General features: G+C 41.4%; 7 protein-coding genes across 19 annotated transcripts; 2 read left to right on the top strand and 5 right to left on the bottom strand.

The window, feature by feature from the left end:
• Nucleotides 1-24,072: 24,072 nt before the first annotated feature.
• On the bottom strand, nucleotides 24,073-38,451 carry REELD1 (reeler domain containing 1). The gene is made up of 6 exons (XM_073341291.2): nucleotides 37,661-38,451; nucleotides 35,548-35,770; nucleotides 32,778-32,950; nucleotides 31,293-31,632; nucleotides 30,491-30,554; nucleotides 24,073-25,136 (listed from the first exon to the last, which is right to left on the bottom strand). Exons 1-6 carry the CDS (start codon nucleotides 37,902-37,904, stop codon nucleotides 24,501-24,503), a joined length of 1,680 nt encoding a protein of 559 aa, XP_073197392.2. The 5' UTR covers nucleotides 37,905-38,451; the 3' UTR covers nucleotides 24,073-24,500.
• A 15,405-nt stretch (nucleotides 38,452-53,856) lies between these two features.
• LSM6 (LSM6 homolog, U6 small nuclear RNA and mRNA degradation associated) lies at nucleotides 53,857-68,774 on the bottom strand. 4 transcript variants are annotated; one of them, XM_073341290.2, is made up of 4 exons: nucleotides 68,673-68,774; nucleotides 65,017-65,128; nucleotides 58,111-58,224; nucleotides 53,857-56,127 (listed from the first exon to the last, which is right to left on the bottom strand). In XM_073341290.2, exons 2-4 carry the CDS (start codon nucleotides 65,108-65,110, stop codon nucleotides 56,093-56,095), a joined length of 243 nt encoding a protein of 80 aa, XP_073197391.1. In that variant the 5' UTR covers nucleotides 65,111-65,128; nucleotides 68,673-68,774; the 3' UTR covers nucleotides 53,857-56,092. The 4 variants fall into 4 exon arrangements, with proteins under 4 accessions (XP_073197391.1, XP_073197390.1, XP_073197389.1 ...); XM_073341289.2 differs by having other exon boundaries at nucleotides 68,660-68,767; XM_073341288.2 differs by lacking the exon at nucleotides 68,673-68,774 and adding an exon at nucleotides 67,809-67,950.
• A 90,743-nt stretch (nucleotides 68,775-159,517) lies between these two features.
• Nucleotides 159,518-293,300, top strand: ZNF827 (zinc finger protein 827). Of its 3 annotated transcripts, none has more exons than XR_012158582.2 (15): nucleotides 159,519-159,972; nucleotides 182,927-183,937; nucleotides 189,080-189,252; nucleotides 204,955-205,435; nucleotides 216,882-217,115; nucleotides 241,898-242,137; nucleotides 242,860-242,917; nucleotides 249,954-250,057; nucleotides 278,490-278,627; nucleotides 280,206-280,374; nucleotides 281,849-282,015; nucleotides 286,512-286,703; nucleotides 286,796-286,973; nucleotides 287,680-287,905; nucleotides 291,355-291,429. XR_012158582.2 is itself a non-coding variant. In XM_073341279.2 (15 exons), the coding sequence occupies exons 1-14, from the start codon at nucleotides 159,930-159,932 to the stop codon at nucleotides 287,693-287,695; spliced, it is 3,204 nt and encodes a 1,067-aa protein (XP_073197380.1). In that variant the 5' UTR covers nucleotides 159,519-159,929; the 3' UTR covers nucleotides 287,696-287,715; nucleotides 291,355-291,435. The 3 variants fall into 3 exon arrangements, 2 of the variants coding, with proteins under 2 accessions (XP_073197378.1, XP_073197380.1); XM_073341279.2 differs by having other exon boundaries at nucleotides 287,680-287,715; nucleotides 291,355-291,435; XM_073341277.2 differs by lacking the exon at nucleotides 287,680-287,905 and having other exon boundaries at nucleotides 159,518-159,972; nucleotides 291,355-293,300.
• A 2,395-nt stretch (nucleotides 293,301-295,695) lies between these two features.
• On the top strand, nucleotides 295,696-322,946 carry LOC144930492 (uncharacterized). Of its 3 annotated transcripts, XM_078852490.1 has the most exons (7): nucleotides 295,696-296,857; nucleotides 302,887-303,095; nucleotides 306,615-306,685; nucleotides 312,455-312,583; nucleotides 317,046-317,178; nucleotides 321,990-322,112; nucleotides 322,527-322,946. In XM_078852490.1, exons 4-7 carry the CDS (start codon nucleotides 312,572-312,574, stop codon nucleotides 322,586-322,588), a joined length of 330 nt encoding a protein of 109 aa, XP_078708616.1. In that variant the 5' UTR covers nucleotides 295,696-296,857; nucleotides 302,887-303,095; nucleotides 306,615-306,685; nucleotides 312,455-312,571; the 3' UTR covers nucleotides 322,589-322,946. The 3 variants fall into 3 exon arrangements, 1 of the variants encoding a protein (XP_078708616.1); XR_013635699.1 differs by lacking the exons at nucleotides 295,696-296,857; nucleotides 302,887-303,095; nucleotides 306,615-306,685; nucleotides 312,455-312,583 and adding an exon at nucleotides 312,595-313,333 and having other exon boundaries at nucleotides 319,492-322,112; XR_013635700.1 differs by lacking the exons at nucleotides 295,696-296,857; nucleotides 302,887-303,095; nucleotides 306,615-306,685; nucleotides 312,455-312,583; nucleotides 317,046-317,178 and adding an exon at nucleotides 317,757-321,038.
• On the bottom strand, nucleotides 296,953-321,859 carry C4H4orf51 (chromosome 4 C4orf51 homolog). The gene is made up of 7 exons (XM_073341286.1): nucleotides 320,122-321,859; nucleotides 316,793-316,869; nucleotides 313,243-313,301; nucleotides 308,501-308,579; nucleotides 308,311-308,381; nucleotides 302,416-302,491; nucleotides 296,953-297,266 (listed from the first exon to the last, which is right to left on the bottom strand). Exons 1-7 carry the CDS (start codon nucleotides 320,355-320,357, stop codon nucleotides 297,217-297,219), a joined length of 648 nt encoding a protein of 215 aa, XP_073197387.1. The 5' UTR covers nucleotides 320,358-321,859; the 3' UTR covers nucleotides 296,953-297,216.
• On the bottom strand, nucleotides 321,936-335,609 carry MMAA (metabolism of cobalamin associated A). 4 transcript variants are annotated; one of them, XM_073341283.2, is made up of 10 exons: nucleotides 335,503-335,609; nucleotides 333,945-334,076; nucleotides 332,912-333,394; nucleotides 331,375-331,497; nucleotides 329,808-329,978; nucleotides 329,339-329,424; nucleotides 327,844-327,993; nucleotides 327,303-327,341; nucleotides 325,692-325,779; nucleotides 321,936-322,368 (listed from the first exon to the last, which is right to left on the bottom strand). In XM_073341283.2, exons 3-10 carry the CDS (start codon nucleotides 333,336-333,338, stop codon nucleotides 322,292-322,294), a joined length of 1,161 nt encoding a protein of 386 aa, XP_073197384.1. In that variant the 5' UTR covers nucleotides 333,339-333,394; nucleotides 333,945-334,076; nucleotides 335,503-335,609; the 3' UTR covers nucleotides 321,936-322,291. The 4 variants fall into 4 exon arrangements, with proteins under 4 accessions (XP_073197384.1, XP_073197385.1, XP_073197382.1 ...); XM_073341284.2 differs by lacking the exon at nucleotides 321,936-322,368 and adding an exon at nucleotides 322,375-324,689; XM_073341281.2 differs by lacking the exon at nucleotides 321,936-322,368 and having other exon boundaries at nucleotides 325,316-325,779.
• A 23,893-nt stretch (nucleotides 335,610-359,502) lies between these two features.
• SMAD1 (SMAD family member 1) lies at nucleotides 359,503-435,173 on the bottom strand. Of its 3 annotated transcripts, XM_073341274.2 has the most exons (9): nucleotides 434,986-435,173; nucleotides 400,788-401,058; nucleotides 400,508-400,593; nucleotides 397,830-398,442; nucleotides 376,581-376,838; nucleotides 373,893-374,009; nucleotides 369,901-370,122; nucleotides 364,884-365,140; nucleotides 359,503-360,831 (listed from the first exon to the last, which is right to left on the bottom strand). In XM_073341274.2, exons 4-9 carry the CDS (start codon nucleotides 398,227-398,229, stop codon nucleotides 360,688-360,690), a joined length of 1,398 nt encoding a protein of 465 aa, XP_073197375.1. In that variant the 5' UTR covers nucleotides 398,230-398,442; nucleotides 400,508-400,593; nucleotides 400,788-401,058; nucleotides 434,986-435,173; the 3' UTR covers nucleotides 359,503-360,687. The 3 variants fall into 3 exon arrangements, with proteins under 3 accessions (XP_073197375.1, XP_073197374.1, XP_073197376.1); XM_073341273.2 differs by lacking the exon at nucleotides 400,788-401,058; XM_073341275.2 differs by lacking the exons at nucleotides 400,788-401,058; nucleotides 434,986-435,173 and adding an exon at nucleotides 416,829-416,925.
• Between the last annotated feature and the right edge of the window lie 1,564 nt (nucleotides 435,174-436,737).

Below are 436,737 nucleotides of genomic sequence, written 5' to 3'. Positions count from 1 at the left end.
GGTCTGGTGCTTGTGTTATGAGTGAAATATTTGTGTTTTGCAACTAAGAGGTTTTTTTTTTATTATTTATCCAAGGTGAACACATTTTTTTTCTTTTTTTCTGTTCTTTCTCCCAAATGCAACACAGAGATTTGCAGTGATAGGATTTAGTTGCTATTTTTAAAATAGAATCTTTACCATAGTAAAAGCAAAACTAAGTTATATATTGCCATGTTAATAAACCTCATGAGGACAAGAAAGTTGACAGTTTTTTTCTCTAATTGAGAAGGTTGTAAGGCAAATTAAGAAGGATGCTTCTAACAACAAAAACATTATCATGGTTAATTTTTACAATCAATTGCAAATATTTTCTTTAAAAATATAGAATTTTTTTTTAATAAACAGAGAAAAGGGACCAAGGATACATGGAGAACAGGTATATAGTTGAACACACAACAAGCACCTTATTCAAAATGTCAGGCAATTAGAATGGGTGCATTAACATGAATTTTAAGAGGTACCTCTCTGCTGGAATTGTGGTGGTGACTGTCCATTAAAAAATAAAAGAGAAAAAAAGAAAACTTCAAACAATAAGATAGATAAAAGTACAGAGTTCAGAGGTATCCTGTATGTCGCTATTCCCCTTGCACTCAATTGCATTGCAAGCAGTAACTGCAAACACAAAGGGGAAGATCCTCAGTTTCTCTGCTATAGCTCCATTGAGCTATGAAGATTTATACCAGCTGTTGATCTGTCTTAAGATGCTTGGGATGCATGTCCCCATGTGTTTGTCAAATTATTTTTCGCTGTATCTCTCCTGTTATTCCTGTTATTTTTCGCTGTATCTCTCCTGTTGGTTTAACATAAGAGGATTCCATTTGGTGCCAAGCAGAGATGCCTTGTGTTAGCAGAGGTCTGTAGTAGGCTGCTCCATTGCCACTGAGATTAAAATATCAGACATTATTACTGGCTGTCAGTGATGTGTTTTGAAATCATCAATCCCTGATCATAAAACATGCAAGCAACAAAGATTCTGCAAGGTGCTGACGCCCTCAGTTTCCATTAACTAGAGTTGAACCAATGAAACTAAACACGAATGAGAGTTGAGGGTGCTCAGCGCCTTCCAAGATTGGGCCTGTATTATCTAAGCTTCTTTTCAGCTGCAAATAATGCACAGAGCAGTGGCCAGTGAGCTCAAAGATGTTTTTGATAAGTGTGCCTTTAGAGGTGTGCTCAAACCCAGTTATGAAAGTAGATCAAACATAAGTTTTTAGCTCCAAATCATAAGCTTCACTTTATCAAATGTTTAACATAAAGTGGCTCCATATGCATCAAAATTCCTTTACCTAATGCTTAAGAACACTGAGAGCAGCCAAGGGTTAGCTAAAGGGCACAGTTCCATTATAGCTTTTTTGTTTTGTTTCCATGAATCTGTCTCTGAACCCTCAAAGTATAAAAAGGCCTGATCCAGCTCCAGTTGAGATCAGTGAATTTTTCTGTTGGCTTTAATAGGCATTGAATCAAGCCCAAAGACAGCATGAGTTTGTGGTTGACTGTTATAAATTATTAAAAGAATTCTAGCACACACAATTGCTTTTCCCCCCTTTATTGATTGTGTCCTCTCTAAACAGCCAATACACTGCTAATATTCCAACTGATCTACCTCTATGTACTGAATCTAACGCCTTCAATAAATGCAACAACTAGTTTAGATTCCGTTGAAAATGTCTGTCTTTGTTATAATTTTATTGTGTTAAAAATATTCTTAAGACTATTTTCCAGAGAATTTTGTTAGATCCTTTAGTGTAATTAGTGATGGTTTAGAGCAGCCTAAATGGTATATGTTAATTCCTGTTTTTACATAAATTAATGTTGGATGTATTATTCTGAACGAGAGATAAAGCAAATCTGAAATAAGTTTTTAAATCCATACTTAGTGGAACTTAATTATTCATATCCAAAATATTCTGTTATGTTTAAAGATGGTTTAGCTGTTCATTTTATGCCTTCAATTATGCTTACATGCCTTTATAAAAGGAACACATGGGACTTAGTTTTGTTAATGTGAAATTAGGGGAAAGACAAACTTCCTTATCATCTGGGTCTGTGTTTTGGGGGTGGGGGAGGGGTTGTAAGTTGAGGTTTCATTCTTTTGTCAGTGAAGTTGTAGAATTTTCTGCATGTTCCTTTTTATAAAAAAAAAAAAAAGTGTGAACAATTTTTAAAATATTTCACTAATTAAATTGAAAAAAAGTTCTTTGTCTAGAGACAGTCCTTTTCTTGTGGATATAAATAACTTCAAGACCTGTTTTTATGTAGCAGGAAAGGTGAGAATCATTAAGAAGATATGGCAAGTTGCAATCAGATTTAAATAAATTAATTGAATATAGTGCTGTTTTATAAGTAGAGGATTAGAAAACATTCTGAATGTTTCTGGCCTTGGCTTCACATTTATTGGGAGAAATCCAGCAGTCTATATTCAGAATAAAACTCCTTTTAATATAAATGAGATTTTTGGACTATGTTTAGGACTTCAAGGATTCTGCTCACTCATTAATGCCTTACATTCTGTATATCTGAGGCTCCATATATTACTGTCAATGCAAAAAAAAAAAAATCACATGTCGTATTGTCAACTCTGGCTATCAAGAGTTAACAGAACAGCTAATCATCTCTTATGTGTTGGAATAAACAAAGCTCCAAAGCTAAAAGGGTATAATGACCTAAGTAATATGTTCAAGTCAAATAATTTTCTAATTCTTTTGAAATCGTTATCCACTACTTTTTTGGGTTTTGTTCTTTTTGTGTCAGTTGCTTAGTTTGTGCAGCACACAGGCTAAAAGAGCAACAGTCATAGGAGAGACTGATGACTTGTATCCATCCACAGAGGAGAAACAGAAGAATTCAGCAGTTTGGTTTCACAAAAATACATATAAAATTTGTATAAATTATTCTGGTGAACAGGGAAAGAGGAAACCTTTGTAGTATGCTCCCTAATCACAATTTTCACCTTCAGTTGTACATGTGCATGATTTTCTGCAGGAATATCTTGATGCAGGAGTGAGATAGAAACCAGGATGAAAAATTGTGTGTAGTAAGCACACAAAAATTGTGTGTATATATACATTCATACCTCTGTGTGTGTATGTATGCATACATCTCTAGAGAGAAACAAGTCCAAAATATATAATTGTTTGCAAGTTCACATGTGGAAGAGTTGTTTCTTTTTTTGATGTTATTCTGGCATTAAAAAATGAAATACAGAAAACACTGAATTGCATTTCGTATTGAATCATAATCTTCTACAGAATTCTGCATATCAGACTATCACAGTATCATACTTTTTAAAACTTGTGTCATGCAAACTATTTTGCAATTAAATAGATGTTGCAGCACTGGAGTGATGTATTTGGGGAATTACTACCTGATAAGAGGCTAAATCATAAATTCTCCATTTTGTTATCATTCAAATTCAATTATATTACCATTATTATAAAGTGCCACATGTAGCCATGGCCTCTTGCAAACACATTAAATAGACAAGATATTAAACTCTGCCCTTCAGTTACATTTGTGCATCTCCAATGAGCTGTCTGTCAAACTATGAAGTAATCTTGCAAGGAAAGCTACTTGAGAAGCACTTCTGTTGTTCTAAAACTGCTCTGTATTATGTAGCATGCTAAGAGAGTAAATGAAGAGTAGTTTTATTTGGTTTGTCCTCTCCAACCCATAACAAACCTGATCTCCACTGGCCCAGATTACAAGAGTTCTGAAGTCAATCCAGCCTCCTAGATTGTACAGATTGTACCTTCTTAGGAGACCATACTTAGGTGTCTCTTTACTTTCTCATCTTTGAACCGCATACCAAGAATAGTTGTCAAATGTAAATTCTTTTGGATCCTTTAGATCAAAATCTTTTTGGTTATATGTAGGCTTTGAAGGATTAGATGATTATGGGTAAATGTTGGTACATGTCAATTCCACTGTACACACACAAACCGACAAAAAAATATTTCCATTGATGATGATCAAAATATACAGATAGGAAAAGTAAGAAAAAATGCTGCTTGAGAATTTTATTAGAGTCTGATTTAAGGATATTTACTTTGTCTATTTTGACATGTGATGTTGACAATTTGTGTTTTAGCTGTTATAAAACTTTAACTTTTGGAGTCTGTGCCTACTGTCATTAAATAGTTGTCTGACCCTCCCTTAATTTTGCACAAGTGTGAAGACTTAAATTGATTTTTTTAAATGCTTAAAAACCGTAATTTTGTACAACTGTGGAAATGTAAATGGATAAAAAATGCTATTACATAAACATTAATATTAGACACCGAAACTATTAAAAAAGAATTTCTACCAAGCTCTACATGTACAACCCCTTGAAGCTACCACTTAACACAGAACAAACTACAGAACAATACAGTTTGCTTCTCAAATAATTATAAATATGTGCTAAAACATTTTTAGCCTTGATTTTAAATATTGAAAATTACTCAGTGATGCCATGATTTACCACAAAAAGTAGTGATCTGCAAAACTGATGTGCATTGCATCTTCTAACTCACTCTGTCCAGAGCTCGTGGTAGGAGGCATCACTACGTACAGGCCTACTTCGTGCTAGAAACTGGAGAACAAGCAGAGGTAAAAAAACAAGCTTGTTAAATGTTTTCTTTGCCTTAGTGGTTGAGAGTGAGCTCTTCAGTAGGAAGTGGGATTTAATTTGTGGCCAATGCAATGATCAAAGAAATGGGGGAAATGTGTTGCAAACACGTCATGTTGATGTGATCTCTTGGCAGCTAACATGCCTAAATTGCAGTCTCTGTGGAATATCCGTTTCAGAATCCATTAAATTGCAATATTCGAGTCTGGAAGTGACCAGGGCATGAGTCACCACTTAGTTTTCTCAGCAGTGGAGGCAAAGTTTTCAAAATATTTTGAGTTGGATTTTTATAACAATCTCTGTCAGCCATCCGACCTACAGAGTGACAATGAAATGAGCAACAGAGCCACTAGATGAAACCCCTCATCTAAAACCTGTTTTTTCTATTACAGATTTGGGCAGAAATTAACCTTGTTGTTTCAGATTTCCATTTTACTGACTGGTTACTGATTTTGACACCCACCCTGCTAAAATCTAGGAACTGTATTTCACTTATCGCTCTTATTTAATATGCTGAAACGAGGGACCCAGCTCACTTAAGGAAGTAAATGCACATGAGCGGTTAACAGCTGTGCGTGAAGCATAATCTAATTACACTGGAGCTATATGGCTACTAAAATAACCACAGACTAAACTCTTTTAGCTCTTGATGCATGGGATAAGCATGCCTTGCCAGATTTCACTGCCTGGTTTCTGCTGGCCAACCCAGGTGGTGGGCCACCTGGAGCAGTGCCCGGTACCAGAAACGGCTGCAATTGCTGCTCAAAGGGTCATGAGTTGGCTGCTGCAGTGCACAAAATGAGTTGGCTTGCCTGAAGAGGACTGGGGCCAATGCACCTGGAGAATGGCTTAATTCAGAACATTTCCAGAAGAGCCACTGCCAGTGGGGTTTCTCTGGAGCCTCCCCAGAGTTTAAAGCTGCCCTCCTCTAGAGGATGGTTGTTACTGCCACCTGCCAGATCCAGCTCTTGTTCACCCAGTAAATAAAAAGAAAAATGCCTCTTTGCTTGATGGGCTGTCCAGGCACCTCCACCAGTGGATGGCACCTTTAGAGAGGGATAAAATAATTGTGACAAAAGCCAAAGCTACTCAACATTCAAATGTTTGCCCATTATGAATGTGCCACTTGGAGCATTTGCAGGGAAAAAAAATAATTTATGGAAAAAAAAAGTGTTTATACCAATGCTTTGGTGTTCAATAGGCCCTTGTGCCAAGAAATGGGCCTGTTTTTAAGCAAAAAATTGGATCGTCCATAAAGAAAGATATTTCATTGATAAAATGCAAAAATATGGGGAGATTATGTGAAAATTAGCATTTTGCAGGAAAAAACTATAGAAAGTACTAACTGAGAGATTCAAAATCACATGAAAAAAAACAAAAATCTGAGAGTGAAATTCCATTCATTGAAAATTTTATATTTTGTCGATTTCTAGTCAGCCTCACTCTATAATTCCTCCTGAGCGGTCTGTTCCTATCTACTTTCTCTGTTGCATCCTAGCAGTTGTAGATGAGACAGACTTGTTCAGTTACCCAGTAAGAGCAAGATTGTTTGCAGTGCACTAATGCTTTGGCCAGCTTTGGTTTTGATTGTTCCAAATGATGGGCCTTTCCACCACTTCCCTGGGAGATTATTCCACGGATATTATTGTCAGGGAGCTTTTTTTCCCTGATGTGTTGCCTAATTTTTTTCTTCATATCCAATTTACTCCAAGTTAAACTACCTTGTGTCCTCATAACTAAAATCTCTGTCATTTTAGGACTAGATTGTGACATTTGGCCATAACCCAGAGTAGGAGATACCCCAAGAGGAGTTTGGGGAAGGAGGTTGTGCCTCACGGAGGAACTCAAGGAACTGACCCATTTCAACTCCCCTTTTCCCAGAAGTAACCCAGGATACTTCCGTGAGTCTGGAGCCATCTGTCACGCTTCTGGGATTCCATTGCATCAACCTGCATGAGAAGTCACTGGGGAAGTGCCCTATAGGAACCAAAGTAGTAATACCCGGATTCCAAGCTCATCTCAGTGCTGGGGGTTGCTGGACGGGAAACCAAAAGTCAAGTGGTTATGTTGAAATTGGGAATTTAAAAAAAATAAATAAAAGTCAACCTCCAACTCTCATCTTGCCAGTAGCTAGACAAGTAGTTAGTAGTAGTTAGTGTATTGTGTCTGCTGGTTATTACATTAGTCAGTTATTTTGTGCTCTCCCTATTTGTTTGTTATCTCCACCTGTGTTCTTTCATCATTTACTTACACTGTGAGCTCTTCTGGAGGCAAAAGCTGTCTTTTCATTGATTGCATTGGACGCTGTACATACAAACAGCGGGGCCTTGATTCCTGATTGGGGCTTGTAGACACTACTGCAATACAAACAATGCATAATTACATCCACCAAAATGCCCCTGTTTAACCTGGGTATTCCTGGAAAATCAGGACCCTGGCCACCTCAGTATACAATCCAAACATCCTCTAGTGAAGAATTCCAATTGTCAGTACACTATGAATTGAAGGCCAGATTCTGCCACTCTTACAGTTGTTTAGCAGTCATGTATGCTGCAAGGAATCCTATTGACTTCTTACTCAACACAAGTAAGGGGGACAGCATCTGGCCCAGAATAAGCCGGGGCCAGATCCCCTTTGATATCTCCTGCATCAAAGCCTTCATTTGAAGTTTCTGAGGCTGACATAGGGTCATGTAAAGAGCTTGATGAGTCACTAGACAGTGTCTGTTCACCAAGGTTTTCAGCGAACTGCATCTTGTTCTATTTCATGATATTGCATCGTTAGAGAAATTCCAAAGGGGCTTTAATTTTTTTAATAATTAAGAAAACTCTTTTTCAGTGAAATCTTTTAGAACACTATTTATCTGAAATATTTAACATAACTACTGAACGGTGCTTTGTGGTGGAGAGAGAGACATAATACATGACATGTACAGTATGTGGCTCCTCAGCCCCACTTCCCTCCCCTTCAAAACACACACACGCTATGTCCTTCAAGTACCTGGTTGAGAGTTGCCTGAGCCTCCTGTAGAGAATTGGTTATATCATCTCTGTTTAGAGCTATTGCCTCAATAAATAAAATATCTCCCAGAAGCACAATACTGTACTAAAATGTAAGTATGACACATTTTCAAGCAGATATGATAACTGTGCTGGATGCTGTTCATGGAGTGTTAATGTGGGAAGGCGGTTTCTGTTCAGCTCAGCTGTAACTGCCTATGAATGTTAAACACTGCGATCTTTCCAAGTGGAAATCAGATCCCTCGTACATTCACATTAACACCCCTGCTGGCAACATGGGGATCAGTACTTCTATTGTGTGCTTGTATTTTTGCCACCGTACTCTAGCAAACTCCCCTCTTCTTGGCCCCTCGGAGTGCAAGAGCATAGCTGAGTTGTGATGCATGAGATTTTGTGAAGCAGTAGAAAACAGAATAAAAATACTGTAGCCTGTGGGAGCCCTGTGTGTGTGTGGTGTTATAATATCATATGTTGGCCCTTCAGTCTGGAAAGGCACAGGTAAATATATACAGTAATATTACCACATATGATGTTCCGCAAATCACCTCATTTAACAGATCTTATCAGGTCATTTTTTAAAAACAATTTCAAGTGTGGTGTTTACTCTGACAGATCCTAAGGTAGGAATTAAACAAAGGAAAATACCTGGAAGTGAGTACTACATGTGAAAAACAGTTTTCCACATAAAAGGTGTAGTAAATCATTAACCTTTGTGTACTGTAATTTGATTTTTAAATAATATTTAAGAATTGTTAGTCCACCCTTTTGTTGTAAGAACAAACCCTGCTAATTTATCCAATCTCAACTGGTTACTTAGCTCTGGTTTATACATAAAATGATGTTCCAATGTAATGTATGTGGAAGATTGCAGAAACAAAGCTTTATACTTTTTAAAAATTAAGTGCCATTTTAACATAGGAAATTTCTGGCTATATTTGTTAATATTAACCAAATATTTGAGAAACAAAACTTGAAATATTAAGAAATTGTCTTTAGATCATTCAGGTTGTTGCAATTCAGAATCCAATGGCATTTCTTAACTCCTGGCTTCAGGGGTTTGCTAGCTACCAACTGTGTGGAATGGGTGAAATTGGGGAAGAACCATCTTACACCAAGATGGAAAAATGTTTAATGGGTAGTAAAAGATTTTAAACATTATGAGCGTAAGTAAAGAAAAATGTTTGTTTGTTTTTTTTTTTTAAAACTGAAGAGCCAAATTCTGACTTCAGTGGCACAGCTTGAGTAAAGTAATCCTCGTTATAAAAACAGAATCTGGCCCTTAGTTATAAAGGTGCTTTATTTCCATTTAAAAAAAAAAATCCAAAGACTTTCCTGATAATCACTTTGTATAGTGCACTTGTTCTCAAATGAATTAGACATTTTTTTCGCATAAATATGCTCTCCATGAGTGAAAGTCTTTTTTTTTCCCAGAGAAAATTTCCTAAGGCTTTTTTGTGTAAGTAGAACTCATGCTGATCCAATGGACATAATTGCTATGGTCTATTGGCTCAATGATCCACACACTAAAAAGCCCTAAAAGGCTTTGTCAAGATAAGCAGAGCTGTTGCAGGTTATCAACTATACCTAATGTCTGTTTTTTAAAAGTCCGTATTTATTAGTTCACGTGATAGCTATTTCATACAAATCGCCCAAAGGAAAATATAACCTCAAACAGCTACTTTTTTACTTTGAAGTGATGTCAAGAGTCAAATCTAGGCTGATGCTTCTTGTACCTTTTCTTTTTTCTTTTTTTTTTTTTAGTTATGTGAATTAAGATTCATCTGTCAGGCTGGATTTTTAGCAGTAACTCCTTGATTTGTTTCTTTAACTTCTTTTGTTTTCTGTTTTGCTTTGGTTTATTAAGGATTCTGGAGCCCTTGACCACACATGATGTCCATAAGGGCTAGTAAATTGTGTTTGAGGATATTAATAAACAGTTTTGTAATTATCTTTCTGGAAAGCCCTGACCGTGGACCTGATTATTACCAAACTGGGTCCTCTGAAAGCTTGCCTAGAAGATTGAAATTCAGCCCTGTTCAGCCAGCCAGCATGAGATCTATGCACCACCTCTTCCCTCCAAAGAGAGCTCAGATGGGAGTCAAATGGTCCATAGACCTTGGGTGAAATCCACACTTGAACAAACTCAATGGAACATATTTCTGACTTTGGTGCGGCCAGGATTTCACTCCTGGCGCTGACCATCTGCACAGGGTTGAATTTCACCCTCTGATGACCACAATGGGCCTGACTGAGAGCCTATCAAAGTCAATGGGACCCTTTCCATTACTTTTAATTGGCTTTGGATCAAGCCCTATATGTATTTAAAATAAATGTATGCCCTTAATCCATTGTTAATTGAAGAAGTTCTTCTATCACTTTCTACTGTTTTTTTTAATTTATATCTTATTGTCTCTTAGGATGATTTCTCTTCAGAGAGAAAATAACGATAATTCCAGATGACTTTTTGCACTTTGTATACCAAGGACTTCTATGTATTCATACATACTTTGTTTTTCAGTATATCAAATGTATTGCAAGATTCAGTAATTTAAACTGAAAATCAAAGAAATATATTGCAAATTGAGTGTATTTAAAATCACCAGGGTAGTTGATTTAAATTCTCAGTGCTTTCCTCTTCCCCTATTAATACCATATTGAGATAAATACACTGGTTCCGGTCCTGAAATCATGTTTTTTTAATTGCACAGCCCTTGGGCTACAGCTTTGAGCTGCTTTGGCACTTTTCAAAGGAGTGAATCGATACCAGCCCATTATGTAAGTGCGTACAATCCTTAACAAAGAAGAAGAATAGCTAGAAGTGAGAATGTGCTAATAGTGGCTTTCACAGTTTTATCAAATGGTATCTTTCTTCTTCCCCTGTCCCTCTGCTCCAGAATTATAATGGCATATAATTTACAGAAAGACATGAAAATAACTCTGGGCTGAAGTTTGGATTTTACATAGCAGCTCTCATACTGGTATGTTGATATTGCCATAAAAAAGCTGACAGAAGGTAAGGAGAATGCTTTGCTCCTATATGTCCTTACACTGTAGCATTCTTTAACAATAATAAAACGTTTAAAATAGAAATTTTTGTGCTGAAACTAAAGTGGTTTGGAAAAAAACCCAGAAAGATGCCACAGTTACGATAAATTTACCAATGCTACCCTCTAGTGGAAAACCAAAGCTTATGTTTTGGGGAGCTAGAAGCTGTAAGTCGGACAAACTAAGCTACAAGTTATATCTTATATAAACAAACAAGATATGTGGTCAAAGTAATTTCATGTTAATAATTGATATACCTGTAAGAGCTCCTACTAAATCCTGTTTTGTATCCTATTATTTTGAGAGTTCAGGTACAAAATAGTATAATATAGTATATAACATATAACAGTAATACGATTTTCACTGGTGTAAATGAAATGAAAATCTAGATTAACTCCATGTAAATCAGTGGAGTTTACTCTGGTTTGATACTGCTTTAACTAAGGGTATGTCTACACTATGAAATTAGGTCGAATTTATAGAAGTCGGTTTTGTAGAAAGCGTTTTTATACAGTCGATTGTGTGTGTCCCCACACAAATGCTCTAAGTGCATGTAGTCGGTAGAGTGTGTCCACAGTACCAAGGCAGCCATCGACTTCCGGAGCGTTGCACTGTGGATAGCTATCCCACAGTTCCCGCAGTCTCCACCACCCATTTGAATTCTGGGTAGACATTCCAGTGCCTGATAAGGCTAAAACATTGTCGCGGGTGGTTCTGGGTACGTATCGTCAGGCCCCCCTTCCCTTCCTCCTTCCGTGAAAGCAAGGGCAGACAATCGTTTTGCACCTTTTTTCTTGAGTTACCTGTGCAGATGCCATACCACGGCAAGCATGGAGCCCGCTCAGCTAATCGTCACCGTATGTCTCCTGGGTGCTGGCAGACGCGGTACTGCATTGCTACACAACAGCAGTTTATTGCTGTTTGGCAGCAGACAGTGCAGTATGACTGGCTGTCGTCGACGTAGTCCTGGGTGCTCTTTTAAACAACCTCGATGAGGTCAGGGGTGCCTGGGCAAACATGGGAGTGACTCAGCCAGGTTATTTCCCTTTTAAGTTTCGTCTCATGGTGATTGAGTCCTACCAGCAGTGCACTGTCTTTTAATCAGCAGCCAGCAGAAAATGATGGCCAGCAGTCACACTGCACCGTCTTCTGCCGAGCACCCAGGAGATGACGATGGCTAGCGGTCGTACTGCACAGCCTGCTGCCAGCAAGATGTATAAACAAGAAATAGACCAGATTTGTTTTGTATTCATTTTCTCCTCCCTCCTTCCGTGAAATCAACAGCCTGCTAAACCCAGTTCTATCCTTGAGGTTTTGAGTTCTATCCTTGAGGGGGCCATTCAATTTCTCGCAAAGCCACCCCCTTTGTTGATCTTAATTCCCTGTAAGCCAACCCTGTAAGCCATGTCGTCAGTCGCTCCTCCCTCCATCAGGGCAATGGCAGACAATCGTTCTGCGCCTTTTTCCTGTGCATACGCCATATCACGGCAAGCATGGACCCCGCTCAGATCACTTTGGCAATTAGGAGCACATTAAACACCACACGCATTATCCAGCAGTATATGCAGCACCAGAACCTGGCAAAGCGAAACCAGGTGAGTAGGCGACGTCAGCGCGGTGACGAGAGTGATGAGGACATGGACACAGACTACTCTCAAAGCACAGGCCCTGGTGCTAATGGGGCAGGTTCATGCGGTGGAATGCTGATTCTGGGCTCGGGAAACAAGCACAGACTGGTGGGACCACATAGTATTGCAGATCTGGGACGATTCCTAGTGGCTGCGAAACTTTTGCATGCGTAAGGGCACTTTCATGGAACTTTGTGACTTGCTTTCCCCTGCCCTGAGGCACAAGAATACCAAGATGAGAGCAGCCCTCACAGTTGAGAAGCGAGTGGCAATAGCCCAGTGGAAGCTTGCAATGCCAAACAGCTACCGGTCAGTCGGGAATCAATTTGGAGTGGGCAAATCTACTGTGGAGGCTGCTGTGATACAAGTAGCCAATGCAATCAAAGATCTGCTGATATCAAGGGTAGTGACCCTGGGAAATGTGCAGGTCATAGTGGATGGCTTTGCTGCAATGGGATTCCCTAACTGTGGTGGGGCCATAGATGGAACCCATATCCCTATCTTAGTACTGGAGCACCAAGCCGGCGAGTACATGAACCGCAGGGGGTACTTTTCAATAGTGCTGCAAGCACTGGTGGATCAAAAGGGACGTTTCACCAACATCAACGTGGGATGGCCGGGAAAGGTACATGACGCTCGCATCTTCAGGAACTCTGGTCTGTTTCAAAAGCTGCAGGAAGGGACTTTATTCCCAGACCAGAAAATAACCGTTGGGGATGTTGAAATGCCTATAGTTATCCTTCGGGACCCAGCTTACCCCTTAATGCCATGGCTCATGAAGCCATACACAGGCAGCCTGGACAGTAGTCAGGAGCTGTTCAACTACAGGCTGAGTAAGTGCAGAATGGTGGTAGAATGTGCATTTGGACGTTTAAAAGCGCGCTGGCGCAGTTTACTGACTCAGTTAGACCTCAGCGAAACCAATATTCCCACTGTTGTTACTGCTTGCTGTGCGCTCCACAATATTTGTGAGAGTAAAGGGGAGATGTTTATGGCGGGGTGGGAAGTTGAGGCAAATTGCCTGGCTGCTGGTTTCGCACAGCCAGACACCAGGGCGGTTAGAAGAGCACAGGAGGGTGCGGTGTGCATCAGAGAAGCTTTGAAAACAAGTTTCATGACTGGCCAGGCTATGGTGTGAAAGTTCTGCTTGTTTCTCTTTGATGAAACCCGCCACCCCTTGGTTCACTCTACTTCCCTGTAAGCTAACTACCCTCCTCTCCTCCCTTTGATCACCGCTTGCAGAGGCAATAAAGTCATTGTTGCTTCACATTCATGCATTCTTTATTCATTCATCACACAAATAGGGGGATAACTACCAAGTAGCCCAGGAGGGGTGGTGGAGGAGAGAAGCACCAGGAGAGGTGGTGGAGGAGGGAAGGACAAGGCCACACAGCACTTTAAAAGTTTAAAACTTTAAAACTTATTGAATGCCAGCCTTCTGTTGCTTGGGCAATCCTCTGGGGTGGAGTGGCTGGGTGGCCGGAGGCTCCCCCACTGCGTTCTTGGGCGTCTGGGTGAGGAGGCTATGGAACTTGGGGAGGAGGGCGGTTGGTTACACAGGGGCTGTAGCGGCGGTCTGTGCTCCTGCTGCCTTTCCTGCAGCTCAACCATATGCTGGAGCATATTAGTTTGATCCTCCAGCAGCCTCAGCATTGAATCCTGCCTCCTCTCATCATGCTGCCACCACCTTTCAGCTTCAGCCCTCTCTTCAGACTTACTCTCTTCATCCCGCCACCTCTCTTCCCGGTCATTTTGTGCTTTCCTGCACTCTGACATTGTCTGCCTCCACGCATTCGTCTGTGCTCTGTCAGTGTGGGAGGACAGCATGGGCTCAGAGAACATTTCATCGCGAGTGCATTTTTTTCGCCTTCTAATCTTCGCTAGCCTCTGGTAAGGAGAAGATCCTGTGATCCTTGAAACACATGCAGCTGGTGGAGAGAAAAAAAGGGACAGTGGTATTTAAAGAGACACATTTTCTAGAACAATGGCTACACTCTTTCACGGTAAACCTTGCTGTTAACATTACATACATAGCACATGTGCTTTCATTCCAAGGTCGCATTTTGCTTCCCCACCAGCATGTGGCTAGCCCTTCCACCCTTCCCTCTCCCTGTGGCTAACAGGGGGGAACATTTCTGTTCAGCCATAGGCAAACAGCCCAGCAGGAACGGGCACCTCTGAATGTCCCCTTAAGAAAAGCATCCTATTTCAACCAGGTGACCATGAATGATATCACTCTCCTGAGGATAACACAGAGAGATAAAGAACGGATGTTGTTTGAATGCCAGCAAACATACACTGCAGTGCTTTGTTTTACAATGATTCTCGAGTACATGCTACGGCCTGGAGTGGTAAAGTGTCCTACCATGAAGGACGCAATAAGTCTGCCCTCCCCAGAAACCTTTTGCAAAGGCTTTGGGAGTACATCCAGGAGAGCTGCGAATGCCAGGGCAAATTAATCATTAAACATGCTTGCTTTTAAATCATGTATAGTATTTTAAAAGGTACACTCACCAGAGGTCCCTTCTCCGCCTGGCAGGTCCAGGAGGCAGCCTTGGGTGGATTCAGGGGGTACTGGCTCCAGGTCCAGGGTGAGAAACAGTTCCTGGCTGTTGGGAAAACCGGTTTCTCCGCTTGCTTGCTGTGAGCTATCTACAACCTCAACATCATCATCTTTCTCGTCCCCAAAACCTGCTTCCGTGTTGCCTCCATCTCCACTGAAGAAGTCAAACAACACGGCTGGGATAGTGGTGGCCGAACCCCCTAAAATGGCATGCAGCTCATCAAAAAAGCGGCATGTTTTGGGCTCTGACCCGGAGCAGCCGTTCACCTCTCTGGTTTTCTGGTAGGCTTGCCTCAGCTCCTTAAGTTTCACACGGCACTGCTTCGGGTCCCTGTTATGGCCTCTGTCCTTCATGCCCTGGGAGATTTTGACAAAGGTTTTGGCATTTCAAAAACTGGAACGTAGTTCTGATAGTACGGATTTCTCTCCCCATACAGCAATCAGATCCTGTACCTCCCATTCGGTCCATGCTGGAGCTCTTTTGCGATTCTGGAACTCCATCATGGTCACCTCTGCTGATGAGCTCTGCATGGTCACCTCAAGCTTGCCACGCTGGCCAAACAGGAAATTGAAATTCAAAAGTTCGCGGGCCTTTTCCTGTCTACCTGGCCAGTGCATCTGAGATGAGAGTGCTGTCCAGAGCAGTTACAATGGAGCACTCTGGGATAGCTCCCGGAGGCCAATACCATCTAATTGTGTCCACAGTACCCCAAATTCGATCCAGCAAGGTCGATTTCAGCTCTAATCCCCTTGTCGGGGGTGGAGTAAGGAAATCGATTTTAAGAGCCCTTTAAGTTGAAAAAAAGGGCTTCGTCATGTGGACGGGTGCAGGGTTAAATCGATTTAACACTGCTAAATTCGACCTCAACTCCTAGTGTAGACCAGGGCTGAGAGCAGATTCTGACCCAGTGACTTTCATCTCTGGGGACCTGGGTACAAAGACTAGCTGAGGTCCTGCCAGGGAATGAATGGTCTTGGCAGGTGCTAACTGCCTTCAACTCCCACTCCTTTCAACTGGAGATGCTCAGTGCCTTGAAAAGATGTGTCCTTGTGTTGCAAGTGAGAATTAGTTTGAGACTCTCAAATCATACTCCATAATGGACACTTGGACAGTATTATAAAATCACAGCATAATTTTATGCTTGACAGACACTCGCAGGACTGAAATAGCCAAGTGGTTACAGGCTAGCATTGAGATGCAGAAGCCACTCAAAGCAATCTGTCGCCCTAGGCAACACTTTAGTGTGCTGCTCCCCCCCCCCCCCACCTCCACCACCACCACTTAAATTTGGCCCATGACAGAGGAGCAGCTGCCTAGCTTGCCTACAGCTAGAACAGCCCCTGCTGAGGTTTACCACGTGGCACAGCCTTGTGAGCAAACTTACATGTCTTTCTCAGTGCCATTAGTCTCTCACCTCCAGGTTGGGCATTACATTCACACCCAGATTAAATACATACAATGGAATTCTGTCAGAAGCTCGTTAGTTTGTCTTTGGTTTTAAGGATACTGTCTGTGTATTGTAAATACAACATAGCATATTTTGGCACTTCGCACATCGTCAGATCTGTGTCAGAGCACTTTCTGCCACAGGATAGTCTGCCTCAGTTTCCCTGTTTGTCAAGTGGGGATTTAATTCTTATTTACTTTGGTAAAGCACTTTGAGAGCTAGTGGTGAAAAATGCCATCCAAGCTCTAAGTATTATTTATTAGACAACTTTATTAAAGCCTCATATCTTTGCTAAGATTACCACGGAGTATTTCTGATAAACTACTCAAATGAGGCCAAATTGTTACAGTAGCTAACAAACTAGCACTTCAACTCTGAAGACAAGAGTTCAAATGTTGCCTGGTTAACATGACTTTAGTCATGTAAATTATGTGTATCCTCCACATCACAAACCAGCTGCACAAGTGACCGTCTCAGTTCAGGAAAGGCAGAAGACTGGACCAGCCCAGCATGTTGCAGGTAAGAACTGAAGTGCAGTATGGTGTCAAGAATCTTTCAGAACGCTATCTGTACTATTCCTGGTGTCAGCCCCTCACTTTCAGCTGTATTAAATTTTATCCCACACCTACCACAGGGCATCTGATTACTCTCCCTTCACTAGTGAGGGGATATTTCACAAAACGTTTGTGCTCTACTTGATCTCATAGATACAGGACACCCCCAAACCAAATAATCTGTGTATCTTTTTCTTTCTTTGTAATATACTTTTTAAAATGTAATTGATATATGTAGAGCTAGAACCTGTGTATCATCAACCGTTCTTTAGGGGAAATGTTATCCACATTTGCAGTTCAATGAGGTTCATCTAGAATTCCAACATACGTAACCTGTGGCAGGCTTGTTTCAAATGACAGAAGGGCTAAGAAACCACCTTTTGGCCTGTATAGCAGATGTCCTAGGGAGATGACTGTCAAGCAGGCATTTATTATTATTTATTATGTGTATTATGGTAGTGCCTGGAAGCTCCAACTGAGAGCAGGGCCCCGCTGTGCTAGGGCTGTAGCTGGAGATAGGTGAATGTACATTATCATCAATGCTTTCAGTTTGTCACAGCAGATTGCACTAATATGTGTATGAAAATCTATCTAGGTTATTTCTACCTCTTCCTTCGGATTAAATAACAGATAATTATATAGCATTGCAACTCCATATTTGTATATTTCAACTTGGAAAGAGATACACAAAAAATGTTGTTTGTTAAACACCTTCGTAAAGATTTAGGAGCTGATTCTTAGGTCTTTAGGTCTCTTTACACCACTCTGGACAGGTAAAGTGAGTGTAAATTACATTTACATCCACGTTTAGGCTGGTAAGCTTGGAGGAGGATGCTCACTCCAGATGGAACAAAACCTTCAGATCTCATCCAGAGTTTCTTTGGGATCTCTGGCCTACACGCCTTTGACCATATCTTATCTACAATTCATAGCTGCGTTGATCATAAGAGATGAATATGCTGCACTTTTCCCACAGGAGAGCTTCTCATATTTTTGTTGTTGTACATTTATCCCTTCCACACATATTTCTACAGAAAGGGTTGGGCTGTGGCTAAAGGAGAAGATCACAGATAATGGAGTGCAAATGATACTTGTCAGACAAGTTAAGTGTTGGGAACTACTGGTGACATTTCACTTGACTGGGTTAATTATTTTTCCACTTTAGGCTATGTGTTTGCATAATAAAGATCAGCAAGTCACATTTTTTACATATCCCTTTACATCAAGAGCTTACCGTCCTTGGTACCTGGATGCCACTTCCTAACGTACATCAGTGTACATTGATATTCAGTGATTCTGATCTTTGACTTGCCTTTGAAATAGAAACACATTTCAGAACAACAAATTATGCTTTGACATTAGAAGATGCAATCTGTAATGGATATTACAAGCTGAAGATTAAGAGAGACCATCTGTGATATTTGACCTTAGCTTGATAAACTGGAGTCTCTCCTTCCTCCTACACATTATTTGATTGTAGAACAGAACCTTGGAACATACTAATAATAATTACTCAGAGCTGATATATCCTTTATGTACCCCAAATGGTAAGAAAGGGAGATGTTCACTAGAGCAACTGTAAATCAGCAAAGCATACACAGAAATATACAATAGAGTGTACTTTGAGATAGAGTCCTTCATACACTATCAAGCAGCATGCTTTGTAGAGAGAGTCAAACATAAGGAATGAGAAAAGAGCATTCTGGAAATGAGATCTGAAGAGGGGAAGTGATTCAGTGACTGAAAGGGAGGTGGGGGGAAAGTCCAGATAGGCAGGGAGTATTGTGAAACCCCAACTGAACAGAGCAGAGGTGGGCAAACTATGGCCCCCGGGACCATCCTGCCCAGCCCCTGAGCTCCCGGCAGGGGAGGCTAGCTCCCAGTCCCACCCCTGCTGTCCCCCCTCCCCTGCAGCCTCACCTCGCCACGCCGCCAGCGCTCTGGCCCACTGCTCCTGTCGGGCAGCGTGGCGGCATGGCTTGCTCTGGGATGGTAAGGGGGCAGGGAGGGGACAGGGAGCAGGGGATGGTTGGATGGGGCGGAGGTTCAGGGGGGGAAGTCAGGGGAAGTTGGATGGGAGCGGTTAAGGGCGGGGGTATGGATAGGGGTCGTGGCAGTCAGGGGTTAGGAAGCGAGGGGAGTTGGATGGGTCGGGGATTTTGAGGGGGGCAGTCAGTGGAAGGGGGTGGATAGGGGGCAGGGGGCAGGCTGTTCGCGGAGGCACAGCCTTCCCTACCTGGCCCTCCATACAGTTGCGCAACCCCGATGTGGCCCTCAAGCCAAAAAGTTTGCCCCGCCCTGGAACAGAGGGAACTAGCAAGATTAAAAGGTGCTTCTCTGCTGCTGTGTGACAAGACAAGACTTCACAGCATGGCACATCAGGGAGGGGGTTAAGGAATTGAAATGGGGCTGCACATAGGTCTTTACTCATTAACAGCCCAAATTCAATAACCTTCTGAACATGCTGCAAAAGCCATTTATCTGATAGGGCTCTGGGGGAAGGTTGAGGGTCTGGGGGGGTTTTTTTGGGGGGGAGGGGGCTAAAGGGGCTGTTTTTGCTGCTTCAATTTATTGGCTGGTTGGGTTGCTTTAGTTGTATACAATTCGGTTTTGCTGTTGGGTAGTTAGTTGTGATTGTAGATCTAAAGAATTGTTAGGGCACCTGGAGCTCTTTGCATGGGCATTTTTAAATGTCTGTGTGTAAATAAAGGCAACTCCTCAGCACAACATCCAGACCAAGTAGCTGGATTGGGCACTAGGCAGATTGGCAGAGGAATAGGAGGAGAGGAAATCTCACCCCCAGGTTACTCAGCCCATATTTTCTTCTGGACTTGCATGGCATGAACACATTGAATGCTTTCGTCTTCAGTATGTGTCCTCTTTTGCATCTGAGGTCCCATAAGAATAACATGGCTGCTTCACCTCAGCTGGCCTGTGTTGTAATGAGTAGCCTGGAGAACTGAGTCAATCCCGGGCTGGCAGAGTCTTCCAGCCAGATCTCAGTGGATATTTCTACACAGAAAAAAAAAAAAACAACAACACAGCAGCAAGTCTGAAATCCTGGGCTCAGGCTCATGGGGTTCATGCTGCAGTGCTAAAAATAGCAATGTCAGCATTTGGCTTGGGCTGGAGCCCAGGCTCAGAGACCCTCTTCCCTCCTGGGGTTTCAGAGCCCAGGCTCCAGCCCAAGCCTACACTGCTAGTTTGAACAGTGCAATACGAGCCCCATCAGGCTTTGTCAGTTGATCCGGACTCAGACTCTCTGCTGCAAGTCTGGTTTTTTTGCCATGTAGACATACCCAGTGACAGAGGCAAAATCTGGGGGGGGGAGCTCATTCAAAATCAGTTTGTGAATAACCCTGCTTTTGTTGATGACTGCATTCATCAGCACGAACTTGTGAAGCCTTGTTGTACCAGCCACTAGAATTATGGTTGTAGCTGAGGTCAAGGGGACTGGCAGTACATTTTGACCATTGGGGGTGAAATCCTGGCTCCACTGAAGTCAATGGCAAAAATCCCATTGATGTCAGTGGGTCCAGGATTTCACCCTGGATTCTTTCCTGTAGGGTTGGTCTCCCAGATAGTCTCCCCAGGCGTGTTTTCACTGAAATGGTGAGGCTAGGATGCACTTGCATCCTTGACCTCAGATGTTTTCTCCAATTCAACAACTTCCCAAAAAACAACATGACTGCACTATGTTCTTGGAGCCGGAGTCTTTACCCTGCACTACATTAGTAAAGCTGAGCCAACAGGGTAGCCAAGAGTTCTGTGGATGCTGGAGAGCCCCCCGGTGGAGCAGAGGTAGCATAGCATGAAGATCCAATGTCAAACAGTCAGGGGCAGAATTATCCAAAGTCTTGAAGGTGAGCTGCAGTTGAGGTTAGACCGTGACACTGGAAAAAAGTGAGCCAATGAAGGGATTCAAAAATAGTCAGATCACCATGCCAGAAAGGTGATCTGAGCAGCAGTGGTTTGTATGGGCAGGAGAAGGATGGCACAGGAGGTGTCAGGGAAGAGACATTTACAGTAAGCAGGTGAGGAGAAGAATGGGTGTATTTGTTCAGAGGTTAGCTTGAAAGAATTTTTTATTGCTAAAGCTTTGATTTTTTTTAAATGTAGACCAGATAAGGTCAGAGGATTGTTGCAAAAGCTTTGGACAACCAATACAGGTGGCACCGGAATCGTGTTTGTTGTCCTCTAGTTGTGTAGCCCAGCACGACAACTTGGAATGGATACTTATTATTAGAACTGAACTTCTGCTTTTTGTTGCTCTTCCACCAATGATACTCATGCAAACACCATCACTTTGCTGCATGATGCCAGCATAAAACAACATACAGACCACCTTCTGCCAACTTGTGGTTTAAGCATTGGGATCCTGTAGTAAAAATAAAGTCAAAGGCATACATTCAAGTTTTTTGCCACCCCCCATGTTAATATCAGCAGTTTGTTGAGAGAGGGGAAAATAAATTTTCACTTATTAAAATTCAAATCACATTTTGATTAAGAAGTTAATGTACTGATATTTGTAGATGACAGAAGAAAAGCACTGTATGTAGGTATTAAATATTAGAGATTCAATTATTAATAATCATACTAACACCCTTTTTCACAGAAATTATATTAAAAGAAACATTCAGAAGCACAAAAACAATGGGCTCCTCAGGGGCCTAGCAAAATGCACATATTCACATTAGTCATTCCCAGTATCCGTTTAGATGAACTCTTGGTGTGCAAATCTCACCACCAACCATCGCAGTGGACAACCAGTGGGGAGGGTGACAGTTGCTTCGTTTGCAAGCTCTGTGGGACAGGGACCATCTTTTTGGTCTGTGTTTGTAAAGTGCCTAACGCAGTGGGATCGTGGTCCATAACTAGGATTCCTAGGCACTACCAAAATGCAAGTATTACTACAATACTAATAAAAAATGGATTTGCGTGACTGTAACAAAGTAGGATTTGGCCCAGGTCTCCACCAAATCTTTCCCAACTCTGGTGTCCTTCGCCTTCACCAATTAACCTGCTAAAAGGTGGGGGTGGGAAGGTTAAGCTTCCTAAGCTATAACTATCTGCTAATGTAAAACATAGACAGGCAGAGAAATGGTGAGAGAGGACATAAGCATTTGTAATTTATTCATAAACTGCTAAGCCGTCATAGGAAACTTTTTAAATAAAATGTGATAGTTGTTTAAATATTTACTAGCTTGTTGACCTATTTTCTCAGTTAATTAGGACTTTTTTGGATGCATTAACAATGATTTGAATACAGTCAGCTTTAGAAACTACAGTTCACCTATATTGGGTTATATAAAGTTGTAGGGTTTTTTTAAAGGGTGACATAGGACAGAACCTCCATTGGATATACCAGAAAAAGTGTTCTGCATGTGGGACAAATGAACTTTTCCCCCTAATAGATAATGTATAATCATCCTGCTCATCTAACACAATGAAGGTAAGAACATTCACTTCACAATGAGTGCTGTTTAATAACAGCTTTTACTGAGTTTTGCAACAAAAATATTTCACAATAAGTGTTTTATACCCAAGATTTGCTTATTCTGCAGCGAAAGGATGTAGGCATTGTCATTAGAATAATTTCCTTGTAATAATAAAGAACGATTCAGCCTATCAAGAACAGGAGTACTTGTGGCACCTTAGAGACTAACAAATTTATTTGAGCATAAGCTTTCGTGAGCTACAGCTCACTTCATCGGATGCATCTTCTCTTTTTGCGAATACAGACTAACACTGCTGCTACTCTGAAATCAGCCTATCAAGTTTACCTTTATAAGTTTTTGTGTATTTGGATAGTTCCACAGAGCTAGACCTTTCTCCACCCACTGTGTCTCTAGTTCACTGTGCGTGTGAAGTTGGTTTCAGAAGAATTTGGCCACCTATGGACTGCAACGTTTAACACCACTGATCATAGTATTGCAAAAATCAAACTCCTTCTGCATAGAGAAGCAGGATACGAATGTATAGGCAAACAAACTAAATCCATTATGCTCATCACATTTCAAGAATAGGGATAGTTGGGAAACCACATGCTGGACCAATTTCTGGGCTGACTTACCCCCCCCCCAGGCATCAGTGTTGAAGACAGTGTGCAAAGCAAAATGAAACTGTACAAAGTGTAAGTCAGAGTATAATCAGTCTCATGGTCACTATCAAAGATAAGATGGTACAGTTAGTCTTGGGCTGATCCATTGAGTTCTAGGTGACACCCTGCCTGCGTCCTCATCTTTCAATAAAGAGGTGTGGCCCATACAGGTCCTGGCAGAGTCTGCTTAGGTTAAGATGGAGCATTGCATGCTGTGACATGGCCTCTTCACGGGCTGTTCCTTCATGTAAATGGGCTTCATTTAATGCAAATTAAACATGTCTCTGATAAGCTCCCAACATGGCCCTAAGTAAGGGAACAGTTGGACACCTCTACATTAGAAGCATAGGCAGGAGGGGACTCTTACTGGCAAAATTACGTAAGCATGCTCTAAAATTTGCATTCTTCCAGGGTATTGTTACTGCTTGCTTATTCAAAGCTTCATTATACAAATAATTTGCTGTTGCTCATGTAGCTGTTCTACCTACATCTTATTCTGAAAATGTTAAGAGCATAACGCTGTCCAAGTGCCCATTCTGTTAGCTGCCTGCACCTAACTGCACCTAACTGCCTGCACAATCCGAATCAGAGAAAAGTTTTGCTAAAGTTCAGAGTACAAAGATGGGGTTCCCTGGAAAGACCTGAGGAGGATACTCAATAGCAGCACTGAACTGAATTGAGGGGAGGGGAAAGGGAAATGCTGGCTGTTAGCCTTAAACATGTCTCCTCATCAGGTGTAAATGGACAAGAAAGGTTTTCTTTCCATTTACACCTGCAAGGAGACATGTTTCTCCCCAAAAGCTAGTGTTTACTTCTGTGTGTTTCATTCCTTTAGATCTCTTCAATAATGCCAGCCAGCTGCTGCCTTCTTCAGATCAATTTTCTCAACTGACATGTCATCTCTTTGTATTTTTGAATAGGAACTTGAATTCAAGTGTCAAATATTTTACTGATTTGAGAAGTCTCTCTCACACAGTCAAAATATATGAAGTTTTAAGTGAGAACTGAGGTTAAGATTACCTTTGTCTGTTTTCTAGAAGAAGAAAATAAGACACCAGAAACTTTTGCCGAGAATAAATAAGAGACGACACCAAAGTGCAGTGGAATAATTTCTATTTTTGATTATACCTTAAGGCAACAAAGGAAATGTAATGGCTACAATAGCACAGTTAATGAGTAGCTATACAATATTTATTGTGTTAAGTGTAACACTTTAAACAATACGTCTACTTATATTTTCGTAGCATCTGTAATTTAGAACATCTGATTTTCATAACATCTGTAACTGAGTTGCATGCATTTGTCCTGTGATCAGAACATGCATCTACTTCCATCATTTTTCAGTTCGAGTATATTTACTGAGATGGTTTTATATATAGGAGCTACACTACAACAGCTTCCTGTATTCACATTAGACATTCTGATTAATTTTTACCATTTGCCCTACATATGACGCTACCTAATCTATAAAGCACTATGTGGGATTTTCAGGTATTTTTAGATGACTGTCTTTTTTCCACTGCCTGATGGGCTGATCCAGTTGTACTCGGCCTGCACCAGGACAAAACTGTTTTCCCGTATCTTCCTGAATTGCATCATCTCCCCACCTTCTCTCATTGTGATGACATCATTGTCTGGTTCACTAAAGGACACTTCTGTTCGCTTGTGACAATACTGGGCATGGATGCAGCGCAGCCCAGCAGCCAGGGCCATGCCGAGGGCAGCCGTACAGCCAAGGAGAATGCCAAGTTGGGCTGCTATGAATTGTGTCCCTCTTCTAGGGTGTTCTGCTCCTTTCCCAGGAACAGCAGCGTCAGGTATGGGTCTGGTCACCCATGGAAGTGTATTCCCAGCAACCTCCTCTTGGTTCTCCTCCTCCCCTCCGGAAACTGCTTGTTCTGACTGCAGCAAGAAGTTTGCTGAAGCCTTCTCTGTCACTGACCGCCTCTCTGTCATCCGCCTCGAAGCTGATGATAAACTGCTGGAGACATCCAAGTCAGCCTCCCTGTCTCTATGCTGTGACACTGTCCCTGGAACTGCAAGCAGGTAAGTGTACCAAAGCTGGGTGGAAAGTGAAGCTGTAGCATGCAACACAGGTTTTGTCATCTCCTGGTTGGAGTTCACAGCAATCTCCTTAAAAGCAAAAATGTGACAAAACATCTGATGAGAGTCTAAATAGCTTGTGGGATTTAACTGGCTCTTTCAGCTCCTTGCCACTGGTTCAAGGACAAGGACTCCTTGCCGCCTAGTTTGGGAATAACCAAGGACAATAGCCAATGGTTGTTTGTTGGTCTTTGTGAAACGAGTTGGTGCATTCAGCAGAGTTCCTAATGGACACAACTGACACCCTTGCTTGATATCTCATCAGAGAATGCCATAGATGGAATAGACACTCTCAGCTGGTCCCATTGCTCAGAGAGGAAGCAAGTTGGTAGGGCAGAGTAGGAAACTTACCCCATCAAGGTGCCAGTCTCTGTATAAAGGACTCCAATTTCTGGGGCTGGTACCTGGCACCTTTCACCAGGCCTACAGTCACTTAACTTATCTTGCTCAAAAATGTAAAATAGGCACCTGAGCGCACCGAATGATTACATTTTGCTAATGCCAGGATCATGCTGCCACATCAACAGAAAGATGCCCATTAACTTTCCTGGGCTTTGGATCAGGCCTTTGGGGCAGGGGAGTCACGGAAGAATTTAGTTTACCTCCCCCTTTGCTACTGTTTAAATAAAAGGAAAAGGCCCCATAGGATTTTAAAGTTCAATAACCCAGCCCTGGCCTAAAATTGCCTGCTTTCCCATGCTGCACTGTCAGTTGGAAAACTACCACCTGTAAATAATGCTGAACCATCCCAAACAATGTGAATTAGTATTTTGTTAACACTCTTGTTTCTCAGTTTCTTCTTGTTTCAAAGCACCTTGTTTTAGCAGTCACAAAATGAGACCCCAGGCTAGACTTTAGCCTAGACTTCACTATAGATCTTAATCAAGACTGACTGCAGAGGCAATCTGAGGATTTTAGAGATGCCCCTGAAAGAAATGAATCTGAGACCTACACTGAACTCTTACCTTCACATTGCACAGTTGCTGCCTGATCCAGAACCAGTGGTGTCTATGGGTGACCAGTTTGAGTTTGGATCAGGCCCTTACTAGCTGGTTTCTATGGAACTTGAGCAGTCCAGCAGGCTCTTTAGCACATCCATCAATTACACCAGAAAAGCTCTTGGCCTCTGATGTCATTAGTGGGTGTTTAAACAGCTTGCTGGGTAGCCAGTCTGGCAGGAGTCCTGGTGAGCTGTGAGGCAAAGTAGGGGATAGACAGCAATAGCTCAGATTGTGGGAGAGGTTACCACTGAAGAAGGTAAATATGACAGTAAAATGTAGACAGCAAACGAGAATTTCAGTGAGTAAACTGCAGAATCGAGAGTCGCTAACTAGCAGTTTCAATACAGCACAGATACTTGGAACAGCCAGCCCAGTCCTTTCCCCCAAATGGAAAAAGGGCTATCTACCTGGAAAATACTATGGGATGCAGAGACTTCTTTACTACAGAGGAGTAGCCGTGTTAGCCTGGATCTGTAAAAGCAGCAGAGAGTCCTGTGGCACCTTATAGACTAACAGATGTATTAGAGCATAAGCTTTCGTGGGTGAATACCCACATCCGACGAAGTGGGTATTCATCCATGTAAGCGTATGCTCCAATACGTCTGTTAGTCCATAAGGTGCCACAGGTCTCTTTGCCGCTTCTTCACTACAATTAACTAACCTGAAAACATGTCTTTTCCTGCAGATTCCTACCTCAATTATTTCACCCTTTGTTTCTCTCCTTCCATTTTGGATTCATTCTGTCCTTTCTTTCCTGATTTGTAAAATTCTCTTCTCCTTTGTTCTCCTTTTCTTTCTTTCTCTCTCCTTTCATTTTTTCTTGCCCATCCCCTTTGCCCAAATGATCCACATTATCTCACCTTTGACTCCACTGCACCTGTTCTCTTGTCCAATTTCTCACTGCTCTCTCCTCTATTTCCCTCTCTTCTCCTTTTTCTCTTCTGGATTCTCCTAAATACTTCTCATTTGTTCTCTCCCTTGATTCTCTGGGTTCCCATGTTTCTCTCTCCTTATGGCATCCTCTTACCTCCAAGACCCGGGACTTTATTGTCCCTTGTTGCTCCCCTTCTCTGTATTCTGTGTAGTGTTCTCCCTCTTACCACATAACCTCTCTATTCCCTTTGTCCCCCACTCGAATCCACTCTCCCTCTCCATCTCCTGCCCTAGTTCCCATCCAGGTCCCCAGTTCATCTATCCTCCTCAACCTCAGGCTCCACCTGTTTATCTCCCGACAGTTCTTCTTTCCCCAGCATCTCCCAACAGCCTCTTTCCTTCCTAGTTAATCTCCAGTTTGTCCCCTTCCAAGTCATTGCTCCAGCCACCCAGCCCCAGTTGATCTCTCCAGGCCTTCCTTTTCCCAGTTCATACCTCTCCAAGTCTCTGTCAGTTCATCCCTTCAGCCCTCACTGCCACCACCTCAGTTCAGGCCCTGCCCTCACCTCACCCCCCATTCATGCAGGACCCCTCAGTTCATCCACCACCCATAACTTTCCTAGTTTATCCAAACCCCCAATTCAGACGCTGTCTCCAATTACACACACACACACACACTTGTTCTCAGTGTATCGTCCCTAAATCCTACCATCTCTGAAACACGGGAGAGGAGGAAACATGCTGCTACTTGTATGGGATGGGACAAGCGCTGTACTTAGAATCAGCTCTTCTCCCTGCTGCTTGCTTTCTGCCTCCCCTAAAGCACAGAGACACCAGGGAGACAGCAGGAAGCAGCAGGCACAAAACAAAGCAAAAGCTGCGTCCGGCGGCACCACTGCAAACCCTGGCTGCCGAAGGAGGATGCTGCACCTGAAGTAACAAGCTGCAGTTGGAGGCCTCCTGCAGCAGTGCATTTCACAAATTGGCTAGGGTGACCCCAGCTGTCTGGTCAAAGCAGGAACAGGCCAGATACCCATAAACACAATGGGTTTGAATCCAGTCTCGCCCACAATGCTTTTACATTAGTGTAAATGCTTTGACTTCAATGGAGTTGATCCTGTTTTACATCAAAGTAAGCGATAACAGAATCAGCCCCACTGCCTGGGTCTGTACACCTCATTCAGGCTAAAGAGGATTTCAGGATGTTGACTGCCCTCTAAGAGGTACAGCTCAGAATAACAGCTCATACAATCTCATCACTATGTCTGAACATATACTGAAAGGAGAGAGCGGAAATGACCTGAAATGTTTCTAGCTGGTGTACTTTGCTTTAAAACAAGATGTAGGGCATTTAGCTGCCTAAACAAAGCCAAGTTGTCCTTGTACATTCAGAAGCGCTACATTCCCATGCCAGAGTGCCTGTTTAAGCTTACTGTACTTCCTGATAAATTTATGTGAGCACTTTATATATTATGGTTTATTTTTGTTGTTTCAGAGTTCAAAGGAATAGTAAATTGCTGTGCATGTGCTATATGTTATGTGGGTCAATGAGCCAGACCATGGGATATGTTCTGAAGTCAGTATTTACAGCGGGGTAAACTAGAACTCTTTTAAAGAGTTTTAGGTTTTGCAAATTGTTTAAAGCTAAGCAGGAAAACAAAGCAGTAAACTCATCCATTTCTGCAAGAAAAGATCACTGCGAGAAGTGGTGTGCAATGAAAACACAGGTAGTGCTCAGCGGTAATACAGATTAACATAGCTCCATCTCTGGGCCATGCTTGGATATGGGGCTTTGGGTCAGGCTTGTTTCATTAATTCATTCATATATAGAGAGATAGATAGTGTGATACAGAAGGGCCAGGGAGCAGTGGGAGAGGGGAAATATATAAGCCCTAGGCTAATTAAGGCGTGGTTCCCTGTAGACTAGGAAGGGTTGTTGCAGGTTAATCGGAGCACCTGTAGTCAATAAAGGCCCTGTCAGGAACCTAATAAAACCCCCTGCTTCAGGCAGTCAGGTTGTGTGAGGAAGGAGAGAGGACTGGAGCTTGGAGGTGTGTTGCTGAGACTTGAAAGACCAGAGAACTGAAGTAAGAGAGACTCCCTCCCCCAGCCTCTAAGGACCGAGGGTAACCCTACCCAAGGGGGAAGAGGGTAAGAAACCCGCAGGGGTTGAGAGGGGCTGGGGCTCAGGCTCAGAATGTAGAGTAAACCCAGACCCCTCCCCTGCTTCCCTCCTTTACTACTTTCCTGGGCCACTAGCGGGGTCCTCACCACCCCAAGAGCTGCGGCAAGGGGTGATGTCTTAGCCCCCTGCCAAGAAAAGCACGGGGCCCACCATACCAACATAAGCCGTTTTGTCACAATAGATATAGAGAGATAGGGGCATCTCCCCCAAAAGAATACAACTGCCTGATTTCAGAGTAGCAGCTGTGTTAGTCTGTATCCGCAAAAAGAAAAGGAGGACTTGTGGCACCTTAGAGACTAACCAATTTATTTGAGCATAAGCTTTTGTGAGATACATTAATGTATCCGATGAAGTGAGCTGTAGCTCACAAAAGCTTATGCTCAAATAAATTGGTTAGTCTCTAAGGTGCCACAACTGCCTAAGACTCAGAACAGACCATATTAAGTCTTAGACACTGACAGCTTTAATATGTCAGCCTTTCAGGGCTAGAAACAGGATCACTGGAAAAAGGAGCTTTCCAGCTTCCCCATGGCAACCAATGCAGGGTTCTAAACCAAAAACATCTCAAATTGTTGCACTTTAAAATCATGTCATTGCTATGCAGTGAAAAGGTTTTTTAGATCATTTTACAGTTGAACTCCTAGTAATCAAGGCACATGACTCTACTGGTAGTGAAAACATTCAAAACTCTAACAGTGTTAAAATAGCTTTAGTAACATGTGGCATATTCAGAACACATGTTGCTGTTAAGATGCAAAAGGTTTTATTGTCATCTGCTGCTAAAACTTCCACCTGCTTCCAATAATTTTCCATTTCAGCAGATGCAGGCCTGGTTTGATGTGAGTAATTGGACATGGGTGAGGCCTCGTTTCTTGGGAGATGGGATTAGGGAGGTAAATGGATCAGCAGGCTGGAAACAGAATGTCTGTACTAAGCTAAAATAAGGGGAAACATCCAGGGAATCACTTAAATGGCCAAGATAAAAATGGATCAGATAAGCCTAGAATGTAAAATGAGCTTAAGAGTAAGTTGTCCATGGACAGCGTGTAGGTAGAGCATGCTGTACAGGGATTGGTTCCTACAAAAAGACAACGCCAATCCCAAATCATGTGATGCACTGTAAGTGTATATAAAGGAATAGGGTTGGATGTGTGGCATACCCTGTACCCAACCCCTATGCTTAAGCCCGGTCAACTCAAATGTAATTTGATTCTATGCTGATAAAGGAAGCTGAGTGATGAGACTAGAGCCAAACTTAGTTTTTAGGGAACTGAAGAGGTCTTAGGGGAACCCGAACAATAGAAAACACCCCACTCAGTTCTTACCTGTATATCTTCCTTACATGTCAAACACAACTGTGATGTGGAAGCACCTGAGATGCTTGGTGGTCTAAAATATTGGAAAAGGAAGGATAAGTTTAATATATTTGGTCTAGCTGTACAAATTGCAATGAAAAAACAGAGTCTGTACTTTATTAAAAATGTTGCCCGCTAGAATAGCCTCATGAGATGCACATTTATTGTGATGAGAGGGGCCCATAGAGACAGCAGTCATGCAATCCGACCCAAGTACTGTACAGATAAGATAATGCAGAATGTTCAGTACCAAATTTATCTTCCTCCCCACCACAATTATATAGACGCCTATTGGACCCAATCCTGCCCAAGTCCCATTGAATCCAAACTTTTGCAATCCACTAGTTCAGTTCTCCTTTTCCTTCTCCACAGTGATGGAAGGATAGCCCTGCTAGATTTGTAATTTCTTTGATTATTTTTAGAAAAATCTAAATATAAGTTGATTTTTTATTACATCTTGAGCCTTGTAAGTCTAAACACTCTTCAGTCTAGTCTGTCCATCTAGGCATTTGTACTGTGCTTATCACTGTGGTGTCTGAATAACTTCTCCACAGCTCTATTTAAAGAGAGTCCGATTGTTGCATTAGCTTCAGTTTACATCACACCCAGCCCCAAAAGGGGCTGAGTAATTTTCAAAATCTCAATATGCAAATACCTAATAGGAATGCACAGCTTGCCACATGGGCACCACTTGCCCCATGGAGAAACAGGTGCTAATTTACTCCTTCCATAACTTTTGGAGAAGTAGTTGTATTCAGATTCAGTACATTACCCATCAGGTGTGCTGGGGCTGGAGGTATAATCTTGTAAAATGAAACTTCGCAAGATGTTCGCCATGTCCAGCCCTTGAAATTCAAGTGATGGCTCCAGGCTTTGATCACTGTAGATGCTGCTTCTGTTGGCTTGCCCTCCTCCATGTCTGCTGCTGACCCTCAAGGCTACTGAATCCACAGAGGTCTCAGAGTGTTGCTTTCCCTTATCAAGTTGCTCTGTGTCTTGTCCGCTTCCAAAAGCAGGCTCCAGTACTTTTGTCACTGCAATTCTAGTCAGTCTGGCAGGCATAAATTTTGCAGACTGAGTAAAGATAGTAATACTGTTGGGTGTAGTAGAACCTTAAGAAACACAGAAAAGTGAACAAGTATATTTTCGTTGTATTGTTTGTTTCAAACGTTGATTTGTAATGACATTGATTAATATATTATCTGCATTCATATACTAAAAAATAATAACTTTGATTTCTACAGCACAAAGCTAAAATAGAAATCTAGGCATCTCATGGAAACTGGAGAGTAAATCAATAAAGCCCTCCCCAAATTAAGTTCAGATAAAATAATTAAAGTCAAGGTGCCATGCTGAATACTTTCAGAAACAAGGCTCATTTTTTAAGTCTAGATCCATGGTTTACTCCATCTTGGAAGGAAGGTATTTTCACTCACCTGAGACAGCTGAAGCAATGATAAAATTGTTATCTGCTCTTCCTAGATGTTCATTCACTTTGAAAAAGCCCTGCTCAGTCCAAACTGAGAGAAACGACATCTGACCTGCCTTTTGTCCAATACACATAGTTGAGGTCATGCAAACAGTCACACTGACGATAAATATAGAACTTTCTCTTATTTAGACAATAACACCACACCCAAGCATCCAAAAACCATGAGTCAGGCCTCCAAAATCATGAGACTGGCTTGAAGTTTTGAGATTTAAAAAAAAAGTACATTTTGAGTTCTTTTTCTTTTCATTTGAATCTACAGAGTGTACTCAGGTCATGTTTTCATGCTGTTCTTTGCAACTGTGAAGGCTAGAAACTCTTTTGTTTTAAATGAAAGCTGAAATTCTCATGAACTCATGTCTCCAGGAGCTGGGGCTTTAAGTAAAACATCAACTGTAGCAAGACTCAAGATAAAATCATTGAAGTTGGCAACACGCTTTGCATCCGATGAAGTGAGCCGTAGCTCACGAAAGCTTATGCTCAAATAAATTTTAGTCTCTAAGGTGCCACAAGTCCTCCTTTTCTTTTTGCAGATACGGACTAACACAGCTGCTACTCTGAAACCACTCTTTAAACTGTATATCGCCACCATCATTCAGACGAAAGCCCGGACCCTGAATGGTGATGAGTGCTGTCACTTCAATCAGCCCCCAGTAACTATGTAAGTGAACCCCTGAGGTTAATTTATGTCACTTGTGTTAGGTGGATGAAGGAATATACCATAAAAATATTCTACTGGAACTAAGTTGTCAGTAAAATAACACATACCTTTGCTTGCTGTAACAGTTACTTTTAGATCAGTAGGTTTTTGCAGTGGTGTTGGCATTATAATGCTGGATTTCTTGCTACTATCAACAGGTGTTCTGTTCTGTATTTGGTGGGATATAATAGCAGACTCAATCCTTACCCAGTAAACAAAATATGACTGGACTACCGATAAACTGTCAAAAATAACATATGTTAGTCAAGAATTTAGTCACCCTGTACCATTAATAGAATATCATAATATTCTGCTAATCAGAAGGCCTTTAAAAAAAACCCTAAAAACAAACAATGCAAAAAATATTAATAAATTAGCCCGTCACACTTTTTATATTAAAAACAAAACACACTAAAAACCATAGGGAAAATGTAGTGTAATTATAATTAGGGCTGGTGAAAAACTGAAAGAGAACTTTTACTAGCTCTGCTTCCATGGGCAAGGAGGCAAGTGGGAGTTACTGATTAAAAAGTCTCATTAGTTAAATTGGATATGATGGGGATCAATAGGAAAATTGAAAGGTGGATAAGGAATTGGTTAAAGGGGAGACTACAATGGGTCCTACTGAAAGGTGAACTGTCAGGCTGGAGGGAGGTTACCAGTGGAGTTCCTCAAGGATCGGTTTTGGGACCAATCTTATTTAATCTTTTTATTACTGACCTCAGCACAAAAAGTGGGAGTGTGCTAATAAAGTTTGCAGATGATACAAAGCTGGGAGGTATTGCCAATTTAGAGAAGGACAGAGATATCCTACAGGAGGATCTGGATGACCTTGTAAACTGGACTAATAGTAATAGGATGAAATTTAATAGTGAGAAGTGTTAGGTCATGCATTTAGGGATTAATAACAAGAATTTTAGTTATAAACTAGGGACGCATCAATTAGAAGTAACGGAGGAGGAAAAGGACCTTGGAGTATTGGTTGATCACAGGATGACTATGAGCCGCCAATGTGATATGGCCATGAAAAAAGCTAATGCGGTCTTGGGATGCATCAGGAGAGGTATTTCCAGTAGGGATAAGGAGGTTTTAGTACCGTTATACAAGGCACTGGTGAGACCTCACCTGGAATACTGTGTGCAGTTCTGGTCTCCCATGTTTAAGAAGGATGAATTCAAACTGGAACAGGTACAGAGAAGGGCTACTAGGATGATCCGAGGAATCGAAAATTTGTCTTATGAAAGGAGACTCAAGGAGCTTGGCTTGTTTAGTCTAACCAAAAGAAGGTTGAGGGGAGATATGATTGCTCTCTATAAATATATCAGAGGGATAAGTACCGGAGAGGGAGAGGAATTATTTAAGGTCAGTACCAATGTGGACACAAGAACAAATGGATATAAACTGGCCACCAGGAAATTTAGACTAGAAATTAGACAAAGGTTTCTAACCATCAGAGGAGTGAAGTTCTGGAATAGCCTTCCAAGAGAAGCAGTGGGGGCAAAAGATCTATCTGGCTTTAAGATTAAACTCGATAAGTTTATGGAGGAGATGGTATGATGAAATAACATGGTTTTGGTAATTAAGTATTCATGGTAAATAGGCCCAATGGCCTGTGATGGGATATTAGATGGGGTGGGATCTGAGTTACCCAGGAAAGAATTTTCTGTAGTATCTGGCTGATGAATCTTGCCCATATGCTCAGGGTTTAGCTGATCGCCATATTTGGGGTCGGGCAGGAATTTTCCTCCAGGGCAGATTGGAAGAGGCCGTGGAGGTTTTTTGCCTTCCTCTGTAGCATGGGGCACGGGTCACTTGCTGGAGGATTCTCTGCTCCTTGAAGTCTTTAGACTACGATTTGAGGACTCCAATAGCACAGATATAGGTGTGAGGTTTTTTGCAGGAGTGGTGGGTGAAATTCTGTGGCCTGCGTTGTGCAGGAGGTCAGACTAGATGATCATAATAGTCCCTTCTGACTTAAATATCTATGAATCAGTTTTACTTTTATAATAGTATTCTAGCAGGGCTGGCAGCACCACCTACAACTGAGACTGTTAGACATTTTCTATTGTAAGTCCCTCTATTCAGTTGTTTATAACTTTGCCATGCTTTAATCATTCAAGTTCATATTTTCCATGCTGCTTTTCTGCCAGAGGAGGACAGACAAGCTTGGGGATGGACAAGAAAGGTCTAAAACTACTAAAAACGCTCTCCTACAGACCCTGAAATTGAACCTAGGAGTCCTCAGTCTCTTGGGGTGTGGCTACACAGCAATTAAACACCTGTGGCAGCAACAGATCAGCTGCCATTTCCTAATTCTGGAGTATTTCACTTTGCAACTTTAGCGTTCTTTTAATGACTGTATTTTTGGATGCAATATGTATTAGTGTAACTCATAACTTATACTGCCTAAACTGAGCTATATTATCTTATCTTGGCTATCTGGTGTCCTCTCTGTTACTATCTGATGCAAGACAATAACTTGTTCTGTGAACAATTCTATCTATATTTAACTTTTTAAAGGAGGTAAATAAAAATCAGTGAAATCATATACAACGCTACTGATTTCCAAAGTATTTAGGCTGTCATTTTTTCATCTGCAGAATTGTTTAACAGTAGGAGAAAGCTATGTAAATACAAAGGAGCAGTAAATTGCCACTGAAGACAATAAATCTGACAATTTACAGCAGCTGAGAAATTACTCCAATATTTGGTGAATTTCAAGCAATATCTAACCCCTGTTCCCTGCCCCTCCCCAACTGAACATGGCAAACAAACTGTAAGGGCATTGGGACTCCTTTCCATAGATATGAACTAAGGTTAGGAACCATATATTCTTACAAGAACTTGATGTCTCCAATGGGCTGGGCAGGTGCCTTCCACACAAATGACAGGTTTCTTTTCAGTGATTTGTCGGAATGGGTTACAGAATCACCATCTTCAAAACAAGTCAGCAGTTTGGAACCCGGAGGAATGAAAACAAAAGTGCCAGCAACTTGATCATTAGATACCCTGCGAGCTTGAAGTAAAAAGCCCATGAAATCACGAGTGCTCCTCACTGTCACTGCAAAACAAACCATGGTACAGAAAGAAATTTGTCCACAGCATCCACTTGCATTTCTGACATGAATCATTTTCAATGGAATTTTCATTGGAATTGATTAATTTAGGAGGAATCCGTATGGAACCAAGCTTGCCATTTTGCCTCTACATTTCTCTCTTAACATAAGAACGGCCCTACTGGGTCAGACCAAAGGTCCATCCAGCTCAGTATCCTGTCTGCCGATGGTGGCCAATGCCAGGTGCCCCAGAGGGAGTGAACCTAACAGGTAATGATCAAGTGATCTCTCTCCTGCCATCCATCTCCACCCTCTGACAAACAGAGGCTAAGGACACCATTCCTTACCCATCCTGGCTAAAAGCATTCTGAAAATATCAGAACATTCTTTAATGTTGACTTTTTTTTTTCCCCATGAAAGTTACATGGAAATTTTGGCTGAGTCATTTTTTTAATTATGAACTAATCATCAGTTGATACTTGGAAAAATACAGCTATCTATACACTAGTAATATATACATCATATTGATTGATTTTGAAAAGAACTCTTGTATAAGAACTAAACTGTCCTGTTGAACAAAAGAGTGCATGCTCCATTTCTGTTTAAGACCTAGTCTTTTGAATAGGAATGAGTAGGTAGGATGGATGATATGTTTACAGGCCAGGTTCCTCTTCATTGCCATTTAAAATACTTAGGGCCCGGTCCTACAAAGTTCTCTGTGTGAGAATTTCCCATTATATCTATGGGTCTGATTGACTTTAGTGAGGATTATCTCAGGCCCAGCATCTGTAATATGGGGACAATCTGAAGAAGACCCCATTGAAATGTACAATTTCATTCTCTGAATTTACCGAAGTGTAACTGATTGCAGAATATAATCCTTTCAGTCTTGATGAACAATGAGGAAAAAAGAATGCATATTTTACATAGCAACCTCCATTTATGGAATGTATCTGTAATTACATTTATTCCTTGTGAGGAGAGCTGCTATAACTCATTCATGGCATTTCCATGTGTAGATTATCCCTCTTCTCCTTAACTCACAGATGAATGTCTTAACTGAGATTAGCTATCAGGTATTTTTTATAGATATGAAAGTTTCCTCTTAAATAATTACTCCTTATGAGTCAAAAGTGCAGTCTAGAAAACTTCCCTGCTAGGTACACAGTAATCACAATCCGTGCTGCTGTGCTTTGTATTTTTCTGCTTGACCCACAACAGGAGAGAACGACTAGCACCACTGTGACTTTTTCATGAATGTTCTATGTCAGGTGTGGGCCAACTTTTTTGCCTGAGGGGCACATCGAGGTTTAGAAACTGTATGGAGGGCCGGGTAGGGAAGGCTGTGCCTCCCCAAACAACCTAGCCCCCGCCCCCCATCCGCCCCTTCCCACTTCCCACCCCTGACTGCCCCCCTCAGAACCTCCAGCCATCCAACCCCCCCGCTCCTTCTCACTTCCCCTGAGTGCCCCATCCTAGGACCCCCTGCACCTATCCAACCCTCCCCCCACCCCAGCTCCCTGTCCCCTGACTGCCCTCACCCCTATCCACACCTTTGCCCCCTGACAGGCCCCCCGGGACTCCCACGCCTATCCCACCATCCGTTCCTCGTCCCCTGACTGCCCCCAGGACCCCCTGCCCCTTACAACCCCCCGCTCCCCACCCCCTTACCGTGCCACTCAGACCAGCAGGACTGGCAGCCGCGCTCCCAGCAGAAGCTCACGGCCCCGCTGCCCAGGGCACTGGCGGCACAGCGAGCTGAGGCTGCAGGGGAGGGGGGATAGCATGGCAGGAGCTGGGAGAAGCCAGGAGCTCAAGGGCTGGGCAGGACAATCCCGTGGGCCGTAATTTGCCCACCTCTGTTCTATGTTGTAAAGTTAATGAATACTCCTTACCTGGTACCTTATCACCTGGAAAGTAGAAGGACATATTGGTGTGGACAGTGATATAGTTGTTCCGGGGGTTCTGAAGCTGAGCTCTTATATGTTTGGGTGTCATGTCACCACAGGCAGAAAGACTCGCACCATGGGAGAAGGCAGCAGTGTACGAAAGCGAGCACAAGATTGTGCATGCCCATCCAATGATAACTACTTGGACTTTCATTCCATCCTCCACCTTGTTATTCAAAATAACAGGCATTACACTCCAGGTTAAGTTCAAAGTAATAATCTCTAGGAAGATACAATCAGTAAGCACGGCACATGTGTCATCTTTGAATTCACTGAGACACGCAATAATACTTCCCTTTCAATTAATTAATTAATTCCCTTTCAATTAATTAAAAAAAAAAAGTTATCCATGACTCATGGAGCCCTTCCTAGTAACCCACAAAAAAGGAACATTTTAAGAAGTGGTTTGGGAGGTGGGGGATGATCCATAAGAGGATTCTTTTTCTTGTGAAGTTGTCCACAGAGCAAAAAAGCTGGAAAACCATCGCTGTACCGAGTCTTGTTACCATTAGTGTCAGCAGAAAGGATTCTGCAAGTTCTCATTCATCTACACAGAGTATAAAATCCTCAAGTAACAGTGCAGTACGCAAGATGGAAACATCTATCTCGCAAGTCTGTAGAGCTGCTCCATGGAAACTACTTCAGGTCCATCCCAGTGAAAGATTCCATGTAGCAGCAGATCTTCTGTCCCTGCTCCACCTGCACTCTGATACCTGGAGCCCACACCAAGCTGGACTCTGAATCAGTGGCAGTGGGTGTGGGAAGAGCACATACATACCCTGACTCCACTGTGCACAACAGAACCACAACAATTTTGCTGAGAGCAAACCCTTCAAGGCACTGGAAGTATGGGTTGTATTGACCCCAGAATGTCTATGCTAACTATGTCCATCAACGTTTAATATTTAACTATTTTTCTAAATTTTCCTCTTCTGTTGACATTGTTTGGTGATAGTGAAACATACAAGATGCAAAATCTGAAATCAACATTTGAAGCCCAAGATAAATCCCTATTTATTTTTGGTTAAAGATCAAGATTTCATCTTTAAACCCTAATATAAATATGAGGAAGCACTATTCACAAAGTTAACGCCTGCTATCTATCCAGGAACGTATAGCTCTCTTTGCCCAGAGTCTACAGTAACGGGCATTAAATAAATGCCTAAAACAGACAGAATATACTTATTCCTGTTTCTTATCATCGGTGCTGTCTCCATGTAGTAGTGTGCAGGTTTGAAAAGTAATAACAGAGAATGTGTACACAAATATTTATCGCACATGTGAATGAATGTGTACATGAAAGCAGGCTAGCCCTATTTTAATGTATATCTTCAAATACCTCCTTTTCAACATGTAAATTATATTGGCTTCGCTTTCTTTGGCTCATGAATCAGTAAGTGGATGTATAAAAGACAGAGGGAGTCTGAGACTAAAGAAATCTCGGTTACATCACCTCAGAAGTTGCCACAGATTCTGAAAAATTGCCACTGAACGTGGAACAGTTTGTTCCCAGCCTCAAGCAGAAAGCAGCTCGGCAGTTTAGCCTTCTCTAGAGCTCCATCACTCCAATCACTTAAGTGCCATAAGGAGCTTGTGGCAGCGAGTAGGAGCCCCTCTTAAAATTCCAACCCCCAAACTGAAGAGAAAGCTGGTGTGATACCCCTGGCTGGGATGCCACTCTCCCACTCCCTGAGTACGCTTCAATCAGCAGTTCTCAAACTGTGGGTCGGAACCTCAAAGTGGGTTGTGACCCCATTTTAATGGGGTCGCCAGGGCCAGCGTTAAATTTGCTGGGGCCCGGGCCTGAAGCTGAAGCCAAGGAGCTTCAGCCTGGGGTGGCAGGGCTCAGGCTCCACCCTTTTGCCTCCCGCCCAGAGTCCTGTAGTAATTTTTGTTGTCAGAAGGGAATCGCGGTGCAATGAAGTTTGAGAACCCCCTGGCTTAAATCATCTTTACAAGAGATGGTTTCTCCCTGGGCCTCAAAAAATACTGCTGAACTGCAACTTTTTGCCTTTGGAATTCACCAGATTCTACTCTCTGCTTTTTAACCCTGGGGTGTTTGTTCCCCATGTATCTTGCCCCTTTACAAGCGTCTGTCACTATCAGCCAGGGAGGCCTTAGTCCCCAGTACCATTTCAGCTCTGTTCCCTGCCATTGACATTCACTTACCTTGGGATACATTCCTTCAGGCTCACTGTAACTGTTCCCCCTCAGCCTGCCAGAGACGCATCCTTTAAGGCAAGTTCTTCACTTTCTCCTCTAATGGGAAGTGCACCAGCTGTTACTCTAATGCCGACAGGAGCTCTCTGCCAGTGCCCAAATCAGCTTTAATCGTATTAGTTTTCCTCCTCCTCTCCCACTCACTCATTTTATTTATTAATTCATTTTATCATCAAGTCTCTGGGATGAAAATAAAAACAAAGCAAGAGGGACAAAGTAGTATGTTCTGTACAGGATCACCCTAGAACTCCGTTACTGATGCTTAGCTGGATGGGGCCCTTGTTCTTTTTAATTAGCATGGTAAAGATTTGTAAAACAAAGACATCAGCTTCCTTTAGTCCTTAAGGCCCTGGGAGCTGGATTTTTTTTTCTCTCGCGTGTTTACATGGAAGCAAAAGCAATACCTTGCTAGAAATAAGCAGAACAATTCTCATACATATTAGAGTAACCACAAGCAGCTGACTTAAATGTACCAGAGCCAAAACATTGAAAGTTAAGTCTCCCGCTCCATTTGTAAGTCTCACTTCATTGTCTTTAGTTCCTGGGTATTAGTAAATAACATAGGTGACACCCAATTCGCAGCATGAAAGCAAACTAAGTAGTATGTATGCTGCAGCTGGGTGCTGTGTAAAATTTGTTCCATAATCTTAGACACCCCTCCCCCCCCTCACACCGCACAAACCCACCACCAAAACTAACTTCATTAGAGTTAATGGTGACGCTATATTGTCCTTTAAAACAACGTTAATAAAATATATTTTTAAGGCTAAGATTTCAGGAAATGGGTTTTTACCCCTTTCCTCTCAGTAAAATGGAGAGGTATTAGATTAGAGGTAGACAGCTGTACTATGAATTTTAGGTCTGGAGATCATCAAGACCTCCTTAAGATCATTAGATTTTCAATTCTTTGCTCAAGAAACACTCACTTGATTCTGAGAATATCACCCAGTCTAATCTCCCTCTTTTATGAAACATTATGCAGAAGGTGATGGCAATACCTGGAGTTCTCAGATTTCCTCGATTTGTCACTCCAGCTTTAAGCCTGTGTTTGGGATAGAGACTACACTGTTTTCATCAGTCGGTGACTTCTTCCTAGCAATAGATTAAGATTAGCAGGCAAATTCTCTACTTTGATACAGCACTTTTGTACCATTAGTTTACAGATATATGAAGAAACTTTGATACCATTTGTATGCTGCAGACCCTGGCAGGGTTAGCCAGAATCATAGAATCATAGAATATCAGGGTTGGAAGGGACCCCAGAAGGTCATCTAGTCCAACCCCCTGCTCGAAGCAGGACCAATTCCCAGTTAAATCATCCCAGCCAGGGCTTTGTCAAGCCTGACCTTAAAAACCTCGAAGGAAGGAGATTCTACCACCTCCCTAGGTAACGCATTCCAGTGTTTCACCACCCTCATAGTGAAAAAGTATTTCCTAATATCCAATCTAAACCTCCCCCACTGCAACTTGAGACCATTACTCCTCGTTCTGTCATCTGCTACCATTGAGAACAGTCTAGAGCCATCCTCTTTGGAACCCCCTTTCAGGTAGTTGAAAGCAGCTATCAAATCCCCCCTCATTCTTCTCTTCTGCAGACTAAACAATCCCAGCTCCCTCAGCCTCTCCTCATAAATCATGTGTTCTAGACCCCTAATCATTTTTGTTGCCCTTCGCTGGACTCTCTCCAATTTATCCACATCCTTCTTGTAGTGTGGGGCCCAAAACTGGACACAGTACTCCAGATGAGGCCTCACCAATGTCGAATAGAGGTGAACGATCACGTCCCTCGATCTGCTCGCTATGTCCCTACTTATACATCCCAAAATGCCATTGGCCTTCTTGGAAACAAGGGCACACTGTCACCTCATATCCAGCTTCTCATCCACTGTCCTTTTCCACAGAACTGCTGCCTAGCCATTCGGCCCCTAGTCTGTAGCGGTGCATTGGATTCTTCCGTCCTAAGTGCAGGACCCTGCACTTATCCTTACTGAACCTCATCAGATTTCTTTTGGCCCAATCCTCCAATTTGTCTAGGTCCTTCTGTATCCTATCCCTCCCCTTCAGCGTATCTACCACTCCTCCCAGTTTAGTATCATCCTCAAATTTGCTGAGAGTGCAATCTACACCATCCTCCAGATCATTTATGAAGATATTGAACAAAACCGGGCCCAGGACCGACCCCTGGGGCACTCCACTTGACACCGGCTGCCAACTAGACATGGAGCCATTGATCACTACCCATTGAGCCCGACAATCTAGCCAGCTTTCTACCCACCTTATAGTGCATTCATCCAGCCCATACTTCCTTAACTTGCTGACAAGAATACTGTGGGAGACCGTGTCAAAAGCTTTGCTAAAGTCAAGAAACAATACATCCACTGCTTTCCCTTCATCCACAGAACCAGTAATCTCATCATAGAAGGCGATTAGATTAGTCAGGCATGACCTTCCCTTGGTGAATCCATGCTGGCTGTTCCTGATCACTTTCCTCTCATGCAAGTGCTTCAGGATTGATTCTTTGAGGACCTGCTCCATGATTTTTCCAGGGACTGAGGTGAGGCTGACTGGCCTGTAGTTCCCAGGATCCTCCTCCTTCCCTTTTTTAAAGATTGGCACTACATTAGCCTTTTTCCAGTCATCTGGGACTTCCCCCGTTCGCCACGAGTTTTCAAAGATAATGTCCAATGGCTCTGCAATCACAGCCGCCAATTCCTTCAGCACTCTTGGATGCAACTCGTCCGGCCCCATGGACTTGTGCACGTCCAGCTTTTCTAAATAGTCCCTAACCACCTCTATCTCCACAGAGGGCTGGCCATCTCTTCCCCATTTTGTGATGCCCAGCGCAGCAGTCTGGGAGCTCACCTTGTTAGTGAAGACAGAGGCAAAAAAAGCATTGAGTACATTCGCTTTTTCCACATCCTCTGTCACTAGGTTGCCTCCCTCATTCAGTAAGGGGCCCACACTTTCCTTGGCTTTCTTCTTGTTGCCAACATACCTGAAGAAACCCTTCTTGTTACTCTTGACATCTCTTGCTAGCTGCAGCTCCAGGTGTGATTTGGCCCTCCTGATATCATTCCTACATGCCCGAGCAATATTTTTATACTCTTCCCTGGTCATATGTCCAACCTTCCACTTCTTGTAAGCTTCTTTTTTATGTTTAGGATCCGCTAGGATTTCACCATTAAGCCAAGCTGGTCGCCTGCCATATTTACTATTTTTCGACTCATCGGGATGGTTTGTCCCTGTAACCTCAACAGGGATTCCTTGAAATACAGCCAGCTCTCCTGAACTCCTTTCCCCTTCATGTTAGTCCCCCAGGGGATCCTGGCCATCCGTTCCCTGAGGGAGTCGAAGTCTGCTTTCCTGAAGTCCAGGGTCCGTATCCTGCTGCTTACCTTTCTTCCCTGCATCAGGATCCTGAACTCAACCAACTCATGGTCACTGCCTCCCAGATTCCCATCCACTTTTGCTTCCCCCACTAATTCTACCCGGTTTGTGAGCAGCAGGTCAAGAAAAGCGCCCCCCCTAGTTGGCTCCTCTAGCACTTGCGCCAGGAAATTGTCCCCTACGCTTTCCAAAAACTTCCTGGATTGTCTATGCACTGCTGTATTGCTCTCCCAGCAGATATCAGGAAAATTAAAGTCACCCATGAGAATCAGAGCATGCGATCTAGTAGCTTTCGTGAGCTGCCGGAAGAAAGCCTCATCTACCTCATCCCCCTGGTCTGGTGGTCTATAGCAGACTCCCACCACTACATCACTCTTGTTGCACACACTTCTAAACTTAATCCAGAGACACTCAGGTTTTTCTACAGTTTCGTACCGGAGCTCTGAGCAGTCATACTGCTCCCTTACATACAGTGCTACACCCCCACCTTTTCTGCCCTGCCTGTCCTTCCTGAACAGTTTATAACCATCCATGACAGTACTCCAGTCATGTGAGTTATCCCACCAAGTCTCTGTTATTCCAATCACGCATAGTTCCTTGACATCACCAGGACCTCCAGTTCTCCCTGCTTGTTTCCAAGGCTTTGTGCATTCGTATATAAGCACTTGAGATAACCTGTTGATCGCCCCTCATTCCCAGTATGAGGCAGGAGCCCTCCCCTCACAGACATTCCTGCCTGTGCTTCCTCCTGGTATCCCGCTTTCCCACTTACCTCAGGGCTTTGGTCTCCTTCCCCCGGTGAACCTAGTTTAAAGCCCTCCTCACTAGGTTAGCCAGCCTGCTGGCAAAGATGCTCTTCCCTCTCTTCGTAAGATGGAGCCCGTCTCTGCCCAGCACTCCTCCTTCATGGAACACCATCCCATGGTCAAAGAATTCAAAGCCTTCTCTCCGACACCACCTGCGTAGCCATTTGTTGACTTCGACGGTCCCTACCCAGGCCTTTTCCTTCCACGGGAAGGATGGACAAGAACACCACTTGCGCCTCCAACTCCTTTATCCTTCTTCCCAGAGCCACGTAGTCCGCAGTGATCCGCTCAAGGTCATTCTTGGCAGTATCATTGGTGCCCACGTGGAGAAGCAGGAAGCGATCCGAGGGCTTGATGAGTCTCAGCAGTCTCTCCGTCACATCGCGAATCCTAGCCCCTGGCAAGCAGCAGACTTCTCGGTTTTCCCGGTCAGGACTTGGCTGGTCCATTTTTGTCTGTGAGATTCCCAAAAGAATAGTTTTGGATGATTTCTCATTAGTGCCTACAGCTCTCTCATCACAGAGTTCTGTTCTGTCACATCTCTTTATTCAATGGGTATGGGAGGTCATTAAGCTACATAACGAGGCACTGTAGACTGAGTTGTCTTCTCGATGTGGATGACACTCAGTTGTACATCTCAGTTTCACGAGCCCCAGATAAGTACGTGTATTTGATTTTTCCCAGCGCTTAGAGGCTTGAATGAAAGCTAGTTAGCCGAGACTAAACATGCATTGAAAGGAGGTAATGCTAGTAGCCTGGGGGGACTAACCAGAGGAAATGAGCAAGGTCATATTGGCTCCCTCAGTTGAAGGAGTGTGTTAACCTATTGTTACTCAGGTTCATACATTGGGGGCATTATTGACTCCTGGGCTGATTCTGGATGTCCAGATAGCCCCAGTAGCCAAAAGTGCATTTTTCTATGGCTAGGAGATTGTGACCTTTTCTCTCACACATACATCTAGTCACTGTTATTCATGTCACTTCCAGCTTAGATTATTATAATGGACTGTTTGAGGCTTAGCCTGAAAATCATTTGGAATTCTCAGCTGAGGCAGACTACAGAACCCCTCTTACTTAACAGTGGCACCCAGTGCTCAGAAGTCAGCACTGACTTCTAATCTGTTCCCAGGTGTTGATTTTGATCAATAAAGCTCTAAAAGCTTTGAACACTGACTACCATAAAGAGCACCTGCTGCCCCACTTGAGGTCAGTAGATGTGGTAAGCTAAGAGAGGAGAGTCTTAGGAAAGGTTAGAGGAGGCAGCAGTAGCTTGTTCAGCTTCTGTTGTTCCAACCTGTAACTGCCTCTATTTTGTACACAAATGAATACATGTATCTAATGCTAGGATGTATTCATTTTAAATAAATCAGTTTGCAGATCGGAAAAAGTGCTATTTTCCCTGTGAACTTTCAGCCCGCTGGGCTCAGCGGAATAGCTACACACTAGTTCACCTCAGAAATGAGTGAACCAGTCCAAATAAATAAGAACCAATATGAACCTGAATTTAGTTTGAATCCTTCAAACTAAATTTTATTTGAGGTTTGAAATAATTTTGTTGCCATTCTAAAGTTAAATCCTCACTGGTATTTTAAACACGCTTGTTTTTAATTGTAATGCACTTTAAGATGAGCATAAAATTGTGTATAAATAATACTACATCACATAAAAATCTGTTAGTAGGATAGAGCACAGATAAGTCACTGCCCAGAGGAAAAGCAGCAGCACTTGTTAACAGGTTTCTATTTTCCTTACTCCCATAATAAAATGTATAGGAGGTTTACATACCTGAATGCACTGAGACTTTCCATATTAATGATATACACATATATATTACCACATAATATTCAGTGCTGGCTGGTGTATCTAATGTGCAGGGCCCCAGGTACTTCACAATTCTTGCCATAGAATTCTACTCCAGAATCTAAGCATTCATTGCAGTAAAAAAATTCCAGCCTCTGGGGTTGCAAAGAAAAAATCAAGTGCAAACTGATGCAGTGTGCAGAGAGGATGAAGCAGTAGCTCTTAGAAGCATGAATTCTCACTCCAGTCATCTCGATGGATTAACTCTGAAGCCTAATGCTAACACTTAAAATGTCAATATGTTTCAGAATTACAGAAATCTTCTACTAATGCATTTATCCCATACTCACAGCTATTCCCGGCAAAATACTTACTTTTCATGAAATACAGGAACATGGGAATTACCATACTGGATCAGACCAGTGGTCAACTAGTCCAGTATCTGGCCTCTGATAATGGCCTATACCAGCTGCTTCAGAGAAGATTACATTATGAAACTTCCTAACGGATATATATGGAAAAAGCCTGCCCACAGAGGAAATTTCTTCCTAACTCCCATCAGTTACTAGCAGACATGCCTTGAAGAATTACTGTTTATATCAATTCAAAAATTTTGTTTTAAATCCTTTCTAAAGTAACTACAGATGTTCTCATTGTCCATATGACCAAGCTTTCCTTAACCTTACCAATCTCTTGGCTTTAGTGATGTCACGGGCAATGAGTCCTGTAGGTTCATTGTACAATATTTCCTGTAATCAGTTTTAATTTTTTTACTTTTCTGTTTCACTGATTGCCCTTGTTCTTGTTACATGAGAGGATAAATCGGACAGCCCAATTTACCTTTTCTGTACCATTATTATTTTGTATATTCCTGTCATATCCCCTTTTGTCTCTAAACTAAACTGTCCCAGTCTTTTTACTCTTATCATGGAAGTAGATTCATGCCTTTGATTATCTTTATGGCTAACATTAGATCTTCTCTGGGTCAAAGTGACCAGAACTGCATACAATATTCCAGATGAGCACATGCCATTGATTCATATCATAGCAATTTATTTTCCATATTTTCTATCCCGTTCCTTCTGCACCCAAATATTTTTTGTTCTCTTTTTTCATTGTTCTTACACACATAAGAAACCAGTAGGAAGACCATGCAGAACACAAAGCAGTGGTGTCATATGCTACCAGCAAGACCAATTGTTTAAGAATCAGGCTGCAGCATTTTAAACTACCTTAGTTTCTGGACTGATTTCAAGCATATTTCTCTGTAAAGTACATCACAGTACTCTGCTCTTTGTTGTCAAACGCCTGGTTTACAAGCTACAAGGTCTGCATCCAAATGAAAGATTCACAATCTAATCAAACAGAAATGGAAAAAAACCCATCATGATCAGTACTGCTATATGACCACTCAACAGCAACCTCCAAGTGTGAGCTTGAACAACAGAACAACAACTGGCAGGCATACACATTCAGTGAAAAGAAGATACAGTCCTCACCATATCTTCTGGTTGCAACTCCCAAGTGAGCAACATTGCCTTTTCTGGATTCACCTTCAGACTGCTAAACCTCATCAATGCCCCAGTCTCAACCAGACACTGGATAAGGCACTTGACAGCACTCGCTCTTATTACCCTGATAATGTGACACACAAAATACCACATTACATTTCTGTCAACAGGGAAATAATTTCCTTTTTGATTCTGCTGTGACTTGCTTTGCAGGGGCCAAGACAACCTGTGTCCCTATTTATTCTTTTTTTATCAGTAGTCTCTGTAAAGAAGCTATTCAGAAACCTCATTTCGGACATAAAAATATCAGCCATAATTCTATAGCAGCTTGATAACTTATATAGAGAAACCACTAATTCACAACTTTAAATTTCAACAAATTTAGGGAGTCAGATTCAACATCAACCCAATAATACTCTTGTTCCAGGCTTTTACGCAGCACATTTCTTCTACTCGCAATCTACACTCAACATTTACTCTTTTAGCTTACACTAGAAATTCCATGCATGTTGCAGAGAGATGGTCAGAAATCGGGGGGCTGTGTTCCACCTTCAAAAGCTGATGTCAACACTACTGTCAGGGTTCCTTCCCCACTCTGAACTTTAGGGTACGGATGTGGGGACCCACATGAAAGACCCCCTAAGCTTATTTTTACCATCTTAGGTTAAAAACTTCCCCAAGGTACAAACTTTGCCTTGTCCTTGAACAGTATGCTGCCACCACCAAGCGTTTTAAACAAAGAACAGGGAAAGAGACCACTTGGAGATGTCTTCCCCCAAAATATCCCCCCAAGCCTACACACCCCCTTTCCTGTGGAGGCTTGAGAATAATATCCTAACCGATTGGTTACAAAATCATCAAAGACCCAAATCCCTGGATCTTGGAACAATGGAAAAATCAGTCAGGTTCTTAAAAGAAGGATTTTATTTAAAAAAAAAAAAGAGAGAGGTAAAAATCAACTCTGTAAAATCAGGATGGAAAATACTTTACAGGGTATTCAGATTCAAAACACAGAGGATCCTCCTCTGGGCAAAACCTTAAAGTTACAGAAAACAGGAATAAACCTCCCTCTTAACACAGGGAAAATTCACATAAAACAAAAGATAAACTAATCTGCCTTGCCTGGCTTACCTATACTGGTTGCAATATTGGAGACTTGGATTAGGATGGGTTGGAGAAGATGGATTTCTGTCTGGCCTCTCTCAGTCCTAAGAGAAAACCACATAAACAAAGAGCACAACAAAAGTGTTCCCCTTCCCCCCCAAGATTTGAAAGTATCTTGTCCCCTTATTGGTCCTTTGGGTCAGGTGCCAGCCAGGTTAGCTGAGCTTCTTAACTCTTTACAGGTAACAGGATGTTGCCTCTGGCCAGGAGGGATTTTATAGCACTGTATACAGAAAGGTGGTTACCCTTCCCTTTACATTTATGACCACTACCATCTAAAATGGTGCAGGGAGCAGCATTCGCTTTAGGTGTTAGCACTGTAGTAGGAGAAAAAACCCGAGGAGAAATGTTCAGATATTTTACTTTAAAATGCATTGGTAAATGTGTGCAAGTATATCTGGCCCAATTGGGGCCCTGCACTATGGGCACAATGTTAGCAATGGCAGTGCCACATGTCGAGTTACAGTAACGGGCTCTTAAATAATTGAGATCAAAGCAGAACTTTATTTTTTTTAAAAGCACTTTAATTCATCTTTAAAACAGACAGCAATGGCCTACATCTAAAGGAGGCTGGGGATGAAGAAGAGAACACTTAAAAAACCCTTTATTTGGTGAATAGCCACAGCCTGTAAAAACCATGGGAGAAGTTCTGCTCCCACTTAGGCCTATAAATTTCCATTGCCTTCAACAGGGTTGTACAGGTATCACGGAGTACAATTTGGCACTGAAATAACAAAATATCAAGCAATTTGCTGAGCAATTGCTTGCTTTCAAAAATGACAATAGGTCAAAGCTGGCAACAAGCAAAGGGATACAAATTAAAGATGTAAGCACTATTTCTTCCATTGTTCCAATGCTATTAGGCCCAAATCCTGCAGACACACGTTTAATTTTAATTAGGGCTGTTGAGCGATTAAAAATATTAATCATGATTAATCGAGCAATTAATCGCACTTTTACACAATAATAGAATACCATTTATTTAAATATTTCTATATTTTCAAATATATTTTCAGTTACAACACAGAAGATAAAGAATACAATGCTCACTTTATATTTATTTTTATTACAAATATTTTCACTGTAAAAAACAAAAGAAATAGTATTTTTCAATTCACCTAATACAAATACTGTAGTACAATCTCTTTACCATGAAAGTTGAACTTACAAATATAGAATTATGTACAAAAATAACTGCATTCAAAAATAAAACAATGTAAAACTTTAGAGCCTACAAATCCACTCAGTCCTATTTCTTGTTCAGCCAATTGCTCAGACAAACAAGTTTGTTTACATTTGCAGAAGATAATGCTGCCCACTTCTTGTTCACAATGTCACCTGAAAGTGAGAACAGGTGTTCGCATGGCACTGTTGCAGCCGGCGTTGTGAGATATTAACATGCGAGATGCGCTAAAGATTCATACGTCTCTTCATGCCTCATTCTTCCATTCCAGAGGACATGCTGATGACAGGTTCCGCTCGATAACAATCTAAAGCAGTGCAGACCAGTATATGTTTATTTTCCTCATCTGAGTCAGATGCTAACAGCAGAAGGTTGATTTTCTTTTTTGGTGGTTCGGGTTCTGTAGTTTCTGCATCAGAATATTGCTCTTTTAAGACTTTGGAAAGCATGCTCCATACCTCATCCCTCTCAGATTTTGGAAGGTATTTCAGATTCTTAAACCTTGGGTGAACTCCTGTAGCTATCTTCAGAAATCTCACATTGGTACCTTCTTTGCGTTTTGTCAAATCTGCCGCAAAAGTTTCTTAAAATGAACAACACATGCTGGGTCATTGTCTGAGACTGAATGCTATAACATGAACTATATGGCAGAATGTGGGTATAAAAGAGCCAGAGACATACAACTCTCCCCCAAGGAGTTCAGTCAAATTTAATTAATGCATTATTTTTTTTAACGAGGGTCATCAGCATGGAAACTTGTCCTCTGGAATGGTGGCTGAAGCATGAAGGGGCATATGAAGGTTTAGCATGTCTGGCACGTAAATACCTTGCAATGCTGGCTACCAAAGTCCCATGCGAACACCTGTTCTCATTTTCTGGTGACATTGTATGAGGAAAGGAGTACTTGTGGCACCTTAGAGACTAACCAATTTATTTGAGCATAAGCTTTTGTGAGCTACAGCTCACTTCATCGGATGCATTGTAAGAGGGCAGCAGTATCTCCCGTAAATGTAAACAAACTTGTTTGTCTTAGTGATTGGCTGAACAAGAAGTAGAACTGAGGGGACTTGTAGGCTCTAAAGTTCTGCATTGTTTTGTTTTTGAGTGCAGTTATGTGACAAATCTACATTTTATAAGTTGCATTTTCACAATAAAGAGATTGCACTACAGTACTTGTATGAGGTGAACTGAAGACTATTCCTTTTATCATTTTTACAGTGCATATATGCGTAATAAAAAAATAATATAAAGTGAGCAGTGTAGACTTTGTATTTTGTGTTGTAATTTAAAACAATACAGGGAGTCTTTACGTCAGATGCCACTTACCATGTTTTTCAATTGACTGCCCGTTTTGCCCCTACGATGCTTGTTTTGCCCTTACGATGCTTGATTTGCATAAAGTTGTTTGAAATCACTTTGTGGTTGCGTTATACTGGTATGGAGCTGGAAGGGGGCACTTCTGATTGGTTTTGAGCAGTGTCTGCTCTAGGCACCAGCCTAGCAAGCAGGTGCCTGGGGCAGCAAACAGGGAAAGGGCGGCACTGCGGCGGCTTTCAGCGGCACGCTGGGGGCAGCTCCTCCGCTTCCCTCTTTGGCGACACGCCTGCGGCAGCCCCTCCTCCTGTTTCCTGTTGGCAGCATTTCCCTTCGCCGCTTGGGGTGGCAAAAAAGGTAGAGCCGGCCCTGGTTTTGAGGCAGCAGGGTAGTTTTATTGCTGGGTAGGGTTGCTGCTTGTTTTTGATTGGCTAAGCCCAGGGCCGGGAGCCAAACAGGAAGCTTGAACGGTGACTGTCCGAGGCTCAGCATGTATACCATTCTCCCTGGCTTTCTGAGCCTGTGTTGCCAGTATTCTGAGCAGCATATGAGTTTATATGTTTGTTTGAATGCTGTTTACAAAATATAGTGTACAGTAAATACATTGATGTTGCTACATTAGTCATCTATAATTCATTTTGTACAGAAATCTGGATTAGTGTGGTGAAATCAAGCCTTGGTTCAGGAATCAATCGCCCCTTCATACCATTGATTCCTATGGGAAAAGCGGTTTTGACTTACGACACAATTCTGAGGAACAAATTGTGTCGTAAGTCCAAGGACTTCCTGTATATTTGAAAATGCAGAGAAACATCCAAAAATATTTAATAAATTTCAATTGGTGTTCTATTGTTTAACAGTGCAATTAAAACTATGATTAATCACAATTAATTTGAGTTAATTGCAGGAGTTAACTGTGATTAATTGACACCCCTACTTTTAATCCCATTGAAGTCAATGAGTTATGGTAATAAAGTGGGTTTATTTGCAGGCTTGGGCAGTAGCATGATGACAAATCTCAAGTAAAGGCAGCAACTAAAAAGGGATCTAGACATTTATATGTCAATGTAATGTCATAGCACAGTAAAGATGGACAGAACTTTTAACCCAAATATAAAAAACAGTAGGCCTTCAAAATCCTATGCTAGTTTTCAGGAGTCCCTCAGAAATAGGATGTCTGTTCTTTGCCCTTTCCCTAAGAACTGGCTGCATGGCCATTGATTTGGGTTTACATTTTTAAGGGGATTCTTTAAAGGGATCCCAGCACGCTCTTGTAGTAATTAGCCCTTTATATCTGGGGGATACAGCCAGCTGGAGGCCCAGGAGGGTCATTTGCTTTTGACTGACTTCCATTTCTTCAACTATTTAGTTACCTTTAAGATTTTTTTCCCCCCTTTCTTTTCTCATTCTTCATGGTGCCGCGCATCTTCATGTGTATTCACCCTAACCAGGCTATTAGTTAAGATGCTATAGCTAACAATTTAAATGTAGCTAGCCCAAATTTCACATGCTGGTGGGAAATAGTGTTTCTGGCCGGATTTAGGGATCAAGCATAGCCCAGGTCACGACTCTTTCTTGAGTTTATTTTTGGACATATGTGCGGATCGGAGATTAAGTGACACATCCTCTCCTTCCACAGCTAGGAGCTTGGGCTTCAGAACCATCAGAGCTGATTTCTTAATAGGGGGAGATAGTCTCCCCACCCATTAAATACAATGCTTCAATCAAGTGGCACCTTCTTGGGAGCTCTAGAACCAACAGCTCTTTACAGTGACACAGAACAGCCTCTTTAAAACAAGACATGATTGATTAGTCAGCTGGAACAGTGTTTAGGAACATTAGATTAGAATGGTAAAGTAAAGCCTAGATGCACACAACCTCCCTGGGTTGACGCTCTGCACTGAGTCAGGAATCTTACTGCAGTCTGCTCAGACTTCCGTTCTTTGTCTCTAGTACCAATCATGCTGTTTTCACAAGTAGTGCCCCTTGGCCAGCAGTTGTTAAAAGTCAATGGTCCAATCATTAGTCTCCATTCACATACTGACAGTTCTTGATAGACTACGCATACTGACCCTGACATGCCTACTGACTCATGGCCAGTCACTTCCCTGATTATATACTGTGCCTGAGAAGAAATTAATCTCTTCACACCCAGTGGGTAGCAGTACAAAAGTGAATGGAGAAGCCAAGTCACATACATTGCATAAAAATAGGAACGTCCTACATTCTCCACAGTAACTATATTCAGTATCTTATGTCTGTACACTTGACTGGCATGCTATTTTGCTTTTACAGGCTGATGGATTTTACATGACAATCTTCTAAAACTTACAACATATGTTTGGATAACAGGGAACCATCCCTGCCTGATTCACCTGTAGTTGGTTTATTGTGGTACAAACAATGGTGACGCAACAGCCTTTCATTCATCTCTTGAACTAAATCCATGGTGGAAAGTAGCAGACACCCAAAGTGAGCTACATCTAAATGTGGGAATTCTTGGACAAAGACCAGAGTGATGTTCATTAATACCTTCTTAAGATATTTCCCAAAAGTGGCTAAAGGAGCTAAGCACCTAACTCCCTTTGAAAGTCACACATCCTTAGTCACTTTTGGAAGTCTCACCCCCAAAAAACATTTAATTAAAAAATAATAATCAAAATCACTGAATGAACATCACAACTGTACATCAGTAACATGGAAATGCTTATCTACGTCACAAGGGGCATAGGGGATTAACCAATATTTTTCCAGAACTCTGAAGATAATTTTAAGTATTTTATTCATTTTTATTCTTAAAGTAAATAAGAAAATCTTAGCACTTGGCAGAAAGTCTACAAGTTCTGGTTCTCAATGTTAAACAACTTGCATGATTACAAACCATGTGTTCTGGTGACATTCCAGAAGTAGCATCTTATATAGCTGTCATGATTACAAAGTTGTTCCATGGCTAAACCTATAGAAATAGAAAAATGGCACTTATGAAGTTGGAGATTCATAATTTTTGTAATAAAATACAAGCTTAACAAAATAATTTGTTCTAGATTTTGGAAAAACCAAATAAAATCAGTTACTTCTAAAACAATTTCAGTGAATGGAGAACACAGTAACCTTCCAACCACACACATACTACAAAACTAATGAGAAACTGCATGCTCCACTTAGAGGCACATCCATTTTCTTCTTAAAAGTCATTTATAGAAGAGTACATTGGTGATCTCTTCTTACATGCTGGATCCTTCTCAAGAAATTATAAGTTATTGAAGCATATTATAATGCGGTATCTCTGTATGTTCTGCAGAGTCCTTCACAATGTTTAATGTAGAAGGTTAACTATTAATTGCAAAATAATTGTTTGGAATTATTCCATCTTTAAAAAAAAAAAGCCACATGCCATGCATTTCCCTCCCCTGGATAATTGAAATGTTACCATTGCCTACTGACATTGAGAACCTGTTGGTATTTGGGGAGAATGGGCCACTGTAATATTCACACAATTGTTTGGTGCTCATTCATCCACAACTCAGAAGTATTTGTTGTTCCTGAAGACAGCATAAACTGCTCAGAGAATAAAGCAAGGTTTCAGAAAACTCATTAACAAATTGGTTAAACAACCTCAGCATGAGGTACATTACCCAAAGTTGTAACCTTGCACTGAGCAACAGGAAAGCATTAAGTACTGCGTATTAGTGCAATTTTCCATTCTGATTTTGCTTCATAGGTACCCTAAAGCTATTTATTGCAATCAAGCAGAAATTAAAGAGAAAGTATTTTATAAGCTAGTAAGTAGCCATCCAGAACCTAGCTGAGTTTACTCACTGAGCTTTGACTTAATCTCTTAAAGTTGCTGTGGGACACATGCACGGTTTTTTACTTCATTGCTTGTGCAGCAATTCCTCTCTCTCTCTCTCTCTCCTCCCCCCCCCCCTCCTGCTGACACACTCTATGCTGAGAGCTTGATATTTGTTCGTATTGCTGGCTAGCACGCAGTTGAAGGATGGAAGGGGCTGAGTGGTATAAGAAAGGGGTGGGAATAATGAAAAAACATGAACAGGACACACAATGTGTTTATGTACATACACAGCACTCAGACTAATAGCCTCACCCGATGAGCAATTTGAAAAAAAGCTTTAGACGTATTGTAAAATAAAACCAATTTTAACTTTTTAAAAACTTAATTATTGTGTTGGTGGGGAGAAGAGACAGAAGGAAAGAAAACAAAGTAACTGCAATCTGGAGGAAAGAAAGTTGCTAGGATTTGAAGTGACCTACTGGTTCTGTTGGCATACCAACGAAAGAGCTGTTCACTTGTGTGACTGACTTCTATAGCTGCCACAGTGTTAATCCCTTGGGCTTTTCTTCCATCTGATTCAATTCTTTCCCTGCCCCCATTGTTGAAGTATCGTTGTTACATCCCCTATTCAAATTGATAATTCAAGGGTTTGGGGCCAATTTTGCCAGTCAGCAGCTGAACTTTTTACCTTGTTGACTCTTAGTGTAATTCAGTATTTAAACTTGGCCCTATTTTTTTCTCATTGGGCCACATTATTTTCAACAAAGCATTTATATAGCTGAGGGAGGGGAGTTACAACTATCACCTGGCCAACGCTATAAAGTTCCAATGTGGGATAATTCTCAAAACCCTCATTTTCCACTCTGCGGTACCAGAAGTAACCAAACACTGCTTCAAATTTATCTTGTAGCAATACATACATGACATACTTTTCCATTTTTTATTTAATTCTGCACAGTGTAACAAAGCACTTTTTCACAACCCAAGTATTCAGGAAAGTTTACAATTGTATTTTGGTAGTTTGGAATTTAAAAAAAACCCTTCTCTCCATAGACACTGCAGTAAATCCAGCTTTACAGCAAATAACAGAAATATTTAAACAGCTGTATTGTTCAACCAAGAATTACTAACTACAAATCAAACAGTTCTCATCATTTAGGAAAAAATGCAGCAGTACAAAACATCTCTCTTTAGGCATCTTCACATCCTCCTCTTCTGTGTGCTTATATACAGAACTGTGAAAAGGAAGAAGTGAAACGTTATAAAATTCCATACATAAGGTGCCTTGTTTACCCTATCAATTAAATCAGGAAATGTAAAAGTTGAAGTTCCAACAGCAATATTACCTGAGTCAAACTACATATACATAGTTTCTATTTCAGTTTTCCTTGTTGAACACTTAGTTTAATATATTACTTTGTCAAATTGTGCCCCATAATAGATAGAGGATGTACAGATAGGTTCTATAATGTGACTGTTTCTAAAACCAATTTAATTGGAACTGCCTTCTGTGATGCCGAGGAGAGTCCTACCGGATTTTCAGGATGCATAGATTAAGGGTGTTAGAAATCAGTCTTGATCTGACAACAAAAGGTTCAGGATCCTCACTCCTTTTCATTTAAAACTTTTGCAAAGGTCACAGAAACCTATGAAGTAGTCTGTACATTCCACTTACTGGGCCAGTACCAGGGTGTCTTGTGATAAAAGGTTTCCTGCAAGTTTTTAGGAAAGGGTCTCCTTTGGGGCATAGGGAAAGGAGGAGGAAGCCATGATACTTGCAGCTTGGGTGACCAGTGTGTGAAATATTTCAGAATTAACTATGCTCTCAAACTGAGGTGTCTCATTTCTCAGCTCAACCTGTTTTCTAGAGTCTATCACAGCCCACCCAATAATGAGACGTGGGGTAAGACTTCTCGCTACCTCACCATCATCCAGATTCTTCCCTGAGCCTTTCAAACATGCTCTTATTTCCAAGTCTTTAAAAAAAAAAAAAAAAAAGGGCGGGGCGGGGGGAAAAGAGGTGAAATGGGGGCAAAAAACCCTTGACCATAGTTGCTTCAACCTCACCTATCCAAATTCTATAAGAGATGCCTGGCCAACCCTCAAGGTGACTTCTCTATTCTCAGCCTCCTATTAAGACAAAGACTGTCTAATTTCTCTCTTTCTCATGGGCTCTGTGCTCTTCTTGTTTTTCTCTTTCTGTCCTCGCCTGTGGATGTCCACAGAGTTCAGTTCCTGGCCCTCTCCTTTTTTCCTCTTCACATTTTGCTCCTGGGTGACTTCATCCATTCCTGTGCCTTCACTTCCCTTCTCTACACTGATTCTTCTGCACATGTGATCTCTGCCCCTCTGTTCATTCTTGAACCTTTGCCCACAACCACCTCCCAACCTCTCTTCCTGGCATTTCTTGCTACCAGGGTGAAAGGTATGCCTATATTACAAATACCTTCATCTCAAGGGGTTGGGTTACACTACCATTATCCCTCAATACAGTTAATTTTGTAGTGGGGATAGGACCATAACTGTCTTTGAACCACACTAAAATTTATCTATCTAGTTGCTTATACTCCACCTATTTCCATGGTAGCTGAGCCTTGGAAAGTCTCATTATAATGTGTCATGGGTCAGTGTTAACTATTGCAATCTTTTTGAATGAGAGTAAAGTCTTCACCTGTAAGCACAGTCTTAAATTATTAATAAGCTGCATCAGACAGTTAAGTTAGTCAACATTCAGTTTTGGACAATCAAACTGAGTGTATATGACAGTGCAATCAATATCCACAGAACCCTATAAATGTACACACTGCTTTACAGAACAAGACATGATAAGCTCTGTGAAACAAGGGACACCTAGATAGACAAGACAGGTCTGGTGAATGTTATTGATTGGCTGACTAAGAAAAGAAAGGGTCCTGTGATGGGTGGGTTAGAAGGAGGGATAGAAAAGAGAGGGTGCTTGGTAAAAGATAGGGAGAGGGGAAGGAGTCACAGGGATCAATAAGGAAGAGCATAGGACCAGAACAGCGGAGCAGGAGGAATGGTACAGATGGTAGGTAAAAGAAAGATTACGTAAGGCCTCTTGCAAGAGTAAAAAGTTTGAAATGGATGTGGCTGGAGACAGGCAGTCACCTAATTTTATTTTCATACATGCCTCAAATTAAAGATTCCATGCCAAAAAACAAAACCGAATCAAGAGTATTGCAGGGAGGGAGAGTTACCATTATTTCCTCGGATAAATGCATCCCCATATTTGTTCTTTAATTGACCATTTACATATTCTTCTGTCTGCTCCAGAGCTATGTTCATATACCCATCCAGGCAAGCCAGGACACCTGAAGACATTAACAAGTTTTTTAAAATTTAAAAAACAAAACAAAAAATTAGATTTAAAAAATCAGGGTAAACATAAATCTGACAGTTTTTTATTCTTCAAACACAACTCAAACCTCTCTTTCTAGATAAACTGCTCTGATTAACTGAAACATACAGTCTCCTCTAAGCCAATTAAAAAGCAGGTCAACAATGGTACAATGAAAAATTGTCACCATATCCTCATCATCCATCAGGTAGTGATTAAATCTTCATCAATCGCTCCGTAAATGAAAAATATTGCTTGTGATAAAACAGAACTCTGTCACAAGATCAATGGCTTCTGCTCTGAAAGTTGAAAATGGTGCAATTCATTTATGTATTAGCAAGAGATGAGTGGTCCTTAATATTCTACAGAAGAGCCCCATGTATTAGAAAGGAACTGGGCACACTGAATTTAGCTAGAAAAATGAATGGAAAGTCTATATTAAAGAGGTTGAGTTTTTTATCTAAATGACATGTCAGAGACATCATGGTGTTTAAGGCCAGAAGGGACAACCAGATCATCTAGTCTGACCTTCTGTATATCACAGACCACCAACATTCCCCATCACTGGCACTAAACTGAAATTAGATGAAAGTATTATAGACCACAGGAGATTAGACTATTATGTGCCACAGGCAGAGAACAGAAGGGACTGAGGTGCACCAGAGCCCAAGGTCCCACACAATGGCAGGGAAATGATTAAGTGAGATATATCCAGATAACTGTGGCAAATGATCCACACCCACATGCTGCAGAGAAAAGCAAAAAACCTCCAAAGTCACTGCCAATCTGACCTGGGGGAAAATTCCTTCATGACCCCTCAAACAAAGACCAGTTAAACCCTAAGCAGGTAAGCAAAAACCAGCCAGCCAAGGAGCAGAGAGTAAGCAAGCTCGGTGCCTCTCAGAGCCCTGGTCCCCCTTGTCCAATGTCCCATTTCCAGCCATGCCCATCCCACAAGCTTCAGAGAAAGGAGATTTAAAAACAACAACAAACAGAAGATATGAGGTTTGTGGGGTTTTGAATCCCTTCCTGACTCCTGCAGGTGGCTGGCTGAAATCCTGAAGCATGAGCTTTTATGAACATAAAACAAGCTGGAAATAAGCCTCAGGACTCTTGGGTCCTACCCCCTACCATCACAAGCTACCCCGTCTTACAATCACACTCAAATTTGTCCATCTCTTTCTTAAAACTCATTAAGTCGTTTGGCCCCACAACTCCTATGGGAGGGTGATCCAGAACCTCACTCCTGTGATAGTTACAAGCCTTCTTCTAATTTCCAGCCTGTATTTGTTCACAGCCAGTTTATAGCCATTTGTTCTTGTGCCAACATTCACAGATTCTAAGGCCAGAAAGGACCATTTGTGACAATCTAGTCTGACCTCTGGTATAGCACAGGCCATAGAACTTTCCCAAAATAATTCCTTGAGCAGATCTTTTAGAACATCCAATCTTCATTTAAAAATAGTCAGTGATGGAGACTCCACCATGACCCTTAGTAAATTGTTCCAAAGGTTAATTGCTCTCCCCACTGAAAATTTACACCTTATTTAAAGTCAGGGATAGCGAGGTGTATGGGCCCATGGTGCCTGGCCTCCAGGAATATTCAGGGCTGGGGGCCCTGCTCCACCAATGTTTGGAGCTGGGTCTCTCCCCCTCGGAGCATCCCCCCCACAAGCCCCGGGAGCGTCCCTGCCTGAATGAAAGCGGTGCGGCTCTCCCTTGCCTGCCTGCACTGGTGGCTGCTCCTGCTGCCTAAGGCTACAGCACAAGAGCAGAGCTGGCGGCAGGCTGAGGCAGCTGGCTGTTGCTGAATCTCAGGAGGGGAAGAGGGAGAAGGCATGGAGTGGACCTCACTCACCTCAGCAGCTGCTGTGGCTTCAATGAGTGTTTGATCCTGTTATCAGCACCGCCCTGCCACCATTCCTGCCCAACGCTGGGCAAGGGGCAGCCCCATCCCCCACCCCCAGTGAGGCTATGGTGAGGGGCAGCAGGGGAGGAAGGAAGCCACATGTGATGGCAGTCCCCTCCCTTAAGTGCTGCACCCCACCACCCCCTCCCAGAGCCTGCACCCGCACCCCTTTCCCACACCCCCCCTCCAGGCCCCAAACTCCCTCCCAGAACCTGCACCCCCTTCCTAAGCACCCCTCCCACCCCCAAACTCCCTCCCAGAGCCTGCACCCCTCACCCCCTCTTGCATCCCCTGCCCTACCCCAACCCCCATCCCCTTCCCACACACCTTCTCCTACCCCAAAACTCCCTCCAAGAGCCTTCACCCCATACCCACTCCTGCACCCCACCCTCTGCCCCAGCCCAGAGCCTGCACCCAGCACCCAAACTCCATCTGAGAGCCCGCACCCCAGACTCCATCCCAGAGCCCAACCTCTCAACTGTCCTATGCCCCAATCCCCTGCCCCAGCCAAGGGCCTGTACCTCAGACCTCCTCCCCCGACCCAAACTCCCTTGCAGAGCATTAGGCAGGTGGGGGGGGGCGGAGTTAAGGGGGGAGCCCTCTGGGCCTTCTGGGCACCACCAAAATTTCTACAAACCTGACGCCCGTTTCCAGTCTGAATTTGTTCAATTTCAACTTCTAGCCATTGAATCATGTTATACCTTTCTCTGCTAGAGAGAAAAGCCCATTATTAAATATTTGCTCCCTAGGTAGATTCTTATAGACTGTAACCAAGTCATCCCTTAACCTTCTCTTTTCCATGATAAATAGATTGAGCTCTTTTAGTTTATCATTATAAGGCATGTTTTCTAATCCTTTAATCATTCTCCTGGCTCTTCTTCCCCTCCAATTTATCACCATCCTTCCTGAATTGTGGGCATCAGAACTATACACCAGTGCTAAATACAGATGTAAAATAATCTCTTTTATCTTACTCAAGATTCCCATGCTTGTGTGTCCCAGGATCACATTAGCTCTTTTGTCCACAGTGGGAGTTCATGTTCAGCTGATTATCCACTAGAATCCCCAAATCTTTTTCAGAGTCAATGCTTCATGTGATTGAGTTCTCCATCTGTAAGTATGGCCTACATTCTTTGTTACCAGATGTATACACTTATATTTATCTGTATTAAAACACACTGTCTGCTTGTGCATAGTTTACCAAGTAATCTAGATCGTTCTGACTCAGTGACCTGTCCTCGTCATGATTTACTGTTTCCCCAATTCTTGTCATCTGCAAACTTTATCAGTGATAATTTTATGTTTTTTTCCAAGTCACTGATCAAGATGTTAAATAGTGTAGGGCCAAGAACTGATCCCTGCACGATCCCATGGGAAAAACACCTACATGATGATGATATCCCATCTACAGTTACATTCTGAGACCTATCATTGAGCTAGTTTTTAATCCATTTAATGTGTGCCATGTTAATTTTATATCATTCTAATTTTTTTTAAAACAAAATGTCATGTGGTACCAAGTCTGATGCCTAACAGAAGTCTAAGTATATTATGTCAACACTATTACCTTTGTCAACCAAACTTGTAATCTGATCAAAAAAATATCAACTTAGTTTGACGGGATCAATTTTCCATAAACCCATGTTAATTTGCATTAATTACACTCTTTCTGTTAGGTTTTTTTAAATTAATCAAGCCCTGTATCAGCCTCTCCATTATCTTGGCTGAGACTGATGTCAGGCTGACAGGTCTATAATTACCCGGGTCATCCCAATCACCTTTTTAAAAACGGCATAACATTAGCTTTCTTCCAGCCTTCTGGAACTTCCCCAGTGATCCAAGTCTTATTGAAAAGTAACATTAACGGTCCAGAGGTCACCTCAGACAGCTTAGTCCTTTAGTTTAAATAAATAACTTCAATATCCATGAAGTGATCACCTTAATATAGGATAGCATAATACCCCATAGTATGCCACATTTTATAACAATTTTGATCTACAATATCTTTAAAGAAAAAACTTTTTTGACTGGCAGCTGTTATCTTCATGCTATAAATTACACATTTCAATAAACTTCTCAACATTTTTCTTGAACACAACTCAGCTAAAATTGTAGTAACTGACCTATTTACTTTTAAAAATACTATACATTTTTATTTCAAGATAATTAAGTTTGCAATATTTTAAAATGCACACATTTTTAAACATGCCACAGGCATCGATTTTCCAAAATAGTTATACAGTTTAGTTACTGGATCACGAAGAAAAATTCCCTGCCCTTTAGTACTTTATTTTCTTGAATTTAAACAAATGAATACAAAACCAATGTTGCTTTTAAAAAAATAAATAACCTCTTTTCCCACTTTTCTCTTAGTCCTCTTCTGCACTGCACTCTATATACAGAATGCACTTTCTGAGCTGGTCCACTAAGCCCCTTAAATCCCTCCTCAAGATCTGCTTCTTTTGTGACACCCATGAATCCCAGTTTCTTCAAAAGAGCTCCACCAGCATGGAACTCAAGGCAGGATTAGGATTTTAGCCATCTACTTATGTATTCTGTTTACTTAATAAACAAATTGTTCATTTATGTAGAGGGAAGGGGTTTAATGTTGGGAGGAACAGGTGCTAGGGACACTAGAACTGAAGCTTGAGGATAATTTGAAGAACTATTTAAAAAAAATTTTTTTTTGTTAAAACACACTGAATTTGCAACTAGTAAGATGTGTGCCTTGTCACACTGGCCTTTTTGTATGTTGTATCCTTTCCCCTACTACTCATCATTTTTGTTGTCTTAGACTGTATTCTTTAGGGTTGGGACTATGCTTTCCTCTGGGATCGGAAAGCATCTGGTACTTTTTGGGTTCTAAATAATTATTATAATTTAACTGTATAACTGTCTGGATTAAAGAACAGCAATGTGGAAAAACAGTCCAGTTTGATTCTCCTCTAGCACATATCCCCACATCTCAGCAGTGCTACTGTAAGATCTTCCATTAAATAACTGGGAATTTGAACTCTCCTGCCAACTTCTATGGTCTTAGGATCACATTTTCCTAAGTGTTTTTCTTTCTTCTCTTTCCACACAAATAGGAGAAATTGACTGACTACACACAAAGTGCTGTTAACTGCACGAAATAAACAAAATGAAAGGTTTTCCCCCCTCTGATCTCTGTTTTAGTAATCTCAGGAATTACTTTTAACAATAGCAGGTAAAAAATAATTTCACACAAGTGAGACTAAAGTTGACTACATACCCTTTAAAAATATCACTCAGTATGCCTTAAATGGCAGTGTTTTCACAGCCTTTTTTGTTACTAGTATGCGTTCAGGCTTATTTCATTCTCTCTTCTTCCCCCTTGTATTTTTCCACTCTACTAACAGGACTGGCATAAAATGTTATCATTACCCAACCTCCTATTTACATTTTAAATGTATATATACACACACACAGAGGCAAGCAAGTCACACACTGTAATTTACCAAATATGGTTTGTGCTTTTTCATGGCCTCTTTCCTTAAATGTGGCATTCACTTGGCACAGAATTGAGACATTTTTTATATACAGTCATATCTGCATTAGGTGATATTTGTCAAAAAAGTACAATTAGCAACATGGCCTAGAAACAGAAGTAGATAAATTTGTTGACAAATTTGTAACAAGAGTTTGGAATCCTTTTTGAACAAAAAGTTTTAAGGAATTTCACAAATCTAGCTTACATTATAGTTTCATGTACTATAATAAATCCCTAAGTAAATTTTCCTCACCACAACACATGCGCTATTCTCTCAAACAGTGTACAATGAAGTCAGCTGAGTTATACCTATGTAAAAACTGGTGTGATCAGTATCTGGCCCATAACATTTAAATATTTGAAGCACTCAGTAAAATAGTTTTGGGCCAGATACTGATCACACCAGTTTTTACATAGGTATAACTCAGCTGACTTCACTTTACAGCCAGTCCCCTCTTCCTCACTGAAAGCAAGCAGTGAGATATAAACCTCTGATGACACTGCTTTAAAAAAAAAAAAAAAAAAAAATCAGGGAGCCAACAGACCTATTCTGGTTGAAGTCACGCTGGTACACTCGACCTGTAAGAGAAGATTCTCCTTGATAATCCTATGAGAGGATAAGTCCATGACTAACTTGGATTTTCAAAAGCATTTAAGGGATGTTAGAACAAGAATCCCACTTAGAGCCATTAGAACTTTTGCTCCTACATTACTTAGGTTCTTTTAAAAAAAAATCCCACTCTGAGGCCTCAATCCAACATTTAAACATATGCATAACTCAAGGGGATTCGAAATTTCTATCCTGGAAGCCTACACTGCTTCTTTCAAGACCACTGACCTAGACAAATTGTTTTAATCAAAAAAACACGTTTTTTTTTTCCCCCATCAGCAATTTGTCCAGACTTATTTATTTAACATTATGCCACCCTTTCCCAAATCTAAAATTGGCTATTCTAACACTTCAGATCACTGCACTACTAACTGGGATCCCCAGTTCAAGATTCCCAACCAAAATTCTCTCTGGAGCTTACGTAAATCACTAAAATGAACATGTCACTCTGGGGCCACAGTATACAGGAATTGCACCAGTCACAACATGAACTTGAGAATCCAACTTAAGCTATTATTACTATAGAAATAATTCCTGATACATGCAAGCCACCATATGAACACAGCCTCAGAAAGCAAATACAGGTACCAAGAAATTAACATTCCTGCAAAGTTCTCTTGCTTTTATTAGTTATGGAACAGTCATTGTTTTAAAGTTAAGCATTGGGGGAGGAAGGGACAAATACAAACAGTGAGAATGTAGACATTCATTATGAGAGAGAGTGGGGAGAACTTACCTCGATAATCAACTCCAGAATTTAACTTTACAACAACAGGCCTTCCTATAATTTGTTTTAAGAAGTCACTAGGGGTTTGCTTCCGGAGACTCATTGTGATAGTCCTGGTGGGCTGGGAGGGAAAAAATATTTAGATAAATAACCCAAATACAGATCTTAAAACATATATTCAACTAAGACAGGCAGTCTTGTGGCTCTCAAAGTGTTTAGCAGGGAAAAAATATCAAAATGGATAAACGTGAAATCTGCAGAAAAAGAGGACAGACTTAAAACTGCAGTTCCACAGCCATAGCATGAAACATTCCATTTAACTTTTTGCAGTTTCTGAAATTCTTAATAGGAATCCTCATATGTTTTTCTGTTAAACATCTGTTCACCATGCTGTGCCTCTTGCAAACTTCCAATGTAGCCAGCAAAGGCTTTTCTTTTCCATAACACCTTTCGTTACAGCAGCTTTACTTGAATTATGGAATCAAGAATAGTTAATGAGTGTTTCATATCTAAAAAAAAAAAATACAGTTATATGCAGACTGCTATGTTAAAATGGAAAGAGCAAGGAGACTGTGTTAAAAGTAAAATTCTGGCCACGATTCTGATCTTAGTTACACTAATGAAAGTCAAGAATAATTTGGCTGAAGTCATTCTCTCAAACTTAATGAAGTTACACACTGGTGTGAGAGTTCAGAATAGAGCCACTGTATATCATGTACACAACATATAGAAATAATCTGTACATGAGTATGTATTGTGCATGCTTTAGATTCAGTTAAAAACATACTGAGAACTGATCTGTATTATCAACTCATCTACAAAGTTTCACTTTTAGAAACAAAGCTAACAGCAGCAAATAAAACTACTAAAACAAAACTCTAAACATATTTTAACAAAACTAAAAACAGAAGAAACATTTTAAAGACGTTTTTATACAAAAGACCAAAGTAGTATCTGAACATGACTATTCACTTTACTGACTTTTACTTTAAAAATAAATAAATAAAAAGCAAAAGTAGTTTCTAAAACTAATGTCTAGCATCACACACAGCCTACATGAACCACCTAGCTCCCCCCACAAAGGCTCAGGTTTAGTATACTAGTTTTTCCAATATAAAGACTTCCACAGAATGGGGAGCAAGAAGGAAGAGAGAATGCAAAAGTTAGCATGTCAGAGTCCTGGATGTGCAGAAGCTTTTCTTAATGGATTTAATATTACTGCAATGGGCACAATGGTAAAATCAGTATGGTGTGTCTGCAAATGCATGTATATATCTTTTATTAGAGGAAAGGCCACAATTTTAGGTCTACCAGCATGTTATTTTACTTGCTGACATTAAGTTCACTGCTAATTTTCAGTATGATGTAAATTCAACAATCAAGTTTTAGAACTCATTAAAAATATTACATAAGTTTACACTGGAAAGTCTACTCAGGAACACTCCCACATTATTATTTGTAAAAAGAAAAGGAGTACTTGTGGCACCTTAGAGACTAACAAATTTATTTGAGCATAAGCTTTCGTGAGCTACAGCTCACTTCATTGGAGCTGTAGCTCACGAAAGCTTATGCTCAAATAAATTTGTTAGTCTCTAAGGTGCCACAAGTACTCCTTTTCTTTTTGCGAATACAGACTAACAAGGCTGCTACTCTGAAACCTATTATTATTTGTATTATACTAGCATCTAGAGATCCCAACTGAATTTGGAGCTCCATTATGCTATGCACGGTACAAACTATACTGTAAGGGAAAGTCCCCGAAAACTTACAATCTAAATATACAAGACAGCCAATTTGTATTAACACCATAAGCAATCTGATCATTTTTAGGGAAGTAATCAGAAAAGACAGCTGTTCATTCTGGTTCAGCATGATTTCTAAATGTAGATTACAGGTCCTTCTATCACAGTGTAACAGCATCTTGCCATACTATTTTCAATTACCCACATTAACCATTGGACAGCCATACTCAGAAAAACTTACCACTTTCACATGTTTTAAACGTAGTAGTCAATTAAAAGTATGAATTGTCCTGGGTCATTGTACTTCTTCAGTAGTCAGAATACATATTATTCAGTCTATTCTTATATCTGGGCTAGGTTTTTGTATGTGAATTCTAATATCCCTTTTCTACTTCTCAACTTCTAAATGAGTTAAGACATGACCAGCAACTCTGTAAAACTGTTTCTCAGCTTCCAGGGCAGAAGGATAGGACTAGTAAGCCATAGAACCTTGACTGAAGCCAATGGTGTAAAATGACTTTATTGATCGAAGATGAAGGCCGAACACCTTAATTTTAATTCCTAGGTCTTTGAGATAACACTTCTCTATTAGATGGGGGGGTGGAGGGGAGATGTCAAACTTTTGTACCATGTGGACGGCATAGTGTTTCATGAACCACTTCCCTTTCTGTTGCGATTACACACCATCATCTGTGTGTCAACTATAGCAAAAGATAAAGAAAAAAATACTGAGTGTATTTAATGTATTTTAACAGTCTAAGGGCTGGTGTGCACTTGAAAGTAAGGTTGACTTAACTATGTTACTCAGTTCTGTGTGGCTCAGGGACACAGAATCTTTAAATGTGTAGATTTGTCAACATCAAGCAAACTCTGTGATATACAAATAAATACAAATAAGATAAAGATCCAACAAAACTTCCTTACTTTATATAAAAATGCATAACAGCATCACAAGGGAAGCAGTAGAGACCCCATTGATTAAAAGATTTTAAAAGTTCTTAAGAATATTGCCGAGGTAACAATTTTGCATTACATGAATAGGCACATGTATTGGCTTACTTTTTCATCTCTCATTTAGGATACTTCAGATCAGAAATGGTAATGCAGATTTTAATGGGACTTTACACATTGTCACTCATCTAGTAACAGTTACATTGAATTTAGGTGCACCACATAGAAAACTCCCAGCAAATGGAACAAGCTATGAAAAATAAAGACTATATGTAAAAATACCAGCCAAAGGCTGACACTGCAACAGCTCAGAAATAGAGAAGAGAATCCCAAGCGAGAACAGCCGCCCCTGGTGGGCACGGGGTGGTGATGGACTTGGGCAGGCTCTACTACCCACTATCCACCCTGCTTCGTGGGCTGCTCCACCCCACTTAGTTAGATCCTTTCTGGGCTTCACAATGGAGGGGAGCAAAAGGGCCTGTGCAAAGCCAAACGCTATGACGGGATGCAGCTACCGTCCAACCCTCCCTGGAAGTTACTGGGGCTCCCCTCGCTGTTAGTGCGCCCAGCCCTACACCCCTCGCTCGGGACACGCAGCTCCCTCCAACCCAACAGGGCTGCAAGCAGCGGTAGCAGGCCCGGGGCGTTGAATTCAGCTGTGGAACCGCTGCCCAATCAGCCCCGCCGCGCCCCCCAAGCTGGGATTTTACTCCCAGCCCCAGCGGCTGCTCGGGCCGTCTTCGGGCAAGGGCCCGGCGCGGAGCCGCACGCGCCTTTCGCTGCAGCAAGATCCTCCCGCCCCCCGGACCGCGCGGGGCCCCGGCGCACGCAGGGAGCGAGGGGCAGAGGAGCCGCGCCCCGGCTGCGCGCGGCGGCCCCGACCACGTGGAGCCCGTGCGGACACAGCGGCCTGGCGCGCGGCGGCCACCCCCCCGCTGCCCCGAGCTCCGCGCACCCACCTCGCTCGCTCACCCGCGCCCTGCCCGCCGGCGGCCACTCACTCGGCCAGTTCCCAAGCGAAGCGAGGGACTGGCAGCGCTCGCAACCAATCAACGCCCCCTCCCAGACTTCCGGCTCCGCTACGGTCAGGTGGCTGAGCCAAAACACCCAACAAACTGAGCGCGCGTTTGGCGAGGGGCGGGGGAGCGTTTGGTGCTGGGGGTTGCTGGCCAGTGCTTGGGTTTGAAGGGTCCTCTGCCCTTCAGCCGCCGCGGTCAAGTCTCTGCGGCAGGTACCCGTCCCTCCAGCTCCCCACCTGCCCTGCTGCCACTGCCAGCCTGGGGCGAGCTCAGTACTGACCAGGGCCTAGCCAGAGACCAGACCAGGTCAGCTGTCTGTCCGATTTGCTCAAACTAGGTATGAGTCTTGTAAGAGTGCAGGTTTCAGAGTAGCAGCCGTGTTAGTCTGTGTTCGCAAAAAGAAAAGGAGGACTTGTGGCACCTTAGAGACTAACCCATTTATTTGAGCATAAGCTTTCGTGAGCTACAGCTCACTTCTGCTTCCAGTCTGGTGTCCCTAACCTCTGTTTGCCAAAAGCTGGGAATGGGTGACGGGGTGGATCCCTTAATGATTCCCTGTTCTGCTCCTTCCCACGGGAGCACCTGGCACTGGCCACTGTCGGCAGACAGGATACTGGGCTAGATGGACCCTTGGTCTGACCCAGTAGGGCCGTTCTTATGTTCTTATGACTCTATGAAATGCTTGTACGAGGGGGGCATGTGACTACCCCACGTGTCTTCTCTGGCCCTGTCATAAATATAAAGGGAAGGGTAAACCCCTTTGAAATCCCTCCTGGCCAGGGGAAAGCTCCTCTCGCCTGTAAAGGGTTAAGAAGCTAAAGGTAACCTCGCTGGCACCTGACCAAAATGACCAATGAGGAGACAAGATACTTTCAAAAGCTGGGAGGAGGGAGAGAAACAAAGGGTCTCTGTCTGTCTGTAGTCGTCTTGGCCAGGGACAGAACAGGAATGGAGTCTTAGAACTTTTAGTAAGTAATCTAGCTAGGTATGTGTTAGATTATGATTTCTTTAAATGGCTGAGAAAAGAATTGTGCTGAATAGAATAACTATTTCTGTCTGTGTATCTTTTTTGTAACTTAAGGTTTTGCCTAGAGGGGTTCTCTATGTTTTTGAATCTAATTACCCTGTAAGATAACTACCATCCTGATTTTACAGGGGGGATTTCTTTATTTCTATTTACTTCTATTTTTTATTAAAAGTCTTCTTGTAAAACACTGAATGCTTTTTCATTGTTCTCAGATCCAAGGGTTTGGGTCTGTGGTCACCTATGCAAATTGGTGAGGCTTTTTATCCAACATTTCCCAGGAAAGGGGGGGGTGTAAGTGTTGGGAGGATTGTTCAGTGTTCTTAAGATCCAAGGGTCTGGGTCTGTAGTCACCTAGGCAAATTGGTGAGGCTTTTTACCAAACCTTGTCCAGGAAGTGGGGTGCAAGGTTTTGGGAAGTATTTTGGGGGGAAGGACGCGTCCAAACAGCTCTTCCCCAGTAACCAGTATTAGTTTGGTGGTGGTAGCGGCCAGTCCAAGGTGTAATATTTTGTACCTTGGGGAAGTTTTGACCTAAGCTGGTAAAGATAAGCTTAGGAGGTTTTTCATGCAGGTCCCCACATCTGTACCCTAGAGTTCAGAGTGGGGGAGGAACCGTGACATGGTGGCACAGTGGTGGGATTAACCTGAAATCATTTTGAGATCCAGTTGAGATTTTTTGAACGAGAAATACAGATTTTAAAAAGGAATTTTTAGGAAGTCCAGGAAGCAGCTTTGAAACTGAAAGCAGCTTGGTTTCTCTCTGCTTTGTGGCCAAGCAGAGACAAAAGGGGATTATCTTGTGAATTGCAGGTTTTCTTTGCCTGGAGGCAGGGTACTTAACTCCTGCAGGGAAATTCACAGTCTTCCAACCCAGAGGTTTTTTTTTTCTTTTCTTCCTAAAAGTAAATAGGGGGTGTGTGCTCTACCCATTTGCCTGGAGACAAAAGTGGCAGGGTTTTTTTTAGGATTTTGATTTTTTTTTTGTTTTACAAGGAGCACAGGTTTGAAAAGAAATTTTTTTTTTCTTTGGGCTGGGTAAGCAGGTTTCCAAGTAGTTGGAGGTTTTTTGCTTTAATTTGGGCCCAGAGCAGAGACAAGGGAATTGTCTTTTTCTGTAGGCTGACAATCACTATCAGAGAATAGGTATTCTATTCCAGCACAGCAAAATTTTACAGCCAAGTTTTGTTTGTTTATTTCTAAACCTCGGGTGTAAAGTTAGTTAAAAACAGAGAGGTTAGAATGGCCAAATCCTCGGCTCGACTACAGCTGGAATTAGTCAAATTTCAGGCTGAGGAAAAACAAAGGGAACATGAAAGACAGATAGAACTCATGCGGCTGGAGAAGGAGGTACAGGAGGCTGCCTACAAAAGGGAAATGGAGGCAAGGAAGCATGTGGAGGAGATGGAGAGGATAAAGGCCCAGCAGAATATACCAACAAACCCTAGCAATCCTTCTCCAGGTACCACTTCCCATCCCAGAAAGTTCCCCACCTACAAGGCAGGTGATGATACTGAGGCCTTCTTAGAAAACTTCGAAAGGGCCTGCCTTGGGTACAACATCTCTACTGACCAATACATGGTAGAGCTGAGGCCGCAGCTCAGTGGACCCTTAGCTGAGGTGGCAGCTGAAATGCCTAAAGAACATATGAACAAGTATGAACTGTTTAAATCCAAGGCGAGAGTCAGAATGGGGATAACACCCGAGCAGTCTCGTCGGAGGTTCCGAGCCCTAAGGTGGAAACCAGACATGTCATTTACCCGACATGCCTACCACATTGTGAAACATTGGGATGCCTGGATATCAGGAGCAAGTGTTGAATCTCCAGTAAATTTGCCCTTCCTAATGCAAATGGAACAATTCTTAGAGGGTGTTCCTGAGGAAATAGAAAGATACATCCTAGATGGGAAACCCAAAACTGTAATCGAGGCAGGAGAGATTGGAGCCAGATGGGTGGAGGTGGCAGAGAAGAAGAAAACTGGTCGCAGTTGGAGCGGAGACCAGAAGGGACCACCCCAGACCACACCCTATTACCGGGGGCCGCCCAAAGCCCCACCTACCTCCCAAAGAACCCTCCAGACCCCTTATCGTCCCACCACCCCGTTCTCCAGCAACCCACCTCGCCCCGGTGACCCGTCAGCTGGACGATGTTTTAAATGTAACGAGCTGGGGCATGTAAAGGCCAACTGCCCCAAGAACCCCAACAGATTACAGTTCATTGCACCGGAATCACACCAGAGGTCCACAGGCCCAGATACCTCCCAGATACCCTTGGAGCAGAGGGAAACTGTGAGTGTGGGCGGGAAGAAGGTCACCGCGTGGAGGGACACCGGAGCACAAGTGTCAGCTATCCATGCTTCCTTAGTGGACCCCAATTTAATCAACCCAGAGATCCAAGTGACGATTCAACCCTTCAAGTCCAACTCTTTCAATTTGCCTACAGCCAAGTTGCCTGTCCAGTACAAGGGCTGGTCAGGAATGTGGACTTTTGCAGTCTATGATGATTATCCCATCCCCATGCTGTTGGGGGAAGACTTGGCCAATCACGTGAAGCAGGCCAAGAGGGTGGGAACGGTCACCCGCAGCCAGGCTAAACAAGCCGTGGGGCCTAGCTCTGTTCCGGAAACTTCTATCAGGGCCCGGTCAGAGGTGATGGACCCGGACCCCAGGCCAATGTCTGCAACAGCAGTAGTGGATCCAGTCCCAGAGACCCAGACGGAACCAGTCCCAGAACCGGAACCAGCCAACCAACCAACACCAGACCCCGTGCCAGCACTGAATCCAGTACTTGCAACCTCAACACCAGAGGGCCCCACCGAACCTGAACTGGCAGCAGCCGATAACCCTACACAAGAGGCTCAGCCGGAGCCTGAATCCCAACATAGTGCACCAGCGGAGAGCGGTTCACAGTCAACAGAAACAGCTCCATCCCCTATATCGCTTCCAGAGGGACCAAGCCTATGTCCCCAATCCAATGAGGAACTGATGTCTCCAGCATCAAGGGAACAGTTCCAGACCGAACAGGAAGCAGATGAAAGCCTCCAGAGAGCGTGGACGGCGGCACGGAGCAAACCACCGCCTCTCAGCTCTTCTAATCGATCCAGGTTTGTGGTAGAAAGAGGACTTTTATACAAGGAAACTCTTTCTGGGGGACACCAGGAAGACTGGCATCCTCAGAGACAGTTGGTAGTTCCAACTAAATACCGGGCCAAGCTCTTGAGCTTAGCCCATGATCACCCTAGTGGCCATGCTGGGGTGAACAGGACCAAAGACCGTTTGGGGGGGTCATTCCACTGGGAGGGAATGGGCAAGGATGTTTCTACCTATGTCCAGTCTTGTGAGGTGTGCCAAAGAGTGGGAAAACCCCAAGACCAGGTCAAAGCTCCTCTCCAGCCACTCCCCATCATTGAAGTTCCATTTCAGCGAGTAGCTGTGGATATTCTGGGTCCTTTTCCGAAAAAGACACCCAGAGGAAAGCAGTACATACTGACTTTCATGGATTTTGCCACCCGATGGCCGGAAGCAGTAGCTCTAAGCAACACCAGGGCTAAAAGTGTGTGCCAGGCACTAGCAGACATTTTTGCCAGGGTAGGTTGGCCCTCCGACATCCTCACAGATGCAGGGACTAATTTCCTGGCAGGAACTATGAAAAACCTTTGGGAAGCTCATGGGGTAAATCACTTGGTTGCCACTCCTTACCATCATCAAACAAATGGCATGGTGGAGAAGTTTAATGGAACTTTGGGGGCCATGATACGTAAATTCGTAAATGAGCACTCCAGTGATTGGGACCTAGTATTGCAGCAGTTGCTCATTGCCTACAGAGCTGTACCACATCCCAGTTTAAGGTTTTCCCCATTTGAACTTGTATATGGCCGTGAGGTTAAGGGGCCATTGCAGTTGGTGAAGCAGCAATGGGAGGGATTTACACCTTCTCCAGGAACTAACATTCTGGACTTTGTAACCAACCTACAAAACACCCTCCGAACCTCTTTAGCCCTTGCTAGAGAAAACTTACAGGATGCTCAAAAAGAGCAAAAAGCCTGGTATGATAAACATGCCAGAGAGCGTTCCTTCAAAGTAGGAGACCAGGTCATGGTCTTAAAGGCGCTCCAGGCCCATAAAATGGAAGCATCGTGGAAAGGGCCATTCATGGTCCAGGAGCGCCTGGGAGCTGTTAATTATCTCATAGCATTCCCCACCTCCAACCGAAAGCCTAAGGTGTACCATATTAATTCTCTAAAGCCCTCTTATTCCAGAGAATTAAAGGTTTGTCAGTTTACAGCCCAGGGAGGAGACGACGCTGAGTGGCCTGAAGGTGTCTATTACGAAGGGAAATGTGCTGGTGGTGTGGAAGAGGTGAACCTCTCCATGACCCTTGGGCGTATGCAGCGACAGCAGATCCAGGAGCTGTGCACTAGCTACGCGCCAACGTTCTCAGCCACCCCAGGACTGACTGAACGGGCATACCACTCCATTGACACAGGTAATGCTCACCCAATTAGGGTCCACCCTTACTGGGTGTCTCCTCAAGCTAAAACTGCTATAGAACGGGAGATCCAGGATATGTTACAGATGGGTGTAATCCGCCCCTCTGAAAGTGCATGGGCATCTCCAGTGGTTCTAGTTCCCAAACCAGATGGGGAAATACGTTTTTGCGTGGACTACCGTAAGCTAAATGCTGTAACTCGCCCAGACAACTATCCAATGCCACGCACTGATGAACTATTAGAGAAACTGGGACGGGCCCAGTTCATCTCTACCGTGGACTTAACCAAGGGGTACTGGCAGGTACCGCTAGATGAATCTGCCAAGGAAAGGTCAGCCTTCATCACACATCTCGGGCTGTATGAATTTAATGTACTCCCTTTCGGGCTGCGAAATGCACCTGCCACTTTCCAAAGACTTGTAGATGGTCTCCTAGCGGGATTAGGAGAATATGCAGTCGCCTACCTTGACGATGTGGCCATATTTTCGGATTCCTGGGCAGACCACCTGGAACATCTACAAAAAGTCCTTGAGCGCATAAGGGAGGCAGGACTAACTGTTAAGGCTAAGAAGTGTCAAATAGGCCTAAACAGAGTGACTTACCTTGGACACCAGGTGGGTCAAGGAACTATCAGCCCCCTACAGGCCAAAGTGGATGCTATCCAAAAGTGGCCTGTCCCAAAGTCAAAGAAACAGGTTCAATCCTTCTTAGGCTTGGCCGGTTATTACAGACGATTTGTACCGCACTACAGCCAAATCGCTGCCCCACTGACAGACCTAACCAAAAAGAAACAGCCAAATGCTGTTCAGTGGACCGGAAAGTGTCAGAAGGCCTTTAACAAGCTTAAAGCGACACTCATGTCTGACCCTGTACTAAGGGCCCCAGACTTTGACAAACCGTTCCTAGTAACCACAGATGCATCCGAGCGTGGTGTGGGAGCAGTTTTAATGCAGAAAGGACCTGATCAAGAATTCCACCCTGTAGTGTTTCTCAGCAAAAAACTGTCTGAGAGGGAAAGCAACTGGTCAGTCACTGAAAAAGAATGTTATGCCATTGTCTACGCTCTGGAAAAGCTACGCCCATATGTTTGGGGACGGCGTTTCCACCTGCAAACCGACCATGCTGCACTAAAGTGGCTTCACACCGTCAAAGAAACTAACAAAAAACTTCTTCGGTGGAGTTTAGCTCTCCAAGATTTTGATTTCGACATCTAACACATCTCAGGAGCTTCTAACAAAGTGGCTGATGCACTCTCCCGTGAAAGTTTCCCAGAATCAACTGGTTAAAATCGTCCTGGAGATGTGGAAAATATTGTTAGTCTTTATGTACTTGGTAGTATATTTAGAGATGCATGTGTCTTATTAACTCTGTTTTCCTAGAGCTCCAGGAAGAAATCCCAGCCAGTGTTTCACCCTAGCTGAGATTTGGGGGGCGTGTCATAAATATAAAGGGAAGGGTAAACCCCTTTGAAATCCCTCCTGGCCAGGGGAAAGCTCCTCTCACCTGTAAAGGGTTAAGAAGCTAAAGGTAACCTCGCTGGCACCTGACCAAAATGACCAATGAGGAGACAAGATACTTTCAAAAGCTGGGAGGAGGGAGAGAAACAAAGGGTCTCTGTCTGTCTGTAGTCGTCTTGGCCGGGGACAGAACAGGAATGGAGTCTTAGAACTTTTAGTAAGTAATCTAGCTAGGTATGTGTTAGATTATGATTTCTTTAAATGGCTGAGAAAAGAATTGTGCTGAATAGAATAACTATTTCTGTCTGTGTATCTTTTTTGTAACTTAAGGTTTTGCCTAGAGGGGTTCTCTATGTTTTTGAATCTAATTACCCTGTAAGATATCTACCATCCTGATTTTACAGGGGGGATTTCTTTATTTCTATTTACTTCTATTTTTTATTAAAAGTCTTCTTGTAAAACACTGAATGCTTTTTCATTGTTCTCAGATCCAAGGGTTTGGGTCTGTGGTCACCTATGCAAATTGGTGAGGCTTTTTATCCAACATTTCCCAGGAAAGGGGGGGGTGTAAGTGTTGGGAGGATTGTTCAGTGTTCTTAAGATCCAAGGGTCTGGGTCTGTAGTCACCTAGGCAAATTGGTGAGGCTTTTTACCAAACCTTGTCCAGGAAGTGGGGTGCAAGGTTTTGGGAAGTATTTTGGGGGGAAGGACGCGTCCAAACAGCTCTTCCCCAGTAACCAGTATTAGTCTGGTGGTGGTAGCGGCCAGTCCAAGGTGTAATATTTTGTACCTTGGGGAAGTTTTGACCTAAGCTGGTAAAGATAAGCTTAGGAGGTTTTTCATGCAGGTCCCCACATCTGTACCCTAGAGTTCAGAGTGGGGGAGGAACCGTGACAGGCCCCTTTCCCACTCCCCCTGTGTCTCCCACACCTGCTTCAAGCCACACCCACCTTGCCCCCACTCTCCTCACAGCTCCTTCCCCTCTTACTTCTCCCATCGCCTCCCCACTGTGGGCATGGCGTGGGCCAGAGCAGGTAACTGCGGCTGCAGGCGAGGAAGGGATGGGATTCGGCTTCCCTGTGCTATCTCTGGCAGAGCTGCTGCCAGCCCCATCTCTGGTACCTGCTCTGGATACCTCCTAGTGGGGCTCAACTAGGGTGACCAGGTGTCTGGTTTTCGACCTGGACAAAAAGGGACCCTAGTGGCTCCGGTCAGCACAGCCGACCGGGCCGTTAAAAGTCCGATCAGTGATGCTGCAGCGCTAAGGCAGGCTAGTCCCTACCTGTCCTGGGGCACTACACTGCACCCCAGAAGCAGCCAGCAGGTCCGACTCCTATTCGGGGGGACCACGGGGCTCCACATGACCTTGCCCCTAGCACTGGCTCCACACTCCCATTGGCCAGGAACCACAGCCAATGGGAGTTGCGGGGCGGTGCCTGTGGGCTAGAGCAGCGCGCAGAGCTGCCTGATGCGCCTCTGCCTAGGAGCCAGACCTGCTGGCCACTTCCAGGGTGCAGCGCAGAGTCAGGACAGGCAGGAAGCCTGCCTTACCGCCTTCCCCCCCCCCCGCCGCCGCTGCCACTGCATCGCTGACTGGGAGCCGCCAGAGGTAAGCCTCCACCCAGCCCTGAGCCCAAATCCAGAGCCCTCTCCTGCATCCCAAACCCTTCATCCCTAGCCCTATCCCAGAGCCTGCACCTCCAGATGGAGCCCTCACCCCCCCACACACCCAAACCCCCTGCCCAAGCCCAGAGCCCCCTCCCACACCCTTAACCCTTCTGCCCCACCCCCTGAGCCTGGAACCCCCTCCTGCACCCCAAACCCCTCATCCCGGCCCCTCCCCAGAGCCTGCACCCCTTCCCGCACTCTAAACCCCTGCCCCAGCCCAGTGAAAGTGAGTGAGGGTGCAGGAGAGTGAGCCACCGAGGGAAGGGGAATGTAGTGAGTTGAGGGCAGGGCCTTGGGGAAGGGGGCATGGCCTCAGTGAAGGGGTGGGACTAGGGTGTTCGGTTTGTGTGATTAGAAAGTTGGCAACCCTAGTCTCAGAGGGAGCACAAGATGCCTTTTCCAGGCACATCTCCATCAGCGGCACTCAGCTCGACTCCTGCCCTGACAGAAATCTGGAAGGGGGCACATGAACCCATGTGTCCTCCCCTATGTGTCACCTCTGTCTCCTGCTACATGATGACAGGGCCAAAGGATCAGTCCATCCTAACACAGGAGGTCTGTGAGAGCTGATGGGTGTCATGTCATGCAGTTTGCTGGTGTTTCAGATATGTTTTGTTGCAATGCTATTAATTTTAGAGCCATGTGAAAAGTTCTCCCTGGCCTTCACTTCTCTTTTCAGAGGATATCATTTAAAGGGTTAATGGTAGAATCTTTCAAATACACTCACTCCTTTGTCTTGTTTCTCCCACTAAGAAAGCTGTTAACTAGTCAAGTCTGAGGAGCTGGAATGTATGAAGAAGCGGTAGTGGCAAGTCGTGGTGTGAATGCCTTCCAGCCATGCTCTAACTTCTTGCACACACTCACTTATAGCTGATATTGAAAACTTTTCTAACATGTTCTATTTGCCCAACACATTTGACAGTGCTTAATATGAACTACACTAGTATATAAAAACTCCACTTGTGTTTATTTTCAGTATTTTGTAAGTGAATGTTATGCTTCGGAAAGATTTTTGATTGACAACAGTGGAAATTTAATTCTTCTATTCATAGAGCAGGTACAGCAGCATGCAAGCTTCCTCATACTAAGTCTCCACGTGTGCCACAAACTTGTTCTGGAGAGACCTAAATTTAATCTAGTTTAATCTCTATGACCATTCGGTTCTTGTCTTCTATGGCTTCTACTGTCATTAAAGCATAATTTAGCATAATTTGTGATAATGTTTTTGTTGATGTTTTTAAATAACTAGAGCTACCACTAGAAAATTTGGCTAGTGCTACAAAAGTCATTGGGGAAGGTCTTTTCAGCTGCCAGGGGGTGGGATGACTATCACTGGATGGGGGAGGGAGGGATCTGCTGATTAGCATCTTCGCCTTGCAAGCCGCCTTCTAACATATAGAACTCCACACTTTCTCCCCAGTTAACCATAACTCCCTCCCTTGACCTCTATCCTCCTACGACTTGGAAAGATGAAGTGAGGACACACCTGCCTCTGTACTGGATCTCTCTGAAGCAGCTGCCTCGGAATTTTTCTATAATATGGTGGGCAATGGAATCTAGTATATTCCAAATTAATCTGGGACAAAATTCATGTATGGAGTTCCACATTCCCTCTTGAGCTATATAGTATTTTGAAAATTGACCTTGAAGATCCTCCCAACCAGATACCCGAAGTTGTGAAATTATACAATAAACATGCTGGGAAATAACCTATAATAGTTCTCTCTTTTTGTCCTTTTAATATAATTGTCGTTTTTGCTTTTCCCATTAATAGAGAGAGAATTCTGCACAAATTTGAAGGGGTGGGGAGGAGAAAGAAGTTATCAAAATTCTAGTCGGTATATTTTCCTAATATGTTGAAAGCTTCTCTGCCTCATAGCAAGAAACTTCTACTTCTTAAATCTGAGTATTTTTGTATTGAGTTAGTCCATTTCTATTTTATATCATGTGAAACTTCATCTTGTTATAGACCATAAGTCATATCTATTTTAGAATTATGACAATGCAAAAGTATTACTGATTTCTCATAAAACCACTGAGAAATCTGCCTGAATGTTCCAAGGCTGATTCACCTTTGGAGTCTACTTTCAAATTTTTTGTGTGTCTTATTCACATTTGTAGAAGAAAATAACATGTAAATAGAGTTCTTATAGAGGGATAGCCGTTTGAGTCTGTATCCACAAAAACAACGAGGAGCTTATGCCCAAATAAATCTGTGAGTCTTTAAGGTGCCACCAGACTCCTCATTCTTACAGAAAAATGTTGATGCAGAATATAATTTTATTACAATATTATTCCATTAATGCCCAAATATTCTTGTCTCTATCTTAAGTACTCATAAGGACTCTATTACTGAAGTTTTGTATACCTCACAAGTTTTAGTATATTTATCCTGACTATACCCCGTGAGGTAGGGAAATACTATTATCTTCATTTTACAGATGGAGAACTGAGACACAGAGGAATTATGGGTGGTATTTATAGGGAGGACACCTGGGAGCAGGGAGACCCAAGTTCAGATCCTTTCTCCACATCAGGCAGAGGGGGTGAACTTGGGTGTCCTACATCCTGGCACCATCTCCTCATTCTCTGGCTCTTTTGTGTGGGTTTAGGTGTACTCTGAGCATGCCTACTGGATGAGGCCCAAAAGGCAAGTCTAGCCTGTGAATTGTGCTGTAATTGTGATGGGGCTTACTCATAAGTTAGGTGCCAAATTGCTAGTGTCAGAACTAAGGTGGTTGTGTGCATGACCAGATGCTGAAATGTAGGCACTTCGGGGACTTTCATGTGGAAATTTGGGTGCCTAGAGACTATAGGTACCAGGGGTTTTGTGAATGTCAGTGATACCTAAATTCTTCTTATGAATCCCACCCAAAGTGACTTGCCTAAGGTCACCCAGCAAGGCTGGGGCAGAGCAAGGAATTGAGTCTCCTGGTCTAACCCCTAACCACTGGACCATGCATCATTCTCTTTAGGGCGATAGTACTAGGATAGGACTGCTTGTGTTCACTTAGAAATGTTTCTGGGATCTAGATTTTATATTCATCCTGTCTCTTCAGTCATTATTGTATTAATAACTTATTAAATGATATATGACAAATAATAAAAGGAGAGTGGAGCTTTAGAAAACAGGTTGATGAAGGTCTCCCTCTCCTCCCTCTGGAGTTATTTAACATATTTTTATTACGTTCTTGGTAACATTTTTCTCAAAGCCTAAAAAGTTTTATAAAGCAAGATCTGTGGACCTGATAAAGTTCATCTTACTGGCCCAGGAGTTCTGAAATGGGCATGGCCAAATAAATGGAGCCACATTGCAGTTGGGTTGCCAGTCAATTATTGTATTATCAGGAGCCTCCAACACTGCTTGATTATATCTAATACTTGAAGCAGGAAACAAACCTAAAATAGTTATTGCTAGGGACAGCCTTGCAAAATTTAACTTGGCCACTAGTCTTCAGTATGTAATATTTTTGATGGTAAAATAGTAGTTTTCCCATTATTATTAGTCAGTATAGTAAAGACTGAGCAAAGAGATTTTGTGGGTTGTTCAATTTTCATAACAATTTTTGCAAATCTGAACAGTGATATTTTGTCATTGTTGGGCTCTCCTTTTTTGTAATTTGTATTTATTTTTCTATGTTGTGTTTAAATAAATTGTTTGTTCATCACTCGTCTCCAGGATCCTAACTTGCAGAACCATTTAGCCTATAGGTTGCTCCCTATTCATGTTGGCTTTATATATATTTTTTCTTTTTATTTTATACTATTCAACAGATTAAATGCCTCTGTTTTTTGTCTTTGATGTCCTATCAAGCTCACAAACAAGATAACGTTCTACCACCTCCCTATCCTGCTCTGTTTCAGGCCTGGGAATTGAGTTTGTGAACTGCACACGCTGGTTGCCCCTCAGTTCAGAGTTAAAGATATTGAATCAGGAATCCAAACTGGTTCCCTTTCTTTAATGACTTGCAGTGTTTCCTTTAGGGTTTGAAGCTCTGTGATGAATTGACCTCAGTGCAATAAGAGGTATATTGTTGAATATTTTGGTATAGTGTGATTTGCATCTGGGATGAAAGACTGTTGAATTCCTAATATATTCAGAAAGATTATGTAAGCACATCTGTTAATGGGCAGCCTAAAGAATGCTACATTTTCAAAGTGACCTCAGAAAGGTGGTCTTCGAAGGACTTACAAAATCCATATTTAATGGAATTTTTAATGATTTCAAAGCTTCAAAAAATGAAAATAAAATTTAGACTTCATTAGCTAACAATTTTATCTGTTTGCGTCTCACTCATCCAAATGAAAATGGATAGATCTAAAACTTTGTATGTTTCGATCACAATAGATTCTTTTAAATACCATATTGCTTTATCTTTTCATCATGACCTAGGATAAAGCCTTTTCAGGTTTATAATTCAATGAAATCAGTGAGAAGCTGCCCTTGTGTTTTAATCAAGATGAACCTGAAAAGTGAACACTGTAAGTGGTAGAAATTATTTATAATTTGGTAATAAAAGTTTATGTCTAACACTCCAAATTTCATACAACTGCTATGTGCTGACCTTGAGATATAAAACAATTGCAGTTGCCTTTACATTTAGCCGGAGATGTAAGGTCATAAATTACACTGATGGAGTCCATAGTCATTCCCAGCTCCCAAAATTTCCATATTAACATCTTCACCTCAAACATAAATGGTTACAAAATTTAAAAAAAAAGAGTTGTGTTGGCCTTTGTCAATTGAGCTTAATGATGGAAATCTGTGTAACATATACCTATTGCTAAGCCTTAAACATGAAGCATTTCAAAATCCTTGTGCAGAGGACCTAATTAAAACTTTAAAAATCTGATGGTCTCTCTCTTCTTTTAATGCGGTAAAAACTGCTTCAAAATTAAGGAGTCCCTCCACCACCCTCACCCCCTACTTAAAATGAAAGCCTTTCAAGAGTGAGAAAATGTTGTATAACAGAGTAAAATATGTGTTCAAGGAGTGCCCAATTCCTCACCTATTTCTTGTGGGGAAAAACATTTATATAACTTAGACACAAAATCAACAATTTGGATGACAAGAGAAAGAACCCAGTTACGTACAGAGAGTCTGAGCAATTCCAGGCTACAATAACTGGAAGATAAAAGGAAGATACAGTAAACAGGAGGACAAAGGCAGCACCTGAAACTAGGGTCTTGGAGGATGAACTTATTCTGCGCCCCCAAAGAACAAAGAAAATTGGGCAGAAAATAACTCAAACCTCAGCGATTTTAAATACCTAGTCCAGTGAACTCAACTGGAAGAAAATGATGCACAGTGTATTTGTGCTAGTTCAGAGCATATGAGTATGCGGGGAGGGGAAGGGAAGCACACTCTTCTGGAACAGCAAGTGGAAGCATCTCACTGCAAAAGGGAGAAGCTTGAAAGTTCAAGGTCTCCATGGGAACATAAGAACTTGAGTTGTCTGAGGGAACAGGGGGAAACACTATTATATTTCTTGAAAATCAGAGATAAGGGGTGAAAACCTGGATCCACTGAAGTCAACAGAAGTTTTGCCAATGGAGCCAAATTTCACCCTGAAATTCTCCAAATGGATGTAAAAATGAAAAATTCAAAATGAAGCCAATCCATTGAATTGATGTCTCCCCCAACACCGTAGCCGCTAGTGTAAGGCCCCATAGGTCTATTCCCCAGGTCTGCAGAACAAGCATCTCCATGTTGCCACCTGGCAGAAGTTGTAGCCTGCTTGCATTGCACTTCTCATGACCTGCTATGAACACAAAGCATAGAAAGTTCCATCTCAAGGATTTGACAGATAGCTTCATGGCTCCTGATTGACTCCCTGCCCTATATAAACCCAAGGGACAGTCCAGAAGTATCTAGGCAACAATGTGGATCTAGCTGCTATGACTGTTCCTGAATTCCTGGCTTTGACCTCCCCTTGATTTGGATTTTGCCTCCTAACTCTGATGCTGAAACCTGATTCTGACCGTTGGTATCAACCCTGGTCTGGAACCTGTGAACTATGAACTCTCCTCTGTGACTCCCAGCCTCAGGTTTGCTCCTGCTCTGACCCTTGGCCCTGATTGCCCTTGTTGGGATCTTCACAGGCTGAGAAATTTAAGTTTTTACAACTCTGAGCTGCAAAAGCAATGAAGAGCCTAAGGGTCTGATCCAAAACCCATTGAATTCAATTAAAGTCTTTCCAAGGGACTTTGGATCAGGCTCTAATCAAGGGAAATCGAGATGGGCCCAAGCAGAAAAGATTGATCCAAATTCCAACTCAAATTTTTCCAAAGTTTGGAGTTCCTTAGGTTCAGGTTTGCATGTCTCATTGTAAAGTAGGGTTATCTGCAAAAGTAAGATCCGAACTTTGATTTGATTTTTTCAAAGTTTAAGGGTGCTAGGAGCTAAAGTTTCGTTAGCATCTATCTTTCGAAAGATGCTACCAAGTGTATGTTTTAAAGACTGTTCCTCTGGAATCCAAAAGGATAACTGGATACACTAATATATGCCAAGAGCTCTGCTTTACCTGGCAATAGCAATACATTTTCAATCTGATAATATGTTTGTGCTGCTCTATCTCATCTACCAGACAAGCACTGCAGCTCCAGTTCAGAGAGAATAGGGATGTTGGATCAGATTCTGTTCTCATTTACACCACTGTAACTCCACTGATTTCCGTGGAGTTGCTTCTGGATCAGGCCCATCAAGTTCCCCTTGTAAGCCTAATTCTGTGTTCAGGTATTAAGCTGTGCATTAGAGCAACTCTCTGCTGAAGTCAATTGAGTTACGATGGTATGAAACCACAGAGAAAGAGTGAGAGAGCCTATAGGTTTAGAATTCCAATATTTGGGTTTGTGACGATAATGCCTAATTCAGAGGGATGTTGAGCGTCTGCAACTCCAATTGAAATCAGTACTTCTCATGATCATCCCCTCTCTATGTACAAGGTGATCAGTGACCCTCATTCTTTTTATTAGCTTTTATAGCAGTTTGATCTAGGTACTAGCTGCCACCAGGGGTCCTGCTTATATGGAACACTGATAAACAGGTCAAAATCTCATTTTGAACAAGTAGATATTACTTGGGCAGACTGCTGGGAGAGTGCCTTGTGTGCAAAAATGCTTTTGAGAACAAAAGGTTTCCAGTTTTGCACTTAGTGTACCTCCTGAAGCTGGGCACTATTTGAGCCTAGAAATGTCCTGATCACAGGTAACCTTCACACCACCCCAAAAAATCTTAAATATCTATACCCGCAGGAGAGAGTCCTTGCTAACATATCACATTTCTGTCTCTCCTCCCACCCCATGATTCTCATTAGGTTTGTCAGGGCCGTCCAATCCATCTGTAGGCCTTGTACTTCTGGGCTCTTGAGGAGATTGGGGCTATACAGGGATGAGCAAATTATTGGTGGAGGCATGGGGAATGCAAGGAGCAAAGAGAGGTAAGGAGCAGCTGGAGAATATAGGGGAAGCACTAGCACTCCTCTGGCTCCTCCAGCTCCTGCAGCTTTCTGTGGTTCACAGCATTAGGACTCCCTATGTGATTCTGAGTTCCTAGACCCCTCTACTCCTGAAGCATCTCATGTCTCCCAGAAAAAGACCCACTCCCTCAATGTCCTCATACCAGCTATAATCCCTGACCCATCCTCATGCCCCCAGTCAGCTATGCCCCAAGTCTAGATAATACTTGTCCTGCCATGAGTGCAGGGAATTGGACTAGATGACTTCTTGAGATCCCTTCCAGTCCTATGATTCTATGTTCCTTCTCAACTCATGCTCATCCTTACCCCTTTTAGAGACCCACTGGCTCCATGACCTCCCACCAGAGCATTTGGGGAGTGGGTCACTCAGGAGTTTCAAGGATGCAGGAAGAGAAGGCAGAGGACGTATTAGCACCTCCATTCCTTTTCTCCTTAACAGACCTCTAGTTACAGAAGAGCATAATATTCACTTGTAGAATCACAGATTTTTTTGGAACACAGCAAGTAACTCCAGCACCACAGGCAGGACTGAATTTCCTGCTAACCCCCCAGATCAAATATAACACAGGAGCTGTCCATTAATTATGTAACACTTTTTTAAAATGATTTTCAAGACCACCTACCTTTTGTAACACTGAAACAAACACACAGAATTAAGGACCCTCCCACACCCTAATGTGTTATGTAAGTTATGGGCAGCCCCATACAAGATGACAACACTAAGATAAAGATGCAGCACCATCTATTGGTGGAGGTACTATCTGCACTGAACTTTACAACTTCCCTCCCCTTTAGCTAAATAAGAACTGAAAATAGTAACTGGTTGGAATCCAAGTAGTCTGCTATCCATGCAGGTTTCCATGTTGATCTACCTGCTTTAGTCATACATTCATTCAGGGACACCTCTGAAATGTCTCTTGTGCATTCATGAATCTGAAAGGCATTCTGCAGAGTTGAAACAAAAGAGCCAATACCCCCCCTCGTAGTGGTTGTAGAAGTGTTTGCATAACTGTCTATAAGAACCACAATTTGCACAGGGGAGCTGTTGGTGAAAGGCTTTGGCATGACCATCCAAAGTCACTAGACACGGTGCTGCTTTCTCATCAGTCTACTCATTCACAGAGAGCAACAGCTCAAAGTCTAAGTATTCACAGATTCCAGTCTCATCTGTATGAACAGTAAATTTCTTCTTAGGCAAAAGGACTTTTGCCATCTAGAAGCCACTGCCATCAGTTGTAATACTCACAAATAGAATCACAGGGATTTACTGGAACACTGCAAGTATCAACTTCAGCACAGACTGTCAGGTCTATTCTTCCAGCTTGCCCCTAAATCAGATCAAGAGCATCATTAAATACATGACAACTTAACACAAAGATAAAGATACGGTACCATTAGTTGGTAGAGGTGCTGTCGACAATGACCATTGCAGGACCCCTCATGCTGTAAATCACAAAAGATCATAGGAGGATATTAGGAGGTCTTCAGGGAGGGAGAAAGGATTGTGTGAGAACTGGGCTTGGGGAAGTAGAGGAAGTCAGGGGTCATTTCTTTCCTTCTCATGTAGTTTCTCAGGTGTGCAAATAGGGAAAACTTCCAGAACACTTGAACCCCCACACAAGCCTTATGAGGGTTCCCTTTGGTTCCCCCTAATATATACTTTCATGAGCCTTCAAAGGTGTGGCAGATGTCTTTTGATGGTAAAATTCAAGCATCCCTAGCAATTCGGTTATATTTTAAGAGCTCCATTCAAGACAAGGGCTGGAGACTTACCTCTTTTTTTCCTAAGTGAAAGTTTAGTTCTTCAGCATTTCTTTGCCGTGCTATACTAAGAACACTAGAACTGCTGATTCACAGTCATGTTCCCAATTAAATAGCTAATGCATTTTAAAATTAGAGCTTAACAATAAAATATTGGTTCTTGCACTAGATTTCAGCTAAAGGAACCTAGTAAAATTCTATTCTATGTAAGATCCTATACTATGCATTAACTAATGTTACTTACATGTGTCATGTTTGTCTCTCCTGTTTTCTGTTCAGTTAAAACATAGTTTAACAGATCATGTGAAAAAATTGTTTCTCGTGTACTAAATAAAGTATGGCAACTCCATTTAATTTCGCCTGTGACATTTATCATAACTAAATTCTGTCCACAACATTAACAAATTGGACTCATTGTTTTATGTTTAGACTTTTTGAAATATTTATGTTAAAGAAACACATGTCCTTGATTTTTCCAGTGTGGAATATCAAATCCATATGCCTTTTCAGTTCAAATGTTTCCACAGCCAACTTGGTGGTGCAGATTCAGTACATCAGATTGAAAACTAGTTGGGTCAAGTTCAAGAACAGATCTAAGGGATGAAATCACTGTGGCTGCTTTGCTCTGTAAGCTAGTGCAAAGCAGCTGCAAAGCCAGTTTACCCAGCAACCTAAGGATTTTCCTGACATAGAGAACATGACCTGAGGAAATGAGGAGTGGCCATGTGATTGCTCTAATTTGCACTCAGGCTGAACCAATAACCAGATAGCTCCAAGATTCAAGGGGAGAAGTAAATTTAAAAGTGTTCAGACACCTTTCCCCCCAAAGAACGTGTGCTTTGTGCTCAACGGACTTCAGTTGGATTTAAGGATCTAGTCCATTGTCTACAGTATCAAAGAAGGATCTACAGCGCAGTCAGCTGAATCATGCTACAAGGCAAATAAATCCCTGGCCTGCAGAATGAGTATGTCTCTTTACAGGGACTCAGAAGGAAATCCTCTATCACCTGATTTTTTTTTCTGGTACCCAGCCTACTTTTGCCACTGTTCTGTATTCTCACAGGTTCTTCATACATGGGAAATTATGTGTTTCCCTCTTCTTATCAGGAACTTCAGAGCCTCTCAGTTGATTTCAAAGTATTGGATCATGGATCAAGCCCCAGGTGGACAGTCCAAACTTTGACTATTTGACATCTGTACTCAGAGAATTATGCCTTAGTTATTCTGCACTTGGATTAGACCAGTCTTCATGATCCTCTCTGGAAATGCAACGTGTAGCCTCTTCTAGAAGAACATGTTAGAGCTTGTGATGTGTCATCTTTGGGTGTCTACTCCAAGGGAGGTGGACACCTGAGTGCTGGAGCAAGTCCCTTAAGCTGAGTCTTCCCAGAACTGATCTGCAGCCGGGTGTGGCCCTGCCTGTGTGTGTGTTAGAGGAGGTTTTAAGAGCCTGGCTCAGTTAAAGGGGGCCCATGCTGGCAGAACAGGTAAATTTAGTGGTACCTCAGCACATCAGGAGACTTCCAAAGGGGTCCAACCCGTCACAGAGCTAAAGTAGCAATATCTGACTATCGGTGTGTCACCTGTTTTCCTTGTGACAAATTAAAAGAAATAGGAGTAAAAATAATTACCAATAAGTACAAAACTGAGCATAGGGAGAATTTGGGAAGACACATTTACTAAGAGCGTGATTATTTGTGTAAAATGGATTCCCAACCCAGTAGCTGAGGCAATTTGTGTATATGTTCACAAATGGGTTAGACAGATTTTAAATAATAAAAGATAACAGGGATAAAAGAAAGCCCGGTAGGCTGGAGTGGAGGGAAGAAGCCTAAAATAAGATAGGTTTCAGAGTAACAGCCGTGTTAGTCTGTATTCGCAAAAAGAAAAGGAGTACTTGTGGCACCTTAGAGACTAACCAATTTATTTGAGCATAAGCTTTTGTGAGCTACAGCTCACTTCATCGGATGCATACTGTGGAAAGTATAGAAGATCTTTTTTATACACACAAAGCATGAAAAAATGGGTGTTTACCACTACAAAAGGTTTTCTCTCCCCCCACCCCACTCTTCTGCTGGTAATAGCTTATCTAAAGTGATCACTCTCCTTACAATGTGTATGATAATCAAGTTGGGCCATTTCCAGCACAAAATCCAGGTTTTCTCCCCACCCCACCCCCCACACTAACCCACTCTCCTGTTGGTAATAGCTTATCTAAAATGATCACTCTCCTTACAATGTGTATGATAATCAAGGTGGGCCATTTCCAGCACAAATCCAAGGTTTAACAAGAACGTCTGAGGAGGAGGGGGGGTAGGAAAAAACAAGAGGAAATAGGTTACCTTGCATAATGACTTAGCCACTCCCAGTCTCTATTCAAGCCTAAGTTAATTGTATCCAATTTGCACATGAATTCCAATTCAACAGTCTCTCGCTGGAGTCTGGTTTTGAAGTTTTTTTGTTGTAATATCGCAACTTTCATGTCTGTAATCACATGACCAGAGAGATTGAAGTGTTCTCTATGCATCCGATGAAGTGAGCTGTAGCTCACGAAAGCTTATGCTCAAATAAATTGGTTAGTCTCTAAGGTGCCACAAGTACTCCTTTTCTTTTTTCGAATACAGACTAACACGGATGTTACTTTGAAACCTGTCATTATGCAAGGCACTGCATTTAGTCGTATGGAGTGGAAATCTATCAACTGCATCAAAAAACTTGTACAGATACAGACACACATCATCTTCCTTTCCAAATGCAAACAGATGGACATCGTACCAAAAGGACTGAAGGTAAAAAATCCATTACAATCTACATACCACACAGACTATGCTGACAGCTTGCTCAACACGCTCTCAAAGAAACTGCGGAACCACCTGATCAACATCCTCTACAGCAAACAGGGAAAGATAAAGAATGAGCTCTCAAAAATGGATACTCTCATAAAAAACCAACCTTCCACACAAACTTCCTCGTGGCTGGATTTTACTAAAACTAGACAAGCCATTTACAACACACATTTTGCTTCTCTACAAAAGAAAAGGGACACTAAACTTTCTAAACTACTACATGCCACAAGGGGCCACAGCAATGGTTCCCTCAACCCACCCAGCAATATTGTTAACCTATCCAACTATACTCTTAGCCCAGCAGAAGCAGCTGTCCTATCTCGGGGCCTCTCCTTCTGCCCCTCCACCCCCACGAACATGATACAGTTCTGTGGTGACCTAGAATCCTATTTTCAACGTCTCCGACTCAAGGAATATTTCCAACACACCTCTGAACAACATACTAATCCACAGAGACTTCCCTACCAACACTACAGAAAGAGGGATTCTAGGTGGACTCCTCCTGAAGGTCGAAACAGCAGACTGGACTTCTACATAGAGTGTTTCCGCCGACGTGCACGGGCTGAAATTGTGGAAAAGCAGCATCACTTGCCCTATAACCTCAGCCGTGCAGAACACAATGCCATCCACAGCCTCAGAAACAACTCTGACATCATAATCAAAAAGGCTGACAAAGGAGGTGCTGTTGTCATCATGAATAGGTCGGAATATGAACAAGAGGCTGCTCGGCAGCTCTCCAACACCACTTTCTACAAGCCATTACCCTCTGATCCCACTGAGAGTTACCAAAAGAAACTACAGCATTTGCTCAAGAAACTCCCTGAAAAAGCACAAGATCAAATCCGCACAGACACACCCCTGGAACCCCGACCTGGGATATTCTATCTACTACCCAAGATCCATAAACCTGGAAATCCTGGGCGCCCCATCATCTCAGGCCAATATTGGCACCCTGACAGCAGGATTGTCTGGCTATGTAGACTCCCTCCTCAGGCCCTACGCTACCAGCACTCCCAGCTACCTTCGAGACACCACTGACTTCCTGAGGAAACTACAATCCATCGATGATCTTCCTGATAACACCATCCTGGCCACTATGGATTTAGAAGCCCTCTACACCAACATTCCACACAAAGATGGACTACAAGCCGTCAAGAACACTATCCCCGATAATGTCACGGCTAACCTGGTGGCTGGACTTTGTGACTTTGTCCTTACCCATAACTATTTTACATTTGGGGACAATGTATACCTTCAAATCAGCGGCACTGCTATGGGTACCCGCATGGCCCCACAGTATGCCAACATTTTTATGGCTGACTTAGAACAACGCTTCCTCAGCTCTCGTCCCCTAACGCCCCTACTCTACTTGCGCTATATTGATGACATCTTCATCATCTGGACCCATGGAAAAGAAGCCCTTGAGGAATTCCACCATGATTTCAACAATTTCCATCCCACCATCAACCTCAGCCTGGTCCAGTCCACACAAGAGATCCACTTCCTGGACACTACAGTGCTAATAAACGATGGTCACATAAACACCACCCTGTACCGGAAACCTACTGACTGCTATTCCTACCTACATGCCTCCAGCTTTCACCCTGACCACACCACATGATCCATTGTCTACAGCCAAGCTCTGCGATACAACCGCATTTGCTCCAACCCCTCAGACAGAGACAAACACCTACAAGATCTCTATCAAGCATTCTTACAACTACAGTACCCACCTGCAGAAGTGAAGAAACAGATTGATAGAGCCAGAAGAGTTCCCAGAAGTCACCTACTACAGGACAGGCCTAACAAAGAAAATAACAGAACGCCACTAGCCGTCACCTTCAGCCCCCAACTAAAACCCCTCCAACACATTATTAAGGATCTACAACCTATCCTGAAGGACGACCCAACACTCTCACAAATCTTGGGAGACAGGCCTACAGACAGCCCCCCAACCTGAAGCAAATACTCACCAGCAACCACATACCACACAACAGAACCACTAACCCAGGAACCAATCCTTGCAACAAAGCCTGTTGCCAACTGTGCCCACATATCTATTCAGGGGATACTATCACAGGGCCTAATAACATCAGCCACATTATCAGAGGCTCATTCACCTGCACATCCACCAATGTGATATATGCCATCATGTGCCAGCAATGCCCCTCTGCCATGTACATTGGTCAGACTGGACAGTCTCTACGTAAAAGAATAAACACAAATCAGATGTCAAGAATTATAACATTCATAAACCAGTCGGAGAACACTTCAATCTCTCTGGTCACATGATTACAGACATGAAAGTTGCGATATTACAACAAAAAAACTTCAAATCCAGACTCCAGCGAGAGACTGTTGAATTGGAATTCATTCTTGACTTTAGCAAAGCTTTTGACACTGTCTCCCACAGTATTCTTGTCAGCAAGTTAAAGAAGTACAGGCTGGATGAATGCACTATAAGGTGGGTAGAAAGTTGGCTAGATTGTCGGGCTCAACGGGTAGTGATCAATGGCTCCATGTCTAGTTGGCAGCCGGTGTCAAGTGGAGTGCCCCAGGGGTCGGTCCTGGGGCCGGTTTTGTTCAATATCTTCATAAATGATCTGGAGGATGGTGTGGATTGCACTCTCAGCAAATTTGCAGATGATACTAAACTGGGAGGAGTGGTAGATACGCTGAAGGGCAGGGATAGGATACAGAGGGACCTAGACAAATTGGAGGATTGGGCCAAAAGAAATCTGATGAGGTTCAACAAGGACAAGTGCAGAGTCCTGCACTTAGGACGGAAGAACCCAATGCACAGCTACAGACTAGGGACCGAATGGCTAGGCAGCAGTTCTGCGGAAAAGGACCTAGGGGTGACAGTGGACGAGAAGCTGGATATGAGTCAGCAGTGTGCCCTTGTTGCCAAGAAGGCCAATGGCATTTTGGGATGTATAAGTAGGGGCATAGCGAGCAGATCGAGGGACGTGATCGTCCCCCTCTATTCGACATTGGTGAGGCCTCATCTGGAGTACTGTGTCCAGTTTTGGGCCCCACACTACAAGAAGGATGTGGATAAATTGGAAAGAGTCCAGCGAAGGGCAACAAAAATGATTAGGGGTCTGGAACACATGACTTATGAGGAGAGGCTGAGGGAACTGGGATTGTTTAGTCTGCAGAAGAGAAGAATGAGGGGGGATTTGATAGCTGCTTTCAACTACCTGAGAGGTGGTTCCAGAGAGGATGGTTCTAGACTATTCTCAGTGGTGGTAGAGGACAGGACAAGGAGTAATGGTCTCAAGTTGCAGGGGGGGAGGTTTAGGTTGGATATTAGGAAAAACTTTTTAACTAGGAGGGTGGTGAAACACTGGAATGTGTTGCCTAGGGAGGTGGTGGAATCTCCTTCCTTAGAAGTTTTTAAGGTCAGGCTTGACAAAGCCCTGGCTGGGATGATTTAATTGGGGATTGGTCCTGCTTTTGAGCAGGGGGTTGGACTAGATGACCTCCTGAGGTCCCTTCCAACCCTGATATTCTATGATTTGCAAATTGGATACAATTAACTTAGGCTTGAATAGAGACTGGGAGTGGCTAAGTCATTATACAAGGTAACCTATTTCCCCTTGTTTTTTCCTACTCCCCCCCCCCCAAGATGTTCTTGTTAAACCTTGGATTTGTGCTGGAAATGGCCCACCTTGATTATCATACACATTGTAAGGAGAGTGATCACTTTAGATAAGCTATTACCAATAGGAGAGTGGGTTTGTGTGGGGGGTGGGGTGGGGTGGGGAGAAAACCTGGATTTTTGCTGGAAATGGCCCAACTTGATTATCATACACATTGTAAGGAGAGTGATCACTTTAGATAAGCTATTACCAGCAGGAGAGTGGGGAGGGGGGAGAGAAAACCTTTTGTAGTGGTAAACACCCATTTTTTTCATGCTTTGTGTGTATAAAAAGATCTTCTATACTTTCCACAGTATGCATCCGATGAAGTGAGCTGTAGCTCACAAAAGCTTATGCTCAAATAAATTGGTTAGTCTCTAAGGTGCCACAAGTACTCCTTTTCTTTTTTGTAAAATAAGGTAAGAATTGCTTCCTTCCATCCTCACAGTGTGTATTTTCCAGAGGCCAGGAAATGTAAGTCAATCCCAATGGCAGTATTTCATTGGATAAAGTAGTTAACAAAATTTAGGTACATAATACATTGAAAAGTAGTGAACTGAAATTCACAGACACAGGCCAATATATCATATAGAAAAGGGCAGAGTAACTAAGTGAAATGTGAAAAGTCTGCACTGGAAAAGGTTAGAAAAATGATAGGAAGATGAAGGACTGAGACCATAGATTGTCAACTCTTTGGGGCAGGAACCGTCTCTGTGTTATATGTTTGTAAGGGCATAGCATCAGGGGACTGGAGCCTCTAGACACTACTGCAAAACAAATAATTAGTCATAATCATATTTTAGAGAAAAGAAAAAATAGGTACAGTGTGTGAAAATGATTCAGTAGATTAGTGTGAGAAGAGTACTTTCTTGGATATCAGCCAGCTTGCCAGCCAGCCACAGGGGGTAGCTGCAAAGTAGCTGTTCAGCTACAATGATACAATACTATCATGAGGAAAAAGAGAATGGCTGAGGGACTGAAAATGAACTGAAATGAAGGATGGTGTTGGTTATACAGCACGGGGACCGGAACTCAAGGGATCTGGTTTGTCTCCTGGCTCTTCCATAGACTTTGTGAAACACTAAATGCTCAGTACCTCCATTCTCCCACTTGTAAAATGAATATAATATCTAACAGAGGTTTGGTTAGAAGGAAGATGTAACAAAAGGGCTAAACATTATTAGTATAAATTTTAAAAGCGATGGGGAAATATGGTGGAAATGTGGAAAATCTCAATTATTAACAGTTTCAGTATTTTTAAACATAAAGATTTCATCCACGGCTAAACTAGGAAACTGAAAGTTTAATCTGTTAAGTACTTAAAATATTAGCGATTGTGATGCAATCATCCTGTTCTTGCTATGCCATTATTAGCTGGCGCCCTGGAGAGTTCAGTTTCTTTAGGAAGGGGAAGTGATTTAGTGTCATTGTTAGGTCACTCTTAGAGCCGTCATGAGCAGAGATTTTCAGTGGACTCAACTCATGGTCATTGACCACAAAATCATTATGTCTGAGGTTAAGGCAGTGAAACTGAATATGAAAACAATTTTGCTATTTAATAACAAGAATAGATAAAATCAAAAGACATGACTAGAAATAAAGCTTTATATAAAGTTACAATTTCAAGTTTTTTATGAAAAAGATGACATTCTACATCCTAAGTCTTTCCTTTTAACTTTGTGTCTTTTTCAGTAGGTACAGTATTCCATTTATTTTTAATAATCTGTAAACATAGAATCAGCCAAAGATCATTTGTCTGTGAACCAGTCCTGATATCTGATGCTTCAGAGGTAGATGAAAAATAAACCATAATATACTTGATTGTGTAGGGTTTTCACATGAGGGGAAATATTCCTTCTACTTCATTTCTTGATCTCTTTTTAAAAAATAAAAGCCTAAACCATCAAAAATAAAACAAAGTAAAATCAGCCACTAAAGTTTATGTATTAATGTCTCTCTGCTTTATGGCCAGAGTTAGGAATGTAACATTCTAGGAAAGGGCAACAGCATAGGGCAAGTGGCTCACTATTGCTATCACTGGTGGAGCCATGCTGATGTTAGCAACAATGGGAAATTTTGAGAAGAAGCTCAATGTAGATAAGATCTATGACTGTGGAGTTGAAAATGTTTGATTTGTTCTTCTGGAAATAGGATAGATGCCACAAGGGCAGGATCTGTAGCTTCTCGGGGCTTGTCTGGCTGGGAAAGTATTAGATATATTCAGCTGAACTGGGCTATAAAGTCTTATGAATTGGACCATTAAAAAAAACCCTACACTTCTCACTACTTGGTCTGCTTTATCAAAAATGAAACCTTCTATTTATTCACCTTCTACATAGAGGAAGAGAGTCACAGAGAGCAGGAGACAGCCTGAAGGTGAGAGGCACGTCATAGAGGAACAGTGAAAAGCTAGGGCAGAGGGGAGTAGTGGAACACCAAAGGGGAAGCTGGAAGGCTAAGGTGAAGTGATGCTGGAAAGTGGTGTAATGGTAGTGGGAGAGGTACAGCTGGAAGACAGGAGGAGGAGGAAAAGAATCCCTCCCTCCCTCCATAACTATGTGCCACGTACCCATTCCACTTTCTCTCCATTCCTGTGATCTATTCCTACCTCATTCCCCCTCTAACCCCAGCCTATTAACATGAGCTTCAGTCTCTTTCCTCTTTCCTTCCAACACATATCTACCTCAAACCCTATTTCTACCCACTTCTAGTGACATGTCCCAACTTGACCCCCTCTTCAGCTGCCAAGACCTCTGTCACTGTGCCTCAGTGGATCGCAGCTGAGGATACCAAATTCAGGACAAACTGATGAGAAATAGGACAGACTCACCCCAAACTTAGGTTATTATATCATTAGCTTAACAAGAGAGTAACAAAGGTAAACTTCTGTCTCACTACACTGATTAACAAGAAATCAAAAATGCAGTCTCCTTAGGCATTGCAGCCCTTGACTCACCACCCAGACACTGGACTCTATGATGAGTAATTACTGAAAACCAATTTCATCGAAAATAGGGTCCTTCTAATCCAGTGGTCCCCAAAGTTTTCCTCCCGCACCCCCACTTACCAGTAATTGAATGTGTCCACACACACCCTGGGCCAGGAGCACACTTGCAGTGGAGGGTAGAAGCTGACATCAGGGGGCGGGGGCTGGTGTCTGGAGGCTGGAGAGAAGGCTGGCAGCTGGGAGCAGGGCTGGGGCTGGGGGCTGGGGCTGTAGCTGGGAGCAGAGCTGGGGATGGAGGCAGGCAGCCGAGCTGCTGCCAGGAGCAAGGCTGCAGGCAGGGATGTGGGCTGAGCTGGAGCAGAGCTGGAGTTGTGGGGGCTGGGCGATGCCCCACAGTTTGCGGACCACTGTTCTAATCCCAAGGGATCAGCCACTTACCAGGTCAATATAAAACTCAGATGTTACCCAATAATCATGCTGATGCCAATCCTTTAGTAACTAAAACTAAAGGTTTAATAATAATAATAAAAAAAGAGAGAGTTAAGAATAGTTAATAGATCATAGACATGCAAATAACTGCAAAGTCCTTATATCAGGTTTGTAGCAATGATGGGATAGGCTGCCAGCTTTTTAAGTCTCTCTGGTAACTTCCAAAAGATTGGAAGGTCCTCAGTCCATAGTTCAAAATGCTCCTTTTAGTTGTAAATCCACAGTCCAGAGAATCAGGGCAGAAAATAGGCATAATGGAGATATCTCAGGGGTCTTCTATATCCTCTGCAATGTGCCTGGAAATGTACTGTCCCAAACAAAGCCCACAGACCCTCCTTATGGAAAGTTAGATATTAGATTCATAGATATATTAAGGTCAGAAGGGACCATTATGATCATCTAGTCTGACCTCCTGCACAATGCAGACCACAGAATCTCACCCACCCACTCATGCCCAGGATGAAGTCCAGCATATTCCATGTCCTTACATGGCTTGATGACTCACAGAGGGTGGCCATTGGTCCCTTGGAGTCTGAGGCATCCACAGGAAGAGCTATCTGGGTGGAAAGAGTTTCTTCTATGGCCTATTGTGGCCTTAATACATCAATACCTCAATATATAGCTGGCCATCAATACATGTCTGGCTTCAATGTAAATTTTATCTGGTGTGAGTTACCCGGGAATACAACACATTCATAAGATACAAGTCCATAGCCAAGATTCATCACTTCAGATACAAAGATGATACATGCATATGAACAGGATAATCAGACTTAGCAAATCATAACTTTTCCATTAATACCTTACATGACATACTTTGTACAAGATTTGTTGCAATTGTATAACAGTGCTAATATCAATGATATAAATGGTCATATTCAGTCATACATCATCACAACCTCCCTATTCCAATCATAAGAAAGTTGTCCCAAGTTTTGCCTTCAACAATGTAGTTGCCCTGGATACTCACCCACTTGGAACTGGACTGAGATCAATTAATTTCATGATATACACAATAGACAGTAAAACAACTATTTCTGTCCCAACTGACATGGGGCTCATATATGAACCAGTGGCTTGGAGATGAAAGGTTTCATAATCCAGTAATAACTCCTTGAGCCATTCATTCTCTACTCAATGAATAGAGCATGAACAATAGAATATTTTATGTGGATAATGACATTTGTCAGTGCTCTGTTCTGAAAGATTATCAGTTTGAGAATGATTCCATGTTCTTAAAGAAATTACCAATACAAGTCTCTCAAAATTTTATAGTGCAATCTCAAAAAAGTAGTATCCCATTTATGTGATGATTTTTAGATACAATTCAGATATACTCCACTGCTTGAAACAAACTAAGCACTGAATAACAGATTTAAGTAGTGGCTATGTTACTGAACTGGGAGTCAAGAAACATGGATTCTATACCCAGTTTTGCCACTGACCTGCTCTATGACTTGGGGCAAGTCACTTCACCTCCCTGTACCTCAATTTCCCTTCTGTAAATTGGGGATAATGATAGATCCCATCCTACGTAAAGGGCTTTCCGTTCAATGGATAGAAAACACTACATAGCAGCTAAGTATTATTAAAATGATGCCATGAGATGAAGATCAATAATTATTTAGGAGGTATTTTGCTACTAGACATTTTCTAAAATAGTGTATATAATAGCTGAATACTGTTATGCTGTTTCAAACAGACCACATAGGTCTTTTGATTTAAAGATGAAAAACAGGTTAAATTCTTGTATGGCATTTCTCTCAAGGCTGGAGGGCTAACGTCAAAGGAAAAGATTAGTGATTTACTGCATGAGCAAGTGTAAAATGTATGCATTAATAAATTTTACAGCACTGTATATTCATGCTTTACTCATATGGTTTTAAGCCTGGATTTTAAAAAAAAAGGAAATAAAAGGATTTCTTTTGAAAATTGCCCCACTTTATATAGTTCACAGTTAAGAAAATGTAAATTTATTTTTTAAAGTAACCTCATTACTAGCAGGCTGCTATTTTTCTTTTGACAGTAAAACAGAGCGCTTATCTTCATATTTTCATAATGAAAGCTCCCCAAGCACAGGCTACTGTGGCAGATTTACAGCCTTTGAGCAGGAGAACTGACAGGCATTTTAATATGAAAGGAGATATGATGTCTTTAATGTACAGTGATGTCACTTCTAACAAGGTAGAAGCCGCTTTTTTCACTGCAATCACCATAAAAAGTGAAACCTGCCTGCTGCATGAGTGACCTTTTAACCCAGGGAAAGGTCACAAATAATAGAAAAAAGCAGGGACTCTTCTTACTCAGGTGGAAGGGTGCACTCCGAGGTTAGAGAAGCGAGTCTGTTGTAGATGTGCATTAGCTGCAGGAAGTAGAAGCCAGGAACAGTCTAGCCAGAGCTAACCTTGAGAACAGAAAAGGGAAGGGTAATGAAAATCCTCAAGGGAGTGTTAAAATAAAAGCTAGATTGCCTGTTGACCATCTTTTTTCCTTTTATGTCACATCGACTGGGCCTAATCATTTCAAAATGATGTTGACAGCAATATAGTCAGTCATTAGCTAGGTGCATGATTATTTCACCAAGAGAAAGGACAGCAAGCAAATATCAAAACCTGGGGTCTTTTATTTGTAAATTAGGCCTTCAGGGTTTAGTATGTTGCTTAGGAAATATTGCCATTGATTCTGAGATGGCTTGACATTCTTAAACTGATTTCAAATGTTCTTCTTTTAAACTTCTGCTTAAACCTGCTACCTGCTTCTGACTAAGCTGCATGGGTTTTTAGCATGTAATCCTGAAGCTGTAACTAACATAAGAGAAAAAAGAAAAGGAGTACTTGTGGCACCTTAGAGTCTAACCAATTTATTTGAGCATAAGCTTTCGTGAGCTACAGCTCACTTGCATCCGATGAAGTGATCCGATCCTACTCCTGGTGATAAAACAGACATTGTTGTAGATCGTGTGGATGTGTCAGAGACTGAACCTGCTCATGCTGTAAATAATAGGAGAAAAGATCCTGGTATGTGGGTTGATTTAGGTACTGATGATGTAGCTTACTAGATAGATCGTGGACCAAATGACTATCAACACCACACTGGGCCATTTGAGAAATCACGTCGGACTTTTACCAATGGCAAACAAACAAGATATTGTCCACAAAAAATATTTTTTGGCATGAAAGCGAATGGTGAGAAATACACTTGAGAATGGCTACTGTATTCACCATCAACAGGGTCTGTGTACTGTTTTGTTTGCAAACTTTTTGCTGCAGATGGATTTAGTGACTGGCGGAAAACTGTTTTACTTGAACAACATGAAAATAGCACTACTCACAGAGATTCAATGGTGACATTTAAATCGAAAACAGGGCTTTGGATTGACACAATAATTGGGAGAACAAATTAAAGGGGAGCGTGAATACTGGCAACGTGTCTTGCAGCGTGTTATAGCTGTTATTCAAACATTAGCTGAACGTGGTCTGCCTTTCTGGGGAATAAATGACACATTTGGATCATTGCAGAATGGAAATTTCTTGGGATTGTTGGAGATTGTGGCTCAGTTTGACTGATTTTTAGCAGGCCATATCTCAAAATATGGGAATGCTGGCAAAGGTAACCCATCATACTTATCCAAGACAATATGTGATGAACTCATTGATCTAATGAGTAACAAAGTTCGTTCAGCTATTGTGGATGAAATAAGTACTGCTGGGTACTTCAGTTTATCTGTCGACTCTACACCTGATCATTCACATATTGATCAATTGAGTATTGTACTAAGCTATGTGTCTCCCACAGATGGAAAACCAGTTGAACGATTTATAACATTCCTCAATTTGAAAAGCCACACTGGCGAAGAAATGGCAAATCAAGTACTGCATTATCTGTGCCAAGTTTGCAAAATAGATTTCTCAAAGTGCAGAGGTCAGTCTTCTGACAATGATGTCAGGGCGTTATCAGGGAACGCAGAAGAAGCTTTTAGAACAAAACAAATATGCCATATTCATACCATGTGCTGCACACGCTCTCAATCTTGTTGGCCGCCGTGCTGTTGATTGTTGTCCAGTGGCAGTACGTTTTTTCTCAACATCCAGCTACTTTATACATTTTTCTCTGCCTCAATGCGCCGATGGGCAGTTCTTAAAACATATTTGGGCAATGATCGTGTGTTGAAATCTCTTTCTAATACTCGCTGGGAGGCACATGCAGTGGCAACAAGTGCAATTCTGGAGTCCTACTCAAAGATTGTGGATGCATTAGAAAGTACAGCCGAAGACCAATCACAAAAGGAGAAACTATACGAGAGGCAGAAAACATTGCAAACAAGATGCAAGAACTAGAGTTTGTATTCATGTTGACCACGTGGAATGAAATTTTACAACACTTTTACCACACAAGTCAAGCTCTCCAAGAAAACGAATTGGATTTGAAAACATGTGCAGACCTCTGTCAATCATTAGCAGACCACTTACACACTTTGAGGAATGATTTCGAAAGATTTGAAGAAATATCAAAAGCTATCTTGCCTGATACTAACTACAAAGAAGCCCAGTCCCACAAGCGAATCAGGAAAAAACAAGCAAATGATAGCAGCACAACAGAAACAGCATTGAATCCTAGAGACAAATTTCACATATCTACTTACTACGCTATAATTGATACACTTGAAGCTCATATGAAGAGGAGAGGTGAAGTGTACAAAGAAGTATCAAGTAGATTTTCTTTTCTAAACGATACGGACTTATCTGATGAACAGTATTCACAAGGTTCCCAAAAGCTAGTTGACTCATACCCTGTTGACTTGAACATGAATCTCTGTGGAGAAGTACGGCAGTTCCACTGTTATATGCACGCAAAGTTTAATGAAACAAGAAAAATGAAATTCAGTCACATTGATGTTCATGACACAATATTGAAAGATGGAATACAATGTGTATTTCCAAATGCAGAGATCGCACTACGTATTTTTCTAACATTGATGATTACTAACTGCTCCGCTGAACGCTCTTTTTCTCAGCTGAAAAGAATAAAAAACCCTCAGAGAACAACAATGTGTCAGGACAGACTTGATTCACTTTCCCTATTGTGTACGGAAGCGGACATGCTTTGGCAAGTCAGCTTCGATGAACTTATCCAGAATTTTGCAACCAGAAAATCTAGAAAGAAGCTATTTTAATTTCAGCATACATCTAAGTTTTGTGTCATTTCAAAAAATAAAATTTTATTTTACAGTATAGTATTGTTTTTATTTTGAATTCCTATTGGGGGGGGGCACCATAATCTTTTCAGTGCTTAGGGCCTCTAAAGGTCTTAATCCGGACCTGAATAAACCCAAATTATAATAGGCAATATTAGAAATGCTGGTACTGGTAGTAATTTCTTCTCTCTGTTTTATGCCTGTTAATGTACTCTGACAGCGCTGAAACATTTCAAAGACCAGTCCTGTGAGTTGTTGGAGATATGACAGTTATATCTTGCAAAAAAATTGTGATTCCCCTGAAGATTCATATATATCTGCAAACTTTCAGATGCCAATAATGTAATTTAAGTTTTAAATGGTTCGGTAATGATTTGAAAAGTCATGAACTTGTTCAGGACCTGACACAATCAAGGCATGAACTGCTTTCCTTTTTCCTAGCATCATACTTCTGTCAAATGGGTTATGGAGCTCTGCAGAGGGCAGTCTTGAAAGATAGAGTTCTCACACTGTCTGGAGTGGCTCATGACTGTGAGTGCCTACCTCACGGCAGAGTCTCATACACAGGGCAGATATCCCAAACTGGTGTTGTGTTCTATAATTAGATTTCACCAAGCCAGTAACAAATGTGAACTCCTGGATCACTGTACCAGTCTTACTATGAAGTCACAGACAGTCCCCTTAGACCCTCCAGCCTATCTTGCCACCCTGACAAACTGGACTTAGTGGTCACTTACAGCAAAAATCACACCATATTCTTCCAGTCCCAAGAGACCAGTCACTTACCCCATATCAATTGGTAACCTAAATCTTACACCAAAGATAATGCCTATAGCCAATCCTATAATAAACCATGTAAAAGTTTAACAGCTAGGAAAAAGAAATAAGTTATTTACAGGTTAAAGCAAGCGAACCTATACACACAAATGAGTTATCATCTAAAGCCTAAGAGTGACAGTGTTGTAGTGATCTGTCAATTCAAAGTGTCTTTCAGGGTGGTGCCAGGAGGTAACCCCTGGGGATCTCTGGCTCTAGTTTGGTATCTCTAGCCCTGTCAGAGTTCAAACAGCGAAGAGATGGAAAATTTTCCGGTGACTTTGTTTCATTTCCTTCATTCAGCTTCCAAGTCCACAGGATGAGCTCCCTTCACCTTAGTAATACCATCTTCAGTCTCAGATGAATAGACCACCAATAGTGAAGCACTGGGGTCTCATGTAGCTTGTCCACCAGAAAGATCTTCTCGCATAAGACATGTCATTTGCTGCAGTCTCCCTTTGTCTAAACAAGGTTTCATAAATTCTTTCAAGGTATAGCTCACCTCTCTCAAGAAAAGCTGCCCTATAAATCACCTCCCCATATATTTATGTATAAGGATTAGTAGGACTAGAACCCACATCTGTAAAGCCTAGGACAACTGAGTTCCTATGTTGTCATTGGATGGACATGTAGGGCTCTATACAAACAGCACTGTAGAGATTAGGTGCTGCAGGAAGTACTGCCCCAAGGGTCCAGAGTGACAGCACCCTGCAGCCTTCTGATTGGCCATGCACACTATTTAAACCTGGAAAGTGGCCCAGGAAGTTGTCTGGGTAATCATACAGGCTTTTGGCTTGCAGTGATTCCAGGCTGTTTCTTGTTTTCTGTTCTCTAGTCTAACCTTGAGTCCAACCTGATAATTGCCTCTGGTCTCTGACCTGACCTCCTTTGATTTCAACCTGGTAACTACCTTAACCCAGCCCAGTCTCTTAACCCAGCCTAACTCTGATTTCCAGCCTCCAACTCTGACCCTGACTCTTTCTTGTTGATCCCAACTCTAGTGATTACTCTGATCCCTGCTCACTGCCTACTACCTCATGGCTGTCCTTGACTTGTGGATACCAGCCCAGATGTAACTGCTAGGCAAGACTATGGACTGTGCCTAGTCCATTACATCATGACTGTGGACCAACTCCTTTCTCATTGGTGATGCACAATTTCTGTGGCAAGTACAGCAATTGTTCACAGGGAAAAATATTAGGAAAGAACTTAATGCAACTTTAACTGTCTCTTAATGAAATTTGGCAGCTAGGACCATGAAGGAGGAGCCAGCACTATGTGATCAGTCAGGTCTTTGCAAACATTCAGCAAGTGTTCTGCAATCACTAGCAATCTATAGACCACTATTTTGGAATCTCTAGTCTAAGCCTATGTTTGATTTGAGTCTTGCTTTACTAAAATTAGCTTCTTGTCTTCCTGTCTTAAAGAACCCTGAAGGTAGTATTGAGGGAATTCTACCACCCTTCCTATTCAATGTGTATGTGAAACTATACAAGAAGATAGTGAGTAGTTTGACTTGTAGTGCCATTAGTATGTGGATAACACACAGCTGTTTTGTCAAATCTAGATCATATAGTGTCTGGAAGCAGAGCACTTTCTATAGAGGGCTCTCTGCACTAGAATTTTATTCACCAGTTATTTTTGAGCCTTGGTTTGCATACTTTAAGCCATGATGCTAAACCCATCTGTATGCTCAGGGAAGCATTTAAGCAGTGCTTTTAAGCACAAGTAATCCCACTGATTATTAGTCAAGGAGCACACATTCCACTGAAAGTTGCAAATAGGCATATGCAGTGTTACTGTAGCTGTGTGAGTCCCAGGATATTAGACAAGGTGGGTGAGGTAATATCTTTTACTGGACCAACTTCTGTTGGTGAGAGAGATAAGCTTTCGGTTTCCCAGACCTGAAGAAGAGCTCTGTGTAAGCTTGAAAGCTTGTCTCTCTCACCAACAGAAATTGGTCCAATAAAAGATATTACCTCACCCACCTTGTCTCCAAAATAGGAATATGTAATATAAAGTTCTCGACTCAAAATTAGCTAACTTCAAAGGGACCACTTGCATGCTTAAAGTTAGTTATGTGCATTTGAGTTGAGGCCTTATGCTTTTGCCATGTGAGAACTGTTAGAGGATATGCCGGCAGTTTACCTGGGGTTTGATTCTGGCATATGCAGTTTGATTAGCTAAATCTGTAGTGGTTTAGGACCTTGGTTTATATGTGCCCATTAAGAAGGCTGATAGATATTATTTGAAAGTGAAAAATAAACTACATCTGGTGTTTGCACAACTTTCAGTAGTGCTATGTACGGCTACATGCATACCCCTGTGTTGTTAAGGCAAGAATATATCATATCCTTAAACATTAATTTCCTCGTTTAAACAAGTCTGGATTCAAACTGCAGCAATTATTATTCCATCCAATCAAACTTCTTTTGGATTCCTTCCACATATATAGCATCATTCACATTCAGTTTAAATATCCAGGTTGGTAAGAATGATATTTGATGTTTTAAGCATCTTCTATTTATGACAAATTAAAGGTCATAGTTGGAAAACTGGTCACTTTAGCTCAGTCATTTCTATGTCATTTGTTAATTCTTCCTGGTTAATGGTCCTTTCAAATTCAGATTGCATGGTTACATCTGACTCTCATCAAATACTCCTCAGAAACAGCAACTTGTGGTGGGAAAAGAGACGCTATTTCCTTCAAGTATTCCAGTTTTATCTGTGAATTATTGGTATCACAAGAACATTGATTGGGGTTCTATAGGTACCCAAAATGCTAAAATACTTTGCTGTCATGGTCTGTTGCAAAAGATAGATGTCTCAATTCTAGTCAACTGTGTCTGAGGTCTGAAACCAGCTGAATCTGTCTATCAATTAGGGTGCCCATGTTTATAACAATATTCTGAGTATAATGGTAATGAGGGACCACAGTCATGGCTCTGATAGAACATATTAGTATTAACCTCAGTGCTAGGTCATGCACTGTCCTTTTTAATGAGTGATGTTAGGGCTTCTTAGTGCATTCCAAGCTGAAAAGTAACCTAACCTCTTCTAGTCTATTATTTCAGATGGCATATTTAAACCATAGTAGGATAGATTAAGCCAATCTCTTACTACAGATAATTTAATTTCTAAATCATCTTTCTCCCTTATTCCCCACTGAGCTGCTTTTGGTGCAATAAAAACATATGAAAATAAACAAAAAAGATTGGGGGGATGAAACACTGGCTCTTGTCCTCTTCCCCCCCCCTTAGCAAATTGATTGATTGGAAGGCATTTCTCATGCATTAACTGTAGACAGGCAAGCCATTTATAAGGAAAATAATTGGTGAATTTAGATATCCTCTTTGTTGACTGCCCTGCTTTTGAGGTCATATGTCTGTGCTTCGTTGTGAAGTAACAGTGCCCTCAGAAGCCTGATGGGTACCTCAGGCAGCCATACCTTCCAACTGTACCTAATTTTCAAGTCCAGTGACTATTTTTCACAAGTGGTAAGGGTGGTAAATGAAACTGAATCCATTTGTTAGAGGCCCCTGTCAGGAGCCTTGCTCTCATTTTCTCATACTCACTCTCATGTGCATACACGGATTTTTTTTGTTATCTACATTTTAAAATATACATGCACAATTTAAGAAAATTGAGTAATTTTAGGTTTATAATTGAAAGTTTCCTAGGTGCACCTTCCCTCTTTATCTACTGTGAGACGTGCTCTCTCTCTCTCATAGCAAATTTGAAATGTACCTATTTCTCTCTCACTTGCTTTCTCAAATATTGAAGGATAAAAGCAACTAATTCCATTAGCCATCACTCAGAGGCAGTGCAGTTTGTACCTCTCGCTGTGCTGATTCATTGCACTGTAGTTTATAGTTGGGAGGCAGTATGATCCAGTGGAATATGTTGCCTACTGCCTGTAGTTACAGGACAATTTGGTTCTAGTCCCTGGGTCAACTTATAATGTACTTTGTGACCCCTGATGAGTCACCTAAATGCCTGGTGCCTCGGTTTCCTCATCTATAAAATGGTATAGTAATACTACCCAATTATATCCTCCTTTGTAAATTGCTTTAAATTATTTACAAGCATTATAAGTGCTATTTATTAGTAGTATTATCAGAGATAGATTACACTAAATAGGTGTGCTCAGTGTATCTTGGGAGTAGAATAAGACGGGTGTATGACTAAATTGCTCTACGCCCTCTGAAATCAACTCAATCCTTCCCTTATAGACAGTCTGAAATTAAAGCAGCAACACCACAAGTTTGTGACTGCCTAGAGCATGGTTCAATGCAGATTGATCAGTCAATGTCCTGTCGATCAAATTAGCAGAAGTAGGGTAACAATATGTCAGCACTAACAAGGAGTTCTGGTTTTTATATTGTCCATCTATTCCTATAGAATTGATCTAATTTCAGTGTAATTACATGTAACTTACTATTATGAATAGCAGTATATTTTAGTCATATGAAGTCATTCTCAGAGTTTCTTTGGTAGGTTCTAGAATTTCCTTTCGTTGAGAACTACAGTGACTCTACATATTGCTAGAAAGCCAGTTGTTTCCAGAACTTACGGGAAGTTTTGCTTAGTGGAGTGAGCACTAGCATCAACAGAAACATGTTGTTGCTGAAATGAGCATTCCTCTCTTAGCCCTCCCATTCACTGATGCCAGTTAGGGACAGCTCTACATCTGAGTTAAGATTCTGATACCAGCTGGATGAGCAATAGCTGGTCAGTCAAGATCTGTTTCTGGTGATTGATTTCAGATGTTGAAGTAAATTTAGTTATCTTTTTATGATGATAAAATTGTTTCTAGTGCATCAAAGTGTTGCATTACACCTCTGGAGCACAGCAGAGGGCATCTGAAATATGGCTTCTTAATCCATTCAGATCCAAGGAAAGAATATGCCTTTGAGTTGCCTGAGGGACAGTGTGATTGGCATCATGCACAGTATAAGCCTGTCTTCTGTTCAAGTTTTTCTCTTGTGTTCAGTTCTGATCAATGCCACCCAAACATATCCATCAATAATAAAAGAAATCCAGGACAGAAAAGGATTGTCTCATATCACAAAGTGCCTCTTGTTAACAGCAATGCTATGCTACTGGGTGCTGGGCTGATAGGCTGAGGAATAAAATGACATCCATTTTTATGCCTACATAATTGCTTGTTATGTTAAAACTTGTGTATTATATAGCGGGTTATTTTACAACATCGACTTGTGTATTTTCTTTTTATGGTTGGTCATATTATGGTAGAAAACCATACAACTAAAGTGAAGTGTCAGTTTTTGCTTCAGATCTTGCAGTATGTCCTTTGCTGTATGTGAATTGAGAGGAACTGTATTTTGCGCCGTATCAATACCTGATTTGTTTATTCATTTTCATGTTCTCCATCTAGCTCCTCTTCTGTTACATAAAACAATGTCTGACTTCCCTCCCCCTTTTTTTCTTCCATTTAGTACTGCTTTAAGCAGCAGCATGATTGAGAACAGCTGGGATCCAGGAACACCTGAGTTGTAATCTTAGCTCTGCTCACAATCATTATAGGCCTGATCCAAGCCCATTGAAGTTAATGGAAAGACTCTCATTGACTTCAGTGTATTTTAGATCAGACATTATGTAGCATTTGCCAAGTTTCTTAGACCAAAACTTTCAACAGTTGGGTGTCAAACTTAGGGCCTAATTCTCAGAGTTGCGAAACACCCATAATTCTAACTGAAGTCAATGGAAATTGTGGAAGCTCAGAACCTCTGAATATTGAGCCATAGACATCTAAAGGTGGGAATCAAACATCTGATGCATTAAAAGTTATAGACCACCTGAAAATGTGAGCCTTAACTTTTGTGTTCTGTTTCTCCACCTGTAAAATGGGGTTATCAATGCATACATACACACTCAAGAGTATTTTGGAGGTTTTTGTCGATATCAGGCTTTGAAAATGTAAAGCACTATGTAAGTACAAAGTGATTTAACTTCTCTGATTCCTGTACAAACTATGTCCTGGGCAAATCATAGAATGTTTCCTGAATTAGTCTGATACTAAATACAAAATAAAATCAATAACTCAGCAGAATAAATTAAGCTACCATGTAGATATTTTGCTTTCCCCCAAATTGAATGATTGAGCAGAGGATTATGAACAACAGCCAAAACAGGATGTTCTGTAGCCTCACTTTTTAACTAATTAGAGCTGTGCAAAATGTTGGACTCAAGCCTTAAATGCAGTTGCAATCAGCCCTGGTTCAAGTTCTGCTTGTTCTGGTGAATCAGCAGCGGGTTTTGCTTTGATATTTTTATGTCCATGAACCTTTCATCAATTATGGATGTGAATTTTTTTTCCTCTGGATGTTTGTAAATATTTTGAAGCTGCTGTTCATGGATTCCCATCAAGTTTGAACCTTGTTCACTGAGAGTGAAAACATGGAGCAAGCTACATCAGGTTTCTCTCCTGTGTCCCTGAATGGCTGAGCCTCTCTCTTTTTGATACCTCCGTCATGTCTGCCTCCAGGCTTTTTTTTTATGCTGTCCCTATGCACACAGTGCCCTCCTTATCCGCTAATCCACTTCCTGCACCCCATCCAAATCCCTCCTCAGAATGTATTCCTGTCATATTGCCTGCATGTGTCTATATTACAATCGCTAATCTGGTACCTGAGCACAGAAGCCATGGCAGTGCACTCTTCATTGTGGGCCAGCCCCCTGAGTAATCACCCAGGGCTCCAGGCAGGCTTGTATGGCTCACACTGAAGCTTGCACTGCTACAGGTTCTCTGCTCTCGTACCTGAGCTAGCTAGAGTAAAGCTAGCTCCAGTAATCCCACCCTGTGATTGCAGAGCTAATTTGCTAACAAACAAAACCTACATAAATGACATATTCCACTGAACTATTAATTTGCGCAAACAACTTAAATTAATTAACTGCATGACCTATCTGATGTAGGGAGAGGTCTCCATAAGCACAATGGAGTTGTATACCTAATAACCTGTGTTTTTGTCTTTGAAAGTCTTCCTTGAACCGTCTTTTCTTTTCCCACCTTTTCTCTAATGTTTGCTACCTACATTTGTTGCCACATGTGTATCGATGATAAAGTCTCTTGGACAGGAATTATGTCTTTTTATTTAGTTTGTAAAACGCCTAACCCACTGCTCGGCATTGTAAAGATAAATAGCAATTAAAATCAATGTGATTAGTAAGGTCAGAGGAGGTATTGTCACTCTTTCTCTGAAAGAGAGGCTATGGTTTAGCTGTTCATTCTGATCCAGTTTAAAATAAGGAAAATGTTCTTACCTTTTTTAGATCACATACAAAATAATGAAAATAGAGGAAGGAAGCATAATTGGCAAAAAATCCATGACCATCTCATTCACAAGTGAAAAAGGTCTAATAAAATAACAAACTACAACACAGGAAGTCCCAACCAGCACAGAGAAAAATCCAGCAGGTAATCTGTGTACTTGGTAGTGGCCAAACACTGGTCTAATACAAAAGCTCTCAGAATAGGTTCTGTGGCCTAAGCTCAGTGCAGCCAATGGCATCTGTAACATTGCTACCACCAGCTTTGTTAGCGGCCCAAACTCCAACTTTTCCTTCTTGCCCTTTGAAGTATATGATAAGGGAGTAGAACTGCAGGTTGTCCAGATATCAGCTCTACAACTACCCTGTCTCCTCCCAATATGGAGTTCACAGGGAAAGCAGTCAGAGCTAGCCTATTTCTCTTCATCGGAGGGATCTGACTACCATGGCCTTCTTTTCCCCACAAGACCCTTATGCTTCCACCACTTCAGTGTATTCAGTAATTTATACAATGTGAGTTCATCAAAAGCACCAAAATTGCACCAAACTCTCTGCATCAGCCTCCAGCCCTGAAAACCAGTGAAACCTGAGCCTCAGCTCAGACAGCAGCACTAACACAAATGAAGGTAGAAAGAAGGGAAAACTCTATTTTTATTGAAAGTAATGAAAACGGTTGACAGAGGGCTGTGGTTTTTGGAAGAAAATAGTGAGGGGTGTCCAAGCTCAAGACCAGGGGTTCTCAGGCTTATAGTGTATTTAATTCCATCAATTAAAAGAAATTGCATTCACCTGTACAGTATTTAAAATTTGTTAGTTTTGTAAGTATTGGCACAGGCAGCAGTGTACATAAATGAGGCCTGCGTCAGTTAAATCAGTTTTGTCTATCAGGCAATAAATGTCCTCGTAGGACACTATCAACTATATCAGATTGAGGGAACTGGTTTCAGCCTAATAAAGCTATTGTTTTTGAAGGCAAAAGTTCCCTGATCTCTGTGTGCAACAGTCTGACATAAACAGTACATCAGGAAAGTCTAGCTTATGCATCTGTCTTGCAGGCCTAATTCCATCTGTAAACCTGTGAAACGTTTTGGAACTTATGAATAGATGGACAAACCTGCAGGCAAAACAGTTTAGCAAACCACTCTGAGGCCCCAACCCACAAATGCTTATGCATGTTTAACTGTAAGCAAATGAACAGTCCCACTGAAGTCACTGACTACCCTCATGCTCAAAGCTATTGTGTGAGTGTTTGCAAATTTGAGACCTTGCCAATTAGCAATGAGATTAATATATGGGGGGAAATAGATTAATTTGATCTCAACCCTTTTGACTCTCAGGGTTTGCAAACTTAGCATGAACTGGTTCTGAAGAAAACATTTGAACCAATTTGAATCCAAACTTGAAAGGGTCCAAACTGCAGATGCAGTAAACAAGCTTTGGGAATGACGGCATCCAAGTGAAAGTCATTTAGAAAAAACAAAATGTTTGAACAATCTTATTCCAAGTCATAAGAAAACCATGACCTAAAGTATGTCATAGTCATCATACTAAAAAAAAATGCGAACTGGCTAAAAACTTATTACTGAATTTGCTTTCAATAGTTCACATGCAGAAATATGTCCTTGAACAGGTAGTCTCATTCATGAACAGTTTCATATATTTTACTAAAATGAAAAGGAGTACTTGTGGCACCTTAGAGTCTAACACATTTATTTGAGCATAAGCTTTCGTGAGCTACAGAGCCCACTTCATCGGATACATTCAGTGGAAAATACAGTAGGGAGATTTATATACACAGAAAAATGAAACAATGGGTGTTATCATACACACTGTAAGGAGAGGTTTCAGAGTAACAGCCGTGTTAGTCTGTATTCGCAAAAAGAAAAGGAGGACTTGTGGCACCTTAGAGACTAACCAATTTATTAGAGCATAAGCTTTCGTGAGCTACAGCTCACTTCTTCAGATGCATATCGTGGAAACTGTTTCCACGATATGCATCTGAAGAAGTGAGCTGTAGCTCACTGTAAGGAGAGTGATCACTTAAGATGAGCTAATACCAGCAGGAGAGCTGGGGGAGGGCGGGGAAGAAAACCTTTTGTAGTGATAATCAAGGGGGGCCATTTCCAGCAGTTGACAAGAACGTGTGACGAACAGTGGGGGGGTGGGGATGGCGGAGGGAATAAACATGGGGAAATAGTTTTACTTTGTGTAATGACCTATCCACTCCCAGTCTCTATTCAAGCCTAAGTTAATTGTATCCAGTTTGCAAATTAATTCCAATTCAGCAGTCTCTCGTTGGAGTCTGTTTTTGAAGTCTTTTTGTTGTAATATTACGACTTTTAGGGCTAGTCCAGACAGTGGACTAGTAGCATTACTGTTAGCTTGAAGATAAGCTTCACACATCCTTATTGGAATATTTTTACTTGAACAGAACTAGACAATATTCACACTTCATCTGCTTTTATGAAGTATGCACTAAAAGAAGAACAGAGCCCCCATCAAGAAATCACTGAGACTTTGCAGGTTTGTCATATTGCCTCACGTTGTGGTGTCCCTCTCTATTGGTTGGAACAGATCTAATTCTCTTCATGAAGCATCACATTATCTTGAGCTGTTGTGAAGTAATGTAAGATTGTGATACCTCTGGTTATTCAAATTCTCCCTCTGTTGGGGAAAAAACAGCTAGTAGTTTGTAGCCATCAGATCCAATAAAGTAGATGTCACATCACTGAGATACATATCACTTCACCACTGGCTTGGGGAATGGCAGGCATATGGAGAAATGGAATTCAACACAGTGGACAATAGCTAGGGGAGTGACATTTTTGGCCAGTGGCACTAGAGCAAATTCTTACTTTCAAGAAAAGTTCCATGGGGTCTTTAATATTCATCAGACTATAAGAATCTAGGTTTATAAGGACTTGCCTGAAAGACCAAAGCCAGTCAAATGCTGATGTTGTCTCACATTAAATGTCACGGCAGTTGGTTTATCTACTTCAGTAAAGTAAAAGGCTCAGATGACCCTGTTGGGATTTGAGCCTGTGGCATAAGATGGGTAGGTATTTTTCAAATTGAATACATTATGCTCTTCTCTCAGATTCAACCTTACATCAGGAGGTATTATCCTCATACAGCTGAACCAATGTGCAATTTTTTTGTAGATTTACCAAGATTCCGTTAATTTACAAGGATGCACTTGGGGCCTGTTCCTGCAAAGTGCTGAGCTTCTTGTGAGGTGCTTTCATTTTCCATTAGCTTCAGAGGGACTTCAAGATGCTTGTCATCTCATAGCAGGTGCCCATCATTCTGGCCGGGCTGAGATCTGATCAAATGCAGAGACAGCTTACAGGATGCTCAGATTTAAACACAAAAATCTCGCTGGGTTTGGTGTTGCCAATTCTCATAACTGTTATCAGTAGTCTTATGATATTTACTATTTTTCTTCAAGCCTCATCTCCAGGAGTCCTGGGATTATACAAAACTATTCACTTTCACTGGACAGGAGAAAAGTTGGAAATCATGAACCCTAAAGGCTCAAAAGCCAGGAACAAAAAAGAAGACTAACATTTTATTATGCTTTAAAGTGATTTGGGGAAAGCCTGATTCATGATTTTTGAATATTTGGGGTTGGCATTACTTGGGCTTGTGGGTTTATTTCAGCAATTCTAATTTAACTAAAATAAGATAAACTTGGCAGAAGTCTCTGGCTATGTTCCTGCCATGGAGCTTTGTAGTCAGTTTGCTTTCCAACACAAAACAAATGTATAAACCAACAAACATGGAAGTTTTTCTGCTATCCCAGAGCTCCCTTCCTATCTTCTGGACAGCAAAATCCTCTCTCCCTACACAACATGAGTAACCTAGCACCTCTTCAAATTATTGAGACTGACTAGCTAAATCTATATATTTTCTCCCATCTTGGAATACTTCCTTGGGCCTACTATGGACACCAACAGTGAAAGTGTGTGAGGGCTATGGGGACACAGAAATGGGATGCTGGAGAGGCAGAGAGAGGAGTGCTGTGGACACTGTGTCAGATACCTTAGAGATGTAGTCCCTCAGATAATAGTACTCATTAATTTCTAAAATACCATTTTTTTACACTGAACACACAAATCCTTCTCATGGGCAGCTATAATTCCACTAGAGAAAAATTAATGAAGATTGTAATGTTCTTACATAACACCTAACCTACATAACATAACATAAGTACTGTCTGCCATGAATTGGTCATCTTTCCTTGATATGTCAAGATTTTGCTATCTTCTATAGCTCCCTAATTTTTTAATGATTTCATGTATTTTTATTATATTAATTGTAAGTTTTATATAGTGACCGTTGTAAAAGCAGGACTGGGTTGGGATGTGAGCCAGCACCTTTCATATGAGCCCCCTGCTACTACATCGCTAGACTTTTAGTATACATAAATAATTCGCATTATTCTTTTTTCGAAGTAGTTGGCTATCCTGTTAGAAAACCACTCTAATTTCGTAAAACTTTCTTCTGTGTAATGTTTTAGTATTAACATATAAAAGATGCTTTTCTGCTTGCCTGCCTGGATTATGAATCTTACATCTGAAAGATGCAATTTATTATCAATACATGAAGTGGATTGCTGTGCTTCTGCACTTTATTAATAGCTGTATCCATTATTTTCTTTAAAAAAAAAAAAAAAGCTTCTACGCCCTTCCTGTGATATAAGCAATACTGTTAACGGAAGAGTTGGCTGGAAAGTATGATAGTGTACCCTGCTATTATAAATCTAGTGAGCTCACCTTTAAATGTCTGTCTTGCTAGCCTTATTCTCCCCTTTGGGCATTGTTCCAGTCACTTTTTGGCCTTTTTTATTTTAAAGAAAAATCCTATCCATATGGCCAAATGACAGAAGTATACTTGCCCTTAGATTCAATTAATGTGTGCTTTTTCTATATATTATACAAGACTGCCATTGTGCGAGGCAGTAGAGGTTGTAAAGGTTTCAACTGAAAATAATAAATTCCTAAGCTAGCTGCATCAAACAATAAAAGACCATGTTGGAAAATACAATTCATCTAAATATGCATGCCATATTTCATATGGGTGGTAAAACTCTTTGAGACATAGGCATTATTTGACCTATATAATAATTCAAGTCACGTAACGAAGTTTACAAACGCCACACTGGAGAGCAAGGGGTTAAGGAGCAGTTCTGGACCCAACTGGCCTCGCCCAGCCACACCTATAAATCCTGCACAAACTGGCAGTGGGACTTAAAAGGGGAAGTAGAGGAGCTCAGAAGGTGGTAGGGAGTGGAAGGAAGCAGACTGCTGTTCTGAGGTAAGTTCTGCCTAGTAGCTGACTGTCTGAGACCTGAGCAAGCCTAGCAAGAAGATGCATGTGAGAGACTTTACCTGAGATCCTTTGATTTTACTCTGTGGGGAAAAGGAAACTTTGCTAGGAAGTGATCAAGGGGGTGGTTGCTTATCACCCCAAGATCTAGAGGGTAACTTCCCACTGGTGGGCACCAGAGACTGGTAGACCTGGACTCCCCTAAGAAGACAGAACAACAACAGGAGTCTTCACACCACAGAAGAAACCAGCTGAGAAAGACCCTGACCATTCAGGGGCCCAGACCCACAAAGTCCCTGTGCTAAAGGGGAGGACTGGAAACCTTAAGGACAGTATTTGCAACAGGGAAATGACCTGCCACATGCCTGCCTCAACACTAGATAGCACTGTTTGTTGGTTCACCTTCTACAAGTCATTATTATGAAGAGGCTGTAGCCTATAGTAAGGATGTCACTAGCTCCATTATTAGGAAGCACTAATTTTGCATACCTATATCTCTGCCTTAAACTAATTTGGCTGTAAAATGGCTAGTTTTGCTCTAACAATGAAGAAAATAGGTCCAAATTTTTTGAGTTACAGATCATTATTTTATTTTAAATGTTGACATTTTGAGTTACAGATCATTTAAAACACCATTATTTTAATGTCAACATTTCCCCTGTAACTCAAAATTATCTTACTACTCCTTCCATCTTTCCATATAGGGGTTTTTAAGAAGATACAACTATATTTGAAAAAAAAAGGGCTGTAATTAAGCAAAATTTATTAAGTTTTTGTGATGGATGGTTTGGGGTCCGATCTTCCTTTCATTTATGTCAATAGGCTTTTTTTGCCACTCTTTTCACTGGGAATAGGATCCGGAACTGTATGCATAAAATGTTTGGCTCGGATCTATAAAGGGACTTATGGATTGTGAATATTGCAACACCAACCTTTTAGGCATCTTGAAAAATCACTGAATCTACAAAGCCTGAATTAGACCTCTAGGCTCCCTATCCACAAAAGCCAGCACTAGGTGGAGAGCTGCCTAAACTAGCCAGGGATTAGTGTTGTGTCCTAAGACCCACCCCTTCTATGAAATTAGGTGCTCTCTTTGCTTGTGATCCACAGCTGGGAACCCTTCTCCTGGAGTTAGGTAGCGTAGGGCCCCTAAGCTGTTTCTTGGAAGACTGGCTTAGGTGCCTGCCTAACTGCATAGGGCGTAGAGAGGCAGCAGCCTGTGGAAGATTCCAGTTCAAATCCATTCTCTGCCTGATGAAGAGAAGAGATTTGAATAGGAATTTCTCACCTCTCAAGTGAGTGCTCTAGCCACTGGCCTATTCTGCTGTAGGGCTGTGTCTCTCTTGTTGAAGCTGTTGTTCCACTTTGTACCAAATATTAATTGGGCCAGGGAGTGCATGAGTGGCACTATAGCCTAGGGGTTAGGGCACTCACCAGGAATGTGGGAAACCCCTGTTTAAATAACTTCTCATCAGGCAGCAGGAAGGGGGGCAATTTAACTGGAGTTTTCCACATTCCAGGTGAGTGCCCTAACCAGTGGGCAAAAGATTACAACAGAAGTCTGCCACTTTGGGTGAAATTAAACATACTCAGCATATACCTACCAGAGTGGGCCCGGCAGGCAAGATAATCATCACTCTACCTATCTTCACCCGGTTTAAGGACCACGCTGGGGCTTAGGTGGAAGAGAGGCATCTGGGCGCCTGCCTGAGGCAGCAGTATGGATGCCCAGAGGCAGAAAGGTAGTATCTATGGGAACTCTTACAGCACAAATTTAGGTGCCACATGAGTTTAGGTATCTACAGAGTTAGGTGGCAGCTGAACTAGGGTTTTGTGGATCACAGTGGTGCCTTAGGTGTCTAAATCCCTTTGAATGTGGGTTTTTCTTTCTGTTGCACTTTATAAAATAACATAATGGTTTTTCTATAGGGAGTAGCTCATGGGAACTTTCCTGTAGCTCAAGGGGAAGATACACATGTTTTGGAACTGTACTGGGCCCAGTCCTATTCAGTATATTCATAAATGATCTGGGGAAAGGGTAAACAGTGAGGTGGCAAAATTTGCAAATGATACAAAATTGTTCAAGATATTTAAGTCCCAGGCAGACTGTGAAGAGCTGCAAAAGGATCTCTCAAAACTGGGTGACTGGGCAACAAAATGGCAGATGTTGTTGATAAATGCAAAGTAATGTACATTGGAAAACATAACCCCAACTATACATACAAAAGGATGGTGTCTAAATTGGTTGTTACTACTCTACAAAGATTTTGGAGTCATTGTGGATAGTTCTCTGAAAACATCCACTCAATGTGCAGCTGCAGCCAAAAAAGCAAACAGAGTGTTGGGAGTCATTAAGAAAGGGATAGATAATAAGACAGAAAATATCATACTGCCTCTATATAAATCCATGGCATGCCCACACCTTGAATACTGCGTGTAGATGTGGTTGCCTCATCTCAAAAAAGATATATTGGAACTGGAAAAGGTTCAGAAAAGGGCAACAAAAATTATTAGGTGTATGGAACGGCTGCCATATGAGGAGAGATTAATAAGACGGACTTTTCAGCTTGGAAAAGAGACGACTAAGAGGTATATGATAGAGGTCAAAAAACATGACTGGTGTGGAGAAAGTAAATACGGAAGTGTTATTTACTCCTTCTCATAACACAAGAACTAGGGGTCACCAAATCAAATTAATAGGCAGCAGGTTTAAAATGCAAAAAAGGACTTCAGATATTAGGACTTCAGATATTTTTTTTAAAAAAAAGAGAGCAGTGTCTCAGATCTTTGTGTTCCTCCATCTGCCTAATGAAATCACACTACCATCACATTTGAAATATTGGCAGATTCTGACTCTGGCTCACAAGACAGGTTTTAAGGGCCGGGGAGCAAACTGCTTAGAAAATTGTATCTATCGGTTCAAAATTACCACAACTTCTTGTCATTAAAAGCCAACAAAGAAAAAAATGTGATAGAGAATACTTTTGTTCAAAAATGGTTTTGAAAATACTTTTCAAAACTGAAAGCGAACTCCAAGAGCTGGTCAAATGACTGCTCTTTTGCATTCCCCTTCAACGTGTCCCCTTTACCTTTGATAAAGATATGTAGGTCCTGAATTCTAGGCCTACTTCGTACAGTGAAAAGCCTCACTAAACCTCTGCCCTTCAAAACCCTTACTTAGTATCTGTTCATACCATTTACAAAAGACATGTAGGAATGAAATTAGGAGGGCCAAATCGCACCTGGAGCTGCAGCTAGCGAGAGATGTCAAGAGTAACAAGAAGGGTTTCTTCAGGTATGTTGGCAACAAGAAGAAAGCCAAGGAAAGTGTGGGCCCCTTACTGAATGAGGGAGGCAACCTAGTGACAGAGGATGTGGAAAAAGCTAATGTACTCAATGCTTTTTTTGCCTCTGTCTTCACGAACAAGACTTCAGCTTCCAGACTGTTGCGCTGGGCATCACAACATGGGGAATAGATGGCCAGCCCTCTGTGGAGAAAGAGGTGGTTAGGGACTATTTAGAAAAGCTGGACGTGCACAAGTCCATGGGGCCGGACGAGTTGAATCCGAGAGTGCTAAAGGAACTGGCGGCTGTGATTGCAGAGCCATTGGCCATTATATTTGAAAACTCATGGCGAACGGGGGAAGTCCCGGATGACTGGAAAAAGGCTAATGTAGTGCCAATCTTTAAAAAAGGGAAGAAGGAGGATCCTGGGAACTACAGGCCAGTCAGCCTCACTTCAGTCCCCGGAAAAATCATGGAGCAGGTCCTCAAAGAATCAATCCTGAAGCACTTACATGAGAGGAAAGTAATCAGGAACAGTCAGCATGGATTCACCAAGGGAAGGTCATGCCTGACTAATCTAATCGCCTTCTATGATGAGATTACTGGTTCTGTGGATGAAGGGAAAGCAGTGAATGTATTGTATCATGACTTTAGCAAAGCTTTTGACACGGTCTCCCACAGTATTCTTGTCAGCAAGTTAAAGAAGTATGGGCTGGATGAATGGACTATAAGGTGGGTAGAAAGTTGGCTACACGGGCTCAACAGGTAGTGATCAACGGCTCCATGTCTAGTTGGCAGCCGGTGTCAAGTGGAGTGCCCCAGGGGTCGGTCCTGGGGCCGGTTTTGTTCAATATCTTCATAAATGATCTGGAGGATGGTGTGGATTGCACTCTCAGCAAATTTGTGGATGATACTAAACTAGGAGGAGTGGTAGATACGCTGGAGGGCAGGGATAGGATACAGAGGGACCTAGACAAATTGGAGGATTGGGCCAAAAGAAATCTGATGAGGTTCCATAAAGATAAGTGCAGGGTCCTGCACTTAGGACGGAAGAACCCAATGCACAGCTACAGACTAGGGACCAAATGGCCAGGCAGCAGTTCTGCGGAAAAGGACCTAGGGGTGACAGTGGACGAGAAGCTGGATATGAGTCAGCAGTGTGCCCTTGTTGCCAAGAAGGCCAATGGCATTTTGGGATGTATAAGTAGGGGCATAGCGAGCAGATCGAGGGACGTGATCGTCCCCCTCTATTCGACATTGGTGAGGCCTCATCTGGAGTGCTGTGTCCAGTTTTGGGCCCCACACTACAAGAAGGATGTGGATAAATTGGAGAGAGTCCAGCGAAGGGCAACAAAAATGAGGGGTCTGGAACACATGACTTATGAGGAGAGGCTGAGGGAACTGGGATTGTTTAGTCTGCGGAAGAGGAGAATGAGGGGGGATTTGATAGCTGCTTTCAACTACCTGAGAGGTGGTTCCAGAGAGGATGGTTCTAGACTATTCTCAGTGGTGGTAGAGGACAGGACAAGGAGTAATGGTCTCAAGTTGCAGTGGGGGAGGTTTAGGTTGGATATTAGGAAAAACTTTTTCACTAGGAGGGCGGTAATACAGTGGAATGCGTTGCCTAGGGAGGTGGTGGAATCTCCTTCCTTCGAAGTTTTTAAGGTCAGGCTTGACAAAGCCCTGGCTGGGATGATTTAATTGGGGATGGGTCCTGCTTTTGAGCAGGGGGTTGGACTAGATGACCTCCTGAGGTCCCTTCCAACCCTGATATTCTATGATTCTATGACCACAATTGTTACCCCCATTTTCCAGTGAGGTGATGGAGAGTTTAAGCAACTTGCCAAAGGCCACAGAAGAGATCTGCTGCAGGTGAACGAAAAGAAACCTAACCTCTGACGGAGTAGACTGACATTCTAGATACTAGACTAGAGTAACTCTCTTACAAACTGCTTCTAATCTTGCTGCTTAAAAAAGCTGTAAAATCAGGCTAATAATTCTTACTCACTTTCATAAAGAGCTTTGAGACTTAAAAATGAAAAGTCATCTCAGCAAATGCTAAACATTATTTTTCAGCTGGGGTAATTAAAATACAGGGGATATTTTGAAAACATTTATGGGATTTAGGAGCACAATGAGTTTCAATGGGACTTCCCTTGTGCTCCTAAACTCCTTAGACACTTTTGAAAATCCTTCCTAGAGAAGTTGAGGCCCAGCTCCACAAAGTTATTTAGGTTCTATCTTCTAGGCCTCACTGATGTGGCTTTGAAAAACTGTATAGTTAATGGGAATTGAAAAGAAAAGTTGTGGCTTTAGTTCTGGAACTTCCAATTAACATGCTAGGAATTTTTTTAGTACTTTTTACCAAATTTGAAAGTGAAGGTATAATGAGCTACATATATGTAGTGAAAGCTGCATACTTAAACGTACATGGTGTTAAATCTGTATTAACATCGGCAGGGCTTCAAAGATTTGAATCATTGGATACCTGATAAGATCTCTTAAGGCATGCAGGAAATGGTACTCTGGTGTCTAGCCAAATAATTCCAGGTTATGGAATTTGTCTTTCCTTTCCCCTCTCTTCTCCTCCCCCTCTCCCCCACATCTAAAATTCCATATAAAAATAATGTTGATAATATTAGCTGTTTAACCATGCATCATAAAAGTCAGGAAATGTGAAAGGTCAGATTACACGTATATAGCCAATATGTTACATTATTTTATTACTTGATGATTTCTTACACAATGAAAGCATCCATTTTTTACAACTTCGTATCAGGTACATTAATGACTGCCCCTCCCATGGTTAGTCAGCTAGAATGGAACCTAGGATCTTTTGCACCAAAAGCGAAAGCTTATACTACTTAAGCTAAAAGTTGTCTATAAATAGTTGGTAGAGTCTTTTGTCCTGTGTGAGCCCGCTACTATGTGATCACTGACATTGTGGCCTCGTTTTCAAAGAATCTGAGCACCTGCATGTCCCACTGACTTTGGTGAGGTGTAAGGGTGTTCAGTCTTTCTGAAAATCAGGCCATTAGTGTTACACACTTGCCTCTTTTAGTGGAAGCTTGTCCCAAACAGCAGTTCACGACCTCATAGGACCCCATTTTGTACTAGGGCCATCATGAATCTCTATCAGGGATAGGAACTATGGACGTAAGCCCCAGAGCACAAACACTTACCACCTGAGCATATGACTGCGCTCTTCTAGAGACCCCATCAGTGCAAAAAAAAAAAAAAGCCTCGGACAGAGGAGGGGACCATCAGCGAATAGCAAATGGGAGTTCAGCGAGTAACGTATGGGAGTATGCTGCACTGTGTCAAGGCATCTCCACATTGCCCCACTGCAGGTCAGTGTACAAAGGGTACTATCTGGCCTAGAGATGGAATAAAACCAGAATCCCAGATACAATCCCCTCCAGACTTTGGAGAAGTTCAGATCTGGATCCAAACTTTGCAGCTTGGTCCAATCTCTGCTTTGAGAAACCAGCCACCACTGATGAATTAACTCAGCCATAGGCAAAATAAATTAGTTTTCAATACAACAAACCACATCCTGCTATTTTTGGGTCCTGGCTTCTCCTTTTTCAAAAGATTTTAAGACCAACATAGTAACATTCTTATTCTAACAACTGTTTGACTCTGAAAAGAGAATGTTTTAATCCAGGGGTTTAGCGTGAGTTCCCCAGAATCTAACCACTGACTTGCAGAATGGCTCATCAATCTCTGCCTACAGTTGCTGTACATTTGAACTTTTGTATCCTTTCTCCATTATGTAATAGACTAGAGGTCACATGTGTTCCTCTGCTTTGAATAATACATGTCTATGAAACTTCAGTATTTCTGTTTTATAAATTTATTTCTTTCATTTTAATATTTTATCAATTTTGTCCTAAAAGGATGACCTTAACTGATTGCAGTTCATTTCATTTTTTTCTCTGCTTAAATATTTTAAAGGTTCCAAAGTACTAACATTACTCATACCATGTATAACAAATGTTCATCTTAAATTGAAGTTATTTAATTGTAATTAGCAGGCTTTTATTAAATAGGATTTTTACTTTTTCTAATTTTTTTCCCTTTTTGGTTTTTATCCTTTTGTTGTGTGCATGAGCTATACAATATCACTGCCAAACACCATAGATTTATCGATTATAAAGCCAGAAGAGATCATTGTGATTGTCTAGTTTGATCTCAAGTCTAGGCTATGGGACTTCCCTAACTTTAATTCCTCTTTGAACCAGAGCACCGGTGCCCTCAGTTGGTGGTAACAGCCTGCTTCTTCTGAGCTTCTGCCAAGAACTACAAAGACTACATGGTGGCGGGCAGGTAGCATGTTAGGTCATGCTAATACCTAGAGAAAATACTTACTTATAGTAGCAAATCCAACACTAAGTATAGTAATCTGTTTTAGGCTACATACAGCTATTGATGGTCTTTCTTATGAAAAAATTATGACCTGGTACTGCTTTGTGCTGTGGATTCTCTTGGATTTCACTAAGGTGGGAAAGGGCAATACTAGAATGGTAAACCTCCAGGAAACATGTATTTGCAGCAGGAAGTGATGGCAGTGAATGAGCTGCCGGCACCCTTAATTAATGGGGGCGCTGTGCTGCTGCACTTCTTGTCCTTTTAGATGAGACACAAAATCAGTGTCCCGCTTTGTCTTGACAATGTCTTTGGTAAAGATGCCATTGCATTCTGTGTAAGAATAGCAGCTCTAGCCATTCCCAAATCTCATTCAGATAATTAAATCCTGGCTACATAAACTTCTCCTTCAGTTTCAATTGGATATGGGTTTTGTCACATCCTGTCCTGAACTGCCAAGTGCTCTTTCATACCAAGGGTATTTTATTTCTGGGGTTGGTGACCCTGATAATCTGTAATGTGCTTTGGGATCCTTGGAGATGAAAGTTAGTAAATACTGGTAAATGCAAGCTATTTTTAGTAGTATTATTCTGCATATATGCTATGGTAAGACAAAACATATATATACACATCAAACATACAGTAACATTTTTATTAAAGATATAAATAAACAATGATTCATCACTTAGAGTGATTCTAGAAGAACTTTACATTTTGTTGCAAATAAGTTAAAAATCAATGCAAGCTGTTCTTTAACACTTTAAAAGGAAATAGAAAGTCATTACATTGAGGGGTTAATTTAGTTGGGTTTACATTTATGCTGGTAGTTACCTTTCCAATTTTCTTTATTCTGTTCTTTAGTTAACACTAAAATCTTCGGCAATCGCAAACCTATCAGCATCTTTTGTTCAAACTTAGGCTTGTGCCATGTTACAGCATGGTAGGGGAAGCAAAAGTGGATGGAACCCTGGGAGGCAGTGACCATGAGATGATCAATTTCAGGATCCTGACACAGGGAAGAAAGGAGAGCAGCAGAATACAGACCCTGGACTTCAGAAAAGCAGACTTTGACAACCTCAGGGAACTGATGGGCAGGATCCCCTGGGAGAATAACACGAGGGGGAAAGGAGTCCAGGAGAGCTGGCTGTATTTTAAAGAATCCTTATTGAGGTTACAGGGACAAACCATCCCGATGTGTAGAAAGAATAGTAAATATGGCAGGCAACCGTTTGGCTTAACAGTGAAATCCTTGCTGATCTTAAACACCAAAAAGAAGCTTACAAGAAGTGGAAGATTGGACAAATGACCAGGGAAGAGTATAAAAATATTGCTCGGGCATGCAGGAGTGAAATCAGGAAGGCCAAATGACACCTGGAGTTGCAGCTAGCAAGAGATGTTAAGAGTAACAAGAAGGGTTTCTTCAGGTATGTTAGCAACAAGAAGAAAGTCAAGGAAAGTGTGGGCCCCTTACTGAATGAGGGAGGCAACCTAGTGACAGAGGATGTGGAAAAAGCTAATGTACTCTATGCTTTTTTGCCTCTGTCTTCACAAACAAGGTGAGCTCCCAGACTGCTGCACTGGGCAGCACAGCATGGGGAGGAGGTGACCAGCCCTCTGTGAAGAAAGAAGTGGTTCGGGACTATTTAGAAAAGCTGGACAAGCACAAGTCCATGGGGCTAGATGCGCTGCATCCCAGAGTGCTAAAGGAGTTGGCGGATGTGATTGCAGAGCCATTGGCCATTATCTTTGAAAACTCATGGCAATCGGGGGAGGTCCCGGACGACTGGAAAAAGACTAATGTAGTGCCCATCTTTTAAAAAAGGGAAGAAGGAGGATCCTGGGAACTATAGGCCAGTCAGCCTCACCTCAGTCCCTGGAAAAATCATGGAGCAGGTCCTCAAGGAATCAATTCTGAAGCACTTAGAGGAGAGGAAAGAGATCAGGAACAGTCAGCATGGATTCACCAAGGGCAAGTCATGCCTGACTAATCTAATTGCCTTCTCTGACGAGATAACTGGCTCTGTGGATGAGGGGAAAGCAGTGGACGTGGTGTTCCTTGACTTTAGCAAAGCTTTTGACATGGTCTCCCACAGTATTCTTGCCAGCAAGTTAAAGAAGTATGGGCTGGATGAATGGACTATAAGGTGGACAGAAAGCTGGCTAGATTGTTGGGCTCAACAGGTAGTGATCAATGGCTCCATGTCTAGTTGGCAGCCGGTATCAAGTGAAGTGCCCCAAGGGTCGGTCCTCGGGCCGGTTTTGTTCAATAGCTTCATAAATGATCTGGAGGATGATGTGGATTGCACCCTCAGCAAGTTTGCAGATGACACTAAACTGGAAGGAGAGGTAGATACGCTGGAGGGTAGGGATAGGATACAGAGGGCCCTAGACAAATTAGAGGATTGGGCCAAAAGAAATCTGATGAGGTTCAACAAGGACAAGTGCAGAGTCCTGCACTTAGGATGGAAGAATCTCATGCACCACTACAGACTAGGGACCGAATGGCTAGGCAGCAGTTCTGCAGAAAAGGACCTAGGGGTGACAGTGGATGAGACGCTGGATATGAGTCAACAGTGTGCCATTGTTGCCAAGAAGGCCAATGGCATTCTGGGATGTATAAGTAGGGCATTTCCAGCAGATCGAGGGACGGGATCGTTCCCCTCTATTCGACATTGGTGAGGCCTCATCTGGAGTGCTGTGTCCAGTTTTGGGCCCCACACTACAAGAAGGATGTGGAAAAATTGGAAAATGTCCAGCAGAGGACAACAAAAATGATTAGGGGACTGGAACACATGACTTATGAGGAGAGGCTGAGGGAACTGGGATTATTTAGTCTGCGGAAGAAAAGAATGAGAGGGGATTTGATAGCTGCTTTCAACAACCTGAAAGGGGGTTCCAAAGAGGATGGATCTAGACTGTTCTCAGTGGTAGCAGATGACAGAACGAGGAGTAATGGTCTCAAGTTGCAGTGGGGGAGGATTAGGTTGGATATTAGGAAAAACTTTTTCACTAGGAGGATGGTGAAACACTGGAATGGGTTACCTAGGGAGGTCGTGGAATCTCCTTCCTAAGAAGTTTTTAAGGTCAGGCTTGATCAAGCCCTGTCTGGGATTATTTAGTTCGGGATTGGTCCTGCTTTGAGCAGGGGGTTGGACTAGATGACCTCCTGAGGTCCCTTCCAACCCTGATATTCTATGATTCTGTGATCTTCAGGGGTCTAATTCTGGTATAATATCCCACACTAGAAATGCAAGTTAAATCCCTTTGTTTCCTCAGTCATTAACTGCCATGATGAGTGTGGAGTGAAAGAAATGAATATCTCTTTGGGTGGTACCACAACAGCTGAGATCATCTGAGGCACTCAAGTTATCATCTTCATAGTTTACAAACAGGGGTTAGAGGCTGATTATTTTCAGTGAGATTCTTAAATTGTGGGATTAACTTCCCTTTGTACAGGAATGAGGAATGGCAGAGCTGCTAGGAAGTATAGTGGGTGGCTGGATATAGAGTTTAGTTGACCATGGGATGAAGCTCTGGGAGGGTCTGGTTCCAGTGAACATTGGTGCAACTGTTTTCTCTGGTAGTTGTTTTTAAAGTAATTATATATTCAGCAAGAGCTTTGGCTGGCTGTGTGTAAATTATGATAAATGCTATGAATGTATTTTCAAAAAACACTTGAAACATACTGAAAATGGTTCCTCATCTCATAGAAATAATTGTCCAAGTTCCCGGTGCTATTTCAAATGGAATCAGCAAACTAAACAATGGTGCTTTTGTATCTACATTTGTATCTTATTTCAGATGATGTGGGTCAGGCTTTCTTCACCTAATAGGCAGTGTGCTCAACATAATCCTTCAGAAAGTTTATGCAAACACATCCCCCACCTCCCTAAATACAAAAGTAAAAGTACTGAAAATCATACTTCAATACTTTATCTACAGTCTAAAATCTCCCTACACTGAAGTATCAGATTAGACAAGAATGTGAAAAAGGTTAGCAATGTTTCGGGGTTCTACTGGAGTTTCTCAGAATCTCTCAGTTGTGCACATGTTCTCTGTATTAATGAAAAGCAAATATCAAGATCACAAGTGTTGCACCACAAGTGTTGTATGATAATTTTAATGTAGTTGAAAATTCATTTCCAGCAGATGTTGGTTGTATAAATAAACAAGGTAGACAAAGAGGTGGGAGAAAGGGATAGAATCTACAAGCAAAAGATTAGGAACTGAGGCACAGTAATTTAGTAAAAATCATACCAAGAATGTTCAAAGAATATCCTATACATGGCTAATGGTCTAGATCTGACAGGCACTGCTCATCAGTAGCTCAACAATAGGCATAAGTACTCTGAAAACCATATGAAGCTGGCATTTTTCTAGAAGTAGAGTTGCCTGGGAATTATGTTACTCTAGAATATATTGGCTTAAGGGAAAAATGTACTGTTACCCTTTACCACAACATGGTAAAATTGCTCATGTATAATGGTATTTTCTAAGGGTACAGCTGCTCTTTTAACTTGCTAGATAAAGACCTGTGCTTGGGGAGCTTAAGGTTATGATTTCAAATCCCAGTCTCCAAGATTCATGGATACTGTTGGCTGAAAACAATGGCGTCTGTATGTGTACAGCCATGGATCATTACAGCAGCACAAGTCAATTAGCCTTTTGTGATGCTCCATCACCCTGTGAAATAATTTTATGAATACTTAAGGGGATACTGCAAAAGGATGGCACTGAGAACCAACACTACAGAAAGGGTAAGTGTAGTGCAATAACCAGCTTTTCCACAAGCCCCCAAGTACCTCTGTGTTTACAGATACCTGAACTCTTCTAAGCCTGTCTGGTCTCTCCTGAAAAGTATAACAATTAACCTTTACTTATCACAAACCATGAAAAACAATTGAAGCTACTCCAAGGCTACATGTCTTTTTTGATCTGTCTGCTGATGCCTGCAATGATATGCATTATGTGCAAGTGAAGATGACTAGCACTGAGGTCCCTGATTAAAATGTGATTCTATCAGTCCTGATTTGTCTAAGCAGTGACACACAGGTTGTCATCTAAATTAACATATGACACATCACAACTATAATATTAGTATAAGATGTTGTCCATTAATTCCATAGTATCTCCCTTTTACTCATGATACAGTGTGAAATAGCAAAAGCTTGCCAGGAGAATAATTCATATCACCAGCATTTTGTAGATGGTTGTCCACCTTTTCCACCAAAATCTGTTTGTCCCAAAGTCTTAATTTAGCTTGGATTCACCTAAGAGTGTAAGGATCCAGAGGACTGGAACCTAGGTCTGTAGGTGACCAACATGTCCATGCCACAGCAGCTATGGCACACCTTTAATCCATGGCCTAGAAATGCTGGGGAACTAAGCACCACGAGAAGTGCTGCCATGGGGGTCCCGATTGGCTGCACTGCCTATGAATGCTGATTGGTCCAGGTGCACTATTTAAACATGAAGGGAGTTAGAGGAAGCTGTCTGTGCAACCTGACAGTATATGACCTGTTGGTACAACAGACCCTGCTCTTGTTCTCTGACTCTGATCCCTGGCTAGTCTCCTGATTCCTGACTCTGGCTCTGACCCTTGCCTTGACTCCTGCTCTGACCCCCTAAGCCAGACTCCTGGTCAGACTCCCCATATCCTGATGTCCTTTCAGTGAAATCAGTTGGTTGCTCGAGGTCTGTGACCTTTGCTTGCTCCTTTTGACTACAGAGTAGGGTGACCAGATGTCCTGATTTTATAGGGACAGTCCCGTTTTTTTGGGTCTTTCTCTGATATAGGCCCCTCTTACCCCCCCCCCACCCACTGTTCCAATTTTTCACACTTGCTGTCTGGTCATGCTACTACAGAGCCAACAGAAACCTCTCTTGGTGAGCAGTAAATCTAATATAAGACATTCACTGCAATACTTAGTTCATATGATTGTGAGCCTAAAGAGAAAACGTAAGCCTTAATTTCCCATATCCGGGCTCTTGCTGGGTTTTGGTTTTTTGTTTTTTTTAATGCCATAATCTTCACATTATTTTAATGTAGCTTTTTATGTATGAATTTCCTTCTCTTTTTTTAAAAAAAAAATCCATGGAAATCTTTGAGAGCTGAGAATTTCCTTGGAACAAAAAGTCAATAGAGACTAAATGAAGTAGATGTAGTATATAGTGACATTAAACATGGTTCCTCACGACATGCTTGTGGGAAACGTAATGTATTAGATGGAAATGTTATATCATGGGGATGAATACACAGCTAGCTTTAAAAAAAAAAATCAAGGATTTAGGGCTAAATACTGTTTGGTTTAATAGTACCAGTAAAGTCAAATGCATAGTCCCATTGACCATAGTGCCAGGTGGGATTTCAGATCCAATACTTCAACAGCTTGGAGGATGTAATGGAAAGTACACTGACTGTGCAGAGGATCTGAAGCTGGGAGGATTGCAAATACCCTGTAGAACAGGAGTAAGATACAATACAATCATGATAAATTGCAGAAATGGGCAATATATATATGTATCTTTAACTGTTTACTAATACTAGCTTAGATTATTAAAACTGAAATGTCATACTTATTTTTACCATTTATGTTTTCTATTTACTTTCTGCATTCCACAGAGCTTGAATAATAAAACTAGATGAATTTACCAATAGTCCGTTTCACTTCTCATTCACTAGCACACTTTGACTTTGCTTGGATTGCAAATGTCTGCAGGGGAATACTGCATTATTTAAAATTAATGTAAAATTGGATTCAAAATTAACAAAGACATTTTACGTTAAATATGAGCAGCAAAGGAAAAGTGTGGTTTTGGACCACTTTTTGCTGCTTTATGATCCTCCAAGAAAGCCCCCCGATCCCCTCCCCCGGCCCCCACACTTGTTGTTTGCAAAACAAATTTAGGTCTTGTCTACTGGTTTTTTTGTGGAAGACTCTATGGATGACTGGAGATTTAGTAGATTTATGAAATCCTAGATACCAAAGAAGTGAAACAATCTAGAGCAAAGTAGTCTTTAGATAGGATTGATAAGTCTTTGTTTTGTTAATTATTTAACTCAAACACCTTATGTACAATTGAAACCAAAACCTCTTTGGTAAACATTCAGTATTCTTATACCTTCAGTTAAAGACTAAGAAATCTCACAGTTCACTTTATTTTTTCTCCAGTTGAGACCTGCAGCAAAAACTGAGAAGATGGGACTTGCTATTCTTGACATCTAAGGTAAAAAGTGAGTGGGAGGGAGGGAAATGACGACAAAGCCACCTAAAAAACCAACAGTAACAACAAGTAATTCAGCCCTACTTTATATATCATTTAAAAGTCAAAGAGGCATTGGCCTAATTTTCCCCCATTTTGTAGTTGCCTTTTAATGTTAAAAACTAGACCAGGTTGTAATTTTTTGCTGAAAAAAACACAACCCCAACCCCAGCCCCCACCCCATTTTTCCACAGAACAAAACGTGTGTGTTGGTGGGGGGAAGGACATTTCTGGTCCATTTTTACTTAGTATGACAAAAGTACAAACACTAACACTTTTTTAAAAAACTTTTTTTCACACTTTTCCAATATGGGGGAAGTATATAAATGAGAGATTTATTTCCCTCACTGGTTTTTTTTACTTTTTTGACATTGGGAAAGCATGAAAAGTTTGTTTTTTATAACTTTTTTCAAAATAACTCTTAAAGAAAGTAACACTCAGATTTCACTCAGCTGAATAAAATCACAATAAATCGTATCTCATGGGTAGTGTAAAATTGTTCACTAGTTAATATGGTAACCCCTGTTAAATAGAGAAATCTATTACTATATATTTCTCTTAACAAAATCTCACTGTTGTAGTGATTATTTTGTCTCTTAACATTTACATGGCAAGGATCTGCAAACCTGCTAAAATGTCCGATAATGGTTATATATATAAACAGTATCACCCCTCAATTTTTACATTGAAATAAGAACAGCAGAAAAAAGAAAACATGGAGCAGGGAATATTTAAATAACTGAAAGAAAAGGGCGAAGTGAAAATGTTTGGTTTGAGGGGACTCCATAAGAAAATCAAAACAACACAAAACTAAAATTTTTCATTTGGTTTCAAACTTTGTCAAATCAAACTTTTTTGTAGAAAAACTTTGAATGAAAACATTTAATTCAAAGTCTCCCCTGCCCCCAGGGAACCTGCCCCCCCCCTTTTTTTTAAACCAACATTTTAGGCTTAGCTTAACCTGTACTTGACATTATCTGATTAACTATGAGTTGGAAATGAGACATTACCATTAAAAAGCCTAATGCTATATTGGTTGTATAATGTGAGTATTACGTAGTAAAACAGGCAAGATAACTTAGATTCTATTTTCAATGCCATATTCTGTTGTCGGCCCTATATTTGAACATGACTTCAGTAAATTGGAGAGAATTGAGAAGATGGCAATAAATGCTAAAAGGTTTGAAAAGTAAGACCAAAAAGAAGGGCTAAAGATGCCCTACATGGGACATCAGCAGGGTTGGACCCTTTAGATCCCTACTGCACGTACTGCTGCCATTTGTTTAAGAGTAACTGATAACACTCGCTGGTTGTCATCCTCTGTGTAGACCAGTACCACAGGGAATGAGACATGTGGGTTTCACAGATATTTGCTGACAGCAGAAGAATGGCAAGATTCAGGAATTTGGGGTTCCATTCTTGGCTCTGAAAGAGAACTGTTCTCTAGTGAGCACAGTCTCCATTCCCCCCAAGCTGGACCCATTTTGCATAGTCATCCTCAGCTGGTCCCTGTCCCAGTCCTGTCTCTTCCCCACCTGTTTTTGTCCCAATTCCATTTTCCTTCACTCTGTCTCCACTCCTCAGGCTTCTCATCCTAGTCCCAGCCTCCTTGCCCAACCATCCCTGTATTCTCCCCGCAGACGTTTGCTTCTCCTCAATTCACCCATTCCCAGTTCTCCCAGTCTACTCCTGTCCCTCCACCCTAGTCTCACTTTTGTCCCCCCTGCATTCTAATCAGATGGCTTCTTCTTTCATGCTGCATAGGTGTCAGTAGGCAGGGTCATTGGGAGCACAGGAGACACAAGCTCTCTGCTCTCAGTTCCAATGCCTGGCTCCACCCAGACTTGAGCATGCTCAGTCTGTCAATGGGGATGGTGCATATGCCATCTGGTCAACACTAGGAGCTAAGAGAGGCTGAATCAAGCTCACTGAGGACCGATTCTTTGGAAAATTTACCTGCTAAGTTCTAGAAAGTATCTATTGAACATGTGTGATTTGGAATTTTTCAAAAGCTTATAACTTGGCTAAATCTAGGCAGACTTTCACAGGAATGACAAAAGATACAATCTTAACATCAAAGCCACCCCTTTGCTAAACTTCAAATGCGCATTCCAAAAAGGGGGGAGGAGGTAATTTCAAAGAAAAGGTCTCAAATTTTTTTTTAATACAGTATGGATGAAACAATGTGTTTGTTTTTCCTTAGCTTTATTCTCAGAAATGGCTGAACTATTTTGGCTGAAAATCTCCAAAACACTCAACCTGAGGCAGATACCCACCATGGACAACTGGAGCCCAAATGGTTGAAGTTTTGGCAAAGTTCTGGGAAGTTTTGGACAACCCTAATAGGCAGTTGTGACGTTCTATTCCTCAGGGGAACACTGAGCACCCTCATGTTCATCCTTATAAAATGATTGTGAGGTATCCAAAGCAAAGTTTGTCATGTTGGGTGTCTTCAGAAGGCTCATGATGCACTGAGCATTGTTGTTATAGTAATGTTATAGGTTGTAATTTCATGTATATAGTTATGAGGCTGAAAATGTGTCGTCATGGCTTACAACAAGCCCAGATAAAAACTCTCCAAGAGCAGAGGGGCAGTTCATACCTCATCAGGGCATGTGTGGGACAAATCCAGCCCAGCTAATACAGGAACAAAAGACACTGGACCAGGCAACAACAAAGGATCTGTTGGACTCTCGAATGAGTCATCCCCCTTCCTTGGTCAGTTTGGGACTGCAATGAGGTAATGCTCACCTGACTCCGAAGGGGGTGGGGGGGCAAAGCCAAGACGGAAGAAAGAACATGATAAAAAGGAGAGACATTTGCCATGCTCTTCCTTTCTTCAACCTACATCTACAGACACCACCACCATCAAGTGACTGAAGCGTTGATCAAAGGGGAAAGCCTGGATGAAGGGCAACCAGCCAGTCTGTGGTGAGAAGCATCTAAGTTTGTAAGGGCATCAAAAGTGTTAAGATCCGTTTAGAATGTGTTTTGCTTTTATTTCATTTGACCAAATCTGACTTGTTATGCTCTGACTTATAATCACTTAAAATCTGTCTTTGTAGTTGATAAATCTGTTTGTTCTACCTGAAACAGTGCATTTGGTTTGAAGCATGTCAGACTCCTTTTGGGATAACAAGCCTGGTACATATCAATTTCCTTGTTAAACTGACAAACTCATATAAGCTTGCAGCATCCAGCGGGCATAACTGGACTTTGCAAGATGGAGGTTCCTAGGGTTGTGTCTAGGACTGGGGATATTGGCTAGTGTCATTCGGTTGCACAATCCAAGGAGAAGCTTACATACAAGAGGCTGTGCATGAACAGCCCAGGAGTGGGGGTTCTCACAGCAGAGTAGGGTACGGCTGGCTCCGAGAGTCAAGGATTGGAGTCACCTAGCAGATCACTGGTCCAGATAACACCAGGGTAACGTCACAGCACTACTACCAGCTCTGCCTTTAGCATAATCTGTCATAATTCTTTTCCCTGAATTCATACAAAAATCTAAGGCAGGATTCATTCCTATTACAAGGAAACATTACAAAGTGAAATCTCAGTTCACAGCTAAGGAAAAACGGTAAGTTAGATATCTAAGAATGGCTTCTTATAGAGAATAATCAATATGTGGAACCAAGCTGCTAAACAAAATAGTTAAGATGGATAAAATAACTTAAGGATATGGAAATTGTGCTATATCTAGATATTCTTGCTGAGAGGTAGAATAAATCTGCTTTGAGACAGCAGATTGATCAGATGACTTACTAATGATTGCAGCCATAATATTTCTATTATGGAAGATCTAGAGAAGTGAGCAATTCATGATTGACTTTTTGGCTTATGTCTTTATATTGATGCTTATCTATCATGAAAAATTAGGAGGTGCCTCTACATTAGAGGAGTATGGTATGTTAGTTCAGGGTTGTCAAGGCACTGGGGTATCACATTTTCTGAACCACCTTCATAATTATATCAAAATTCTAGATTATGGACCTTCTGGGGGCAAGGACTGCCTCTGTATTTTTTTTTTCTACAGCATCTAGTAAAATGGGTTCTTCATTCTTGTTTGTGGTTCTTAGGCACTACTGTACTAGAAATAATAAATACCTCTGTCTTCCTTTCTCATTTACCAATCAAATATCACATTGTGAGCCAGATCATTACCTAATGTAAATCAACATAGCTCCATTGACTTCAATAGAGGTATGACAATTTACAGCCTCTGAGAATCTGATCCTGTATTTCCATACAGGAATGAATTGGATTTATAAGAGCTATAGTTTTTGTAATCTAGCAGCTGCACATAAGTTGCGTGGGGTGGGGGAGAGACTTTGTTACAGAGCATCTGAGGAAGAAGAGAATTATATCACTGTCCTATGTAGATAAATAAGAAGGCATGCTACCAGTGAATTATTTTTCAAATGTACTGACATGTTTTCTCTGGTATGATTCCTACCCACTTCCCCTGATTGGAGGATATTTGTAAAAGATTGAACTTAATTATGAAAATACTAATATATAGCTCCTTCAAATATTTTAAGACTTCTTAATCTGACTATCACCACAAATTGTTAGAGAGAACCTTTGTGCAACTTTATGGGCCTGATCCTCCATTGATCTATCCCTTCTGTAGTCATTTGCACCTGTGCAAAGCATGTGTAAAATGCTATCATTCCAATCTGATAACATTTTTATACCTACTTTGTACACTTGGCAGTGACTACACAAGGCATAAACCAGTAGGAAATCAGGTCTAGTGTGCCTGTTTTCTTGCATTATTCACGTGTTTGTGTATATACTGATATGGTTACTGTTTCAAGGCAAAAAAACCTTTGGAATCAGGGTTGTAAATATAAGTTATTTAAGGGCGGGGGGACCTCTCCTCTTCCTTCCTTCTGTACCTTTCCCTTACTTCCTCTGCTTCCTTTAGTTTTCTTTCTCTCCCTTCCTCTGTTGATCTTACCATTCTCTTCTTCTCTCCTCCCCACACCCATTGCTGCCTTTCTCCTGCTCCTTCACTTCCCAGTCACGCAGAAAAATTCCGAAAATGGAATCTTGCTTCCATGTAACAAAAAAAGCCCTTTTATTTAGGGCCAGATTGAACATCATGAGTAATCATAATCAAGAGGACTAACTGAGGAGTAAAGTAAAACTCAGTATGAGTATGGGGTAGAGATTTAAAATCTAGGTATGGCCCTTAGGAAGAATACAAGGAAAAATGAACTTGTTGCCTCAGTTTTCAAAAAGGATGACAATATAGATCATGGAGACAACGGCAGGATAACAAATGGGAATGGGTGTGTAGAAATAGAAATTACTACATCCAAGGTAGATGCAAAACTTAGTGCACTAAAACTGTGGGGATTGGATAATCTCCATCCCGGAACACTGAAAGACCTGGCCTCTAGAATTGCATGTCCAACAGGAAGGATTTTTAATAAAAATATCAAATGGGGGTTGTGGTACCAGATGACAGGAGATCAGCAAATGTAGTACTACCTTTATATAAGGGGGTGGGGTGAAGTGATCTGGGCCACTACAGACATGTTAGTCAGACCCTAATAGTATGCAAGGCTTTAGAACAAATTTGGAAGGAAAGAATAAAGCCATGGAAGTAAACAAAAAATAGGATAAAAAGCAAACATTGTTTTAACACAAGTAAATCATGGCAGACTAACCTGATATTTTTTAATAAGATAACTGAATATTTAAGCAAGGTAAATGAAGTAGATCTAACCTGTCTGGATTTTAGTCAAGTATTTGGTATGGTACCACATGGGCAAACTTAGTTAAACTGGAGAAGGTGGGGATTAGTACAAGAATTGTAAGGTAGATAAGGAACTGGCTAAAGGGGAGTCAACAACAACAGGCTGTGCTGAATGGGCACCTATTGGGCTGGGGGAAAGTTGCTAATGGAGTTTCTTGATGACTGGTCTTGGGACCGATCTTATTTAATATTTTAAATAGTGACCTTGGCAAAAAAGTAGGCATGTACTAATGAAATTTGCTGATGGCACAAAGTTGGGAGGCAGTGTCAATACCGAGGAGGATTGCAATACTACATATGAGGAATTGGATAATCTTGAGGACTGGAGTAGTAGAAATGGGATGAAATTTAATAGTACAAAATGCAAAGTCATGCATTTAGGGACAAATAACAAGAATTTCTGCTACCATTCAGGGGCTCATCAGTTGGAAACAACAGAAGTTAAAGACCTGGGTGTATTAGTTGATCACAGGATGACTATGAACCACAAATGTAATGAAGCTATGAAATAGACAAGTAAGATTGTGGGATATATCAGGTGAGATGTTTCCAGTAGAAATAGGAAAGTATTAATGTCATTGTACAAAGCATTAACAAGTAAGACCTCATCTGTGTGCAATTCTGGTCACCCATGTTCAAGAAAGATGCATTCAAACTGGAACAGGTGCAAAGACTGGCTGCTAGGATGATCAGGGCAATGGACAGCCTCTTTTCTGGGAGGAGACTATAAGAGCTTGAATTTTTTAGCCTAGCAAAAAGAAGGACAAGAGGGGATAAGATTGCTCTCTATAAATATGTCAGGTGGGTAAACTCCAGAAGGAAGAAGAGCTGTTTAAGCTAAAGGACAATGTTGACCTAAGAACAAATGGGTAGAAACTGGCCATGAGTAAATTGAAGTTGGAGATTGGAAAAAGGGTTTCTAACCCTCAAAGGGGTGAGGTTCTGGAATAGCCTTCCAATAGGAGCTGTAGGGGCAAACAACATAACTAGTTTTAAGATGGAGCTTGATATATTTATGTTTTGGAAATACAATGGGGTTGCCTGCAATAGCAGGGGACTGGAAACAAGGACCCAGGAGGTGCCGTCCAATCTTATATTCCTATGATGTAACCTCATTTACAGGGAGAGCTGGATGGCTGAAAATGGGTGAAACAAAAAGGAGGAAAGTTTCACTTGTGCCCTCACCTCCAATTAATATGTACATTAGAATTTGTTTTAAATATAAAGTACAGACCCTGGGGAGGAGGCCATTAAGCTGCCTACCCAGAAGACAACTGAAAGTAAGTGGAGCAACCCAGGCCTATGTAGAATAAGAGGTTTCTGCAAATGACAGAGAAGAAACTGTTTGGCTTCCTCATCCGCTTTTAGGAACATGTGGTGTTTTACTTGACTCATCCCTAAAGAAAACTTTTGTATTCATGTGTGCACTCAAACATAATACATTGGCTATGAGAAGTCTCCAGTCAGATAGATGTTTAGCAGCCACAGTTTTACATAATCTGGCCTTGTTCAACTCTGTGGGTGTGTGGCAGGTTTTTCTTTGAACCGTAATCAGTTATTTTCCAGATTGTAAGATCCTCGAAGCCCAAATACAAATGGGAATGAAATTAATAGTGGTGCCAGATCAGTATATCTAGTGCCAAATGGCTGGGTCAGGGAGCATTGTGATACATGCATACCTTTTGTCCTATTGAACTGAATCTGCTCTTGGACCTCCTTCTCTGGATGGTGCCATCTTATAAGAAATACATCATCATCATCAGAGTGCTTTGTTCCAGTAATGTATTACACTAATACATCTGTTGCTTTAATGATATATTAGTGTAATACATTATCAGAGTGAAGCATACCAGTGATATATTACTTAAAAGGTGATGCCATTCAGGAATGAAAGGATTCATGGGCATAGTCAATGTAATTAGAAGATAAAAGCCAGGATGCAGCACCATGGAAATGCTTTCTTGGAACCAGGGAGAAATACCAGCATTATGTTAGCCTCTTTTGGTGCTATAGCACCAGATTTGTAAAACTGTGGTTATTATATCTCATAAACCTTTTAAATATACTAAGAGCAACTATCATGGATCATTCTGAAGTATACAGTTACATTATTTTTGCTGTATAGTAGTACAGTACTTTATTTCATATGGTTCTAGGTAACTAACATTAACCTCCAGATATATGCCTATCTCATTACAATAATCTGGACTCAATTTTTTTTTTACTCATTATTTATTGTCTCTTCTCAAATATTTTCTGTTGCTTGACAATTGAACTTGAGCGTATCATTAACTGTAGGTCTCTTTAATCTTAACCTCCATTCTGCAGAAAAGGACCTGGGGATTACAGTGGATGAGAGGCTGCATATGAGTCAACAGTGTGCCCTTGTTGTCAAGAAGGCTAATGGCATATTGGGCTGCATTGGTAAGAGCATTGCCAGCAGATCGAGGGACGTTATTATTCGGCACTGGTGAAGCCACATCTGGAGTATTGCATCCAGTTTTGGGTCCCCCATTACAGAAAGGTTGTGCACAAATTGGAGAGAGTCCAGCAGAGGGCAAGGAAAATGATTAGGGGACTGGGGCACATGCTTTATGAGGAGAGGCTGAGGGAACTGGGGTTATTTAGTCTGCAGAAGAGAAGAGTGAGGGGGGATTTGATAGCAACCATCAACAACCTGAAGGGGGTTCCAAAGAGGATGGAGCTAGGCTGTTCTCATGTTATCAGATGACAGAACAAGGAGCAGTGGTCTCAAGTTGCAGTGTGGGAGGTTTAGGTTGGATATTAGGAAAAACTAATTCACTAGAAGGATGGTGAAGCACTGGAATGGGTTACTTAGGGAAGTGCTGGAATCTCCATCCTTAAAAGTTTTTAAGGCCTGGCTTGACAAAGCCCTGGCTGGGATGATTTAGCTGGGGTTGGTCCTGCTTTGAGCAGGGGGTTGGACTAGATGACCTCCTGAGGTCTCTTCCAACCCTAATCTTCTATGATTCTATGATTTTCTCCACTATCACAAAGCTTTTTTGCATTTTTTAACCTCTGCAGGACAGTCAGCCTGGTTTACATTAATTAGCATAATCCACAAAACAAACATTTCTAAACAACTTCCCGACATCATAGCAAAAAAAAAAAAGTCCTTGTTCTTTTCTGTTGTTTCTATTTCCCAAAAAGTATGGCTATTTAAGAAAGGTGAGAGAGACAATAAAAGCTCAGAATTCTAACCCTTCTCCTCCTCATCCCTAAAATGATTTTGATCCAGTCTAAGGAAACATGTTAATGTGGGGGAGGATCACAAGAGCCATATTTCCATCAAGCAGTAGTTTAACTAATGCATAAGCACCAATTCATATTTATTTTCTCTTTCTTCCAAATGCATTGACAAAACTGGAAGTGGGGACTTTGCATTAACCTCTACCTAGGTATTTCCCAGGAAATTCACTTAACATTTATTGTACCAGAAGTCCATTCTTGTCTAGCATATTTTCAGTATAGTCCTTTGAACTCCCAGGTCTCTCATCTATCACATCTGCCCCACAGAGAGGTTATACAATCCTGATCCACAACAAAACATAAACCATTCATTTAGTACAATGGACCCCAAAGATACTTGAGCTTAATTCAATAAGGTCTCCCAAGGATGTCACAGGACATTGCCATATCTGTCTCATTTTATGTTATCTTGAAAATTAGCGACTTTAAGGAATAGATTCTGCCCTCACTTCAGTCTTGATCCAAAAACCACTGAAGTCAATGATTCTGTGCATTCATTTCAATGAGCTTTGGATCAGGTCCCTGTACTAGCGCATGTCAAAAGAGCTCCATCAAAGTCAATAGAGATATCCTAGTGTGAAGCTGTCATGAGTGAGGGGAGAATTAGGCACTAAGGTCCAGATATACAAAGAGTGATTTAGCCTAGATTTAGGGGGAAGATTATAAGGGGGAAGTCCTCTTCACTTCCATACATTCAGTGTGGGGATAAGTGGCCTCTGAGCTTACTTATTGGATTGGGTCCTGCAGGCAATATAGGCTTTCCTTACCTTCCCCAATTTTAGGATTATACTGGGGTTTAGGCATAATTTAGGTATCCGAACATCCGCTTAAGGCTGCAGTATGCATGCTCAGAGGCAGAAACCTGCAGCTCCTACATCCCTTTGTGGATCTGGGCCTAAGATTGAAATCCTGGGCCCCCTGAAGTCAACAGAAGTTTTGCAATTGGTTCCAATGGTGACAAGATTTTACTGTAATTGATAGAGGATGGTGTTTCTTTTTCTCTTCTTTTTTTTTAAGGGGTAGGGGCATTTAGATGGGCTCAGCAAGATGGCAGATGTACAGCATTGTAGTAACCTTTGTGCAAAGTATGCTTTGTGTGGTATCATTTGAAAATTCATAATTTGCTGGTCAATATTGTCCTGATAAACTGTGTTGCAACATTGTACATAAAGTTATAAGATTCCATTCTATGGTGTTATTAACATGTTTCAAACCACAGTCCTGCCCAGATAGAAGTTGGCCAACATGTCTGTCTCAAACAAAAGAATGTGTGCCCTGCTTAATTTGCTATTAAGCAATAAACAGAGGGATCAAGCACAAAGGAAGTTCTAACAGGTGGGGAAACCAGCAGGAGATACTCTCCCTGTAGACTTTTTGTCTCCTGAATCTCAGTTGGAAATGTTTGCTAAGAGGGGGACTGACACTATAAAAATGAGACAAACACCTCAAGGCACCCCTCCTCCTCTCTGACTCTCTGTCCATTGATTGACTGCACCATAAGGAACAAAGGAAGCAGTCATTCCACAAAAGAAGGTGTCCTGACTAAGAAGCTTGGCTAGTAAAAATGTTAAGAGCATGTGGTGAGAGAAACTATGTTTTGAATTTAACATAGATTGTCACATTATATATTTATTTTTCTCATAACAATTTCTGACTTTTATGCCTTATTACTTGTTTTCACTTAAACTTTTTTTATTGTTTGATCTAAACCAACGTTTACACTGAACTGTTCGGGATAGCAGGCTTTGTGCATATTATTTCTATTACTGAAATGACAGACTTAATATGAGCTTATATTGTCCTGGAGAGAACAGGGTAGTACACAGGGTTGCCAATATTGTACAGTATTTCAAAAATAAGGGACTGTTTTCTTAGCACCCCCAGCCCACTTCTCCTCCCGATGGTGGTATTAATTATTATTTATTAATTTATATAATAATAAGCCATATTCACCTACATTTGGCATGGGATATTTCTTGCTGCTTTTTGCAGCACTCAGCAACTCCTGATCTTGTTATACAGAGATGAAAAAATAAGGGACATCCCTTGTAATAAGGGACTGTTGGCAACCCTAGCAGTTCAAGACATACATTTCTGGGGGGAAATGTGGGACTGGGAGTGTGCTGGGATCACCCTGCTGTATAATTCAGGCAGGTAAAAGCCTGGGTGTGAGTGGCAGGCTTCAAGTACATACAGGCATAACTGGGAGTGACTTGCATGCTGGAAGCTGTTTGTGAGCAATCCAGCCTGGAAGCTACAGCAGCAAAGCACGCCCCAGGTTGGAGGGCAGGGGTGACACAGCTACTCACTTGTCTAGATTGTACCCCGGATATGTCAGAGGGGGTGTTTCTTTCTCTTTTTTTTTAAGGGGTAGGGACATTCAGATGGGCTAGGCAAGATGGCAGATATACAGTAGCTGTGCTGTGGCTTATAGTATTGCCAAACCTCCCGGGTAGGGCTGGAGTCTCCTGGAATCGGCATTGATTTCCCGGTGACTATTGAAAGCAATCTTGGAGATTTTAATAGGCTATTTTAAGAAAATGACATTACCTCATGTTAGGGAAAAATAACCTCCCAGAATAGCTTCAGTTAGAGGTGGCAACCCTAGTGGCTCATAGGCGTTGCCTTCTACTAGCACCAGTGGGTGCTCGACCCCACTCTGCCCCTGGCCCCGCCCTGACTCCACCCCTGCTCTGCCCCCTCCTGTCCCCATTCCAACCCCTTCCCCAAAGTCCCTGCCCCAACTCCACCCCTCCCTGCCCTTATTCCAACTCCTTCCCCAAATCCCCGCCCTGGCCCCACCTCTTCCCCACCTTCTCCCCTGAGCCCGCCATGTTCCTGCTCCTCCCCTCTCCCTCCCGGAGCTTGCTACAGCTGTTTGGCGGTGGCAAGCGCTGAGAGGTAGGTGGAAAAGTGGGGATGCGGCGCGCTCAGAGGAGGTGAGGTGGGGTGGGGCGGGGAGCTTGGCTGCCGGTGGGTGCAGAGCACCCACTAATTTTTCCCCGTGGGTGCTCCAGCCCCAGAGCATCTACGGAGTCGGCACCTATGTAGTGGCTTAGCTTTTGTTTCATCACTTCCAGTTTGTTGTCTCTTACAGAAATAGGGTCTCTTCAGATTTCTAGGCCTGAAAAAGAATGGGCAGGGATCCATTTTGGCACCTACATTTGGAGGAGTGTGGCTTACAAAATAGGATTTGGCCAAGGAGAGGCTGTGTGGAAAAATAACTCCACCAAATGAGTGGTGAGTTCTGATATTGCTTTCCTCCTCTAGACCTTCAGACACAGCATGCTGACCTAAGTGCATTAAATAACTGCATAAAATATTTGTGTGCTCTGTCTCATCAGGTTTTTCTACTATGCTGGAAAGAATGATCTGCAGCAAAGGGTTTTTTAAGCCTGCTGGAACTGTCCGTAGCATTTCAGGCAGTGCCATCTCTAATTGCTGATGTGGTATCCGTCCCTGATCTGTTAACAAATAGTTCTCCGGTGATTTTTGCAAAGTAGCTAGCCTCCACTTAAAGACTAGATGATCGCCAAAGGGCTATGATAGTCAGTAAAAGATTTACAAGACTGGAATAAGAATTCAGAGAATTGGTAGCTATATCTGGAATACTGAAAACAGTTTAGATTTGAGATTATGGCTTGTCAAAAAGTTATAGTCAAAACTGTTTGATGGAAAATTGGGGTTTTGACTAGCAAAAAATGTAGTTTGCTTTCTGCAGAAAATGTAGATTATTTTTTGTCAAAAAAACAAATGAACAGCCAAAAATGGAAAAGATTGGTTTTGGCCAAAACAAATTTGGAGCTGAAGCCCAGCCCATAGAGGAAAATGAGGGCATAAGGCACCCAAACAACAACTCCTAGAGGCACCATGGAGGTATTTCCAAATTGATATTTTCAGTTTTTGATTTATTTTTTCACCAGAAAGCTGAAATTTCATGGAGTGAGAGGGCATGCTGATCAGTTCTACTTAAAACTCTTCCCAGAGATTCTTAAAGACCTAAAAGTATATAAAGAACACATGAAGGAAATGGAGAAGAGGTTAATCATCCAAAATGTAAAGATTGTTCTGCTCAAAGAGAGGCTAACATGAGAAGAGCTAGAGATTGTTCATGCAAACTAAGAATTTGAAATCATCTAGCATTTGGGGACACATATCATGTGTCATTGCAGGATACCTCATTTGGACACACAGACCAATTTAGAAGAAGTGGAGGAAGAACAATTATTATTATTATTTTTTCTGCTTTCTGGACGCACAGTAATATCTTAGCAGCAGCAAGACCAGCTGCTGGCGTATGGCTAATGAGTCCCACATTTCCCTCTGCAGACTACACCACAGCATTGTTAAGGAAGTGTGTATGTGTATTTCCTTTCTATATGGATCGCCTAACACATTTGTGCATTGGTAACATTGTGCTGCTATGAAAAATTTTAATCAGTGTAAATTATGAGGAGAAGGTATGAACTTGCAGAAATCACTTTCCTTTTTCAGGGTTAAAAGCAGAAATTTGCACACAGTATATGTTCATTAAAAAGGTAATTAAAATATTAAAACTAAAACAAGTAATGACAGTTGAAATTTTTTTTCGGTCTTAAACTGAGTTAGCTGGCACCTTTAGTGTTTGTTTTTTATTATTATTGTCATCGTTGTTTTAGCATGAGTCCTTAGATTCAAAACCTAAAATGAATGCAGGTCTCCAGCTTTTTATTTTACCCCTTTCCTCGCTGCTGCCATTGAAAGGTTCATGTGTTTTAGCAACTGTTCCCTGTGGCTTGTTGGGACATAGCAGGTTTGGTTAGCAACACTTATAAAAACAAGTTGTGAGGAAGAGTCTTGGGGTGGGAATCATGAGCAGACCATCATGCAGCAGTTAAATAGTTACTAGTGTTGGCCTTTTATGCAATTATGACTGGCTTAAAAATTGGCTTAAAATGAATGGAGAAAATTTACACCTCTCTAAAAGCCTGAGTCTGATCTCACACAGGCTGGTGTAAAAGAGGAGCAACTTCACTGAAATCAGTAGAGTTACACAGGTATACATGTGGCCTAAGTGAAAGACGTATTAGGTCACTTATTGCATCAGTCCAGTTAAAGATTCAACATGACATCAAGTTGCTGGTGAAACTACTATTTTTAGTTTGGGGGGGTGGGGGGCATGGAGGGGGGAGTTAGTTGGAACCTTAAATTATGAAAAACCTATTAAAATATGTTAGGAGACCTTAAATCTGTGCACAGAACATACTGTACTATCCTACATAGTTTTCTCCAAAAACTAGCTGTTAAAGTAGCATGAATGGCAATGTTTTAATTAAGCAATAGGAAAAGGTTGGCTACTATACATAGTGGCAGCTTGGAGTGCACAATGAGGCCTGAGTCTCTAGCCTGGCAAGAAAATGACCAGGAAACTTAAATATTTTTTTAATGGCATTGATGAATTCCTTTAAGTAATACTTTCCAATTAGTGCTAAAAGCTGACATACACTACTGTTTTAATGACACAATAGTTAAAGGCCTGTCTGAAATTCCAATCTAAACCTCTATTTTTAGCGATTCAGCATATGTAACTTTAAGTAACAGAAATAGTCATATAACAGACTGTTTCATACACTTCCAAGAGATTTTCTTTCTTCAGTTGTTTTTATATGGCAAGTCTCTTTAAAAAAAAAAGAGAGAGAGAGAGAAATCCAATAACAAAACCGTGTTAAAATGACCTTAAGAGTCTGAGTTAATTTAGGCTTTTTTTGCTTTTGTTTTTAAGAATGAAATGCACCCAATATCCTCTATATCTCAGCATAATGGGACATACCCTTAACTACTTTCTTAAAATGCATCCTATTGTGCTTGCTAATTAGAGGATTTATTGCACATTTCACTTTGGCTTGGTGTGCCAAGTTCATTTTTTGGTTTAACTCCACTGTCTTCTGAACGTTTACCTCAGCGCTGGATTTGGCCCTCCGTGTTTAAATCAGACCCTTCACATTGCTTTAAAAGAGACGGTGTGGGTTTTTTAGGTGGAGTTACTCAGTTTATGTAATTACGTTCAGTTAATGGAAGTCATTCCAACCAATACCTTTGCTATCTAAATATGACCATGCAGAAAAACTGTTTCAATCATCAGATCAAAGAAAATATAATTTCATTGTGTAATATTCTTTGTAATTAAGAATGCTTTTACTATAAATTTAGTGAGTGGGAGTTAACGTGTTTAATTTAATTCTTCCTTTGGTTATCCCCTACTGTATGCACAGTAGGCACAATATAGGAAAAAGTGTGAGCTGTCTAGCTTTGGCCACGGTGCCAAAATCTGACTGGGGAGCCGTACATTTTTCCACACTGCTCCCACAGTGCTAACACTCAGCAATTTGTCAACACTCCCTGGAATAAAACAAAGCAAGAAGGCACGCCCCTCTTTCACAGCCCATATATGGACTACAGGCTACTCTGAGACTGTTACACTGACTTAAAGGAGCATGCCCAGAGAGAACACTGACATGGACACATGGTGAAGACTGTCAGAGGAACACTGACAAAACCCCCGCAGCTGCCCTTTCTTAAAGGGAAACACATGTGTCTGGCTTATGCCTGCCAGCATTTTGCTAACAGACGTTTATGGGCTCTGGCTCCTGAGTGGAGCAAAGTTAAGGGAAACACACCTAGCAAGTAAGCTAGATATGCTTTTTTTTTAAGTTTCCCTTAAATGTACAAAACAAGGGGAAAGAATGGAGAAATGCCTCCAAGAACAAAAATCAGCATTTTAAAAGCTGTGGTTTTGCTATGGGCACAAAATCTCTTCCAACCTGGTGCCAATTATTCTAGAGCAAAATACACCTTTAAGAAAATATTTATTTTTAAATGGCTGTAATTTTTTAGGCTAACAAATATCATTTACTATTCCTGTATTGTTGGATTTTATTCCTATGCTCATAAAGCCAGTTTACTTTCATCACAAATAAACAAGAAGTGGTCTAAAACCAATAATTCTGCATTCATGATTTTTTATAGTTGTAAGTCTGATTCCTTTCTTGAGCAGCCTTCTCCTCTGGAAGCCTCTCCCTCACAAGACAAAGGAAAGAGTTTTGAGTTACTCCTTATTCAGGGGGTGACGGAAGCCTCCATGAGAAATGAAAAAGCAGTAGTGCAAAGTAGGAGTCAGACCAGCATGGGAAGTGTTACTGGAAACACTGGCTTCTTACTTAGTGATTAGTGGTGAAGGGCAGCCTGAGTACTTTGAAAGAGCCAGATACAGGTTTGTAAATATTCATTAAGTCTGTGCTGAGGGAGGTTGTCAGAAGACAACCATCTACTCCAGGATTTTCCTGAGGAACAGGAGTTTGGAGCTAGGATGGCAGGTACCGAGTATCAGAGGGGTAGCTGTGTTAGTCTGTGTACACAGAAACAACAGGGAGTCTGGTGGCACCTTAAAGACGAACAGATTTATTCCGGCATAAGCTTTCGTGGGTAAAAAACCCACTTCTTCAGATGCATAGAGTGACAGGTAATAAGTGAGGAAGGGGCAGGTGACAATTATTTTCAATAGTGAAAATAGACCAGCACTTCTAAATGGGATAGGGTGACTGATAAAGGAAAAGATATAAAGAATAAGGGCTAGATTCACATGGGAAACTTAGGTGCCTAACTGCCACTTTAAGCCCCTAAGTCCAACATTGAGGTCCCTGTGGCATTCAGAAAACTACCATTGAGCTGTGCCTAACCCTGCAGGTATCTAAAGTTTGTGTTTCCACTGAGAAAGTCCTCTAGGTGCCTAAATTTCTGCTGATGGGCATGTGCAAAACCACCTAATTCCTAATGCTAACAAGCAGCTCAGTACCTAACCACTGGTTGGCTTCACAAAGTAGGCATTCTCCCTCACAAAGTCCAACAGACCATTCAAGACCTACCCTCTGAAGGTCAGGCCCTATTCTCTGAAAAGACAGACAGGAGACTGCACAGTTTAAAAGACTTGAGGGCCACCTTCAAGTCCCTGGGCATACACACCCCCACTACACACCAGGCACTTCAGGCCGCAGCCTCCTCCATAGTTTTACCAGCAAAACCGACAGGATGGTTCCCAGAGGAGGAATAGGGGCAGCAGGAAGAGGCCGCACGCATCCTCAGGCCAGGTTCTGGCAAACCCAACCCACCTTCCGGCCCCTAACTGCCTTTTGAAGGTGCGGTTGAGGGTGGCGCACCAGAACAAGAACTGGATCTACCCCGTCTCACTTTTTTGTCCCGACTGTCTCCTTTCTTCTGTGCATGGTCCCGTGTCACTCTGTCCAATTATGTGCCATCCCACCCTTCCCCATCCCTCTTCAGGGACCCCTCTCACAAGCAACTCCTTATGCAGGAGGTGCACTCACTCCTTTCGCTAGGGGCAGTAGAAAAGGTTCCTCAGGAGCAGAAGGGCAAGGGTTTCTATTCCCGGTATTTGCTAATACCAAAAGCCAAAGGTGGGCTCAGACCCATCTAGATCTGCAAGAACTCAACAAGTTTGAGAAGAAGCTCAAGTTCTGCATGGTCTCTTTGGTTTCCATTATCCCTTCATTGGATCCAGGAGACTGGTACGCTGCCCTTGACTTGAAGGACGCCTACTTTCACATAGCAATAACTGTCTCACAGAAAATACCTCAGCTTTGTGGTGAACAACACCCACTACCAGTTCAGTCCTCCCATTCAGCCTGTCAGCGGCACCTCAAGTGTTCACCAAGTGCATGGCGATCATGGCTGCATTCCTGTGCAGGTGACACGTACAGGTGTTCACGTACCTCGACGAATGGCTCATCAAGGGCCGCTCCAGGTCTCAAGTGGAGGCATAAGTCGACTTCATAAGAATGCTGTTCGACAAACTGGGCCTCCTTCTGAAAAAGGGGAAATCAATGCTGTCCCCTGTTCAGTGGATGCAGTTTATAGGGGTAGTACTGGACTCGACACAAGCCAGGGCATACCTCCCGGAAGCAACATTTCGGTCCCTTGGCAACATCATACGAGATCTCAGGAAGTTCCCCACCATCACAGCAAGGAATTGCCTGAAACTCCTGGGACACATGGCAGCTTGTGCCTGCATAGTACAGCATGCCAGATTCAGACTTCGATCTCTTCAGTCATGGCTAGAGTCAGTGTATCGGCCAGTCCGGGACAGCTGGGACAGGATCATAACCCTGCCTTGGCCGGTACTCAGCTCCCTCCTGTGGTGGCTTGACCCACAGGTAGTATGTACAGGGGTCCCTTTCACCAGCCCCCAGTTGTATCTCTCGCTAGTGATGGATGTATCAGCCTTGGGCTGGGGAGTAGTACATTTGGGAGACTTCAGGACACAAGGCCTCTGATCTCAGGTAGAACTTTCTCTCCACATCAATGTCAGAGAGCTGAGAGCAATGCACCTTGCGTGCCAGACTTTCCGAGCCCACTTGACAGGGAGATGTGTATCAGTTATGACAGACAACACCATGGCAATGTTTTATATCAACAAACAGGTGGGTGCACATTCCTCTCCCCTGTGCCAGGAAGCCCTCATACTGTGGGACTTCTGTGTAGAGCATTTGATACACTTGCAAGCATCGTACCTCCCTGGAGTATAGAACGAGTTGGCAGATTATCTCAGCAGGTTGTTCCCCGGCCACAAGTGGTCCCTTTGTCCAGATGTTGCAAACTCAATCTTCCATCACTGCGATTTTCCTCAGATCTGTTTGCCACGCGACGCAACAGGAAGTGCCAGCAGATTTGCTCCTTCCTGAATCACAGCCCAGGCTCCATCGCAGATGCGTTCCTCCTCCCATGGGAAGAGGCTATCTCCTATACACGTGTCTGCCTATCCCTCTTGTTCACAAGATGCTCCTCAAGATACAGAGGGAACAAGCTTTGGTGATATTGATAGCCCCAGCCTGGCCTCACCAGCACTGGTACACATCACTCCTGGAAATGTCCGTGGAAGCTCCAGATACCTTGACGCTCTTCCCAGACATACTAACTCAGGATCACGGTCATCTCCAGCACCTGAACCTTGAGTTGCTGTACCTCATGGCATGAAAGCTCCATGGCTGAACCTGATGGAGCTCTCTTGCTTGGACCCGGTTAGACAAGTCCTCCTTGGCAGTAGACAGCCTCCACCAGGGCTATCTACCTTGCCAAGTGGAAGAGATTTTCAATCTGGTCAGCGTAGCATCATTGATCCCTGATGCTTGCCTCTACCAGACTGGACTACCTTCTCCATCTCAAGCAGCAGGGGCTGTCCATGTCGTCAATAAAGGTTCACTTGGCTGCCATCTCTGCCTTCCATCCAGGCGCAGAGGGCCGGTCAGTCTTCGCCAACCCTCTGGTCAGCTGTTTCCTCAAAGGTCTCAACAAGCTATACCCGCAAGTCAGACAGCCAGTCCCAGCTTGGGACCTCAACCTGGTCCTTTCCAGACTGACGGGGCCGCCCTTCAAACTGCTGGTGACGTGCTCCCTGCTTTACCTCTCGTACAAAGTGGCATTTCTGGTGGCTATATTTTAGGAGGGTGTCTGAGCTCAAGGCCTAACATCAGAGCCCCCTTACACCATGTTCTACGAGGACAAGGTTCAGCTCAGGCCACATCCAGCTTTCCTCCCGACTCACATCAACCAGGACATCTTCTTTCCAGTGTTCTATCCTAAACCGCACTCAAGTAGTAGGGAGCAGAGGCTTCACTTGCTGGATGTCTGCAGAGCATTAGCCTTTTAAATCGAGAAAACAAGGCTGTTCTGAAAGTCCATCCAACTATTCATGGCTGTGGCAGACAGAATGAAGGGTCTTCCTGTCTCCTCTCAATGAATTTCATCATGGATCACGTCTTGCATCCAAGAGTGCTACACCCTGGCAGGGGTACTTGCCACACCAATCACTGTGCACTCCACCAGGGCACAGGCCTCTTCAACAGCTTTCCTGTCTCAGGTTCTTACCCAGGAAATATGCAGAGCAGCGACGTGGTCCTCCATACACACTTTCACCACACATTATGCAATTACCCAGCAGGCCAGAGAAGACGCGGCCTTTGGTAGAGCGGTACTCCAAACAGTGGACAACTCTGACCCCACCTCTGGAACTTAAGCTTGTGATTCACCTGATTGATTGATTGGAACTGACATGAACAAGCACTCAAAGAAGAAAAAACAATTACTTACCTTATCATAACTGTTGTTCTTCAAGATGTGTTGTTCTTATCCATTCCAATACCCACCCTCCTTCCCCTCTGTCAGAGTACCCAGCAAGAAGGAATTGAGGGTCGGGTCGGCAGTGCCCTATATTGGGTGCCATGAAGGCACGACTCCAGGGGGCTCCCAGGCCGACCTGACAGATACTGCTAGGGGAAAAATCTTTTGACTGTCGTGCATACGGCGCACGCACACCTGATTGGAATGGACATGAAGAACACATCTCGAAGAGCAACAGTTACGAGCAGGTGAGTAACCGTTTTATCCCTGCCCTGAAGGACTCATATTCTATTCCCTCAGTCTTCCTTCCAACACTTCTCCTGCACACCCTTTATCAACTGAACACTGAGTAGCTTGCTATATTTTTCCTTTTAAATATCAGAAAGAAACTCCCTCTGTTCCTGCTTTAAACCCAGGAATATTTTTCTTCCTTAATTCACCTTCAGCTTGGCACCCTTTACATCTCTCTCCTCCAGCTTTAATTTCCCTTGAAAATCTATCACTGACCTCATCTCCTTTGAACAAAAGCACCCCCAACACCATAAACATGCTGCTCCCCTGCCAAACTCACTTGATGCCACCTGGTCTGTGTACATGCTCTTAGGGGAAAATAAAAGAATGAGACAAAAGGGTTTGTCACACAATTGACAGATGTGAGTTTTGCATTAGCCAGAGGGCCATCTGACTTAGTCTTAATGACCAGAAGACAGCAAGAAGGGAATACAAAATGTAAAAAATACAACAGCTTTATTTGTTTTCTCATTAGATGTAGTACAATCCAACAACACCTTCATAAATGAGTGTGTGTGTGTGTGTGTGTGTGTGTGTGTGTGTGTAAATAAGAGCTTTAACAACACAGTTCTGTCTTGCTCAACCCTACTGCCTCATTAGATGCTTACTCTCTTATTCTGCTGGTCTGGGATCCCCCCTTACCAATCAGTGACTTAAAATATATGCTGGTAGCTCCTCCCCAATCTGGCCACAGGGTTGTGGAGTACTTTCTTTCCATCCTCTTTCAAACCATCCACTGATTTGACTGGTGCAAAATCCTCCCCAAATGTGTGAAAGGATGGGGACAGAAGCAATCCTGTCCTCAGAAACTCTTCCTGCTTCTGTATCCTCTAATTTCCTCTTCAGAGAAATATACTCTAAAGTTACAAAAATGAAGAGGAGTTTGTTGTTGCAGATGTAAAAAGGAACAAACCAGATGCATGCTTTACTGTTCTGGTAAATCACATTGCTTTCCATTACAGTCCTTCCCCCAAACTTCATGTGTACACTGCCTATTTAGAACAAGATTTTGTAGGGTAGTAGAGGGACAAAAAGCCACACTGCACAGTTCTCCTCCTTAACCTGCCCACATTGCGGCTCCAGGTATGGGAGCAGAGGAAGCTGAATGGGGCCGTATTCCTGTCTATAAGTGAGAATATATTACTCCTTGCTGAAAGCCACAATTATCTATGTTGAGCAGTACTTTAGGCCAGGAGTAATCCTACTGAAATCAATTGGAAGATGTCATATATGCAGCTTAAGGTACTACTGACTATAAGTAAGGGAATCAGAATCTGGCCTGAATAAATAAGAGAAAACAAATGAAGAAAAACAAGGAGAGCAAAAGACTGAATTGATGCATGTACTTACCAATTAATGTTTGTTTCCATGAAGAAAGAAGGATCCATTCGGTGGGCAATATACTCCAGGCAGTTTAAAGCTGGATCCTTTTTGGTAAAAAAAAAAAAAAAAAAGGATTGCAGAGATGAAGTGGAAATGTGGATCAATAAGAAAGAGAATTTAAATTCCGTTTGGGTAGTGATAGGCATATTTTCTACATGCTTAGATGGTAGTCAAGAATAGGAACCTTCAATTCTATGCTTGGCTCTGTCATGGAAATGCTTTGTGACCTTGGTAAGTCACTGCCTTTTTCTGTGCCTCAGTTTCCCCATATGTCAAATTAGGATAATGGTACTTATCCTTCTTTGTAAAGGACTTTGAGATCTATGGATCAGAAGAGGTAAGTATTCTTATTGAGAAGAAAAGGAAAAAGATCAAATCTTGAGTATGCAGTCTGTCAGGTATAAAATACCAGTACTGTACCTGCTCCCTTTTCAGTTTGTCTTCATTTGTCATGTTGCAGCTTCATTTAGACTGTAAATTCTTCAGAGAAGAATCATCTACCACACTGTGGGCACTGTTTAAATAATAATAATTACTACATTTGTTATCAAGAAGATCATAAACCAACAGGGATTTCTTGATAAATGTTCTGATGTTAAGAAAAGAAAGTTTGATGTTAAGAGTTAGGGGGAGATGGGCAATGAAATACCTTTGTTAGTAATAAATGCTGTGGAATATCTGTGTTTGTGTAAACTAATCCTAATCCCAAATACACCAATATTACATGTAGGAATGGAAGAAGCTAGTGATTTAGCATTATATGCTTCCTCTTCTCTGTTTTAAATACTGGTCTTCAGGTATCCCACATCTGACTGGGGACTCAGAATCTATCTGTTCCTTACTAAACCAATAAGTCTGCAGGTACTGTTCAAACTGTTCACATACATAGTGCTCAAACTGTTTCTTTAAAGAGAAAGTAGGGGGATTAGGTTATATCTAGGACTGGCTACTTTTTGAGAGATAGCAGTTCCTTGTTGGGTAGTGCTGTTTAGTGCAACCATTCAGATAAAGGGGACAGCTTGTTGCGTTTGGCTCATCCTGCTACGTACCGCTGATATTTTCACTGCAATTTTGGCATAAGAGGTTTGCCATCACCATAGAAGCTCTTCAGTGGTTGGGATAGTGCTATGGGAAAAGTAAGAAGTTGCAGTAATAATTATTCTTATCTGCTACAGCTAATCAAACAGCAATCTGGATAGTTTGGGTAATGCCCCTTTAACAGGAAAAGGAGTGAAATGTTGGAGTCGGAAGTTTTCTGTAAGGTTCTATGGCAGTGTGAGTGACAGTTGAGAGCTGGAAGTTATAAATTATGAGATTTGAAAATAAAACAAAAAATCATTGATTTGTTTTGCCTCTTTTAATTTTTTTTCATCTTTTAAAAGGAAGTCACTTACCCCCGGTTTTTGTGTGACCATTTTAAGGTCAAGATTCAAACTGAAATACATACAAAAATGCAGCTTCCTTGTTCTCTGATTGGAGGGCACTCCATTTACCTTCCCCTCTACCCTGAGGTGTGGGGACATAACATTCTATTCCCCTCTATCTACCTGCCTAGCTACACAAGATAGGAAGCTGCACCACTCATGCTCCCTTACACAGTCTCCTGCCCTCTCCCCCTGTCCATATTACCTTCCCTTCCCTCATGCCATATTCTCCAGCACTCCACTCAGTCGCCCGCCTGCTCAGTGCCCGCTGCAACTCTTCTCAAGCACTTCATATTTCTGCACCCCTTCAATCTGCCTCTAGCTCCCCATATCACCCCTCTTCAGAGCTGCCAAGTATTGTGCTACTCCGTGCATGACATTTTATGCAAATTATTTAATTAGTTAATTTTTATCTATCTAATTTGCAAATTGCCAGAAACATCAAGTTTAAAAACACTAGGTGGGTTTAGTGGTGGTGAAAGGCATTGGCTAGAGAGTAAATGTCCACTGAGCAGTAGGAGCAGGTATGGGAAGGCAGAATCTTATTCCTTGCATTTCCCAAAGAGAGGGGACACTGATTCTATGGTGCCTCACTCGTTGCCTCCCCTCTGCTGCTCCATGTGCTGGGGAAAGCAGAGAGCACCCAGAAGAGAGGACAAATGATACGTCTACACTGCAAAATTAAACAACTTACAGCCGTCTCAGGGCCCAGGGTTACAGACTGGGGCTTGCACTACAGTACCAAAAATAGCAATGTAGATGTTCCTGCTCCAGCTGGAGCTCAGGGTGTGAGACCCACCCCCTTTGCAGGGTTTCAGAGAAGTATAATAGGTAAATGTGGCGTGATTGTCCTTCTCAGAAGCCATGCTAGTTGTCTCATAATATATCATCTTCATCTATGTTTTTTATTTTATATTTTTCTTCACTACTCTGCTTTCTTTGTGTCACTGGAGTGGTGTAAAGGGGATGGACACTGGCCTCATCTCCCAACAGGGGATAAGAGGTGGCAAAGTCATTTTCTACACCCTCCTTTCTCCTACGCTCTACACCCTGGTATAGGGCTGGTATCAGGGCAGAGAGGGTGTGTGAGCAGAGCAAAATCCCCAAATGGCAGACAGTCCCTTAGGGACCATTGCCACTTCTCAGGGGTTAGAGCAGTCTCCGGTAAGCTCTCCTGCCCCTCAGCATTGATACAAAATCAACCAGAGAAGCAAGAAGTAGTAACTGGCTGAGAATCCCACCCCTCCTATGCTGCACTGAACTGAGCTACGGCCAAGCAGAGAGTCTTGCCCTAGATGATCATAGTTTGGAAGTCAAATCAGTGGCCAACAAAATGTTAACTTAAAGCAAAATGGCAAGAGTGAAAACTCTGGGCCTAATTCTGATCTAACTTACACCAGAGTAACACTGTTGTAGAGCCATTAACTTGAATGGAGATACTTCTAACGTACAAGATCAAAATCAGGCCCTATGTTTGTCTATCTGTCCAGACTGGGGACTGCAGCAATCCAGAGTTAAGTATCTACATTAAAAATGTTGTCACTCACAAAATCCTTCCTTAGAACAACAAAAATATTTGAAATGCAGTCCAAATCTCCTGGCTTGCCAAATTTGCAGGGGCATATACCCATGGAGATTTAAGATCAGCCACTGTGCATGGATCTTATTAATATTGATTTTTTAATAGAAATTGGGCTCTGTATCATCTGTTATATGCAGAGACTGTAGTATTCAAACAGCAGCAAAATGTAAATGCCACCATTATTGTAAAGAGTACATGCTAACATTTGCATAGCAGCTAACGGTATTTTGTGGCGTTGTTACTACAAAACAATTCATGCTAGTTCATTTGCCAGGTTTTGTTAGAGACACTTGCAAAAACCAGTTGTGCTTTGGATGTTAGATATCAGCATGGCAGACTGTGCTTTTCCTTCTTTGTGGCTTTCAGCTCTAGATCTATGAGTGTGCAGAATATATTGAAATTTACAATAATTTTGATCTTTGAGCACTTCCAAGAGAGTTATTTCAATGTACTATCTGCTCACAAGCATGGTGCAGATGCTTAAGAGTGAGAGAAGTGGCATCAGTGCAGATCTCGGATTTCAGAGAAGAACTCTGTAGTGGGTTGTTATAGTGAGCTCACAAACAGTGCGCTTTTTTGTTTTTGTTAAATAAATGTACTTAGAGATGTTAGGGTGGTGGTCTTTGGGGGAAGGCAGGGTGCGTTGTCTGTTTAAAAACTAAAGCAGGGGACTGAATGGGTTAGAACTGATGGGCTACACAGCTTTTCACCTTTGGGTGGTTCTTCATAATCTGTTCCTAGGCGATCATGATCAAAAATTGATGGGTGTTCATCGGCCTCTGCGAAAGAAATTGGTAGCCTCGCTAGTTGTTAACTTTTCCATTGTTCATTATTTTAAAAAAAAATTACACAATGCTATTCCTTTGCATAGGAAATCAATGGGACTTAGGCACCTAAATACCTTTGAGAATCTGGGCCTCACTGTTGAGTGTGGTGCCATTGACATCAGTAGTGGTAGAGAGAAGATGAGTTTGAGACCGCGCTTGAGGGATGTGCCTTCTAGAGTGGGTGGGATAATTGATGTATGCTTGGTGGTAAATGCTACACTTGATAATAAGGTAAGGGGTATGAAGATTAGGCCTATAGGTAAGATTAGATTGTAATATCGTCTTCTTTGCCCCGCAAAATGACAATTTTAATAAAACAAAACTGGACACCATTTCAGGAGAGCCCAGGAAACCTGATTAGCATTCATATTATACATGTACGCACACTCAGCTGGCCTGACAGAACAGTTTGGGGCAGATTAAAGGATCATACTTCTTGAAATTACTACTGGGGTGATCCACTTATTATTAGTAGTATGGCTTAACAGGGGGCCCAAGATTTGCTTACACTGGCTTTGCTTTTCATAACCACTGAATTCCCCTTTTTGTTGTGTTTTGTTTAAATCAGGGCCCTGGGAAAAAATGGATTGTAAGGTAGAAAAATAAGAACATAAGAATGGTCATACTGGGTCAGACCAATGGTCCATCCAGCCCAGTATCTTGTCTTCCAACAGTGTCCGGTGCCAGATGTTTCAGGGAATGAACAAAACAGGGCAATTATCAAATGATCCATCCCCTGTCGTCCAGTTCCAGCTTCTGGCCGAAATGTTAGCCTACCATTCTTAGGTGTCTCATTAATAACTCTTTCAGGCACCCATCATACTGTTGGCACTATACAAATAATGTCATATTACACAAATATAGAGCCCAGGCAGTTAGAATGCTATGTCTGTGGATAGACTGAAGTGGATATTCAGTTGAAGGTTCCAAGGATGTAATATCAACAGAGTATTCCATTTACGCTGTTACATCATGTATGACTTTGAGGCAGACACCTACTATTCATGCCTCAGTTTCCTCATCTGTCAAATGCTTACTTTAGCCACAAGGATTTACTGAGGCTGTATTAATTTGTGTCTGTAACAAGGTTTGTGGTTTGGAAGATGATGTAGCCATGGAAAGTATTAACTGTAATTGATTATTAGTAGGGCCTGCAGATGGAATTCATTTTTTATATTATTTAGACAACAAAAAGACTTGTCATTGTTTTGTGTTCATATATCAAGCTCAAAGGATCTGAGAAATCTCAGAAATGTGGTCAGTTGAATTTTTTCAACATTTTAAAATATTTCAGCCATTACTATCATGATGGAAGTTGACTACAAAAATTGCATAATATTAGTCATATCATCTGCCCTAAGCCAATAAACAAACGTTAAGACTGTTGCTGCATCTCTGATTTTCATGTTTTGCCTAGAAAATACAGCATGCTATATTCTTCTAAGACCCATGCAATATTTATGTACAGTACAATTAGGCAAGAAAGAACAAAAAGCTAAGTTGTCCCTATATGGGTTATTCACACACACACAGGACTAGAAACCTACAAGTTTGGATTTATAGTTTCTGCCGGATAGTTTGTTCAAGATGTAGGATTTCTTCCTCCATGGAGCAGAATTAGGATTTGGCCTCAAAAACCTTTGGATCACTGAAGATCTATACAGGCCCTCTGCTACTGTAGTGCTTGCCAATCCCAATGACCTTACAGCTCTTTCAAGGGATCCGTGTCCTTATAATGTCTCTGATTGCTGCAGCCACCTAAACTCCCCTAAAGAGGGTGTCAAATGAGGGACAGGAAATTGGCATATTGTAAATTAATGCTGACACTGTCTGTGTTAATTTGTGCCAGAAATCCATGCGGGAGGGGTAGAGGTGATATTGCAGAAAGCAACAGTCCTTACACCCTATCCTCTCCTGAGCAGTGACAATATCCTAGAGCCAGCACTCCCTCCCTATGTGAATCCACTGCTCTCTGGTCTCCTTCATTGCAGGGAACATTTGGACAGAAGATCAGTCCTAGTCAGAAAGCCTGTGTAGTTCAGTGCAAAAAGAGCTGCATATGGGGTATATTTTAAAAACAGTACAAGGGCACCACTTCTATTAATTTTAACAAAAGGTATGTAACTAAAGTCCCACATATTTAGGTATTAATATTAAGGAAGGACTCACCTGCCAAGATGTGGATTATAACGAAGGGTATTTTATGACATCATTAGTACACATTACTAATTTTATATAATATGTTTAGGGAAACAGCACAGTCTGGAGAACTGAGTCCAGGACCTAAGAACTGAGGCACTCCTGCACTGCCATTAACAGGATTTTGCCTTGGGCAAGTATTTTAACCTTTCTGTATCTTAATTTTTCCGGCTGTAAAATGGGTATAATGGTATTACTTAATTACCCCACAGGATTGTTATATTAAGTAATAAATGAGTGTACTGTGCTTCAAAGATGTAGTGTGCCTCACTATTGCTGTGTATCCATCTAACCGTATCTAATATGTGAGCGTTTTGAAGTTAGCAGGATAAAATGTAATGTGATAAAATGATGAGTCAGATTGTCAAAAGCAAAAATCCAAAAAGGTATACATAGCAGAATAATGCATTTTTTTTATTTTTACTACCTCTGACTCATGATTTATATTATGCATTCTACTAAGTTCAAAGTTTCCTTTCACAAAGAGAGAGCTATATGAAACAGCTGTGCTTCAAACCATTTTACTTCAATTGTAGTAGCAGGTTTTAGAGTTTAAATCATTAACAACCTCTTAGTGAACTTTTATCCAAATGACTGCAAGTCACAAAGAGAACACTTCTCTTTCACCAACTACCTTTTGTGCTTTAGTGAGACCTAGTCCCTTTTCTATTTTTTTCCTCCTCCTCATGTCTTTCTTTGAAGAAAGATGTGTGATTTGTGAAGTAATGAAAGTAGGTATCAGTTAATGAAAACTGCTATACTGGGTTCTTAATGCACATTGGAATTGCTTCAGGATAAAGCTTCATATACCTGCTTTACAGCAGGAAAAAAGTAAATTTCAGAAGTCAAGATTGCTGTGTGCACTGTCGGAGCATTATGTAGCAGTTAAACCATCCATTGGCGTGATCTAATCTTGATCCCCCCTCCCCTTTTTGTCAAGGAGTTGTGATTTGCATGCTGACTGCATTTTTTCATATTTTTAACTGCACTAGGGATTTTTAAAACCTGGTATTATATTATTGCATCAGTGCAGTTATTTATCCATCACGCTTTTTGTTTTTTTCCCCATATAATAATTCATTTTTCAGAGGGGGGAGGGGAAAGAGGTTATCCACACCTTTCCCCAATTAATTTAAATTGAAATTAACTACACAAGCTGTTTCTTTTTCTCCAAACATCCCATAGAATTCTCTTTAAAAGCTGGTAATTTTCCCTCCCCCCCCCCAAAAAACCCACTTTAATCAGATTTGTTTTAAAAAATAATCAGTTATTTTATTTGGTTTTATAGGAAACGTGACTGAATTGCAATGTGAACGGTCGACATATAAACTGCCCCCCCTTCAGATCGAAGACAACTGGGCAAATAATTTAGGAATTGCATCCTCCCCTTGTGAACCCTTCCTAAACGGAGCGCTTGCAATTCGGTGTCTAAAGTACAGCCTGGGAGCCTGGGGGCACCTTCCTCTTTGCTCTGCCTCTGTGTGTCTGTCTCTCTTTCCAGTCTGTGTGTGAGCTGGGAGCTCGGCTGCCGCCGCCGCCGCCGCTGCCCTTTGATCCCTGCATTAGTGTTAGTTAGGGGCTTGGAGACACACAGGGAGCAGCCATAGACACCGCCGCACCAGCCCTCCTTATTGACACCGCACATAGCACACACTCACTCTCCCACAGATTAGATCCATTCCCATTGAAGAATATTGCGACCGGGGACAAGCCAGGTGCACGACCGGGGGAGGGGGAGCGGGGGGGACGAAAGAAAGAAAAGGGGGAAGCAAAAGAAACCCCCCTTCTTGTTGGCTCCAGGAAAAGCAGCTTCAATCCCATTCCCCAGCAGAAGAAGAAACCCCCCGCTGCCGGCCGCCCCCGGCCCCCGCTTTGTGCCTGCCTTTGCCCCCCTTTGGTTTTATTTGATCTCCCATTAAACCAAGGAGGAGAATGTGAAAAAAGGGGGAAAATGCCCAGGAGGAAGCAGGAGCAGCCCAAGCGCCTCTCTTCACGTAAGTGCCCCTTCTTTTGCCATTTTCTCCTTCCTTCTCTCCCTGTCTCCTTCCTCTCTGCAGCCGCCTCCGTTGTTTTGTGCATTAGTTTAGGGTTACAGAGGTGAAACTGACAAAGACACAGCCTGGGTTATTCCTCTTTTAGGTCTGAGCTAAGGCAGCCATGTTGGTGATGAACAGCCTTGTGCCCTTTTAATTTTTCCTCTCTCCCTCTCCTTTCCCCCCTTGCTTTGCAGCCTTCGCCCTCTCCCCCCCTTCCCTCCCCTCTCCTCTCCTCTCCGCTGATCGTGCATTTGTGCGGGAGTGCGGGTTTCTCCCGGGGGCCGGCCGGGGGGCTCTTTTATTGGGGTGGGGAGGGGGGTGGCACTGGAGGGGAAGCGGCTGCTGGCGTCTTGTGCAGAATCAATCGAGAGGTCCGTCTCCGGCTAAAGGTTGCGGCTGGGCTTGTCGGCCCCGGAGCCGGGGAGGGCGAGGCGGGGAGCGGCCGAGGAGGGCACAAGGGCTGGGGGACCCACACACACGGAGCCGGGGCTGCCGCTGCGGGGGAGGCAGGGGGCAGATCGTGGCATGCGAGGTCCCTGCAGAGCAAGGGAGGCGGCGGCGGCGGCAGCAGCGGGAGGCAGCATAGGGGCTGCTCCTGGCCGCAATAAAATGAAGGGTCAGGCGAGCCAGGCTAGACTCAGGCTTCGCTACTGCTGCCCCAGCCTTGAGAAGCAGAGCTCGGGACTAAAGTGCATCGCAGCCCTCCTAGCCTGCAGGCTACGCATTGACACCGAGCTCACGCTCCCCCGGCTCCTTTTCTGCCCGCTCCCCCGGCTCCTTTTCTGCCCCCTCCCCCATTTTTTCCTCTTTGCAAAACAGTTAACTTTTCTTCCTCTCTCCTTCCATTAAGCGATCGGATGCTATCGAGCGAGGCAGAGGGGGAAAGAAACCCTATAAATATCGTGCCCCGGCGTGGCGTTAGGGTCGGTCTAAGGAGGGCGGGGGGGGGGTAGATTTAGGGGTCATTTTGCTGTCTCCAGCACATATGTTCAGTGCCTTTCTGCAGCCGCTCCTCGCTGTGCCCCAGGGTTCAGTGTCTGGTGAGAGCTGAACTGCTTATGTGTCAAAGCCATGGTCGGTCACCTGAAGTTCACCAGGGAGGGGGAGGGTTAAGGTTGTGGTATATGGTGTGCAGTGTTTTTTCCGCCGCAGACAGAGTGCGATCGATTACCTCTCTCCATATATTTTTAGCTATCGGGGAAGGGGTTTGAGGCACCGCTTCCCCTCCTAGCCCTTTACCACCTCCCGGACACTGTCAACCTGGCACATTAGCCAACGCAGAGGTGGGGGAAGAAATGGCACTTGCAGCTCCACAAATATTTCTCTCTCCCTTTCTTTCCGCTGGAGCCGACTCACAGGGCTTGGGGTTGTGTGTGTGTGTGTGTGTGTGTGTGTGTGTTTATTTGCCCCTGTACAGTCCTTTCACCGTCTGCCCGCTAGAGGATCTGAGTCTGAAACACACACACAGAGAATTCCCCGTATAGAAATCTATCTAGTTCAGGAAGCTTGCACAAGTGAGTTCATGAAAGTGCAGTGATCTGTGTTTGCACCACTGCTGCTTTCCTCCAGTTCACTGATCTCTAATAAGGGAAAGGAGAGGAGGGGGGGCTAATCTCTCCTTTGTATGTATGATTTGGGTGTTGGCATGAACATCAAACTTCCACAAAATAACAACTTTGAGAATAGTGGTTGAGAAAACAAGATTTTAATTTTAAACTTTTGTGTGTGGGGGGAAGGGGGGACGGATGGCTGGTGAGGGCAGAAAATTCTTCTGGATTGACAGAATTTGGAAATTGAGTTCTGTGTGTGCAGATAAGATAGCTTTGCAGGCAGCTGCAGACTGCCCTGCTGGTGACCTTGACCCTGACCTGGTGCGACTACCCTGTTTCTTTAGGGCTGAGATGAAATTCAGTCTCCATTTTAATTCACTTGGGTTGTGCCTCTCCTGCACAGACCGCTGCTAACTATGCTCAGTTTTATGTACTGGCTTTTCCTTACCCCTCAAGTTGCATGCTGTTACCCGCTCACCCCCAGACTCCCTGCTCTAGTAAAGTAACATTTGCTGAACTGAGGAGCAGTTGCCTTTGTTGAAGTACTGTGCAAAGCTAGGTGTTTAAACTCAGGGCCTAATTTGCAGAGTTTTTACACTAATTTTTGAGCTAAGTAGTGGGTTTTTTTCCTGATGTGTGCTTATGCACTAAATTTTTCTAAACTAATGTCAGTTTTGCTTGGTGGGATTTATATTTTTATAGACAAATTGCACTGGGATTAAAAGATGTTCTTGGAAAATAATGTATTAGGTAATTCAGTAAGAATTGTTCAAATGCTGTTATGCATTCAAAGGGTCCTACAGAGTTAGAAAATGTCTTGGGAGTCCATTGCAATTAGTGTGCAAATGCTATAAATAGTGACTTTTGTGACATTTTAGTGTTAACATGTACTAAATGTAAAATATATTTTGATTTTAAGGTTCAAATTGATTTTAGCAATATGTTTCCTAGATAAACAGTATTTACATATTTCATTCAAGAAGATCCCCAAATCTGAAACTGCAGTAGGAGAATGTTAAGGTTGCATAGTTAAGCACTAAAGTCTGGAAATGAAATAGTTAAGAATGTACTTGCAACCTTAACTCTTCCATCCATTATGCATTTACATTATGATAAAGTCTTTATTTACATAATAACTTGCTAATTCTTAAATGCAATATAATATGCATATGTTGTGTATCTAAGGTTGCTATGTATGACATATGGGCCAAACAGAGTGTATTAAAGTGAATTATATGGAAAATACACAGTAAAACATTGTTACACAGCATACTACAGGTTAACTATAACAGAGAATATAGTGAAAATTTGCTGACATACCTTGTATACTTAAAGGTGTAACTTTTCTCATATAAATAGTCCTGTTGACTTTAATAGGATTTCATATAGGACTAGTCTTGTCCATAAATTTAAGCACATATGTAAGTACTGTATTTTCAGGACCTACGCCCTAGTTATTTCTTAGTTAACAGTCTTATTCCTTGAATTGCGTTTAAGGAAGTCTGTATTGTCCATCAAAAAGAAATTGCAGCAGAATAATACATGGTTACTGAATAATGCCACAATTCTGTAGTTACAGAAACTGACGACAGTTGAAACCACTTACATGTGTAAAGTTACAAGTATTTGCAAGATTGGGGCCTCAATTATTAAAACACATGCCTCGGAGAGAAAGTGTATAAAAAGTTTATCAAAGTTATACTGGACCATTACAACAATTAAAATAGTGTAAATATAGGAGAATGAAAACAATTGCAAGATGGTAGCCGTATGTTTCTAAGGTTGTAGAATAAAAAGTATATTATGTTGTTTTGAGAAACAGTATTGCCTATTTTTGGTGGCTTTTTTTTTTATGAACAAGAAATTCCATAATTAAAGTTTTTAGCTAGACATGGCCAGAATGCCTACCCTTCCCCACCTTACAAAATACAGTGAATGCTTCTTTCCTACTTTTAAAGGTGCAAATTAATAAGGCTAAGGTTTAACAAATTGCTGTGGAGCCCGTGGCTCAGTCGCTACCCATCCTCACTAAATTTTTCACAGCCATGTGTAGCATAATCTTTCTTAATTTACAAACCTAGTTATATTACCTTTATTAAAAACTTGCCATGCATGTGGAGAGTGTGGTTTTCAAATGCTCATAACTCCCATAAATCAATCAGTTTCAACTGGAACACTCAAAGGCTGTCTCCTCAATGAGGGATATTTCCATAGCATAGCTACTTCAGTGCTTAGAGATAATTAAAAGAAAAAGTTGTAGGTGTGTGTTTTAAAATGGAGAAAATATTTTCTTGTTTACTTCCTCCCCTCATTTTGAATTGTTTTTTCTTGGATTTTCCAACAAAAATTCACGTTCTGGCAGAAAGTGGAAACATGCCTTACTGGAAACATGGCAGTCTGAAAAGTGAAAGTTTCAGAAAGTAGTGAGGCTTGAAACAGGTGATTAGAATGTCCACTTTCAAGTCACCTTTACTATAGCAGTCACTATTGCTTTGACTTTAATTCAGTTTCAAGGGCTTACAGGAAGTGCAAAATGCAAACTAGTAGACTGATATTATATAAGTTCAAACTAAATTTGTAAGACTGATCTGGACAATGTCCTCCTAAATGTTAAATGGCTATTGTCTGAGGAATGTATTTAATCAAGTACAAACTTCAATATAACTCTTTGTTGAATCTGTTTTGCCAACTAAGTAAATGTAATTGTGGCACTATATTGGTACAAACAGCATAGTTGAATTTTTAGGAGGAGCCTCATAACTGTTCAGTCATCATGCCTAGGATACAGTCCTGAACATTCCCTTATACGAAGGGTTCTCAGACTGGGGGTCCGGACCCCTCAGGGGGTCGCGAGGTTATTACATGGGGTGGGGGGTCACGAGGTGTCAGCCTCCAGCATTTATAATGGTGTTAAGTGTTTTTAATTTATAAGGGGCGTCGCGCTCAGAGGCTTGCTATGTGAAAGGGGTCACCAGTACAATAGTTTGAGAACCACTGCCTTATACTATTCTGAAACTGAATTTCAACTGACTCATATTCTACACCTAATTTACCGCATGTTCCATTTAGCCTTGTTATCTCATTTTTTGTTGTAGTAATTTATTGACAAAGAGCGTAAAGAAAATGTTGCTAGATAAATTCAATATTATTTAAAGTTTCTTTCTTTTTTCTCTTTCTATTCTTTGTTTGTTTGGGGATTTGATAGTTTGAGACTACAGTAGGCATTATGGATGGGACTTTCAAAAGGCTCCCCATACGTCACAACAGTCTTTTGCCTTCGTGCAGGAATCTAGAGCTGCCAGTGAAAAGGACTTTTATCAGCAACAGGAGTCTCTCTCTTTTAATAGTATTTATTACCTTACTAGCAGACATCACATGTACATGGAGAAGCTTTTAACATAGTTTCTATTTATTATTTTTAACCTCTTGCCACAGCGGGGGTCATGGTATAGCTCATTGCTGACAAGAGAATACATGTAGGGAAAATTATTATTCTTAGTGAATTTGGGTTAATAATTTCATTGCTATCATCGTAGTTAACCTTGTGGTATTGTAGTGCATCTTTTACCTAAAGAGCAATGTGAGATGCATACAGTGTTGTCTGCATTGCTCCACCTAAAAAAAACATTGATCTTGTTTGGTCCCTCCCATTGTTTTCCTTGAGGAAGAAAGATCACATAAATAAAGTATGCCCAAATAAATTAGATACCTACTTCAAACCACAAAAAGAAAAAGAATCAACCTCTTATGATTGTATTTTTAAAAATAATTTCTCAGCATTACACTGGGACACTTGTCAAAAGTCAGACAATGGTAGTACGTGTCTTAGTGTTGTGCGATAGTACAAAACATTAATAAATCATGTTGCCAGAGCATAAATTAGACTGCCCAAGAGCCAGCTTTGGAGCTCACTGAGCCATGTACAATTTTAGGATCTTTTGAATGAAATTTGGGACAGGGTGGGGATGCAAATTAGCGTAAAGTACAAATGCAACTTTTTACAGCCCCAACAGAAGGAACCACTGTGGTGGAGTGGTGTGGAGGGTTGGGGTATGGAGACATCAGAACAGAATGCATTCTTTTAAATATATGAGAAAATTAATTTAACCTCACCTTTTGCAGAAGAGTGATTTTCTTCTTTCTTTTTCATATGTAAGAAGGTAGGGATGGAGGGAATTAAGGAAATAAATAAAACCGAACAGCCCAAGAGGAGCTGGTCTGTTCAGAATGAAGTATTAGTAATTTCCTATAATTTAATCAGACCAGATCCCAGAACAAGATAATGAGAGCTTGACCTACAAAAGAGAACTTTTTGGAAGTTAAAAGGTTTTTTAGCATGACGTTTCATAAGCCATGTGATTTGTCATGAAGCACCATATATGAGACTATTTTTGTTTTACCCCTATTGAAAGAAATCAAGATCTAGACATCAGTTCAGATGTCTATGAAGAGGTAGTTTGGCTTACTCCTAGAATCCCTTCACAGTTATATTTTAGTTAAGCTACTGCACAGTCATACTTGAGTGTATTTTGTAAATAATGATGTTTCTGTTGTAATGGGAATTTTCTGTTGTTTAGTTTGCTAGGTGTAGTACTGTAATGAATACCATTTAGGTATTAGTGTAAAAAACACTTCATGGTGTAAGGAGGCTGAAAGATCTACTGATATATTTTATAAGAAAATGTTTGCAAAAGCCTAGACTTCAAAGTAGCTAACAGTACATGATGAACTCCAGTTTGAGGGTTTTCTCTTTTATTTTTTTCTCCTACAAGCAAGTCTTGTATTTTCATGCTAAGTTTGTAAATTACATTTTTATGGCATGAAAGTAAAGTACATGTCTAGATGCTGAAGCAAAAAGTCCCAGGTAGGTGAATATTATCATTCCCTAAAGCCTACTTTTAGAGGGAATTTCTTCCACTAGAAAATAGTTTCGAAATTAAAATAATAAAACTTAGGCTTGATTCTGATCTTAGATACATGGGTACATGTTGCTGAGTATCTTGTAAAATCAGCTACTGGATCTACACACATACATTGCAGTGTAGCTGATTTTACAAAATGTTCAGTGATACACAGCCAGAGATCTGTGATAAGAATATGTCCTTTAGGAGCTTTCTTTTCACAGATTGACTGAGGGGCATAGTTAAATGCAGTAAGTGTTATGCTCCCAAGAGGCAGTTTTTCTTTTTCAGATGTATCTGTGTCAGCATGAACAGTCTGACTTCCTCTTGGGTCAAGACACTAAAGTTTTTTGGGTGCTTAATTCCAATCTCAGTCAACTCAGAGGTGCAGTCCTGGCCCTTAAAGTTATTCCTATCCTACAGAGGATTTCCTGCTGTGCGTACAATATTTAGAATAGAATACAAGATTTGATTGAATAATAGACTCCCTGGTTAAAATAAACAAAATACCCACTCCTTTTCTGCAGGACAGGTTGAATTTTAATACTCCAGACTGAGAAACAAAGAAGAGGAAAAAGCAGACTTCATGAAGCAGGGCCTTTTCTCCTTTTGTTCCAGCACTTTGGCAGCACAAATGGAATGGGGGAGTGGGTAGAACTGATGAAGACTAACTTATGTAGCAGGCAAAAGCACAAGAAGAGAAGTTAGGTGTTAGGACAAACTGTTTACAAGACCTGTCAGGAAATCAAATTCTCTTTTCCTTTGCTCCCTCCGTCCCTGTCCCAAGTGCAGAAAAAGAGTAAGAATCAGTCACTAGTTGCCAGGTCTGCCTTTGAAATAGTGGCCTAGATGTGAAATGTTCTGCCTGTAATTCAAAAGCCAGACAAAACACTGGAACTTGCACATAGGCTCCCATTCCCTATATCTGAAGCAGGGGAGCAAATTCAAGGTCAAGGAAGGAGCTGGGAGAGGGATCTTCACACTTGTCAGTCAGGAGGCCTGGGATGGAGACACCTGTAGGGAGCAGGAGCCGGGTGAAGGGAAGCCTCAGCTGAGTAGGGCCCTAGCCCTGGAGGAAGGGGTATAAGGATGGCAAAGCCCTGGAGACAAAGGCTAGACAAGACTTTGAGACTGGGTTGCTTTGAGCTGTTCTGAATCTATGTTTCTGCGTTAACAAAGAAAAGCCCAGATCAAAGGAACTGGAGCAGTGCACCAGTGCAGTTGTTTGGGTCACTATTTCACTCTTCTTGCTGGTGGATCAGCCTGCCAACTTACAAGAACATTTACCGCTTACTGTAGAACTTCAGAGTTACAAACACTTTGGGAATGGAAGTTGTTTGTAACTCTGAAATGTTTGTAATGCTGAACAAAATGTTATGGTTGTTCTTAAAAGTTTACAACTGAACAGTGACTTAATACAGCTTTGAAACTTTATTATGCAGAAGAAAAATGCTGCTTTTAACCATCTTAATTTAAATGAAACAAGCACAGAAACAGTTTCCTTACCTTGTCAAATCCTTTTTTTAAAATTTCCCTTTATTTTTTTTAGTAACTTACATTTAACACAGTACTGTACTGTATTTGCTTTTTCTTTTTTGGGGGGGTCTCTGCTGCTGCCTGATTGTGCACCTCCTATTCCAAATTAGGTATGTGGTTGACTGATCAGTTCTTAACTCTGAGGTTCTACTGTACTACACGTTCTACTTGTAATGTAACTTCTTCTACCCTGGCATTTCTCATATTCTGGGTCCCTTACCAGTCACCAGTGTAAGACAGAGCAACCTTAGGGCTGTTCTAATTTTATACTCTGCTTCCCATGGGCCCAGAACCAGTGCATTCTAAGCATACTCTGATTCATCCCTTTTTCTGGGAACTGACGTAGAACCCTTTTGCCACTTCTACACTGAGAAGGGAAACCCTCTGCACAGGGGCTATTCTGAGGGGGCATCTTCTGTCCACTTTTAATGTCCCTTTAAACTGGTGTAAAAGGGCCTTTGCAAAAAGTGTGAATCAGACTCTTGAAATCATCGTATTTGAAGGCAGTTTAGCGGCCTGTATGAAATGAGTTGATAAACTCAGTAGCGTTCCTAAAGGAGAAGTGTGCATATATATTTTTTAAAAGATCACACTTGGTGCACTTGTTGACTGTATCAGCAGAGAAGCCAAAGACTGGGCATGAAGAGGAAACTTCCCTCGCTCCTTGATGTGGTTCCCTCCAGGTCAGAGTTTAGATGCGTTGTTAGGGCAGGATGAAGAAATGCATTGCTGCTGTTTATGCAGTACCTGTTCTGTGGGTAATTACAAGACTTTATTTTCCTGTATCAGCAAGTTGGGATGAAATCTAGATTCTCTTTAAAATAAAACAAGGTTTGAGAAAAGAACGTCTTTTATTCAGTCCTAGAATGTTGATTATACGACCTCTGAACTCTGTCAAGGGTCGAAAGCTGGGGCAGTGTCTTAAACAGCATGTCGAAGAGTGAGCAATGCCTATTTCACATGGAGAGGACTGCTTCACTGTTTTAGCCTATAACTATGGGTAGCTTCCTAATCCTCTCTTGTTTGGCTCTGCTTGTTAACCCCAGCAATCCTCTCAGGGGCACAGAAAGCAGCTGTCTTTGGTAGAAAACACAGCACGACAAAAAAAACTCTTCTTGAAATTTCCCATAGATACGTACCAGAATGCCTTCACTGTGTGGGAAAAATTAAAAACACAAAGAACATAATTTACCATGTTCTAATCTGACTTTAGGAAACAGCAAAGTCAAATTACAGTGAGCTAGATTTCTGTGACATTTATAGCATATAGGATTAATTTCACCATCAAGAGGCAGGAACAGCACAACCTGAAACCATTGTCTCTGAACCCATGGGAATGCTACCAGACTTAAAGTACCATGAGTGAGCAGGAGAGAGAACAAAAGTAAATATTTTAAATAGTAAATCAGCTTCATATTATTTACGAGAGATATAGCAGTAGAAATTAAATTAGCAAAATGAAACACAAACCAATTAAAAACAAACATCTCTGTTAGAGCTGCCATGCTGTCTTGATGTCACCTGTTATGCTTGAGTATTGCAGTGCATATGGTATATGAGATCACCTTTTACTTTGTGACCCCTTGATAGAGGACGTGAGCACAATAAGGATAATTAAGGCCACTGTAGCAGCTTGAGCTTGTTTTGTTTATCTCAGCCTAAATACTATGGTAACAAGGTTTTTTAATTGATTTCCTTGGTTGTTTTATTAGACTGATCACTTGAATTACCATTACAAAGCTAGTTTCTAGCAATAACTCCAAATACTACAGTAGCACTAGTAAGATTTAGTGTTTTGAACCATTACTGTAGAAAACTGGTGTTTTTTTATAAAAAGGAAACTATTAATTACAACATACGCTCTATAGCTACTTTTTAAACTTTAAATATTTGAATAATATAATTCCACTGAATTCAAATTAACTTTATTTTTAAATTACAACTTAAAACTAACAGCATTGTCATCTAGGGGCCAGATTCACAGGCTCACTCTGCTCCTTTTGCATTGCTAAGATGATGTAACAGCAGTGGAAGCTGTTTGTGCGTTCCTAGCTGGGGATGGTATTGGGGAGTTCCCAGAGGGTCGAGAGCCACCGTAACTGTCTTTTATTTTTCTATCCTTCTACAGCCCAGTGTTGGGGGGGTGTCAGGGATGGAAAGGATAGAGAGGAGGGTGTGGTTGGAGCACTCAGCATTCCAGCTATCCGCAGATAGACAGTCGTGCCAGCTGACCTAGGTTAGAGAAGTCCGTGAGCCTAAACAGAATATAAAGTGATACCTCTGTTTTGGGAGCTTTCTGGGTCAGGCACAATGCCAACTAAGATGAACTTTAAGGTTCATCTGGACAGCTCACAGGACAAGGGGGCTTTAGATTTCAGGGGTTCTTGTTTTTCCTTTGGATCAACTAGGAACTTCTGTTGAGAGGCTACCCTTGTCCATTAGGCTAATGCGTTGCAGGCTTCTTTTCTTTGCCCCCAGCTTAATCTTTGGTTGATATTGATACTGACAAGAACCTCTCTGAATACAGTGGGGGTAAGGAGAAATCTGCTTTCCAGTTTTCCTCTTCTGCCTCTCCTAAAAGAGTTAGCGTATAATAACCACTTGCTTCATTCCTGCAACTGATTATAAATCTTGTTCTGTTTCCATCTCTGGCCAATGTTCATATCATCTTTTCTAGACCAGATGGAGAGGACCTGGCATGTGATATTGACCAGTCTTTCCCTACAGATAAGGAAGCTGCAGCATCATCCATTTCTCCTCTTGATAATATCATTTCGTCATCAGTGTCATTTCCTGATGACTACAACCTGTTTCAGGAATTGATAGCTCAAATGAGAGATTATTTGGAACTCGACTCTACTGTGGTTCAGGAGAAGACACATTGTTTCTTTAATGTCTTGGAGACTAAGGAAAAGGTGACAATTACTCTTCCCATTAATGAAGGCATGTAAAACCCTGCTTGGAATATCTGGTTGACTCTGGCATCTGTGCTCATCAAGAAGAGCGATCACTTATATCAGGTCCTTCTTTAGCTTTCTTCACTCACCCATCCATCTTGAAGGGCTGTAAAGTACTATGTCATCTGAGAAAGAGGCTCAAAAGAATGACTTCTTAGTACGAAGATATACTCCTCACTTACTCTGGGAATTCAAGTTGTTCATTATCAGCCCATCACGGCTAGATACCAGTACTTATGGATCTGGATGTTTCTCTTCATGACCATCTCTTTGAGAGGCAGGGGTAAGTAGTGAAGGGCATTGATCTAACAGGGTCAAATGGTTTCTAGACTTGTTTGATGAACATTTTACAATGTTTTTGAAACCTCCTCAAGTGTGTTTGCTCAGGTGTCACTCTTCAAAGATCTCTCTGGCTTAAATCATCTAGTCTTTCAGCTGGAGCGAGGCCAAGGTAGAAGTTCTCCCCTTAAAAGGAGAGGGTCTTCTCCGTTCTAAAACAGATGATTTTTTTGAAAGATAAAAGAAACCAGGTATATTGCCATATCTCTGGGACTGATTCATTATATTTAGAAGCAGAAGAGCATTATTGCATCTTCTTTCAGATTCCAGAGTCAGTACGGACACTTTCCAGGAGTTCTAGATTCACCAGCAACTGAGGAGATAGGGTAGAGGGAAATTCATTTCAGAGATGAAGTTCTTTTTCAGCTTTCAGGTCATCTTCTGCATCTGCCCAGCCACTAATTTGACAATTCATCCTGAAGCCTAGATCTGTCTTCCACTTGTAGGCTGGGACCATATCTTTGTCTCATTTGTGCAACATCTAGCACAATGGAGTCCTGATCTTCAGGTGTCACTACATTACACCATTGGAATTGTACTGTTCTTTAGACTCCCACAAGTCGGAATATGCAGCGTTCCCCCTAGAAAAGAAACCAGTGACTATAGTTCTTTGAGAGTGTTGCCTCAGAGTTCTATGCTCACGTAGGACTTTGGGATGTAGTACAAGGAACTGAGATGGCAGGGGACTGCATGGCTCTTTTATATATCATTGGCTGCACAATGGGGCACTGATGCAGAACCAATAGGCACTGCTTTTCTGGAAGATTCTTGTAGCCCACTGGTGCTAGGGGCAGGAAAGGTGCTGATCACAAAAATTTAAATATGCATAGACAACATTTTCAGAGAGTACTTGTGAGTAATCTTTATTTTCTTTTATTTTTATTTTCTACAGCTTTGTTTTTAGAATCCTTTTTTAATAAGCCAACTGTAATTCCATTTAGCTCAATTAAGGATCTGGTAATTTAAACAGTTGTGTTGGCAATGCACACATCATCTTGTAACAGGTATTGGTAATGTAAGGATGAAAACATTTACACAAGAAGAATAAAAGTCAAGGAGGCATATAATTGACCAATTTATCAACCTTAGCAGACAATTTTTTCTGATAGCATTGTGGCAGCTATGGTAAATTTACTTCTGATTGCTTAAGGGGACAGATCCTATATAGTGGGTATAACACATAACAGCAGCCCCTTCAAATGAATGGGTAAAGGAGCAGGTAATCAGCCTGTGCAACTTTGGTTCCTAGATTGGCCTTTTGGCTAATGGTGTGTCCATAGGTGCTGGAACTAGGGGTGCTGGGGGTGCAGAAGCACCCTGTGGTTTGAAGTGATTTCCATCATGTACAGGGTTTACAGTTTCAATGGCTTTCTTCACCTCCACTATACAAATTGTTCCAGCATGGCTGGGTGTGTCCTGTGAGGAAAATTTAAAATGATCCTGCTCTGCTCAGTTAATAACTCCAGTACTTTACTGCCTTTTCCAATAGTCTTTAAACCAATTTCAGGCTTTCAGATGACTGTCAGAATTATTGTGATCATTGAAGTGCCTTTGGTAGACCTTGATAATAAGTTGCAGTTATGATCAGAGAACTCTTAGCTTCATTGCAAATTGTGTGTGTGCAACAAGGCATGCTTATATACTTTTCTTACTTTTAGTCAGTCCTTTGTGCTGAACTGATGCTCAAACTTCCTCTTGTCCACCTCTTTTTCAGCTGGAAGGGTGACTGAAATCTAGACTCATAGACTCAAAGATATTAAGGTCAGAAGGGACCATTACAATCATCTAGTCTGACCTCCTGCACAATGCAGAATCTCATCCACCCACTCCTGCAATAAACCTCTCACCTATGTCTGAGCTAGTTGTCTTGACGACCCTGGCAGGTTTAAATGACTGGCTGCACTCAAATAAGTTGCATGCATCGAGGTGCATTGAAGTTTTAATAATCTATAGCCTAAACAAATCACGTAGTCTTGGCTGCTCTAAATTGCCCAGTATGTAGAAGTATGCTTATGCCTACTTTTGGCTGTAGGACCTGAAGGTGTGGCGGGGATTGCAATACATTTCAGGTGAAGGAAGTTGCACTTTGTTTCAGGAAGCAGTCAAAACAGCTATTGGTGCATCCATTTATGGCAGTGGCAGGCCCCGTACAGGCTCTAATTTAGATGAGTCAGACACAATTGAAGGCCCTGAGAGAATAGGCAGGAGGCTCTGGGGAGTAAGAATTTGGTGAAATCAATAGTAGGAATATAGATATTGTGCAAAACAGATTGGACCAACAGTTTTTATCTGATGTGGCTATCCAGTTAAATCAGGATTAGAAGGTAAGATGTTCTTGCCTTTTTTTTTTTTAACAGTAAGAACTTAAAAGACACATTTTGCATAAATAGCACGTACACTAAGCACCCCTCTCCAGTCTCTTCTCAGATGCTCCTTTTCTCGTGAATGGCCACTCCATAAAAACTAAGCTGCATGGGAACTCTCCCTCTCCTTTTGGTGCTTGACAGGAGGGAAGAATATAGTAACCTTAAGATAGATGCCATGATCTATCTTGTTGGCAGATACATCCTCCAAAACACGTGTTAGGCTTGGGGAGTGAGCATGACAACTCCACAGCACCATTTACAAAAATGGCTTACAGATTTTTTTTTTATAATCAGGAGGGAAATGTTGCTGGTATTACTTGAGCTGTTCAAGGCAGGGGCCTACCTGTAACCATTCATTCCTCTCCAAAAATGTGGATGATCTATTTTCTGAGCCCTCTGACTCAGATTGCTATATTTAAGTCTTATCTGGTCTCATGATCATTCCTCCTTTAAATCTCTGAGCCCCCTCCCTCCAATGCATTGCCCTTCAGGGGATAAAAGAAATCCCAAAGAACAAAGATCATTGTTCCACCCCTTTACCCTCACATACCCTAAGCATGTGGTGTGATTCTCCCCATTGCCTCAAATAGAGGTATTCCCCTAACTAGATTTCACATTCCACAAGCCTTAGACAAAACTGCATGTTGATGGGTGAAACCATTATGCTGCTTTGCTGGTCGACACTATGGTGATACCTTCACTTGACCCTATTTTCCTCATTTGCTGTGTCTAGGGAGGACAAAACACTGATAGCACCATGGGCTCTTGTCTGAACAAATTTGTGGTTGTGACTTGTCTTTAGACTAGGGTCTCTGAGGCCATTCCTTAGAATCTGGCCATTGTGCAAGGTTCTGATCCATTTGAAAGTGGGCTGCCAGGTAACTGAGTCTGCCGATCGGCAGACTCAGGTATCTGCAGATAGCCAGGATTCAGCCCTCCTGTGTTTCTGCTCAAAATGCACCAATCTGGACTGTGGTTCTGTGACTAATGTGAAACTTTTCAATGTGAACTTCATTAATGAGAAGCAAAGTTCTTTCAGTATCCACAGGGCCAAATTCTTGTTCAAGAATGTCCCAAAACCATTGCAGGTCCCTCAGGAGCAAGCAGGAAGGATCATTCACTTGGCCATCACTTAAAACAATTTGACTCAGAACAGACACTGCGAGGATCTTGTATAGGCTGCAGATGTCAAGGTCATATATCTAGGGATCCTTCTGGATACAGAGCCAGCTTTTCCAAACAGCTATCTAGACTGGTGTATGGGTTAATACCCGTATTGATATGCTGTATGGGAAAGCTTAAATTGGTCTTTCCCAGACAACTTCTGTTAGCAGCAAGACTCCAGTTTCTCTTCCTTCCCCAAATGGAAACAGATGACAAGGCTTCCTTGTGTGCTAGAGATGGCAGAACTGTTGAGATGACAGCTGACCTTATTTGCATTTCAGGAAAGCCAGTATCTCTGCCAACCCTGGGATCTGACACTTCCTGATTGGAACAACTTGTCATTGTAGAAAGACATTCAGAAGATGTCAAAGCAAAACGCTTCCCAAAAAAGTAAACTATCTGTTGTGTAACTCAGGAGAATCTTATCGAATTTAAAAGTTCTCTTTTCCTGGTAGCCAAAGGAAGGCGAAGTTTTCAGTGGTCCACCTGTGAGCCCTGGTGTGTAAATGTACCCACCATTTTAAGTGTACAGTGAGGAATGTGGTGCATTGCCACTTGAGTATGGAGACACCATAAGGAGAGAATCCATGTCCTCAAGTACAATCACCTTCTAGACAACTTCATGGACCAAATGGACTATGAAATCACTCTGCTGACTGCAGGTTCAGTGGGAGGTATAGAAGTAGTAATTGAGCTCCCTCCCATTTAGTCAGCTTCATAGGGCTTCATCAAAATCTCTAATTGACAGCTTTGCTGATTTAAGGGGACTCAGAGAAAACCCAGGCCTTTGGTAAAGGGCTTCCCGGTCTTTAGTCTCAGGTTTGAAAAAGGTCTAAGTGGTTTATGCCAGCAAAGGTATTTGGATCTCAGTCACAGTTTATCTCTTTCTTCATATAAACAAGGTGAACTCTCTTGATCTATTAATGTACAGACAGGGCAGCTCGTTCCTTTAAAGGTAAGTCAGTGAGGTCGCCATTTGGTGGTAAGGTTATGAAAGTTGTGTCCAAATATCTGTTATGGGATGTTACTTCATAGGGAATTAGTTATCTTTCAGCAAAGTTGGCTACTGTAGTTTACTCATTCCCCATTAAACCTAAAAGCATTAGATACTATGAGATATGTTGTGGGAGGAGTGGAATATTTTGTTGCATTTTAGGTCTTTGAACTACTCCTCTGTGTAGTTGGTTAAAAGAAAAGGAGTACTTGTGGCACCTTAGAGACTAACCAATTTATTAGAGCATAAGCTTTCATGAGCTACAGCTCACTTCCTCAGATCATCTTGCATCTTGCATCTGAGGAAGTGAGCTGTAGCTCACGAAAGCTTATGCTCTAATAAATTGGTTAGTCTCTAAGGTGCCACAAGTACTCCTTTTCTTTTTGCGAATACAGACTAACACGGCTGTTACTCTGAAACCTGTGTAGTTGGTTGACATCAAAGGAAGGTTTATTTCCTTTTGACTCTCTCAAAAGGAGATAAGGGCTTTTTCTCATTTTATAAACATCTGCTATCATTGTCCACTCTATCAGGTGGATAGTGGTCCAAGCAGGTATTGATAGCACTTTTTGTAGCCTGCTCTTGTATGACATGCTACGGCCTACAAGGTGGTCTCCTTTGAAAATATTCTTATGGCATCTGACTAATCTCAGAGTGTTATGGTTAAAAAAGTTCTCTCATAGATTATTCAACCTAGTGATTTCTTTTGAGCTTTATAATGACAATTTGAACAAAGAATGGTAATAGAGCTGCTGTCTTGCCTTAAAATTGTGATTTTTCTTTTTCCTTTGGGAAAATCGTTATTTTAGAAGACATGGCGATGAAATATAGAATCACTCCCAGGGCTTTTCTCTCTAGCTAATTGTGTTTATATTTGCACATATTCTAAATATGAGGGAGAAAGACAGAATGTAGGAGCAGTTGTTTTCTGGCTTTTTCCTGTTATAGCTATGCTACTCTCTAGGTCAGTCTACAATGGAGACGCTTGGTGTTGACCCCATTGGTTCGGGCACCAGCCACATTGATAAACCATTTTGTGATGAGGCCAAGAGTTGAATGGTCCTTAGATGAATCATCAGTGAACCAAAAGTTCCACTGAGAGAAGAGACAGACTTCCTGTGCTTCTTATCTATTATAGGTCACCAGCATCATGAGGGAACTATGGGGGATGGTGTGCACTCCAGCATCCATGTGCTGTTTATGCAACTGTGTCTTTTCAGTTTTAGTTGGTGCCGTGAATGTAGTACAGAAGCTATGGCAGGCCTTTATTAAAATCATGATTTTTCTTCAGCATCCCTGTGGGAAAATCGGCATTCTACTACTCTGAATGTATAGTCTATTCCGAGACTGCTGTAAATGCCGTTCTGTGGAGGGGAGTTTCTGGAACTTCAGTGGGAACGTATCCCCCACTGCATAGCAGTCCCTGCAAGATTGGTACAGTCCAGTCAGTGCAGAAAACCATAAAAGTTCCTCAACCCCCAAAACTGCCTAATAGCTTTTATTATTCTAACTGGTTAAAAGGCAGCCTTTTTCAGCATTTCAAATAATAAAAAGTTAGTCGGCAGGTTTTTGGGCTGGGTTGGACAACTTTTATGGGATTCTGTAAAATTAACTTCCCAGGTATTTTTTATCATATGGTTGCACAGCTACTATTCTTTAGACGTAGGGTTGCTGACTTTCTATCACATCTTGGTGTGAAACTAACAAAGATTCATGTGGAGTTGGCAGCCAGAGGCACACAGACAAAAGTGATGCAGAATTAGCATGTGATCTTTGGGGGAGGGAAGGGTTTCAGAGTTAAAAATAATGTATTTGAAGGTAAGTTATTTACATGGTACAGATATGTACTGTATTAGGAAAGCTGACAGAGCCATTATTTTCCCATTATTTTCTTCCATATATTTCCAGTAGGGTTGCCAGGTGTCCGGTTTTGACTGTAACACGCAGTTGAAAAGGGACCCTGGTGGCTCCAGTCAGCACTGCTGACTGGGCCGTTAAAAGTCCAGTTGGCAAGGCTGGCAGGCTCCCTACCTGGCTCCGCACAGCTACCAGGAAGGGTGACATTTCCCTGCAAGGGCGGCCAGGGAGGCTCCGCGTGATGCCCCCACCCTGAGCGCCGGTTCTGCAGCTCCCATTGGCCAGGACCTCTGCATTTCTGGCCCCAGCCGGAGCCCGCACCCCAACCCTTTGCCCCAGCCCAGTGAAAATGAGTGAGCAAGTGAGGGTGGGTGAGAGCGAGTGACAGAGGGAGGGGCGATGGAGTGAGCAGGGATGGGGCCTCAGAGAAGGGGCAGGACAGGGCCTCGAGGCAGGGGTGGGGCAAGGGTGCTCAGAGTTCTGTGCGATTTGAAAGTTGGCAATACTAATTTTCAGGTTTGTATTAAATTCTGAGTTACAATTCCATTGTTGGTTGATATAGTACCCACTGAATGTGCTGTTCACAAGCACTGCTTTGAGTTCCTCTACACTAATTTCATGCTGGATCCCCTCCAATCTGGTTTCTGTCCTCTCCACTCCACTGACACTGTTCTGTCCAAGGTCTCCAGCGACTTTTTACTGGCTAAATTTCAAGTCCTCTGCTCCTTCATCCTCCTTGACCCCCTGGCTGCATTTGACACTGATTGACAATACCTGACTTCTCAAAATCTTGCCCTTCCATGACACCATATTCTCCTGATTCCACTTCTTTTCCTTTCCCACTCTCCTTAGTTTTCCTCCCAGATCAACTTCAAGCTGATAATCTGGAAGTCATTCAATGCCTCCTTTTTCCTAACTGTGTCTAGGTTTTCCCATTCTGCCTCTGTAACATTTTTGTGGTCTGATCATTTATTTCTATCCACACAGCTAAAGCTTGTTCAGGCTTTCTGTTTGGCCTGTGTTGTACTGCATCCTCCTCATCCCTGGACTCTCTGACATCTATATTACCCTACCTCTAGTTTATTCATCTCCCTTGCCTTTCACTCTCCTGTGTGGCAAGCATGTATTGTGTTGGTGCCAGAGAAACAATTCCAGCAGTTGATTTAGGCTGGATAAGTCCAAGGCATAATTGACTGGCGTTTTTTTAGTTTTCAGAAATGTCCTTTTTTAAAAAAAAATAATAATAAAATTGAAGCTTGTGTAATATCCACAGCAAATCAGCAAATTCTAATATACTGATACTTTTAAATAAAAAGGGAAAATACCCATAGGGTAGAATCATAAAATATAATTTCGTAAGAACATAAGAACGGACATAATGGGTCAGACCAAAGGTCCATCTAGCCCAGTACCCTGTCTTCCGACAGTGGCCAATGCCAGGTGCCCCAGAGGGAATGAACAGAACAGGTAATCATCAAGTGATCCATCCCCTGTCGCCCATTCCCAGCTTCTGGCAAACAGAGGCTAGGGACACCACCCCTTCCCATCCTAGCTAATAGCCATTGATACACCTATCCTCCATGAACTTATCTAGTTCTTTTTTGAACTCTCTCTATGAATTTACCTAGTCATTATTTCTGGTCATTAGGATTTGCCTTTGAATCTGATTTCCTCTCAAAGCAGAGTGTCACTATATTTTTTACAAGGTAAATAAGTTAGTAAAGAGGGTTTGGCACTTTTACTGTTGCACATATTTGGGGTTCTTCCGAAACATGCCTCATACTGAGCTAAATCAGTGGCAACAGCTGTCGAAGTATTTGGTTGGATTTTTAACACTGTTAGCAAGTTTAGGATGTACTTTGACTCATTTCTGTCCTCTAATCATAGAATATTAGGGTTGGAAGAGAACTCAGGAGGTCATCTAGTCCAATCCCCTGCTCAAAGCAGGACCAACACCAACTAAATTATCCCAGCCAAGGCTTTGTCAAGCCGTGCCTTAAAAACCTCTAAGGATGGAGATTCCACCACCTCCCTAGGTAACTCATTCCAGTGCTTCACCACCCTTCTAGTGAATTAGTTTTTCCTAATATCCAACTTAGACCTCCCACACTGCAACTTGAGACCATTGGTTCTTGTTCTGTCATCTGCCACCACTGAGAACAGCCTAGCTCCATCCTGTTTCGAACCCCTCTTCAGGTAGTTGAAGGCTGCTATCAAATCCCCCCTCACTCTTCTCTTCTGCAAACTAAATAACCCCAGTTCCCTCAGCGTCTCCTCGTAAGTCATGTGCCCCAGCCCCCTAATCATTTTCTTTGCCCTCCGCTGGACTCTTTCCAGTTTTTCCACATCCCTTCTGTAGTGGGGGGACCAAAACAGGACTCAGTACTCTAGGTGTGGCCTCACCAGTGTCGAATAGTCGAATAGGAATAATCACTTACCTTGATCTGTTTGCAATGCTCCTACTAATACAGCCCAATATGCCGTTGGCCTTCTTGGCAATGAGGGCACACTGTTGACTCTCATCCAGCTTCTTGTCCACTGTAATCCCCAGGTCCTTTTCTGCAGAACTGCTGCTTAGCCAGTCGGTCCCCAGCCTGTAGCGGTGCATGGGATTCTTCCGTCCTAAGTGCAGGACGCTGCATTTGTCCTTTTTGAACCTCATCAGATTTCTTTTGGCCAATACTGCAATTTGTCTAGATGTAATCCTGAGACATGCTGAGTACTTACAACTTCCACTGATGGTCAAATATTGACAAACAATTCAAGGACCAATCCTACAAATGCTCTATGTGTACAGAGCTCCCATGGGAGTAAGCAAAGAAGAGTCTTTACAGGATCAGCCCCATAATCCTTGACAAGAGAAACTTGAACAATTGTTGGATAATTTACATAGAAGTTAGTGAGATGCTCCAGCCAAATTCTGCTCCCACTGAAGTTACATTACATTTTCGGCCAAATTCTCATTAACTTATCCATTTGCAAAGTCCAGGCGATTTATACTCCCCAAGACTAGAACTTAATTTTCTAATTAAAAAAAATTCAATACCAACCCTTATGCTCATAAGTATCCCTGCAGTAACAATGTATAGCCTGTATATGATGGAAAAATTCAGTAAGGAAATATATTTTCCTTCCAAGTTTTCCAGGACTCCTCATAAGCAGTGAGTCAGATATAATTATGAGAAAATCTTGTCTCTTTTCAAATAGTGCTGTTCAAATTGTCCAACACAAACTCAAAATATAGCCAGAGTTTGTTGATAGGCTCCCTGTGGATGACACACAGTTCAAGCAGACCAGCTCCAACTGTCAAATGAACATCCTGGATTCTGGGGAGGGGATTATGATTTAATTTGAAACCATAGGAAAGTTGGTGGGTTCAGGTGTGTTTCTTTGAGTTTTCAGCTTTGCTCAAGCACAGGGGGGCATGAATCCATATGAACTAAACTCCTCCCCAACATGCACCTGCTCCCATGTGATACAAAACCATCAGGCTTCATACAGCTTCTTTAAAACCAAAACACTAATGTTTAAATGGAAGTTGGACTGTGTTCATGATAGGATTCGATGCCAGCTCTCAACATTAGCCTTAAAGTAAAGAGGACTTGATGCTGCAGGGTGGTACTGAGAAGTGGAGAACTAGAACAGTGCCAGCAGTTAGAAGAGATCCTGTTTCAGGGGACTAAGGAGCTGATGGGTAAAAAATCCAAGCTGGTGTTGGGGATAGAGATACTGGGGAAGAACTTTCTCTCTACTGTTGGAGGCAAGTTTGGGATCTGGAGGCAGCCACATTGCAGTAGTTAAAGTAGAGTGGAACAGGAGGAGGAACTCTCGCTTCATATATTTTCTATGGCAGGTTTTATTTAAATATCTGTTAGCTGAGGCTGCATGTGTGGATGAAATGTGCAATATAAGTGCTAGGTATTAATTATTACTTGTTCATCAGCTGCTATCTAAAGTTTTTTTAACTTGTTGGAAATGAATAAGGAATCAGGGAATATACAGTATGTACCATAAAATCGTAATAGTAGTGTCCATATTTTTTTAAATCCTTTTGTTGACTTGCTGTAGTATGAGTCCTATGACTCTTTCATACTGTGGGACATTCAGTCTAAAAGCAAGATATGTGAGAAAGGTACGTGGCAAGAGGAGATAAGATAAATTTAATTTTAACATTGCTATTGTTCTTTGCAACATTCTGATTGGCCAGCTAGATGGACAAAAATCTTTAGTCACATCTATATCTCTCTGAATAACCATTGTGAAGAAGAGCAATCCAGGGTCACCACACTTTAAACACTGCCAGTCAGCTCTCCAGAGAGAGGCTAGATACGTTGGAATCACCTGTCAAGAAAAAATGTGGCTAACTGTATGAAAGAAACCGTTTTCATTTGATAAAACAAAATTCCATTTAGTATGTTCTTTGTTTTAACTTTTAGCGCTTCCTTAAGATTTTTTGTTAAAGCATGTCTCCACTGCAAGAAAATTTGTTGTATGTTACGTTTCCTCGCTAAATAGCTGGCAAGATCAATACATTAGCTTGCAGTTCAAGTGTTATTACTCCCAGCTATTCAGAAAAGAAACATCATGTATTACAGCAATAAATTTTCATTTTTTCAAAAATAGGGTGCAGTGCAGATTGGACTAAGATTAAAATAACTGTAGGCAACTACTATTAATATAAGTGATTCAACACCTGGTCTGCCTTTTGAAGACATCTCTGCACTAAGCTTACAGAGTTTTAGGTATCGTATATAGTATTTAGTGGGTCAAATACATCACTGCTTTTACACCACTGAAATTATAATGTGAGAAATTAGCAGACCATGTTGGTTTAAATAATAGCCATCTATAAATGATGCCCATGCTCTGGTCATGCAAATACCTTACTACAATTATACAGTTACACTGACTTAGCAAGTTTTTAGGGACTTACTGATAACAAGTCCATCAAGCTTTCATTTTTATTCCACTATTTCCTTTTATTATTCCACTCTTTCATTCTTTTTTTCCTGAAAGCCACCTCTTCTGACTAGTCCAGATGCCAAATGAAAGCACTTGAGACAAATGTTTAGTAACTGTTCAAAATGCTCCAGCTTTAGGGCTCACCCTGATGCAATTGTCCCTAGCATTCATTAGAATCTTGTTGGGGTGAGACGAGAACTGGAGGTATTAAGAGAGCTTCACACACTTAGCATTAAGGACACATTAATATTTTGGAAATAAACTTGTGGTTCTTGGTATCCCACAGATGGTACTAGACAGGAGGAAGTGGAAGGTGAACTTAGTGAAGAAGAACACTGGTTTGGAAACTCTTCAGAGACCCCATCAGAAGCATCATATGGAGAAGTCCAGGAAAACTTTAAGTTATCTCTTGAGGATAGAATCCAGGCACAGTCCACTTCCCCGGATACTTCTCTGGGAAGTGCAACTCCTAGCAGCAACACGCTGGAGCTGGTAGCTATTGACAATGAGGCTTTAAGAGACACATTACAGAGCAAAGAACACCTTTCTCCTGATGTGTCGTCTTTGTGTGAAGATGAACCTCCTGGCCCAAATAAGCCACTGAGCAGTAACCTGAGAAGGCTTCTGGAGGCCGGTTCTCTCAAGCTGGACACTGCTGTTACAGTCAATGGCAAGGTCGAGTCCCCTGTAAATGTTTGTTCAAATCTCTCCTTTTCTCCACCTTCTCATCATGCCCAGCAGCTAAGTGTTCTTGCTAGAAAGCTTGCTGAGAAACAGGAACAAAATGATCAATACAATGCAAGTAATCGGTTTATATGGAATCAAGGTAAATGGTTGCCAAACTCAGCCACTACCTGTGGTTTGTCCCCAGATTCAGCTATCCTGAAATTGAAAGCCGCAGCCAACGCAGTTCTTCAGGACCAATCGCTTTCAAGGACTGAAGATACTATAAGATTTGAATCCTTTTCTTCACCTTTTAGTTCTCAGTCTGCCAGCTCAACCTTAGCGGCTTTATCAAAGAAAGTTAGTGAAAGAAGCATGACTCCTGGGCAGGACCACCCACCTCCAGCTAGTTCTTTCCTTTCCCTAGCCTCAATGACCTCTTCAGCTGCCCTACTCAAGGAGGTGGCTGCAAGGGCTGCGGGCAGCCTGTTGGCTGAGAAGAAAAAGTCACTGCTTGCAGCGGATCCCCTGCAGCTTTCAGAGATGAAGCAAGAGAAAGTAACTCCACCACAGTCTTTGGAATTATTGCTACTTCCAGTCCCTAAAGGAAGAATTTCTAAGCCCACTAATACAGGTATGGACACTTATCTTAACCGTCAAGTAAGGCATGTTTGTTTTGCTCTAGATTTATTTAACTCTTATTTTCTGGTCTGGTTTGTATTGTTTCCACCTATTATGAAAATAAGAACAAAATAAACAATAGGATAGCTTTTAAACTACCATTTGAAGATCAAACCTTCACAAATGTTTCCATATTTGAAAAGTAATGAGTGTACAGTTCAATACATTTTTTTTTTATTCCATACAAATGTATTTTTTCCTCACCAAGTTCAGAATAGGTCCACACAAGAAATATTTAATGGGGGAAGATCAAAGAATCCCTGTTAGGGAGCTTATGGTATCAGTGAACATGTACAAAACCAGTGCTTTTGAAATATTGGACAAGGGAGAATTTTCCCTCCTGCTGTCTGTGTCACAAATGGACTTTTGTATAATCGCTTACTACCCTGTCCTAATTTACCAGAGTATATTATTGTGTTGCCACTTTTCATTAAAATTTTCTGCAGAAGCACGAACAAATCTCTCATGTTCATTCTTTCACAATTCTTTATCATGAAAAATAGAAGAAAATGAACTGCTTTTTCCTAATTCTGCTCAACAAAACCCGCTTTATACTTCTTGGCCCACCCCCTCCCTCTTCCTCCCTTAGTTCTGTCAGCATTCTAAGATATAGGCCTATTGCAAACAGTACTACTAACAAAAGAAATCAGGAAAGAATGTGAGTAATTATATCAAAATAAGAAATATTTTCTTTTATACATACTGACATTTCTTTTTAAAAAAATTGCATGCATCAAATGTTCATATTTCCACAGACATCTCCATGGAATTTAGGTGTTATTTTGCTAACAATGAAATTTTGATAATTAGAATGAGGAAGCTGGTCAAAAGCCTTCACAAGATAAAAGGTTTGGGTGTTAGTTTGTTAAGGATTGTCTACATGGCGCAGTTTTAGCAGTATAGTTAAACTGATATAGCTTTGTGGGCACTTTTATTCCTGCATAAACTGTTTTTTTTTTCAGGTAAGCTTACGTTGCTTTGGAAGGGGTTTACATTAAATTGGAAAAAACCTCTTATACAGGAATAAGACTGTCCACATGGGGAGTTATACTAGTGTAAATGTATTCATTTAAATTCACACCTTTAATGTTATACCGGTATAACTTTCTCACATAGACAAGCCCTTAAAGAGAGGGAATAGCAAGGATTCAGTTATATTTACTATACTACACCATTCCAAAAATGTTAATATTATCTGCTTATTTACTGCATGTGCAAAAGGCATTCACATGATTAGTTACTTGATAAGGAAGAGTAATGCAGAAGAGAAACTTTTTTACTGTAGTAAAATCCAACTTCTATATGTTTGGCTAACGAATTGTGAATTTTTATCTGTACACCTTGGAAAAGAGGAGTGCGTCTAAGTATATATGCAGTGCTGGCAATTCATAAACTGGCTGTGATGCAGTGAAATCTCTAGCATCTACTCTGCTTAAGACACAGGAATGCTGAAAGGCAGTAATGGGAGCATGTTACCTCAGGGCCTTGGTAACCATGAAACAATCATTTCCCTTTGCTTTATATATAAAAAATATGATCAGTTTATATGTACTGGGCCTTCACCAACCTCAGCTGGCATCCAAACAAACTTTATCATGATAGATTAATAACAAAGATTTTTGTTGAATTCTAGCTCCCTTTCTGACATGCTCATTAGTTTTTGACTGGAAAGGAATTGACCAAATGAAAATAAGGGACCAAGAAAAGCAATGAGATAGGGTATTTGGATTTTGAAGGAATTTTGTTTTCTGTAATCATTCTTTCTGCTGTAGAGACATACAGCTTGCAGAAAGAGGTCACTGTTGTGTGACTTTTGAGCAGTAGACATTACAGTACTCCTCTAAAATATTGAGTTGGGCACTTGATCATGTATATTTGCTATGAAAATAAATGTCACACATTCCTTTGATTCTTTTTTGCAGCCATGGTTTTATGGCAGTAATTCTTTTTGCAGCCACGTTTTTATGGCACTGAAAGCATAATATAATATTTCATTTTCTAAAGTTTTGTCTGTTTGTGTGGGTCTTCTCTTGAGGACATGCTTGTGTTGCCAGTAAAATAAACATATTTTCCCTGAAGGCACTGATTGGCAGATTTTCCCATATATTTTATAGCTGAAGAAAGTCTGCTTCCAGTTATTATGAGTCAGCTTCTTTCATCAGCAATGAAGCTATCCGTATAGCCAATGGTCACTGAGATCAACTACTAGATATTGGAAAAAATAAGGAGGCAGTAAAGGGGGAAATATGCTTAACAGGCCTACTGCATGAAGTAAGCTCTGAGTTCATAAACTTTTTTTAGTATATAAGGAGCAATAGCACATCAGATTGTGGTCTTGTCAGATCTAACATGCTAACCCTAGTTAGGCCTGATCATTACTTGGATGGGAGATGCCCAGTAAATCTCAAGGTGGTGCACGAAGAGACTGAAGTGGCACCCACTCAATCACTGTAGCAGTGGTGTTATGAAACATTTTAGAGTTGGTATTGCTGTCTTTTGGATGAAATGTAAAATGAAGTCCTGACCTACGTTCCCTCTAAAGTGCATGCATGCGCGGCCATGCAGGAGGCCACCAAGGGACGTGCACATAATTAGCAGAGCCGTGCAGTGCACACTGCACTCAGGGGTGTGGCCACAGGTGCGCCTGGAAGATGGTAGTGGGGTGAGGTGGGAAATAGGGGGTATGTGGAGGTGTGGGGTGAGGTGGAGGGTGGTGGCGGGGTATTTTGGGGCATGTGGGGCCGCGGCGGGCCCAGACACCTCTCCCTCCCAGCTGCAGGGCTGCTGCGGCGGGGCGAGGCGCCTCTTCCTCCCCACTGCCACAGTCCTGGGACTGCTGTGGGGAGAGAGGGCTGGGGGGAGTCCTCTCTCCCTGCTGCACCCCTGGGGAAGCCTGCACCCCAAACCCCTCATCCCAGCCCCACCCCAGAGCCCGCACCCCAATGTCGGAGCCCTCACCCCCTGGACTCCAACCTTCTGCCCTAGCCCTGAGCCCCCTCCCACACTCCAAAACTCTCGGCCCCTGCTACACCTCAACTCCATATTGGTGCACGTAACAAAATTCATTCCGCACATGGATGGGAAAAATTAGAGGGAACATTGGTCCTGACTCCCTGTTTAAGATCCCATGCCACTTTTGCAAGAATGAGTGTTAGTCCCTATGCCTGGATCACATTCCCATTTGAACAATAACACTTTGCCTGGAACACCTACAACATTCTTCCTGATTTTCAATTGGATTCAGTGAGTCTGATTCTCCTCTCACATCAGTTTTACAGTCATGTAGCTCCATAGAATTAATTGGAGTTGTTCCTGATTTTACGTCAGTATAACTGAGAGGCAACACAGGCTCAGTATTCTTTGCTTCCTATGCTAAAGCACTGTGTAGTGTTATAAGCAACTCTTGTGTTCCAGCCCAGAAATGGCTGCATTTTTGTGGTGGATTACACAATTCCTGTATATTAGGAATTCTCATTGTTATCAGCGGAGTTGTACTCGCTCACTCCAGTTCTGGGTTTGGCCTAAAGTAATGTGCAAAATTGCTGGTAAGCCACCTTGTTTATAGACTTATTATTAATGGGTTAGAAAATAGGTGACAGAACTTGCTACATTTATTTCTGATTCCCTTCTGATGATAACCAGTTACTCAAAAGGAGACATGATAGAAAGAAATTACTTGATGAATAAAAAATGCTACTAATATATATTTCTGTAGTTTCTCTTACATTTTATAAAGAAATAAGGAAAGACATGAAAAAAGTGAAACACTAGCAATTATAGTGTTGGTTTCTGCTGATTTTTCAGAGATGCAGTGATGGAGCAATTTAATAATATATTGAGTGTGATAGAAATTCTACTCATGAAGTTTTCTGAAGCTGCAAAACACATATTGAAAATGTACTCTTTTTCTCAGGCTTGTTGATTAGGTCAGAAGGACTATGTAATCAGACGAATTATATTTTTGTCTCCTACCAGCTAGTAGGAATTATCCTGAAACACATTACAAAATCATTCTGGAGGCTTTATTAGTTGGTTTCCAATCACAGGAAATGTTAAATTTCATGAATTCTTGCAGGTAGAAAATAGCTGATGAATACGTTTAATAATGAACTGAAATAGTCTGGAAATAATTCCAAATAGCAGGATAGACACTACTGACTTCTGGATTTTCGGAAATAATCAAACTGCCTTTTAGCAATCACAAAAATTGTCTTCTAGTTCAATGACAACACTACAGACTTCCTTGTAATGGGCAGAGGCATTTGTAGTGAGATGTCAGAATATTTAATTGTGTCAAGTCAAAGAATCTCCTTCTCCTTAGCCTGGTGATTATTCCATACTTAGTAGGTAAATTTCCTGGGCCTTGGTTGCCATTCCCTCCTACAATGGATGATACTGTGCAAAATAGCATCCAAATGTCTAGAAAAAGGCAGTAGGTTTAATGCACTGACACCCAGAGAAACAGGATAGAAGAATAAAAAAATCCCATGACCCTAAAATCACCTGATGACTGAAGCAGCAGCAGCATCTGCTTGAGCCATAAGTAAACAAGTTCAACAGCAGGGATTCTGAAAACACTCAGTATTGGCCTTGAGCGTGTCCGGTTTATGACACCAGCATGGTTTATGGTTAAGAAGTGTGAATTATTCTGTATTTAATATCTTATTTTTTCATTATCCATCAAATACTGGAATTCACCACTTTTAAAATCAAGAGTTAAGCATTTTTTCCCTGATCAAGTGGGCAGCGGATAGGAAATTTAGCTACCGAATGATGTTTGTGAGAAGTATAGGGCCAGGTGAGGAAGAGTAGCATCGCCTATTGGCTATCTAATGAGTTTTTGAGACTTTTAACTTGATAAATGAATCTTAAATTACAGCTTTCAAGAGGGAGCATAACTAGATTAGGGAGGTTTGAATATGGAAGGGGAGGAATTGAAACCTTTGTTGGGCGTTGGTGTTTAACCAGTACTATGTCTGTCTTTGCAGATGAAAATCTAAAGTTGTAAAATGATATTTTGATATGTGTATGAGGGGAAAGTATTCTACCAGTGGCTGTAAAGGACCTTTTCTTTTTCTTTTCTCCCTCCACCAAGCCCCAGAAGAAGAAGGAGGAAAACCTTTTCAGTGTCCAATCTGTGGGTTGGTTATAAAGAGGAAGAGTTACTGGAAACGACACATGGTGATTCATACAGGTTTAAAAAGTCATCAGTGCCCACTCTGTCCATTTCGTTGTGCACGCAAGGACAATCTCAAATCACACATGAAGGTAAGGGCAGTGTTCACTGACAATGAAGAGACTGGCTTAGTGAGCAAAAATATATAGAAAAAAACCTATCTGGTTAAAAATCACATAATTAAAAAAAAATCTCATTTCCGTACCTGTGGTACTAATAACATCTTATTAAAAATGAAAGTACAAAAAGTTTTAGATTTTAAAATTTCAATTTGTTTGCCTTTTGGATTTGGTATAACTTGGGCAATGAAAACAGACTGGTCAGTTTCACCTTCTGGCTCTCCTACAATGCTGTAAAGTTTGCAGGCATTTCAGGGGAATGTTCAAAACCAAAACAATAACTGTTTTCACTGTAATACGTTTTTGTAAATAATGTTTTTATTATTTATTTATACACAACTTATATTTCAAGCCTAACCTACCTGAAGGTTAAATGTCCATGTTAAACTGGCAAAAATGAACAAATTCAACAAAGAAACTTAATGGAGAGGCAGTAAAGTGCTGCAGGGGTTAAAGAATGTGGTGTGATGGTTCTTGCTTACCATAATGTGTACTTCAATGCATGGACACCGGATGGTGAAGTGAAGATGGGCTTTGGTTTATCCAGTCTCTATATAAAGTTACTGATCAGAACTGTTGAGTTTCCTTCATTGGCATACTTGACCTGTTATAGTAGCAGTACAATTTTTTGTTAGTGGCTAAATTTGTTGTTTATAGTTATTAGCACAGATAAATACCTTTAAAGTACACAGGGAAATAGTGGGCTTTTAGGCATGATTTGTTACAGCAGAGGTTGGCAAACTACAACAGCCCGTGGGACCCTCCTGCCCGGCCCCTGAGCTCCTGGCCCAGGAGGCTAGCTCCCGGCCCCTCCCCCACTGTTCCCCCTCCCCCGCAGCCTCAGCTCATTGCACAGCTGGCACAGTGCTCTGAGCAGCAGGGCTGCAAACTCCTGGAGCAGCGCAGCTGCAGAGCTGTGGCCTGGCCCGGTGCTCTGTGCTGCACAGTAGAGTGGCTGGCTCCAGCCAGGAGGCACAGCTGTAGAGCTGCCAGCCACCAGTGCTCCAGGCAAGCAGTAAGGGGGCAGGGAGCGGGGGAGGGAGGGTTGGATAGAGGGCAGGGGTGGTCAGGGGGCGGGGGTGTGGATAGGGGTCAGGGCGGTCAGAGAGCAGGGAACAGGGGGGTTGAATGGGGGCAGGGATCCTGGGGGGGCAGTCAGGAAGGAGGGGGGGTTGGATGGGGCGGCAGGGGGCAGTCAGGGGCAGGGGTTCTGGGGGTGGTCAGGGAGAAGGGGTGGTTGGATGGGGCAGGGGTCCCGCGGGGGCAGTCAGGATGAGAGGAGGGGTTGGATGGGGCAGGGGTCCCTGGGGGGCCGTCAAGAAACAGGGGGGGTTGGATGAGGCAGGAGTCCCGGGGAGGAGCATCGGGGGCGAGAAGCAGGGTGGGGGCCGGCCCATGCCTGGCTGTTTGGGAAGGCACAGCCTCCCCTAACCGGCCCTCCATAAAATTTCCAAAACCCAATGCCAAAAAGTTTGCTCACCCCTGTGTTACAGCATTTGTTATGTTAAAACATTTTAGAACATTGGGCCAGATTCTGATCTCACTTACACCAGAGCAACTATTGACTTCAGTGGAGTCATCTTGATTTACACTTGTCATGGATACAGGGCTAGCTGCACCTCTCTTTCCTCTCCAGTCTCTGAGTGCACCACATCAGGTCTCAGACCTTGCGCCTTTACCTCTCCTGAGGTGGAACCAAGCAATTCTCCCACTCTTAGACAGGGTTCTGGGCTACAGTACCCTGTGTATCGATTGTGCGTACCTGGCAGGTCTGACTAGATTCAGTACCTGTAGTTCTTTGGGAGTCCGTGACCAGTGGTAAATACAGTGACCAGACAGCCTTCTCAAACCAAAATATTGTTTAATCTTGATAAGAACAAAGCATAACATAAGGGAAAAAAAGGGTTTTTTAAAACAATAAACAGCCTATACGCAGGTGTGTCTTACCTAGAGACTTGTCATCCTGTGTTAGAAACCCTAGGCAGGCCTCTCTTTACTGTCTCCTGCAAACAACTCTCCCTTCCCTAGAGAGCGCCACTTTTAATCCCATCTGAGAAGCCCTCTGTTTCAGTTTCCAGGGCCTTTAGGTTCTCTTTTGTTTACTTGATGGGACCCCTGTCTTGACAAGCTTTTCCGGTGAGTTTAGCAGAGGGTTAGAGGTATGACATCAACGTGAATGATTGGTTCTTGCACTGTCTCTTAATTGTTGGTTGCTGGATGGCTATTTGAAGCCATTCTACTCTTTTCTGCCTATGGGTAATCAGCTTCTCCTTGAATTATCTCTGTCTTCATACAGTAAAGCCCCCTTACACCAATCAGACAAATATACAGATCATATAGTATTCTGTGCAATAATGTGGTGGTGATTTTATGAAAACTTCTCTGTAACACAGATAAAAACATTAAACTGTCCAATAGCCATTTTTCAAAATTTGTCTTCAACAAAAAATACCAAGGAATTAATTAGGTAAAGCAGAGTCCTCAAAAAAATCTGACAGCACCAAAAATTATTTTTAGTTGTTCTACTACATATTGAGAAACAGTGTTTAACCAAGTCAAGCTATTCATGAGCAGAAAAATTGCAATTACGCTGCCAACTAGTATGCCAGTTTTATCCCAATATCAGTTAAAACAATGTATTTATAAATCCATAAAAGCAAAACTGTAATAGAAATTACAACTGATCCTTACCTCCTGCGACACTAGCTAGCTGTGTGCACCTTTATGATACAGACTCTAGCTTGTGACGGTATCACAACTGAGAGTTGCACGGTTTATATAGGTTATATTGTCTTAAAATGCTTTCAGAACAAATCAGCAACCAGTACAGTAAAGGATTTATGTATGTAAGGAATATATTTAAATTCTTGGTCATAACCATTGAGACAAGTATTTATATTGCTGTGTGGTGGGTTAGGAATAAAACTAAAAACAAACCCTGAATTAAAATTTTTATAAATATGATTAACCCTACCACCACCACTATATGCATACGCTCTTCTCCAGTGCTGGCAACATTTTGCAGAAGACTTGGTTACATCACTGCTTTCTCTAATATGTTTACACATGAGAAGTGTCCACATGCTGCCCAACCAAGGGCCACTTAGATATAAAATTACTTTAGTGGTTACTCAACACCACCTTCTAGTGCAGAGGTAGGCAAACTACGGCCTGGGGGCCACATCTGGCCCGCGGGACTGTCCTACCCAGTCCTTGAGGTCCTGGCCCGGGTGGCTAGTCCCCAGCCCCTCCGCTGCTGTCCTCCACTCCCCCGCAGCAAAACCACCGCATGGGCAGCGCTCTGGACGGCGGGGCTGTGTGCTCCTGCAGGGCAGTGCGGCAGCATGTCTGGCTCCAGCCGGCGGTGCAGGTGCCAGACATTCTGCTCTGAGTGGCATGGTAAGGGGGCCGGGAGGGGGGGTTGGATAAGGGACAGGGAGAAGGGGGTGACTGGATGGGGCGGAGGTTCTGGGGTGGGCAGGGGACGGGAAACGGGGGCTTAGATAGGGGGTGGAGTCCTGGGGGGCGGTTAGGGGTGGGGGTCCTGGGAGGGGGCGGTCAGGGGACAAGGAGCAGGGCGGGGTTGGATGGCTGGAGGTTCTGAGGGGGGCCGTCAGGGGTCGGGAAGTGGGAGGGGGCGGATGGAGGTAGGGGCCAGGCTGTTTGGGGAGGCACAGCCTTCCCTACCTGGCCCTCCATACAGTTTCGCACCCTGATGTGGCCCTCAGGCCAAAAAGTTGGCCCATCCTTCTTCTAGTGTCACTATGAACTAATCTGCCCTGAAGCTGGTCTCATGGAGGGTCCCACAAGGTCTCACTCTGACACCCCTTCTGCTCAATGTGTGTGTGAGGCCTTTCTGCGTCCAGATGCGATTCAAAGTTTTGACAGTGATCTTTAAAAGCCTTTATGTCTCAGGTAACTTGTATCTGTAAGCCTGTATTTTCCCCCCATTTCACCATAATGAGTGAGATCAACTGAAATGTACTTGAACAAAGTGTTCCCAGATTTAAACCTCTGCAGGTTGGTGACAGAGTGTTCTGAGTGGAGGGCCCTCAACTCTGTCATTCATTCCTCCTCTGTTCTAACAGAGTCTGCATATCAATATGAAAAAAAAAGCCCATCAATTTTCTCTTTATTTTAAGTGGGTGGGTATAGGGATGTTGTGTTAAGTTTACTCCTGATTTGCAGGGTGACGTGTATCTACTAGGGATTAATATTGATTAACTAACTTGGTGGGGTTTAAAAAAAACAAAACAATATTGTTACACCCTCAGTCAGTTGTAAGAGATGAGATTTTATAAGTGAATCAACAAGTAAAATAAACTGGAGCAAATTACAGCCCCCTTATCCATGATATAGAGGTGAGGCCTGCAGACTGCAAATATCAGCACTCAACACAGTGTGATGTCACAGGTCAAAATGGTGGGAACTGTGGCCTTCACTGGTCACACCACCCTATTAGAGATGAGGGCATACAAGGATTGTATGGGCCACATTCAGTCTCACATGCTCACTTTGGCAGTCTCTGGTTTACAGATACATTCAAATGATCAGACTTACAGTATAAGGGTTTGGAAAATATTTTCTGTTGACATTGGGGCTTGATATATATTCTCTTCTGAGTAGGCCTCTGGTGATGTCAGATTTGCCATATTAACTAAAATGACAATATTTAGTTCCTAATTAGAGATGGAACAAAACCAACCCAAACAGGTCCAAACTTTCACAAACCTTAGAGTCCCTCTGGACTCAAATTTGTGACAAAAGAGTTCTAGAGATGACTAACAGCAGAGTCTATATCTTACCAAGCCACACACTGATCAGTATACATCCATACAGAACATAGGTCTATTACAGAAGTGGGTGGGTGGGTGAGGTTCTGTTGCCTGCAATGCGCAGGAGGTCAGACTAGATGATCATGATGGTCCCTTCTGGCCTTAAAGTCTATGACAACAGTAAATATTCTATGACAATGTGGTGCATCAGGGAGGACAAAATCAAGATGAATCCAAAATGCATGTGTGGCTGGTGAGGGGGATAGAGAATATATGTTTGAAGTCACTGTCACCCTGCCAGAATGACATGAGTTTTCTTTGGTGATGAAGTAAGCTGATGACAAATTGGGGTAAGCTGAGGAACAGATTTATTTTACCACAGTATAAAATGTTTCCTTAACCCTCTCTATTTAAAAAATAAAAATAAAAAAAAAATCCAAAAACAAAAAGTACATAGACATAAAATACGTACAAAAAAACCGAGAAATAAAACCAAAAGAAAAATTAAATAGAAGTAATAGGGTAAAACAAAAACTGAAGCTGTTATTCAGAGGCACAGTATACTTTCTCTTGCTGGAGATTTCATAGCCTTTCAGTGTCCTATCATTTCTCTGGAACTACTTTATCTTACTCTGGCAGATAGGATAAAGAGGAGAGACTCCTACACAAACTGTTGCCACTAGCCACACCCACTGAGTCTACTATAAATTCAGGCTAAATCCCTGGCTGCAGCCAAGATTGTATGCCATCTCCAGAGCCCAGGTTTCCAGAACAAAAGAATGACAAAAAATGAAGTCTATAATGGAATGGATTTGTTTGTCCATCTGCACCATCTGCTCAGACAGGATTCCATCAAAATCCAGCGTTTTTTTTGTATAAGTGTGTTGAGAGATTTGTGTCTCCTGTATTATGTTTAGTAGAGCAGGATGGCAGACAGGATTGTTCAAGGCATTAATCTATTGCAGTCCTGTCACGCTGTCATCAAAATCTAGGAGCCTTTTCTTAAGTTTGTTTCTTACAGCAGCATAGCCTTGAGGCACAGTACCTTTACCCACTTCTAGAATTATAGATGTTGTGCATCTTTTTTCAGACTTCCATTTTTAATTAGGGATTCTGAGTTTTGATTTCTGTTAGTGACATATAGGTGTTTGTTTATGGCATCTTTTTTTCCCTTTTCATTTCTTAAAAAAATCAGTTTTGATAGCTTTCTGTTAACAATGTCATGCTAATGAGTTTGGACCAGAATACAACATTGCAAGGAGCAGAGCACTTCTGGTGTCTTGACTCCAGCTATAGAGCATTTGGCTACAGGGTATTGGGCCGATTCTAACCCTAACAGTGTTTAGATTTATACCTATCTTTTGGATAAAGACTATCCAAGAAGGACCCCTTTCCACTGCCAACTTGCAACTGTTGGCAAGGAAGTGAAAGGCAGGAAGGAAAAATACCCACAGGTGCCTTTTGTAAACAAGGGAGGCTGAGAGAATATTGTCATTTAGGGCACATTCTTTTTATGTTTAATAGTTGTATGACATTTGGATTCAATGATCATACCCATAGAAAAACCTAAAATAGATTCAGTACAGAAATATAAACTAAAATTAGTTTTTATTCACCTGGGATGGGACAAAAATCATATCATTCATAACCCAAAGTTTTGGTCATTACGCTTGGGCCTTTGGAAGGCCTATCAAGCCTCCTCCCAGGAACTCAGGACTCATTTCTGGTACTGCATCATGATTTAAACTGGTGCTACAACTGTGGAAAGTGATGTTGACCAGCATAAGGGTGGAACAAAGAGGATTTCTGAAGGAAAAAAAAATTAAGAATAAAAAAGCAAGACGACAGTTTTTGAGCCCTTCCCTGTCTGGGTTTAATATACCACAGGAATTTATTTTCCTAATTTAAAAAAAGATTATGTACTTATTTTGAAGTGGCAAAATGTAACATAAGGGAGAGTGATAATCTGGGAAGAAAATCTCAGTTTTTTCAATTTCCCCTCATAGGTAAGTATGGATGAAATTCACCTGAGAACACTGCTGCAGGCTTCATTCACACAGCTTCCGGCCACTCCCGTATCCATGGAGCATGCACATACTAGTACGCAGCTTCCTGCTCTACTTCCAACACTACTTGCAGACGGATTGGTTAAGATCACAAAGTTATGCTCCAGAAGAGCAACTGGGTATCCGCATAAGGATTTAAGAATAAGCATATGGCCAAAAATAAGTATAAGTGTGTCATAAATATAAAGGGAAGGGTAAACACCTTTAAAATCCCTCCTGGCCAGAGGAAAAACCCTTTCACCTGTAAAGGGTTAAGAAGCTAGGATAACCTCGCTGGCACCTGACCAAAATGACCAATGAGGAGACAAGATACTTTCAAAAACTGGAGAGGGGGAGAAACAGTCTCTGTCTGTCTGTGTGATGCTTTTGCCAGGGACAGAACAGGAATGGAATCTTAGAACTTAGTAAGTAATCTAGCTAGATATGCATTAGATTCTGATTTCTTTAAATGGCTGAGAAAATAAGCTGTGCTGAATGGAATGTAGATTCCTGTTTGTGTGTCTTTTTGAAACTTAAGGTTTTGCCTAGAGGGATTCTCTGTTTTGAATCGGATTACCCTGTAAGGTACTTACCATCCTGATTTTACAGAGGTGATTCTTTTTACTTTTTCTTCTATTAACATTCTTCTTTTTAAGAACCTGAATGCTTTTTCATTGTTCTTAAGATCCAAGGGTTTGGGTCTGTGGTCACCTATGCAAATTGGTGAGGATTTTTATCAAACCTTCCCCAGGAAAGGGGTGTAAGGTAAGGGAGGATTTTGGGGGGGAAAGATGTTTCCAAATGGGCTCTTTCCCAATTATATACCTGTTAGATGTTTGGTGGTGGCAGCGATAACGTCCAAGGGCATAAGGTAAAATAGTTTGTACCTTGGGGAAGTTTTAACCTAAACTGGCAGCTTAGGAGGTTTTCATGTAGGTCCCCACATCTGTACCCTAGAGTTCAGAGTGGGGAAGGAACCTTGACAAAGTGTCTATATAACAATACAAGAATCTTAAAGCAAAAGTAGGGGTGAACTCGATTGCCTGGCAACTCGATTGACACAGTGGACATAGTAAACATGGCTGAATTGCTGTGGAATAACAAAAAAACCAACAAGAATCTGTATTACATGGGTATAAACTATTCAGAAAACATGGATAAGTAGAATTATACCCAACTAAAGGTTCTGTGTGAAGAGGACCATACTGTGGAATCTGTAGAAATCCCATGCCATAAGAATAGAAATATATTAGCCTCCTGATTAGAAAATGGATACTGAATGCACAACATTGAGGAATAGCAAAGCAGCAGCTAAGTCTAATATGATAATAAATGGGTGACTTCAAAGATCTATATATAAACTGGTCAATTTTCATATTAGAACAAGATAAAGAGAAGAAATTTGATACCTTGAATTATTTTTCCTGGAACAGCTAGTCCTAGAGCACGCAGGCAGAGAGGCTAGTCTCAACTTAGTCTAAATAATACACAGGAGTTGGTTCAAGAAGTAACTTTTGTTGAAGTGCTCATTAAGAGTGGCCCCAGTGTAAGTAAAGTCAACATCCTTAGGGGAGGGATCATACCAAAACTAGCATGGTGTAATGGGTTTGGCATCCACCTCTCATGAGTGCCCCCTCTGGTTGGGTGTGTCCACGGTCTTTAAACCAGTTCTGGCCCTGGTATGGGGCCATATCCCCAGGGCTTCCTCCCTGGAGACACTATCTTCCTGCAGCCTCCCTAGGCTCAGTCCCGACTCAGTTTCCGCAGCCAGCCAGGCGCTCCTTCATTGCTCCCCTGGTCCCTGCTAGCAAGCTGCCTTTAGCTCAGTCCTAGCAGCCAGCCATGAGCCTCTCGCTGTCCCGGTCCCTGTCCCTACTTAGCTGTCCATGATCATGCTTCTTTTCCAGCCAAACACACAGTCCTTTCTTCACCAGCTCTAAACCACTTTTGCTCTGTTCTGCGTCTCCGTTTATATGGCCCTCCTGGGCCTTGATTGGCTGTTTCCCCTGCAGCCACTCTAGCCTGAGTGGAGGACCTCTCCACTGCTCCATTCCTTGGATGGGTGTGGCAGAACCCTGAGGCCTCCAGCTGGGGCCTTTGGGCCTGGTCCACCCCATCACACATGGTAACACTAAACTTTAAAAAAGACGGGTGTTTTTGTTTTAAGAGGAGGTTTGTGAGAAAAAATGCCCTAAATGAAAAGAGAAAACTATAATTTTTGGTCTTAGCATAGTGACTTCTCAAGCTTACAAGGCCTGAAAAGCATGCATATCACTAAACAAAAATGGAAGCAGGAAGGCAGAGTGGGGCAGGGGAGAAATATGGTTAAATTGCAAGGTTCAAGAAGGTATTTTAGCCAATTATGTCCTCCAGAAAATGGTTATCCATCCCAAACAAAACCAATAGTAAGTAAAGAACATAAACTATGGCAGCTAAATTGTCAAATAGTAAGTAGGAGGTCAGAAATAAAAATGTTTTTTGGCTATTTACTCTTTAAATTCTAAGTGTATTAAACTTCAGGACATCTATGAAAGAATTGGTGGGTCCACTTGACTGCCAAGGAGTTAAGGGAACAATTAAGGAGGATAATGATGTTTCACAAAAACTAAAGGTTGTCTTTGCATCAGAATTCACCACACTGGGAAGATACTTCAGAGCTACTCTTTACAAGTAATAAAGGTGAGACACTGTCAGAGGCTGAGGTGTCAAAAGAAGTAGTTCTGGAACAAGTAGATAAATGTATAGAACAACGAGTGATCTGCACCAGGTGATGTACACCCAAAAGTTCTGAAGTAATTTAAAAATAAAGTGACAAAACTGCTGAGAAAAATGTCCCTTATTAAAATCAGCCAGTAGACTGGAAGATTGTAAATCTTGAACCTGTCTTTAAAAAAGACACGACGGGTTGATCCTTGAAATCACAGACCAATACAAGGGAAACTGATTAAAATGATAAAAATAGAACACCTTGAATAACATGATCTGATAGGAGTACATGGCTTCTGTAAAGGAAAATCATATTCTCATATACTGGGAAACTTTGAGTATGTCATCAAAATAATGGATAAAGGAGATTCAGTTGAGATAATTAATTTGGCCTTTAAAAAAGCCTTTGGCAAAGTCCCCCACCAAGAGGCTGTCAAGAAAATTAAGTAGTTGTGGAGTGAGGGGTAAAGTACTATCACAGATTAGAAATTGGTTAAGAGACAGTAAAACAACAGTTAGGAATATATTAATCAGTGTGAAGTATGACGGGGTTAACTGCAGATTTCTCTATACTTGGACTAGTCGTGTTTGATTTATTTAGTAATGGTCTAGAAAAAGGAGTGAACTAGCAAAATTGCAGATGATGCAACATTGCTTAGGAGTGTCAAGACTAGAAGGAATTGAGAAGATCTTCAGAAGGCCTAAAAAATCTAGGTGATTAGTCAGTACAATAGCAAATGAAATCATTGTTGATAAATGCAAGGGCATACTTACTAGAAGGAACAATTTAAACTAGTCATGCACATTCAGGAAAAATACCTGAGTGTCACTGTAGACAGCCGAATGAAAACGTCTTTTCGTTGTGCAGTAGTGGTTAAAAGAGCAAACAGAATGTTTGAATTTATATAGAAGGGGACAGCAGCAATACTGAAAATACTATGATGCCATTATTTAAATAGATTGCATGCTGTCACGGTTCCTTCCCCACTCTGAACTCTAGGGTACAGATGTGGGGACCTGCATGAAAACCTCCTAAGCTTACTTTTACCTGCTTAGGTTAAAACTTCCCCAAGGTACAAAATTATTTTACCCTTGGATTTCCCCTGCCACCACCAAACTTTATCTGGGTTTACTGGGAAACATGGTTTGGACACATCTTTCCCCCTAAAATCCTCCCAAACCTTGCACCCCACTTCCCAAAATCCTCACCAATTTGTATAGGTGACCACAGACCCAAACCCTTGGATCTTAGAACAATGAAAAAGCATCCAGTTTTCTTACAAGAAGACTTTTAATAGAAGTAAAGGAATCACCTCTGTAAAATCAGGATGGTAGGTACCTTACAGGGTAATTAGATTCAAAACATAGAGAATCCCTCTAGGCAAAACCTTAAGTTATAAAGAAGACACACAGACAGGAATAGTCATTCTATTCAGCACAGCTCTTTTCTCAGCCATTTAAAGAAATCATAATCTAACACATACCTAGCTAGATTACTTACTAAAAGTTCTAAGACTCCATTCCTGTTCTGTCCCCGGCAAAAGCAGCATACAGACAGACACAGACCCTTTGTTTTTCTCCCTCCTCCCAGCTTTTGAAAGTATCTTGTCTCCTCATTGGTCATTTTGGTCAGGTGCCAGCGAGGTTACCTTTAGCTTCTGAACCCTTTACAGGTAAGAGGATTTTTCCTCTGGCCAGGAGGGATTTTAAAGGGGTTTACCCTTCCCTTTATATTTATGACACATGCTCTCACCTGTAATTCTGTATTCAGTTCTGCTCAATCAAAAAGCTATATCAGAGATACAAGAGGTTCAAAAACAGGCAACAAAATGATTAGCAGGATGGTAAGAACTTCCTGTGAAGAAAGGGACTGAAAAGAATTAAATTGCTTAGATTAGAGAGGAGACGACAAGATTGAAGTAATGAATGTGATGGAGAAGGTAAATCGAGCTTCTTTTTATTCTTTCTTGTAATATGAGAACAAGAAGACACTGAATTCAGCTGGCAGAAACAAATTTAAAACTGATAGAACAGAAATATTTTAACCCCCACCTAACTGGGACCAATTCTGCAAACATGCACATGCTAAAGTTTAAAGTTTAAACATGCACATGCTAAAGTTTGAAGCCAATGGGACTTACTAGCATGCTTCAGGTTAACTGATGCAAAAGTCATTTCAGGATCAGGGCCTGGAACTTTATAACCCATTGCCACAGGAAGTCATTTCAGACCAAGAACACTGCAGGATTAAAACAAAGTTTAGACAATTATACAGACAAGGAGAACATCCACAGTTATGTTAAATAGGATTTAAAAAAAAGGTCCTTATGCTCCAAGGCATAAACGTAATAGGATTAGGAAGAAACTTGCCATATAGACAGGTTATATTATAGCTATCCACTTGGTTTATTGCTTCTCCCTGTGAAACATCTGGAAGTAGTCATTATCTGAGAGAGGAGACTGGACAACTGTAGATGGACCATCCAACGTGTCAATAACTAAGTTCTTTCCTGCAGTTAAGGACCAGGAAGTGAATGACAGTTAAAATCCCTTTGAATGAAAATTATCATTTTCTGTTTTTATCATTATTTGTTTTCAAACCAATTTATTTATTGAAATTTTTTAAATACTACTATAGGCATGCTAGCCAGTGCTCTGGAAACTTGTTTCATCCATTTCCTATGGTTTAAACAGGAATCCCTGAATTTGGATCCAGTGAGCAAGAATTTTTCCTTTTTTATTTATTGTATAATCTGCAAAATTGTAACCTAACATGTATTTTGTTTCAAACTAAAGCAAGTCATGATTAGCTGGGTGATTTTGCTGTTGTGACCTATCACAAGAGAAATCCAAAACGGACAGACCCGTCACCTCTCTCTGAACTCTGGAAACTGCAGAGGTGGCATTCTGAGCCCCTGGGAAAAGAAACTGGGCTTCCACACAAACTTTGCCACCTCTCAGCAGCAGTGGCTTTGACAGCCTTCAAAAGGAATCATATTTATGACATCAGTCCTCTGGCAGAAGTAGTTAAATATGGGCGCTGGGAGACATTGATTGGTGGGAATCCTAAAGATGCAGCCTGGCACATAGCAATTCAGTGGGTGTAGCAGATAAAGTTGACATACTGAAGGTGCTTGCAACTGTTAGCACATCTCAGTGCCATGTGATAAAGAAGAAATTCACTTCTATATCACAGTATTTCCAGTAGTACAGATAATTAATTTTGTTGACGTTTCATTACAAATTCTTATTATTTATGATGCATTATACAAATGTTCTGCTGTAAGTGGGGGGTTGTTTTAAAACGCACTTTGGGTGCTATAAGGACTGGGCTTCAGCATTAGCTCTTAATATCTTAATTTTTGTTAGCTGCAACTTTTAACATCTTAAAATTATTTTTGGCTGTAAATACCCACATTTCTATCACATTGAGAATGTCATTTTGTAAACTCTGTGCAACAAGGATTATCTTGTACTGAGTGTTTGTACATCACATGCACAATGAGACCTGATCCTGTTTGGGGCATTTGGGTGCTGCTGCAGTACAAATCTTAGCAGCATCAATGAAACGTACTTTCACTGAATGCAGAAGGGCTAAATGGCAAGCGAGATTTTGATTGCTTCGCTAACCTTACATCTCTGGAGGCCTGAGTTCAAATCCTGTTTAGGTCACAAGTGAAAATGAGTGTGTTTATCTCAGCTGAGTGCCATTTTGACCAGATTATACACTCACCAAACAGAATGGAACAAATTTACATCTCTAGCAGTATTTGTAAAAGGAATACCCAGGGTTGGAATAGCATGGTTGCTAGAGTCTGAATTTAAAGTTGTCAAGTTTCCTTCCCCACTTTGAACTCTAGGGTACAGATGTGGGGACCTGCATGAAAACCTCCTAAGCTTACTTTTACCAGCTTAGGTTAAAACTTCCAAGGTACAAACTATTTTACCTTATGCCCTTGGACTTTATCACTGCCACCACCAAACGTATAACCGGTATATTACTGGGAAAGAGCCCGTTTGGAAACGTCTTTCCCCCCAAAATCCTTCCTTTCCTGGGGAAGGTTTGATAAAAATCCTCACCAATTTGCATAGGTGAACACAGACCCAAACCCTTGGATCTTAAGAACAATGAAAAAGCATTCAGGTTCTTAAAAGAAGAATGTTAATAGAAGAAAAAGTAAAAAGAATCACCTCTGTAAAATCAGGATGGTAAGTACCTTACAGGGTAATCCGATTCAAAACATAGAGAATCCCTCTAGGCAAAACCTTAAGTTTCAAAAAGACACAAAACCAGGAATCTACATTCCATTCAGCACAACTTATTTTCTCAGCCATTTAAAGAAATCAGAATCTAACACATGATCTAGCTAGAATACTTACTAAGTTCTAAGACTCCATTCCTGTTCTGTCCCTGGCAAAAGCACCACACAGACAGACAGAGAGAGGCTTTGTTTCTCCCTCCACCTGGCTTTTGAAAGTATCTTGTCTCCTCATTGGTCATTTTGGTCAGGTGCCAGCGAGGTTATCCTAGCTTCTTAACCCTTTTCAGGTGAAAGGGTTTTTCCTCTGGCCAGGAGGGATTTTAAAGGTGTTTTCCCTTCCCTTTATATTTATGACAAAAGTGCATTGGGAAAGTTTGCTAGCATTATGCTTAGGGCCATACCAAATTCATGGTCCATTTTGGTCAATTTCACAGTCATAAGATTTTTTTAAATTGCAAATTTCATGATTTCAGCTATTCTAATCAGAAATTTCAAGGTGTTTTAATTTCCTGCTCCATAAAGAAATTGTGTGTGTGCTTGGGGGGGTGGGTTTGTGGTACTGCTACCCTTATTTCTGCACTGCTGCTGGAGAGCGGCGGCTGCTGGCCGGGTATGGTATTGCCACCCTTACTTCTGTGATGCTGCCTGCAGAGCTGGGCCATCAGTCAGCAGCCGCCACTATCCGGATGCCCAGCTCTGAAGGCAGCAGCACAGAATAAGAGTGGCATGGTATGGCATTGCCACCCTTACTTCTGCTCTGCAGCTGGCGGGGTGCTGCCTTCAGAGCTGGGTGCCCGGCTAACAGCCACCACTCTCCAGCTGCCCAGCTCTGAAGGCAACACAGAAGTAAGGGTGGCAATACTGTGATCCCCCTAAAATAAGCTTGTGACCCCCCTGCAACTCCCTTTTGGGTCAGGCCCCTCAATTTGAGAAACGCTGGTCTCTCCTGTGAAATCTATAGAATATAGGGTAAAAGCACACAAAAGACCAGATTTCACAGTCCGTGACACATTTTTCATGGCCATGAATTTGGTAGGGCCCTAATTATGCTTGTTCCCTCCCTGTCATGAATACTAAATTAATTTACAAATTAGAGAGAGAGTGTGTGTACATACACAAATGGTAGCTCCCAAAGGCTATAGTTGGGACTGGAGTCCCATTGTACTGGGAAGTGTACAAACACACAGGAAGACGTGGTCCCTGTGTGAAAGAACTTGTAGTCTAAAAATATGGAAGATAAAAGAAAATGTTCACCAGGTAACACCTGATAAATCAGAATGTGATGCAAATACTTTATTGTCTCATGTCATAACAAAATCTTTCATTTTCTGCTGGAATTAGTTCTCAACAAACTATTTCAGTGACTATAAACAAGAACTGTGTTTTTCTCATAATGGAGGATTAATATGGGACCTAAATTGTTTACAGTATTTGTTATACAAGTTAGCATTTTCAAGGTTTGCACTGAAACATCATAATTTACAGAATGTTATAGGCATAACGCTCAACAAAATACACAATAAATAAGGTTCTTGTCCAAGAACCAGCTGCCTGTCTGAATGGAGGAGTCAGAATTTTATACAATAGGCATTACAGACAGGTCATAAAGGTTGATTTGTACAAAAAGGACTTCCAGTTTTTATGGTGCAGAAACAGGACATATCTGGTTTTTGAACTGGGTTCAGAATTTATGTTCTTTGCTGCCTAGGTGGTGCCATACTGTTTTTATTAGAAATTGATCTTTAGCAGGAGTCTTGTAATGACATGTTCACTAATGAGTTGAAGTATTTATAAAAATGTGTGTGAGAAAGATATATAGGAGAGACCGTTAGAATATTTTTATAACATTTTCTTTAAATGTATGTTTGTTTTCAATCATATAATTAGGTTCATCAGCACCAGGACAGGGGGGAAACCTTCCAATGCCAGCTATGCCCTTTCACGTCCTCACGCCACTTCAGCCTGAAACTCCACATGCGTTGCCATCAGCACTTCCTCAGGACAGAAGCCAAAGTGAAGGAGGAAATCCCAGAAACTGAAGTGAAGGGATCGCCACAGCTAAATAACAATTCCTGCCCTGGGCAACAGAGGGAAAGAGGATCTGAGCTTACAGGGACAGTGTCTGTGTCTAAAACACTTGAGGTGGCTGGGCAGGCCAGTGCTGGTGTCCCACCTTTAGTAGTAAAGGAAGAACCCAAAGATGACAACAGCATCTCAGCTACATCCTTTGCTTTCAGCACCGTTGACAGAGCCACCAACAACACAAAGCTGAAAGACTCCTCTGACTATGTGGCCAATACAGCCTCAGCACTATTCAGCCAGGACATCTCTGTCAAGATGGCATCAGACTTTCTCATGAAGCTGTCAGGTAACTGAAAGGCAGGCAGCAGCTGCTGCTCCTTCTCCAACCTTAAGAACCCCCTCTGTTCTGCGTTCACTAATTCTTGGAATTGCCATACGTTTTTTTTTTCACCTGACTTTAAAAAAATAACAATTTCCTGTTTATTCTTTGGGAGGTCACACCTAATTATTATATTAGAGAGCTGGGAATAGGAACTCCAGATTCTGTTATTGAGTCAATGTGACCATATACTAGTCCTCTTGGGCACGCTTTTCAGAAATGCTGAGCAGCCACAATTGTAGCTGAAGTCAATCAGAGCTATTGTTGCCCAGCATCTCTGAAAATCTAGCCTTTAACCTTCCTTGGCCTTTTACCATCTCTTAAATGGGGCTTATAATGCTTGACCCCACTTCACAGGAGTATGTGAGGCCTAGTTAATCAGTGCTATTAAAGAATGGAAGATGTTACTTCATTTTATTGATTATTATCATCAGAATGTTGGTAGCCTAAGAAGTACGTGAAGAACTTCTGAAAACCTTTGTTTTTAATTGAAATCCTTATTTAATGCATACCACGCTTCTATTTTTTCCCCCTCCTTTGGAGAGTTGTCTGCAGAATAATTTTATGAAATGGAGTATATGTGCCTAGGGAGAATCTGTTGTATTTTCTGTCTTCTATTGTTGGTTTGACTGAACATTTCAGTTTTGGGAATATGCCAGAGGTGGGGTGGGGCATTATTAGCTAAACATCTTCAAAGGTTGGGCTTGAAAATTTAAAGGAGAGGAAGGGGGAAAATGGTTGATAGAGAATCAGTTCTGTCTTACATGGAGATGGCAGTCCCCAAGGTGATTTCCATATACCATTTCTGCCCTTTGGAGGTTAACAATAGCCTTTTAAATGGAGACTAACTGGTCACTGCATTCCTTTAAATGGAATGTGACTTGCATTTCAATAAATGTCATTGCTAGGTGAACCAGAGGATCAAGGTCTGGCCTAATGTCCTTTTGCTCAGTGACAATTCAGTCTTGTCTTTTGGAATGGCTTAATGTCCTCATCTGCCCCAGATCTTTGTACCTCTGGGAGTATGTAGACTCTTACCTGAGAACACAGGATGGAATGAAGAGAGCTGGAAAATAAAGTTTCAGGGTTCATAGAGCCAACCCAACACAAAGCAAAAGGGAGAGGAAAAGAGGAATGAGAAGTCAGGGATGGGATAGCAAACAGCTCTCATTATGTTTCAAAAGAAGCTCTGGAAACTTCTGGATTTTAGAAGTATATGTTGACGGTTTTTTCCATTTTTTGTTATGGAAAAACAATTTTTGTTTGTCCGCACCTTATTTTGTTGTTGCTGTTGAGTTTCAAACTTAATCCATAGAAAAAGCCCATTTTTTGTTGTGGTTCTGACAACTGGTTTAGATTAGTGTTGCTTAAGAGCATGTTATGCAGTAAGTGGCTCTCTAGACCTCAGCTGGACTGCACTGTAGATAATAGAGCTCATGATGGCTGCTTAGAGCATGAATTGAGAGCGGAAAGCAAGAGGCGAAAAAGCCTACTGATAACTGGGGAAAAAAAACCCACAACATCTTGATCTGTTGTTTTTCATGTAACAGTTGATGGGGAGCTGTTTACAGTTTGGCAGACAGTCATGTTTTCAATGATTGATCTGTTGGCATCAGAAAAAGGATAGAAATGTACATTATTCATGCAAAAAGACCCATGCAGTTATTTTATGGTGACTTACTAAAGGTCCTGAAACCTGACTTGTATGCACTGTTACCTAGCAACATGCTATAAAGTCACTCGGGGAGTGAGATGTATCTGTAATTTTGTGTGTGTGCATATTTGGATGAAAATGTACTGCCACCGTCACCAAGTTTACAATACAAGAAAAGCTATGTTAAAGGGGAAGGAGTGTATTTTCCAAAGGGGTTGATATTTTGCAACATAGTTTGTAAGTTGGTGCTATTCCCTATGCAATATGCGTGGCTATATAGCAGTAGTAGTGCTCTTTTATTTAGCAGATCTGATAAATATTAGCTGTGTTTTTTTTGTTTCCAGGTTTTTCAGTTAGTGTACTGAATTCAGTCCCTTTGATTAGTTTCTTATAATGACACTATTAACTCTCAGCCCTTAACTTTTCAAGAATATAAATCTCTTGACTTCTCAAATAACATGTGACAGACTCTTTCCAGAGAAATTTTCAGGCTAGATGTGACTCTTTAGTTTGTTTCAACTTTTCTGAAATAGAAGATTAAACCAATTCAGCAATTTTAAAGTCCAAAACATTAAAAAAAACCCTGAAATACTTTCCCGATTTTATCATTCAGAGTCAAAACAGTTTAATTTAGAAAGATACTTGCAAGGTGTGTATGCTAATGCTTCCTAGTGTTCTGTTTTAAATGAGGCTGATCTACAGATTTTATTTGGTTAGGGGCATAGGTCTGGAAGGGACCTACTGGGTCATCGAGTCCTGTCCCCAGCTGTTGCAGGGAACCCAGTCATAGAATCCTATTCACAAATTTATCAAGCTCTATCTTAAAACTAAGGTTGTTTGCCGCGACTACTCCTATTGAAAGTTTGTACTAGAACTTTGCTCCTTTGATGGTTAGAAACCTTCCTCTCATTTCCAGCCCAAATTTATTCATGGCCAGTTTATATCCATTTGTTCTTGTGCCAACATTGTCCTTTAGCTGAAATAGCTCATCTCCCTGGTGGTTACTCCTCCCCACAATGTATTTATAAAAACCAATCATGTCCCCTCTGAGCCATCTTTTTGGCTAGGTTAAATTAACCAAGCCCTTTTACTCTCCCATCAGAAAATAGGCTCCCTATTCCCTAATCATTCTAGTAGATCTTCTCTGCACCTGTTCCAGTTCAAATTCAACTTTCTGGTGAACATTGGTGAGCAGAATTGTACACAATATTTGAGGTGAGGTGTCACAGATCCACAGGTCCAGTGCTCTGGAACTGCTTTGGAGCAATCCCTGGGAGGACCCCTTCAGTGTGCCAGACCACCTTAGGATCTCACTCTTTCATTAGGGTTAAGCCATTGGACTGAACCTTGGAGTCTTGGACTGAACCTCAGAGCCTTCAGCACCCTGATTCAACCATGAGCTCCCTTTAACAAATCCACCTGAGGTGGGCACCTGAGGGAGACTTATACACCCAAAGGAGGCAATGCATCCCCACCTTCAGCATCTGCAGTGACTCTCAGCCAGCACTGTAAAAACAGTAGGGTTTATTACAGCAGTTCTCAGCTAGGGGTCCAGGGCCCTCTTGGGATGGGACGGGGGGATGGACGTGAACAGGTTTCAGAGGGTCCACCAAGCAGGGCTAGCATTAGAGTCACAGGGAAGAAAGCCAAAGCCCTGCTGTGTGGGGCTGAAGCCGCAGCCTGAGCAACTTAGCTTCACGGGGCTCCTATGGTGTGGGGCCCCGGGCAATTGCCTTGCTTGCTACCCCCTAATGCCAGCCTTGGCTTTTATATACAGAAAAACAGTCATTGTGGCACAGGTGGGCTGTGGAGTTTTTATAGCATGTTGGGGGGGCCTCAGAAAGAAAAAGGATGAGAATCCCTGCTTTGTTAGGTGTGTAGAATAGTAGAAAGACCTTGGTTAGCACAGAGAGAAGAAAGTTACACCTTGGTCCATTCTGGTTAGCCCAGAGTCCCAGCCAAGCAGTGTGTCCCTGCTTGGCTCCTGCTCTGTCCCCTTCTGTCCTTTTTGTGCAGATTTCCCAGTGAGTCACACCTGGCCTCTCCTCAGTCTTTTGTTCTCCAACTGGTCAAACATGGCTGGCTTCCTGACCATCCATGATCGTTAGTTGCTAGGAACCAAATGTCCCAGGGGTCAGCTTTGCCATTGTCTTCATGGACTCTCCACTCACATGGGCCACAAACTCAAGACAGCGAGGCTTCATCCACACTGTGTGGTAGCCTGCCTAAGAGTAAACAGCCTTTTTCTGCTCCCAAGATGATCATGCAACATATAAGGGAAATTGAGGTACTCACAGTATTCCTACAAAATATTACAGAAAATTCCCACTCCTTTACATGAGGTCTTTGCTGTACCTTGTACAATGGTATTCATACATCTACTGTAAATGGCTTGCTTGATACATCATAGGATTGTATTTGCCTTTTTCACAGCCACATCAGATTGGTCATAGTCATCTTGTGATCGACTAATACACTGAGGTCTTTCTCCTCTTCTGTTGTTTCCAATTGATAGCAGAAGTTCTTATTTGTCCCTATGTGCATGACTTTGCACTATTAAATTTCATCCCATTTCCATTGCTCCAGTCCTCAAGCTTTTCCAATTCTTCCTTTATAATATCCCAACCTTCCTCTGTATTGATGGTATCTCCCAACGTTTTATCATCAACCGATTTCATTAGCACATGCTGATCTTTTGAGCCAAGGTCATTAATTAAAATATAAAATAAGATTGGTCCCAAGACTGATCCTTGAGAAACTCCACCAGTTACCTCCTTCCAGCTTGATAGTTCTCCTTTCAGCACAACCTGTTGCCAGTTTCATACCCCTTTATAATTCTTCTACTGATCCCCATCTTCTCCAGTTTAATAATTTCCCTTTAGCTTGTTAGCTACTGGTTATGGTCATGTAGTCTGTTTGACTCTGTTTAATGACCTCTGATCCAGCAAATCAATTAAGCATGGGCTTTACTTTTTTGCATTTACTTCAGTTCAAACAGGCCTAAAGTTAAACACGTGCTTAAGTGCTTTGTTGAATCAGAGCCAACACGTTTTTTCATTTTGTTTTAGTTTGTTTTCTGTACATCAATTCCATACAGAAACCCTGTAACTGCATTTGTAACTTAATCTGCAGAATGTTAGTTTCTATTTTTATGGTTTCAATTTCAGCAGATTCAAAATATGTGTCTGTGTGAAAATTTTTCCCTTCCACTCATTTTAAAAATTGTGTTTCCTATTGTTATAAAACAGCGTTTTCTCACATTAAGCCAAATTGCCATGGCCAGCATAGTATAATAACATCCTTACTGTGCTAGTTTTTGTGAAGTGTTTACTTTTCATCACAATTTAAAATAAATGAGTCCCATTGAAATAAATGTCATTCTTGAGCTACTAATTTCAAAGGGACTTTGTGTGGAAACAATAATTGTGAAGCATACTTCATTCCCTTTCTCCTCCTGGTGTTCACCCAATTGCATTGCCCTAGACAACAACTCTTTTTATCTTAGGATGTACTTTGCGTCTACAGTTCTTTTTATGCTGTTTAAACTGCTCATGTGAAAACACTCTAATATGAGGGAAAACTAACAGGAGCACTTATCAATATATAAAGTTTGGCCAGCCTTACTTGTTAAAGAAACTACAGTCTGTGTTTAAGGAGGGTGGGGGAAACCCCTTTTAATTCATAACTGATATCACAGCCATACAGTGATACACATTTTAGGAAATAATACTATCTTGGGATTCTGATGACTGAAAAACACTAAACTCTGTACTCATGTTTTCTCAGCTGAATCCATTGATATAATAATAAAAAATTACTAAATCAGCTGACTGCTCCATACAGTACATTATGAGGTAAATTGCATTATTAGTTAGAAAGATCATCCGTACTGTGTGGGTTCTTGAAAACCTTGGTACTTATGTGGTGTCAAGCAAAATCTCCCTGCAAGTTTCCCATCAACAGTGCTGAATTGGCTGGTTTGGAGACTCTTCAGAAGGTTATTTTTAAAATAATAAAAAGTACACCCAATTAAATTGTCAAAACTGATATATTTCTTTTGCAATTCGAAGGAAAAGAATATACTGCATATGTTTAAAGTCCATAGTTTATGCCCAAATCAGAGATTTCAAATAGAATATGTAAGCACACATGGCTGGCAAATATTTGGTCATGTCCTTAAGTTAAAAACATTGTAAATTCCATAATGTTGCTGTCAGTGTAGATATTACTGATGTCAAGATAGCTCTTTGAAGTGTCTCTCCAGATTCACATTTTCATAATTTCCATCTAGATCTTTAATTGAAAATAAAACCCAAAAAGGGCAATAGCACAGTTAATTAAAAGTTGGACAAATAAAAGCTTTTAATAACCTCTGCTTCTGATATATCACCAGCTTCATCTTCCCCTTCCCCAACAGATTGCTGTTTTACATCCAAGAATTTCTTGGCATCATCAAAATCAAATCTCTCATATTTTACACCTCCCAGAAATGCACAGAATTTAGCAGCATACAGGAATGGAAAGTCTGCGCTAATGAAGCGTGATTTGAACTTCAGTACAACAAACTGCTTCCCAGTGCATTTCCCCAAGACACAGCAAGAAATATACAACCCTGTGCTTCTAGAAAGTGTATATTTTCAACCTAGATTTAAATTGTGCACAAATTACTATTCACAGAAACAAACATAATGATAATTCTCTTTGTTCTGCGATGGGATCTACTGCTCTGAGCAGAAGTCATAACTCATAGGCCTTTCAGTCAGATCCACTGGCAAAAAGGCGGAGTTTCATTCGCTCGTTCTTTGAAAGCTCCTTCCCCAGTATCTCTGCTTTCATGGAGGTGAGCAGATGTTTTCTCTGCTGCTCTCTGTGAGAGAGCCTTTTGCAAGAAATTCTTTCTCATGGGAAACAAATCGTTTCCCCCCCGTCCATCTTCCTCCAGCTTGGTCTTCATCTGTTAGGGTGGAAAGGGCCCTCGCAGAGGGTCTCACTTTGCTGCACAACAGACTAGGGACATATCAGTGGGTTCAGCAGGATGGTTTTAGCACTTGGTACTGACCTGCTTTCCCTTCAGGATCATGCCTCTGTTGCAATGGGCCATGCGCCATGTAGCTGGCAAACAGGGGGACGGCCCTGAAGACAGTAGTAGAGGGGTTTTTAAACCAAAAATTTCCTGTCTTCACCCTACCAGAATCTACATCACACCATGTAGCCTGCAAGCAGGTTCCAGTAAGGGAACAAAAACTCATTCAGTGGGCTCACACAGACAAGCAGCCTCCATTTTTCTGTGCACCTCTCCCTATGGCCAGTCACACTCCTACTCTGCATGCTCTCTTTTCTGGGTTCACTGTTCAGAACTAGCTGTAATTTAGCCAGTAGTGGTGACGGAAGGGATTTCTTGTGGCAATACTTGTGTGTGAAATAGCACTCTCTGGTTTCCTTAAACCTCCACCCCCCCGCCCCAAGCACTTAGGTTCAAAGCAGTTTAAGAAAAGGTGGAGCTAGGTAGCTAACTTTTTTCGAACACTTCACTTCTACTATTACTTCCAATTTGCCTTAATATTCCTAAACAAGATGATTTGAATAACCATGAATTTAAATAGAGTGTTGCACCTGATAGGTTGTTGCTCAGGGGTAAGGCTTAACACTCATATCCCTTCCCTTTAGGCATGCGTACACTACAGTTTCACCACCCTAGTTCATATGGAACTAGGGTTTCACTTTGACAATGTATATTTCAATTCAGATCCTTGTGGAGGATCTCAAACACACACAGTGAATTTGCCGGCAATAGTTCCCACAGAGGTAAATTTCTTTCAGTGGGGAGCTTAGGTGGTAGCCTACTTGGTTTTCCTGAGGCAGAGATTGAGTACACAAGGAGTTGGAAACTGAACAGAATTGTGTTACAGCACCTCATGTACGGTGAATGACAACCGGTGTTCTGTAATCTATCAGATCCTTTGAGGAGAGGGCACCGGAAAGAATAAGAGCAAGTGAGAGACCCAGCTAGATTCTATCCTGTCAGGAGAATGGCATTTCTATTTCCAAGCCATGTATTTCCAAGCATCTCTTTCTAATAAGTCAAATAGAAATTATCAGGTAAATAGGATCTTATTCTGAAAAGTCAATAACAGATCTCAACCACATAGTTTCTTCCTGCAAAGAGATCACTTCACCACTTGCTCCTTTTGCAGAGTTTGCAGATTTTACAAACTTCCTGGCTATCTGCAAGTGTGAACTAGGGTCTTGTATATAGTTTGCCAAAGTTTACTCCAGCCCCCCAACTTTCCCAATATAATAGCAAAAATAGCTAGTAATACTTATCATCATACTGTTAGTCCTTTACTCATCACAGCTTCTCTTTAGGGTGTGAATGTTCAACATCAAACAATGGATCCTTCCAAATATAATGAATATGAATCATCAGAATTCTTTGGTTCTTCCTGATCCCCAATGCCCACAACTTCCCACCTGGAATCTTAGTAAGTATTCACTTATTGAGTCACTCAGGCATTCTAGCCTCAATGGGATCCCAACTAAAACGTTATTCCTTTCTTTTCTTCCCATAAACCCTAGGGTTCCTTGTAAAAAGTTTTCCTTTCTTAGCTTCATGTCTCAGCACTTGGTGCCACTGATCCTCACATCTCCCACTGCTGTCTTTGGTTGGATCCTGCTATCTCATGCCTTTGTAGTTGTGGCTCACAAGCACCACTTATAAAGCATCCTATGGCCCAAGGTTATTGCTGTGTGGTTCTAGAGCCCTTCATTAGAGCTACTTTCAACCATGATGTGTCTATTTACTGGCTCTGTAGATCTCTTTTCTTGCAGCCTTCCCTTCGGCAGGAAGGTTGAGTGGGGATTCTTTTATTTTCTTAAATTCTTACTTTCAACCCATTAGTAGCTGGACCACAGACCAGTCTTTCACTGTGCCCAACTTATAACACCAAGCTTCACTTGAAGCAGATAATTCCTTTTCCTTTTTTCAGTCATAAGTGTTGTAAGCACTGAGAAATACACAGTAAGTGAATTGGTTTGGTCAGCAGCTTCTGTTGAAAACTTTCTGATTCCTTTATTTGTAATGACTATTACATCTGTTCACTATTTCTCCCAATGTGGTTGATGATTGGTCACTGTGTGCTACTTCCCATGTGTTATGATGAATTCTGTCTGGAGCAGTGAAACTGGTACTGAAGAGAGACAAGATTAGTTTTCTCACCTGTAATTTTAATTTATCCTAGTGCAGATCCATCACTCTGGAAAATCTTATTTATGTTTATCTACTCTTCTATATAGACTTGGTTTAGCTTGTAATCCTCTTTGTTATCTTTCAGGTTAGAGCAACAGGGAATATTAAATGGATATCAACACAATAGTTGGTTCTTTTTTCAATTAATTGTAATAACTAGGGCTGAAATTCAGCTGGGGCTATCCAGAGATGAGCTCTGATAAATATTTTCAAATCTGCGGGAGCTCTGGCAGGGCTGAAGTCCCAAGCCCTGGCACCTCCTGTGGGGCTGAAGCCCCCAAAAGCCCCAGCCCACAGCTGAAGCCCGGAGCCCCAAATGGGGGAGGGACCTGGGGATTCCAGGAAATAGTCTCTGAGAATTTAAGCCCTGGTAATAACTGTCCTAGGTTTGTGTGTCCTCTGGGTTGGACGTATTCATCTGGGGAGGGTTTTGACAGTTCAGGAAATGTTCCAGGAGTAAGAGCTTTCAGTTAACCAAACAAATATATATTCTGCTGGATGAGTTATGACTTCTGACTAGAATAATGCATCTATACAAGAGAAATCAGGAAAGGCAGGAACATCAGTTTAGCCTTTTTCCTTGTATAATTTAGCCAAAACCACATCTCTAAAGCCCTGTCTAGACATGGGCCCTGATCCTGCATTGAATTCCATGTGAATGGACCCCTGTACCTCCGAGAGCCAAATTGATTCAAATGTAAATTGAGACTGAGATAAAAGCTGAGATTCTGGACCCCAAGAGGTGCTGCTACACTCCTCTTGGGAGATGTGCTGGTACACAATGCCACCGCACATGGGCCAAATTGGAACCCTAGAATAGACTATCTAGTTTAGAAATGGGGCATGAGAGACAGAGCTAGACAGAAGGGTCAGACCTGGACAACGGATGGTGGAGGTGTTTGGAGGGCTTACATATGTAACTTGGTGAGGTTAGCATAACTATGTTAACCATAACCTGTATTTTGGTGAATTTAATGCAATGCTTATCATTGCATTAATGCATATTTTTGCATTAGATTACCTAAAATTGTAAAGGTAAAAAATCCATATGGTGGCATAAGTGCTAAAAATGCATATTAAAATGTTCACATTTAAGATGATTTAATTCCTTAAGAGTGAGTATTGTCAACATGCACTGAAATGTGCATACTTACTGGGTGAGCCCAATCCACATCACTTCCTTAAATGATCTGTGATAGCATCGTGCCAACCCTAAGCCCAACCAAAAATATAAATCATCCAAAGGCAACCCAAGCAGCTCCATAGTGTAAATTGCAAAGCTTTTAAAATGTGTATTAGAGGTCCGGATATATATATATATTTTTTTAAGGCACAGTGGAATGTGTGTCCAAGAGTTGTATCCTTTTTAAGCACCCTCAAATTGATTGTGGCCACCAACTTCAAGTTTCTCATCATCTGAGAAGCAACTATGATTGCACTTAAAACTTCATTATCTCTTCCTTTGAGCACTTCAGATAGGGTTACAAAGCAGAAGACCAAGCTTCAAAAGTAGCTTTATGTATGCTTGCTCTGAGAAGGAGCAGTTGTTTATGTGAGGCATTTTTAAAATAAATCTAATGATTTAAGGCATTCTCATAATTTTAGGGGGCTTGACTCATAAGTTTAGAATGTTTGGAGTTGGCAATATTGTTTAAGTGGTATCCAGGTCCCTGGTTTCACCAAGTTGACCAAATCCAGTGCCATGGATCAACACTAGCAACTACTAACTGAAGAGCTATTTGCCAAAGTGATTCTGTGCCAAGCCAACATAAGCAGCACCAAGATCTATGGAACTTGCTCCCAGAAGCAGCAATTGTTTACATGAGGCATTTAAAAAGAAAACCTATTTGCTTTGTTTGGTTTTTCTCCAGGGTGGGGACTGGGGTTAAAATGATATTTTAACAAAATCTCCAAATATTTTGATAATGCAGGGCTCTCTTCCCCAAGAAGTATTTGGGACCTCTAAAATTCCTTCTATTCACACCTGTAAGATTATTACAACAAACCATTTGGATTTGGGTAACTAATTTGCTCTTCTCCATTTCCTTTTGCTCCCCTCTTCTGCCTCCTCTCTTGCTATCCTTTATTATTCCTCTCTTTTATATCCAGTTTTTAAAAAATAGCTTCATAATTAAATGGTTATGGGTTGTGCCAAATTGGCTATTATGTGATGTGTTATCTTCAGGTGTCCATCAGGCTTGTGGGAGACATACAAGACAGCACAAGCAATGGGAAAGCTGTTGTGGGGATAGGAGCAGAAGAAGAAAGGGAGGAGTGGGAAATGTACGTTTCCTTGAGATTCAACACACTGAGCTCTTATGTGCCAAAGATGCTCTTTGTACAAAAGGTGCAGATACCTACCTACCTCACCAGCCATCTCTAAATGGTGTCATGTTCTAGCGCCCAGTATCTGCTCCAGCTGTTCTTGGGTTGCAGTTCACTCCTGTTTCTTGCTGCTGTGTGATTATGCAGTACACATCTCATTAAGTCCAGCCTTTTAACTCCCTTGACAGCTGCAAATCAAAAAGAGCCCTTGACTCCTACATTTAAAGTGAAAGATGAGCCTCGGGATGAAGAAGCTGCAAGCTCAACTTTGTCTCAGTCCAGCTATGTGTTCAACCCGGGATCTGAAGCCTCAGCCCCAAGCATCCCTGAGGAGACTGTCAAGCCACAGGAAGTGCAGACAAATGTGTTAAGGCAGGACATGTCTGTCAAGGCAGCATCTGAGCTCCTCATGAAGCTATCAGGTAATTGATTAATTTAAAAATATTCAGCTTCTTAAATGTTCACCTGTATGCTAGCAGGGATACACTGAAAAAAAGGCATATGGTATCAGTTACATCTGAAGGAGCAGCAAAGATACCTCTACCTACCCTCAGATAGGCAAATCTAAGGTGCCTAACCACCTGGTGTCTAATTATTCCAGTGCACAGATTTCAGTGGTCTTCAAGTTAATGACTATAAAATCAGTCAACAGAACTGATAACTTAAAATTTGCATATGTTGAAATAGTTTTATAATGTCCCAAAACACTTCCATACCTAATTTATTTGCGTCTGTTTCTCTCTTCATTAACACCATCAGAGTGTGTATTTGTATTGTACACATGGTGTAGGTATCTGACATAACCTTACACACTACGGGCTTTAGAGCCTTTTGTTTGAGTGCAGTATCCTAAATTGTAAGAACATATTATAAAGTAGATACTGTAGATTGAACAGGCTTTGTAGTGAGTTACAAACCACTTGAACTTGACTCCATTGCTTTACTTTTTCTCTCTGTACCCCCAATAGAAATATAACCTTTTGCATTCTGTTGGCTGTTTGGTGTGGGCATGTGTGTGTATATAATATGCTCTATATCTGAGCGTAGAAAGGAGGAACATAATTTTTGCCTTCAGTCTATAGTAGTGTGCACATGGACATAGACACGTGCATACATATTTCGGGTGTGAGGGTTGTGAGGCAGGGGATTAATTTGATGACTTTTTTGGTATTTAAGTTAGTGATGATGGGACCTTGTTGCCCTTATAATAAACTTCAGGTTTTAGCACAGATCAGTGAACATTAGAACCTTGAATTGAAACTATGAACGGGTGTGGAGGGGAGAGGCAGGAGAAAGGGGAGTGATAATATTCATAGATTCCAAGGCTAGAAGGGACCATTGTGATCGTATTGTCTGACCTCCTGTATAATACGGGCCATAGAACTTCCCAGAATAATTTTCTAGTTAGGAAAACATTTTAATTTTTATTTAAAATTCCTCCAATGGTTAATTACTCTCACTGTGAAAAATGTATGCCTTATTTCCAGTATGAAAACTAAGATTCATATCTCCATATCCAAAATTGGAAGAGGTTTTTTTGCAGTTTGGCTATGTCAAAGTCTTTCAAGAAACACCAGTGGAAATTCAGTGATCAGTGACTTTCGTGATCTCTGCCATTTACATCTGAAATTCGTCGACAAGATTTTCGAATTGTCAAATTAGAAGCTAAACTCAGAGCCCTACTTAAACTCCTGGAACTAAGCAATGTCTGTTATCTCTTGTTTTCAATTCATCCTTTCAGTGTGGATGTCTCAGGTTAGACTAATGGGGGTACGGAGTGAGAGACAGACAGAAAGATACATGGACACTTGTAGAAATACTTTAGTCTGGAAGCATCCACTTTGAATGAAAAATTACTGATTTGGGTTTTGGGGTGGGAATTTCCCATAGAATACTGAACATTATAAGATGTGTTTTGTATTGACGTAGCATGCTATCAATACTAGTAGGAGGAGTTTTGAATGGAAGTAGACAGAATTCCAAGCATGGTGTTCTAATGATAAAACCCTCCAATCTGATGGATATTAAATGGTGGTTTTCTGTTTTTCTTCATACTTACAAATGTGTTTATACTCAATAAAGTAATAGCTCTGTAATTTAATATAATTCCTCCAATGTTCTGGAGATACTATAAATCATGACCGTGACGTCTGAGTAATAACAGTACTAACGTGGAATCTCCTTGTCTTATTGTAAAATACAGGGTTTTTTTCTTTTTATTATAGTAGGTTAGAATATTCCTTTTTGAAATACCTATTCAAATAGGATGAAATCTTGTTGGCCCCTCCACATCTGCTATTCAAAAGGAATTTTCAGAGACTATATAGAATCTTACACAAATCTTCAGTCATTTTCAGTTGGGAATTGACTGAATGCTGCAAGTAAGAAATGCATTAAGTAAATGTTTCTCCTGTGATCATTTCAGTGATTCAGCAAAGCTTGCTGATGGTATTTCCGGCTAATCAATAGTTTAGAAAGTAAGGAATTAATTGTAGCAGTTGATATTCCTAAATTAGCCTGTGGATGGGGTTATACCGTGTTGGTGGTTAAACATTTCAGCTTTATAGTCTGTGACAGCTCTTGAGGGGCATAATGATAGAGGTCAGTGTGGGTCATGTTGAAAAATATTTCACGAATGAAAAGCCCTTTTTAATTTTTTCTTGGGACTTGTCTACACAGCACCAGCAAAGCACACTAGAGGGGTGTGATTTCAAATGGGACTAGATCAGTACGAACTAGGTACCATTTAGAGTGTGTCAGCAAGGTCTACATAGGGCAGTACTGTAGCACATTAGAGTGCTTTTACAGAATGTTTGGAGTCACATGGGCAAGTCACATGTTCATGCCCAATTTCACTCAGTCATTGCAGGAAGCCATTACTTATATACCAGACAGCACGTTTATAAGACAGTCCACTCCCATGGTCCATTGTGAGTTAAGTGTCCTTTTGATGGGCCACTCAATTTGAATAGTCTCTCCAAGATGTGCTGGCTAACTACTTTGTGGGTGTTACCCCAGGAGCAAACATTTGAAATCCATGTATAAAGCTAGTACTTACAACTTCAAATACAAAAATGATACGTGCATAGAAATAGCATAATCATCAGCAAATCATAACCTTTTCATAGATACCTTACATACCACATTTTGTACAAGATTCATTGCAAATATATAATAGTGGTTGTAACAATGATCTATATAGTCATATTTTAATCCAATAACGTCACAACATTCCAAAAAGTCTTTCCAGAAATCTGTTTTTTCAAATGTAGCTAAACTGCTTTTTCTACAAATGTATCCATTCTCAAATATAGAAAAGCAACAGTTCATCCCCAAAATGTTGAAGTAGGTTATTCAAGCACTGCACTGTACTCATCTAAGTTTAATGCATCCAGTCTCGCTGCAGGCATTTCTTGTAAATTTCAGTAGCCAATGCAACCTGTCTTGTTAACTTTCATTTACACTCTAATGTTACACTCAAAAAACTCCTTTCTACTGAAACAGTAGAGGGATTTTGTTTTGTGTATGTATTATCTTTCAGAATCATTGAATGCTTTATCCTTTTGTGCAAAGCCTATCACAGACCTGGAAATATATAAAACTTTTTCTCCTTTATACCCTCTTAATTTCCTCACTCTCTGAATGATTTTATCTATTCCACTGAGTCAGCTCTGTCTTGAAGGTGTGTGAGCTGAAACATGATTTGGTCAAATTCTTAATTGTTGTGGTACATATAGAGAAAATCTGCTTGTTGTTTAACAGTGATATTTGCCACTCAAACCCAGATGAAGTCAAAAATATTTTAGTAGAAAATCTGGCTCTTCTGCTAAAAAAAAAAACAAACAAAAAACCAAAAACAAACAAAAACAAAACACATGATTTTCTTTCTCTTTCTGAGACAATATGGTTTAGTGGATTGTGAACCTGACTGGAAGTGTCCGTGAATTCCTATCTTTGCCAGTAATTTCCAGTGTGACCTTGGGCAACTCACCTAACCTCTCTGTGCCTCCATTTTCCCATATCTAAAATGGGGCTAATAATGCCATCATGGTAAAGCACTTTCAGCTCTATTACTGAAAAGTCCTAAGTATTAGTTATTTATCTTCCATTGACTTGAATTAATTTGAAACAGTGCAAGGCTGACATTTCTATACAAAGAAGCAGGACATGGGTGTTTGAAGAAAACTCTTTGGGAGCGCATGGCACCAAGTTGTCTTGAAATAAAAGGGCTGGCTTTTCTGCTAAACGTTTAATTGCTCAAAAAGAACTTCCAATGTTTTTGGAAAATAAATAACAAGAAACAGAACATCAGAAATAGAGAGGTATTATATAACATACAGTGACTGAGACAGACTTATAAATACAGGCTTCAGTGTGAATTATATACTGTAATCAATGATGTGTTATGATTGGTTTTTTGTTTGTGACAGGCCGCCGCACCTCCTGATAAGACAATATGTTTATATTAAAATAAACCTCTCAATTTATGAAGCAGTAGAAAAGGAAGGATATGTCTACTCAATTAGACACCCACTGCTGGCCCATGCCTGCTGACTCAGGCTCGTGGGGTGTGGGCTAAGGAGCTGTTTAAATGCAGTGTAGAAGTTTGGGCTCAGGATGGAGCCTGGGCTCTAGGAGCCTGCAAGGTGGGAGGCTTGCGGAGCTCAGTCAGTAGCCCAAGCCGGAACGTCTACACCGCAGTTAAACAGCCCCTTAGCCTGAGCCCAACGAGCCTGAGTCAGCAGGCACAAGTCAGCCATGAGTGTCTAACTGCAGCATAGACATACCCCATGTGACCCATTTTGCATCTCTCAGTTGTCCCTTATTTCAAGGAATGTCTCTAATTTTAGATGCAGATTTCCCTGTCACACCTTGCTGGTATAGTATCTAATTTTCATTGCTGTAAATTGCACACATTTGGCCTTCAGGAGGTTGACAGGGTGTGGTGCATCGCATTCTTGTGTGCAAGATGAAAAACATTTGGTTTTAATTTGTCCCTTGAACAACAGCTATGCATCTTTGAAGGTTAGAGATCACATGATCCTGTCCCTGCTATGTAAGGGCAGCCTTCTTGGGATTCTGTTTTAATTTTTATTTTAATGCCAGCTCTTAAGAGTGAAGAACCTGGTTGTAAGCTGCAAAACAAATCCTCCTAGAAGCTGTGGAAAAGTAGAAAGACTGGTGGTTTGGTAATGGAGTACGGTGAAGTACATGCTTTATTTTGTTTTTCTTGTTTATATAATTATTGGGATTTTCTTCAGCTGATCTGAAAAGCCAACGAAATCTGCTGTCAGGAATAAAACTATACTGAAACCTTCCTGAAGTACTTCTCAACCGATCAACCCTTAGTTTAAAAAATCCTCTATGACCTTTTTAATTTTACATACAAGCAGTCTGGTTCCATTTTGGTTTAGATGGAGCCCATCATTTCTCTACAGTCCCTTCTTTTCCCCAACGGTTCCCCAGTTCCTAATAAACTTAAAACCCTGCTGCCTACACCATTGTCTCATCCACGCATTGAGACCCTGCAGTACTGCCTGTCTTTCTGGCCTTTGTGCGTGGAATTGGAAGCATTTCAGAACATGCTACCATGGTGGTCCTGGACTTGAATCTCCTACCTAGAAGTCTAAATTTGGCCTCCAAGACCTCTCTTCCCCCTTTCCCTATATCATTGCACCACAACCACCAGCTTCTCCCCAGAACTGCCCATAAGTCTGTCTAAATATCTTGTGAGATCCTCAACCTTTGCACTCGGTTGGTAATTTACTATGCAGTTCTCCTGGTCATCACAAACCCACATAGCTATATTTCTAATAATCAAACCCCCCCATTTCTCTTACTGTGCTTTTCAAAGTAACTGGGGTTCCCTCCCCAGGATGAGTGTCCTCAGTGCGAGAGGATACTATGACATCATCTGGAATGAAGGTCCCCACTAGAGGATTGTTTGTCTGCTGCAGCTTGATGTTCCCCTTCCCCGAGACTGCCATCCTTAACAGCACAGAGGCTGTCAGACTGGGGGTGGGACCACTCTATTTTGTCCCTGAAAGTCTCCTCTCTGTACCATCTGTATCTCATAGGTCCTCCAGTTCAATCACCCTGGCTTCCAGAGCCCATACTGTCTCTCTGAAGGCCATGAGTTGCCTGCATCCATGATTACCCATAAGGCAGGTACATGTTGCAGTCAGTGCAATAAAGTGGATAGCCCCCCACTCAGCAGCTGGACTTCTGCCTGCATTCTTTTTACTCTTGCAGGGTTTTGGTTTTTGTTTTGGATGGGTCGGGGATAATTGGCTTAAGTTTAGAATTAGTTTGTTAGGTGTATTGGGTTTTTCTGTCTCTTTCCTTCTCCCACCTCCCTCCCCTCAATGTTTCTTTCCCAAGGGCTTTGCTGGTGCCCTTCCAGTCATTAGGTTATAGTCCCTCAGCCTTAGAATCACAGAACTGGAAGGGATCTGGAGAGGCCATCTAGTCCAGTCCCCTGCACTCAAGTCAGGACTAAGTATTATCTAGTTACTTCTCCCCTTGCTGCTGAAGTCTCACTGCAGCTACACTCTCCTTACCTTGGCAAAAAGAAAAGGAGTACTTGTGGCACCTTAGAGACTAACCAATTTATTTGAGCATGAGCTTTCGTGAGCTACAGCTCACTTCATCGGATGCATACCGTGGAAACTGCAGAAGACATTATATACACACAGAGACCATGAAACATACCTCCTCCCACCCCACTGTCCTGCTGGTAATAGCTTATCTAAAGTGATCATCAAGTTGGGCCATTTCCAGCACAAATCCAGGTTTTCTCACCCTCCGCCCCCCCCCCACAAACTCACTCTCCTGCTGGTAATAGCCCATCCAAAGTGACCACTCTCTTCACAATGTGTATGATAATCAAGGGTGCCACAAGTACTCCTTTTCTTTTTGCGAATACAGACTAACACGGCTGTTACTCTGAAACCTTACCTTGGCAGTTAACTCTGTCTGGTGATTGCTGTCTGTCCCAGGGCACTCTCTGCTTGAGAGCTGGATGTGGAAGGAATAAGGGATGCCTCTCTCCCTCTGTCTTTAAACTCCTTCGCAAAATTCACCTGGTTGCTGCTCCTGTTCACTTAGCTCAGCACACAGCCCCCCGAAACAGACCACAATATGATCTTCAAGCAAGCACACAACAAACTAAATAAGATAGTTATGAAAATCTTAAGAATTTCTGTAACTAGATTAATTCTGTTATAGTACAGCGGTCTTACTTTGGACCAGTTTAGATCAAATTGATACATTTTCCTCAGGAGCCTCTGACCGATTATGCAAAATACTAGTGATTTATTTAATGTTTGATAATAAGAAATTTTATTTTCTTATTTTAAAGAGATTGTCAGCTTTAAAACACATTTTAATCTGATTTTTTTCAAAATTGCTGTCTCAAGTGACACCTGTGATTGCTATAATTCAACAAAATGGGGGTAAATATTTTCCCCTGTTTTTTCCAGTTTGTGTGCATTGGACAGTTCTTTGTATATAATTTCGCTGTTTTTTGACAGAGAGTTAAACTTCTCATCTCACGCTCTTGCATCTTGACAGCATATTCATTGCACTTCCCTGGGGAGATCTCACAACCCGGAATCTTCCCCAGGCCCTGCAAGAGGGTTTTTACTAGTGTCACAGCAACAATGCTGCTGCTGTTCCTGAGTTTAGTACTGAGTCAATGTCTCTGAGGGGCAAAGAGCAACAGAAGCCTGGGGGAGCCGCGTCTTCGCTGTGTAGATCCCTGCTTAGTGCTAGGGAGCCCTTGGGAGCCCGGCAAGGGATGGGAGTAGGAAAGTCCTTGTCTTAATTTCCTAGACCCCTACGTGGGGCTTTGGAGGCATTTGGCAGAAGCAGTAGCTTCTGCTTCACCTCTCTGTAAGACCTTCTCTTTTACTTGCTGGGCTAAGAGAGAAGGTGTTTGACCAGGAGATAGATGCCACTCTGCAAGAGCCAAAGTGATTCCAGAAGTTTGTGGACCAAGCAGGGAAGGATATGGCCCCTTTGAGGAAGGGCAGAGATGGGAAATAATAGGAGACAGGAGGTTTGCAGGGGCTGAGAACCTAGGGGAGGCTTGGGGAACTGACCTCTTCTGCTGTAGCCAGTATGAGTGATAGTCCGGGACCAAGACGCAGTAGGGTCACCCCTCATGAGCCCCTCAACCGGAGCCCAGAGAAGGAGAAAGAAAATAAAGGAAATATTTTCAAACTAAAAATAGAAATGTAATGATACAGTAGAAAAGAAATCTTCTGTCTAAAGCTCATGGTAAAACTATAAGATTATGAGACTTTTGATTACTACAACAGAAATATGATAACAGTAGTACAATGTTATAGAGCTAATCCATTTTTTCTAGTTATTTACAAAGATGTAACCTGTTGAAGAGCTAGATTTACTATGTGTTAAGGCAAATCTAGGATTTTTTGCTGTATTTTGAGGTTTACTCCTAGCAGCGGTATACTGCAGAAAGTTCATATAGTTCATTTCACTTAATAGGTTTTTCCATGACAATTGCATAAATATGTAGCCCCAAAAGAATGTGAATAGTAATGGACTTCTATCTGGGGATGGGACTTGTCATGTTTCATGACACCATTAATGACTCAACCAAAGAGCAGGCAGAATGGAGGAAATATACTGCCTAATTGCAGGGGAGAAAAACTCATTTAATTGCAAATTTAGTTTCTGGTGAAAAAATCACTGTGTTCAGGATACTGAGCATGGAAAAGGAGAGATGCATGGCAAGCTGATTGCATGTTAATACCCAGAATTCTCTTCCAGCACACCAAGGTCTAATACAGCGTTTCTCAAATGGAGGATCACATCAGTGAGTCACAGGAAGGTTCTAAATGGATTGTGGGCCCGGTTAAGAGAAGAGGTCCTTGGGATGGAGGCATTGGAGAGCAAGCCCATCCTGATTCACCCTGTAGCAGCGGCTTCTATCCCCTGGGGCTAAGCCTGGCTCCCCACTATGCGTGTTGCAGTCTGACACATGGGGTTGCAGCACTACTCAACTTTGGCCCAATTTTAGTGAGCGGTGATGATGGGGGGTGGTCATTTGCCAGGAGACGGCCAGGCCAGACCTGGGTGGTGCTGCAACCAGTGCAACATCTGGAGCAGGGAGCTGGGCCCAGCCCAATGGGAGGGGCCCAAGAGCCACTGATGTGGGTAAGTGCTGGGCTGGCTTGCTCTCTACAGTCTTCCTCCCCCTTTCCTCACTCCTGGCACCTCCATTTACAGACTCCTATACTTTAAGGCCAGAAGAGATCATCATCAGGGGCGGATTTACCATAAAACACACTGTATCCTGGCATGGGGCCCCCCAACAACAGGCGCACCCCCTGTGGGAGGGCTGCTCCATGGGATGGAGGTTGCAGGGATAGAAGCTGTGGGGAGCAGGAAAGCAGGGAGGGAGGTTCACCCACAGCCTCAAGGGAGCAGGTGGGAGGTGCGGGTGGCAGGAGTGCTGCAAACGCGGGCTGGAGGACTCAGGAGGAGCACAGGGCAGATTTTACCAGCAGGTGTGTGCTTTTTAAAGTTTTAAATGATTAACAAGGACACTATTCGCTTCTTACGTTGCTGTTGACTTTCACTGTTTGAATTAAATTGTTTGTGCATGGAAGTGAGAATAAAACCCTTGAGTGAAGATCTGCAAGTCCTTCCAAAGCCCGCTGAGTCAAAGGGATGCTGTTCATTGCATTCAGTAGGCTTTAGATAAGGCCACTAATTAAGGTGCCACTTAGGTGCAAGTAACAGTAAGTCTGTGTATGTCTGTTTCTCATGTTTGTCACAAAGGCCGCAACTTTATGAAATAAACTACCATGAAGAATGCAAACAAACGGCAGGAGTTTTTGTGACAAAGGGTGTCTAGTAGCTCGGCCCAAGCATGAGCTGCCTTTTTTATGGTCCTGGCTGACAAACCTCAAGACCCAATCAGAGCTACCATCCGGACTCCCCCTTGCCTCGACATGGCTTACACTAAGCCACGCTCCACCTCTGTAGAGAAGGTTAGAGCCATCATTGAGACAGATTCCCATAGGCATAGTTTGACTTCTATATTTGGGAGGACTGGGGCAGCAGGTCCAGTCAGGCCAATGGGGCTGCACGTTGGGAGGGTGAGGACAAATTTCATGCCTGCCCACAAGGGTGCCATTTCAGATATGGGGAGGGGGAGGGCACAGTCTTAACCATGATTCCAGGGGCTACTTAGGCAACTGAAAACTCTGGAGTTTTTGCATAACTTACACTCAGCTCTAATACTAACATGTTCTGACATCTTGTGGCAAGTAACTTATGGGATACTGGTTAGGTTTAAAATTGTAATGTATATTCTTACTCAGATACTCTTACTAAAGTTAGAAGGGACCATCGTGATCATCTAGTCTGACCTCCTCCACATTGCAGGCCACAGAACCTCACCCACTCACTCCTGTAATAGACCCCTAACCTCTTGCTGAGTTACTGAAGTCCTCAAATCATAATTCAAAGACTTCAAGTTACAGAGAATTTATCATTTACACTAGTTTAAACCTGCAAGTGACCCATGCTGCAGAGGAAGCGAAAGATCTGCCCTGGGGGAAAATTCCTTTCCAACCCCAAATATGCTGATCAGTTAGACCCTGAGCATGTGGGCAAGACCCACCAGACGGATACCTGGGAAAGAATTCTCTGTAGTAACTCAGAGACCTCCCCATCTAGTGTCCCATCTCCAGCCATTGGGGATTTTTGCCCAGGCAGTCACCAATGGGCCACATGCCACTGTAGTCAGTCTGTCATACTATCCCCTCTGTAGACTTATCAAGCTCAGTCTTGAAGCCAGTTAAGACTTTTGCCCACACTGTTCCACTTGGGAGGCTGCTCCAGAACTTCACTCTTCTGATGGCTAGAAGTGTTCACCTAATTTCAAGTCTAAACTTGTTGATGACCAGTTGATATGTGTTTGTTCTGGGGTCCACATTGATGCTTAACTTAAATAACTCCTCTCCCTCCCTGGTATTTATCTCTCTGATGTATTTATACAGGATAATCATATTTCCCTTCAGCTTTCTATTGGTTAGACTAAACAAGCCAAGCTCTTTGAGTCTCTTCTCATAAAATAGATTTTCTATTCCTCAGATCATCCTAGTAGCCCTTCTCTGCACCTGTTCCAGTTTGAATTCATCTTTCTTAAACATGGGAGACCAGAATTGCACACAGTATTCCAGATGAGGTCTCACCAGTACCTTGTATAATGGTATTAACACTTCCCTGTCTCTGCTGGAGATACCTTGCCTGATGCACCCCAGGACTGTGTTGGCTTTTTCACGGCCACATCACATTGATGGCTTATAGTTATCCCGTGATCAACCAATACCCCCAGCTCTTTCTCCTCCACTGTCACTTCCAACTGATAGGTCCCCAGTTAATGCTTGTTGTTAGTCCCTAAATGCATGACTTTTCACTTTGCACTATTAAATATCATCCCATTTCTATTACTCCCTTTTACAAGATCATCCAGATCTTCTTGTATGGTATTCCGGTCCTCCTCGGTATTGGCAATTCCTCCCAACTTTGTCTCATCTGCAAGTGTTATTAGCACACTCCCATTTTTTTGTGCCAAGGTCAGCAATAACAATGTCAAATAAAGTTGGTGCCAAGACTGATGCCTGAGGAATTCCACTAGTAACCTTCCTTTACCTGAGAGTTCACTTTCAGTATGACCTGTTGTTGTCTTCCCTTTAACCAGTTTCTTATCCACCTTTCAGTTCTCATATTAATCCCCATCTTCTCCAATTTAACTAATAATTTCTCATGTGGAACTGTATCAACTGCCTTACTGACATCCAGGTAGATTAGACCTACTGCATTTCCTTTGTCTAAAAAAATCAGTTATCTTCTCAAAGAAAGATATTAGTAACTTTGTTACCACCTCTTGAATACAACAATGGAAACCATTGTAGAAAAATCTACAATTACTCTCTATCATTTAGTGGCTTATGTGGTCGTGGCACAGGGCCCCCGCGCTCTAAAAAAAGCACCTCTAAAAAAAGCACCTCCCAGCGCCGGTGCACTGTCTACACTGTCGCTTTACAGCGCTGAAACTTGCTGTGCTCACAGGGATGTTTTTTCACCCCCGAGCGAGAAAGTTGCAGCGCTGTAAATTGCCAGTGTGGACAAGTCCTTAGGCTACTTACTTTTTGAGCTCACCAAGTTTGGAACAGATCTTTTAACTTTAGGAAATATTCTAAAAGCCCTTTCTTATCTTAATCACCTGCTAATCACTCTGTTTATAAACAAAATGCTGACTCCCCTCCTCCAGGGTGCAAGCTGGCAGCAGCACCTCCTCTGCAGAACTCTTTGCACTGCACATGGAGGGTATGTCTTCACTACCAACGTTAAAGTGCTTCTGCGGCAGCGCTTTAACATGGCTGTGTAGTCACGGCACCAGCGCTGTAAAAAATCCGTCCCCACGAGGGGAGTAGCTCCCAGCGCTCGGCACGCGGCTCCCAGTGCTGTCTACACTGCCACTTTACTGCGCTGAAACTTGCATCGCTCAGGGGGGTGTTTTTTCACCCCCCTGAGCGAGAAAGTTTCAGCGCTGTAAAGTGGCAGTGTAGACAAGGCCTCAGACTGCCTGCCCCTGAGGCTTGCAGTTTCGGGGGGCAATGCCTTCCCTTGCCCCCCCAAACTCCGCCTATGCAGACTCCACACAGTCTTTGCTGGCAAGTCTTTTGGTCCCAGCTATCCACGAATCCTACAAATCTGGAAGATATATATCCCTCCCTCCTTACCAGTCTGACCTAACCAGACAGATAAATTTACCTTCCTGCAAAGACTATGTCCGCTCCTAAAATTGTGACGTATTGTGGAACATATGGAAACCTGACTGCAGTGCTGGCTTGATGCAACCAGAAACCAGAATGCAATACAGTTTTGCAAAGATAAGAACCAGCGACTTACCTTAGGTTTCAGAATAGCAGCCATGTTGGTCTGTATCCGCAAAAAGAAAAGAAGGACTTGTGGCACCTTAGAGACTAACCAATTTATTTGAGCATAAGCTTAAGCTTAGTCTCTAAGGTGCCACAAGTACTCCTTTTCTTTTTGCGACTTACCTTAAGCTCGGTTATCAAGTGGTACATCAAGAGGAGAATCTGAATGTCCTTTACTCCTTGCCCAGCTAAACCTAATGGGTGAAGCTCCCTTTTGGCCAATAAGAGAGCTCCTTAGAGCAAGGGGAATGACTTTGCACAGTCAGCTAGCAGGCCAGACTGTTGTTGGTTATGAGAACCAAGCAGCTCCTGGTATCCCTCTAGGGAATCACTCAGCAAACCCAGCCACCTGTACATCACCTTGTTAGCCTATGTGGAGAGCAGAGTGGCCAAGGACAGCTGAGCTGAATTCCACACAGCAGTGCAAAGCACTAGCTGCAGCAGCATCTGGCAAAAGTGGCACTTTTCTAATATGTATCTGAAGTCCTGTGAGATCACAATTTTTCTACAAAATGCAAAAGGCACTAGTTGGAAAAGTTCATGTTCATAGAGATGTACAAGCATATTAATCACAACTGAACAGAGCTTAAAGTTTAGTAGATGTTAATGGATAATAGATCTTTAAATAGGTTAGATCAGAGATTTTAATTGACCTTCCCTTTTTTATGTAAGTGTAATCTTGACATCTATTGAAAAGCATATTAATTTAAAAGATGAGGTCATTTGGAATAACGAATGCTAATGTCCACAGTTTAAATGTACCTTCTTTGTTAACTTTCAGATAAAAGTTTAAACAAAAAGCAAGAGCCTGGATTCTTAGCGCTACTTTTGTCCCTCTATATTGTTCAACCACCATACAGAAGCCACAGAGTTGGTAAAAGTGGCCATATGGATATGGGAATTGCCCGGAGTAAGGGATTCCCTGGATGTATAGGGCCATTGGAAAGGCTCTGTGCTTTCCTAGCATAGTAGCATGTTGGGTAGAGAGGGAATGTATCCGAGATTGTCACACTCAAGCTGTTATGAGCTGCTGTGAACCCATATAGAACCTTTGAAGAGGACTGCAAACTAGAGCAGCCTCTGGAGATGCTCTGACTTTTGCTGGGAACCCATCCAGTCCCTGTGTGTGCTCCCAGAATCTTGGAGGTGCAAAGTTTGCATGAAGCCACCTTTGTGTCCCCTTCTTCCCTTTGCTTATTTCTGCATAGAACACAGTGCAGTGAGATGCCAAGGTGAATAAGAGCCAAGGTGTTTATGAATTTATAAGTATCCACAGATACTCTTGAAGTTCAGTAGATGAATCTTGAAATATGAGAGAACTATATTGATTGGAATGTGTTGGGTGAGCAACAACATTGGTCACTGCATGTGTAGACTTTAAAACACTTTTCAGTTATTTTTTTTTAATCTTAAAGGGTTGATAATCCTGTAATCAGAATCTCTAAAATTAGCATCCACAGTTTTATAATTTAAAAAGGAGAAGTGAAATGTGTATTGCGTGACTCTGATGTATCCCTATGTTGTGGTTTACTTGCCTTTGCCAGTTTTTTCTAGTTCTAGTTGTTACTAAATTGGATTTTTTAGTTATAAAATGCTACAGCATGGAATTTTGTTAAAGTGGAAACTCAAAACAGTAGCCATTTTCCAATTTTGTTCTTTTATGCAAAGCCCTGTTGCATTGATTCCAGCCTTATCAACATTGCCTTACATAAAACATCAGTAAGAAAAAAGAAAAAGTTACAGCGGAATAAAGCATCAAGCACAGAGCCCTAGGGAAAATCAGATGTTACTTGTTGTGGCTCTGAAGCTGAACCTCTGAGGCTCACCAACTGTTTCCTACCACTAAGGTTTTATTTAAGCTGTTTTAGGGCATGTTTATTTCTAGCAAATGAGAACAATTAGCATAACAAAATGCCTGATTCACCATATTGAATGCTTTTGAAGAGTCAGTACAAGTTGACCCACTAGTTACTCCTGTCGACTTGATTGTGAAAACTAATGCACAAATTCAACTTATCAGACATTCAAGGGAAATATTTTTCACCCAAATTGCCAGTTGGCATGTGAACCTGACTGGCATCCCAGCTAATAATCAGGTAATTCAGGCTCTTGGTTATCAGACACAAAGATTCTAGGTCTGAGGTATAACATCTGAAATTACTCTGGAAGCCAAATTTTTGGAGACTTATGGTATTGCCAACATCAGGCTTTACTACCTGATTCGTGATATTTTAAATAACTATATAGTAGGGCTGTCGAGCGATTAAAAAATTAATCACGATTAATTGCAATAATAGAATACCATTTATTTAGATATTTTTGGATTTTTTTCTACATTTTCAAATATACTGATTTCAGTTACAACACAGAATACAAAGTGTACATGCTCACTTTATATTTATGATTACAAATATTGTGCTATAAAAATAATAAAAGAAATTGTATTTTTCAATTTACCTCATACAAGTACTGTAATACAATCTCTTTATCGTGAAAGCTGAACTTACAAATGTAGAATAATTTACAAAAAAAAACTGCATTCAAAAATAAAACAATGAAAGACTTTAGAGCCTACAAGTCCTTCAGTCGTACTTCTTGTTCAGCTAGTCACTCAGACAAACAAGTTTGTTTACAGTTGCGGGAGACAATGCTGCCCGCTTCTTGTTTACAATGTCACCTGAAAGTGAGAACAGGCGTTCACATGGCACTCTTGTAGCCAGTGTTGCAAGATATTTACGTACCATATGCGTTAAAGGTTCATATGTCCCTTCATGCTTCAACCAGCATTCTAGAGGACATGTATCCATGCTAATGAGAGGTTCTGCTTGATAACAGTCCAAAGCAGTGCAGACCAACACATGTTCACTTTCATTATCTGAGTCAGATGTCACCAGCAGAAGGTTGATTTTCTTTTTTGGTGGTTCAGGTTCTGTAGTTTCCACTTTGGAGAGTTACTATTTTAAGACTTTTGAAAGCATGCTCCACACCTCATCCCTCTCAGATTTTGGAAGGCACTTCAGATTCATAAACCTTGGGTCGAATGCTGTAACTGTCTTTAGAAGTCTCACATTGGTACCTTCTTTATGTTTTGTGAATTCTGCAGTGAAAGTGTTCTTAAAATGAACAACACATACTGGGTCATTGTCTGAAACTGACTGCTATAACATGAAATATATGGCAGAATGCGGGTAAAACAGAGCAGGAGACATACTATTCTCTCCCAAGGAGTTCAGTCACAAATTTAATTAATGCGTTATTTTTTTTAATGAGGGTCATCAGCATGGAAGCATGTCCTCTGGAATGGTGGCCGAAGCATGAAGGGGGATACGAATGTTTAGCATATCTGGCACATAAATACCTTGCAATGCCGGCTACAAAAGTTCCATGCGAACACCTGTTCTCGCTTTCAGGTGATATTGTAAGTAAGAAGCCAGCAGCATTATCTCCCAGAAATGTAAACAAACTTGTTTGTCTTAGTGATGGGCTGAACAAGAAGTATGATTGGGTGGACTTGTAGGCTCTAAAGTTTTACATTGTTTTGGTTTTGAGTGCAGTTACGAAACAAAATCTACCTTTGTAAGTTGTACTTTCACGATAAAGAGATTGCATTACGGTATAATATGAGATGAACTGAAAAATACTATTTCTTTTATCATTTTACAGTGCAAATATTTGTAATAAAAAATAATAATACAAAGTGAGCACTGTACACTTTGTATTCTGTGTTGTAATTGAAATCAATATGTTTGAAAATGTAGAAAAACATCCCAAAATATTTAATACATTTAAATTGGTATTTTATTGTTTAACAGTGCGATTAAAATGGCAATTAATCGCGATTAATTTTTTTAATCATGATTAATTTTTTGGAGCTAATCACTTGAGTTAACTGCAATTAATTGACGGCTCTACTATATAGGCTTGATTCTGAATTTGCACCAATCTCCGTAAGTAACTGCCAACTGAGTCAACAGAGTTACGCTGGTGTAAAATTGAATGATGAGACTCAAACCCTCTCTATGTAAATAACATTTATTTTTATAAAGTATAAACCAAAAGAAATAGCCATTGCTGGGCATCATTTTCCCCACCATGTGTAAAATGGTTAGTGATCATCAAATGAAAGATGCTATACAAAATAAGTTTATTGGTATATTGATACTAACTTTATTTTGCATGGAGGTAGTTTAATCTCCGTAATTTAACATTTTTACACTTTGTATGAGCTGACAGCTTATGAGTTAGCTCCATTTCTATTTTAAGATACTATGGAAGCAATGAACTCACAGTAGAGGCTTATGTTATTGGAATAAAATCTTATGTGATCATTTTTACTTGTCTTCCGCTTTTCCGCTTTATTTCTACCTTAATGGCTCATACTGGCAGCCCAACCTTTTGATGGAAGAAATTTGGACATGGTCTTTCTGAAGTTAGTCAATACTGGTTCTAAACAGAGCAGAGGGTGTTACTTTAGAGTGGATTTCTGCACAACTCTCAGGCCCTGCTGCCTGGGGGATTGGGAGAAATCTCTGGAGCTGAATGCCAATCTGTGTATTTTCACCATGGCAGTGCACTGTGCTACAATTAGACTGTTAGGATCTCCCTTATGGTTTGGTTTGGTCTTTTGGGATGTTACTACTTTACAATTCCTTGTGTTCATGAACACAAAAGAGGCTGTAACCTCTGATGAATGCACTTCAGACCAAAATAAACCATATGCAGTACTCTGTTTTTATGACTGATTTGGAAAATAGTGTCTCTTGATATGAATAGCTGTACCTGAGGGTTTTATGGGTCACCTGATTGAAAGGCTTACTGATGTGTAAAGTAACAACTCTTGGTGGTTTGATGTTAGTGCTTTTATAGATGCAATAAGTTTCCCTTATTTTGTTAAACTAGTTGGGCATCATGTAAATTAGCAACAGAAAATCAGTCCAAAATTACAGGTTTCAGAGTAGCAGCTGTGTCTGTCCATATCCGCAAAAAGAACAGGAGTACTTGTGGCACCTTAAATACTAACGAATTTATTAGAGCATAAGCTTTTGTGGGCTACAGCCCATTTCATCGGATGCATAGAATGGAACATATAGTAAGAAGATATGTATACACACACACACACACACACATACAGAGAAGGTGGAAGTTGCCATACAAACTGTAAGAGGCTAATTAATTAAGATGAGCTATTATCAACAGGAGAAAAAAACTTTTGTACTGATAATCAAGATGGCCCATGTAGACAGTTGACAAGAAGGTGTGAGGATACTTAACATGGGGAAATAGATTCAATATTAGATCATCTAGTCCAGCAGTTCTCAAACTGCGGGATTGCGACTCCTGATGGGGTCTCGAGGTTATTGCCTGGGAGTTGCAAGTTGTCAGCCCCATACCTGGTGGGGCTCCAGCTGTCAGCTCTGCCATGCATGGAGCTGACAGCCCCAGTTAAATTAAATTAAAATTACCCTCTTTCCCCCTGTTTTTAATTTATAAGGAGACAGGGTTGCACTCAGAGGCTTGCTGAGTGAAAGGGGTCGCCAGTACAAAAAGTCTGACTAGTCCATCCACAATTGTTCTCTGCTGTATTTTTATGGTGCTTCATCCAGTGTATTTTTAAGTGAACAACAGACTATATTTTAGGGTGATCAGATGTCCTGATTTTATAGGGACAGTCCTGATTTTGGGGTCTTTTTCTTATATGGGCACCTATTACCCCCCACCCCATCCCGATTTTTCACACTTGCCCTCTGGTCACCCTACTATATTTTGCAGACCAGTATAACAGCTCTGTCATGCTACAAGTTAATTTGGCCATCAAAGTTTATTTGAATAGTGCATAAACCATGACGATAATTTAACCCTGCCCAGCTACCCAGGTGTAATGCAAAAGAAAAGAAAAATCAAAGTAGTTGTTGTGTTACATATTCAACCTTAGTCTTTTCAATGTGCTAACCTCATTCCTAATAACACTGGGCCCAGTTCTGACCATGTGTAAACCTATGCAGGAGTGCAAGGAGCCTTTTACTCCCTTGCATGAAGGGGAAAACCACTTTCATGCGGTACTATTCTCCCACCTGTGCAAGTGGGTAGGGAGTGAGCAGAGACTTGACATCATTTCCTCTCCCACCATGTGGGCCAGCATAGCTAAACAGGTGCAGAAGTAGTAGTAATCTGTGCCAGGAGTTGGACTGATTCATGTTGCTTCACCACCTAACCCCAGGGCAAGAATGAACCAGAGACCATGTTGTGACACTGAGTCACAACATGGTCCCCAGTCATCTGCTTGGACAACATGACTATGTGCTTCCCCTTACTCAGGTCTTGTGATAAAATTACAGTCTAGCTATGTATCACTTTTTCTTTGCTTTACTGTTAGGAAAGAGGCTAAGGCATGACTTATGTTTATTTTTTTTCTGACAGGATGGAATGGGGGCCTAGAATAAGATAGGGAAGGAAGAGAGAAATATCTCAAATGTGTAAAGTTAGCTTGAGCTGTGGAAGTCTTCCCTGATCATGAGAGAAAGGAAGCACTTGTATTATTCCATTCTTGCCTCTGCCTGGCTTATGTCAGTGTCTCTCAATCAAAAGAGTAAGCAGGACAGGGGATTAAACTCTATGGAATGGAAACAGAAATTGAATATTTTGAAAGAGAGGCGGAGCAGCAAAGGTTAACCCATATCTCTTCACCTAAATGTGGAGGCTGGTCCCAGAACTCTGGATGTCACACATCTGAGGAACATATGTTTGCCAAGTTACCTGAAATTTTGATTAATAATAATAACTGATGTAGACCTTCCAAGCTCACTTTCAGTGCACTATATTTTATTTTTTATCCTTCACCATTGATACAATTTTCTATGGCTTATTATAAGAGGGTGAGAGAAGCTTTAGGGAAAGAAGAAATATGCTTGATAGAGCAAAAAATAGTATTGAATTATAATATTTCTACCTTGCTTTTCCATTGAGAACCCAATATAAAATGTTCTTAAGTCTGAAATAAATCAGGTAGATCGTGAATGGTGGAGATTTTTTATCAGTTTGGCCTTTTTTCAAAAAAATGCACAAAGGTTGTCATAGGATAGAAAACACTTCATGTAAATCATTCTTGGAACATTCCCATGTAGCTGTTAACTGCTAGCTTCATTTCTATTAGTGCTGCAAATAATAAAGCCTCTTTTCTCCATTTAACAACAAAAGCAACCAAAACAATCTCTCCTTCCAGGTCCACAATCTAGGGAAATACAAATGAGTCAGTCAATAAGTCAACTTGATCTTGCATGAAAAGGTTTCCTGTATGAAAACTTAATATTTGTACTAAAGCCATATAAAAACACTAGGACTATATTGGGGTCGCATGACATTGTGAATGGCTGAACCATGTTATACTACCTTACAATATTCTGTAAATATTTAGCAGCTCAGGACAAAATGCATGGCAGAGCTTGAAGATTTGATGGCCAAGATTAGAGAAAAATGGAAATCACGGAAGGTGCTAAGTAAACACATCCTTAATTGGCACAGGGGGAAACAGAGAAGGCAGAATCAGAGTAACTACCAAGTGAAGTTAGTTGAACCAGTGAACTTTTGTTGGTGAACTGAAGTTGAAACAGCTATAGGGTGGTGGTTTTGATTTTTAAAAACATCCCTAATATCCTTACACTTCAAAGAAAAGATTGGCAAAGAGGAACTGCCTACCCTTCCAAACCTCACTAGTAGGCTGTATCCTCCTCCTCCCCCAGTAACAGATTAGTGGTCAGATACTGCAGCTATGATCTCCTACCGTCTACACCAATTAATATTCTGACCCACAAGTGCCCATTAGTACTACACTAAGCACACAGCTCTCCATGGTGCTCTGATGAAGTCAGACAATGAGGAAAGACTGAGGAAAATTATGAATTAAATTGATTGGGAGGTAAAATTGAGACAGGAAAACGTGGACAAAAATTGGAAGTTCCGTAAGAAGAGTTTATTAGATCAAAAAGTCATGATTCCACAATCAAGAAAGAGGAGAGGACAAATTTGGCTAAAAGCCTATCCTGGTCAGTGGCAAAGTGAAACCAACAATTAGAAATATTTATTTTAACAAATGGGAAACGGAGGAAACAAATAGGAAATAGCATAAATTAGAATTCATGATGAGGAAAATTGATAAGGGGAGCTAATGACAGGGAAAAATCCATAGCTGGCAGAAGTAAGGACTATAAGAAGGAGGTTAAGTACATTAGGGGCAAAAGAAATCCTAGCAATGATGTAGGCTCATTACTAGGTGGAGATGATAAAATTGTTGATGATGCAGAAGAGGCGGGAAGTGTTCAATAAATATTTCTGTTTTGTATTCAGAAAGAAGCAGTTTGATGTACCCCTATCACATGAGGAAGATGAAGTACTTTTCAGTCCATTAGTAACTAAGGAGGATGTTAAACAAATCTACTAGGGGTAAACGTTTTGAATCAGCAGGCCCATATAACTTGCACTCAGGAGTCCTAAAGAGTTGGCTGAGGAGATTGCTGGGCTGTTGCTGTTAATTCTTATCAAATATTGGTATTCTGGGGAAATTTTAGAAGACTGGAAGAGAGCTAATGTTTTTCCAGTATTCAAAAAGAGCAAGTGGGATGATCTCAGTAACTATAGACTGGTTTAGTGTGATCTCAGTCACTGGCAAATTTTAATGGAAAAGCTGATAATGGGTTCAATTGATAAAGAATTAAGTCATAGTAATATAATTGATGCTAGGCAACATGGTTTTATGGAAAATAGGTCACATCAAATAAACGTGATTTTATTCTTTGAGGAGATTACAAGTTATCCCTAACTGGGTGAAATGTAATGGCCTGCAATACACAAAAAATCAGATTAGATGAGCTGATGGTCCCTTTTTGCCTTAAACTCTATGAATCTTTGAAAGGCTGGAATGCTGATGGAGGAAGACCAGGACTCTGCCAGTACTATGAGCTGCCTTGGCCAGTTTTGGAATGCAGTGTAATAACTGAGATAGTGTGGCCCTGTCCCATTAAGGGTTTTATAGATCAGCATCAGACTATGAAGTGAATCTGGAAGTGAACAAGAGCCAGTGCAGACTGAATGTTTGCCTAGAGCCACATAGGGAGTTACAGTACTCTAGACTGGAGCTGACAAATGCATGGATTGCTGTGACAGATTTCCTCATCTGAAAGGAATGGACAAAGTCTTCATGCTAGCCAGAGAAGGAAGGCAGCATTTTTGGTTACTGCTGCTGTTTGGATGTCCAGTGTTAGTCATGAATCTACCATGACTAAATGTTACAAAATGTTAGCTACCAGACTGCAGATGGTAAGAAAGTGGAATTTACTAGTTCCTCAAAGAGTTTCTCTCTTCTAATTTGTATTACTTCTATTTGTTCAGGGGTCAATTTGAGCCAGCTGTTCTTTATCCAGGCTCTACCTTCCTACATATGCTAAAATATCTGGGCCACTTTGTGCTATGTAAGAGAGCTGCAGAGCTGCATTTATGTAGGAAGACTGGTCTAGTAGATAGGGCACTTGAGACCAGGATGCAGTCCTTGGCTCAGCCACAGACTTCCTGTGTGAACTTGGACAATTCACATATGTACCCTGTGCCTCAGTTCCACATCTGTAAAATGGAAATAATACTTCCCTGCTGCACCAGGGTATTGTGAAGATAAAAATCTGTTAATGATTGTGAGTTGCTTGGATACCAATGGTGATGAGGACTATATAAATATCTAAATAGGTAGACAGACACATTATCAAATCTATTGCTGTCATCATAGCTAATATTTATCTCATGATGTCCTCTAATACTAAACAAGAAGAGTGACAGAATTAAGGCTTGTGAAACTCCATGTATCAGAGGTCTCAGGATCGAGTAACAGCTGCCTATCATCACTGTAGGTGATCTTAAGGAAAGGAAAGAGCACAGTTAGTTAAGCACAATTTAAATCTGCTCATGCCAGGACATATAGGTGAAGCAGCACCTCGTGGTGGATTGTGTCAAAAGCAACTCACATCAGAGTATCAGCATTGTTGTTTTGCTTCTATTCAGTTCTGTAAAGTTGTCCATCCGTGTTACCAGTGCTTTGCCAGTTGTAACTTAGCCTGAAGCCAGGTTGGAAGGGGTCAGATGTTGCTAGAGCTAGTTCACTATCTCTTTCCCAGGAAAAACAGGGTTGAGAGCAGATGGTAGTTGATGACGATGGCATCGACCATGGATTTTTGGAAGCTAGATCACAGTATTTCATGCTTCCTGGTGGTTGATTACCACCTTTGAGAAAGCCATTGACTGCTTCTATTTCTGTCAGAAATGGGCCATTACATTTGCTGCTGACTCTAGCAAGAGTCAGATTTGAGGCACAGATTTTTTAAAAAAGATTATAGTACCTCTCGTTATTGAGAGTGAACTTAATTCTGAGAAGAAGAATGGTGAACGTGCTTCCTGCAAATGAGAGGCTATCATGGATTTTCAGTTTTCTGAGCAAAGTAGGAGGGCAGCCGTCAGGTTGGTGGAGAAAAAACATTCTTATTGGTTGGCTTACAAATCAGAACAGTTCCTTTAGATAGGATTTGGTGGATGCTGTAAGTCAATGAGAAGAGCAATTTTTGGCCTTCTCACCAGCATGGCCCAGACCTCTTCAAATTCTTTATGCTATGCTTCAGTAAAAAAGAACCTTATTGGTAGGGAAGCCAAAGCTCTGGAGTAGAGCTGTTCAAAACTGGAAATTTCCATCCCACTGGAAATTCCAAAATTTTGAAATTTCCTGCAAAATGAAATTTTTTGTGGGGAGAAAATGTATCTGGTCAGTCAAATCATTCAGCCATTCAATTGAAATGTTTTTTTGTTCTGATTTTGATGTTTTAAAAATTAATACTATAATTTATAATGAGGAAACAAAAAGGTGTTTCAAAACCAAACAACCCCTAGGGCCTTCCACTCTCCTTTAAACTTTGTTTATAACTGAAAAAACTTAAGTGGGAGTCTGGAACCAACTCTCAGTTCAGGATTACACTTCAGAGCAGCCCACCTGCTTTATAGGTATTTTGGTGTGCCATGATCGAGCTGCCTTGAAGTGCAGCCTTTGAGGTTCTTTTGAAGTGGAAGGGAGCCAATATTTCAAGGGGATAAGGTCACTTCACCCTGCACCTGCATCACAGCACTCATGAATACACATGAATAATCTAAGTGTACCTACACCGTAGAAAACTGAACTGAGAGTTGGTTTTTAGATTATCACCTCATTTTCTTAATTTAAAAGACCAAGTTTTAGGGCTGGGGAAGAAGACAGAAGAGGGGAAAATTGGATTTGGAGAGTTGGACAGGAAGGGTACTATGGGTTTGTAGTGTTTTAAGAGAAAATTCCTATGCCTGTTATCGAAAATGGGTTTTAAGAAAGAGAGGAGGCATAAAAATGTTCCTCCTAATATATTTGCTCTTAACATGTGCATAGGATAACTTTGTGTGTGTGATGAGGTTTCAGCTATGCACCTTTGGGAACTGGTGTCCATCAGTGACATCATTTAAAAAAAAACAAAAACCTTGGCCAATTAGAATATGACTGATTAAACAGTGCCCACAGCCAGTAAATTAAATAACTATAGTTTTTTTTAAAAACAAAAATACGTTTTTGGGCAATCTTCCCATTTCTGTTTAGAAAAATAGTCTGATGAATATAATTCGGATAGGTTTAAGAGGGGTAGCCGTGTTAGTCTGTATCAGTAAAAACAACGAGGAGTCCTTGTGGCACCTTAGAGACTAACAAATTTATTTGGCATAAGCTTTCGTGGGATATAACCCACTTCATCAGATGCCTGGAGTGGAAAATACATTAAGAAGGTATAATATACAGCACATGAAAAGATGGGAGTTGCTTTACCAAGTGAGGGGTCAGTGCTAACGAGGCCAATTCAATTAGGGTGGATATAACCCGTTCCCAACAGTTGACAAGAGGGGGGTGAATATCAACAGAGGGAAAATTTACTTCTGTAGTGCTAACGAGGACAATTCAATCAAAGTGGGTGTGGCGGATAGTGATTCCTGCTCTCCCCTCCAGAGATCTAAATCAGACCAGTACCACTATACTCAGCTACTTGCTTTCAGTCCTGTTTATGCTGATATCCTAGTAATATGTAAAACTAGCATTTGTTATTCCTCCTTACTTGCTTTGAAAATTTTTAATTGAATTAAACAATTTTGTTTGTTGTTTTGTTTATTTTAACACATATTTGCAGCGGAAAGTTACAAGGAAACCCAGATGGTAAAGATTAAAGAAGAACCAATGGAAGTTGACATTCATCAGTCCCAGCCCTCAATTTCACCCAGCCAGACTGTTGGTTACAGCTCTTTATTAGGGAGAGAGATTACTGAACACATACAAAAGGTACCAGAGGGCCGAGTGCTCCCGGAGAGAAACCTCTTCAGCCAGGATATATCAGTGAAGATGGCTTCAGAGCTGCTCTTCCAACTGTCAGGTAAAGACGGTAGACATAGCTACCACTGTGTGCTCTTTGGAAGTGGAATTTAAAGAACAAAAGAAGATAGCTAACATTGTTCTGATTTTACACACAGTTAAGTCTAGTATGGTATAGAAAATAATAGAAATGAAAAACACTTTCTTCTATGCCTTACATTAGAAATTCAAAAGCTTCCCCATAATATTGGCCAAGAATTCTTTAGCTATTTAGAATACGGTTTTGGGTGTTGTCAGTCAGAGCAGTTTCATAACATTTTAACTGTTTTGGAAAAAACAGAGTTCATCTCTTGTGTCTTGAAAGCTAATTAAATAATTCCTGACAGCTGGTAGATACAGAGCTGAAAATAAAGTAAAGGAGGGTTTCTGTGCACGACATCTATTGGAATAAGCACGTGATGGTTGCAGCATCAGAGGTTCTTCTGACTGCTTTACAGATTCCCACTCACAGAGGGGACAAGCAGCAGAGAACACAGAAAGGTTTTCATTGCCATAAACTGAACGAATGCAAGAATTGTGAATAGTGATGCTAAAATATGCAGCAAGACTAATATTGTGATAGTTACAGTTTAAAATAAAAATGATTCTAGTGTTCTTAGCTCATTCTAATTATTGGATAAAAGTTTTCCTGTACTGTAGTATAAAGCAGCAAGGATATAAAATAATTAAAAATCTGAAAAAATGGTTCTCATGCTAATTAAAATTATCTTTGTTCTTCTGCAGAAAAGGTGAGCAAAGAGCACAATCACACTAAAGATAACACCATCAGAACCACAACCAGGTAAGTTCCATCCATGTAGTGCTGCAGCATAAATTGCATGGGTTAGCTTTACATTGCAGTTCATAATTTAAAATGACACCATTTCACAATTGTAATATCATATTATAAATGTAAGATAGTTTTCTGTGTCCAGGGTAACATATATGACTAAAAAAATTAGGCCTATAAATCAGTGCATATTATGAGGCCATAAAACAAGACAAGATGGCACCTTGGCACCATACCAGAGCTATCTGTGGTAATGATTCTTCCTTTCCCTGACCAAATGTGCAAACGTTCCACTGGAAATTGATTTTCCTAGTTTATTTTTTTCTGCAAAACAAAATATTATTTCAGTAAATTATAACTTAAAAGAATATCAGGGACAATTGGTGAGTAAGGAATTATCTGACAGTACAGTTTTTAACATTTTTTTTGTATTGGTCCATGTCTTGTGATTCATTTTCCTGACAAATTCAGACTTCTCAAATAACAGTTCAGTTTTGTGATTTGGTCCCACTGAGATGGACCCTCGTAGTTTCTTTCAGGTATTGTGTGAGGTAAAAACTAGTGAAATATTTGATGTAGACTAATTGTCAGGGTTAGGAAAATGGGGCAAAATTGGCAGAGAATTAAGAGAACTAACATATGATTCAACCAGCCTATATTCTTAGAGGGCTGATGTACAGTATGTTGCATGAGAACAAGCCCATAAGGGGTGCTTACGTTTAAATGAGGAATGGTGACTTATGTTTCTGATATAAGGAGCTTCCTAATCTCTTCACTAAATGGAGGCTGGGAGATCTCTTTGAAAACTGTATTGCACTAAGCACTTATTTACCAAACCTCCTCTTCTAACTCTGCCATTCAGTTTGAATTAATATTATACATTATGTACAATATATAGACAAAGGGCTATATGAATAGCACTTTTTTCTAAACGCTTTGTATGCATTTAAGAGAGTAAACAAAAGGGCACATTGAATTAATAATGACTTTATTCTCTTGGAGCTGGTACCTAGCTTAACTTCAGGACTTTGTATGTTAATTATGCCTTATATTTAAGATAAGACTAGCTGAGATCTCAGCATGTCAAATGAGTACTTTGCTCTGTGAGCCTGAAAATTCCAACTTCATGTTAGAAGCTAAACTGCATAAGGTATGCAGTAAAGTGTAGGTACCTAAAGAGAATTTGCTCACCTCAAAAAGTTTCCCTCCTCTGGCAATTTTCACATCTACTTTGAACCCATTATCCATAATGTTCTCATACCTGTGCTCAATTAGATGGGAAATAAGTTTGTAGGGTTTAATGGACAGGAACTTTTTACTGTTCTTCAGCCAGCCTCGGAGTGTATTAACTCACAAATATTTGTATTTAACCCTGTCGGAGGCCTCAGGGTTCTGCCACACCCATCCCAGGAAAGGAGCAGTGGAGAGGTCCTCCAAGCAGGCTAGAGTGGCTGCAGGTGAAGCAGCCAATCAGGGCCCAGGAGAGCCATATAAAAGGAGCTGCAGAGCCCCACAGGCAGTCCTCAGACTTATGACACAGTTGGTTCCTGAATATCGCATCTTAAGTTGAAAACGTCGTAACTCGAATTTTCCATAGTAACAATGTCAGATTGAGTGTCATAATGTCGAAATCAACATCATAAAGTTGCAACACAGTGACAGTTTATAAACATCGTAAGTGACGTTCGTCGTAACTCTAACATCGTAAAGTCGAGGACTGGCTGTAGTTGTTTGCTGTTTGGAGCAGGAGAAGAAAGGACTGCAGGTCTGGCTGCTTGGAAGAGCAATAAGGTCCCATATGGTTTGCTAGCAGGGATCGCGGGAGCATTGAGGAAGCTCTTGGCTGGTTGCTAGGACTGAGTAGGGACTGAGCCTGGGGAGGGCAGCAGAAAGATAGTGTCTCCCAGGAGGAAGCCCTGGGGATACAACTGCATTCCAGGGCTGGACTACTTAAAGACCAAAGCACAGGGAGGGCTAGCGAGAGAGACAGGCCCCGGTGGACCGTATACACCAGAAGGGGTTTGTGCTGGTTAACATGCAGACAGTGACTCGGACGGAGCACTGAGTCGCTGAAGACCTGCCTGAGAACCACTGAAAGGCGTCACCAGAACTAAAGAATGCAGACACGCCCAACCAGAAGGGGGCACTCGCGAGAGGTGGGTTCCAACCCCATTACAAACACCTAACACTTTTTAGGCACTACTGTAATATACATAATAAAAATTTTAAAATGTCATTTGGTCACCACCAAGCGAGGGCTAGTAGGACTCACGTAAAGTGTTCTAGCGTTCCTGATTCTTATCAGCTGAGCTTATAATTAATACTCAGGGCTGCCCAGTGTTATGCATCTTGCATGAAACATCTTTGGCAGCCCTGTCCCATACCATGCATTTAGCTAGGCTGCAGGAGTACCCTGTAATTGCTGCTGCTGTTCACTAGGGGCTGCTGTAGTGCCTACTGAACAGGCAGCTTCTCTGCCTTCCTTTGCTGCTCCCCTTGCTGTATCTGAGCAGGGCAGGGGCAGCCAGGAGGAGATGGTGACGGCAGCAGCAGCAGCAGCAAGAGCAAGCAGAGGAGGCAGTGGCAGAGACAGAAGTTGAGGGGGCCCATTACAGACTCCAAACGTCCCCAGCTTTCCTCCCATCATCCTCCAGACACAACCACTCCGCTTCCCCTTCACTCATCCACTGTCAGCCTCTGGCTACTCCCTTCCAGCAGCATCCCCATACACTTCCACCTGTCCTCAGCCAGCTTCCCCCACCATCCAGTCACCACCGAGACCCACACTCGGTTTCCGTCTGTTTCTTACAGACATCTACAGGCACCTTCCCTCAACCTCCCCACTGCCACCTCTGCCAAAGCAAACCCCACCCACCAGCACTTAGCTACTCCTCAGACCTGCAGATGGCCTCCTGCACCCACCCATCCGAAACACCCTAGCTTCTTCCAGCACCCACCCATCTACCTAGCACCCCCCCCCCAGCACATATGATGGCTGCCATCTTGAGCAGCATATTGGAGATTGAACCAGTGGCCTCCAGAGCTTGAAACAAAGAGCCAGTCTTTATAGTTGGAAGCTGTAACAGATTCATTCTTTGTGGATAAGGCAAAAGAGGTGCTTGTAACATTTACCGACAGTGGATTACTTTCTCTGGACAAAGTATAGCTCATCCTGGGCATCTGAGGCTCACAGCCCTTTGATTCCTATATGTGCCCCTGCTTATGTGAGACAACAGCTGCTGCCAGCAAGCTCCCTCCATCCTGAGCCCTGTCGGGTGTCCCCCTGCTCTGTGGAGATGGGGTACAGGAGGGGGGGCAGGAGTGGGGGGGACACCCTGACATTAGCACCTCTCTTCTCCCACACCCTCTATGCACAGCAAGCAGGAGGCTCCTGGGAGCAGCTCCAAGGCAGAGGGCAGGAGCAGCACTTGGCAGTCGGGGAGGGACAGCTGAACTGCCTGGCAATTGATAGCCTGCTGGGCAGCTCCTGCACAGGGAACTTAGGGGAGCGGGGAGCTGATGGGGGGGCTGCCGGCCCACCCTGGTTCCAAGCCCCCACCATCTAGCTGCAATGGGCTGCTCTTCCTGAAGCAGTGGACAAAGTAGGCGGCTGCCAAACAACATTATAAGGGAGCATTGCACAACTTTAAACAAGCATGTTCCCTAATTGATCAGCAACATAACGAAACAACATTAATTGGGATGATGTTAAGTGAGGCGTTACTGTAAAACTTTAGAGCCTACAAGTCCACTCAGTCCTACATCTTGTTCAGCCAATTGCTAAGATAAACAAGTTTGTTTACATTTACGGGAGATAATGCTGCCCACTTCTTATTTACAATGTCACCTGAAAGTGAGAACACATGGTTCTCATGGCACTTTTGTAGCCAGCATTGTAAGGTATTTTACATGCCAGTTCTGCTAAACATTCGTATGCCCCTTCATGCTTTGGCCACCATTCCAGAGGACGTGCTTCCATGCTGATGACACTTGTTAAAAAAATAACGCATTAATTAAATTTGTGACTGAACTCCCTGAGGGGGAATTGTATGTCTCCTACTCTGGTTTTACTCACATTCTGCCATATATTTCATGTTATAGCAGTCTCGGATGATGACCCAGTACATGTTGTTCATTTTAAGAACACTTTCACTGCAGATTTGACAAAACACAAAGAAGGTACCAATGTGAGAGTTCTAAAGATAGCTACAGCACTCGACCCAAGATTTAAGAATCTGACGTGCCTTCCAAAATCTGAGAAGGACGAGGTGTGGAGCATGCTTTTAGAAGTCTTAAAAGAGCAACACTCCAGTGTGGAAACTACAGAACCCGAACCACCAAAAAAGAAAATCAACCTTCTGCTGGTGGCATCTGAATCAGATGATGAAAGTGAACATGCGTTGGTCTGCACTGCTTTGGATTGTTATCAAGCAGAACCCGTCGTCAGCATGGATGCTTGTCCTCTGGAATGGTGGTTGAACCATGAAGGGACATATGTCTCTTTAGCGCTTCTGGCACATAACTATCTTGCAACGCCGTCTATGGGAGTGCCATGAGAATGCCTGTTCTCACTTTCTGGTGACACTGTAAACAAGAAGTGGGCAGCATTATCTCCTGCTAATGTAAACAAACTTGTTTATCTTAAAAAGAAGAGGAGTACTTGTGGCACCTTAGAGATTAACCAATTTCTATGAGCATAAGCTTTCGTGAGCTACAGCTCACTTCATCGGATGCATTCAGTGGAAAATACAGTGAGGAGATTTATATACACGGAGCCACAAGTACTCCTTTTCTTTTTGCGAATACAGACTAACATGGGTGCTACTCTGAAACTTGTTTATCTTAGGTTTCAGAGTAGCAGCCCTGTTAGTCTGTATTCGCAAAAAGAAAAGGAGTACTAGTGGCACCTTAGAGACTAACCAATTTATTTGAGCATAAGCTTGCGTGAGCTACAGCTCACTTCATCGGATGCCACTAGTACTCCTTTTCTTTTTGTTTATCTTAGCGATTGGCTGAACAAGAAGTACGACTGAGTGGACTTGTGGGCTCTAAATTTTACTTTGTTTGTTTTATATTTGAATACAGTTATTTTTTGTACATAATTCTACATTTGTAAGTTCAACTTTCATGATAAAGAGAGTGCAGTACAGTACTTGTATTAAGTGAATTGAAAAATACTATTTTTTTATCATTCCAGTGCAAATATTTATAATAAAAATAAATATAAAGTGAGCACTGTACACTTCGTATTCTGTGTTGTAGTTGAAATAAATATATTTGAAAATGTGGAAAAAATCCAAAAACATTTATATAAATAGTATTCTAGTTATTGTTTAACAGCATGATTAATCGCGCAATTAATTTTTTAAATCACTTTGACAGCCTTAGTAAATATAAAAATTAGCTGATTAAATGTGATGTGGAGCAGCACAAAATTTGGCAGCTATGAGTACTAGATTTCTTTGACTTCTGTCTAGATAATGTCCATGTAGTACAATAAGGAAAGTAAAGAGAGTGAATGGGGAAAAGAAAAGAGAGGTTTACTAGATCAGTTTAACTGTAATTATCAGTGAGCTTCCCAATGGCAAATAACCTTTCATTGTGAATGCAAACCTCTCACTCAGACCACATCAGTAGAAATCATTGTCCTCTCTCTACAGGATAAGATTGTGACAGGAGATGTGTGTCTGTGTCAGTCTTCAGATTGACAGTTATTGTATCCAGACCAGCAGGATTAACTTGCTTGGGCATGCTGCTGGCACATATGCTCTGATTCTGGACTCCTCACAGTGTAACACTTCATAAAACCCAATACTTTGTTCCATGGCCAGAAAAGGTTCCTAGTTCTTTACGGAAGCAATGTGTTTCTTTACAATTTCTATTTAATTTTTTTTTTTTAAGTTGGCCAGATCAACTCAATGAAAATGTTTAGCTATCCCCAAACTTCCCCCGCAAAAGTATGCCAGGTTTGTTCTGTACATAATTACTAATTACTTGTGATAGTACAGTGCAGATGTGGTTAATCCCATTCTGGAAACAATCACTTCCTCCATCCTGCCTCTTGATGCCTTTTAAAATACAGTTGTCTCTATCTATTATACATTCTCAATTTAGCAGCTATCAGGTTTAAATGTAATTTTCATTTTGTTCTGGGTTAAATCATATTTAACATGCCAGGGAAAAAGAATGACTTTCCAACAAATAGACTATTTTTTTCTATTTTAAATTTTGTGTACCTCTTGGTATTTGTATTGTAGGCAAGTCTTGTTTCTGTTCAGGTCTTTAGCTGCATGCGAAACAAAACTGCTCTATGACATATGACAATCAGTATCAAAACTAACTTCTTATTAACTGTTACGGTGAATAAAGAAGGTATACTTTCAAAGTCAGATGAAAGTGAATTCAAAATAGTGTTTGTATTCTGCGGTCTTTGAGAAGGCACCATTCTGGTCAGTTATAACAATTTTTTCCTGCTTCTGCATTTGATTATTTGATAAAACTGTCCAGGATAGGGAAGGATACAAGGAAAGCCAACTAAACTTCAGCTGAGTTGCAGAATACCACGTTAAAAGAGAACCACACAGGGTATTTCATGACTTGTTTAGAATTCCATTCCTAATTATCTTAACTGATTAGATAGTTAAATGCTCTCATTAAGAGATATAATCAAAATAATCCCACTCCTTCCCTGCCTCCCACAATAAAGTTCAGATTGGATAGAAGAGTACAAATTTAAAAAAAAAAATCAATTCTTAGTTACTGATACATATCTTGATGTTGGGTTGTCACTAAATTATCCTGAAGTGATGCCATTAAAAGCATTTTGGAGAGAGAGTTTTCACTTTGATAGGAAATTTGATGTAGGGGTGCCACTGAAGTAAGACCGCTGTATGGAGCATCACATACTGCATCTGTTTCAGTAGGAGCCTTATACACCAAAAAAACTTAATTGAACATGAGCTGTAAAAGTATTAGGATCAGTTGTCACACTTACTTCTTTAGCTAGCCAGTGTTTTGTTTACTAAAAAAAAATCTCTTTCCCCCTCAGCCCGTTCTTTTCTGAAGATACATTTAGACAATCGCCATTCATTTCCAACTCAAAAGATCTCCTGCCCAATGAAACTGCTCTTCATGGAAGGATATCAGCACCAGGTATGGCCTTTTTTCTATTTAATTACTTTTAATTTGTTCAGCATAAAAAGACCTGTGACAATATTTACTAGACAAATTTTTGACTAGACAAAGACAAATATTTACTAGGTATTCTAGATATAGTCCTATCTGTACTATATTTATTCAGTACTTTAATCATCTATATCTACCCTTAATAAAACTTAGTTTGCTGTGTAAAAACAAATAACTCAGCTACCAAAAAAATGAATATTTTTAAAAAGAAAAAAACAGAATAAGTTAAGTTTCTTCATAATTGCCTGAGCACTTATGTTATTAGCCTTTAAACAACTCTCTCAAAAAAAACAAAGAAAAACACCCAAAGCAAGAACCTAAAAAGGATGTAGCTCAATATTATAAATTGAGTGCATTTCTTTTCACATCCTATATTTAAGGGAAGTATAAAGCTGTCTGATAAGAAATAATTATTGCCCTCTGACTCCCTCATTGGTGACTAAGCCCTTCCAACTCATAAAATACAGGAAAACTCCCTGTAATTTCTACATATGCAGTTCATGTGCCTGAACGGTTCAGCTTTCCAATACAATTCTCTTACCCATATCATTCATTTAGGACCCTATCCTGAAAGGTGATAAGCACCTCCTATAGCATGCTGAGTGTTGTCAATACCCATTAGGAGATAGCAACTCTCAGCATCTTTCAAGATGTGCTCAGAACTGCAGAAGACATAGCCTGTAGAGCCAACATTCTTGTACCATACCAGAAGAATCATACCACAGCATGAAGTCTTGATTTATATTATCAGAATTATTGCAATTAAATTATGATTGTTCTCAAGAGTCAGTGTTTTAACTGAGGTAATTGGAACCATAGTGTATGTTTTTGTATCAGATAAGTTTCAATAGTCAAAAAAAAGTTGTTATCCAGAAAGCGATTGCTCAGGAATTATTTTTAACTATTGGTTTGTCCCTTATTGTTACCATTTACATGTAGCATATAAGGGCTACTTATTTAGTTATTTATATATAATATATTGGTTACAAAGTGCATATTGTTTACTGGTCATATTGTAAGGAGTCTATATGTTGGATCAATATGTAATTTGTATGGATAGGTATGCATAAATACTAGTTTCCTTTTCATTGTTTACTGCATACTTTTGGAATAACTCTATCTTATGAGATTTTTCATCACTTTTCACAAGCAAATAACCCTTTGATAAATGAGATTTGGAACCGAAATGTTGAAACAACTTTACAGTAGCAATGTGGTAGTGATTTAAAAAAATAAAAATAATAATTATATATAATGTATAATCTCAGAGAGCTGATAATTCATTCTTTGTTAGTAGAAGGTCGTAGTCCTTCTCTGTTTCTGGTGGAAATTGTGGATGTTCTGGAATGAATGAATAAATAATCCATGGTATCGTCAAATCTACCCCCAGGAGCTTCCTTCTAAACAAAATCTGTTTTAAGCAACCACTCAATAAATGGACAAATTGACTGATTAAATAAGGTGTTCTAATGACAGATCAGAATTGTACTCAGTACTTTGGGACTACTTTAGGTTGGTCTCTTAAGATAGGACATTACCTGATAAGAGTTGTGTCCAGTACTTCAGAAGTTCTTAACCTTTTTCTCTCTGAGTCCCCGTCGCCAACCCATGCTACAAAAACTCCAGGGCCCACCTGTGCCACAACTGTTTTTCTGCATATAAGAGTCCGGATCAGCATTAGAGGGTAGCAAGCAGGGCAATTGCTCAGGGCCCTATGCCACACGGTGCTCTGTAAAGCTAAGCTGCTCAGACTTTGGCTTCATCCTTGCACGGCAGGGCTCAGGCTTGGGCTTTCTGCCCTGGGCCCTATCAAGTCTAACGCCATGCCTGCTTGGTGAACCCCCTGAAACCTGCTTGCAGCCCCCCAGAGAGTCCTGGATCCCCAGCTGAGAACTGCTGCTGTACGTGTTTCAGTGTGTTTTCAAAAAGCTTTGGATAAAGTCCCTCTGAATATAGATATAAGAAAGCTTGCTACTATAGAGTGAGGAATAGAGTCATGTCATGGAGTAGAAGCTGATCAAGACATAGGGTACAAGGAGTAAAAATGGCTAATTAGTATGGAAATTGATGCTGTAGTAAAAAGATGTACTTACAAACAAGGCTGTGCCATATATTAATGAGTTGGAAGAGCAACTGCATAGTGAAACTTGCTGAGAACACAACATTATTTAGGTTAATCAAGACTCAGAAGGATTGTGAGGAAATCCAGAAGGATCTAAGAAAACTCGGCAATTAGGCAATGTGAATGCAGATTAAATTTAATAAAGGTAAGTAAAATACACATGGAAGGAACTGTTTAAACCATTTATATCCAAGTCTGTGCAGAAGACAGTTTTCTTGAAGATTGGTCTGAGTCTGTGGAATGAACTCCCACAGACCAACTGCAAGAGTTAAGGTCCAGGTCGTGTCAGGTGTGAAAACAACCGGACCCTCTCAGATTGGGTCAGCTCTCCTCCACCTCCATGTGGGGGTCAGTGGAGTGGCAGCTAGGTACCCTGAAGCTGCTTGCCATCACCACCTTGCTATGCTCTGTGTTGTGAAGTGAGTGTGCCAAGGAGTTGCAGGGCCTCTTTTATTCTGCAGTGCACAAGAGACAGCAGTGCACTGAGGTGCAACTTACAAGCACTGTCTATATAGCTACTTTTAGGGCAGTAGCACAAGCCCCACTTGCCTAAGTCTTTTGACCTGGGCTGGGATGCTCACTCCAAAATGCTGTTTAGACATACCTTTAGTTGACAGCAGCAGTGTCCATGTGAACACTTAGTTGCGGCAGGCTAACATGGGGTAGATTTACACCCAAGCTTTCCACAAACTAAATGTTCATGTAGGCAAGCCCTAAGAATTAAAAGTGAAATGAATTAACATCAGAGAAAAAAGACCAGCAGCCACATCACATGAAAGAAGAGCTACTGTCATGTTGCACCACTTTGGCTGGGCAACCAAGGAAATAAGACGGAAATTGCAATAGCTGTCTGAACTGCAATCCAGTCAACATGCTAATAATTTGTGATGAGTCATGACTTTGAGGGGAAAATGTAATATCCTTTAAAAGTAATGCCTAAACTAAATATCTTTAAGAAGGCCCCACACCAAAGGTTCTTGAGCAAAATAAGTAGTCATGGGATAAGAAGGAAGGTCCTCTTATGAATTAGTAACTGGTTAAAAGATAGAAAACAGAGGGTAGGAATAAATGGTCAGTTTTCACAATGGAAAGAGGTAAAAAGTGGGGTCCTCAAGAATCTGTACTGGGACCTGTGCTGTTCAACCTATTCATAAATGATCTGGAAAGGGGAGTGAATAATGAGATGGCAAAATTTGCAGGCAATACAAAATTACTCAAGATAGTTAAGTCCAAAGCTGACTGCAAAAAGTTACAAAGGGATCTCTCCATACTGGGTGATTGGGCAACAAAATGGAGATAAAGTGCAACGCTGATAAGTGCATAGTAATGCTCAGTGGGGAAAAATAATCCCAACTATACATATAAAATGATTGGATCTAAATTAGCTGTTAACACTCAAGAAAGAGATCTTGGAGTCATCATGAATAGTTCTCTGAAAACATCTACTCAATGTGCAGCAGAAGTCAAAAAAGCTAACCATGTTAGGAACCATTAGGAAAGGAATAGATAATAAGACAGAAAATATTATAATGCCAATATACAAAACCATGGTACCCACATGCCTTGAATACCCCATCTCAAAAAAGATATATTAAAGTTGGAAAAGATACAAAGAAGGGCAACAAAAATTATTAGTATGGCATGGAACAAATTCTATATAGGGAAATATTAAAAAGACTGGTACTGTTCGGCTCAGAGAAGAAAGGACTAAAGGGGGATATGATGGAGGTTTATAAAATTATGAATGCTGTGGGGAAAGTGAATAGGGAAGTGTTATTTACCCCATCACATAGCACAAGGGGTCACCCAATGAAGCTAATAGTCACCATGTTTAAAACTAACATAAGGAAATATTTCTCCACCCAACATACAGTCAACCCATGGAATTCGTTGCCAAGGGGTGTTGAAGGCCAAGTTTTTTAACTGGGTTAAAAAAAGATTTAGATGAGTTCATGGAGAATAGGTCCATCAATGCCTCTTAGCCAGGAAGGTCAGGGATGCAACCTCCTGTTCTGGGCATTCCGAAGCGTCTGACTGCCAGAAGCCAGGACTGAACAACAGTGATGGATTACTTGATAATTGCCGTGTTCTGTTCATTCGTCTGACACATCTGACACTGGCCGCTGTTGGAAGACAGGATACTGGGTGAGGTGAACGATTGGCCTGAACCAGTATGGCTGTTCTTATATTCTAATGTTTGGGGGACTTTTTTTCTTCTTTTCCCTTTGTTTATCGAACATTCCCATCTCTTCCTGTGGAGTTGGTATCAGCCAAATAAAATAATTTTTGATAAAGAAAATAATGACCTGTGATCAGCAACTGTTCTGTGTACATTGAGACCTTTATTGTTAAGAGCTATCAATCCAATATCACACACAGTTTTCACAAAAAATTAGTACTAGTCTCACACACAATACATTTTAAGAAAACTAAAAAAACACAGTGTTGCACAGAATCACTGTAAAGAGACTCCACTTTTCACATTTTAATTAATTAAACCTATCTGAGAGAGAATCTCATTTTATTTAACAATAAATAGAGAATTTTAAACAGATTCCACTGTACTTGATTTGGAAATAAGAAGAGTAATAGGTGGGAGGAGGTTGAAACTCAGTTCTCAATTAAACTCTTCCATGTCACTGCGGCTTGATATATATATAACTGTGAGAGATGCAGACATTCATAGGTTCCAGGATCAGAAGGGACCATTGTGATCATCTATAACACAAGCCTTTGAACTTCCCTAAATTATTCATAGAGTATATCTTTTAGGAATACATCCAGTTTTGACTTTAAAACAGTCTATGATGGAGACTCCACTACAACTCTTGGTAAATTATTCCGGTAGTTAATCTCTTTTGCTGAATTTGTCTAGCTTCAACTTCCAGTCATTGGATAGTGTTTTACATTTCTCTGAAAGAAAAGGAGTACTCGTGGCACCTTAGAGACTAACCAATTTATTTGAGCATAAGCTTTCGTGAGCTACATCTCATTTCATCGGATGCATACTGTGGAAAATACAGAAGATGTTTTTATATACACAAATCATGAAAAAATGGGTGTTTATCACTACAAAAGGTTTTCTCTCCCCCCACCCCACTCTCCTGCTGGTAATAGCTTATGTAAAGTGATCACTCTCCTTACAATGTGTATGATAATCAAGGTGGGCCATTTCCAGCACAAACCCAGGTTTTCTCCCCCCCACACACACACCAACAGGAGAGTGGGTTTGTTTGGGGGGAGGGGGTGGGGGGGAAACCTGGATTTGTGCTGGAAATGGCCCACCTTGATTATCATACACATTGTAAGGAGAGTGATCACTTTACATAAGCTATTACCAGCAGGAGAGTGGGGTGGGGGGAGAGAAAACCTTTTGTAGTGATAAACACCCATTTTTTCATGATTTGTGTGTATAAAAACATCTACTGTATTTTCCACAGTATGCATCCGATGAAGTGAGCTGTAGCTCACGAAAGCTTATGCTCAAATAAATTGGTTAGTCTCTAAGGTGCCACAAGTACTCCTTTTCTTTTTGCGAATACAGACTAACACGGCTGTTACTCTGATACATTTCTCTGCTAGATTAAAGAACCCACTATTAAATATTTGTTCCCCATGAATATACTTAGACTGTAAGCAAGTCATAACTTAACCTCCTCTTTGTTAAACTAAATAAAATGAGCTTTTTGAGTCTGTCACTATAAGGCATGTTTTCTAACCCTTTAATCGTTCTTGTGGCTCTTCTGTGAACCCTCTCCAATTTATCAACATTCTTCTTGAATTATGGGCACTAGAACTGAACAGAGGATTCTAGCAGAGGTTGCACGAGTGCCAAATACAGAGGTAAAATAATCTCTCTACTACTCTCAGGATTCCCTTGTTTATGCATCGTTTGGCCACAGCATTATATTGGGAGTCCATGTTCCGATGATTATCTACTGCAAGCCACAAATCTTTTAGAGAGTCACTGCTTCCCCCATAACAGACCCCCCATTCTGTAAGTATGGCCTACGTTCTTTGTTCCTAGATATGGACATTTACATTTAGCTGTATTAAAACACATATTGTTTATTTGGGCCCTGTTTACCAAGCAGTCCAGATTTCCCCAAATCATTATTGCTCTGTCCTCTTCATTATTTACCACGCCCCAAAATTTTTGTGTCATCTGCAGATTTTATCAGTGGTGATTTTATTTATTTTAAATAGCACAGGGCCAAGAATAGATCCCTCTGGGACCCCACTAGAAACGTATCCATTCGATGATGATTCACCATTGCAGTTACATTTTGAGACCCATCAGTTAGCCAGATTTTAATCCATGTAATGTGTATGCCATGTTAATTTTATTTTTCAAGATTTTTAATCAAAGTGTCATGTTGTACAAAGTCAAATGCCTTACAGAAGTCTAGTAACACTAATGCCTTTATCAACCAAACTTGTAATCTCACCCCCTCAAAAAAAAATCAAGTTAGCTTGACAGGAACTATTTTCCATAAACTCATGTTGATATGCATTAATTACATTGTTCTCCTTTAGCTGTTAATTAATTGAGTCCCATATCAGCCTCTTCATTATCTTGTCTGGGATTGATGTCAGGCTGACAGGCATATAATTACCCAGGTCATCTCATTTACCCATTTTGAAAATTGGCACATTAGCTTTCTTTCGGTCTTCTGGAACTTCTCCAGTGCGCCAAGACTTATTAAAAATCTTGGTCCAGTGAGCTCTTCAGCCAGTTCTTTTAAAACTATTATCTGGAGCTGCTGATGTAAAAATGTCTAGCTTTAGCAGCTTCTGTTTAACATCCTCCAGAGATTCTAGTGAAATGGAAAGAGCTTTATCACTCTCTGAGGAGACTGTCATGTTTTTTTCCCCAATACAGAACAGAAAAATGTACTGAATACTTCTGCAATATTATTGATAATATAATTTTATTGATAATTCTACCATTTCCATCTAGTATTGAACCAATAACATTGTCAGGGTTCTTTCTGTTCTTACAGTATTTTAAAAATTCCTCCTTACTGTCCTCAATTCTGCTAAATTTGTTTCTTGTCTTTTTGCTTTCCTTATCAGTTTTCTACAATTACCAACTTTCGGTTTATATTCATTACTATCAATTTCCCCTTCTTTCCATTTGGTAAATATTATTTTTCTGTTTTGTATAGCTGCCTTTCACTTAGTTTTTAACCCATATGGCATTCTTCCTTGATTGTGGCTTTTGGGGTATCTAGTAAGGTGTTCTTCAATGATTCCCAATGATCATTCACATTTTTCTGATTAAATTCTTCCTCCCAGCTGATTTGGCTCCTGTTTTCACTTTTGTGAAATTGGTACTATTAAAGCACCAGGTGTGGGCGTGTGTATAGTCAGCTTGTACATTATAAATGTGATCAAGTCACGATCACGTGTATCTAAGCTACCATTAGTTTTCAGTTCTGTGATCGGTTCCTCTCTGTTAAGACAAGGTCTAATAAAGAATTCCTCTGGGTTGATTGCTACACTTTGAGGTAGGAAATTGCATCTATAGTCTTTAGAAATTCCAAGGATGTTTTAGTACTGGTAGAATGAGACCTCCACATGTCACTTGATTACAACAATTTTTTCCCCCTACACCTTATAGTTAAGTGCGTAAAGACACTGTTATCCTTTTCCCTAGCATGATATGGTGATCTGTAACAGACACCAACTAATACCCCATCTTGCGTCTTATTGGTTAGGACATTGATCCATAAGCATTCAAGATCATTTTCTTCTGAGTTATCAGTGACTTTGGAACAGATAATACCATTTTTTACATAGTTCTAGTCCCTTTCCTCTTCTGCCCACTTGATCCTTCCTAAATAGGTTATAACCATTGATTTTAACATTCCTGTAGTGTGACTTGTCCCACCACATTTCAGTAATATCAACTAAATTGAATTTATTCTCATAAATGAGCAATTCCAATTCCTCTGTTTGTTCCCCAGACTCAGAATAGGCAATTCAAGAATTTCTTCTCTTCATGTCCTCTGGTTCCTTGATTAATTTTGTTTTCAAAATCTCAGTTTTGTGTGTAGTGTTCATATCTTTCCTCTTTTTACCCTACCCTTTGCTATTACTTTAACACCTTTTGACTACTTCTAGACAGCCTGTCCCTGAGGAGTTTGGTTCCGCTTCTTCTGAGGGGGAGGCCAAACAAACTATCCAGATCTGTAGTGGGTTAGCAGTGGTCCCACCCCTCTGGCTCGATTGGAGGCCACTCCGCTTCATTACGTCTCTGGGGCACTTTTCCCTATCAGTGATTAGAGCTCTGGCCCTTTGGCAGAACAGCACAATCCAGCAGTCTTAAGGAGCCCAGGCCCTCAGGCAGATCAGGGGAGATAAACAGTCTTCGGTTTCAAGTCCCTAGGCAGGACAAAGCAAACAAATAGTTGTAGAGCTCAGACTCTCAGGCAAGACAGAGTCTGTTTAGAGGTCCAGGGGTCTCTGAACCTTTTATGCAGGGCTGAGCAGTAGGCAGTCTATCATCTGATATTTTGGCTCAGGTAGACAGCAGACAAACGCAGGCCCCTTGGCCTAAGGTAGGGAGGCTGCCACCCTGGGGCGGGGGTTGGCTGCCGGGCATTGGAGGGACGTGGGCCCATCATACTCTACCGGATCCCAGCCCAGGGCCATAACAGTGGCAGAAGGTTTAATCACTGGGTCAGTGGGGATCCTACCACAACACACTGACCAATGTTCAGGCAGCAACACAACCTACCTGTAGCCTGCTGTCCCTGGGCTACTTCCTACTCGTCCACCGTAATGTACCTGTGGCTTGGGATTGTCCCCTGTCTCTTTGGGGTATACTGTGAGCAGCAGTCCTGGCAACTTTTCACCTTCACCGGGTCAGTCTCCTCCAGGAGCAGGGCATGGCATAGTGCAGGTTCAGCTCCAGGGATCTGCAGTGGCCTGGAGCTGTCTGCTCCCTTCCCTGGTTTAGACTCAACTGAGTTAGAGGCTCCGCCTTTTATATTTCCTGTCCCGCCTCTTAGCTTCCAGTGGGAGGGGCAAGCTCAGCCTGGCTCTGCCCAGCAGGGATCAGAGAGTGGTCCCTCCCCTTCCGGTTCAGTTGGAGGCCACTCCGCTTCCGTACAAGCCCCCTCTCCTCACAGAAGGTGGACCAATGTTCCACAAAACCAAAACCCTTTACATTACACCACTTGCCTAGCCAGTGGTTCACTTCCTTCATTCACTTGTCGGACAGGACAAGATCTCAGAGAAGATCACTTGGACATGAAACAATTCAGAAATTATGACTTTAAAAAAAATCACTGATTTGCCTAACAAATTACAAAGAAGATATGAAGTTATTCAGAATGAGCAAATGGGAAGAAGAGGACATCTCTATTTCATGCCTTTTGAGACTGACTTCCATTGATAAGTATAGTGTAGTTCTGTATGGAACTGTATACCTAGGTCTATATCTCTAGATAGATTAAAATTTTAATCTTCTGTTGACTTTCTTGACCCTGAGACAATTTTTAATCTATTTTAATAGTTCTCCACTACCTTGCTGTCTCATTTGTAAATCAAATTGCTCTTCTGAAATACAGATAAGTGATTTCCACAGTTTCAACTTTTCCAGTCAGTTCAGCAATATAGTCAAAGAATTCAACTACAGTTTTTGAGGCCCAGTCTTTATCTATGAGTAGTTCTGAAATATACATTATTTTATTACTATTTTATCACCCATTTCTAGTTCAATGAAATACATATTATTTTATCATCCATTCATCACAGTTGAAGTCTTGTGACCTACGTCTTCCCTCATCCATTCTTAAATATTGGGACCCTCTTGTTTATTGCCCCCACCCTTTTTGGAAATACTTGTTGTGAGGTGGAAACCAGGGTGTTGAATATGGTATAAATACCTAGATAGATTAGATAAATTGCATCCCAAAATTACAAAAAAAATCTATCTGGGCTTTTTCCAGTAGTTCTAATTACTTGAGTTTTGGTCATTTGTGCCATGACTAAATTTGCCCTAAAGTATCAAAAAAACAAAACAAAACAAAAACGAATAAACAAAACCAATTCCCAGCTCATTCCTGGAAAATGTATCTGTCTCACCATCAATAACCTTCCACTCTTGTTCTCTAATAGCCTTTGTCTCCTTATTGACCTTACTTCCTCTATATTAGTGTCCATTAGTCCTATATTTAATCAATTTAAATTTTCCTGTTTTTACCAGCATTGCAACTTGTTTTTATTTATTTTTTTAGTTAAAAATCAAATAATATTCTGGAGGAATTTGTATTTTGATAGTCCCATCCATTTGCCCTTATGTCAATTATAACTCTATTCAAATCGGACAACTTGACTGATGAAATCAATGAAACATTTACACTGGTGCAACTATGGTAAATTGTGTAACAAAGACACTTATACAAGTACAGGACCATTAATTAGACTGTGTAATTATCTGATTAAGTCTGTGATGGAGTGCCATTTTTCATAATATATACCCTTCTTTCCTCTCTCTCCATTCTTCCTGTATTGCTTTTTTTTTTCTGCAGCTATAGTTCAAAAATCTCACCGCTTTAGCAACATATCTTTAATATGATAAGTAAGCCATTCAGACTGTATGGGTTTCATGTTCTTCAAAATGGAGACCTTACAGTGTAAATCTCTTCTTTTTTAAACTATTTTTCAAGCCAGGCATTACATTTCTAGGCAACAGCACTAAAAGAAGAACTGATTACTTGACATCAGGGGCGGGGCAAAGCTGAAACTGTAACTGAAAAAAAAGTCATGAATGAGGTGACCATCAGCTCCAGTAATGGGACAAGATAGAAACTTTGCTTTATATTCCTCAATTCATATGTTAATGTACTTCCTCCAAACCATTCCCTCCATGAAGAATGCCACTCTATCACAGACTCAATCACACATTAAGGAAGTACAGAAACTGCTCCCACAATCCAGTCAGGGGCACAACCTTTCTTGTGCAATGGTCAGAACCATTGATGTATGTCTTCTGTCCCATCCCTCTCCTGCCTCACATCCTCTGAACTATCAAGTGAGACAAGGCAACAGTGATCATAATAGCACCATGGTGGCTGCAACAGTTCTGATTCACCATGGCTCTGCAGCTGACCTCCTTCTTGTGCATTCACCTACAGCCATTTCTGGACCTACTGTCAAAGACTGGAGACAAAACCAACCATCCCCCTGGCAGTCTGGTTTTTGCCTGGGCAAGAGACTTAAGAGAGATTGTGCTCAGAGGAGGTCCAATGCATCCTTCTCAATAGCAGGAAACTCTACAAGAAAGTTTTATGTTGCCAAATGGAATAGATTCGCCATCTGACAAAAGCATCATTGCTTCCTAAGGAGTCCAGGATTCCTCTTATCTTGTATGTCTCCTCTCCTTGAAGTCATCGGGCTTACCTGTTATAAGTTCATTATAGTACATTAGCCGCTATTAGTGCATTTCATCCTCTAGTGGAGAACTGCTCAGTTTTCTGCCCCACAGTAAAGTTCTAAAAAGGCACTGTCAGGACATTCCTGTCAGTAGCAAGACCTACTCCTGCTTGAGGTCTGAACCTGGTACTGCCAGAACTTATGAACCTGCCATTTGAACACTTAGCCTCCTGCCTCCTCTTGCACTTATCAGTAAAGGTGGTCTTTCTAACAGCTATCACCTTGGCCAGAAGAGTAGGTGAGCTCAGGGCCCTTAGGGCGGACCCACCTTATATGATCTTCCAAGGACATAAAGTATCTCTCAGATTGCATTCCAAATTTATCCACAAAGTTCTTTCTGACTTTCACTTGAACCAAACAGTTCACCTACCTGTAACCTCATAATATTAGAGAGGACAGGAAACACCACTCACTGAAGGTACACAGGGCTCTGGCCTAACCTGGGGCTTCATTCACACATTTATTGGGAACTATGCCTTGGTTCAAGACTCAGTTGGGGATGCTTGATTTGGTTCAGCAGTCCTGAGAACTGATACAGAAGACATCCTCTCACTCACATCCTCAATGAACACTGCTTGGGAGTCACCCACAGTGAAACACCTTTAGGGACCAGCACTCAGAGAAGAAAGGAAGGTTACTTACGTTACAGTAACTGGAGTTCTTCAAGATGTGTGGTCTCTTTGGGTATTCACGTCCTGTCCTCCTTCCCCTCTGCTCAGATCCTCTCAGATTTGCAGTAGGGTGAGAACTGGAGAGTCAGTCTGTGCCGCCCTTTACGCCCGCAGTTGAGAGCACGATGACATGAAGAGCACAGGTGCAAATCAACGAATACTGCTATTGGAAACATTTCCAGTCCCAGATGCATAGAGCACATGTGCACCCACAGCAAAAACCCATAGGGATCACATCTCAAAGAACTCCAGTTACTATGAGGTAAGTAATATTCCTTTTTTTCTTTGAATGCTTGTCCCTATGGATATTCCCTATGGAGGCAGATGCAAAGGCATGTTCTGCAGCACAGTGTTGGGGTTGCCTAGAGATTTCTATAGGTACCTCTTTATTTTGTCTATAAATCCAAATAGATAAAATAAAATATATTGACATAATCAATCAGACATAACAGACCTCTGTGACAAGCCCTGGATTTGCAGGAAATTCCCTATGGCAGAGTGGTCAATCAGTTTGAGTTATAATGGCTCCTGGTTCCTTGTCGCCTTCATATGCAGTTATGATTTTTCATAAACAGAAAACTTATTTAAGGTATCTGTTATATGGTACGCTTTCTCTACATTGCTGCCCTTTAGAAGAGAGAGGATTTGTCAGCTAGCCTTGTTACTCTCTAGTAGCAGGAGACAGATGACTCATTACAGCTTGTAGAAAGCTGTTCTAGGAAAGCCAGTTCACTTGGATTACTGTAGAAGCGGGCACGTTTGGCATATTTCTTCCTAGAGACACAGATTTAACAGCATTTGTTCAACTTAATTTAGCATCAAACTATATTTCAGTGGTTCTGGCTTTAGCACATTGCATCACATTGTTCTTTATCTCATCATATCTTTAAATTCCCATGATCATGTGCCTAACTGAAGCATAGACAGTTACATTGCTGGACACGCATTCTCCAACTGCCTTGATGGACAGCTTGAATTGCACATAGCGAGCAGAGGGAATGGTGTTCCAGATCCCTGGCTCCCTTTCTGGGGCTATAACCAGCTAGGATGCGTATGATTCTAAGTTATTCTATTATATTCTGTCTCTATAGTACATTTCCGTTGTCACTTTTTCTAGGGCTGCTACCAGATAGGTTTGCATGTAATGCATATGTGTTCCCTAGCAGGGATGTCACGGTCACTAAGAATTCCATGTGTTGCAGGTCTCTGATATTGTAATAATGACTGTCTCCTGTTATCCATTATAGTCACTGTAACTAACATGATCTCAGCAGCCAAACAAATCTTTCCATTTTGAAAGAATTTTCAGGGCATGGTAATGTGTAACTGTGCAGAACAATGAACACTTCAAAATGATTGCACAAAAGAGAAACTCACAGCATGAGGGTGTTTATGAAATTAATAGTCTATATGTGGCCTAGATTCTCTATTTACAGTACTTGTAGCCATCCATAAAAGAGGGAGAAAATAATAATGATGTGGGTTATAAGGTAGCTTTCTCACCTCTGGCCTGTAATTTCGTGGGTTCAAGTTAACCATTTTTTTTTGTAGAAGATTGAACAAAACCCTAGCTATGACCATCCCATGCTCTTTGAGAACATTCAGGTCTGGATCAAAGCTGTGCAGCCCAAGCCCATCTCTAATTCAGACACTGGCAAAGTCCTTTGGGTAAAATAATGAAACCAAGCCCTTTTTTGTTGTTTAGCAGTCACTGTTTGGTGGCCTTCCAGGCAGAATTTAAAGATCTCTTTGAAGTATATGTGAAACTCGTGATGTTCTGGCTATTACTCCTTTCCGCAGTATGACAGATGCTATATGCCTGGAACTAATGTTGAGCGCACAATGGCTGCTCTCTTTGACTGCAGAGTCACTGCACTCACTAATTACTTTGTAAACACTTCAAGGGACCCTCAGGATGAAAGATGCTATAGAAACCCAAAGTCTGGTCTATGTTTAATGACTGTGTGGAAGAGTACTTGTTTTATAACTGAAACATTGTGACTCTTGTTTTATTATGGGCTAATTTTAATTGGCACAGCCTTTCTCCTCTCACACTGTACATTCCTCCCACACAAGCAAAAATGTATATTTTCATTTTGTGTAATATCCCTTTTTGCGTTTGTTCCTTTCTAAAGCAAGATCAACATTGGGTAACCAACACAAGAACAAAGTAAATTCAACAAATACCTTCCTGGTTTCATTCAAAATAAACCTACTCTGGATCCCAATCATTAAACCCAGCAAGCCAACGACTGTGTTAATAAATTTCACAAACACCAAATCCAGGGCAAAACAGCAAAAGATAACTGTTTCCTTCTGTGTGGGAAACAAAGCACGTGGGCTTTGACTTTTTCACTCTTTCATACTGAATGCACTTTTGAACCGTGGTAACATTTTTCATCTCTCCAAAGTCCATGTCATAGACGCAGTAAGAAACCTAGCACTTACTCCACCAAAACCAACTTTACAAGAAGTAAAATAATTAGTCACAAATGTTTTACTGTCATTAGGATTTTAATATAAATACATAAAATGAATGGAGATATTACAAATGGAACTTTCTACACTGTCATTAAGTTGAGTGCTACAGATGTGTCATATATTAAATTACCAGCCGTGTGGCTCTTGATAGAAGGAGCCTTTGGTTTACAAATACTCGTTGTATTGTATTGGGCTCTTATTTATATGTGGGTCTAAATATGATGAAGCCCAAATTTTGTCTTGATTTTTTTATATCAGAATATTTGTGGAAATTTAATGTCAGGGTTTAGTTGTACTCCTTCCTAAATATGAAATTTACCTGAATACAAGCTAAACATAAAGTAGTAAGACAGATTTTTAAAACAACTTTTCTGTTTTTACTAACAAATGGAGACCTGTCCCAGACATTTATTTTAAAAGTTAATTTGGGACTCTCTCCTCCTCACCCCGTCTTCTATCTTGTGCACAGCTGTCTTCTACAACAGCTCAGTCCGCCTAGGAGGAAGTTAATTAAAAACAAATCCCATCAGCTACTAGTGAGGGTGGGCTGGCAGAAGACGGTTTTTTAAAAAATAGTACCTTATGAGAGGGTGGGGAGAAGACTTTCATACCTTTCTTCTAATGGCTTCTGAGTTAGACCTCAGTTAAAATTTGCCACATTGGTTGTTGGGAGTTATAGTCAACTCCATTACGGGCAGCTCAATATGCTGACTAGACTGATGCCACAAAATGCTACTGGATACAAGATAAACAGGGAGAGCTCCTACATGGAATCTTTTCACCTCTTATTTGTGTGTGTGAGACAAGGTATAAAGCTCTCCTTAAGTCCCAGTATGTAAGGGGTTTCAAGCACAGCCCAGGTTCACTGTCTATCATGTAAGTGAGCTGCAGTGAGGTTGTAAAAGCAAAGGGGAAGGGGCTGCAGCTGTCTAGGGGAAAGGGTGTGTCCTCTCCCTTACTAGCTTGCTGAAAGCTGGAAAAGTGGCTGAAACCAAGTGTTCTGATCTTTTTGTATCGATAAAGCTAGCCCTGAGGAAAGGGACTTGATCTGAGCTAGTTTGGGCTGTATTTTTACCTCCCTCTACTGGTGTATCTGCTCACTGGCTTAACAGTTCGTATATTATTTTTTGTGTAGCTTTTTGGCTGGAAAATTGAAAGGGTTGCTGAAGCCCAGAGTGAAAAATGTAACCGTAAGGCAAATTCATTTTTATTAACCTCGAACTTCTGGATGGAGAATATTAATATTAATCTCTGTGCAAATCCCTAATTGTATTATTGCCTTCTTTCTGTGAAAGAGAAGTCACCATTTCACCAGGACTCGTAAAGGAAAGTGTCACACTGACAGATAAAGCAAGCATTAAATCTGTACACTGCCCAGAATGGTCCAAAAGGTATGTATGAGTAGCCTAGATTGGTTTTGAGTAGGATTTTCTCTGAAGTTTATCATAACAAACTGAATTGCAAGGAACAAATAAACCTGCACTGGCTTTTATTAGAAGATAAGTGCATTCTATTTTCCAAATACAGTAGTCACTCAGACATACAGAAATAGATGCAGATTGGATTTCATAGCACCCAAAATAAATGTAACGAGCAATATAAATGAGCTAAAAATGATGGTGAGGTACATGGAACTGAATTAGGAGAGTAGTTGATGTAAATTCCTTATGGCACATACGTATCTCTCCCTTATGGTTGTAGTGAAGATATTTTAAAGAAGAAATCCCGTCCATACAATAAAGTTAAAATAAATTGAAACATGCAAGAAGAACAGAGAACAGTTTCAGGTTCTGTGTTGGGAATGGATACATACTCTCTTTTTTTAAGACATACAATACTTTTTTAGAATAAGGCAAAGAGAATGACATTTTTTGTTACTCAGATGATTGATTGTCCAATTTGTCAGCAGTGATCAGTTAAGCTTTTAAAAGCATATATGTTGGAAGGAAAAGAGGATTTTTCATCAGTTTCACCCATTTTCCTGATTTTGTAATGACACAATTCCCTCAATGAAAAACTAATTCAATTTCCATTCCCCTCTCCCCTCCCCTCCCCCCGGGGGAATTGTTTCTGCTACAGTTAGAAAATGAAATGTCAGACTGATTGACCTTCCACATCATGACCGTCATTAATGATGGTAAAGGTGTTAGATAAACTTCTGAAGCCAATGCAGTGATCTGAAAGGACTTCTGGTTGACGATGTTTTTGCTATCAGTGTTACTTTTCATGACCAGTGCCCATCTGACCTTAGTATATGTCATACATTTTACATTGTCTTTTCCTTTTGTCTTGGTAAAGACTGACGTTTCTGAGAAGGCAGTCCTGTTTATGACTCACATTGAAGAGGGCAGTACAATATATGGTTGAATTTGGGGCCTCTTCCATGTTATATGCAGTCTGAAGTTGATGAAAAGAGGTTATTACGTTTGCTGTAAAAACTAGTTTCTGTAAAGGAACTACAGCAGAATTATCTCTGTTTCAGGGTTTGTTTAAAACCTGCAACTGAGACTAGCTTCACCAAGATTCATGAACTTGGACTGATTTAAAGTATGGGAAACCTCTCTAAAATGAGTGGTTTTTCATGATTTATCTTCAAAACAGAAAAAAACCTTGATGGCTTCACTTCATATTCCTGCAATCATTTGAAACTCACATCAGTGTGAGAAGCAAACTGGAAAAAAGTTTCACTTCATCCCCTATTTGTTCATATTGGATTTTAAATGACTCTCTTTAAAAGCAAGTTTTGAAGAGAGAGAGATGGGGCAAATAGTTTTGTATTTGTTTTTGAAAACTCAGTTTAAAAAATAAAATCTCAAAATTTGAAAAGTACTTGCTAGGTTTTTGTTTGTCACTTCGGTACATTTTACAGGATGTGATATGATGTACCATGAGACTCATAGGTCTGTTCAATAGTTTTACAATGGTCACATTAAAATATTTCTCCTTTTCAGCTAGATAATTGTCACTTTGTCCATCAAGGCTTAGCTATCCTCCTGAGTCTTTATTCTTGTCTGTTGGTTCAGTCCAACTTCAGACAAAGCACCAAAGGCAACTTGTGTTTCATTTTTGGCAACTGAGAACTCAAGCTGGGTTTAGGGTCAGATATCCCTCTGCCTCTCCTCAGAAGTCAAAGGATTGTTTGCCTCTGCATAGATAACAGCTAGTAACTTTATATTGCTTAAATCAACAAATTTATCCAATATGGAAAAAAAGAGAGAATCGGTTAAAATAAAAGCAAATCTCAAAGTTGTGGTATTCAGTTTAAGGTTACCATAAACCTTGCTGCTTAGGTGAAAAATTATTTGTATTACAAGTGAAGTTTATGTAGAAATGCTGTTTAAGGACAAGAGAAAATAAGTCCTCTCGTCTTAGGCTCACCTATGTTGCTGTAATTTCCTCTGCCTCCTGTCTCCTAGTCTACCTCCTGTTTTATTCGGATTCCAGCTCTTATGTTTGTCACCATCTTTGTGAACTTCCATTTTCTAGCAACCTGGCCTATCCCTGGTGTGTGTGGTGGTGGATTCCTGCTCCCACCTTTCGTTGTCTCATCCAACCACTTTGCTTGAGCAGATAGTTGGCTGCATGTTTTTCCTGACTCCTATCTGAAGTTCATTAAAGTTCCATCTCCTCATTATCTCCCTTCCTGGAAATAGACATCTTTATCTATCACTTTTCAGTGACTTCTTCAAACACTTTTGGGCAATTCTGTTGTTCATTTGGAGTACCTCAGTGCATAAAGTCAGTGCTGCCTTGTGAGGGGCATGTTGGCTCCTTAGTCCAATACTTCCACACCTAGTACCAGGCAATTTTAGAAATACCATATGTAAAACTTAGAAGTATCATACTATGGACATACAAATAGTCATCTTATTTAGCTCTATCAAGTAAGGATCTTTGTGGTCAGTCAGACAACCATAATAACATTACTTTGATATTCACCGAATTTCCATGGTAATGATAATTATTTGCAAAAACATTTCAAAAACCTTAAGAGTATCCACTAAGGTTTAGTTAATTAAATTGTTTTATTTAGCAATGAGTTTTTTCTCCTTCTACCAGATGGATCAAAGATTATTATATTTGGATGATAAATTAGTAAAAATGGAAACTTGACATCCCCTTAACAGCCATTCTTATCTGACATGCATTGTGACTAAAAAATATTGCAGGTGACAATACTGAATGTTTTTATAATTACAAAAAGCATAACAAAAATATTAAGGAGACAAACAAACTTGTAGTATTTCAACTGAAGTGAGGTTAAGAAATAGGATCTCTTTTAAAAAAAAATTATGGAGATGCATATGAGAGTTTAAAGTAAAAAAAATCAAAGTTGCTCGTAACAGATTGATCACATAAAACAAGATTCCATGAATGATTATGTTCACAATGAAAAATATTATCCAAAAATAAAGTACTAGTTAGTTCAGTGTGGTAGTGACAATGATAAATGAAAACAGCGTTCACCCAGGGCCACAATTACAGTAGGTAAATAGGAGAGCATATTTTATAAAGGAACTGGAAAGAATCCACAATTTATTTTAACTGGATTACTAGCAACATAATTGTTGGCAGTGCAGGTAGAATCACTTTGACAGTGAGTGGGGGAATGAGAGTAAGATATATTGTATTTGGAGAAGATGCAACTTCATACAGTCAATATATTATTAAGCTTGTAAGAGGTTTGTGGGCTTTTAGGGACCAAATTTGCAGTGGTACTTTAATTGCATAGTTCAGGAAAGGAGTTCTCTAGTCAGCTTTTAAGTACTGTGCTATTGGCACAGAAGATGGATGAGCATGTAAGTGGAAATTTCTAAAGCAAAAAAAAAATCTCAAATGAGGCACTGCACAAAAACAGAGAGCCAATGAAATATCTTAGTTGAGTGCAGTGATAAGAGTGGAGAGGAGAATTTCCAAATGCATGTTTTTAAAGCAATGTTTACTTGACTGGTTGAATATTACAACTATTTTTCTGAATAAAACTTTTATTAAACTTTTCATCTTTAAAACATAAAGAAACAGAAGTAGGCTTTCAAGTGGTACAAGCCTCGGTGATACAGATGCAACACTATGTACAGTGTGTCCTATCCTCTTTGAATGGTAAATAGGAGGCATCTGAAGGAACCAAAAGTTATTTGATGGCTGTTCAAGTGACCTCTGTGAAATATTTGGTTTGGTCCAAAGTGGCCCTTCAGCTCAGAGCTGAATCACACTTGCATGGGAAGCATGCACAGTAGCTACCTGTGCTACCCCTGTTTTCAGGCCTCTATCTCCGTGCACTCACAGAAACCTAGTCACCTATTTGACACTGCTTCTCCAGCTGCTTTGTCCCAAAGTGGCTTCTCTTTCACACACGTTGCCCTGAGTTGTTCCATAAGAAATGTGGTGGGTGTGTTGAGTAGATCTGGGCAAAAAATTTTGACCAAAACTTTTCTCGGTGAAAAACGCAGATTTGGGGACACTAAAACATTTGGCAAATTTGCATCAATTTTGCCAAATTGTTTTAGTTTTAAAAAAAATATTAAAAAATTTCAAAAAAAATCTAAATTTTTAGTTTCAACGTTTTCTAAACTGAATTTTGAGTTTTCAATTCAAAATAACTTTTTGTTTCAAAATTTCCTTTAAAATTATTGAAAACTAAAAGTGAAATTAAAAAAATTCTCAAATATTGAAACTTTTTGTTTTGGGTCGACTCAAAATAACATTTAATTTTTTAAAAATTTTTTGATTCACTAAAAATTTTTAAAAAAATATTTTTTGTTTGGCCCACAATGAAATGTCTGTTCAATTTTTCATAATTGCCAGTGAACTGAAAAATCTGTTATTCGCATAGCTCTACTGTTGATCTCCTACTCCCCCACTTCTGCCATTTCCATCTTCTCCTCACTTCCTACTCATTCTCTTAAAGTATCTTTTCCCTTCCTTTTCCCTCCATCTTGTGCCTTCTGTTCGGAATTTGATATCCATCTCTCCCTCTCTGTCTCGTTCTTGGTTACTTCAACTTCCATGCTGACCTACTCTCTTGACACCTGGCTCTCACCTCCTCATTTAACCTTCAACGGGACTGATCAAAATGGCCACTCACTCAATCTTGTTTTCACTAAGCACTGCTCCTTCTCTGATCTCTCCATCATAATGTTCTCTTTCTGACCTTCACCTCTGTCACGGAGTCCCTGGGCGATGCTCTGGAACTGCTCCACATGAAGCCAGTCAGGACTCTGGGGCAGTCGCCTTTCTGTGAGCAGCCTGTCTTCAGGACAAACAGCTCACACAGCTTCCACCTTCCTGGGTCTGACCTTGGAGCATTCAGCATCCTCTGCCCCTCTGTGCGCTTCCCACAGCGAGTCCACTCAGGTGGGGCTCCTGGGGAAGCCAGAGGGTCCTGCACCCCAACTTCGCAGTCAGACGTGACTCTCAGCCAGCCAGTAAAACAGAGGTTTATTAGACGACAGGAACATGGTCTAACACAGAGCTTGCAGGTGCAGAGAACAGGACCCCTCAGCTGGGTCCATTTTGGGGGACAGTGAGCCAGACAACCACGTCTGCCCTTCACTCCATGTCCCAGCTAGCCCCCAACTGAAACTCCCTCCAGCCCCACTCCTCTGGGCTTTCTCCTTTCCCGGGCCAGGAGCTCACCTGATTCCTTTGTTCTCCAACCCTTTAGCTCTCACCTTGCAGGGGGGAAGGGCCCAGGCCATCAGTTGCCAGGAAACACGGTGTCAGCCATTCTTTGTGTCCAGACTCCTGCACACACCTGCCCTCTAGGGCTCTGCAATGATCATACACCCTTACCCCACCACCTAGATACTTAAGAACTGCATAGGGGAAACTGAGGCACCCCCACACTATTCAGAGGAAACATTAAGAACAGTCCCACTTCGTCACAACCTCATCTTATGAGGAGAGGCTGAGGGAACTGGGATTGTTTAGTCTACGGAAGAGAAGAATGAGGGGGGATTTGATAGCTGCTTTTAACTACCTGAAAGGTGGATCCAAAGAGGATGGATCTAGACTATTCTCAGTGATAGCAGATGACAGGACAAGGAGTAATGGTCTCAAGTTGCAGTGGGGGAGATTTAGGTTGGATATTAGGAAAAACTTTTTCACTAGGAGGGTGGTGAAACACTGGAATGCATTACCTAGGGAGGTGGTGGAATCTCCTTCCTTAGAAGTTTTTAAGGTCAGGCTTGACAAAGCCCTGTCTGGGATGATTTAGTTGGGGATTGGTCCTGCTCTGGGCAGGGGGTTGGACTAGATGACCTCCTGAGGTCCCTTCCAACCCTGATATTCTATGATTCTATGATTCAAAGTCACTGTCCTGGCTTCCACTTGACCATGTGGAGTGGGTCTGCTTGTGTGGATCCCATCCTGAAGTTGTAACCTGATATCAACAACCCCAAATGCTTCCTAAATATAAAAAATGATACACAGTTTCAGAGGAATTATGATATTGTAAAGGCTAAAAGTGCCTGTTAGGTTTCATCAGCATCTTTAATTTCAACCTTTTCAGGGGGTACTTTTAGCACAGGAAAACCCTTATAATTCATTCAAGTGGGCCTCTACATGGACACAAGGGTCTGCCCATGCAGATTGCTTTGCACTGCTAGGACCACTGCTTGTAGACCATGGAATCTTTGATTACTTGTGGCTGCGTGGAGGTTTGAAATGGAGGCAGCTGAAGCAGCCGTTTACATGGGGTTTAGGATGAGAGACGGTATAGCTAGTGAAACAACCAAACGTATAAACCCTAATTTCTCCTTCGTGTGACTTTTTTTTTTTTTTTTGGTGACCCAAAGCTTTGTTCTTTTATAATAATTTTATTTATAAAGCATCCTCACTGTCTTCCCCCATCAAGGTAATGCTGGTGCTATACAATAGCTTAAAATAGAATACAGTTAAAACATTGTGAGGCAATCATGTAAAAACAGCTAAAAAGCTAAGTAAAGCGAAAGTTTGATTATTTTCTTTGATCGTGTCTCATAGTCTAAAACCAGAGTCGGCACATTCCCTTTTGTGAACTACCAGCAGTGATTACAATGCTGATTTAGTGAATCTGGACAGTTATTTATGTACTCAGGTCACACTTTGTTCTCTTCTTTGCTTATACCTTCAACCAAATGAAGCAGCCTCTCTCAGCATTTCTCAAGCAAAAGTCAAGTTAAAGGCTTTTTATAAAGGATGGTGGAATATGCTATCCATACTGATGTCATTAATTTGAGGATGCAAAACCAAGCTTGCCAATATACATGAAACATCCATTGAATTTACATGAAATATTTGGTATAATGGGGCAAATTTCTGCAGTTATAATACTGACTTGTGCTTTCTCCCACCTTCTTCTAGCCTTTTTTCAGACCATCAGCCTTACACTGCTTGTCGGTATGCAATTACTAGGATTGGTGGCAAAATGACATCTGGGTGTAGCATAAAGGACAGAAATGTTGCTAACAAATTTTACTACTTTTTTTATCAAGAAATTTATTGAAGATTCAAATTCAGCTTTTTAAAGTAACACATTAATTATTTAACGTGGTACACAGTGTGTAGTCTTAATTCCATACATTTACATTTTAAAACCATTTTAAATCCGTGAGTTCAGAACTCTCTGTATTATTACTTTTTAAAATTATGAATTTCAGTAGTACTTAGAAACCTTGCATTTCACCAAGAGTACTTTGTTTTAAAACATTTTTAACTCTTAAGTCTACATGTAATAGTATATTCTGATTTGGGAACATCAGTATTTTACATAAGTTCTATTTTCACTTAAAAGTTTGAAATTTGCCTTTCACTTTGCTCTTTTTCCAGCAGCATTTTTGCTATTAAATACGGGTTTAAATCAGAAATCTTGCACCAAACACGCTTACCTATTTTTAAAAAGGTAAGGATTTCTTGGCATACAAAACAATTACGGATTCAAAGAAATTGCAAAAGAAAAATGACTGTTAGACTGGGTTCTCTACTCACACAGTGTCTACAGTACCTTTTCAATCAACAGATGAGCCTGTCTTTCTCCCTATCTATAGTACTATCAGTATTTTGTACACAATGTGGGGAAAATTTATTTTGGAGTTTAGTGAGGGAACAGTTTGATTTGATAATTTGATGAAGGATGGATTTCTGTGGGAAGCCTTCCATATAATGATGATTTGTTATGCAACATCAGTTGGTATCAATCCAGTTCCTTCCTGTCTGACTGAATGATCCTCTGTCTAAAGTATCTGTAAGATATCTACTATAATACTGTCGTATTTGAGTTGGTACATACATACCCACTTCAGAAAAATAACCATCACAACTGGCACTAATCAGCACCCCTATTTGCCGTCCCACAAAGGAACCAAGAATAGAGTGGATATGATGACTGAACTATCCACTCACTCCCAGAAGTGACTCTTCAGGTCGTTGGTGAGGTAAATTACAGGAAGGTTGTGGGAAAGTTTGCTGTACCTGTTCTTTGAACAAAGAGCTTTGGTTACCATGGATGACAAATAGTGTCTTTTCACAGCATGAAATCACTCAGTGATTGATTTCTATGAGAGTGAAGAGCTCAAAGAACCTTGTGGGAGGTGGTCAGCACCACATTGCACCAGATGCTTACTTTAGTCATGATAGCTAAAGTAAGGGGCACGCTGACTAGAATACTTTGCAGTATCCTAGCCAGGAAAGCAAGTCAGCAACTACTGAAGAAAAATCACTGAAAGTTGCAACCCAGCAGTATAGCTTTAAAATAAAACTAAATAATTAAAAGCATCAAAAGTATCCTATTCTACATAAATGGAACTAGTTTTTAACAGCTCTGGATAATCTGAAAATGGATATTTTTCAAGCTTTCTATGAGTTTCCCACAACTCTGATAGATATAAATCCAGCATAGGGAACAGGATATTGTATATCAGCTTCTTGAGAGATAAAAGAAGGCCAGTGACTAATACTGGAAGGAATTGTTAAGAGATGTATTTACTTCTATTTGAGTCTGCTTGTTTAGTGTGTGTCCCAATTAATTCATTTTTGTTGTGACGCTATTGAAGAAACCTGCACATTCTTGACCTTTTCTTATAATTATGACCATATTCCCCTTTTGAAGTGCTGTTTTCATTATGTACTCTGAAAGCTCTACTAAAATATCCATAGCATTGCTGCAGTGTCAAAATGTTCATTGTTTTGAGCTCAAGAATATAATCAAATGAGTTGTTTATTGATGTTCTTGGACATTGTGACACATAAGGTCTGCATTCTTTTTCATATTAATTTTTACAAAATGACTAATTTCACAGATTCATGAGTCCTCTCACTAGAAAAAATTGTTTGTTATTTATATTATAGTAGCATCCAAAGGCCTCTATCAAATATCAAGTCCCTGTTGTACAAATAGATATGGGATCATAGCAGAAACAAAAAAAAAAACCCAAACCAACAACATGTAGCTGTGGTGATGCTGACAGATGTGACCTCCAATAAAACATGCTATAATAACTACATAACTACCCCCTCCCAAATAAAGAGCCTTTCTGTTATTACTTAACTTGTCAAGTATCGGAATTAATTTTTCATTCAACTGAAAAGCTGCCCAGCCAGCTCTATTCTATAAATGGAAGCAGAATTGGCACAGATAAGGAGTCCAAACCTGCAACTGCAGGGGGCTCTTGTTCATGGGAGCATCACCAGTGCTAGTGTGATGTTTACTGCTCATGGTTCAGTGCCTCATTGCTTCGTGCATACAGGGACCTGCAGTGGTAACTTGAGCCCTACAGGACATTACAATGTCTCAGCCTTTGTGCCTCACCTCCACTCCTGGGTGAGTCATACTATATTTTCCTCCCCCTGCTCCCGTTTAACAGGAAATCCCAAACCAGATTTCCTCTATTGCTCTAAATAAACACATACCAGTTCTATAGTCCTTGACTTGTGAGCTAGTCACATGATACATCCAGAATCCCACAGATGGTGTAGAATATAGGAGAAAGTCCCACTGAATCCTGGCCTTTTAGTCAAGGGGACCCTGACTGGAAATTATGGTCCTTAAACAAAGAAAGAACACAATCCGTCTGTGTTGTATCTGGAATATTACTGAATACATTTTCCTTCTTTGATTTTGTGAACTTCTAAGTATAGAAGTCCTCCTGCTCAAGCTTAATGAGGTATTGTATAAAAGCGTCTCCTCTGATATAACATGCTGATGCTCAGCTTCTGACGTGTACAAAGTAGGGTTGCCAATTTTCTACTCCCACAAAACCGAACACCCTTGTCCCGCCCCTTATCTGAGGCTCTGATCCCCACTCATTCCATCCCCCCTCCCTCTGTCTCTCGCTCTCCCACACCCTCACTTACTCACTCGTTTTCATCAGGCTGGTTCAGGGGGTTGGGATGCAGGAGGGGGTGAGGGCTCCAGCCTGGGGTTGCAGGCTCTGGGGTGGGGCCAGAAATGAGGAGTTCAGGGTGTGGGAGGGGGCTGCAGACTGAGGCAGTGGGTTAAGATACAGGAGGGTTGAGGACTCTGGCTGGGGTGCGGGCTCTGGGGTGGGGCCAGGGATGATGGGTTTGGGGTCAAGGAGGGGGCTCCGAGCTGGGGGTGGAGCAGAGGGTTCAGAGTATTGGAGGGGGCTCCGGGCTGAGGTAGGGGTTGGGGTGTGAGAGGGAGTATGGGCTCTGGGCTGGGAGTGTGGGTTCTGGGGTGGGGCCAGAAATTAGGGGTTCAGGGCATGGGAGGGGGCTTTAGGCTGGGGCAGGGAATTGGGGTGTGTGAGGGCTAGGGGTGCAGACTCTGGGGTTGGCCTGGGGATGAGGAGTTTGGGGTGTAGGAGGGTGCTCTGGGTTGGGACCGAGGGATTTGGAGGGTGGGAGGGAGATCAGGGCTGGGGCAGGGGGTTCAGGTACAGGAGGGGGTCAGGGGTGCAGGATCTGGGCAGCACTTACCTGAAGCAGCTCCTGGAAGCAGTGGCATGTCCCCACTCCGGTTCCTATACAGAGGTGCAGCCAAGCGGCTCTGCATGCTGCCTCGTCCGCAGGTTCCGCCCCTGCAGCTCCCATTGGCCATGGTTCCTGGCCAATGGGAGCAGCGGAGCTGGCGCTTGGGATGGGAGCAGCATGCGGAGCCCCCATGGCTGCCCCTACTCGTAGGAGCCAGAGGAGGAACATGCCACTGCTTCTGGGAGCCAAAAGAGTCATGGCAGGCAGGGAGCCTGCCTTAGCCCCACTGAGGCACCGACCAGACTTTTAACAGGCCGCTCAGTGGTGCTGACCAGAGGCTCCAGGGTCCCTTTTCAACCGGGGGTTCCGGTCTAAAACTGGACACCTGGCAACCCTCGTACGAAGCAGCAAGATGACATCACCACTGTCCTCAAGCTCTCCATTTGTTCTAGGATCCAGTTCAAAATTGCCCTCTATATCCTTGCTGCTCTAACTTATCTTGTGAACATTATCTATTTCTACTCCCCCTCATTCCCTGGGATCTAAAACTGCCCTTTTCTCTATCCCTCCCCTGAGTCTGGTGGTATGAGAGCCTTCACCTCTGCATTTTCTGTCATCTGGAACAGACTTTCACCAATGGAGATTTCATCTAGTCTTAAAGTAGTTAAAACTCCCTCTTCTCTAAAGATGACTCACTCCTGGTCCTCAGCTTCTTAGTGCAAGAAAAGCAGAACTCCCCAAGCTGTTGAAAGTTTCTGATCCCTAAGGGCCCTGGGAGCAGGATGGAACACAATTCAGCTTTCATCAGTTGATGATCATGCTTTGCTCTCTTAGCTTAGCTGCTGCCTTTGCAACATTCCAATCAGTTTTGAACTGACCAGGTGTCAAAACTTCCCCAAAGAAGTAAGCCAATAAAAATGAAAATGTTTGAAAACATTGCCTGAGAAAGTGAATAATAAAAATTAGTGTAAAACTTACCACTGCCTCAAAAGAGAGACCCGACAAACACTGAGGGGAAGTGAGAAGACCGGTGAAATGATCTATTTAGAAAAAATCAGTGCTTTTCTCTGCTCTGTCTTGCCTGTACCTCTTCCTCTACTATTTATGGTTTGCCTCTTCAACTTTATAGTAACTCTGAAGTGTTCTGCAATACAGTTTGTTGGAAAGATGCCATACAAAATAGTCAGATCTACAACAGGCTTTTGGTGGAAAAAAATTACAGTCCATATTGTGTTGCAAAATTCCTTGTATAGTAGATGAGTGGAGTAACACTGATGTGGTGGAGACTCGGTTGCCTTAGAGTAGTCTGTACAGCAGCCAGTTTGTTGACTTTGTAGGGATAAAAACAAAACAAAAAAGCATCTTTTGTTGCCTTTTTGTTTTCTTAGTTTTATGATGGATTTGAGGTTTTATCAGATTATTGCTACCTGTCTATACTATTCTTATAATGTCATCTGTAACATTGCTTTTTTTTTTCGTGTTCTGCCAGAGTCCCCAAGGGTGTTCTGGTTCTGTGGAAGCCCTGCTTTGGGATTTTGTATCAGAAACTCAAAATGCTATGGACCGTGGAGCAGAGGAATATTTGCAGTTTAGGTTACAGATTAAATTAATCTCTGCTTCAGAGTTCATGTGAACTCATGCGCCATGAACAGCAAAGTAGAGTTGAGAGTGTTCTCTTTTACATGACACATGGAAGTAGTCCATACAGTGAAATCTAACAGTTCTTTAAGTTGTTAAAATAAGACTTTGTATTTATGCATTTTTGGAATAGACACAGAAAGGATAGGGCTGGATGCAGGAAACGGATTGCCATCTTGGAAATTTAATGACCAACTCTTTCCCTGTGACGTGTGTGGAAAAGTATTTGGCCGACAGCAGACATTGTCCCGACATCTCTCACTGCACACAGGTAAATCAAACATTTTGGCATTCTCATTTACAGTGTCATGCAAGTTTGTTGCAAGAAAAACATGATGCAAGTTTCACTGCAAGGTGTAGTGGAAAGAGACATCCTCTGTTCCCTTCACTTGGGATGAAGACAAGTAGAACTGGGCTAAAGATTCAAGAAGCTAACCTAACTCATTATGGCCCAACCATCATCCATTTTAGAAAACAAATGGTTAAATGGAGATTTGTCCAGTTGCCAGGTTCTGACAATATCAAACTACCTTTTGGTTACCACCAATTAAGCAAGCCTGTAAACAGGGTTCTAAAGAGAGGAGGAAAGTTGTATTTTGTTTTGTTTTTTTGTTTATATGACAGGCTCTTTAAACATTAGTGACCAGCAGAGGAAAAAGCTCTAGTGTTTCAGATATTAGTTAGCCTCTGGGATGTTCACCTTCATGAACTGTTAGCTCAAGTTAAGATAGTAGAGGATGACTCTTTTCTACAACACCCTTTTCCATAAAGTCAATGGAGCTAGATCTATTAAAGTCATCTGAGGATCTGACTCCATGCCCAGTAGTTTTATACAGAGGATTTGCCTAACCAGATGTTGCAGCCAGTGTATAGTGCAAGCTTTTTTGGGAGAATGTCTCAAACTCAGGCCAAAGGACAAATGTGTTGAGATGCAATGCACAGATTAATAAGATTAGGAAGCAAAAATGTCAGACATAGTGCTGAAAAATATTGTTAGCATAATGCTGGTATATACAGTATGGCCATGCTAGAAATGGTGTTTTCTACGGTTTTGTGATTTTTGTCTTCTTCGGATTCTGAATTTCTCTTTGTTAGCGCTTGCACATTGTATTATTGTATTCCAAAAGCGAAGCAGCTCTTCTTAAAGAGGAAAGGTTTTAAAGGCAATTTAATGTTTGATTGTTTTTTTTAATCAAGTAAATACAAAATAAGACCTGCTGTGTGCAATGACTTTGTTGCCAGGATTTAGAGATGTTAATCAAAAATTGTGAAGCATCAGAAACTGCCGAGGAGTTTGGTTTGGATTTGTTTTATTATTCTTCAAGGGGTTTTGGCTGACTTGTGCTCAGAACTTGACTACCTCCATGGACTCTTTTCTCCAAGTTTTGGTAAATAAGCATCAAAAACCATAGATAGAAAGATAGATAATATGCACACAACCACCTTCAAGAACTAAAACCCTACAGAAAAAAATAGTGCTAGGTGAAGAAATGAATGGCACATTGTTGACCTGAATCTATAGTAGCTGAGGGGCAGTTCTCAGAGCTGCAGTTACACCAGTTTTCCACAGCCTAAAAAGTTTTGTATTAAACTTCATACAGTCATTATACCAAATTTCAAAAATACCCCTAAATTAGCTGAAAATGAGTCATCTATATAAATTACTATTGTGAAGCCTGATAACTTTCTGAAGTTTTTCAACCTCCTAAATGTGTCAGCCTGGATGATTCTAAAAGCTACTCAGATTTTTTAACCCAAGCAATGTGTAGTTGCATATTTGAAATGAGGTTTTTAAAGTATCTCACTTAAGACTGATACACACACTCGAGATGATTTGTTTGTTTTTCAGAAGAGAGAAAATACAAATGCCATTTGTGCCCCTATGCTGCTAAGTGCCGTGCTAATCTGAACCAGCACCTGACTGTCCATTCTGTGAAGTTAGTGAGTACAGACACTGAGGACATTGTCAGCGCTGTCACTTCTGAAGGCAGTGGGAAGAAGCACCCTTATTATTACAGGTGAGGACCCAGTAGAGGGCCACACATGAGAGACCAGAATCCAACTGTCTTATATGCCTGTCTGCTTGCTAAAGACAAATTATGAGGATGATCCTTTTTGTTCTAAGGTAGAACGTGACTGAAGTATTTGGCTTAGCCACATTTGACTTTAGGTTCAGCAACAAAACCCAGCTGGTTATGTCATGCTTCTGGGCCTTGCTGGACACTTTGAAAGACTGTGCACTTTTTAAATGGCTTTGAAAGGCAAATAGGCCTTTAAATACCTCATGATCTTTTACCACATGTACGACATACATCTAATAAGTTCCCTTTTGTGGATACTAGCGTGTATACACATTTGCAGTAATTTATAGTGCCTTCCACTTGATGCAATTAGTTCAATCATTTCAACTAAAATTTCTGTTATAAATATAAACATTTCCTCTATTTGATTTATCTCTTTGATTGCCTTAGGCAGGTATGTTTTATAATTCAGCTACCTGTGAAATAATGTTTCCATATAATAAAGAAGGCCAAAATTATGAAGGTGAGAATAGGAGCATTAGGAAAACTCATGATGGTAAAAGAATGGTACAGATACAATTGTGTTGCTCAGGCATTTATTATTGACGTAAGCACTATCACATATTCTTCAAGCTTAGATATGAACCCTAGTGTACATATAGATTACAAAAATCACTCTTATTTCAATCTAAGTGGTGGGAACAGATTTAATTACAATCATAGAAATCAGAAATACACAAGCTCTGTTAGATTATCTCATCTATCCCTCTGCAAGTGCAAAACTGTTTTCAGTGTTCTGGCTTTGTTTTAAATGTTAATGCCTCAATTAAAACAACAGTATAAAACAAGTTAAACTATAAGTTCCTTTCTATTATCTGTGAACATCATTGTTGTTATCTGCTAGTTGTAAAATTTGCATCAGTGCTGATTATTTGCATTGGTGATAATTGCTTTTGTCCAGTCACGTAGAAGGAATCCCTGAACCCATTTTTGCTTGCTTGTACTCAGAAAGTCAGGCAGTTCTGCAGGAGATCCTGATCTGACATGGGACTGTTTCCAGGGCTTGAGAATGTCTCCTGGAGAGTGCAGCAAACTCTCAGTTTCAGAATACCAGCCCTACTAAACATCTTGGCAAGACTGCAGTGCATCTTATTGCCCAAAGGATTCAGCTAGGTGATGTGCAGCATCTGGAATCTGTAGTTTTTAATTAACTTTATGATTATTGAGCATCATCATAGCATGTTTGGGATTGTTGCATTGGGCCTCCCTTTAATCAGGTTGGCATGGCCCTCGGTTCAGAGGCAGTTCAGCTGGCAAAAGAATTTTCCATTGAAAATTCAACAGTAGAGAAGAGAAGAAATTAGTGAAGCAAGAGTTTTCTTATGAAAATGAGCAGAAGCTTTGTACATTTGTTATGGGGATTTTTTTTTATGTTTCTTTCTCTTTCTCTCTAATTCCCTTCTGTCTGCAGCTGTCACGTCTGTGGGTTTGAGACCGAGATGAATGTCCAGTTCGTCAGTCATATGTCCCTTCATGTGGATAAAGAGCAATGGATGTTTTCTCTTTGCTGCACAGCCTGTGATTTTGTCACCATGGAAGAGTCCGATATGAAGGCTCATGTCAGCACCAAGCACACAGGTGATGATCCCGCACTTTCTGCTCCTGTGATCTCTGTTCTCCCCCCCATTTTTCAGTGCAATCATTCACACTTCCTATCAACACTCCTTTTCTCCATGGAAATTCATACTAATTATGGTCATGATCCCACAAAGTTGAAGTCAGTTGGCCCCCACCAGGTAAGAAGTCTGCTTGGGGAGATCACTTTGCAGTCAGGGGGCATAAATAAAGGACTTCTATGAAGTTAAAGTTGTCAAAAACACAAGTTATTGTTTTACTTATTTGTTTGTTTGTTTACTGGCTTATTAAAATGTAATTTGACTTCAGTAGCTGTATGGTGATTTCTGGGTGTTAACTACCTGCCCTAGATTGTAAGCGTGTAATACACTCAAATTGTACTGAGTTGTGCCAATATTTGGAGTTTGTTCCCTCCCCCTCACTCTGTATGTCTGGAAACTTTGTTGCCTGAGCTCTGATTCAGTAACTAAACTAATGCAGCTGTTGTTTTACTGTCCCAACATCATATTAAATAGTTGAACAGATCGTGATTTTTAACTTCTGTGTTTCTCTAGTTCTATTCACTTACCAGCAGAAGAAAAGAACTTCTACATTACCTCTGATTCATGACAATTTTCAGATAAACCACATATATTTATACCAACTAATGAACCCTGGCGTGATGCAAGGAGAGGAAAATTAGAATACTCTTAATTTCTCTCTCAGTATCAGCAGTCATAAGGATTTTGTCGTTAGAAACTAGCTGACAATTTTGTAGACAATTATATTGGGGAGAATTGAATTCAGCTGTCTCTTCCATCACTGTATTGGCTCTACAGTTCTACGAGGAATAAAATTGGATTTTTTTCCCCTCAACTTGCAAATAGATGCACTAAATGCAACTACAGAAATATGAAGTCAGTGAAAGTCCACAGAGGGTTCTGTGCTAGTGCAAAGTACTGATATGATTCCCATCTCCATAATATCTGAACACCTCAGAAACATTATTAATTTATCCTCACAAAACCCTTATAATTATCCCCCTTTTAGAGATGAGGCAAATGGAGATTGTCATCCAAGGTCACATGGAAAGTCTGTAGCAGAGCTGGGAATTGAATCCAGATCTGCTGAGTCCCATTCTAGTATCTTAAGGATTGGAGCCTTTGTCAGTGAAATTAAACACTATGACTTGAAAACATGCTGAAAGCACATATATTGTTGATGAAGAAGGTGCCTTCAAACACTCACTTTTCTGACCAGACAATCCGTAAGGTGTACAGTTTTAGCTCTACACAAGTGATGTGTGAAACCTTCATTAATTAGTGGGAGATGAGTTCCTAGTGTGCTGTACAATGCTGAAAAATATACTTTAAAAATATTAAATATTGAAAAGCTGTATTTAAAATATATGTATGTGGTAAGCACAAGTAACTGCTTGTATCAATTATTCTTCTATATAAGCCTGCATTTATTCCTAGGGCTTTACTGCTGGTGTCATAAATGATAGGAGTGCAGCATTCTCAATTTAGACATCAGCAAAGAATTTTTGGAGATTTATATGCTTCTGTACCGTCTGGAATCATCTGTTATCCTATGCAGTAGTCTTTGTGTTAAAAGCTCATATCATTTTAGAGTCAGAATTAGGAAATGCCTCTGTTACACATTTTTGTTCTCTAAGTAGATCAGTGACCTATAGAGCAAGTTTTCACTCTTTCACTTCTTCCTCCTTCCCCCACTTCCTCTATTTGCAATAATACTGTAGCCATTTGGACCCATATTTTAAAAACCTGAGGCCCAAGACCAGTGTGCAAATGGGTATGGGTAAACACATGTAGGTAGGTAATTAGCCATTTTTGGCATATTTGCCCAATTTGTGCATATAATTTCTGTAATATGCAGGTAACAAATTACACCTGTATTTTTGTATGAGAACCAGGGGCTGCCATTTTTAAAAATGAAGCCGATAAAATGAATCCAACTTGGTGTTCTGCAAACCTTTGTGGAACTTAAAAAATGCAAACTCAGAAATAGCCTTATGCATCCATATGCATCTCTAACTGTTCTCCATAAACACTGGTTACAGGTACTTATTTTTAGTTATACATTTTATGGTCAATCACTGCAGCATTTCATCGAAAACTTAATCTGTACTGGGCAAAGCTGGAGAGGAGTTTCTTAGTGAATTTAAATGTGGCAGGATTTCAGGGGAAACTCACACCCTAAGGATGGCCTCTCTCATGTACTCTGTTTTAAAAAATAATTTCAGATCTCATCTGTAAATTATGTTTCAAGAGTGCATATTCAAGACTCAGACTTTGGCATCTCTGCATTCTGCAGGTCTTTGTTCTGTGTGAAAATGAAGCACATTTCTTTATGGAGTCATTGTGCTTTGAACTTTCTGTTTTGGGTTCAGTAAGTGATGCTCATGGCACAGATGTTAAGAAGGCCTTAATTTTACACAGGTGTGCTTTATTCTGAGCATGATTTCTAGTCAAATGAAATCACCATTTCATCCCTAAGAGGAACAATGGTGAAAATTGAACAGTTTGTTTTAGACATATATAAAAGATAATAAAGTGGTTGAAAAGGCAAAGAATAAAACTTTGGACAGGACCAAACCCTGAGTTTTTCTGTCTGGTTCTTTGATTTTTTTTGTTTCAAATATTTCAGTATTGGATATCAAATCCAGTTTTACAAATATTTCTGTGTATTTTGTTGTCTTCTGATGACTCTGTATCTTAAAAAATATTTTCCATTCATCATATTGAATTCAGCTATTTTAGGTGCTGATGAGCAAACTCTTATGCTTATGTTTAACCTAACTTTGTCTTAATGAAACTACTCACCTTTTTAGAGTTAAGCCTGTCCATTACTGTTTACAGGATACAGACTTTAGTTAAGAAATCTTATCACATACATAAGGTTAGGATTTTTAGTTAGGTTCTGCTTTTTATGCAACTGATTAGACTGAGGCAAAGACAGATCCAATAATTTGCCTATTGCCAAATAAGGTTCATTGCAGATTATTACCCAAATCCTCCTTGCTCCCAGTCTATTGCTATAACATCTAGACAACCTAATCTCCATACTTAGCTAGCATGTATTACAGTTCTGAATTGACGCCCTTTGGAATGTTATGTGCTTATTGTACACACATGAAATCCCTGACTGATTTGAACTCTGTATCCAGTTGGGTGAAGTCTGTATGTATGTGTGTGGTGTGTGTGTGTGTGTGTTTGCTTTTTCTTAAAATTAGTTTTTCCTCATTAAAAAATTCTAATGATAACCAAACCTTGAGAGAAGACTACTAACTTCATGCATCCAGCAACATGGAAGTCTTCTATAAATTTCATCTTTATAACACAAACTATTACATAGCTGTCAACAACCCAGATTTATCTCAAATGTAGTTTGTAGTGCTATGCAGTAGATGACAATGGTACTTTTAGTTTTAAGTGCACTAGCACCTAAGCAGAGAGGACCAGATTTTTACAGGTATTTAAGCACCTAAAGATGAATATGAAGTCAATGGAAGTAAGACACCTAAGCACTTCTGGAAATCCCACTAAGTGCTTATCTGAATATGTAGGCACCTAAGTACGTTTAAAATCTGGTCCTAGAACACTAACCCCAGAGCAGAGGCTGCAGAGAAATTTTATAATAATATACAAGGCTTCTGATCTTTCCTCTCTATGACATGATGACAAATTCACCAATGGCTTGACTGGAGTTACACTGGAATGAATGTGTTTTATCTCTTACCAGCAGCAGTAACATCTTCCAAATGTTTATAATTTGATCTCTTCCCTCTGGTGTTCTGTAAAAGTCTGGAGCACCAATGGAGTGAAAAATAGCACTGCCTATGGGACAGAAGTAGTAATCAGAGAGAGAGGTGGAGGAAGAGACTTAAAGTATGAGGAAACTCTCCTCAGGAGAATGAGTGGAGCGGGTTGTGAGATTTTTCTCCTTTCTCCCGTTTCTCCTCCTAAATTAACCAAATGGATAAACTACAATGTAAGTTAGAAAAAGTCTAGCTGGAACAGCCATGAGGTAGAAATACATGTGAGTTCAAAGGTGATATAAAAACAAAACCTAAAGGAACTTAATAAACTAACAAAAAACCAAATTCCCATTAAGTTGTAAATTCTATGCTAATTAGAAAAAATTCTTTTAACCTTTCTTAATTTGGTAGTAGAACAAAATTACACATTCTCTTCTCATTGCCTATATGGACTAAAAGTCAACAGTGATAAATTGGTAGGTGCACTGTTATAACTCTTGTACTTTGAGACTAGCCCTGCAGAAGGTAGGCAATGTAGCCATGATGCTTAAGAACAAATTGATTTATACTAAACAAGCTCACCTGTGAGTTCAGAATAACTTTGCTTCTCCTTTTAACACAAGTCACTTTTTTTTTTAAAACTATGAATACATAGGATAGGATAACTGGAAATCTATCACAGAGATTGAGTTTTTCCCCTTATACTAATGATCAAGTGGACTTTATTCTTGTTTTTCAGGTGAAGAGCGGAAGACACCCAGTGAATCAAACAGCCCTTCTTCATCTTCTCTGTCAGCACTTAGTGATTCTGCCAATAGCAAAGAAGATGCAGATGTTACCCAAAAAAATAACGGTTCAAACAACCTACTAGTAATTTCCGTAGTGCCTGGTAGCCAGACCTTACTGAACACTGAAGAGAAATCAGAGAAAGGTAAAAGCTAGTTAAACAGACAGACTCCTTTCTTCTAGGCAAGGGAACTGGATGGAACTTGGGTAATATGTGTCCGTATTTTTATTTTTCAGGTTTTGAATGTGTTTTCTGTAACTTTGTCTGCAAAACAAAAAACATGTTTGAGCGCCATTTGCAAATCCATCTGATTACACGGATGTTTGAGTGTGACGTGTGCCATAAATTCATGAAGACACCTGAGCAATTATTGGAGCACAAGAAATGCCACACTGTCCCCACCGGAGGACTCAAGTAAGGAAAGCAAGTACACAAACTTTTACTGTGTTAAGCATCTCCAATACTGTGTGGCGATAGGTAATAAAGGAAGTAAATTAGAAGGGATTAGTTAATGTCTGATGATCCAAAGTCAGGGCTACCATTTTTACCTTTAATTGGGTAACAATAGACTCAGCCCTCTAGGTTGAATGTAGTTTATTATATTATTATTATTTATTTATGTATTTATTTATTATGTGTGTTACCATAGTGCCTAAAAGCCCTAGTCATGGACCAGGACCACAATGTGCTAGGCATTGTACAAAAACAGTCCCTGCCCCACAGAGCTTACAATCTAAATATAAGACAAGAGGCAACTAGAGAAAGACAAGTCAGACAGAGGAGTACAAGGAAACAGTGTTGGACATCATGGCAGGCTGTGGTCTCACACACCAGCAGCCTAATTGTTGCCGAATGTATTGTAGGTATCATGGCAAAGGATAGTTTAGAACCAACCACTGGGTTTGAAAGCAGTGGTCAGTGGATGCCACAGATGTAATGGATGACAAAATTATTTCACTTAGTTTGCAGCCTGCCTGTCAAAGGAAAAGGGAAAAAGAAAAATAATATAAAAACCTAAGGCTGAGCAGTTTTTACACTGAGGCTAGCTCAGATAAAGTCGGCAAGCTTTTGTTTATGTAACAAAGTATAAAGTCATTCTAACTTTCCCAATTATTTACAGCCTTTTCAGGTCCTAATGCAAAGGCAGTCTTCACCGGTAATCATGCATGTTTTTGTTTTCAAAGTGGAAAAGATTTTTGGATCCCAAGACTTTGGATCCCTAATTTTTGTTCCTTTTTAAGGTTTTTTTGGGGAGTGGGAAGAAGTGATGTGCGTATAGTGAATACACAGAGCACCTATTTTTTTCCCTATTAATCCCTGAAGAAATGTCCTTATTACAAATGCAGGTGAATAACAGAAGCAGATATTGTCCAATGTTTTGGTTTGTTTTTTTTTCCCTCTCCAAGTATCTTTTCAGTTCTGGGTAATTTTTGTTGTCCTCTCTAGTTGTGTGAGTATGGAATATATTGATGTGACAGCACTTTTTGTTTCATATTATTAATTTTGTGTTCTCTGTTGTAAAAATACAGAATCTGTAAATGTAACAAGGAAGGAAGTAGTTTAGCTGTACATTTATATACATGTTCCCGCAGTCATTTCTTACATTACAGTATTGTTTTTAAATTATAGGCTAGTCACAGGCTTTAATAATTAATTTATAAATTATAAGGTGACCAGTAACAAATACTTTCAAAATATCCTGATATCCTCTGCTAGTACAGCATTTTCTTTGACCATTTGAGTGGATTAACTTGCTTGAAAAGGTATTGTTAATGAGTCAGAAAAAAATGTTGTCTTTGCCTGAGCTGCAATTGAGAGACCAATCTGTGGTCACAGAAATGTCCTTACAATGTAACAGACTGGAAATGTCTAAATTACTTTTCTGTGATGGAACTACTTGTGCTGTATTTCCTGTTCATTATGTAGATAATACAATTTTTGTGCATAGCTGAGGACAGTGAAAGACTTTCAGAATTGTCCAGGAAAAGTACAGATTTATGTAGGTGTGTCTGAGTTGGGCATGGGTTACTGCATTAAATTGCAACTTGTCTGTTCCTTCTACCAATCTTCCTTTTAAGAAAGCTTCATTAGTTTTAAGAAATAAGCGTTGTCCTTTGAGAATTGTCTGTATAGACCCCTATTTCTAGAGTGCATGTGTGCCTTTGTGTCAAAGTTGGAACCCTCAGACAAGCAGTGACTGTTGGGTATGCATGCATGCTCCCTCCCGGATCTAAACATTCAATATGATGTCATATAAGGACTCACGTCCCATTCCTCTGTGTGTTCCAACCACTTCAGACAATAAGGTTGGAACTGTTTCAGCCGTGAGTAGGGTTCAACACACTAGCATGCCCTGTTTCCCGCCTTGTGTTGCATTTGTTGACCAAATTAATGTTAGTGTATTGTAAATGTTACATTAATACTTTTCTGGTTTAGTTTTTATTAGCAGTAAGGTAAGCCATTTTTAGTTTAGCTAAATCTGTGCATTGCGCATTTTGGTGGATTGGTTCCATCTGCCAATCAAACTCTTGTATCAAGCTCAATAGTTCCATCAGTCGGGGGGTCTGTATTTGATTCCGATGTGATGACTGAATCTGGGAAGAAAACCAGATTTAGACAGTATGCATCTTGCAAGAACAAGACATCTGTCTCGGATGCACATACCAGTTGCCTTTTGTGCCTGTGTGTAATATATGCTGAATCTATTCTCTGTGCCAGGAAAGACTATGCATCTTGACTCAAGTCTTCCTGATGTAAGGAGCTTTGTAGGTTTTTCAGGTTAGCTCTGACAGACAAGGTGAGCGAGGTAATCTCTTCTATTGGACCAACTTCTGACAGTGAGAGAGACAAGCTTTCAAGCTACATACTGCATACATCAGGCTAGCTCTGGCAGTCCAGCTAAGTTATCTCCTTGTCCTTCTTCAGTTACACAATGTAGAGGCAAGTTAAGAGCTGGATCTAATAAAAAGTTATGTTCTGAAGACATCCAAGAAGCCCAAAGAGATCTAAATATCAAATAGGTTTGTACTTTTCTGCTTCCTGTTTAACACTGAGGATTGAGCAAAAGATGAGGAAAACCATTATTCCTCCAGTTTCTATCCAGAAAGAAATCTTAAGATTCTGATCCAAAGAGGAGTCAGCACCAAGAGAGGTAAGTATGAGTGATGTCTTGACATCAAAATCCTTGGTTCTAGTACAGTTAGTTGCTTTGGCATCGTCTTTGCAAGGCTGCTTTTTCAGTTTAGGGTATTTTTATGGACCAAGAATATTGACTGGTTGCTACTATCCGTCTGTCCTTTTGTTCGTCATCATCTTCCTCCCTGTGTTTAAAGGTGACTTGTTTAGATAAAATTAAACTTATGTGTATGCCTCCTAGATTTTTTTTATTGTAGATATAACAAGTCTGTGAGAGAGATGATATCTGCTCAGAGATTGTCGTAAATGTAATAATTTTTCTGCGCATCTGTAAGGCTGCTACCTGGAGCTTTAGTCATATTTTACTTAGCATTACTCTTTTAGCTTGGCAGGTAGATCTAAAACAAGTTTGGGAGAACAGTTCTGCAATCTTTATTTAATTAATATACTTCAGAGCCACTGCAAACAGCTGCCTTCTCCAGCCTCCTCTCAAATACAGTGCACATGCTAAATAGAGTCAAAACTCACGCACTTTCTTTGCTTTGGTTTTATTGATGAAGAAATGAACTATCGCAATGTTTAAACCTACCTTCAGCCACACACCGTTGCTCCTAATGTTCCTCTCTCCTGACTACTGAGCCCACAACCTAGATGATCCTCCCTTTACAATGAGCCACCCCCACCTCCCTAATATCCAGGTGGACTAATGAGTCACTTGCTTCAATGAGTCAGCAGAACCCACTCAACTTTCCCCAGCAGTATGAAGACTGCCGACAAGTAGTATTTCAGGCAAACACTGCCAGCCACTTTTACCCATCTCTTTTGAGTTAGTGCTGCTAATTAATTTCCCAGAAATGACTATCTCTACAGACAGTACTCAAATGAGAAACCTTACTTACCAGAAATTGTAGTTCTTTGCATAGATTGTATAGACCTACCATCCACCCCCACTTCTTTTTAGTCCTTTTATCAAAGATTTTGAGTAAGTGGAAGGAAGTGAAGGGAGTGGAGCTGTGGCATTCAGTTTCACAAGGGAGCATACGCTTGGTGCCAGTAGTTACTGACTTCAGTTTTGTCTTCAATGCCAGGAGTGGGGATCAGTACAATCTACTTGAAAAAAAACTACAGTTACTGGTAAGTTACCTTTTTGTTTGTCTGGTAAACAGAGTAGGTACTGACTGAACTTCCCACTGACAAACCAACTTTCTGTTGTTTCTTTTGGTACACTGTCAGTTTATCCTTGAAAGCTATTTTAAAGGAATTCCCGACATTCTCTTTCTGTGTATGTTTGGTTTCGTGCATGGTGAGTTTATTCTTACTTTACACAAGTGGACACTCATACATTTTTGCACAAACTCCCTTTCCATTAAGAGATGAAGTAAGATTAGACACGCACTTTTGTGGGATGAATCAATGTTTTCCTAGGATTAAGTTAGCCCTGCTGTAGTAAATCATCCTGCTCATACATTTTTATTCTAGAGGCACAGGCTAAGAAGAGCAAAATATACTAAAATGAACTGAAAAATAATTTTGTTTGCCCTGTATTTAGACTCAAATGGATTGAATGAGAAGCTAAACCAAGAATGTCAATGGGTAGAAAAAGGTGAAAAAATTCTATTCAGAACTGACTGTCTTTTCTTTGGTTTTGTTCTTTTGATAGGTGCCCATTCTGCATTTACTCCACAAATCGCCCTGCAGCAATGGAATGCCACCTGAAGACCCACTACAAGATGGAGTACAAGTGTCGGATCTGCCAGACAGTGAAAGCAAATCAGCTGGAGCTAGAAATGCACATCCGGGAACATCGTCTTGGTAACCATTACAAGTGTGACCAGTGTGGCTATCTTTCAAAGACAGCCAACAAGCTGATAGAACATGTGCGTGTCCACACTGGGGAGCGCCCTTTTCACTGTGACCAGTGCAGCTACAGCTGCAAACGCAAAGACAATCTCAACTTGCACAAGAAACTGAAGCATGCTCCACGCCAGACTTTCAGCTGTGATGAGTGCCTGTTCAAGACCACCCACCCTTTTGTCTTCAGCCGCCACGTGAAGAAGCACCAGAATGGGGACTGCCCTGAAGAGGAGAAGAAGGGCCAATATTCAACCTCTAAGCAAGCCAGCCCTCTCATAACAGTCAATAGCTCCAGGAACCTCTTGTCACCCCTCTCGGTCATGTCTGCCTCCCAGGCTCTTCAAACAGTGGCCATGTCAGCTGCACACAGCAGTGGAGCAGAGCCAAACTTGGGAGTGAAGGCCTTGGCCATAAATGGCACCTCTTTGTGCTTTGATAAATACTGGAACTCTGATTTTGCCCATCTCATTCCCTTAACAATGTTTTTCCCCAAGAACCACTTTGATCTCACATTCCATCCACCCAGACCTCAGACTGCACCTCTAGGTGGCACCTCACCTAAACACTCCTTCCTCGCCTACCTTGGACTAACAGAAAGGGCAGAAACTGTCTGAGGACAGTTACATTCTGTACCAAAAATACCCTAACAAACCCAGCAGGTATACATTGCTGCAAAACCTAGACTGAAGAGGTATGAACACTTGTACTATATATCATTAGTAAGATTTAGAAAATGGCTCTGTGTGTATACTTACTGCATTGACCTAAAAGCTGCTTTATTAAATCTTCAGAGAGGTGAACCTACTGCATACTTCTACCTTCAGAGGCATGTTCCCAATACTCTTATCTAAGAAACAATTTTGTCTTGTTAAGCTGAAGAAGAGTGTCCTTAATGGCAATCAGCACTTGTAAGATTACATATTGATGCGTTTTATTTTTGGTTTGTGTGTGAGTGCGAATGTGTGAAAGAGAGCCTATCTGTAGTGTGCCATGACATTGCTTTTGCACATCCTTTGTATTGGCTTATTTAATAATTATTTTTAAAAAATTCCCTTTTTATTTACTTTCTCCCTTCCTTCTGCCTCCCCCCACCCTCCTTTTCATTTTAGAATTTTGTAACTCCAGGATTGTTGAGAAGAGCAATGCTTGGTTCAGTGAGGATTGGTATATTGGCTTAGTGCTGTTTGCAGTTTCCTATAGTGTGTTTGGTGCCTTGTCCTCACATAATCAGTTGTAAAGATTTGAGGATTAAGGTGGAACAGATCTGGAAGAAATTACTTTCAGCACTGTAAGATGAGTGTGTGAAATTGAAGTGTGTGTGTGTGTATATACATACACATGCCTTTAGTGTGTGCATTATATATACACACATTCACAGGGCCAGATCCTTTACTGTTACGCTGGTGTAACTACGATCAGAATCTGGCCCATAGTGTACATCTTTTGTTTTAAAAGGGCATATATATAGATATAAATATATATACTGTATTAATGCAGTGGTTACCTTTAGTTTGCAGGAACAACTTGTATAACTAGAATTCTATGGTGGTTAAATCCAGCAAAGGGGATTAAAAAAAAGATATGGATAAATTCTGGGTATAAATGCTCAGACTAAAAAAGGCAGTTTTGCACAGTGCTTTAGTCTTGCACTAGTTTGTTTCTCACTTGCAAAAAAAAAAAAAAAGAAAGGAAAAAAAGGAAGAAAACATTTCTTTTATGGGATGAAGTAACATCAGATTGTATGTTTGAAAAGGTACCGGCAACTTCTTTGAAAGAGAAAGATATGAAAAGGTGCTGTGTAATCATACAGTTCTCTTTTTATACTCTCAACTTTTCAGTTGTATCTGCAAATTACGTGGTCCTATCAATATTATCCTCCATGTTATTAGTACTATTTTATTCCTTTTTGTTAATGGCTGATAGAGTGTACACTGCTAGAAGGCTAACTTTATACTTATTTAATGCTCTTACTTTGTGGTCATTAAAATGACAACTTTATATGTAGCACTTTATTGCAGTAAGAAGCAAAAGTGGATTGGTTGTATAACCTTTGTTAATCTTAAAAAGCAAACAGTGATCTTAAAGAAAGAGGAAAAAACTTTGGCTGCATGTTAATAGATCTCTATTTCTTAAGATAACAGTTTCCAGAGCAAAACAGACAGAAAGGTCAGGAGTAAAAGTTTCTTTCGATTGAAATTTGAAGTATAAAGTATTGAACCTTTAAAAATTATTTCTCTCTTAAAATCAGTTAATGTACAAGAATGCTTTCTTATTGTGTTACTGTTTTCCATGGTATTGGCATTTGGTCTAGATCTTTGTTTCATCATTTGTTTAGAGATCTCCCTTGCTTTCTTCAGAGTTTCCCCCAAACAAGCTTTAAAAGAAGTGGCCCTAATCAGATTTAATTTTCTACCCCCACATCTTTCCTATCTGAAAGCATCCTCTCACACACACATTTAAGGGTCTAATCCAAATCTCCTTGAAGTATATGGGGAGATTCCTAACAACTTCAGTGGCTCTGAATCAGGCCTGTTGTTTATGACTGTACCAAAATAAGGCCCCAATCAGGAAAGCTTCCTTGTTCAGGGAAGGCTCTTAGTCATATATTGAACTTTAAACATGTTCTTAAATTCTGTTGTACTTAAGAACTTAAGTTAAGCATATGGTGAAATGCTTTCCCGAGCCAGGACCTAAGACATTAAGTCATTAAGCTCATTTGTAAGTTTCCACACCTTTTAATATGTGTTAAAACATTAGAAGCTGTCTGCAATGAGAAAACACAGAATGAGGAGAACCTCACATTTTAGCAGACTGTAATATACCAATTTAAAAGTAAAGTAATAATGACAAAATATTTCCCACCTAATTGTTTCAGTTCCATCAGATATTTTTGGTCCTGTGAGCATGTGGCTATTCTAGCTAAGCTATTAATATAAGTCATCTGTTCCAAATTTCTGTCTAACTCTATTAATAGGCAAGGCAAACAATTCAGGCCCTGTTTATCATATTATTGCACCTACGCCATCAAAACCCTCTTTGACTTCTTCGGGAGTATTGACAAAAATAGAGAGTGCTGAGTAGTGCTCTCCATTAGTAACCCATTCAGAATAAGAACTGTTAAAAGATGAGTTTCTTTACCCCCTGAATTATGCAGTCTGCATTTCAGTTAATACAACTGTTACAAAAATACATTCACAGTGTTTCTGACTGAGCCTACTACAATAGAGCAGACACTTTAAAAAGAAGAAAAAAGCCCACGTGTGCATCAGTGAGTAAACTACAGATGTATAAGAGCAAAGAAGTAGGAATGTTTAAAGAATATTTTCTGTAAACCAAATTGCAATATAATAAGGCTGGAACTCACCCAGGAATGAGTGTTATGAAGCTGTCAGCATATTAATCCCATGTGTTTAAGTTTTCTGCCAAACCTATATTTGAATGACAATAACGTTTGATATAACTGAGCAACTTTGTTTAGCACTTTGGAAAAAGACATTTAATTCTTTCTGGTGAGGGAGAAAAGATGTATTTGGAGGTGTTTTATTTTTGTTAAGAAAAATATACAGTATTTATTGGAGCCCTCGCATATACATAATTGGTTTGCAGTTCAAAGCTAAGGAAAGGAATGTTCTCCATAGATATCTCTGACCTATTAAAGACTAAAAGTTCTGGTAAACTTCCACCACCCCAAAGCTGATTTCATAGCCGTTTTCACTATGCATTCTTAAATGAAGGTTGACTTGGTTTTCCATCCAGTAATTCAGTTAAAGTTCTCAGCACTTTCTTCCTTTCTCCTGTCCTTTTTTACTTGCATTATGTTCAAATATCACACTGTCAAGGTTTGTGTACATTAATAAAATTTGTATTGTATAAAGCTTTTTGCATTATAAGGCTGTACAGGGTCATTTTGACAGTAACTGGTATATTCCTTTGCATCTTATGTTGCATTGCCAATTTCTAGTGTATCCAGTTTGGAAGTACAATATACGCTAATTAAAAAAGGTTGGCTATACTCTGGTTTCTTTTCATTTTTCCCCTCCCCCTCCATTGGTTTGTTAACTAATCTATCTAACTTTAAGGATTTTTTAAAAATGCGGATAGGGGAGTATTCCCAACAGGAGTAACAGACCTAAAAAGGTAAGACCGGCATTTTATTCAGTTTTAACCATGGGAAAATTCTGTGGCTTTTTTGTAATTCTAGTTGTTGTTACATTTTATATATTTCTTGATCAAAAGTATGAAAATGTAAGTAAATTAATAATTGACTATTTGGCCTTCAGCCATACTGTGTTGTGTTGGAATCTTTTCTAATCTTACAAGCTAAGCAGAGTGGGACCTGCTTAGTACTGGGATGGGAGACCTCCAAGTAGCACTTGTATACTGTTTGAAGTGGTGCTGCATGATTCAGGATGTGGTACTTTTTCCTTTGATTCAATAATGAACCAATGCTCCAGTATATTTTTAAGGGGCATACTGTGTGGCTGAAAGTGCTGTCTTTCAGATGAGATATAAACGAGGTCTTGACCTGAGCCATTGTAAGAGCAAAAAAATAATCTTACTTGCTAGCCAAATGTAACTTTATGTAACTACATTCTATCTACCTTCCAAATATCCCCCCTGTATTTCAATTGAATACAGCATCCTTCACTTCTTTTCCTAAAGCTAATGTGTAGTATTGTTGTGTACTGTTAAAAACTTGTTGTATTCCACCACAGATATTTTAGTAGTGATCCCTAAATATAATTTGTATATGATTTCCTTGTAAAGTACTTTGAGATCCTTCAGATTAAAGGTTGGGCATATAAATGAAAGCCTTGTTGTGACAGCCACAACACAGAATTTAATAAAGGTCCCTCTTACTATCCCTTGTAAAAGTATGATCAATTATTCATGATAGCCTTTAGGTAAATTATAAAGAAATAGTGTCAATGACAGGGTGATTAGATCAGATTAGGTTATCGTCACGGTCCCTTCTCCCCTTAAAAGCTATGACATGCTGATTTACAACCAGATTCTGCCACCCTTACTCATATTGAGTAGTATCTTACTCCACAGATAACCCAACTGAAACCAGTGGAACTAATTGTGGAGTAAGGTGCTCCTTTTTATGAGTAAAGGTGGTAGAATCTGGCCTTTAATATTCATTTAGTACATTTTGGTGAAATAATGTGAATTTTTCTGTCATCCAACACAGTGTGTATGTTTTGTCAACGTCTTGTAAACATCAACATAAAAAAAGGATAATGCCATTAAGACATTCCGATGCACAGGAGAGATGGAGAGAGGGGAAACATCTACACAGATCCAAGGTCAGACATAAATTGTCAAGGGTCATGGAGGTGAGGGCACTAGTTACCAAAACAAGAGCTTTGAAATGAAGTTAGAATAGAATATTGAACCACTGTAATGAGGGAATTCTTTTATTCAAAGCAATCTTCAGTGCAAATCAAGACATGGTATAAACTTCTAATTAGCTGGAGAATTCTTGGTTGTATTCCTAGAGCAAATATTCTAATCCTTGGGTACCATGTTAGCACCTACTAGTGATTACGACAATGCTTTATCATGCTTTTTCAGTCTTGTGTTTAATCCTGCTCCTGCATCAATTGGTAACTAGTTATGTTCTAGGAAAGGTGCTTCTATTTTTTACATGGCCCTGGCTGCATAATCAGTCACGTTTGAGAAAAGATTGCCTCGCGCTCTCCACTTCAGCTGTTTCTATAACAAAGGAAAAGTAAAATGAATATTCTTCGTATACTTTGAGTTATAAATATTAATAAATCTGCATCAATAGTAAAAAGATAGAGGATAAACTAGACCCTGGGCAGCTTCTATAATATCTTTCATATACAATACCAGAAACTGATCTATCAGACCCTCATTATGTCTTAATCCCTCCCTTACAATAAACATTTTGGCCAGATCATCAGCTTTCATAAATTATCATAGCTCAGCTGAAGTCAGTGGAGCTGTCACAATTACCATTAGCTGAGGATCTGGTCATTTTGTGTAATTGAAAGAAAGAAAGAAAGAAAGAAAGAAAGAAATCCGGTTTGTCAGATTTGCCATATTAACTAAAATGACAATATTTAGTTCCTAATTAGAGATGGAACAAAACCAACCCAAACAGGTCCAAACTTTCACAAACCTTAGAGTCCCTCTGGACTCAAATTTGTGACAAAAGAGTTCTAGAGATGACTAACAGCAGAGTCTATATCTTACCAAGCCACACACTGATCAGTATACATCCATACAGAACATAGGTCTATTACAGAAGTGGGTGGGTGGGTGAGGTTCTGTTGCCTGCAATGCGCAGGAGGTCAGACTAGATGATCATGATGGTCCCTTCTGGCCTTAAAGTCTATGACAACAGTAAATATTCAAATAGTAAGACTAAAATTAATCAAAGTTTGGTATGGGGGAAGAGAGAGATCAAAAAATGACATTCGCAAATCTAGAAAAGTTATATCACTTTTTAAAGGTCTCTGGCTACCTCGGAACACTGCACGGTTTGATTTATGTTATTAAAACTTTATTAAATTAATTTTTCTGACATATACAGAATATGTTTGTGGGGTGATATAAAGGCTTTATCGGTACACAGATGGGATGATTCCCTCAATTAAAATTAGAGGGAGCAAATACCTGACGATATAGTATAAAGATTTTGTGTGTGCTGCATATGCCTCATATATTATAGAGAAGCTATTTTAGAAAAGTTTTAGAGCATTTTAAACATTTGAATTGGCACTATTTCCTGTAATCCTCTACCTGTCAGACTGTAAAGCCAAGTGCCTCTGTCATGAGGAATCCAACAGTACAGGGCTCCAAAGGATACATTAAAAACCAATAACAGTTACCTAAGATAGCTTCTCTATACCCATATCTAAATTGATGCTAACTGTAGAGATTTTTGTCATAGATCATATCAGTTTTGCATAGCCATATTTTAAAATATATATGTGTTGTGGTTTTAAAATATCACTTGTTCCTTGTGAACAGATGTCCACAGTACAACAACTGCAATAATATTTGGTGCTGATTAGCTTCCTTTTTGGCAAGTCTCAGCAGAGAGGCTAAAGACTGATGGTGAAAGTAAGCTACTATCTCACCCCTAGAAATGGTCCCTTCAGGTCAGGACCAAGGCCCTATGTGCAGAAGGTTGCACTGTACCTTTCAAACAGATCCTGTTCTGTGGGCTAATACAGGATGTATTCTCTAGGGCTGTCAATTAGGCACCCTTTGCAAACACTTAATTCACATTTTTTAAAAGTCAACTGTACTCGACGCACTTGATTGGCTGTCTAGTAGCAATATGCTCCCACAAGGCAGGAATCACATTTTTTGACCCATGTTCATGTTTGAGCTCCCCAAACTGGCAGAAATGTTTTATTCAGTATTTTATTAATACTTGGTTTGTATACAACCCTTGTCATCCACACAACTTAAAATACGTGACAAAAAAGGGGTCAATATTCTAATACCCAGGTTAAGTATCGGAGAAGCTGAAGCCCATAGAGTGACATGACTTGCTGTAAATCACACAGCAAGCCAATGAGAGAGGCATGGTGGATGAGGTAATATCTTTGAATGGGTCATCTTCTGTTGGAAAGTACTAATTTCTGAACTACACAGAGCTCTTGTTCAGGTCTGGGGAAAGAAGCAGAGTGTCTGTCTTTCTTCTGCAGACTGAGAAAGAGTTCTGTGTAGCTCGAAAGCTTGTAACTTCCACCAACAGAAGTTGGTCCAATAAAAGATACTACCTCATATACTTTGCCTGGGACCAACACAGCTATGACAACACTGCAAAAAGGTCAATGGTAGAATAGAAACAACCTTCCTAGAAAATTACTATGCTATCTTTTAAATCTCTTCTCTTCGGCTATCCCTTGATATGAGGATGATGTGTGCCAAGGGGGTCGGTTCATTGATAGGTTTTTAAGTGGCTGAGAAGCCCAATACGTGACCTGCAGATTTTCCCACAGAAGTGGCAGTTGTAATCTTGGAAGAGACATAGTTGCTGGCTGGACTGTTGTGCCCTTTCTTTCCTCCTTTGTTGCTTCTCTGTCTCATGAGCAGGTCTGTTTTCCCCAAAGTGAGCTGTGGCTCGGTGTATGGTGTGGTGCCACTGTGTTCTGTTCTGCGCCAAGTCCTCCCAGTTTGCTGGGTTGATGCCTCCCTTTTTAAGATGTACTTTCAACATGTCTTTGAAGTGCTTCCACTGCCCTCCAAGAGCCCTTCTTCCCTGACTTAACCGAGAGAAGAGTACTTGCTTCGGGAGGCGAGTGTCAGGCATATGTACACAGTGACCAGCCCAGCGGAGCTCGTGTTTTATGACCTGCACTTCTATACTGCTGATGTTAGCTGCAGAGAGAATGCTGATGTTAGTGCATGGCTCTTCCCAGCTGATCCTGAGAATCCTCCTGGGGGAGTGCTGTTGGAACCACTCCGGCCGCTTGAGATGTCGTCTATAGGTTACCCAGGTCTCACATCCTTATAGAAGGGTGGGGATGATAACTGCCTTGTAAACCAAGATCTTGGTGCCAATTTGCAGATCCCTATCGTTGAAGACTCGTTTCAGTAGTCTTCCAAAGGATGTGCTGGCACAGCAGATCCTGTATTCAATTTCTGTGTCAATGCTGAATGTTTGGAGAGGTGGCCCCCAAGGTATGGAAAATGGTCCGTATTTTCCAGGGGTTCTCCACTGATGGTGATTTGTGGAGTATGAAGAGTAGTTTGTGCAGATGAGGGCTGGTAGAGTACCTTGGTTTTCCCGATGTTGAGAGAGAGAGAGACCCGGGCTGTGATAGGCATCTGCAAAAAGATTTAGGGTACTTTGCAGGTCAGCCTCTATGTGTGCAAGAACGATGCAGTCATCTGCATACTAAAGGTCGGTGATGCCAATTTTCGTGATCTTAGATTTTTTTTGGAGGTGTCAGAGATTGAGGCGTTGACCATCCATATGATACTCAATCCTGATTCCATCAGAAAGGTGGTCATGGATGAGAATCAGGACCACAGCAAAGTAAATGGAGAAGAGTGTTGGAGCAATGACACAGCCCTGCTTGACACTAATGCAAATGATGAATAGTTTAGTCTCTGAGCCGTTGCACAAAATGGTGGCAGTCATCCCATCGTGGAGTAGTCTGATGATAGAAATGAATTTTTGTGGACAGCCAAACCTACACAGCACCTTCCATAGGACATCAGGATTGATAGTCTAAGGCCTTGGTTAGATTGATGAATGCCCTGAACAGTTCCGGGTGTTGCTCTCTGCACTTCTCCTGAATCTGTCTTGCCACGAAGATCATGTCATTTGTGCCTCGGGATGGCCTGAAGCCACACTGTGATTCAGGGAGGAGGAGTGCCTCAGTAAGGGGGAGAAGGCGGTTTAGCAGGATCCAGGCAAGGACTGTCCCTGCGATGAAGAGGAGGCAATACTGCTGTAGTTCCTGCACAAAGATTTGTGCCCTTTCGTGAATATTGTAACAATGTTGGCATTCTTAGTCAGGTGGAATTTCTTTGCAGGGCCAGAGTTTGTCGAGAAGTTGGCAAAGTTTGTGCTGGAGTATTGTTCCACCAGCTTTAAAAACCTCAGCTGGGATGCCATCTGGCCTGGTGCCTTGTGGATTTTTTGTCAGGATGAATCTTTTAAATACACATAAAGCAGTCACCATTGTAATATTAAAGAATAGATCATAATACAAAAATATTCCTTCTACTTACTATAGGAAATACCTAGGGAGTAACAGCAATATTTACTTGCCAAATAGCTGTAAAGATTTTAATAGCAACTTCTTTCGTTTTTCTACTGCAGGATAAATAAAACTCAAGTTTGTCGCATATTCTCATCCCTTTGCAGAGGGATCAGTGTAAATAACCTTCCACTACTTGCTGTACTGAGGTGGTTTAGGGTCTCATCAATTCCTATTCAAGTCAGGGAAAAGATTCCTATTGACTAGAATAGGAATTGGATCAGGCCCTAGGAGCTGTGTTGAAACTCACTAGCTTCAATTCACAGTTGTTTCATATGAAAACCTTTCCGTCAGTTTTACTTTCTGTGGGTTTGCACCTCCTGTGCCTAAAAACTCAATGCAAAGTTCACTTGAGATTACTAAGTTTCAGTTGGCTTCTCATGAAAATCATGTCGATCTGTGAATCTCACACCCTTTTGGTATGAAACCAAAAATCTGCTCAAGAGTCACAAATGTTTTAACAAATCTAAGCTAAGTTTTGAGCTTCTATCTAAACCCAGTAAGAACATGGTTTTATTTGGCTTGTGGTCTTGTTACAAACATGTTGCACAGCTCTTGCATAGTATCTTGCATCAATGTTGCCCGGTATCTTGCACAGTTGCAAGATACTATCCAACATCAAGACTAGATGTTGCATAGTATTAGTATCCCAAGATACTATGTAGGCTAGAGATATGGCTATGCCGCATGTCAGTCCAGCTGTTGTGCTTGCATGCATGTGCAGAGCAGCTGATTTTTACAAGTTGGATGTGAGAATATCTATAAGAGGGACTGAATTCCATGAGTGACTGCTGTGCAGTAACAATACTGATGAGATGCAGCAGTACTGAATGATCTGATTCTTCAGTCTGCTTGCCTACTTTTACATAATTGGTGACAACTTCCCATTCTTGGAAGCTTTCATGCTTCTGTTCTTTTTTTCCCTTCCCCGAATTGTGTCTAATATTTGGAGTTGCCCCTTCCCTCACACATGGAAAAAATCTCTAAGAAAAATATGGACTAAGGACAGAGTTACTGAAATGGTGGCCCATGTTATTGTATTGTCCTCTGTAATACAGAAACCTGGTGTTCCCACTATGCTTTTACCTTTATAGATTTTAAAACTAATATACCTTCTTTTCCAGCTTTCTTCAACCAGTGATTCATTGAAACGACAAACTCAGGCTTGTTACTCTGCTGGAAAGTTGCCTGTTTTAATAAAACATAGCAAAGTGCTCTTTAGCTCTGATTACTGTGCTCATACTCCCCACGCTGATGTTCTTTCTGGCCTGATGTGACCAGTAACGCTAAAAGGGTCTCATTTTGTAGCTGGCTAGACCATAGGTAAGGACTTGTGAAGTTGTTTGCTATTTTTGATTGAAGCCTGGAATCTTCAGCCAAGGGCTGGAACAAAAGATTTGATTTTTAAAAGGGTTTCATAGAATATCCAATTGGGAGTTTCACAGAAACATTTGCCTCAGACAGTGGCAATTGACTTGGGTTTTAGAACCCATCACATATTTCAGTGTTTAAAGGTGCCAAAAAGTAGGACATATTTTCTATTACTTCCCATTCACCCTTGTGCTCACTTCTTATAATTACAGTTTTGAAGGTGGCCAGGATATTCTGGTGCAATTTGGGAGACCCACATTTTAATGGCAAATCCTGACGTCAGTGTAGGCCTAAGAGGAAAGGCCATTTCACTTTCCACAGCCCATCAGCTGAGAGATTGAAGTACTGGCAGTGATTGCGTCCTGGTCAAAAAACAACTTTCTGCCCTTCATTCATGTGGAAAACACAATCCAAGTGAACAGTAAGTTCCAAGGGGGTCTTCATTGGAGACCTAGAGCAGCCATTGGATGGATGGGTTTAAGGCAAAAAGCAATCTGGGATTCCTACAAAAATCATTCACTCTAAAACAAGCTGAAAAGCTAATGCAAAATCTCCTGCTAGATCCAGCAGAATAGATTATTATTAGGAACAAATTAATTCACATGACTAAAATCTCTTGTATTGTTTGAACAAATAGATTTTTTATAATGCATTACATAGAATTGTAATGCATTATAACACGGAACTGTTGCCCTACTACTTATAAACCATTAGTATCTCTTGCTAAATAATAATTGGTATGGGAGTGTAAATATGAACCAATATTTGCAGGAGTTATTGCTCTATAAGCATGATGCTGTAGAATAAAGCTCTAGGCATATATTGCTCTCTGTCACTCATACAAGAGACATTTCTTAAATGTAACTGAATAGCTCCTTTTTCTTGTGTAACTAGACTGATGCCTGTTTGCACTCTAAATATTTATTACGCAATCATCTTTAAGAGTTCATTTTTGTATATCTAGCTATTTCTAATGTGACTATGTAAGTAGAACCTAATGAAAAAGCTAAACAGAATGTTAATGTAATTAAGGAATTTGCACTATCTTTTAAGTAAGCATTTCAATTAAAAATAAATAAAACCCATTACATGGTGGTACAGTGCAGAGATCTCATTTTCATCAGTCAAGATTCATTCTTATTCAAAAAGTGACAGATTTCTCTCGAGAGAACTGGAAGCAGCAGTCTTCTCTCTCCACTCAAACCAGGCAGATGTAGATAATTAAGGGGCCACAGACAGATCACTTTCCCAAAGTTCAGACATCTCTCGATACCACATTTTATGCATAAAATGTCTTTCAAGATTGTTGTTGTTTTTCGGTGGTCTCTCTGATACGGTCAGTAATTTTATAATAAAATTTAAATCACATCTAAGTGCATTATAAAAGCTTATATATGTATGAATTGCTTTAACATTTCAGTAACATGACTGCAGCCATATCACCTTGTGGTGTTAGCCTGTCCACTCTCATAAAACTAAAGCGTATGAGGCTGGGTTAATTTTTGAATAGAAGATCTCATAAGACCTTCCAGTGGTAGGTGGTGCAGATGTTTCAATGGGAGGCACTCTTCCCATTTGTCTATACTGCAGTCATGGGTTGCGACTGCAGCTCCAATAGACATACTTAAGCTACCTTTAATTTAGCTCGCTTAGGTGCCAAAGCAGTGAAGCCATGGCAGCATGTGGGGTGTACAAGCCCACCCAGTACCCTGGGTAATTACTCATGGGGCTATCCCATGTGTCAGTACACACTGCCAGTACCTAAGCTAGCTAGATTAAAGTTAGCTCCAGTATGTCTACTCAAGCTTTAGTCACACCCTGTGACTGCATTATAGACATACTCTTAGTGATGAATCAAAGCCTGGTGTGGTGCTGAACACAGCTGCTGGAGGTTCCACCTTTGCAGTCAGCATCATGGCCACTTGTGTTGATTAAAGATCACTTGGCACTTTTCAGTATCCTAGTCAAATTCCAACTCATATGACAGGTAGTTATGGAACAATCTACAATTGTGTTTCCTCACAGGCTGTATCTGGTGAAATAAGTTGGCATTCACACATGCATGTCTTCTGTCCTCTGTCTCTTATGCAGAAATAGGATTTGTTCTGCCTGGATCACATCATTGGTTCCTCTGTTTTGGTATCCTGCTCCACTAAATGCCACTGATGACTCAGAAAAAAGCAAAAATAAAAGCCAGCAATTAGAGCTGACTGAAAATTTTCTGAGTGTTTTTCAAGCAGAAAATGCCAGTCCATTTACCTCAAAATATTCTACAGGGACACATCAATTTGGATGAAATTTTGTTTTGGGGGGAAAAAATCAAAATGAGGATTTTGATAAGGGCAAATCATTCAATTTCAAGCTTATAAGAATGGAACGTTGTGATTTTAATTTTGAAATGATTTTGTATTGAAATTTGTTTAAATTATGTGTAAAATAATACAATTTAAAATACAATTAAAATAAGTCAACATAGAAATGAATTAAAACATGTTCACTGACCTAAAGCAAACTTTTTTGTTCAGATTCTTAATTAATTTTTCCCCCCAAAATGTCAGAATTTCACATGGAACAGAAATTTCGGTTCCTGGCCACTACTACCAACAATGCATCTGACCAATGGGCTTTGAATCAGATCCCCAAAGTAGTTTCCACAGGGAAGAGTCCCTGCAGATTCTTTATTAAGGTGGTCCTTTTCCAACAGTTTTTCTGTTACAGGAATGAGAGTCTTTTTTCCTACTTTGCTAGTGTATGGTCCAGCTCCTCCACTAGGTAACTATGCAAAAAGAATGTTTGTTCTTTCATTTTTCTTGACAGGAGTGCAAGCCGTATGTGGTCCTGCCATTGGCTTTTTATCATCTATTCAATATTTTCCCAAATATCCCACTTCCTATTTGGCAGTAGAGGTGGTTTCAGGAATTCTCCACAGTGATCTGAGACACACAAAACAACCATAGATAATTTGTTTCTTTATGGCTTGGAAAATGCATTGTTTTGTGGAGCCCTTTTTAAGTTTTTTAGCCTCTAAGAGTAGTAATCCAGTCAATTTAGTCTGTGCAGAGAAGGGAAAATTAACCTGCAAGTTAGCTTCTCTGAAGTTATCGTTTGACTTGCTTCCCTGCTTGCCTACTCAACTTCCACTGAAAGTTGGGAAGTAAAAGCTTTTGATTACTTTCTTTCTGATCATACTATCATATATATCAGGGGTCAGCAACCTTTCAGAAGCGGTGTGCCAAGTCTTCATTTATTCACTCTAATTTAAGGTTTCACGTGCCATAATACATTTTAACATTTTTTAAAAGGTCTCTTTCTATAAGTCTATAATATATAACTAAACTATTGTTGTATGTAAAGTAAATACGGTTTTTAAAATGTTTAAGAAGCGTCATTTGAAATTAAATTAAAATGCAGAGTCCCCCGGAACAGGGCCAGGATTCGGGCAGTGTGAGTGCCACTGAAAATCAGCTCATGTGCTGCCTTTGGCACGCGTGCCATAGGTTGCCTACCCCTGGTATAAATATTTATTTCTGGCATAAACTATTCAGGGGGGATTAGAAGCACTTTGCTGCTGAGACACTGACAGTCTGTTCATGACACTCACCTACCCAGAGCAAAATAACTTAAGTGAAGAACTCCCACTAGCTCTCCATCTCACACCAAAAGCACAAGACTCAAAACCAGGAATTCAGTCAAATTTTATCTTCAGAGAAGATCAATCATAGGTAAGTAACTGTCCCTTCCCATCCTTTGATCAAATACATCTACTCTTCCTGCTTTGTTTAGGTTGCCAAAACGTCTAAATTTACCTCACTACAGTGTTTCCTTTATTTAGCATAAGAAATGTTGCAAATACCAGATTATAGTTAAATACCATATAGCAGTAAATCACTTTGCTTTTTTATTTTAGTGGCAACATCTTTTTTCTTCTTCTTCTCTGCAGGAAGACGGCTTCAAAGAACCCTGATCAGAAGGCAAAACAGAATAAAGAGGTGTCTCTTCTGAACCACAAAGGTGAACCCTCTATGGATTCTGTGAATTTTTAACTCTTGGTATTTTGGTCTCTCGGTGTTTGCTGGTCTCTTAAGTTTCTGGAAAATGTGTGTATATGATGGAATATATTTTAGAGCATAGATGTTTGATTTGCTTTTTATATTTTAATTGCTTCTACATCTGATATGAAAAAAAGAGAGATTTTCCTTCAAGTTTAGATTAAGTTGATTGAAAGTTTGTTTCATGACTCTATAAAGCAGATTTACCTAGCTGGCGATATTGAAGTTCTATCAGTGCCAAAGACCTCTAGCTTGTATCTTTAGAGCACCAACCATGATACTATCTGGTGCTTTTAGTCTTTTTTATGTCTTTACATCTGGATCAACATCATTTAGCCTCATTGTGATGAGACAGACCCAAAAAACATAGTGTAAATCAGGAAGTCCTGGGATTCTGAGCTAGGACTTTATTCTGAAGTATCACTCACACTTGTGAAGGAAGTTCTATATATGCTGGAGAGAAGCCAGAAGCATTTTGAGAGTGGACTGGTGGGAAACCTTATCCAACACCATGATTTTAAGTGGTAGGTGATGCATCATTATTTCCCTTACCATCTTCAGCAGTGGTACAGAAGATTACATCTGACAAGTGTCTCTTGCTGTCAAGATCTCTACCTTGCCTGGCAATCTAGCACTGGAGAAAGATCTGTCAGAATTTACAAGGTAGGAGATTCTGACACACAATAAAGTTGAATCAATTGCAATGTTAGTAATAGGTAGACGGCTCACCTCCAAGAAAGTGCAAAGATATGGTCAGTGAAGAAATTGGCACAAAATGGCTTTGCAAAAGTGGGATTTGTTGTTGTTCATTTATAGCACATAATGGGCACTGCTAGGCACTTTCCAAATATTTGAGAAGGATGGTACCTACTCAGAGGAGATCACAATATAAAGACTGATAGACAAGTAAACAGAGGCTAGGAAAATGGGAACAATAATAGGCAATTGCTATACAAATCAACTTGATTCACTGTAAACCACATGACAAAAATGGGTCTTTAAGAGGGACTTAAATATGGACAGGGTAGAGGCTCTATGGATGAGTTCAGGAAGGTCATACCTAGAGTTGTGCAAAGAACTGATATTATTTGGTTTGCTGGCAATTCCAATAAAATTGTTTGGGGTGGAAATAAATGCTTTGTTTCTAAATGTTTCATTTTGATTTTGAGCTTTTTAAAGCCTTTTTTTAATTAAAGAAAAATTTGAATTAAAAAAATCAAAATGTTTCCGTTTTTAAACGTTAAAATGAAACAGTTGGATTTTGGGGGCATTTTTTTTCTGACAGAAACAATTTGGTGAATTCTGCATGAATTTTTAAAACGTTTCAGTTCGCCCAAATCTGCATTTGTTGCTGAAAAAAGTTTTGATCAGAAAATTTGCCCAGCTCCTGGGCATACTGTGTACTGGAAGCTGCATGGAAGAAAGCGCAGAGGTGTTATAAAGAGGGATTTGAATTTCTTCCTTCAGAGAAGATGGCTGGTTTTGAGTAGCTCTAGAACCTGGGTCTTCTGCCTAGGCCACACAAGGGACCTGTTCTAGAAAAGTTATACAATGAAATCTACTTACATGACAGCTATAGGACTTTACCTTGTGTGGTGTAGTCTGCATCTTCTGACTCTCCACTGCAAAATTTTTCATGTTCTTAATCGTTCTGCCCCCTGTCATGAAGAGGTGAAAAAAAATAGGCTGAAAACCAGCAGGGAATTTGAAACATGGAAGCTTTATATTTTAGGGAAGCAAATGAGGCCTCGGGGGAGTGATTTAGGGTTATACTCACCATTTTCACTGGCATTTTTTATCCTGTTCTGAGCTGCCTGATGTGGCTTTGAAGCACCACAGTACATATTTTGATACACCTGTATAAAGACAGTAACAAATCATTGCTCCTTTTACCAAGGCTGCCAATCTGAGTACATCACAATACATCACGAGCAAGTGTCTATATTCAGATATATTGTGTGATGCTGTCCTAACAGTTCCACAGAGCAGCAGCAAACAGAAATGAGAGCACTGCAGTGATATGTGAAAACAAGCAGACCTGCTGTAACTAGGCATTTTTTATTATATGGGCTTGATTTTAAGAAGAGCTGCCTACTCACAACTCCAGCTGACATCAATAGGAGCTCCAGCACTTCTGAAAATCAGGCCCACTATCTCTGAGTATTATCTATGATTAGCAGGTATAGCTTCTGAGAGAGAGAGAGTGTGTGTGTGTGTAGTTTAGCACACAGAATGATGACAGGATGGTTGAGCAAATGCCCCAGTGCCATTCAAGAAATACAGGCTAGCATTTAGGGCTCAATCTTCCTCCAAATGAAGTCAATATCAAAACTTCCATCGACTTCAGTGGTGCAATAACTTGCCCTTACGAAGAAGTCACAAAACTAAATGGATGAGGGTACATCTTCCAAGTCCATTGCCAAATGGCTAATTAGACTCCAAACAATCAAAAATGCAATACTAAGGCAGGCCAGATAGAGGGGAAAAACAGAACAGTATTTAAAAGTGGTAAAACATTAAACCCATTTTAAATGTATTGCCCACTGGGAGCTATTCAGAGCAGACCCTCCAATGTTTTGACCTCCAATAGGTCTTGTTCTCAAGTCATTGGCCATAGAAGCCCAGCAGGTATTCCTAATGAACACAATAACAGATCCAATTACTTCAACCAATAAGCATTAAAAAGAAAATGCAGCACCAAAAGCCTTTATTGCTTTGTTAATTCAAATACATCTGCAGATATTACAATAAAGACAAGAGCACTGCATCCTTACCCCTTCACTTGTCTTTTCTGCAGACTACACATGCTCTAGTCTTTAACTCTTTCCTCACAGGTTTTATTTTCCAAACCTTGTATCTTTGTTGCTTTCTCCTAAATTCTCTTTCTAGTTTGCCTGAAATGGGCTGTCCCAAAATGAACGCCTTTGTCTAACTGAAGTCAAATGGATGCTGAGTAGATTGGTTTAATTACCCCCATTTTCTTCATGTGTGTTTCTCCCATCATAATTTATAATCTTCTTCAAGTAGTTGCAGCCGTATATTCCATGTGGGCATGTGCACATGCTGTGCACCAGAGCCGGAGAACTTTGCCTAGCAACCCCTGTAGGGAAGGCGCTCACACCTTGCCGATGTATCCCCTCCCCTGGCCAAATAAGGGTGGTGCCGTCCCAAATCCCTCTGTTCCTTCTCACCGCCCATGGCTAGAGTCAGAGCTGTTTGGTGTCTTCACCTCACACTTCCACCATCAGTTTTCTGAGAACTTTGCTTGTATATAGTAGTAACAGTATCTTAGATGTAGTTTAAAAGTTAGTTTTGTGTTAGTAGAGTAGTTGGCTTCCCTGTGAGATGCCCTCATTGGGGTTCGAGCATTGTACATCATGTAGGGCGGCCATCCCCAGCAGCAACCCCCACCCAAGGTGCTTGTTGTGTCTTAGTGAGGGACACATTAAAGATTGTGAATAACTTGCAGATGGAGCACCAAAGAGGACTCGGGTCAAGAGACTTGTGGTTGAAGAAGCACCTTCTGGAGCAGGCTGTGAGTAGAACTCTGTGTCTGTCACGGAGGTCACAGAAGTCACAGATTCCATGACTTCCTGCAACTTCCATGACTTCTGCAGCAGCCAGTATGCCTGACCCCAGGGCTGCCCATGCAGATGCTCCAGGGCAGATGCTCAGGCTGCCTTGGGGACAGCCACACCAGCCGCTGCTCGGGCAGCCCCAGGCAGCAGTCCCGGGCCAGCGGAGCAGCCTCAGTCTGCGGCCCCAGGCAGCGGTCCCCAGCGGTTTCAGCCACGGGGTATCCATTGAGTCCAGTACCGACGACGACGGCACCAGAGCCAACCATCTCCATGCCAATAGCATACCAGGCAGCACCCGACATTCTTTGCCTCTCAGTCCTGGACTCTAGTTCAGGAGTTCTCCAGTGCTATGACTTTTACCAGCTCTTCCTCCATTCTGCCTCCATCACCTTCTGGCCAGGTTGCAGAGCCGCCAGGTCTGTCAGCACCGCAGCTCACATCACCTGGGCTGCAGACTGTGGCATCAAGACTGGGTCTGGCACCGAAGACCCTCTTAATGTTGTGCATCCTTGGGTCCTGTCATTGTAATGGTGGCAGATCCCGTCATCTAGTTTGGTACTGGCCTCGGTGCCAGTGTTTCTCCTGGTACCAAGCAGGAGTGGGTTCCATTTGGTGCCATTGGTGCTAATTCCCCACTCCTCTTCAGCACCGATGATGCCTCCATATTGGGCTTCAGATGAGTCTGATCAGTTGTTTGGCCTATCAGAGCTGGCTCCCCCGTTTGTCACCACAGAACCTCCAAGATTCCTCAAGATCCAGGTCAGTGTCCTCGTCAGATTGCCCTTTGATCCCTATCAGTACTGAGATCAGGATAGGGGCTCTTGGTTTGGTGCCTACTGACCACCAATACCTTATCTGTATACCTAGTGGTTTCCTTGGAATCCCTGGGACACTCCACAGTCCCTAGTGTCCTACTCCTTGACCTAATCCAGAGAGATATCACTGGTCCCGCAAGTGACTCCTGCTCCCATACTGTCTCAGCTGGAAGTGACCACTGAGTCCATTCCCTCGGCACCTACGGGGCTCTTCTGACCCAATCCTGTGGTGCAAGAACATGATTCATTATTGGCGCAGTGAACCGCCTCCTTACCCTCCCTGGATGACTCTACCATGACAGAATCTTCCTCTCCCTCGGTGCCCGAGGATTTTAAAGTGTATCAGGAGCTCCGGAGGAATATGACCACTACTTTGGGCATCCACAGGGAATTCCTGCAGGAGATTATGCATAAACTGCTGGATATTCTCCAATCATCAGCTCCAGAGAGAGTAGCCCTCCCAATAAATTAAAGGCCTGCACAGGCCCTCTGGAATACCCCCTCTTCATTGCCCTTATGGCAAAGCATTCAGAGAAACAATAGTTCGTTCCCATGCAAGGGTTTGAGGGTTTCTACTCTCGCCAGGCCTCTAACTCCCTGGTTGTGACTGCGTGGCTAAATGAGGAGGAGGAGGACAGATGTTCAGAGTGTGTCCAGCAGGTCTTGCTTGACAGGGAGAAGCCCTCCACTGGGCAGCCTATTCAACCAAATGGAAGTGATTCTCGGTATGATAGTTAGCCCAGGGAGATCAACCGACACTCCAAAATATCCTGGATACAAGCCAGTATCTGTTATACCTTCAGTCTTCTGGTCTTATAAAGTCCACCTGGTGGAAATTTTGGCATTTCATCCACCTATGCGTGGGAAGTTGGTGTTTTCAAATTACATGGCAGTGAGGTTCTTGAAAGGAGTCACTCATCTCCACACATCAGTTAAAGAGCTGGTTCCTTTGTAGGGCCTTAATTCAGTTTTAGAGGCTCTTATGAGACCTCCATTTGAGCCTCTGGCAACTTCTTCTTTCCCCTTTGTGTGTCAGAAAAATGCCTTCCTTGTGGCAGTAAATCTGCAAGGAGAGTGCGTGAGTTTCAGGCTTTGATGGCAGAGCCTCCTTACACTCAGTTTTGTAGAGACAAAGGACCCCTGCGGCCACACCCTAAAGTTTTTATCTAAGGTGATTTCCCAGTTTCACTTGAACCAAGTTAAATATCCTCCCTAAATTGCGTACAATCCCAGAGAAGCAGCATCTTCGCACATTGGATGTCAAGTAATGTTTAGCTTTTTATCTGGATAGAACTAAGCCTTTCCATTCCTTACCTCTTCTATTTGTTTCATATGCAGACTGAATGAAGGATCAAGCAGTCTCTTCACAGACAGTGTCCAGGTGGATGACTTCCTGTATCATGACAGCATGAAATAGCCCAGACTACGCTGACTCAAGGGATATGAGCTTATTCCATGAAAACTCAGGTGATGTCAACGGCATTTCTAGGTGACGTTCCTATATTGGACATTTGCAGGGCTGCTACTTGGTCCTCTGTGCGTACTTTTGCAAACCACTATGCCATTAAGGCTGCGTCCAGATGAAATCCAAACTTTGGGAAGGCAGTCCTGTAGTCCTTCTGTAAGTACACTCAGAGCCCCGCCTCCTATTAGTACTGTTTGCGAGTGGCCCACAAGGAACGCACAGCTGCATCTCCTCAAAGAAGAAAAAACACCCATCTGTTGCTTTTGTTCTTCGAGATGTATTCCCTGATCCACCCTCCATCCTGTCTGCATCAGAGTCTGTACTCCTGATATTCGGTGCGAAGGAACTGAGGGGTTTGGGGGCAGTGCCATCCTTATATGAGCAGGGGAGGAGCCTTATATACGGCTCCAGGGCACAAGCGCCACCCCCAAGGGTACTGCTAGGCAAAGTTCTCTGGCTCAAGTGAGTGGGGCATGCACATGCCCACATGGAATACTCGTCTGCATCACATCTCGAAGAACAACAGACACAAGCAGCTAACCATTTGTTTATAAATCTTCAGTCATTTGACTAGGATAAAATGCTGATGCCTTCTATTGTCAACACAAGATCTATAGATTTAAATGATCAGGTACAAATTCACTTCAAATTCTGTACTTACTACTCGTTGTCCGAGATACTTTGAATCGTCTCTGTAACCTGGATATTCATAGCATTTGCCTGGAAGGAAAACAAGAAATGAAAGCCTTAGAGTGAGTAAAATGTTCAGTCCAATTTCTTGATACATTATCAAGTTGATTATCGTTTTTAAGTTCAACAGATGTTTTGTTGAATTTTACAGTACACAAATATACACAGAGAGGAAAATTAGGCTACCAAATTAAACAGTGTCTCCCCAGCTCATCCTCCACCCTCCTGGGGAAATTTTGTGGGATGGGGCCACAGAGGAGGTGATCTCCTTGCAGTTATTCACCTTGCCTGCCACATTTTGCCATGTGAGGAGCAGGTTTGCCTCCCTGAATGAAAGGCCCAAGGCCTGCTCCCAAACTTGGCAGCTCCCCAAGGATCTGAAGGATATCAGGTCCATCTGCATGGAGGCTTTGTGCCTCCTCAGCAGCCACCTTCTCCCACCCCACCCACTGGCTCCCCAGCAACACCAGTCCATTGGAACTGTAATACCAGGTTCTCCGCTGACCATGGCTGCCTCCAGCACATTTGGGCAGAAAAGTAATACAACCTGGGCTTATATTTATTAAATTATCAGAGAAATTTCCTTGGAACTTTCCTTGAAACTTGGTCAGATGTGGGGCAATATGCATCCTCCCCCTAACCTGGCCGGTCCCTTCCACTTGACCAGTGCAGAGCATGGACCATGCCAGGTCGCCACTGCAGTGGTGGGGAAAGAGCCCCATCGGTGCACATGGGTCCAAGAAGCACAATCTGGGTTAAATAGTTAAACAAGATCTGAGAGCTGAGTATATCTAATATACTAAGTAATATAAATGTTAGTTACAAATATTTATTTACATCTACTTTTTGAATGCGATTTGTTTTAATTAAAACTGTGTTGAAACAACCTGCACAAAAAATGCATATATGGAGCAATGAGAAATAACTATGGATGCATCGCTGCCCCATAACAATGGAATGCTACAATTCTTTTACTGAGTTGCTAATTCTGGATTATTAAAGATATTATACAATGACTCTTTAATACAGCTAGAGCCCTTTATTAGATCATTATCAATAATAAACTGTAACTTTGTGCACCATTCTGGGATATGACCTTTTTAAACAGCAGTGTAGTCTAGTGAGAGCCAGGAACCTCCTGGGGTGTAATCCCCCCAGCTGTACTACTGACTTGCTGTGTGCTATTGGGCAAGTCACTTTAACGTCTCCTTGGCTGTTTCCTCCCCTATAAAATCAAGGTGATACTTGCCTCCCTCACAGTGGTGTATAGACGATTACTGAGCTGAAGATTTAAACAGCACAAGGAAGATGCAAAGTGCTAGATCCGTGCAAAATATTGTTACTGGTGTTTAAGGATTTTCATTCTGCAAAACTCAGCTATAGCTAGAGGTAAACGGCCAGTGTAGAAGTGGGACTTCCCATTCTTTGACAGATGAGAGTTTACCACTCTATTTGGACCATTGATGTGGCACTTTTCATTGGTGTGGTGGAAAAGCATCATGGAGGTTTCTTTGGTAGTTTTCAAAAAAAAATTCTGGCGGAGACAAGTGAAGGAGACTAACCTGGTAACTTGACACTTTGTCAGTCAGTGACTTCAGCAGTACAGTTTCTCAAGGTACAGAGAGAGACAAAAGACAGATAAATTTTGTTCCCAGCTACATGCTGGCAGCTCCCATTCAAGTGAATGAGGGTAATGATAATGTGGCCCATATAATAATAAAGAATACTTGTAACACAGCAGCATGCAGGCTTTGGGATGACTAGAACTTATGGTACATCTCCAAGTTATGTAGTCTTTACCTTTCAATTGCTGAGTTACCATGGTTATAGGAAATCACAAAGAATGTTGAAGGTTTTTAACTAGTATTTTAATATAGACTATTACACAGAAGATGATTGAGACAACAATAAATAAGGTGTTTCTTAAATATTAGATCAATATAATTGGCTTCAGTCAGACTACTCGTGCTTGCGTATCTTGCTGAATTGTGCGAGTTTAGAAAGAATTTGAAATATCTCAAAATGATAGAAACCAGAAGGAGCACCCTATTATACTGTAGGGAGTCACATTCCCTAACAGTAACAAACTTAATTTTTACCTTCTCTCACAGAAAAATCTCCACTTTTACTGTAGCTCATTTTTCCTCATCCTCCTTACAGAAGTGACAGCTAGATATTTGTTATTTATGAACTATTGATAATGTAGATGGAGAGTACTTACAATTGCCTTTCACAAGTTCACCAACAGCTTCAAAATAAAACCTACATTACAGCTTGAACTCTGTCTTGCTGAAAAAGATCTTAGTTTCAATATATTTTTAATTAAGGTCATTTAATATAGCCCTACTTTGTTGGCATGTCTCCAGTCCCCAATCCAGATCCCCAATCCATGAACTCTAACTTCAGAAATAAATTGTGTTATACAGTGAGAAAGTCTGATGGTGAAAGAGATGATACTACACTGTAATTATGTGAAGAAGCTCCAGGAGTTAATACTATACTTCTGTAATTGTGATCCCCAAATCTTATGCTGCTATTAATGAAATGCTGTGGGTGTTTTATTTAAAAATAATGCTGCTTACACATGTATAGACAGACATACTAAAACATCCCATGGTTTAAGTTTAGTAGGAGGAATAAATTGTAGCAATTACTGCAGTCTGTGTTCAAATATAATATTAAAATGTGTCTAATGACAGATGACATTTAGTGACCTTAATAAATGGTGTCTGCAGCCAGTGTTCCTTTGTTCCCATGGGTGAATTAACTTAGCCTCCATGGATTTGGGACCTGGGATCAGAGGGGGCCGATGGACCCACAAACTTTGGATCTATGGGGGGACGTTACCCAGAAAGTGCTGGAGGTAGCATTGGCTGGGCCAGGAACCAGGAATTTTCCACAGGTGGAGGGAAAAGATTTGATTGGGGAGGGTGAGGAGGATGGACTTCGGTTGGACCAGATCCAGGTTCCTTTGAGTTTCAGTCAACCCCTGTTTGTACCCATTGTCCATGGGCCATTTTGCAACTGCTTGTCTTTCATCTGACAATTCCCTGAAACAATTGTTTATCTTTCTGTGGCAGTCCTGGACTGGTGGCCTACTTGGTAACTGCCCGGGTTGCCTGGCCCATTTGACCAGACTAGCTAGAGGGAGCACCCCCAGAAGGCGCAGAGGCATACTGAATGCTGAGCTGCCCTTGCCTCAGATTCTGGCTAGCTGGTGGCTGCAGGGCTGAGGAACACTGCTCCACAGCACCATCTAGGCACTGCCTGTAAACGCTGCAGCCCAGGCCCGGTCATCCTGCAGCTGCTCTGGCCAGCTCCCAGTTGCTCTGTTAATGTCTCTTCATTGCCTCCCATCTACATGAAACTTTCCAAGTGTTTTCACTCTCCCCCCAACCTACATCTCTCCATACCTCTAAATCATTGTCATTGCTCCATCAGTAACAAGAATCTGGAAATCACAGAGGTTGCCAGATTGGCTAAGGAACCATCTTCAGAATAACCAAGCGTGTTAGATTTACCTTTGTCATCTGAAGCAGTTTGTTTATCACTGTTGTAATATCCAGGTATATAATGAAGCTGGTTTACCATAAATACTCTAGAGAACACACAGAGGGAGAGAATGTTTAAGTCTTTTAGATCAAACAAAAGGCTGCTTTATTTCTATAAGCTTGTGCAATATGATAAATTTGCAGCATCTTTACCTTGTCATTGGTCAGGTTTCTTTATTTATAATACGTTATGCAGGCATTTTTTAATATCTGTTTTATTTAGGTTCTTAATGCCATGCCCATCAACACAAGAACAAGAGCCCAATGGTCCATCTGGTTGGGTATCCTGTCTCTGACAGTGCCCAGTACAAGCTGCTTTGGCAGAAGAAACCTTAGGGAATTAAGCACCAAAAAAGGTCTGTTTTTTTCCCCTGGCACTTAGAACATTCATTATGCTCTAGCTGGTCAATAAGGCATAACTTTTCAAAATGTTACATGGGAGATGCTATTCTAGTTCTATAGTTGTTTTACAGGATTCGTACGTATGTCTCTAGGAGCAGGATCGCAGGAGACAATTCTTAACTCTCTGAGTTGTCTCTCTGACAATTCTTAACTCTTTGCAGCTAAGGGTCCCGAATGGAAGAAGGAATCTTATCTGTGGCTCATCAGCCAGGCACAGCAGGTCAGCTTCTTAGGCACCTTAGACCCGCCCCCCTTCTCCCCACCAATCTTCTCAGCATTTCACTCCTGGCTAGCTTAGATGGCTGACTTGTGAAAAACCCCTTTTCAAGTGCTTAACTATCCCCAAGGATTCTATAGGTAGCATAGAGCCACCTAACTTGGGGCTGAAAATTCCACTAAGCAACCCAGGGGTTGTATGTTGGCGCACTCAGCTGACCAACACCTAAATCCCTTTAAAAATCTGGCCCTCAATGCCTAAAACATTTTTGAAAATGGGACTTAAATGCCTAAATTACTGAGGTGCTTTGGAATATTTTACCCTAAATCCTGCTGTGTCTGGCATTGTGAGATTGAATAGTGATCAACTACAAAACTCTGCTAGCCAGGGCAAGATTCTCCACTGCCAGAAGGGACAATGTCACTGTGTGAATGGGGGTAATGTGAGCTCTCAGTGCGTGGTGCTGACAGCACTGGCTGCCTGGTACATTGGAAAGACACCCCATTAACCAAACGGTAAATTTCTGTCCCTTAGAGACATGATGCACAGGCCAGCAAGCCTTCCCCCTCACTCTCTCAAAGATCCTGCTCTGTTGCTTGGGTGAGGGAAAGTTGTTCACTACATCTTCCTTTTCCTCCTCCTCTTGGGAACTAGTACAGCAGAATACAGGCCCCAAATTTGCTACAACATTATGAAAGGAAGGAATACATCTATCAAGTCAGAAAACTGTCAATTAATGTTCCAGAACCTACTTCATTTCCAAACCCTGTACTCCAACCCACCTCCCGCATGCAGTCCAAACTCTTCCCCATTAGTACACCATTCTGATGCATTCTTCACCTATGTGCAGACATATCCCTGCCTGCTCTCCTGATCTAACACAGATTTAATTTACCTGGGAAGCACCTAGATACTTCCAGAATGGGAACTAGAGAAAACCCTCAGAACAAAGTTATATTGTGAATGTAGGGGGATGGAGCCCAGAGTTGAAGAAACAACTGCTCATATGTGTATGTAGAGTGTTTTGGGCCCATATATTGAGTAACAGAGGATGCAGGGTGGAGAACAGTCCATGATATGAGGAGCAGAATTACAGTTGTTTTTATAATGAGTAGGAAGGGGGCCTGCATATGCCATGTATGGCAGGTGAGACTCGAGAGCAGCAAAAATTAGGTTGGTGCCGCAACTGTACCTGAGTATTCATAACATTTAGGCATTTAAAGTCTCACCTACAACAACGTAGCATATTTTAGGGTGAAATCCTAGCCCCACTGAAGTCAGTGATAAAACTCCCATTGATTTAAATTTGGCCAGGATTTCACCCTTAGTTTTTTGGTAAGGTAATATATTTTTACTCTTCAGCCTGCATTATAAGGGGTTTTTGCTTGTTTTTTAAAGGAACAACATTATGTATTTTAGATCTTCTAGTTAGGCCAGTGGTTCCATACTGGGACCCCTTTTTCATACCAAGGCCTTGCTCCCATCTAGCTGGGATCCCCCTTCAGACTTAACAATATGGGAAGGCCAAGATGGTTGCAATCGTGCAACACCTGGGGTCTCAACTCGCATATCACAAACTCAGACTTTAGGCAATTGCTAAGTTACTGAATGTCTTTCAATACTCTATTTCTGATTAACGACATGAGTCATATACATGTTTTGGCTCTATCAGGCAACAAATACTAACAGATGTTTTCCCTCAGACCCAATATTAATCAGGATAAACAATGACATCACATTCTCTCGACAGCTTGCAAAAAGCGTGCTACTGTGGCAAACTAAATTTGCTTCCACCAAGTAGGGATGCTGAACCAAAAGGAGGCAATTTTTTTTGACCTTCAAGTACTTTCTGAGATTTCTTGATGGATGGTTCCTGTTTCTTGTTAGACTTGAATAAGGATTTCATCAAAAATGGATTTTTATAAGCATGTACACTGCAAATGTTTCCATCTTCTAGCACTGTGTAAACTTGAATACGCTAAGATGTGTGCATGATATCATCAACTGTTCTTCAATACAGCACTACTGCTAATTGCTGTTCTACTAACAGGTTCAGAGAATCTGGTAGAGGACAGGAGCCAAAAACCAGAGAGGAAGAGAGAGAAGCTACAGCCTGCCCCATCAATTCTTGAATGTAATGCCTGAATTGTGAAAGGTGTCTCCATCGTTAAATGGATAGATAAGCTGTAGTGTGTATATATATGTTTCTCTAGTTCTTTAACTTATAAAACAGAGCTAGATCTAGAATTAAAATCTGAGTAGCAAGGCAATGATAAAACGATTCTAGGTTAAGATTCTGATGACATCATAAAGAATACGAGCCCTTGTAGTTTATGATCTCATTAGAAACCCTCCTTGCAGTTCTTTACTAGCTGTTCCCATTCCAGGATTGAAAATGAAATGTGGCTAACTTAATCCTGGGTCTTAAACAGAACCTGCCGAATTTGATTAGGTGATCTTTTTATATGTTATTCTTGATTTCTAAACTGATCCTACTCGTTTTCTATAGCAGTCAGGTTTCATTCCAGTTTAGTATGTTCAAATTCCTCTTAGAAGAGATGAAGAATAAGAAAGGCCTAGTGTAATAAACCTCTCCTAGCGTCTACCTCTAAGAGGAATTTATTTTTCCACTCACATAAACTACGTATTGTGGGCTCCACTAAATAGGAATAAACCTTACTCTGGTGGATGAGGTCTGTTTATCCTGGTAGGAGAGGAGGGTTTGGTGCTCCACCTTGTGGGGTCAGCCAGCTCCTTTTTTCCATAACCAGCAGAATAGGTTGTCGCACAGTTGGCCTCTCTTTGAGCCTCCTGTCTCCAGGCTTCCCCAGCATGGCGTTGGATTTCTTTAAAAGCTTGAGGAGAGAGAGGACTAAAGGGCAAAGGCAATTCAGGAGATAAGAAGAGATAGCTCATCCTGGATGCAGCTCATAGATGCTGAGCAGCAACTTTACCTTACTTTAGAAATAATTTTCCTCAGCTGATGAGTGCTAAAGGTGATCAAGCCTAACTTTAACAAGGTTAAGGAAAGGGAAAGTGCTTTGCTGCTGTTGATAAAAGTTGCTAAGCAACAGGTCATAAAAACTCTACCAGCACTACACCCAGTAAAAGAAGAAGTAATTAGCAAACTACAAACTGGATTTTTGTGTGTATTTATATACCTGCTGGGAGGAAATATTTAGAAATGAGACTTCTGCTAGGGCACTGTCTATATGTGCAGTGATAATTTTTTATTCTTCTTATGTGGGTACTAGCATCACAATCAGTCAAAGGACAGGTCAGCTGAATAGTCTCCCCTTTGACACTTCCTTTTAATTGCTAATTTTTTCATAGCAAAAATGAGGAAGGTGGTGGTAAAATAGCAGATAAAGCTATGTAGTAGGAATATATACGATTGATTAAAAATAAATAAGGGCCTTAAAGTGATCTTAAATTACATTTATGTAAATAAGAATAAAGCCTTAGCTAATTACAGCAGTATTGCAATAAGGGAAGCATTTACTTTTCAGTGTCAACTACTGTGGAACACACACATTGTAAAGTTTCTCATTTTTGTAACAGGTGAATAGATATCATCTACTCAAACATCTAAGACCTGTGAGTACTTCAATCTCTTTGTAGCAAGATCGTGATTTTTAATCTCCATTTGGTTCCTAAAGGACAAATATTTTCTTTGCAATTGTGCCTCTAGGTAAGCGGAAACAACAATCGTGGAGACTGAAATAACCATTCAGTCTTTAATGTAGTCCATGCAGCCCAGAAATGAAGGATGTTCACAGTGGATTACATCAGTCTCTAAGTGTTGGCAATCAGGCATCTTTCACAAATACTACAGTCCCATTTAAAAACAAACAAACAAAAATCCAACCACCGCCAAAAACAGAGATTTTCTTATTTGGTTACACAACATTCCCTTGTTTCAGGCTACCGTGCATGTCATGTTTCTCCTTTTTTGTCTTTTTCTTTCCATTTGTTGTTTAGCAAGATCTTAAATTGTAAAGGTAATAAGGAACATTTTAGGCATGTGTGTTTCTGCTCTAAAATGTTCTTTTCAATTGTTTACAACTTTTTTCTTTTCTAAAAAAATGCAATCAACTTTTTAAGGGAACTAGGAACATGATTAAAAAATATATTTGCAACATCTTTTGAATTGTAGATTTAGAAGCTGAACATTGGACAGGGACAGAGTTATCTACCTGTTGGTAGTTCAATGAAAATTGCCTGTCTGTGAACTGTCAAAGCTATAAAGGTTTAAAAATCATACTTTGTGCATGCACGCTGTTTTTTTAAAATAAACATGCTCATGTAGCAGTCTGCCACTGTTCTATCAGCATTGCACAGACACCCTATGTTAGGAAAGTTCATCAGGAGTGCTGTCCCTGCCCCTCTATGCGAAGGCACCAAGGAAAAAGGCCGGGCTTCTCCCTCGCTGAGTGCTCATGTGTGTAAAAGGGTTCGGCTGCTGCCTAGCAAACAGTGGCACATCATGTTCAATTATATTTTTACAAAAAACAGTTTATTATTCAGTGTTGTTTATTTGTATTACAGTAGTACCCAGATGCCCCAACTCAGATCACAGCCCCATTGCACAAAAAGATCAGGAAGGCGGCAACATGCTCCATGTATATTCCGAGCTGCAAACTGAACTGATAGAGCGTTATTTGAGAAATGGTATGTGACATCATAATACTGAATTATAATATATATGCCAAACAGGATGGAGTTAAAGTTATACATCCACCCTTAATTTTGTAATTTCCTGATTTAAGTGGTTTGCATGACATCTATTATCCAGCTATTGTTAGGGAAAATATGTATCCAAGGAAAAGTATTGCTATCGAAGTCTTAAACTATGTGAAGATCCATTTCTTATTCCAAAAAGTGGAAAAAACAGAAAAGGGGTGATGTAGATTTTCTCTGAACATCCCTGAAAAATAGAATAAAAAATGTGGCGTTAGGGAGAAAACTGAGGTAGTTACTGCAGTGTGGAGGGAGTGGATACCATAGCAAGACATGGCTACTTTTTAAAAGTAAACATCAGGAGGGAGTTCTTCTCCAAGGTTAAAAATATAATTTTATTTACAGACAGTAGCCTCAGCAAACACACAGGAAGCGAGTCAGTGCAGCTTGCAGAGCTACACACATAAGGAACAGACAAGAGAAGACTTATTCAAGGCTGACAAGCTTGTAAACCAGGAGGTAATGAATTTACAAAAGCGGTAATTTTGACAATGGAGCAGTCAGCCAAGCGTGGGTCACTTGGCCCCATCACTGAAAACAGAGATTAGATATGAAGAGAATAATCCAAGCTAGGAGAAGGGGATTGAATTTGCTGAGGGCACTTCAGCTGTAGATTCCTTTTAGCAAGTTTGACTGTTTAAGTAGAATAGTTTCAGATTTTCCCCGGAGATGGAAAATGGCAGCCGTTGAGCACTCGAACAAAAAGTCAAAAGGGTAAAGTTTTGTTTTAATAGATTAGCATGGATGAACTCCACTATTTTTCATCACACAGATGGTCTAGAAAAATATTGAGAAAACCAGTCTAAATGCTGTTCTCATCACTTTCTAGATCAAGCCAGTTTCCAACCGAGAGTTACGTAGCATATTAGTCCGTCCACAAGGTGGGTGCCCTCAGCCAGCCTGAAATTTAGATTTTAATTTTGTAAGTATGTACACAATCATAAAAGTGTGATCAAGACAGCCCATTTAGTAAATGAACAATGTATGTTAGAGATTAACCCAAAGAATGAAGTTCAGATGCAAACTTCACTACATTTCAGGGGGTTTAAAGCCCTGGCTTTTGATTTGGGGCATACTCTAGCTGATACAGCTTCCTCTCACATGGGTGCAATTTAGCATTATACTGTGACCAATTATGATGTCATCATAAAGCATTTGTGTTTCTGCCCTCATCCTCCTATCAGAGTTAGCATGAGTACATCTAGACTGGAGCTGGATGGTACAATTTCCAGCTCCAGTAGATGTACACATGCTACGAACAGCAGCTGGCATGAGCAGCAGTAGGGGTTATCCACCCAAGTACATATCTAGGGTTTCTGACAGGATCATACAGAGGGCAGCTATCTGTCATGCCCTGGATATGTCTAGTGCACTAGCTTGATCAGAACTACTTGAGCTGGAAATTAAGCCTCTAGCTCAAGGGTAGATGTTCACTCTTAGGCAGTGGTAGCTTAATTTCATGTGTTACCAACAGTGGTTTAAGCATCATTTTACCCTGGTGCAGCCAAACTACATTAGGGGTTTGCATCAGTATAACTAAAATCAGTTACGTGAGTGCAAGTTTTCTCCATACGGAAACTGCCTTTCATCCCTCACCAGCCAAACCATGGTTGTCCTGCTGTTCAGTACTATAATCCCTGAAAATGTACTTCAGCAGGGCTAGTCCTGTGAACGCAAATGCATGTTTGCAGGATGGGGTCCTTCCATCCAATTTTATCCTTTCTTTTTTTATCATAATGAAGGATACTGGAAAATAAGGCAAAAGCTGTCACCTGACAGGCGAACTAACTTTAATCCTGGCAGCAAGAATTAAAGTAGCAGGACTTTAACAAGGGGGGGTTCTTCATTGTCTAAGGATAAAAAAAAATTCCTAGTGTCTTCAAAAGCTAACTTTTCTGATGTATTGCAATTTACCTAGAAGTTTAAAAAAAAAAAAAAAAGCTGAAGATCTAGAGAAATAAATATAGATGCAAAATCAAGTATCCCCACTTTTAACATAATTAAAAAATTCAATTTACCTATGCAAGATACAAAGAATTCTTCATAGAACTCCAATTATTGCTTTATTGCTTTTCTGCAGTTTCCAAAATTGGCATTTTTTCTGTAATAATACATTTCTGCCAAACAGACCATGTTTTCCAAATAATATTTTAGAAGATCCTCCAAATATTATTAAAGGATATCAAAATGTGCGTATAGACCTTAAATAGTCAAAGTACTTAAGGTGAATTTAACAGGAGAAAGTTTAGAAATTGAAGCTTTGATCCAGCCAAATGGCCTTAAACCCCTATAGACAAAGTTGTTTTTTTACTTATAGCTCTTTAGTTATGGAAATACTTATCTTTATCATTAAACTCTGATGTGGGTTCCACTTGAAGTCTTTATCATTAGCTATATTACCTAATGAAACTTCACCTTTTGTTTTAAAAAATTCCTATTCAGGAGATATGAGTAGGGTGTTTCCTTGGATAAATATAGCTCCCAGGCGAGGCTACTTCAATGCTATATCTGTTTGTAACACAAAGAACAGGTTTTGCTTAGGTAATTATACAGCACCCAACACTTTTGTTGTCACTCACAGTGAGGAGATGGGCAATGATCCATGTTGGCAACCGCTCCCCTTGCAGCATCTACCACTATACCAGAGCTGAAATCTGTAGCGTGGATAGAATCTAATTGTAGCCCTAAACCACAGAAGGCTCCAGCAGCAGTAAGCTGTGTTATACCATAGCCATGTTTAAACACTTATTTTTGTTGTGTACATGAGACTTTGGAGACTCGTTGTTTAATGTGCTTACTGAATCAGAAAAATCTCAGGTTTTTGGTAAGTTATACAGACAGGTCATGTATGCACTGTAAAATTTAACAGGCATGTCCCCTGCAGTAAAAGACACAGATGAGCCCAAGAACAGTTATTACCAACAAAACCCCCATACAAAATAAGGATAATAGGACAAGTGCTGAAAAATTTGGAAAACAGGCAAACAAATTAACTAGCTTGCTGTGACAAACAGTACCATAGTTATTTTGTTTTAACAATTTCTATTACAAGCTCATTAAAACAACCAACATCCTTCACTATGCTGTACTCAAATAAGAGTTTTAGACGTGTACATTTTTCTTTTCGAATATAATCTGTAGTACTCCCAGAAACTAGCTTTGTTCCTCATGTGTATTATCTTTGCCTGAGTCTAGTACTATATGCAAGTATGCTGCAGTAATAAAAATGTGAAGCCATGCTTAGGAAAATTTTATTTAATGTTTAAATAATTTGTGCAAATTGATCAATGACACAGTAGAACATGGTATCTTAAGGTCTGTCTTTGAATGCTTTCAGCAATAGGTCTGCTGCCAGCCCTGGAGCTAAGACACCACTGAGAACCTTTTCTTCTAAAAGTGGAATTTTATCCCTCACTGCTAAATGACTCCGAAAATGGTCCAGCATATTTTCTTGGATTAGATTCCACATCCACACTTTCTGCTGTTTCTGTCGTTTCGTGGTCAACTCACCACTTGTAAGCATGAGATCATGAAATTCTGTCATCTTATCCCACATATCTGAAATGCCTTCTCCAGTTTTAGCAGAGATGCGCATTACCTGTTGGATTAAGGACGACATCTTAAAAGAAATTAAGTAATCATTGGGTTGGGGAGGGTGTTTACACCTGAGTTCTGCATCAGCTAGATTCTACTACAATCACAAGTTCCAATCCTAGTAAGGCAAACTCATCCTTCAGTGCTACTGTAGACCTTTTTCTCCCCCCCCCGCTCCCCCCATGCAGCTTATGTTGTGTTTCCTCCTGATGAGACTTGAAAACCAAGTTTCTGCCACCTCCAAAATGTTACTCACATCCTATAGTACTTGTGACAAAGAGGGTTTGCCTAAGTATTCTTGAACAAAGTTGCCCCTGTACTGTCTGATGGCTTACACCCAAGCAGTTGCTGCAGTTCAGTAATATAATTTGTAGAAGGTTTTAGGATCCTATCAAATTAAAGGTAAAGTATACAATATTACTTCTTAAATGGGAAGTCAGTTAGGTCTTTGCATAACCACATTAATATGAAACCCTGGATAGTTTCAATACTATAACAACAGTATTAACTTCTCATTGTACATTGGAAGAGTGATTGTAGGCTAGAAAGCAAACATCCAAGCCATTTGAAACAAGTTCTAAAAACACCCTAGTTAGAGAAGTGTTTTTAGTCAGCCAAAAAAACCCACACGGGTCCTTTTTTTTTTTTTTTTTTTACTATTAACACTTCACGGAGATGCCTGGTCTGTTAAATGTGTAGAGAGAGAGCTTTCACACAATGTAATAAAATCTCTAGAAATTACATATTATAGGTGTTGTAATGATGCTCACTCTATAATATGGTAACACTCTAAAAAGAAAGATCTGATGACTCTATTCCTGTGTAATTTGAAACTTAAGCTTACTGTTGTAAGGATTGTTTTCTTGCTGATATTTACAGGGCAAGGATTTGTAAACTTCTTAAAATTTCCTCTTAAAATAAAAAAAGCATGTTTCTCAAAAGCTTCCATATCTAAACTTCTGCTCAGCAGTGCTGAGGAGGGGAGTGTGTGGCTTCTGCCAGTTGATATAAATCTCAAGTCACCTGTCAGCCCTCCTGGTTCATGTTTATATGGAGCAGAACTGAACCAGACAGGGAAAGACTACATTCCCTATTAAACTTTATTGGGTAAAGGTTTCAGCTCTGTGTAAATTGCTCTGCCGCTTGAACAAATTAATCACTAGACACTGCAAAGCACAAATGTATGTGCCACCTATGTAAGTATGTTAAAAGCTGAACACATTTGCATCAATAACACTGTTTCAAAGGGCACATTCAGGTCAGTTTGCATAACTTCCTGGGTTTTGTTTCAAAGGGATAAGCCAAAGGACTAAAAATCTGATCAGGAAGCAAAGTAATAGTTGTTCTACAGTGATGTCCAATCACTAATTGGGTTTCAAATGACTGGGAGTTGAAGCACTCTAAGTGTAGGGGGTAGAATGGGAACAGAAAACCATGACCAAGGAAGCCTCATTTATATATAAAAGCATTTTATGACTGACTCTTTGTCACAATTATGAATTCTAATTATTTGTATTGCGGTAGTACCTGAAGGCCCACAGAATCAAGGACCCATTGTCCTAGGTGCTGTACACACAGAGGAAGACAAGGTCATTGCACTAAAATCACATGACACACATCACAAGTGGGTATAACAAGGAGGAGAAAATAAAACATGGATAATAGTAGTTACATAGGTTAGTATGGTTTACAACAAGATGGTTCCCAAACTTCTTAAAAATGTATAGAAATGATTAAAACTCAGCAAGCCCCCCTGACCCTAGGTCTAGCCATTATCACTTTGCTGTAGGCAACGTGGTAGATGTGAGTTTTGAGGAAGGATCTGGAGGCGAGAGAGAGCGAGCGAGTAATGGCTTTCTAAACTAGTTCAGGGAGGGTACCCAATAAATAAGGGATTGCATGAAAGAAGTAGCAAAGATGTTTCAGCCGCTGGTGCACAAGTGGTGCAGGAGAGACTTTTACATAAATGTCCAGGTGGTTAATATGTAGTTAGGATTAAGTTAAGTCCCGTAACCTACACACCACCTCTTCGGAAATAAAAAGAAGAAAATTGTGAAAACATACAAACCTTTGGTCTCCAAACCTTAGAGCGCTTGCGAAGCAGTTTCATAGCACTAACATATTCTGCTTGTATCCGCCGTGCAGGCACAACTAAATCCCCATCAGCTTTAGTTATAGCAACTAGATCTGCCATCTCAATTATACCCCGTTTAATACCCTGAATGGAAAAAGAAAAAGGAGAAAAAAATGAATATGTTAATGCTCAGTCATAAAACTTTGATAAACTAATGGGGCTTGTTTGTTGTATTATCTTACCCCCTGACTTTCTTCTTAGAGTCACAGACTTTAAGGTCAGAAGGGACCATCATGATCATCTAGTCTGACCTGCACAATGCAGGCCACAGAATCCCACCCACTCTTGTAATAAACCCCTAACCTATGACTGAGCTACTGAAGTCCTCAAATCATGGTTTAAAGACTTCAAGGTACAGAGAATCCTCCAGCAAGTGACCCAAGCCCCACTCTGCAGAGGATGGCGAAAAAACCCCAGGACCTCTTCCAATCTGCCCTGGAGGAAAATTCCTTCCCGACCCCAAATATGGGGATCAGCTAAACCCTGAGCATGTGGGCCAGACACCCAGAATTCTCTGTAGTAACTCAGATCCCATCCCATCACAGGCCATGGGGCACATTTACCGCTAATAATCAAAGATCAATTAATTGCCAAAATTAGGCTATCCCATCATACCATCTCCTCCATATACTTATCAAGCTTAGTCTTGAAGCCAGATGTGTCTTTTGCCCCCACTGCTCCCCTAGGAAGGCTGAATCTTAATCATTAGGCACCAGGAATTTCCTAATATTAGGACTGTCTGAGGTTTCATTAGTAGTTAGGCAGTTGTTATGACTCTGAACCATTAAATTCACATATTTATTCCTCTACCATGAGAAACTAACACCCTTCATGTATGTATAGCATGGGTTGGCATATATTACCTGAAAGGAGCATAACTGAATTTGCTAAACCAGTGGCTCTCAAACTTTTTTTACTGGTGACCCCTTTCACACAGCAAGCCTCTGAGTGCGAATATATACACTTTCTAATATATTTAAACACCATTATAAATGCTGGAGGCAGAGCCAGGTTTGGGGTGGAGGTTGACGGCTCGCAACCTCCTGAGGGGTCCTGACCCCCCAGTCTGAGGACCCCTCTGCTAAACTAATCAGTTGTTACACAATTGATTGTTGTTGTCATCGTCATGTACATATATGAGCATTCAAAAGTGAGAAGTTAATCATATCTAATGAGTAATGTGGATCATAAGAGACTGGCCAGAACCAAAACTTCAAATCCTAACACCTGTAACATTTGGGAAAATTCAGATCCAAATTTTGTGGGTCAAGTTGGTAAGATTCTGACTTCAGTGGGAGAAGAGTGAGGACACCACCAAGCACTTCGGAAAATACTACTAATACTTGCTTACTCAGACTTAATGCACACACACATTCCAAATTCAGACTTATGTTTTAGGTCATAATTAGCATTTGAGAAAGATAAATACCTGTAACTCATCTCCTCCTGCTGGTGGTAGCAGCAAAACAAACATATCAACCATGTCAGCAACTGCAAATTCAGATTGCCCCACACCTGAAAAATTGAAACCAGAATTGAACTTTCACAGCCATTCTAATGACAGTACTAAGGAGAAGTCCCACTATGGCTCCCTCTCTTTCTGAGCTCAACAAAGTTGGATACAATGAAGGTCAGTATGAAATCTAGTTTTAATAAAATTCTCTCTCAGAATTGACAAGGCTTAAAGACATAACAGAAAGGCCCCATTGGGTGAAGTCAACACACATTTATGAAAGGAATGGACCAAAATGGAACAGAAAAGATGAAGTACCAGAAATAGACAAGGCAGAAGAAAAGCTGTAAGAGGAAATATGCATCATTAGTGCCATAAGTTGGCCTGGACAGTACAGTGCGGTTGCAAGCGCTAAATTTTTAATTTTTACTTTTAAATCACATACCTACTGTTTCCACAAGAATGATGTCATAGCCTCCTCCCTCACATAGCAGAATAGCTTCATTTGTGGTCCTAGTCACACCTCCTAACGTTCCCCTGGTTGGAGATGGCCTGATGTAAGCATTCATGTCCCTTGACAACTCAGTCATCCGTGTTTTATCACCCAAGAGCGAGCCTTAAACATTTAACATTAACAATTTCAAAAAGGGCAAGTAGTCCGTTAATTTTCAATAGTCAATAACATAGGTGGGCAGGTAAGTGTCTCTGCTGTGGAATCAAATGAGAATTTCCCAGCGTTGTGTGCTAGCAAGCTTCTGTGTGGCTCTTTTGGCTTGCAAGATGTGAGAATATCACAAAAGTGTAACGGCAAGTTAATGCAACCCACTGTCCCTAAACTCAGAGGGCTCCCTCTATGCCAGCACAGACTCTGCAAGTCCTGAACCCCTTTATGTGATCTGAGCACAGCTGGGTCAGCAAACTCTTACCTATCTGTTATCCCTCCCACTCCATAGGAAACTGCCCAAAGACAAGCAGTGTCCTCCCAAGACGAAACTCTCCTATAGTCAATTTTTTATTTGAATTTAATGAAAATTTACTAGTATGACAAGTGTTGCTAAAGTTTAAAAGGAGACAGACCCTCTCAGTCCTCCTTTGTTCCTTATCCTGACCCTTTCTCTGGTGACCTATAAGTCTTGTCTCCACTACACATTCAAGGCATATTCCGTCTAGCCACAACTAATCGCACAGTCGTTATTCATAGTTAACCTGTAACATCTCCCAGTAGTAGAATTATAACAAGTTTCAAGAGACAGATATACAGAAAATGATAACGTATTAGTCAGATACAGCCATCTATGACAAAAGGATTAAAATCTCAGTTTCTACTGGTTAGGTCCCAGATAAGTTTTCTAAATCAAGCTTAGTCAGCATTGCACCAGAGGATTTAAATTTTGGGAGGGGCAGGGTTTGCAGACGAAAGCAACATGGGTTTGGAGAGCCTGTTGCTGAAGAGCAGGTAGCCCACAAAAGTTAGTCAAGTTCAGCGGCACTGCAACATCACCATGACTTACTACACAGAAGAGTCAATCTTGGCACCAAGATAGTCCCACAGAAGTTAAACAATTTGTTCCCATTCAAGGATGATAGTGTATTTTTCCAAGATCCAAGGCAAAGCAGGAATATATATATTGGTGGGGAGAGGGGGAGGTTGAGTTGCAAGTGTATTCTGATGGCCTCTAAATGAAGAGATTATTTGGCATCACTTCCAGTCTACATCGCAAAGTTTTAACAATAACAGTACTGATCACAGAAAAGGAAGTTTTCCCTTTCCCCATACAATACCAGGAGAGAGAGGCTGTACAAGGCCACCAGAAGACAGCACAAGTTTGGGGACCTCACAAAACTGGGACTATGATGCCTAATTCCACAGCACACAAAAATGACTAAAAAGCAATATATAGTTCATTAATGTAACTTTATAGGATAAATTTTCAACCACACACACCAGAAGCACCAGATATTGTCAAGATTAAATGCAGGAGAGCCGACAAAAAGCTTTAAGACACACTCACCACCACTTGTGCTAGAGGAAGGGTCCACAGCCAGCACAGACACTTTGTGACCCCTGTCTGTAAGCATTTTCCCAAAGCATTCTATAAATGTTGATTTCCCAGCACCAGGGGGACCAGACAATCCTAAGTAGTAGGGGGACAAAAAACTCTAGTTTAATGAAATAGGCAACAGCCTCTACTGATCTTTCCTTCTCAATGCTCTTCAATGTTATGAACTAATCCCCAACACATTCCTTTGACAATAATGTGAAAGAAATAATTTGTCTTAAAAATATAATTCAGAAAAATAGTATGAGACCCTATTCCAGTTATTTACTACAAATAATCTGAGGCCTGTCACTTCTAGTAAACGACCCCTCCTCTTTTGTACACACTCTCACCTCCACACAAAACCCTCTACTAATAGAGGGGTGTAGGTTTTTTTAATTTAGATTTGACTGAAAAAGTAACTTCCCCCTTTCCCTCCTCCAGATATATCACAAAATGCAACCAACTGCTACAATTAATCACCTTCATAAACCACATACTGGTAGATTTCATCTTCCCGTTAAGGCACCTAGAGTTACATGTTAATATTGAATTTTCTAATGAAGAAATCCAAACTTTCTCATTTTGGATTTGCAGTGTATTACATCAGTCTGCTCTGGAGGGGATCATTCACTTCTCTAACGCTTATTCATTCTGCCCATAGCAACATAAGATTGATTTCTTTAACCTCTTCTCCTCTTCCCAAACAGAGGTTTCTCAATATTGGTTTGCACTGCAGAACTTTAAAAATGCAACATGTCAAATCTACAATTTTCAGAAATCATTTAGTATTTAAAGCTGCTGTTTCAGATAAGAAGGTGGATGACTTGCATTCTAATTTAAGACAACTTAACTAGGACTGGCCTGTTCCTTTGCGCTTTGTGCTCTTCACTAACATTTAAGATGCCATGCTCCAGTTCTTGCTTCCTTTGGGCATACAAATGCATAAGGCAATTGTGCACTACACCACTCTACAGTGATCCTTCCAACTGATATTGAAGCATTTGATGGGCTGTAAAGGGAATCTCAACCACCTCTCCTCAGCTAAAAGGTAGGTTGCTTTAAGGTGGGGCCTTTACTAATGATAAAACAACTGAAAATTTTTCCTCTTCCTTTTTTTGGGGAAAACACATGCACCTCAAGAAAAAAAGATACAGCCATTTGGTAATGCTCATCTAAACTCATCTGAACAGCTGGTGCAGCTATGCCTTCTAGCCCCCCACATTCTTCAGCTCAGCAAAACTAATCCTATCATCCATGAGAAATTCCCCTATATCCTCTCCAGAAATTGAGGGGCCATTTTTAAAGCCTCCCTAAGAGTATTTTCCAGCATTGTGGAGAAGCTATTCTTATGAACAATACAAGTGACTTAAAGATGGTTACAAACTATTAATAATCCAATGATTTCAGACTCTACTCCATATTTGCTTAAAAATTATAAATATCGGAAACAAGAGATGATATCATCATAAGATCACAACAGTTACTGGACAGACAAAAGAGGACTGACCCACTCTAAAGGCTAGTGGTTTTCCTTTATTTAACTTTTCTTGTTCTCTGTGGTAGGATAATACCTTCTGAATGAGCACCTGGGCTATCTCCTTTTTCCTGCTCTGAGTTGATTCTACGAGGGTAATGGCCTCTGCCAAGCAGGCTCTGTGCCCTTGGATTAATCCACTGTAAAGTTTGTCTACAAGTCTCTGTTCCTTGTCACAAAGTCCCTGTGTTTGTTGGTCTACGGTTGCTTGATAACACATCCCTCTTTTCAAATCACTTGCTGGCAACATCCACTTTGTACAATACAAGCATACTGAATTAAAAGATTGGGTATATGGAAATAATGATCTAGGAGTGAAATTTGAGTGGAAGCTTTTGGAAGAAATCTTTCTCAGAAAACGGTAGTGAGGGAATCTTAGCAGCAATGACAACGTGTTCATCTTGTTTGGAATCAGAGAGTATCAGTGGTATCTGTTCAACTGTGTTTGCAGCCAGCCTAAAAGGAGAGAAAAAACACTTTAGTTTCTTAAAAATACCTCTAAACATTGAAATTAACAGATGTAGATGATCAATCTTTTCAGTCAAATCATTAGATTTTACTTTATCCACACCTGTGTCCATAACATGTACAAAGGAGATTTGCACACAAAACAGTTGTGTTAACTACTCTCTCTAAAAGATGACATTTTATTCTTGTTGGAAAAATATCACCATGGGAAACCACCCATTAGGTGGATTTAGGAAGACACATAATTGTTAATTTTTAAAGCTGAAGTTAATAAACTAAACCATTTGTTTAAAAAGTTTGTACTCTAGTTATAGGGAGAAAAAAAAATCATCTATCCTCTTGATCATCAGAAAGCTGTTTTAACAAAAAACCAAAAACCAAAAAAATTCACCTCAACAGGTAAGAAAATTCTCATACACATCCCCCCTTCTGTGCTCTTGACACAACAAACCTTATATGTTTATCCAATAGTTTCCTCAGGTCTGTTCTGCTCTGAAGCCCATAATAAAATCAAATAAAACAACCCTCTGGAGTTTACCTTTTGTACCTTTTCTCCAGAAGTAGATGTAGTTAGGTGCACTAAATAAGTGTGGGGAACTTGGAAATAATTTGTTAACTTTGAAGATTTAAGATGGAGCCTATTAGGTCTCATCTACATGGAGGTTATTTTCTGGAAAGAAAAAAAAAGACCCATAATTGCACCCTCATAGACAAGTTGCCAGAAGCACTACAACACCTACTCTGAACAGGTTTAGACACAGGTTAAAATGTTGGCAACTACCTGAAGCTGCATCTATATTACTGCTCTGCTCAGTGGAGCTATGCCAAAATTAGCAATGATGGGAACTTTCTCAGAAAGAAGTCTAATGTAGAAGCAGCCTCACAATGCAAGAGACATTCTATTCTACAATCCTATTTTCACTTCCTTGTAAATTTCACAATTTACAAAAAAGTCCATGTTTCCGGATTGCAGATCAGATACAGGTACAAATTTTCTATCTGCACAGGGCTCTACGCACACCTACAGTTAGTGAGCTTCAGCGAAGATGCTCCCCCTGCATAGAACTGTATTAACTTTAAACTACCTATATGCCTTTTCCAAGGCACCCGGTTTGTCTTTTAACTGGGCTACTGTAACTCTAGTAGCTTCAGACAAAATAAGATGCATTAGCAATAGGACAAGATTTGACTACACTCCATAGCATGTGCACTCACTTTATACAGTGTATTATGTATTCTGCTTATTTTTACTGCAGCAAATCTTCAGAAAAAAAGCACAGACAAAACTGTACAACTAGTTCACTGTGATTGGGAAACACATTGACCAAAATTTTAAAATCTATGGGACTAAAGTTAGACTCCTAAATCAATATTTAGGCATCTAAGCAAAGTAGCCCTTATTCTGAGGGACTGAGCATCTCACATTCTCATTGACTTAAATGGAAGCTGGTATGCTTCTGAAAAATCAGGCCACTTCTATTTAGATGCCTACAGCCCAGGTCTTGCAATGACATCTATGCAGGTGAATCTCTACACACACACACACACACAGATGTCATTGCAGAAGTGGGGCCTTGACATGGATTTAGGAACCTAACTTTTGGGCAGACAAATTCAAAAAGGGTGGCCACTCTGAATCACTGGATTCTGCAAAACATCAAGTTTGTTAACAGAGGACATAAGGAAACTGAACCACCAAGTGACGATTGTTCACTTATTTTGACAATGAAAATTTAGAAAATAAGAACATGGGAATGACCCCCCAGACGTGAGGCAATGGCGGGCGCACCCCAGCCCCACACCCCCCCGTTCAGAGATCTGTGCTCTCTCCGCGCTCACACGGCCAGGACACGGGCTGTAAAAGTATCATCGGGTTATCTGGACAACCACAGCGCCCAGGAGCCCGCCGCACTCGCGCCGCGCCGCGCCACGCAGCAAGGGCGGCGGGTCTACGCGGGGCTGCTCGTGTGAACGCGCATAACCCACGACGCCCCTCCCCCGCCGCCCCAGACACACAATCCCAATACGCCACTCGACACAGGCCCCCGGCGCGGCCCCCCCGCATCACCCACGGACCCCCCAAGGCCCAGCCCTACCCGCCCAGCAGCAGGTTCCGGCTCCGGCGGCTTCCCCGCGGCCTCCCCGCGCGGCCGAGCGGGACATCCGGGGCAAAGGGCGCGGTCGGCGGGGGGGGGCGCGTGTGAGCTCCAGGCATGCGCAATGCGCATTAGAGAGCACAGCGCCTGCACTTTCCTAGAGCTCGTGTGTACAAAGACTAGAACAATCCCCCCCAGAGAGACCCCTTCCCCCGTGTCCCCCAACACCCCCAGCCACCTCCGTACACATCCCTCTCCCAACAGACCCCCCAACACCCGCAGCCACCGCTCTAGGGGTCATCCCTGCACCCCAACCCCCACACACACCCTGAACCCCTGGCCCCACCACAGAGCTCGCACCCCCTCCTGACCCCCAACCTGCAGCTCCCTCCCACACGCCAAATCCCTCGCCCCACCCCCCAGCCTGGAGCCAAGCCCCTCAGCCCCACCCTTGAGCCATCACCCCCTCCCACACCCCAAGTCCCTGCCTGGAGCCCCCTCCTTTCTGGCCCCACCCCACTTAGAGCCCTCCCCCAGCCCAGTGAAAGTGAGTGAGAATGGGGGCGAGCAAGCCAGAGAGGGAAGGGGAATGTTAATGAGCGGGGGCGGGGCTAGGGTGTTTGGTTTTGTGCAATTAGAAAGTTGGCAACCCTACCCTGTACACACACCTCTCCCAGCTGACACGCCCTCTGCACACTCCTCTCCCAACACCCACAGCCACCCCCGTGCACACACTTCTCCAAACACCCCCAACTGACACCTCCCAGACACACCACTACTCATATAACTGTCTCAGTGCCCAGACAGACCCCTTCCAGTGCACACAGACATCCCACATATGCACCTACACCCCTCACTGTATATACACTCACCTCTCCCAACAGACACCTCCATACACACCCCTCCCAACACCCACACACTTCCCCATACACACATATAGACAACCTCTACCCAGACATCCCCACACCCACTGACCTTTCCCCTGACCCCCCCTACTGTTCTGCTATTACATTCTAATCCTGGCCAGCAGATCTCATAGGAACAGCCACAAAGAGGAGCAGGTAGGGTGAAGAGGGCATAGTATCCTGTCACTGGTCCTGAGCTCTGCTAAACAACCCTCAATTAGACTTCAAACAGTGGGGCTTCTACATGCCCCTGACAACTTCACCCCCACAACAACTCACTCATTCACCAACATGCTGTCCCCCTATGAAAAAAGACACAAGAATGTGTGTATACCTGTTTATAATGGAAAACTGAAAAACCTGAGATTCCCCCTTGGCTGCTTTCCCCACACTCCCTAGCTTTTCTTCCATGTGCAAGGCCAAGGGGCAGGAGAAAGGGTGAGTGTGTTAGAAATTACTGAACAAACTTAGTATTTTTCTTATGAGAAAAAAATTCTCTCCTTTATTTTAAATCAACCCAGTCACCAGTGGGATTCTCACTACCTTCTCTGCCCTACCTGGACATGTCTCTGTTCGTCCACTACTTCATTCAGCATCAGTTGTATGGTCACAGGACCACGAAGATGCCATCATGAGAAAGCCCCCTAAAGTCTGAGACGCAGGTCACAGCCTGACAAGGAGGCTGGTATACGCATCAGTTTCATATAGTAGCTGCAACAGCAGTTACCCAGTTGGTATTGGCACACCAGAGATCCAGGCTATAGTGCACAAGTGATCCAGGACCTGTAAGTCCTACATGCAGCTGCCTGAGAGGAGACTGAAATGGTGGTGGTCCATAAGCACCACAGGTTTTAACCATGTCTGCTTCCTTCCCAGTCTATCATATAGAACATACTGGAGCAAGTCTATAGCTGGTGACATGGATTTGCGGGTGCAGCATTGTGCATTGGACTCACAAAAGAGTGTGTAATTCAGCAAAGGGCTTGCAGCTGGTCGTCAGGCTGCATATGATTTTATCTTGGCACAGCAGAGAGGGCATGTAGTGGATTAGCTCATGCCTCCTTTGCATGGACTGGTGCACCATAAGGATATGCCACACATTATTATCCCCCTAGGGAAGAATGACCTGGGAACGGGCTCCAGGCTCCAACTGATTTGGAAGGCTAAGCAGGATATTAGACTGCTGCTAGACATGTTTCCTAGCATGGGGATGATATAGTTGGAGATACTAGTCTGCAGGGTTTGGCAGACTGCAATCCACCCACAAAAAATGTGGATAAGGCCTGGAGGAGGACCAACTGGAAAGTACTGACATGGCTGGAGTCCTGAGGTAACTTGGTTATCATCAGCCCAGCCTGTACCTGAGCTTTTTCTGATACAGGCACAGATTTGTTCCTGGATGATCTTAGTAGTGGGTTGGCTGAATTTCTAGGTAACTTCTTGTAGGGACATGGGTGTGGAGGCAGCCAATCTGATGCTAGTGCCTACTTGTGGCAGGTGCCCAGTGCAGGAACTCATTGATTTAGACTCCAGATACAAACAGATAATGTAGAAGGCATCCCAAGGTGATGCCCCATCTCATTAGGATATGATGTCTAACCTCCTGGGGGGAAATGCAAACCAGAGGCCAGGGGACACCCAGCCAATGCACTTGATGGCAGTGCAGGCTGATGGTCAATGTCCCCTCTGACCTCAATCCCCTAGAGGGGGAGAGATGCTATCAGGGGAGTGGAAGTGCCCAGAGACCCTCCTAATGTGATGACAGACTTCCCCTCCAGTGGAAGCCCCCATGAATTGGCAAAGAATCAATGGGTTGCAAGTGATGGGGCTGTCCCTCAACAGGAACCTTGGATGTAATTAAACTAATAAAGCTGCAGCTTAGTTAAAACACATACTGTGTGTCTTGCCTTCTTCCATGCAGTGAGCACACCAAACTTCTTTTCAAATGCCAAGCTGCTAGATTTAACTTGCAGAAGAAGTGGTCCATACAATACCAAATCCAGCCCTTGAGTGAGGAAAAATGATGGGTTTACTGACACGTTCACCAGGTTGGGAAACCAAGATCTCCTGGGCCATTGGGGACCCAGTGAGATCACTTCCACTTCCTCCTCCTCGATCTTCTGTTACACCCTTGTGGTAATGGGCACTAGGGGAAAAACAAAGTAGCGCCTTGGCCACTTGAGCAACAGGGCACCTCTGTGTAGGGCTCTTGGCTCTTTCCACATTGCTAAGCATTGGCAAGCCTTCCAGTTTGCTTTGGATGGAAAAAAAATCCCAAATTGGAGTTCCAAACATTTTGGTGATCAACTGGAAAGATTCATTGTGAAGACTCCATTTTATCTTATTGATTTTTCTTCTGCTCAGCCAGCCAGCCTTTATTACTGGTGGCCTTGATATGCAAAACCCTGATAGAAAATGGGCCTCTGTCCACTGCATCAATAATGCTGCTTCCTTATGTATATACCTTGACCTCCTACCGCAAGGTGGTTTACATATGTATGTTATCGCCAATGTATTGTCCATCGTTATGAGGATGATGGGGTCAGTTATTCAAAAACACACTTTCCTGCCCTCGGTTCTGGAAAATTCATGCTTTCCTTTTGTTCAGAGGACCACCACTCTGAGTCACTAACTTCTCAGAGAACGCACCCCATCCCTCCAGACCTATAGTTATGACAGACCTATCTGGTTCTGCCATGGCCATCTCTCCCTAGAACCTCTCCAAACTCATCCACCAATCCAGGGAATTCAAACACAAGTGATGGAACATTCACTTTCCAAGAAGAAAAAAATAAAATTAAATTAAAAAAATCATAAAATGGCAGGAAAGGGAGACGAGGAAGCCCTGGAGAGTCCTCATATGCATTCTTGCCCAAACACTCAGAGTGCTGACATCTTTGCGCACCTCCTTTAGAGGGTAACTGCTGATCTGATCCTGTTCTGTCTTCCAGCTGACAGAAAAAAATTGTGGGTCTGTGTCTATCAACATTCCAAGATGAACTAGGTGCCTGCTGTGGTAACTCCAGAAAAGAGACAAAGCGACTCTTCAAACTTTTTTTTTTTTTTTTTAGTGTGACCAGCGTGTCCAAATAAGACTAAATGTTATCCAAATTACTAATTAACAGAAGTCCTCTCTCTCTCGCAGAAGGTGCTGGATTCCACTTCCCTATCAGTAGCTTACAGGAGGCAGAGCAGAACTAAAGGGGTCCCTGGAATGGGGTTGGGGAGGGCCACTGCCTCAGCCATCCAGTCAGTTTTGATTTTACTCACTACAGCAACAGATCAGTCAAGATCCACTCTGCTGATCTGTGGACTTATCCCTGACAGAGAAACAGTTATCTGATCCCAGGACATTTGATTTTGAATTTTTTTCCCATCCTGAATCAGGATGAAAACTTGAAATCTCAAAAATTTCCACAAACCAATAATCTATAAATATGTTGGATTGGGTCAATCAAAACATTTCAATAATTTCTAAAAATTTTGTTTCAACTTTGACCTTTCTAAATGTTAACCTTTTTGTGTAAATTACCTAAATTTTCAAAACAAAAAGTCATTTCAAACTGGAAAAACAAAAAACTTGTCCTGTTTCCACATTTTCAAAATTCTGTAAAAAAAATTTCAAATCTGAAGATTTATTAGAACAGATCCTTTCCCACCAACAATTTTGGGTTTAACAAATGGACATTGTCTGACAAAAAAAGAGTGCTTTCTCAGAAAATTCCCAAACGTCTCTATTGGATAGCTTACAATGTAGTTTAAGACAGGATACAATAAATAGGTGCAAACAACAATAGGAGGGAATGGGGTGAAAGGTGGGAAAAATGATGATGTACATGAAGAAATAAAATCCAGTTCACTCGGTCTCTATTGGGGCAGTGCTGTCATTGAAAGACTGATGCCAAGTCGACATTAAAAAAAGTTTGCTCGTATAGTTATAATGGCACACCGTCCCAGTGTAGACATACTTCATACCAGCAAAAAGTGCTTTTTCTGAGATTGCTTATAGCAGTTCCCTAAGTAAAATAAGCTATACTGGCAAAAACACTTTCTGTCGTAACTGCATCTACACTAGGGCTTTTACCAGGATAGAAATGTTGCAAAACACCCCTAAGCTACATTGCTATACTGACAAAGTTTCTAGATTAGACCTGGCCTAAGAGGACTAAAAATGTATATGTCCCTAATGTCAGCAGATCAGATTCTGAAAATACAGAGGCATGTTGCAGAAAAGGTGCCAGTTTTATCTAGTCACTTTTCACAGTAGGACCACACTTCCAGAGAAACTTTGTTTCTCTTCTATCCCATGTTTTCAAACATAGCAGCTTTCCTCCCACCCCCAGTAATATATTGACTTGAGTGCTATGACCCACAGCCTTTACCGGGCAGTCAAATAATGGCAATCAGATGATGGAGGTGGATATATCTTGGTGATACAAAACATGTTAATAATCCATATCTTAAGCATATACAAGAATATAGACCTACATTTCTGTAAAACTTTTCCTGCCGAGGGATTGCTGCTCCCTTCAGCCAGAAGGGGAAGCTAGTGCTATACCTTTGTCTAATACAGCTTGAATGTGCCCTGATTTCACTGGAATTTTTATAAATTACATCATAAATCTGTACTGTTCAGCCAGAGCAGTTTTAAATCACTTGGCCTTAAAAACATTCAGAGTTCATTCAGTAAGACTCCAGAACGCGTGATATAAAATCACAGAGTTCAACCTTTGTCTATGTGAAAAGATTTAAATCCATGTTTTATTTTAACATTTAATCAAACATGACCAGCAGTGAGTGACCTTAACCCTGTTTAAAAGTCCTGGATTCTGCAGTGAACCTCTGACTTTCTAGACCCTGGTAGAATTGCATTGTTGCCCTCTATGTGGGCTCTGCAGTAGGTCAGAGAGCTTTCTAAAGTATATGGTACTTGTGGGGACTACATCTTGTTAGTTACAGAAGCAGATGTGGAATGCAAAGCATAATTTTAACTCGTAGTTCTGCTTTTGTGACAAAGCATTTATTCAGAAGGTGGATGTGGGGAAAAAACGGGAAACAGAGCTTATTAAAGGTATGAACAGTTGCCCTGTGGCATAATTCAATATTTATCAGATTATTTGTGGGTTATTGCTGAGAGGCTGAAAAAAGAAAACTGTAGCTGTTGCCTCAGATGACTCATGCTCAGCTGTATATGATAAACACCCTTCACACTCTCTAAACCAAATTCAACTTATGTTGACTGTGCTTATTTTGATGCTTTTCAATTTTAGTCGAGAAGGAGACAGACTGAACCACTGTTTCTTTTTTGATCAAATATCCTATTTCAGCTTGTCAGCATTAAGCAGAAATGTCTGCTTATTTGATTAAAACTAATCCATGGCCAATGTTAGCTTTCTCCTGATGCTGTGGGCTGTAACACTAGCACACAATCAGACATCAAAAGCTGTGTTCAATTCCTTTTAAATTTTCTAGTTTTACATCTGTCACATGGGTGTTATTTGGCAAGTTCTCTGAAGACTTTTTGCCATTTTAGAAAGGCCACTGGCTATCCCAGGTTTCAGGAGTGCCCCACATACCTCCGCTAGGGGACAGTCTGCTGCTGCCTGCCATCAAATCTTCACAGGACAAAGCAAAGAGGAACACAAAGGTTGCCAGAATAATAGTTTGCATTACATATTCATACCATTTCCTGCTCCCATTACATTTCTTCCAGGAGACTGGATTCCTGTTGTGCCATTTTCTGTTCTTACCAGTACTTTGACACTAGAATGTAGTATCTGAATACCTCATTTAGGGTAACATTTACACAGGTGTAGAGGCCCACAGGAGGCCCAACACACCCTTTATATCCTTTGTTAAGTTCTTAAACATAACCCAGAAGGGGGAGGAAGGAGTGAACTGGGCTTGTTCCCAGTCATGTATGAAGAGACCTAAACGTTTTTGCTTTTGAAAAGGTTTTTCCTCTTCCCTACTGATTTAGCTCAGGAATTCAAGCCCTGCTTACCCTGGAAGACTCTATGGATGACTAGAGAATTACTAGGATTATTAAATTAAAAGTACCAAGGAAGATTTGCCTTTTTAAGTGAGAGGGTAAATGGTTTTTATTCAGACATTTTTGGTCAGCTTTATTCACAACTATTTATTTCAACCTCTTAAGTGAAAAGATCTCTTTGTTAAGGCTTCAACAGGCTACCGCTTTCAATTAAGAGCTGAGAAAACTCCCAATATACAATTCTGGGATCCCCAATGAGTCCACCGTGAAACCAGGAAAGACCGGCCTTGACATTTTCAAAGTTAAAAGCAAACAAACAATACCCTTGATAAATGTCTCCACCCTTGTAGGTTTTGTTTAAAGATAAGTGAAAAAAATGGGGGGACAACACAAACCTACCTTTCCTCCTACCCCCTCTCTGCTGGTTGCTTTTAAGTGGTGATTATAGCTTTGTGTGGGTGGATTTCACAAACCGCTACTGCCTACGGTGAGCCAACATGCTGTGTGTTAATTTGGTTCACCATTCCAATCCTCCTACAGTTAGAGCAGCGGTGAACACTAGGGAGAAGAGAACCCAGTGTAACAGTAAAGAAGAGGTTTCAGAGTAGCAGCCGTGTTAGTCGGTATCCGCAAAAAGAAAAGGAGGACTTGCGGCACCTGCATCCGATGAAGTGAGCTGTAGCTCAAGAAAGCTTATGCTCAAATAAATTTGTTAGTCTCTAAGGTGCCACAAGTCCTCCTGTTTTAGTAAAGAAGAGGGTAATGAAGAGCACCATTCCTCCTTTACCTGATTGCTCATCTAATTGGAGGCAAAGGGGAAGGGTGAAGCATATCAAGATTCTGAATACACACCAGTCCTCAATTTAATTTGGCTGGCATTCTGGAAAAAGGCCAGTGTTCTAAGTGTTAAACATTTATGGTCCATCCTGAACTGAGCAAGACATACAAATTCTGTTGGCATCTTCTTAAAATGAATCCATTCTTCTAACTAAGCCAGTGCCAAGAATCTGTATCATTTCTCATTATAAAAGTAATATCTCCAGTAGAATGTCAAAGTCATTGCCCATCAGTCTATAGGGCTGTCACCACCTTCCCATGTTCTCTGCAGGGAGTGGAGAGAGTTTTAGTAGTTCCCTTTCCAGAACATTAATAAGCCTTTAGGACGGTCTCACATTAGGGCAGTGTTTTTCAACTTATATGGTCCACAGACTAGGCCTAAGATTTTGAAAGGAGTCCTCACCTCCATTCAAAAATTTTTAGAAATTTAGAATTTCATTTCCCTAAATGAAAACTACTGCATTAGGGAATACCTACGTTAGGCTTTTTTACTGCTGTATAGTTTCAAACCAAGGTTAAATTATACTGGCAGTGCCAGCCCCACTTCACACTGGTGACCAGGCAGCACATCTACATTGGGGGAACAACAAAGAAACAACACAGCAGCACATGCACCGCTGTAGTGCTTAAGTGCAGACCCCACCTATGCTGATGGGAGGGGGTTCTTGCTCAGGGGGGTGAAAAAACACTCCCCTGAGCGCAGCAAGTTTCAGTGCTGTAAAGTGCCACTGTAGACAGTGCACCAGCGCTGGGAGCTGCGCCCCTCGCGCTGGGAGCTAGGCAGTGCTTTAGCATTGCCAGTGTAGATTAGCCCTCACTTGTAAAGCAAGCTTTTCCACAAAGCAGTAGTAATACAATCGCAGACATTGAGTGAACCCTGATATGCAGTTTCCCCAGTTGATTTTCCTCCTTTCGAAATTCAGCCACCAGGGCTGCGAGTATTTTAGTGATGGTTATTTTTGAAAAGTTTACGGCTGACCTTTTTTGGAAGACTGAGTAGACAGCTAAGGCTGATTATCCTCATCACATGTTGTTTGTAATTCATACAGTAATTCTAAATTGGAATTTAAAAGAGGGATCGACAGAGAGAAGATGCAGAGGGAGGCTGTCACTGTTTTTTTTGGGAGGTGGAGAGGAGAGTTCTTTATGATGCATAAGGACCTGAAAGATGTGTGTTTTCCAAAGGAAAAACAAAGAACTGCTTTTCCCCCTTTTGGATGATCAATTAATGTCAAGTCTTGTCTTTTCTGTCTTTTTTTTTTTTTTTTTGAAGACTTTTTGGATGATTTGCAGATGTTTATTGGGAGATCTCTCAGCCTTTATCTGAAGTAGGGGGAGTGTTAAATTCTTAAACAGCTTTTCTTCCAAGAGCTATAGTTTAAAAGGTGTTAAACAAACAAACAAAAAATCTTTCAATCTGAATAAATATCACTGAGGGAACTGATCTGATTGCCAATTCATTTGAGGTAGTTAACGCTTTTGTAAAGACTAGTCTGGATACACCCCAATCCTTTGCTTCAGGCTAGAAACTTTTGTAGTTTAGCCTAGGCTGACCCTGACTGTTAATTTTGTTTCCATCAAAATTCTACGAATTCTAATTATTCATCAAGTCTTCCAGGAAAGCAGGACAGAAAGACCTAAGTTTTTAATGTAAAAAACCAAGCATGAAAACCCCCCATTACACCCTCCCTTCAACACAACTAACCATTCCAGAGGCAGAAATCCACTGTTTATCCACAGACCGGTACAATGTGGGCTACAGCACTGCTGGGCCTCAGTCCTGACCTAGAGGAACCACCTGGAGGGGTGAGAAGCTAGGTCTGAAGGGCTCCATGCTGAAACTGCCAGATAGGTGGGTCACTTGAGAACTGTAGTGGTTTTGTGGACACTTGTCCATTGGTAACTGCTGAGAAAACATCTAATTCATTTCACATACATCCCCCAGCAACCTTAAAATGAAGACAACTTTCCATGGCTTGGAAAACATGGTCTGATGGACTGAGAATATGACAGAGCTCCTAAATTTAGTCCCATCATTAGTTAATCCTTACTACAATACCTTTAAGCTATAAAATGCTAAATATTATTGCTGACCTGAGCTTGAATGGACAAGGAGTGCAACACGAACGCTGATGGGATGCATCCCTGACTATCTTGGCTAATTTACCATTGATGGACAGTTCCTCCATGGAAGTTATCTAATTCTTTTTTTGAACAGTTATAATTTTGGCCTTCACAACATCCACTGGCAATGAGTTCCATGGGTTGATTGAGTTGTGTGAAAAAGTACTTCCTTGTGTTTGTTTTAAACCTGCTGTCTATTTTATTGGGTGACCCCTGGGTCTTGTTACATGAAGAAATAGATAACACTTCCTTATTCACTTGCTCCATATCATTCATGATTTTATAGACTTCCTTCATATCCCCCCTTAGTTGTCAGCTTGGAAAAGAGACCGCCCCAGTCTTTTTAATCTTTCCTCATATGAAAGCTGTTCCGTACCCCTAATCATTTTTGTTGCCCTTCTCTGTATTTTTTCCAGTTCTATTTTTTCTGATGAGGTGGCTATAACTTCAGGCAGTGCCATGGATTTATATAGTGGCATCATAATATTTACTGTTTTTCTATCTATCCCTTTCCTAATGTTTGTTGACCCCCTCAAAGAATTAGAGTAGATTGGTGGGGCACGATTTCCCTTTATAAAAGCCATGTTGATTCTTCCCAACAAATCATGTTCATCTAGGTGTCTGATAATTCTGTTCTTCATTATAGTTTCAACCAATCTGCCTGGTGTTGAAGTTAGGCTTACTGACCTGTAATTGCCAGGATTGCTTCTGGAGCCTTTTTTAAAATTGGTGCCACATTAGCAAGCCTCCAGTCTTCTGGTCCAGAAGCTGATTTAAGTTATAGGTTACATACCACAGTTAATGATTCTGCAATTTCATATTTGAGTTATTTCAAAACTCTTGGGTGAATACATAGGTGCTGGAACTAGGGGTGCTGTCTCACTCCCTGGCTTGAAGTGGTTTCCATCATACAGGGTTTACAGTTTTGTTCAATGGTTCAACCCCACTATACAAAGTGACAGGTTTCAGAGTAACAGCCGTGTTAGTCTGTATTCGCAAAAAGAAAAGGAGTACTTGTGGCACCTTAGAGACTAACCAATTTATTAGAGCATAAGCTTTACGAAGTGAGTAAATACCATCTGGTCCTGGTGACTTATTGCTGTTCAATTTATCAATTTCTTCCAAAATTACAACTGATACCTCAATCTGGGACAATTCCTCAGATTTGTCATCTAAAAAGAATGGCTCAGGTATGGGAATCTCCCTCACATCCTCTGCAGGGAAGATGGACGCGAAGAATTCATTTAGCTTTCCACGATGGCCTTATCTTCCTTGAGTGCTCTGTTAGCACCTTGATTGTCCAGTGACCCCACTGATTGCTTGGAAGACTTCCTGCTTCAGACATATTTAGTTTTTTTTTGCTATTAGTTTTTGCATCTTTGGCTAGTTGCTCTTCAAATTCTTTTTTGGCCTGCCTAATTATAACTTTACACACTTGATTTGTCAGAGTATATGCTCCTTTCTATTTGCGTTCTTGTATAGCAGTGGTCACAAACTTTTCAGGGTCCCCTGTTCCCCCCACCCCGTGGCTGGGCCAGAGCAGAGCTGGGAGTGGAATGGAGCAGGGCTGGGTGCTGCTCCCTCCCCACCTCCCGTGGGAGCTGGCCCAAGCCCCACTGCACTTCCCCAAACATTCCTCTGCACACACACCCCGGGGGGGGGGGGTCGTCACATCCCACAGTTTCAGGACCTCTGCTATATAGGCTCCTCCTTTCCCAAAAGGCTCCCAAGTTCCTAATAAACCTAAATCTCTCCTCCCTACACCATTGTCTGATCCATACATTGAGACCCTGCAGTTCTGCCTGTCTAACTGGCCCTGCGTGTGGAACTAAAAGCATTTCAGAGAATGCTACCATAGAGGTCCTGGACTTCAATCTCTTACCTAGAAGTCTAAATTTGGCCTCCAAGCCCTCTCTTCTCTCTTTTCCTATATCATTGGTATCTACATGAACCACAACTATCAGTTCCTCCCCCGCACTGCATATAAGCCTGTTTAGATGTCTCAAGAGATCCGCAACCTTCGCACCCGGCAGGCAAGTCACTATGCAGTTCTCCTGGTCATCAGAAACCTAATTAAACCTATATTTCTAATGATCAAATCCCCCATAACTATTAACTATGCTAATTACCAGCATTCCCTCCTGCAAAGAGGTATTCTCAGTGTGAGAGGATACCCTGACATCATAGGAAAGGAGGGTCCCAGCTATGAGATCATTTCCTTCCACTCCACTTGAAAGTCTCAGGGAAGGAGAACATCCATCTTCCTCAACAGAAGACAGGCTGTAAGACTGAGATTGGCACTGCCCTACTGTGTCACAGAAAGTCTTATCTATGTACCTCTCTGTGTCCCTGAGCTCCTCCAGTTCAGCCACTCTGGTCTTCAGAGCCCATACTCTCTCAGAGCCATGAGCTCCTTACACACGCCACCAGCCCACAAGACAGGTGATCATACATGCTACATTCAGTGCAATAAGCTGAATAGCTCCCACTCTGCTGCTGGACTTCTGCCTGCATTCTTTTTACTCCTCCAGCTTTTACTCCTGGGGGTTTTGTTTTATGTTGCGGTTTTTTTTGAGGGGGTGGGGGAAGGAGAAGAGTGTTTATTGGCTTAAGATTAGACAATGTTAATCAGGTATGTGTGGATCTCAGGTACGCCCTCTAAATTTCCTCACAAAACACCCATTAGCTGATCTTGTTCACCAGCCCTCTGGTCACCTAGGAGCTGGCTTTTTAAACTCCTGTTCTCTCTGAGTAGCCCCCCCCCCCCCCCACTTAACAGGTGTTAACAGGCTTAGGGATTAAAGTCTTGTTAAGAAACTCTAAGCCAGTTAAATATTTTTTGTCAAGGTCCAAATTTCTTGGTCAGATATAGTCAAGGTCCAGACTCGGAAACATTTTTCACACTGCAATAACAATAGCAATAATAAGTAAATGGAAAGATTTCACGGCCCATTCAAAAGCTTCTGGCAGTCTGGATTTTGCCCACGGTCTGCCTTATTGACTACCCCTGCTTAAATGTTGCCTGGTAGGCTCAGCACACAACCCTCTAAACAGACCACACTATATACTTCAGTCAAGCAGAAAGCACACAGACAGCAAACTCACCCCAAGGTCAGAGTCACTCCTCCTTCAGCTGGAGAACTCTCTTGACATATTCCCTGGTAGCTGCTCCTGTTCACTAGTTCCTCTGGTCGCTTAGGTCGCTATAATCCAAATTATATTGATAACCAGTTTAAAGGGGAGCTATGTTTGAACCATGCTTTGAACCAATTTTTTAACAGGTGTGTAGAGAAAACTTTGGAGGTATCAACAAGACAAGCAGGCCCTCAAATTATAAAAAGTAACTGGCTGGAGAGGTGCCGGCTTGGAATCTTAGGACTTGTCTCCACTGGCACTTTACAGTGCTGCAACTTTCTTGCTCAGGGGTGTGAAAAAACACCCCCCCCCCCCAAGCACTGCAAGTTTCGACACTAAGGCGCCAGCACGGACAGTGCCCCAGCGCTGGGAGCTATGTCCCCCATGGAGGTGGGTTCGTTAGAATGCTGGGAGAGCTCTCTCCCAGCGCTCTGCCACGACCACACAAGCCACGTTAAAGCGCTGCCACGGCAGCACTTTAATGTTGCCGGTGAAGAGGTGCCCTTAATGTAAAGCCATTCAGTGCAACTGCTCAGCTCAGAATGCTGTTGGATTTCAGAAACATGGGTTCTGTCAGGTGAAATCGTTCTCACTGTGGCAGCTTCTGAGCATTCAGTGCAATTATTGGGTTTCACGCCTCATTTCTTAGGCACCAGAGGATGACTGAGGCCAGAAGAATTATTCCATCAATCTAGCTGTACCTACACTGAGAGTTAGGTTGACATAACTACACAACACAGGGTGGGACATTTTTCACAATCATGAGAGACGTAGCTAAGCTGAGCTAATTTTTAAAGTAGACCAGGCCTAAGTCCTATCTATACACTGGTGTTGGTTACCAAGAACAGGATCTCGTGAGACTTTTCCTCACAAGGTCTCATAAGAGATGAGCAAGGAGCTGCCTACCCTGATTTATTTGCTTTAGTCCTGGTCTACACTATAAAGTTACATTGACCTAACGTGACTTAGGTTTGAATGTGCCCATGCCTAAAGTGTGTCTCCCACAGACACTGGCACCCTGCTACACTGACATGACAGATTCATAGCTTCCGAGTCCACAAGGGACCATTGTGATAACTTTGTCCGACCACCTCTATAAACACAGGCCATAGAATCTTCCCCGAAATAATTCCTACTGCATACCTTTTAGAAAAACGGCCACTCTTGATTTAAATATTGCCACTGATAGAGAATGCACCATTCCCCTTGGTAAATTGTTCCAATAGTTAATTACCTTCACTGTCAAAAATTCACATCTTATTTCCAGTCTGAATGTGTCTCGCTGCAACTTCCAGACATTGGATCATGTTATATCTTTCTCGGGTAGATTGAAAAGCCCACTATGAAGAATCTGTTCTCCACTTAAGTATTTCTAAATAATCAAGTCACCCCTTAATGTTCCTTGTTAAGCTAAACAGTCTATCATAATAGGGCATATTTTCTAATCCTTTAATCATTCTTGTGGCTCTTCTCTGAACCCTCTCCAATGTATTCTTGAATTGTGGATACCAGAACTGGACACAGTATTCCAGCAATGGATGCACCAGTACCAAATGCAGAGGTAACAACCTCTCTAATTCTATACAAGATTCCGGTTTATGCATCCAAGGATCCCTTTTGGCCAGAGTCACTCTAGAGCTCATGTTTAGTTGATTATCCACACACACACACCCCATCCCAAATATTTTTCAGAGTCACTGCTTCCCAGGTTAGAGTCCCCCAAATAGCATCACCTTCCCCTGAACAACTTGGGGCTAAAGCTGACCTATTTCCATCAATGTAGTGCTAGTGTAGACATTGCATTACCTGTGTCCACTAACTGACTTCCAGCTGGAGAAGAGGCAAAGGGACCAAAAGTTTCATTGAGAAATGCACTAGGACATTATGGCTTTGTTCAGGCTGCAAATGCAGATGTTGCACTACATTAATGAGCTAAATGCCTAAAGACCCTGTACACAGCAGCCTCTCCTTCCATGGGAAACTCCACACATTGCTCCCAACATCACCCAGAACAACACATGGCAGCATGGCATAAATCTTTACCTCTACCACTTCACATCTGGGGAGCACAAGGAGAACCATGACTACACCTATACTGGCCTGTGATTACCGCAGGCTCCACCAGCAAACACACGGCACTGTTTGTTTTTACCATGAATGAAGATTTTAATATGTAAACAAATGTTTGTTTTACTGGTGCTTTATAAGTATGGGTTACCCTAAGACAGTGCTCTAAAATATTTTCATCTTGTTTATTTGCACTTCAAGTTTGTTGCTTGTTCAGTTATGCACAATAAACTTAGTTTTTGAAAACCGGAGTATATGTATTGATTAGTTTGCACAGAGTAGACATGTCACATAGTCTACCCCTACGCAAAAATAATAATGGGAGTCAATATCCTACCCAGAGTTAGTGTAAACACACAACACTACTATGGCTGACTGTTCAAATGTTATTTTAAGGCCTCCCTCAGCCACATAGCCTTTGTGTCTGGGCAAAAGCAGCAGTTGGCACGCTTCACCCTTCCATCCTGCTGGTAGCCTTTCCCCTTTTGCTTGTCAAACATTATGTAATACTCAACATGCAGCAACAATAGGAACATTTGCCTCACTGAGATCCAATCTAGCATTAAACATCACCAGCAAGCTTTAAGTCTTCCAAAGCACATTCAACAGTCATCCTGCACCTGCTCAGCCAATAGTTCAGTCATTCCTTGGTTCTCTCAAGGTGGCCAGTGTATGATTTCATAAGCCAGGTGAGCAAATGTCCCCCCAAATCATTACTGGCATGTCAACTTCACCAATGTTAGTAAGCCAGTCAGGCAAGAATGTCCCTGCTTGCAGCTTTTGGAAAAGTCCTGCATTCTTAAAGATGACAGCATCCCTCACCTTCTATGACCATCCCACATTGGTGTCAGTGAAGCATCCTTAGTGACCTACTAGCACTTGCATAACCAGGGAGAAGCACCCCTTTCAATTTATTACTCACTGGCAAGGTGGGTGCTGCCAGAATAGGGCGTGTCCTGTATATCCCACCACAGTTCAGGAACTACAGTGCTTCAAATCCATCTGCTATTTTCTGTACATTGCCAAGAGCCACAGTTCTGTACAGCAGACAGAATGGCCTTGCGTAGGTAGAGGACAATGGAAAAAATCTACAGATGGCCCACTGACTGATAGCAATCTAGTATTGCAAGCTTCCAGACCATGATTACCCCTCACTTTTCCACTGTCAGTGCAGCTCTCATTCTGTTGTCCCAATGCTGGAGGGTTCGGGCAAGCCTGGCACTCAGATCCAGGAATGGGGCCTATTGCATCTCAAAGTTCTGCAGCCACGGCCCCTCATCCCAAATCTGCATTGCAACATGAACCCACCACTCAGTGCTAATTTTTCAGGACCAGAAGTACCTGTCCATCATGCCTCTCCATGAATGCCTGCAACAACCTATTTTTATTTGCTGTCTCCTTCATCCATACATCATCCTCAGGCATCTCATCTTCATTACTGCACCACTGGTAGTGTTAATTGTTGTTCTGCAGATAAAGGAGAATTGTGGCATCCTATATTTGCAAAAGACATGAGCATTGTGCTGAGCTATACAGTGTCCATGCTTCTGCCGCAGAGATGGCAACCACCAAAGAGTGGCATGTGGAACTGTGAGAATTTAAAAAATTATGTGATGGAATAAATGTTATGGGATGGAGAAAATGATCCTGTGGGAAACTGACTCCTAGGTTCACAGAAATCCTTGAGTGAATTGCTGGTATCCCCAAAAGAACAGCAAAAATGTCCCACAAGGCATTGCTCCAGACAGCAATGCAAGGTACACTGTACCTGAGAGACACCACATCCTCTGTCGATGCCATCACTCGTGGTGAGAACACAACATGACACAGGCAGCCAAGTGTGCATGTACTCAAGCAACATAAAAAGTTGGCAGCTGTAAGCCACCAAGACTTCAGTCAACCAAATTTTATAGTGTAGATACAGCTTTAGATGTGGTAGGGTTTACAGCCATGGTAAGGAGAACACAGAATCCTGAACTCTGTCTTGATGGTTACATATAAGGGGAAACTGATTGGTATATAGGAAGTGTCCGTTTCTAAAATAAACTTCTAGATGGCCTTCAAGACACTATCTTTAAAAAGAGAACACACTTTTTTCCTTTTTAAATAAACACAAGTTTAAAGGATGGACTGGCTATCATAAATCTGAATTCTCTGCTTGTGCCCATTTAAGTTACCCAATTAAAATTATAACATTTGTTAAAACCAGCAGCATAGGAAAAACAAGTTAAAATATCTATTGATATTACCATAGTGTTTTCATCAACATAATAGCTATAGATGGAAATGCAAGACTAAAATCTTAGTGAAAACACCACTCCCCTTTCCATTCACTGGAACAGTACTGTACAGGACTGTGGCCCCTTCAAACTCAGTGTAATACAAATGGAGCTGCAAGGGTATTCTCTCAGTGAATTATTAACATTGTTTGCAACTAGTGAGACTATGACATGTGTAGTAGCTGCTTTTCAAAGTGATTAATTCAGTCATTAAAAAAAAAAACTTGGGGGGAAAAATGCAATCAAGTCACCTGTCTAAGACAAGACACAGGAACTACAGAGTTTATTTGTAAAACTGGAGGCAGCAGGCAGGGAATCAAACCACTGAACACAAACAAAAATTGTGCATATGGGCGGACAACTCACGTGGTTTCAGTTGGATGAAAATAAAATGATGACTACTGGAAAAAGGGCTTTAAAATGAAAATGACCTTTAAAATGAGAGCTGGTACATAACCCAGAGCAAAACGAAGATAAAATTTCAGGGATCCTCCTCCTTCATTGGACGGGGTAAAGCAGCAACAAATGTGGTGCCTATGAAATTTGCATCTTTATCTGGTTGGTTTCCAGAACCAATGGAAATCTGTAATTCGTCATCTGCCTTTTGGCAACTGCACTTTAAAGCCTTGTTGTCTGACTGGAACATATGCTATCCAGCACTTATGAGAAAACCATTTGGCAAACAGAGTTGTGCGGAAGGAGTTGGACAAAACAAGGGAATGGATTAGCCATGAAGTAGAGAAAAGGTGGTTCAGAGGTAGACAGGGTAAAATGACAGTGACCCCAGAATGATGTGGTAGAAAGTCTGCCTTGAGTGATTTGTAGAGCACAAGGCACAGCAAGGGAGAGTCTGAACTTAAGCGCCCGCTTATTTCTCTCTCCCCACATGCAATATAGCCGTGTGCAAAATGAATTGTGAGATGCATGTGAAAGATATATTGCTATACCATGACTGGTGATGGTAAGAGTTACACTGTATATTTAGGCACACACCCAAAGTAGGGTGACTGCCAGTTCACACAGTTCTGAATCATGAATCTCAAGAAGCTGAACAAGAGGCTAGTGTGCTGAACAGAAGGAACCAGAAAGTAATTAATAAATCAGACTGTGAAAACACTAGTAACTCGCAAAGGAGTGAACAGGGATTTGGAATATGACAATACAAAAAACCCCCCACCAAAACGAATGATGCATACCATGAAAGGTTCATAACACAAAAGGTCACAACATTGAGATGTCCAAAGCCTTTGGAAAGCTGAAGAAATGTATAAACGGTTCTGTAATGGGAAAAGAAATAGCCATAGAGAATAAAACGATTTACATTCATTCCAGTTAGAAAGACAACGGAAGTTGTGAAAGCATGACCATGGTAGGAGGAGAAGGAGGATTGATTTTAGTGCCCTGGCAAACAGGATACCAAGGCCAGACTAAAAACAGATTAGTGGCCTTCTGTATTGTATGTGTGTCATAAATATAAAGGGAAGGGTAAACCCCTTTGAAATCCCTCATGGCCAGGGGAAAACTCCTCTCACCTGTAAAGGGTTAAGAAGCTAAAGGTAACCTCGCTGGCACCTGATCAAAATGACCAATGAGGAGACAAGATACTTTCAAAAGCTGGGAGGAGGGAGAGAAACAAAGGGTCTGTGTGTCTGTCTTTATGCTGTCTTTGCCGGGGATAGACCAGGAATGGAGTCTTAGAACTTTTAGTAAGTAATCTAGCTAGGTATGTGTTAGATTATGATTTCTTTAAATGGCTGAGAAAAGAATTGTGCTGAATAGAATAACTATTTCTGTCTGTGTATCTTTTTTGTAACTTAAGGTTTTGCCTAGAGGGGTTCTCTATGTTTTGAATCTAATTACCCTGTAAGGTATCTACTATCCTGATTTTACAGAGGTGATTTCTTTACTTCTATTTCTATTAGAAGTCTTCTTGTAAGAAAACTGAATGTTTTTTTCATTGTTCTCAGATCCAAGGGTTTGGGTCTGTGGTCACCTATGCAAATTGGTGAGGCTTTTTATCCAACATTTCCCAGGAAAGGGGGGGGTGCAAGTGTTGGGAGGATTGTTCATTGTTCTTAAGATCCAAGGGTCTGGGTCTGTAGTCACCTAGGCAAATTGGTGAGGCTTTTTACCAAACCTTGTCCAGGAAGTGGGGTGCAAGGTTTTGGGAAGTATTTTGGGGGGAAAGACGCGTCCAAACAGCTCTTCCCCAGTAACCAGTATTTGTTTGGTGGTGGTAGCGGCCAATCCAAGGACAAAGGGTGGAATATTTTGAACCTTGGGGAAGTTTTGACCTAAGCTGGTAAAGATAAGCTTAGGAGATTTTTCATGCAGGTCCCCACATCTGTACCCTAGAGTTCAGAGTGGGGGAGGAACCTTGACAATGTGTTTTTGCCATACACTACAATTACAAATAAATAGCAGCAGAAATCGCTAAGAGAAGGTGTAGTTGAAGGCGATGTCACAAAGATTGTGACCTACAAAAACAGCTCCAGTCAAAATCTTTGAATGAGACTGTACTCCAAACAGAAAACATTTTATGCATTTCTGAATTCAAGTTTAGGAATAGCCATGCTGGAGAATTACTGCAATATAGTCAAAGAGATGGGGCCTCAAAATGCAATTTATAGAACAGCAGTGACATCAGGAGACTAAGAACCCTGATACAGTACTTCAATATGGAAGGAAGGAAGACAGGTTTCAAATATATAAGGGAACACTAACACTGTTTTAAATTTTCAAAAGGAAGGCTTTCCAAAGGAGGTTTCAAAATCCTTCCAAGTTACTTATATCTTCATCAAATTGTACATCAGACAAATCTCACTCCCACTGCCTCAGACATCCCAAACTATTTGGAAAAAATGTTATACATTTTGTAAAATTATTATTAAAATACTAGCAAAGGTATCTTTTTGATTATTAGAAAGGTTACATGGTGCAATGTAGTCAAGAATTCCCAGTGAAACCACCCTTTGGTCCAAGATCATTGTAGAGTTCTCCAAAACTTGTTTGGATTGATCCAAATGGAAAAAACCTTGTCCTCAAGCTGTGCATCACTTATTGTAATATTACTCTCCTTACAAAGGCCACCATCAAGTGCAATACTGAATATACCTCTCAACAAATGCAGCTGTTGGGAACATCTCAGCACAGAGATTGGAGGGCTGGAAAGAGTGAAAAGATCACACTTATTCAGCAGTATCATTCACTCCCTTTTAAATGTGTCCAGAAATTGTGCGTCCAGATTTAAGAATTAGGTTTACGTCCATTATTGTTTATTTATTTTTTATATTATATATATAAAAAGTGCCTGAATTGTTTTTGGAAAAAACAAAAGTCTGTTTTTTTTTGTTTTTATTTTAAAATTTCTGAAACATCAGGAAAATCAAATTCTCATCTCCCTAAAATAAAATACCTGGAAGACCTTCTGGACATCTTAGACTATATAGACCATTAGTTTGCAAACCTTTATTAAACCAGTAAGGATTGATTCAATAACCTCTAAAACAGTAATTCACTTAAGTTAAGCATTCACAGTGAAAAAGAAAATTTCAAACCATCTGACTAAACACGCATTCAAGTCTTCAATGCTCAGCTTTCACTCTCATTCTTGTGATCTCACCACATCATTTCACTAGTTCTCTAGTCATCAGTGGATTCCAGGCTAGACAGGAAATTAATTTCTAATGTAAAAAACAAGTAGAACACACACCTTTAACAATTCAGCACACCACCTTACAGGCTTTTTTTACATGCTACAAAAAGGAAACGAAAAAGAGGCAAAATAATATTTTGTATCCATTCTAACTGAATTACCTTTTAGGCCCCATCTACACAATGTCTTACTCTTATGAAGCTCCATGTAATGATTGTGCCCCAGCCTTTGCAACACAGCTCGGTCTTATTTACACAAGTAAGATCCAGGCCTCACTCTTCCCCACCCTATTATACCAGTTTTATGCCAGCGTAACTCTATTTAGTCAACGGAATTACAGTGGCATACCTGAGTGGAGAATCAGGCTCTGGGTTTATAACACGTTAAAGCTTCATTATAGCAGCACTCCGATATGAGGAAGTTTAGTAAAAACAAAAATTTAGACATGGTTTACACCTAGGGCCTGCTTTTTTTAGGGGGCTGAAAGAAAATATCCAACTGGCCTCCTCTAGGCTACACAATTTGTTTTTTGTTCTTATATATTACACACAAAAAACTGTAGTAAAAGAGAATTAAGGTTACAAAGTCAAGCATTCAAGTTAGGAAATGCCAGAATTAAGATTGCTGTGCTCCCTGTCCCAATTTCCTTTTCTCCAGGCTCCTCACCCAATCTCAATGTCTCTCCCACCCCAAACTTCTTTATCCAGTGTCTTTGTCCAGCTAGTCCCAGTTCTGCCCCAATATCTCAACTCCTTGTCAGAGCTCTCACCCCCTCCCCCGCCCTTCCCACACTGGTTCCTACTTCAAGTCAGCCTCCCTTGCTCCAACTACGAATCATTATTTCTTTCTCCCATAGTCCCAGCTTCACCACCTACTCCTTTCCTTCTCCCATCCAAGTTTTTTGTTGTTGTTGCCTCTGAATTTATATCAGGCACTTTCTCCTCCATACTGCCAGCTGGGAGTGGAGCAACTGAAAGCACAGGAGAGATAGGCTCCTCCCTGCTCAGTTCTGGTGCCCAGTCCCACCGTGGCCCAGAGCAGCAATTTCAGGAAAAGTCCTTCTGAGTTCCATAGCCCTGGGCTGGAGCTGCTCTGTAGGAACGGCACATACAAAGTTGGCACCAGGAACTGTGAGGGGGATGGTGCAAGGTCAGTGAGGACAAACTTTGGAAATTTTAGCTGCTTTATTAAAAAAAAAGGGGGGGAAAAAGTTCCTATGGAAAATGCACAAATTGTGGATTTTTCAAAGGCTTATAACTAGGCCAACATTTGGACATTTTCACCGGGATGGCAAAAAGAAACATCTTGGACACAAAAGCAAGGCCCTTGCCAAATTCTGAGTCCTTGCTCCAAAGCATGGGGACACTAGAGCATTTCAAAGAAAAGCTCTCAAGACTTTATCATGGGCAAAACAAACTATTTTTCCATAGCCTCATTCTCAAAAATGCCAGACCTTCCAAAAAGGTTTAGCATGAGGCAGACACCTGAAATGGAAAGTTTAAGTCCAAAGAGTTTAAGTTTGGCAAAGTTATAAGCAACTGACAGAAGGGTCTTATAATGGAAAGTGTTTGGCAACCTTAATAGGCAGTGCTACCTACCCCAACTATATTAACCCCTCACCACACACCAGATCCTACCTCCTTCAAAAACTAGATCAGTGTATTTCCCTTGTCTCTGCTAGTATGAAAACTTCCCTCCCACAAATGCCGCCAAAGATTTTTACAGTGCCCTTTTTTGGATCTTTGCTGTCACATTTGAATTGAGATGAGAGACTGAATACAAGTGCTGACAATATTATTCTCTAACCCCAGGGTTAATTACAGTTTAACATCTTATTTGCTCTCCTCTCCCTGATCAATGGTGCATTTTTCTTCAACTGATCACAAGGATTGCTAGGGTTTGTGTCTTTCTTCCCTGCCCCGGGGAGATTTACCACTAGTTCAGACATTTTTTCCAGAATCCTGCCACCTAGGCTTTGCAGTTCAAAGCAATTGTCTACCTGGGGAAGGAGGCTACCAGACTAGTCTAAGGCAGGAACAGAATCAAAGACAAGAAATCAAGAGGAGGTCACTGCATAACCTCAGATCCATCCAGCTCTTCACTTTCCAGTGCTCCCACTACTGTGGATAAAGAAGCATATGGATCTTGGAAAGCTATTTCTCCTCCCACCGCTTCTTCTGGCTCACTGTAGGGAGCAGAACAGTAAAACGTACATCAGGCTCTGGCAGCAACCCACTGATCCAAGTTTCCCTTCTCTATTCCCACTCAGCTCAGGGGCAGCCTGATGCTATCAGTGATTCCCCCACCTGGAGCATCTTGTAGACTTTGGGTGACAGCATGTATGGGGGAAATGACAACTGGGGGACAAACAAGAAAAATTAAAGCATTTCACAACCAATGGAAAAAGAAAAGACAGATGCTGTCCACTGTGCCAGAGAATGGCATAAGAAGCTGCTGTGGGTACACTTTAATTCCAATAAGAAAAGGAGTACTTGTGGCACCTTAGAGACTAACCAATTTATTTGAGCCTAAGCTTTCGTGAGCTACAGCTCACTTCATCGGATGCATCTCCAGTAAAGGGTGGAAAAGTGGCAGTTTAGACCCAAATCTCTGATCCATCCTCACTGGAGGTAAATAAAGTTTCTGCAGATATTCCATACTTGGGGAAGGGGGGCGGGGGGCAAAGGGAAATCAGTGGAAGTCTATTAAGTTATATGGGCACATTAGTTCTACTGAATCTATTCTATTCTCACCTAATGAAGAAATCCATCTCCCCCACAAAAATCTCTCATCACCAGTACTGACTTAACATTGCTACCAAGCGGCATCAGAAGTTAAAACGCAGAGTAAATTTTTTTTCCATTTGAAGCAGTATTATCCAAGAGAATCTTTTTTTCTGGGTTGTTATAAAGCTGCCAAGAAATAGACAAGACAAGGCATTAATCAAAGTAAGCAATAACAATGGTTTTATTTAAAACTTCCAGTAAAGAAGACCCACTAGTTTTGGAATAAAAGTACTTAAAGTACTACAGAGTAAATGAATATAAAAGATTAGCAGAAAACAAAAACAAAAACCAGTAAAAAAATTAAAAATATTTTTTTAAAAAAAGTTTGAAATAGATCCAAACAGGGTTTTTAAATCCTCCAAACATTTAACAGTTACTAGGTTTGGCAAAACAAAATTCTTTTACACAATTAAAAGTTTACTTCTTTTATGTAAACTGCCTAAAATCGCTCAATAATTCAAGAACAGACTGTACAATTTGTCTTGAAATATACAGAGCTGCAGTCTCAGGACCGCAGGAATGATTAATTTTGCCTTCTTCTCAACTATATGAATTAACCAGCTACATAAACTGTTTTTGGGGGGAGGGAAGAGGCAAAAATAATCAGAGTTAACAAGATAAAGCCACTATAAAAAAAATTAATGAAATGCACAGCAAAGTTCAGACCTCTGTTTCATTTCTTTAAACTAACAAGCTACGTTTACAGTATATTCTGCATGTCAATTGCCATTTCCCCCTCCCCTTTTCCCCACTCAAATATTCCTAAATCCTCTAGTCCAAGCGAATTAATTCTAAACTTTCAAATACACTGTACATACATTTAGCAAAGAGCATACCTAACATTATTCTTACAGCAGTATGGTCAGTACACAATTTCATAAAGATTATTACACATGACCATGATTAAACCTCCCACCCCATTATTTCTTTCTTTCAAGAGAACAGCAAACTATTACTAGACAAATGGTTTTAAAATATTTTGTAGAAAGCCTGTGGAAAGCAGACTTCATCAATATGGGCTATCAACCCCAGAGAACATAATGAATGCTGAACATATAAAAGAAAGGTAACCTCAGAGTGCCAAGGAAGATTCCTTGGGAACACTGTCTAAAAGATTATTAGCTTGGTCATCCCTAACTATTACACAAAGTCCTGCTAAACAATTTGCATGTATCAATTCTACAAGAGACAGGTACAATGTAAACTGAAATTTTTGACACCAACAGTGTGTTAAAGGCTTTTTTTTTTTTGCGCTTTTTCCCTGAATCCAAAAGTTGGTCACAGAGGTCAAGTATTATCAAGGCTCTTATTCAGCTGCTGCCAGTTCATAAATGTGTCTGACTCATACATCCTTCAAGTACATGCAAGGCTCAATAGTTTCCAAACTGCAGAAGCTTGGGACCCTTTAAGACACAGAGGAAATAGGATTATGAGGTGAGCCCATCTGAGTAAGAACTTTATCCAGCCACTGAAGGGGACCATGCAGGTGTATCTCAATCCAGCATGGAGTGCTCGTTACATCTTGGCGATGATATTCGGCTCCCCAACCCTACAAACAAAAATCACATAGAAAAGTTATTACTTTTACCTTCTTTTACCATGTCAAGGAAGTGGAAAATGCTTCTCTCTCATTTTATATAGTACAAAGGCAACAGATATAACCTAGCCTCACAGGTGGAGGTTACCAAGGTTGAGGAACCATTTTTGCATGAGTTATGTTACCACATTTCCCCATGTGAATCTAAAGCAGATTTAAGAGAATCTGGGTAAGGTGACAGACAGATACTTGAAAACTGAAGTCTCACTTCAAATTTGGCAATGGTAATGCATGCTTCCCCATATCACCCAGCCAGTATGCCCCTATGTTGCCCTTGAGACACCACTCTTCTGGATTCCATCTACACTAGGGAAGCGACCTATGAACAATATCTCTCCACCCCCTCGCCAATGACCTTGGTACTGAACAGTTCAGGTACCACTGCATGTGGGGACCAGAACATTTTAGAACACCATGGCAGAAAGCGTTCTGTAATGAAAGTGGTGCACACCTTCTGACATGGGTGTTAAAAATGGTTTGGCCTTACAGGCAGACAATCTGACTATTAGAGTATGTGGGGCCAAACCATTTTTAATACCATGGCAGAAAGTGTGCACTACTTTCATAATAGAATGTTAGAATACTATAGCATTAAAAACAGTTTGGCTCAACATATACTAGTAGTCAAACTGTTTTCAACACCTATGGAAGAGCTAGGGGCCCTTTGGGGGGTTTGTTGACCAAGTTACCAACCTGAGGTTATTTTCCTAGGGCAAACAAACAGGGTGTGTGGACAGCTCAGCCCCCATGCCTTTTTGGTCCTTGCCTTCTCTAGTGTGACTGCCACAAGGGTGTAATTAGTGCAAAGTCTGAGGCTGGATATTTTTTTTTTTTTTAAATAATGGACATCTGTGCACTAGAAACTGGATTAAGCCCACAAACTCAGGTCCATCAGCCAGTGAACATCATCTTCAGCTTTCACTCAGTACTGACCTGGGCTGAATAGGAAATAGTAACCTAGAAGAGGAAAGGCTCCATGTGTCCCATTATGAATCCCAAAGCAAATATTGATTTTGATTTTTTCACAAGGTGACATTCATTTTCACACCTGTTTATACTGACTCAAAGGGGAGTCCTAAAGCAGATTCATATAGCAATGCATTTTGCAGAACTAACATTAAAATGCAAGGAAGCTCTTTGACTCCCAAACCCATGGCTCTTGTGTTGCCCATGGTAGTCCTAGTCCTACTGAAGATTCCCCGCAAGTCTCTCCTCTTCCAGAGGACATGGAGGGAGGCAGGATGCAGTATTCTCTTGGAGGAGAGGGAAGTATAACTGATTAAAAACAATGAAATACAAACAGGATTGAGGCTACCATGTTTGTGTATCTTTGCACTTCTCGAGAGGTACAGGTAAAAGGATTGAAGATAAGGGCTACTGGAATCCCATAAGGCCTCTAGAAAAAGACTGAAGAATCCTCATGTACTAAGACTAAAAAGAGTGAGATGGGAAGATACACTGCCAAACAAATTAACAGGCATAAAAACAAGGCATCATGGATCAACATTAAGGTGGGAACTCTACTCCATGCAGCTAGGGCCAAGGTTTCTTCACAGGAAGGATGGGAGTACTGAAACAGATAAAGATTCCCAAAACATCTCAGGCACTCTTGTAGCTATAAAAACAGCCAATGGAAGAAAGTAGTGTACACAAGAAGAAGGTGGTGTTGTTAAACTGGACAATTTTGGGGGAGAAAGGTGGCACTGGTCATATCCTAGATGGGCTGATGATATTTCCTAAATTAACAGGTCGAGCACCGATGGGTTCTCTTTTAGCTAAAACCGAGTCAGTTATAAGATTTACTAATTATCTGGAAAGAAATCTAACAAAGTTCATTGTGTAGTTTGATAAAGTAAATTATCTTTTTTGGGAAGGGCTGTGGATGGACCACAGGAATCAAGAGTAAAAAGAAAATATTTTGTATTAACCTCAGATTAACCCGTAAGGCATGTGCACAAAGAAGTCACCTTATCCCTTTAAGCCACCATTTTAGGATACTGCGCAATTAATTTGGCAGTCTTGAAATATTTGACTGATCCACATTTCTGTCCCTCACGCCACTGATCCCTTTACCCCGATTCCACACTTCTGTCCCTCACATCATTGCTACAATCCTTACATGTACCCTGAGAACAGAACGGTATGCACTTTGTTTATAGAATTTCTAATCACCAGACAGACCCCAGGGAACAAAGCTACCCATCTTCCAATCACTTACATGACAGTCCCAGCTATTCTGACCAAGAAATGCCCACCACTTCACAATTCTGATCCTTCAGACAGTAGGAGATTGTTACTGAATACAATGTGGTTATTTGAAGGGCATGGAAAAGACAAAGCCTGGAAAAGTTGCTTGTTAATTACCAAACTTTAACTTGACCCACTGTGCATCAACTCTGTTCATAAACACTCTTGGAGAAGTGGATTAAACACTGGGTAAATGGAGAGGAGCGCCACAAAAATGCTAAAAATTCAGAAAACCTGACCAATGAGAAAAGATTAAAAAACTGTGCATGTTTAGTGTTGTGTAAAGACAACTGAGGGGGACCTGATAACTATTTTCAAATATGTTAAAGGCTGTTAGATGACAGATCAATTGTTCTCCACATCCCCTGACAGTAGGACAAATAGCAAGGGGCTTAATCTGCTGCAAAGGAGATTTAGGTTAGACATTAGGAAAAACTTTCTAACCATAAGGGTAGTTAAGCACTGGAATAGTCCTCCAAGGGAAGCTGTGGAATCCGCATCCTTGGGAGGTTTTTAAGAAGTCAGAGGAATCTGTTTCTTAAGAACCTGTCACAGACATTTAGGTTTAGTTGGTCCTGCCTCAGTGCAGGGGGTTGAAGTGATGACCTCTCAGGGTCCCTTCTCACCCCTACATTTCTATGATTCTAATGCAGGGGTGGGCAAACTGCGGCCCATGGGCTGGATCCGGCCCATCAGGGCTTTGGATCCGGCCCACGGGATTGCCACCCCTGTGGCGCTGCGGGGCTAAGGCAGGCTCCCTGCCTGCCCTGGCCCCGCGCCGCTCCCGGAAGCGGCTGGCACCATGTCCCTGCGGGCCCTGGAGGAGGCAGCGGGGGAGGCAGAGGGTTCTGTGCACTGCCCTTGCCTGCAGGCGCCGCCCCGCACAGCTCCCATTGGCCGGGAACAGGGAACCATGGCCAATGGGAGCTTTGGGTGTGGTACCCACAGGCAAGGGCAGGGAGGAACCGCCTGTCTCGCCTCACCCCCAGGAACCACTGCCGGACAAGCTGGCCACTTCTGGGAGCGGCGCGGGACCAGGGCAGGCAGGGAGACTGCCTTAGCCCTGCTGCATGCTGCTGCCACCCTGGAGCCACTCAAGGTAAGTGGCACCAGGCCGGAGCCCGCACCCCAAATCCCAAACCCAGAATCCCTCCTGCACCCCAATCCCCTACCCTGAGCCCCCTTTTACACCCCACACCCCTCCTGTGCCCCAACCCCTTGTCCTGAGCCCCTTCCTGCATACTGCACCCCCTCCCACACCCCAACCCCCTGCCCTAGCCCTACATTCATGGCCCTGCGTGCAATTTCCCCGTCCAGATGTGGCCCTCAGGCCAAAAAGTTTGCCCACCCCTCTTCTAATGTAACATTCTACTGAGACAGTAAGAATAGTTGCTAGGCATGATGGAAACTACTTAACTGTGCCATTATCAAACCTACAAAAAAATGTAATGGGGAGAAATCTGAAACCAAGAACCTACGGAATGTACCTTTGATTTTAAAATTCTGTACACCAACAAAACGATGTTTGTCCAAACGGATAGCTTTGTATGTTTAAGGACATGCATACAGCTTTTGTTTTATAGAGAAAGTGTTTATAAAATATAACACACATTTACAATCAATGTCATTGTTGATAGGGGAACTTTTCCAATATAAAGGCATGAAATGGAACTGTTCGCACTAGAATTATTTAACGAGATTCAAAAGGGAATATTCTTTTGCTTACAAAACACAAGCCCAACTGAACTCTTACCTACCTTTACAAAACTCATACGGATAGTGCACATCTTAGTAAGCTCGTACACTGTTTCAAAGCCATGGTTCACCGATTGAGCCAGAAGCTGCGCAAACTCTTGGTTGTTGAAAATTTTCAAACTGCAGCCGCTGGGAATTTTACAAACTGTGGTTGGATGGAACCCATGGTGGTAGTTGCAGTTTCGACTTTGAACAAAAATACTGCTGTCACTAAGGCATTCGGCATACACTTCTCCCCCAACATAATAGAGGTGAACTCCTAAGAGGAAAAAGTATTTGTTATGGAGAGGTCAAATTAATTCGTATCACATGCACAGTCTAGCACACATCTTTGCGGAGATGCTTTTGTGCTTCTCCAGTTTAAAGAGAAATGTTAAATTTCACTCACTAGTAGGACTCTCGTAAAGCTTTGTTGTACCTGTCCCTCCAGGTTCCACGGAAGTTTGTTTTTCAAATCAACTGTTCATTAAAGTTTTACTTCTTGTAAACTGCACAGAAGGAAACTATTGTAACAGTGCAAGATGACAGATTTACAGGGCCAGAACATCTGCTCAGATCCCATGGGTTCACATTTCGGAGACAGAAGATTGACTGGGCCCAGGGTAGGGAGAACAGACATTGTTCCCCTTCCAGCGGCACAAAGAATCCTTGGAAAATAGTAATACAGCTCCAAGATGGATTCTCCTCCAGCACGTACTAGCTAGGATGAGTCTCGGTTAGGATAGCTTCAACAGAGGTGCACTTCCAGGGAGCCGGAGCACAGTGCAGCGTCCAGAGGAACAGCTTAACGCCGCATGAATCCAATGGTTTCTCATGGACCACTCAAGATCTGAGCCCATGCCTTCGACATTTTCTATAGGGGACAGCAAACCCCCTATAGGTGGGGGGTGGGGAATCTCCAGAGATCTCTCCCCCCAGAACCCTATACACAGGCTTTTAAACTTTACGAACTTTGGGGTTCAAGTTCTCCACTGTTGGAACAATCAATGTGAAATAGCAAAACCAGAAAAAACACACAGAAGGAATTAAAGTAAATCAAATTCCGAGAAAGAAAATCTTGATGGCATTTAATAGTATGGTCGATGTAAAATTTTGCTGAGGACATAACTCCCATATCATCTTAACAACAAAACAATCTGTGGCCACGTCTTCAAGCTGTGAATCTGTTCTTCTTACAAAGGGGGAGATTTAAATAGCGTTTCTATATAAGAACATGAAAACAGAAGAATGGCCATACTGGGTCAGATCAATGGTCAGTCTCACCCAGCATCCTGTCTCCAACAGTGGCTAATACAGAGCTTCAGGGGAACGGTCTTAAACAGGGCAGTTGGAGTGATCCTTCCCTGTGTTCCCCCTCCTGGCTTCTGGCAATCAGAGGTTTAGGGTCACCCTGAGCCTGGGGTTGCATCCTTGACCATCTTGGCTAATAGCCATCAACAGACCTATCCTCAGTGAACTTATTTAACTCTTTTTTTTAACCCAGCTATACTTTTGCCATTACAACATTCCATGGCAATGAGTTCCACAGGTTAATTGTGCTTTGTGTGAAAAAGTACTTCATCTTGTTTGTATTAAACCTGCTCCCTATTAACTTCATTGGGTGACCCTGATTTTTGCATTGTGGGAAAGGTTAAATGCTTCTCTATTCACTTTTTCCACAGCATTCATGTTTTTATAGAGCTCTATCATAGCCTCCCTTCGTCATATCGCTTCTAAAACTCAACAGCCCTAATCTTTTTAGTCCCTCCTCGCAGGGAAGCCATTCCATACTCTTATCTTAGTTGCCCTTTTCTGAATCTTTCCAGTTCCACTATATCCTTTTTGAGATGGGTGACTATAATTGGACACAATATTCAAGGTATGGGCACCCCAGGGATTTATATAGTGGACTTATATTTTCGATCTTATTTTCTATCCCTTCCTAAATAGTTCCTAACATTCCATTAGCCTTTTTGACTGCTGCTGTGCAGTGAGCTGAAATTTTCAGATAATTATCCACGGTGACTCCAAGATCTCTTTATTGAGTGGCAACAGCTAATTTAGAACCCATCCTTGTATATGTGTAGGTGGGATTTTTCTCCCCAGCATTCATTACTTTGTACTTCTCAACCTAGAATGTCACGTGCCATTATGTTGTTCAGTTACCCAGTATTGTGATATCCCTTTGCAACTCTTCACAGTCAGCTTTGGATTTAACTATCTTGAATAATTTTTCATCATTTGCAAACTTTGCCACATCACTGTTCTCTCCCTTTTCCAGGTCATTAATGAATATGCTGAACAGCACAGGTTCTAGTACAGATCCTTGGGGGACCCTGCTGTTTACCTCTTCATTCGTAAAACTGACTTTTTATTCCTACTCTTTGTTTCCCATATTTCAATCAGCATGAGAGGCCCTTTCCTGTTAGGCCATAACTACTTAGTTTTCTTAGGAGCCTTTGGTGAGGGATCTTGTCAAAGGCTTTCTGAAAATCCAAGTACACTATATCAACTTGATCACCCTTACCCACATGCTTGCTGACACACTCAAAGAATTCTAGTAGACTGGTGAGGCATAACTTCTCTTTACAAAAGCCATGTTGACTTTTCCCAACAAATCATGTTTATCTCTTGATAAGTTTATGGAGGAGATGGTATGATGGGACAACATGGTTTTGGTAATTAAATATTCACGGTAAATAGGCCCAATGGCCTGTGATGGGATATTAGATGCGGTGGGATCTGAGTTACCCAGGAAAGAATTTTCTGTAGTATCTGGCTGATGAATCTTGCCAATATGCTCAGGGTTTAGCTGATCGCCATATTTGGGGTCGGGAAGGAACTTTCCTCCAGGGCAGATTGGAAGAGGCCCTGGAGGTTTTTCGCCTTCCTCTGTAGCATGGGGCACGGGTCACTTGCTGGAGGATTCTCTGCGCCTTGAAGTCTTTAAACCACAATTTGAGGACTTCAATAGCACAGAAATAGGTGAGAGGTTTTTTGCAGGAGTGGTGGGTGAAATTCTGTGGCCTGCATTGTACAGGAGGTCAGACTAGATGATCATAATGGTCCCTTCTGACCTAAATATCTATGAATCTCTGTGTCTGTGTGTATATATATATATATATGTGTGTGTATATATATATATATATATATATATATAACACTATAGTAAATAACTGAACTACCAATTTGCGCAGTACTAAAGTTAGGTTTACTAGCCTGCAATTGCTAGAATCACCTCCAGAGCCCTTTTTTAAAAACAGGTGTTACACTCGCTACCTTCCAGTCATCTGGTTGAGAGGCTTATTTCCAGCAATAGGTTACATACTGCAGTTAGTAGTTCTGCAATTTCATTTGAGTTCCTTCAGAACTATGGGTGAATACCATCTGCTCCTGGTAACTTATTACAGTTCAATTTATCAGTTTGTTCTAAAACATTCTCTATGGACACATCGATGTGGGACAGTACTTCAGATGTGTCACCCAAAAAGGATAATTCTGATGTGAGATCTCACCCACATCCTGTGCAGTGAAGACCAATGCAAATAATTCACTTAGCTTCTGTGCAATGGCCTCGTCTTCCTTGCATGCTCCTTTAACACCTTAGTTGTTTAGTGGCACCTGTTTGGCAGACTTCCTGTTTCTGATGTAAATATCTTACTGTCAGAACTTGTTAAAGAGACAAAAACTTTCCTAGCCTGCCTTATTATACTTTTACACTTAAGTTGTAAAAGAGTTTGTGCACCTTCTTATTATCCTCACTAGGATCTGACTTCCAATTTTTGAAGGACTGGTATCTGGTACAGTTAATGTTAGTACCTCTGGTATCTGTACAGTTAATGTTTCAGTAGAACTTTGCTTGCAACGAGGCTGCTTTTAAAAGTTTACTTTTATAGGTTTAAATGGAAAATGAACAAAGTGTTATATAAAGTACATAGATACTTTCTGGGGTGGAGAAAAAAAAGAGAAGGAACAAGACTTAGTGGCACAACCTCTGAGTATGAACCTGGGAGCAGCACAGGTACTAGCATGGAAAAAGCTTTTCTTAGCTAAAGGTTGCTTTTCAGAATAATAAACTGTATGAAAACTAATCTCCCTGAGGCACAAGCTCAGTTTCAAAACTGTTTCCTGTGAGATCCAGAACAACATCACTGTAAGAAACTGATCTCCAAGCATAAAAAAAAAAGAATAGGAAGATATTCAAAGACAGCTTTCCCTCTAAACCCATTTCATAGGGCCTCAATATAAAAAAGGCAATATAACCCTTCCCCTGAAATACAATTTTTTGGTTACAAAGCTCCAAGGACCTCTCTCCGGAAAAAAAAAAAAATCTTCAGAATTTTTTCCCTGCCTAAAGATGAACAAAGTACTTTTACAATACCACTGCTAGGTGTTGTACAAACACAACATTTGCTACCACAAAAATTAAAATAAAGTTAGTCTGGATTTAATTTACATGACAACATTCCCCTCAAAATGGACTATTATGAAGCTAAATTAAAAACAAAGATCAATTCTTTTGGGAGAAGACTGTCAAAGGCACGGAAACAGGAATACCATGAACTGTCCTTTGGACTTCTGAAAATCCCTCCTTTAAACTGTATTTGGAATATTACTTTAGCAGGCCTATACTCCTTTAAGGGAGTTTAAGGGCCAGACAATTTAGATATCTTTAATCAAGAAAAAAAAAAAGATTTTGTTCAGAGAGCTGTCTGCAGTTATATAGTTCAGCTTTCCAGAATCATCAACAGCCGGGCTGTGTGTGAGAAAGCAACTGCCTTAAACTGTTGTGCTAATTAAAATTAAAATTGATGAGAGTCTGCAGACAATCAAAAAAACTGATAAGAAGATAGAAAGCTTCCTGCAATTATACAACAGGTGAGAACTTACAAGAGTACAGGACTTGACAAAGAAATTATGTATTTGCCAGTGTTCATTAGAACATGACTTTAATACGTATATGATAGTCTGTCCTTGAAGCAAGAAGCCCAGATTGCCGCGTTTAGCTAGAAAGCAAAACAAGAGAAAAACTAAATGCACCTTTGCCAATATGCCGCCTGGTGTTCTCAATGGTGGAATTCCGGTTAACATTAGAGAGCAGCCCAAGGCAAAATCTGTTCTTGTTGTTTGAAGGATCAGTAAAACCATCTACCAATACGCTGGTGGAGGAGGCATGAAATGCTTCCCCAACACGATTGTTCAGCTCATAGTAGACAATAGAACACCAGTGTTTTGGCTCTTCATAAGCAACTGCCTGAACATCTGGAAAGAAACAAAGAAAAGGTTACAATCAATGGCACTGCAACTAATATGTTTCTGAACTTTAAAGATCTGCAACCTGTAGGCTTTGGCTTAAGATCACAGAGAGAAATTCTGGATAAATAACTGCTAATTAAGTGCCATCTTCTATGGAGTTCATTTATCATTTAATTATTAAAAAAAACAAAAACAAAAACACACTTTTCAGAGCCAAAGAAAGAATCTGTACAAATACAAGTTAAGATAAAATTACTCGCAAAACTTCAGACATAGGGAAAAATATCAGAGCTGGCAACAGGTACTTAAGTAAGAGAACATGTTATGGGCTCAACTACCACACCTATCAAGCACCCCTGCATTCTTTGCAACATATGACCTAGATCAGCACTACCTTGAGTGTTGACAAATCAGTGAAGTACTCCCTCAGTTTATTGTACAGAACTACCAACTTTTAAAATATTATACGTTACAAAATTCTTTATTAACGATGAGAAATCACATAGCAGAAATGGTCAGAACAACTGGAGGTTTTCACAACTGCCTAGGAGACAGCTGGGATTTTGGCCATGCAGGCAGGAGTGACACATGGCTTGGGTTTTTGGTATCCAGATGGCAGATTAATCTTTTGTATCTGGGAAGGCAATGCATCTCCTCCCCCCCCCCCCCCACTCACCTACTGGGCAAGTGCAGAAATTACTTTAAAATTTGGGAAGGGGATGTTTGAATTCTTCATTTCCCTGCCCTACAGACCATAGGGTTGGTTCACAGCGACCTTCCCCAGTATCAGCCACTACATCCAACAACAAAAAATATGTACATTACAGTTGACGGTTCTATTAAAGTGATCAGCAATGAAATAGTCAACGTGCATGTAGTAGCTAGATTTCAGGGTTAACACCCTAATGAGATGCATAAACAAATTTCACATCTCAGAGCATTTGTTTCATACTCTTTGCAAACTCAAGCAGACAGTACTGCTTCAGTTTAGATTCTGAAGATTTTTTCCCCCCCACAATCAGAAGGCTAGGAGGCTTTTCTAAAAAGAAAAAATAAATGAAAGCTTAGATTTTGGACCATAATTATGCAACAATTTAAAAATAATATGGAATCGGGAATTTACAAGGCTATGAGATTACATTATACACAGGAAGCGGAATATAGGAGGTTTATAGGAATAAAAGAGGTTGAAGAGGAGATAGGATGTGGCTGTTTTATGTGTGAGGGTTTTAAAGTGAAGAGGATGACTATTTCTGTGCTTAGTACACAGTTTAGGAATCTGAGATAGCTGCTCTGCAGATCACAGCTCTAAATGCAAGTCGAAGTGCAAAAATGACAATGACGTTGCAGGAATTTGTTTCTCCTTTCAGCGCATTCTCAATGCCAACATTAACTTTAGGACCAACATTCTATACTTTCCTTTGCTTAGGAAAATGTTTCTCATACACTGATTTTTTTCTGATTAAAAGGGACATGAGCAGAATTTAAAAAATTTAAAACGTGATTATCTAGCTGACATAAATAGTAGGAAAGTATGTAGCCTACGCAACGTCAGCGACGAAAACGGTGTGAGACAAAAATCTTGGTGCAGGGTTTTTCGAGTGTGATGTCCATTGCTGACCAAGAATATGCTGGGAAATGCTCATGAAAAGGGGTTTAACTTTTGTAAAGCCACAGTATTGTTAAGCCTTTTCAAATCATTGTAAATAAAAGAAGCCTTTAATTATTAGTAAGGGGTTACTACACTTTGCTTTCAAATTAAGTTGCCAGTAACTACCAAAGCTACCGCTTTGCCCCAGTTCTCAAACTCAGGAAGAAATCTTGCCAGCTGGCCATTCTTACAGAATGAATCATATCTCTCTCACACAGATTTCATACTAACTTCCTTACGTTTGCTTTAAGTCATGCAGAGCAGGTGCGTTTTGTCTCTCCATTCCCAGCATGGGCCAACAATGGAAATTACCCAGCTTCAGTGACAGGATGCAGCTTGTTAAGTCAAATCTCTTAAGACTAACAAATCTCCATAAAGAACATGCTTCTAAACATTTGCAACTAAAATGTTTAACATAAAAGTTTATTGAAACAACTGTTTTTATACAACCACAGCAGACCTTTTAGGAGGGCAATTAGACACTGGATAGGCACAGCAAACAGACAGGGGCTCAAAGAATGAGCAGACGATATAAGCATAAGCAAAGAAATAAATGTCTTTTTCCCTCACTCAAGAAACAGTGAATTAAAAGAGACTATTCAACTTACTAGCAAGAAAAAAAGATTTAAAAAAACAAAGTAGAAAGCTCTTTTAAGATGAAAAGAAAAACGCAAGCCATTCCCTCTGGTTGTTATGGGTCTCAGATGTGATGCAAAAATCCCCCAGCACAGATAGAGCATATTTACAAGGGGAAAAAATGTGCAGAAGTCTGCAGAGTTAGGTATAAACACTGATAAATGCACTTTGGGCCTTCATCAGCTGCAGAGGCCAGTACGCAGTCGTGTATAGATCAGCAAAACAATGGACAATGCCAAAGATGGTGCTGATCAAATGCAAGCTCACTCTGAAGGAGGAAAATAAGCGAACACGGCACCGATATAAATTATATTAGAAGAGCAGATATATTTGTGAGCCCAGACATTTTAAGCTTAACAACAAAACTCAAATGAAATTAAACAATAGCTGAAGTGTTCATATGCTTGTAATCTTTATAATCATTCTGGCACAGCGTTCAACTTGCTACTCTCTCTCCTGGCTGGATGCACGGCACTGTGAGCTAAGTGTTCTCAGAGGGGGCTATTTCTCACCATGTGCTGAATGCACTAAATCCTTTACTCAGCAGTTTATATTTGCAATGTGTTTAAAAAGCCGCGTGTAAAAAGTTGTCTGTGCCATACGATGTAAAACAAAATGAAAAGAATTTAACACATCTTCCCTGCAACAATACCACCTCACGCTGCAATCTCACGAGCTAAGGAGGGTCATGCCAGGTCACTACTTACATGGGAAAGGAAACATTCCTACTCCAAGCTCCCAGGAAAAACCCAAGGTGCTGCAGGAAGGAGTGTTGGCAATTCAGTGTCATGCTCTTCTCTAGACATCAGAGCTAAGCCAGTGCAATACCATGGTGGTTAGGAGGCACTTCGGTTGGGTGTGTTGTGTTTCAGAAGACAAAGCATACTGAGACCCTGACCATTTTTATTACAGTATCCATAGTACTTTTCACAAGTGCAAAGATGTTAGTGCCAGTGTCCTGACAAAATCTCAGTTTGGGCAGCTATATTCCCTGCTCTCAATTCACCCACCCACCAACTGGATATCAACCATACAACATCAAGCACTGTCTCAATAGTCACTATAATCATAATAGATACCTTTCACTGCCTGTTAACAGGTGTGCTTGTGCCATTACACATAATTACTATGCTTTACCATAAGAATGGTTTAACTTCAGTGATTGTTACAGATGAGAGTTTGTAATATGCTTTTGGATTCTTCCGGCTGGAAGTCAACATTTAAAACATGGCGATGCCTTAATTTAATCATGTACGGTCACTTAGACTTTTTTTAGACCTAGAGGCTCATAAGAGTGTATAATTTCACCCCCAGCGGGGGTGGGGGAAAAGGAAACCACGTTCCCTGTAGTTTTTCTTATTGTCTACAGTTACATATTTCCGTTAAATAATATGAATCCAGATCAATATTCAGCTTAAAAAAAATTATGAGACTCTTTGCACTTTAGAAACCAAGCAGAAAAAAAAAAACGCATATAGAATCCTTTTACCTCCTCTGTTTATTTCTGGGGGAATTGAGGGTGCCATCATGTTGGTGTCCATTGGCTGTGAGCCATCCTGTGTCATCTGATCTTCCGGAGGCAGGTAAGCAGGAGGGGGAGTATCAGCTAAATATAGAGAAGGCAGAGATACAATTCCTCCCTCTCTTTAAAATGTACATATATATCCACATAAACAGTTCAGCATTAACTTGGAAATACTTTCAGCCTGACTCAGCCATAACTTCCACCCACTCATCAGAATATCTGAGAAAGCAATCATGGACCTTGATTCAGGGAAGCAGAGGATTTCTGTGTATGAAATAGTAGTAATTTTTATTCTAGTTATAACTATCAATCCACAAGTGAAAGCTTGACTGCATTTCTGTCAACAGTGCTTCACAAGTTCAAGGCACTGGATATACATTAATGTCTCCATGCTCAGCACCATCAGCCCTACATTCATATAGAACATGAACAGACTATGAGCACAGGATTTGGAGTCTAGAGGTTCTAATCGCATTGATGTTGTTTCCAATGTGGCCCTCCATCAGTGTAGTATCTGAACGTACCGCAAGTGTTAATGAATTTCTCCTCAATATCCCGGTGAAATATCACCACCAGTTTATAAATGGGGAACTGAAGGACAGAGATTTAGGCCCAGATTTTTAAAAGGTATTTAGGCATTGCTGTGCTCAGTGTTGCAGTGCTCAAAATGATTTAACAGCATAAGTCTCATCATGGTCTAAAGGGATTTAGGCTCTTAGGAGTGCTTAAAAAAAAGTCTTCCTGACCCCCACAGACTTTTTGCCTTGGTGCACGAGATTTGATTACTACCATTCTACACCAAAAAAGAGAACAAGTAGGCAGCCTATGTATCACTGTTATCTCCATCAATAAGTGAGTCATCAACTATTATGACAAGTAACCAAAAGGCAAACAGGCCAATAACTACACCATTTCTTTCATGCAACTTTCTGGTCTTCAAAATCTCAAGCTAGTTAAAATTAGCAATACAAAGCTCTCAACTAAAGCATTACAGTAATACTACAGCTATGTTTTTCCAGTTGTCACTATCCTTTTCCACTTGACCTTACAAACAGTCCACTTTATGAAGGGTGGGCAGGCATGCACCATGGAATAAGTTTGTGGGGTGAGGATCAAAATTTTGATTCCTTATTAGGCCTCTAATGAGCTATGAGAGATGTGTAATTGAAATTGTTATGCTACTGTCATGCATATGAGAAAGTACTGTGGGAAGGCCAGCAAACGTAAAATTTTCACATTTCTAGATATAGTACTGCTCCCCTTTATATTTTCACAACTGGGTCTCCTTCTGCCCTACTAACTCAAAATGGGTGTCTGCCAAGAGACCTATCTTAAGGCAATGACTCAGAACACTGAGTCAGGGCTAAGAGGGCCTCAAGATGGATGCCTTTTCATCTTTTCCACCACAACGCCCTCTAATTCAGTTTCTCCACTGCAGCTGCTGACTCTGCTTTACCTCTAGCCAGGAATGCAGGCAAAAATAGGACTCCTCAGAAACCAAATCCAATGACCTACCATAAAACATCTGGCATGGGGATACTGTAGGAGACCTTTCCCATTACAGACCAAGCATAGGACCTCTGTGACCTGATCTGTATCCACTGGGACAGGGAGTCCCAGAGCCTAAAATCATAATCAGCAGTCTCTCAAGCTTTTATTCTATAGTTTCTTAAATAAAATGTGGAGGGGGAGGGGCGAGAACGGGGACACGACCATAACATTTACGGATTTCTCAGAAGAAATTACAAAACACATGCACGCAGCGCATACAGTTCAGTCGTCTTTACCCACCAAGGGAAATTTTTGAAGACAGACAGCTATCAGTAGCTAACTTCAGTGAACACCCTCTTGACACAAGAAATTACATGTATATTTTTGCAAATCTCTCTCCCCCTTCCCTCCTCCAGCCCCAAAGGAAGGAAGGCAGCATGCCATTTGCCCAGGCTTCTTCTCCCAGCAGCAGAAAGTTAAATCAAAAACATCTTTCAGAGGCTGCTTTCTTCACGATACTTAGTCATGGACAAACCAGGCAAAAAGATGACATTTCTGTAAAAACCTTATAGCCAACCACCAAAACGGAAATAAAAGGCAATTGTTCCACTGTCTTTAAGACAGACATGCTGAAGGTTTCTTTCCAGGGCCTCTGCTGAGAGACTGTTTTGCAGCTGAAGCATTTGTTTCTTGGGATTACATCACCATTTGAATGAATTTAATCAAGTGGTGGTAGTGTGATCCCCTTGGGAAACATCTTTTATAGAACCATAACCTAATGCTGAATTTAAGAGTAGGTCTCTTTCCTGAACAAGGACATTCTGTAGCAATATTTGTTTGTCACAACATTAGCTGTGCATAACGCCCCTCTGCCCCCACACTATACCAGGACTCAATGCTCCAATAATACACTATTTCCCCCACCCCTTGAAATGCAGCTGATTTGTAAAACAAAAACAAAGCATTTTACCTGCATTAGAAAGAATACTGGACTAAAAATTGAACATTATTGCTAGGCAGCCTGATTTAGTCACCACGTTACCGAACATCTCTTCAACTGGCTAGTGAATACACTTAAGTGCTGGCTGATGATGCTTTTGCTTAACGATACTTGCAATATCTAGCTATACTATCCTTAACTCTTACAGAAGGTGAACTTACCTGGCATCTGGAAAGGACTTCCTGGGTCTGAGCTAGCAGGAGAGTGTGGATAGGTGCTACTGCTGCTTCCAGGAGAGTTGGGATAACTACTGTTGGGGGAATGGGGGAATGGATGACTGTTGGGTTGCTGGAAAGAGTCCGGGAAAGTGGCATTATGTGGCATGTGAGGCTCATTTTGTCCTAAGTTGCGGAATTGAGCCAAGAGACTGTGCTGAGGGTTGTATTCACTGTGTCTTGGAACCAGCACTGGTGGAAGAACTAGAAGGGGGAAAAAAAGAAAAACAACATTGAAGATCTGATCTCTAAGGGTTACATTATGCAGAGACATTTATACTTAGATGAAGTGAAGAGAGTTCTTCAGAGTCCCTTATGCCATATAGAGGTGTGTCAGAAATAAGGTAGTCACATTCTAGGAACATATGTCTAGGCAAGAACCCTTTCCTTGTATCCTGTTACTGCATAATTTAAATTCACAATGATCACACTAGTTGTCTGGATCCCTCGCCATAAGCTTGTTTTTATGGAGGGCCAGCGTAGAAGAATAAAGGGATAAAGGGACAAGCTATAACAACCTTTTCTTTTTTAATTAAATAAATTATCACAGAGATGCAATGTAACAGCATTTCACAACTTAATGCTGACATGTAGTTCATGTCAGTGCACTTGGTTCCCATGCTAATCGTTTAATGGTCTGTAACCCAAAACCCTGCTAATAAGGACAGATTTTTTTTTTTAACACAATGTTAATACTACACGGGCCTTGAACTAATCCTGGTTCCAACAGCTGTAATTTTATTTTTAGCCTATGCAACGTGCTTAAGGGTTAATTAAAAAAAGGTTACTCCCTCTATGCCAATTTACCATCAAATGCCTAGTTTAGATAGGGTTATATAATACAATTAAAACAGAGCAATCTGGCAAACTAAAATCCTACCCTGTGTTGTTATGGGACAAGCGAGATACAGGTCAGAACTTGCTAGATCACACTCCCAAGATCCATACACTCCAGGGAAACAAATTTCTTTTTAATTCCTTTTTACAGAGGAAATGAACAGGACACCAGATGTGGTAAAGTATAATAATCTTAGTCAGCTCTTTCAGCCCAGCATCTTTGCCTCCAAACTCCTTATAGCAGAGGCTGAACCGCTCAGATTATCACCCAGCTCTTTTAAAAGCACAGCTGTAGGTTTTTATTTTGGGAAGGGGTGAAAGGAAGAGAATCGTGGGGGGAAGGCACACACAACAGTGGGAGACACATGGAACATGATTCCTTTTGTTCCACCCCACTTCACTCCCTGGATAAGGAAAACTGGAAAAAAAAATCCCTTTTGGAGCCTGCTGAGAAAGGAGAAGAATGGTGGGAGGGAAGGAAAGAAACTACAGCGTCTTACCCCAGAGGCTTATTTGCTGCCTCTCAACTCAGTTTGGCCATGTGAGGAACCGTCAGATGCAAATTATGTATGTGGCACTTTGAACAAAGGCCTTCTCATTCCTGTGTTTAGAACTCTCTCTCTGTGATGAAAGCAGCTCAGCTGTTTACCTCAACTGCAGGAGATGCCACAAGAGTGTTAGCAGTGTTTCTTGACTTTGATATATCCAGGAGAGGTTTTATTTAGAGAAGCTAGCCTAAACCTGCAAATCTTCACTCACTCAAGCAGTCCTGACAACCTGGGGAATTTATACTTCGAGAAAGGGTTGCAGGATCAGACCCTTGGACTTTAAGGTCAAGCTGCAAGTCAAATCAGTACCAATTTTACATATACATCCAATTTCACCGACAGCAGCTTGAGCAGAGTTTTCATTATATTTACAATCCTTAAGCCAGGGTGTCATTATTTAAATGGACTGCTTCATAGTTAACTGTGTTCATTTTATGAGTGGAATGTCACACTAGAGGATGAATGTATGCTATGAAATGAGGTATCTTCATCTTCCACATGCTGGAAGTTCTTGCTCTTTGGCCTAATACATCACCAGGCAAATGAGTAGGAGAAACATGTTCATTCTATCATGCATATTCCTTGCTTCTAAGGAACTATTTCAATAATTAACTGGAGAAAGTCATTTAGATTTACCCCAACATTCACTCAATACTTCAAATCTTACCAGTTGCAATACAGCACACGTCAAATTCCAATTCCTCTGAATATCAGGATTCCTCTTTTCATTAAGATTTGCTCTGAAAAACTTTTGGGTTTTTGAGCACTTCTTATTCAATAAAGTTCAAATAGTGTATTACTTGCCATAGCAAACATGCGTTGGCCTAATAAATAAGAAGTGAAAAGGGTAACAATAAGAGCTTATGTTTAAAGATATTTTTCCCTTTCCTGTCTTTATAATTCTTCCTTACTTTTCTGGGCATTAAAACACTGCTTCCCTGTATCTCTATTTCCTGCAGATGAAGGTCAAACTTTTCTAAGCTAATTTCTGAAAAACAAAGTACATCATCTACCTTTCCCACCCCTACAATGACATACATGACATCACAGGAAGCCATGTGATTTATAGCATTTTTTAAAATAGCTGGAGGAACAGGATATTTTCAATATGGTTTTAGCAATTAAAAAAAGCAGTATCAGATTTTCCCAAGGAGTGCACACACTATCGCCAGTTGGAACTGAGCCCTTCATAAAAAAACCGGGAATATGTATGGATGTAAATTCTACATTTCTCCCTACATGTCTTCCCCTTCTCTTGCACCCAAACCATTCCCAGGTACATAATATGGCTTTGGCGGGTGGAGAAGAGAAAAGATCTCGCAAAAAAAATTATATTACACCATAATTTAAGCGTTTTTCTAAATTGTAAAAGAGTTTGGAAGATGTAAAACATTACTGTGAAGCAGCAAAGAAACTGACGCCTGGCACACACGGGTTAAAGAAAACCTGTGGGCTCAGCTAGCCCCACCCTGCTATATCTGCAGCCAATGCCAGGCCAAGAAGGGCACGGAAAGAAGGGAGCCAGGCTCAGTTGGGGGCTGACTGGCAGGAGTTTTCGCAGCTACGGGAGACAAATCAGCCTTGCCCTGCCAAGGGGAGCCTGCAACTCAGCCCCAACTGTGGGATAACTGAACTAGAAGGGCCCTGCCACATATTAGAGAGACTTTAATAGGAAGTAGCCCAGGGAAACAGGTCTTGAAAGCCACCCCAGCAGACAGGCAGACCCATCAATCCCTGTTTAGGGGTCAAACTACACCAGGCCCTGGGGAGGGTCTGGGTCCCCCTCCAACCCCTCTGACCAACAATCTAGCCAGTAGGCCACCTGGCCACCGAAGGCTCTATCACAAGTGGTAGAGAATGCAGGCAATGACCTAGTCCCTGCTGAAGGGAATTTAAAAACAAAACAAAACCCAAAACAAAAAGAAAGCTCTTGAATGGAGATAGAACAGATGCTGAAATTGATGGCTGAGCAAAACACCCACCATCAACAGCAGCAACTCCTGCAGCAGACAGCCATGCAGCAGCAAATCCATGAATTGGCAGCCCAGCAGCAGCAGCAGCTGGTCCAGCAGGTGGCCTCCATACTGCCACCCAGTGCTCCAGCAGAATTGATTAACGTGCCTCCATCAGGCTTACCAAGTTGGGGCCTGATGATGATCCTAAGCTTTCTTAGAAACTTTTGAGAGGGTAGCCACAGTAGCCCTGAGACCAACTGGCTGCAGTGCTGGTCCCATACTTAATCAGGGTAGCACAGACCACATAGCATGCTTTAGACCCTGCAGCCGCCAAGGAACATGCCCGGGTTAAGGTAGCGATACTCGATGCCCTAGACATGTCGGAGGGGACATTCTGTCAGTGCTTCCAGGGGGAGCAGTATCCACAGGGAACCTGACCCCATCTGGTCACCCAGAAGCCGCGGAACACATGCTTGAGATGGCTCAAGCCCGAGGCAAAGTCGGGAACGCAGGTCGTTGAACTGGTCCTGTTAGAGCAGTTTGTCCAGATCCTGCCCCTTGGGGGAAGAGAGTGGATGTTGCGGTACCATCTGGAGACTATGACAGATGCCATCCAGCTCACTGAGAATTACCTAGCTGCCAAGTCCCCCATGACGACATCCCCCCAGGGACTGGCCGGGACCAAGAGCCCCATACTACCAAAGGATGGAACCTTCCATGGACTCCGGTCCCTTGAGCGGCATAGACATGCTCCCCCTCTTTCCAGAGCTCCAGGGGGCCCAAGGACCAAAATGCCCAGAGGTTCCCCAAACAAGAGCCCCAGAACCATTTGCTCACACCCAAAGTCAAGGAACCACTGGCCCCCTGGAGGTTCAGAAGGTGGTCCAGAACTCAGGGAGGCCCATTGGGAAGAGACCACCCAGATACCCAGACAGGGAGCCACTCGCACCACCCAAGATCCAGATCAGTATTTCACATATGGCTGTTCTGGGCATTGGTCCAGAGATTGTCCTTATATGGAATGCAGCTTTCAGAAGATCTGGACCCCACAGACCCAAGCACGTCAAGGCAACCCAACTAAACTGACCATCCCGGTGCGGGTAAATGGGAGAGAAGTAGTGGGGCTGGTGGATTCGGGGTGTGCCCAGACCCTTGTACCGAAGCACGGTGGTTACTAACTCAGGGCACCATCATGCTACAGTGTGTTCATGGGGACAGGAGGGCCCCCCACACGGAAGTAACATTGACAGTGGGGAGACAGGAGAAGTCCATGATGGTCGGTCTGGCCCCGACACTCACCTACCCACTGATTCTAGGCAGAGATCGGAGCTATTCTGGGGAGTTGTTAACAGAGCTGATAAGACCCACTTCTGATGGACAGAACGCCCTTCCTCTGACCACAGGCTGGCCTGAAGCCGCAACCCTTGTGGGCACGGAGGAGGCTGCAGACCCTGGTGAGGGGATATCTCAGTCTTCAGTACCAACCTAGCCAGACTAGGGATGTAAATACCATTTAAACAGTTAACCATTTAAACAATAAAAAAATTTTGTTTAAGCGGTTAACCAATTAAAGGGTCAGCTGGTGCAGGGCAGGGCAGGCCGGCCTGGAGGCTAATAGTTAAGGCGGGTTAACCAGTAAGACTAATGCTTACCAGTTAACAGTCAACATTTTATACCCCTAAACCAGACTAGCCCCACTCCCAGCCAGCTAAGGAACTGTCCCCACTACCCAAGTCTGAGATTCTGACGCACCTCTCTGACTTTGTGGAAAGGCAACGGGCTGACGACACACTGAGCCAAGCATATGCCCAGGTGGTAGCAATAAATGGGGAAACCGTTAAGCCCCATCAAGCAGGACAGTTTCCCCACTTTGAGATTCAGGGTAACTGTCTACGCTGCTTAGAGAAAGATCAGCAGACCAAAGAGGTTTGACATCAGCTCTCGGTGCCCTGCCCTTAGCTGAAGGAGGTTATGCGACTCACCCATGCCATATCTGCTGCTGGGCACCTGGGAAGGGAAAAGATGCTAACCCAGGTTCTGGCCCGGTTCTTTTGGCAGGGGTCTACAGAAACATGGTGGATTTCTGTGTCTCCTGCCCAGAGTGCCAGCTTACTACACCTCAGCCAGCTGAGAAAGCATCACTCATCTCCCTCCCACTCATAAGTGTGCCTTTTGACTGAACTGGAGTCAACATAGTCAGCCCTCTGGACACCGGTTTATTCTTGTTGTAGTAAACTATGCAACCCGGTACCTGGAAGCTGTGCCATTACGCTCCATGAATGCAAGAAACAAATTTTATGTCTCAAACGACGGAACAACGCTGCCATTTACTAAAAATCAAGACTCTACAAACATCCATATACCACCCAGAAACAGACGGCCTGGTGGAGTGCTGTCACAGAACCCTAAAAACAATGTCCCAAAGGTTTGTCCTGGTGGATGTCTGACATTGGGACCAACTACACCCTCCTCTTCTATTCACGGTCCGAGAAGTTCCCCAGTCTTCCACTGGCTTCTTGCTATTCAAGCTTTTCTATGGAAAGCATCCCCAAGGAATTTTAGACCTAGTTCGGGAAATGTGGGAAAAGCAGCCATCTTGAGCCAACAACATAGTTTGGTATGTCTTAAGCCTGTGAGAGAAACTTGAGGCTTTAGGTTCATTTGCCAGAGAGAACCTCTTAGGTTATGTCTACATTACATGAATAATGTAGCTGGAGTTGACGTACCTTAGGTCGAGTTACTGCAGGGGTCGACGAGAGAAAAATCTCCTGTTGACTTACTTACTCTTCTTGATTTTTAGTAAATGGCAGCGTTGTTCCGTCGTATGAGACATAAAATTTGTTTCTTGGTCTGTCAAGATCTGCCAGGACACCCTGACTCAAGCAAAAATACTCATAAGCTCTGTAGCCACTGTTTTTGCAGGGTAGATCACAGGGGTCGACTGCAGACTGATCTGCAGTCGATCTGGCAGGTCTTTATTAGACTCGCTGGAGCGATCTCAGAGTGTCAATCCTGGCTGTAGTGTAGACCTGCCCTTACATGCCCAAGACACCCAGGAAGCTGCGTACAATAAACTAGCATGCCTCCGGGAGTTTCAGCCTGTTGATTGGGTACTGTTGTTATTGCCCAGCTTGGAGTCGAAGCTCCTAGCCTGCTGGCAGGGAGCTCTATGAGGTGATCCGATACGTGGGACAGGTGAACTAAGAAATCAGACAACCTGACAAGCATAAGGTACAACAAATCTACCATGTGAACTTTTAAAACGTGGAAAGCCCAAGAAAGCTTATTAATAAACTCCCTACCCACCAGAGCCTGAACTAGGCCCTTGGGCTGCAGAAGTCTCAATGTCAAGTGTGGTCAAGATTGGGGACAACCTTACCCCTGAGCAGAGAGACCAGGCATAACAACTGATCACTGCCTTCTCTTCCGTGTTCTCTACTTGACCAGGGCGGACTCACCTGATAACTCATCAGGTTCAGATGGAACCGGGAGCTAAGGTCAGGGAAAACCCTCGGTCCCAGCCCAAGAAGTTAAGGGCGATCGTGAAACAGGAATTCCACTCGATGCTAGCGCTGGGGGTGATCGAAGAGTCTTTCAGTGACTGGAGAAGCCCTGTGGTACTGGTACCTAAATCCAATGGGACCACTCAATTTTGCATCGACTTCTGCAAGGTCAACGCAGTATCAAAATTCTACACATACCTGATGCCACATGGACGAGCCACTCTGGACTTACAGGAATATTGGCAGATCCCCCTCACACCTGAGTCCAGGGAAAAGACAGCTTTCTCCATCCCCTTCCGGCTCTTTCAATTCCAGACCATGCCCTTGAGATTGCACGGGGTCCCAGGCACATTTCAGCAACTCATGGACCCAGTCCTTCGCCCCCATAGCCGGTATGCAGCTGCATACCTAGATGATGTGGTGATCTATAGTCACTACTGGTAGACAGTCTCTCGAGGCCAGCCTGACAGCAAGCCCCACTAAATGTCACCTCGGTAAGGATGAGACCACTTATCTCGGGTACACCTTGGGAAAGGGCACAAACTGACCCTTGATTAGCAAGGTCCAGGCCCTCCAGATATACTCCCCACTTTCCTAGAAGAAGCAAGTACGCCAGTTTCTAGGTCTGACCCGATACTACCACCGCTTTATTCCAGGGTTCTCATCCACCACAGCCCCTCTTTCTGATCTACTCAAGAATGAGAGCCCCAAAAAGGATCCAGTGGACCAGAGTTCTGTGAAGAGACTTTTCAAACCCTGAAAGCCCAGCTTTGTTGAGAACCAGTCTTTTATAGCCCCAACTTCACCAAGGAGTTTTGTTACAGGAGCCATGGGGCTGTTTTATCCGCATCTTATACATTAGCCGGAAGTTGGTCCCGAAGGAGGAGCCCCACTCTCTAATTGAGAAAGAAGTCTTAGCAGTAAAGTGGGCTGTGGATTCACTCTTATTACCTTCGGGGTGCACCCTTCAGACTAGTCACTGACCATATCCCTCTCCGCTGGTCACATGCCATGAAGGATACAAACCCCCAAATTATGAGCTGGTACCTCTCCCTCCAGCCCTTCTCCTTCTGCATTCAGCACCAAGCTGGAAGAGCCCATCTGAATACCAACTTCTTCTCATAGGATAGTGAGGAGTAGTTGAGGGAGGGGAGGCAGAGCCCAAATGGTGTCCTAAGGGGGAAGGGATGTGTGAAGGAGCAGAGTATGTGCCGCCCGGCACAGCAAGGGTTAAAGAAAACCTGTGGGCTCAGCTAGCCCTGCCCCTCTATACCTGCAGCCAATGCCAGGCCTGAAGGGGGAAGAAAAGAAGGGAGCCTGGTTCAGTTAGGGGCTGACTGGCGAAGAGGCTGGAGCTCTCTGTTTGGCAAGCCTTCCCCTGCCAAGGGGAGCCTGCAGCTAAGCCCCAAACTGTGGGGTAATTGAACTAGAAGGGCCCTTCCCCAGATTAAAGAGACTTAAATAAGAAGTTACCCAGGGAAACAGGTCTTGAAAGCCACCCTGGCAGAGAGGCAGACCCATCAACCCCAGTTTAGGGATCAAACTATACAGGGCTCTGGGGAGCATCCAGCTCCCCCTCCAACCAATGATCTAGCCACTAGGCCGCCTGTCTACCAAAGGCTCCATTACAACAACATAAAGGCCAATTATTTCTTCAGAATGTTTTAAAAATTCAGTCTAAAGGGTAGACAAAAGCAAAGCAGGCCCATCTAACTGCAAAGTTAGAGTTATAACTCAGTGTTATCCCTAATTCCAGTCCCCCCGCCCCATACCCTTCACCCCAAAATCCCTTAAGTCAAGTGGTGCTTTTAATGGGAGTTGGCTGGCCCATCAGGCTACAGCTTGAGTTAGCACAACCTAGCAGCTCCTAACACACACTATACAGTTGGAGTGTTATTTCACAGTGAGAGCTGCCAACTCAAGAGAGGAGTTAACTCCAGTTATCTGCACTCAAGTTAACTGTGCAGGGAAGACATGGCCAGAGATTGTTCAGAAGTATGGAGGAATGGGTAACAGTTCAAAATGTTACTGTGAACACAAACTATTCTTACTCCCCAGTTTAAGTCTGTGAGCTTCTGGTCACGCTGAAGACCTGAACCATACGGAACAACAAATTACCGAGGCTCAGTGCAGCAGAAGAGGAGGTTGATCTCTGTAGCAGCGGCTAGCCCCCCGAAAGAAGTAATTGAAGGGGAGAAAGCATGTGAGAGAGTGTTATTCAGTGTTAAGCCAGCACAAATGTTGCTATAAAATAATCAAGTAGGGCACATCTTTGCTGTGGAGAATCCTGAAGGACACTGCTCTAGGTGATAGCTTGTGGAAGAAATGTCTCCCTTTTCCTTTCTCAGTGAAGAACAGATACGGTGAGAAGCAATAATATTAATTTTACCTGAGACAATTTTAACTTGTCTCTTTTTAATACAAATATCACTATTTAATGAGGGAAATATGTATTCATTAAGTGCTTTTCAGAAAAATGACTAAAAAAAGGTACCATCTAAATTCAACAGATCTGAGAGTCACATCTATCTGCTTCATTAAAGTAAGGGTTTTAACTATCAATTAGAGCAATAGCTCAACAAAGCAACAAAACAAAAGCTAGATTCTATACCTTCTCAAACACCAGATTTTTTTTTTTTTTTAACTCCAGGTCTAAAATTTGGTCCTTAGTTAATCTACGCAACCCCACTGAAGACTGCGGACAGTTTCTGGAGTCTGGGGATTGTACATGTCTAATTAAGGGCATAAAATAAAGGTTCTACAGGCCAAATTATTACCACTCAATGCATAAAAAAAGGAGTTAGAAGGGGGACTGACTTGACTTTCAGATTTCAGTTAAAGTTTGCAGAGCTGCAGCTAGAAAAACATCTTATTCGTAAATGGTAAATTTGCATCTGGAGTCAGACACTGATATTTACATATAGATTTACAGAGACGGTATTCATAGTAAATAAGTGTTATGACCACATTCAGTTGCAAGCGTGAGCTTGGTGCTGTACAAAGTACAGCGACAGGGCCATTTCATCAAAGAGCCTACAGCACCAACACACAAAATCTAACAAACAAGATGCCATAAATGGCCAGATGAAATTTCTAATTACAGTAGTATTTTTTACTTCATTAGTAATGGTAATCTTTGTGGAAGTAGTTTAGGGGAAACCTATCAGTCCCTATTCTTTGTGCTCTGTTTTTCTGTATGTTAAGTCTCCCCATTACTTGATTCTGTTGTCCAACCAATAGCAGTGGAATAATCTGGAAGCAGCGCATGCTACTAACACCCAGAGGAGAGTGATATATGTATGCAATTCTAATCAGTTTCAACTTTATTTCTGAAACACAAAGCAGAACAAAATGGGTGGAGTAAGCAAAAAATCTGAATTCTCCTTTTAAAATCTTCATGTTTAGAAGTGTAAAAATTAATCCAATTGAAGGACTTGTAACATTTTCAAGTTAGGGCATGTTTTCTCCCTCATTTGGTTTCGCCATCATCCTACATGAGCACAGATTAAAGGGTTTAGTTCCCTTGCCACCCGTAGTTTTGTATTTATCTCCACCTGCTAGAAACTAAAGTTTAGTAAACTTCTCTTCTGTTTGAGACAGAATCTCAGAAGCCAGGAAGAACTGAGTGGAGGAGACGGGAGAAAGGGAGAAGTGGAAGAGGAAGGAGAGATACTTCCATCATCCATCCTGCAGGATGTTAAACTACTTCTTGAAATCCGGGTACATATGCAAATTCTAATTTTTCCATAAAAATTATGAATAAGATGAACTGCTGTTGCATTTTCACTATTGACTCCGGGTGGAATTCTGTGCCAAAAAATTAAATTCTGCGCACTACACTTTCAAATTCTGCAAAATCTGTATACTTTTGTCAAAACAACACAATATAATCACACCCGTTTCAATTGTTTTGGGTAATTTATTTCAAAATACCTGTCAGCAAGTATGTCTGTAACAATACAGACAAATAAAAAAGATTCAGTAAATATTTTTAGACAAAGATTCCTTACCAGGCATGTTAATACAGAGCTCTGAGTAATAATTCATTTAAACTACAACAGAGAACCATATTTCACTCATCCCCCAGAAACAGTGCAAAGGCTGGGGGGAAGTCAGGTAATGGAGGAGCTGAGGGAGAGGGAAATAATTGCTGGGAAGGAGCCTGGGTGTGAACTTGGAAGGTTGTTGGGTATGGATGGGAAAAGTATGGAACAGGTTTTTTGGGGGGTGGGGAGGGACTGTAAGGGAGCTTCCCCCATGCAGACCCTGGCTGACCCCAGCCTCTCCCATTCAGTCAGGCACATATGTTTCTCCATCCCTACTCAGACACACACTCCCCCCCATCCCCATGTGGCCCTGCACCTCTCCCTGTCCATGTGTCTCTGTGCCCCCACTCGGCCACTCCCCCATCTCTACGTGGCTCTGTGTCTCCACTCCCATTCTGTCCTTGCCCACTAGCCCTTATAAGCCTGTCTGACCAGCCAGCAGCCCCACACTGTCCGTCTCCCCATAGCCCCTGTCTCCTGACCTGGCCCTAAAGGTGCTGTGAAGGCAGCTCTGCAGGCTCTCTCTTCCCTAGCTGGCTGGGAGTGGCTGCTTTGTTCTATTGCCACAGTGTCCTCTGGTGGGCAAGAGGTAGAATTGCAGTGCCTTTTCTTCAACAGAAGCTTTTTCTGCTCAAGAAATTAAAAATATGCACAGCTCATTAATTATGCACACTCACAGTGGCACAGAATTTCCCCAGGAGTAACTATTAAGATTGACTGTACCAGGATTTGACAGACGCATACTACAAAGGAGCATTTGTGCAATTCCTGCCACATTGGGGCCCCCATCCCAAATCAGGGTCTCTGGGTAGTACCATATTTTTTATATATATATAAAAACATACATACACGCTTTCAAGAGCATTTACCCACAGTCACTTGCTGTTATATTTGAAAGGTTCAATTAAAAATTAAACTGTAGGTTTTGTTCCAAACAAAGAGAAATACCAATAGATAAGGGAAAACAGAAATGTGGGGCTTGCGTTCAGAATTCAAGATGGAAAATCTTATATGGATGAAGTGGCAAAAGAATGATTTGGAATGAGAAGGAAATCCATATGGTAACAGTTTTAGCCTATAAAACTCTAAAAGGGTTTAGGTCTTAGATTAACCCCCCCCCCCATCTCCCTCCTATTTGATTCCTCAGCAGTTGAAATCAGCTGTGATATACTGGCTAGCAGCCCCCCAGTTTAAATAGAGACGGGTTTAGTGCATTTTAAGTTGAGGACTCAAGTTGAATTTGCTTGACTCTCTTTGGCAACTGTAGTGTTAAACAGTTGATGTGAGTGTACTGGTTGGAACCTTTGCCAGGAACCCTCTTCTCCTTGCAAAGGTTAAACACTGAGTGGAAAGAAAGTTCTGATGCACTTATGTTTCAGATAGTGCAAGAGAACAAGACTCTCCTTGGCAAGCATAAGTAGTCTTTAACCACAGGACATGTTCCCAAATACAAAGACACTTACATTTCTACACCGTGGATTAAGTTGCTCTTAACAATAACTAATATTGTTATGTCCAAAGCTGGTCTCAGAGGACCTAGCTACATTATGCTGTTCTACCACCACTTGGTTCAAACAAGGTTTTTCTATGCCATGTGGTGGTGAAACTTTGCTTTACTGTTTCTCAGAAGCAGAAGTGCCAAGATTTTAGCTGTTTGCTTCAATAGGACTTAAGTTACAGTAACTGTAAATGGAAAGGCTCAATAATAGCCATCCAGCAGTCTGTTTTGGGTGACTATGATCAGACAGGCAAACATTCCAGGCTATTCATTCAAGAGACAGCTGAGAGTCTGGTTTTCTTAACTTTATTTCTCAATTTCAGTAGACCTCACAGCTTGATTTGTATTTTGCATATTTGCTACTGAAGACTTTATTTTAAAACATTTGTTGCTTCATTTACTGTAATTTTAAAATCAGACATCTGGCATAACACATTTGGCAAGTAATATTAGTAAGTTTCCTGCATTATAATGCTCAGCTAACATTAGAAGCTTTACTTGGATGCCCACTGATTCATGAAATTGACATTTGTTCCAAGTGCCTCCAGAATTCAGCACTAATTACATGCCTACAATTAAAGCAACACTTACTAGTTTATGGCAAAAGTAATTGACAGTTCTGCAGAGGATAGCTAATAGTTTGACAGTGCATTTTAACTTGAGGACATTTGAAGTGATCAAACTTCTCATTACACTTGTAAGCAGCACTACCATGTTGCCATATAGGAGAAAAGATTTGCAACTTCAAGTCTGGAGTGACATTTGACAGGAATTTGGTTAATTTTTAAAAGGATTTAGTCTCATTGACAAATCCATCAATAATGGGATCCCCTTCTCCGGTTCACATTGGAAAAGGGCAAAAATATTCCCCCAAATTGTGCTCCCTTCCAATTGTTTTCAGTGGTGCATTTTAGTGGTGCACTGAAATTGGCAAAAATTAGATGAAGAAAGTTCAATATCACTTGCCAAACAAACTGACAGTTGTCTGCTATTTTGGGGAAACATCCTAGAATTGTACACACCTGTTGTAGCATGCTATTTTTAAAGCTACGCCCAACAGTAACATTATGAAGCAATATGACAAATCCTCTCACCAGTGACACTCTGCAGTCTCCCATCCCTGAACTTGCAGAGCTATAGGATGCCTAATAGAAAAACAGTCTAGAAACAAGAATTTCACTTACACAATTCAGACAGTTTTTTCCTTTCCTTGTTTAAGTCAGCGAGTGACTAACTCCCTGTCTCCAACCCCCCTTCCCATCCCTTTCTTCTTCCACCTCTAATTCATCCAGTCTCCATTTTCTTGTCTCCTCTTGGATGATTTCCACTCAATTTATCTTCGCTGTCTTTGAAAAGGACACTTCATTTTTTTTCCTCTCCATTCTCAAGACTGGAGCAGCAACAGCTTCTCCTTTGCCCTTGTTCTTTTATAGTCTCTCCCCATTGCTTTCCTCCCCCTCCTCTAATTCTATTACTGTCTAATGTTCCCCTCAAAAAGTGCTGGCAGTATGGGAGTATTGCACACAGCTGTTCCACTCTGCTCCCTCTAGTCTTCCTGATCAAAGCTTTCCCATCTGGCCGGAAACAGACCAGAGAACTGAGCGCTGATCAGAGTTCTCCCAGGTGTTGGATGGAGGAGGGAGTTACTGATCAGTCCTGGAATCCTTACACTAGCCAGATAGGTCACAAGATAGTAGTGTTTAAGAATAAGTTTGCCAATTATTATAACTCCTGTCTTAGTCCCAAATTCAATTCTGAAACGATTTAGCAGCTGTTACCTTGAGAACCACTAGAAAAACCACACTAACAAAAACTGCCTATCAAGTATGGAACCCAAGGTTCAAATGATAAAGCACTAATTTTAGTGATCTAATTTAAGTTTGGCTAAAACTGTATCAGAATTGAAGTGCTGTGAAAAAAGCAAGATGATAGGTAAGAATGGAATGATATTTAAAGGGCCAGAAACAGTTTCAGGACCAGTAAAGTTTTCTAAATACTGGTCCAAAGGACCAGAAAGAAAACATTTCAAATCCCCATAAGGTGGATGGGGAAAAAAACGTAATCCAGTTTGGGTACAAATTTCAGAGGCACAACACAAGTTTCTTTCATTCTTTTTAACACATACATAAACAAGTTTTTAATGAAACATGATACGAAATGCAAGCTAGGGACACATTTTAAAGGGGATTTATCTTAGGACAGCATGGATCTCAAAGTAGCTTGGCCAAGACTGTTATCACTTAAGGGTTTTCTCCTCTGGTGAATCGCAGGGTTGCCTTTGTGATCAGAAAAATATACTTTTTCACTCTAAAACAACACACCCCGCATCTGTGTCTGATTATACAGGCTCGATTTAGACAGCAAGTTACTCAAGGAAGTGATCAAGCCAAATCTGAAAAACCATGCTGAGGGCATGAGAGGAGTCCATGCTGGGGATGAAGACAGCATGACATGGCTACTGTTTCTCAGAGTCAGACCTCTGCTGCTTAGGCAGCAAGAAGCCTCCTATACATTTAGTGTGTTACTTCCTACTCTCAACTGACCTGCACTTTGAATCCCAGGCGTGCTAACTGACTGGAACATCAGTCTTCAGACTGAAAATAAAAACTGGCCTCTTACTTCAGTCTCCCAGTAAATGCCACTGAATGGCAGCTGTGCTTCATATGGCAATTTGGGCACAGTACGTGCACGACTAGTCATATCAGCTCTCCTCAGCGTAAGGCATAGGCCACAACTGGCTGCACAACTCCGTCCACTTGTTATTGGTAATTACAAGGAAACTGGAGCAGGAGCAGACCAGTTATTTTCAGCCTCAGATTGGATGCAACAGTGAGCCAGTCAATGCCTATAGGATTTTTGAAGTTCAGATCAGCAATTTGTGCAACTAATTGCGAGTAATTATATTTTATACCACCCTTTCACTATGTGTGCATCAACAGTGCCTAATTCAACAGGGCATCTACGGCTTTTGCAAACTACTGCAATAAAATATCACCGCCACCAACTACCACATCATTCAGAGCAGGAACTGAGTTTACTTGGATTACTGGACAATACGTTTTTTCCTAGCCTGACTGCATGCTAAATTCTCAACAGTCCTTAGAATTTGATGGTCACCTCAGGTTTGGAGAAAGCCTGATGTGCAAGGGATTGCCAAAAAGGAAAACCATGTATTGTAAATTACCACCCTACTTCACATGAGTAAATATCAGAAAAAAGTTAAAATGTAAAATTATGGATTAGAAATTTCTGTTAGCAAATTAATTAGCTTGGATTCTCAAACTCATTTATCTGTTTTACTTTCCATTCCTGTTCCCATTCACGTAATTAGACATTCTAGTTATACTCATGGTATAGAATAACCATGAGACATGACTACAGTTTTTAAAAATTTCAGAATGATGTATAAAGACAACCTAAAGTTTGTTTTTTTAAACCATTCTTTCTGCTTGTTTTTAAAATACATTAGAAATTCAGGTCCTGTCTAGCTTGGATGACTATAATGACCAGAAAACTAGTGAAATGAAAATGCAAGAGACAAGATAGTAAAAGTGATTTTCGGTCCAACTGTTTCCAGTTTAAAAAACCAAAAAGTTTTAAAACCCCATATAACTCAGAAGACTAAGTAACAATTGGGAAAAATGAAGCTTTGGTTAAAGATTCATTACACCCCTCTTCCTTCAGTTAAGGCAAGAGAGTTGACAACAGGCTCCAAGATCCCACAAACAAGTTCCCCAAGCAAAACTTTAGATGTCATTCCTGATATTTCCAAGGGAAGGAAAAAATAAACCCATGACCTTCTCTCTCCCCTTCCTGCCACACAAAAAACCATGCATAATCCCAGTATTTAGAACAGCCTTTGGATCACCTTTAAATTTCACTCCTTGATTAAGTTAAAAGAGGCAAACAGACTGAGTCATACTAAATATGCCAGTCAGATTTTTTCAAAAAGTTCTTAAAAGTTCTGTGCAAGTTTTAAAAGCTTTGCCTTGCCCTGCCAAAAGCAGCCAGTCAGATTTGATACAGCCATTAACTAGACCATTGTCTTCACTAGCAAATGTGCAGCATACAAATGACTCTGCATAAAACAGTTGAGCTATTCCAACATGCTTGTAGAAGGTACTTCTTTCCGACTATATCTGTTTGCCAGATGACAAAGCTTCCCTCAGCATTTTCTTCTATATACCACCATATGTATTCAGCAGTTTATGAAGCAGCATGCTTTCAACAAAGTCTAGATTCTCCAGGCTTGAAATTCCCAGGAGCCTCCTCTCCTGCCCTTCCCCCAGCATCTCATTACAGCTAATGTATGTTTTCAGCCTCCTGTGTATTGCTAATAAATAAAATTTGAATGTGATTTAATTTTAAAAAGTAAAAAAATTAGATCTGGAATTACTATTGAGATTTTCTAAAATCTCTGCGTTCATCTTGTGTACAAGAGATGAGTATCACTTTAGCACCACAAGTTTTAAAAAGCAGACGTGTCCAAAAAGAAAAAAAAAAAGCGTGGCCTTCATTCCCCAGTGTAGAGTGCTGTGTGATTTTAGAATATCAAGGGTAGATTTTTTTTTTTATTATGAACCAGCTTTTCAAAAAACCCCAAACAGAATAGCGAAATGGAAAATGTAACAAAACATATATACCCACTTTGCATCTTGTCCATATGAGTAAAAGCCTCCACAGTCATTTTAGAGGAAGGGTAGCAAAACATATGACCCCTGGGCCAGATCAGCTCAAAAGAGGTAGTGAAATTTTGGTCCAGCTTACATTTCATCATATTAATTCCTGAGAATTTTAGCAGATGAAACAGGGAAAATGAGAGTGAAAACTTTAAAGGAGTAGGAACTGAAGATAGCTACAGGGAAGAAAATGAAGAGGGAACAACTGAGGAAACCTTACAGACAGAAGAGGACAGAAATAGAAAGAGGAAAGGAAACAAAGGATCAGACAAAAAACAACCAAACCACTGAGGGTACTGAATGTGCCAATAAGATACTGAATAAAATACAACTTCAATTGATACAGAAAAGCTGCATTCTCCCTTAGATCTCTGTGCAAACATCCCACAAACATTAGTGGGACATCGACTGTGGATTGAGGAGAGTGCAAAGTCCTGAGTTTATATCCCAGCCCACCAACTGTAATAAAACATGAAATCTGTCCCTCTGCCTCCTGACACCCCAGTGCTAGAGTTTTTATACTAGCATGTCTAGACATTGCACAGGTCTCGGAACAGTGCTCTATTTTAATTATAAACTGCCAGTTCTCCCACTCCCATTCTCTTCACCTCTGCTTAACTCCATTCCTGTCTGTCCTTACCCTCTCCTCCCCTGCACTGCTCCCCTCACTCCCACTTCCCTTGGCTTTCCATTTAACTGATCCCCTCCTAAGTACTCCACCCCCAAAAACAGTGGAACTAACATACCATTTATCACCATTACATTGCTCACTCAGCTAGTGTGTTTTACACCTTCCCCCACCCCATGGCCGTCTTGAATGTTTAGACAACATTGTCTCGTTGTTTCATTGTACTCTCCCATCTCTCTGTATCCATCTGTTGTCTCTTGTCTTTTACTTGGATTGTAAGCTCTTTGGGGCAAGGACTGTATTTTTGTTCTACTGTGTTGGTACAGAGCTGAGCTCAAAGGGGTCTTGGTCCATAAGTAGGAGTCCTCGGTGCTACTGTAATATGACTACTACTGACGACAATGATAATAAAACGCTTAGTTTCCTTGTCTCCATCATAATTTTATTTCCTTTTATAACTGGGGAAGAGTGGAAGGGACATCTGCCCATTTTACAGATGGGAAACTGAAGCTCAGGGAAAAGAAGGGCCTGATCCAAATTCCACCAAAGACTAAGGATATATCTACACAATGATTAAACAGCCGCAGCTGGCCCAGGTCAGCTGACTCGGGCTTGCGGGGCTCGGGCTGTAGGTCTGTAAAATTGAAGGGTAGATGTTTGGGCTCAGACTTCAGCCCAAGCCCCGCAAACCAAAGTCAGCTGACCCAGGCCTGCCACGGGTGTGTAATTGCTACGTAGACATATGCTAATTCAGTGGCTCTCAACCTTTCCAGAGTACTATACACTTTTCAGGAGTCTGATTTGTCTTGTGTACATGCAAGTATCACCTCACTTAAAAACTAACTGCTTACAAAAACCAGACATTTAAAATACAAGTGTGTCAGCAAACTATTACTGAAAAATTGCTTAACTTTCTTATTTTTACCATATCAATTATAAAATAAATAGACTGGAATATAAATATTGTACTTACATTTCAGTGTATAGTATACAGAGCAGTATAAACAAGTCATTGTCTGTATGAAATTTTAGTTTGTACTGACTTGGCTAGTGCTTTTTATGTAGCGTGTTGTAAAACTAGGCAAAAATATCTAGATGCATTGATGTACCCCCAGGGGTACGTATACCCTTGTTTGAGAACCACTGCCCTAGTTGACTTCGGTGGCCTTTAGATCAGGCCCTAAAGCCCCGACTCAGCAAAACATTTAAGCACAAGTTCAAGTCAAAACTACACTCTGTTCAGCAGTTATTTCCAGAATATTTTGATTGAGAGGACTGCACTAGACTTCTGTGAACTTTTGAACATTTCCAAGGCCTCCTCAGTATTTGGATATATTCTGTCCTCCCTTTAGCTGTGAAAATGTCCTAAAAAACTGGAGCCTACCAGGGGATTCACTAAGAGTGTAGTTTTTCCTCAGGATGAGAACTCTAGAAAAGTAAAATGGGGCTTTTTCCTTTCTTTCTCCTTTTAACTGCTCAACTAAAATCTTTGCATTCAAATATTTAATTGTACCTGGATAGCTTTTCTTTAAATGAGTATCCAGGAGTCAGAATGTGTAATATTAGCTTTATTTCCTTAAGACACTATTTAAAACAACAAAACTGAATAAAAGTGACAATGACACTAAATCCAGGAAGATAAGTAAATGGATGGTTTGCGAGCTACCAGATACAAGCATGATGACATATTTTAGATGTTAAAATATACAGTAAGCCATCCAATGTATTTGCCTATCTTGCTGCAGCATCATGAAGTTTTTGTAGTTTTTTTTTTTTAAATACCGTGCAACAAGATGAGAACATTCTCAAACACCAAACCAGTAAGCTGCTGCCAAGATTAAATCAAGAAGAGAGTTAGCATAACATTGAGTAGCATGTTCTAATAGCAAATGTCTTATTGTTGCTCAATGACTTAAGGTTTGTTTTTTTTTGTTTTTAAAGGAATCCAAGCCTTCAGCACATTGGGATACACCTGATCCAGCTGTCTATGCATAAAGGACATAGAGACAAGTGCTCATTTTAATGTCTCACATCTAAAGAACAGAAAACTGTTAAGAGGACATTCCTTTAAGCTTCTGCTGCATAAAATGTGCATGTTGTGGTATTAGTTTAGCTGTTTGGATTGTTTCCAAATTAATACTTAAAAGATGAAAGGAAATATTATATAGCACCATAAATATGCATTGCACATTACAAAACAGAGCTGCAAAAAACCGTGAACTATAAGGCCTTGTCTACAGTGTAGTTTTTAGCTATCTATGTAGCTATGCAAGTATAATTGCTCCGTTACAAATCCCTAGTATAGATGCACTGCACAAATATAAGCCATGATGAACTAGTGCATGGCAGCCACACTAGGGATTGTCACTGGTGCAACTACATCTGTACAGCTACACCGGTGGTGACTAAAGCCTCCTGTGTAGACAAGCCCCAAATAATGAAGTATATGCATAACTGAATTCATGTGAATATTTCCAGTGAACTGAATTGAACTACTCACACAAGCAAATAAAGCCTGTGCATAAGAAGTGTTCGCAGGATTAGTGCCTCAAGAAGGCAAGAAGAGAAGGAGGTGGTGCCAAACAAGGATTTTACATTTTAAGAGTGGAAAAACGAGGGAAAAAACCAACATCTGTAAAGTACATGAAATGGATTTTAAAATTCTGTATGTGTATTTAGAAAGTAACAGACTATTGGTCACTAAAGCATTATAAACCAAATTGTGAACCCTTCTAGAAAGAATACAGAAATGCAACTACAGAACTATAGTAAAGTCTGTGCCAGTACCTAGAATTCAACTCTGATCCGGAAGGTCCAAATCACTGCTGTGAAGTTTGTACACGTATATGCCACATCTTCCCACAGCACTACACTGTACAAAAAGACACTTTGCTGCCCTAAAGTGCTATTCCACTGATAAATATGATTATTTTGTGGAATCACATAGTAATAGCCACATACCATCCTCCTAATTGGTTATCCCACTTCTAAACCTCAAGGATATAAAGATGAAAGGATCTCTTTGAGAATGAAAATTCTGACTTGGCCAAATGGTTGCCTATATTTTAATTTTTTTGTGAGAATTACAAGTCTGCACATCCAACCATATTTACAAAAAAGAGTTACCTGACTATAATTTTGACTTTCAGAGCACTTTATGATTCATTAATCTGCAAGTCTGTATAAAACTTGTATGGAGAGGGTGAATGACTTACCTAATATTACACTCAGTGGCCAAGCTAGGAGAAGCCAGACCTCCTGACTCCTGGTCCTGTATTCAGACCACCCTTCCCTATAGCCATAGAACACATTTACACACATTTTAGTCCCCAGCATGTGAAAGAGCAAGCTACTGTATCATCACTTCTCTTTGAAATTATGAGGAGTCTGAGATGTGACATTCATATTTGCTTAAGTTTAAGAGGATACCAGCCATCTGATCACTTTAATTACTAGACTTGTATGTTACTGTCTAGATAAGGTTTGAGAGAGGGAACTTACCAGGACTCTCCACTCGTTTGTAGTGGTAGGGATTGATGCAAACCTCCTTCTGTTTTGAACCAAAGGGAAACTCACAGCATTCCAGTGGTTTCAGTTCATGATGGCTTTGGAGGTCTGGCCAGCGCCACACTCTACAGTAAATTACATGTGGTAGCCCTTTCCGGTGCGAAACCTGAAGCCTGCCATCCAGGGAACGAGGAATTGTAACACAGTTGCTGGGCTGACCTGGACAGCTTAATGCTTTTTCCAGTTCCTCCATAGCACCTTTTTTCTTCTTTAATTTTTTGACTAATGCATCAACAGCTTTCTCTGCCCATTTTTCTTCTTCATCTCCCTGCTTCCATCCCAGCAGCCTCTTAACTGCTGGGCTTGTGAAGGAGAATAAGCTTGTCACATTCATGGTGATCAACTCAGTCACACTGGATACTGAAGAAACAGAAAAGATTGCCCCCTAAAAAATGGACACAGCAGATCCTGTATGTAAATGGACACCAAAGGTTTGCCTAATTTATACTGTTCCCTTTGGCTTTCTGATTCTGAAGTCTTGAGAAACTGAAACTAACATTCCAGCTCGACAGAAGTGATCTTTGTGTTCCAAACTGAAGTCCAGCACCTAGAGGGAGGGGAAGAGGGGGAAGGAGGGGAAGAGAAGAGAAACAATTTGTTTTTAGTAAGTGACAACAAATAAACATGTCTAGATGTGAAAGTGGAATGATAAAACAAACAAAAAACCCCACATATCTAAGTGCTGACAGCCTTCAGAATCTGACTAAACTGGCAGCATCCAAATTATTACAGAACATAGATCCATCGATTTGTGCACATGATGCTGGAAGAGGGGTTCTCAAATACTTCAGCGTGAACCACATCTTGACAAGGAGTGAGTTTCACAGACCACTTCTCTTACCATTTACAATTGCACACGTTTCCCTTTTTAAAATAAATCTAAATAAAATTAAATCTGAAATTATGACAACTTGTGTTAAGGCCTAAACTCACTATGATTATCAGTTACATTAAATTTGATACTGCACTGTACATGTGTGCTGCTGACGTTTTTTAGAAAGTCAAATCACTGAACCAGTAGGAGTCACTGGATAAGCACTAGGACCCAGAGTTTGTTGAAGTTCTAAACCAGCTTAAAAATCATTATTATTAATAATAGCAGCAGCCACCTGTTTTGCAGGTCCAAAAGATTATTTTCTTCATTTTAGTTTATTCAACTAGTTCAGTTCAATGACTACTTCATTCAAAAATTAAGAAAATCACATGGGAGTTGGAGAAAGCAGGAAAGTTTTTCTTCTTCTTATGTCGAAGGAAAAAAAAAACAACCTGGTGTGCACTGATGAGATTTACTAGTTCTAAAAAATCTTGAAGGACATAGTAACCAGAAACAATCAGTTCAATTCACTACCTCCAGATAATATCTCCTCCGTTTATTAAAATCAGTTTTAAATAAAAAAACGTTTTGATTAGCTTTTGCCCCCTTTTGTGTATCCAGCATATTTAAAGTGATTTTACTGAATACAAAAAATAAAAAATGTTGCATTTTAGTGCATTTTAAAAGAATTCCTATTTCCACCCAAACAGCTTGTTGCAAATCAAATCACAAGTAAAAAATTAATCTAGTAAATTAATCATTCACCATTTTCTAACATAGTAAAAATATAAACGATAAGAACCTGAATAAATCTGTTAAACTATATAACTGCTTAAATAAATGTGTATAGATACAGTATCTCTTCCTGGTTAGCAAAAAAGTACCAAATTTAGTGTAAAGGCTATGTTTAGTTGCAAATCAATGTTTTAATGTTACCAGCCAATGAGAATCAACCTTTCTTTATAAAACAAAAAAAGTGAAAATGCAAAACACAACTACAATACATTATTTAAATCAAGGTTTCCTTCTTGCTGATTTACATCATGATTAAAATGATTTAAATCAACCCAGCCTGCCTTCCATTCACAAATTTAACAGCCCTATGGAATTTATAGCAAATGGTTAGGTGGAAAAAGTATTTTTAGCGGTCTTCAGTTTAGCAGCTGATAACAAGGAGAGTCAGTAGCACATGACCATCCAGCATTCTGCAGACCACCAGCAATACAGGGACCAGTTTGAAAACCATTGCAACTAGAGTTTGTGAATACTGTGACCTGAAATAAATTAGGTCAGCTTGTTCATCTCAATAAGTTATTTTTCGTTTAAAAAACTGACTAAAAACTTAACAAAAGATTTAAAACCAAGGATCTCTTTGTCAATACCCATGTCACATTAAAAAAAAAAAATTCAAGCCACACACGCAGGCTATAGGAAGTAGCCATCATGACTTCATATGGACCCCCTCCCAGGGGCCACAGGACAGTTTCAGGTTCTTATTTTAAATCATGAAGTTCAGCAGAAAAGTTATGATGAAAAGACAATTTTAGATAACTAGGGTAAACTGTTGTGATCCAGAAAAAAAAAAAATTAAAAGCAACAAGATGTAATCACATGCAGTTTGGAACAGAATCATACACCGAGTCTTCAACATTAATTTGTATTATCTAACAAGAGATATCTTTAAAGTGACAGAAGCGATGTGTTACAAGATATATTTTTACATTTATTTTCTGGACTCTGCCAGAATGAGGATTTGTCACCAGTTTATTCAGTGGCTTTGCCATATCAACCAACATACCTGGAGTACTTTCAATTAAAATGAAACACCGTAAAGTATTTTGTCATGAAAATGTTATCAGATAACAATGTTGCTCTTGAAGTTATCTGAAATACAAAAAAATGGAAAAATAAATGTCAACACCGTTTATAACTAATCCATGTCTGTTTATACTTGGTGCTAGTTTATCCCACTCTTAAGAAAACTTTAAGAATTCAAGTAATCAAATTTTGTACAATATTGTCAATGAAATAGAAGATTTTCATGAGCCTGGAGCAAATTTAAGAAGATATTCAGTTACCTGGACATTTGCTGTATTATTTCATGAACTCAAACTCAATTACCACCACTGAATGCGCTCTGGATATGATTTATCCTTATGTGTACTGTGAAGTGCTCCATCAAGTGCTGTGGTGAGTTAAGAACCTTATCAGTAGAGCGCCACGTGTGGTTAGAGTATAATGGGCAAGTCATGGAAGTCAGTCTTGACTCTCAGAATACTCTCCAATATGTAAAAATAAGTGTTATATTGCTCTGATCAGATTTCCAAAACTCCACAGACTAAAGCTTTCCTTAAAAAAAGAAACGTAACAGGTTAAAAGTTTCAATTTAAAAAAAGCCTTCTCCATGTTACTACAAGCTTAGTTTATTCCTCATGAAATAATTTTAAAAGTTAATATTCCACTCTTTGTGTCAATCCTTCCAGATTGGACAATGAAAACACATAGTTTCACTTTTATTTATAGTCTGCTTTCAGAGTCACATCCACTAGCACAATACTACAAGTTTCAAATGGCTAAATAAATAAAAATAAAAGAAATTGTTTTTATTTAGGTAACTGTTTCCATTAGAATGGAAAGATTTTAAGCTATACAATTTTATTTTTACAAGCCCTAAATCTTGGGCCTACATGTAAGCGGGGGAATAGTCTGCTATTGTGGGCTTCTGCACTATCCTGTCTTCTGCACTACCCCGGTGAAGTGGGCTAGTGGAATTGGGAGCGAGGACTCAGATCCTTTGTTTACCCAGTGGCCTCCCTGCCATTGAGGACTCCCCGTCCACTCTCCTGTCTGGCAGAGTCCTCATAACCCCAACAAGGCTGGGTCCAGGATTCCTGGAGGGCTCAACCCCCAACTCTGCTGGGGTCACCTAGGACAGGGACTAGGGTGTCCCCGCTCCGGGGTACTCTCTCTGCACTGGGCAATTCTCTGACCCACTGACCATTACATACAAGTTAAAGCAAATGCAAGTTATTTAATCAACAATTAATTTTAAAAAGAATAAGGAAAAATGGGAAAGGTTAAAGGAAACACATCAACCCGCTCTGTGGCAGGGAACATCACAAATAGTGTCTCTGGAATGTCAGGGCAGTTCACAGTCTGTTCCTTGTAAGTCCCAGGCCGCCTTCTCAGGCCCTGGCTGTGCTGTAGGGATGCTGTTGTGCTCTGATGGTGGCCACACGCTCTCAGGCTCTAAGTGGTAGGACTCTTCTTCCCAGTGTCACCCCCACCCTGTCAGGGTTATGATCCAAGCCTGACCTGCAGAGCCTCTTGGCTGAGGTGTCTCCCTGTGCTGGGCCTGCTGCCCAGGGTCCCCCTTGTTCTCCCCAGCTGCTCACTGCACCCATCTCCGGACTGCTCCAGGCCCAGCTCCACCACTCTGTCTCAGCACTGCTGCTGCTGCTCTGCCTTCAGCTCCCTGGGCTGCTTCTTCGGCCCCTCTGGCTCTGGTTGCTGCAGATCTGCTCCCAGGGCAAGTCTGCTCTCTCTGGGCTGTGCCTCTGGCTTTGGGGCTGCAGCTCTGCTCCCAGGACAGGGTCTGCTCTCTCTGGATCTGGCACAGCTCTGCTCCCCAGCTTAGCCTGGGCCCCTGCTTTCTCCTTAGTTAAGCCCCACTCTGTCTGACCCAGGCAAATCCAGCCCACACGGAGGACGGGACCTCCCTGGCCTCCTGACTCCCTGATTAACCTGCCCGCCCTGTCATTCAGGCTGACCTGGAGCATTGGCCTCTCCCCATTGTTCCTGGGGACTGTCAGTCTCAGCATCCTGATTCCCCATCGACCCTTCCCCCTTTTTAGTACTGGGAGCTAGCAACTAAAACACCCCCACTGAATGTTAGTAAGGGGACAATAGTACCCTTACATACATAATGGTGTCCTTTTAATGTCAGTTGCTGAACATTAACTAGCTGTGGGTATCTTTTCATTTGGGCTTCATTTATTGTTATTGAACTGCTTTAACACAATAGGTCAAATCCTGCTTGCCTTTCACAAACTAGTAGTCTCATTGATTCTAATGGGACTAATCATAGAATCATAGAATATCAGGGTTGGAAGGGACCCCAGAAGGTCATCTAGTCCAACCCCCTGCTCAACGCAGGACCAATTCCCAGTTAAATCATCCCAGCCAGGGCTTTGTCAAGCCTGACCTTAAAAACCTCTAAGGAAGGAGATTCTACCACCTCCCTAGGTAACTCATTCCAGTGTTTCACCACCCTCTTAGTGAAAAAGTTTTTCCTAATATCCAATCGAAACCTCCCCCACTGCAACTTGAGACCATTACTCCTCGTTCTGTCATCTGCTACCATTGAGAACAGTCTAGAGCCATCCTCTTTGGAACCCCCTTTCAGGTAGTTGAAAGCCGCTATCAAATCCCCCCTCATTCTTCTCTTCTGCAGGCTAAACAATCCCAGCTCCCTCAGCCTCTCCTCACAACTCATGTGTTCCAGTCCCCTAATCATTTTTGTTGCCCTTCGCTGGACTCTCTCCAATTTATCCACATCCTTCTTGAAGTGTGGGGCCCAAAACTGGACACAGTACTCCAGATGAGGCCTCACCAATGTCGAATAGAGGGGAACGATCACGTCCCTCGATCTGCTCGCTATGCCCCTACTTATCCATCCCAAAATGCCATTGGCCTTCTTGGCAACAAGGGCACACTGCTGACTCATATCCAGCTTCTCGTCCACTGTCACCCCTAGGTCCTTTTCCGCAGAACTGCTGCCTAGCCATTCGGTCCCTAGTCTGTAGCTGTGCATTGGGTTCTTCCGTCCTAAGTGCAGGACCCTGCACTTATCCTTATTGAACCTCATCAGATTCCTTTTGGCCCAATCTTCCAATTGGTCTAGGTCCTTCTGTATCCTATCCCTCCCCTCCAGCGTATCTACCACTCCTCCCAGTTTAGTATCATCCGCAAATTTGCTGAGAGTGCAATCCACACCATCCTCCAGATCATTTATGAAGATATTGAATAAAACCGGCCCCAGGACCGACCCTTGGGGCACTCCACTTGATACCGGCTGCCAACTAGACATGGAGCCATTGATCACTACCCGTTGAGCCCGACAATCTAGCCACAATCTAGCCACCTTTAATGTGGAAGGTGAACAAGATTTGCAATTTTTTCCTGTTTTCAAAAATAACTCCATCATGGTTTTAAAAGGTAAGTGTCATATCAAGGTATTCTGTACATTTAGTTGTGGCTAAAGACAAATACTCTATAGAAACAAGGACTTATACACTAGTTCTACAAGACTCAACAGGACTTTCAAAAACATCCAGATGTGGCCTAGCCCAGCACCATGCGCAGAAATAGGTTAGTGCTAAGAACTCTTGAAAATCCCACATTTATATTTCACCCATCTATGCTACATTGCATAACAGCACAGTCTAGGGCAGGGTTTTATGAACCACATTTCTACCCCTTCAAAATTCCTTTACGTCCCTGTGGCAACTGCACAGAAAAATATTAGAAAAGCCTGTATTTTTAGCCATCATTGAAGTGCATGAAATTTAGCAGCTGGAAATGCCAGCATCATATGACTAGCCAGCTCTCTATGGACATGCACCATAGTTGGCTTTAGTATTGCTTTTTTTAAGTTACTTACATTTTGCTATGCTGGATAATCTATTCAAAATAAATGGGACAAAGAACACACATTTCTAAATTAATTGTGTTGAAACTGCTATACACCAAAGTCTGCTATGAACTGCTCTAACGCAGAATTCCAATGTCAAGACAGTATTAAACTAAAAAAAAGATAGCGTAGGTGGAGTTTTTTCATTTCCAAGAATTATAAAGTGTATCCATAGTTCTGAGCTTTTGCCAGTACATTCCGTTTTCCTTTCTGCCACTTTTGGTTTTTGCAATGCATCATTTCCTGTATTGCTTTTACACAAAGTGGTCTTATCAGTTTAAAGTGCAAAATAAAGATTAACACATGAGTCAGCAGATGACAGATTTTCTCCTCTCTTCCGCAGAAAATACACATGCCCTTCTGGGGGGAAAAAAAAAAAAGGTATGCGCTCCTAATAGCTAAGTCACTACTAGTCCTTGAAGATAAATATGTTTATCCACAAGGTATTGTACAATCAGAAAAATAAGATGATCTCCATGTGATCTTGACCCTGGTTTAAAGGAAATCTAGTTGCTGGCCAGTTAGCAACCACTCCTTATGTCAAACCACACATACCTTTATTGTGTATTCTGAAGCTGAAATCAAACTTATTTCAAATGCAACTACCTCTTTGTATTTTTTTTCTTCACTTTAGCTAGCTTTAGTGTTCAGTCTTTGGACCTTACAGAAATACTTAAACAAACAGTTTAAAACAAAACTGCCACAAAAAGCTGTGTTACTTGCTTTGTATTTAAACAAAACTCAGCTAGGCAGCTTCCCGAACAGTGAGATTATTTTTCTTTCTAGCCTCCAATGAAGAGACAGTTATAACTAAGAATCTGTCAGCAACACTGAGTGGCTAGTCTGATGGTGAATATTTTACTGCCTTCAAATGCCCACAAGACAGTCTGTAGGAATCTATCCTCATTTGGATAAGAAGTTGTTTTTTGGCAGGTGGGAAGAGGGGTCAGGACAATCAAATTACCACCACTGATGGAGGAAGGGAACCAACTCCTAGCCCCAGGTTCAAACAAACAAGGAGGTAGCTTTGACTCTTGTACTGACTTTAGTGTTTACTTTAATGCTCAGTGGGGCAGACAAAATAAAGAATTCCAGTAAAAAGGTTTCAAAATGTGTACAACTCAATAAAAAAAATAAAAAAAAATTCAGGCATAAAAATTGTGAGAGTGCCAAGGGGGAATGGAAATCAAGAGAATCCATACAACTCCTAAGAGAGGTTTTTTTCCCATTCATTTTTCCACACTTAGTTCCATGGTTCTTTTCTCAATCTTCATTAGTTATTAATGGCATAAAGAAATAATAGGACAAGGGATTTTAATTTGCTTCTTAGAAAATAGTCATTTGATTCACTTCTCTGAAAGAAGCTCACATCTTCACAGCAATTCATTTCTTTCAATACAATATTTAGCGCTTACAACAGAAATCAGAGTGGCTCCTCCCTGCTTTTGGTTCCCACTTTGCTCCCTGCAAAAATATTTTCCCACACAAGACTATGCCCTGGTCTACTTTTAAAATTTAGAGCGACCTAGTCACAGCACTCAAGGGGGTGAAAAATTCATACACCATGCTAAGTGCTGTAGTTAAGTAGACCAAACCCCAGGTAATGTAGACCTGGCTAGATCAACAAAAGAATTTTTCTTTTGCCCCCCATTCTTGCAGCAACCAGTGAAAAGATTTGTTTTTTCATGCTGGAACTAGGTCATGGGCGAATTGAATGTCACTGATTCAATTATAACTGTAGTATAGATGGGGTATGAACTATTATTACAAGTACCACGGATCAGAGTATTGCACTGCAATGGACCACAGAATTTCTCTCAATAAGTTTTACCAATTTGTATATTAATTTTTGTTTGGAACCTTATAGAAAACAGACCAATTTTCACACCTTTAAGTGTGACCAACTATGCATATCCAATCTTCTTTCAGTGGGAGCTGAGAGAAGTCCTCAAAGTGGGCAACAAGAGATTTTATTGTTGGTAACACCAGCTTACCCTTCTGAGCTACAGATTCTGATAACTTTACTTACACTAAAGAGCAACTTCACAAGTGCTCCTGGTGAAGTCACTGAGATTACTCAGGGAGTGAAGTACCATCCAATGGGCTCAAATTAATAGCAAACACAAGCTAAGTCCTGAAAGAACAGAAAAGCCTCTAAACCAAATAATTTGGACTACAGCCTACCATTTTTACATAGTTCAGATAAACTCCATTTATGACCATTTTATAATTTAAAAAAAAAAGTCAGCTTGTAACAAGCTTGTAAATCACAAGATAAGCATTTTAGATGCCAAATTCAGTACTAAAAAAATAAAAAAAATCAAGAGGTAAAAAGGGGGAAATGTGTCTTTCCTTTTTATCATAAAGCCCCGATGTGATTTTTTTAAGTAAACACAGAGAATTCCCTTTCCTGACAGTATGAACTGTCTTTAAAAAACAGGTGTTGTTTACAACAAACACCACCACCACACACACACACACCTGTGTGGGGTGTGTTAATAGACACAAAGGCAGGATAGCTGAAACCTCTTCCTATATTTAGATCTGTCTGGTCAGCTGTAATTGCATAATTTAATCAGGACCCTCTACTGCGGAAATACATCCATATTCATCACAGGCATCAAAGGAAACATCTTTACAACTATATCCTTTTACAAACCAACGCATGGTCCCACGCCATTCTCCCAATTGTTGAATTCCTCCTTTGGGAAGAGCATGGAATTTTATTTCTTTTGATCAGTTGAAAAAAATCACTTCCCTCTAATTCTGCACAGTAGGGCAGGAGGGGTTTCCTTCACAGGTGAGCTGTTGATTTGTCTCTTTCAGGAATTTTTATTTTTTAATGGTTAAAATGCACATTTAAAATGCAAAGGAAAATTTGAGAAGCTAGATCATATGTTAAAATCAAGTTTGTAAGACACACAATTTATTTTGTCTTTTATTCCGGAAGGCAGCACAGTCCAGTGCATATGACATGGGACTGGGAGATAGAATAGAACCATAGTCTGCTGGTCTATTTTAGGATTTGCCTACAATGAGGTATTTTGCATCAGAATAGCTATATCAAATGCAAACCCAGTGAAGCTACAATGACACAAGTATCTTCACGAAGGGTTTGCACTCAATCCTCTATGCAGGTAGCAAAAACAAAGAGAGAGTGTAGAAAAGCCCTAGAACTAAAGTCTGATCCTGATCTCATGCATCTGAGATTAAGTCATTTATCTCTGCATCTCAGCCTCCTCATCTCTAAAATGTGGATAGACAATGCTTTACCAAAGTACACAAGACAAAATCTGAAGGAAAAAAATAAAATTTATACAGTAAGATATGTTTTAATCAAAGCTCAGCAACACAGAAACTGGCTCCTCAAAACCAAGCCAATATTATTTTAAATAATCATTTAAAATATCTGCTTTTAATAATTATCTTTACAAACTCTTGAAATAGCTCCTTCCCTTTCATTTTACTACTAAAAAAAAACAAAAAAAACCCACAACTTTCCACAGCTACATGCATAACATTTACCTCCAAAGCATTTCTTGGCAAGAAAATTCTCTAATTTTTTTTTCAATTTATAGAATCAATTTTATAAAACTTTAAATCACCTTTATATTAAATACAATATAGACCAATCATTACTCTATCTCCTCAGCTACTTCATTTTAAAGAAAGATCTGAGTTTTATTAAATTCTTCGGTTAAAATTGTCCAGCAGTCCCTTTAAGTGTTGTAATAAGAACCCATCTGACCCACAAATGTAGCATTCTGAACAAAGAAAGTGTTTAAAGACAATATAGCTTCAAAAGCCAAGTTTATACAATCACTGAAATAAACATCAAGATCTGCCAGATTTCCACCCTCCAATGAAAAGTCTGTTTAACCACTGCATGCCATTAGTGGTCTCTTGAAAACCAGGACTGGATCTCCACATTACATTAGACCAGCTCAGTCTGGGCTTACAGAATAATCAGTGACCAGCAGCTACACTTTCAAATTGCAGGAAGTGCTCTTTGGCGCTCTCTTTTATTCAATATTTGTCAACCCACCTGAGTATGCCATACTCTTAACAAGCAAAAGAGGCAAAGATGGGAAAGTCTGAAATTTCTTTATAGCTCATAAACTGAAGATTTTTTTTTTAATTGGAGATTTACAGGAGAAAGAGCATATCCATGCATCCTACAGTGGTTGGTAGACTCAGGGAAGACCAGATCAGAAAGCTTAGCTATTCATATTCAGATTGTTTATAAACAAACAAAATCTCAAAAAAACAAAAAAAAAAACTAATAATCACAAAACCAAACAAACCAGCCTACTCGATCCCAGGTGGTAGTGACCAAAACTCATGTTGTGTGATGTGAGAACAAACACGTTGGGCTTGTCTATACTAGAAAGTTACATCGTTTTAACTCTACCAGCATAATCCCCCTAATATAGATGTTGTTTGTCAGTATAAAAGTGCCTTACACCATGTGGAAGGGGAAATAATTATACTCAATATAAGCCACCTTTATACCAGTATAAATGCAGAAACACTAGGGCTTTTACCAGTATAAATACTGGTTTCACACACACACAACCTGAACCAAAACAGTTATACTGGTTAAACTGAAGTATAGACCACTGTTATCAGTTTATCCCCAAACTGGCAAATGACCCCTGGACACAAAGACACCATTTGAGACTGGTACCCTTGTTGATAGCAAGGACAAAGACTGAATAGGTGGGAAAAATCAAGACAGTCTCATTCCTTGAGGTGGTCCCTCCACATAAGTTTAATGCCTTAACTCTCAGGTCTGGTCTATACTTAACTGTTTTACTAGCATAGTTATGCAGGTTAGGAAAACAATTTTTTTACATTTACATAGTTATGCCAGTAAAAGCCCTAGACTAGATGCAGTGATAGAGGCAGTGTTACCCAGTGGCTAAGAACTTGGAAGACCTGGGTTCTATTCCCAGCTCTGCCACAGACCTGCTGGGTGACCTTCGGCAAATTATTTCACCCGTGCCTCAGTTTACCCACCTTTAAAATAGCGATAGTGATACTTTAGCGTTTTTCATCAGTAGATCTCATAGCACGTTATATACAAAAGCTAGATATTATTATACCTTATGCTGGTGCCCTGAAATGGCATAAGCTATCCCTGCATAAACACTTGCATACTGCTATAATTGCATCCACACTAGAGGCTTCTATCAGTAGAGCTATACAAGTAAAATTACACCAGCAAAACCCTTACTATTGCCCCAACCAACTGTCCCACACCATGCAGGGGAGTGGCAACACAGCTATAGGCAATTTGGCATGGACAAGACTCATGCTGCTCTTGCTGCAGGGCCCAAGGGCAAGCACTCTCAGGCTGAAACCTGCAGCACAAGCCCATACTACTCTCACTGATCTCAACGAGTCCTACGACAAATGGAGACTTCGTAATCACTGCCTCCAAGGAATGATACAGCAAGGATCCAGGAACCTTGGATGTGCGCCTCCTTTTTAAAAATCACAAAAAGAAAGACATGGGCCTAAATTTGAGGAATAAAATAAAGCTAGAAAATTGATGAATGAAGCAAAAATAGCTAGCACACCTTGAAATCAAGGTATTTATACACAATTGCATGCCTACTGTTTTCTTCTGTCCCGAACATTAAGGCCTTGGAGGATTTTGCTCCAAGGGTTGGAGGCACTGAAATACAGACAGTAGCGAACAGATCACACAGCACACTACAACAGGATAATTTTAAAGGAAGTGAAAAAACATGACCCTACTATGTTTACAGGAAATACAGAAGTTTTACAATAAGAGGAAACTGTTACAGTATATTCTCCTCGTCTTCTTGTTGCTTCTGTGGGTTATTTTGTTTATGCCCTAGGAACAGAAATCAAGACAAGTAAAAGTCACTAGGTATCATTTTCTTATCTGAGCTTCTCCATTATTAATGTGCCCTACATTATTCTAAACCAAGAAATATTACTTGGGGTGCTGGGTGCATTTGCACCTTTTTCACATTAATTGACTGAGCCCTGGTCTACACTAGGACTTTAGGTCGAATTTAGCAACGTTAAATCGATTTAAACCTGCACCCGTCCACACAGTGAAGCCCTTTATTTCGACTTAAAGGGCTCTTAAAATCGATTTCCTTACTCCACCCCTGACAAGTGGATTAGCGCTTAAATCGACGTTCCCAGCTCGAATTTGGGGTACTGTGGACACAATTCGATGGTATTGGCCTCCGGGAGCTATCCCAGAGTGCTCCATTCTGACCGCTCTGGACAGCGCTCTCAACTCAGATGCACTGGCCAGGTAGACAGGAAAAGAACCGCGAACTTTTGAATCTCATTTCCTGTTTGGCCAGCGTGGCAAGCTGCAGGTGACCATGCAGAGCTCATCAGCAGAGGGGACCATGATGGAGTCCCAGAATCGCAAAAGAGCTCCAGCATGGACCGAACGGGAGGTACGGGATCTGATTGCTGTATGGGGAGAGGAATCCGTGCTATCAGAACTCCGTTCCAGTTTTTGAAATGCCAAAACCTTTGTCAAAATCTCCCAGGGCATGAAGGACAGAGGCCATAACAGGGACCCGAAGCAGTGCCGCGTGAAACTGAAGGAGCTGAGGCAAGCCTACCAGAAAACCAGAGAGGCGAACAGCCGCTCTGGGTCAGAGCCCCAAACATGCCGCTTCTATGATGAGCTGCATGCCATTTTAGGGGGTTCAGCCACCACTACCCCAGCCGTGTTGTTTGACTCCTTCAATGGAGATGGAGGCAATACGGAAGCAGGTTTTGGGGACGAAGAAGATGATGATGAGGAGGAGGTTGTAGATAGCTCACAGCAAGCAAGCGGAGAAACCGGTTTTCCCGACAGCCAGGAACTGTTTCTCACCCTAGACCTGGAGCCAGTACCCCCCGAACCCACCCAAGGCTGCCTCCTGGACCCAGCAGGCGGAGAAGGGACCTCTGGTGAGTGTACCTTTGAAAATGCTATACATGGTTTAAAAGCAAGCATGTGAAAGGATTACTTTGCCCTGGCATTTGCGGTTCTCCTAGATGTAGTCCTAAAGCCTTTGCAAAAGGTTTCTGGGGAGGGCAGCCTTATTTCGTCCTTCATGGTAGGACACTTTACCACTCCAGGCCAGTAACACATACTCGGGAATCACTGTAGAACAAAGCATTGCAGTGTATGTTTGCTGGCATTCAACCAAAATCCGTTCTCTCTCTCTCTGTGTTATCCTCAGGAGAGTGAGATATAATTCATGGTCACCTGGTTGAAATAGGGTGCTTTTCTTCAGGGACACTCAGTATAGCCCATTCCTGCTGGGCTGTTTGCCTGTGGCTGAACAGAAATGTTCCCCGCTGTTAGCCACAGGGAGGGGGGAAGGTTGAGGGGGTAGTCACGTGGTGGGAGGAGGCAAAATGCGACCTTGTAACGAAAGCACATGTGCTATGTATGTAATGTTAACAGCAAGGTTTACCCTGAAAGAGTGTAGCGACTGTTTTATAAAATGTGTCTTTTTAAATACCGCTGTCCCTTTTTTTTTCTCCACCAGCTGCATGTGTTTCAATGATCACAGGATCTTCTCCTTCCCAGAGGCTAGTGAAGCTTAGAAAGAAAAAAAAACGCACTCGCGATGAAATGTTCTCCGAGCTCATGCTGTCCTCCCACCCTGACAGAGCACAGACGAATGCGTGGAGGCAAATAATGTCAGAGTGCAGGAAAGCACAAAATGACCGGGAGGAGAGGTGGCGGGCTGAAGAGAGTAAGTGGCGGGCTGAAGAGAGTAAGTGGCGGGCTGAAGAGAGTAAGTGGCGGGCTGAAGAGAGGGCTGAAGCTCAAATGTGGCGGCAGCGTGATGAGAGGAGGCAGGATTCAATGCTGAGGCTGCTGCAGGACCAAACCAGAATGCTCCAGTGCTTGGTTGAGCTGCAGCAAAGGCAGCTGGAGCACAGACTGCCACTGCTGCCCCTCTGTAACCAACCGCCTTCCTCCCCAAGTTCCATAGCCTCCACACCCAGACGCCCAAGAACGCGGTGGGGGGGCCTCCGGCCAACCAGCCACTCCACAACAGAGGATTGCCCAAAAAAAAGAAGGCTGTCATTCAATAAATTTTAAAGTTGTAAACTTTTAAAGTGCTGTGCGGCATTTTCCTTCCCTCCTCCACCACCCCTCCTGGGATACCTTGGTAGTCATCTCCCTATTTGTGTGATGAATGAATAACGAATGCATGACTGTGAAGCAGCAATGACTTTATTGCCTCTGCAAGCGGTGATTAAAGGGAGGAGGGGAGGGTGGTTAGCTTACAGGGAAGTAGAGTGAACCAAGGGGCGGGGGGTTTCATCAAGGAGAAACAAACAGAACTTTCACAGCGTAGCCTGGCCAGTCATGAAACTGGTTTTCAAAGCTTCTCTGATGCGTACCGCGCCCTCCTGAGCTCTTCTAACCGCCCTGGTGTCTGGCTGCGCGTAACCAGCAGCTAGGCGATTTGCCTCAGCCTCCCACCCCGCCATAAACGTCTCCCCCTTACTCTCACAGATATTGTGGAGCACACAGCAAGCAGTAATAACAGTGGGAATATTGGTTTCGCTGAGGTCTAAGCGAGTCAGTAAACTGCGCCAGCGCGCCTTTAAACGTCCAAATGCACATTCTACCACCATTCTGCACTTGCTCAGCCTGTAGTTGAACAGCTCCTGACCACTGTCCAGGCTGCCTGTGTACGGCTTCATGAGCCATGGCATTAAGGGGTAGGCTGGGTCCCCAAGGATACATATAGGCATTTCAACATCCCCAACAGTTATTTTCTGGTCTGGGAAGAAAGTCCCTTCCTGCAGCTTTTGAAACAGACCAGAGTTCCTGAAGATGTGAGCGTCATGTACCTTTCCCGGCCATCCCACGTTGATGTTGGTGAAACGTCCCTTGTGATCCACCAGAGCTTGCAGCATTATCGAAAAGTACCCCTTGCGGTTTATGTACTCGGCGGCTTGGTGCTCCGGTGCCAAGATAGGGATATGGGTTCTGTCTATAGCCCCACCACAGTTAGGGAATCCCATTGCAGCAAAGCCATCCACTATGACCTGCACATTTCCCAGGGTCACTACCCTTGATATCAGCAGATCTTTGATTGCGTGAGCTACTTGCATCACAGCAGCCCCCACAGTAGATTTGCCCACTCCAAATTGATTCCCAACTGACCGGTAGCTGTCTGGCGTTGCAAGCTTCCACAGGGCTATCGCCACTCGCTTCTCAACTGTGAGGGCTGCTTTCCCTCAGGGCAGGGGAAAGCAAGTCACAAAGTTCCATGAAAGTGCCCCTACGCATGCGAAAGTTTCGCAGCCACTGGGAATCGTCCCAGACCTGCAACACTATGCGGTCCCACCAGTCTGTGCTTCTTTCCCGAGCCCAGAATCGGCGTTCCACAGCATGAACCTGCCCCATTAGCACCATGATGCATGCATTGGCAGGGCCCATGCTTTCAGAGAAATCTGTGTCCATGTCCTGATCACTCACGGGACCGCGCTGACGTCGCCTCCTCGCCCGGTATCGCGTTGCCATGTTCTGGTGCTGCATATACTGCTGGATAATGCGTGTGGTGGTTGATGTGCTCCTAATTGCCAAAATGAGCTCAGCGGCCTCCATGCTTGCCTTGGTATGGCATCCGCACAGAAAAAAGGCGCGGAACGATTGTCTGCCGTTGCTCTGACGGAGGGAGGGGCGACTGACGACACGGCTTACAGGGTTGGCTTCAGGGAGCTAAAATCAACAAAGGGTGTGCCTGTACATCAAGGAGTATTTCAGGCAGGACTGCACGGAGGGTTCCAATAAGAAATGGTGCACCAAAGTTATCGTTGTTATTGGAACAAGGAGGTTAGCCTGGCCTCTGATTGATACATGGCTAGATTAACCTCGCTGCGCCTTCTCTGTGACGGACTGCAGTGTGATCTAGACAGGGGAGGAGGAAAATGAGTACAAAACAAATCTGGTCTATTTCTTGTTCTGACCCACTCCATCTATCCGTTACATCTTTGGCTGGCAGCAGACAAAAAAGGCGCGAAATGATTGTCTGCCCTTGCTTTCACGGGGGGAGGGAGGGTGGGAACGGGGGCCTGACGATATGTACCCAGAACCACCCGCGACAATGTTTTAGCCCCATCAGGCATTGGGATATCAACCCAGAATTCCAATGGGCAGCGGAGACTGCGGGAACTGTGGGATAGCTACCCACAGTGCAACGCTCCGGAAGTCGACGCTTGCCTCGGTACTGTGGAAGCGCTCCGCCGAGTTAATGCACTTAATGCACTTAGAGCATTTTCTGTGGGGACACACACACTCGAATATATAAAACTGATTTCAAAAAAACCGACTTCTATAAATTCGACCTAATTTCGTAGTGTAGACATATCCTGGAGAACTGATTATCTGCTCTCAGGGTAACTGCAGAACTTCAGTGAGCTCCACTAACATGTAATTAGTTACTGACATTTTCTAAATTAGCTAGGAATAGTCACATGCCAAATCAGGTCCTCTCTCCTTTGCAGATAGACCATATAAAGCTAAGGACAAGAACTGAACTGCATGAGTTTTTGGTAATTGGTCATGCCAATATCTTTTCTGCGCCACCACCACCACACATGCTGACAACTTGTGCTTAAAAATAAATAAATGAACAAAACAAAAACACTTTTATAGTAACAGGTGGTGTTCAATAGGATGTACTCTGTGCGCGTCCCACTGTAGGTGTACATACACCCCGCGTGCGCAAGATCACAGACTTGTGACCAGCAGTCTCTGTTGAGGCCATGCAATGCCCCCTCATTCTCCTCTATCATACAAGGGCATAAAGGACGGGGCAGTTGCAACAATCTCTCAGGGTAGTTAAGAACTGCAAAATAAACAAGTGTGGCGATAGTCTGGTCCTATCTACACAAGAAAGCAACCTCCTGAAGCACGTGTAGTAGTTTCTTCTTCTGGTGGTGGTTTCAGCAAGAGAACAGGAAGCTTGATCGACAGTTTAGATAAAAACTGAGAACACTTTAAGAAAGAACTTCAGGTGAGGTCTCGGCACTACCTTGTTCCTGTGGAGAGTTGTAATTGAGATTTAGCCATAAGCATTTGAAGCTCGCTCACTCACTCACTCGGCTGAAGTCAGAGCCCACCAATAAAACCAAGCTTCAGAGTGAGGTCGTGTGTGGAACATTCTGAGAAGGACCACACTGAAGTCCCAGGTTCTCTGACTGGTGATGTAAAAGTTCCTTGATAAATTTTAATACCATGGAGTGAGACACAACCAAACAACTATACAGACCAGTGGCAAGGTGAAATTGCCGTGAGGTAGCCCAAATAGAGCTGAGTGGAAGCGCAGCCTGTTTCAAGCATAAGAGGTAGTCATGGGTCTTAGGTACTAAGTTCTGAGCAGGGTCCAGACCATGCTTGGCCACCTGTATGGAGAATCTCTTCCATGACTACGTCCATCTGATAAATATTTCCCTATTCTGAACAACAATTTTCTGGACCTGGAGGGAGCAGACAGTACCTGTGGTACTCAGACAACCAACAGCTGTACTGTCAGATGCAGTGACCCCGGGTCTGGATACAGTATCAGGCAGTGGTGCTGTGAGATCAGGTCCAGATGGCCCAGAAGCTGGCTTGGTGACTGAATGGATATTTTAAGAGATCTGTCAGCCAAAATTGTCTTGGCCAGTAGAGAGGCAATCAGAATGACTATGACCTTATCTCTGCTGATGTTGGAGATCACCCTGGGAATTAGGTGAACAGGTAGAAAGGCGTGGAGCAAACCTCCATCCCACTGTAGGAATGGGCTTATTCCACCTATGGAACAAAATTTCTAATATATGACATCGTACTTGCTGGCAAACAAGTCTATCAGGAAAATCCTCAAAGACAGAATATCAGCTCCACTATCAATCTGTGCAAGGACCATTCATGTTTGGTCACAGATTAACTGCTCAGGACATCCACTAGGTTGTTGTTGACTCTCAGGAGGTGAAGGGCCATTGGTATCACCTTGTTCTGGTGACATCAAGTCCGAAACTAGATGGCCTCCCAGACCACAGGGGTGAGAAGAAGGTGCCCTTTTTTTGTATGCAGTGCATATCTGTGTTGTCCATGAAGATCTGCACTACCAAATTCCAGAAGACATGCTGGAGCTCCACACAGGCCAGCCTGATAGCTCTGTGCTCCAGGACAGTCATCTGTCTCCAGAAAAGTCTACGGATCAGGTCCTTTGAATTTGTAGATGGTCCAATGAGCTCCCCAGCCTGCCCCAACACCTCTGTGATCAGGATCTTTGTCAGGGAGGCGACTGAAAAGGATACTTCTCTTAGTATGTTTGTTGGGTCCACCCGCCAAGCCAGCTCTGCAATGACATGCTGGGAGCACTGAAACCATCCTGTCTAATATCTTGCTGGGGAACAGACTGACCTGGAGGGGCCACAGATGAAGTCCAGTAAGCCGTGGTGTCATGTACGTGCATGCTGACATGTGGCTAACATTGCGAGACAAGTCCATGCTGTTGTAGTCTGTTTTAATGTCAGCTGAAGATTGAATGGCTGTAATGTCTGGAACCTGTCCTCCTAAGGCAGATATGCATTTTCAGATCTGGAGTTCATCATGGCTCCTATGAGGGAGTAAGAGATGATTTTCGTTATTCACTAGTAGGCCCAACTGAGTGAACAGACATATAGTGCATTCCAAACTCGCTGTAGTCTCCTGCTGTGATCCCCCTCTGAGCAGCTGGTCATTCGGATAGGGGTAAAAGTGGGCCTTCTCAGGTGGGCCACTATCACCAGTAGGCATTTTGTGAAGATTCTTGGTGCTGTGGAGAGCTTGAATGACAGTATCTTGTACAGGTAATGAGTTTGGTTCCCCCACAATCTCAGAGTGGTCCTAGCATCCTTTAAGGAGTGGAGCAATCATCAGTTCTTTTATTAAAGATCTCCACCTCCCTCAAATGGGAGGTCTTGTATGGTGTCCTGGATCTTTTCTAATATTCCTGATGCTAAAAGCCAGGAGACCCGCCTCATGGGTATAGCCAGTGCCATCAGTCTGACCACCACATCAGCAGCATCGATGGCTGCCTGTAAGGCTGTTCTGGCAAGCATCTGGCTTTCTCTAATGATCTCCTTTAAACTCCTCCCCAGCATCCTGCGGCACTTGCTCCAAGAAGAGAGGGATCTCTGGCAAGCTCTAGGGTAACTCAAAGGATAGCGAGGAAGTATCCCTGCTTGATGCTGGGAGGAAGGTATAGTGTGGTGGTGGTGGTGGGGAGGAGTATTCTTTAAACACTGGGGCTGAGGGGCAATTTCTCTGCTTCAGAGCCCAGTGCTGTTAAGGTGCCAATGATGCCCCCATACGGGATCTTGAGGACTCTTGGGGGGGGTGGACCTTGGTCCCATAATTATCACCACAGTAAATATTTCATCGGTGCCACCCTCCAAGCACAGATTTAGGCATCCTGTCCTTGGAAGAGTGATTTATTTTCTCCTTTCTCTGGGCAGTGCCTCTCTATGCTGGGAGCTGTGTCTGGCTCCACTTGGCCCTTCTTTTCAGCCTTACCTTTGTGTTGAGGCACCAGTGCAAGGTCCAACAGTAACCGTGCTGTTGACTGAGGAGCCAGTGCAGAGGCCAAGGCCAGTGCTGAGTTATTGGCACTGATGTCAGAATAGTAACAGTTTTGGGGTTGAGATAGCAGCAGTTGGTAGAGAACCACTGGCATAGGCTATGCCCATTGACATGGGATATGAGTCCATAGCCGGTAAGAAAGGGCTTCAATCTTTGAAAGCTGAGAGTCCAACATGGCAGTTGGCTCAAAACACGTCACCCAGTTGTACTGGAGGGAATGGGAAAAATCCTCCTGTTTTTTGGGTGGTTTTTGTTTGTTTTGTTCTTTGTTTTTTGTCAGACATTTCCAAACAATACAGTTAATCAGAGATAAGGGTGAATAAGTATTTCTTCAAACTATGCATACAAGAGGAGTCTGAAGTAAAAGAAGGGTAGCAGGTCAAACAGTCACCAGGTTCCATCTTGCTGCCATGGGCAGTAAGGGGGAACTGCCATAGGGTCGAGGCTGCTCTACCCTTTATCCCCTTGTACAGGAGCATGAGGCGGCACAGGTCACATTCATGGTGCTGACAGTAACATCTAGTAAAAAAAACAATCTTTGGGCACCTAAATACTCGAAGAGCCACCTAAGCTTTCATTTACACAAAACAAATAACTCCCTCACCCAACAGTTCAGTCCTCATATGCACAAAGATGGCTTTAGATAATAAATCAAAGGTTTGGTCTACATTAGATAACTAGTTTGTTCCCCCTCAATCACTTGAAATAAATGCACTTCACATTCATACAAAGTGCTTCTTCCTGCAATAATCGGGGCTCTAAGCAGTGATGAGCTGCCAAAATCTTAACAACCGGTTCCCTCCTCACCCCACAAGGGGGTCGTGGCCCGCCCCCAGCCCGCCTCATCCAACCCCCTCCCCTGTTCCCTGACTGCTCCTGGAACCGGGCAGGAGGGTCTCATGGGCCCCTATGTTACCCCGCCCCAAGAGAGGTGGGGAGTCCCGGTGGTGCTTTCCTGGGGCTCCTGGGAAGCATCTGGCAGGTCCCTTTGGCTTCTAGGGGTGGGATAGCGTAGCGGCCACTCCCCCCACTGATCACATCAAAAGCGGAGCCTTAGGCGCAGACTCCGTGCGGGCTCGGGGACTGGAACACCCACGGGAAAAGTTTGGTGGTTGCAGAGCACCCACCGGCAGCTCCCCGCCCCATGCCCGGCCCCAGCTCACCTCCACTCTGCCTCCGCCTCCACCTCCTCCCCACTCTGCTTCTCTGCCCCCCACCCCCAGCTTCCCACGAATCATTTGTTTGTGAGGGAAGCCTGGGAGGGCTGAGAAGCTGGTGGTGGTGGCTTCACACTCAGGCCCAGGGAGGCAGAGGTGAGCTGGGGCAGGGAGCGGTTCCCCTGCGCGCCTTCCGCCCTCCCCCCCACCCACCTGCTGTGGTGTAGGTGGCCCTCCTCGTGCCCCCCCCCCCCCGCCCCAGCTCACCTCCGCCTCCTGGGCCTGAGCGCAAAGCCGCTGCCTGCTTCTCAGCCCTCCCCGGCTTCCCACGCGAACACCTGATTCGCAGGAAGCTGGGGGGGCCGGGGGAGGGCGGGCATGGAGAAGCAGAGTGGGGCAGAGCGTAACTCAGGGGCAAAGGTGAGCTGGGGCCAGGGCAGGGAGCTGCCGATGGGTGCTCTGCACCCTCCAAATTTTCCCCGTTGGTGCTCCAACCCCAGAGCACCCACAGAGTCAGTGCCTAAGGCACCACTTTTGGCTGGTTCTAAAGGGGCGTCTAAATTTAACAATCAGTTCCAGTGAACTGGCTCCAGCTCACCACTGGCTCTAAGGGATGTTCCAAACAGGCCTTGATTTTTAGGGATAAACATAGGTCTCTTCACCTTTTCCTCCAACCCCCAAACTCGTGTTCACAGCTGTTCAGCCACCTGTGGTTTGGTGACTGCAAGCCCCATTCTGACGGTTCACTTGGGGTTGATCAAATTGTGACCTGTAGTTACTAAGCCGGGGTAGTCTATTTTTTTTGTCAATGTCCAAGATCTCTTGATCAAGGTATAGTCAAGGTCCAGACTCCAGAGAAAAACAATAAAACAACAACAAAAATAATAAATAAGTAAATAAAAAGATTTTGGGGTCCATTCAAAAACAAGTGGCAGTCTGGATTTGGCCCCCAGTCTGCCTATTGACTACTACTGGTTTGCCAGCTGGTGAGAGCACTAGCATGATGATAAAGGTCAATTCTAGGAGATCTCAGTCCAAGATGGCTCCACTGTCTCTTGCCCCATTACTGACTCCCAGCCTCAGGAAGGTGCCCACTCTCCCTGCTACAGCTCTGTTCTATTAAAGAGGGCAAGCACTAATTGAACTACATCCTGCCACCCAAAAAAAGGCAGAGACCCCAGTATTCCCACCTGACAGTTAGCCAGGAGATTGAGAAGGGGGAATGCTGGTGGAGAACATTATGAGGGGCTTAGGTGCTCCTCCCTTCACCTTCCCCCACTACTCTGCTCTCAGTCCACATGCCACAGGTCATCTGCCAGATGAGGACACAAATCGGTAGCATTTCTGGTTGGGAGAATGGGAAGAAGTGGAAGTAGGTGAATGGTCAGGAAGGGACTCTCAGCCAGTAAGCTATGGGAAATACACTGGCAGATTTGTCTGAGGCTTTAGGACAGTTACATCAAGGCTAGGTTCTAGGTGCGCTACAAATGTTAATGATGGTGTGTCCAACTATGTCACGTACCCAATTACATCTGACAGGGCTTTATGCAGTTCTATATACACAGCAGGATATATAAGCCAGGGACATACTTATGAACCATCTGTTAACAATAAGAACGGATTGGAAGGAAAAAAAACTGAAAATTTTCAAAAGTCAATACTTTTTCCATTGGAAATAAAGGACATATTTTCCAGTCAGCTCAACTGACTGTTACATGGAAAATAGCTGTGTGTGGATTCAGCCATATTATTACCTTCTTACAAAGAATTCAATATGAAAAAAAGTGGTTCAGCCATTTTACAGCTACTTGTGAACAAAAGCAGTTAATTCAACTGTTTTTCTCAAAACTATCTTGAACAAGTTATTCCCCTCAAACAAACAAGTCAATAGGTCTGAAACCGAACTGATAGGGGACTAGAGAAGTTCTGTGATGCTTCTAAGACTGTCTAGTCCAACAATTCAATTTATCAGGATAGTAACTGTACTGGTTACCCTAAAACTACATCCAAACAAAACACACATAGCCAGTTTAAAATACAAGTAGACGTTTTTCCTAATCACTGACACAATTACCTTTTGCAACACTTAAATGGCAAGCACTTGTAGAATGACTATTACAATAAGACAGCACTGCAATACAATTGTGTATTTATATACAAAAATGTTTCAGCCATCAAAATACATGGTCCACATCCATATTTTAATAATAATTATAGGCGAACATGATTTCTCTGAAATGATACAGGGTTTGCCACTACTAGTCCCTCTGACATATAAAGATGGCTTCACTGTGTATACAGAAAAATGGGGGGTTTTTCACACCTTTCTGGGGGTTTTTTTTGTTTGTTTTGTGTTTTTATTTATTTTAATATCTAATCTCAGGTTCTCCCTTCTCTCTCTCTTAGCTAGAAACTCTGGCATATTCGGGACTGTAACAAAGATCTCCCTTCCAGCAAATAGAGGTATAAAAAGTATTCTTTTTAAACCGGTGGTTCATTCAAATGCCCCAATCAGGATCAGGATCCTGTGTTAGGAGAGGTGCAAATACACGGGATGACACTACACCTGGCCTAAAGAGTTTACAATTGCAAATTATTAGACAAAAATTTCAAGGAAGCAGAAAATATATTTAAATAAATTTGAGGCCATTTTCACATATAACAAGTGGCATAAAAGTGTTACTTTAAAGGTGGCCTAAAAAGCAAGAGTGATTGCTTCCTAAATTTCCTTATGAGAAAAATCTAAAAGGCCTTGAAAAAGGCAGGAGGTGATTTATCAATTCCCTGGACTCTGCAGTACTTGATAGTCATTAGCTTACAGTGGTATATCATCATCAAACGTCTTATTCCTCCCTCTTTCCTTCATTAGCAGATGTTTGTAGTAAAGCCAGCCTTTGTTTCTAAGAGGACTCTGAAATGGATTCTTAAAAGTTCTGCCAGCAACTTTAAAATTAATTTGCCCTTTCTTTTAAGTAGCAAGAGAAAAGCTTTTCTACCAATCACAAGTCATCAAATAAATGTAACAGTATTATTTTGAAAAGAGTAAATATGTTCTACTTTAGTCTAGGTCCACACATGGAAGCTTCTTGTAGCAAAACCACACTTTTACCAGTACAGTTATATCAGTTCCATTTAGGCTATGTCTACACTGCGCTTTCATCACTATACGTTTTGTTGCTCAAGGGTTTGAAAAAACCACCCACCACCCCCGAACAACAAAAGTTGACACAAAAAGCACCGGTGTGGACAGCGCTTTGTGGGCGGGAGACACTCTCCCGGTGACGAAGCTACCGCCTCTCATTCAGGGTGGTCTTATTTTGTCGCCGGGAGAGCACAGCTGCACCATTGTAAGGTGCGTAGTATAGATATAGCCCTATACCTTGTCATATCTCGGATCGACGTAGCTATGCCAGCAGAAGTCTGCAGTATTGACCTGGCCTCAGTAGATGTTTTAAGGAGCTGCAGTACTCCTGACTGAAATATTCATCTCTGACTAGATAATTCCCGTAGCTGTCTTGGGTCAGTAACTTAAGTGATATCCAAATATGACAGAGTGATAGCAGCAGCACCCTGATCACCCTGATGGTGCTGCAGCATGAAGTAGGCTGCAGGCTCAGCTATGAACAATTAAATACTTTCTACTGCAGGAATGAGAGCACCTGGGTGGTAATTACTGGGCTCATGATGAAATCAGGAGGATATAGGTAGAAGGAAGAGGCAGCAAGGGGGAGCTTTCTACAGCGTTAAATCTGTCCGCAGAAATGATATTCTTAACAAAAATATTACGGCTAGCCACAGAACTTGTGCAATTGGCTATAGCTACTGTAATAGTAGGGATGCTGCTGCATATAGATAGCAGGCAACAAATTGGCGGACAAAGGCAAAAAGTAACATTAATCATGAACAAGTTGACCTAGTAATCCCCTTAGCAAACTAGAATTTAAACATCTAATCAAAAATGAGCTAAGGAAGGAATGGCAAAAACTGTGGGCAAATTAAACAAAAAGGGATAAATTCCGAGAAGTATGTCCTACATTTGACAATGTTGACATAATCAAAGGCCCTGAGAGGAAGAACAAAGTGGTTCTATTTAGAATTATATCAGGGCATTGTAGTAATTTATTTCTAATTAACATGCACAAAAATAAATTATGTATGACATGTAAAGGTCCAGGAAACAATAGATCCTTTTGGACTGTAAAGACCACACCAATGATAGGAGGTGTTTATATAAAAAAAATAAGAAGCCTTAAAGTAACAACATTTTTCTTGCAACATTTACGAAAAATACAAGGAAACTGGGGCTCAATAGTAAAAGCTTTTCTGCAATTCTTTAAGAACACCAGGAAAGGCATGAGAACTAAGTCATGAAAAAGATATAAAAGTACAGTGCATTCGGGGATCGAGAACGAAGTCTGCTACTCCATAAAACAAAAGTAGCAGCTCAGACAGGAAGCTTAGGGCTTGTCTACATTACCAGCCGGATCACAGGCAGTGATCAATCCAGCGGGGGTCAATTTATCGTGATAAATCGACTGCTACGCACTCTCCCGTCGACTCCGGAACTCCACCGAAGCGAGAGGCACAGGTGGAGTACACGGGGGAGCGTCAGCTGTCAACTTACCGCAGTGAAGACACCACAGTAAATAGATCTAAGTACGATTGATTGATTCCCCTCCCCGTGTAGGCCAGGCCTCAGAAAGTGAGCTGTACTGAAGAGGGAGGCTGCATGGAAAAAAGCTCTTCCTCCAAGATGCTTGTGTTATGTTTGGTTTCAGAGTAGCAGCCGTGTTAGTCTGTATTCGCAAAACGAAAAGGAGTACTTGTGGCACCTTAGAGACTAACAAATTTATTTGAATATAAGCTTTCGTGAGCTACAGCTCACTTCATGGGATGCATGTTTAGCAAACAGTTTAGCAAACACTTCAGCCCTCCTAAGCTACTATTGTTTTTTGCTCTGGGTTACTAAAGGTTAAACTTTTGTTTTTGTAAGTAATCTCTCACCTATCTGTCCAGAAAGCATGCTTCAAGGCTTGAAACTAATATCGGTTTTAAATGTTTCAAAAGAGACTTCTCTAGATTAAGTCTAATGCTAGAAGTTACACAAACTATAACTTACATGTTTCAGGTAATACAGACAAAAGACTTTTCCTCTGCCTCCTGCATCCCATATGGAAGCACTGAACACACCAACACCAACAGGAATAATAAAGGGCCTATTAAGGATGCTATGCTGCAAAACCAGCAATGGGCAAAATTCAAAACAACAAGCTGTAATCACGGAGACAGTAATCTACATATAACTAGGATTTCCTGAGGTATTCAATAAAGTCAAAATTTACATCTTTTAGAAAAAAGTACAGTTCTTCATTGTATTCACCAAGTCTTCATTCTACGTAGTTCTACTAAACAGGTCACTGATATAGTAATATCCTCTATGAACCAACGTAGGTCCCATCCTCACTAGCACAAAGCTAATGGAGTTAGATGTCTAGAGATCAGAGAAGGAGACCGCAAATCAGGAAACCCTCATCCAATGTAAATCGACATCAACTTCAATGGCATTCATCTATGCAAGCTGAAGAGCTGGTTATACAACTCTGATTTTAAAGTTAATTTAGCTAAACTGTTGGTCTTGAATCCAGTGAGAAAGTTTCTCCAGCATAGACAATGCCTAGGGCCTGTCTTTCCATCTAGGACAACAGAAGCACAATACAGAAAACCAAAGAAATACAAGGACTTCAGGCTCATTGTATATCAAAAACAGTAAGACCCAAAGACCTTAGAAGAATATGGTGTTTTCACAAGTGAGACAAACCCCATAGTTCACAGAGATTTTGTACTGTTAATCATTTAAGAATTCAAACTGCTTTACAAGAACAGGTTCTCTCTGTTTCCTAGTTTTGATCAAGTCAAAAAATATCATTAAAATGGCCCTTCACCTTACTCGGCTTCTTGCCAAAAATGAGGAGGAGCACAAAAAATAACCAAAACTTCTTAAGGCTGTAAAAGTTGAATGGGCTTGCTCATCCCATCTCTCCACTCCTTATGTTCTTGACGTTTCTCTGAGATGTCCGTGCTTAAGGGAACAAAGCTGTCATTTGCCATCATTTTCCCTCCTTGCATCATATACATCCCTGTGAGGAAACCCTCATTTTCTAACTGTCCTACCGCTTTGGTGAGTGACTGAAGGACAGATAAGAAGAGAGAGACTATTACACCGTACCTGTAATTGTACTATCTTAGAAAGAGAAAGTATTAAAAAAAAAATCTACCAGCTCTCCACACAAGACTACATTCCCATTCAAAAAAAAAAAAAAAAGCTACAGAAGTGACAAACAATGTATACAAACTTTGCAACAAAAAATGAAGTCTTTAGTCTCAAAAGAGAAAAAAAAAACACTGTTTATGCATTTGTCTTATCTGCTTTGGTGTACAACTCCACACACCCCATAATAGTAGGAATGGGACCAGAATCTTCCTTAATTTAAGATAATGGTCTAGCAGAAGACTAGCTAACACCTTTCTTGTCTCTCACAAAACTGCTCAGCATCTTTAAAAGCACAATTGAGCAAAGAATAAGCAAAAAAATTGTTTTGCAAGCCATTTTTCTTTGTAAAGAAACATGAATGCAAATGTGTTTTGTGATTCTCTGGTATGCGGGGGACAGTGGCGGATTAAAGGTTTTGCCGCCCCTAGGCCCTGAAATAATTGCATCCTCCCACCCCAACTCACCTCTGCTCCGCCTCCTCCCCTGAGCACGCCGCCAGGTCCTGCTTCTCCCCACTCCCTGCCAGTGCTTGTGTGCGAAACAGCTTCGTGACGGATGGGGGAAGAAGGGGTAACGCGGCATGCTCAGGAGAGGAGGCGGGGCCAGGGCAGGGATTTGGGGAAGGGGTGGAGTTGGGGCGGGGCCGGGAGCCATGAACCAGCACCAGGGGAAGCAGCCTCTGGCTGCTATTATAAATTTGTCGGCCTAGGCATTAATATGCCGCTGGCTGGGGATGGCCAGTGGAAAGGGGAGTGAGAAAAAGCCTTTAACTCTTCACTATCTTTGTGTGTCATACCTAGAGAGACTGATAGGAACTCAGTCTTGCCCCCAAGTTTAGAGAAAATTATTAAAAAAAAAAAGAACAGCAAGAGATTTAACAGTTTCAGCCAGTCCTAGATTCACTTCTTGCTCACCTATGCTTTGGAAACAAATATGAGAGCCTCCTTTCCACTGTATCTAGGAAATAAGCAAGTTGTGACCTGTATATTTTTTTATCCATTAATCAAAGCTGCTTTACATGAGAGTCTTTAGCCATGGGTGCATGCAAGGTAGGAAGCTTTCAATTTTAACTACTTTCCACCTCAAGCCACATTGAAACCTAATTACATAAAGAGTGCAATGTATTGGTAGAATAAAGATAAATATGCAGTTCATTAACACATGAATGTGAACAAACAGCAAATGTTTCTCCTCCTCCCCCAAACACGTTTACATGTGGAAACCACAACAGGATTCTTCAGACATTTCACATCTAAGCGAACTTTTCTGCTTAAAAAAAAAAAAATGGCTAGGTACTACAGTTAGTTTACTTTGATTCATTTATCTAGAATGACTCTCTACCTAAATAATTTCATTGAGTCACCTTTCTATTTGACCCAATTAATTGCAGCAGGTTTAACATTGAACACTGCAGATTTTAAGCAGACAATTCATGTACATGCACACTAAGATGGCATATTTAAGAAGGACAAGAAACTCAAAGATTTACTATAACCTAACGTAGTGAATTTAAAATAAGCCTCTTCTGTAGAATATGCTACATATGCAATGTACTGCAAATACTGCTTATTTAATGTCTTATATAAAATGTTTAAAATATTCATATTATACAAGTTTGAAATGACATTAGTATTTGATTCTTCAATGTGCCTAATTTTGTGTCCATAAATAAGACTATAATCACATAACGGTAGCTAGTACCAGCTCTATTTGTCCCTCCCCAATTTATCTATATTTTTTCCTATAATTAAAATGGCCACAGTAGTCCTAACAATACACTGTGGCCTCATCCACACACAGAAATTGCATTGCTTTAATGAGTTAAAAAAACCCAATTCAGCTAAATCAGTGCAAAGCCCATATATTAGTGTAAGCTAACCTGATATAACCCAGTTGAAAAGTATGCCTATACAGGGCTTGCACTGGTTTAACTAAATAAGTTTCTAAACAGATTTTAGTTAAATTGGTTCAATTTATAGGATTAGACAATGCATTACAAAAGTTGGCTATAAATTCTGAAACTCAATTTATACTTTTATCTGTTAAAAAAATAAAACATCAAATACTGCATTTGGACTTTCCTTATCACAAACGTTTTGTACCCAGAGGTAAGGTCTGTCAGCTTGAAGCTGTTCACAATCACTCCCCTATTCAACCACATTATTGAGTGAGGAGCGGGAAAACAAATGAGGCACTATCAAATTATCAAGATAAATGTTTTTAAACGCATACCCATTTCTAAATTATGCAATACTATTCTGATCACTTTGGTGTAACATTTTTAATAATTTCAATGACAAAACTTGCAAGTTAAATAAATATTTTAATTTATACTTTAGACTGTGTTAGACAGTTCTAATTAAGACTGTCTGCATTAACATATTTAGATAATCACATCTGTTGCCATGTACGAAAAAAGTCCCTCTTCTAAGCATAAAAATATGAAATAATGCTTTAGAAATTACTGGTGAACCACATTAATGATTTACTCATATGCCAAGTCAGCAGTAACACTTGCCTTTGGATAATACTGCTCTGAACAGTACCTAAATATAATTTTATAAAGGCATGTTTAAAAATAATTTTCTTTTCTCCTTGTATGCCAGACAAGGCCATGTCTACATGAGGAAATGGACCAGAACAGCTCCAGTATAATTTAGGGGTTCTGGAATAACTCCCCATGTGGACACTCGATTCCTGAATAAAAGCAATTTTATTCTGTAATAGTAACTTCACTTCCAAGATGGAGAAGTTATTCCACAATAAAGTCACTTTTATTTCAGAACAGAGCATCCACATGGCGGACAGGGATCATTCTGGAATAGCTAAATAAGAATAGGTTTCAGAGTAGCAGCCGTGTTAGTCTGTATTCGCAAAAAGAAAAGGAGTACTCGTGGCACCTTAGAGACTAACAAATTTGTGCCACAAGTACTCCTTTAAATAAGAATAGCTATTCTAGAATAAATGCCAGTCAATTTTCCCATAAATCTACAAAAGAAATTTAACTGAACAAATAAACACTTTCCTACCACTGATCTAGAATCTTAATTATCTTGCAACTGTTTACCATGTTAGTTATTTCATGCACAATATTGCTACACTAGGCAGCCCGGGAGTCATATCACCACAATGTTAAACTGTCATTTCAATGGAAGACAAGTACAGAGGTGGTGCACCAGTGGCCACATTGTTAATATTAAAAGATCCCAGGCACAAAAGGCATGGCTGTGCAACTAAGTATGTAGTTCAATGCTCTGTACTATGAGCAAAGGCTAAAGGAAGTGGTAATGTTTAGTTTGGAAAAGAGGAGATGGGGGGGGATGATATCCATCTTGAAAGGCTGCCATTAAAAAAAAAATGGAGAAAAGTCGTTCTCTTTTGCCACAAAGGACAGGACAAGAGGCAATGGGTTCAAACTACAGCATAGCAGATTTAGATTAAATCTCAGAAGAAACTTCCTAACTGTAAGAACAGTAGGACAATGGAGCAGACTGCCTAGGGAGATTGTGGAAGCTTCTTCACTGGAGGTTTTCAAAAGGAGACTGGATCTGTCTTGGATGGTTTAGACAAAACAAATCCTACATCTTGGCAGGGGGTTAGACTAGACCAGTGGTTCTCAACTGGGGCACTCCAAGCAGGTTTTACGGGGTCCGCCAAGCAGGACCAGCTTTAGACTCGCTGGAACCCAGGGCAGAAAGCCACAGCCCCACTGCAGGGGGCTGAAGCCCAGGGCCTTGAGCTGCAACACCTGAGGTGGAAACAGAAGCCTGAGCAACTTCGGTTTGCGGTGCCCCGTGGCGTGGAGCCCCTGGCAATTGTCCTGCTTGCTACCCCTTAATGCAAGCCATGGCTTTTATATGCAGAAAACCAGTTATGGTGGCACAGCTGGGCTGTGACGTTTTTAGAGCATGTCTGGGAGACCTCAGAAAGAAAAAGGTCGAGAACCCTGGGACTAGACGACCATTGCAGTCCCTTCTAATCCTTTGTTCCCCCCAAAGACTAGTTATGAGAACCACACTTCATCATCTGCCTTCGATCCAATTCAACTACGCGGCACATTTTAGAGCAAACAGAAATGTGCAAAAACCTGAAGTCTACACTGCATCTGGGAGTGCATCTCCCAGCCCAGCTCCACAGACTTGTGCTAGTAAGGCTCACACTAGCAAATTAAAAATTGCAGCTGGGGCTGGAGCTCAGGTTCTCAAGCCTGGAGTTGGGACCACTGCCTGAGCGACTACATCAAAGCAACATCTGTCTACACAGCTATTGTTAGCGTGCTAGCACAAGCCCCAGTACCACATGTCTGTGGATCCAGTCTGTGAGGCTCATTCCCAGATGCTGTGTAGACGTACCCTTAAAATCTGTTAATCTGGGCTCTTTTGCATTCCTTGGAATTGGACTGTTTATTTTATGAAGTGTTTGGCTTTTCTTCCCTAAAAGACAGCTTCCTTTATGCAAATGAACATTTGTTCTCCATTGAGATTGTAAAAAGAATAAGGTGCCACAAGTACTCCTTGAGACTCACTTCATCGGAGCTGTAGCTCACGAAAGCTCATGCTCAAACAAATGGGTTAGTCTCTAAGGTGCCACAAGTACTCCTTTTCTTTTTGCGAATACAGACTAACACGGCTCTTACTCTGAAACCTGTCACTGAGATTGTATCTCTCTGTAGTCAGCCATTACCAGTAAAATTCTCAAAAAGAAAAGGAATACTTGTGGCACCTTAGAGACTAAACCAGTAAAATTCTGTCCCTCTTCCCCCTCCATGGGAGTATTATCTTTAAAACCAGAGGCCTGTTCTACACACTGTTCTTGTGCTGGTATAACTATTTCAGTTTGGGATGTAATTTTTTTTACCAAGGTATTTATAACAATACAACCCTTTATGTAGGTAAGTTATATCAATACAAAGGGGCCTTATACCCATGTAGCTTATGCCCCTTCCCATATACTGTCATAACTGTGTCCACACCAGGGAGGTTACACTGCTTTAACTAGAGTGGTTGCAACTTGTGTGTAGATGAGCTCTAAGACACGGACATCTTAACAAATCAACAAAGTTTTTGTTTTAAAATGTACTTTTGTTTGGCTTTAAAAAAAAAAGCCCAACACATTTAGAAACTCAAGAACAGGAATCAGAAAATCTTTACAAAGAACTGGGTGGTTCCAATTATTTCAGATATCCTTACACACACACACACACACAGAAAGTAAAAGGGCTATCTGAATATTAATATTAAGAATAGTTCTTCAGGAACTGGAATGGAAAAAGACAGTATAACTGGGCAAGTTAGTCATAAAAAAATAAACCACAAATAAAAAGAACATTAGAAGAGTCACTTCATTAACCACAAGGCAGTCTTTGTGACCTCATGTCCATTTTCACAGGTTTTACAGTTCTCCTTTCAATAAGGTTATTTCATTAGTCTGTTTCACCACAGCACAAGAGAGCTCCTTATCCACATTTTACAAATATTTCTCTGAAAAATGGGCTTCAATGCTTTACTTCCAGCTCAGAAAGTAGCTCACCTAAAAGGGCATCTTGTTTTGATCGGACTGAACCTGTAGTCTAGTCTCTTCAATCTTCCCGTAATATTCTATTGATTTTCTAGTGCTTTCTGTAGCCTCTCACGAATCCATTTTAATCTGTAGTTATCACAGATAAATATAGATAGATGCAAAAATACCTAGTTTCTCCCAATTAGAGATCATATATGATTCAATGATGTTCACACAAGTCAAACCAGACAGCATTTAAGTCTACCACCACGAAAATACCAAACCAAAGGACACAGATAAGAGCCACAAGCAGGATTTGCCATGTGTGCATTGTGAAGCTTTTACTATCAGTACAAATAGCAAGAAGATTTAAGATGCTTAACATACAAAACAGTTAGTTTATGCCATTAGAAACTAGTATGCCACAGATAAAACAGATTTTTTTCCTGTAAATAGTTTAAAAATCACAGTTGCCTTAACTAAGGAAAGTAGTGAGCTATTGACAAGCAGGATTTAAAATCAATTAGTTTTAAAATAGGTTTGGTCATATAATTCAACATATACCACTCAGTTCTACAGAAGCATTTCAACAGAGATACATTCAGAGTCACTGTAGAAAGAAAAGGAGTACTAGTGGCATCTTAGAGACTAACCAATTTATTTGAGCCTAAGCTTTCGTGAGCTACAACTCACTTCATTGGATGCATCCGATGAAGTGAACTGTAGCTCACGAAAGCTTAGGCTCAAATAAATTGGTTAGTCTCTAAGATGCCACTAGTACTCTTTTTCTTTCTGCGAATACAGACTAATATGGCTGCTACTCTGAAACCTACTTCTAGTAGGATAAAGATCACTAGTAGACTGGACAGAGTGTTAAACCATTTGCCCGCTTTCACCACTTCGCTGTTGGATTGAGTAGTCAGCTAGTAAAGCCTGATCATTTTTGAACCTCGGGAACTGTATAAAATTCAGCTTTTCCCCCACCCAATAAGAGAGATATGGTCATTCTCTATTTCAATTGTTAATGACTGGGAGAAGGAAGTTAATAGTCAGGGTACCTCTGCTCACATATTGCTCTTCATAATTTCAAATTCTCTTTATATAAAATGTTTTAAGTTATACACATGGTGCTCTCTGCATCCCCATTTTTGAAGCATAACAGGCCATGCCACACATGCTTGCTTTGGTGCCCCCATAATGTGGTTTAATTATGATGACTGAACTAATAGGCTCATATCACAGACTTTTACAGGTTGACCCCATGTCATTCTGATGTATCATTTTGCACCAGTTCAGTGCTGTAAATCAATTTAAGATCTCCAGCAGGCTGAAAAGGCTGGTAATGATGCTTTCTCTGCAGTCTCTGGGGACTCCACATTATACACAACTTACATTATTTATAAAGCTGAGGAGATGCCTCCATTAGCCTTATAAGACTACAGAAATGAAGGCTTTTGTATACACACAACTTGGACTGGGTAGTGCACACTATTGTATTTTAAATATGGTAACATTCAAACTTATTATTTCCTATTTTTTTTAAAAAAAAAACAAAAAACAAAAACAAACATGGCTTCAGTCTAACTTGCACCCATAAAGTGGTTCAGAATTTAAGGAGGGTCTGTAAAAATCACTCCAGTATACACAAAAAAGGCATAGCAATGTTATTAACCACTGTATCACTTTTCTTTACATTTCATCCCTTTAGGTACTAGTTTGAACTCAAAACTATATTTATCAACTTCCAAACACTTGAATTGGTAGACACTGCTTATACAGAAACTGAAGGATCTCAAGCTGTTTATCTAGTCTTTTTCCTACACTGTACTGGATCAAAGAGTACACAAAATGAAAAGTAGACAGGATAGCATAAGGAAAAAAGTGTATTTGATTACATACCAAGGGAATGGAAGGGTCAAAACTAAAGCAAGGACAAATCCCTACCTTTAGGGTAACCTGATCTTGCCTTGAACTGATCCTTTCTGGAGACCGTGTAAGGGTCCTGGATCACCCAACTCCAGCAAATTCTTTGTCAAGCTCCAAGTTACAGTGTGAAATGAATTACAAGAGGAGAGTCTGAACAACAGCACAGAATTATCAAATATATGGGTTAAGTGTTATTCATCTTAACATTAAAAAACCCTAAAGACAGCCACTGTAAAGGAGTCACAAAAATGAAGTATTTAATATTTAAACAAGGAGCAATGAGAATCTTCTACCAACTGCCCTGCACAGAACTCCTGTCCAGACTGATATATTTTACCTTGTGAGTTGCAACTGGAAGCAAGTCGCCAATAAATTTAATGTAGTACTTAGAGACAAGATTAAAATCAGTTTTAACACAGCAAGTTCCTTTACAGGATTCATTCACTGTTTGACACACTGAGGTGTGGGCACGTGACCACATGAAGACTAGCAGAATTTTAGGTGTCTGCTTATAAAGAAAAATAATCTCTGTGGGTTCTTAGCCTCAGTTTTGAGCTTCATGTTGTGTAATGTACAAAATCACAAACAAGCTAAGTCTTACAGGGAAGGAGAAGTCAGAAGAGGCAAGAGTTGACAGTTTTTATGTAAAAAGAAAACGAGTACTTGTGGCACCTTGGAGACTAACGAATTTATTTGAGCACAAGCTTTCATGAGCTACAGCTCACTTCACTTAGTCTCTAAGGTGCCACAAGTACTCATTTTCTTTTTGCAGATCCAGAGTAACATGGTTGCTGCTCTGAAACCGGTTTTTATGTATAGAGCGGTCTGAAACATAACCTTTTACCTAAAATGCTAATTTCTAGAAACACAATATCCTACTATGTCTGCCATAAACTAAGGATGGGCATATATTTGCTTCTATATGAAATGTACACCAATGAAAAAAAAGAATTTGATGTTTCTGACAATCCAATATTCCACCCAAGAGAAGGGTTGTGCCCATTCTTAGATGCAATGAACATCAGTTCTTTTTCCCTAAATATATCTTCCAAAAACTAAACTACAAATAAGCATATGCTCTACAAGCAAACTGCAAAACCGGCCTGTACATCTTCTGTAATTTTATAAACTGCTAACAAAGGGATAAATATTTTGCTTCTTACTCCATCAAAGCTCCCACTGGCTTCATTAAAAATGATAGGGTCTGGCCCAGCTACTTTAGAAAGCATGATTGAACACTTGCGCATGGACATATCTTAATAAAATTTAAAGGTACATCTCAAGCTGGATAATCTCATTCTGTACAGCAGAAGTAAATTGAAAATCACATTGAGAGAAGGAAAATCACGTGCATCCAAACCTCCTAATAATCAGAAGATTTTAAGTGAACTTTCCTTGACCTCTAAACAAATCTTGTTGCAAAAAGCAAATCCATTCGGAGGGACAAAGATTTGGAGTAGCCAAGTCATTAGAGAAATGCTTTTCCCAAATAAAAACAAAAGGGCATTTGCCTTGTGCTAGCCAGAGCTTTACAGGAACCGTTGCAAGTTTCTCCCACTTGGCTGTGAACACAATGGGGCCAGGACAAGAGTCTGAGGCAGCAGAAGCCCCAGGAATAGGGTTTTCTCCTGAGAAAGGGGGAAAGGGAGAAAGGAAGAGGGAAGGAGAGCGCTCTTGGCGGCTCTATTTTTAATTCCTCCAGCCCAACAAAGAAATCTGCCCAGAAACTTTAAACCAAAGAAGGCAGCAACGCTGAAAGCACAGAAGTCACAGGTTTCTCTCCGGGCACCCGCAGAGACGCCATCATGCTGGAGAAAAACCCTGTCCCCCTCCAAAAAAATAAAAAAAATCCGTCCCTCCCTACCCCAAACGGTGGTGAAAAGAAGAAGCCCGGACCCGAGCCCGAGGTTGGAAATAACCGGGGGAAGGGGGAGCAACAAGGCAAAGCGCAGCCACCATTCAAACCACTTCCCCGGCGGCAGCAAGCCCTGCCCGGCCCCGGCCAGCCAGCAAGCCCCAGCACGCGGGGGGTGGGAGCTTGGAGGGCCCCGGGCCAGGCACAGGAGGCGGCTGGGGAGAGGGCAAAGAAGCGCAAAGTTGTTACCGGCTGCTGGGCGGCGAAGCGGGCAGAGGAGGCACCGAACGCCGCGGCCGCTCGCTGGCTGCCTCCGTCCTCCCCTGGCTGCTGCTGTTGCGGCTCCAGCCGCCAGGCAGCCCCGCACTCGCTCTGCCTCTGCGCCTGGATTGATCTGGTCTCACTGGCGTCAGGCAGTCGGAGCCGCCCAGCCTCCACTTACCCCACTGCCAATATAACACACACACCAGGCCGGCGAGGGATCCTCTCCAAATTCCCACCCCCGCCAGCAGCTGCAGCTGCCTTGGGGCCCCTCTACAAAGTACTGGGTCGTGCTCCCCTTGCATTGCCGGCTTGGTTTGGTTTGTTAGCGCCAGCCTCCAGCGTTCAAAAATCACGAAAGTGACTTAAAAAGCACGGTTTAAAAAAAAACCCAGGAATATATTTGGGCTACTTTTTATTTTCCATCTGGTTTCGCAGTCTATAGGGTACACTTGCCTCACGTTTTCAAATGTGTCCCTGCAAACATGAGGGCTAGTAAAAATGTATAGCTTTAATAAAATTAATTATTATTGCATCTGATATTCTCACAACAATCTCGTGTTTCCAGGAGTTGTGGCCCTGATTCTGCAGTGTAGTCCATGCCTGGGCAGAGATTCACCACCACGGAGCTCGTGCTGGGCGCAGAACAAAGTTGGTGAGGAAGGAGACTGAGAGCTTGTCTATACAGTGAAATTGCCTGGCATAACTTAACCTGTAAATTATATTGCTACGGTAAAGCCAGTAAATTTCTCCATGGGCAGCACAGCATGGGGAGGAGGTGACCAGCCCTCTGTGAAGAAAGAAGTGGTTCGGGACTATTTAGAAAAGCTGGACGAGCACAAGTCCATGGGGCTGGATGCGCTGCATCCGAGAGTGCTAAAGGAGTTGGTGGGTGTGATTGCAGAGCCATTGGCCATTATCTTTGAAAACTCATGGCGATCGGGGGAAGTCCCGGACAACTGGAAAAAGGCTAATGTAGTGCCCATCTTTAAAAAAGGGAAGGAGGAGGATCCTGGGAACTACAGGCCAGTCAGCCTCACCTCAGTCCCTGGAAAAATTATGGAGCGGGTCCTCAAGGAATCAATTCTGAAGCACTTAGAGGAGAGGAAAGTGATCAGGAACAGTCAGCATGGATTCACCAAGGGCAAGTCATGCCTGACTAATCTAATTGCCTTCTATGAGGCGATAACTGGCTCTGTGGATGAGGGGAAAGCAGTGGACGTGGTGTTCCTTGACGTTAGCAAAGCTTTTGACACGGTCTCCCACAGTATTCTTGCCAGCAAGTTTAAGAAGTATGGGCTGGATGAATGGATGATAAGGTGGATAGAAAGTTGGCTAGATTGTTGGGCTCAATGGATAGTGATCAATGGCTCCATGTCTAGTTGGCAGCCGGTATCAAGTGGAGTGCCCAAAGGGTCGGTCCTGGGCCGGTTTTGTTCAATATCTTCATTAATGATCTGGAGGTTAGTGTGGGATTGCACCCTCAGCAAGTTTGCAGATGACACTAAACAGGGAGGAGAGGTAGATACGCTGGAGGGTAGGGATAGGATACAGAGGGCCCTAGACAAATTAGAAGATTGGGCCAAAAGAAATCTGATGAGGTTCAACAAGGACAAGTGCAGAGTCCTGCACTTAGGATGGAAGAATCCCATGCACCGCTACAGACTAAGGACCGAATGCCTCGGCAGCAGTTCTGCAGAAAAGGACCTAGGGGTTACAGTGGACGAGAAGCTAGATATG

This window comes from Lepidochelys kempii, chromosome 4 (assembly GCF_965140285.1).
Source record: "Lepidochelys kempii isolate rLepKem1 chromosome 4, rLepKem1.hap1, whole genome shotgun sequence".
NCBI classification, from domain to species: Eukaryota; Metazoa; Chordata; order Testudines; family Cheloniidae; genus Lepidochelys; species Lepidochelys kempii.
The sequence above is the reverse complement of the archived record's forward strand: the minus strand, read 5'-3'. Positions and strand labels throughout refer to the sequence as shown.

What these genes read in the sequence shown, in the direction of transcription:
- REELD1 (XM_073341291.2), bottom strand. Translation starts at nt 37,904, where the DNA reads ATGCCTGTTATTTTGAATAACAAGGTGGAGGATGGAATGAAAGTCCAA. An exon ending in TCCAGGTGATAAGGTACCAG is followed by an intron (nt 35,771 to 37,660) that starts GTAAGGAGTATT and finishes TTTGTTTTGCAG; the next exon opens with TGACAGTGAGGAGCACTCGT. An exon ending in AGCCCCAGCACACCTGATGG is followed by an intron (nt 30,555 to 31,292) that starts GTAATGTACTGA and finishes CCAATATTTTAG; the next exon opens with ACCACCAAGCATCTCAGGTG.
- LSM6 (XM_073341287.2), bottom strand. Translation starts at nt 67,401, where the DNA reads ATGAAACACTATGCCGTCCACATG. An exon ending in AACACTATGCCGTCCACATG is followed by an intron (nt 65,129 to 67,377) that starts GTACAAAAGTTT and finishes TTTCCCTCCCAG; the next exon opens with CCCACCAGGACTATCACAAT. An exon ending in ATTTATCCGAGGAAATAATG is followed by an intron (nt 56,128 to 58,110) that starts GTAACTCTCCCT and finishes TCCTTTTCACAG; the next exon opens with TTCTGTATATAAGCACACAG.
- ZNF827 (XM_073341277.2), top strand. Translation starts at nt 159,930, where the DNA reads ATGCCCAGGAGGAAGCAGGAGCAGCCCAAGCGCCTCTCTTCAC. An exon ending in GCTCCTCATGAAGCTATCAG is followed by an intron (nt 217,116 to 241,897) that starts GTAATTGATTAA and finishes ACATATTTGCAG; the next exon opens with CGGAAAGTTACAAGGAAACC. An exon ending in ACCATCAGAACCACAACCAG is followed by an intron (nt 242,918 to 249,953) that starts GTAAGTTCCATC and finishes TTTCCCCCTCAG; the next exon opens with CCCGTTCTTTTCTGAAGATA.
- LOC144930492 (XM_078852490.1), top strand. An exon ending in GGAATTAAGCACCAAAAAAG is followed by an intron (nt 317,179 to 321,989) that starts GTCTGTTTTTTT and finishes TTTGTATTACAG; the next exon opens with TAGTACCCAGATGCCCCAAC. An exon ending in AGAGCGTTATTTGAGAAATG is followed by an intron (nt 322,113 to 322,526) that starts GTATGTGACATC and finishes TTTTATTTACAG; the next exon opens with ACAGTAGCCTCAGCAAACAC.
- C4H4orf51 (XM_073341286.1), bottom strand. Translation starts at nt 320,357, where the DNA reads ATGAGCTATCTCTTCTTATCTCCTGAATTGCCTTTGCCCTTTAGTCCT. An exon ending in AACAGACCTCATCCACCAGA is followed by an intron (nt 316,870 to 320,121) that starts GTAAGGTTTATT and finishes TGTGTTCTCTAG; the next exon opens with AGTATTTATGGTAAACCAGC. An exon ending in GAAGAAAGCTGGAAAAGAAG is followed by an intron (nt 297,267 to 302,415) that starts GTATATTAGTTT and finishes CCTTTGTTATAG; the next exon opens with AAACAGCTGAAGTGGAGAGC.
- MMAA (XM_073341281.2), bottom strand. Translation starts at nt 333,338, where the DNA reads ATGAACACGTTGTCATTGCTGCTAAGATTCCCTCACTACCGTTTTCTG. An exon ending in CATTCTTGTGGAAACAGTAG is followed by an intron (nt 329,425 to 329,807) that starts GTATGTGATTTA and finishes TCAATTTTTCAG; the next exon opens with GTGTGGGGCAATCTGAATTT. An exon ending in CTAAGGTTTGGAGACCAAAG is followed by an intron (nt 327,342 to 327,843) that starts GTTTGTATGTTT and finishes CTGTGTGTACAG; the next exon opens with CACCTAGGACAATGGGTCCT.
- SMAD1 (XM_073341274.2), bottom strand. Translation starts at nt 398,229, where the DNA reads ATGAATGTGACAAGCTTATTCTCCTTCACAAGCCCAGCAGTTAAGAGG. An exon ending in AAGTCCTTTCCAGATGCCAG is followed by an intron (nt 374,010 to 376,580) that starts GTAAGTTCACCT and finishes CTCTATATTTAG; the next exon opens with CTGATACTCCCCCTCCTGCT. An exon ending in TCCGTATGAGTTTTGTAAAG is followed by an intron (nt 360,832 to 364,883) that starts GTAGGTAAGAGT and finishes TTTTGTTTGTAG; the next exon opens with GGTTGGGGAGCCGAATATCA.